Raw genomic sequence first — 545,741 nt, 5'->3', positions numbered from 1 at the left:
TGATACCTACCCAGTTATTTGCAATATTTGCTCTTTGGAGGGATAGACTCATCCAGTACTAAGATAGCATTCTTCCCAATGCAAATAGGAAGACACAGTGTGCTGTTTTCTTCTCCCGGGAAGATGTTAGTCTTCTTGCCAAAGACTGCAAATTGCCAAACCTTTGGATAGGGTGTAGGATCTTTCTTTTGTTTGCTGCTTCTTTCTTTCCAGGGGCCCACCTTGAAATGCCTCTTCAAAAAGAATTTTCGCAGGTTCGACAGCCTACAGAAATGTATGGGGAAAGATTAAGATGCAGCTTTCAGTCTCCTCCAATCTATGTGCTGTAGACCTAAAGATATTTTATGATATTGTTTATGTGAAATAAATACTTTGCATAACATAAATAATTATATTTTAAATGAGGAAAACAGCATTAGAGGGAAATAAAATTCTATTCCCTTATCTTTATTTTAATCCTTTCCCCCCATGTCAATCTGATCAGAACTGGGAAGACTTCTGGACATCCACCGGCTGGTTGGAAAATGGCGTAGTGAAATCTTTCTTACATATAGAAGGGAAAGTTAAATGTCTTCCTCCTGCGTGATGAAAGGTGGGGGAGGGTGGGCAGGAACCAGAAAATAAAACGAAATTGTAGATTCTTCCTTTGCTATTACAAAGCTGTGTCTGGAGTTCCAAAGATTCCTGCTGAAGTATTTATGCTGACTGAAAGCAGTATTTTTGGAGAGAGAAAGGTGAGGATTGCATCCTATATTAAATAAATGCTGAAGTCACTGAGAGGTTTTGCTTACATGTTTCCCTCTCTCTTTCTTTCAAAAAAAAAAGTGATGGAAGTGTCCAGTTGCTGGAATATTTGTCACAATGGAAGGCATGAGGTCACAATCAGCTGTTAGACGATCAGCCCATTGATATCTCATCTCCATGAAAGTAGTCAAGTTCTGTTCAGTTGCAATATTCCTCCAGAAAATATTTATTTGAATTTAGCATTTCTTCTGTTTCTTTTGTGAGTCTCCTTTTTGGGGAGGGGGGCTTTAAAAAAATTATATATTGTTTGATTACAATATTTGATTTCCTTTCTATGGTCTCTATGACAATAAATAAAGCAATAGTAATAACAAGCTGCTCTTTAGCCTGTTACTACTGAAAGATACCATTATTGGTATACCTTTAACCTTTCTTAAAATTTCTGATTTAGGCTAGGTTGCATACATCTACTTCCAATGAACAGCACCACAAATTCCTTTTAAAAATCACGTGTACTTTTATCACACTAAAAGGATCTGGATTCTGTCACTTCTGGCAAACTCACAGTGAGATTCAATGCACTGCAATGTCCCCAAATGAAAAACTTTGAAAATGTAAGGAAAGGGAAATCATAGATAAAAAATTGCAGGCTCTTAGAATGGCCTAACATTAATATACAATAATTAAAAATATAAAGTTACATGATTGTATTGCAAATACTAGAAGTAGAGAGGGTAGTATTTATGGGGACCAAAGTACCCCTTGGTACTCACCAGATTCTCTGTCCTACTTAACCTTTTTAAACAGAGACTTTTAATACTTAATTAGGAACGTACCAACTCTACTTGATTAAGTAAGTTGTTGTATAATAGCACACTATTATGGGAAACCTATTGCTGTGCAGAGGAAAATCTAATCATAAATAGAAAATGGAGGGGTTGTCTTCAGATCAACAGATCCTAAAGACTGTAGTCAGTAGCAATCAACTCAAGGTCTTCTAGACATCTGGAACATCAAGTGGAGATTTGTAGCTTGATCTTTAAAGTCTGACACTTCTTGGCAAGTCATTTGATTAGACAAGGAACTGAAGGTTGAAATAAATAAAGGGATCTCATGTATCTATAGACATCTATAGGATAAGACTGAGAAATTACAGGGGAAAAGTGCATTTGAATCATGAATATTATTTACTTACTAGTCTGTGCCAAAACATGGACACAATAGTTTGAAAGGGAATGTGCATGTGGAGTTTAAGTATCCCACCAATACTGTGGATGGCCAATGGGATGCTGCTTTCATCTGTTCATTGTGCATGTTTTAATTGTATTTTGTGTCTACATATGATTTGTTTTTAATGTTTCCAACATTAAAAGTCAGTGAGCTAGAGCCAGACATCCTGAAGAGTGAGGTTGAATGGGCCTTAAGAAGCATTGCTAATAACAAGGCAGCAGGAGACGATGGCATCCCAGCTGAATTGTTCAAAATCTTGCAAGATGATGCTGTCAAGGTAATGCATGCTATATGCCAGCAAATTTGGAAAACACAAGAATGGCCATCAGATTGGAAAAAATCAACTTATATCCCCATACCAAAAAAGGGAAACACTAAAGAATGTTCAAACTATCGAACAGTGGCACTCATTTCACATGCCAGTAAGGTAATGCTCAAGATCTTGCAAGGTAGACTTCAGCAATTCATGGAGCGAGAATTGCCAGATGTACAAGCTGGGTTTAGAAAAGGCAGAGGAACTAGGGACCAAATTGCCAATATCCGCTGGATCATGGAAAAAGCCAGGGAGTTTCAGAAAAACATCTATTTCTGTTTTATTGACTATTCTAAAGCCTTTGACTGTGTGGACCATAACAAATTGTGGCAAGTTCTTAGTGGTATGGGGATACCAAGTCATCTTGTATGCCTCCTGAAGAATCTGTATAACGACCAAGTAGGAACGGTAAGAACAGACCACGGAACAACAGACTGATTTAAGATTGGGAAAGGAGTATGGCAGGGCTGTGTACTCTCACCCTACCTATTCAACTTGTACGCAGAACACATCATGCGAGAAGCTGGGCTTGAGGAATCCAAGGCTGGAGTTAAAATTGCTGGAAGAAACATTAACAATCTCAGATATGCAGATGATACCACTTTGATGGCTGAAAGCGAAGAGGAACTGAGGAGCCTTATGATGAAGGTGAAAGAAGAAAGTGCAAAAGCTGGCTTGCAGCTAAACCTCAAAAAAACCAAGATTATGGCAACCAGCTTGATTGATAACTGGCAAATAGAGGGAGAAAACGTAGAGGCAGTGAAAGACTTTGTATTTCTAGGTGCGAAGATGACTGCAGATGCTGACTGCAGTCAGGAAATCAGAAGACGCTTAATCCTTGGGAGAAGAGCAATGACAAATCTCGATAAAATAGTTAAGAGCAGAGACATCACACTGACAACAAAGGTCTGCATAGTTAAAGCAATGGTGTTCCCCGTAGTAACATATGGCTGCGAGAGCTGGACCATAAGGAAGGCTGAGAGAAGGAAGATAGATGCTTTTGAACTGTGGTGTTGGAGGAAAATTCTGAGAGTGCCTTGGACTGCAAGAAGATCCAACCAGTCCATCCTCCAGGAAATAAAGCCAGACTGCTCACTTGAGGGAATGATATTAAAGGCCAAACTGAAATACTTTGGCCACATAATGAGAAGACAGGACACCCTGGAGAAGATGCTGATGCTGGGGAGAGTGGAAGGCAAAAGGAAGAGGGGCCGACCAAGGGCAAGGTGGATGGATGATATTCTAGAGGTGACGGACTCATCCCTGGGGGAGCTGGGGGTGTTGACGACTGACAGGAAGCTCTGGCGTGGGCTGGTCCATGAAGTCACGAAGAGTCGGAAGCGACTAAACGAATAAACAACACAAGCAATGAACATTTATCTAGTGGTTAATGCAACAGGCTGGAAACCAGGAGACAGTGCGTTTTAGTCCAGCCTTAGGCATGAAAGCCGGCTGGGTGACTTTGGGCCAGTCCCTCTCCCTCAGCCCAGCTCACTTCACAGGGTTGCTGTTGTGGGGAAAATAGGAGGAGGAAGGAGTATGAGGTATGTTTGCCGCCTTGAGTTATTTATAAAAATAATAAAGGAAGGATAAAGTTTTAAAAAATGTTTTAATGGCAGTTAACCCTGTCTGAGATACTTCGGGGTCAGCCAGTTTTCAAATGTTTGTAACATCTTTGAATTTTTGGAGAGGTTTTGAGTGATGAGTATAAAGCTTCATCTGAGAAAATATGTAGAAAATAATTAGCTTTGCCTCTCCCTCTGTTCTGAGTGCAGCAAAAATAGAGTATTTCTGAATAAAAGAAATACTTCAGCAATGAATTTGAGTGTGTTGACTTTAAAATTATTTTCAGTATATTAATATATAGCTGATAATTATCCCACAAACCCTAAAGTAAAATCATCAGGAATTCCCTTTGATGCTTGACTTGTTTCATCAAAACTTTTAAGCCCATTAAACTGATAGCAGGTAGAAAGAATTCACAAATCTGGTTTTCTTTCTTTTTTAAAAAAATATTTGATTTGACTTTACCATCTTGTTTAATTGTTTTTGACTAAGTTGCAGTCCAGTGGTCTATCAGAGGACCACAAAGAAATCAATTCTTCCGTTCTAAAGAATGAGAGGCCCACCCTCCCACTACTGAGCAAGTGCTCCTCCTCCGTCCCTGAGTGGGTGGAAAAGTGAAGTGATATGAGGTTTGTTCTCCCTGTTGCCACTCCCTATCCTGCCTGTTTCAAATCACTGCCAGTCACACCACTTCCCTCCAGGGCAGTGAATGGCAAGGACTAACTCTGCAGATTTTACACACCTTGAGGCTGTCCTTGGATGATACTGGACTAAGGAGGAAATACTAGCTTAATACCAGTACAGCTAAGGACAACTTAAGCCTGCCTCAACCATGGGGTGGTGAAAAGATGAAGGCAACATCATGGGTCATGACAGAAAGGGCCTGGCGTGTGTTTGTGCCATGGTTTGGTACAAATGGGGAAAGGCACATGAAAGATGAGATTTGACATTTGATATCCTTTCCGAACTCCAGCACTTACTGCTAATATCAGGCCTCTGAAGTCAGAGCTCCAGGGACAGTACAGCTACCAAGTGTACATATCCCCAGAGAGGACTGTGGAGGTTTTGAATCAACACGATTCAAAATTCTCCCACTTGTGAAGTGGCTGAGTTCCAGTGGAGGTGTGGGGGTGGAGGAATTGTCAAAAGAAAAAAAATGTATAGAAAGAAGATAAAAAATACTGCTGTTCCCTCCCTTCTTTTCTGTCATACTTTGACCTTCCTGTTGCAATTGTTTTGTCTGTAGAGTTACTGCTGTTCTGACAAAGATCCCTCAAAGCAGCTTGCAGCATAATGTTATAAATCCCCATTCAAATATTAATAAACATACAATTATTTGACCAAAATTATAAATGTTGAAAATGATCAAGTTGCACCCAACACCAATAAAACATTCAAAAGGAGATCCTTTGTAGAAAGCATTTTAAGAAACATGTTGTCCACCTCCTCCTCCTCTTTCTTCTTTAAGCCATTTTTGGTTACTGTTTATTGAGGTGTTGGTTGACAGCAAGGAGACAATACATGTGCATAAAGTCCCCTCTCTACTAGTAATGCACATGCATAAAAGGCCCTGGCTAAGTCTCCTTACACAGCTGAGGGAAATGTATTAACACCAACTAATTGTAAGAGGAGGGCATTTCTATGGAGAGGGCTTATATCCAGCTTTTCATCGGATAAACAGATAGTATGGTTCTCTTTAAAAATTACTCAGGTGGAAAGTATCCCGATAAAGACATATTTTAAATGGAGCATTTTCTGCTGCTGTTTGAATGTAGGGACTAAACATTTAATTAAAATACTTTCAGCTCCAATCTACTCCAGTTCTACCAGCCTCTGCTGGATTGGCATCTACTGTGAATTTGTTGTATCTAAAAACTGGAAAATTATACATGATATGATGTATTAATATCCTTTATATAACATGATCTGCAAATTGATAACAGCTGGTTGGTGAACATACAATATGTTTCTTGAAATTGGAAATCCATTCCAGAGAAAGCCCAGTCCCATCCTTACTGTCAACTGGAATTTGCATATATTGAACAGCATCTCACAGCTGGACTGAATCTTGATTTTTGAATCCATTTGCACTGGGCAGACTTCCATGCTTTGCTTTATGAATTTGTTAAGAGTTAGGGACAGAATTCAACAGAAGACCAAAAAATAAATAAATAAATCTATCTACCTATTTATATGCTTTCAATTTAGAAATGTGCAAAACTCAAAATAAGATGTTTGAATACATCATAATTAATTTCATTATAATCTGCTTTGTGAACATTTTTCTAAAACCCAATTCTACATTGCCGGCCATTTTAAAAGCCACCAATGCAAGGGAGAACTTGGTTTGGCTTCTTAATTCAGTCCATAGCAAAATGCTTGCTTTGAGGTATCTTATCTTAATTGGCATGAATTTGTTTGCTTGAAGAATGAGTCCTATGGTGGACTCCAACCTTCAGATCAAGTTTCAGTGGTACTAAGGCCCAGGATGTCCTCAAACAATACTGTGAAATGAAGCTTTTGAACACCTGTCAGAAGATCTGCGCACGGTACCACCTTTTCCCTTTCATCCCAGAGCAGTGGGGTCTCTCTCACCCTGACCGTCTGCAGCTTCTGAACCCCCGCCATTTGCGGAGGCTTCTCTTGTCGAGACGCAGTCTTGCGTTCTGGAAGAGCACTTGGGGTGACCATTCTGACAGCTGCAGCCCGTGACAAATATGAGGGCTTTCTAGAGTATTTATTTCCCTCTTTCCTGGCAGGCAAAGCTTGCTGGGCTCCTTCTCAGACGGGTCCCGGAAAGCTAGGATCAAGGCTACACGTAAGCTTTTAGAGGATACATGAAGTTCTGTTTCCCATTTGAAAGGTCCTGGGGATCCCAACCGAAGAAACGTGGCCGGGAGTTTCCAGACTTTGCCACTATAAGCCAGGTACGATCTCAGTGGTTGCTTCAGAATGCTTTTTGTGCGAAGAAAGCTGATTCATGTTGCGTCCTAGTTTTAAGAGCATTGGAACGGAGACTTTTTTCCTCATCCAGAAGCAGCCGTGTGCATCTTGGTCAGGTCTGCCTCCTTTGGGCTATTCTTGCTGGCCTCCTCCTGTGTTTCCTACTCCCGGGCTTGGTGGCCATTGGTGATCAAAGCTTGCATCTGCAGTTCCCTGAGCCAGCTGATTGGCTAAGGTGTGTAGATCTGGTCAGCTGGCAACCCCAAACAACTGGTGATTTACTTGGAGGAAAAAGCATTGGGATGTTTTCCTTCTTCCCAGCCACACACCTTCAGCCCTTTTGCGCTGCTGCTGCGAAAGGTCATCCATGCCTCCAGCCGGTCCCTCCACTCCCCTGCGCAATGATCCTAACCCCCAGGTTGCTTGGAGGGGTCGGGGAACAGGGTCTCCCTGCTTCTCTGATGCCTTCCTGCAACTCTGCTCGGAATCAGGGGAAGGAGGGGAGCAGAGGGGTGTGGGTCTTTCGTTCCCATCCATCGCGGGTGAGAACTTAGTGTCCTGAACTTCAAAGAGTCCGTTATCTCTTAGTGGGATGTGGGCAATTTTTCCCCCTTTCCCTTCATTCTGTTTAATGTTTTCTCACGGGGTGCGGTCTTTCAGAAGAGCGTACCCAAGCGTCATGGGTGTGGGGAAGCAAAGATCCACACCGGTGCAGGGGGAAATGAAAGGAAAGTGGAATATTAAAACCCTGAGACATGAACTCCCTCCTCTACATCCTGCTCGTACTGGGAGAAGGGGCAAGGCCTGCTTGGAAGCCAGGAGGGCAAGTGGGGGAACACTTTTGGCCCAAGGTTCTCGGTCTAGCAGAGCACAGTAACATCTCTTCAAGGGGGAGGGTGTTGCTCAGACGAGCTCCAGAGGCCCTGATTTGGCTCTCCCGCTTGAAAACCAAATACCCCTCACTTTCACATGATGGCCAGAATGGCCAAACAGTAATTCAGGCTTGTTTTGTAAAGGTGGGGAAGCTTTCACACCATTACCCAGGACTCATTAATTACCATGGCATGAAATGGGAATGTGCCGGCTTCCTCTGCAGACTAGAGCTTGTGCCTCATGATGATGGTCATCCAGGTTTCTGCAGCCCATATCTGATGGACCTAGAATATTCCAACATTTGATCTCTATGTTCAATTTCTGCACTATTCAGCCTACTAATATTGACCCATGTGTATTGTTTGTTTCACATCCTTCTTAGGAGGCATGGATAGGCATGGGTTCATCTACCGATTTAGTTACAGATTTATTAAGATATTCTCCTGCTAATGGTTTCATGGAAACATCTTACACCATTTACTTTGGGATAATACAGCAGATGTACTTACTGTTGTTCTTGTGACTGTCCTAATTACCATTATTTTATATAAGCATCCTGACATTGTTGGCCATGAAAACATCTGGAATTTCTAGGCACCATAATGGCCATGAGAGAGAACTTGCACATTCACAAAATGGCTGTCACTATGCCTGGACTCATTGTCTAAAGATGCAGAAAAATGGTTTCTGTACAGCTCTGGGGGAATTTTTGTAATCATCTCACTGCTACTAGCACATTACAAGAAACAAAGAATAAGAACCGACAGAAGGTAAGATCGGGCAAATTGCGTGGAGATCAAGAATAGAGCATTCAGGAGTGTCTGTGTTGTGTGTGTAGGACAAATGGCAGCATGCATTGCAGCACACACTTGGCCCCTTTTGTACTTGTGTGCAGTATAATGACGCAAGTGTGAAAAGGTGGAGCGTGTGCTGTGACATCCCAATGCACATTTAATCACTTCAGCTTTACCATGCTTAAGAATGGACACCAATGATGGCAGTCAATGCCTGTTTCCAACTGTTTTACAATTCAACATCAGTAATATTAATCTATGTCTATTAGTGAAAGATGAAATGAAACGTCTACAATTTGAAATCTTAGGCATCAGCAAACTGAAATGGGTTTCGATACTTTCAGTCAGGAGATCACAATGTTTATTACTCAGATCCTGAAAAACAAAGAAAGAATGATGGTTTTATAGTTAGGAACTGTAAAGCAAGAACAGTATTTGGCTACAATGCAAACAATGATTGAATAATATCAATTAGACTTCATGGACAAACCTTTAGTATGATGATTATGCTCCAACCATGATGTACAGGAGAAGAGGAAGTTGATGAATTTTATGATCAAGTTCAATTTGAAATCAACAGAACATGCAAACAAGACGTGCTGCTTGTGATTGGAGATTGGAATGCCGAAGTTGGAAATATTAAGGTAGAAAATGTAGTTGGATTATATGGCTTGAGAAATAGAAATGAAGCAGGAGAATGACTTACCCTTTCTGCCACTCCACTGATTTCTTCATTGCTAACACTGTCTTCAAACAACCAAAACAATGCGGCTATACATGGACATCACCAGATGGAGTACATAGAAACCAAATTGACTATATTAGTGCTAAAAGGAAGATCAGGTATAACATCAAAGACATGACCAGGTAGGTGCTGACTGGAACAGATCATGAACTGCTCATGCGCAAGTTCCAAGTTAAGCTAAAGAAGATGGAAAGCCAACTAGTTTCCACAACGTGATCTTGAACATACAGCCACCATTTTCAAGGAGAACATCAGGAATCGCTTTGAAGTGCTTGACTTCATTGATAGCAAGCCAGGGGAACTGTGGAATGAACTTAAAGAAGTAGTTAAGGATGAATGTGAAAAAAGACTGAAAAGGATAAAGAAACAGAAGAAAGCAAACTGGATGTCAGAACAAACAGTGGACATTGTCATGAAGAGAAGAGAAGCCAAAGCCAAGAAAGGCAAAAATCTCAGGAATGAAGTTTTATTTCTAGACAGCGGACTAAGAGGAAACAATGGCCTGGTTAAGAGAAGCTTCTCCCCAAATACCCCATAGAAATGGAACATATTTCCTAGGAGAGTTCTGTGCAGAGAAATATTGGCCACCAGATGCCACCATTCTGATACACTAGTGGTGATAAAAAACATGGTTTTTTTTATCCCCAATTCTCCCTCAGCCTAAACAAAATTAGCTACATTTTATTTTGTGTCCCTCTTTTTGATAAACCTTTCCCTTCCTCTCAGCACTAAACCTCTTTTAAAAGAATCCCTTGTTGTTTCACTTTTTACCAGCAGATGGAAGCAAGAAATAACGAATAAGGTTTCATGTTATATAATAAATAAACTTAGTAAAGTTTTTGAATGGGATCCATTTTGGGTTTTTTTTTTCCTTCCAATGTTGATGCTTCATGTTAAATAGAGTCTCTGGACTTTTCCTCGTGTTCCCTCTGACCCTAGCATGAACATGCCCCACTATCTGTTTTTTCTGCTGTGTCCTCGTGACATTGCCTTCATCTCATCTTCAGCCTGTACCTGAAGAAGTTAAAGCTGTCTTTAGCTATTCCAGTTTAAAAGAAGTATTTTCCCTACACATTTTTTCTCCATGGACCCAATCTAGTGTGCTTCATCAGGGATGTGGTGGCTGATGCAGCCAGGTGTTGTGATCTCCCAGATCCTCTTAGCCACTGTAAGCTAGTACAAATATGTCTTCTCCCTTCCAGTGATGGTCACTGCTCTCTATGATCATTTGGACTTGAGCTGCTCAATTGCACAGAGGCAGCTGCCCAGTCACCTTCCTTGATACTTGAGGATTGCGGCCATGTTGGACTGTGGGCCCTGATCCTGGTTGTGCAAGTGGTAAGCAAGCTTTGGGGTTGGGGTTAATCAGTATACCTGGAATTTTAAGGCTGTCATGGATGCTGTCACAAAATGGCAACCATCAGAGAGGAACCTTGTCTATGCATAAAGTAGCTTCTATGATGGGTAGAGCCAATAGTAGAACACCTACCTACTAGGGGTGTTTTCTACCACCCCAGATTATCTTTGCTTGCTGGGAAAGTGGGCACATTTCCAAGCAAACATCTGAATTACCAATTACCAATCAATTTTATTTTTGAAGACTGTCTATTGGACCTATAGGAGCCCAAATATATTCTTCTTATTCTTATAAATAAAGATGATGCTAGAGGCTAAACTTTTGCTTGGCAACGTGCCAGCATCTTCTACAATTATTATAATTATTTTTAATTAAACTAACCTAACAACAACAACAAAAAAGATAGAGGTGGGCCAAGGACACTGGCAAGGTACCAGTGGAGATATCCATTTGGAGTTCACATGTGATTAACTTCTCAGACACGATGCTAATGTGATTATTAAAGCTAGGTACAGATTTTTTTTCCTTTACCAGTTTATTTTTAGAACAGAACAGGAGAGCTCCATTAGCTTGTTAGAATCCAGATCAAAAGCATTTTAATAGATGGAAAGCACTTTATATTTAAAAATGCAGTGAAATGTTTAAGCTTCTCTTGTCCTATCTCTCTCTCTTATAGCTGATTGCTTATAAATGACAAAAACTGATCCAGATCACAGGCAATAATGACTGGATCTGCATCCTAGAGATTTCTGCCTGTAGGTCTGCCCTGTTGTGCCCTACCCCTCCCTCCCTCCCACACACACACAAACGTGTGCACGCACACACACACCCAACTCTAGACTTATTTCAGTTATTATTTACAAATGCCAGAGGTATAATGTGCTTTTCACACAAAGAATTTTAAATGTACACAATTAATTCAGCTCATCCACCCAGTCTGGGCACTCCTTCCTGTAGCCTTATCTCAAATCAGCAGCCAGAATGTCTTGCATTCTGGTGGTTGGGAAAGAGCGACTCCCAGGGAATCTTGCAGTCATTAGAATCAAAACAGCAGCAGGAGCAGCAGCCACCATCTCTTTTTCCCGTGTGGGGGGTACATGTGTCTCGGTGTAGATAGGTGCGTGTCAGCACCCAGCCCACCTCCCCTGGGCTCAGAAGCAGAGTCAGGCCTGGTGTGTTTGGATAGAAACCTCCATACGAGGTTAGTCTGGAAAGTAGGAAAACGCTTCCCAGAAGAAGACAATGGCAGACCACTCCTGTGCTGTTGCCAGGAAGACAACGCAGGAGTGGCTGTGGGAGTCAGGCTTGACTTGAAGGAGACTTTTTATTCCAGATGTTTGTATTATCCATACTTACATTCAATATCAACAGTTTGCTTTGAACTGAAATTACAGTGAAAAATAAAGCCTACCAGGCTGGCCATTATTATGAATATAATTTCCAGTGAAAAGTTAGAGTGCAGGAGCATCCACGGGGGGTGGGGAAATGACAAAAGTAGCGATGCAAGTTCTGCCCCTTTGGTACACGTGTCTGGACATAAGAGATGGATGGCTTGTGATGCCACAGGGTGATGCTGCTCTTATCGCTTAACCAAAGCATTGGATTCTGTGGACTTCTTTGCCAAAGTGGGAAAAATATTGGGCTTTGAGGCCAGTTGTACCACTGAGTAGTCAATTACTTAAGGTGGAAGGGTGTACTTTGTGTGTGTGTGCCTGTGTCGGTGGGAAATGTGAAGTACTGGAGGAGAGAGGAAGCTGTGTTCCTAAGCTGCAGCCCACAATTTGCCCTCCAACCATCTCCGAAGTTGAAACATTCAGGTGTAAATCTAGTTCACTTCCCCCATAGATGCCCTTAGGGTGATGCCATCTGGTCTCCCTCAAGCCTCAGAATGGAATAATGGAATCAGTGGGTTTATAGATAGAAGGCTAAAAGAAGGATGAAGAAGAGGATCTAGATCTTGGCAAGGAGGAAAGAACAAAGGCTGAGAAATGGAGTTGTCTAAGTCCTCCATTCAGACCAATGGTAAAAGTTGTACATCTTTCATCAGCTCTTGGACATCCTAAAGGGACAGACTGCCTCATGTGATGAGAGATCCTAGTGCAGTAGATGGTGGTGCTTGTAATGTACGTGTGTGTGTAGCTGTGTGGAATCAGCTAGTCTTCATGGTTCCTGGTAGGTCTTCCTATCTGACCTGCACTATTTTATAAGCTGCAACCTTTCTAGTAACTCACACAGACATACGCATACATGCATGGGCATGCACGCACATGCCCTCTTGCTTTTCTGATTTCTTTCTTTTTTTCTTTCCACAAAAAATTCATTAGGGATGAAAAGTCCACATAATATCTTTGGACTGGTAGTTCTAGAAGCCATATATCTGGAAATATCCCTCACTGCTGAATTTTGACTGCTGCTGTTGTGCTGCAAATGGCTAAAAAGCTTTGCAAAATCACCTTGGAGTCACTAGTCTTAATGCTTACAGAAGTCTTACATACGTCTTTAAAAAGCAGTGTCAGATCCAGTAGAAGGAATGGACATCCCAAGTACTGTATGTGGCTTAGGGTGATTTCTTGGTTTATGTTTGATCAGGTAATTGCAGATGAATTTTCTGGCGGGATTCTTTGCTGGTCAGCTTTGGAGGCTCCAAATGACCTGTGCCAGGTAAACTACTTATAAGACCATTATCAAACACTCCTAAAGCTTTGTTTGTTTTTAGGCACACGCTTTTCAAGACTAGGTTTCTTTGTGCTTAGTCTAAATAAGACAACTCCAGAGTGGTGATAGCTGTAGCAGCCTTATTAGCAGTTTTTAAATGGATCAAAACAAAAGTTTAAGCGGCAGATTCCAAGAAAGGCATTTTGCACTGTCAAGTTTATCATTAGCTTTGGGACAATTTGTATCATCAGCTTGAACAACTACAAATTAATCATTTCACAAATGATCAATACCAGGCAAGATGTCCCTCAGCTTGGTGGGTTTTATACTATAGTGTAATAGTTCAGCATATTTGCTAGCTTGCTCTAGCTTACTAAACATACATTTCATAGTAGAAGTCCTGAGCAGCCAAACTAAAAATAAATAATATCCACTATATCATGATTTAGATGGAAATTGGATTTAAGGAGTATGGACTCATCATTATCTTTGCAAGCTTTTGGCACTGGCAATTCCTGATGGATAAATAAGCAGAAATTGTGGAGATGATCAAGAAATCTAGTTTCCCTCCCCGCCCCAGGCTTTGTTGCTTGGCCCCTGTTATCAATCATAATATGGACTTCCTGCTTAGCCATTCAAGTCCAAAGCCATTTGTCATACTCTCCCATATAAAATCATTAGGGTGGATGGCCATTTAGTCCATCAAATTGGACCCCTTTCTCCACACTTAAAAGATTTCATGATGAGTAGCTATTTATCCACATCTAATAAGGGGAAGCTTGCCACCATCCTTGATCTCTGATTCCACTACTGAATATTCTTATTATTGGACACTTTATTCTTATTCTTATTATTGGACACTTAGCATTTAGACTGTTTCTCTGCTGCCTCCCCAGGAAAGAGTTCTCAAGAATATAATATAATTAACCTTTTAAGATTTGACAGTTTCTTAAACAGTAGCAAAAGGTCTCCAAGAAAGGGGCCTGCTACCTTCTGCTCTTTCTAGCAGAAATGTATTTTGGTGTTTCCTGCTTGAGATATTCCACAGGTGTTGATACCTAAAGTATTTCACTCCAACCTAGCCTGAGAGATTTGTCTTTCTTTCTAGGTTTTTGTTCCAAGCCAATGCTCTTCTGAGAGAATTTGCATTCTCTTTATCTCTATCTAACCTCTTCATTAGCTGGCAATTTTAACAGGAACTTGGAAAATCCAGGTTATCCTGCAATGTCGTGGACTAATATTCTGATATATCAGTACAACACAGATAGATGCTGCAAATGGTTTCTAAGGATGTGGTCCAAAATCTGTAGCCACCAAGACGACATCAACTCAGTCATCCCAGGAGGTATGTGTCTCATTAATCACTTTCCTGGTGAAGACCTGGCACGCTAGGACACAGCTCTGTTTTGATGCATTGTCTGGGTTCCCAAACCTCGTAGCTCTTAAGATCTGTTTTCCAGGACCTCACTGAAGGGAAATTCCAGTTATCCAGACAGTCACCCTGACAAAGAGATATATGTTATGGGAGCAATGTTATGCTCCTTCACAAAGCCACGTGACCACACCATTTGCTTCAACACTTTCCTTCAGAATGATGTGAGAAGAAAGTTGAAAGTCTGCCTGCAAAACGGAATTTCTGCACAAGGGCCACTTGTTCATCGCTGTCTCCCCCTTTACTCTCACAGCTGTAGCGTCTCCCCTCTTCCAATGTCCACCACAAGCATATCAGAACAAGCAGACGAACTCATTTCAAGTCATTTGTGAGTAAGACACAATAACACAAGGCTTCTAGCTAGATTTGCTAAACAATTCTTGCATGTGTGTGTGTGTGAAATCAATACAAGCTTCTATGAGTTACACATTGCAGCCATTAAATGTTGACATGCAGATAACTTCCAGCCATTTCTTTAACCCTGGTAGCACGGTTATTATGATGAAAACAGGATTTTCCAATTATATCTTATTTGGTCTCAGAATAATTGCAAAAATGAGAGCCTATTTAGGGGTACAGGCAAGAAGGAACATACTGTATCGCACGGTATAACATCTATTGAGGCTGGTTTAGAGAGTATCCGGATTTCAAATTCTCTCTCTATACAGAAATTTGTTAGGAAAAAGATGACAAGCTTCTACGGTTAGATTAGACACCTCTGTGTGTTAAAACAATCATTAATTATGAGAATTAGAAACATTAGAAACCATCAGAGCTAGTGCGGCCCCACCCAGTGTAGGATGTTGGATGAGGACGTCAGGTTCAAGTCCCCACTCAGCCATGGAAGTTCACTGGATGACTTTGTTCTGGAGTCACAGAACTCTTGTTCTGGAGAAAAATAGGTGGAAGGAGCAACACAGGTGTTACCTTGAACTCCCAAATGAAAGGTGAGGTACAGATCTAACAAATAAATGAACACATATTTTAAGATAAATCGAAGCCTAGCACTTCAAACAGAGATGCGATATTCTCTCCCAGGAAATCAGATTCTTTCTGAAGTTCAGAAGTTTTTGCTACCAGATCCCAGGTGGTGAGGGGACAGTAGATGAGAATCTTCCTCAATTAAGCATGCCTCCAAACAAGATTTTATTGTGCAATTGCTCTGCCTGCAACACAGAATTTTATCACAGAGGTAAATTTCATGTAATGTCTCCTTTTACTTACAAACTATGCCCATCACTTCTTCAGTCTTTTTAGGTGTCCAGGTGAAGGCCCAGTCCCAGTAGTGAGGCAAGATCAACTTTATCTATTGATCACATGCTGTTGTAACAGGGGTCTTGCCACTGCGAGAAATTTCAGTATCTCTGTAACAGTGGTGGGATATACAGTATATGGATGGGCTATGGAGTTTCAAGATGGCAAATGATGTTCGGGAAACAACAAGTCTTCCCTGTCTTGTGGTGAAAGAGGCATTGTGCTCTAACAGGAGAGGATTCTTCACTTATGAGCATGGCAAGTAAAAGAGACAAGAGAAGTTTGGCACCATACCAAGCAGAGAAGCACAGGAAAACATTATCTACATATTCTTTTTTATTTTGTGAAGAAGGGGAAGGGATTTGTGTTTCAGTTTAAGCCTGAGGGCAGGACAGGGCATGCAATTACTGGACAATAAAGTCAAATTAATTGACTGGGGCCACTTACTGGTCAGAAAAGGCAGCAAATATTGGTTGTTTGTTGGTTTTCTGCAAGCAATAGATTACAAACATGAAAACAGGCCTGTTCCCATGGCTCCCTGCTCCCTCCCCGATATCCCATATCAGGCACAATCTCAAGAATATGCTAAAGTGCAATCAAAAAAGTTGTGAAACAAAGAGGCTGGTCGTGTGCAAGCCACCATTTCTGTTAAGGAGGAAAGACAGTGTAGCAGATGCTCCATACCTCTTGACTATAAGTATTAGCCCCCTGTCGAATTATAGATGACAGTTGCAGCTCTTTGTATATAAATGGCAGAGCAAACACAACATAAAAAGGAAGCTAAGGGTCCAGTTTGAAGAGCAAAAAGGCATATGGAACGATGTGATAAACTAGGCCCTACATATAGTTACTGTTCTTCACCGTTTGTTCCCTAGGCACACTTGTCCTCCTGGCCAGCTTTGATTCTGGGAGTGGCTTCCCTGCAGTGGGCAGGAGGCACATCAGAAATAGCAGAAGAGGGTTCTGCACACTTTCCCTCCCCAAGTCCCATTTTCTGTGTAAGAGACCCCCAAGCCCCTCTCAGAGGACATGATCTGGGGTTTTAATCCCATGGATATGCCAGTGCCCACTATCTGGTTTTGTCTTCAGGGTGTACACCTAGTGTGAATGTGTGCATGTGAGCATGTGTGTGTGCGGGGCGGGGGGGGGGGAGGAAGTATGGAGACAGGAAGGACAAGAGAGACCTGCCTTCTTTTCTGCCCTGCTTCATATGGAGTACAAATGTATACTTTCCCACTTTCAGAAAACTGAAGCAATGGAATCTACCGGTGCCTGCCTTTGCCGGCTGATGGGGAGGCTAAGGAGGAGGTGGAGGGGAGGACTCGCAGCAGGGGGGAAGTTGACTTTTCTTTATACATACAGGTTTTTTTCCATGCAGAGTTTAAATTATGCCTGATAAAAGGAGTTTCGTGGCTGTTTCAGTTCTTCCCAAACCTCCTGGCTTCCTCCCAATTAAATGAGGTTTGTCAAAGCCACAGGGCTCTGAGAGGCAGACAAGCATTTCCTGCAGTGACATCTGAAATCCCCGAAGGAGAGATGAAAGTGCTCCTGCCAAAAGACGGGAAAAGAAGGAGCAAGAGAGGGTGGGAAAGAAGAGGTAGAGAGACAGAAAGGCAGAAGGAGAAAGGTGGGGAAGGGAGGGAGGCAACAGACTGGCCCACAACACATTGCTCTCCTGGACAAGATTGATCGCTTCCGTATGAGGAAAGCATTCCCAGCCCTGCCCATGTTAGCAGGCCTTTCCAATGGCTGATATTTCACTTCTATTGCAGCCAGTGGGGCCTCCTTCAACAGGAAGTTAGATGATCTTATCATGGCAACCAACATGTTGAGTAAATCAAAATCACTGACAGAAATGTGGTTCTAAGTCCCAATTCAGTGAGTGTTCAGTATTCAGTATTCATGGGTGATTCACTAGGGCTGCAACAGCAATAACTGTTAACAGCAGCAATAACAATAACAACATTTCTAGATTATTTCCATCCGTGCTTTTACTGTCATGGAAGTCACTGGGGTTCCAGCATTTCTGGAGCAAATTTAATCATATCAGTTTTGAACTGCTGAGAAGAAAAAAAATGTCTTCTCCATATCTAATGCGGTACTTGCAATAAACCTCTGTATACTAAAAACAATTTTGAAGGAAGAAGGTGGAGAGGGTGACAGAATTATCCTGTTATCTTCATCTAAGGAGGATCATCAGGTTGTGAAGAGAGTGTGAGAAAGATGTAAAAAGCATTTCTACATAGCTTTCCCCCCATTCTTCTTGTGAAATCATTAAAAGCATCAGTTAAACTTTCTTGGGAATTGCCAGTGTGCTTATAACAAAGGAGGGTTGCAAATATTTCATGATATAAGTAACATTCTCTCAACCAGGAAACATTTTAGTTTATTCGATGTGTGGTGTAATACAGCAAGGATGATCTTTATATAACAAAAGACATCCATGTACCACTTGGCCCATATATGAAGATGCACATGCTCACTGAGATCTGCCATACCACCAGCCTTTTCATGTTGTTAAATATTCCTAACACATTTTGAAATCAACTGCAATCCTCTCGTATAGGTAGTCCTCACTTCCTGACCACAATTGGGACTGGCAACTCCATTGTTAAGCAACATGGTCATTAAGCATGATGTCACATGACCGTGATTTGCAACTTCCTGCCAGCTTCCCCACTGACTTTGCTTGTTGGAAGCCAGCTGTGAAGGTTGCAAATGGTGATCACGTGACTGCGGGACGCTGTGACCATTGTAAATACATGCCAGTTGCCAAGCACCTGAATCGTGATCACATAACCGCAGGGATGCTGCAATGGCTGCAACTTCAAGGACCAGTCATAAGTCTCCTTTTAGCGCCATCATAATTCTGAGCAGTCACTGAATGAGTGGTTGGTAAGTGAGGACTACCTGTATTCTCTTCACCTCACTATTCATATATTTCAAAGAATGGTGGAGGCAGTATGCTTGTGAGTCTGGAGCTTGCAAAGAGTAATTTCAGCCAATCATTGTTCAGTCCAGGTTAGCTTCTAGCTGAATGAAGAGAACACCAGCCAGTCAGTATTGATTTTTTATTTCAAACTCACTAAGAGCTTCCAATGTTCCAAGAATTAGCTCTTCTCCTTCCTTCAGTAAAAGAGAATCTAAAATGTTTTAGTCATTCCTCCCCCTCTTATGCCCTGCGTAATCCAAGCATTTGTTCTCTAGTAATATGTAAAATGTTCCCCTCACTAGCAGTGAGCAGAGGCATTTGCAAGGGCTGAATTAAATGTGGAGAGGGATGGAATGCAGCAGGGTGGATCAAAAGAGGAAAGAAAGACCCATAAACCCAGGATAAACTCTCTGGAACACAAATTTATCCCTTTGTGAAGGGCATGAATAGGCAATGCTTTTGAATATTGCAAAGGGTTGAACACTTTAGAAAGTTGTGTTGCATCAGCACTGGTTTGCAACAGTACTATATCTGCACATTCACCAATCATGAATGCAGACACCTCACTAACCTTGTTTTAGAGGACATGTCCTCATTCCCAGTTCACTGTGGAGGCCACCTAAATCTGTCCTTGACCATTCCAGTGTTAAAGTAGCATTGTCCATCTTCTTCCAAGACAAGTTTTGGGATGCAGACAATCTATGATACCTCATTCATGACGTTAATAAAGCCACAGTCAGGGGCTGGCATCTATTGAACTCCTATTAGTTCTTTGAGGCTGTGGTGGGCACACTGCTCCCTTTTAGTCACTAGGCGCTGCTCTCTATGGTCATTTTGACATGGGCTGCAAGAAAAACCAGGCATTGGGTTCCATGAAGGCATCTGCCTGTATAATGCCTGATCCGCTCTTTGCGAAGTGCTATTCAGGCATTCTGTGAGGCGGTCCATCTATACTCTGGTATACTGGTCTTCTGGAAGACCACTAGACATGTTATTCAACCTGCATTCAGTTGTCTTTGCAGAGACCAGTAGTTCTATCTCTAAAAACAAAGACTACTTGTTAAGTTAAAATAGGAAAGGGATGTATTGCTGGTTCTATTCCAAGTGAGTGCATTAAAGGTTTTCTCCTGCTTCTGCTGATAATATGCTCTGTATGGCTATGTTTATTACTTTGGAAGGAGGTGGTGTTATTATGCTTACACTTAATGCCATTTTGCACCCTCCCTTTGGTGGGGCAGGACTGTGAATTGCAGCCACTCCTTGCCATTCCCTTGCAGCACTTGGGGATATTTGGGACCTGGGTGAAATTGACAAGAATGCTGCCCTTCTAGTGCAGGTGACAGACTGAACAATAAAAGTTTACCAATTTACCAGTCTTCTGGAAGATTGGGAAATCTCTGGTCAAAAATAGCCCAGGTGACAAGCTGTGGGCTGGAAGACAGCTGAGAATTTTATTTCCCACCTCTCCTCTGCCCTACCAATCTGTCACCTGGGCTATTTTTGAACAGGTTTACTGTTCTTCCTGTCACTTGAGCTTCCAGAGGAACAGTAGACCTGTGTTCAGAAACAGTCAGTTGGGCCCTGCTTTAAGGAGAGTGAACGATGGTGGTTTTTCCCTCCAGCAGCTGATGTTGGTTGGGAAGGGAACCAAAGTCAGGGGAATCTATCAGTTGCAGCCTTTAAATTGTCCTGCAGTAAACATACTTCCTCTCCCTGAGGTTAGATTGGCCCTGACCCTATTGGTCTTCCAGATGTTCGCCTAATGACAGCTTCATTTAGCGATGGAAATTCCGGTCCCAATTAGGGTTGTTAAGCGAGGACTACCTGTAATGGTATGTGGGATTGACCTTGGGAGACAGGAGGAAGAGCCACAGATTAAAGACCCGTCATGCAAAAGATACCTCAATCCACAGAAGGAAAGGAGGTGTGGGAAGCACCTCTGAAGGGTGCCTCCCTAGTTTTCTGGAAAGTAAAAGTAAAGGGGGGTGGGGAGAATACTTTCAGACTTCTGTTACTATAATCTGACCATGAAGGTAGTGTTAGGACTCATGGTTTGTGCTTCTTGTCTGGACTACCTCAAATACAGCAACTGAAAACCAGCAGAGAACTTAGCAGTCCAGCAACTCAGAACTGTAGTTTGGCTGAAATGGAAGGCTGAAATTAAATACCCAGTTCCATAACATCTTTAGTGAGATACAGAAAATAAGCACAGTAAACTAGAAATCAAACACCTAGTGCAAATTCTTGGGTATATGTTTTACCTACCTCTATAGACACAGAAAGCTTCCTGAAGCAAATGATCCTTGGCTTCAGTTTCCCAAACTTTTCCAGCTTTTTGGAAATTCCCAATGTTCAGCAGAGGCTCTTGCAGATGATGGAAACTCCATCCTTTTCCCAGCCTCTCCCCACTGACATCACTCATGTTTTTAAATGCAAAACCTTCTCTATATTCATGGATGAAGGGACAGGGCTAATCTGATTTCATTTGTGATGTTCAGAAGTGCGACTTTTGCAGACTGCAAAAAGGGAGTAAGAAATGGTTAACCAGAGAAATGAAGAATTAATGAGGGAAGAACATGAAAATAAATACATCTAAATCTATTTAACACCATACCTTTTCATACCTTTCTATCCTTGCAAACCATTGTACTTTCTACTGTGTCCATATACAATTTCTTACATTCTTTTTTGTTCTCTAAACTTCTCATCTTTCTCTTTTTGAGGATTTCATGAATTCCATTCAATCATAACTGTCTTGGTCTTTCCCTTCCTCTCAACCCATTCACTCTTCCTTCATTTTCCAGTTCAATCCTCTTTTTCCTCAGTCTTCCCTCACTTGCATCTAACTGTGGCACAAACACACTTTTTTCTGCTGTGCCCTGGTGGTTATGCTTTCTTCTGATCTCCAGACTATACCTCACACAGCCTTAATTGTAGCACTGTGATTAAGTGGAGTTTTCCCTCTTATTCCAACTTGGGTTTTGCTAGAATGCACTCTTAATACATCATTGACCATTTTGTTCATGGCTTAGTCAGATGAATCCTACAGTGTGGGATCAACCTGGTATCTATTGGCTACTTTAAACTTGTACAGGCATGCCCCCTCTCTTCTGGCATTTTTTTTCAAGACCATTCTGCTTTGGGAAGAGATTGGTACTTTTAATCAGGCCAGGCTCTCTCCTTCCAAGTCTCTAAGCTAAACCCATGTTGAAAAGGAGCATGACTTCTAACTGGTTTAGTCGATAGAATCCCACTGAACACCACCTACCCAAATCACTTGTGTAAAACCAGAATGAGTTATGATAGGTGGCTAATCCTCCTGCTTCCATATCACCATTCCACAGAAAAAGGAGTAATTGGTGGGTATTTTCCTGTTGGCTGGAGACTTTTGGTGAGAGGGGAGGAAAACAAAGCAGAAGGAATCTACTGATCTTTATCTTCTAAGTGTCCTCAACAAGGTATATATGTACACCACTTGCTGGCATTGTGCCAATGGCAGGAGAAGGATCACAGGTGGGGACAGCAAATTTTATGCCAGTATAGTTTTCCGCTGGCTCATGGACTAATGGATAGTACTTACTATGAGGAAGGGCCCACCTCAACCAAACCACCACAACATATTTATTTTGTTATGATCACTCACTTTTGTATTTCATCTGCATTTTTAATGATTAATTAATTGTTATCTCTATCTCTACTTGCTATTTTGGTTCTTTAGAGGAATCGCAGAGGAATACAGAGACAGACCTGAAGAAAATATGTGGCAGCCATTACAATAACATCAGCTTAGCCCTGAAAGTCAAGAGGGGGTGAGGGAGAAACTCAAGATTAGCCCACCTTGACTCTCTTGAGTATAAGAGGGAGGCAAGGGGAAACTCTGTCAAGCTTGCAAGATTCTGTCATTATAGCTTATATCAATAGAGTTCTTAAATACTGGTGGTGTCTGTTTCCTGATCTGGTCTATCTTAAAGGTTGGCAGGAATGATTTAGAAGGGCCATGAGTAGATCAAGTGCTACCATTGAGATCTTTTAAACTTAAATCACTTTCATGTTTTATGAGCCTAAAGTGAAAGCATGTAACTTATTTTGGCTGGAGTATGATTTATTCCTGTATCAACAAGAGATACAGGTAGACCTTGTTTAACAAGTGTCCTGTTTAGCGACCGTTCAAAGTTATGATGGCTCTGAAAAAGTAACTTTATGGCTGGTTCTTGCATTTGCGACAGTTGCAGCATCCCCACTGTCTCATAATTGAGATTTGGGCACTTCACAGCCAGCGGGCATTTACGACCATCACAGCATCCCGCGGTCACATGATTGCCATTTGCAGAGCCAATGGAGAAGCTGGCAGTAAAATCGCAAGTTGCAGTCACATGAAGTCTCGCTTAACAACTGTGTGATATAGTGATGGAGTTCCCAGTCCAAATTGTGATTGTTTGTTAAGCAAGGACTACCTGTATGTGTTAGGTTACAGAAATTCAGCAAGGCCTTGTGTTGTCAACTATAAACACACATAAAAATGGGGCAGGCCTTTGATTGTGTGGTTGCAGCTGCCACCTTGACTCCCCCTCCTCCTGTTGAATGCCCCTATAAAATATAATATGGAATATTATACAGTATTGCAACAAGGGTGTGGAGGTCAGGAGAGAGAGGCTTGCCTGCTTAAGTTTCACTTCATTAAAGGCAGGATGGTTATTTTGCAAAAGGTAGTTGCTTACGGTGCAGTTTGAAGGGGAAATCAGTGCAGAGGGAGAGAAGTTACTTCCCCTTCTCCCTTTCTCTCTGTAATAGTGCCAGCCAGGCTGCTTGTACCATCAATTTTCTGCAAAGGGATGAATACATCTATGAGGGGATGTTAAGCAGAAAGACAAGTTGTTTAGAATCCTCTTTCCTCTATGTCCACCTTCTTTCAAAGGCAGCCCTAGAGCAGCAGCCATATTCTGTAAGCCCACAAACCACTTCCTGAAAAGAGTAACTGAATTGCCTAGGTTGTGGAGCTCCATCTCAAGATGTGACCAAACTGGCCACAAATTAGTTTTTAGCCATGCTATTGCTGCTAGGGTCTGTCTACCATCTATCTATCATCTATCAATCTATCAATCTCATATCTATCAATCTATCAATCTATCTATCTATCTATCTATCTATCTATCATCTGTCATCTATGGTGAATATGGTGAATATCTTTATTACGGTTGTTGACCAGCTTCTACAATAAAATATCTAACATCTATCTATTATCTCTCTCTCTCTCTATCGATCATCTATAAATCTATCATCTATATCATCTATCAATTATCTATTTATCTATCATCTATCAATCATTATCAATCATCTATCTATCTCTAATTTCTATCTATCAATCATCTATCTATCAATCATCTATCTCTAATATCTATCTATTGATTATCTATCATTTATCTCTTATCTCTATCAATTATTATCTTCTATCAATCCATCATCTATCAATCCATCAGTTATCTATCAATCAATTATCTATCTATATCACCTATCAATCTATCATCAATCATTCTATATCTATCATCTATCTATTATCTATCCATCATCTATCCATTATCTCTTATCTGTCTATAATTATTTATTAATTATCTATATATTGATCATCTGTCTCTATCTATCTATCTATCTATCTATCTATCTATCTATCTATCTATCATCTCTCTCTCTCTTGCCTGCTGAATCAGATGGGAGGAGTAAAAAAGAGATGTATAAAGAGGTTTCCTGAAGAGCAAAAGTTTAAAAGGTGAAGATGGAGACGGTGACAAGCAAATACCCACAAAATGAGGAACTCAGTTAGCCTGCAGACAACTATCTCATTATCTTGTCTTCCAACTGGTCTAAACTGATGCGGATATTCACATTTAAAATCCACTCTCTCTGCCAACTGCCTGGATGACAGCATTCCCCTTCTCATTTTCTTTAAACATCCATTTTCGCATTTATTTATTCCAAGGGCAAAGCAGCTGCAATAATTAGACTGTCAGATTTGGGAACTTAATGAGGAGTCAGTGGAGTGGAAACGTTTACATTTGTGAAGGAGAGAAGCTGGGCGCTTTCAGCCTTCAGCCTGTCTTTTGTCCCTCTCTCTCTCTCCCCCCCCCCCAGCCCACCTCCAACCCCCCCTCCCTTCACTGAGTGGGAAGAAGAAAGCATGGCAGCACATAGGAAGATTTGAATCCTTTTGATTAGACGACTGCAGCCCCACTACTGCTATGCCAGTTTTGTTTTGTGTGTTTTTCCCCTCCTTTCCTTTCCTTTCCTTTCCTTTCCTTTCCTTTCCTTTCCTTTCCTTTCCTTTCCTTTCCTAATGCTCTTGGTTTTTAAACAGAGAATTTTCAGATAAGAGTTCTCTCAGGACTACAGACAAAAGCTATGTTAGACTCTCCAAATGTATGGGAAAGGGAAATGTTATGAAAATTGAAAAATAATTGTACCTCTTAATTATATAATGGCGAAATGTAGTAGATGAGTATTATTGTTGTTGCCATTATTATTAGTAGTAGTAGTAATAGTAGTAATTAGATTTAGAGACTGCCTGACTCCAGAATAATTCTGGGCAACTTATTGTCAAAAACAAAGAACAGTAAAGAGGAAGTTGTGTCTGGACAACCACACTCCTTACTGAATTTATATCCTGCCTTTCCTCCAGGAGCTAAAGGCGATATACTGTATATAGCAGTCTCTCCTCCATTTTTTCTCTATGGCAGGGAAGGATGGAATGAAAGAGAGCAGCTGAACCAAACCTGCCTTGTGAACTTCCATGGGTAAAGGTTGATCTGTGCTTGGGTCTTCCTGATCTTAGATATCACACCGCACGGTTTAAGGCGCACCAAGATTTTTTGCTCTTTTAAAAATGAAAGTAAACGTCTTTATGCCTAAAAGAAGAATAGAACCTCATGGCCTTTATGTTTTAAAAGCTGGCTGTTGGGGCCAACCATTTACTTTGTCCCTGAACACTAGGGGTAACCAAACACCAGTGAAACCTGCCACCAGCAGTCTGTACTTCCCAGTCTGAAATCACTTCGCAGTCTGTACTTGCTACTTTCATCACTCATGGCTGAAAGACGTGGTCTTTTTTTTAAACACATTCTTTTTCTTCCCCATCTTCAACTTTTTGTAATCTCTTACTACAGTAAGAGTTCTAGAGAATTCAAAAGATTACACACTTTTTGTGTAATTCTGATTGGCTTTGAGAAAGAAATTATCCCATTATGGATTTTAGGTTTTTGCTGTAGAGCAAAATGGTTGTGATGGTTTTTTATGTCTTCAGAAGTTCTATGCTACTGAAACACAAATTGCATTCATTGGTTGAGACAGATTTGCTGCATCCATTTTGGCACTGAAACTACCTAGACTGCTTCCTTGCATGAATTTTACCAGGAGAGAGAGGTGGGGTGGGTGTGCTATCTTTTTGAACCTCCTAGATCTCTCCATGGATTTCAGGATCCTTCAGGGCAGTTTGCCTCAGCTAGGTGTGAACAGAAGACCCTTGAAGCAGTTCTGCTCATATCTAGATGGCCAACTCTGGAAAGCAGTGTTGGGAGACTTCTGCTTGATACTTTGGCATTTGCAATGTTTCATTCCACAAGTTGGTTTTATCCACAGTGTGAATCAATATCTACATGCAACCACTGAGTGAGATCATTTGGAGTTTCAGAATTAAATGCTATCAGTATGCTCTCTCTCCCCCTTTTTGGTCCAGGTTAGGCAGTAAATAAGCTGAACCAGAGCCTGCTATGGTAATAGGAAAGAAGGCCAATCTACTGAGGGTCGATCCAGATAAGAGAAAAGTAAAGTTGGACATATTTGGGATGGAGCTGCTGCCCTCTCCAAAGAATCAAGTACACTGTTATAATTAGGGACACAATCGGCTTCTGTGGCAATTTATCTGGTGTGCCAGCAACAGCCTCATTTGGATAGAGATAGCCTTGCAATCTCTATCCATTCCCTAGTAAATTCTCTCTCAGATTACTTTGGTGACTGCATCCATTGAGTTTTCTTGGCAGCATTTTATGGAAGTACTTTGTTGCATCCATCTTCTGAGATGTTTTTTTCCTCTACTTTCTAGCCTAGCCAATAATAATAATAATAATAATAATAATAATAATAATAATAATAATAATAATAATAAACAGAAATGCAGGTTAGTTAAAATGTCATGCATCAAGACAAATTGCAGTCAGGTTCATCAACTGGCAATCATCCAGAGGAAGAATATTTGGGTAGGAGCTAAAAGCAGTTTAAGGTGGAGACAACTAGATAGAAATATAAGCTGAGCTTGAGTGTCAAATCAGAGTAGGTGGTTGCTCAGAAGTTGTTTTTGGCCCTAGAATTGTTGTTAATGTTCCATCAGAAACACCATGAACAGACAAAGGTTACCAGGGTGAAGTCTTAGGAAAACAGCCCCCTCATCACAGTCTGATAAGCAGTTGGCTATAGGAGCCAAGGATAATGATTCAATAACATCTTCTTGTTGTTCAGTGAGTCAGTCACTTCCAGTTCTTCCTGACCGAATGGATGTCATTTTGCCAGGATTGTCTGTCAGTAACTATTTCTTTAAGTTCTTGTAAGCTCCTGCTTGGGTCATCACTGATGATGTCTGGCTGCCTTGTCTTATATTGGCCTCTTTTTCAATTGCCTTTGACTTTTCCAAGCAGCAAAGTATTCTCCACTCTAGCCATCTTCTCACTTTAGACCGGTGTTTCTCAACCTTGGCAACTTCAAGCTGTGTGGACCTCAACTCCCATGGCTGCCTGGGAATTCTGGGAGTTGAAGTCCACATAGCTTGAAGTTGCCAAGGTTGAGAAACACTGGTCCAGACTATAAGAAGTTATTGATTCCTTTAAAAATCATGCTTCCAAGGCTCATGAGGGAACCATAATCACTCACTATTAATCCTGCACATCTCATTACAAGGAAGCTTTGAAATTTCCCCTTCACAGTCTACTTTAGTGATAGTCACTCACATCATTGCTTTTAAGTACTTCTTGAGACTTGCAGTGCCGTTCTATGTTTACAGTTTATAGATATTTATGACAATGGTGTGCTGGGACTTTGCTAGTAAACTAATAGTAAACCTCTGCACTTCCTTTCCATATCTTCTAAAAATGGCTGGACTTCATGCCAGTTAACGATGTTCAGTGGCTATTTCCTTTTAATCTTTAAGCAGCAAATGGAATAAAACTTTATTGGTAGATGCTGCAACAAAAGTTGTGGGACTAACTAAACTGCACAGCAACAACTATAGCAGAAGGGGATTGGGCTTCAAATTAATCTAGAGAACTAAAGGGAAGATATTTTTAATTATCACAACAGTAATTGAGTCTGACTATGTTAGAATGGTTAAATGAACTGATGAAATATACATCAGCAGAGATAATAGCAATAGAGTACCTGGTGGAGGGACATGTTATTTGTCCTCAGTAGCACATCTCAGCAGTGATACAAAAAAGAATGTGTATGTCTTGAATTGTGTTGTTTTTCTGTTTAGAAAGCAGTGTCAGAAAGATTAACTTGGTAATCCAGAAGTTAACAGAGCAGTCTGATTACTGGACCTTCGGGATAATCCAAACACTTCTTTGTGGAAGGATTCTTGGAACAGAACGTGGGTGGACAAACAGAATGGGGATGAAGGGCTGATAACTTTAAGACTATAATAACCAAGCCACAGTTTAAAGAGACTGGTTGTTCCAGAGGTTTGTTTTCAACCTTTCCCAACAAAAGGACTTAGGGGAGAAGGAGGGGATTAATCAAAAGTTGAGCAAAGCCCCCAGGGAAGATGGCTTCCTTGGATAAAGTCAACAAAAGGATTTGTTTAATATTTGTTATACTTTCCTAAAAGGACCTTCTGCTGCAACTAACAGGATCATCAGTATACTGGTCCCACCCCAGTGGACCATTAGAAATGTGCAAAGCAGACAGGTGATTGAGCTACATTCAGATGACTTTTTCTCTTCCACCCCCAAGATTTGTGCTTTGAAAAGAAATGGCTAGCAAACAACATGTAAGGATCCTGCTAAGGATTTCAGGTGGTAGATGTTGCCAGTGCGGGTCAGCCGTGGGTCAGAAGTGGGCTTTCTCTCTCTGAACTCTGCATTCTTGACAGAGCATCAGTAGGAAAGCAGCTTTTTAGTGACTTCTAAGATATGGTGGGAGGGGCTGGTGGGTGAACCTGTGTTCTTTCCTAGACATTACATTCTTACGGTATCTGTAATAATTCATCTATGGAGAACCGGAAAAATTGCACTCATGCTGGCTGTCTCAATCTGTTTCATTCATCAGTCAAAGCAGACTTCATTTCTGCAAATAATGAAGACTATGGGAAAGGGAAATAAATGGAAATAAATAAAGATCTCACAGGTCATTTGTAATTAGTAATTATTAGTGTAATAAATAACAAAGGTTATTTGGCCAGCTAGCACCACATACATATGTCCTTCCCATTCTAAGACAGGGTATAAAACACAAGCCCCAGGCTACATCGAGTCCTCCAGACCTCTTTTGTGCCTTAATGGCCCCCAGAGTAGGTGTGAACAAATATATGAGTCTCTTTTGCATGTTTTGAGGTTGAGGGTGCCTTAAGGAACAAAATGGGCACTTTGGGCCTTGCAGATATTTAAGACCCTCATTTTGCCCTTTAAAATTCCTAGAATTCCTTCCTTAAAACAAACCCTGGCTTGATCCACAACATATCAAGCAAAGTCTCAAGCCACCGGAAGCTGCCCATTCTTGCCCTAAAAGGAGGCAAACTTTTTATAGCTAATTCAGTAGCATATCTCTGACCTCACCAACCTTGTGCCCTCCAGAGACCAGAGACGTCTGGCTAAAATTAAATTAGGCCAAGCTGGCTGGGAATTAAGGGAGTTGAAATCCAAATGCTGAGCCAGCTTTAACTAGAGTGTTATGAGATGGGCAAGATCCTTTCAGTACACAGACACCCCCCAACCCCATTCCTTCCTCCCCTTTGGGTCTGCACACTGGAACCCGAGATAAAAAGGCTTGGCTTGGATCTTGTGAAGTGTCACTTCGATAATGTTTCCAGGGACCCGACAGAGGCCCTCTCCCTGGGCTCCTGAGACACAACTTCATTTCTCTCACAATGGGTGGGCCGTGGCTCTCCATGCCAACTTGCTTTATTTATTTGTTTGTTTAGTATGCACTGATAATGAGAAAATGTTTAAGTTCCCACCCCAGTGTTTAAACACTTCTTCCTGCCGACAGCAGCAGGGGCACCCTTGATCAGCTGTCAGTCTGAAAAGTGATTCGTTCCCTACCTTCCTCCAGGAAAGTAAGTGGCATATTTGCCTGTGGGAATACTTTTCTATTTGTTTGGTGCAGTGAGTGCTGGGAGTGATGGAGACACGTCCAAATAGTTGATTGATCTGGGGTGGGGGAATAATAATTGGGCTGGAAGAAAAGGCCTCTGGTAACAAGTGGCTGTGAGGTCTGGCACTACGGCATGGATCAAGTCCTCCTATCAGTACATCCCTCTGGGTGAGCTTCTGAACGGGGGGGGGGGGGGCTGGAAAAACTGTTAGAATTTTCCTTGTCAGGTTCATTTCTGAGCCGGGACCAAAGACAGGCAGTTGCATGAAATTAAGTTCTTTATTCCTCACCCAAGAGCAAAAGCAATGACAGCGAGCTGTTAGGTGGGCGGCCGCGCAGGACCCCCTCCTTACAGCACAGTATATAGTTTCCATTCAACTCCTCCTTCAGAATACCACCCCTTCCTCAGTTACCCATACTCCACCTTAACCTCATTCCGTATTAGGAATTTCCTTCCTTTCCTCTATCATCATTCCATATAAGGGACTTCCTTTCACCCTTGCTAGGGCACCTTGACCATTATTAAACAATGCCTTTCCTCTGGAGAAGCCATCCTTGGAATGTACACCTGATCTCGTTTCTATGGGCACAGCTATCTATCAAGGCCTGCTAGAAAGGAAGAGTAAGAAAGTCAACAAAATTCTTCTGGGAAATACAACACAGCTTCAGGGCCATAATACAAGTGCAAAGGTCTCTAATATGTGAACACTGCATATAAAATCTATGAAAATGAAATATATTCATATTTAAGTTCTGTATATGTAAAATCTTCTATCAAAACAATGGGAAGTTTTTTTGTATAAAGAACCTGCTGAATGAAGAGCACCTTACAAACAAGCTGTCTTTTTCTCTAAAGTCAGGTCCACACTAAGAGTTGGTAACTACTGATGACTGGCCAGGTGGGTGGAAGGACTTCTGGAGAGAAGATGAGCTGGGACTCCACCCTATTTCATACTGCCTCTTGCCATATTGGTTCAACCCCAATGTTGCATTTGGGATGGTTTAATATGGCACATGGCCTCCCAAGAGTGGAGTGCTAACTTGGCTCCAGTTCTAAAAGTTTCAGTCCTCTTGCCCATGGGGAGAGCTTGCTGTGGCACGGGGAATGCCAGAAGCTGGACATGGGCAGCATAAGCTTAGCAACTGGCCTGGGAGCGATGCCATTCCTGTATGAAACCCAGACAAAATGTGATCGACACTCATTTCCAGCCTACAGATTTCACACACAGAGTTCTGTGCAAAAGTCTCTCTCCCTTTCTGATTTTATGAATTTCTGCATGTCTAAATTCAAGCCAGGATATTATCACCATTTTCAGATCAAAGACCATAATCTGGGTCTTTGAGACCATAATCTCATACTAATTATGAATGCTTAATATGGATGCAGGAAGAACACCTCTAATAGGAATTGCCACATCTTCACATCTTTTTTCATATTTTCATACAGGAAATGTCTGTTAATTCATGCTTCAATGGATCAGTAATGTAAATATCAAACTGGAATAGCACACTTAATATTTTGCATTCTCTTGTACATCAAAAGCATTTGTGCATGACACAAATAGCATGAGAAAGGCACAAAAGTGTTTTTCAGTTGTTTTCCTAGTCCAGAGAGTATATAGCTAGAGTTCCCAACATCATCTCTGCAGACCAATGTACTTCCAGACACCCCCCTGGTATCTGCCAAGGAACAATTTTAAAGAAATTGTTTTAATTTTAAAATTGGACGCTGGCATGCTTCTTGTTGCTGGTTTCACCAGACCATGCTTGATCAGGCTGCATAGGGTCAGGAGCTGAAGGTTTCACAAGTTAGCATTGGGAGTTAACCCTGCCTAAGGGTCTTTCCATCCTTAAGCAGAAATATTTTTTCCCATGTTTCCCAACTGTGTGATGCAAGCATGGTAAAATCTGGGAGAGCTGCATAGCTTTTCCAGGGCTCCCTGAAACTGAAACTTAAGCAGCTGCTTCCAGAAGGGACTAGGACATGAATGTCCAGATAGGTACAAGATAATACCTGCTTCTGAATGAAATTAGCAGAAAAGTGCGAACTCCCTTTATCTGCCTAATTCCTTGGAGATCTGGTGTTGTAATTTTTTAAAAATAGATATATATCTTTTCTTTAACCTTGAAAGTGTCTTGTGTAGTCATTGTGGCCCAGGGCTCAGTGGTTGCTGCTGCAGTTCAGTTCCTAAACTGAACAAACTACCCAGCACACATGCAATTTTAACAGTTAAAAAAACGAAATGTACGAGCTCCTTGAACATACTATATCTTCCAAAAGGTATGCTTTTTGCTACCATAGACATGCTGGAAATGCAATCACTTCTAGGTGGGATTTATGCTGAAAGTCCATTACATCTTTAATGAACAGCGAGCACATTGGTTGGAGTCAGGGAAGTAAAGATGGACCAAGAGTAGATGTCATGCCAATGCCAAACTGTCTGTAGGACCCTCCACAAACAAAACAAAGCAAAACAACCAGGTCATTGGTTTGAAATAAATAGCAATAAATATCCAAATATCCAAGATGCTTGGTTGTTATAATTCACAACAGTCTCATTATTTTCAGCTGTCCTTATTTGATTTTTTTTAATTTTAAAAAGCCATTCAGGGTAACATCCAAACTGTCAGTCAATTAAAAAACCCAGAACCTGTGCCTTCTTATGTATCAGGCAATGGCTGAGGCATTTTGCAGTTTGCCATTGTTCATCTTTGCAGTGGAGTAGGGGCAGACTTCTGGGGCTCCATTCAGTGGAATGAGGAGGTTCCCTAATGGATCAGAAGTAGCTAATGGCAATTTGAAGTAGGTGAACTCATAGCACCTTAATGAAGCAGGCTCCCTTCAGATTTACCCCTAACAGATCCGCTGCAGGGCTGCCTTCTGTGTTTAGAGAAGTCTTATAGGAAGAGTCATGTCTGTGTAAGGACGATAGATAGTTTGAGATCTGATTTCTAGTTAGGAGAAATCATTCTTTCCAAAATGACATAGAAAATGTAGTGGAATGATAGGCAAAGTTAAGCAAAAGGAAAGAGGAGGTGAGATGTATACCTTTTTAGTTTTGTAGCATAGAGGCATGATGAGGAATCCAGCTGTGAGCTTCCTCCAATATGCATTTTGACAGTATGGCATGTGGAGTTTGATTCTGATCCAAGAAGGCTTCATAGGGAATATCTGTTCAAAGTAATTATTCTCTTGAACAGTCTAAGTATTAATTTATGGTGGCGGAGGAAAGCACAACTATGGATGTTCCTAAGAACAGATTTCAATGCTAATTCACCACCATCCACATTCCCCAAAAGTTCTAGACAGCTTTTGTGAAGCTGGAGCCTTTAATGACTGAAGACAAGCAGATAAAACACACACAAAATGGGGAGAAAAAGAGAGAACAAAATGGTCCAAAAGAGGAAAGTAGACATTACTGATATACTGTAGCAAGCATAGGGAAGTCTTCCAAAGACAGCAGAACTGGAATTGATTACAGTAGAATTACAAATTCTTGTCGATCACATTGCAGGGAAGTGAACATCTTGCAACGGAACCATTTGTGCAAGTGACATGGGCAATGAACGTTTCCCACTGTGAGCAGAAAAACATGGAGAAATGCTAACGATGGTTTTTCTTTAATTTTTGTAAAGAGGACAAAAGGATGTGCATTTAGGCCTAGACCAGAGGGAGCAGGAGAAGTCACTCAGTTCCTGGTTGCCAGTCAAACACAGCTCGGCAGACAGTTCTCTGTGATCCCTGGCCAGAAAGGTCACAAGGCTATTGGCTGGTGGTGCTCTCTAAGCTGTAAACTTGCAAGCACATACAATGCCCCCTGTCCATAGTGTCCTCATGTCTGAATAGACCTCAACATAGTCAAAACAGCCCAGATTGACTTGCAGATATATTTTAAAGTGGATTCAGAAAGACTGGGAGACAGACTGTCTCAAAATCCCCTTATAGCTACTTCAGTTTCTAATCCTGAGGATCCTGTTATTATCAATCAATTTAGTTTAGAAACGAGATCTACACAAAACAACAGCAAAACTATGGTGATAGCATTGCAAGAGTCAAGTTGGGGGCATCCATATCCAGACTGTTTTCCAATTCTCCCAGCCACAGAGATCTTCTCTCCTGTTTTGAAGATATACCAGCTGATATCTTCAATCTGATATCATAAAACTAATGGTTTTATGTTATTATAGTACATGGAAAGACACAGCATTTTGAAACAGACATATTAATTTGTCAGCAGACTGCCCCACCTCATTGCAGTTTTTCTGACAGAGAAGCTGTTTCCATCTCTCTTATTATGTCTGTGCCTCCTTCCCCATTTTTCCTTATGCAAAAGAGCTGTCTTTTCCTTGGAAACATGCAACAGTATACAGCAAGACCTCAGTTGTGCTTCTGCAACCCTTGAGGACACTTGGGAGAGAAGTGACACCAAATGGCTGCCACCTGCTTCCTCTCTTCGGTTTTAAGCAGAGCAGATTGAGCAGCCCCTTCCTCCCCGCTTCCCCTGCCAAAGTGTAGCGTTTTGTTCATGCAGCTTCCAATTTCCTGATGCTCAGGAAGGCATTTCAACAGGTGATCTTATTTCACTGCCCTAACCTGTTTGCAGGTTTAGCACCAGGTCCCCATAAAGACTTTTGAGAGGTCTGAAAGACGCAGATGCAGACCTGTCTTCAGGCCCCCATATCATCATTATTGTGACTATCAAGAAAGACTGACCTTGGCTATAGCATCATGTTCATGGCCATATGCTCAGTTCTGAAGTGCTCTGAAGGGAGGGCCAAGAATGAATGGGTGCTGTATGATTGTGGACATGGTGGAAAGAGAGCAGCCCAAACAAAAAAAGCATGTTGAACAGATTTGTTCATATAGAGGGAAAGAATGAGGATCAAATTTCCAAACCAACAATGAAGGAAGAGTCACTGGATCCAGAGGGAGGGGGAAACTGAAAGGGATGAAATCCTCAAAAACAGAGCAGTGAGAAATACAGGCCTATGGAACAAAAGGCTGCAGGTGAGGCAATGTATAGACATGATAGAAGCAAGGATGTCTTCCTCCTCCTCCTCCTCTTTATTTATTTAAATTTATTGGCTGCCCAACTCCAGTGGACTTGCAAGGATACAAGGGTGCAAGGAATGGTGTTAACTAGGTATGGTTGCATTTTGTTTTCTTGCTTCGTATTTTGCCTTTATTATTATTTCTTACACTTTTTCTGTGCTCTGGGTAACATTGCTTATCCTGAAAAGGAATTGTGTGATGGATACATATGTAAAATAGTAAATTACATTGGTACTGCCCACCCAGGTCAGAATGGTCCCCATCCTTTTGGCCTTGAGGAAAGCTGGAAAAATTGTGCTTTTGGAGAAACTTAATGAGGCAACAGTGATGATAAGGGTTTTAATGGGTGTTACCAATTTTTGTTTTATGTTTTCTTAACTGTGAGCCACTTAGGATGGGGTGAGTAGGTGGCAGACAAATGCTTGTAAGCAGATAAGTAGGTTGTATGAGCTGAGATCATAGCAGGAATACTGAAACAGACAGAGGTAACAGAGAAAGCTTTTACTATGCAGTCATTCTGCTTCACCTACAAAATTTTGCTGAGAGATGCAGACATCTTCATCTGCCATTTGTGTATTCTTGTCACTCTCTTAAAAAAAAAAAGCAGAGGGTAGGCAGCAAAGCAACAGAACCCCTTTTAGTGGGTAGAATTTGAAACCTGCATGCCAACAGGATTTCCATTTTGATAAGATTTTCTCAACCTGGTCATCTCCAGATGTGATGCCCCCCAGATGTGATGGGTTACAACACTTGTAATTTGGATCCAGCACATCTTGAGAACATTAAATTAGGGAAGGCTGCTGTCCAGGTAAAACCAAGACAGAAATTTTTAAAATGACAGTGGAGCATTTTAGGCATTAATATTCTGTGCCAGGAGGCTTCGCTCCTATTGCACAGGCCTGGGGATCCCAAAAGGTGCCCAGTCCTTCTCTCAAACTTTGCAAAGTGATGGTGCATTTGCCAGTCTTTCTAGTGACTCAGGCAGCCAGAGAGAGAAAAAAGTTGAACACAGATGACCTTGCACTCTGGCAGCAAAGCAGGGATTTGATGCATCCATCAATGCAAAAACGATGGCAGGATCCACCCTTTCAACTCTCTACCCAGTGTAGAAAGATGGCAGCAGGACAGCAAAAATGTGGTGCATGCCTATCCTGGAAGAACCTGAAAGGGTTAACTGGATTCTGCCTACTTTTCTCTTGAACTCATTGATTTGGGTTTTATCCCCCTCCCTTCCCATTTCTTTCTTTTACTTTCTTCTTTTTCTTGCAGCTGATTAAAAACTCTTTTGAGTTTGAAGGTTTCTGAATCAAAACAGCTCAGCTGCCAGCTGGGTGCCAGGCTGTGAATATTCATGGTATTTAAATGTGGCATTGGGGTGGGGGGTAAGATGGACTAGTTAGCTCTTTTTAGATGGAGATGAGCCACCACTTTGCTCCTTACCTTCTTAATCACAAGGGTTGTTGAAATATTGCCACCTTGCAACTCCTGATGTCCCTCATAAAATGGTTGCCTCTTTGCTTTGGGAAATGGACTGGTACCATTCTACCTGGTTTCCAAATGTTTCAAGCTGAGAATATCTATGATGTCTTAAAGGGCTAGAAGGAAGAACTAAAGATTCAAACCAAGCTTTACAAGGCAATTCTACCCACATTTACTCAGAACTAAATGTGAGTTCAGTTGATCTTTCTCATTAGTAACATCTTTTTAAAAAATGGTACCATCATTGCAGATAGTTTGAGATATAATCTAATGCAAAAGGCACTGGTCATTTTGATCCTGTATTTATCACCTTCTGGTATAACATGTGGCATCAATATAGTACTGTCCTTCTTCTGAACTTGGAAAAATGCAATTTCCCTTCCCCTCAAAGAATGCCCAATAATTTAATCAGTCCATGCAAAGGTAGTGCTCCCATATATTCATAGTTTTTTATTGATTGCTTCATGTTTTAAGAATTCTGCTCATAATGCATAGAACATTTGCAATAGCTGGAAATTCTCCATATGTCTTGCTGTCTTGGTATCCAAGCTGATCTTTCTCAAAAATTAAATATCCAGTGAATAACTATGCATTTTAAACAGCTACTGTCACAGAGGATATATTTGCTGCTATAATACTTTGATACTAGACTTCCTCTGCTAGTAACATTCAACCTCCTTTCAACAGCTGGTAGCATCTAGCGGATCTTGGCTGATCTCCAAAAGAGCAGGGTCAGATCTCATTAGTATTAGGTTAAGAAAGCACCAGGAAATCCCACAGCTGTAGATTCCCCTTTGAGGCAAAGGGGAAAAAAGAAACAACATCCAGAAGAAAGCAGAAGCATATTGTCAAGAAAATGATTTGAGCATAACTCAAATGAGACTTTACCTTGTTGTTTTGCTATTTTGTATATGCTACTTACTAATGAGTCTTTCTATAGAAAGCAGAACTGCCAAATGATAAAATTAAGACTGTATATGTCAGTCTATTTATCTCTCTCTCTGTCTCTATTATCATCTGATAGCTGAAAATGCAAAAGTAGTAATAAAAGTCAAGGAGCACTTGAAAAAATGCAACTAAAATTAAATATAAAGAAGATTAAACTAATGACAACACATACAACAACCAGCCTTAGAACTGACAGCGAATATATCAAAGTGGTGGATAGCTTCTGCCTTTTAGGATCAAACCATCAACAGTAACAGAAAGAGCAGGCAAGAAATATGCCACAGACTAGCACTTGGTAGAGCAGCCATGAAGGCCTTGGAAAAGATACGCAAATGCCGTGATGTGTCTATATCTACAAAGATCAGAACAGTGCATGCCATGATACTCCCTGTGACATTGTGTGGAAGCAGAAGTTGGACTTTGAAGAAGCAGGATAGAAAAAGTATTGATGCTTTTGAACTTTGGTGTTGGAGGAAACTCCTGAGAATACCATGGACAGCCAAGAAAACAAACAAATGGATCTTTGAACAAATCAACCCAGAATTTTCACTCACAGCACAAATGACCAAGCTTAAACTATCCATATTATGGACATATAATGTAAAGATCTAGCTCTTTGGAGAAGTCTATCATGCTGGTAAAGGTGGAAGGAAAGAGGACAACCAGCAGCAAAGTGGACAGACTAAATTATAGTGGCAATGGGTGCACAATTGGAAGACCTGAAGGAGCAGGTTAAATCATCATAGAGAAAATTTATCTATGTGGTTGCTAAGAGTTGACACTGACTTGATGGCACATAATCAAATGATCAATCCATTTATATATTCTTACAAGGAAGCAAGTCCAGTTAAGTTCAGCAAATCTTTAATTTGACATGCTTACAATTAATAATAAAATAATTAAAACAACTTGACTAGTGAACCAAGTGTGTATTGTAGTTACAATAACCTCTATATTGTTGTTTATTCGTTTAGTCACTTCCGACTCTTCGTGACTTCGTGGACCAGCCCACGCCAGAGCCTCCTGTCGGTCATCAACACCCCCAGCTCCCCCAGGGATGAGTCCATCACCTCTAGAATATCATCCATCTTGCCCTTGGTCGGCCCCTCTTCCTTTTGCCCTCCACTCTCCCTAGCATCAGCATCTTCTCCAGGGTGTCCTGTCTTCTCATTATGTGGCCAAAGTACTTCAGTTTTGCCTTTAATATCGTCCCCTCAAGTGAGCAGTCTGGCTTTATTTCCTGGAGGATGGACTGGTTTGATCTTCTTGCAGTCCAAGGCACTCTCAGATTTTCCTCCAACACCACAGTTCCAAAGCATCTATCTTCCTTCTCTCGGCCTTCCTTATGGTCCAGCTCTCGCAGCCATATGTTACTACAGGGAACACCATTGCTTTAACTATGCAGACCTTTGTTGTCAGTGTGATGTCTCTGCTCTTAACTATTTTATCGAGATTTGTCATTGCTCTTCTCCCAAGGATTAAGCGTCTTCTGATTTCCTGACTGCAGTCAGCATCTGCAGTAATCTTTGCACCTAGAAATACAAAGTCTTTCACTGCTTCTACATTTTCTCCCTCTATTTGCCAGTTATCAATCAAGCTGGTTGCCATAATCTTGTTTTTTTTGAGGTTTAGCTGCAAGCCAGCTTTTGCACTTTCTTCTTTCACCTTCATCATAAGGCTCCTCAGTTCCTCTTCGCTTTTAGCCATCAAAGTGGTATCATCTGCATATCTGAGATTGTTAATGTTTCTTCCAGCAATTTTAACTTCAGCCTTGGATTCCTCAAGCCCAGCTTCTCGCATGATGTGTTCTGCGTACAAGTTGAATAGGTAGGGTGAGAGTATACAGCTCTGCCGTACTCCTTTCCCAATCTTAAACCAGTCCGTTGTTCCATGGTCTGTTCTTACTGTTGCTACTTGGTCGTTATACAGATTCTTCAGGAGGCATACAAGATGACTTGGTATCCCCATACCGCTAAGAACTTGCCACAATTTGTTATGGTCCACACAGTCAAAGGCTTTAGAATAGTCAATAAAACAGAAATAGATGTTTTTCTGAAACTCCCTGGCTTTTTCCATGATCCAGCGGATATTGGCAATTTGGTCCCTAGTTCCTCTGCCTTTTCTAAACCCAGCTTGTACATCTGGCAATTCTTGCTCCATAAATTGCTGAAGTCTACCTTGCAGGATCTTGAGCATTACCTTACTGGCATGTGAAATGAGTGCCACTGTTCGATAGTTTGAACATTCTTTAGTGTTCCCCTTTTTTGGTATGGGGATGTAAGTTGATTTTTTCCAATCTGATGGCCATTCCTGTGTTTTCCAAATTTGCTGGCATATAGCATGCATTACCTTGACAGCATCATCTTGCAAGATTTTGAACAATTCAGCTGGGATGCCATCGTCTCCTGCTGCCTTGTTATTAGCAAGGCTTCTTAAGGCCCATTCAACCTCACTCTTCAGGATGTCTGGCTCTAGCTCACTGACCACACCATCAAAGCTATCCCCAATATTGTTATCCTTCCTATACAGGTCTTCTGTATATTCTTGCCACCTTTTCTTGATCTCTTCTTCTTCTGTTAGGTCCTTGCCATCTTTGTTTTTGATCATACCCATTTTGGCCTGGAATTTACCTCCAATATTTCTAATTTTCTGGAAGAGGTCTCTCGTCCTTCCTATTCTATTGTCTTCTTCCACTTCCGCGCATTGCTTGTTTAAAAATAATTCCTTGTCTCTTCTAGCTAACCTCTGGAATTTTGCATTTAATTGGGCATATCTCCCCCTATCACTGTTGCCTTTTGCTTTCCTTCTTTCTTGGGCTACTTCTAGTGTCTCAGCAGACAGCCATTTTGCCTTCTTGGTTTTCTCTTTCTTTGGGATGTATTTTGTTGCCGCCTCCTGAACAATGTTGCGAACTTCTGTCCATAGTTCTTCCGGGACCTTATCTACTTAGTCCAGTCCCTTAAATCGATTCTTCACCTCCACTGCATATTCCTTAGGAATATTAGTGACCTCATATCTAGCTGATCTGTGGGTCTTCCCTAATCTCTTGAGTCTGATCCTAAATTGTCCAAGAAGAAGTTCGTGATCTGAACTACAGTCAGCTCCAGGTCTTGTTTTTACCGACTGTATAGATGTCCGCCACCTTTGGCTGCAAAGGATGTAGTCAATCTGATTTCGGTGTTGTCCATCTGGTGAAGTCCATGTATAAAGCCGTCTCTTAGGTTGTTGGAAGAGAGTGTTTGTTATGCAGAGTGAATTGTCTTGGCAAAATTCTATCAGCCTATGTCCTGCTTCATTTTGTTCTCCCAGGCCATGCTTACCTGTAATTCCAGGTGTCATTTGACTGCCCACCTTAGCATTCCAGTCTCCCGTGATGAAAATAACATCTCTTTTAGGCGTGTTGTCCAGTAGGTGCTGCAGATCCTCATAGAACTGCTCTACTTCAGCTTCTTCAGCATTTGTGGTTGAGGCGTATATTTGGATCACTGTGATGTTAGATGGCTTGCCCTGAATTCGAATTGAGATCATTCTGTCGTTTTTGGGGTTGTATCCAAGCACTGCTTTAGCCACTTTCCTATTAATTATGAAGGCTACTCCATTTCTTCTGTGGTCCTCTTATCCACAGTAGTAGATCTGGTGGTCATTTGATGTGAAGTGGCCCATTCCAGTCCATTTCAGTTCACTGACACCCAAAATGCCTATCTTTAATCTTGACATTTCACCAATAACCACATCCAATTTGCCCTGGCTCATAGATCTTACATTCCAGGTTCCAGTGGTGTGTTGATCCTTAGAACATCGAATTCACCGTTCACCACCAGCACCGTCGGCCGCTAGCCGTCCTTTCAGCTTTGAGCTAGCTGCGTCATCACGTCTGGGGCTAGTTGAGCTCATCCTCTGTTCCTCCCCAGTAGCATTTTGACCATCTTCCGACCTGGGGGTCTCATCTTCCGATGGTATACCGACATATCTCTGGTTGTACTGATCCATTTAGTTTTCACGGCAAGAATACTGGGGTGGGTTGCCATTACCTTCCCCAGGGATCACATTTAGTCTGACCTCTCTGTCCTGACCTTCCCGTCTTGGGTGGCCCTTCACGGTTTAGCTCATGGCATCATTGAGGTGCTCAAGCTCCAGCACCATGACAAGGTAACGATCCTTTGCTGAAGAACCTCTATATAACCACAGTTTATTCATGGGTTAGTACTTATAACATTTTAATAAATGTAAATCATATGTGTAAGTGCATAGCACTCAGGTTTCCTGCTGGCCTTTTATTTTACTATCATTCATTTGTTTTGCTTTTAATTATAACAACCTCAGCTTTGGGGGCAGACTGTAAAGCTCTTAAAACAGTAACAATAGGGAAAAAGTCCTAACTAGCACAAGATAGATTTACAGTAGCAAATGTAAGTGTTACCATTGTGGTAAAACGGTGATACTTAATCAACACCTTACAGCAGTGTTTCTCAACCTGGGCACCTTCAAGATGTGTGGACTTCACCTCCCAGAATTCACTAGCCAGTAATGCTGGCTGGGGAATTCTGGGAGGTAATGTCCACACATCTTAAAGTCACCAAGGTTGAGAAACACTGCCTTACAGTAATCTACTTACAGCAAGAGAATGAACTCCCTTCTGGCCACCTGGAAGGCGGTAAGGACTTGGCTTTTCCTGCAGGCACTGGGCCAGGATGTTAGATGACTCCAATATAGGTAGGTTTTGTGCTGTGAGTTGTTATGTAGGGCCTCAGTAATTGTGTGATGATTATTTCAATTGTATCCTTTGGGGAGGTTTTTTTAAATAATAATTTTATTAAAATTTACAAATGCAAAGGCTAATACAAACTAAGAAGAGAAAAAGAAGAAAAAAGAAAAAGTGCAGAGAAAAAGAAAAAAAAAACAAAATAACAAAATAACAAAGAAGATATACAGTATAAAGAAATGATTTCCCCCTCCCTCCAGACAAGTATAAACAACTTCAGTAACTTAACACCTCTCTAATATTTCAATTAAAAAAACCCCTCTTCTTTCCATATCTCCTCTCTTATCAATAAACAAATTATAAAAACTCATCCTAATCAGCAAAAGTCCATCAAGAGCTACCAGAAATAAGAACTATATATTTTACATTGGGTGCTTGTTTGTTTGTTTTGGGGTTGTTAAGCTGCCAAGAGTTCTTTATGTAAGATGGGCAGCCTTATAGAGTTTCTTAATAAATAAATGTGTTTACAAATCTGTAAACTGTTTACAATCCTTAATCTGCTTTTCTCAGTAGAAGCCCTCCCTCCCCAGCTAACTCCTGCTTCCATTCTTTCTGGATTCTTCCTCATCATGTGTCAAGAGCTGGCTCCTTCTCTTCCTTGATTAGGATCACCTGCAGATCAAATGTCAACAGCCCTCCAGGTGAACAGAGACTCTTAAAATACTGAGCAGTGACCCCCATTTTCAGCTACTGGATTGTAGCAAGTAAGGGCTTTTCAGTCAGGCTACCAGATCTGGGTGGAAATAAGCTGGGTGACCACCAGATGGCGGCAAAGGGATACAGCATCTCTTTGGTTCCTCTAGCGGTCCTCAGAGTTTTGCAACTCAGATCTGGAACTCCTAATTTTCATGGCGGTTCTGTTCGTTTCACTGGGCTTGATTCGTCTGTTAGGACAATACAAATTATTCTGAGATAAACTGTCATTTGGATTTTGAAAAAGAAAGGAGGAAGGGAAGCTAATAAATTCCGTATTCTGAAGCAACAGGCCCAAGTAAAAACCTGGCATGCAGCTATGGAATAGGGGTCTCAGCCAGAACATTTAAAGAATGAATGAACCTGGTAGGTCATTCTCACTTTGAAAAATGGGCATTATATGATCTTAGAAAATTAAGGGAAAGGTGAGTGGAGGGGGGAAGAATCCAGTGATACTTTGCTCTCAACACTTTTGAAATTAAAAGGAAAAGGAAACAGATGGCTCTGGCTTCTGACAAGCAGCAGCTTAAAATGTATCATTAGGCACATGGGGAGCGTTTCACCAGTCCTTTTGCTCTCCTGAGGGATTTTTTTTTTCTCAGAAACTTAAGTGTTTACAAAAGAATAGTGGCCACAGTAAATATCTTAAGCTGGCCATCTCAAAACTCAGTGGAATTCAGGTATACCATCTGTAAAGCAAGCAGTTGCTGGAAATAAATAACAGGGCATTAATTAAAAATCAGGAACAGCATCAGTTAAAATCAGTTAAAAGTCAGCAACAAATAGGGACCGGCTGGTTTTCAGTAACTGAGTCTCATGTTTCCTTTATTGTCAAAGCTTCCAGCGATTAACGCTGGGACACAAGAACATCATGGTGAGGGGGCAAAGCTAAGATTTTCATGAGTTTTTGTAACTTGGGAGGTTAGGTGGGTTATTTACTCAATTTCAACTACGTTAAGCCAACCTGAAGACTGATGTACCTTTGCTTTTATTTTTAAAAATTAGCCAGAAATCTTTTGCAAATTGGCAATGTGGCACCCAGTTTTGATGGCTCGATTGCAAGGTCATTCTAGGGGCTGCAGAAATGTGTTCAGGGACCACTGGTCTGATCATCCTGCTGTACGTCAGTGGTATTGTTCCTCAGAAGGATCTGAGAACACAGGCTAATTTGTCACAATGCCTGTGCAAAATAAGAACAAGCTAGTTTGCTTTCATTACAAATTGCGAATGAAGGAGAAGAACAGCAGCACCCCTTGCTAATCTGAAATATGGTTGATGTTAACCAATAAATTCACGTTGAGAGAATGTTCTACGTTTGTTGAAAATCAGATTTATTATAATTGCAAAACTTCTCTGCTGCACTGCCTTTTGTGTTTTGCTTGGTCAATATTCTGTAGATGCAAATGGCCCTTTCTCTAGCTTTCTTGAAAAGTAGGGAAATGCCCTCTCATGTCAGCTGATCTGCAGAACTGTTGGCTTCATAGCTATCTTAAGAAGGCTATGCATACCTGAACAGGGAGACAATCAGGTATAATTATTTTAATAAATATATGTATGCATCCTATATTAAAATAAGAGAGCCAGTTTGGTGTAGTGGTTAAGGCATCAGGCTAGAAACTGGGAGACCGTGAGTTCTAGTCCCACCTTAGGCACAAAGCCAGCTGGATGACTGTGGGCCAGTCACCTTCTCTCAGCCCTAGGAAGGAGGCGGCAATGGGAAACCACTTCTGAAAAACCTTGCCAAGAAAACTGCAGGGACTTGTGTAGGCAAACTCCAAGAATCGGACACAATTGAACAGAATATATATGTTTGTGTGTACACACACACACACACACACATATACAAATCTTAATTCTTCAAATGCTGACCCCTACACAATCAAAAAGACACCTTCCACGCACAAGGCTGAGATATTAACAGACTTAATTTTAGAAGTTCATTTATGGTGATGAAAAGTCTCCTAAAATCTACCCAGCGAAAAGAGCATATTCAGTAGGGCATGAGTAAGGTGAGTGACAGGAGGAACAGATCGGTGAATCCTGAACATTAGGATATCATCATTCAACATTTTGATGCTATTTCACTTATGTTCCTTTTATGACCAAAGAGGACACGGTGAGCACTTCATTTTTTTCTATTTTTTTGTTATTTGCTTTTTTTTTCTTTTTAATGAAAAATGGATATGCCCTTCCTAGGAATTGAAGAACTGCTTAGCCACGTGAAGTTTATTTCTTTGCAAAAGTCAAGACAGCAAATAATGATGTATGGCACTTGGTACTTCCCTGTGGCTCTGTTAGCGTGTACTCTTCTCATCCTGGAGTCAGGAGAAAAGTATGTCAACAGCTTTACTGTGCCTCTGCCATGAGGCCAGTGAGTGGTGCTGCCCTTATGGATTCAATGTAGGATGGTTTCAGCACAGCGACTGGTGGATTTCCCCTCCCAGTCTGTGGCACCTACTGGTAGGAAACACCACTGCCACCATTCACTCTCCATAATGTTCAGGGCAGGTTAGGGGACGCCCAGCAGATGTCTGAGATAGAGGATTTTGCTACTGTTTAAGTTGCCTAGGATAACCCAGAATTGCTGGTTTTCCAGAAGGCAGTTATTCCACTGTCCATAAAAATATCCTGGGTGACAAATCAATAGAGTGCAGGAGGGGAGAATGGGAGAGACCTTGTAGGCACACTGACAGCTCCCTCATGCATCACCCCACCTCCTCCTGTGTCCCACAACCGATAGATAGATAGATAGATAGATAGATAGATAGATAGATAGATAATCCATCAGTCTTCTGGAAGATTAATATACCTTTTTATATAGAGTATGATGGCAGTGGTGAAGGGATTTTGGTTACTCCAGTGGAGTGGAAATGGTGACTTACTGTGAGCTCTAGTTCCTGCAGCCTAAGAAGTTGCATTTTTTTCCCAAATCGATAGCCTCTTCTTTCCCTAGTAGGTATCTCTGCAGCCTAAAACCATGGTTAGGGTCATTGAAAAAATTCTTCATAGCATAGTATTATGCTATCCATGCTGTCTTTGTAGCTGTCAATAGGATTTATAATACACAGCTCTCAATGGGATATCGGATTATGCTTTTTACAGATTCCTATTGATCAGCTGGAAGAAGAGCACTGATTGATTCACTGGGTTCTTGGCATGTTTTCAGTGTTACGATATTGGTAGAAGTAAAAACAATTGGCAAGTTCATTTCAAAGTGCTTTGGAGGGATTATGGAGTGGAAACAATGGCAGTTAGGCCAATTAAAGGATGAAATGCTCAGACTACATGCAAAAATGAGCACATTTGAAATGTGGAGATTTTATATTTGAATCATGTATTGTAGTCAGGAGAAACAATGGGCTCTTCCAGATCAGTTAGAAAAGATGTTGGCATAACTTGTATTGCTGCCCGTTCTGCACAGTAATAAGGCTGCCGACTGGAGCTGTTCTTAATTATTGTGGGCCAAGTTAAGGAAAATGATTGGTGGTTCTCCTGGCTTCATTTTTCCTCCCCCGAAACATCACTTGCCATTGGGAAAAACAACTACCAGTCACTCTCCTTGGTCTCTGGTGAGGTGGGATTGGATGACTGTTGGTAGGTTCTTGAAACTGGGGTTTAGCCACTTGTCACCTTGCTCAACTAGCAGCTGCTAATGGGGGAGGGGGTGCAGGATGAAGCAGGAACAAGCTCTCCCCATGCTCTTGCTCAGTGCAGCCTCTCCTCTGTGCCTGTGACCTGTCAGCTGCACTGTTTCTGCACAGGGCTGGTGCTCTTCTGAAAGAGCGCCAAATGCATATTTAAAAATAGCCCAACTGATAGACTGAGACACAGGTAGCGGGTTATGGGATGAAGCAGGAGGGAGACATTGACAACAAGCCAACTGTGTTCTCATGCGCCTGCTGAAAAAGAATGCCAGTGCTAGTTGTGAGTCACCAGAGTTCAGTTCTGGCCTAGTGGCTAGCAGCATCTGGGTGTAGTCAATGGACAGCCATACAGGACACGCAGTTTTGGTTGGCCTACATGTAAGTACAGCAGTTATCACCATGATACCTAGTTCCATCAACACGTGAATGGAGAAGGCAAAATGTTGCTGTCCAAGTTTGATATGTGCAACCATGGTGCCCTGCTTAAGCAACCACCAAAATTGCAGCAGTATGATACTGATTCTGAGAGCAAGGACAACAGGGCAACAATTGTAGCACTTGTATGAGAGTCCTTAAAAAGAAAAAAGAAAAGTAGTGAAAGCAGTAAAAAAAAAAAAGACATGGCCAAAGGAAACCCCTTGTTGGCAAAAAGCTGCAGAAAACCAATAATGGTAGCAGAAATGGCAACATGTATTTGGCCGAACTTAGATCTCTTTTAGTGTTTGAATTGACCTTCTGTTCAACATGCAGAAACAGATGTAGTGCCATGTTTAAAGAACTGGCCTAAATCCATGTTTATAAAGGGCCTGCCTGAGACCTCACAAGTACTATGGAAAGTGCTGATCAGACATTATGTGGGCAGACGTCTCAGTGGAAGCCAGGTGTCCAGTCTCTGCTGCAGTCCAAGCCAAGATAGCCATGGAGGGCAACACCCATTGATTGGAGGGATGTGTGTGTGTCCACAGCCATCTAAGGTGGCCAATAGCGAGCTGGGCAGATCCCAATCCTTGACCACAGCTGCAGCCACATTGCTGGTGAAGCGTGCCAGATTGTATCCATGGCAAAAATTCTGCTGGGAGATAAATGAAAGAACTACTTTAGAGCTGGAACAGCTAAAGGTGACTTTAAGCTTCCTCAGGTATGGGCTGAAGCAATGGGGGTGGATAAAGGCAACATCATGAGGACATGGCAGAAAAAAGTGGTTACTAGGGCATGTTCCTGCTGTGGTTAGGGGGAACATGAAGACAAAACCACTGTCCAAGTATTACAGTACTCCTTTTTTGTAATGCATGAAGAATGATCAAATTTCCTGCAGGGAAACAGAAAGAGCTGACACTTTTTAATATTTGCAATAGGTTTTTTACCAAAGGACAACTTTTGTCACCTGAAGTATTTTACTTAAATTGCTAAAATGCATAAATAAATATAACAAAAACAACTAAACTGCTGAAATTCACATGATTGCAATGGTCTAAAAATAAACACACAAATAATAAAAGAGGAGGTTGAGACTAACTGAAAAGCAGGAAGATAAATCATTAATCCAACTTTAAAGCACAAAAAGGAAGGTTGCAGCGTATCTGAAAGTTAAAATGAGGAAGCTGAACATACTTTCCAGGAAAGGAGTCCCTTAATGCAGTAGCTGCAGTAGAGAAGGCTCTATCACTTCTGACTCTGAAATTGGTAAGATAATAGATTGACATTCCAATATTAAGTCTGTTGACAAAAGGTTTGGGAAATGGTTGTTTTTCTGAAATATTGGTGCTGAAGTATTTAAGGCTTGATGAGAATCAGACCTGGAAACAAGTTCCAAAAATATAAAATGGATGTGATCTGATCAAGCTCCAGAAACAAGTCGGGCTGCCAGATGATGCTTGGATGAAGACTCATGCAGAATATGTTACAGTAATCAAATCCAAATGTGAGGTAGGCATGGGTCACAGTGACCAGATGGGCATTATCTAGGAAAGCTGGGGTGCTCACAGAACGGGTGCAAAACGCCATCTGATTATGGATGCCACTGAAGCATTTTCAAGCAAAGCCTAGACCTGAAGCAATCTGAGGCCATGGACCTAATCTTCCAAACCATCCAAAGAAGCCACAATACAACTTCACCTCATCCATTCTGCTGACCCACAGTACCCTCTGTCTGGACAGAGCCTCAGCTTCTATATCCACATCCAACTGGTCATTGCTCTCCATGGATTGATTCTTCAGCATCAGATGAAAAGAGAGATAGGTTGTAATCACTTTGGTCATTCATGACAACCATCTGCAAATTTTGGGGTCCCAGCAAATGTTAATTTGTAAAGTTGTGCAATGCTTTAGCTTCATTTTGGAAAAGGAACTTTGGGACGTGTGGGAACATGAATGTGATGCCTGTCTGCAACTCAACAAAAGTAGTGCTACCCTGGAAAATGGCATAGCTGCTTTAATTAATTGAAAATGCAACTTCTGTGCATTCTGAAATAAATGCATTCCAAATCAAATCCAAAACATTGCACCGCCCTTGTAATAAGGCACCTGTACTTTTTTCCCCCTTTAAGTTCTTTATCTAAACAGAAACTCCAGAAACAGATGGCTTTTCCAGGTCCACTCCTTTTTCTGGCTCCTCTGTAGATGACATGCTGTCTCTGCTGTGCAATTTTGTTATCATCTCATTATTTCCCATTTTCTAGCTCAGGATTCATTAACTTTCATTAAACTTCTCGTTATAATAATGATGTGCGTGTGTACGCAGTTTCAGGGACTTTGTTGACAACCTGCAAGATTGCTTTACCAATAGTTTGGTACCAAAAAGCAGCAAGGGTTGCGCATAGCTGAATTTTGGGGTTCTGGGTGTCTTTTCCAAAAAAACTATGTCTGATTTTCTTACACAAAGCAATATTTTTATACACCTGAATTTCAACTGAAGCCATTTGGAGCTATTCCAGAATCTTCAAGGACCGTGGGCTAAAGTAGTCTTTCACTTTCAAACTTTACAGAGAAAACACCAAATAAAGGAACATGCCCTGAAAGCAGCCCCAGCTTTAGGAATCCAAAGTTTGGGACTGGATTAATTACCCCAAAAGCAGCTTGTTAGATGCTGTGTCTACAGGCAGTTAAGGAGGGAGGAATAGAACCAGCCAATTAACCAGGCAACGTTGCTGAACTAAGGCCTCATCATTAATTGCAGAAGTTGTTTCTCAGCAGTTTCTCTTCGAGTTGAGTTTTGGCGTGAGTATGAAGGCAAAAAACGGGTGGAAAAGAAGGAGAGCAGAGGAATAGAGAGAAAAGTTCACCTAATTTATTTTTCCTTATAGAATGGGGATTGTATATTAAAAAAAAATTGTGAAGGAAATAACACATGGTGATTTTTTCTTTTTAATCTGCAGATATACTTTTTCCAAGGGGAAATAATGATGATGATCCATCAGAGTTTATCCTCATTAATTAGAGTATAGTGGATTTTGGATAGATGCAGCTTGTTATACAGGGATAACAAAGGGAGCACCTTCTGAAATGGCCTGACCTCTCAAAAGCCACAGAAGCTTGGCCAGAAAGGTAAAAGAGCAGGCAAAGCCCTTCTTGAAATGAATAGGGTTGTGGGTGACCAGTGTCTTTTTCCGCTAGGGGCATGCTGCCAAGTCAATGTGACAAGCTTCCTTGAGCTCTTTCCAATGAGAGATCAGTTCCAACAATGGAACAGGACAAGTCCCCTGCTGATCAGGTGCTTACTTTTACCTGAAAGAACCTTGTGCCAGTCAGAGATGAAGAAAACCTAGTTCAAGCAACAAATGCCACTGTAGCGAAACAGCATTTCAAGGATTAATTGTCTTGGACCCCATCCTCTACTCAGAGAGGATGTTCTTTGAACTCTCCACAGTAGTGAGCAAGTTGTACACTGCCCAGAGACACTTCTGGTGAGATGGGCAGCTATATAAATTTGACATATAAATAAATAAAATAAAATAAATGATCTCTGGTGCTGGTCACCACGGACTACAGAAACCTTGATCGGCTTAGAGGCACTGGCAGTAGCCACAGCAGCTATGCCCAATGACTCAGTTTTAATTTGACTTCTAGTACACAGCAAGGGATGCTTTTGCTTATAAGTCCTGTTGGATGCTTGGACTGGTCTTTTTTTAGAGACTTGCAAGTAACAATGAGGACTCTTCAAGATACTGTGAGGTTTCAGCCGGCTTCTGACTCAGAAAATGAAATTCTGAGTCAGAAGGGGAAACAGAAACTTACCAGGCAGAAACTGGGAAAGCAAAATCCAGAAATGACTCAGCAGCGCAGGAGAAGTTACAGACGCTGATTGGCCAGTCTTCGGAGGCAGATTTGAATCCTCCAATCAGCGCGTGCCAACGACGGGCAGAAAAGCGCATGAAGGAGAAGGCAGCCCAATTGGCTGCAGAATGGAATAGGCGTGCAAGGGATCAGCATAAAAGGCAGGTGTGCAAAGAGCAAACTGCCAGAGACAACTGATCCTTCGAGCTCACAGTCCCAGCAGAAGAATTCTTACCTGCGTCAGAAACCTCATCTGTAGCCGGAGGGGAATCAGCGCCTGTGTTTCCTATCATAGAGGACCTATATCCTGCATGCACTGTCACAGAGGATCTCCCTGCTGAATCCAGCAACCTCAGCCTCACGTCCAGCTTCGGACCTCGCCACTGCCATTCTGCGGGTTCTAGGCACACTCCCAGCCGTGCTTCCAGCTTCCAGCCTTGTCCAGAATCTCCAGTCCAGTCTAGTCATGCTTCGATTGCCCAGCATTGTTCAGGAACTTCAGACCTATCTTGTTGTGCTCCGGGTTCTCAATCTTGTTCAGGATCTTCAGTCCAGTCCAGTCATGTTCCAAGCTCCCAGGCTAATCAAGAGCCTCTAGTCCAGCCTAGTTATGTTCCAAGCTCTCAGTCTAGTACAGAGTCTCCAGTCCAGCCCAGTCGTGCGCCAAGCTTCCAGCCTAGCCCGGGATCTCCAGTCCAGTCCTGTTTCTAGTTCTCAGCCTAGTTCTTAGTTCTCGTCTCTAGCCCAGTGTGGTCTTGCTCCCAGTACCCAGTCTAGCTGGGAATATCCAGTTCCATCCAGCCTTGTTTCCAGAGCCAAGTCTTGCCCAGTGGTTCCAGTTTGGTCTCGCCTAGCCTCCACGTGTTGTTCCAGTTCGTGTGGTGTTTCAGATCTCGGATACACGTCCCAGTTCCAGTCTTGCCATGAGCCCTAGATTCATCCAGTTCCACAGTTCCGGTCAGCGAATCCTGCCCTGTGGTTCTGCCACATTGTGATCCTGCAACCTTGCCTCGTCTTCCGTTGCTGCCTGGATGGTCTTGATCGGAATCATCCTACCTCATTAATCACAAGGACTTATATTTGTAAATAGTTGTCTCAATAAAGAGTTATTTTGGTATTAATCCTGTCTGGCCGCCTCATAGTCTGAACAGGACAATACCCTTCTACCACCTTTGGCTTGGCTGGTCCTGTCTGCATCTCTCTCTCTCACCCTTCTGTATGAAAATCATCCAAACAACCTAGATCCATCTGGGGTATATTTTAAGTGGGGTTCAGAAGGATTGGGAGATGGAAGGCTGGCAATCAGGGAGCGGCCTTTGAAAGAATGGGAAGAAAGTGGCAAATGGACAATTGGTTCCTATCCTGGGTCAATCTTTTCCTGTCTTTCAGTAATTCCCTAGTGTGCCTGCATGGTCCAGTACTTCACAGGATAGCAAAAGTGGTATGTTGAAATACCTTGGTGACAGGAGGTGGAGCAGCCATGGCTTTCTTTCCCAACCCCAGGGTGCTTTTGTTGATCCATATCTCACTAGCTGTGGAGAGCAAGACTCATGGTGGGTCACATTTTGTCTGGGTTCACAACTTGCATTGTACCATGATGTTTGGCTTTTAAAATTATGAGAACCCAGGCAGTTGAGCTTTATTCAAGAAACAATGGTTAAATAAGCTAGCACTTGGCATGATGTGTGAACCCAGCCATCAGTGGGGAGGGGGATGGAAGGCAGACAATGGAGCAATTGTGGTCATCAAGTATTAAACAAGATTCCTATTCCTATTTGTATTAACCTCAGTGGGCCCATTCTAATCCTTCAGTTTCATAATTGTTCTGAAAATAAAATGACTGGGGAGAGAATGATCCCCTAGGCACTTTGGTTGAACCAAATTTATCAGAGGATGAGTGAGATTTAAGTGCAGCAAAGAAACCTTGCCTATTTTTCTATGGATAAATTCACAGGTGGCAGCTTAATATATAGTTGGAAAAATCCTGGCCTTAAAAAAACAGGAGAGAGACAGTTTTCCATTTGTACTCAAGAAACGCTCAGTGTATAACAAGAAGGTTGAAATGTAAATCCCTCCTGCTTTTCATTAGCAAATAGTGGAGGGATATTACTTGTTAATAACTAAGAGGTGTGGAAAATAGACCTACCAATAAATTATTAACAATTAGGGCAAGAATTTGCTGACTTTCCCAGAACAACAGAAAGAATAATATTGTTAGTAATTCCTGCATAGCTGTCATGCGCTGCCTACCTCTGAATAACGTTCAGACACTGGGTTGCAAAGCAGGCTCTGGTTTATTTCAGGATAGGTACAACGTTGTTAGAAAAAGCTGAGAGTGACAGGAGCGCGCCGGTGCGGGGTTTAAATACCCCGCGCCGGTCAGCGCCCCCTCGCTCTCGGTCACGTCACCCCCCTTTGTCCCATGCGTTGCCCTGCCATTGGTTGAGGGTTTCTAGGATCGCCCATCCTCAGGTTTTCATTCTTCTGCTGATTGCTTTCAGCTGGGCGATCCCCGTGGTATTGCTGCTGATGGCTTGGGTGGCTCCGTGATCCGTTTATCTATTGTTTGTTAGCCGTTAGTCGTTGTGGGTTGATGGCTACTTAACTTGTACCCCTTCACCTATTTCCTTGTCATTGTCATGAGTGCCATTGCGCTGATTACTTTAGCTCAACGGCACTCATGACATACTGCCCCCTTTCCGAATAGTGTTCTCCCCCGGGTTTCTGGGTTTCCCCCATGGAGCTGTCAAAACGCCATTTTTTTTTTTTTTTTTTTTCAAAGTTCCCGCCGGAGTAGTTGTCGCCCCTCCCTTTGCTCCTCCCTCTACCACGTGCCTTCCCAGGGTGTGTCCATGGTGCGCATGCTCGGGTTCTGACCTGGCGTGCGCATGCTCCAACCACACCCTGTTTGTTTGGCTCAGTTCGGCGAGGCGAGAGGCGTGGCTGGTCGGGTGCTGCTCAGCTCCAGGTAGGGCCCTTTTTTGCTTATTTGGAGTGCGTCGCCTTTGTTGTGTCTCCTGGGCGTTGCCCCCAGGTTGCCCTGTTGACTTGCTTGCCACTCCCCCGCGGCCAGGGGGCGGGGGGAGGGTGCTGGCGATCGTTTGTCACCACCCCGTGGGCCCGGGGCGGGGGGAGTGAGTCCCGGGGGGGGGAAGGTCCACCCAAGTCGCGGGCTTGGGGGGGGCCCCTTCCCTTGGGGCACGGGAGGCGGGGGGAGGCCTGCGGGGGGGGGGGTTGGTTTTGCTGACCTTGATTGCGGTTTGTCGGGGTATGCCCGGTGGAATGCTCTGGTCAGGTCAGGCGCTTTAACGTTGTGCGCCGCCACCCATTCCGGGTGGGGGAAGTGTTTCCACCTGACCAGATAGTGTAGGGTTCCTCGTTGCTTGCGTGAGTCGAGGATGTCCCTTATCTCGAAGTGGTGTTGCCCGTCGATCATAAGCGGTGCGGGCTGAGGCGTGCTTGGGTGCCATCGGGAGGTGGTTGCCGGTTTTAGGAGGCTGGTGTGGAACACCGGGTGGAGCCTCCGGAGGTTGTGTGGCAGGTCCAGGCGTATTGCTACCGGGTTCACTATTTGCGTGACTCGGAACGGCCCGATGTACTTAGGCCCCAGTTTTTTCGAGGGTTGGGTTGACTTTAGGAACTTGGTGGAGAGATAGGCCATGTCCCCCGCCTGGAACGTCGGTTGTTGGCGCCGGTGCTTGTCGGCCTGCTCTTTGTAAGCAGCCTGTGCCTCCTTCAGCGCCGCCGTGATTACTGGCCATGCTTCCGCGATCTTCCGTCCCCAGTCGCTGGCGTCCACCTGGGGTTCCGGGGGTTGAGGTAGCTCCGGTATGGGGACGAAGTCGCGCCCCGAGACTACTTCGAACGGGGTTTTTCCCGTGCTCGTGTGGACGGCGTTGTTGTATGCGACTTCGGCGAACGGGAGCAGTTCAGCCCAGTCGTCCTGGTGGTAGTTCGTATAGGATCGTATAAATTGCTCTAAGGTGGCATTAAGGACCTCAGTGGCTCCGTCCGTCTGCGGATGCCAAGCCGTAGACAGGGCCTGTTGGGTCCCCGTCAGCTTCAAGAAGGCCCGCCAGAATTTGGAGGTGAACTGTGTGCCCCTGTCGGTCACCACCCGTGCGGGACATCCGTGTAGCCTGTACACGTGGATGAGGAAGAGTTTGGCTAGTTGTTGTGAGGATGGGACTGACGTGCAGGGGATGAAGTGGGCCTGCTTTGAGAAGTAGTCCTTCACCACCCAAATGGCCGTTTTCTTCTGGCTGGGTGGGAGGTCCACTATAAAATCCATAGAGATTTCCTCCCATGGGCGGGAGGGTTCTGCCACCCGTTGCAATAGCCCCGCGGGTTTGCCTGGTGCCCGTTTGGCCCGAGCGCACGTTGGGCAGGACGCCACGTAGGTTTTTACGTCTCGCCTGAGCGCGGGCCACCAGAATTGCCGCCGTGTTAGGTGTAGGGTCTTGAGGAACCCAAAGTGTCCCGCTTGCTTGGCGTCGTGTGACCTATGCAAGATCGCCTGGCGTTGCGAGTCCGGGACGTAGATTCTGCCTTCCCCCCATGCTAGGTCTTGCGCCATCGTTACCTTGTCGGGGTTTGCCAGGAACCAGGGGTCGGTTTTGAGGGCGGCGGCGAGGTCCGTGCGCATTCCCCCTGGTAGTTGCGGTTGCCTTCTTTCCGTCGCCGGTTGTCCCGCCGTCGGCTGCGCCGTAGCGTCGAGCTGCCTCCGTGCGCCGCTTCGGGTGGTCACGGCCATCCCCAGTTGCGAGGCGGATAGGACCGTCCCAATGGTGTCTGGGGCGGGCTCTTCGTCTTGGGGCAGCCGGGAGAGGGCGTCGGCCAGGAAGTTCTTCTTGCCCGGCATGAACTTCAACTGGAAATCAAAGCGGCTGAAGAATTGTGCCCATCGGACCTGTTTTGGGCTAAGGCGTCTAGGCGTTCGTAGGGCCTCGAGGTTCCGGTGGTCCGTCCAGACCTCGAATGGTTGGGTGGCTCCCTCGAGTAGGTGACGCCATGTTTCTAGTGCCGATTTCACCGCAAAGGCTTCTTTCTCCCAGACGTGCCATCGCCTCTCTGTCTCGGAGAACTTCCTTGACAGGTAGGCGCATGGTTTCAGGAGCCCCGTGGAGTCTTTTTGTAGGAGGATGGCTCCCAGGGAGAAGTCTGAGGCGTCGGCTTGGACCACGAACGGCCGTTCTGGGTCCGGGTGCGCGAGGATTGGCTCCGTCGTGAACAGCGCTTTCAGCTTGTCGAATGCGGTCTGGCACGCGGGAGTCCAATTCAGCACTGTGCCTGGGTTCTTGGCGCGTCTGGTGTCCCCCACCCCTTTGGTTTTGAGGAGGTCCGTTAAGGGTAGGGCTATCTCAGCGAACCCCCGGGCGAAGGACCTGTAGAAATTCGCGAATCCCAGGAAGCTCTGTAGTTGCCGTCTGTTGCGGGGCCGCTCCCAGTTTAGTACCGCTTCGACTTTTGCGGGGTCCATCTCGATGCCGTCCCCGGAGATTCGATACCCCAAATAGTCTAGGCGGTCTTTGTGAAACTCGCACTTTGTGGGCTTTGCATAGAGCTGCGCCCTTCTGATCTTGTCGAGGACTTGCCTGACTAAGGTTACGTGTTCCTCGTATGTTTTTGTGTAAATAAGGACGTCGTCGATGTAGACCAGGACCCCTTTAAACAGATGTTCATGCAGTACCTCATTGATGAGCTGCATGAACACCCCAGGGGCCCCCGCGAGTCCGAAGGGCAGTACCTTGTACTGGAAAGCGCCTAGGGGGCAGTTGAACGCCGTCTTCCATTCGTCCCCCTCCCTGATTCGGATGCGATAGTACGCCTCGCGCAGGTCCAATTTGGAAAAGACTTTGCCCGTGGACAGGTGGGCGAGCATGTCCTTCACCAGGGGTAAGGGGTATTTGTTGGACAGGGAAGCCGCGTTTAGGCCCCGGTAGTCGGTACAGAGCCGTAGGGTCCCGTCTTTCTTCTCCCGGAATAGGACGGGGGCTCCGACCGGTGAGCATGCTGGCTCTATAAATCCCCTGTCTAGGTTTTTATCGATGAACTCCCGGAGGGTTGCCATCTCCTTCGGGGTCATCGAATAGATCTTTGGTCTAGGTAGGGGGACGTCGGGCAGTAGGTCGATTCGGCAATCCGTCTTGCGGTGGGGGGGTAGTTGGTCTGCCTCTGCTTCTCCGAAGACCTCGGAGAAGTCGGCGTATTGTTCCGGTAGGTCTGCAGTGGTAGCGGCGTTGTCTTGTGTGGTCGCCTCCGCTCGTCCTACCGTGGGGTTGCTTTTGCCAGCTGGTACTGGTGCTCGATACTCGCCGTCGCCGAATGTGAAGGTGCGGGTCGCCCAGTTGATCCGCGGGTTGTTTTTCGCGAGCCATGGCATCCCCAGGACTGCAATGGGCCGTCCGATGGGCGTGACTACGAACGATGTGCGCTCGGTGTGAGTGCCCATTTGCAGGGTGACCGGCTCGGTTTGTAGCGTGGCTGGTTTCCCCCCCGCTGTGGAGCCGTCCAGCTGGTGGAATGCCAGCGGCGTGGGGAGGGGGAAGCAGCGGAGTTCGAGTTTGGCGACTAGGTCGGGGTGGATAAGGTTTTTTGAGCACCCCGAGTCCACTAGTGCCGCGGCCGTGGTGGCTCCGTTGCCGGCAGAGAGTTGAATTGCTGCCAATATTACGGAGCTTTTGTCGTTTCGTTGAGGTGGTTCGCGTTGCTGTCCCGCCGCCTGCCTCGCCACGCGTTTCAGGGCAAGCGGGGAGCATTTCCCGCCGGCTGGTCGGGGTCGGTATTGTCCTCTTCTCCCCAGTAAGCGTCCCAGCCCTCTTCCGGTGTCGCTGTGGCCACGGTCATTCGGCGGTGAGGGGGCGGCCCCGGGTTGGGTGGTTTGGGGCTAATTTTCGGGGCGGGCTTGGGCGCGCTGGTCGGCGGTCGGTTGGCGAAGCAGTCCGCCGTCTTGTGCCCTAATTTGCCACACCTCCCGCAGGGCTCCCGGTTGAACTTCTTTTTAGGGTATATGGGGCCGGCCATCCCCCCGTGTGGTGCGGGTACCTTTTTCCCGACGTAGTTTGTGTCTTCCGTGGTTGTCATAAGGAAGGTGCGGTGCGCGTGTTCGGCTTTCCCCGCGAGGTGGATCCACCCGTGTAACGTTTCTGGGTCGTCGCGGTAGAGGGCCCATTGGAGAACGTCGCGGTTGAGCCCCTTTTTGAAGATTTCCAGCAGGGTGGTCTCAGACCAGTCGCAGACCTTTCCCGCGAGGGCTTTGAACTCCAGGGCGTAGTCAGGGACCGTGCGTGCGCCCTGTTTAAGTCTCTGGAGTGCGCTTTTCGCCCGTACTTTGGCTAGGGGGTCTTCGAAATAGTTTTTCATCTCGTTGATGAAAGCAGGGAAGGTGGCGAGGGCGGGGGAGCTGGACTCGTACAGTTGGACGTACCAGTCCGCCGCCCTGTCTTGGAGTTTGATTGCCACGGCGCCGATCTTGTCGGCCTCGGAGTCATAGGAGTGTCCGTGCCTCCCCATGAACTCCCTAGCGTTGGTGACGAAAAACGAGAGTTTTGAGGGGGTCCCATCGAAGAAGATGGGGAAGTCCTTTGGGGCCCGGGCGTTTTGCGCGGCCCCGCCTCTCGCTTCCCGGGATGTGGTGTCGGCCGCCTGTGCCGTCTGCTGGCTTTCCGCTGGCTCGTGTGGGTTCGGTGCTTCGCTCGGGGTGTGGGCTTGTGCAGGGACGTCATTGGGTGGCGCGGGGGGCATAAGCGCCTGGAGCATGGTCCGGAGTTCCGTCAGCTGAGCCCGCATGGCCGCGAGTTCAGCTCGTGCCTCCTCGTCCACAGCCCGCACCGCCGCTGGGGCCGGTTCCGTTGGCGCGTCCTCGGGGGGGGGGGGTTCATCGTCCCTCCGCCGCGGGTCCGCTTCCTCCTCCGTCTGATGGGTGTCTCCGTCGTCCTCCTCCGTGTCGAGCACCGTGGGGCTGTCGCTCCACGCCCGTTGCTGGGGTGCGATGTGGGGCGCGGGGTCCTCCGCTGGTTTCGGAAGTCGTGCTGCTCCCTCCCGCGGTCGGGTTGCCTCCGTCGCCATCTCCCCTTGGGGTTGGAGCTGAGGCTCGGGTCGGGTGGGGCGGGCGTCCATGGCTCCGGGAGTCCGCGGTGCCTCTGGCCTCGGTCGGTCCTCCTCTGTCTCTTGCCGCGCGGCTCGCCCTCCTTGCCCGCGCCGTTCCGGCCTCATCTTGCTGGTCTTCTCGCCGTCTACTCCTCCCGCGGCTCGTTGTCGTCCGGTGGGGCTCGGCGAGGCTGAGTTTATGACTCTCAGCTTTATGTCATGCGCTGCCTACCTCTGAATAACGTTCAGACACTGGGTTGCAAAGCAGGCTCTGGTTTATTTCAGGATAGGTACAACGTTGTTAGAAAAAGCTGAGAGTGACAGGAGCGCGCCGGTGCGGGGTTTAAATACCCCGCGCCGGTCAGCGCCCCCTCGCTCTCGGTCACGTCACCCCCCTTTGTCCCATGCGTTGCCCTGCCATTGGTTGAGGGTTTCTAGGATCGCCCATCCTCAGGTTTTCATTCTTCTGCTGATTGCTTTCAGCTGGGCGATCCCCGTGGTATTGCTGCTGATGGCTTGGGTGGCTCCGTGATCCGTTTATCTATTGTTTGTTAGCCGTTAGTCGTTGTGGGTTGATGGCTACTTAACTTGTACCCCTTCACCTATTTCCTTGTCATTGTCATGAGTGCCATTGCGCTGATTACTTTAGCTCAACGGCACTCATGACAATAGCTGAGCAGCAAATGTACTGTATCCCACATCCGTTTTTCACATGGATTCCCATGGTGGGCCCAAATAATGTCTGACTGTTATTCCAGCTACCTAACCTCCCAGACAGCTCACAGTGGTTTAACAGTAATGGGATTGTCAGGCTGCTCCAAATGCAATAGGTCCAGTTTGAAACAATTGAGAAAGCTACTTGGCAGCTATTAGGAAATACTCATATAACACCCCAGTGGGACAAAAGGAGATGGTTAGGAAAGCTGAGGACTAAACTGCAGAAAGAAGAGACCCTGAGATGCAAAGGGGCTGAGAGAAGGGAACAAAATACCCATCAGGCTGAGAAGGAAAATACCTGTGAAGGAGGTAAAAGAGACAGGTAGGTAAATAGGAGATACAATGAGTAAGGGAAGAGTGACCCCAGGAAGAAGAATTCAGGAGGGGTTGGAGGAAAGGAGAGGAGAGAAGATGCTCTTTGGTCCCACTAGAAAGCAAGGGGAAGACACAAGGCTCTCGTCGATAGGCCTGAGGAAGTAATGGTATGGAGAAGAAAACCTGAGATGACACCGGCCAGCAAGCGAGGGAATTAGAGCTGTGGGTAAGAGAGTTTAGGAACTGGAAACGGCAAAGATCTGAACAACCAGTAGATGGAAGCAAAGTGTTTGTTTTCTGTATTTCCTTGCTGTCATCTGGCAATCATCTGGATTTTTGCAGCCCAGATCTGGTGCCCTTAGCCAAGACCATGAGAAGTTTCTCACATTTGTACCAAGGAAAACATTCAGACATTTGCAGGGATGGATTCACACATCATGTGAAATTGTGGTCCATTTGGCTTATTGACTAAATTTAAATTGGCAAGGTTTGCACAACACACTTAATAATAAACCATAGTTTACATACCACAGTGGCTGGGTTCATACAACTTATTAGGTCAAAACCAAACAAATCACCTATGATTTAGTACAATTCATAAACCTAAGTGTGACAGAAGCCATTTCCACTTCTAAAACAAATGGCTCAGACTCTAGCTAATGGGTATTCAAACTGTGTTTACCATCCTTGAGATGGAGAATGTCTCCAGCCAAGGCTTTTGCTTATAAATATATACTTGGGCTCCAGAAGTTGTCATATTCCATTTGGTTTGTAAAGGCAGGGAAGTTTAATAATTGCTCAGTGCCGGCTAATTCCTAGACCTAGGAACCTCAGTTAGTCTTCGTCCTTACAAAGTGGTCTAGAAGGCCTGGATTTTACAATCCTCAGAGCTTTGAGACATAGCAATAATCATCCCTGCAGCAACAGGAAAACATTTGACTATCCAGACCTAGTTTTGGCTGTCGATTTCTTAAGTCTCTTTAATGGGTAGATGATTGGGGGGATGAGGGGAATGGTCAGCTCCTGGAGAAGATAGCATACGGAGCCTGTTGCTTATTTGACAGATTTCAGCCTTCTTAGCTGAATTCTTTTCCAAAAAAAAGAAAAATGTCAAGAAAAAGAGTTCTGCAAAGGTAATGGCATTAATCCCTACCTGAAAGAAGTAGAGATATGTGAATCTCAGTACTCCTCCAGCAACGAGAATGAAGCCACAATGAAGAGTCCAGCATGAAGCACCTAAAGTAAGTTACCGGCATAAGCACCTTTCTGACTCAGATCTGATCTTGATTAAGCAACTCAAGCAAGAATTTAACTGGAATGGGAGTAATCCATAACAAACATCAATAAGAGAGCACTTAGCAAGAATGTCCAAATAAATTGATAAGCAATTTAAGGAAATGTCAAAGCAAATGTCTGCTATAGCTCAAACAGCCAGCCAGGCATATGATTCTACCATACAGAATGCAGCTAACGTTGAAAAGTTTAAAAACATATTTCAGATATCAAGATATTTACTTGGCAGATTTACAAGATCAGAGTAGAAGCAATAATCTAAAGGTCAGAGGTCTTGGAGAAAATGCTGAGAATGCTGATATAATTGGTTTTGTTGTGACAAGAATTAACAAATTGTTTCCTGATCTAAAAATTATTGAGTATTGAACATGCTCCTAGAATTTACTCCTAGGCTCACAAAGACCAAAAGACATTTTATTACTCAAGGCTCAAGAGACAAAATTATTTAAAAAGCCTGAACCAGGAAGAAAAAAATCAGGAAGGAGATAGTCATGTTATTTCAGAATATCAGCCAAACTGCTTTACAGAAAACCCCTTACTGAGCCACTGACTAAAAGAGGAAAAAGTGGGGGTTTTCCATTCAGGCTAATTATATTCAAGCCTCAAGGAAGGGAAATAATTTTTACTCTTCAAGAAATAAACAGCTTTGGATGACCACCTGCACTGTCAGTGTAAAATACGGCCTTGGAGCTTCTGAAGGACACCTGTAGCTGCAAGAAGGAGAAGAGAAGATGGAAAAGATAGCAGAATGAACTCTATGCATTTTATTATTTTGATACAACTTTAGGGAAAATGGGGGAAAAGCTGAATGTTAAAAAAAATGCTTAGCTGAGAGGGAAGAGGGAGGATTGAGGCCCTGTACTTTCCTTAGACCAAGATGGGCTCATAAAGAACCTCTGTGAACACTTTTCCAAAAGAAGTTCATGTAAACAAGTGGGAGGGTTGGAAGTGGGGAGGGAGGGGAGTGGAAAGGGGAGGAGGAGGAGGAGGAGGAGGAGGAGGACACACAGAGGGGAAAATACGTGAAGTCTCTTGCAAAATAAGATTTTTACAGGCATCAGTTTCACAAACCTTCCAAGGATTTCCAACTAGAAAATGACAATCTAAATTATATGAAAAGTTAATATGAGCAAGCAAAGATAATCACAGTGAATGACCAATGTAAAATCGTTTCTTTGAACGTTAGACATTTAGGAGATTACCATCAAAAGGATTAGAATATTTAAGTTTTTTAGGCCCTCTATAGAAATGCTACAGGAAATATACAGTGAAAGGCATTAAGGGTAAGTATTTTGGAAAACAAAACTTTGTGGGGGTAATAAATAAAGAGATGTAACAATCTTAATTAAAGCTAATTTTTCAGCATTATAAATACTATACTCTTTTTGTGAAACCAATTTACTCCCTTTATCAATATGTTCATTACTTATACTGAAAGCTTTGGATTGTGTGGAAGGATTAGTTATGAAAACAATGTTACAAAAATTTAAATTTGGCAAAATTGTTTTGGATGTGATAGATTAGATCTATAAACCCATGATAGGAGTTAAAAACTATGAGTCAGGGGAAATTCTAATATTGAGAGGTAATATTGAGAGGTAACAATACCCCTAGCTGACTATATTATATATATAAAATATAAAAATAAAATATTGAAGCCATTTCCCCCCAAAGATCTATCTAGTCAGAATAACTCATGAATTTACACAACTAATAAAAACACTTACACAGAATATATCCCCTTTATTACCTCTTTTGATACATCTAGTTTTGCGATCAGTATAGATCAATGTATTGGCCAAATGAAAATGTGGAAAGACAGGGGATTATAGAGAATAAAAGATGTTTATAAAATTCCTTACCTTAAAACAAAGAAGAGATAAACAGCAATTAAGTTATAAAATACTTTGCTTCTTATCAATTCAAATAAACCCATTCTTATATACTAAACTGGTAATGGAATTTACAAATTGTCCATTAAGTGATTTTGAGAAACTCATGCTAAATTATCCCTCTTAACCTAAGGGCATGACCTCCAAAGTATACTGTACAGTAGATGTTGCTATTGGAGACAGATGCAGAAAATCCTTCCCCAGGTTTGAAAGAGACTTGGGAGATTGATCAGGGAAAACAGATGGATGTTAACATGTGGCAAGTGCTGTAGTGATCTGGGGCATTTCTGTTGATTTCTATGCAGGAATTAGATTTGAAGATTTTGCACTAATAGCATTTAACACCCATAATAATTGCACAGATATCTTGCAATTGTCCAACAAAAAGCTGCAGAGGTTGTAAACAGAAGGGAGGGTTATTCCACCTTTGTGGACATGTGAAAAAGTATCAGATCTTTGGAAATTTGTTTGGCAAATTGAATATTATAACAAATAATGTTCACCAAAATTAGGATTATTACTTATATTTGATGGAGAGAATATGGGGTTATACAGCAAAAAAAACCCCAAAAACAGAACTGTTACACTTTTATTATAGGTACCTAAATTGTTAATTGCTCAGCACTGGTAATAGAAAGATAATTTTTCAACTGAAAAATGGCAGAATAAAATTTGGTCAGTAGTTCTATGCAAAAAAGTATCAGACAAAATTCATATGACGAACCAACATTCCACAGCATCTGGAAGGATTATAATTGTTCTATAAACTAGAAAATGTTGATGCTAAACTGGCAAAATGCATTAAAACTTTTTTTAAAAAAGTAAAAGGTAATAGGGAGATCATTAAAAGTACAGAACAGAAATTTATACAAAATAATTTCTTTAACCTGGGGCTGCTTTATATGATTGGTGAAAGCTGGGAAGACATGTGAACATGTGAATCTAACCCTTGTCTGCCAGAGGCATCTGTGGCAGGGTTTAAAAACTCAAGATGGCAGCTACAACTACTGTATGTGATCAAAGCCCCACCCCTTTTTATGTGTCACAACAAATATAAAAGGGGGTAGGCCTTCAATCCTGCAGTTGCGACCTCCATCTTAACCTGCACCCCACCCCATATGGATGCCTCTGCTGTCTGCTCTCTCCAGTCAGCAATAAACTGGCCAAACACGTGTCTTCCAAAGCTTCCCTCCCTCATTAATTGTATTCATTATTGGAGTATGTTTTAGCTGAAAGTGGCTTTAAAATGGAATGAGCCGGATGTAAGAGGATAAGACTACCAAGTAGCTACAAGTATTGATGGCATTATATTATATTCAATATCCTAGTCAATAGACCTAAAAGCGCCAATTATTAGAGAACATGAAGGGGAGAGTGGCATTGCACTCATGTTTGTGGGCTTCTGATGGACCTTGGCTTGGTGGCCCAGAACTCCAGCCTCCAGCCCAGCTCCTTTGAGTTATTCATAATCCAATGAGAAACCAAAAAGCAAGTCACACTTCCTGGCATTCTGGCCTTGCTGAGGAAGGTCCTATCTAGCTTTTCATCAGAAACAAAGGACTACATCGCTTAACATTATTTTAACCACTGCACATGGCATATTCGACTTTTGAAGCCTATTGTGGTTCTCCCCTCCCCCGCCCCCTTATGCTACTGGGATACAGCCATATAATTCAAACTTTACATGTGCTGAAGAAGCTTTTTGACACAGTGCCAGAATCCTCTGCACTGCATCATGGCAGGTTCTTTTCACAATCTCATATAAAGACCTGATCCCTTGCTAGGAAAGGGCCAGTTGATTCATTCCACATTTCGGCTCCTCCCCTCCCCCCAGGTCAGGAGAACATATTTTAATGATCCTCTGGGGATCTTATTCAAGTCCTCTGTTTACCCAGCAGATTGGGGGCTACACGTTTGAAGTCAGGATTTAAGCTGTTCCTTCTAATTACTAAAAGAATTTGAAACCAGCAAGACTTCAGCTATGGAAGAGCAAACAAGGGGAAGGGGCAGGATTGTTGGTGAAACAAGAACTTTGCCAAAACTAAGCTTCCTTGAAAGAAAGGGTGAGGGCTGGAAGAGGGGGCGTCTGCCCTCAACCGAAAGACGTAGGCTTATTTTGTTGGCTCTGTGATTGTTTAATATTTTTTTTTACAGAATCCATAACTGCTGTTCAAAATCTCCCCTCGTTTTCTGGAGGAGGAAGGGCTACATCTGGAATGAGGAATGGAATCTATCAAGTCATTAGTTATTACAATTCTTAGAGCCTGCTCTTTGAGAAACTCAGAGCAGGTATTCCCCTATCCAGACTGCTGGGGCTCTTTTCACATTACTGGCAGCGGGGGTGGGGGCAGGGCTTTACAGTATCTGGATTCTGAAGCTACGTAGGAACAGACCTGGTTAGTTCTTTGGGAGACTACCAGGAAATACCAGGGCTATAAAGTAGCTTGGGGAAGTGGGAAAAAAATCTTGGGAGAAAACAGTGGCAAGCCACTTTTGTACTGTTGCCAGTAAATCTGCAATGAATATGCCCATGGAATCACCAGGAGTTGAGTTTGGCTAGCAGACCTCTGTATCTTTCCTCCCCGCTTTAATAAAATGGTTTAGGACTGCATCCTTATTATCTTTAGTTGGATTAGGACCTAATGCAAAGTATGCTAATTTCAGCTGAAATAAAAATATGGAAGTAACAGTTGAATTGTATCTACAAATTCATACACATATAGCTGGGAGAAAGCCTCACTCTGATATGATTGGTTGGTTGGTTATATGCTATCAAGTCAGTGTCAATTCTTAGTGACCACATGGATAGATTTTTCTCCATGACCATCTGTCTCTAACCTGGTCTTTCAGATCATAGCCACTGTAACTGAATCCATCCACCTTGCTGTGGAGGCTTACTTCTGCCTAAATGTGAATAGGATAGGACCAATTGACCAGGGAAGGGAACCCTGCGGATCATTTACAAAGCCACGTTTTACTTCAAATAGCCTTCCACTCAAAAAACACAAAAACTCACCTCCTCTTCTATCCAGTCTGCTTAAATGTTTACACATCTGTAATCAGATTAGCAGAGTGTCAAACAGAAGTTGGTGCTATATAATTTTCTACCTTAAAATGGGAAGGATTGTCCTTTTCCTAATTAAGGTGATTAGGCATCTCTGTGCCTCCAGTTTTTCAATCTAATCCAGGAATAAATGTTCTCGGATTTGCAAAAGTTGCTTATTGCTGTTAGAATCGCAACGATCCAGGCAAACTCTGCAACAATTTTAATCTTCTTTTTGGAAATGACTCAAGGGAAAGGGGCAGAAATCCCACTGAGGCTAAATTTGTTCCAAAATTATCTACCATACTAATGGATACAAATAGAATTAAATGAAGCAGAATAGCCCAGGGAAAGAAAGATTGCTTGTTCCTAGTATCTTCTGATCCTTCTGCAAAAGAAGAGAATGCTTTTTTTTCTGTCTCTATGTTCTTCTGTAAGCAGCCTGAATAATTGTCCAGTGGAAGGAAATACAACCAAAGCTGGCAAAAAAAAAAAAAACCCTAGGAGAAAACAAATTATTTCCAATTGGTTCAGGGACTATCTAGCAAAAAAACAAAAAAAGTTTCAGAGTAGGCCAGTATAATTTGTCTGAGAGAAAAAGCAAAATGGAGCATACACCTCCCTGCATTCTGGGCATAGAAATTCATCAGGCAGAGGATTCTTTCTCAGTGTTTTCCCCCAGTCTTGGAGCTTGCAGAAAACTATCCCAGCATAACATTTTCTTTCCCAGTAGCAATCCCTATCTTGCCATAGGCATGGGGCCGGTAACTGGTGCCATTCTTATTTTTGATGGACAGGAACTGGTGGATCCCCCTGGTTTGGTTTCCTCCCCTCCCACTCAGGTCCCCTCCCACCAAAAGTGAGGTGGAAGAAGAGGCTGGCAGCTGATCCATGGCCTGACAGATGCTGGAACAAACATTTCTAGTGCACAGATAACTTAACACATCATCTGTTAACTGGTTAACTAGTTAAGTAAGGAGGTTATGAAATGAAAGTACAGACCTGGTTTTGCATCAGGTGAGCGCTCAGTGATCAAAGGAGGTCATGATGTGCAACTGTGCAAAAGCTCACTACATATCCCTGTTCTGAGGTCTCTCCAAAGTGACAAACCCACAGTAGCTCCCCCTTTTGGAGGGAGATGGGCGGTAATAGAAATGTGATAGATAGATAGATAGAAAAATAAATAAATAAATAAATTGCTAATCCTGTAGTTCATCTAGTGCTAATTTATTCCAAAAAATCTCACTCTTCCTTGCTTTGCCTGGTCTAGCCTGGATTTCTCCTTACAGTAGTGCATTTTATACTAAGAAGGGTTGGGGAATGGAAAGACTGGTTGTCCACAAGTGCCTTAAGGAAGATAAGAACTTATGTGATCCTTCACCAAGAGTACTTCTGATTATGTGATAATAATCTTTACTTCCCAACTAACACTTCTTTTAGCTTATTGGTTTTTTGCCTGCCCTTATTTGCAAGGCTTCAGTGACATGCTCTAACTTCTGCCTGCTGCTTTGCTATAAGGCAGCCATGCAAGTGGACAGGCCTTAAGCAATTTGGAAATCCCAAGAGATGAGAAAGAAGTTTGCATCAATGCCCCCAGCAGGCTTCTCTCATCCCTGATAAGCTGATAAAGATGCTTCCTAACGTTCATTTGGGCCCCAAATGAACATTAGGAAGCAACCTCCCTTAACCTGATGGGCTATTACCCACATTGTGTGGACTTCAACTCCCAGAATTCTTAGCAACAGCCACCTTGGCTGTGCAATTCTGGGTGTTGGGTCATACATCTGGAAGGAACACAGATAGAGGGGATGCTGGGCTAAAACTGTCTTTTAATTCAGGTTGGACAGAAATATTCCCCTCTGAAACTATACCACTGTTGCATATGTAAAAAGAGGTGAATGAAAGCCAATGCATGGGGATGCATAACATATATAATTAGTTTGCTGCTTGCTTTAGATGGTGCTCCCTCCCTTGTTCTCTTGATCCCTTGCTCTAATATTGTTGACTGTGGTAATATTACTTCAGAGCCTTGGCACTGTAATAGAACTTCAAAGAGAGCACAGAAAGAATGAGGTACGTACATCATGGGAATAAAGGATGGACACTGATATTCTAAGGGTGATGCCAAGAATGGCAAAAATAGATTTTTACAGAATAGGTTTTATCCGAGGGAGGGCTAGGCTGTGGAAACAAGGCCCTCCCAGTCCATCTGGCAGTTTCTCCAAATAGGAGAGACCTCCTGCAGCTTCTTGTGTGGTGTTAGATATTTTTCTGAGGAGCATGTAGACAGAAAGAACAGTAGATTGATAGTGCCAGGCACTGGTCTGCTGTAATACTACTTGAAATTCCATACAGAAGTGAATCTGCCCCCTGCCTGGTGAAAAAGCTCCTTCTCTTGTTAAGAGGTGTCCTTTTTCTTTCCATCTCTGTTTATTTACTCAGTCTCCAGAAAAGCTATACCATGAAAAGCCAGATGTTATTTCCGAAATCCTATCAGCCTGCCTCTTTGGGTTTCTTACGAAGAAGGAATTGGTAATGTGCAGGCTGATTTCCAAAGCCATCAGCCAGTCATTGGTCCAGACCCCTGGCAAGGGCAATCTGCCTCACACATGATGGGAAAGAAGAAATAGGGGAGACGTGTGTGTGTGTGTGTGTGTGTGTGTGTGAGAGAGAGAGAGAGAGAGAGAGGGGTGGGGGAGAGGAATCAAAATAAAAGGAGTATCTATACCAGCTTTTGGTTCTGGCTCAAACCATCACAGGCTTTGGCTTCATTCACCATGAGCAGGTGACCCCAACTGATTGTCTCCACAGAATGTGGCCTTTTGACATTCATTGCCAGGAAAGGGTTGGACTAGGACTGAAAAGACTTGGATTCAAGTCCACCATTAGCCATGAAGTTTCTTGGAATGTTTGGGGACTGTCATTCTCTTTCAGACCAACCTCCCTTTTTTGGGCATGGGTACCTGGAGGGAGTGCAAAGGATAGCAAATGACAAAACACATTGCAGCACTGCAACACAAGCCATGTGACTTACATCTGTGGATCTGACACCAGGACGCAAATATGAAAGGCTGGAGTTCGTGTCATGATGCAAGTTTTATCATTTTTCACATCACTGCATTTGTAGTGGACATCTGTTCACAGGGTTATTGTCGTTAGGGGAAAACTGGAGGAAGGAATGTTATGTATCCCACCCTGGGCCCCTGAAGAAAAGGTATGACATAAACCTAACAAGCAAATCAATAGTGAATTGCTATGCCACAGAATTTTCTTCATTATTCTGCAATAACTCAACTTTCTCCAGTTGGGACCATCCACATAGGTTGGACTACAACTCCATTCCTGACCAGCATAGGTTTTGGTTGTATTTGCTGGATATATGAGAATTGTAGTTCAGCCCATCTGGAACTTTCCCATTGATTGGGAAAGGCTGCCCTAAGTCTAGGTAAAGATAAAGGTTTCCCTTGACGTTAAGTCCAGTTGTGTCCAACTCTAAGGGGCAGTGCTCATCTCTGTTTCAAAGCCGAAGAGCCGGCGTTTGTCCGTAGACACTTCTGTGGTCATGTGGCCGGCATGACTAAACGGAACGCCGTTACCTGCCCGCCGAAGTGGTACCTATTAATCGACTCACATTTGCATGTTTTCGAACTGCTAGGTTGGCAGGAGCTGGGACTAGCAACGGGAGCTCACCCCGTCACACGGATTCGAACCGCTGACCTTCCGATCGGCAAACTCAGCAGCTCAGCGGTTTAACCCGCAGCACCACTGTGTCCCTAAGTCTATCCACCTCAAATCCACCTCAAACTTTTAAGTCCCTTCCCAAGCCTGAAGTCAACAGAGGCCACTGATTAGAAGGAAAAGTGTTTTTTCTCCTATCCTAATTAATCATAATGTTCAAAATTATTTCAAACACTAAAGGTGAAGAATCCTGGATAGTCCTGGTTGGATGTCACCTCCCTAACCACAATGCCATAAGAATGAGAGGAACTGAAATTCAATACTTTTAGAAGGCACCAGGTTGGGGAAGCCTGGTTTAAACTGTTTTGAAAGGAAGAATGAAAGATGGGCTTGGAAAGCTCCTTTGACTCTGTTTGACTTCCCCAGTTCTTCCATGTAAGACAGGAGTGTTTGAGAAAGATTTCCCTACCCTACATTATACTATTCAGACTTGGATCTCTTCAGCCAGCCCCATTTTTTAGTCACCTGTTTCCATGTTTGAGATGGAATTTTAGATTTCAGGGGTTCAGGTGTGAATAGGAAGCTACCTCAGTCACTACTAGGTTTGTTCCCATAACTGAGGTCCCTTGATTATCAGGAAATGGGTTACACTACAAGGAACATGAAGGTCTACTGCCAAATCCCTTTCATGTGTCTCTTGTCAAGATACAAGATACATGATGTGAACCCCTTGTGTCTTCCTCACGTTGGTCCATGCCACACCTTTTTTTGGTATTAATTGAGTAAAGAAGGCCTATCTAGAAAAGAATAGCAGTCACCTCACTTTGTTGTCCAACTGGCACATGTTGGTAGTGGAGGTCTAAGGAGAAATCAGGCTGCACCTGGTGTGCATACTCAGGTACTTCAATCATTGCTTTCAAATACACAGACACCCAGTATTCACACTCCATATTCTGTATCACATAATTCAGCTTCCCATTCCCTGCTCCTGGAATCAGGAGCACAGTTTACTAATAACAGTGGAGAAACAACCACTTTATCTTGCGTGACAAGAGCATCCTCTTACAGTTATTGCTAGATGAATAGCCATGTTACTCCCCTGCAGTTTAGCAGTAACAGCACCAGGAAGAGTTGCGGAGAAGGAACAGAGGCTGGGGTGAGAAGAGAATCAGGAGCCCCAATCCTCAAATAAGCCCAGGGTGCTGCTCAACCTTGAAATAATGACCTCCCATCAATTAGTTGAAGACGATTTGGTGCCTACCCGGTAATGTCCAAGAGGCCCTCCAGACTACCAGCCCATTTGTCAGCCAAGTTTTATTTTGTGCATTTAAATCGAAACAAAATACTTAGAGGTTGTCTTTCACTTTTCTATGTTGATTTTCAGAGATGTGGAGATGTGTGTATGTTCCGAAGTTTCAGATAGCTCACCATTCAATTTTAAGTGAAAAAATGAACATTCTTCTTTTTCAGAAAATGTGGAGAAGGAAGGCTGAAGAAACACTGGGTTAGAAAAGGAAGGCTTTGATGGTGTCAGAACAGCCCTTCTGGAGTCCTGATTAACTAATGTGAATATCTAGCAGGGCTTCAAACACAGGCTCCTGCACAAAGAAACATATTTCCAAGATGCTTGGTATGCAGATGCCTTTCTGACACTTTCCAAGGCCAGTTTCTAATAGCACTGTGCATATTTTGAGGGGAAAACATCTATCTATCTATCTATCTATCTATCTATCTATCTATCTATCTATCTATCTATCTATCTATCTATCTTTCACATTTCTATTACTGCCCATCTCCCCCCAAAAGGGGGACTCTGGGCGGTTTACAATAAAATATCAAAATATCAAAACATATAAAGATCCACCAGACATATTGCCGGTGCTCTCACTCTCTCATAGTTAACACCAACCATGGTTATAAAAGGTGTGTCATGAAGTGCTTCTTGGCAGTTCCTTAAGGAAGGGATAATGCTGATTTCTGAAGGAAGAACGTGCTGCCTATGATGTGACTCTCGCTTCTGCTCACTGTGCTTAAAAAACCGATAAAGTCTATTGTTTCCTGTTTAAATGATGGAAACATAGGTTATCTTGAGATTGATTTTTATTGAAACAGCAAAACATTTTGTCAGGATTAGGTGGGATATAAATAACTACCTTTATTTTATTGTTTGAATGCTTCAAGGCTCTGTCCAATTATTTATTTGGCTGTGGAATTTGCTAGAGATCTCCGTTTTCTTTATCACTCCTGTAGGCTATCACAGAACAAGATTAATTTGGCAGTTAAGACTGGCTAGAGAAGTACATAAAAGGAGAAGTCACTGCACTCAGGAGACACACTTGTGTTCTTGTCACATCATGTATCTCATTGTCTGCAGGGCTGACTTCTGGGAAAACAGGTTTTGCTAGTGGTTTGTTTCAATTTTATTTGCTGATAACTAGTGCAGCAAAAGTATAGACTAGATTATCAGCATAGTTGTAGCCATGCCCTTCCCTGCTAATGGTAAAGACAGGAATCACTTTTGGCACATTTTAGTCAGTTTTATACATCAAGTGCGACAAAGCCTAGTCTTATCTCAAGCATATGCACACTCTTCTGCATGCAACCTGGAACCTCTCTGTTGCAAACCAGCCCATAGTTTCCCATGTGCTACCAATTAGGAGGTACATGTGATGCATGAAAAAAGTTTCTGGTATAATGCTGGCAGACAGATTGTGAGTAGTTAACAAGGAATAAATGCTTGTTATTGGTTTTTTCACTGTTCATCCTATCAGTTTATTGTATTCATTAAATTAGAATATCCATACACTGCATAGGATTTACAGTTTCTCTTAAGGAAAAGTATAAAGCATTGATCATGATTAGTCATTTTCATGGCAATATCAGGGGAACATGATTTCTAGTTAGAAAACCAGTGATTCTAGGAATAAGTGCTTGTTGACAGAAGTGAAAATGGCTGTGTATAAGGATGTGCTTCTGTCCACTTCATTCTATGGAAGTGAGAGTTGGGTATATCAGGAGAAACATAAGAGGACTGCAAATGCAGTGGGAATTAAGTATTTTAAAAGTTGTGTAGTAAAACAAGAACAGATAGGTCAAGAATTAACGGGTGCTGAATGCATAGGGATTGAATGTGAGAATTCAAAACTACTAGATTGAAGTAGTTTGGTCATATAGAGGGAGTAAATGAGGATCAAATTATACCACAGAGATTTGAAAGCAGAGGGAAGAGATTGAGAAGAAGGAGACTGAGACACTTGTGGGTAGATGGAGTTGGTGAGATTCTCAATGAGAGAGATGATGAGTTCAAAGAGCAGAAGACAGTACAGCATATGACACGTGTATGGATGTGTAATTTGCAAGAATAGAGAGGTACGGAGAGTTATTGTGTCTTTACTGTGAACCAGATTTAGCTGTATTTCCTTGATTTACATCACACCCTTCTTTCTTTGGCTTACTCTTTCTTACACTTTTTCTGTGCTTTATATAATATTCCTTACCCTGAAAGGGAACAACCTACTGAGAATGTGTGCACATGATATTATGACATCACCCAAACTGCTATATTGCTTTGTTTTGAAATATGATTTTCTTTTTCAAGCACTACTGAACAGCTTAAATGTGGAATGGCTTTTTGCAGAATCAAATAAAAAGCCAGCCTGAAATGTAGGAATAAAATTGGTAAGCGCCTGACATGTAAAGTTGGGGAAACAGGGCTCCGGGGAGGGTAAAACAACACCCACCCACCCACTACATTATATCTGATGACATGTTTGTAACCTTTTGGGTGTGTGCTCTCTTATTTTAGCAAAGTTAATGTGTATGGCATAGCTTAAGTAGACTGAGAAAGTACAGCCTTTTGATGTGAAGACAGAGGAGAAGATGCAAAATGGGCCTCTTGCCCACCTCTGCCACCCTTTCCTTGCTTGCCACACAGGCTAATTCTGAGCATAAGTTACAGTACATGATCCAGAATCCTCAGCAATGCGGTGAAGTTCCTTTGTAGATGCATGTTTGAGAAAGGCTTACTAAAGGGTAGAAATAATTCAAACACCTACGATTAACAAATACGATCTGATCATCATCTTTCTACTGGTTCCCTTGGATCCTTACTGCTCTAGAACCTGACTGCATGTCTGTCTGCACTGCATCATTTGCTAGAGCTATGCTGTGCTTTGAATCTGAAGGCAAAAAGGTGTTTTGAAGCTCATGGGCATGCAGATATAGTACAAGTCTACAACTCCTCCAACCAAACACCTTTTTCCCCAGGATTGTGCGATAGTTGTGGAGGGCAGCCATGTGCTCCTGGGAAAAGACACAGCTGCTATGTTTGCCCAACACCCACATGCTCTGCTTTGCCTTCAGATCCAAAGCATAGGATAGCCCTGTTATTCCTTGTCACAGGAGTCAAGAAGGCATCATTCAAATTACTCGAGGGGCTATTTCTCTAAGCAATTCACCGGCTTTGGAAAAAGTTTTTTAGCAAACCATTTCTCTAAGGCCTAAAATAGGATTTTTTGTTCTTCTCTAAAATGTGGTTCTTTTTACAAAAAGGAAAATAAAAACCCAGGCAGGTAGTGACAGAAGGTGAACTGTTTGCCATGTGGTTAATTTCCCTATGGGACAAGGCTAGGAAGACACTGTTTATAAAGAGAAGGAAACTGAGGAGGGTTCAAACTATTTTTCAGCAATTTAGAAGAGAATGAAGGAAATATGAAAAACAAAGGGAGGTTGCTGTCATTTAGGCTAGATCTGAAACAGATAAATTTCAAGATAGACAAGTAATTGTATCTAGTGAAAAAGCCTACCTGGATCAAAAAATTGAAGTCCAGACTTCACCCATCTTCATGCCAATTAGGACTGATGATGAACAGGATCATAGCAGGCCTGCAGAAGACATAATCTTTTCTTCCAGTCCTGTGAAGCTGGTATTTGCTTTAGGGGAATATCCCCCCAATGGCAACATTACATCCATTTGGCCTTGGGAGTGTGAATGGGAGTAGCGTGGAGTGCTCAGAGCTTGCTGAATCTTGTGACCTTCCCTGGTTCTGCTTCAGAGTGGACAACTTCCCATCCAGCATACAAAGGGATAAACAAGCAGATGTTTGTTCAGACTCACAGTATGCCTTGGCCACCCTTTCTCTCTAGGAAAAGGAAAGGACAATGTGAACAAGACTAGCATACAAGAACAAACAGTCCCCTCTTGTGAACTCTGCTCCCCAGACACCCAACGGGTCTATCCCAGTTCTACACATAGGATTCTCTATTAAGTTCTCAATAAGAAAAGGTTTTCCTCTTTTCTGGTCTTTCTCAACCAAGCCCAGCTCAGGTTCAGCATGTCAGCCGCTCAACATACTTGCCCAAATGGTGCTGGCAGGGATCCACAGTAAGGCAGCTTGTTGGTGCCCAAATAGCAACTTCCATGGGGAGCAATTGCAACTAAGTGAAATGAATACCCTCTCTTCCAGGCACTGCAAATGATGGTCTCAACATTTTTTCAAGATTCTAAGTTTTGTGTCAATCGACCTTTGAGGAGGAAATATTAATTTTTTTTTCCCATCACCACTAAATAAAATGGCCAATTTGGAGGGATTATCTCCATTTTTATTTGACGTATCCATCCCTTCTGCTTTAAGAAGATAGTCCTCAACTGAAGGGGTCTGTCTGAAGGACAGTCCAAATCTAGTAGAAAGATGAAGGACCACAAGAAAAGAGAGCAAAGAGATACCAACATCAGGCAGCCAAAGCTGACTGTTTTCCAGTATTAAAACATTAAAACAATATACTAAAAAATAAAACTCACAACGAAGTCATTTTACAATACCCTCGAAATATCCCTATAATTTTAAAAACTATAAAGCAACTTTTAAAAAAAGTTAAATAGGAGAAAACAATTAGAACATTTGTAGTAAAGCACTTAGCACCCTGGAAATAAAAGAGTTTTATCAATATGATGTCAAGAGAAGGGAAGGGAAGGGAAGGGAAGGGAAGGGAAGGAAAGGAAAGGAAAGGAAAGGAAAGGAAAGGAAAGGAAAGGAAAGGAAAGGAAAGGAAAGGAAAGGAAAGGAAAGGAAAGGAAAGGAAAGGAAAGGAAAGGAGCAACTCAACTTTCCATGAGGTCACCGAATGTTGCATGACAAAAACTGATCCGTGGAATGTTCCTTTGCAAAATTAGGTCAGTTTGGACATGCTAATGGAGCTTTATATGTCTTTTGGAAAGGCTCACAAGGTCTTCCTTTCAGGATTTGACCCCAACACCACACATAGAATGACATTACCATCTAAGACTGCAGAATTCAGCTTCCCTCAGAAGGTCCTAAAAATAATTCTGTAGTCTCATGATTCTTTATGGAAAAATAAATCTAAAGCTTAGAAAAGGCCATCTACTCTGCGTAGAAATAAAGACACTACATATATTACCTTCCACTAAATGTTTCTAAACTCAAAAGGACATAATAGATGACAACTTTACAAAGATTAGTAAGTATTAACATCTGCAGTGCTTACCAATTAGAATTTACTAAAGCCCATTTACAGCTTTCTTTTTCAAATAAAAGAAATATGCCTGTTATATAATAGCTCTTTCCTGTTGTTTTTGGCTAATTTTAGGTGCCATTAAAGGGTGCTAAATAATGCCATTGAATTCATGCTTGTATTCCTAGGAGAGGGCATCCTTATTATATTCCTTTCTGTGAAGTTAGGTGCTAAATTGTCTTGGGTTGCTCTGTCTTTTTGTTGTTTATTCATTCAGTCGCTTCCGACTCTTCATGACTTCATGGATCAGCCCACGCCAGAGATTCCTGTTGGTTGTCGCCACCCCCAGCTCCCCCAAAGTCAAATCCGTCACCTCTAGGACATCATCCATCCATCTTGCCCTTCTTCCTTTTGCCTTCCACTCTCCCTAGCATCAGCATCTTCTCCAGGGTGTCCTGTCTTCTCATTATGTGGCCAAAGTATTTCAGTTTTGCCTTTAATATCGTTCCCTCAAGTGAGCAGTCTGGCTTTATTTCCTGGAGGATGGACTGGTTTGATCTTCTTGCAGTCCAAGGCACTCTCAGATTTTCCTCCAACACCACAGTTCCAAAGCATCTATCTTCCTTCTCTCGGCCTTCCTTATGGTCCAGCTCTCGCAGCCATATGTTACTACTGGGAATACCATTGCTTTGACTATGCGGACCTTTGTTGTCAGTGTGATGTCTCTGCTCTTAACTATTTTATTGAGATTTGTCATTGCTCTTCTCCCAAGGATTAAACATCTTCTGATTTCCTGGCTGCAGTCAGCATCTGCAGTAATCTTTGCACCTAGGAATACAAAGTCTTTCACTGCTTCTACATTTTCTCCCTCTATTTGCCAATTATCAATCAAGCTGGTTGCCATAATCTTGTTGGTTTTTTTTTGAGGTTTAGCTGCAAGCCAGCTTTTGCACTTTCTTCTTTCACCTTCATCATAAGGCTCCTCAGTTCCTCTTCGCTTTCAGCCATCAAAGTGGTATCATCTGCATATCTGAGATTAATGTTTCTTCCAGAGATTTTAACTCCAGCCTTGGATTCCTCAAGGCCAGCTTGTTGCATGATGTGTTCTGCATACAAGTTGAATAGGTAGGGTGAGAGTATACAGCCCTGCCGTACTCCTTTCCCAATCTTAAACCAGTCCGTTGTTCCGTGGTCTGTTCTTACTGTTGCTACTTGGTCGTTATACAGATTCCTCAGGAGGCAGACAAGATGACCTGGTATCCCCATACCACTAAGAACTTGCCACAATTTGTCATGGTCCACACAGTCAAAGGCTTTAGAATAGTCAATAAAACAGAAATAGATGTTTTTCTGAAACTCTCTGGCCTTTTCCATTATCCAGCGGATATTGGCAATTTGGTCCCTAGTTCCTCTGCCTTTTCTAAAGCCAGCTTGTACATCTGGCAATTCTCACTCCATGAATTGTTCTAGTCTACCTTGCAGGATCTTGAGCATTACCTTACTGTCTCCCTCTAGGCTACTGTGCTAAGAATGGGTTGCTGTTATCTTCTCAATTATTTTGGTGTTGGAGCTATCAGAAAGTTAGTTTGGTATACTGGATAAGGCACTGAGCTACAAACTGGGAGACTGTGAGTTTTAGTCTTGCTTTAGGAACAAAAACTTTGTACCAGTTCCTCTCTCTCAGCCCTAGGATGAAGGCAAGGGCAAAAAAATGTTGCCAGGAAAACTGCAGGGACTTGTCCAGGCAGTCACCAGGTATCAAGACTGACTCAGAGGCACCCCCCACAGGGAAAAAAAAACAGCTGTCACAGTACAGAGCCTTCTTAAACCATTAGATAACATAAGAAGTTCAGAGTGGGGAGGGAGGAACCAGTTTTCCTGTGTCTGCCCATATGAATTCCTCAGATGCTCCAGAGAGATGATGCTGGCATTTGGAGGAACATCAATACAACAGATATTCTATTCTGTGGCCCGAGTCTTTCTAGATGACTTTTTCCTGTAGTACCTGTGCTGCAGGTTCCCATGCTGCCAATGTAACATAAGAAAGAGTTCCCTCTAAAGAAGCCAGTAGAACTAACCAAATACGGTGAAAATGAATGCAGGTTTCCTTGACTGTGGTCTAAGTGAGAAAGGGCAACAACCCTGGGACAAATGAACTGTGTAAAAATATAAGCAGCTGGTGTGCACTCATTTCTCTTGACCAGTTAGCACAAATTGCAAACCACTCTCTAGGACAGTGTTTCTCAACCTCGGCAACTTTAAGAAGTGTGGACTTCAACTCCCAGAACTTCTGAGCCACAGTAGCTTCTCAGGTTGAGAAACACTGCTCTAGGAACTGAAAGCTTAATAGTTATCTGAACTGGGACTCATCGTTTACTGTGTCCAGAATAAACAAGGATTGCAAATTAGGGTCTGTGCTTTGTTTATAAAACCTGGAGCTCTCTCAGATCCTTGAGATTGCTGTTTGAGTTCTAGGAGTCATACAGCAATCCCCAGCATCTGAACAGCTGCAGGTTTGGGTTGATTCTCAAAATAACTTTTAAAAACTGCTCTGTTGACACCTTGATCCTGTTAATGTTTTCTACTACAGATTAAAGTTACTATGGTAACTAATTATTTTGGCCAGGTGCAGAGGTTGAATTCAACTGTCCCCTTTTCAGATGTTGATTTTTGCACCTGGGGGAAAGAAGAACTTGCCTGGACTTGTTTTAGTTTCAGTTTCCCTTCTGTGTAGGCTTGCAGAGAATATGCAGCTGAGAGAAATCTCTCCTCTCAGCAAACAGCCTTTAAATATGTTTGCTTTCTGTAAATAAAATTATTTTTATAGAAATGCCTGGTGTGTGACTTTTCTGATCTCTCCTGGGCCAAAGGCTTTCCCAGCAATCTGCCAACAGATCCAACCACAGGGAATATGCAGAAGCTTCAGATTTTAGCTTGCACACTGTGGGCATATTTTGCTTTTTAATTTCTGTAAGAGCCTTTGGCTTCTTTCAAATGTCGAAGAAGTCCTAATTCTAAAATAAATGTACCCATTTAAGGTGGACCATGTGTCTCCCTTTAAAATGCAAACCACCAGATCTGCATCTTAAAAAAACCCTCAGACATCCAGCATTGGGAAAGCATTCTGGTAATACCACTAGAAAACTCTAGCAACAGTTTCTTTCCACTCCTAAACACTAAGGATATTGTAAATTACAGACTCTTATGTAACTGTAGGGAGATAGCTAATTCCCTCCTAAAAAGGCTTTCTCCTCTTTTGGCATTATTACCGTTTCCCTTTTAATTCCTGCTTCTGCTTGTGGGTTCTTCCTTTTTACATCCAGACAATCACAGCTATTCATTAAATGCCCCTGGCACCTGCCTGTGGCCCATTCTCATTCACCAGTGGCCAAAGGATGCTGAAGACAACAAGTCCTATAACAAGAGTAGGACGCCCCTTTTTTTTTGCCTCTAGAGAAGCAGTACTGAAGCCAAGATTTTCCCACCCAAATGCCCTCCAGATGGCCATGCTGAGAAACCTGGAAGCTGAAATCCATGCATCTGGAGGGCACATAGGTTGGGACAGACTAACGCAGGCCATCTTACTGGGAATCATTTGGCTGAATTGTACATGGTCCAAAAGAGGTATGACAACTTCTGCAATTGCTCTAAACCAGATAAGGAATTGAGTGATTGATTACATACCATCAAATAGCAATCATATACATAGATTTCCTCCATGATGATCTGTCCCTAACCTGGTCATTCAGATCTTCCAACTGTGCACTCATCACCGCCGTAACTGAATCCTTGCTGCTGGTTATCCTCATCTTCTACTTCCTGTTGGCAGGATGCTGGGAAAGCCTTTGGCCCAGGAGAGATCAGAAAAGTCACACACACCAGGCATATCTATAAAAATAATTTATTTACAGAAAGCAAAACGAAAGCAAAACACATTTAAAGGACTTAGCTCTCATTGAGAGCTACCTGGCTTGCTACATGCTGGCAGACAAGAGAAAGAGGAACTGAAACAAGTCCGGGCAGGCTCCTCCCCCCAGGTGCAATAATTAACATTCGAAAAGGGGGCAGTTGAATTCAACCCCAAAATGATTAGAGACAATAGCACCTTAATCTGTTAGTAGGAAAACCATCAACACTTCCTTCCACCTTTCCCAGTATTAGAGCCTTTTCCAGAGAACTGGGTCTTCGCAGAATGTGTCTGAAGTAGAATAATTCGAGCCTGGTCATTTGTGGCTCGAGTGAGAACTCTGGGTTGATTTGTTCAATGTTCCATCGGTTTGTTTTCTTTGTTGTCCACGGAATTCTCGGGAGTCTTCTCCAACACCAAAGTTCAAAAGCATCCATACTCTTCCTGCCTTGCTTCTTTAAAGTTCGATTTTCACTTCCATAGAGTTTCACAGGGAATATGATGGCTTGCGTGATTTGATATTTGTAGGTATAGAAACATCACAGCATCTGAACGTTCTGAATTTTCCAAGGCCTTCCTGGTTGCTGTACCAAGTGCTAGTCTGTGATGTATTCCTTGACTGCTTGTTCCTTTACTGTTGATGGTTGTTCCTAAAAGGCAGAAGCTCTCCACCACTTCGATATCTTCGTTGCTAATTCTAAGGCTGGTTGTTCTAGCTGTTGTCATTAGTTTAGTCCTTTTTATATTTAATTTTAGTTCCATTTTTTTCACTTTGTACCTTAACTTTTATTACTAGAGCATGCAGATTCTTTGCATTTTCGGCTGTCAGGGTAGTGTCATCAGCATAGTACAGGTTATTGATGTTTCTTCCTCCAGTTTTAAAACTACAGGTGATCCTCAAGTTACAACAGCAATACAACAGAATGTTTGTCGCTAAGCGATGCAGTCGTAAAGCATGACATCATATGACTGCATCATTCAGCAACAGCAATCCTGGCACTCCCTGTTGCCATCGCTAAGCCAGGACCCCGGGTTGTTAAGTGAGGACCTCATGTGACCATGACGGGGAAGAGGTTCTGAAATCGCATCCCAGGCAAGCAGGCTGGTGGGCAAGAACTGTGGACAGGCAGGTGAGAACTATGGGTGGGCACTACAGAGTGTGGGTGAGTGTGTGGGTGCCATGGGCAGGCACTACCAAGTACAGGCAGGCAGGCACTACAGAGTATGAGATTTCCATGCTGCCCATGGGCTGCTTGGGAGAAAAAGCAGTGGGAGAAACAGCAACTTGCAGGAGCGACTTGAGACCTCCTGCCGGCTTCCCCATTGACTTTGCTTGTGGGGAGCTGGCAGGAAAGGTCACAAATGGCGATCACGTGACCACAGGACACTGCAACCACTGTAATTGCGAGCTGGTTTCCAAGTGCCTGAATTGCGATCGCATGACCATAGGGATGCTGCAACGGCCACAACTTTGAGGACCGGTCATAAGTCGGGAGTCATTCAGCACCGTCGTAATTTTGAACTATCACGAAATGAGTGGTCGTAACCCGAGGACTACCTTGTACGCTTATCTTCTTCCAATCCAGCTTCCCTTAATATATATTCAGCATATAGGTTGAATAAATAAGGGGAGAGGGTACAGCTTTATTGCGCTCCTTTACCAAACTGGAATCAGTCTGTTTCACCATGTTCTTTCTGTTAATTTTAGTTCCATTTTTTTCACTTTGTACCTTAACTTTTATTACTAGAGCTTGCAGATTCTTTCTGTACTGTGGCTTCCTGACCTGTATATAGGTTCCTCATGAGGACAATGAAGTGTTCTGGGATTTATCTGAGCACATTCCACAGCTTGATGTGATCGACACAGTTGAAGGCCTTTCTATAATCAGTGAAGCACATACTGACTTCTTTTTGGTATTCTTTGGCTTTCTCAATTATCCAGTGGGCATCAGCAATAATATCTCATGTTCCTTGGCTTTTCTAAAGCTAGCTTGAACATCTGGGATCTCTTTTTCCATGTAGGGCTCTAATCTGTGTTGGATGATCCTAAGCATTATTTTGCTAGCATAGTGACCAGATAAGTAAAGCTATAGTCATATGAAGATTACTGCAAAAAGGATTTGGAGAAGAGAATTCTGTCTTACACAATGAAGTTCTCCCTTCAAGTGAGACAGGAAACCCAACTCAGACACAATCTGGCACAAGCTCCAGTTCACTGCTCTCCATTAGTAAAGGAGATTATTGACACCTTAAAAGCAAGTGCAGCAAACAAGTATCTCCAGTTGCCTGGACTATGTGTGAGGGCCTCCTTTGCTTGCATTATGGTTGAGTAGAGTTGTCCTTTCCATCTGCTACTTTTTTTCAGAAACAGAATGAAAAATATCAGTGTCTTTTATTCTTGAAGCTCATGGTAAATTCAGAGATATCTTAATATTTGCCACTCAAGCTAAACAGAAGTAGAATTGGAAAACACCTTATGAATTATAGGTACACAGTGCACACAAAATTAAGAACTTCTGAGGGCAAGCCTACAGGTACTGATAGGGACAGGACAGGGTCTAGACCCACTCTTATTCCTGTGATTTCTATGGGTGATGATAAGTGTGTGATGTTAAGTGGTTTAATTTTAGTTTGACTGAGCCTTTGAATTTTTGGGTTGCCCTGTGAGGATCATCACCCATGGCAATCCAGAGAGCTGCCTTTCAGACATCTTTGCCCCAAGACTGCCATCTGTAGCTGTCCCCCAAGGAGCCCCTTCTCATGTTTTTCAGAATGAGGCCCATTCAACACTTTACATCCGATTTATTCCATTCAGAACAAGATCTCACAGGATAATGTTTCCATTCAGAATCATTTTGCAAAGGTTTTGGCTAATCAGATAAAGCAACAGGCTTTAAAAACTTGCTTTTGCATTAAGAATGGCATCTCATTGACTTACAAATGATTCCTTTGGGGCTAATCCTAGCCAGAGACATCTTATGTCATGCTAAGGAAGAATCAAGAAAATAAGTTGCCCTTGCAGAGTATTAGCAAGGGGACCAACTAAAATAGGGGAGCCAAACAGAGCTGCAGGAGAGACTAGATGCAGGCCAGCCAAAAACAGCTCCCTTGCTACTTGAAGAAAAAGCTTCTTCCTATCTTTACTTGCCCACTTGGGAACTACTTATGCCCTAGAATATTGCAGCTGGCATGCAAGCTGAAGGACCACTGTTAGTTTTATTGCATCCTTTAGCATAACTCTGCACATGATGGCAACCTCTGGGTTATATCTAAGGAACTCTTCTTGTGGAAAGGCTTCCATTAGAAAGTATGTTGGAGAGACCCAGGGGCTCTCCAGAAATAACATGGAAGATGCAGGAGTTTAATAGGAGACAAAGGTCCCATTACAGAACAGAAGCCAATTTGTGCAAACTTGAATTTCCCACTTAAGCAGTAATCCTATCCCCACTTCAGTGGAATTTAAATGTGAACAGACAAGATTGGGCCATTACTTTCTTTTTTTTTCCTACTTTGCAATCTAGGATGCTTCTTTTCCTCTTTAATAGATTTTTGTGGAAAGATCACCTCTAAAAACTCTACAAATAAGGCCAGGGATCTGCACAGTTAAAAGCCTCTTCCCTGGCTGCATCCTTGAAAGCAAAAAGACAATGTGCAGTCTGTTTTTTTTTCTCCCTATCCACCTTCATAAAACTCAGGGATTGTTAGAACAGCACTTCAGGCTGTCTCAGGACAAGCGAATATTTAAGGAGATATGAATAATATTTGCAGGGCACACTGCCAATGGTTCCACTAGGCTCAGCACCTTTGCTCTACTCTTACCTCTATGATAAAAATAGCTGAGAGATGGGAATCTGTCTCCTACTTCCATTTGCTTGAAGTGTCTCCTCCTAACCCAGTTTCTAAGAGTCAGAGGCATTCTCAAGCCCCATTGCTAGATTGGATAGAATGGAGGAAATAAATGCATTTACAGACCAATATTATCCCAATCCACCAGTACTAGGAAAGACAAAGAAAGAAAGAAGACTAACGCATATGAGGGCTGGACAGGGAGCTGGATTTGAAGGGGGAAAAGTGATTCGTGGCATGTGTGGGTATGCACGTTGCACCTGTTGGCACAATCCCAGGAAAAGATGTGTTCTGTTTCAGGAGTGCTGCCGGGTGCATCCTGTGTGCCCACATGCGCTGCTCTAAGCAGTCTTTTCCCCTTCAAGTCCTACTTGTCTGCTAGCCCTAATGCATATGCCTCACCCAGTCTATAGAAACAGAAATTCCCCAATAGATGAAGTTCATGGAAAGAGAGGAGAAGGATGGCTGCTCCCTCTCTTCTCAGCTGAACTGGCATTCCCTAAAGCTCCCTGTGGGGGGCTTGGGTGGAGAAGTGCCATTTGCTCCAGAAAGTTTGCCAGAGGTAACAAATCTTTGCTGGCTTGTTTTCCTTGGAAATCCCAGTGCAGAGGCCCTGGTGAAAGAAACCGAGGAAAGACAACGCTGTATGTACCTAAAATAAAGACTAATTTTTAAAAAAATAGTTCAAAAATGGGAGGGACATTTTTAGATTAGCTGAGAATACAGTACATGAGGTTTTGGAATTCCATCCTTCTGACCAGTTATTCCGTTTGAACCTGCCAGTTCTGAATACATTCTGCTAGATTTAGGACACCAGGAGAGTGCAAAGATAGTTAATATACAACTCCCTCAGCCTGACAGTCTCTCTTCCTGAGCTCCCTGGGGTATCTTGGGTGTGGAGGGATATTTCTTAGACTCCTTGTCCTGGGGATTTCAATGTCTCAGCTGGGTGTGGCTCAGATTTCACATCCTCTGCGATAATCATGGATTTGCTCAACTAGTTTCATCTGGTCCCTGGCATGTGGCAGGCAGGGCTGAGCATTTCTGTGCCAGTGCAACTGGAATGTCATATATCAGGGCAAGAGTCCCCAACATTTTGAGCCAAGGAACACATTTGAAACCATGTTATGGTCGCAATGGTAGGTCCCATTGACTAGCAAGCTAGTGAAGCCTGAGATTGTAGCCCCTGACTAAAGGTATTTCTGAGGTTTTTCGGTCCCCCAGGTGCATTATTAGAAATACCAGTTATCAAGAAGGGAGTGCTTTGTTTTACAGTATCTAACTTCCCAGTCATTCTTTTAAAAAATTAAATACTCTAATAGGAACAAAATTAAATAGAGTACAGAGCTTGGTGGATACCAAAGAACATGTCAGTGGGCATTCTGTTGCTCCTGGGCAGTGGGGATTCAGGAACAAGTAATAGATTTGTCTTTTAAACAAGATATGCTGTTAAAGGAAAAGGTGTTTTTCCCCCCAAGGCACAGCATGTCTCAAGAAAGGCATGGGAGAGCTATTTCACATATCGAAAAAAATGATGAGAACATATGAACAGCCCTGCTGGGTGAGGCCAAGGCCCATCTTAGACCAGCAGGGTATTTCTCCTAGTAGTCCACCAGATGCCCCTGGGGAACTTGCAAGCAGAGGGCGCAGACGGGCCTCTCCCCCACAGCTCCTCTGCAAGGGCTCCTTGGAGGCTTTCTGCCCCTGACACAGAGGCAGCAGTGTCTTCAAGACCAATTGCCCTCCATCAGCCCACCCACCCTGAATTTACCGATCAAAGCAATCCAGGTGACTGACCATCATTCCACCTGTTAATTACACCCTGTATGAAGGAAGACCTCGTTCTGTTTATTTTACATCTCCTCACTCAGGGTCACGGGAGGGTTGTAGGCCCACTTTTTTGAGAGAGGGAGAAAATACACATGTCCCTCCTGGGTTGCCTTTTTCCCAAGCCAAAAAGCCCTGATCATTTTGATTGTTGTCTTCTGCCCTTTTTCCAGCTTTTTCAGGTTCCAGCTGAACCTATTCAGTTCAGTATGAACTGAAGCCAAACTTGCTGGGAAGTTAAAAGAAACTTGTGGAAAAGAAGAGTCTTTTCTATTTGTATTACTGCTTGTTATTAAGGAACAAATCATCCCATTTGTTTGTTTGTTTGCAGTTCTCCTAAGTGTGAAAAGCTACATTATCCTTTCTGGATAACTTGATTTCTCAACATAATTGTTCATTGTAAATATCCAGGGTAGGCAGATTCAAGCCACCTATCTCCTCTTCTCTTTCTTTTTAAGACTCACCCACAGAAGCCAGGTGCAAAAGGCTTACATTTACATGTTACTGTTATTGTTCTAGCTTTTAAAACAGAGAAACTTTTCAAGGGAGCTTTTTTCATATGAATTTACCTTACTTTTGTATGATATTTGAGACCCAGTTTGGTGTACTGGTTAAGGCACCAGGCTAGAAATGGGGAGACTGAGAGTTCTAGTCCCGCCCAAGGCACAAAGCCAGCTGGGTGACCTTGGGCCAATCCCTCTCTCAGCCCTAGGAACCAGGCAAGGGAAAACCACTTCTGAAAAGCCTTGCCAAGAAAATTGCAGGGACTAGTCCAGGCAGTTGCCAGGAGTCAACACTGACTCAAAGGCACCAAAAAAAAATTTTTTTTGTATGATCTTTAGTCTGACACTATCGCCTGGTTGAGGTGGACTTCCTAAACAAGTGCTCTATTTTACTTTTCCCCAAAACTCTAGAGTCAAAGTCAGGGCTGAGGAAAAAAACAAAGGGGTGCAGAATTAAGGAAGAGGATATCTCTGAAGGCTTCTTCCCACAGACCTTAAAGCAGGCTTTGGAGGCACACACTTTTGCCGGGGGGGGGGGGGGGCAGAATTACAGCTGTTGTCCAACTACAGGGATCTAATAGATCTGAATCAGAGAGGATCGTGAAAAGCACTCTCTGTTCCTTTGGAGGCTCATGCAGTCTAACAGGCCTTAGCCTTATGGAAGAGGTTGCCTTCATATGTCACTGCTGTCAACTTGGGGTGGGAGAAAAGAAGCCCTCGATGAAGGGGATTGTGTGTGTGTGTGTGTTTGTGTGAGAATAAATAAACCTTTTGTTTTCAAGGTTAAATAGCCAAAAATGCAGCTCAGAAGTTTCCATAAAGCCTTAGCTTTCAGTGACACACAGCAGAAACAATGGCCAATTCCGCCTCTTTCTCTGGCCCCTGACCTCGGGGGTTTTCTCCGTCCCTGCTGGGCAGGCCCCTAGTCAGGGCAGCCTCTGTGTCGGTTTTCCCAGGACTTTTAGGTTTTCTTCTCTGGCCCTGCACAATTGGGGCGCGGGGAAGGGACAGTCTGAGCCTCCCTTTTCAAAAACCAGGGGGAGTTTACTGATTAATATTCATGAACAAGGAACAGTCTGCTTTTTGTTGCTATGGCCTTTTCCCATGCAAGGTGGGTTTAGAGGGAGGAATACATTAGGAGACACACAGACATGCACATGCACACACAGCCTCCTGTCACAAGGAACTAAGGCTAGAATTACCCAAAGGCGAGGGCCTAAATGAGACATGAAGGGCAAATGTTTAATAACAGTGAAAGGTGTTTTTTTTTAAAACTTCCCTTGTTGCTATCTTATTGCATGTATGAATCACATTATTGGATTTTTAAAAGGACTGGGTTTCCAAAATACCCAGGGTCACAGAAGCTCTGGGTTTAAGAAGGAAAAATGTCTGTACGCGCACGCACACACACACACAACTCTTTTCAGTGAGTAATACAAATGATTGTGCTTTTGTTGAAGGGGGTGTGTATGTGTGAACATTCTCTGGTGTAGCTAGGGAACAGAAGACCTCAATTTGCCCAGAGACGAAAACTTGGGCTCTGATCTCTAACTACAGTATAAACCTGAATTTTCTGCCCTTAGCAGCAACAGGATAAAATCAATACAAAATATGGCTGGCAGCTGACTGAAGAAAAGCAAAGATGGTCAAAACCAAGAACTCTGGATACACGTAGCAAAGACTTCTTGTATCAGATTTCCAGAGCTGTTCAAAGCTTGCCTATTTTGGTTTAACTTAGCTGGTTGCACCATTGCAATCTTAACCCACTGAAGTAAAGTCAGATCAGGATTTCAAAACAACAATGTTCAGAAAGCCATGAAGACCATCACTTTTAGCCATTTGAGTACTGACAGACTTGCACGTATGGGAGAAGCATCCATATATGTGAATAATATCTAACTGCATTCACTGGCATGCAATATAAAAGTATATAATATAAGTATATAATATAAAAGTAGCACATATGGTGAGCATTCTAACATAGACTTCTCTGATGTGGTAGTTTATTTTTTCCTGCGTGGTGGGAAACATTTGATGTTTTGGTGTTTGATGCACCCAATCAGCATGTAGATCTCCAGCAGCCCTCTTAACTGGCACATTTGGGGGGACCTGATCCTTGTCTCAAAAGGCAAGGAGCAAAGCTAAAACAGAACTGATCAAGCTCCTTTGTTATTGGAAGGGTATGAAGTAAGATTTTACCATAATTCACAGCTCAAAGCAGGTTCAGTCATTCCAGTCTCAGAACTTCATTACCCTTTACAAGCTGAGCAGGTATTGCTTAAGGCTAGTTTAATCACTTAGCACCTTTCCCCATTACGTTGAGGGGTTCCCCATCATCAAACCAACAGAAAACTTTACTGGCATAAAATGTGCTGCTCCCATTGCCAGTCCCAGCTCCATTTCTGTAGCCTTGGTCTTCAGTTACTGCAGTCACCTGACTTCCCTCCAGGGTAACGGGTGACAAGCCCCAACAGATTTTACAGACAGTGAATTTTAGAGTTGCTGTTGGATGTTGCTGGCTTAAGGAGAAGGGCCGACTTTAAGGTTGTCCCCACTGCTGAGCAGAAAATGCAATCCATCCATTCTTGAGAAGCCAGAAAAATATATTGGCATCCAATATGCATGCCTCAACTGGTAACCCCCATCCTGCCTCTGTAGCTACCCATCTAGGCTGCCGCCAAAATGTGGTGTCTTCACTTACAGTGCGCAACCTGTTAAGGAAAGGAATTAGTGCATGCCCCTGTCTGGTTGCCCTCCGCTCACACCAAAGCAGATGGGGGGACATCCCCCCTATCATTCTTCTTAACTGGGGCAGGGAGGAGGTGAGTTTGGACTGATGCTAGACCAGAAGATTTAACCATTTGTCAAAACTTGTTCCTGGTTTTAGTTAAGCATTTTGCAGGCATGCATTCCCAAGGAGCTTGGCTAACAGCTGACTTATGCTGGAAGGGGACAATTCTGTGGTGAAGTGGGAAGGAGAGATGACTTTTCTGCTGCATTGCACTTCTTCCTACTGCCCTGGTCAATGATTGGGCTGGCTTCTTTTGGACAAAGTTTAGAGTTTCTGATTGCTAAACCTGGGTTCAAAAGGAACTTGACTAATACCTGAATGGAGTGGGGGAGATGTGTGCAGTGAAGTGAGAAAGCCTCTCCCATTCCACAGTGCAGCCAGCCCCCCCAACCTAGCTCAGTCAGGTTTTTTCTGAATACAAGGTTAGCACCATAAATCCTGCATGGGGCAGAAGAGAGGTCATTTCACTGCACAACCTCCCAGTCTGTCAGTTGTTAGTTGGACTTCTTTTGAACATGGTAGCACATGCTAAGCTGGTGTTAAAAAGTAGCCTAACTAATAGCTGGCAAGGCCTAGTGGGGAGGGTGCTGCATGATGAAATGGGAGAAAGACTGCTTACCTCTGCAACTCTTTTAAGATCTTAACCAGTCAGGTCCCTTTCAAAGCCTGAACTCTGAGCCAAGGATAGGGGGAAAATCTGATTTGAAGGAGCCAGCTCCTCCCACTGCTCTAACCAGAATGACAATGGCTAGGGACCAAATGCCCACACTGTTCCAAAGAGGCCAAGGGGAGCTAGGCTGATGCCACCCGGTAGAAGTCTCTGACAGTGACAGAATGGTTGGTGAAGTATGTTAGATTGTACCTATGGTAAAACTGTCATGGCTTGTTGCCTGCTTAAGGGAGAAAATGCTACTTTAACAACCAAATAGCTAAGAATGGCTTAAGCCTGGGCTTGAGACTGACTCATGAGTTGGGTACAACATAATGGCAAAGCTTTGGCCCACAGCCCCAAAAAGTTGCTACTGGAGGATGTTTGTGCCATGGAAATTTGTCCAAAAGTGTCCAAATGGGGAAAGGCCAACAAAACCGTATACTGACAACCTAACATTCTGGAAAATATCCTACATTAAGGTGGAAAGAAAATCAATGTGGTTTGTACCTGGGTTACATGCTGATAACATAAAGTTTCTACATTTGTGAAAACTATTTTTTAACCATTCTGAAGTGTCAAATACAATACTTTCTTTCCATTTGTGCAAGCTGTTACACAGGCACATTTACTTCTTGCAAATTAATTATTCTAGGAGTTTGATTATGCTGGTTATTTCCCAAAGCTCTTCCTTGTGGCCCACGCAGCCTCCTTAAGTGATTATTGCTAATTCTGAAGCAGGATACACATTACAATTTTAGAAGAAGCCTTATAATAGGCTTGAATGGTTTTTAAAAACAAGGGATGATCTCACTAAACCCAGAAAAATGAAAACACAAACGTTGAAGCCTTACTGTCTCTGGTATATTTTTCACTGTTCTGCTCGATGTGATTCCTCATTTTGTGATACTTCCTGACAAGTGATTGAAATTATCCAGAATTCAGTATTAGGTTTGTAACAAAATGCCAAACTGCTCATGAATTCAGTGGGTTATTTTCAAACAGAAGAAACCACTTTTCCACAATATTGGGGTGGACACCTGAACTAATTTCAAATGTTTAATATTTCTTAGAACCCATTAGATGATTTTATGGGAGTTTCCATGCAACCATTGGTTCCACTTCCAAAACTGGAGTTCTTCAAAGTGAGCTTTTTCAAAGTGGATTAAAATCACACCAAAATCTCGAAAGATTAAAATTGACATTTTTTTAAAAAATCCATAACAATAAAATCTGCAGCCCAACTAAAATCTCTTTTGAACTGGGGTCAATGTAACATTTAACACTGAAAATATCAGCTCACAAGGTAGTGTCTAGAAATGCTACTATTTCATTGAAGACCAACCAAATGATTAGCAATTATCCAACTTTAAAACTGTATCATTTAATTTAACATAATGGTTTATTTGCTGGTGATGGTCTCTAATGGCCAATCATCCACCTTCACATCAAGACGGAGACTAGGAAGCTTAAGATGAATGCCCCAAGAAAAGATACAAGTTGGCAGGCTTCTCCTTTGAAGCCCTGTGTGCAACAGAACAATATGCCATTACAGTTTTAGGTAATTCCTTTTTCTAGTTCCTCCCTTCACAGTGTGCGGACTGCAGAGTTTTTCAGATTGTAATGAAAGCATTCTATCTTCCCACTACTTTTGAGATAATGAGATACAAAACATATGGAATGCCACAAGGTTGGGAAAATATTGAAGCAAAGTGACACACAAACTGCTGGGCATTATCTGTAATCTTTGCCTAAGGATACTGAAAAGTGTCTTCTTGTGCGCTGACAGTGGCATCAGCCATTGAACAACAGTTGTGTTTGTTCTTAGCAGGTTCTTCACACAGAGTAAGTTGTAACTTAAAACTTCTTACTGTATAACAGTTGTAGACATAACACTCTCACAGTTCTCCATCTTGTCCTCTAAGGCATGATGTAAAACTGCAATAGAACATTTAAGCACTGTAGTTATATAAAGGCTCACATCTGACCAAATTAAAAAGAATAAACATTTTAATATAGGGCTTTATATTCTCCATGAGTCTTTTAATCAAGATCACATAAAATTGCATTAATTTGATATTACTTGATCAGTTTAATTATTGTTTATTTGGTCTGGTCTAGTTTAGGATGTCTAATTAAGTTTAAATATCCTCCAATAATTAGTTCACTCTCCTTGAAACTTTTTAACTTAGAAATAACTATTTCCTGTAATAAATGAGGTGGCCAGAATTGAATACATGCAATTAAGTCCTGAGTCCTGTCCCATTAATCCTTTTACAAAAACATACATTTTTTTGGCATATTTGAGGGTGACTTCTATCCTAAATTCAGTGTACAGTAAAAGCTAGATCAGTTCTTTGGGTGTTCAGGGTGTCTGAATGTGTCCTCCAAAACTTGGCAATAAATCTATCAGAGTTTGTGTATATGAGTATGGCTTCTTCTTATAACACCATTATGTTTGGGCTCCCCTTTTAATGTTTTGTTATCATTGTTGTTCTTTTCTTGCTTGGTAACCTTCAATCCCAACAATTGAAGGAATATATTTTAATTTCTAACACATTTTCCTAAAAATTTCAGCTTAATTAAAAGGTAGCTAAAATACATCAAGTAACTAAAACACATCATGTATGTATCTATTCATTTAAGGTAAAGGTAAAGTTTTCCCTTGGCATTAAGTCCAGTCGTGTCCAACTCTAGGGGGCGATGCTCATCTCCGTTTCAAAGCCGAAGAGCCGGCGTTTGTCCGTAGACACTTCTGTGTCATGTGGCCAGCATGACTACATGGAACGCCATTACCTGCCCGCCAAAGCGGTACCTATTAATCTACTCACATTTGCATGTTTTCGAACTGCTAGGTTGGCAGGAGCTGGGACTAGCAACGGGAGCTCACCCCGTCATGCAGATTCGAACCGCCGACCTTCCGATCGGCAAGCTCAGCAGCTCAGTGGTTTAACCCACAGCGCCACCGCGTCCCTACATCTATTCATTTAGTCTAATGAAAATTCAACTCAAAATTAAAAAAAGACATCCTGAGAACTATTAATTCAAGACTCCTACTGTCTTAGGTTTCTCCTGGATCTAAGTGCATCCCATGCTTATGTCTAAACACAAAAACATTTGAAAAAAGAGCAAAGACAAAGGAAAATAGGAGGAAGGAGTATTAGGTATGTTCGCTGCCTCGAGTTATTTATAAAAATAATAAAGGCAGGACAGAAAATACTAAATAAATAAATAAATCTTCCATCAACACGTTACTGGATGAAAGATAGAGTGTTACACAAGCTTAATCTGGTTTAGTAACTGTAGTTGAGACGTTGCTGTTGTGGTGGTTTTCATTGTTATCCTTCTTCCAAGGAGCTGAGTATGTTAAATGTGGTTCCCACAGCACACATTTTATCTTCTTGGTATCTCCAATCCTGGCAAGTTAGTCTGAGAAGTAATGAGAGTGCTCCAAGGTCAGCCACTGAGCTGTGTGACTGAAACTGAACTTGTGTCTCCCTGGCTCTGGTCTAATGATTACAAGAGAAATGGTTTATTACTTAGCTCTTGGCATAGTACTCATAAAGTAAGTAGTATTGACTCTTAGAGTGCTGAAGCTTTTTGTAGATGCTTTCTAAGAAAGTGCCATGTTTACTCTTTGATATGGTTGGCATTTCATGAGGTGCAGTACAGGACAGTAACCAGGTACAGCTAGGGACCAAGTCATTGTACTAATGACATAGAAGCAAATTAAGAATATGGAGACAATCTCTAATTATATCTTAGAATCCCATGTAAGTGCATTTATTTTCCAGATATTCATCCACAAAGTAATGTTTTATATTAACTATTTTAGCAAACCTGATTGTAAACCACTTCAAAATGCTTTAGAGAAAAATGTGTGTGTGTGTGTGTAAATATTCATTGAGATTGTCCATGCTAGGTTTTTTCAGCTCTTGAAGAAGGAGGAGAGGTATCTGATAATGCTATATTCACTGTAGGATTCCCACAACCCTGAATGCTACCCAATCTAGGATGTTCCCACAGTAATTAGGAATCATGGGAACATAGTTCCTGTCACTCCAGGTTCACTCAGTGTGCTGCATGTATGGGGAAGAATCTTAAATAATAAATAAATAAATAAAGCACTAATTTGAATGGCCTTTTTCTGACCAATCAAGGCCCAAAAACTGAGGTAGCCTGGCTCACACGTATCGCAGTGATGGCTTGCGGCTTTGTCTTCTAAGCGTTTGGTCAAATGAAGACCTTTGGAGAGGATCTCTGAGCTCTTCAGAGTGAACAGGTTACACATTCTGTATCTGTGAGGATGTAATTTGTCTATGTGTGGAGACGTTGTACGGTTCCAAGCCATTCTCTACAAATTTGAAATGTTTGCAGTCAATGCTAATTAAAAAATCCTAACTTATTAGTTGGGACTGAAAAGGCATCCTAACATTCATATGATCAACTATAGACATTAATGATAAACTCAGATATTCTGCTTGGCATATCATTTTGTTAGACCCTTGGGTGCTTTTCTTTCCCATTTTCATTCCAGTCCCCTAGTGAATTCTTTTCAAACCCAAATATATTGAAAGATTAAATGGCAACACAATTTGTTGCTTCCTTTAAAGCTACTAAAAGAAATGTAAAGCTTGGGCATTGGAATAATCACCACTTTTGTAAGAACATGTCCAACATTTTGTATACTGACAGTGTTCTCTTTTCCTCATCTGAATCTTGTTTCTTCTTTTAAGAGGCTGGTGGGAACAGGTTAAAGGTCACCCTTGAGCTGCCAGCAAATGGAGTGAAAAATTCTGGACAGCTCCCCTTTGCTTGCATTAAGAGTTCTATTCTTTTCCTTTGTGATGGTGATACCTTCTCAGGGAAGGGTTGCATGTAGCAAATTAGTGTTCTGACCTCTCTTTCTAATTACTTCTTCAGGTGCAACAGCCAGCCAGCTGTTGGGGAAGAACAAGAAATACTTCTCTTTGTCTAATGGCATCTGTCAGAAATAGCTCCAGACTTACAGAAAGGACCTATTGTTTTTGTAGGAAGCAAAGATAGCCTCCTCTGGAAAAATAAAGGTGGGAACATTCTCAACTTTTTAATTGATATGCTGTTGTATCTATTTCTAAACTTTAAAATCATCATCATTTGCTTCAATATGTGTATCTTGCTGGTAGAGTTGCACATCCTTAGTGGTAAATGTGAGGCCAGGTTTGTTAACCCTTTAAGATTAACCTTTGGGTCTCCCCAGAGCTTCTTAACCCCACAGGGCCAACATTTTTGGACATTATTGCTTTGTGGGGTTAAAGGGTGAATTGCTTAAGTCCATGCAGAGGGTTAAAGCATTGATTTAGTCTTTTGAAATCTGCACCCCTAAAAAGCGGCACTGACTTTTTCTAAGTCTTTGGAATGTTAAGGGGCAGAATGAGGGCTGATGACTTGATAAGGCTAAAGGCACCCATTTTATTTCAAAATCTTTCCAACTCTTACCCCCTAACTTAGGGTGAAAATGTCATCTGTGCTCCCCAGCAACATTATGCCATCACCAGTTAGGTCCCGCACAGCTTTTGGAAACCAAATACACATAGGACTCTCTCCCCACTCCAGTTTGAAAATATAACCACTGGCTGCAACAAAGTTATCTATTCCGAACTTTGATGAAAAAATTTCAAGCTCAAAATGAGAGAAAGGATACTATATTGCATTAGTACTAGATCATGCTGGCACCCTCCAGATCTGCTGAACTACTACTCCCATTATCCCTAGCAGAAGACAATATTTTTTGCATTATTGTATGGTTATTGTGTGTTGCAAATATTAAAACAGTGCTGCGTTACAACTCAATTAAGGGTTTGTGACATGTTCCCGTGGCATTCTTATCCATCCTTCCAGTCTGTGGAAGGGAAAGAGGGGAGAGGATAATGCCTGTGACCCCCTGGCAATGGAAATTGTGTTGATATGTAACCTTTGGTTTCTAGGACCAAAGGGTGCATTTTTTCAGTGGCAAATGCTGGCACAATATGGGTCGCTCCTCATCAGGGGCTTTCCGTAGGGGGAAAGATGGCAGTCGGGCTGCAAGATTGATTACTTCAGTTAACGATTTGTGACTGAAGCAGGAATGGAGACTGCAGTCATAATATGTCCTGTTAATTCATTTATTTAACGAAAAAGAACCAGGAAGAATGTTGGCTCTTAAATTCATGGATTTTATTGCCTATATACTAATGCACAAAGTATGGGAGATAAACAATATGAGCTGGAGTTCTTAATACAAGAAGGCAATATGTCTCAGCCTGGTGGAACAAAGGAAAACCAACAAAACAAAATCTACCGTCACCAAGAAAGTAAGTATTCCACCAGGAGATTATGACTATCAGATCGGAAAAACTGGATTGTAAAATGAGGTGGACAGAAACATCTTCAAAGAAAACCTATTTACTCCTGAACTGAAATTTCCAGGGCCCGATAACTTGCATCCAAAAGGATTACAATTACTTCTCGGTGTCTGAGCAAGCCTCTGTGAGTTACATTTTAAAAATTGTGGAGAGTGGGTGATGTATTTGGAGGAGAACAAATGTACCTTATCTTCAAAAAAGAGAAAAAGGAGAATCTGAAAACCATAGAGCAGTTATTTCTGAGACAGCTATCTGGGAAGCTTCCGAGCAGATGAAAAAATGATCAATCTGTAATCAATTGGAAAACAGTTACTATTAGAAGTCAGTGTAGATTTGTCAAGAACAATGCCAGGCTAACCTCATCTAAATTTTTATACAGAAATTTCCTTAGTAGATTGTGAGAATATGAGAATGTGGCCATAAATATATCCTGTTTTCCACAGATCATACAGTAAAGCACCCCATGGCATTTTGATTAGCACATTAATTCAATGTATACTTGGCCACGCGACTTTTAGGTGGAACTGTTAGTTCCTGCAGCAGCACATGTGATTCTGGAAAGCAACGTGACAGTTCTAATGAGTTACCAAGTGATTCTTCATTGGTGCTCCTGCATATTCTCAAGTAACTTCCACATCAAATCCAAAACGTTGCTTAGCTTTCTTATTCAAATATAATTATGATAATTACTTGTAATCTATTATACATCAAACGAGCAAAAATAAAAATTTGGCTTTGACAAGTTCAGTCAAAAATGTATTATCTTGAGAGAGACGAATAACTGACGGTATTTCTGTTGTATGCATTGGCTTTCGGTTTGATAGATATATGCTCTGAGGAGTAGTGGTCCAGTCCCTAGTTGCGGGTTGTCTGCTGACAATGCCATTCACTTGCACAGGAGGCAAAAAGCATGGAGTTTCATAACCATTACATCTAACAGCCCTGTCTTGGTGCAAGCTGGAAAAAATTGAAGGAAATGTTTGAAGGAGGAAGAGGTGAAGACTTTTTAAATTATGATGAATGCAAGAGAGACCGACCACACATAACTTCCAGGGAATTAGAAGGAACTAGCTAAGTTCTTTTACAATTTCTTCCCTATAGCTTATGCACATACTGATCATACCTAGGATAGTAATATTACTTGTTTGCATTTATAGTTTGAAAAAATGCGCCAATCTAAAGCACTGTTAACTCTTCTTCCACAACAGTATTGTGCCATTTCAGTTTTTTCAAAATATTGTATCTTTTGTTTTCCTCTTGAAGGATTCCTGTATCAACTAGCACTGCTTAATAACCTTTCTACCACTGCTAGTTCTTTCAAAGTCTTACATAATATGAAATATCGTGAATTAATATTATAATGATCCTATTACAGTATATATGGTTTTCATTGTTGCTGCATTGCTTTTTTTTTCTGTTCTCTTTTTGTTGCTTTATTCTTTTTCTCTTTGTTCTCTTTGTTTTATTAAATAACATTTAAAAGTAAATATGAATTAATATTATAATATTATGCTACTTATATTATGCACAGGAGCTAGTTTAATTCTTGTTGACTGAAGCTAAACATGTTTCAGCAAATATATATATATATATATATATATATATATATATATATATATATATATATATAGAGTGTCTAGTCTAAGGGGACATGTTTTCATTTCTAAATACTTCCTGGAATTCACTGGACTCTTTCCCTGCTCCAATGCTCTTAGAATCTGTGATGAACAGAAACTCAACAATTGAATTGTCCCATTGCTAACTCTACAGACAAAGTAAAGATTCTACTTATGATGCTGTTAACACAGAGGGAAGCCATGTCTCCTTCTGTGGGATCACCTGCAGAGCTACCAGCTGGCTTACTGTGTATCAAGTAGAGAAGGCATTGTTTGTTGCCTATAATACAGTAAAGAGCATCATGTGTGGACTGACTTTATCAGTAAAAGAGCAACTACAATAGCATCCCACATATGTGGTACTTCAAGGAAAGACAGTCTCAGAGAGAAAGTGTGATTTCTAAACTGTGCTGAATCAAGATCCACTTAGTTCTAAATGAAGCATTGCTTCCAATGTATAGTCCAGTGAAATGTTTGCCCCGTCAGTGTAAGTACTAAGGAATGGCATGCAGGCTCGTATGCAAACTGTTGTGGCAGGTGCTTCCTCTGCACCCAATATTTAAAAACTAAAGGTGGCCGATGGATAGAAAGGAAGGAGGCATCGAAAAGCAGTGGACAAAGGAGAAGGTGCAGAACTCTCTGTTTCTCATCTGCTGGCAGACTGGTATTTGTTTTCCAAGCTAGGCCTTTCTGGAGTCTTATTTTCAAGACTGATATAATGCATGGATTGGAATGATGTGGGGTAGAAGGTGACTCAGTGCCAGGCTCTCAAGTCCTTCAATCCAATGCTGCATGTGCAGCCATCCATCTATCCAAGCTTTGTCCTCAACAGGAATGATCTTGCCCCAACAAAAAATATAAAAGATACTTCTAAGAGCTGCTTCCATGGCAGTTCTGGCTTAAGCAGAGCCCAGGGTTCTGTGATGTTATCCTCCTCGTGTGGCACAGCCCCATCAAGAGAAGGAAAGCTAATGGCTACACAGCAGCCCTCCTTTTCCCTCTTTTCTTGTCCCATGCATCAGACTTGCCTCCAGCAGAGAAAATGTGATCGGTGCATGGCACACTGGCTGTGCTGGGCAAGAGTTTTGGAGTCAGCTCCCAGAAAGTATATGGGAATCAACTCCAGGGATGGAGTTTCCTTTTAATAAGCTCAGCTCCCTTTTGTAAAGATAAAAAGGGAAGAGAAATGTTTTTCTTCCGACAAAACATCTTTTTCCAACGGAGCTTTTGTTTTATTTATTAGTTTGCTCTGTCCTTCTTGTAGTTTCTCTCTCCTCCTTTTCCAGTACTTCAGTTCCTCCTCCAAACCTTGTCTCTTACATTTGCTAATTTCGTCCTTGACTGACAGTGAAACTTTTAGAAATATCTATTCAGAGTATATTTAATTCCTTCTCCCTACTATTCCTTACAATAAGAGAACACTAAAAGAAGCTTGCAGTTCACCTTTCCTCTTACAATATATAAACAAATTCATCAATATGCATCATTATAAGATACAAATTCTCTTCCCACTTAATGCTATCAAAAGAAATACTGTGCAGTCAATGTCACATTTATCTAAAACTGCTATTGTTCATGGTGAAAAATGAAAGAAGTCCTTAAATTGTTCCGTAAAGAGATGCAGGCTGATGCCACTTGGCTGGGGATTATGGGAGTTGAACATAGAAGTCACCAGATCTTCTTAAGAGTAAAGTAGAGAAGACCAAAAGCACAATTCTCTGATTGTTTACTCAGAGGTAACTGCTAGTAGATTCAGTGAGCTTATTCTCAGGCTGGGATGTTCAGAGAAGTAAAAAAAATCAAGATGGCAGCCATGACCACGTGATCACAGAACACCATCCAGATGTTCTTGAGGCCCCATTTTGTAGATGCACCTCTTCCCAAGTAAGTGGGTATAGGGTTGCAGGCAAGAGGTGAAACAGGTGCTACTTACATGGGAAGAAATCACTCAGTTGGTGCCATTGGCAATTACCAGCTCAAGAATAGGAATTCTCTTTGGAAAAGACTGATCTAGATAACACATGAGGTTGGGACTAGAATGCATTTTGTGACATATACTCTATCTTGTTATTCAACAACTTTCCCAATTGCGTCCCAGGCATAATACAGATCAGGTCCAAAACTGCTTAGAGCTATACAAAGCTTTGCTGGAAGTATCAAATCTACAACATTCACTAGGGCTTATAATATACAATACATATTGTACCTGCATTTTAAAACATATTGTTCTCCTTGTGCAAATTTTGGAGTTCCCTGAGCATGTTGACACAATATTTTGGTTTCTCAGCAGCCCTGTTTTGAGTACAGTTCTGCCACCACTGAAATATGCATCAACAGCCAAGGTACCACAGGGTGATCCAATGTCCACTCAAGCCAGTCTGTTTTTTGTAAAATAACGAATCAGGGCCAGTTTGCTTGTTCATATATCAGCTGATGCTTCAGATATTCTAGAATGTTGGAGTAGTGTAATAGTCAAGAATGTGAGCAATGAGCTGGATGTCCATAGTTAAATATCACATGAACAGAAACAGTGACCTTGAAAAGGACAATAGAACTCCTTTGATAGCATCACTTCTGTACAACCAAAAACTCCCTTCTACACAACTGTGGAAGTAAGCAGCTTTGCCATCCTGTTTATTTTATCATTCGTGATATTCATGGTTTACCTACTTTCCTTGCCAGTATTTTTTTTTTCTGGGGGGGTTGGGTTTCTCCTCTATAGCATATTAGCTACTATTTTGGGACAATCTACAGCCCTCCAGATTTTGTTGGGTTCCATTCCCACCATGCCCCAATATTAGCCATGAAGGGTAGGTCTCATGGGACTGGAGTTCACCATGAGAAGGACACCCATTGCCTGTCCCTGAATAAGACTGAAGTTGGCCACATTTGAAGAGTGAGACAGCTGTTGTGAAATACATACGCTCCAGCAATCCCATCAATTAAAATATCACTCCATTTTCAGCATTGTGATTGATATTATTGAACTCCTACACTTCCAACTCAGTCACAGCCCAGCAAGTTTTTGATTACAATTCTATGAGAACTATTTCAAACATCTGGGAGAAACTGAGCCTTCTTCCCAGCATACTTGAAAGAGAAGCTCATGAAACAACACTGTGAGTGAAAGAAGAGTTGGTTGCAGCAATTTATCCCACCCTGACCAGTTTTCATCTCCCAGATCTCAGTTCAGGTTACCAGCCTATTTCCCCTTCCCTTCTGTTTAGTCCTGGTCTCCTTTTAGATCTGTCCTTTCAAAATTTCTGACCATATGGCTCCTCAGAGCTCACCTATCAGTCACAGCTTGCAAGTCAGGAAGGAAGGAAGGAGCATCGTTTCACATTTCCTATCAAGAAATTCTTTCCCGATTACATTCTTGTCCGATCTGACACAGATACGTCTGTCATTTCAGTTTTATTTCTCTTCTCTTCCCTACTACAAAAAAAGATAACAGATAAATATAAAATAGAACTACAGACAGAAAAGCTATCAAAACAGCATGAAAATAATACATGGGCCAGAGGTTAAAAAAAAGGGGAGGTGAGATACAAGGAAAATATCAGCTCTTAGGTTATTATAAATGGAGACTCTGGAAGCTTTTGATCCCCATCATATTGAATATCTGTTCTATTTTACAAATGGGATATTTTAAATCTGAAAATGGAGCCTACACACAGAGAGAGAGAGAGAGAGAGAGAGAGAGAGAGGGAATTCATTCCACCATCCAACAATCACTCTGCAAGAGGTGTGGACAAGCTTTTGGTGGCTGAGAGCCATACTTAACAATTGGGAGGAGCCCAAGGGCCATAGTGGACTTTATGAAGGTGAAAAGGGGCAGAGCCAAGTTTTTGTTTTCCTTGACTTTGGAGAAGGCTGTTAAGGGGAAGTCTCTTGTACAGCTTACACTGGAGTATTTTCTGAAACAGCAGAAAACAATACTACCAATTTTCAGTAATAATGGCCAGAACTTGCTCTAGGGGCCACAAAGAGTTATTCTATAACTATCAAAATTCTACAGGTCCCCAGCAACTCAGCTAGAGATGGATTTCAAGAAATGTAAAGTAAGCTAATTATTCAACTCTGTCAAGTCATGCTTTATTCTTTAGAGACTTACCTTAAATTCATCTAAACATTCATTTACTTCTCTCCCCTGTTAGAGATCCTCATCTGGGGGCATTGTCTTCCAATAAGCTACCTATTAGGGTTTCTTCTACTCTTCCTTCGGGGATCTGGTGGGCCTCCCACTGTTTTAGCTGACTGATAATGCTGAGAGTGGGTCAGTTTGCTACTCCACTATAGATCAAGTTAGACAATGATTTATAGTACTTACATTAGGCTGTGTGATAGTCACTGTGCTTCCAACCAAGGGAAGGGGCTGTGGAAGTAACTCAGGAGGAATACCTGGTACATAGCTTTTGAAACTGGGGGGCTTTTCAAAAGCAGGTCCTGAAAGCAAACAGCTTGATAAGCTCAGGGAAAGAAAACAAAATAAAATTCCCAGTAGGTCTGCGCAAGAGCAGTCTGATCCTCACACACTGTTTGGTATGCACATACACACATACATGCACATACATGCAAACCTGTGAAAACGGATTCAACTAAACAACTAATTAATTTAAAAATTCAGCTAGTATTGCCAAAAGGGTGACTTGGGATCATTCTGAATAAAAGGAAGAATTTATTTTATTTTTATTTATTTATTTATAAATTTATTCACCGCCCATCTCTCCCCTATGGGGGGATTCTGGGCAGCTTGCAATAAAACAAGATTAAAATTCAAAACCCTTATAATACAAAATACAGTAGAAGTACAAATATAATAAAATCTACATGGCAAAACTATCTTAATCAGTCCTTGAGTGTAATAGGCCCCTTAGAATCACTTTACAGCGGTAGCCATCCCCAGGTGTAATTATTCCCCCTCCCATTCCAAGCCTGCAGACAAAACCAGGTCTTTAATCTTTTGCGAAAGTCCAGAAGCGAGGGGGCTTGTCTCACCTCTGGGGGAAGGATGTTCCAGAGGGCGGGAGCTACAGCAGAGAAGGCACGCTTCCAAGACCCCGCTAGATGGAATTCTTTTATAGATGGGGTCCATAACATGCCCTCCCTGCATGACCGGGTGGGGTGGGTCGATGTAATAGGGATGAGACAGTCCCTCAGATATCCTGGTCCCATGCCATGTAGGGCTTTAAAGGTAATAACCAACACCTTGAATTGGACCTGGAAGCAAACTGGGACCCAGTGCAGCTCACGCAACAAAGGTGTTATGTGTGCAAACCTTGGAACACCCAAGATTGTCTGCATTCTGGACCATCTGAAGCTTCGGATACTCTTCAAGGGTAGCCCCATGTAGAGCGCATTACAGTAATCTATATGGGAGATGACCAGGGCATGAGTGACCATTCGAAGGGCCTCTCAGTCCAGGAAAGGGCGTAACTGGTGCACAACATGGTCAGGCAAAGGCCCTCCTGGCCACGACTGCCACCTGCTCTTCGAGCAGGAGCTGTGAGTCCAAGAGGACCCCCAAGTTATGCACCGGGTCTGTCTGTTTGAAAAAGAAAATACAAAGAGACAGTTGCTAAATGATTTTAAGTCTAAATCTAAATTTGGAGCAATTGAAGGCATGGCTTTTACAGATTTTGTTAAGGTGCATTCTTAGAGTCCCTCTTCTGTAAATCTCTGATCCCACCTACCTCTGCCAAGTGTCTCAAACAGCATCACTGGATATGGTGTTGTGCAGCTGGGGATGAAGAAGCCCAACACACCTGAATCACACCAGACTGGAGCTATATCCCTGAGTGGAGGGGAACTATATAAAGGTTAAAGGCTTATGGCATCAGAGCAGCTGGGATGTGTTGCAGTGCACGCAGACAAAAGGAATTGGATATTATGTCTGGTGCGTAGTGCTGGTTCCAAGTTTTGGAGGGCCCTTGGGTCTGCTGTTCTCAACCCCCACTGCAGTGGATCCACATCACTGCTCAGGACTACTATCGCACCTACTAGTTCCTCTATGTGAATCCATGCCATGTCCAAGAGGGAGAGGATAAGGCATCAGGAAGTCTATTTTTCCTCCATGGTTTCTGGTACCCCACTCACTGTGGCAGCAAAGCACAAATGTTGCTATGCAACATGGTACTTCCATCCATGATATGACTATCCAGGAAAGATTATGAGAGGCAGCATTCTAGGGGGTCTTCTTTTCTCTGCCATGATGCCAGTAAGTATGGTAGCTCTTACCCCACCTCACAGTGTATCCATTTTATTTAGTTGTTCTTAAGGTGCTCAGAATGTTATTCTGGAATATATTTGACAAGAGCATAACTCCTGGTATCCTACAAGAGAAGCTGCAGCAATCTTTTTCAGCCTGGCTTGAATCTTCTCCTCCCACAGCCCATTGGTAAGCATGGGGCTGAAATTGTTGACCTTTTTCCTACACTTCAGAACTTTTCAAAAAGTAAAATAATTGTACTTTTAACACACCTCTTTTGCCTGTCACTTAACTTTAACCATTGAAAATTGCACCATGAATTTTCAATCAAGATGGCAGCCTTGAGGATGCAATTGGAGCTCCATCTGTTTTTTACATGTGCGATGTCAATCAAAGGGGAGGAGCTTCAATCTCACCCTCGTGGCTGCCATCTTGACTTTTTGAGCACACTCTGTGGCTGTGGTACTTGAAGGCCTTTGTGTGATTCCATACTAATCTGACAGGCTTCAAAAGGGCAGCTTGACTTAATATACCTTGGCATTAGTTAGAACACTATCACATATCCTGATGTGATATTTTTTTATGTATTTGATTTATATAGCCGTCCATCTCACATACATGACTTTGGGTGGCTTATAATAAAATAGATAAACCAAAATATATAATATAAAATAAAAAAACATAGCAGCCGAGCATTTTATTACTGAAGTCCAAATTAATTCTTAAAGTCCTTATGTTTAATTGAATATAAGAATGAATATCATATTTGTGCACCAGTTAGTACCATTTTTCCATCCTGACAACAACCGAGCAATGTAAGCTATGGCAAATGACCCAGGATTGACTTGCCTTGCGATCCATAGATAGGCAGAGATCTGAATCCTGATGTTCCCAGTCAGCGTGCAGCTCTCTGTTCCTCAGGTTAAAAAAATCCTAATGGACAGATTCAGCTTTGGAACAAAAAAGGAGAGAAGGCAGGCTGGCTGTTCAAATACCCTTTGGCCATGATTTTGGGTTAAACCGCTGAGCTGTCGATCGGAAGGTCGGCGGTTCGAAACCGCGCGGTGGGGTGAGCTCCCGTTGCTCGTCCCAGCTCCTGCTCACCTAGCAGTTCGAAAACATGCAAATGTGAGTAGATCAATAGGTACCGCTTCGGCGGGAAGGTAACGGCGTTCCGTGAGTCATGCTGGCCACATGACCCGGAAGTGTCTATGACAACGCCGGCTCTAAGGCTTAGAAACGGAGATGAGCACCGCCCCCTAGAGTCGGACACGACTGGACTTTACGTCAAGGGAAACCTTTACCTTTTATGATTTTGGGTAAATCATCTGAAGTTTGTGTTCTTAAACTATCTGACAACCTGAGCTCAACATTATGCTTGGTGTTCAGTACATTGGAAGGGGCCACACTGGGAAAGGCTGCTTGGTTGTGATCAACACAACCTTGTTGCAAGGGATTTGTAGTCTGAGCTGTTCCTGGTGGAGAGGCACAATGAAGGGAAAGTCAAAAATTGAATTCCAACTTTAATTTTTAGTGTGGGTGTTTTTAGCAGGTTTACTGAAGAATAGAAAGCTATTTCTATTTTAGCTGGTATTAAGGAATTTTAATTACAGTTGAAATCTGTTTGAGATACAGCAAAGCGTTTTTCACAGTGGTATCACTGGCTGCCCTTGCACATTTTTTTCTGAAGCAACACACAGTTTCACATATGCTTCCAATTATTGTTCTGGGGAAGAAGGAGGAGGAGGAGGAGGAGGAGGAGGAGGAGGAAGAGGATAATAATAATAATAATAATAATAATAATAATAATAATAATAATAATAATTCTGGTACTTTTTCCTAGTCTCTGTTCTCCTTAGGCAGAAGGTATTTTTAAAAAGTGCTCAGGAATAGAAATTCCCAACTACACATTACACAAGCTACTTACAGAGAACTGTGGTGTCTACATGGTAACAGACAAACCTCTGCACTTTCACAACTAGCCTCAGACATAACCTCCTGTCAGACAAATGCGGAGGTGGTCATAAGGAGGAGAATGTGAGATGTAAGACATGTCATTATACAAGGAGGCCCTAATTCCCACCGAATTATTAGTATGAGGGAAAGGAAACTGGCAGGTTTTACTTACCAGCTGCCCACAAGGGAATACACAAAGCTATTTCAGCCACACTGTGGAACCCCTTACTGGCAGGGAGAACAGGACTCCCCAGAAGCCAAAAATTGTGTTTTTGTAAAGACTTCTTGGAGAACCAGTTTGATGTACAGTAAGTAGTTAAGGCACCAGGCTAGAAACTGGGAGACTGCGAGTTCTAGTCCTGCCTTAGGCACAAAGGCAGCTGGGTGACCTTGGGCCGGTCACTCTCTCTCAGCCCTGGGAAGCAGGCAATGGCAAAATACTTGTGAAAAACCTTGCAAAGAAAATTGCAGGGACTTGTCCCAGCAGTCTCCAAGAATCAGACATGATTGAATGGATTGAGAAAAAAAAAGATCTCTTATGGAAGAAGACTGAGCCCTGCATTCGGGAGATGATAGGAAGTGAAGTTCTCATACCAAGTGCCCTCATCTTTCCTTTGCATTCTTCTGGGTAGAGCTAAATTCACCCTTACCGGTGCTATTAATATTCTAGGAAGAACTTCTTTAGGAGGGAACATTAGTCACCCTCAGTTTTGAGCACAGACGCTTGGCAATCCCTTTGTCAATTAACATGCCTTTTGTGAACCTAAAGCAATTGCCTGAACCAGTGCTTTCCAACTTGCGACCCACAGAATATCATCCTATAAAATAACAACAAAAGTACCAACAACAATATCCCTCTGGGAGAGCTGCTGTAGGTAAATATACCATGAGGAACATATTATGGTTATGAGTGAGCACAATAAATTACCTGCATCTTTAATACCCCTTTGAAATATACATTGAACTCCCATTAAAATGGTTAAAATTGGCTGCTAGAGTTTGGCAACCTTCATTGTCATCATTTAAGAGAGGGCTTAAGCCGTTTTGTTTTACCCAATCCTTTTGGAGTTTTTCTTTTCATTTAAATAGTTTTTTAGGAATTGTTTTAATTTTCCTTAAAAAAATTGTATGAAGAGCTGTAAACCATCTAGATTGCTAATAGGAGGGAGTGTCATGTAAAGTGTTAAAATAAATAAAACAGATAACCTTCTTGTGTATGCCGATCCATCACAGTTTTGATGAGGATGTAAATAATGCCCACTGAAACAAAAGCTGGGGACCTTGAGTGCACTGAAAAACCCCAGTTGATGAAGTACTCATATTTCAGAGCCCTTTTGTCCCTCCTTCCCTCCAAATGGTATGGGTGCTTGGTCTTTTCACACAGACATGAACATGTCAAAAAAATCAGGAGTCTGGTAGCAGCTTTTCCAACTCACACATTTTTTGAAGAGGCCTCAGCTTTCATGAGCTGAAGCTCACTTCATCATGAAGTGATGCCTTTATGCCTTTTCATAAAATTCATAACATTTCATAAAATTTGTGAGTCAGGAAACGTGCTACCAGACTCCTCCTGATTTTTTGCCACCATAGACTAATATGGCTCTCTTCTCACACTGTGAACATGTTAGCAATGGAAGTAGCAGAGGTGGGAGTAACTTAGTTGGATTATAACTGGAATGACGGGATTTGTAGTCCAACATATCTGGCAGGGACCAGATTGGGGAAAGCCGGTTTACAGGGCTCAGTCAGTCAGTCAGTCAATCAATCTCCATAGTTTAAGGACAGTCTCAGTCTTTAACAAGAGATCAGGTTTATTTTACATCAACGGTAAAGTCCAATAATGAAACTAACCTGCTTAGTTCCAAAAGAAATATCGCTTTCTATAGCACTTTCCAGCAGCTGTCTTAGAAACTGGAAACACAAGCAATTTAAAGCCATCAGTTTTTTCTTTATAGTAAGAGTTTGAAATCAGGCCTTCTTAAAAATTTTATTTCCTTCCCTTCCCTTCCCTTCCCCCATACACTGAAACTATAGCTATCCATGAAAATGTAAGCAATTCTTGAGCACTGGGGGGAGGGGGGAGGGGGGGATTTTGTAAACATAGCTCAGGAATTTCTTTAAACACTTTCAAAGGCACCTGGAATGCCATGGTGAGTAACAGCTCTTTTCCTTTCAGGGCTAAGATTATATGTCCCTCCTTGAGTTGCCCATGAATTTTAATCAAGCATTGATAAAATATTTCTTTGAGCGCCAGAGAAAACTTCCAGACCAGGATCTGTTAAGTGAGAAAACAATCTCCAGAAGGAAGTAATAACAATCTCAGATTCTCTGTCCCCATGGCCAACTGCCATGTAATTATAATATGAGCAAGTTATATGCTGCCAAAGTCCTTCTGAATAAAGTGAATAAAGACGTAGCATCCAATCCCCTCACTCTCAGCTGCCTGGCCCACAAACCTCAGCTGGTTCCCCACCATGGTGGTATAGTAGCGACCTGGACTCTTCTAGTGTAAAAGAAATGGATGCTTTGCTCCCTCTTTTGATCCTTCAAAATCCTTTATAACTTTAGAGAGGAGGCTCTTAGCCATATTAGAACCTCATGGCTGCTGGAAGAAAATCCACTATGGGCATGATTCAGCCAGATTCAAGGACTTATCCTTGACAATGAAATTGGTGTCACCTAAAATACATAATATTATAGTACACACACACACAGAGTCAATCAATCGATCAATCAATCTATCTATGGAAGCTTTGAGAAAAAAATGCAAAGTGAGTATCAGAAGAACCAGGGAGATAGTTCTTCTTGAGAAACGTGCAGTAATAAGAAGAAACTTCCAGGTATGGATCAACCTACAGTACAGCCTTCTTGCAGACCCAGTCCTTCCATTAGGCAGAGAGAGGTAATAATTTCAGCTAGCAGATGTTCCAGGTGGTATCACACTACAGCCAGTTCTCCTCAGTGTTTTGGCCATTCATTTCCCTTGGAATTTGGACTCAGATGTGCTATACAGATGTGCATCACCTAAACTAGCTTCCTGCCTTCACAAGTGGTGCAGAACATTGTCTGCTTGTCACGACTGAACTAAAACTCAGTTAAACCAGCTGACTTCAGTTCCCCTTCTTTTGAAATACAATAAAAGGTCTTAGGATGGCTCACATCTGAAGGTCAGTATAGTTTTTTGGAACCTCTACCCTGTTAATTTCCACAGTGCAATAGCTAATTCCTCTTACCCTATAGTTATTACTACTTGGTTATATATATGGTTAGGTTTTTTACACTCACAACCACATTTTCCCCCACAACTTACATTAACAGGAAACAGTAGGGGAATCATTGTGCTCCATCTGAAGTTACAACTTACAGCTAGAAATTAAAATTTCTATTACTTATCAGAAGAAAACCGCACAAGTAGGATTATTCTACCATTTTTCTAAGTTTACTAACATAAAAATGACTGTGTTTCTTTTTACTTATTTACTACCTAAGGGCTGTTCTTGATGGTCAGGTTAAAGTGCTATCACCCGGTCCTCAAGCTGGATGAAACATATATTGGCATAACATTTGCCACCCCCATTGGCAGTCATTGTCCTGCCACAGGTATGCTGGCAGCAATTGGTGCTATCTTTATTTACGGTGTATAGGGTAGGTTACAGACAGGGATCAGGGATTTGTGGATTCCCCTAGCTTTGTTTCCCTCTCGTCCCACCCAAATGTCACCCACCAACAGGAAAACATCCACTGATTACTCTGCCTGGTGTGAGATGAGACTGGGGCTGGAGGAGGAGGTACGCTTTGACAGATGACTAGATTGATTAATTTAGCCATCTTTCAAAACTTGCTCTGGTTTTGTGCAAGTATTTAGAACAGTTCCAGTAGAGTGCTAAACCCATATTCAAAAGCAGGCCAAGCTATAGCTGACTGTTGTGTATGCTCCCTCTACCCCTAACTGTGAGTTGTCACTTTTCCTTTACGCAAACCAATCTACCAGCTTGACTTGTGGGAACTGTGTGTTTTGTGGCAGCCATTTTGCGACTAGACAATCTCCAAGGCAGCCATTCAATAAGAGAACCCACCTACGATACTTCTGGAAACTGCCAAATGTAACCACCAAACATTTTGATTGGGAATCATGTTCTGGAAAATGGCTTATGGGTGGGTTTGAAAACACAGAATGAAATTCCACCCTTGAAATTAGAAAGGTAGGTTCTGTCAAAACAGACTGAGAGGCAGTCTGTGAAACATATGCAAACTGACCCAACCTCTAAAGATACTGGAGAAGTTGTAAGTATCAGTAAGTAACCACAATATTATACAGCAACACTTCCTATCAACCCAAGAATAAAGTTAGTATTTAATATTTGCAACACTTTCTACGCTGATTTATGTTAGTCTCACTGAGCAGAAATGTTTTTCAGACCGCTCTAACCATCCCCATATGCATACACAGAGCCCTGCCCCATCAAGCTGGAGTCTCCACTCTCTTACGCAGTGAATCAGAGCTCTAGGAATCGTTGGAAGGCTGTTTTCCTAACCTAACACCTCCCATATTCTGTAACTAGCATGACCAAAGGCCATGTTGACCAGGAATTGTGGGAGCTGTAGTCCAAGTCTTCTGGAATATGCTGTGTTAATTCTAAGCGCTCTACATGTTTGGTGACTATTCAGGAGCTCTCCTTTGGATCAGCAAAGGGAGAAGGGAGGATGCCCAGAAACTCCATCCCTCCCCTCCCCACTCTCCACACACTGCAGATGAAGTTCTGCAATTGGAAACCTGCTGTACTGGTTCCCCGTGTAATTTTCTAGCAATAGAAAGAGGAGAGATGTTCTGGATAGGCTTGATATACAATGAAAGCAAACTTTTGCCTATGTGCCAAACAGTCAAAAAGCAAACTTTTGGATGATCTCTGGTGAGGGTGGGATAGGGGTTGTGCATTGACCTCTCAGTGGCTTTTGATACCATTAACCATGGTATCCTCCTGGATTGGCTTCAAGGATTGGGGGCGGGCAGCATTGTGTTGTGCTGGTTTGTCTCCTTTCTCCAGGGTCAATACCAGCGGGAGGTGATTGAGGGGAAGAGATCCTGCCCTCAGCCCCTACTGTGTGGGGTGCTGCAGGGTTGCTCTCCCCTCTCCTATTTAACATCTACATGAGGCCTCTGGGTGAGCTCATCCATTGCCATGGGGTAAGGTATCATCAGTATGCTGATGGTACCCAATTATACATCTCTGCCCCGGGCAAATTAAGCAATACTGTTGATGTCTTATCCTGGTCCCTGGAGGTTGTGAGGCTCTGTATGGGGAACAAGAGGCTTCAGCTGAACCTGGCAAGACTGAGTGGCTCTGGGTTTTGGGGACTGCTGATTCTGGGACTATGCCATCTTTGGTGCTGGATGGGGTTGCACTGCTCCAAACAGACCTGGTGCGCAACATGGGGATCCTTCTAGACTCACAACTCCTGCTGAGAGAGCAGGTGGCAGTCATGGCTAGGAAGGCCTTTGTGCATCTTCATGTTGTATGGCAGTTGTGCCCGTTCCTAGATCGGGAGGCTCTGCTCATGGTTACTCATGCCCTGGTCACCTCCTGATTGGACTACATGGAGCTGAAAACCTTGAAAACTTGGTTATGCCATCAGGCCTGGGGGCCCCAAGGGACTGATGAGTTGTTGAGGTGGCTTATTGCAGTAAATATCTGCTGCCCTCTCTTTGCCTTTTAAATCACAATTTTTCAAATTTTCTGGATTTGTTAATTGTTTTTTACATTACTGTTTTATAGTTTTTATGGTATGCTGCCCTGAGTCACTTTTTTGTGAGATGGGTGGCCATATAAATATTATGAAGAAATAAATAAACAAACAAACAAACAAACAAACTTCTTGGTTGCACATGGTTTCTAGCTGCATGTACAAAGAAGAGATAATGGCCTATACATTCTTGCTGTTTATACTTTAAAGCTTTAAGAAAAAATAACACTTATTTAATGACTAATTGTGATTAAATTCTTGTTGTATGTACTGAAGTACTTTGGCCACATAATGAGAAGACAGGACACCCTGGAGAAGATGCTGATGCTGGGGAGAGTGGAGAGCAAAAGGAAGAGGGGCCGACCAAGGGCAAGGTGGATGGATGATATTCTAGAGGTGATGGACCCGTCGCTGGGGGAGCTGGGGGTGTTGACGACCAACAGGAAGCTCTGGCGTGGGCTGGTCCATGAAGTCACGAAGACTCGGAAGCGACTGAACGAATAAACAAGAAATGTACTGAGCAATGCAAAGCCCCTTTATCTAGCACTAATTGTTGAACTTTCCCATTTTAAGCAGACCTAGCTGGAATGTATCAAGCATGTTTTTAGAGCTGACTCTACCAGAAGACAGGCTTAGATGACCATAACAAGCAATAGATGTTGGTGGAAAGGTATTGACTGGTAATTAGTGTCCCACACAGCCTACCCTGCTGTCACCTAAATTATTCTGCTGTCTGCATATGCAGTGGAGGATGTTGTCCCTCGTGCTGAAGTAAGATTGAGTTGCCATTCAGGTTGGAACAGGAATAAGATGGAACAAAGAGGAATTATGTCATGTCTGCTATAACCTCTGATAGCAAAATGTCTTGGGCTGAGCTGACCTAACCTTCCTGCAGATGATCCAATTTCCAATTGCTTTATTTCTAGCATTCTGAAACAGAAATGAAGAGTTACTTAGGCCATCTATCTTCCTGCCCACTGGAGGACCATTCTTACGGATTCTTATTGTCCTATTGCTTATGGAGCCTATTTCCCTCTCCCTGTGAGAGAGTGAATCCCTCAGAGCAGCCTTGCTTTCCTTTGTTTATCCTGCCTGCTCTTTGGAGGGAACAAGGCAAGCTTATCTCCTTTCTGCCTATGAAGTAGCCAGGCCCCCCTTTGCCTTAGCATTCGGACAATGAAGAGTGTTTACTCCTTCCTCAAAGGACAATAAGGGTGTGCTCTCAAACATTGGGCCCATGTGCTCTTGGACCCTGACATGAGAGCCAAAAGCTGACACATTTCAAGCAACCTAGGGCACATCAAGAGAGTCACAGTGTTTGCTTTGACTTTTTAATATCACCTTGCATGAAGGACGTGACTCTATGAAATGTTGGCGGTCACGATATCAGAGGTGAGGTTTAGCTAAATGTAAACCAATTGCAGAGAAATTTCAGATAAATCTGGGGAGGAAGAAAGGTTTCTGGCTTAAGCACCACTAATAAAGATTGATAAATACTGAATACAGCAATTATCTGCAAGACTTTGTACTGGAGGGAAACATGGAAATAAAAAAGTCTTTGTTATTTTGAAAGCCACTCATGACTGGAAATCCTGAAGAATATAATCCAAAATCATCACCTGAGGGCCTGCAGAGTTTCTGCTCGATCATGGCTTTCTTTCCCTACTGAAAGATATTTGATTTAAATAGGATTAAGAACCACCAATACAGAAACCTATAATTTTAAAGTTTTACATACAGGAGATAACAGTATTTCAGTTTACAAGATCAAAGCCTGATATATGTTTAGTACTGTTCAGGATTGCAGAATGCTAAAACACTACTTAAACATTTTTAAAAGTACATTTCATCTTTCTTTTTAGATTGTTCAAGGTGGTAGACAAGGTTCTCTCCTCCTGTTTTATCTTCACCACCTGTGAGTGAGGTTAAGCTAAGAGCCAGAGCATAGTTCAGATCTGCCAATGAGCCACATTCAGTCTTGGGGTCTCTTGACCTCCGTTTTGCAACTCTGGCCTAACTTTCTGGCTACAAGTCCATGCTGGTTAGGAAATTATGGAAACTGTAGTTACTAGGGTGGAAAAATGCTTTTAGTCAAGTTTTGAACATGCATTTGTGAGACATCTCTACAAGGTATAACTTAGTTTCCTATTGTTTCTTAAAAGCTGAATTAAATTATCACACTTTTTCTATATGCACGTAAGTACTGTGGCATATTCCCCCAGAGACTAAAGTCCACATGGCCATGTTGGCAAGTTAGTTGGTATCAGCGAGTTCAAGTATCTCATCCAGATGCATCTGCCATTTTCTGCTCCTCAGATGGTCCCATATGGAGCTGCAACACCTCCGAGGCTGGATCCCTATGCAGTGCCGTGGATGGCCTACAAAGCCAACACCGAGTTGGCAAACTCACTATTTTATTTTTCATAAAAGTGGATTTCATCTAATGGTCTTTGTAAAATCAGAATGTTGTGTCCAAGCAGATTGTAGGTGGTCCAGTTTAAAAAGAAAAATTAGAGGAAGTCAACTAATTCTCCCACATACTGCTTCCTCCATGCATCTCCCACTCTAGTGCTTGTATAACTCTATCTATCTATCTATCTATCTATCTATCTATTTCATTGTTGATTCCTGGCAACTGCCTGGAGTAGTCCCTGCAGTTTCCTTGGCAAGTTTTTTTGGAAACCTTGCCATTTGAAATGTTCCAGTTTTGTGGGGGGAGTGGAATAGAAAGAACACATTACTGAAGAAATAAAAAGTAAAAGCAGCTGGACAAAAAATCATAGAAAGTTGCAAAGGATGTAGATGTTCAGGCTATAGAAGGCAAAAGAGAGAAAATTGATGCCAAAGGTGAAGATCAGGCAGGCTAAACCATTCTGATTATTCTGTTGTAATGGTTACATATCACCCATCCACATTCCATAAAAAAGCAGAAAAGACAAGTACAAAGAGCCACAAAATATTAACAAAATAAAGAAGTGAATTGCAAGAGGTTTTGGTGACAACCAGATGTGTCAGATTACAACTCAATGCTCCTGGCCAATTCTTGCAGGCACCCGATTTGGGGAAGACCCTTTTATACTCTTAAGAAAATAAAGCTGTAAATCCTCCTTTCAAGGTTTTAATTCTCCAGCTCTGAATTTAAATTAGTCTTCTGAGGCTCTTAAATTAGTCTTCTGGGCTCCTAATTGCCATAAGGATTACCATTTCTTACAAACTCTAGAAATAAAAGCAAATGGAAGACCATTCAGTTTCCCCTAATCAAACTGTTCTAGCCTCCTGATCATATTTTTATCACTGATTATGGTAAAATTAAATGTTCTAAATATATATTGTATCTGGAAATGGTTTATTTACTGTTTTTATACACAATCATATACATTATCTTACAAATGTAACACATTTATTAACAAATCTGAATGACTTGTTTTTTTTTTCAAAATTCCGCAATAGATTGGTTGAATATAGGGAGTTTTAAATGCAAGTCTCACTGCAGCCATGGCCTCATCAGGTAACTTCCATCAAGTCACTGTCTCTCAGTTTCCCATCTTAACATGGGTTTTTTACTTCAATTGTTGCAGTGTGTGTACTGATTTTATTTATTTATGTATTTATTTCAAGTGTTTTATGCAATCTGAGTGGCTTACAAAGGCAGTACACAATAAATTACACTGCATATCTCATTATACTTTCATTTTTATTTTATTAAATATAGTCCCTAAGTTTCTACTTATATAAATGTACTTAATAAAGTAAAGTCCAGTATTTGTAACAAGTCAGCCAAATTAACCCAACTGATATTAAAATTAAAACCAATATCAGTTGGGTTAATTTGGCCAACTTGTTCTAATTTAAAAGGGCGGTGAAAGAGATGTGACTTTATTTTTTTATTTCCTAAATACTGGAAGAGTGGAGACCACACACATCTTCTGGAAGAGAACATTCCATTTTCTGATAAAGGAGTTGGACTGTGACTGGGGAGATCAGACTCAAATTCGCCTTTGGTCTTGAAAATGCATTGGGTCATCTGTTATGTCTCATCCCAATCTACCCCACACAGTTACCACTCTGAGGAATAAAGTGAAGGAAGATCCCCATGTAAGCTGCCTTGCATTCCTGGAGAAAGGATGGGATATAGATATGATAAATATACAGTGTAAATGTCATGTGAATTTAATGAGCACTGATTGGATTGCAGATAACTAAAGTAAGAAGAACATTCCAAAGCAACAGTTCTGTTGCACCCTAAAGACTGCCAATTATTTTTCTTTGTCATAGATGTCATAAAATATATTTGGAAGTTGCACAGGGTCTTAATTAAGTCCTGTCATGGATCATTAGAGGTTTATCAACAAAAGCATATGCTATAATTAATTTGGTTAGTCTTTCAGGTGGTTCATCCTTAAGATTTTGCTGATTTTGCTGCAACAGATTAACATGGCTGATCTTACGCAGAGTATTCTAATCAAACCAGATATTTTCTAACAATTTTCAAGCTAAATGAAAACTTTATATGATTGTGAAATTACTGAACTTTCAAGAAAACAAAAGGGATCAAGCCTTCCTTTAAAAGCCAATATTACAGTATTAGGGAAGCATTTAAATGTTTTAGGAGAAATGCAAATCTGTGATAAAGATAAGCATTCTATACAGACAAATGAACATGGATGACAAACACTCTGGGTTAAACTCAATCCTATTTAAGCTAAAACAAATACTAGCATGGGTTTAATAAAGTTAAACACAATGGTTCCTGCTGAAGACCTCACTGCTGATATGTCACTAGCGGTAACACTTCTAAAATAGTTTCACATGACTAAGCTATACGTGGCTGCAAGAAGAAACGTTTTTAACCACAGACAAAGCTTTAGCCTCACCATTTTGCAATTACAAATAAAAGGCAAGACTGCTTTCTCTCCAGAATCAACCTAGAAGCAAGTCAAATCCTGCCATTAAAAATATATTGCACAATGATAGCTGATTACATGCAAAAAATAGAATTTTGTAGGTGTAAGACTGCAATTCTTTGTATAACTCTTAATTACTTTTATATGAGAATTTCTTTCATAAATGCTACCAAACACGGAGGAGGAGGCGGGGGGGAGAGGAGGATAGGCATCGTCACCATCATCACCATCTGCCATTTTCTGCTCCTCAGATGGTCCCATATGGAGCTGCAACACCTCTGAGGCTGGATCCCCATGCAGTGCCATGGATGGCCTACAAACATCAAGTTGGCAAACTCACTATTTTATTTTTCATAGAAGTGGATTTCTAAAGACTGATATTTGTTGTGTTAATAGATGTTAATGAGGACAACAACAGAAGGAGACTTTTATGCAAAGAACAGGAGGAGATTGCTGAACACCTTGTATGTGGTTGTAAGATGATTGTGCAGACAGAATTTTTGAAAAACACAATAAAGTGGCCACTCGACTCACTGGAAACTTAATAAAAATCACAACTTACCAGCAACAAAAAATTGGTGGAATCACAATATTGAAAAAGTGGTTGAGAACAAAAAGTTTTAAGACCCTACGGAACTTCCAAATACAAACTGATAAACATTTAGTGCATCAAAAGCCAGATATGACTGGTTACTAAGAAACAAGTATGGACAATTGACATTGCAGCAGCTGGAGATAGAACAGTCAGTGAGAAACCACTAGAAGAAATAAGAAAATATATATATTCTGGGAGTTGAAGTCCACGCATCTTCAAGCTGCCAAAGCTGAGGAACACTGCTATCAGAGGACCCAGGTGATCAGAGCGCCCAACTGCCTGATACGACACTGCCTGAGGTTAGGGCTGTATGGTTAAAACAAACCCAGACCAAACCCTGTGCCTACATTTGTAGAACTGACTGAAGCAACTGCATCTTCTCCACTTGGGGATTTTGTTCCCTGCATCTTATATACAGTAAAGCAAAGTCATGGGGATGTGGATTTCCCCCTTAAGAAGTGGGCATACTTTTCCCCCACAGATGGTATGAAACAAGAAAAAAGACATTGGAGTCACTGGAACTCTGCCACCCTAACCTATGGTCTTATTGGTTATTTTTGGGTTGGGCCAGAATTGCCCGAGATGAATGGCACATCTCTGAACTTAGAACTTCCTACTGAATTCAGTGAAGTTTACTCCCAGGAAAGTGCACATAGGATTGGCAAGCTAAAGCTGCAAACCTAAATCCTTGTGCTGGGAGATAAATCACTGGGATATATTTATGAGGCAATTTGCTTAAGTTTACACTGCGTAATTGACTGAGCTCCATGGGGCGAGTTCTTAATCAAGCCTTATCTTTCAAGTAATTTCCACCTCCAGACCCCTGTAGGTTTAGATTATGGCCCAAAAAAGAAAAAAAAAGTGTCTTCACTATTTTTTACTATTTGCTAAAGGGGAATTTATGAGCAAAAGAAATGTTTTCAGCATAACATGAGTTTTAATAAATATTTCTAAGTCAAGCTGCATTCCTCAAACCGTTTCAAGTTTTTGGTGTCTTACAAAAGATACTGAGATCATACCACAACCAGTTTGGTTTGTGAATTTGGATTTAAATATTTTCTGCTGTATGGAAGGGACTTAATCAAATTCTTGTACACATATTTGGGGGATGAAGTTTTCATGATTAAACAACATGTACAACCTCATGAACTTTGCACCATTTCAGAAAGGATATATTCTTAAAAATAAGCACTGGACTGTGCCTCATACCAAAAAAGTTTTAAAAGATAAGCCTCAAGTCTATTTCTTTGGTAACTTGTATGACCTTCACATTTATCTTCCACAGCCCCAATTACTGCATTACATGTTCAAAGTATGTGCTATTATTTTGAATCCCTCCCTTAGATATTTATGATGGAGGGGAATCTTATGCAGTTAGTTGAGAAAGAGGAACTAAATAAAACTCAGAAAATAAAGACATTATTTCAGGCCACCGTAAATACGAATTTCGGGATTTCAGAAGGTTATTTCAGGAGGGGCGTAGCAGTGGTAAATGCGGAAAATCTCTTTATAAGAAGAAAAGAGTGAATTTCGAGCACAGTTGTGTGAGATCCAGGCATCCGGATCCAGATATATCCTGATCTCTCTCGCTCTCACTCTCTCGGCGCCTTTTGTTTTACCGGATTCCTTCTGATTTTTGCCTACCACAGATTAACACGTCTGTCCTCTTTCTGCGCGTTTACGCGTCGCCTCTCTTCCATTCAGGAGTCTGAAAGTTTCTTTCAACTTTTCAGCAGAACCCCACCATTACGGAATCCACCCTCGTTCCTCCCCTCCCCTTAGAACTTTTATCTTTCTGTCCAATCCTCAACAGAGGTACGGAAGCAACAAATTATGCAATTGGTGGAAGCTTGGGTTCTATGGCCCGTCCACTGTTTGGTTTGTGAATGGGGCGAAGGGGTGGAGCTCCATGGAATGTTCAGACATACACACACATATGCACATCTATATATACGTGCCTGCATGGCTTTTTTCCTCGTTCTTTATTTTTTTGCTTTTAGGGTGGCTGACTGTTGTTCCAGCGCAGCTAGTCTTTCCCGTTGCTGCTGCAGAGAGATTTCATCTGCCAACTATAGGGGCGGCGGCGGGATATTGGACTACCTCTTAATCCGTGTCTCTGCTTGAAGGGTTGGCACTATTGCTGGTAAAGGAGATGACGGAGTGATTGGATTAAAAGAAAAAACACCTAACTGCTCAATTAAAGCACGCGTGAAACGGAGAAGTAATAGTAAGCCAAATTCCTGAATTCCCAAACTTTGAGGGGCTGAGCAGCGAGCTGGGAAGTGGATCCAGTTACTGCAGACGAACTTGTGAGCGATTCCGCCCTCCCTCCCAGGACTTTTTCGCGGCCGACCGAAGAGAAAAACACAACGCTTTTCGGCGCGGGCAAGATCGCTCTTTGCTGGAAGAGAATACATCGAGGTAGCATTTCGGCTCGCAACTCCAGCAAAGAATTATCCAGCCCTTGGCGAGCGATCAACGAGAGCCGGTTTGGCGAGCGATCCGCCTCTTTCACCTCCTCTACCCGAGAGCAGAAGGCTGAGAGAGCGAAGCCAACCTCGCCGCCGCCGCCCCCGCGCAACCCCTTTGGCTGCTGGCCCTCTCGGGGGGCTGGGCTGGACGCCGCCGATGCTTTGGGACCCAAGCGGCTCTGGGCTGTGAAGACCCGCTTCCCGCCGCTTGCTCTCGCCGGCCGCGCTCGTTCCTTTCGTTAGCAGCTGCCTCCGATCATGGGCCGGGGGGCGAGAGCGGCGCGGACGGCCCCTGCTTCCTTGGGCCTGGCCGTCTTCCTGGGCGTTCTGTGCGGGGTTCCCTGGGGCTCTGGCGCCCAGCCTTACAACGGGGAGAAAGGGATTTCTGTGCCGGACCATGGCTTCTGTCAGCCCATTTCGATCCCTCTCTGCACGGACATCGCCTACAACCAGACCATCCTGCCCAACCTGCTGGGGCACACCAACCAGGAGGACGCCGGGCTGGAAGTCCATCAGTTCTACCCGCTGGTGAAAGTGCAGTGCTCTCCGGAGCTGCGCTTCTTCCTTTGCTCCATGTACGCGCCCGTCTGCACCGTCTTGGAACAGGCCATCCCGCCCTGCCGGTCCCTGTGCGAACGGGCCCGCCAGGGTTGCGAGGCCCTGATGAACAAGTTTGGTTTCCAGTGGCCCGAGCGGCTCCGCTGCGAAAACTTCCCCGTCCACGGCGCAGGTGAGATCTGCGTGGGGCAGAATACCTCGGACACCTCGGGAGGGGAAGCGGGCGGAGAGGGCCCCGGAGGTGCCACTGTCTATCCCACCCCGTATCTGCCCGATCCCCCCTCTTATCCCCTGCCCCCCACCAGCTCTGGCTTCTCCTGCCCGCGGCAGCTCAAAGTGCCCCCATACCTGGGCTACCGCTTTTTGGGTGAGAGGGACTGTGGTGCCCCTTGCGAGCCAGAGCTCCCCAATGGGCTGATGTACTTCAAGGAGGCCGAGGTGCGCTTTGCCCGTCTGCTGGTAGGCATCTGGTCAGTCCTGTGCTGCGCCTCCACCCTCTTCACTGTCCTGACCTACCTGGTGGACATGAGGCGCTTCAGCTACCCTGAGCGGCCCATCATCTTCCTCTCTGGCTGCTATTTCATGGTGGCGGTGGCCTACGTGGCTGGCTTTCTGCTGGAGGACAAAGTGGTCTGTGTGGAACGCTTCTCAGAAGACGGCTACCGCACCGTGGTGCAGGGCACCAAGAAAGAAGGGTGCACCATCCTATTCATGATCCTCTACTTCTTTGGCATGGCCAGTTCCATCTGGTGGGTCATCCTCTCCCTCACCTGGTTCCTTGCAGCTGGCATGAAGTGGGGCCACGAGGCCATTGAGGCCAATTCCCAGTACTTTCACCTGGCTGCCTGGGCTGTGCCTGCCATCAAGACCATCACCATCTTGGCCATGGGACAGGTGGACGGGGACGTGCTCAGCGGAGTCTGCTACGTGGGCATCTACAGTGTAGACGCACTGCGGGGCTTCGTCTTGGCCCCCCTCTTTGTCTACCTCTTCATTGGCACGTCCTTCCTCCTGGCTGGCTTTGTGTCCCTCTTCCGCATACGGACCATCATGAAACATGATGGCACCAAAACCGAAAAGCTGGAGAAGCTCATGGTGAGGATTGGCATTTTTAGTGTCCTCTACACAGTGCCTGCCACGATAGTGCTGGCTTGCTACTTCTATGAGCAGGCCTTCCGGGACACGTGGGAGAAAACCTGGCTCCTGCAGAGCTGCAAAAGCTATGCTGTTGCTTGCCCCACCAACTTTGCCCCAATGAGCCCCGACTTCACTGTCTTTTTGATCAAGTACCTCATGACCATGATTGTGGGCATCACGACCGGCTTCTGGATTTGGACTGGCAAAACTCTCCAGTCTTGGCGGCGCTTTTACCATAGACTCAGCACAGGAAGCAAAGGGGAAACTGCCGTATGAGGGTCCCTTGGCTTCCTCCCCCTTCTCTTGTATTGCAAGGAACAAGGGCTCGGACATGGGTTCCTTCAGACTGCCTTTGCTTCTCACCAAGAGACCCCCATCTCTAGGCCAGGAATTCTGGCTTCATTCTCCTTGCTGGTTAAGTTGAAGAGCACAGAACAAGTGTCCTTCGCAAGACTGTTCTTTGGGGCAGTGAATATCTTATCCTCTGAGAACTTGCTTTTCCCCTCCATCCTGGCCTCCTCACCTTTTAAATGGTACTGCAGTAACTCTTTAAAGTATGCTGGAATGGAGCCAAGGATGGAAGTTTGGGAGAAGAAAAGAGAGAAAAGCAAGCTATCTTTTTTTCCTTAAAAAAAGTGATCACATTACTGCATGATAAGGTGCCAAATCAGATCCTCCCCCCCCCCCCAAATCAGAGTCTTAATTTACAGTCTTTCTAAACTTACCCAAGAAGGCACTGAGAAGGGAGAAAGAGTGTGTGTGTGTGTGTGTTTGTGAGAGAGTGTGCGATCCTTTTAAACAAGAAACTGCCAAATAGGTCTTACTGGGGCTTCCTACATATTGTAGCAGTGCGGTCCAGTGCAAGCCTACTTGGAAGTTAAAGCTCTGCTGGATTCAGCGGGACTTACTCCCGAGTAAAGGTGTAATGGTTTCCAGCCTATGCACACTTGCCTTGGGGAGCAAGGCATCTTGAACTTAGTGGAGCTTAGTTTCTGAATCAGCAGTGCATGGGCTTGGCCAGGCTGTAGGGAAAATTCTCCATTCCAGTTTCAAAGTTTTCTTCCTGGCTGATTTGGGCTTTGGCAAAAGAGTCTTGCTGGGGTTTTAGGGAGGAGCAAGAAGGGGGGAGGGAAGAAATGGGTCTGAAAAAGAAGTGACATGTTGATTTTTGGTAGAATGGCTTTAACTCTCTTGTCTTTTGTTAGAGGAGACAAAAGAGAAACAAAAGTGGGTTTCTCTGCAGCAAAGCATAAGCAGGGGCTTGGTTTTTATGGGGAAACTAACAAAGAATTTGTTGAGGTTCAGCTAGAGCTGCGAGTCATGCCGCTCTTTTTTTTTTTATGAAAACAAGGGGAAGGGTTTTCAGGAAAGTCTCCTGTGTAACTGGAGAAAAGCCGAGGCTGTCTCTCTCCATCTCTCTCTCTTTTTTTTAAGAACAACTGACAAAACAGCCAGTAATGAAACAAGCCTTTTAAAGCATCTTTAATGCTTTATTCCCACAAGGTTGCTGTTGGTTTCCCTGGCTGATCATCTGTATCGCCCTTTGATTTGTAAATGGGGCCAAGGGAAGGACCTAGAAACTGAGAAGCAAGAGAAAAAGATACTTTGCGGTCCTGGTCGAATCAGGGACACCTCAGTGCTCCCCTTAATGTGCTCTTAGATTCCCTTGAAACCAGTAGTAGGTAGGTTCTTAATTGTGGCCTTCATTCCATTGGAAACCAGTTTCTCCACAGATGTTTACATGGACCTTAAGTGCTACCATTTCAGGGAGCTTATTCATTAGAGAGGGCATTTAGGAATACTGCCTTAATTATACCACAAGGGATTGTCTGATTAAGGCTGAAGTCCTGGGAAAAGATCCCACTCACTATATCCTGTGTCCAATTCAGATACAAGGGTTGAGATTCATCACCCTCTTTTGAATGTGCTATACAGTCTTAGGAATGTATAGCTAGAAAAAGTCCTGTGTAATTCAGTTAAATCTACTTTTCGATGAGGTTAGGCTTTTGCAGCTTAAATGCTGGAATTGATGTCTTGTTCCTAAACTGTGTGTTTTCTTTTCAAAATTCTCTGCATTCTTTTCTTGAATGATCAGCCTATTAAATATGTCTGAAGTAAAAATTTTACATCACCGTATATAACATTTCCTCAAAGAGCCCACTGTTGGAAATAAATTAATTTCAGAAGCATTTCTGAAATGCTACATTTCTCAAGCTAGCGTTCTGGAAACATAAGGGGTTTCTATTTATTTTTACCTAGAAGACTAATTGGAGGACTGGGGGCTTGAACAAGCCATACTTAGATTTCCCCTTCCTTCTCCAGGGTGCATTGGTATCTTTTTTTTAACGAATGGATATCATTACAAAAAATTACCACTACTCAGAAGTGTAGAATTGGTAAGGAAGAGGAAAAAGCATGTCAGGCATAGTATTGGGGGATGAAATGACAAGAAAAATATTCCATTAATTCTCTAGTAATAGCTGATCTTCCTGGTTCTGAGATTTTGGTTTGGGAATCTTTAAAATGAGCATAAGACACGCTGGAAATGCAGTATGTATATTTTGTAAATCTGATGTTTTGTAAGAAAATATATATGTATTTATGTTTTTACTTAACTTTTTTGTTTTCAAAGGTTCTGTGTAAGACTCATTTCTTGTGTATGTACAAGATACAAAAATAAATGGATTTTTAATATAAGGTAATTTGTGAAAAGTCGTATTTTAACTTCAAATTTTTCCCCTGTGCCTAGTTAAACATTGGTTAAATCTAGATCACCTTGAAGAAAACCATTTTTGTTGGTTAAAGAGCAGTTCCTAAGCTTATTTATTTTAAATAAATATTGTTGGCCTGAATGGGTCTTTTAAATGAATACTGCTAGGACTGGGCAGTGCAATGCAGCATGTTCAGACTTGACTGCAAGTGTCTGCTTGAAGGGATTCCAGTGATTTCCAACAGGGCCTCCTACTGTGACCAGTATGGTTAGGCAGGCTTGTCCGCTGGCAGGAGATTATGGGAATTTAGCCTAACACATCAGCAAGATGCCAGATCCTAAACAGCTGGATTAAAATGTATTTGTCTTAGGCAATAGCTCTTACTGTGGAGTAGCAATAGCTCTTATGAAATCAGTAAGGATTGCCTCTGAAGCTGACATTTTCTGGACTTCATAGTGGTTCTTCTATCTGGGGCATTTATTTAGTCCCTTTGCTTTCCTCCCTGGGAACATAAGAAAAGCCTGAAGCCCTCTCAGATCCAGCTTCCTGTTCCCACAGCAGCCAACTGGATGCCTCTCAGAAGCCCAGAGGCAAATGAGGAGCACAAAAGCCTCTTCTTACTTGTGGTTTGTTCCCAGCAACTGATAGTCAAAAGCATTCCAGCTTCTTACATGTAGAGCCATCATGATTAGTAGCCATTATTCACAGCATTTCTGAACTCAAGAAGGTGTCCTATCTGAACCCACCTTCCTCAAAACAGGCCCGGCAGAGAGAGTAGTGGACAGAAAGCAAGCTTCACTGTTGGAGATAAGGAGGACTAAGTCAAACACCTCCCAAGGGGACCAAGATGGGGAAGGCAGTTGTCTAGGATTTGGGAAGACCCAGGGTTTTCTTTGGGCATTGCCTGGCTAGGCCTTCCTGTCATCCTGGATGAGCTTAGTGCAGTTAGAAGTCTCCTGTCTCTTCTAGGCAATGATCGCTTTCAGGGAAGTGCTTTTTCAGTGGTCCTGAAAAAGGAAGCATCACCTCTTTGCCATCTATCTTTCATTATTTCCCCCAGGCTTTGCTGCCTTGTGTTTAAGGAAGTTGCTGGTATGTCAAAACTTACTTTCCATTTTGAGGAGGATGGTATAGTAGTGCTTCATAGCCTTTTCAAACACAAAACAGGTGGCCCCTGTTATTCAGAGAGGTTCTATTTCAGCTTAGAGTTGGGGATAGCAGAAGACAAGATTGGTGTGTGTGGGGGGGAAACTACTTTGCCCCTACAGAGGCCCCTCTGCCATTCTGTGTTATGTGTGAAATACACAGCATGGTTTCTTTACTGTTACTGGGATTTTCCTGACAATATTGCACAATAAAAGAAAATATTGCACTTATAATCAATCCAAGGGGCTTCACAGCCAGATGACAGATGGGCTTTTCTTTTCTGAAATCTATTGGTTATTCCTTATTTGTCCCAACAGAAGAGATATCTGTAGCTCAGGGTTGAACTGTGGAGTCATTGGTGCTCTCTGAGCTTGGTGGTTTGCTTGCAGGCATTTCATTACCCAACTAGGTAGCTTCATCAGTGCGAGTGAGTGTGGGGTTTGCTCCCTGTTTATATACTGTTGCTTGCCCTGCCTGTGTTGGTGAGGCTGTGGTTTTCTTGTTGACAGGAGTCTACACTGACTCCAAGGGACAAAACAGAACAAAACAAACAAACAAACAAAAACATTTCAGATACTAGATTAACCTTCTACAGATATCCTGAAATTCTATATGCAGGGCATCCATCACAAGGCACATTCTGGTAGGTAGGGGAGCGATGTTTTGCAAACCCAAAGGGGAATGTTGGAGCATTTGACAAATGTACCACAGCATAAGCTTGCATCAGACAAAATGGACTCATGCAATCATAAATATGTCAGCCTTATAAGGCCCTAATGGAGTGACATTTCTTTTGCAATAAATCAGAAAGTCTGGTAGCACCTTTTCCAACTAACAAATTTTATTAAAAGGAATGTACTTATATAAGGCACCTTCACAGTGTTCTGTCCCTCATAATGCCTGAAGCACCCACACCTAGCAATAAAGATTTTGAGACTAACACTCTCTCCCACTCCCTCTCATATGATTTATATGGCTCTTCCTGGAAGGGATGCAGAGTGCAGACGATGGCACCATCCTGACAATGTGGTGCTGCGGGTGGAGCTCATGCCCACAAGGTTTCCCTTGAGACATAGAAAGTTGTGAGTCATTCCCACCAAGAGAGGTGCCTGTTTATCAGCCAAGAGAATCAGCTTCAGAAGCCACAGCTGATTGTGGGAGATCTTAGAGATACAAATAGAGGGTTTTCCAAAGGGCCTGTAAATGTGGAAGAATGTTGAAGAAGAGGGCAGGGAAGGGAAGGACCAGCACTTGGAGGATCTTCAGAAAGAAGGACTTGCTCAGTTTCACAGCAAAGGGAGTTGCACCTGAAGTCCAGGACAGTATTAATATGAGGTAAGATTTCCACCCTGGGAATGCAGGGCCATTTTTCAAAATCTTCCTTTGCACAATCCCAGGATTCCTCTTTCTAGTTTGATACAGAGCTTTGACAAGCATGCCATGCTCTGAAGAAGTTCTGGCAGCCATTCTCAGTGGCAGAAGCAACTTTACAGCAGTAGAATTCTATCAGCTACTAATGTTGCTCTTCTTCTATTGTGCTGCGGGTGGGTTTAGGGGAGTACTTTTCAGAAGCAAAACAAATACATGCAGAAAAATATTCCACCAAATCCAGCATTCCAAGTTTGGATCCAGATTTAATTGCAGTATGCTTAGTGCAGATCCACAGACATCCACAGGACCTAAGCTAGCTATAACAAAATCCAGTATCACCAATTTCAGTACAACTGCTCTAAGTACAGTTCAGCCCGATCTACACTTTTGTCTCCAATAACCATCACTTAGATCAGGGGTTGGCAACCTGTGGCCCATGGCCTGATCTGGCCCACCACTGGAAATTACCCCAAAAGAAATATATCCACCTGGCTATATGTAAGGGAGAGCGTATAGCTGCTTTTGTGAGTGTTCACTGCCTCCTTGGGCAACCATGTTGGCAACAGATTCACCAGCTGCCTCTGCATGTACAGAGTAACAAGTTCCTCATCTGGTACTGGTAAAAGTGAGAGTGAGGCATGAGGCAGAGAAGGAAGAAAAAATGACAGCAGTGGCAGCATGGTCTCTGGCCCCTATATGGGAGAAGTTTCCTAACCCCTGATTAGATATAGGCATATAGTGGCTGGGTTCATACACTCAAAATGTGGTTTGGCTGATTTTGGCTTAGCAGACTGTGTGAACCCAATCTTTATATTAACCATGCTTTATAGTTTGGTATTATATGTGGATCTAGCCATTGTGACATGTACAACAAGCCATGGGTGAAACAACTGTGGGCTTAATGTGTATGATCCAAAGCACTACATCTGTCCATATACCATAGATTGGACCTCCAGACCCAGTCACTAATCAACTCTACTACAAACTCATAGGAATGATTTGTTGCTTTTTGAGGACAAAAAGTGTGTGTGAAAACTAAGCCACCATTTTCAGTGTCTCTGCAAAGTTCAAAGATTTCTTTTTCATTTAGAAAGGATTTACCATGAGATTGCAGACTTAACGCATATTTTTGCTCTGAAGTTATCCTCTGCTTCTGTTTAAATGAGGTCAGAAAACCTGACACATCATGATAATAAAATAAATATAATGAAGCTGTCCATGGTAAAAATGTGCACTTTTTTTTTGAAGTTTATGCCACCCACACTCTTTAGACTTCTTATTCTCGATATTTTTTTCTTTTCTTTTTCTATACACATCAAAGTATATTCCTGCCCAAAATCATATTTTTGTTTTTAATAGAGAGTCTGTACAGGAGACAGTCAAATTGAATAGCTTTCCAAATATTTATCTAAACTATGAACCAGACTGGGTATCTTCCATGGTCCTGATCCAAGAATATCTTGCACACCCTTTTTTTTCCACCTATAAACACAGCATTTCCCAACATTCCAACACAGGTAAAAATCAACAGTTTACAGCAGGATTGAAATCCCCCTTAGTCACTGCAGCTGGTTGCCAATTAAACATTGGTTCTATTGGCCATAGTTTGTCTATATATTGCTATGTTTTGAGAGAAATGTATAAGCATATTGCTTGCCTCAGATCATTTCCCCATTTTTACAAAAAATAAACTCTCTGAAAAGAAGAAGAAAGGCAGAAAGGTGTGTGTGTGCGTGTGCAAGAGTGTAAAAGACTATTTCTAAAAGGAGAAATATGTGTATGCATGCAAGCACACCAGAAGTTCAAAGCTAGCTTTGATTTTTTGAAGCAACAATCAGAACTCATGAAGATGGAATCTTTTAATGTAATCTATGATGAAAAAGGATTTTTTAATTTTAGTTTTTGTAAGGGCTTGGTAATGTTCTTTTCATTTCTTTTAAAAGACCCAGAAGTTTTAACCAGCATTTCCTGTCCTTGTTTATGAGCAGCATTCCACTAGGACTGGCAGCCAGTAAGACTAATGTCATCTGACACCCTTGAGCCTCTTGGAACGGAACAGGATTATGTGGGTGGATGGAAAACTACTTTGGGGCCAATTGTTGCTCATCGTGCTTTTTCTCTTGTTAAGCAGACACCCGGTATATGCCCTAAGATTTGTGGAAAAAAATACATTCCTCCCTAATATGAATGTATTTAGAGGTAACAAGGAGTATAGACCTCATCAACACAAAGATGGGGTAAGGAACTGTGGAATCCAACCTTCCCACATCCCGTGCATATATTTCGGGAAAAACCAAGCATATCCTTGGGCTCCAAAGTCCATGCTACCTTTGCTAGGCATGCTTTTTGGAACCGATGGGTGTTAGGATTATTTGGAAGTGTGCCATTCACCTTTGGTGATCCTTTCAGCTACAAAGGATCTCATACCTTGCCTCAAGTGGCAAACAAAGCAGTCCAATCGATCTGCTGGCCAGCCACTTGTGCCACTGTGATACAGGTGTAATTCAGTCAGGTCCTGATGCAGGCCCAGCAGATGCAGAAAGGGAAGCAAGAAACATATCAGAAAGGCAAGAACTCAACAGTTATCCTATCCTTCCAATATCCATTGTAATGGCACAAACACACACCTGCTGTGGAAGACTAGACTAACTATGCCTTTTTTGTCAGCCATTGCCCAAAAGAGCCAATCACACCATGTGCTGAGACCATACCCTCACAACGCTGCTCCGACAACACCTTCCTGCCCTACTAGACACAGAATATTGCCCCACGAGCACAATAAGAGCACCACAGCCCTATCAGTTACAGGAGTATCTTTAGCCCAGGAAGCTGGGAAGTTCCATAATACACACAGGTCTGCTCCAGCCAGACAACAGGTAAGCACTCTTTTGCCTAATCCACACGTATGCAGGGGACACAACTGCTAGGCACTCAGGAGCCTCCCAGATTTGCTGGCAGCAGACCTGTGCCAGGAAAGGGGACTTTTGGCAGAGCTAGGAAACAAGCCACAACAGTGTTTTCACAAGGACAAATGGGAGATACTGGCAGAACATGCTATCTATGCTACAGATCTAGCTCAAATCTTAAACTATCTGAGCCAATCTAGCTGGAGCATAACATGATGGTATAAAGCCTGGTTCCTCCTTTTCCATGCTTTTTTCACTAGCTTATTGGATATGCATAAATCCACAATGTAAGAACAAAGAAGAAAGTGGTGTTATAATTCAGCACCCTGAAGACAACTAGCACTATTCAAATGCCTGTGTCAAGGGTAAGCTCCTGGGGTACTCTAGATGTTTGGGGTTACAATTCCCCCAAATCTTGACCATGCCTGCTGTGGCTTTTAGGTTTGTAGTGTAAAGGTGTTGGGTTGCTCATGTTCAGAATAATCCCCCTCCACACCCACACAAAGCAGTTTCCATGATGATGTTGCTATCCCGCCCTGTTGCCAGGGGCCCTGTTCTGATATTCTTGACAGGAGTTAGGTCAGGGAACTCAAACACAAATTGCCATGAATACCACAGGAGATCCACTAGCTAGAGGCAGCAACACTGAAGTCTTTTCCTACATTGATACAATGGACTCCAGTAAGTCAAAACTGAAGATAATGAAGAGTGGAGTCCTTGGTGCTTTCTGAGCCTTGTTGTTTTCTTGCAGACACTTTATTGCCAGACTAGGCAACACAGCACTGAAGATGTTGCCTAGTCTGGCAATGAAACATCTGCAAGAAAACAAGGCTCAGAGAGCACCAAGGACTCCACAATTCAACCCTGAGCTACAAATATTTGCTTCAATAATGAACAGCATTCACATTAAATGTAAATGAAATGACTTGACTGTGAAACAGAGCTACTTTTTCACCATTCCACTTTGGTTGCCTGTGTGGGTTGCACAAAATAACCCAGAGGGCCTCAAGTCTGATTTAGGCAAACTATCCATCCTCAAGTCTCTAAACCTCTGATTTAGATGAACTACCTATCCTCTAAATCTGCAACTCTAACTTGGAGGTTCTAGAGATACCAGCCTACGTGACTGCGATATACAAGCCAGAGCCCTGTGTTTTAGAGGTACTGGCTGACATGTTCTGTGCATGCATAGCTGTATGCCCCAAGGCCACTTTCTGCATACGAACACAAGCCCTGAACACAAGGACAACAGGGAGAGAATGCATGTGACATTCATAATGTTGCAGCAGAGTTCTCAGCACAGCCTTCCTCCCCACTTGCCTCTGGGGCAAAGAACACCTGAACAAGGCTGATTTTTCATTTATTTATATTTAATTTATTTACAAAAGGGACTGTCTCTTTCCTGTCGTGTGTCTTCCCCTTTCAGTGAAATGTCTTTTAAAATGCCTTTTAGAAGGACCTGCCCAAGCAAAATTAAGAAATGGATGTAGAGTTTCTTAGTACCCAGGTCAGGGTAGATGCCCTGCCTGGGATTTTGGAAGACATCCAGCTTGCTTTTCAGCACAGCATAGAAATGAACATTTTGCCAGTTGGGTTTTTTCTTCCAGTTTAAAAGGACATTGATATACTGGAGCAAAGCAAGTCCTATGAAGAACAGTCAAAAGACCTGGGTACATGTTCAGCTTGCAGAAGAGACGGTTGAGCGGGAACGTGATAGGTTTGGACTTGTTCTCACTTGCTCCAGAGGGAAAGGCTACAACTAATGGCATGAAGCTTCAGGGATGTAGGCACCGATTCGACATTAGGAAAACTCCTTGACAGTAAGAGCTGTCAGTCAGTGGAACAGGTTACCGCCTGGAGTGGTTTCTTCTCCTTCACTGGAGGTTTTCAAATGAAGGTTGGGTAGTCATCTATTGGGGATGATGTAGTGAATCTGCAGTGTGCAGGGAGTCGGACTTGATGCCCTCTTTGGTCCCTTCCAATTCTATGATTCTATGGTTATCCTTATCATCGCATTGCAGTAATAAAGACTAACCTACAGAATTAAAAAAGGAAATAAGATTTGCTGGTTTAAATGTACCTGAAGAAATCTAAGCAATGGTAAGAAAGCCAGATTTAACCAAATTCCCAGCAGGCTGGTCCCAGAGTTTCTATATGCTCAGGTTTTGTTCAGAACTTTCTGAGGGTAGAAGCAACTCCAATGATTTCTTTTGTTACCTCTCCTCTTCCTCCTCCTCCTTTCACAGCAGCCCATTTGTCATGTCACCTCAGGAACCTGCTGAGACCAAGGGAACGGGCATTTTCTTCTGTGAGGTCCCCACACCAGCAACCCCCAGATGCATCAGCTGCCCCTCACACCTCATGGATTTCAACATGGCACACAGCTCTGCTCCTGCCGGCACCCTTGTCATTCCTCTGCTCCTTTTGCAAAACCCTTGAGCCTTTCTAACTCACACCCTTCCACCAATATGCCTATAATTTATCGTGAAAAGAAAAGGGAAAACATTTTTGCCACATCCTAAGAGCACTGTTTGGGGCATGGAGTGAGTGGAAAGATAAATGCAAGCCCATTTTTCTTTAGCACCACAACCTGGTCCTAGATGGGGCAATAGCAGAAGTAAGGCAGGGAAACCTCATCTTCTGTTCAGCTGATCTTTCTTTTGCTTGTCCACCCAGACATAGTAAGATTAATAATCATGTTCTCCAAATTTTCTAGAGCAGAGTTTCTCAACCTTGGCAACTTGAAGATGTGTGGACTTCAACTCCCAGAATTCTGGCTGGGAGTTCTGGGAGTTGATGCCAGTTCATGCTGGCTGGGGAATTCTGGGAGTTGAAGTCCACACATCTTCAAGTTGCCAAGGTTGAGAAACACTGATCTATGGGATCACTTGGGAGCCACTTTGTTGTAGGACTGTTGGAGGAAATACTCATTTACAAAGGGAAGGAGGAAGCAGATTAATATAAAATATGTTTATAGTTTTGGAAACAACCATAAATCCAATAATGCACCTTGGCCCAGCTGGAAAGGCTGTAAGCAAATTACCTGTTTGCTGTTGATGAAAACTTCAAGGATCTTTCTGCTGTCCCTTTTCATAGTTCTTCAGACAGAAGAACTTCTACTCAGAGAAACTTCAGGATACAATAGTAACTAGCTGGCCTTAGTTGCTCTTGCAACCTAAGCATAGTTGGACCTGGTTAATAGCTAGATGGGAGAACAACAGGATATCAACTAGGATGTGAATTAGATTGGGAAATTAAAAAAAAAATCTCAGACAGTCACAGTGGCAAACTGTTTCTACGTTATTAAGACAACTATATGGAATCAGTCTCCAGGATGAAGCTTATGGTCCTTGCCTTTATAAGCAGAAGATGGCTTCAAATAAAGGCCTGCTACGCCACCACATTGTTTCAGGAGGTAGGGTGTTCTTTGGAGGGATGAGTGAAGAATGCCAGGAATGTAACACAAGAGTGTGTACTTCCAGCAGGATCACTCAAGACATGAAGGTCATTGCAGCTGCCAAGGTAAAAGCAAGCAGGCACCTAATATTGGGTAGCAGCAACACAGCAATATGCTGGAGGCTGATTATCACCTTGGTAACAATGGCAAAGGCATCACTTCATACTGTGTAGGAGAAGACAATGGTAAAACCCTCCTGTATTTTACCAAGAAAACCACATGAATAAGTAAGATAAAGTAACTGACAATATAGTGCTCGATGATGGGTCCCTCAGGTCAGATGGTACTCAACATGCTACCGAGGAAGAGCTAAGGATCTTTTGGAGTACTAATGGTGTTTATGAAGTGATTAGTAAAGCCTATGGAACCTTTAGTTACCAATGTTGCTAAATTTGAAGCTGCAAAGATAGAATTACAGTGGGAACATGGAACATAAGGAACATGAGCACGGAAAAGCTCAACACAGTAAAGATTAAATGAATTGACTACACATTTGACATCTTAGTCATCTGCGAATTGAAATGGACTGGAATTGGGCACTTTGAGTCAAAAAATTATACTGATTATTATTCAGTATAATAAAAAAATAAAGAAGGAACAGTATTGATTTTATAATCAGGAAGGATAAAGCAATGTACTTGGGTACAATGCAGTCAGTGGCCAAATATTATTGATTAGACTTTCCAGACAATCCTTTAATGTAATGATTATTCAAATTTATGCTCCAACCACTGATGCAGACGAGGAGGTTGATGAGTTTTATGCTCAAGGTCAATCTGAAATTCACAGAATATGCAAGCAAGTTGTGCTGCTTGTGGTTGGAAACTGGAATATCAAAGTTGGAAAGAGTAATAAAGAAAACATAATTTTACTATATGGCTTAGGAAACAGAAATGAAGCAGGAGAACAACTTATTGGTTTCTTCCAATCCAATTGTTTCTTCATTACTGACACAGCCTTTAAACAACCAAATGACATCTATGGATCTGGAAATCACCAGATGGAATGTACAGAAATCAAACTGACTATATTGTTGGTACAAGGAGTGGAAGTGCTGTTATAACAGCAAAGACATGGCCAGGATCTGATTGTGGAACAGATCACAAACTGCTTATGTGCAAGTTGCAAGTCAAGCTAAAGTGGAAGAAAGCCAACCAGTTTCCACAACATGATCTTCAGCATATGTCCACCATTTTCAGGGAGAACATCAGGAATTATTTTAAATTCCTGTACCTCATTGACTGGGGACATGAGGAACTGTGGAATGAACTTAAAGAAGTTGTTAAGGATGAATGTAAAAAAGCCAAAGATGAAGAAACAGAAGAAAGCAGACTGGATGTCAGAATGAACAGTAAAATTGCCAAGAAGAGAAGCCAAAGCCAAGTAAAGATTTCAAGGAGTTTAACAAAGAATTTCAGAATTCTTTGTTAGAAGAAAAACAAGAAAAAACAAGAAATCATATTCCTAATTGTTATTGGAGAAATTTTGTACAGAGTAAAATCCATACACATTTTAAAAAGAAAAAGGAAAGTCAGAAAAAGTAAGAAGTAAATAAGTAAGAAAGAAAAAAGAAAAGACAGAAAGGAAAGAAAAAAAAAGAAAAAAAGAAACATCTTGAGGTCTTCTTTACATTTATATTTTATACTCTTTATATAGTTATATCGTGGCTACCTTCTTCCCATATTCTACCCTTTCTAATCATCAAACCCATAAGTCACAAGTTCATTTTTTTCTGTTTTCAGCAAGAAGTCCATAAAGGGTTTCCAGGCACTAACAAATGCAGTTATTGTCTTTTCTCTAATCAAACAAATCAATTTTGCCACCAGCTGTCTTTGTATGTGTGTGCATCTGGAGTCAGGAACATCTTTTGAAGTAGCTGTGTGAACCTTGCAAAAGACAGGGCTGCTTTAATGATTTGAAGAGAAATGCCTCATCTGTGCTTCTGCATATTTCAAGACTTCATTTGGATGCTTTGCATTTACTCTCCTCTCAGCAAACAGCCTTTAAATGTGTTTGTTTTCTGTAAATAAAATTATTTTTATAGAAATGCCTGGTGTGTGACTTCTCTGATCTCTCCTGGGCCAAATGCTTTCTAGCACTCTGCCAACAGGTTATGGGCCCAGTAAGCAGCCCAGTGAACCCAGTAAAACCCAGAGAGAATAGAGAGATCAGCTCCACACCTCATGCACAATTTAAAGGCTGGTAGCAAAGACCTGTGAAGACTTTCTTTGGAGCCACCTGGAGATTTTCCAGCAACTGCCGGTCTACAGGACAAAGAAGCCAGCTGAGGTGACTTGCAAAAGAAGGAAGAAGCCATGGCTACCTCCCAGCCCTCAGCGATGCCTCTGGAGTGCCTATCAGAGACCAACTATTTGAATTGGGCCCTGAAGATGGAGATGTATCTTTGCAGAGAGAATCTTTGGCTGCCAATTGGTGAGCAAACCCCCCAAAACCCCAGTACTGAATTGCTTGATGAGCAGGCTAGAGCCACCATTATCCTGGGAGTTGAGGACAATCAGCTAGTCCACGTGTGGGGTATGCAGTCTGCAAAGCAACTTTGGGACGCTTTGAGAGACGTGTACGTAAAGGCAACAGCAGGGAGTAAAGTTACCCTGACAAAAAAGCTGTACAAAGCCTACCTTGCAGAAGGAGATAGCCTTCCTGAGCACCTGCATCATATTCAGCAGCTGTTTGTTGAGTTGCAGGAGAGAGGAATGGAATTTACACCTCTCACAAAATCCTATATCCTCCTGTCCTCACTGAATGAAACGTGGGACACGCTGATTTGTACCCTGGAGGCTATGCCTGAAGCAGACCTCACCCCGTTGTATGTTACACAGTGCTTACTCGCTGAATGGGAGAAGAGAGAGGAAAGATCCCCCCCATCTCTTCTGGAAAGCTGCAGTACCAGAAAACAAGGGAAAGGAAGCTGAGGCCAGAGTGCTAGCCAGCCAGCGATGCTTCACTTGTGGTTCAGCTGGACATTTGCAGAAAGACTGTGTCTTGAGACCCAAGAGTAGAAAGACAGAGAAGAAGAACACACAGGCAACACAGAAGAAGGCTCTTCAGACAACCCAGATTGCACAGGTTGCTGAGAAGGGTAATTCTGATGTATGGGTGTTAGATTCTGGGGCCAATTGTCATTTATGTAATTGTAAAAGCTCTTTTGTGTCACTGTCTAAAACTGAAAGACAAAGTGTATCTTTGACTGATGTGTCTGTGACCAAAATTATGGGACAAGGTGATTTGTATTTATCCTGCTTGGGAGAAACTATAAAAGGTGTGTTGTATGTGCCAGATTTACAATCAAACCTTTTATCTGTGGCACAATTGGCTGCAACAGGGTATGTCATAACGTTTAAGAAAAATGGTTGTGAGATACGTAAAAATGGAAAATTGTGTGCTACTGGTATATTAAAAGACTTCTTGTACATTGTGCAACATACAAGGAAGCCAAGCTGCAAGGCTGCAGTTGGCAACACGCCATATCATGACCAATGTGTACACCTGATGCACAGGAGATTTGGTCATGCTAATTTCAAGTATATAGCACAACTGCCACAGCTGTGTGCTGACCTAAAGATAAAACCCTGTGATAAATACTTAGACTGTGTAGTTTGCAAAGAATGCAAAATACTAAAAGCTCCTGTGAGTAAGCACAGTGACAGAGTTACAACTAGACCTTTGGAAATTGTACACTCTGACATTATTGGTCCTTTTGCTCCAAGTCTTGGACAAGCAAGGTATGCAATGACCATCATTGATGATTTCTCAAGATATACATTTATCTACATCTTAAAACATAAAGATCAGGCATTTGAGAAATTTAAAGGTTTTGTGACATGGGCAAATAGAAAATTCCCTAGGCCTGTATCTGCACTCCAATGTGATAGAGGAGGAGAGTACCTTTCTCACAAATTCAAAAGGTTCCTAGTGGAAAAGGGGATAGAACAAATTCTTTCTAACCCTTATACCCCTCAGCAAAACGGTGTTGCTGAAAGAAAAGGCAGAACCTTGCAAAATGCGATGGAATGCATGCTTAAAGATTCACATTTATCTTTTAAGTATTGGGGAGAGGCAATATCTACTGCTTGTTATGTACAAAACAGATTGTATAACTCTGTGATTCAGGACACTCCATTCCATTTGTTTTATGGTGTGAAACCAAAGGTAAACCATCTTAAGAGCGTTTGGTAGCACTGCATGGGTTTATATACCAAAACAACAGAGAAGGAAAGGAGGCCCCACAACAAAGAAAGCCATCTTTGTTGGCTATGGACAAAGCCAAAGGAGCTATAGGTTCATAATGGGAGAGAAATTGATAATTAGCAAAAGCGCTTCTTTTGCTGAACAAAACTGGGGGAGATTAAATTCTAGCTCTCCAGTTGATCTGACCACCACAAGAGAACAGCAAGGACTTGCTGATGGTGATCTTTTGCCTGATGAGGACATTAAACCAGAAAAGCAAACTGAACATCTGTCTGATGAGACAGATGCTTCTCAGGAAAGTGATAGGAGTCAAAATTTAAGCCCTGTATTACCTCGCAGATCTTAGAGAAGTAATAAAGGTGTTCCTCCATCACGTTTTCAGGCTGAAACAGTAAAGGCTTTTCACATATTCACAGAACCTGAGTCTTTAGAACAAGTGAATGCTTTACCACCTAAGATTGCACAAAACTGGCATTCTGCCATACAACAGGAGTTAGCATCCTTGAAAGAAAATAAAACATGGAAACTGGTAAATCTACCTCCCAATGAATGCTGTCTAGGTTGTAGGTGGGTTTTCAAACAGAAAAGGGATGCTGATGGCAAAATCCAAAAATATAAAGCAAGGTTAGTTGCAAAAGGGTTCACTCAAAGGAAAGATTTAGACTTTGACAAGACTTTTGCACCAGTTACTAAAGGTGAATCAATTAGATTACTGTTAAAAATTGCTGCACTCAAAGGAATGTCAGTTCACCACTATGACATTCAAACTGCATTTCTCTATGGTGATTTAGACAAATTATACATGCAGCAACCCCCTGGCTATGAAAAAGGGGAGAATCTAGTCTGTGAACTACAGAAATTAATCTATGGGTTAAAACAAGCTGCTAGATCCTGGAACCAAAAATTAGATGAAAAACTGCAGAATTTTGGTTTTGAAAAAGGAAAAGCAGATCCATGTGTATATATGAAGAAAGACAAACAAGGCTGTATGTATCTGTGCATTTATGTTGATGATTTGCTGCTGTTCACACCAACAGAAAAACAAAGGCTTGATTTTGAAGCCTGCATGAAAAGCCGTTTCACATTAAAAAGCCTTGGAACTGTAACAAATAACCTTTGTTGTTTATTCGTTTAGTCGCTTCCGACTCTTCGTGACTTCATGGACCAGCCCACGCCAGAGCTTCCTGTCGGTCGTCAACATCCCCAGCTCCCCCAGGGACGAGTCCGTCACCTCTAGAATATCATCCATCCATCTTGCCCTTGGTCGGCCCCTCTTCCTTTTGCCTTCCACTCTCCCTAGCATCAGCATCTTCTCCAGGGTGTCTTGTCTTCTCATTATGTGGCCAAAGTATTTCAGTTTTGCCTTTAATATCATTCCCTCAAGTGAGCAGTCTGGCTTTATTTCCTGGAGGATGGACTGGTTTGATCTTCTTGCAGTCCAAGGCACTCTCAGAATTTTCCTCCAACACCACAGTTTGGAAATATACAGGAAGGATGGTAGCTTTCTGTTAAACCAAAGGGGAGATAATGTTAAAATATTGTGAATGGAAAGACACAAAGAGTTAACAAAGCAAATTGGTTTGCATCTTATTCTGTAGTATAAAAAGGGGAGTGTTAATATGTTTTCTACTACAGATTAAGGTTACTATGGTAACTAATCATTTTGGCCGGGTGAAGGGGTTGAATTTAATTGTCCCCTTTTCATGTGTTAATGGTTGCATTGCCTAAGGGAAGAACTTGCCTGGACTTGTTTTAGTTTCAGTTTCCCTTCTGTGTAGGCTTGCAGAGAATATGCAGCTGAGAGAAATCTCTCCTCTCAGCAAACAGCCTTTAAATATGTTTGTTTTCTGTAAATAAAATTATTTTTATAGAAATGCCTGGTGTGTGACTTTTCTGATCTCTCCTGGGCCAAATGCTTTCTAGCACTCTGCCAACAAAACCACCCCGCTACAGTCTGCCAAGAAAACGTCGTGAAACCAGTGTCCCCCCAAAGGGTTAGACATGACTCGGTGCTTTCATAGGGGACCTTTCACTTTCACACTTATTTACTTATTGTGCTTACATGCCATCAGACTCAGAAAACAAGTCCCCGTGGTTTACATAATAATAAACATAAAAATACGATAAAGACCTGTAAACCAATATAAGCCCAATTCTACCAAGATACAATGCATTTAGTGGTTAACCCGGAGACCCTGAGTTCTAGTCCCGCCTTAGGTACAAAGCCAGCTGGGTGACTTTGGGCCAGTCCCTCTCCCTCAGCCCTGGGAAGCAGGCAAGAGCGAACCACTTCTGAAATCTTGCCAAGAAGACTATAGTCCAGGCAGTCACCAGGAGCCAACACTGAGTCAAAGGCACACACGCAATCCATTTATCCACAGTCCTGGGTTCATTTATGCAAGCTACTTGTTCTAACATTTTCTGTTTTGTTTTCTCAGTCTGGCAAAAAGAAACATGGAAGGAAATAAGCTTAGTGCACCAGCATTAAACTCATTAGTGCATAGGTTCATTAAGTCCCAATTCGGAGCTCCAAGTGGTTATCTGAATGTTCAGTTGATTTGCTCTGACATTTTAACCTGTGATGAATTCTCGTCCAAGCGTTAACAGGCAAAGGACTACTTGGATAGAAATAACATGCAAGGAGGTTCGTAAAGCTGGTGTGATCCTTTCAATGTTGTTGGACTACCACTCCGATGATTCAGTTTGTTTATGGCTGATGGAATTAGAGGCCAACACAATCTGGAGGGTTACAGGTTGTTTCCTGTTGTATAAATTCATACATCTATTGAAAGAATGAAAATCTTAGCAGACTTGGGGCAGCAGGGGAAAAGCACACAGCAAAGGATTTTCAAATAAATACATACAGTAAAACCAGTCAGCATTTACTAAAAGTAGCTGTGATTTCAGGAGAGAATTAAATTGGATAAGAAATATTCCTAATAGGATTTACATTATCAGATTACTTAATTAGTTCTAGCTTTTAGTTATGAATAATGACCTTCTGTGAAGGGAGGCAGAGAAGTGACTGTTTATTTAAATGGTAATCATTTGAATCTCTGTAACTGACTCCTAGGGAGAAGGAGTCGTGACTCCTGCTGTTTTCTAAGAAGGATGACCAAGTTCCAGCAATCATACAGCTAACAAGTATGAAGTTCATCTGATATGGCGGTTTGCCTTTGTGGTACAAAACCACTTTCATGTCATTGTCAAGGACGGGCTGCGTTCCCCTCTGTGTGTGTGTGTGTGTGTGTGTGTGTGTGTGCGCGCGCGCGCACGCATACATAGGTGAGTATGCTGCACAAGAACTCAGTCATTTCTCAGTGCCAGAGGGTTTACTGGTTAAGTATGCCGATGCATAATTACTGATATTCCCATAAATTAAGATGGCTGGATTTTAACATACACACACAGACACTCCATAGTAAGGGAGACCAAACTAATCAGACTTTGGGACTGGAAGTATTTTTACACAAGAACATACATACTGCTGAAAGATCCTTGGAGATGGGGAAACAGCATTTTCAAAATATTTGAAGGAGCCAAGTTAACATATAATACTAGAAATCATTTTCTGTGTTGCCCTAGGAGAGGTATGGAAATTAAATTCCTTTCTCCATATGGGCCATACCAAAACTGAGTGTTGTCAAGCTCCTGCCCCTGCTGATTACTAATCTGTGCAATAGCTGAATCCCTACTAAATTTGTTCAGCAAAACCAAGATGCAATACCCAGAAAGTGGGAATTAATGAACCCTTTAAAAGACAGCAAATGACAGGTAGTACTGGTGAACTTCTGTACAAAACAAAATGGGATGCTTGTTTACATCAGTTTCAGTGATATGGAGGGCAAACAACACACATGGGAAAGTGTGTGCAGAATCACCACTGTCTGTCTGTTTCTTTCTTTCGCATTTGCAAGGGACCATTTGCCTCTTTCAGAAGTGAAGCTCAAAGTGCTAAAATCAGGAGTTCTGTGAGGGTAAGATCTGGAGGCAAAGATCATCAGAATGGCCAGGAAACTTGCATCAAACATAAGGAAGACTAGGCTACCAGCTGAAATGAAAAATACACATTACTGTTGAACACCCCTTCCCCTAATACCACTCAACCCAGGATTTTAAATTTCCTAAGTGCAGCACCATCTAGAGAAATGAAAGAGCCCGAACCCTGATCTGGAACTTTAGTACATGTCATTATCCAGCAGAAAGGTCAGCCAAAAAAAGTACATTCAAAACAGGATTAGTATTTCTCAGCCATGTTCCACCTATAACCATTCTTTCCTGGAAGAAAACGAATACTGATTGAGGGTGGCGTGGGAGGGAAGCATCTATTTACTAAGAAATCAGAATACAGAGCATTCCTTTCCAGTATTCCAAAGCTAGTAGTGCTAATATTGGATGGAAGGATGGAAGGGGCAATGACTACATAACAGAAAATAGTACCTTGTCTCAGTACGGAAAAAATTTACATGAATATTTGACAATGCCCAACTTGGGGTATTTGCAAACATGGCTATAAAAGCTGCTTGGAATTTACTGGGAAAATGCTTTATGCTTCAACTCAAGTATAAAAGAGCAAAGAAAATCTGGGGGGTGGGGTGGAGATGGTCTTTCTGGAAGTAAGGAACAGGATTTCAGTATCTGTGTTGCATGCCTGCCATTATAGCTGCTCTTCCACGAAGGAAGCCCAAAAGATTTCACTTCTAAACATCAGGGAAGATGAATAAGGGGGCTTTCACTAACATCAAAACTGGGAAAGCACATATGGCTTGGCACGCAAGAGGAAGCAACAAGGAGCAGAGGTGTGATTTGTACGTCTGGAGTGTAACGTCGAAAGAGGAAATTCACATGACTTCCCTGCAGTAAGACGGGCTGGCGCCCTGCACAGAGACACCTCATATCGCTCAACAAGTTTCTTCGGAAGGTGTTAAGCTAAATTCCAAAAAGCTGATGCCAGTCATTCAGCTTCCTGTTAATACCTGAAGCTACTCTGGGATAAACTCCTGAATTCAGATTTCCTTCATTGCTACCAAATAAGGATTTTATTTATTATTTTCTATCCCACCTTTATTATTTTATTTACTTTATTATTATTTATTTTATTATTATTATGGTAATTTTTCTATTAAAAATACAGCTTTTTCATTATCCCTAAATCAATTATTCTGAAATGTCCATGCTTTACTTCTCCAGCTAGAACACATATAGCAGCAAGGTGATATAACCTGAAAGCAAGCAGGGGAGCACCCTAGCAGTTATATTCCGAATGGGCACCAATTATTACAATTTTTGACAGTTTAATTACATAAATTGTGTAATTTCTAATTACATGTATCAGGGGTGGGCAACTGTTTTATCTGAATACAACGTGGTGCAGGGGGAGGACCCAGGCATGGTCTGTGAATGGTTAAGGTCAAGATACACTTATACACATATAGGTAGTCCTCACCAACCACAATTGGTACTGGTAATTCCATTGCTAAGTGCCATGGTCGCTAAGTGAAAAATCATGTGACAGGGTTGTTGTGGGGAAAACAGGAGGAGGAAGGAGTATTTGGTACATTTGCGGCCTTATTTATAAAAAACAATACAGGTGGGATAGAAAATAAATAAATAACATTGTTGTAGCCCTAGTTTTACTCTAAACATGGATTGGAGCTGCTTCAGCCCGGTTCTCCTCCAATACACATACACACACACTACATACTTGCAGTAAATTCTGAAGTTTTATTTCAATAACTGGAGGGTGCTGCCTATCAAAAACTGCTCCAACTATGTAATATCAGATGTACATGTGGGTGATAAGTTCTCATTTATAGCATGTAAGACAGTAGCATTCCATTTATTCAACTTTACATTCTCTGACAATTCCGTCTCTCAAATAACTTTTATATTTTGGGAACAGTTTACTGAAATACAATCATTTACTGAAAGGTATGTTCTATCAGAAAGGGATGTGGTGGCGCTGCGGGTTAAACTGCTGAGCTGGCCAATTGGAAGGTCAGCAGTTTGAATCCGCGTGACGGGGCAAGCTCCCATTGCTAGTCCCAGCTCCTGCCAACCTAACAGTTCGAAAATATGCAAATGTGAGTAGATTAATAGGTACCGCTTCAGCGGGCAGGTAACGGCGTTCCGTTTAGTCATGCCGGCCACATGACCATGGAAGTGTCTACAGACAAACGCCGGCTCTTCGGCTTTGAAACGGAGATGAGCACCGCCCCCTAGAGTCGGACACTACTGGACTTAATGTCAAGGGAAACCTTTACCTATGTTCTATCATGTTCAACGAAACTCATCCTCTAGCAAGTGTTTAGACTGCACCATAATCCAGCTTACATTTCTTTACTCAAAAGTTCCATTGGGTTCAACAGACTTAATCCTAGGGGTTAGTATCTAGGTTCTAGAGACTAAATCGGTGAAAAGGGGTGTGTTGGGGTGTATGGGTGTGTCTATCAGACAGGCAGAAGAGGTAGATACGGTGCAGCAAAGAATATATGAGCAGTGTGTAAAGTTACTGCAACTTTGGGATCCTTCCAGTTGGATATACAATCCATGAAAATCTCATGCAGAATTAAATAGCCCTTTTCTTCACTTTAGTAGAGCTGTGAATTTCTCTTCCTTTAGAAGGTTAGTTGTGAACAGTATCCACTCAAATATGCGCACTATCTTGAGAATCTCAGCTCTTTACTGCTCCTTTATCGCAAGTTTTGGCGGCCTCTAAGCCCACCTCCCCGCTTCGGGCGCCTCGCCTCGCCCCTCTCCCGCCCCCGCCGAACTGCGGCTCCACGCCGATGGCCTCACTCTCCAGGAATGCACGCGTTTCTGACTATCGCGCAGGATAAGGTCTTTCACCCACCCGGTGAAGATAAAAAGCCTGGAATCAGGAACGTTCGTTTAAGAAGTCGCGGCAGATGAAAGCGTTATTCCCAGGGCAGCGGCTCAAAGAGAGTTGGGGCGGGGGGGAGAATCAGGTCTTCAAGCCAGAGCTAGACTGCGGCTTTGTTTTCTCGCAGCCGCCGTGCAACCTGCAAAGGAGGCCCAACTTACTTCCTTTGTGAGAACGGCCCGGAGAGGACTTCCCACAAACCCTGCACTCCCCTCTCCCCTCATTTTTCTCCACTGCTGGCGTGAAGGGAACTCTCCTTCCCTCCTGCCTGGCAGACAAGACTTGGGCAATATGGATTTCCATGTCGTCCCCCGGCCCTCGCCGGAGCCGAGGAGGCCTCCTCGCCACCCCACTGCAAGCGCAGGAAATTGCTCTTCAGGAGATCAAGGCTTCCAGGCATGTGCCCTGCAAACGATCGTTTCCGAGGGGAGTCGCCTTTCTCCCGCCGCCTCTCCCAGCCAGCGGACGGCAGCGCCGGCGCGAGCCCAGCGCCTCCCAGCTGCCTCTTAAACGCTCAGCTACAGGGGTGATTAGCGGTCGCAGCGGGGCGCTCTGAGAAGAAAAGACTCGGAAGGAGGCCTGGCAGCGGTTGCCAGGAAACCAGGGCCTGTGAACGCGCCACTCCGGGAGCTAAAAAGGCAAACCCGAAAGCCCGGGCCGAGCGTCCGCGCGTGCGGGGGGAGACGCAGTCTCGGAAGATTAGCTCTCGCAGCTCCCGAGGGGCTTCCCTGTACCTCGGATGATCCGGGAAGGGGCTAGTCTAGCGAGGATTCAAACCTCCTTTTTTGAGGTTTGGCATATTGTGTGTGAACGTAGTCATTGTGGTTTATAAAGCATGGTTTACCTTTAGCATGTTGTTGAACCCACTTAATTATGATTGAGTCAACAAGCCATTTGTAAGCAAGCCATGGCTTAATGGGCTGTAAAACAACAAAATCTAATCCACAGAACCAATGTAAGTTAAAGAGGATCAGAATAAATAGCAGCCCATGCTATATACATATTCTCATAAAACGACTAACAAGTGAAAATCACTACAGTACAACAAAATGCCCAGAGACGGAATGGTTGGAGCTCCTAATATCAATAGAAGGAATATATAGATGTAGTAATAATTATTTGAGACCTTTCTGTGGTGTTTTTCTCACGTGACTTTTTTGAAAGTCGTCCTTAGAATTCTTCCACAAAGAATGAAATCCAGCCTATAAAAATCAAATGCATAATGGTTGTAAATTTCAGCTGAACTCAATAGGACTCAATTTAAGAAGGCACATATTACTGCACCGTACATTTCCCATGTCAGTTTTAGGCACCAGGAATGAATATGCTAAACACGTATTTTCCTTGCCTGTGGGTAATCACCTGTTGATTTATAGGACTGTATGCTGTGCTAGGTCTGTGTATGATACCATTTTCAGAAATATACGTAGTCTAGCAGAGAATGGTCTTCATCCATCTTCCAGAAGGCTAAAAGGGTAGGGTCCCTCTGGATTTCAAGGGGGAAGGCTGTTTCATAGGGCAGGGCAGCTGTGGAGAAAGCATGCCTCCCAGGTTCTGCCAGATTAAGGAAAGGAATTGGAGCATGCCCACTCTATCAAGTCGGGTGGGAGAGGTGATCTTGCAAATAACATGGTTCTATGCCATTCAGAGCTTTAAAGGTGATAACCAGTACCTTGAATTGCACCTGGAAAGAAACTGGGAGCCCGTACAACTTGCACAGCAGTGGTGTAATATGAGCAAAAGGTGGGGCACCTAGAACTGTGCAGACTGCTGCATTGTGGACCAGTCGTAGCTTCTGGATAAAGTTCTCTGTACATTGTCCTGTACCTGACCCATTTTTCCCCTTTCTTTCTCCCTTGCAGGACAGAGATACTGCATAAACAAGCACACACTTCCTGAGCTGCTTCCCAGGGCAGTGCTTCCCTGAAAAGTGCTAACCGCTAATTAACAAGCTCAGTTCTGTGATCTTAATTCAAATCAAATTATCCATTCAGTCATATCCAACCCCTGGTGATTCCATAAGCCAGCTCTCTCCGTGATTTCCAATCTTGTACAGCTTCTTTCAGTTGCTTTATATTTTGGCCTGTGTCTGCTTTGATTACATCCAACCAGCGTGTTCTTTGGCGTCCTCGTCTTTTGCCACTGACTGTTCCAAGCATAGCGTCTTTCTCCAGCGATGTTGATCTCATGACATGACCGAAGTAACTAAGTCTAAGTTTTGTTATTTTTCCTTCTAGTGATCTTAATTAGTTGATTAGAACTCTCTGCCTGCTGCAGCTGCTGCCTAAAACTGACCAGACTTTAATCAGTTTCGCACTGAAGGCTTTTGTTATCCTAAAGGCACACATTGGTTGGACTTAACTTTCATTTGCAGAGAATCACTATCTGAGGCAGTTGCTAAAATATTTGGTCCTACATTCAGAATGTATATTTTCTATTTTTGGGGGGAGACCTATGATTGGGGCATCTATTGAGGGGTTGAAAAAGTCAAGATGGTGGCATGCATGATGCACTTGAAAAGGTGGATGGACTTCAGTTGCACACTTGCAGCCATTATCTTGACTTTTTTGACTTCCTCTACTGATGTTCCTGCCTACCATTGTTTAAAGCCTCCAGTGATGCTTGTTTAACCTGGTGGTGGTCAATGAGTAATAAGGGGGAATAGGTATAGGAAAAACACACAAAGAGAACTGTCTCGGGGTCAGGTCAGATTTTGCTGATCCACACCCAAATTCATGGCTTTTTGATCTCTGTTTATAAGAAAACCAGTGCTTCAGTACATCAAACTTGGAAGCTCTAGTCTTTTCAAAAGCTCAGCTTAAAAAGTTGCCTTCTTGGAAGACCAGATCACCTGTTCGAGGGCTTGTTTGTTTTTTACATTTTCTAGTGCTGTTTTACTCTGTTGTGTGAAAGGCCCTGTACAAAATCCAGCTGAAAGTAGCCTGCTGTATTACTTTGTACATGGCAGCAGGGGAGCAGTTTTAGAAAATTGACATTCAAGTGTGCTCGACAGATTGCATTGGCTTTTGCAGTGAAGACGTTTGCATAAGGAAAAGCCGAGCATTTTCCCACCTCTCCAGAGCAAGATTCATATTTGTTCTCCTGACAATTAGCTGTAAAAGCAAGATTTGGAGGAAGGGATTTTATCTGCTTTAGTCCTGAAATGAGGATATCAAGACTACTGCTTTTGTGAAGAAGGGAAAAAGGGGAATGGAATCACAGCAGGACAAAGTAACAGATTCACAGCAGTATAACATCTCTCTCTCACAGATGCGCTAACTTACAGAGTACAAAAGGGCTGATGGTTAATTCTGAAAGGAGCTACCTATTTTGCTTCCATTACAATCCAATGTCTTCGCCATCCTCTAGCACACTGTTTCTCAACCTCAGGAACTTTAAGATGTATGGACTTCAACTCCCAGAATTCCTCAGCCAGCATGGGCAGACTCTGAGTCTTAAGACATGTCCATTCTATGATCTGTTGGCTGAGGGAACAGATCTCAGTTTCTACATGGGTCATCATAAACTGCTCAGAGTCCAGTCCTCTGCTAGAACAAGCATCACACTTGCAGGTAAATTCAGACAACTTTTAAGAACTCATTTGAAAAACATCTTCATTTAAAAAAAGCAGACATACAGACAAACAGTACTCAGCCTGATTGTGTCTTTCTCTTTCTTTATGAATCAGCTGACTGTAGTTACCTCCAAAACTTTTTACCACTTTCATTTATCATCAGGATATTTTCACCTTTGCCTCCACCCCCCTTTATTAGCTGTATGTTGACATTCATAGTACTATCATCATGGCCATGGATATGGTTTTGTAGTGTAGGGCTTGCAGACAATGGGCATAGCCACACTGCCCCTTGAGTTACTCCTGTCCTATGCTCATGCCAACATTACTCTAAACTGGCTTTAAAGAATCCTGTATGGACTGAGACACTTTGGCAACAGCTTGCAAGGTATTCAGTCTGGATTTATCAACATCCAAATGTAGTAAATAAATCAGCCTAGATAACTCCTGGCAGAATCAGAAGGGTGATGAGCATTTATTTGCTCCAAAAAACCCAAGTGCTCTAGCTCTGAGGTAGTCTTGTCAGGTCATCATGCTGCCTCTCCTGATTAAGGATCTAGGACAGAAGGCAGCATCAGCTGAAGCCTAGGAGCCAAGAAGTGGGCTGAAGTGAGAATTCCCACCAGTGGGAACCCTAGTTTTCCAGAAGCTGTGCTGAGTTTCAACAACACAAATGAAAATATTTTTTTCTCTGGGTTATCCTGCAGCTGAATGGGAAATAAATCAGCTTAGCTGCCCAACAAACATAATACTGTGAAAACAGAGGAGCAGAGTTAATTCTGGAGCAGCACAAAGGGAATTATTCGCTGGCTGCAGATCATATAGAATGCTTTGATAGTAATATTGAAGAGGAGAGAGAATGGAATGGCAAGAGATGGAGGATAATGTTACCTTTTGAATGGCAGGGGGGTTTGCATGGCAACATAGTCTTGAAATCTGATCCTGATCTTTTCAAAAATCTTTCATTTTCTTTCTTCCCTCCCAACATTCCCTCTGCTGTAGTTTAAACAATTTCCTTTTGCTGCCATAGCAACATAGAAACAACCTCAGAGCACAATGAAAAGGATGGCAGTCTTTCATGAATCCTGGGACCAACCAGAACAGAATTAAAAAAACAACAGGAGGAACACTAGAAAAGTAACCTCAAGGAGAGAGAATAATATCAGACTACGCTTTCCAACAGGCTTCTCTGTTTTTCTAGTTCTAGTTTAATACAAAACCACTTAATGGATTAATGTTGCTGTTATTACATTGAGCTATACTTAATAGCATTGTTAAGCTCTGTGTCAGATGATGTCCTATAATGAAATATAACTCCGCTTTTAGAAGCAAAGGGGAAGACCCCTGAAGCGGCATTGCATTCATCTTTAAAATGTCCAGTCTGTCTCTCTCAAGCCGTGGCACTGGGCAGGTGATCAAAAAGAAACAGGAGAAGCTGGAAGAGCATTTTGATTCCCAGGTGAGTTGAGGTTTTAATGCAAAACATGAGTTGCTAATGTAGAACAGCTTATGCTTCCCTATCCACCAGTGTGTTGAGTCTCTTACAGCTTCAGACCATCTTGCGCAGAGTTGTAGGATAAATCCTAAACGAGCATATGATTCTCAATTCTTGAAAATTATTCCAAAATGAAAGAAAGGCTATGTTTTCTTGGCTTTGTTTTGTCTGAGAGATGGGTTGCCTTTTTCTTTTGCCTGGATAATATTTCAGCAGTGGAATTCTTGTGAAATCATCCTCTTCCATTTTAGATCTGACGCACATTTTATCTATATGCAAGATGAGCAGAAGCAAGTGCTCTGGTGATTCCAGACTGACTGACTTTGGGGATGCTCAGCTTAAGCCTTGGCTAGAGGGTTTCGTATCATAGCTATGAAGTATTTTAAGATACCTTTTCTGCACCAGTGGGGGAATGATGCAAAGTATGATGTTGCATCAGAACTATGGGGAGGCCACTACTGGTTCTGCAGGTTTGGTAGAGCAATGAGATGATAAGAATAGGATGCCAAAATAGTATAGCTGCTGCAGAGTCGGGCAATGGACAGTTGTATTTCTTCTACAGACTGCATAGCTAACATACTAATTTAGCTCGCTGTAGTCACAGCTGTAATAATATCGAGACCTACTACTGTTAAGTAGTTTCCTCACTATTGCCCAGTCTTCTGCATTCAATGAAATAGATGAATATTGGGGGAGGGGGGCGCCATGGGATCAAAGAACCTGCTAATATGTCAAGAGTTTGCAACTTTTTTGCTAAACATTAATTTTCAGAGTTTTCTGCTTTTATATTAGTCTTTTGCTCTAGAAAGGGAAGTCCATACAGAGCCAATATAAAATCAGTGCACTCTAGATTTTTGTTTTTGTTGTTGTTACCAGCCCCAGTTTTCTCAGACCTCATCTATGAATATATTTTGGCCTAAAAATGCAAGTGCAAAAGTAATGTGAGAAGTAGTGTGGTATTTGTGTTTTCAGGATAACCGTTCCTTTTATTTCAAACCTCCCTGCTTTGTTTCTCAGTTTGAGGGTTTTGTTATGCTTGTTATTTGGTATGTGGGGAAATCAGACCTCTGCCCATGTTCTTCCCTTTTCTGTTTATTTTAATGAAGTATCTATTTAGCTAACCTGGGAAAAAGAGAAATAAGCTCTTTTGAGCAGTAAAGCAATAAATGGGCAGAATTTGCTAACAGGAAGCTTTCAGTTAACATTATACCTAAAGGAACTTTTGTTAGAGAGCATAGGATGATCTTGGTCATGCAGATTGTTACTGGATAGTGTCATACAATGTTTATGTATCAAATTCCAAATTTTACTCTATTTCAGCTAATTATAGTGGTGTTAGCTTTACTGAAGAACACTGGAAGAGAAATAATGTGTAATAATCAAAGTATATATTTAGGGCATATTATAGATCTTTCAATCACTGATTTAGTAAGAAAAATAAATTTAAGTTGTCCCAGTGGTATTTTCAAGTTATAATATCTATGGCCCTGGATACAGATAAGCTTCCTGCCAAAGGATAAATTAGATAAATAAATAAAATAAATATTTTTTTGAAAACAAATCTCATGAAATCTAGTGGGGCTTATTCTCAGAAAAGAGTGAATATGTTGCAGCTTTATTATATATCATGATATACTATTGAAACAGAGAAGTTACACAGTTTAATAATCTTCGTTTGTTTCTCCTAAATTAGGCTCTATGGATATTAATTTTCTGAGCATTTTCTTTTAAATTTTCATTTTGCTCTAAGTCCATATAATAAAACCTTTTCTTTGCTTATTATGATGTTGATAGTTTCATTTTCTTCTTTTAAATATTTGTACACCTATTTTCCTTAATGGCAAGTGCTACAATAGACTAAGCTACCTTTGAGTCAGCAGTTTTATTTATTTATTTTCCTTCACGTTCTTATGGTGGTAAAAGATTTATTAAGTTATGGGTTTCAATTTTCAATTTTTTTAACAAAAAAAATAGAAGGAAACTCTAGGCTCAGGCCTACCCCATGGATTACACATATGCCGCAATCTTGCATCTTTATTAATGCCCTGGCTTATTGTCTTCTGACTTTCAAAGTCTTTGATTGCATGGCTCATTTATTCAGGCAATCATTCATGTAGGAAGAGGAGAAAACCCAGTATAAATCTACTGGACAAGTGGCTGAAGTAAATCTGTAAGCCCCCCCAAGCACCATTGTCCATGCATACTCTGACATCCTGGGGAGTTCACACAGTGCAAGCCCCCATTCCAGAGATCAGTCATGTGCAGAGATGGTGTCATGCTGGGCCATAAACAATATCCAGGAGTGGTTCATGCAGGCAGGATCAGATGGGCAATGAAAGAACCTATCACATCATGGTGAGGGTCAAAACAGAATCAGGAACTGACGAAGACTGTCAAGGAGGACTGTAAATTACAGTTGGTCCAATGTCTCTGAGCATATTACAGTATGCAGGTTCTAGAAAGAATTTATGTTATCCATTTCTGTTCCTTCCAGGGAACAGAAAAGGGTTCTGCAGAATGCATTAGAGGATTTCCTCTGATTCTCCATCAAAGAAGTGAAGACTGGAGGGCTGTGGTTCAGATCTTCATTTTTACACAATGCTTACAATAACAGTGGATGTCATTAGGAATAGAGTCATATTTACTATGGCTGTGCAAAACCATGGTGGTGGGACATTATGAAGCACCCCTCTCCAAACCCATTGCTCAAATCGTCAAAGCAATGCTTCCTTCTAAAGGCTGAGCCCAGCTGCTTTGCTTTGGCTGCAGTCATAGCAGAAGGCCACATTCACATGGACGCACATAACTCAGAAGACATGGGGAGACCCTTGAAGCAGCTGTACCAAGCATTCAAGAGGATGTTCTTCAATAACTTTTTTGCAGTGGCTATCCAGATAGCTTCCCACAGTCCTACTGTTTAGGCAGTGAGAAAAGTATTGCAGCTTGCATGCTGTGTCAAAAATCTTGTCTTACATCAGATAATGTAGCAAAGGTATGTTTCTAACAGAGACACACATTTGGAATAGCAGTGCCTCGTAAGGCTATGCCTCAGGACTTCCTCCAAGGTTGCGGAAGTCATGAGCCACAGCTAAGTATGGGTAAATTACTCCTGGAAGACTACGGTGATCCCCTGTGGATGTTGAAATGTAATCCCTCTTTCTGAGGTTGCGATCTTATGACTCTGTCATCATGTGGGAATTGCAGGAAAAGCCAGGCCTTTGCTGACTGCCAGCAGCCCTAGGCTATTCCAAGCAATCATGTGACTACCCCTTTGTTCTCTCATAGGCTTGTTGTGTGCAATGCTCTTGAGAAGCTGCTGGGGTTCTGCGTCAGGGATCCAGAGATGCTCAAGTTCAGACGCCAGAACTGCCTGCAGCTTCTTAAAGCCCACAGAGGACTCCAGGAGCTGTTCCCAAATTGTAAATTTTAAAGTGATCAGAAAGGAAAATGATAAAATGCAGGACTGGAGAGTAATCATTAATTAAATATAATGGACTAAAATGTAGTTTTTAACTTGAACGTACCCATTACTTTGTGGGGAATAGCTCCCCAAACCCTAGTACATATTGCACCCTCTTGAATTGGGCCTTTCCCACTGTGCAATTAATTGGTTATATAAAATTATTTTTTTATTTTATTTATTTATTTATTACATGTGTATGGCTGCCCCTCTTATGCAGCATGACCCTGGGCAGCTCACAAGCAATAATAAAGCAGTAAAAAAAATTTAACCACCAATTTAAAAAAACTGCTGGCTCCTCCAAACCCAATGCATCCAGAGAAAAACTTTAGAGCTTCGCTGGATGATAGCCATGCCAATACAGTACCTATGTGCATATGTATCCTTCATATTCCTAAATATTACCCATCTTATTCAGATTATTTCTGTAGTGAACAATCTCAAGCTAAAGCAGGGGTTGGTGATTTAATATCCTCCAGATGTTTGTATTACAGTACAGTAGTCATTCACCCCAGCGAGAAGCAGAGAATCAAAAACTTCTGGATTGGTTCTGGTAGCCAATCTTATTTTACTGTCTATTCTTTTTATCAAGTAGTTTTAACTGAAACTATTTTTTCTTGTCTACTGTACTGTGCTCCCTTGGGAGGAAGAAGGAGATTCAAATAAACGAAAATGTTTCAAAATAACAATAGAAAGTAGTCTCGTCAAATATGGTGCTGGCATAATTGGGACATTCATGCATGCATCTGCTGTGCCATCTCACATGTTACTAATGTGCTTGATAAATCCTATGGCTCTTCACCTGGCTGATCATAACAATAGGATTTTTTGTGTGTGTGCCTTTGAGTCAGTCTTGACTCCTGGTGACTGCCTGGGCAAGTCCCTGCAGTTTCCTTGGCCAGGTTTTTCAGAAGTGGTTTCCCAGTGCCTGCTTCTCAGGGCTGAGAGAGAGAGACTGGCCCAAGGTCACCCAGCTGGCTTTGTGCCTCAGATGGAGCTAGAACTCACAGTCCCCCAGTTTCTAGCCTGATGCTTTAACCACTGCACCGAACTGTCAGCAATAGAATTGCCTTGTATGAGATGTGCAAAGAGAAAATTGTACTGAATTTTTGTTTCCAAGATCCACTCTATTATCGCATCTCTTCCTTCTCCTTTTAATCATATTAGGATGACCTGAACTGGATGTCTCCTGAAGCCCTTTGCCATGTTAGCCGACTGCTGGATCACAAGCAGATCATGAAAGAGTATTGGGGGCTGTATCTTCCAAAAACTTATAGCACAAGAAAAGGCACACGCTTTCTCTATTCGGAAGATCTAGCCAAACCATCGAGGAAATGGAAGTTACAGCAAGGATATCGAAACCAAAGCCAGACATTATGCGTAGAACTTCATACCCTTCAAGATTTGGCACGGGCTATCTTAGTATATGGAAGCAAACAGGTATTGTTCATATATTTCAGATGTATACACATTTAGTTAGGCTGACTGTATTTATTTAAAATATTTCTATACCACTTGTCATTTTAAAAATCCCAAAGCAGTTTACAGTCATTAAAAATGCAGAAGAGAGAAGCAGGATGAAAACCAGAGATGCCTATCTCTGGAACAGTTTGCCCCTAAAACAAAAATGGACCCTGTGCTCAAGGCCTTCCAGAAGTTGTTAAAACTTGGCTTTTCCAGAAGGCCTTTGGGAACTGTTTGTGGATCCATAGGCACATATATGTGTATATATCTGTATACAGTATTCTCTTATTTGATATTGCCCATTATAATTTTGTTATTGAAGCTTTACAATGTAATTTTATTTCATTGTTATTTTAATACCACTAAACTATGTACAGTCCCTGTGGATTGACCTGGTAGATAAATTGGATGGATGGGTGGATATTCATAAAATCCCCAAATACTAGGGAGAGGTAAAGATAGCGGGGAAGGAGAATATTTAAAACATACCTAGACCATATCATCTTTGGAGCCTGGAGAACAATGGAAGGGAAGTCATTCCACAGGGCAGATAAAAAGCCCATCTTCATGTGGCTATCAAACAGCAACCTTCAATCCATGGCTATTGCTTTACTGTGACTTGCCAGTCAACTCCAAGCCAGCAACAGATTCTCTTGACTAGTGCTAAGTTAGGTGAGGGACCAGATGAGAGTGAACACATTGAAATTAAACCCAGTTAAGATTAAGGTATTGTGGTCAGTAGAAAACTAATCTCTGCAATTAAGGTTCAGCCTCTCGGTGTACTTGCCCTGAAACAGCAGGTCCAGGGAGTGCTTCTTGACCCTTCCCCCTGCCTTTTTTTAGTGCAGGACATCTTCCAGACCAAATGATGCAGAGCTGTAGCCAACAAGCTGCTCAATTTGGGTATGTCTCCTGATTTCCTTTTAACCATGAGATTTGATAAAGCAAAGGAGGCCATCAAAGAAAAACTAGAAGATATGGAACTCCAGAATAACCTTGTGGCTGGCCCAAATTGTTATTTGACTTAATAACGAATAAAAGAAACTACTATCCACACAATATCTATACAAGTTATCCTGTTCCACATATTACTGGACCTTTTCTAGAGCACACTTCAATGCCCTTTCCTCATGGATGTTAGATACAATCACACACCCCTTTTGCACAGATAATGCCCCTCTGACTCTGATGAAATTGAAGCCTTAGAATACGTCTTTCTGAAGTGTAGATTTTACAAGGAACTGCATTCCCAATTAAACCAAACTTTCATAGATAGACTGCCTGGTCACTCAGACCAATGGTATTTAGAATTTTTCCCAAAAGCACCCAGAAATCATGTATACAATGGCTGAATTTTTTGCTTAAGCCCTACTGCTTTGCTATGTTCAGACTCAACAACAGAAGTAGTTGATTTATTTAATTATTGGGATTTTGCATCTTTTCAGATTGTATTTGGTTGTTTAAGTTTTATGATCTGTTCCCTGGACTATTTGTTTCATTTGAAAACCCCCACCCCTTTGCAATCTTTGAAGTCAGGGTGGCAGAGGTGGAAAGAGTGTGTACAAACGTTTCTGTCCAGTGTGCCAGCTCCAACTGACTCTGAGCTCGTTAAGGATGGTGTAATCATAGCCCGGTCTGAATGTTACAGTATGTTCTACGTTGGACCATCTTGGAGAAGTCTGGACGTTTTAACTGTTGCAAAAGGGAGCATCCAGCTTGCTTACCATGGTATAATACTGGGATTGTATTATGCCCAGGGGTGCCAGTTGCTTTTTGGTGTAGTTTAAGGGGGCAGTTTGAACTTTTCAAGGCTTGTTGCCTTTCTGAGGGATTGCCTACCTCTATAGGACACTTTAATGTTTCCATATGTAACATTACAGTCACCAGGAGAGGCTCTCTTAGTGAAGCCCTCATGTTCTGAGGGTCATTGGTCAGGCACCAGGGGAGGCACATAGGGAATACGTTCCCTTGCTCAGCTCTCCACTTAAGACAAAAATGGTAATTCGTGATAATTTTTACTAATTTTATCAGACTTTAAAATTAGTAGTAGTGGTAGTCTGAGCAGAAATGTGTTACGTATATCACATTAATGCTCTTAATAGCAACAGGAGCAGCAGCTGTCAATTTTACATCTAATTAAGACAGAATCACTTTCGTGGGAGAGAGGTAGCTATATAAACATACCTATTGGTTCATGGCTTGCTTCCTCCAAATATTTTGGGGAAATATCATTTGGGAAAGTGCTTTGACTCGTCACTTTGAGAATCCCCTTGTTCTTCTGTGCAGAATTATGGGTCTCAGGTTTCATGAGAAGAGAAACCAGCTCAGGCCTCTGTTTGGGCATTTAGGGGTTTGAAACAAATGCCCTTCAACAGCTCCTTTAAATGAGGACTCAAATGATTCAGGAATGCCTCCAGGTGCTTCAACTAGCGGTTGCCAGAAGCATTTGGCATATCTGAATACATTTCTCTTCCAGTCAGTTCTCTGTGGAACACCCTGGGAAGGGATTCCATTCAAAAATACTGTCCAACCCAGTGCGGACACCATGCCTCAACAGTGGACAAAAGGCGCCTCTAAAGTCACTGCCTGTGGTACGAGTCCCATCAGTGTACCCAAGCATCGCATCCGTCAGAGATTAAAGGAACAGAAAAAGAGCACTGCTGTGATGAAACAGATGAAATCCCGTGCCGATTGGCACCAACAATTAGAGTCCAGCAGGGGTACTCCAGGCGCTTTCAATGCATGCAGCCATAAGAGAAGGCAGAAAATTAAGAGAGAACATAGGCCGAGATCAGGCACAAGGTTGCATTCTTATCTGGAAATAGTCTTTGAAGACCGCATTTGTAGAAGTTCCCTTTCAGAGTTACTCTTGAGTCAAACAAGATTATTTTCCATGTGGATGTAGAATGTAGAAAGTTATTACCCTTCCAAATTAGTTGCTGACATAGAAAACAATTCTGTTTTGTTTGTTAGTTTATAAAATACATAATTTGCCTTCCCACTTACAGTATGGAAGGCAGTGTTTCTCAAGGCTGGCTGGGGAATTCTGGGAGCTGAAGTCCACACATCTTGAAGTCACCAAGGTTGAGAAACACTGATATAAGGTATAGGGGGGTTGGTTTGATGCTGTATTATAACTTTTTTTTTTAATCACCCCACAGCATTCCACAAAGAGAAAGCCTATCTACAGCTTATGCTAAAAGTTGTGGCTGAAAGTGGCAGTAAATGAAATGCAACCCATAAATTACTGATTTCCCTCAGTCAGCAAAAAAATCTTGGACTGGATGTGGCAGAGATCCTTCTCAAGTAATGTGTTGCTCCCTGAAATCTACATCAGAAAGACCGACTCAAGGGTTATCTTCAGGGGATTGTAAGGAATTCAAGGCTGGGAGGCCCACCAGGCTGTCCCCCCCCCACCATAGGAGGCAGGGGTAGGCAGATAGAGAGCTTGTTGGTTACACAACTATTCTGCCCTTTTCTCCTTAACAATTTTTCCATTAAAAAAAAGGGAGGAAATGTTAGGAAAACAGGGGAACATTACAGATGGCAGGCAAATATATCTAGCCCCATATATCAGTGAGATTTATCAGTGTTAAAATCCTCATCTAGAAGCACCCCAAATGCAACCTTCATAATAATAAGCACTCTCCATGGCCTGTCATCAGCCACCCTTCTCCTGTGTCATTCCTTGGGTGACAGTCCCCTGGGAACTGTGTTTAGGTCTCCTTCCACTTTTAGGAAAGGAGCTAACACCACGAGTGCCTGGAGGTGAGGTCAAAGAAGTCAAGATGGCAGCTACAACTGCATGATGACAACCCCACTTCTTTATTATATGCATCAATACAAAAGTAAAAAAAAAATCATCTGGTGACAGCCATCATCTTGCAGGTGCTCCAGTTGAAAATGTTCCCTTTGACCAAGTATTTTAAATGGCACTAATCATAATTTGGAATGTTTTTATTCCTTTTTTATTGTTACATTTTATTTTAAATAGTTAGCCACTGTGAACATGAATGATAATGAGAAAAAAATTGAAATAAACTAGTAGTGATGCTAAGCTCCTTCTACATTAAACCGACATTTACTGGCCTTATTGAAGATTTGCTGCTGAAACTATAAAGTACTGAAATTGACATGCCTATACAAATAGCCTGGAGCGCCAGTGTATAAACTGAAACCTGAGAACCAAAAATAACTGGCTGATACCAAAGAAAACAAACAGGTGTACGCATGTCTGCTTTGACTCAATCCACTTGAGTCGTTTTCGACTCTTAACAAAGCCCTAGTGCTTTCTAGTAGCACAAGGCAGAGTAGCATTCAGCTCAGTTGGAAACCAAGAGCGATTTAGGTTTTGCCAACTCCCTGCTTTTCAAGTCTTGGTTCACATGAAAGGGAGGATAAGGGGACTGGAGGACTATAGAGGGGAGAAAAGCTTCCTTACCCCCTTAACTTGGGAGAGAGAATTTGAATCAGAGTCTTCAGGAAGCATATTTCACGATTCAGAGAGGTAACCTAAGTCAGTACCTTGAGATGTTTAAATAAATGGAAACCAAAGGCCTTGGTTTGCTCCAGCTACTGATGCAATGAAAATGTTTCTGTTCTGGAGAGATTTAACTGCAATATTATAAAGTAAATTAGGTATTCACATTGCAATAGAAGAGTGTTTTTGTTCAATAAGTAAAGAAGAAGGGATTCTGAACCAAACACCTTTATGTGATCTTTAAGCACAATCCATTCTGCGAGTCTCTTCCCCTTCTTCCAACTTCATCTGGCCAGTGACAGGATGTTTTCTAGGGCCGCACAGAATCAGAGAAAAGTTGAAAAGATGCATAGTGACTCAAAAGCTCTGTTCACAGTTAGAAGGGTTCTGGCTTACCAGTGCACATGATATGATCATAGCCAAAAATGTAACCTCTGTTCCCTGTCTATGGACAGGTTCCCATGTGTTCTTAAGTGTCTGAGACCAGACTCAGTGTCAGTGTGAGGTATCTGTAAGCAGTTGCAGCGTTCCTGGGTCCTGGCAAGGCCCCTTATTCCCTGGCTAGGGAATTGAGCTTCATAGCAATCAGTTGCTGGTGACGAGTGCTCTGTTGTTGGCCCAGGTCTTGTACTAATCCAGCATGGTTGTGCCTAGGAGGGGACCCCATGCTCTTGTAATTGCTGTCATTTTCTTTCTGAAGCTCCTTTTGTGAGTTGAAAAAAATTATTAATTAAATTAAATTAAATTAAATTAAATTAAATTAAATTAAATTAAATTAAATTAAATTAAATTAAATTAAATTGCCAGGGGAGAAGCCTATTACTGCACTGTGAAATAACTCACTTCCTTTAAAAAATGAAAAAAAAAATAGGAAGGCCTATCAGCATGAAGATCATTTTACCTTGCAGCTGACCTTGTTTTACTTCCATTCAACTTAAAGGGTTTGTGAGTCACGTAAAATTACGTCCTCCCTCCCTCAGCATTGCTTCAGGGATTAAAGAAGATTGTCTATAAATACTATTTTAGAAAATGTAAATAGTTCCCCTGTAGGTCTACTATATCTGGGCTGAAAAACTCCAAATGACCACCAGATGGCAGAGGGGAGAAAAATGATACATGAAGCTCTGACTCTTTGTTGCCGTCTTGGTGTTCTTCTGAATTTTACAGCCTAGACGTGGTAGATTATTCCTCAATAGCACAACTCACATTTCCTAGCCTTAAAACCCCTTTACTATTATGAGGATTCCCCATACATCCTCCAAGGGAAGCATTCACTCTGTTTCACAAATACACCTGATTATTCAGCTTTATAGGACATTGTCAAACTGCTGAAACCAAAGAGGTATGTGCCTGTTGCATACATTTGCAATTTTCAAAATAAACTTTTTAATCATCTGTGCTGGTAAGAGCAGGAGGCAGCTAAATCTCAGTTCCAGCACTATTGTCTATATTCTGTGAACACAGCAACTGCTGTGGTGAACCATGATCCCACCACAGTCGGTTATGTGTGCTGCTCCTCATCCAATGAGATATACATGCACAGACCCACTGCGGGCATATTTACAGAAGCCCCACCTGGACCCTGGTTTCCTGGAAGCTCAGCGTATTCCTGTAGGAGTCCCTCCTCTCAAGAGAGAGAAAAAGAGCACTTTCCTGGATGTTTAGCTTGTTCTTGTTTATTTTATGATAGGCAGAGCCTTCATTTCAGGTTAAATAAACTTGAAAGACTCTGAAGTATCTCACCTATCTTCCTGTGTGCTATAATTTCTTAGCTAGCGCTTAAGCATCACATAGTGCTACAGTACCAAAACAGGATTACTCTTAAAATGAAGCAACTGCAGGTAGTCCTCACTTAACGATCATTCATTTAGTGACAGTTCAGACTTACGACAGTGCTGAAAAAAACGTGACTTACAACCAGTTTTCACACTTACAACCATCGCAGCATCCTGTGGTCATGTGATCGCCATTTTCAACATTCCCGGCTGGCTTCTGGCAAGCAAAATTAAGGGGGAACCATGTGATTTGCTTAACAACTACCTGGTTCGCTTAATGCCTGTGGTGATTCACTTAACAACTGCAAAAAAATGTCATAAACTCGGGTCAGATTTGCTTAACGACCACTTTACTTAGCAACCAAAATTCCGGTCTCAACTGTGGTCATTAAGTGGGGATTACTGTATATAAAAATAAGGGTGATTAACACAAACAAGTGAGAATGCTTCATTTTGCTGAATGCAATAGAAGGCATTTTGGCTGCATGGATTATTTATTCTCCTTTGAGCATTGGTTATTTTCCCACTATGCATGAATTTTCCATTATTTATTTATTTAGCAGGGTTTATATGATATTCCATTCTGAAAGAACTCTGAACAGCTTATGTTCTTCTTTTTCAGTAAGAAGGTTAAAAATAAAAACGGGTACAACAAAATAAACAGTAGCGATTAAACTGACATCACAAAAACTTTGGCATTTGAGAACACGCTGACATCCAAACACAGCCCATAAAGGAGGCTCTCTGTTATCTGTCTGTCTGACCCATCACATTGTGTCTTCTCTAACTCAGCTAGCTGGAGATACTTTCAGATGGTTGGGGGAAAATTGAATAAAATCTAGCGTTCATCAGTTATATAGAGACACCCATTTTAAGCTTTTGATATTTTGTTTTCATATTAAAGCTATGGGAAGATAAGAAAAGAATTGCTCAGCAGCCACATCTGTACTTCCTAAGAGATTCAGACCATGAGCTGGACAGACCGATGAAACTAGGCTATTCAGCCAAGAGGTACCTGCTGAAACTCGCTCAGAGCTGGGATCCAAGTGTTTTGCAAAAGCTTCAGAATGCAGGTTAGTATGACAAGAAAACAAGCCCAAATTATTACAACAGTAATTCTAACCTAATCTGATGAGACAGAAAATAAAACGATAGGAAGTATATTTTCAGATCACTCATGGCCTTCATTACAAAATCAGTTCAAATAAACAGAAGAAAATACCACTGTACTTGAGAGTAGATTGGACCCAAATTGCTACATTTCTCAATGATGTGGGACTAGGTGCCTTGCCTACTTCTAGCAGATTGTGCTCAATATTAATTTGTAAGACAGAGGAAATACTTGACTCTTTTCCGGTATGCTATGCCCAGGCTCCAGTCCAATCTGTTTAAGTCATTAAAACATGCAGCATGCTTTGTGAGCAAATGGTCTCAGTTTCCATCCCTTTCCGCTCCCAGGTGGTGTATGGTAGACAATACTCAATAGACAGATCAATGTTGAGTTATTGTCATGTTCATCGTTCCAATAGTTTGCATACATCGTAACGTTTCGCATGTCATGTTTCTGATCCGTGTCTATCACCTGCGGGGTGGGGAATTCCAGCCCTGCCAGGCTGTTATCTTTGTGTTACCCTGAAGGAATGTGTTTGGATTATGACATGTATTCAAGGTTACTTTCCCAGGCAGATGTGTGACGCTTGCCAATGCTGGGAGGGGGTGGTTGCGATGTTGGGGTGGGGGGCAGGATCGGCTTGGAGGCGAGGGTTTTTAGTTTGTATTTGGCGCGCTTTTGCTTATTCTCAGCTTTCTTCGTATTTGCCTACTATCCTTTCAATAAATCAGTTTTATTCACTAAACTCTGGTGAGACTGACTTCGTTGGGATAAGGCAATCATTACAGTTATTTTACCCAATGACGTGTGTGTGCTGTATATTTTTCAGGATATATCAGCGATCCCTTGTTGCTTAAGAAAAATGCAGCAGAACTCAGGAAGAAATTACAGGAACTATCAGCTATTCCACCAAAATATAATCTACATATTTTCTATTCTCCTTGCTTGTACTCACAGACTGAACTAAAAGAACAGTCTTATTCAGGTACAGTACAAATAAATATATTTTTAACAGGGTCAGTTGTCATTGGATTTTGATTTATAAATGGTTTTGCAAAAGTATCCATAACAATTTATGATGATGTCAAAATGGCAACATGCATGATACCATCACACAAAAGGCATGATTATGTACTTGCATCACAACAACTGATGGAAGTATGTAAGCCATTTGCTTTCCCCTTGCCTCTCTGCAGATGCCCCCACGGTTGTTGCCAAGAATGATTTGGAGTATTGGCTATATCTGCTCCTGGTTTGGCCATGTTTTTACATTTGTTAAATTAATCACATTGGAACTACTGCATCCTAATTGACACTGCTTTTCAAACTTCAAATATAATAGAAAAACAAAGTTCTGGGGACATATAACCTCTTTATTGTATCAGCCAGGTTGGATGCAAGTTTGTTTCCAAGTACAATTCAAGGGCTGAATATTAACTTTAGATCTCTAAAGAGCTTTGGGACTGGATTCTTGAAATACCCTGTTCTCTATAGTGAGCCTGCCTATCTGTTAGAATCATGGGTGATGGTCTTGTTATTAAGTGTTATAGACCATTTACTGACAGGGATGATCGGATTTGATGCATTGTTTAGCTACCCAAACACACAGGTAACTTGTAAACTGCCTAGAATCTAATCAGATTGAGGCAGTATATACATTCCATAAAAATAAAATAAATAAAATAGTTTGGCATTGTTCTTCATTTCACAAGGCACAGTCAGGACATCTTCCATGTAATTAATGTAATGTAATGTAATGTAATGTAATAGCCTAATAATACCTCATAATAAAGAAAGTGCAACAGTGTTTTCTAATTCAAGTGCAGTATGTCTAATCATAGCTAGAGCAGTGCTGTTTTTTGTGCTACAGGTGTGTATATGTAAATTATGTAACAAGAAAAGGACCTTGGAAAATACCAAACGTGAATTTTCTAAAGCAAATTAATGGGATGGTCATTTGTAAACCTGATTTGTGGAAGCTGCTTATCCTATTTAGGAGTGGGTCCTACTGAACATGCTTGGACAGATTTATGAATAGCGCAGACAAGATTAGAGTGGATTGTAGTTGTTCCTGTAGTACAATACAGCCACTTCAATCGCTTATTTCAGGGCTGTGATGTTCCCTGCTTCTTAGGTCTTGGTCCTCCATCATGCAAACAGTCAGAGAACAGAGCCAGCCTGGTAAAAGGTGACACAGAACATAATGCAAGAGGAACAGCTCGAATCCCTTTAAGAATTTCAGTAAGGAAACTGAGTTTTCATCTTCAACCACAACATGCCAGGGAAACCACCTGGAGCCAGAATGAGGCATACTGGCAGATCTCTGAGGTACTTTACTATCTTCCCCCATCAGGTAGTTTTCTACTAGCTCCTAACTGCTGAAAGATGTCCTTGCTCCCATCAATAAAATAAACAAATAGCTGAATGGTCTTCTTGCAGAAACTGTAAGGGTGGCTTGAATGCCTCAGAGGACCTGCGTGGGTATGTATGTATTTGCTGAGCTTATACGCTGCTCCTATTGTCACTGGGTCTGAGTGGCTTACATCCACTATTCCATAAAATAAACTTTTTAAAAATTTCATCAGGATTGAATGACAGTTTCTTGCCAGGGACAATAAACTGATGTAGTTCAAAACATAGAGCACCACACCTCAACAGGAAACCTTCATGACCCACCTGTCCCCAAGGCCTGCTGGGAAACAGGTTGTAGTGGCCTTTCTAAAGCCCAGTTTGGTGGGGCTTTAGATGCTGTTCCAAAGAGGGGCAGCAATTGAAATGCTCCTCTATCTTCATTAGCCCCTCTGTCTTTAATAGCTGGCTGGAAAGGGGTATATCCTAGAACAAGTGAGGGCATGATCAAGTGGTGGGATGGCAGAGAGGGAACGCAGGGAAGTAGGAGATGAGTTGCAGCCTCTCCCTTCCTCCTCTAGTGAGTAGTGAGATTGTTTTAAGGTTGTATTATGTTTTACATACAATTTACTGTAATCACAAAGAGTATTATCGGAGGAGGTTGTAATGATCCTAGTACTACTACCACACTACTACTACTATTGTGTTATAGTTATTTTTATCATTAACACTCCCTTGGTAGCTAATAACTCTTATTTGCTTTCCCCCAAGTTTTTACAAGGATGGTAGATGTTGGTCACCATATGTTTCCCTCTTTTTAGTGTGTAGGGTTATCTGTATGCTAAGGAAAAGGGAGATTCAAAATAGAATGTGGATATCCTCATACTTTTCTTAGGATGGTTTACATGGGGCCCCAGCATATACACGGTGAGGCATAAAAATCTATAGCTACTGCTAAAGTGGTGAGAACATTATAACCCTAAATTTCTCTCTTCTTTACAAAGATATACTTCTTTCTTTCCTATGAGAAAGATGTCCTTTGTCCTTTGAATATTGTCTTCCTTTTCTCAGGATATTGCTTTCTTCTGAAATAAAGGCAAACATTTTACCTTTACATGGCAACTTGTAAAGTTAAACCGAATTTTGTATGCGTGTAGGAAAGATCTCCCAGCATTTAAGGGAGAAGCTATAAACTACCCCAAATGAGGGTGCCTCTGTTCTCTTTGATATTCGAGAGAAAGCAGATTCTACAGCCTTTAGTTCATCTTTATCTCTTTTGTTACACTGACCACCAGGCGGCACCACATTACTGGTTTCATCTGTATTGGGAATCATCAGATGTTGGTAGCCAGATGTTATTCTATGGCGTTCAAACCCTCTACTGGGAATTGAACTCATGGACATTTGTACTTGGACGACAATATGCAGTGCAATAGCTTCACGAGCTATCTGGGTCCTTACCGTGCAGGAAGGAATATATAGAAGCTATCTATATATAGAGTGGTATTTATATATCACTCTATATAGAAGTCCAAGAGTCCATCTTCTCTTAAGCTAGTGAATTTTACACTATGGGTTTTCAAAGGAAATTAGATCTGTGGAGGATACATCAATGGCTGCTTCATGGAAGATGAGGTTACCACTTAACGGCTGCTCCACTATCTTACCAGTATCAGAGAGAGTATACCTCTCACTAATAGTTGCAGAGCAACAGGACCAGCAGGATTCTATGGTCCTCATATTGTGCTGTGAGCTTTTCATTGGCATTTGGTTGACCACTGTGAGAACAGAGGGATAGAAGAGAAATGTCTTTCATCTGGACAGGCTAGCAATTTATAGCACATCCAGCCATTGTTGTACTACTGGATATCACTGCAGATTTGTCTTCCCATAGTGGTGGTTAGATGATGTTATAAATTGCTAGTGCAAGAGGACTCTTTATTTTCTTATGAATAGAACAGTTGCTTTCTTTTCACTTTGCTTGTTTTTAAATGCGGCCTTTCAAGTGTTCTGTTTTACCATCTTCTAGGACAGAGGAGTAGAATGCCACCAAGGTGGAAAGACCGAGAAGGATCCAGATAAGTGTGAAATGCCGAATCAATCAGTACATTTTCCAACATTGGGAAGTACAAGTATTGACACCTCTGAACTTTGGTGTGAGCAATCCCATGTGAATTTCTATGGGGGTTTCCTTCCTGGAAGAAAGATCACATACAGTGGTAAGAAGATACTGTAAATTTATGAATCATATTAAAAGTCGCCAGCTATATTTTTTATATTTAAACTCAGTGGGCCGTTGACCATTATTAATGGAACCAATGTTTCTGCCATTCAAATGTGGATATTCAATATTCCAAAATTTTATTTTATTTTATTTATCAAACTTTATCACCTCCCATCTCTGGAACTCTGGGTGGTTTACAATAAAAAATGTAGGAATAAATGCAGGAGTTAGTGATGTTGCAGGATGGTTGTATTTGCCTATTTGTGATTCATGACACACTGAATCACAAACTGAAATGCCAACCACACTGTAGTTTCTGTCTAGTGAAATTGAGTCTGCGTAGTGTAGTGGTTCAGGTATTGGATTAGAATCCGGAAGACCTAGATTCAAAGTGGAGGAAAGATGAACTGTTTAATGAACAAGCAAACAAATAAAAGTTCATAGTATTGTGTGAATTGAGAACATTAAGTTAATTGAGTAAAACACAGCAACAGAGAGTTTTGCATGTTGCGCAAACACAGTCATTATGTCTCCCTCTGCTGGCATTTGCTGAATTGAGAACAAAAACCAACAAATACCACCATGAGGCCATCCCTCTGCTGAATGATACTTGCTTTCTGGTAAATAGCATATTTTACATCAGAAGCAAGTATTGTAACATCTGAAGAGGTAAGAGACACAAATTAGCCAAAGATCTGGAAACTGGTTTTTGCCAGCTGGTGCCCCATGCAGCTGCCTTGCGTAATCTGAGAGCTTCCTTGTAACGAAATGGCTTAATCCTTGCTGAGATGGTCAAGCCACAGCTGGACCACAGTAATTCACTCTGCAGGTAGTATCCACCTGATTGATAGTGTTCTATACCCCACCCCCCAAAGGGGGGAAGCATATCAGGAAAAAGAGCATGCTAGCTTTCTGCATGTAAAGTTATAAAGGAGCATTCTGTCATGTGGGCTCCATTTTCAATGTAATGTCTACAGCCCACCACAGAGTGACCACTGATTCAATCTTCAGCTCAGCCCTAACAGTTTCCTTCATAGATTTTGATGAGATGTAACCATGGCTAGGATCTCTGTTGTCCTCTTTGTTTCATAGTTAACCAAAATCACCTGAAGAGCGCAGCTGGCAGAGGAAGAGGACTCTCAGAGGATACCGAAATGTTCCCTCTGATTAATCCAGGAGCCAGCAAAGAACAAGGTGAAGTCACAAAGAAGCACAGGAAGCAGGTCAGTTTCTTTTGCCTGCCTGCCAAATCCTACTGTTTTCAGGGTGAAGGATGGCTCTGAATGGCTTTGTCTAAGAACAATAAAAATGGTCCAAATGCTTAGCATGTGCTAGCTTTTAAAAAAGATTATTTCCTGGACAAACTACACACACACACACACATGGAACAAATTGGAGATTACAGGGTGCTCCCATTTTGCTGAAGACAGAGGTCTGAGGCAGGACTGGTTTGGATGGGAGATGTCAAGCATGCATCTATCGGTCTTCTGTGTGAAGAAAACCAGGATGCAATTGTTCTAGAATTAAGATAAATATTGAATGAATTAATGAATTGATTAATTAATTAGTCTAGGAGTGGAGGACAGGCTACCCATTTAATAGATATGGCTAGTCATCTAGTTTTCATCATTCTACATGGCCCCCTATTGTAACACTGTGTCATCTCATGTTGGCTGAAATGCACTGAAATGCAACAGTGCTTCTGGCAATTAATCATTCCAAAAGTACATCCCAATAAGGAGAAAATGTACTCTGGGGTACAATTCAATGTAGTTCAGTGTCCCTGAGGCTGTAATTCAATTTTAATTGGGGGGAACTCCGGTGAACAGATCAAACTGTGTGTCTCATTAAAATCAAAGGGAATTAAGCCTGTTTATCGGTTTATTGCACTGCGTCCCGAATGCTTTCTTCATGTTGTATATATAACAGAAATTCTCCTAAATAGCATGGCAAAAAGCTTAACACAGCCTTCCCCAGCTGGGTACCTTGCAAGGGAATTGGACTTCAGTTCCCTTAATCCCCATGCAATTTTGGCCGTGCTAGTTGAGCTACGGGAGCAGTGCCCGGCATCAAGAAAGATCAGGCTGGGAAAGATGACACCCCTTCCCCCACCCACACTTTATAAAATCTGTCCATAGTGGGGCAGGTATGTATTTTTATGCATACTGTATAATTTTGATGTGTTTTCTGTCATTGGGAACAATTTGAAATGGGTTGTGCAAAAACTGTCAAAGATCTGTGGCATTCGGTATATTAAAAAGTGCCTTGAAGCTCTGTTTTTCTCCAGGTGCCAGAATTTTTCAAGTTACCTCAAATAGCTGAAAGCTCACCCAGCATTCAAAGGGAAAAAATAAAACCCAGTGAGCTTTCAAAAGAACTTGTGATCCTTCCACTGCTGGTTCAGTCGGAGTCCCAAACCAAAGTGAAAAAGTCAAGAGGTACGACCACACCCCTTGAATGATGCTCATTACAGGCAGGGACTCCGTAAAACAGAACTTCCAGAATGTGTTTGATAACTTGCCCTGGATAGGCTTGGTTTGGGTGGCCTTTCCCTTCTCGGCTGAAACACGATGACATACACATCAAAGGCAGTCTGTCAGCTCATTTCAAAGGGTGCTGCTCCCACCAGCACAACACTTGCCAAACTCCAAACACATGTTCTTTCTCTATCTTTATATCTTGGCTCCCCATCGCTATTTGCCGTTCTTCCACACAGCCTTAAAGAAAACAGTTGACAATCTTAATCCCCCTTTCCCCAGAATTTCCTTGATTTTCTGGATTGGCAAAGCCTGTTGACATAATCTTAGTTATATTTTGTTTTCTTTACTGTTGAGCAGCAGACCAGCCTTTGCACTCTCGTCTTTCACTTCCACAAGATATTTTTTTTAAGTTTTCCTCACTTCTAGCCATCAAAGTGGTCTCATGAGCATATCTGAGTCTGAGGTTTCTCCAGAAATTTTCATTTCAATTTTTATTTCTTCCAATCCAGCATTTTATGATATATTCTGCATATGGGTTAAATAAATAGAATGACAGTATCCAACCTTGGTGTACTCCCAATTTTGAGCCATTTTCTTACTCCACATTCCATTCTGTTAGTTCCTAGTCATCATACAAATCTTTCAATAGCAGATGAGGTGGCCCAGTACATACATTTTAGGGCTATTCACAATTTGTTATGGTCTACCTAGTCAAAAGTCTTTACATCATCAATAAAACAAAAATAGAGGTCTTGTTGGAACTCCCTTGCTTTGTATGTATGAAAGGATGTACACTTAAATTACAGTACATATTCAAAACAAATTTTTCTTAAAGCAGATACTCACAAAACAGTCAACATTCTCATTCATTCCTTGGTCCCAAATAGCCCAGTCATTCTTTCCATACAGTCTTGTCTTGTTTCCACCCGTCTATTCAAAACCTAACAGTTTCTTCCATTAGATTACATTTATTCAGAATGTTGTACAAAATTATCCCAGGCTTTTCTATTATAATTCACTGGAGCATATCATGGAACTACCACAACCTATGGATTCCTACTTTCATACATCAGAAGTATGTATAAAAGTGTGTATCTACAACAACCTACCATCTCCAATTCATAGCTTCTGATATACAATTTCACCCCTTCATTCATAGTTAAACCTGAATCTTCACTTCCCTGCATGCATTAATCAACTCAATTCCCCAATATCAGATTACCTTTATTTAGATCCATTACATTCCCTTTCTCTTAGTGTTACAGACACACAACATATGTATACTTATACCCATTTGGGCCAGCATATTACAAACACAACTAAAGCCCGGTTTTACTCCAAAGTTGTACACAGCGTTCTATGCAAGTCAAGTTGTCTTATCTAGATTATCTTGCAAGCCAATAGATTGTATCACCAGCTCAGAGATAGATGCGGTGTACAGTTATACTAGTTTAACTCTTGCTCTTTTTGTGTGAGGACTTACACATTTCTTTGAGGATGAACATCAATTTCAACAGTATTCAGTCAATACTGTGCAAAAATGGCGGCATTTGTTATGTATTGCCATTCTACCACAAGTATATTATAAGTACGAATTGAAGAGAATATTTGTAGCTCAGGGTTGAACTGTGGAGTCCTTGGTGCTCTCTGAGCCTTGTTGTTTTCTTGCAGACACTTAATTGCCAGATTAGGCAACGTCTTCGGTGCGAAGAGGGAGTGGGGTTTGCTCTCCGTTTATATACATTGGCTTGCCCTGCTTGTGTTGGGTGGGGTGTTCTCTCCTTGGAGAGAATGTCTGCAAGAAAACAACAAGGCTCAGAGAGCACCAAGGACTCCACAGTATGTTATAAGTGCTACTTATAGGTCTCCTTTCAGCTTAGCTTAGGCATTACCACAGTAATGTCAAACAATTGTAGAAATGAGCTAAAACATAGTCATACCTATTAGAGAGTGCATTGCTGCTTTTCATGGTTAGCATTATATAATTCCAAAGTGTTCTGTACTTGCTGCAACTGAGATATTAAGGCCATAGTTGTACATATCTTTACCTGAATTTAGTGGGTTTTACTTCTGAGTAGACATACAAATGATTGCATTGCATGTGTGCAGTAATCTCTCTGTTGGTGAGAGTAAATAATAAGGTTCATTAATCATAGACTTTTAAAATGCCATTTTTAATTTGGGTATGTTTATATTTTGAGTGCAGATCAACAACTGCTATGATCTGCTCTCCTACTTTTCAGGGACTTGTTCTAAGGGACCCAAATCTGAGACTGATGTCAATGACAAACAGTCAGTCCTTTTGCCAAATGATCTTGCTTTGGACACCAAACATAGAAACAGGCAGAAGCAGACTATCAACGATGGGCTCCCAAGGGCTTCCCAAGGTACTTTCCATCTACCTCTAGTAAGTCCAGAAGAGTTTGCTCTGAGTGATGGGAAGACAAGGAAGAGAGAGGTGTCTACTGGAACCAACAACACAGAACAAATAGGTCAGTCAGAACTTTCTCAACAATAACATGAGCTTAAATGGCCGTTAATTAAAATTATTCTATTTTAAATGGTTTTTCTTAAATGGTTACATTTTCCCTCCTAGAGATCATAAATGGCTCAGTTTTCCTAAATTATATGTCAAACTCACAAACTTACAGATACGAAGAATGAAGATAGTCCTGAATATAACACCTAAACTTGAATAAAGGTTTGTTAGGAAGAAATAGTAAACTATAGAGAAATAGTTTGGGGGTTTAAAAGCTGCCATTTTCAGCACTGGTTAAATCTGAGGTTGTCTCTTAGTTCAGAGAATTTATTTCCAGGAAGTACATTTTCATAATATTATTCCTCTTTCTCTCACTCCTTTCCTCTTCTCAAGAAAGTCATAAAAGCACTTCACTCCGCATCCTTCTGACCGGTCCTAATGGAGAAATCATTTGTCCATCATTCCTGAGATCTGTCCAAACTACTGATAATCCCAGGAAATTTGAATTAGCTACAGATGAAGGAGGTAAGGTCACAAACCTTTGGTTTAAAAAGAACAGATTGCTCATATAACTTAAATGTCAGGCAGCCCGAATAAACGGCGTAGCCAGATTTTCCTCAGACAATATTGCTTTTGGTACTTTAGTCAAAACAGCGAATTTATGTGTATGAGCAAGCATGTGTTCATTTATGTAAATCATTGGTACTTGCTCAATACAAGCAGTATTTTCTTTTCTTCATAGAAAATCTCTAAAGGAGAATTGAGTGATTTATTTTTTTAATCCATTCAATCGTGTCTGATTCTTGGAGACTGCCTGGACAAGTCCCTGGCAAGATTTTTCAGAAGTGGTTTGCCCCTGCCTCCTTCCTAGGGCTGAGAGAAAGTGACTGGCCCAAATTCACCCAGCTGGCTTTGTGCCCAAGGCAGGACTAGAACTCGCCATCTCCTGGTTTCTAGCCTCGTGCCTTAACCACTACACCAAACTGGCTTGATTGATTGATTGATTGATTGATTGATTATGTGCTATCAAATCAAAGTCGACTCTTAGCAACCACGTAGATAGATTTTCTCCATAAAGATTTGTCCCTAACCTGGTCTTTCAGGTCTTCCAACAGTTCATCTATTGCCACTGTAACTGAGTCCATCCATTTTGCTGTTGCCTGTCCTCTTCTCTTTCCTTCCACCTTTCCCAGCATTAGAGCCTTCTCCAGACAGCTAGGTCTTTGCGTGTGTTTGAAGTAGGATAATTTGAGCCTGGTCATTTGTACCCTGAGAGAGAGCTCTGGGTTGATTTATTCAATGATCCATTTGTTTGTTTTCTTGGCTGTTTATACTATTCTAGAAGTCTTCAACAACACCAAAATTCAAAAGCATCAATATTCTTTCTATTCTGCTTCTTCAAACTTTCACTTCTATAGAGCATCACAAGGAATACCATTGCCTGCATATTTTGATCTTTCTAAAGGAGAAGGCAACTTATTTATACCCTGGTCAGGTAGTGATATTCTGTGTCAGCCAGCCAAGCTTTTCAGAGGTACTTTGATGTAATTTTCAGAATTTGATTGAGGTTGTTGATCTACAAGGGGGAAAAAGAATGTTTCTTATTCTTTTAATTGGTTTTAATTTTTATGCTGTCCACTCTTCCTTTCCAATGCACGTATACTCACACCTGAACAAAATTAACAGAGCATTCCTGTGACTCTATTAACAATGATAGTTTGCTAGTTAGATAGGTGCCATTCAAACAGGCTTCATTTGTATGGACAAATGCTCTCCATCTCAGCCTATCCCTAGTAATAATTTGCATCAATTACATTCTATAATCTCCTTGATCTCATCCATTTTCATTATCTGTTGTCTTCCCATTCTTCTACTTCCCTCAGCTTTGCCAAGCACAGTTGTTTTTTCTAGACCATCTGCCTACCTCACATGTCCAAAGTATGGACATTGTGCTTGCTGTTCATTGCCTCTGGGTTTTTATTTGGTGCAGGTTTGATTGACTGATTGAGATAGCCATTAACACCAATACGATGTCCAGGTCATGTAGCTGGGGACCCTATGCACGCCGCCCTTCCCCCCCACATCAGCAAAGAGAACAACAAAACAATGCCACTTTAGAGACAACATCTATCCCTGCAGTCTTCATGGGATTGTCACTTCCAACCACTTACTACCATATGCTCCATACTGACAATGACCTCCACATTATTCAATCAATACATAACTGTAGTACAATGCTCATGGTATTGCTCTGTCCTCCATACCTCAGATCAGACATACAGAATTTCACTGAGCATCAATGAGCTCTGAAAGCAGTGAGGTGAAGAAAGTTACTACTATTCTTGCAGCTGGGCTTCTGTACCTTTAAAGGATATGCAGAACAGAAGACTAATCTCAAGTCAACTAGAAACTTAAAAGAGTAAAACATATGATTAAGAACCCCAGATGGAGAGGTATAGCTTCCCTGTTACGCAAAAATTTTCTCTGAAACTACGTAATGCTTTTTCTTGCACAGAACTAAATCAACAATCTTCCCAAGGAATGAGACATATTAGTTAGAGACATAGCCCTTCCAAACTTTTCTGACGGATTTTGCTGGAGTCCTGTGGCCACCCACCTGTAAGACTTTTGAGAAATATTAACTTGCTCTTCTGTATTTGTAATTAGATCAGGCAGTTTGTTGTTTGGGCCTTCTATTGTGCAAAAAGTTGTGAGGTACACAGACATCTTTATTTGCATGTTGTAAGATAGAAAGACAGAATAATACTCTTGGATCCATGAGAAGGAGAGCAGTATAAAAATTGTTAGTAGTAACAACAAAAATGATATAATAATAGAGCCTTACATCCATACTGTGTTATCTAAGATATGAGCTCCACAACTGGAGTTTTTTCAGTTTTGGTGAGTTAATCAGGGGCCAAATTCTCTGCTCCATGGTGACTGTGAGCTGAAGGAGGTTCTCTATAGAATTAAATGGCAAAGTGGCTTCTGGGTGGGAGAAAAATGGCAGACTGCACATCTCCACAAACAGTGGAGACAACACAATGAAGACTGACAGCCAGGTGTTAAGCCCAGGTCAACAGCACCTCTCCAGACAAGGAGAGTCCAGGAGATTGCCCACTTGTGCTCCAAAAGGCTGCTGCTCATGAGGAGACCTGCAAGATCTGAAGAGATTTTGTGGGTGTCCCATGAGTCTGAGCGCCAGGAGCCACAGAAAAGATGGTGATCTTACAGCCACAGAAGATCCTACATAAGGACTTTGGTTTCACAAAACCCCACACTTCTTAAATACATTTGGAAGACAATTATCTTAAAGTTAAAGAGATCTTGTGCAGCACAGCAATCAAGCCATCTGTGAGTAATCCTTCATCCCGGCTTAAAGAGTAAAGAACCAATTTAAAGGATTTAAAAATAATTAAGGGCAAAAAGCTTGCCAAAAGATTAAGAAAGTTTAAAACGAACAAAGGGGACAGTTGAATTTGGAATTATTAACTTTAAAGTATTTTTGAAATAATCAAACAATTAATATATATCTCCGTGGGAAAGAGTTTTGTTTGGATTAATTGCAGACAATGATTGGTTAGCTTTGCAAAACAAAAGTAAGGGAAGGTTGCTAAAGACTGCAGAAGTGCGGAGTGTTGAATAGGACTTCCTTCCTCGTTCTCAGATATAATGATCTAGAGAAAGTGGGGGGGGGGAGGAAAAAGCTCTTATTTCCCCTTTCTCAATTGAAATGGCTGTTACTAGAAAAGTTGTGAAACATAGAAATGACAGAAAAAGGTTTTTTTTTTACACTTAAGACATTCCAAAGGATCTCTGAGGAATTGGGAAAGAATATTATAACTACAATAACATACCCTGAGAATGAGGAAGGATGCTGAAGCAGTGCTTGTCACTTTGTTACTACCATCAATGGTACGAGGTGATATAAATAAAAGGTTGTTAGAGAAAAGAAATGTTTCTGAAGTAGGCATGACTGCCTTTTAGGCGGGAATGGGGACTGTCACATCCTAACCATGTCCCTGAGCATTACTATTCTTATTCCCAAACATCAAAATTAATATGCAGATCACTGACCCAAGGAAACTACTGATACCTAGAATTACCTCTTTTCAGATATAGTTGCTTTGCCTCCCAATAGCTGAGAAGCAGAACGTCAAACAAATAAATCTTAGCCCACCATTCATTGTCATACCAGAAAAAACTTTACCTGACCCAGTTTCATGCACTTTGGAACTCTGTGGCATGTCTCAACTTTGCCCAAACTGTGTAGGACTCGAAAGCCAGAGGCTGAGCTCTGATGGCAGAAAGAGCTTGACTTTGGAAGTTTGGTCCTGGATCTTAATGAATGAAGGTATCTGCTCTGTTTTGAGGGGAAAATGATGTTTGGGCTTGGATTTTGAAAAGATGTCTCCTTCTCCAGATTTTTAGCTTAGGCAATAATTAGAAAAGAGCCAAGCTGGGACTTTGATCAGGACTCATATAATGCTGCAGCCTTGGATCTGTTGTATTTCTTGGCTCAAGCAGTGAAATTGCACAGCTTGAGCAATTAGTTCTCAAGCCTTTGACTAAGTCAGATGGATTCTAGTAATGGTCTGGTTCATTAATGTTTGCTTTGCCTTTGTACTGCTTTTCTTAGAAAAAGGGGCCATACTTTTATACAGCTCTCAAACCCTAGAAGCAATGTTGCCAATTAGCCCAATGCAGGAGATGTTCTCGAATGCCATGGTCTTTACTCCAACCAGAGCCATGGTGAGGTGCAAGATTAACTGAATACAAATTGATGCAATCTTCCTGCTGTGCAGCTGAAAGATGGGAATGGTGTGAATCATACAGTTTCTGGTTGAAAGCTTCTTTTGCCACTATATGGCCTTGAGCATTTGCCACCCAATTGTTATTAGGTGGACGTTGAGACTGACAGCCTTATAAGGTAAAGTCCCCTTCAAGTCAAGCTCAATTCCTGGTGACTTATGGAAACATCTATGTGGTTTTCTTGTCATGTGGTATGGTTTGCCATTGCCTTTTTCTGGGATTTTTTTTTTTAAATTCCCTATCTATCCTACAGCTCTAGGATTCCTAAGGAGATCTCCCATCCAATGCTAACCAAGCTCAGTCCTGCTTAGCTTCTGAGCCCAGACAAGGTGCTCTCATCTATTGAGACTGTTATAAAACTGTTCAGGAAAGTGATTATATAAATTAAAAGCAGCTATTTTAAGCTCAATGCCTATTCAGCTATGATACAGATAAGCACAGGGCCACATATGGTATTCACACACTAGATACAAGGAATGTTTGAAATAATGGAAGTAATAATGTTGTAGAGTTATGTACCTATCCAAACAAATCAAATACAATGCAAGGACTATCTGCTATTATTTCAGAATTAGTCACTCATAAAAAACCAGATTCTTTGTTCCAGTCGTCCTCATGTTCTTCTGTACTGCATCTGGTGACTAGTTATTTTTTTCCATTTTAAAATTTTAAAATAACTACTAAGTTCCACTTTTTGCTTTGTATTTTGGTTGTGTTATTTATTTCCTGCTGTTGTTCTTGCTATCCTACACTGGTTACAATTTCATTTTATTGATGCTTCTCATGAACATTGGTTGTATGTTTTTATTAGATGTCTATAAACTGTCATGAACCCTTACTGGTTCAGCAGTATAAAAATTGGATGGATGGATGATAAGTCAGGAAAAAATGTGGAATGTCTAGAACAGGCTATGTTCCAAGCTGCAACTGAATTCAAGAGCTGCTAAATTGGGAGCTTCAACTGAATTCAAGAGCTTCAACAGGATTTGGACTTCTCAAAATTTTCAAGCATTCTGATCACCCACACTTTCTTTGTGCACTTACCACCAACCTTCATGGCTGCAAATGGAATTATAGAGGTGCCCCATGCTGCAGTTATAACATATTTTATTTTAAAGGTGTTTTTATACAGTCACATGCAGGCTTTCCCCATTTCTATTACTTCATTCTTTTTGGAAGGATTGATCTGCAGTCTGTCACTGTAAAAGTAAATTCCTGTTGCATTTTCAGTCAGAATATATTTCAAGCTCAAAATTCATTAAAGAAAGTCTTTTAATTTTTCGTGCTCCAAAGTATTTACCCTTGAACTCATGCCAAAGAATTAACATTTAATTAAATCTTCACAGCATGGTGTTGGTTCCCTCAAATCCAATTTTAGCATGTTTACACAAAATCTTTCTTTTTAGGCTTCTTTCTCTTTAACTGTGGTTGCCTTTATCCACATTCCTGAAACAGCAAACATTTCCACTGCAATAAATAGAAGCTGGCTAAACAATATAATCCTGAGACTAATAAGGCAGAGAGGATTGGTATTCAAATGCTTTGTTTTTTCAGATAACATATTTATCTACTTGAAAATAGTACTGGAACTTAGTGGTTGCATGTCAGTGTGGTTAATGAGATTTCAGATATGTTATCTTTTCTTTTTGCAACTACCCAGCTATAGCTTTGAGATAGTCCCTGCTCTAAATTAGGATATTTATCTGTCTAGCTGAAAGATGTAGATCACAATTTTAGGTTTTGCTATGCAGAAGCACTAAATGAATAAGTCAGTACAAATTCCCTGCTACAAGCACAAATAAGTAATCAAGGCCATCTCCTTCTATGCGGCTGGGAACGGTCCCAGCCCTGTCCCTCTACTGGCCTTGAGCAACAGAGGGTCCATCCCATGTAATAGTAGAATCCGAGGTCTCTGGTGAAGATCTTTCCTCTCTTGAAATGCCTTTACTGTAACTGCAGATGTCTGGAATTAAAGTATGGAACTCCTGACCTAAAGAGAAAGCATGGGCTGTTTCACTACCCTCTTGCTTTTGAGAACGGGTAGACTGCAACTCCTAGAATTCAAACCAACACATTATGTTGGATGGAAATTAACAGAATTGCAGACCAACACACCTGGAGGGTATCAACTTGAGAAAGGGGGCTGTAGGCTATAGACTCTTGTCTTAGGCAGAGGAGAATCCATCATGATACTAGAAGGTTGAAGAATACTAGCCTGTGTATTCACATGCAGATTACTTTCAGAGAATTGGGAAGATTCTTTCCTTCCCATCACATTGGTTAGTTATTTCCCTCCCCGCTTATCATGTTGTTGATTATAATTACAGTATGCAGATTGTTCTTCATAGCATAACAAACAAACAAAAGCAACAGCTTGAAATGGTATTAGAACACTGGAAAACTAAAAAACGTCATGGGCATTTTTTGAAAGATGCTGAAGGAAAATTAGAGAATGACAGATCATGGTAGTGGCTTAAGAAGGGTACATTAAAAAGGAAACAGAAGGAATGTTTTTTGCTGCCCAAGGAGAAGCATTAGGCATAAATATCATCAAGGAAACTCAGAAAAGACCAGTTTGGATAGTAAATGTTGGTTGTGCTGAAATAGGGATGAGACAGTTAACTATATAATAATCAGGCATGGCAAAACTGGGCAAACTAATGACAAAAAAGGCATGATGGAGTTGGGAAGACATTACACTGGCTTTTATGTAAAAAGTACAGATCCACAGGCAAAGTCATTGAAAATGACAGAGCAAAAATGTTAATGGGATTTTAAAATTCAGATTGATTTACACCTGGAACACAACATCCCAGACATTACAGTACTGAAATTGAAAATAATGATTGTTGGTTTATTGAGGTAGCCATTCCAAGCGACTGTAATGCTGAAGACAAGAAATTAGAAAAGATTTTAAAATTACTAAGATTTACAAACAGAGATGGCAAACATTTGGAAGAACTTGTCCACGGTGAAACCCATGGTTATGGGGGCATAGGTGCAATTCCACAGGGACTTAGAAAGAATTTGGATTGCCTAAAATTGGAACAAGAGCCAGTTTGGTGTAGTGGTTAAGGCATCAGGCTACAAACCAGGAGGCCGTGGGTTCTAGTCCCATCTTAGGCACAAAGCCAGCTGGGTGACCTTGGGCCAGTCCCTCTCCTTCAACCCTAGGAAGCAGGCAAGGCAAACCAACTCTGAAATCTTGCCAAGAAAACTGCAGAGCTTGTCCAGGCAGTCGCCAGGAGTCAAAGACTGACCCAAAGGTGTGTGCTCACAATTGGAACAATTTATGACAGCTCAACTACAAATAACAGCACTGTGGATCATCTCATATCTAATTTGATGCTATTGTTATGATTACCAAGCCCTTGAATAGGGTTTAAGTCATGAAGAAGAAAACTGGCCAACATCAGCTGTGACACACAATTAGTGGAATTGGAATAATTATAATAAATGTGAAAGCTGTTCTAGTACTGAATAGCTTGCTCCCTCCCATGTGGAATAATTTTCCAGTCTGATTCTTTGGATATTCCTCTTTCCCAGGAAAGCTTCTCAAGACATACGTTCTGTGCTTGGCCTTTTCCCTTCGCTCCGTCTAGAGAGCAGTTAAGGATGTGGGATTAAAGAGCAAAGGCCACAGAATGTTATCAGGGATTATTTTATTTTATTTTATTTTTGTCCCGCCTTTATTATTTTTATAAATAACTAAAGGCGGGGAACATACCTAATGCTCCTTCCTCCTCCTATTTTCCCCACAACAGCAACCCTGTGAGGTGAGTTGGGCTGAGAGAGAGGGACTGGCCCGAGGTCACCCAGCCGGCTTTCATGCCTAAGGTGGAACTAGAACTCACAGACTCCTGGTTTCTAGCCTGTTGTCTTAACCACTAGGCCAAACTGTTTTGTATTTATATACTGTATATGGCATTCATTTTCTGCTAATGATGGAATCTGACATTTTCATGGTACTGTTAGGCTAATCTTAAATTTCTATTATTGTTTAAATAACTGCAGTGGAGGCTTTTTTGCATGCTAATCAATTGTTACACCGTTGCTAAGAATGATCCAGATATCTCTTCTCCACTGCTGATACAAAAAGGTGTGTTTCTCAACAACCCAAACACAAGCATTTTACAGCTGGGAAATTCAGTTCCTTTCTAACTAGCATGCCTGTTTAATAGTGTACATTGCACAAGTGTCGTAGCCTTATTGCTTGGTTTCTAAGCAGGAACGATACAGTGTACAGTACAATCTTATTATCGGTTTGTATGCGTATGCATGTGCGTGCAAAGAAGTTAGCCGTTGCTTTTCTGCAGTAGGAGCTTCTGAAGCATGGGTTAGGTGGTTCCAAAACAAACATGAAAGTGAAAAAAAGTTCTAGTGTTCCCTACTCAGCGCCATAGTGCTGTTTCCTGTCTGTGAATCATTGTTGTTGCTTTTCCCTCTTCAGTTGCTGGTCTTTCCTTGTCTGCATTACACACCCCACTCTTCCCCCTTTTAACAGGCAGAACAGCCTGTGCACTTGCAAATTACGTAGGCATGGTACTTAGAACTAACTGAATATTCCATAGCATTAAGAATCAAATGCTTCCTGCCACTCAGTAACATTTGGGAAGTCCCCACATCATTCGTCTCCAGAAGTGTCCATTAGACTATTCTGTCGACATATGTACACAAATTAAACAAACTTTGTTCATAGGGTAAAACAAAATGTGTAAATTTGATTAATTTGTCAAAGCAAATATTGCTCAATTAAGGAACTCAGTGATTACTTCCTGATTCATAAATATTAACTATGATCAAATGTTGTTGCCTAACACAGCACAGGCTTGACTCATTTGATGATTAGGTTTTGGGATTAGAAATCTTGCAGTCTGAGTTATTAATTAAGGGATACAGTAATTAAGGGATATACTTCTTCTGTGACTTAATTAAGCAGGAAATGTTAGAATTCTTGATGTTCAGCCATTGATTGATGTAATGCACTCAGCAGTTTTAATTATTTATGATTCTAGTTTTAGGAGAGGATGAACTATCCATTGAAGTAAGAAGGCCTGTTTCCAGAAGTCCACCAGAGATTTCCTCTGAAGATCAAGCGCCAAATGAAAAGGTGCCACCAAATACACTGTTTGATCTGTGATATATAGGTGGTAGAAATGATTATTTGTACAGGCTTATTCTTTGAATGCTGAAGGGATACTTTACTGGGAAAGCAGAATGAAGGAATGCATTTTGAAGTGAAGTATAGTCCTCCAAGTTCCAGAAAACAGGCCCTGTAATATGCCAAGGAGAGCCCGTTTGGTGCAGTGGTTCAGGCTAGTAACCAGAAGATTGTGAGTTCTAGTCCCACCTTAGACAGGAAGCCAGCTGGGTGACCTTGGGCCGGTCCCTCTCCCTCAGCCCTAGGAAGCAGGCAAGGGCAAACCACTTCCGAAATCTTGCCAAGAAAACTGCAAGGACTTGTCCAGGCAGTCGCCAGGAGTCAACAATGATTTGAAGGCACCAAAATAAACAAGCCAAGAGAGAAGCAAATCCATTCTTTCGCTATATACAGAGGCTGTAGTGCTTCTCAACATAGCTTTGACATATTTTTTTTGTTTTGCCAGAGGTTCCCTGTGAGTGATGCTTTTTCATCTCGCCATGCAAGAGAGCACTTTTGCTAACTCCTCCTGCCAAAAACATGTGAAGATATTCTCACAACATGCCACACCTGGCAACAATGTAGCCATGTTCACCACCGTTCTCTTTCTGACTATTGATAATTTGATACATCATTTGCTATCGAGTCGAAACTTTAATCCTATCGCAAAGAAAGGAGCAACATTTTACAAAAGTGGGTCCAGTTTTCACTGCTCAGAGTAGAAATAATGTACATTTTCCTTACCAAGGCTGAGTTCTAAAAAACTGGGTCTGCAGATATATTCAGAAAGCAGTGGACAATGGCTTGTGCATATGATGTAATCAAAATACTTTACCCATGGTCAGATTTACTGCTGTACTGTAAATGTTACTCTGAAAAAAAATTAAAGCAAATTAAGACCTTATGCAGTTAGAAGAAATATGGTCTTATTAAAGACACATACACACACACGTGCCAGGCAACCCAAGAGGAGCATTTAAAAAGCATGATAGCTGAGCCTACATTTTTTACATTAGGATAGATGTATATCCAGCACATTTTGAAGTGGGGTAAAGCTAGGCTTCTACTTTGAATAGACTCTAACCTGAACTATTTGGCCCAATCCTACCAACATTTACTCTGAAGTAGTAAGATCTGCCATTTTCATTGAGACTTATTTCTAGATAAGCATGCATGAATTACAGTCTTGATATTATTTAATATTATTTCTGTCTGTGTCCTAAAATCTTAAGTACTGCAGAACTTCAAAAAATCATCTTATATAAATAATGTCTATAAAGAGTAAGTAAGAATTTACTTGATTTTATATGATTATTGTTTAAAACCAGTTTTCTTTGATCTTATGAGATACAATGAAATCAAGGTTGCTACATTTTTAAGAGGTGTTCAGAAGAGGAATTTTCCCTTCTCTTGAATTTCTATAGAAGACAATCTTGGCTAATGCACTTAGGAATGTAGCAATTTCTAACATAATTTCCTATGTTCCTAAGTCATAACTCTTTTCTATACAGATTCAGAGGATGCAGGCATCTTGTCCTCTGCTGAATCTGGTCACCCCATTTATTATAATATCATTATTAAATTATATTATTAAAGTGGTGGGTTTTTTAAAAAAAATCAGAATTGCCATAGATAAGTAATTAAAGTTAAGCAGCTGTTAAACCCTATAATCAACCCACTGTTTGGGGGGGGAATGGGGGAGATGGAATTATTAGTTCCACTATGAATTTATCGTATTAGAATCAGGAAGAAAATCTAAAGACTTGTACTAAAAGTATGTAAGTGTATAAGCAGAACAAAGCAGAAACAAAAATCCCAAGCAGACAGCTATGGTGTGAGATCCTGATCATTTTTCCTAGACTGTTATTTCAGGAGGCTTATCTTTTGGAATAATCCTTTTAGATTTGGGGTGAGAATTTAAAGGAAAAAGAAAGCATGTACTTAAACAGGATGCAACCATATAGAACAGCTGCTCTACAGCTGAGATTGCTTTCTTCCTCTTTTGAATTGTCTCTTGCTTTGTTAATATAATTAATATTTAGAAATCTGCATGTTAGTAAGTTCACAGCAAAGTAGAAATTCTGGGTTGCTATCACAATAGCTGTGTAGTGTAATGCCCAGGGCTGTGAACCTGTCCAACAGGCACGGGCTGAATTTGGCTTGCAAGTCCTCCCTTTCCAATCCTAGAATCCCCTTCCAGTGCTCTGCTTCCAGTAATTGGGAAAGAAGAGAGGAGATAAAAGATAGATTCCCAGAAATCACATCATATCAATGGTGGATTTCCCACACCCAGCAGTACATACCATTGGATGCCTTAGAGTTTATTTCTGCTCTGGAGAGAGATGTATTGGATTGCACTGTAAGATTATAAACTATGGGTGAGCTAGGAATATCCTCATTAAATGTTACCCCAGCCACAAAATGCAACTTTAATCAAGCTGTTCTCTTTATGTGCTGACTTTTATTTTAAGCCTATCTTGGGAACAAAGATTCTCCATCTCAGGATTAATTAGTCAGCTTTATTAACAAATAATTATCTCTGTTTGTAAACAGTGATTGTTTTCAGAAAATTATGGGCAGCTTTATAAGTATGGAATAGGCAACTACAAAATAAGTTTTGTTGTATGGGACTTTTAGGTTGTTGGGCTGGTGTCTTTTGTATTACTTGAAAGAGTTTTGATTTCCTTTCTAGGGTGATACTGTGGTTGTGATTACATTTTATTGATCAAGTTAGTAGCTTCCCAGCTCTTCTTAGCTCTTTATAGTAGTTCAACTTTTAAAAAGGATAGGGTCAGGAGAGAGAGAGACTGTATGGGAAGAAGCAATTTGTGCAATAGTAAATCTATATTGAATTTTCCCAGTAGAGTTGTGGTGGATCAGAAACCTGGCTTAGCCTGTAGGGTGGAAGGCTGAGGATCTCAAACTTCCTCTTCCAAAAACACTCTAAGTCTGTTCATGATGGTCTTGTGTTATGGTCAATTCCCAAATGGTCAGGATATAGCTGTGTAAACAACCCCTGCAAGCTCCTTCACTATCAGTGAAAAGTCCTATCAGTTTACTGAAGGGCATTAAAAAAGAAAATTCAGAAGTCTCCACACTAATGTACTGTGGGGGGCATTCATTTTAGATGGGAAGTTGTTCAATTGCCAGAATCCCTATGTCCCGCCCCTTTCTCTTCAATAAATCTTGGTAAAGAAACTCTGTGAGAGTTGTGCTTTCCACTGACGCAGATGACTAAGAGCCTGACATCCATCCATCTCCTGCCTTGAGGTAGTAGCTTGGTACTTCCTGCTGCCACCATCGATCTTCCATTGGTCACCTCACCTGGCATCTTTCCTCTAATCCCACTGTGTGAGAGAGACGGAGCGCTTAAAATCTGTGCTGCCTTTCTGCTCAAAAAGTAAATAAGAGTAAATAAAATAAAAGGTCAAAAAGTTTTTTTTAAAAAAGGAACTAATTTCAGTAAGGTCCCAACTTTGGCCAGAGGCTAAATGGAATGATCCTAATCCTGTGCTTTTTTCCAGCCTGGGTTAACAGCCTCTTCCTTTGTTTCCTCTTCCAGTTCTGTCTTCATTTAAAATGACCAAAGCTTTTCTGTATCTCCAACAGAGGAAGGGCTGGCAAAATCTGACTCTTATTGTATGGTGACAAAGAACACCACTTCCTCAAGAATGTGTATGGTGTGACTGAACTTGTTTGGCATGGAAGCTTCATTTGCAACCCGGGGAATGGATCCAGAGGACTTTCACAAGCCCTCTTCTTTGCACCAAAGGGTTTTTCAATAGTGTAAGATCCTTGTGTGAAAAAACAACTGTGGTCCCAAGATGTGTCTCTGTGTGCTCAAAGCATTGGCTAATCTCTTGCACAATGTCTCAGATATGTTCTAGCACAAGGCCTTAAATAGGCTTCACATACTCCACTTGCTAGTGTGCAAGAGTTCATTGAAGAGCAGTGCATCTTGGAAGCCAACTGTTAGAATATAATATTTTCCTTTCCAACTGAGAAAACGTAAACTGACCTTTTGAAAATGAAAATGAATGCATTTCCTACAGGTCTGGGCTAAATCAGTCCAACAGGAATGAGTAACTGCTGTACATGTTCATAGCCCAGGTTTACACATCAAGCTTGCAGACAATTGCAACTCTCTCTTGACAGCTGGAATAGCTTCCCATCCACAGGAATAGTAGCTCTAGAGCAGTGGTCTTCACACTTGAGATACCCAAGGAACCCTTCTCAACGTGAAAAATCAATGTGGAACTCGTTAATGCATTTCGTGTAATACACTTTATTTGAACAAAATGTTACAAATGTTGCAATAATACATTTCATACCGTGTAAATAGAAATGTCATGCTGAACCTCTGGATGATTCTCACAGAACCCTGGGATTCCGGGAAACACAGCTTAAATACCACGGCTCTAGAGTAACCGTTTCTTTTAGGACCATAGTATGGAGTGGAACATGTTCAGACATGATGAGAGGGAGAGATAGAGAAACTTTATACCTCAAGAGCATGAAGCATGTCTGCAATTGTATTTTTCATTCTAGGACAGCATCCAACTTTTTCTTACACTGAAGAATGGAGACTATGCCCCACCTGCACATAAAAGCCTGGTATGTTTAAAGATACGTTATTTTAAAGTGCAGTTAGAGAAAACTAAATATGGAAATAATAAACTTTGCAGAAACAAACTCAGAGATATTTATTATTAGGACATAATTCTATATGTGCATAAGGCATTCAATCTAACTTTACTGGCTAGAATTCTAAATCCTAAACATAAATCCTAAATAACATAAATTTTTATTTATGTAATTGAACAAGTAGGACTGAAGCCTTAAGATGGGTCTCAGGTGGGCTCTTTTCTCACAGTACCACTTTGCTTGGAGCAGAGTTTAAGGAGTGCACATTCTGGTGTATGGCAGGGAAGCCAGGGATGCCCAAGATAAAACCAAAATTGGGCAAATGCCCATTACCTATAGAGAAGCTAGCATCTGGAGAGCATCCTCCATTCCATCTGGTACAGTGGATCAGTTTAGGTGGCCTAGGACAGATTAGGCTAGGCAGCATGTGCCCTCCAATAGAGCTGGTCATCTGAGGAATCTAAAGAAAGTCGCAAGATGACTGATACCGCTGCCTCTTGTCTTCTAGAATCTGCCTTTTGGGACAAATATTCCATCTGCCAAATGGTAGGACTGGCCTTGACACATTACCTTTATATGCACACTATTCATATTGATCTAACATTTGGGACATTCCCTATCACTATCTTAATGTATGTCTGGTATGCCTGTTAGAAATAACCCTTCTGCATGGGGCTATTTGCTATCTCAGTACATTCGTAAAACGAGGATAAGGTGTGTCAACCCAGTTTCAGATGTGCTTAGTGGAAAAGCATTCCAGCCAAAGCATACTGGAAACTATAATTCTGTGTTGGAGACTATGATCTATATTCCAGACTCCTGGCACTTTCAGGCAACTAAAGCTCAGTGGTCCTTGAAGGAAAGTTACAGAATTTCCAGGTGCTTAATTGCTTGTCTGGTTTTGTAGCTTTATTTAATTTTATTAGTTTGTTTAAGCAGTACTTTGTAGAAAGACATTGTTGCTGCAGAATCAGAGATATGCTAAACTGTACTTCGTTTTAATCTTGGTGTGTTGAAAAAGCTTCAGTAATTGGGTCACTCATAACACTAATCTATTGTTCATAGTTTATGTGACATAATAATTAGATTCATACCCATTTTCCTGTTAATCTTCTACTAAGGATGGATTTAGTTTCCTTGTTAAATACATACCTAGTAGGGAAGACACTGTAATCATGATAGACCCCATTTTTCCCAATTTAGCCCTCTCCAGCCTGGTATGTTGGATTTAAATTCCCATAATCCTTCATCAGTTTGTGTAAAATGTGTTGAGATTTAACACATGTATAGGCATCGGGACAGGAAAACCTGGGCCGCTCCAGCTGCTAACAGCTCTCTGGGGCCTCAGGCAGGGGTGAGTTTTTCCCATCAGTTACTGTGAACCTTGAAAGGGAAGACATGCCTGGGATTGAAACAGTCTGCATGCCAAGCCCCTTTTGTGCTCTTCCATCTCCTGCAAGAAGGCAGATTTCTTCCTGGTCCTTAAAATCCATCTGGCAAAAGGTGAACTGAGCCCACTGTAGGAAATCTCTCCTCAGGAGTGGGTTGACTTTGCTCTTCTGCTTTCTTTCTGGTCTGGAGAACTGAATCAAGGCAGGTCTCCCTCCACAATGCTGCTTGCTACCCAGATGCTTCTTTCATCACTTTTCAATAATGGCTTTCCCTCCCCAATCTAGCACTTCCTGTTTTTCTCATTTCTCATTTCAGTTTATTACCTGAGGGAGAAAATAATAAGAATGCAGGAGCCAAAAGAGGAGACAGTCACTTGTACTCAGCATTTGGAGGTGACAGCCTCTGAGACTGAATCAGGCCCATCTCTGGAGCCATGTCTTCTTTTCAGGCCAGGCCCTATCAGATAAAACTATTCTATTGGGGAGAAACTGTTCTGTTTGCCCTGTTCCTCAGAATAATTGCTTGCAGCAACAACCTGCTTAAAATAGGCACCACACTGGTTTGCTCTGCTGCACACCAAATTGGAATTAACACCTGTTTAATAGGATTTCAGCCTCATCAGGATAGGCAAAGGTAAGAGTTGATTGGAAAAAGGAAAAGGGAGGAAGGTTTTGCATGCTAATAAACTAAAATATATGAAATTAAATTAAGATGCGGTAGGATAAAAATAAGATAAAATATTTATTGGACCTCTTGCATTTTGTTCCACAAGAAGTAGAAAACCCAATGGCACAAACAAAATGACTTGTTATAATGAAGGAATGAAAGAGCAATCCAAATAAGTGCTGAGGGGATAGAAATACAGCCTATAGGTGAGGACTTAGGATGGATTTTTCTAAGAGTGATGATATTTTATGTGCTCCAAGCTGCTCTCCCAGCACGTAAGTTATTAAAGAGACCAGAGAATAACATGATTTAGACTTTCAAAATTGTTGCTTATCTTTTTAAAAAGGAATCTCCCTTAACTCAACAGACTAGAAATTTACCAAGAAACAGGACTGGCTCTGAAAATCACCAAGACGTCACAGGTAAATTTACTTCAGTTTCTCCTGTAAGGTATTTATTCTTGCTCTGGGAACAGAAGCTGGAATGTCTCTATCTTGTTTTGTGCACCAGGAAATGAGGGTGTTTCTGCTGAGTTTGGAGAAAGACATCAGCCAAGTGAAACTTGTCTCTGCAGAAACAGCTACCCATGGCAGACAGAGGAGGAAAAGGGATACTCCAGCTTGCCACAAACATATAGCATGAAGCAGAGGAACAGTAGTGACATTATGCAAGGTATTTGCTAGATATTATTCACTAATGTACTAAGGCTGTAGTTGTATACACCCTTACCTGGTGGTAACTCCTTGAATTCAACAATGCTAACTTGCTAAGTGGGTATAGATAGGATTTCACTGGAAGAGCATACTTGCATTGTATCAACTGTTTTTGTATTGCTGTACCCAACAAAACTAGCCTTAGAAGTGATATGCTTAGGCATTTGCCCTCTGTAGGCATCTCAAGTCCTACGGAGAACTCACTAACCTGCAAGCATTACCATTCTGATTATGCAAACAGAACTCAAGGGAGTTTCTTTCTTTCTTTCTTTCTTTTTCAAATTTGTCACCGCCCATCTCCTCCCACCGAAGGGACTCTGGGCAGTTTACAACAAGATGCTCATTAAAGCAATAGATATATAAAAATGGATTTTAAAATTACATATTACTAATAAATATAAATAAGAGTAAAGTCTAGATGGATATGATCTCTTTCAGTCTTTGCGTGGAAGGGGTACTTCAAGGCAGTAGCCAACCCCAGGCATGACTATTCCCCTCCCCGCCCCAAGCCAGGTGGCAGAGCCAGGTCTTCAAATTCCTCCGGAAGGCCAGAAGCAATGGGGCTAACCTCACCTCTGGGGGCAAGATGTTCCAGAGGGCGGGAGCTACTGCAGAGAAGGCCCACCTCCTGGACCCCGCCTGCTCATGACACTGCCAGACAGAATTCTCTTACTGACGGGGTCCACAGCATGCCTTCGCTGCATGATTGGGTGGGACGGGTTGACGTAACGGGGAAGAGGCGGTCCCTCAGGTAGCCTGGATCCATGCCATGTAGGGCTTTAAAGGTGATAACCAACACCTTGAATTGGACCCGGAAGCAAACTGGTACCCAATGCAGCTCGTGCAGCAAAGGCGTTATATGTGCCCTTCTGGGGGCACCAAAAATAGCCCACATGGCTGCATTCTGGACCAGCTGAAGCTTCCGGATGCTCTTCAAGGGTAACCCCATGTAGAGCGCGTTGCAGTAGTCAATACGGGAGATAACAAGGGCATGAGTGACCGTTCGAAGGGCCTCCTAATCCAGGAAAGGGCGTAACTGGTGCACAACACGAAGCTGTGCAAAGGCCCTTCTGGCCACGGCTGCCACCTGCTCTTCAAGCAGGAGCCATGAGTCTAAGAGGACCCCCAAGTTATGCACCAGGTCTGTCTGGGGCAGTGCAACCCCATCCAGAACCAAAGATGACAAAGTCCCAGATACAGAAGAGCCATTAACCCACAGGCACTCCGTCTTACCAGGGTTCAGCTGAAGCCTGTTGTTCCCCATCCAGAACCCCACAGCCTCCAGGCACCTGGAAAGGACGGTCACGGCATCACTTACTTCCCCCAGGATGGAGATATACAACTGACTATCATCAGAATATTGATGATACTTCATCCCATAGTGATGGATGATCTCACACAGCGGTTTCATGTAGATGTTGAATAGGAGAGGAGAGAGAACCGAGCCCTGCGGCACCCCACAATCGAGGAGTTGAGGGTCAGATCTCTCACTCCCTATCACCACCAATTGGGACCAGCCCTGGAGGAAGGAGATGAACCTGCGCAGAACCGTACCTCCCACCCCCAACTCCCTGAGCTGCCCCAAAAGGATACCATGGTCAATGGTATTGAAAGCTGCTGAGAGGTCAAGAAGAGCAAGGATGGATGCACTACCACCATCCTGTTCCCGCCAGAGATCATCCATAAGTGCAACCAATGCCATTTCTGTCCCATATCCGGGCCTGAAACCTGACTGAAAGGGGTCTAGTCTAGATAATCCATTTCATCCAGAACCCTCTGGAGCTGCAATGCCACCACTTTCTCAACCACTTGAAAGTTCTCACTTATCATGTCCTGCCATGTTCAGATGACTCCCAAATACTCCATACATTCTATCCTTACAAACCATCCTTGCTTCCACCACATTCATACACAAGTACATATATTGCCTTTGGTTTCTTTTTCTTTTTAAGGGGAGGTTCCTTTTTAAAAAGATATGCAACAATTTTGCAACTCTAGATTGTGTTATTCTCCAGTCTCATTTCTTTCTTTCTTCCTTTTTTTTTTTTTTTGAGGATCACAGTCTTCCCCTTCCTCTTGTTCTAGTTGTTTGCTACTTGATCCTCATTCATTCTTTGTAATGAATAAGTCTCCTCAACATGCTTTGTTCCTTCTGGTCACCTTTTTTGCTCCACAGTTATTCAGCACCCATTCATTCTCAATCCTACCTCATCCTATTTTACCACACACATGTCTTAAGTAACCCATTCCCACTGCATTCAACTTGTTTCTCCTGACGTACCCAACTCTCACTTCCATATAACAAAGCGGACAGAAGTATGGTTGTTGTTGTTTTTTTGACAAACATTCATTCCATGCTTAGCTTCTGACCCCAGAGAAGAAAGTGCGGGGTAAAATCAGAACATTTGCTATGACTTATCTTCAACTGGATTCCCACCCTTCATCCTCTACTGGTAATAAAATCTCCTTAATTATTTAGAATTTAAATTTATAAGGTCACCTAACTCACAGAGACAGTGCAGAAATAAAAACTAAGCCCAAATGCATTACAGTCAACAATACCCATTAAGATGGACACACACCCTTGTTTAACCCAGAGCCTTGGGAAAAAGCGAGGTCTTCCAGGCTCATTTAAAGACTACCAGGGTTGGGGCTGTTCAAACCTCTTAGGGGACACTATTCTGAGGGCAGGAGCTACAGCAGAGAAGGCATGCCTTCTATGTCCCATCAGAAAAATCTACTTTCTGTTGACTGATGTTGATGAACTTGTAACTAAACAAGTTGCATTATTTGCAATGGCTGCAAGGAAGATACAAAAGCAGATGTTGACAAATAGTGCTGTTAATATTAGAGGGGATGTATTTAACTGATTTGGATTGTTGTAATTTTATATGAATTTTGCTAAAACATACAGAAAGGACCAGAAGCATGCCTGCTCTGTCAGATCTTAATGGGTTGGGTAAAAACAATGGGAGAAAAGTGGTCCCTCAAATAGCTAGGCTCTATGCCATGAGGAGCTTTATAGGTGGTAACCAGCACCTGGAATTGCACTTGGATTCTAACTGGTAACCAGTGCAGTTCATATACAGCAGCACAGGTGTTATATGGGCATATGGAGGCACATTTATAACAGTTCATTTGCTGCATTCTCTAAGGCATGAGTGATGGGTGTGTGGGTTGATCTACCCATCTGTAATCTACACAGATTTTCCATGCCCACATAAATGTATAGTATGTAGAAATAGTTTCATGCTTTTTAGTTGCATGTTGTTCATTCTCTGTAAACAGTTGTTTTCTGTAAGCAACTGTTAATTCTCTATCTGTACATTCACCATACAGGCATGTAAGCTGTGTCATCTGGTATATGTACAATGATGCATTGCATACAGGTAGTCCTCAACTTATCACCACAGTAGGGACTGGAAAATTTGTCATTAAGCAGTGAGGTCATTAAGTGAGGCATCATATGATCACACCCAATTTTACGACCTTTTTTGCTGTGGTTGTTAAGTGAGACATAACATGACTGCGACTTGCTATCTTCCCTGATGGCTTCCCCACTGACTTTGCTTGTCGGAAGCCAGCTGGGAAGGTTGCAAATGATGATCATGGACTGCAGGCTGCTGCAACCATCATAAATGTGCAATGGTTGCCAAGTGCCTGAATCATGATCATGTGACTGTGGGGACTCTGTGACAGTCATAATTGAGGACCAATTGTAAGTCACTTTTTCCAGTGCTGTTGTAACTTCGAATGGTCGCTAAACAAATGTTTGTAAGTCAAGGACTCCCTCTACACTCTACTGCCATCATGTGTTAAATGGACTTCTATTTCCTTAGATTAGCCAAAGAAGATGCCATCAGTTGTATAACTTATGTTCAGGTTGGAAACACAAAGAACACTTATCCCAGGACCCTTCCTAAATTAGACACAATGTTTTGTTTTCTTCTTGCACAAGAAGAGATCCCTATTTAGCTTCCAGGAAAATGTTGAATTATGAGCCTGAGCATATGCCCCTAGGAATTAACTCTGATCCTAATTTACTTGCAGCAAGTTTAAACAGCTTCTGCAAAGGAAGATCAGTCAAAATATAAACTTTGATGAATTCTGAGGAGTGTGAGTTATCTAGGGCACAGTTATTAGAAAGCCAGCCGGTTGAAGCTGTGAGAGAACAATGGAGAATATGTAACAGCTCAAAAATATCTCCATGTCAACAAGATCAGAATAGTTGGGTCCAGAGCCATTGATTATTTCTCATCTTCAGAAGACTGAAAGCAATCAGCTTTCTCAATTGCTCATGAGCATTTTAATTAGGCAGCAAAAGAAAGAGCTAATATTTATTTGTTCATCGGGAGTATATTCTACCTTTCTTCCAGGAATTCAAAGTTGTGTGTGTATAAGGTTGAAGAGTTGTATATACATTTATTTGCAACTATAGGTTTTAGCAAAATTCGTATAAAATTACAACAATCCATATCAGTTAAATATATCCCCTCTAATATTAACAGCACTATTTGTCAACATCTGCTTTCGTATCTTCGTTGTGGCCATTGCAAACAATGCAACTTATTTAGTTACTTGTTCATCAACATCAGTCAACAGAAAGTAGATTTTTTCTTCTAAACTAGAATGATTCAGTTCGATTGACAAAGGCATGATGAATCTAGCTCTAGGTTCCTGATATAATTTGCAAAACAGTAAGTAATGGCTCAAATCTTCCACCTGTGAGTTATTACAAATGCATAATCGGTGTGTAGTTGGTAATCCTTTATATCTTCCATCCAAATAGGCTGTTGACATTGTTTGAAAATGAAGTTCTGTGAAAGCTTGTCTCAGGGAATGGGATGAAAGAGACTGTAAATAATATGACATTCCTTGTCCATCTTTAAAAGATCAATACCATTTGGCTAAATTAAGCTTACATACCTGCTCTCTATCTTGTTTAAAATCTTAAAAAAAATAAATAGTCCCTTAATAGTGTGTGGTAATTTATGTCATTCAACAGTTCCTAATCTAATGATAATTGTGAAAATAGTTTTAGACACAAATTCAGCCATCTATTACTGTTAAATTGCTCATGGAGGCATTGTTTTGCCAAATAAGTATTGGGCATGAGGACTAGTTTCCTATAATATAAGATTATTGCTTTCTTTACCCTTATATTGATTGATGGAAGGCCCACTTCTAATCTCAGCATTGCTGCTGATATACATGGGGGTAAGGCTAAGATCTTATGAATTTATTCTGGACCATTTCTAATCCTTCTAGTTTACTGAAACCCCAGATTGGGGCCTGGTATATCAACTGTGAGATTGTTTTCCCCTGGAAAGTCTTAAGCACAGGCTGTACTAACCCTCCTCCTTTTGAGTAGAAGCAGCAGCAAATGGCTCTCATTGATCTCATGGCTGTTGTCCTTGTTAATGCTATATGTGTTTTCCGTGATAGTGTTTCAGTAAACTGGATACCCAAAAACCTAAAAGTCCTTACTTGTTCTATCTCCTTACCATCTAGTGTCCATCTATGTCTCTTTGGTCTTTTAGCAAATACTACCACCTTGCTTTTGGAATAAGTTATCTGTAAGCATTCTTTCCTGGAGTATTTGCCAAGGGTCATTACAATCATTATCTGTTTCTAGAGGCATATGCATGACACTGCAATTAAATTTTTTGCGAGAATTACAGTTCCAAAAACTGTGGGGAAAATTATGACTAAAAGGCTTCTGAGTCTGATTCACCCATGAAGTTGAGTCAGCATTTCAGAAACTTGGCTTGGATTCATCACTGGTTCTAAGCACTGCTCCTTGGTATCTTGCAGCCTCTTCACTTCCCTCTACTTTACTCCAGCTGATAAATAACAGAGTTGTAGGTAATTGGGTGGAAGGAATTAGAAAGTGATTAACAGGTTGATATTTGTTGATGATGATCATGTATGTTCCTTTCCATTCCCTTGTGAAATCAAATTACATTTCTTTCAATCATCGTCATCGTCACCACCATCATCATCATCATCTTGTGAACAGTAATTTTCAACCCACTCATTTGGGCCCTAGGGAGGGTGTCTATGGCTGTGCTCTAGGCTGTTTGTTTTCTTCCAAGGAAGGAAGCACCAAGAATCTAACACTGCAACCCTGAGCTACATATATTCCCTTCTATTGAAAAATCAGGCTTTGTGAGACCAATTTCATTTTGTTAGGATCAATGAACACTTGGTATTATGGAAGTAGCTGATATAATCTTGTGTGCAAACCGGGAACACATTTTATATGAACTGAACACAGGGATTGACTAAAAAGCCTGTTTTTATTTAAGAATGGAGCCAGTCTGATGTAGTAGTTAAGGCATCAGGCTAGAAACCAGGAGACTCAGGGTTCTACTCCCCCCTTAGGCACAAAGCCAGCTGGGTGACCTTGGGCCAGTCACTTTCTCTCAGCCCTAGGAAGAAGGCAATGGCAAGCCACTTCTGAAAAACCTTGCCAAGAAAACTTCAGGGACTAGTCCAGGCAGTCTCTGAGAATCAGACAGAAATGAATGGAAAAAAAATTAAGACTAGATGAGTATTTGAGTGCAGATGAGAACTTACAGTACAGCACCTTGAATGGGGCTTACCTGTTTATATCATTTTTTGCCACAATATACACCAACAATACTGACATAGTTCATATATTGCACTAAGCCAACATGTGATTGGTTGGTTTTTGGCTTTACCTCTTGTGTGAACCTAGCCATTGTGGTCTGAAAATTATAGTTTATGATTTTACAGTCCTAGTCGCCTGGATTAAACAAGCCATAGTTTAACACAATACGTGACTCAAAGTATTAGCTGTTTCCCACTCACCTTTTCTCCATTTAGTTTAGAGAAGAATAGCATTTAGAAGTACATGCACCCTTCACAACAGATGTACCATGCTTGTCAATCAGGTGTTGCACAGAGACTGATATGACTTAACCTGAGCCACCCGTCCTTAACTAATGTGCATATTAGAATTTATTTATTACTTTTGCAGTTTCTGAACATTTAGAAGAGTTTTTCAAGCTTCTGCTCAAAAAAGAATCCATAAGAAATAGATTGATGTAGAAATCAGATGGACTGGTGAGGCCATGTTACAGGCACATGGATCTGGAACAGTTTGATTTTCTCGTACCTAATTTGTACAAAGTTATCTTATATAAGCCAGAATTCACTCTTTTATACACTTTTTTTCTTTTTACATCCAGATGCAGCTGAAGTCTCAACTCAGAATAGAAGTTACAATATAAAAGTACAGCTAAGGAATGCCAGATGTTACTTTTTTTAAAAAAGGAAAACAAATTATAAATTAGGTTCATATAGATTTCTAGCTGTATTGAACCAAGTCCTGTTTGTACATATCAGACAATAGCTAACCAAAGACAGTTTTCTTCTGCTGCTGGCGGTGCTAAAGAAATGGTGCCATGCATTAGCAGGGGAATTTCATTCTCCTGATCTGTGATTTTCCAACATTTGTTAGCTAAGCTGCTTAACAACCCCAGCTACCCGTTGCTCACACCAGGGAAGTTCCTAAAGCATGTCTTTTTGCGCAACCTGGGCTTTATCCCCAGCTGATTTCTACTTCTGAACCACACACACAGAGAAATTCTTGTGAGTAAGTTAAGCCTGTAACAATGAGACAATTTCTGAAAACTCCCTCCAGAGTTCTTTCCAAAGAGCTCATTTTGTGTTAGTATTTTCCCCCTTTGTCCTTTTCTTCTTCCTACAGCAGCTAGGCCAATGAAGCCCAAGGGAGGAAATCTTCCCATCTGTCAATTGACTTCTCTAGTTCTACAGATATGCAGGAAAAGACAGCTGTGCCAAAGACTTGAAAGGTTTAAAAATCAGGGGCAACCTGAAGGTGTGTAAAATCTATTATGCTTCACCACCCATTAGATCAGAGGTGAAGTCAGCGACCAGCAAGGCTAGAGAGGCCATAACTGACCATTTCAAACTGATGGGTCATGGGTCTTCCCCTCCCCTCCAGTCGCCCAGTCAGGTCTCTCTGCTGCCAATCAGCTGACAGAACAGGGTGTAGGGGAGGGACATAGCAAGGAGCTTACAGAGGATGGGCAGAGACCTGCTGTCAGACATGCCCCAATCCTACTGCAGAGTAATGATTGGTGGATGACTTTCCCATCTCTGGTGATGTGCTAAAGAGAGAGAGCTGCAAAGCTGATAGGGTCAGCCACGTGCTTTACTTACCACATACTGCATACCCACAATCAGGGCAGCATTGTCTGGCAGTGACTCAGAACAGAGACAACAAATGCAGGATAAGGATCAGCCATGGAAGCAGTTAATTTTTGTTGACTGATGAATGGGTAGATAGCTTTTAATCCAGCAAAGGGGAAGAGCCCCTAGGCTCTGTTTAAACAAAGCTGTCCCTAATTTCTCACAGCAAGAAGGAATAAATGGATGCCACCAATATGCTCCCCTCAACATGATTCTTGGATCTGGACTTGTAAGATTTCCAAATGCATATAGTAATGTGCTAAATGCATAATGAGGGTGTCTATGTATGCATATATGTACGTACATACATACATACATTTAAATCCGTTCGTGTCCGATTCTCAGAGACTGCCTGGGGGGAAGTCCCTGCAGTTTTCTTGGCAAGGTTTTTCAGAAGTGGCTTGCCCTTGCCTGCTTCCCAGGGCTGAGAGAGAGTGACTGGCCCAAGGTCCCCCAGCTGGCTTCGTGCCTCAGGCAGGACTAGAACTCACCGTCTCCCTGTTTCTAGCCCGGTACCTTAACCTCTACACCAAACTGGCTCTCATATGTATAATACCTTGTACATAAACACAAATCCATGCTGGGAAGTGAGAGCATGATGTGACCCTGTGTCAAATGTCTCAATCCTTATCTACAAATAGTTTATTTGACTCGGTATCAAATCTGTCTCAATCCTTATCCACAAACAGTTTGCATTTCAGTGCTTTATAACCAGCTAGCAATCATCAGTGTCAGATAGTTACCTTTAACACTTACAAATTAAACAATAGTGCTGTAGCCTTTTTTTTAAATACCACATAATTTGAAACCCAACTCTAGTGGTTTCAATGAACCACTAACCTGTACTGCTTTAGATTTGAAACAAAATCATGCTTTTTTGTTTCTGTATATTGCTATGTTATAGAATTACTCTTGACTTCTTCCTGTTTAAATTTCAGATTATTTGTACTCCTATGAAAACAATCTATTTTTGCCTTCTAAAGAAACATAAGGCCTGCCTTCGGTAGCTGCTTTTCAGGCACTATTTCCAAGAGAGAAATGGCATGGACATTGTTAAAGGCACACAATATGAGATATAGGCTTTTAAAATCTTGAACCAAGAAGCTGAAACTCTTACCAGAACACCAGAAGGATTAAACTTTGGGTGCAAATTGTTTCTGAGACTGATGGAATCAGATGCCCCCCACTGAAAAGGTGTAACTACTGGTGATTTGATACTTGGTGAATGGGCAAATAGGTAGTTGTGAGAAGGCACTGTGTGTGTGAAGGGAGCCAAGTGTCAGAATGTTATCAAGAGACTGGCTTCCATGCTTTAATCTGTAACAATTTCATCTCCAGCATAATGAGCAGTAGAGTTTCTTTTGTTCTTGTCTAACTTATACACAAGATGCCTAATGGAATATTTTCTTCACAGGATCCTGGACTGACATAAATTATAGAAATATCCCAATTAATTAATCTCCAAATTATCTTGCATATTGAGTAAGAAGTCTATGCTTTTGTCACTGTGATCCTCAGTGGAATGGAACTAGAATACTTTGATTTTATCCAGGTTGTTATCATTCATACAAATCCTCCATGTCTCTTCTTAGGCAGGAGATTGATGCTTGTGTTAGGCAGCTTGCTCTGCTGTTCCATCACTCAGAAAATGGGAGTCACTTCTGGTGGGTTTCTGCCTCACCAGCATTGGCACCAGAAGGAGCCACATCATGTGTCTTTTCTGTGGGATCTTCCCATTTCCTGCCTTACAAGTGGGGCCTGGCAAAGAGCCAGGCAAATGTGGAAATGACAGAGCCAGGGTGCCATAAAGTCTCCCCACAGTTAGGTTTCAAACAGTCCAAAGTCCAACTAAGTGTCTCATTGATTTACTGCCATTTAGACACATTGGCAACATTACTTTTTTCTCTCAGATTTGGCAGTTATTTGGGTACATAGTAAAGCAAACAAAATATTTCATCACTCTGTGCCCAAATGCCTTTTGAAGTGTAGTTACAATATCTTTGTCCTAGGGGTAGCCCTGGGGAGTCTGACAGTGAATGAACATTTAATTCTCTTAAATGACCTATTTATCACACGGAGAATGAGTACACAGACCCAATTTAAACAGAAGATTCCAAGCAAATGCATTGGATTTCATACTCCTTCAATGGAGCCTTTTCAGCTGAGGCAAAATGGCCACCTATGAAGCTTTTTCTGGTAGTGGGTTTTGTGAGTCGGATTAGTTGACTTTTGAGAGGCGGCATTGGTGAGAACTGAGGTGGGAGCTAGATGGCAGTTGCTGAGTTTACATGACTGCAACCAAATCTTTTAGATCTGTTGTGCAAGGGGTAGTTTCCATCTCTCTAAGTGCCCTTATGGAGGTGGGGTTCTCACAAACAGGGCTTCCACTGGGAGACAGCCCCCCTAGCTGTGGTTGGCAACATTTTCTGTGCGCCCAGGAGCTGCTGTGCAGTGACAGCCATAAGAACAATGACTTCCAGTGGGCTGGAAAGATCCAAGGTTATGTGTCCCAGAGCTGTGCTGGTTAAAAATAACTATCTATGATGATTTGTATGCCACCCCTTCTGGCAACCACTCCTACTACATCAAACATTTTCAGCTGTCATACATTACATGACTGTTTGTTTATTAGGCTTTCCATCTGATTTAATGTTTTTAGCTGTTTTTATGGTTTTGTGCGCCACCTAGAGTCCATTGCAGTTGGGCAGCAAATAAATTTAAAATGATAATTGAATAGTCTGTTCAAGAGCTGCTTTTTTTTTTTACAGGCTGCACACTAAGGCTGCCCACAAAAAAGTCACTCTTCAGTCTTTACTTTTGTGTAAAGGTACCACATCAGATCCTTTTCAGACTGAAATCTTGTGTCCATTTATAAGACAGTAAGCCCCACCAAATTCAACAGTTCTTTCTTCAGAGAAGATCAATGTAGGGTCCTCTATACTGCTTATAATTTGCCTAAAAGTTAAGAGGCTACTGAAAACAGTGTGTGGGATTGTGGCTGGTGGCTCCTTGTGAAATTTTGACCAACTTCTTCTGTGCCACTTACATGATACAAGAGGGCTGGAGAAACAGAATACCTCAAAATATATTTTAGTATTTCTTTAGAATAAAGAAATACTATCCCCTGTTGCCGTGCTGGATAGGGGTGATGGTAGAGGAAATAGGATTTGTAATTTTATACTTCTGAAGGGTATCAAACTAAGTCAGCCGACTTAATACAAAAGTGAATGCCAAGGCTAGGTTTCTACATCTGCTTCTTTTTCCTATTTAAATCAAGAGGTTGGGGAAACACTTCCTGTGGTTTATTATTCTTGGATCAAGAGCTCCCTCTGTTGGTAATAGCCAGTTGTTAATGTATCAGACTTAAGGCTGTTCACTGTTGACCAAAGCCTAGGTGCTTAATCTAGTAGTCTGGAAGGTTCCTTATGAAAAGTATAGGCAGAAAAAACCCACCTAAAATTATGCTTTTTAAAAAAGGGAATCCTCCAAAGACTTCACTTTTAAACCTGGCATCACCAATTCTCTTTTGGTCATGCAATGCTGTTGTAGATATGCCTGCATTAACATTAACGTGACTGCAGTTATTCCAGATAGTAGCACTTTTCTCCCCAGCAGCTCACTCTAAAAAAGTTGTTCCCATGCAGTCAGTTATAATTTACACATGATGGGCAAAAAGTCACAGAAAGCAAAAGCCATAGAGGCACTGTCTTTATAAAGCCAGCTGAAGAAACCACTTGAAGCTTTCAAGCTGGGGTAGGGTGAGGCCCAGAAAAAATAAATCAGATTTTCATGTATGGAGGAGTGTTTGTTTTTTGGGGTGTCAGGAGTGTCTGTTAATGGTTTTTAATTGTTCTTTGATGTTTTATTGTTATTTTCTGACCATCCCCGCCCAGGGTTATAGTATATAAGATGGCCGGCCATGTAAGTCTTGTAAAGGAAATAAAGAAAATGTTCAATAACTCTTCATTATGAAAATGATTGGCAGGAAAAAAAATTAAAAAGTGGCAAGGGTGAGAAGAACATAGCTGATTATAAAGCTATCTGAACACCAGCCTGTGTGGCCAGTGGCATTCTTGGGAATCTTCAGACATACAAATGAATTTCATCACAGTTCAGTTTTGAGAAGAGTTCATAAGCTCAGTGGGAAGAAGGAAACACAAGTTTGTAAATTCTCCATCAAATCTGGCCTTGAGTAACCAACAACCCAAACTGTATCCAGTTTGTTAAATAAAGATTGCAGCTGATTTTTATTTTTCATCTGTCAAGGAATCTGTTTATGTGACACAGAAACAAAGGATAGAAACAAAGTTGACTTTAATAGGTTCTAATTTTATTTATTTATTTGTCAATTTTTATCACCACCTATCTCCCCCCACTTCAGCAAAGGATCGTTACCTTGTCGTGGTGCTGGAGCTTGAGCACCTCAATGATGCCATGAGCTAAACCGTGAAGGGCCACCCAAGACGGGAAGGTCATGACAGAGAGGTCAGACTAAATGCGATCCCTGGGGAAGGTAATGGCAACCCACCCCAGTATTCTTGCCGTGAAAACTAAATGGATCAGTACAACCAGAGATATATCGGTATACGATCGGAAGATGAGACCCCCAGGTCGGAAGATGGTCAAAATGCTACTGGGGAGGAACAGAGGATGAGCTCAACTAGCCCCAGACGTGATGACGCAGCTAGCTCAAAGCCGAAAGGACGGCTAGCGGCCGACGGTGCTGGTGGTGAACGGCGAATCCGATGTTCTAAGGATCAACACACCATTGGAACCTGGAATGTAAGATCTATGAGCCAGGGCAAATTGGATGTGGTTATTGGTGAGATGTCAAGATTAAAGATAGACATTCTGGGCGTCAGTGAACTGAAATGGACTGGAATGGGCCACTTCACATCAAATGACCACCAGATCTACTACTGTGGACAAGAGGACCACAGAAGAAATGGAGTAGCCTTCATAATTAATAGTAAAGTGGCTAAAGCAGTGCTTGGATACAACCCAAAAAACGACAGAATGATCTCAATTCGAATTCAGGGCAAGCCATCTAACATCACAGTGATCCAAATATACGCCCCAACCACAAATGCTGAAGAAGCTGAAGTAGAGCAGTTCTATGAGGATCTGCAGCACCTACTGGACAACACGCCTAAAAGAGATGTTATTTTCATCACAGGAGACTGGAATGCTAAGGTGGGCAGTCAAATGACACCTGGAATTACAGGTAAGTATGGCCTGGGAGAACAAAACGAAGCAGGACATAGGCTGATAGAATTTTGCCAAGACAATTCACTCTGCATAACAAACACTCTCTTCCAACAACCGAAGAGACGGCTTTATACATGGACTTCACCAGATGGACAACACCGAAATCAGATTGATTACATCCTTTGCAGCCAAAGGTGGCGGACATCTGTACAGTCGGTAAAAACAAGGCCTGGAGCTGACTGTAGTTCAGATCACGAACTTCTTCTTGCACAATTTAGGATCAGACTAAAGAGATTAGGGAAGACCCACAGATCAGCTAGATATGAGGTCACTAATATTCCTAAGGAATATGCAGTGGAGGTGAAGAATCGATTTAAGGGACTGGACTTAGTAGATAGGGTCCCAGAAGAACTATGGACAGAAGTTGGCAGCATTGTTCAGGAGGCGGCAACAAAATACATCCCAAAGAAAGAGAAAACCAAGAAGGCAAAATGGCTGTCTGCTGAGACACTAGAAGTAGCCCAAGAAAGAAGGAAAGCAAAAGGCAACAGTGATAGAGGGAGATATGCCCAATTAAATGCAAAATTCCAGAGGTTAGCCAGAAGAGATAAGGAATTATTTTTAAACAAGCAATGCGCGGAAGTGGAAGAAGACAATAGAATAGGAAGGACAAGAGACCTCTTCCAGAAAATTAGAAACATTGGAGGTAAATTCCAGGCAAAAATGGGTATGATCAAAAACAAAGATGGCAAGGACCTAACAGAAGAAGAAGAGATCAAGAAAAGGTGGCAAGAATATACAGAAGACCTGTATAGGAAGGATAACAATATCGGGGATAGCTTTGACGGTGTGGTCAGTGAGCTAGAGCCAGACATCCTGAAGAGTGAGGTTGAGTGGGCCTTAAGAAGCATTGCTAATAACAAGGCAGCAGGAGACGATGGCATCCCAGCTGAACTGTTCAAAGTCTTGCGAGATGATGCTGTCAAGGTAATGCATGCTATATGCCAGCAAATTTGGAAAACACAAGAATGGCCATCAGATTGGAAAAAATCAACTTATATCCCCATACCAAAAAAGGGAAACACTAAAGAATGTTCCAACTATCGAACAGTGGCACTCATTTCACATGCCAGTAAGGTAATGCTCAAGATCCTGCAAGGTAGACTTCAGCAGTTCATGGAGCGAGAATTGCCAGATGTACAAGCTGGGTTTAGAAAGGGCAGAGGAACTCGGGACCAAATTGCCAATATCCGCTGGATAATGGAAAAAGCCAGGGAGTTTCAGAAAAACATCTATTTCTGTTTTATTGACTATTCTAAAGCCTTTGACTGTGTGGACCATAACAAATTGTGGCAAGTTCTTAGTGGTATGGGGATACCAAGTCATCTTGTCTGCCTCCTGAAGAATCTGTATAACGACCAAGTAGCAACAGTAAGAACAGACCACGGAACAACGGACTGGTTTAAGATTGGGAAAGGAGTACGGCAGGGCTGTATACTCTCACCCTACCTATTCAACTTGTATGCAGAACACATCATGCGACAAGCTGGCCTTGAGGAATCCAAGGCTGGAGTTAAAATCGCTGGAAGAAACATTAACAATCTCAGATATGCAGATGATACCACTTTGATGGCTGAAAGTGAAGAGGAATTGAGGAGCCTTATGATGAAGGTGAAAGAAGAAAGTGCAAAAGCTGGTTTGCAGCTAAACCTCAAAAAAACCAAGATTATGGCAACCAGCTTGATTGATAACTGGCAAATAGAGGGAGAAAATGTAGAAGCAGTGAAAGACTTTGTATTCCTGGGTGCAAAGATTACTGCAGATGCTGACTGCAGTCAGGAAATCAGAAGACACTTAATCCTTGGAAGAAGAGCAATGACAAATCTCGATAAAATAGTTAAGAGCAGAGACATCACACTGACAACAAAGGCCCGCATAGTTAAAGCAATGGTGTTCCCTGTAGTAACATATGGCTGCGAGAGCTGGACCATAAGGAAGGCTGAGCGAAGGAAGATCGATGCTTTTGAACTGTGGTGTTGGAGGAAAATTCTGAGAGTGCCTTGGACTGCAAGAAGATCAAACCAGTCCATCCTCCAGGAAATAAAGCCAGACTGCTCACTTGAGGGAATGATATTAAAGGCAAAACTGAAATACTTTGGCCACATAATGAGAAGACAGGACACCCTGGAGAAGATGCTGATGCTAGGGAGAGTGGAAGGCAAAAGGAAGACGGGCCGACCAAGGGCAAGATGGATGGATGATATTCTAGAGGTGACGGACTCGTCCCTGGGGGAGCTGGGGGTGTTGAGGTCCGACAGGAAGCTCTGGCGTGGGCTGGTCCATGAAGTCACGAAGAGTCGGAAGCGACTAAACGAATAAACAACATCTCCCCCCAAATTGAGAATCTGCAAAACCCTTGCCATCTAATTTTGGCAAATGAGGCCAGAAGTACCCCAAAATTTCCTCCCATGCTGAGCAAACACAATGCAGCTAACACCTGATTAAATTACTAACAATTTGCTGCTGTTTATGACACCTCAGATCAGTTGTCTGAGAGGGTCACTTCACTGTGCTTTAATGGAAGGGCCAACTTTCTCAGGAAGGGCTGCCTTATCTGGGCGATGTTCTGCTTGCTTACCTGGTTCCTTGCCTAGTGTAACCTGCTAAAATATAACTCCTTTACCACCCCTTCTCCTTTGTAGATGAAGAGCAACTACTGGATTCCTTACCTCAATCAAGTAATCTCTTGCACCATGAACCACCGTTTGCTCATTTGAAGATTTCTGCATCAGAAATGTAAGTACATGTGATAGCTACTAACTTGTAGAAGAGTTCAGTGTAAGAAAATAAGATGTATTAGATAGTCAAGCACATAGATCTGATGCATCAGCAAATCTGGAAAAACATTTTAAATTCTGGATAGTTAGAAGATTTAATTAGATGCCTGAGAGGCATAAGCCATAAGACTTGATGGATATAGACTTGATGGAAACTACAGTAGATGAGTATAGTGGTTGTATATTTGTCTGTTTTCCAACAAATAGCCTTTGGGACCCTCCAGATGTATTGGACTACAAACTCCAGAATTCCAAACTGGCTAAACTGGCTGCCAGTTTTGAGGACTATTGTCCAACACATTTGGTGGGAGCTACATTGCTAAAATAGCTAAGAATAGTCAACATTTGTAATGTTTGGGGGACATTAGGTTTCTTTTTAGGCTCTATCTCCATTGGTTCATACCATTATAATGTTATTATTTGGATGTTTGTAGCTTTCTTTTTTTTGCTGTACACTGTTCAGAGCTCTTTTGGAGTAGAGCTGCACAGAAATACCAGTAATAAATAAATAAATAAACAAGCAAACAAGGCTTTTTTTCAGTACTTTCATCAAGCATGGCCAGTCCAGAAGCCACAGGATCTATTCTATCATAGTGGCTGGGTTTGTTTAGCCATCTATAATCCTTTCAGTACCTTGGGAGCCCCATCATTGGTACTTTACCGGATGAAGTTTAGTTTAAGCCCTGGACTCCCAGACAAAGCCTATTAAAGTTCTTTCTGTCTCACAAACTGCCTTTGATGTCAATGGAATTTCTGTGCAGGAGGGCCGAGCATCCTTTTTTCCTGTGAGGAGCTGTGTTACCACTCCCCACCATCATGCCAATGGTGGGCAGGTCCAGAGAAAAAAGTGGGTATTTGGCATAGTTACTCCAAATGGATCTGCTAGTATGTTGATTGTATGTTTGTTTTTTTAATCTGAAAATGTCCTTGATGATAGAGAGTGGGATTTAACCAAATGATAGAAGGGTCTTTTAATATCTGTGGACCAACTCTGAATGGCAGTTCCTCTATCCCACTGAGGTCTGCCAGGTAAGAAGCAGCACTGGGCATTCTGGACGCCAGCTTGGGCCACATGATCTCTGCTATACTTCTGTGGATCCAAAACAGGGTAGCCTTTCAGGACTACTATTTGCATCCACTTTTGTTCTGCTATTATATTTTCAAATAATGCAAGATTACAAAGACTCCATCAGGCTCAATGTGCACTCCCTCTAGGGAGCTAAACCAGGTAGTGCTGCCCTGGAAAGGCTTATTGCTTTGGGAAGACCTTTTTGGAAATTCAGAGATTAAAATGGGGTAGAATATTTCTCGCAACTATCAACTTAAGCGAGTCTTGGGACTGCCATTAATATTACAGGAGGATATTTCTTCCTTTTCCCAGTAATGAGGAGACAAGAGAACCTGCAGGGGCCCACTCCAGGGTTATAGCTCAAGAAGTACCAGCACTTGAAAGTAAACACAAAGAGAATAGAGCTAGAAAGAGGACAGCCAAGGTCTCTGGTTGACCTTGCTTCTTTTACAGGATGGAGGAAAGATTATGTGCTTGAGAATTTTCTAAGAGTCTATCTGATCTAAACATGATTCCATAATTGCATTTTCAAAGGGAGCCAGATCCTGAACCTGTAAGTGCTCCCATAAAGCCTTTTGACCACCATGAAGAAATTATGGAGAATCCAAGAATGGACCTGTATGCTTCTGAAAAGTTTGGAATGGAGGCATATATGACAACATTGTCAGAGCCAACCAGCCAGCAAGCTGGGGCTGCCAGTCTGAAAAAGGTATGGCTGGGGTTTGTAGACAGAAGAAAATGGCTCTGTTTTGCAGCCATGTTCTTCTGCAAACACACACACACACACACATACAAACACACACAAAAATGGTTAAAAATCATTTAACCAAATGATAGAAGGGTCTTTTAATGTCTGTGGACCATCTCTGAATGGCAGTTCCTCTATCCCACTGAGGTCTGCCAGGTAAGAAGCAGCACTGGGCATTCTGGACGCCAGCTTGGGCCACATGATCTCTGCTATACTTCTGTGGATCCAAAACAGGGTAGACTTTCAAGACTACTATTTGCATCTACTTTCGTTCTGCTACTATATTTTCAAATAATGTGTTGTGTTTGTGTTTTAACAAAAAATACAAATGCAAAAAAACCTGATCTGGATCTAGATTATTGAGGAAATGGGGAGGAAGGAAGAAACAAAGCTAGATTGGGTGAGATGGACTTATTTGGTGATAAATTTCAAGGTACCGTTATCTCATCGCTGTTAGAAAAAACACCTTTCTCTGTGTATATTAATAGAAATGTTTATAGAGGTCTTATTTTAATAAAAAGGGAGGAAAAGAATCCAGCATTATGGTCTAATGCAATCTGAGAAAGCCATACAAATAAAATACTGGTGAGGTGAGCAAGTGAGATATTATTGTTCTGTACCAAAAAAGCAGACTTTCATTGAGGTCTTTTCCTTTGCCCTAAAATGATGTAATTGTATGTAAGTGACTAGTGTCAACAGTGTTTCCAATAAATTTTCCACCTAACACATTTTATTAAGAGGCATACACTTTTGTGAGCTACAGCACACTGAAAGCTCACTGTAGTTCACAAAACTTCTGCCTTTTAATAAAATGTGTTGACTGAAAAAGGTGCTACCAGACTCTTTTTTTGCTACCACAAACTAACACGGCTCTCTACCTACAGTATTTCTAATGTGTGCAAACTTCTGCCCTTTTTAAAACATTTTTTTTAAATCACAGTATTAACATCTAACATATTTAAAATATCTGTACAAAAATAACGATGTGGCAATAATGAGGTGCAAATCATGATAGTAACAGCAGTAACAGAGACCACGGGGCAGCAGAACATACTGTTTGACTTCCTTGCTCTGATTTATTAATTCAGAACCATTAACAGATTTTAAAACCACTTTTTGTAAAAGATCATTGTGATTATCTTACAATTCCTAATAGATTTTTATTATAAAATCAAGATTATCTCAGTGGAATGCTGGCCTGAGCTTTGTAATTTACTATGTACTGAAAAATTTGTCTTTGATACACTTCCAAAATAATGTTTTATTTCCATCAAGATCAGTCTGCATTTTCTCTTTTAATTGTACCTTGCTTCTTTGACTACATTTTTTGCAGCTATCTTCTTTTCTCTATATACATGATATAATAACTTTCTCTCTTCCTTATTTTGCAGCCATTTTTTACATGGCAATGAGTTTTTGCTATCGTGTAATGTCTGCATTAGTTATGTCACTGTTGCTCTTTTGTAAACCACTTAGAGTCTCTTAAGATTGAACAACAAACATGCTTTTGTCTTCTTCATCCATAGCCTCTTCCACTTCACTCCACCAGCCACCCTTTTTCATACTCCCCTTATACTCCACATGCTTCTGTGAGAACTTTGTAATATCCTCACTTTGTTCCAAGGAGTTCCAAGTCCTCTTTTCAGTCCTTTTGTTTGGAGATTAAGTTATAATCTAATACTTTCCCAGAAGGGACTCATGCTTTCTTCTCCTGCAGTTGTCCAATTTTTATTCTCATTTGTTTCACTCACTTTTCTTCCATGTCCATTTTTTCCCATGATCTACTTTTCACTTCCAAAAAATGGTCCACCTCAAATTCAAAGGTGGTAGTCTAGTAGTCTTTATTACCTCTCTCAGTCTTTCATCATAAACAATAAAATAAAGCACAGTTTTTGATTCATCATTTTGCTGTGTATTCTCATGAATAGATTTATTCTTAAACCATGCACCCAAAACAAACTAAGCATACATGCATCAAACGATTAACATTCTCTTGGGTCTCTAAAGGGGTCTATAATTTTTTTTCTCTACTATCTTATCTCATTCCCACCAATCCATTCATGTTACCTAAGATATTTTTCCTTGGATCATTAATTCAGAATATTGCACAGTTTTTCTCAAAACTCTTCCTTTCCAGGTTCTTTCATTATCACCATTCATTTGGATACAGCATGCCATTTTCATCCACACCCACAATAGTCTAAGTGATCATTTTAGTCCTTTCATTCTTAATTTAACCAACTTCTTTACTCCCTGCATGTATACAACATCATGCTCCAAAATCAACTTCACTCAGACCTATTACATCTTCCCCTTTTCTCTTGTCTTCACAAACACACAACATACCTATTTTTTTCCTGTCACTTATTAATTCATGCTACTTACCATGTCCTCCTGTCCAAGCCACAATCTTCTATAGGCCACAGCCATCAATAGATTCACCTCCACTGCCCCTTATGGCTTGTCAATCAAGGCTTTTGCATAATGGTTTTTAGAAAGAGAGAGATGTAGATGAGATTTCTAGCCATAGAAAGGACAATAATGGTCAAGACTGGCACAATTTGACTAGTATGCCGCAAGAGCAACCAAAGCCTACATTTACCCTAAACATGCTCAGGCTAGGACCTTTAATCTTGAAACTACCTTGCAAACTAACAGAGTGTTACCTGCATCCCAACAACTAGGAGGTATCTTCAGGATCCTAGAATATACTTTATAGTCTGTCCAGAACTTTCAAAATACCTAAGTTTATTAACTGTGTTCTGGTTTATTTTTTAAACTTACCACAGAATATGTTTCCATCATAAGGTTATGATGATTTGTGATCACCAGTATTTTAAAACAAAGTTCTCATTAAATTGGGAAAGAAATATTACATGATAATTCATGGCTCACCGTAGTTGAGGATTATCTGGACCGGAATATGAAGTTATAGAAGACTGATTCAAAACTTCATGATTGTTTTGTGATCCTATTGGACTGTGTTTGTCAGTAAAGTAGATGAAAGATAAAACTACCACCTGGTTGGTACTGGCCACAGGGTGGGGGTACAAAAACCTCATCTTAAAGAATTGAGCCAAAGCCATTGAAGAGGTCTGAAATCAGTTCCTTTATTAAGCTAGCACAGACTACAGTGATCAGCAGGTTCCTAGAAAGCAAATCCCAGAGCCCTCACATCAGGACAACACAGATCTTTTATAGGTTCCATCATGCTACATCACAATTTAAGGAGTGTAGGTGAATTGAATAATTGTTTTTTGATCATCTAGATAAGGAAGTAGAGGGTGTCATCTTTGGAAGTGGGGAGAATAGACCTGCTTGCTCAGAGAAGAGAAATCAAAACACATAGACAACAGCATATCAAAAGCACTATCATAAAAGTGTGATTCTTCTTGTCCTGGAAACATAGGAACGCCTGAGTTCATTATCCTTGAGTAGATCAGTGTAACTGGAGGGCATCTGATACATATATTTTAAAACTTCCACTAGACACAGGGAAGATGTTATATGGTAAAGAAAACAGGTCTTGCAAGTGTCATGAAAATGACAGTTTGACCTTGCTTATGTATCATGCAAGAAGAAGGCTGCATTGCAAGGCAAATACAGTAGTTTTATGCAGGGTTGCCAACTACCATGGCTTTCTAAGTTCTATCCAGTTCACAAAGTTACTGCTTATAGCAATCCTACAGGCGAATAGCTGAATCTCTCCCTGGGAAAATCCAAAGGAGAACTAAGTGATGTCGTGAACTGTATACCCACCTCAACAGAAGAAGAGTGAAAGCAGATTGACAAGTATTTTGTTTTAACCATAACAGGAGGAGCTTGTCTGGATTTTCTGCATCAGCAGTCAAAATAGCCTAGGCCTGTTTTATAGATCAAGCAGATCACACTCCTAAAATAAGAGAAAAAAATAGAAAAAAATCCATTTAAAAAATGCAGTGCTACAAAAATGCCACGCTGAGATGCACTATGACATCACCAGCTGCATAGCAATGTCTCTTCACTTCTATACAGCTTTACTATAAATTTTCCCCTCAGCAGGAATGGCACAAGAGGACCTGCTGTGTCATCTTTCAGTAGCCATTCTGCCCATCCTCTCTTCCCAGCCTATGTCTTCATTTGAAAGGTCCTTTGGAGAGTGAAGCCAGCATTCCCTAGCTTTCTGCCTCGCTCAGTTCCAGCACAGATTGATTCCAGCTGCCTACGTGCAGAGACTTCACTCACTACTTCCTATTACGCTTCCAAGGGAGAGTTGGATATGTCACCTCCACTCAGTATGAGCCATCTCACTTCCCTTTTTGGGCCATGGAACAGAGTCACTGACCCAAGTGTCCTTTTTGTCCACAGGCCCCTCAGCCTAATAGCTCAATTTTACAGAATTTGTAGAATCAAACTTTACGCCAACATTTCCTGGAAGAAGGGATCCTCTGTGTCAATCTTGACCCATTCCATATCAGAGCAATATTGGCTTGAGGAGATGAAATCTATGCAGATGAAACTGACGTTTTATTTACGGTCAGTGACCAGCAAAGAATGCAGATGTACAGTGTTGCCATGTACCTGTCATCTTACTGTGGGCAACATCATCCAGTATGCTTCTAAGTTAAAGCCAGCCATAATTTAAAGAGAGAGAGAAAAAGAGGGAGAATTCATCAGCCTCCCTGTCCTGTGAGTCTGGCTTTACCAGAATTGACAGACAAGATACACTGGCAGCGAATACACTATTTTAGTTATTTATTTGCTTATCAGCCAATTTACTCCATGGATTAGAATCCCACCATCAAATTTACTTCTAGTCCCACCGCATAGTTTAGTGAACTCAGGCTTCAGACAGCCCACTCTTTTTTAAAGGTAAATATGTGTACTTTTACATGTATAAACATGTCCCGTGTTTATTTAATCATGCACAGGCTCATTAAGTAACTTTTTTTAAAGTGAGTGCAAAACTGTATCTAAGACTTGCAGGGAACCTTTGTTACTGACGTCAGGCAAGGCCAACCATTCAGCACAGGACACATCTGTTGTAAAAGGCTAGGGCATAGCTGTCAGGGCTCGACAGGAATCTGGCAAACGTAATGGGAGTTTCCAGATCGTCTTTATCATTGCCGGCATGCAATCATTCACGTTGATCTCCTCTCTTAACTCTCATGAAATACTTGCCATTTCTCTTGCCACTTCTCCCCTTTTCTCTTGCCATCCTTTCCTAGACTCGGCTTTCTTGGCTTCTTAGACCTTGCGTAGATGCTTCATGTATACTTCCTGCTACTAGTGGTCCATGTATTATTTATCATTCAACTGACAATAGATATAGATAGGTAGATAGACTGATTGATGCAATTCACTTCAGAGATGTTGGAATACATGCACAGTGCAGCTGCATGGAAGCCCCTTTGTTCTAGATGAGAAAAAGAGGCTATTTTCTGGAAAAATTACAATAAGTATGAATTGGACAAGGCTCAGCCTCTGCTTGTGTTCATGCATACCCTCCCTAGGCAGTGGGTTACATTAAAAAGAGGTTTATATCTGATTCTTCTTTCCTTATTTCTAGGCTGTAAAGAGCAATGGGATTGAAAGACAAAAGAAACAGCCAGTACATAAAGCTGGAGATGGGTTGAAAAGACAGAAAAAGAGTTTGAAGAAAGAGAAATACCAAAGTCAGACAGAATTTGTTGTAGGTATGACTTTGCTAATACATAACAATGATTTAGGAAAAAGCCACAAAAGGGAGGGAGGGAGGGGTATGTATATGAATGATAGAATTTTCTAACTTAGTTTCTCAATAAGCAAGGGCTAGACTGGTGTCTATGCATCCTACTTTACCAAGAGCAACCCCCTGTTTCAAGAGCTATCGAGTGAATCTAAAGAAAATGAGCCAAGAAATGAATAAAGGAAAACTGGGAAGCTGCCTATCCCTCAGGAGAGCAGGGGAGCAGAGTGAGCAAGTTTTCCACTATGGTGTCATGTAGTTCTATTTAGTGGAAGTATTATTTTTCTAAAGTTGAAAATACTCATTTAGATTCGTAGGGGCAAGGTTCCTGCACATTTGTGCCATCATTGGACTCCTTTCCTGATGAAGCTTCTCTGGTTTTCCTTTGGCTTTTCTGACCCCTGCTATAAAGAAGTCACTGGTGGAGCCCTTGCTGCTCTCTGAGCTTGGTGGTTTCGTTGCCGACATGTCATGACCTGACTAGGTAACATTAGGTGAGCACTGATGATGTTACCTAGCTGGGTAATGACACGTCTGCAAGCAAACCACCAAGCTCAGGGAGCACCAAGAACTCCACAGTTCAACCCCGAGCTACAGATACTCTCTTCTGTTGGAAGTCATTGGTGTTGCCTCTGGGAAAGGAACTCCGTTGTAAGTATTCCCCTCTTAGAGAGACTGTGCGAATCAGTCATATCTGTGGCTGAAATAACAATGGAGAGACCATCTTAAGTTTAAAAAAAAATCTGAAACCATCTACAAATGAAGCATGGTAGAAGGACTCACCCTCTTTCCACATACAAAAAGAAGCTGAGGTAGAGGACTGAATATTTCAAAAATGATTTGGAGGAAATACTTCAGAATTTATTTGACCATAGCACCTCTGTGTGACAGGATAAATCAGCACATCTTTTTCAGGCTTCCACAAGATGCTGGGTTTTTAGTGAGCCAGCTTATGTAAACCGGCTTTTAAAACCCGTTACATTTTTTTCCAGGCTTCGGCAGAAACCTAATAAAAACCAGCTGCTTTAATGAATAGCTGAGAGGTGCTGCTCTCCTGTGAGTTTTCTGTGTACTTCTGAATAATTTTCTAAGTGTGCTCAGCCCTAATGATCAGCTGAATAAAATTCTCTTAATGGGAAAGCTTTGATGGCCTGCAGCCCATTTTATAAAAGAAAAGCATAAGAGCAGGCAAGTTGCTGATACTTCAACAGATCTGGGGAAGAATGGGTGGGAGAAGGTTCCTTCTTAAGGCATAGATTTGGGGAACAGAAAAACTCAACTGTTTTTTCTATCATTTTGCTTTCTTGTCTTCTCCCAAGGGCCTATGAAGCTGCTGTTACACGATTCTGGGTAGCATAGACTTTGACCCTACAATTAGTAATTTAAAAATCTCTGTGATGTCCCAAAAAACATGACTTACAAAAGGTAATTTCATCCCAGCTATAAGTCTGTGGAATAAAAATACTTATTTCTTACAGGGAAGCCCAGAGAGAAGAGGGCTGTTAGGAAAACAGTCGCTCACTCCAAGGGGGAGCCAACAGTTGCCAAAAGATCAGCCAGTGTGGAAGAACGAACCCATGGGAGAGATTCAGGGCAAGAAGATGCTGAAATAGAACCTATGAGGTGTCTTGTAGGAGAACAAGAAGAAGAAGGAGATGGTGACCAAGGTCTTCCTGGTTCTACCATCCTTGTGGAGGAGCATCCCTTGGCACTTGATATGCGCCAGACTTTTAGTGAAGAGGCTGGCTACACTTCTGGGTTTCATCCAGGGCCTGCTGGTGAGACATCCATCGCCACCTACAAAGCAACCACTGCAAATGGTTCCCAGGCTGAGGCAGTTCCGGAGAATCAGCTTATGGAGGTAAGGTTTGCTTTTTTTCAAGTAGAGGCACATTTAAATTGTCCTTACATAATGCATGTATAACGTAGCTCATGATGAAGTGGAAACTGACTGTTCATGGCCACCTTTTTGTCAGATTTATCTGACTTAGAAGTGGACGCTGTTTATTGTCTGCCAGACTAACAGCAAACTCTCACGAATGTCTGGTGACAAGTAATTGCCTTAGTGGGATTTCCTCCAACATTTGTGCATGGAACTGCAGAGCCTAATAGGATACTCCAAGGCCTTGTGCATATTGCCTTCCTTAATCACTCCATAGGTAAGGAAATAGCTTCAGAAAACAAAATTATACAGAAAAAAGCAGATGTTGAAGATAATGCAAAATTGAACCTCCTGCTAATTCTAAACATTATAGTAGTGGCCGTGCTGCAGCTTGCTTGCTTGCTTGCTGTGTTTAACATTTCCACTCAAGTACTGAGGAGCCTTATGATGAAGGTGAAAGAAGAAAGTGCAAAAGCTGGCTTGCAGCTAAACCTCAAACCAAGATTATGGCAACCAGCTTGATTGATAACTGGCAAATAGAGGGAGAAAACATAGAGACAGTGCAAGACTTTGTATTCCTAGGTGCGAAGATTACTGCAGATGCTGACTGCAGTCAGGAAATCAGAAGACGCTTAATCCTTGGGAGAAGAGCAATGACAAATCTCGATAAAATAGTTAAGAGCAGAGACATCACACTGACAACAAAGGTCCGCATAGTTAAAGCAATGGTGTTCCCTGTAGTAACATATGGCTGCGAGAGCTGGACCATAAGGAATGCTGAGAGAAGGAAGAGAGATGCTTTGGAACTGTGGTGTTGGAGGAAAATTCTGAGAGTGCCTTGGACTGCAAGAAGATCAAACCAGTCCATCCTCCAGGAAATCAAGCCAGACTGCTCACTTGAGGGAACGATATTAAAGGCAAAACTAAATACTTTGGCCACATAATGAGAAGGCAGGACACCCTGGAGAAGATGCTGATGCTAGGGAGAGTGGAGGGCAAAAGGAAGAGGGGCCGACCAAGGGCAAGGTGGATGGATGATATTCTAGAGGTGATGGACCCATCCCTGGGGGAGCTGGGGGTGTTGATGACCGACAGGAGGCTCTGGCGTGGGCTGGTCCATGAAGTCACGAAGAGTCGGAAGCAACTAAACGAATAAACAACAAACTTATGGAAGTGCTGTTTCAAATCCTCCTCCTTATGCACATGATAGCTCTCTGATCTCAGAAAACTGTGCATTATTAATACAGTGAGATTTGCAATAAATATTGGGTCTGCCCACAGCTATGGTCAGTTATGCCAATGAAGCAATACACTACAAGCTATACTTAATTTTTAACGTTATAGCTCTGCCTGCAAGGGTTTTTTCCACACAAATATAGTGAAACTCAAAGATTTATACTTCTTTTTCATATCATAAAAACAACTCAATGTACTTGGTTTTGTATGGGTTATCTTTTATTATTGTTATATTGAGCATTCATTGTATTACTTCAGTCATTTTCTTACCGATAGTATATTTTCTATCTTTGTTTTAAATAAAATTAGAAAATTAAAAAGAAAAATACTGCCAGGATTATCCATATTTCATATTCAGATCCTACTATGTAGGAGATGTGCAGAGGGATTTAAAAGATGTTGACCGTACACCTCATAATGCAGCTGCCCTCATTAACTGAAGCTTCAGGGTATGCCTTATGGATGAGCCAATATTCCATCTTTACCTGGTGTCCTCCCTCCTAAACATGGCATGTGGGAGAGATTACCCCCCCCAATGCATTTTACTGGCAAGTAAAATAAAGAAATATGGTAAAAATGAAATGCATTCTATAGTACCGCTTCCTGGCCCTATGTACTGAGGCACGTGATAGGGAAATTAATCCACCCAGCCTCTTGGGTACTAGATGAATCTCACAAGGTGTAAATGGGATCAAACTTTATTTTTAAACAAATAAACCAAAGGTAATTTTTTTCTTTTTAAGTGTATGTAATCACATGCAAAATATTAAATGGTGGAGGAGTTTAAAAAATAGAGAATTGCTGAAATCACAGACAGCAACTTAAAAGGTCCTCCAATAGATAAAGATAAAATTTGGACAGACCACAGGATGATGGAGGTCTGCTTCTAGTTTATAGGTAAGTCTGATATAAAGAGGTACAGTGCACGAAGGCTGAAGTTGTACGGATGCAATAATCACCAGGTACAACAAAGCATTAACCAGCAGATACAGGAAAGAAATTGAACTAACTCAGCTGACTTTTTCACGCTCCTCAAGAGAATAAACTATTCTTGGCACAGGTGTTACCTGTATGCCGGTTTTGTTATGAGAAAACATAACATAAACATATGAGCAAACTGCTGTTTAAGGGTATGGCTGAGTGGAGATGGTAAATCCTACTAGTTTCTAGACTCTTACCCAGCAGCCTTAGCTCAGTTTTTTAAAAGGCAAGCTATTTTTCTCTTTAGAAGAAATAGAGGGGTTTGGGGGGGGGGGGTTGTGGGGTTTTTTTTTTGGTGGGTTTTTTATTTTTTATTCTTTTGGATAATCTGACTTTGTACACGACCCAGGCATGTAACTCTTACAGATATAGATTGGGAATTTCTGAGTTCTGCTGGCTGGTAAGGGCATCCATTTACAGCACCCTATCTTGCTTGGAAAGAGGCAGAAGTCAGGGTGAAATAAGTTTCTACACATCAGGAAATGGACTCCTAACAAGCATCCTATTGCTGTAGCATTTCAAAGAGAAGACTAGCTTTGCTACAGCTTCTAGTGCACCATAATTAAGCCAGAAAAGAAAAAATGCCAGAGCTCTCAAAACTCTGGCAATGTTGTAAAGACTGATTTTGCAACTGGTGCAGAGCCATCACATGGACGTGCTCTAAAAGGCATGGGAACAACCAGTGCATTATCAGGTTACAGCAGGGCTTCTCAACCAGGGTTCTGCAAGAGGTCACTAGGGGTTCCCTGGGAGATCACAATTTATTTAAAAATTATTTCAAATTCGGGCAACTTCACATTAAAGAGGTAAGTTTCATTCTTTATTTTTAGTTTAAGAACACTGTTAATGCATAGATACAGGTCTACACATGAAACTAATATAATGATTTTGTGACTTGTGGCCTATATTTGAGCCTGGATGTGCAGGGGCTCCCTGAGGCCTGAAGAAATATTTCAAAGGTTCCTCCAGGGTCAAAAGGTTGAGAAAGGCTGGGTTACAGCATTCGACTAGAACAGGGTGATTTGGGTTCAAATCTCCACGCAGTGATAAATCCCATTGGATGACCTTTGGCTAATCTTCAGCTCTCAACATAACCTATTATCCTTCAGAATTGTTGTGAAGGTAATAATGTGGGCACTTCAAGGCTCTTGGAATAAAGGCAGACTGTAAATGTAATAATGTTTGCTATGACCACCCAGAGTCCCTCTTTTTGGGGAGATGGGTGGTAACAAAATTTGAATAATAATCATCATCTTGATAAAGCCTGCCAGAGGTCTGACAGTTGAAATAAACCACATGTCTGCCTCCTACAAATGTTTTGGAAGTGCCCTTCTCCAGTCCATGAACAAAGTCCAGGCCAGACTAAGCATTTGACCCTAACCCTCTTTTATTCTCCTTTTCAATTGACCAGGATCTGTCCCTGAGCAAAGAAGAGCTCAAACTAGCACGAGATAGGATGATAGCAGAGAGGGCGGAAAAGAGACGGCTGGCAGTGGAGAGAAAGCGAAAGGAGCAGGAGGAGCGGAAACGGAAAGAGCAGGAACAGCAGGAGCGTATGGAGAAAATGAGGGAAGAAATGGAACAGGAGAAGCAAAGGAGGATGGAGGAGTTTCGGTTAGCAGAAAGAAACAATCACCCCATTTGACAAGAGAAGTTGTGGGATGCTTCCAGACCCTTTTCTTTCCCATCCAAAAGATGCCAGGGAGCCATAGGGTGCTTATCCACAGCACCTTCTCCTCCCCCTAGTTCCCCAAAGCATTTTGAAGCCTTGGAGATCAGGACCAGGCAGGGAACACCATGAGCCAGTCAGGGTTCCCTCCAGCCAACCCAAGGGGAGAGGGCAGAAGTGGTTCTTAGCACGCCACTCCTGGCGTTATTGCAATTCCTGGGGTGACAAGAGTCTTCTTTCCCCACCATGCAGAAAAGAGGAAAAAGTAAAATGCTAATCCTCCAGCCCTGAGTTCTCCTGGAAAATGTCCAAGCTACGGCTTAAAAATAATTATTTCTAACTTCTGGTCTTACCTGCTCTTCATCTAGAACTGCACTCACTGGCAATGCTTACCTGTGGCCTACCGGATTCTTACAACCGACTTTATTTTCTTTTAGTTTAAGAAAACAGCAGCTTGAAGAAGAGCGTCAGCACCAGGAAGAGGAGGCAGAAAGGGAACGACAAGCTGAGAAGGTAGCCCAAGAGCAGGCCCGGCGGTTCCAGGAGGGACAGCGTCGGAGGTTTTTGGAGATGCAGAAGAAGAAGCAGGCGGAGGAACTGGAACGGGCAGGTGATCTAAGGCAGGCATGATGTCAGAGCCAACCCCAGCTCCGTGGAGGTCCTTAACAAGCCCCTGTCTTTGGACTCTCCTGGTTGATATTTTTTTTAGATTTTTTTATCCCGCCTTTTTTATAAATAACTCAAGGTGGCGAACATACCTAGTACTCCCTTCTCCTCCTATTTTCCCCACAACAACAACCCTGTGAGGTGAGTTAGGCTGAGAGAGAGGGACTGGCCCAAAGTCATCCAACCAGCTCCCAGTCTCCTGGTTTCTAGCCTGGTGCCTTAACCACTAGGCCAAATTGGCTCTCAAAAAGAGATGGCTTTAAATGTGGGGAAGCAACACTACAAACAGGCAAGGAAGTTCTTTAGATGACCTCATATATATAGGTAGTCCTCACTTAACAACCATTTGCTTAGTGATGGTTCGGACTTACGACAGTGCTGGAAAAACCGACTTGAGACCATCCTTGCACTTACGACCATCACAGTGTCCCTGCAGTTACATGATCACAATTTGGGCGCTTGGCAACCAGTTCACATTTACAACTGTTGCAGAGTTCTGCGGTCATGTCATCATCATTTTCAACCTTCCCAGCCAACTTCCAGCAAGTAAAATCAATGGGGAACTACGTGATTCACTGAACAACCACATGGTTCACTTAATGACTGCAGCGATTTGCTTAACAACCACGGCATAAAGGTCGTAAAATCAGGTCAGATTTGCTTAATGACTACTTTGCTTAGCAACCAAAATTTCGGTCCCAATTGTGGTTGTTGAGCAAGGACTAGTAGCATTTCTACTAATGGCTGCTTTATGCATTTTCCTCTAATCTCACTCAGATAACTATGTGGAAAGGAAGAAAATATTAAATACACAGAGTCCTTATTTAAATAATTAGGTTTTAAGAAAGCTTCATCTGATTTAATATGTTTTTTCAAAAATTCTATTCTCAAGGCCAAGAGTGATCCTCTGCCTGGAGAAAGTTGTATTTCCCTGATTTAACAAAAACCATTTTTATTTGAAGACTGTTTTAAACCCCCTCTCCGTGGTTCTTGTCTCCAATGAGATTTTTGGTATTTCAGCAGTTCAGTTCTGTGAAGTTAGTTGTATCTAAGGCTATTGAATCAATGAATTTAACTCTGTAGGGGATCCGATTGCTGATGTTAAATATTGTTTTCGTGAAATTCTTTTCAGTTTTTTCCACTGGATTTGTAGTTTTCTCATTTTTAATTCCATATTTTATTTATATCTCCAGAGAGCTTCATGCAAAATTTTGTATCATGCACAATTCCTTTATTTTATTCATTTCCAACATTTTATACTGCTTTTCATAAAAAATCAAGCTGGCAAAATAGTTATTATAGATATATATACTGTATATTCCGTTCAATCGTGCCCAGTTCTTGGAGACTGCTTGGACAAGTCCCTGCAGTTTTCTTGGCAAGGTTTTTCAGAAATGGTTTGCCCTTGCCTCCTTCCTACGGCTGAGAGGGACTGACTGGTGCAAGGTCACGAAGCTGGCTTCATGCCCAAGGCGGAACTAGAACTCACCGTCTCCGGGTTTCTAGCCCCATGCTTTAACCACTACACCAAACTGGCTCTCAGAATAAAAAAATACAGGAGTTTAAACCAGTAAAGAGCCCAAAATGCTAAAGCCAATAATTTTAATAATTTTAATAACACAATAGCTGAAGGAAAGGCCTGCCTAGGCAAATAAGTTTTTGATTTCTGGTGAAAACACCAGAAAGATCACCTTAGTATCAGCTGATTCTGGTTTTACTCTACCCCGCTCCTGTTTTATCCCCACAAGAGAGATTCCCACAAGAGAGAGGGAGAGGCTGGCCCACGTTTTGTGCTCTGGAGTTTTATTTAAACCCAGTTTTCCTTATTCAGTCCAAACATTACTCCACAGGTTTTTACTGTTTGGCACAATGTTTCCCTTTGGTCCTCTAGCTTTCATAATACACAACAGTGCAAAAATATAACCATTTTGCAATAAAAGAGCTGCTAATTAATCATGCACCTGAGGTTTCCCTAAAATATTTTTCCCTGTCTTTTCACTTCAATTATTTAATTTCACTTGAAATAGAAATAGCTATTAGCTCACTCGCTTTCTGTTGCTTAGAAGCAGAAAAACGCAGGCAGAAAGAAATGGAGTTGCGGCTGGAGGAAGAACGACGACAGCTAGCAGAGATGGCTGAGGAACAAAGGCTGGAGTATGAGAAGAGGAGAAAGGAGGAGGAAGAGAAAATGAGGCTTGAGGCTGAGGAGAGGAGGAGGAGAGCTGAGGAAGAGGCTAGAGTTGCTTTGGAGGAATCAAGAAAGCAAGCGTTATTACTCACAAGGTATATAGAACTTCCTAGGAGAAATTCATTGTTCATACTGAACTATGGCGGATTGGTGCTTGTTATCAGGCTTAACAGCACTGGATCTACCAAGAGCCTGACTTCGAATGAGGTGGCTTCCAGTCTTCCTCCGTAGCCTAAGTGAGCTGAGTCACATTTCTGGATTAGAACCTCTTCCTGCATCCAGCAAAGGCTATATTCACCAGCCATGTTACATTGACTGGGCCCGGAGCCATGCTCAATCTTTACAAAGGAAATGGATGGGCCGAGGGAAGGACCTTGGATTGCCTTCAGGTCAATCTCATAGGCAGGAATCACCCAGGAAGTGATGTTTTTCAGTTATGTCCAGGCATCCAATCAGTATTCATCGTATTAATCTGTTTCTGCCCCTTACCAGTGAATGTGCCCCTGTGGTTTGTGGTAGGGAAGAATAACTTTTTATCAGCAACAGAGTTTTGCCACTTGGTAATAATGAATGCTTAATAGTTTTAATGATGGTGAGCTTCCTGTGAAATTCTCCCTAATTTTCAGTTAGTCCCAAAAGCTATGGCAAGGATTTTAGTGGAACACATACTGTAATTCTTATTTTACAACAGCTACAACTCAAATTGTTGATTATTACATTAACGCTGCACATTACTTGAGGTCAAGATTCCTGAAAGACTGGTTCTTTGAAACTACTTTGCTGGTAACTTAAGGTGCCATGAGGAAGCTCTGCTCCATGTCCCAACAGCGGATGAGTTATAGGAAGTCCCTTGCCAATGTAATACAGGCAAGAGACTTGGTGGTGGTGGCTCCTGGGTTACAGGAGACTCTGCTCCAGAAATCTCTATGCCTTCCTTGTTCAGCTAGGTAATGTAGTTTTAATGGACTGACCTTTGCTTTTCAGCCCATTTCAACCTGCTTTATCTGTTCCATATAATCTTGCTAAGATTACAGATTTTCTCTTACTAATTTCTCTGGTTCCAGACAAATGGCACAGCTGGAGAAGGAGCAACAATTTCAGTATCGACTACTTGTTGAAGCATGTGGACTGGAACGAAGACAGGGTATTTCACGTCCGTGGGTTTATTCCTATTTCCAGCATCCTTTTTTTACAACAGAAGAGGATGATTAAAGAACACTTATATGAGGCTGTTGTCTTAGCCATGCGCAAATTTCTTTTTATTTAGTTTTATAAAAGCAGTAGCAAACTGTTGCATTTTGGCAAGTTCTCCAACAGGCTAAGAACCAAAATATAGAAGTACTTCTAAATGCTTTTCTTCAAATTTTGTCTGGTCCCATAGCTAGTAGACACTCCCTGTCTAGATGTTTCAAGTATTTTCTTACCCATACTGGGATGAGTGTGGATATGTGTAAATATCATAGGCTATTGCTGCAAACATGCTGAGCTTCCTTGAATGCTGACCAAACCACAATCAAGCCAGCTTAAGGGCTGGCAGTAGGAAACAGCCTTGGGTCCTGCTTTGGATTGGTTCCTATGTAGTTTCATATCTATACTTGTGAAATCATTTCTTCTGTCTTCTACCTATTTCTTTTTAGGCTACAAGTAGGCTTTTTCATTTGAAAAGTCCTAAGGTATAAGAGAATTAACTAAGTTTTTGAATCAGGTTGTAAATCGCAAGATTAAATTTAAGACTCTTATCTTGTTATAATAGAAATATAGACCGTCCTGGGGAATAACAACCTGTAGCTTGAAACAGCAAAGCAATTTCAACCCTTCTTGCCCTTTATCTCCAGAAACAGGGGCCTTGGGATTTCTGTTTAAGAGACAACGTACTCCCCTTTCTGCAGTGTGAGTTTTCACTGCAAATCTTTAAGGTCCTAGAAATTGGTCTGGTTTAATGTACTGATCAGGAGTAAGGAATTCTCAGCAGCAGGAACTCTCCTAAGGGAAGTTCAGCTGGTCCCCAAATTTTCTTTCAGGCTATGCTATTGATTTAGTTTTTAAAAAATGAATCTTATTTTAAGGTTTCGTGACTATGGGCTTTATTGTGGATGTTTTATTTAAGACTTTTAATTGTTCTCTTGCAAACTGCTGCCCTCCTCTAGGAGGAATAGCAATATAAGAGGCAAAGTCATCTGAAAGAACAAGTACCAGGTCACAAAACTTTTCCACTCGTTTACGTCAAATGTTTAATGTTAAAGATATGGATAACGCTTAACCCCAAATTTTGATTTTTGAAAACAAGTTTTAATTTTTAAAAAAAGTTCAGCATGCGTACAAAAAAGGCATCAGAAGTGGGACATGGAAACTACAAGCATTGGAGAAGATCCATTTAACACTTTACAGTAAGTGCCCGAAAAGTAAATACAATTAAATGGTTTGTTAAAGTATACTTAAGAACATTGCAGTCTTAATTTTCGACCTTTTCCCATTCCCCCGGCAACAAAAATAAACCCGAGGTAGAGCAGTATGTTTCTAGTTCTGCCATCAACACTGCAAACCTGAGCTAAAGAACCTTCCTAGCATTAACAGGTTTTCTATGACAGTTCTGCAATCAACTAAGGGATATGAAGGTAGGAAATTCTGAATTTGACAATCACGTAAGGAAACAAAGGTTTTGTTGATCAGCCCTCATTTTAGAATACTATTTCACATAACCTTCAAAGATTAATGAATAACTTATTTTCAAACAGAATTAACTTATTTTTAGAGGTACCTACACTCTCAAGAATGCCAATGTGAGCAGTTTGAAAATCAGTTTACTTCTCTATACAGACAAATGGGATTTAATGCAAGGTCTTCAATCCTGAACCTACTAAAGCGAAAAGGAAAAGCTGTGGATTCCAAAAGTTGAGGATCTTGATCTTAGGTCGATGCTTTTTCAACATATCTTCATCACACTAACTGTGCACACACAATTTATTTCAATGAAATACAGGACACACTTAAGTCTGCAGAATACCTAGGATTTCCAAGGCATATTGACCCAACACAGATTACAAATTAGGGTCAAATGCATTGAAATCAATAGGTTAGGTTATTCATAACTAATCTGAGTCCCAATATTTTCTGTGATTCTCTGAAACTGAGGACTTGGTACATCCCTGTTTTTTAAACACCTAAAGAAGGATGTTTTGGGTAGCATTTTCATTTCCGCCATACTTTTTTTATTTAACATGAATTTTCAGAGTTCACACGTTGCATATACAAAATACAACTCCCAGTGAAAGATAAATTCTTGATTTCTACTTATAAACTGAGCAAGCAGCAGGGAAAGTGCTAATTCTCAACAGTGAATCAAATTAACATTTTTTCCTGTATAACACCCTCATGTATTGATATGAAACTACTGTTCTTTAAATATTCACCAGTTTTTCAAATAATCTTCCAGATTCATGTCTTAAAAGAAAATGCAGAGGTTTATGAATTTGTTTCCTCTTATTTATTTAAAGGGAAGCCAATACAATCTATGTCCATTGAAAAACCACATTCCAGGTGAACAGGTACAACATAAAAACCATAAGTCTTGTTGCATGAAGGTGTACATTAATTACTAAAAATCAGAACTATCCTAGGATCTTTTGTTGACAAAAATCCTAACAAATTCCATGTTATCTTCAGTGAAGCCATTTCAAAGATATTATTACCATAAAGAAACTACATTTTTGCCATCAGTATCTGGATACTTCCCAGTAAAATCTACAGAAAACTCTTCTTAATCTTAGATTTCAAAAAGCTTTTGTATCTTTTTACCTTAAAATTCACAAATAAAAGTCACACACCTAAATTTCAGGCCAATATGAGTATTACGAATCTCTGCCCACCGGCAAATTTGTCAACAGGCTTGAATATGCGAGCCTTGCCAACACACAACCGCATGTGTAGACAGTTGCATTTCTAAAGAGGAAACGGGAAAAATTGGGAAGTACAACTGCAGTAGGATCACAAGAGTCTGACACAATGACCCTGTATAATGAGCACAAGAATTCAAAACAGACAACTGGAAATAATATTTCAAACATAGGAATGGGATATTGGATTTAATTCAGTGTTATATACCACATTACAAAAGAACTATTATTTAAAAATAAAAAAGGATAAAGGGGAAAAAGCAAACATTCTAAATTGTTGAATGGCCTCCTGTCTGTTCCTGATAAACTTCAATCACATCTTCTTCTTCCATTCCAAGCTGGAAAATAAAAATCACCGTTTTATTTTAAAAATGCCAACTTCTACAGTCACGTTGGACATTCAGCATGCACGTCAGTTCAGTGGATTTTCTGCAACAGCAGCAAAATTGACAAAAAAGTGAACACTGCTTATATAAAGTGTTTCTCAGCAAGTATCAGGTTTATGAAAACTATTCTTTAAAAAAATAATAGATCAAATACCCTACAATACACAATCGTTGCTCAATATAAACATTTAAAATATAGTTTTACAAGTAATTAAAAATCTGATGCCACAAAGCATGGTTTAAGCCCTAATTTTTAATTTTAAAAAATAATACCTGACATATTGGTAACTTACTCTTTCTTCTGCCAACTACGCTAAGATGATTATCAAATTGTTTATATTAAGTTATAGATATCTGTTTCACTTTCTTCACGCATGTGTTAATAAGTTAATGTCTTCTGTGAAACATAGTGCTGTTTTGGTAGTATAGTAGTGATTATAAATATTTTGCAGAGCTTGGGTAACGATTTCTTTTGTTTTCCTTGTTTTTAATTGTTAGCCGCCCAGAACCACGTACTTGAGATGGGTGACCATATAAATTTAATAAATAAATAAAAGGGTATAGAATGAGGAGAAAAGGTCATTCTCATGAGCTTTGTGGATTATGTAGGAAAGAGACAGGGTGGTATCTCCAGGAACAGTGGCTTGTTTTAGTCCCTGGACAGTTTTTTTTACTATCATTATCAGTTCTTATGTATACAGGTAGTCCTCACTTAATGACGGTAATTGGGACTGGAATTTCTGTTGCCAAGTGATGCGGTTGTAAAGTGTGACGTCACATGACCCGCTTAGCAATGGAAACACTGGCACTTCCTATAGCTATCATTAAGCAAATCACTGCTGGTCATTAAGCAAGGATGTCATGTGGTTGCCATTTGCGATCTCCTGCCAGCTTCCCCAGACTTTGCTTGTAGGAAGCTGGCAAAGAAGGTCACAAACGGTGATGACGTGACTGCGGGACGCTGAAACCTAATTGCAATCCAGTGCTTGGATCACAATCATGTGACTGCAGGGACACTGTGACGGCCAGAACTTCAGGGAACAGTTGTACATACCACTCATTCAGCACCGTCTTAAGTTTGAACAGTCACTGAATGAGTGGTTGTTAAACAAGGACCACCTGTAATATGAGGTACATTCTCCACATTAAGCTTGACTCCTGGGAACTTCATGGTTTTCACAGCAACAATATGGAAGTGATTCATCCTTAATTTTTAAATGTATTTTCTAAAAACAGAACAGTTTTAAATGTTACCTGAATGTTAAACAATCACCTTCTAGGAAGTTTTTTAACTATCTAGTCTAGCCTATAGCCTTAGATTTTCTGAGGGTTCCCCTTTCAAGTACCAGCCAGGTTTGAGCCTATTTAGTATATTAAATCACCAAAGTTGACTATTCACTGCCACGTAGCAAGCAACACAAATTGTACGTATACACTCAAATCCCCCAAAGCAGAATTTTACTGTTCACCTAAAAACATCATCCAAACTCTGTTTGATGCCAATTTTAAATTATATTTTAGGGGAACAACAGGTTGAATCCAGAGTTCCAAATATGAAAGAAAGCAGGGAAAGCAGATTTTCATGCGCCCTCCCTTCCAATTTCCAAAGACCAATGCGTTTCTCCCTCAGTTTGTTTCCCTAACTCCTGGAGGAGGATTCTGTCCTGGAAAGGAAAAACAGCACTTGCCAATTCAATGGATGAATTCTGAAAATCAGTAAAGTGCAGATGTTGCTCTATTGATTGTTTAACCTTCAGGTAACATTTAAAACTGTTGTGTTTTCAGAATATACATTAAAAAATTAAGGATGCACTTTTAAAAGTTACTGATAAGGCCCTCCAGAAGAGGTCAGATCTAACAGAACTGTCATGGTAATAGTCACTAGTCACATGGACTGCACATGCAGGAAAGGCTTCTTAGCGGCACCTTGCTAGTTTTAAAATGTCCGGACATTGTTTTCTGGAAAGCCATGTATTTTATTCTGTCACGTATCAGCAAAGGCAGCACATAAATTACACATACAAGCTTTAATTTACAATTAAGACAGAATTTTATAAATACTTAGAAACAAAAGTTTAAACTAACCTACTTGAAAGTAAGTTCTGCAATATAATGGGACATCATTTTTATTTATTTGAATCCATTCAGGGCAAGCAGGACAATTTCAGAGCCATAAGTGACCTTCAGAATGTGTCCTTTCAGGCAATTTTTGTTTATATCATTTTCTTTTAATCAAACTTCTATTCACCATTCTACATCATCCTAGTATCCATACAGATAAAAAAATGTTAACGACTAGATAAACTATATGCCAGGAGAAACACATGCACAACAGATGTCTAAAAACCGCATACCAAGGGAATGCTTAGAAAATTTTAAGATCAGTGCGTTTGTATCTATTAAGTTTCCTCTCCAGAAAATGAACATATAAGTGTTAAAGTTCAATAGTCTCTAGTCAGATGTTTTTGAACAATTCTGGAGGACCTTGTCAAACATGAAGATTTTAAAGCACAGTTTACGTCTTGACATATGGGAGGGAGGGTGTTGCTTTTCAAGAAATCTTGTCTTGAATAACAGGGAGCATGGTGCATGCAAGCGTGTGGGAGGGAGGGCATAGTGTGTGCAAGCAAAGAAAGGCTGGGGGTGGGGGAGACTTACCCGAGCAACTTGCAACCTTCCCTGCCAGCTTCCCCGTTGACTTTGCTTGTGGGAAGCTGGCAGGGAAGGTTACAAATAGCGATCGTGAGACCACAGAACGCCGCAACCGGCCGTAAGCGCGAGCTGGTTGCCAAGCGCTCAAATTTTGTTCATGTGACCACGGGGGTGCTGCAACGGCCAGAACTTTGAGGATCAGTCATAAATCCCTTCATTCAGTATCGTTGTAACTTTGAGCGGTTGCTGAATGGTCATAACTTGAGGACCTGTATAATTTAGAATGGGAATTCATTCTGTTGCTTCTACTGTTAAATAATCAGGGTGTTTTGCTTGTTTTGGGTCAATCTAGCTTCTTTGACTAGTGACAAAAGCTGTTGCAAATTTTTTATTCTGGAAGCTATCCAACACTGAAATAACTACAAGTAGTATTAGAACTGATCTCCATGAAAACGTACCTCTTTTGGAGTATGATTATCAGTAATTCTCTGACCCTCAAAGAGGAACCTGAGTGAATTCATTGGAACTCCCTAAAAAAGAAAGAAAAATGGAATTAATTTAAGATGAACAAAACCCCAGATGTTCGCTACTGTCCACGATCGATCCCTCCCTCCCTCCCTGGGTAATGTACTTAAAAATTCAGTCAGGTGCAAAGGAGCATGAAAATTGTACTTTAAGGCACTCATTCTTGTATTTCACATCATGTGAACAAGGAAAACTTCAAGTCACAAACCTGTCTCTGACAGTATGATTCTTTAAGTTTCTTTAGATGCGTTGTCATTTTCACCTTGAAGTGAATCTCACTGCTGTCCTACAAATTGAACACAAAATATAGTAATTCTTCTACATACTATTAAAATGGCACTTTTTATAGGTATGTAACATGTTTTGAGCTTTGTCTCCCACCTTTTGTTCTTAGGTTTGGTCCCATGCTTGAGATATAACAGGATGTGTCATTCCACGCTTTTTGAGTTTCAAGCTTTCTTACATCTCACAGTCTGCTTTTTCTTAAATTCTTCCACACACAGAGGTTTAGGGAAGGCACACACTTCAAATACACAGGTTACATCCCTGCTGCCACTAGCTTTCAGTGGGGTTAGGAATATGGAAGAATCCTTTTAAGCACGTGTTCAGAGATCAAGAAGAACCATTTTGGACATAAAAGAGGGCAGGCTGACTGATACATTGGTCCCCTATGTTCTTACATTCTTCGCTGTGTGTAAAAGTTAGACTTCAAGGGCTATGTTGAAGTGAGGCCAATGTCTCAGTTCTGTAGCTATTTTTGCAACTGGGGCTGGAAAAAGCAGGCTTTTTCCTATCCATCATCATCATCATCAAAAAAAAACAACCTCAACTTTTCTGTAGGTAAGGTGGTAAGCAGCACTTAGCATAGATTTGGTAAGTAAATACCTCTAAATTTAATCTATTTTTACTGTCAGACTGTTCATTACTACTGAATCCATACTGAAAGATGAACTTGCAAGTATAATCTTCCACTGTAAAAACAGTGTTAAAAAATAAACAAATTTGAGGGACACAGTAACATTTTGTTCCGAGTTTGGAACAAAACTTAAAATGTTTCGAATGTTCTATTATAGGGAACAGTGGGAACTTTTGTGACCTTAAAACAAAAAAGGAAAACAGGCCACACTTCAATTTCCCATTATTCCTTTATAGAGGAACATCTGAAGTATTTCAAGCTTTGTTTCAAACTTTGAAGAAAATGTTATTTTGTTCTTCTGCTTCCTATAAACACAATTTTTAGAATGGAAAATTATATTTGCAGGTTGTCTTTCAATATACATTCAGTGGTAATGAATAATCTAACACTAAAAATCCATTTATTTTAAAGTTGAATTAAGGAGGGGATAGGTATATTCCATCAATTCCTCCTTTTTTCCCCGCAGATCCCTGCAGGAAACCCACTTCTGAGATTGGTGGATAATTTTGGATATAATTGTGGCATATAAAAGGGGGATATAGGGGAAGGGAAAAAACAGCAAAAATAACCCACCACCTGTTCTGGATTTTAAAAACTTCTACCTGCCCATTCAATCAATTGCTTAACAGCTGTATTTTTAAATTTTCAGTAGGCTGGAAAGTTATACAAGGTAGATTGAGCTAAACTACAGCTGTACAACAGGTAAGTTCAGCAACATCTAGAGGATCACCTCTTCCACAAAATTCTATTACTGGCCATGGAGACTGGAGCTCTTCAAAACAAAGGCTCAGCAATAAAAAGGAGTTGTTGGCTAGAAGGGATAATTCACAACAGAATAACCTCAACAGTTTTGAAAAATACACTACTGTAATGAAAGTAACTGAAATGAAAACATATTCTTCCCTTGCTTAATCCATTATCCCATTATTTAGGATCCACTGTATTTATGTTTAGACTCCAAACTTCTTGGGCAATGCTCTGTCACTCTCTTTTGTAAAGCACTTTATAGATGGTTCTATATAAATGTAAATAAATATATTTACTGGTGTGAATGTCACCTAACATTAGCTTTAAATATGTTATGGGGAAAAGAAATGTTGTGCAAGAAATTTGAATAATTATACATACTCTTTCTAAAGATACTTGACCAAACACATAGCACCAGTGATTCTTATTCGTCAACTTATTTTCCAATGACTATCTTAGATGCACGCTTAGAAGAATAGCCATATCTATTTTTGCTCCTATAAATTACAACTTGTATACTACTAGCAGAGCTCAAATCCTAGTGCAAAATCAGACCCCTGATTATAGGACTGTAAGAAATTGAACTTTTGTACAGTCCTCTTATGCAAGAATATGTCTACAAAATGTAACTTTATTTACTAGTCTAAATATATCCTACATTCAAATGTATTTTAGCAGACATAACTGATATATAATTCCAACTATCTACATGCTTATACCTGTGAAATTAAGAAGGATAAATGTTAAATAGAATATATTAGAACTCACTTGCCCAATGACTTTGAGTTTAATGTATTCTCCTTCTTTTTTATCACCCAAATCCTCTGCTGAAGGTTTGGCTTCCTGCAGTAAAAAACAAAACACACACACACAAAATGCTAACTATGAGAATATTCTATTTATGGTTCTCTTTTTCTTATATTAACAGTGAATTAGTTCTATAATAAGTTTTTTAGACTTCTGGTTCTTTTGTTCTCCTCAGACAAGACTAGAGGGAGAGGAAGACCATAAATGCAACAGGACTATCATCATTAATAAAAACATAAAATATCTGTTAAAGGTGCAACTAAGACGCAACATAATACTGGAAGATTCACAAATTTTAGTGTTCCAATAGCATCATTCATTTTAGAGTTGATGATACTTTTTGATAAAGCACACATTCAGCAAATGTAGCCTCAAAAAAGTTCCAAGTTCAGTATTTTAATTCCTATGCAAGAAACAATGTAGTTAGCAAACAAAAGAAAAATCACTGAGGATCAAATACCCTCAATGGGTAAAATTATAGCAAAATTATAGCTGTCTGGATGCTTGGTTCATGTGCAAAATTATAGAAATCTAAGAAGATTACCATTCCAAAGTTACATTCTTCTTAAATGTCAAGATCCTGCCAGAATTCAGCTAACACAAGTTTATATAAAATTGGGTATTATTTAGCACAAATAGAATTAAGAGCTCTGTTCTATGTATTTATATTTATTAATCCAATTTATACGGCCACCCATCTAGCCAAGAAACTCTGGGAGGCGAACACACACACAAAACCAGAGAGTTTCATTCATTTATGAGGTACAGGGACATTCATTTTATGTGGGACAGTAAAAGGTAATATAAATTAATATTTTGCATTTAGCTTGCCTGTATATTTATCCGTAGTCTAAAAACCACTGGTGTTATATTGGCATTTTCACAAGGTCCAGACAAAGCAGCTCTCACCACAATAAATTCACTGAGGTAAGAACTGACAGTTCCTAAGAAACAGCTATAAAAATATGTATTGCCAGCTTCTTTAACTTAAATCACAAGGATTATGGTAAAATATGTACTAGCAAATAAACAAGCTTATTCCTTTCTTCTGTAAGTAGAACATAGTTAAATTACAGCTTGTTTTGCTAACGAATAGTGGATATGAGGCTTCTGTTACCGCAATCCATATGCAGACAGAATTCTCAACAACCTGAAAATACAGTACATACATAAAATAGACCTAGTCTACTTACTCACTGAAAAAACAATCTAGTGGAAGTTCCTAATTAAATATATGTTCCCTTCTGCTTATCTGAACCAGATCTAGACCCTAATTTTCAATTCTATATGGTTCAGAAAGTGTCAGAGCAGGCTACTATTTATTTATAGCATTGCTCTTAGTGGTCGTCTTATGCTTCAGTTTCATTCATATTTCGTACATATTCTGCAATGTGTAAGTTCTAACTGCAAAAGGAGTTCCATGAAATACTTCAGTGAAGCCATGGACAAAGCAGTTGTAACTCTCAACTGAGTTCTGAAATTCTTCATTATTTCCAGTGCCCTAGAGCCCTCCCCCCCCCCACTCTTTGCAATGGGACTTCATCTGGTTCTCCAAGTAGAAGATGTGAGAGAACACTATTTGGTGCCTTTCTCTCTGAGTTTGAATCTCCCTCCACTGGGATGCTACCAGGGCAACAGGATTACAACCTAAATTAACAACACACAAAGTTATATGAAACAGAAAAAGTAATAAAAGGCAACATCACATACATACAACCAGAGAAGCTATAGTAGTTCTATTTTATTTTGGTCATTTAGAATTAGATACTGAAGAAAATCTGAAGTGCAGGATTACAGAAGACAAACTGGCACAGTATTGGGATGAAATATCACTGGTGGAAGTATTTAGAAAAACTTTTTTTTTAATTAACTCAGCCCAATTTCTTGCCCACTTTAATAGGTAGGGATCCCCTACATAAATTCATAAAACAGTCCAACAGTTCAAATACAAAACTCTATGGTAGCATTATATGAATGACCCCTGAGTTCATGCTGCATCTCTTTTCTTCCAGGATGGCTGCAAGGAGACCGGAAGCTTGCGCTACTGTTTTATTGTTGTTGTTTATTCGTTTAGTCGCTTCCGACTCTTTGTGACTTCATGGACCAGCCCACGCCAGAGCTTCCTGTCGGTCGTCAACACCCCCAGTTCCCCCAGGGACAGGTCCGTCACCTCTAGAATATCATCCATCCACCTTGCCCTTGGTCGGTCCCTCTTCCTTTTGCCCTCCACTCTCCCTAGCATCAGCATCTTCTCCAGGGTGTCCTGTCTTCTCATTATGTGGCCAAAGTATTTCAGTTTGGCCTTTAATATCATTCCCTCAAGTGAGCAGTCTGGCTTTATTTCCTGGAGGATGGACTGGTTTGATCTTCTTGCAGTCCAAGGCACTGTTTTTTATACTTCCCAATTACTAAAACAAGCCAATTTTAAAGCATGCCTTACCAAATTGACTTTTCTCAATAAACTATTCTTAAAATAAACCACAGTTTAGTCTAGTGGTTATGGCAATGGGCTAGAAACCAGGAGCCTGAGAGTTCTAGTCCCACCTTAGGCCTGAAAGCCAGCTGGGTGACTTTGGACCAGTCACTCTCCCTCAGCCCAGCTCACATCACAGGGTTGCTGTTGTAGGGAAAATAGGAGGAGGAAGGAGTATTAGGTATGTTCGCCGCCTTGAGCTATTTATAAAAATAATAAAGGCAGGATAGAAAATAAATAATTGCATGGACCATGCACAATACCACAATTCAATGAAAATGAACGCTTTGTAAATGCCTGATCACATTGGCTGAAGAGGAGGATCCCATGATGCTACGACTCATACACATAATACTAAGGTACAAGTTAATGTTATGATCAAGCCAGTCCAATAAGGCTAAAACCTGGGCCATTATATTTAATTTGCTGGACAAATTCATTCTGAATTAATGGCTAAAGAGAGCATTCCTACTTTTATTCCATCTGGCCACTGCATGGATTTCTCCTCATGTATGCAACAGCCATTAAAAATGTAACAAAAAGGCTATCCTGCCTTTATTCTTGTGTGATTTCTCCTCAAATAATGTCAAAGCTTATGCAATTAAAAAAAAAAAAAGCTGTCCTACCAAAACATGTTTCAGGTAAGCCAAACAGGAAATGTCAGCTCCTGTGAACAAGTCCCTATGTTCCCGGTGCAGCATGCAAATATCTCAAAACAATTTACAATAACCGTGATCGCTTCTACGGAAGAAATTTCGCCCCGTTTTCTGAAAGCCAGACTGAAATGCAAGCCGCGTCGAAAGATTAGCGGGATGGTGGAGGAGGGAGAGAGATGACAAAAAGATGCCCAAAGAGAAACTTTGGCCTTTTGTTATTTCTCCCGACAGGCTTCCTCCCCAGGGCCAACTACAGTCTAACCCTCCCGCTCCATCACATCCCACGCCGACATTTCGGAAGAACGAGGCGATTCTTTTTCTTGCCCCAAAAGCGACTTAGGGGGACTAAACCCAGGGCACGAAACGGAGCGCGGGCTGGGGTTGCGGAGAGGCAGGAGTCCGGCCGCCAAGCCGACCCAGGCGAGACTCGCTGTGGGGCCCCCGCCTTCAAGCCCCTCCGCCCGAGGGGACCCGGCTTGCTGTTGTGGCCCCGTGCGGCCGCCTGCGGCAGCCCGGCCGCCTTTCATCTGGGCAGTTGGGGCGGCCACCCGCGGGCTGCTTCCTGCCCAGCGCCGGCGGGGCAAGCGCGAGCCTCCCACCTGGTCCGACATGTCTCCCTCGCAGACGCAGCCGGCCCCTCCGCCACCGCCCGGAGAAGCGCCTAGCCAACCTCGCTCTCGGTGTCGCCAACACGGAGAGCACAACACACAGGCCGGGCGCGGGCGGGATTTCCTCTGCGCCTGAGCTCACTTCCCGCTCTCCAGGCACAGCCCACCCGAAGAAGCACCGCCCCTCTCCGCCCCGCCCCCGCCGTGGCTGTGAGGGACGGGATCCGTGCGGGTTCTGGCGTCGCGCACGCGGCTCGCGTATGGTTTTCTTGCCTCCCAAGTTAGCTTCTGCCCTGCCTTTGCGCAAGGCTTCCTAGGAGCAAAGGGCGTTACGTCGTGCAGCCTTTCCACGTTGTATCGTCCATCTGCGTTCCCCGAGGTTGCATACCCTTCCTAATAGCAGCGGGGTTGGAAGTACTCGTTTCACAATTGGAAGCTGGAAAGCGGCGTTTTTTCCAACTTTGCTGAAAAAGAGCGGCCACTGATTACCCCACTCCCCATCTTGTGCCCGGATAGAGAGAGATGAAGGCTTTGCAGTTTTCGATCAGGGGCCGTCTACCAACTTTTCAACTATAACCACGTCACATAATAGGGGTAATTAATAATGGAGTTTGCAATCCACATCGTTGGACGGCAGCAGATAAGAGTGTTCGTTGCCAAATACAACACGAGTTGCAAAAAAAGACGATTTGCATGCTATTTGAATATATTAATGTGCAAACTTAGAGAAATATTTGTATAGGAATGCAGCCTGTCTCATGGTGCAGGTAAAGTTATGACAGCTTGCATGCCTGCTCAGTTCGTTACAGGCAGGCGCTGCTAAGCGACAACTAGAGTCCACTTCTCCCTTGTTACTTGGGAGTGGACTTTCAAGCAGATGACATATGTTACTATGGAGGATCTAGGAAAAAGCATGGCTGGCTGAACATGCTGCACTGCATCTTCTTGTAGGTGCCACACAACTGCAGATTTCAAGCTTTACAATGTCACATCCTATTTTCTCTCCCCCCACCCCAAATTATACCTGAGAACATGAAAGCTTGCTCTCTGAATGTTATGTGGTTGGTCTTTTCTAAAATCCTAATTTTAATATATCAAGCTAATACTTTTGGGGAGCTGAAGTGCAAGTCCTGCAGCAAAGGTGGGAGTGGGGCAAATGACAGCAGTTGTGCACCACAAAAAAAAATGCAGAGACCAACCAATTAAGCAAATACTGTTATCTTTATTTTTTCATCTTTAAAAGCATGGAAGTTCACATTATTTGCTAAAGTTCTTACTCTACATACTAGGCATACAGGAGAAACAATAGAGAGCTTCCACGATGTATTTTGTGGGCCATCATTTAGATATCGTAAGGAAAAAATAGAAGAAAGAAAAAAAATTAAATACATTATAAATAAAATATAAAATTACATGTATAGAAAAAAAGGAAAACACCATTATTCTTACAAGGAACATTGAATTGGAACAAATACTAAATAGTTGATAGTTTGGCACTTTAAGAACTAATAAAATCAGATTTAAAATCAGATTTAAAAATTGACAAGAAGTGCCACAATGGTAAGAATTATCAGGCAGGATAGTAAGAATGCAATAAGAACTAGCAAGAATTCTAAAGCAGTTCCTTTATGGCCAGAGAGAATGTAGCGTTTTAAAACCTTACGCTAAAATCCAAACTTAAACTGTGGCAGAAATCTATATGCAAAATTATAATCCATAAACAGATTCCGGATTAAAATTCATATCAGTTTTTTAAATATGAAGCTATTTTTGACATTGTCACATAAAGCTTTATCTGCCTGTCCTCTAATGAAGGAACTGAATGTAATTTCCATTTGGAGGCATAACTTATAGCAGCTGTTATGCATATAACAGCTTTGTGTATATCAGCCAACTCAGTATACGTTATGAGAATTTAAGCCTTGTTAATACTTAATAGAAAAACATCTGGCAAGAATGGAAAGTGAATATTAGAAATATATTTCTTCCTATGAATCATCTTCCAGAATTTCTGAGCTTTGTGATATTACCACCATATATGTAGTGGTAATGTCTTCCTTTCTTTCTTTCTTTAATAAGTAAGTAAGTAAGTAACTCTAGGCGGCAAACATACCTAATACTCCTTCCACCTCCTCTTTTCCCCACAACAACCATGTGAGGTGAGTTGGGCTAAGAGAGAGTGACTGGCCAAGGTCACCCAGCCGGGCTTTCATGCCTAAGGCGGGACTAGAACTCACAGTCTCCTGGTTTCTAGCCCATTTCCTTAACCACTAGACCAAACTGGCTCTCATATGCAGGTAGTCTTCGCTTAATGACCATTTATTTAATGAGCATTCAAAATTACGATGCACTGAAAAAATGGTCTTATGATCGGTGCCCAAAATTACAACTATTGCAGCACCCCAACAGTCAAGTGATCAAAATTTGGGTGCTTGGCAGCCCGCCCACACTTACAACTGTGGGGATGCTTCAACTTCCCCCACCTGCCTATCTCCCCCCCATCTCTGCCCTTTTGATAGCCCTGCACCCCGCCTTGTGGGGCGGGAAGCCCAGCTGCGCTGCGTGAAACCACTGGTGCCACCTATGCCCTACCACCCACCCACCTGCACCACGCCACCCACCCACCTGTGCCAGGCCAAGCCACTGCCCACACCATGCCAGCCACTCATCCACCTGCGCCACACCAGCCACTCACCTGCCCATACTGTGCCAGGCACTTGCCTGCACTGCACCAGCCACTCACTTGCCCGCACCAAGCCAAGCCACCAACCCATGCCAAACCAAGCCACCCGCCCAGAATTTCTGGCACTAAGCAATGCAAGATGGCATTGCTTAGCAACAGCAATCCTGGCAATTCCCCTTGCTGTTGTCAAGTGAATTTTATGGTTCGTTGGCCGGAGTACCCACCCCAATCCAAGGCATTCTGGGCTTGGCTCCTCCCAGCCCCAAACACTGCATTCGACTACCACCACCCGCCTATCTCTCCCCCATCTCTGCCCTTTTGAAAGCCCTGTACCCTGCCTTGCAGGGTGGCAAGCCCAGCTGTGCCACACCAGGCCACCCGTCCCAGCCATGCCGTGCGAGGCTACCATAGCAGTCTCCAGCCTGCTGAACCTCGCTTCCGCCTTCCGCTTTCTTCAGAAGCTTATGCTACTTCAGAAGCTTACACTACTTCTGAGCTTCCGAAGACAGCATTCCAAAGGGAGCCACATGGAGGAAACGTTCGCTGGAGAAGCTGGGTCCAAAAAGGACTCAGCAAAGGCAGCCAGGTGCTTCTGCTTTGCCCACAGCAGCTGGACAAAAAGGTAGAAAGGTAGGTGTGGGGAACTGGGAGAGGCGGCAGCTGGGCGAACAAATGCGGGGCTGGGAAGGCTGGAGCTTGCTATGGTGGCCTTGCATGGCACGGCTGGGACGGATGGCCTTGTGCCACATGGCTGGGCTTGCCGCCCAAAAGGCAGGGTGCAGGGCTTCCAAAAGTTGAAGCACCCCGCAGTTGTAAGTGCAGGCGGGCTACCAAGCACCCAAATTTTGATCATGTGACTGGGCGTGTGTGTGCTGCAACAGTTGTAATTTCAGGCACAGGTCGTAAATCCATTTTTTTTGGCACTGTTGTAATTTTGAGCAGACATGGAACGAATGGTCGTTAAGAGACTACCTGTATATGTCCAGTCCAATTGAACTCCATTTTTAGACATATATTACCATACTCCATACTTTTTCCCTACCATATTCCCAACTGGGGGAATTTGGCAGGGGGAGGGGAATTGCTTTTCAGTTTTCATTTATAATCTTAGTAACTTCACTTAAGACCTGTTCAATATCCATTTTTCTGAATTTTAGAACTCACATACATACTTGTATTACACAAATGCTTCAGTGAACCGATTGCCAGACACTGATTTAGTCTTTAAACCAGCTGACTCTGGGGAGGAAAATGTGGGGAAGTGAGGCTAAAACAGATAATATGCTGTAGCCTGTAAACATGGAGAGGCTGTTACGGATCTTTTGGTGAGCCTCCACAGGCAACCAGTGGTGCATGGACCTAGTGGAAGCCAAAGACTAGCTGCCAGCATCTGACATCAGACGTAAAACTTGCAGTTGATGCTCCTATCCCCAACCCCCAGGAGCAAATACAGATATTTGTATTTGTGTTTTTTTTTTCTTGAAATTTGGCACCTTGTTTAACATGGCTCCTAGGCAACTGCGGCAAGCTACCATTACTGTATGCCAAAATGATACACAACGACATCTTTTCATACTTGCATCACAACATTGCATGCCAGCATGAAAAGGTAGAGGTTGCATTGCAGCATTGCAATGCATGTTTTATCAATACACACACCCCATGACTGCCAAATTCACTTATATGGATTACCCCTGTGCAGCCGACACTTGAGAATTAATCATCAGAGTAGCAAGTGATAGGCCAGTAGCAGAAAGACCCAGAATGCTTAAATATGTACTGTGTTCTGTGGTATAATTTAAAATACATGCATGTTAGCCTGTTTTAACAAAATCATTAAGTATTACAGCATTTTAGAGTCTAATATAGCTATTGTGACATGTCTATTTTGATATCCTAATTTGTGCAATGGATTTTGGATAGCAAGTTCAGCAGCCCTTATTCCAAGCTAATTTCCTCAATAGTGAGGGTGCCTGTTTATTGTGTCTTATGTTTTTTTCCCTAAGATGCTTTTTGGTGGGAAAGCCACATAAACACATTGTTTGATCATAAAGATGATCGATATATTTAAATGCTGCAATGAATCATAGTTGTAATAGCCAAGCTTAGCTCCTGCTGAAAAAATATAGTATGTTTTGCTAAGAACCAAACACTTAAGTAGACATTCTGGTCAATTGGTAGTTGAGATCATTTACTTTGAATCCAGGTTTAAAATATACAGAAACGCAGATGAAGAATCTCCCCAACAGGTTTTACTGAAAACTAGAAAAGCCACTGGATAACAAAGATCCCCTCCTTAGACCGCCCAGGAAGATTTATAAGGGATTAAATCAGAAATCAAGCCCCGCTCATTCAAATAGGGAAGACCCCTTACGACCCACCACCCCGCCCTGTTCCCCATCCCGTCTTCCCGGCAGGCCATCAGAAGCACTTCCGGGTTAGGGGAGCAGAGCCTTCCGCCCGCGTGGTGCGTTTTCTTGGAGCGCGTGCGTCTGTACTTCGCTCGCGCTCTTTTGCTAGGTGTTCGCCTTTTTCCGGCGAGTTGGTGGGCGCTCCGGTCTCGTCCCGCCGCCGCGATGCTGGTTTTATTTGAGACAGCGGCTGGATATGCCATTTTCAAGGTGAGGGTGGCAGCACTTGTTCCTGGGCTCCTTGAGGGTTTGGATGATGGCGGGAGTAGAAGAGAGAAGGTGGTTGCGCTTCTGCTGCGTTGAATGGCAGGGGGAGTCATAGTTTTAAATTTCTCGGTAGAGGATTACCTCCCTTTTCCTAGGCTGTTAGCAATAAAAGAAATGTGGATCACTTCTAGATGACCAGCCTTCCCAAGCTTTCTGAATCCATTTTGAAATGCACCCGAAATTGACTGGAGCTGTCCTGCCTAGGTTGGGGTGTAGTTTCACATTTTTAATTTCTGCTAATGACAAATAAGACATGTCTTGTTGCCAAACATTGCATATATTTTATTTATTTATTTATCAGTCAAATTTGTCACTGCCCATCTCCTCCCACCAGAGGGACTCTGGGCAGTTTACAACAATAATCAATAAAACAATAAACATACAATAAAATTACAATATCTAAAAATACAATATCTAAAAATACTGTTGTAAGTAAACAATAATTATAGATAAAAATAGAATCCAAATGGCCAATAATAACTCAGTCCTTGTATGCGAAGAGCACTTTAGGGCACTAGCCATCCCCAAACATGATGACTCCCCTCCCCGCCCCAAGCCAGATGGCAGGGCCAGGTCTTCAAATTCCTCTGGAAGGCCAGGAGCAAAGGGGCTAACCTCACCTCCTGGGGCAAGATGTTCAGGAGGGCGGGAGCTACTGAAGAGAAGGCCTGCCTCCTGGTCCTCGCCAAACGGAATTCTCTTACCGACGGGGTCTGCAACTTGCCTTCTCTGCATGAAAGCCTATTTCATTAGTCTTTCTCTTTACCACAGGTTCTGGATGAGAAGAAGCTTCAAGAAATTGATAACTTATGGAAAGAGTTTGAAACACCCGAAAAAGCTAATAAAGTGTAAGTAAATCTATTCAAGAAGTAGTAACTAATATTTCAAGAGCATGGCCAATAGCTTTTTTAATTAAAAAAATTAGTTTTTATCTTCCTTGATGTTTTTATGTTTATATATATTGCGGGTTTTCTGGGGTCATTATTTCATATCCTTGAATATTAGGATATAAAAGACTAGGTCATCTTTTTGGTAGTTTGTTTTTTTTTTGTAAATCCGTTCAGTTGTGTCTGATTCTCAGAGATTGCATAGACAAGTCCCTGCAGTTTTCTTGGGACAGTTTTTCAGAAGTGGTTTGCATTGCCTGCTGCCTAAAGCTGAGAGAAAGTGACTGGCCCAAGGTCACCCAGCTGGCTTTGTGCCTAAGGCAAGACTAGAACTCACGGTCTCCCGGTTTCTAGCCTGATGCCTTAAACACTACAGCATACTGGCTCTTGTTGGTAGAATAACCATATATAAATCAACTAAATAAACATATTGTCATTATTATATCTTGGCCATCTTCCAGAAGATGGTGAAGACTGAATTTTTTTGGTGGGAATTTGCATTATGATGCCTCTCTGTTTGGCATTTTAAGTTTTGAGTTTTTTAGTCTTTTTGTATTTCTCTATTTTTGTTTTATTGCATCTGTAAATTGTTGGAGTGCGGTGGAGTAAAAAAAATATCTGATAATTATGTTGACATTGTTAGCCACTTAAAGGTTTTGGGATGGGTGGCGTATCTACTTCCTTCTAAGAGTTAGGTCAATGCTGGCCTTAATCCTGCAGTGCTATTGTAATTAGGGCTACCAGATCTGAGCTGCAGAAATCTGAATGAGCAATAGTTCTTTGCTGTAGTGGTCCCCCAGATTTTTGTAGCCATGATCTGATTGGCCTAGGTATCACAGGAATTGCACAAGAAGGCTTGCTGAAGTGGAATGGGTTTTGTATGACACAGATTGAATAGGAATAGGTAGGAAGCAATAGTCTTGATTAATGCATTAGTTAAACTTATCTTATAAACAGATAGTGTTATATATAATTCATGTTTGTACAGAATATACATGTGAAGAATGTTTTTATATTTGTGTGTTCCATTACACCTGTAATTGTTACATATTATCCTATAAAGTAGGCTATACAAGTAGTCCTCATTTAGCCACCACAGTTGGGACCAGCAACTCAGTCGTTATGTGAAGCAGTTGCTATGTGAAAAATCACATGACCACAACCGTGCTTATGATTTTACACTGGACAACACGTACTAAGTGACTAATGATGAACACGTGACTGAGAGAGATGCTGCAAAGGTTGTAAATGTGGACATTGATCACAAAGTTACTTTTTCATTATCCTTGTAACTGTGAATGGTTGCTATCCAAGGCCATTGCTAAATGAGTACTACCTGTAGTCGGTTATTTTCATAGAATAGATAGATGAGTGGAGAACTTGCCTGAAGGTTAATTAACATTTGAACCAAAAACTTTTAAAGCATATTATTCTCCCTTTGTATATGAGATTTTGACTGACAGGCTGGGGGGTTTAATTAATTCTTGCTTTAAAAAAAAGCCAGACATTGCATGCCTATCACTTTTTCAGTTTCCTGCATTTTTATAATTGGCAGCAATTGCTCAGGTCCCTAACTGTTGTTTTACAACTTGACTGTCGTTCTTGATTTAGTGTGAAATTAAAACACTTTGAGAAGTTTCAAGACACAACAGAAGCTCTTGCAGGTAATATTTTTACTATTAGAATTATTGATTGCTTTTAAGGATAGTGTTATCTTAAAATGGATTGCAGACATCCAGTGCAAGTTTTCAGGGATGCATAAATTGAGCTTCTAGAGATGATATTGCAGAACAAACAGGTGGTAGCCCTTCGGTTAACTTAACCACAAGTTACTTAAGGCAAGAAAAGACATGCTGGCCATCTGAGATGTTGAATTCCAATTCTTATCAGCTCCAATGAGTGTGGCTAATGATTAGTAATGAGGATAAAGTTTTATGAAGTTTTTTTAAATTAAATTTACTGCTTTAAGTTGCTCTTGGAAACAACATCTAACCAGTGCAGTGCACAGTAGAGTTGCCACCCTGCCCTCCTTTCTTTCTTGCAAAGCTTATTTAATGGCTCTGTTGCAAGGGTTTTGCAGTGACCCCTGCTTTGTACTAGCTTTATCTACATCCTTGGATACATCTAACTTTCCAAACAAATCTCTGAAAGGTACCCATGCACTTCAACTGCTTTCTCATTTGCTAGTGGATGTATCGATAAATGTAGCGTATGCAAAGACATAAAATCCATTTTCAAATAAATAAAAGCATTCTCACCTTATCTTTCAAAGCAGCCTTCTCCAACCTGTTTTCCCCCAGAGGACTTGGAGTGTAATTTCCGCCATCTGCAGCAAAGCCAATCCATATTTGGAGGGCATCAGGTTGGATATGGTTGCTCCATGGGGGAATAACCAAGTCAGGTTGGTTTTACTAAATGCATTTTCACAGCATATTCACCATTTTGCCATTATGCTTTGGATTAATCCAAAACTAAATCATGGCCAAGACTGTAGTTAAGACGGTGTGCCCCCACAGTCTGATGCCATAGACTTTTTGTTGGGTCATTCCAATTAAACCACAGTGTCTCATGATATCTGAACCCAGATTGGGGGACATAAAATGGCTACTCCTTTTCCAACGTCCAAGCAGAGTTATGTCAGGAGCAACTTTACTTTTATAGAATTAGCTCTGTTGTTCCATTTTACCTTTCATCGTCTAGCAGGGGAAGGTGAATTCTATTTAAAAACAAAGGACCTAGTTGAAAAGAAACCCAAGTCTTCTGCGCGTGGTGGCACTGACCTTGATTGGGGCCCCATGTGCATGTATTTTTTTTGTTTTGGGTAAACCAAAAAGTCTCTAAAAATGCTTGACAGCAGGTGAGGAGAGAGCTATACGTTTGTAAGTTTGCTGTCCTTTCTGTATTCACTGTATGAATGGATCTATTGCCCAAGGCTAATATAACTGTCTGCTAGCCACCCAGGCAATGGTGGACTGAATAAATATTTAGGCTTAAATTCTGCTTGCATTGACTTTGATAAAAGACTTAAACTTATTTCATTGTGATTTTATCATTTTTAATTATTATATTGTTATAAGACATAAGTAATACATTATATTATTTCAATCCAGTGGTATTTATACAGTATTGACTAGACGTTAGTAAAAAATTACAGCCTTAGAGCTGAATAGAGCGCAGGCTTCATACCAATTTCTGTTGTCAGTGATGTATTGTTAGTGGAACTGAATCACTGTGATTGCCTACAACGTTTCGTCACTACCACTGAGACAACAGAGAAAATGAAATGTTCTGTAGCTACTGCTTGATACATACTTTACGCTAATCTTTTCTGGCTGGATCTTTTAGAAAATGCTAGACTTTTTGCAGCTTTCTCTTTTCTCCTTAAGCATCCACAGCACTGGTGGAAGGCAAAATTAGCAAAAATTTAAAGAAAATCTTAAAGAAAATAGTAGCCAAAGATGCCCATGAACAGCTAGCTGTAGCAGATGCCAAACTGGGAGGTGTAATAAAGGTAAGTTCTAATGTCAAAGCGGTGTTTCCCCCCCCCCCAAAAGGGTCAGACATGACTTGGTGCTTGCGCAGGGGACCTTTCACCTTTCACTTCACAATATCATCTACATTAAAAAAGAGTGTGTGGTATTCTAATAAAGCATATACTAAAGGCCTATAATAATTTTATTATTTATTCAGTTATTTTATTCAATGCATATGGCCGGGCATCACAACTTAACTTAACTGCCACCCAACTCCCAGCGACTCTGTGCGGTTTACAATTGTTAAAATGTTTAAAAAACAGAACAATACAAAAACACAAAAACAGCACAAGAGAAAGGAACAATGATGGCAAATAAAATAAACCTAGAGGGGAACAGAAAGGAAGAAAGGGACATCAGTCATCCTCTCCAAAGGCCTGGGCAGAGAGCCAGGTCTTGAAGGCCCTTTGAAATCCCAGTAGGGTCAGAGCCGTTCAAATTATTCTAGGAATTATTCATAGTTACTCTGGGCAGCTAATAGCAGTTTAAAAAACCCACAACCAACAGCAAAAGAATAAAATACAACCAGCAGCCAAGGTAAAAGCCAATGAGACTATAATCAACATAGCTGTCCTAACAGTCAGGAATCACGCTGAGACGAGGAGTAGGTCTCTAGTGTTTATTACTGCTACATAAGACAGAAAATCCTAACAAACTGAAGAAGCGTGGGAAAACCCAGACAGATAAACCCTGAAAGCTAAGGCGGGTCTGATCTGTGTCTCTTTGAATGGCTGCTTAATTCCTCAGTACTACGCATGCGTTTTCCCCCCTGGATAGAGGCCCCCTCCTGCTCACCATCAGTACTCATGACAATAGCCATCTCATGGACTCTGACTGACACTTCAGTCCCCAAGCCCAGAATACCACCACTTCTTCGGGGCCTTAGAAAAGGCCAGCAGGGTTGGGGCCAATCTAATCTCCAGGGGAAAGATGTTCCAAAGGGCAGGCACCACAACAAGGCTAGCTTCCTGGGTCCCGCCAGAAGACACTGATCGATGGCAGGGGTAACATGCCTCTCCTGCAGGATTTCATGGGAAAGGCAGTCTCTTATAATCTTACCATTTTTAGGAATGATTCTCTGGGACTCTATTAGGACTCTATTACAAAGCATTGACATGTTACTAAGTACTATATAGAGATAAAAAATTAAAAAATCAAGACACTTTTTATCTGCAGGGTTTTAATTTAATAAACATTGTACAAAAGGAAAAAATGAATGGAGATGAGGAACTTTATATTTGACCCTAAATAAGTCTGTTTGATTTGCACTAATTTGTTTGATTGTTAGTGCCATTTTTTTCTGGAAATTTATAACCTGCTGGTTCTTATGCCATATGTATGTGTGAGTATGTGTGTATATATGCAGATGCACACATATAAACAGTAGAGAGCAGCCTAATATCCTCTGTATTACCATTTATAAGTCCTTTGCCATTGGCCTTAATGGGTAGATAGATTGAAGTTCATTCAAAATAACCTGGAGGGCAAAAATGGCTTACTGTTGGGGAAGAAGTATGAAGTGTACAAAAATGTTAAGCCAGGTACTGTGTTGGTCTTAGACAAACTTACATTTGTTTGCTGTATACTGAACAGTAAGTATTTGCAGCTTTGACCATACTGTATGCCTTTTAATCAAAATGATACAATTTGAATTTCTGCAGGAGAAGCTGAACTTAAGTTGCATCCATAGTCCAATGGTTACTGAGCTGATGAGAGGCATTCGCTCTCAAATAGAAGGACTTATCAGTGGCCTTCCATCCCGGGAGATGGCAGCTATGTGTTTAGGATTGGCACACAGGTACTGTTTTCCCATCCTTGGAGACTATTTCAGCTTTTTCAAACTGGTGCCATCTCTCTCCAGTCATCCCCAACCAACAGAATAACTGTAATTAATTAATTACAGAATAACTGTAATTAATTAATTAACTAACCCTTATCTTGAGTTGGATTCCAGAACATAGGGGGGTATCTCTGTTGATATGAATTTTTTCAGCAGGTATACCTCAAGGATGTGAACTGATATGTAAAGAGGTGAAGTCACCACCTGTTGGCTTGTCCTATGTACCTCCCGACTGATTAAATTGGCCTCCTGGTTATGAGAGGTAGTTAATGTCTTCTTGAGGTGAGGGATGTCTTCCCATTTTCTTAAAGGAGAAAGTTGTATGACTATAATTGAAAATCCCACCTCCCTGTACCCAGAAAATTTTTATAATTATACATCGATCTGTAATCTCCATTCCTGGTTAAGGTGACTAAGAAGGTGGTAGCCTCACAGCTCCAGATGCCTTTCAGTGAAAACTGATTATCTAGATCCATTTCAGTCAACATTTTGTTTGAGATATGTTGTTGACTCTGCTTTGGTTTCATTGCTGAATAACCTGTACTAGAAACTAGATGGGAGAGTACAACCATGGTAGTTCTTCTAGATTTTTTGGTTGTATTTGATACCATCATATTCCAAGGAAGCAATTAACACTCTTGAGTATTGCTTAAACATGATGACAGGCTGGATGAGGGAGACCAAGCTAAAATTAAATAAATCCAACCAGATGGACATGAGGAGGAAGCTGGTTTTGTAGATTAAGGTTTCAGATGGGCTTGCACTCCTCCAGAAAGAGCAGGTCAGTAGCCTTGGAGTCCTTCTTGACCCCAAGTTGTAACAATATTTGCAGATGATAACTGGTGATGAGTACCTTTGCACAGTTACAGCTGATACACCAACAGCAATCCTTCACAAGCCAATTGGGCTTAGCAGTAGTTATCCATGCCTGGATTGCATTCCCTCTTGATTTATGCAGCATGCTTTATGTTAAGATGCCCTTGAAAACTATTCAGAAATTGTAGTTGGTAAGTAGATTGCTGATCTGTGCAAGGTTCAGGATTCATATGACACCTGAACTAAAAGATCTTCATTGATTTCCAGTTGTCCACCAGAACAGTTTAAGGTGCTGGTGTCAGTCTTTAAAGTCCTAAACAGCTTGAGGCCTATCTGAGTGACCTCTCCTATTCTGAACCTGACTGGGTTACTTTGATCAGCAGGAAAGGCCCTTTTGAAGGCGCACCTAGTACCAGAAGCTTGTCTATTTGATACGCAGAAGAGGACCTTCTCCTGTGTGGTCCCCAGGTTATGGAATACAGCCCCAAGGAGGTGTGTTTGACACCCCACAATACTAAGATGCTTAGGAAAATTTCTTTTGCCAACTTTTGTTAATTGAATTGAGTTTTGGCTTCAATGGTACTGATTTTAAAATTATCTTGATTTTAATTGTCTTTTTTATTTTTATGTTGCAATTTGTATTTTTAATTGCTGTGAGTTCCTTGAGTGTCAGATAGACAGAAAGGTTTGGATATAAATCCTAATTAAGTAATTGAACACTGGAAATGACAGAAGCCTTTGGCACATTTGGAGGGTGTCACATTGAGGAAAGCTCTTTCTATCTTACCTTTTAGCTTGTCGTATAGTATATGAAATGGAATACATGCTTCAGTACTAACATGAGTTACCATAAAACCCATGTTTTGAAAAAAGTCTTCCTGAATTACTTGGGGCTTTATTTCCCAAGTAACTCTATATAGAGAATAATGAACATCAAAAGTTCTTAGAGAATTATTTCTGCAGTGCAGTGAGTGGACAACTTTCTTTTTGACGAAACAAAAAATCAGTGTGGCAAATACCAAGCTTGATTATGGTTATCTGCAAATTAGCCAGCACATAGAGCAAGAGCAATCCCATCAACAGTTTTTAAAGATGGTTAAGGGTACTTGGGTTCCAATCTCTTCCCATGTTCCAGGCTAATATTCTCTTTCAGTAACAGTGGGTGACTCTGGACTCTTACACAAGAATTTGTAAAATCTTGTGTGATGTCTTTCTCATGCTTAGTGCCTTGCAGATCTGTTGAACCATCATGAATTCCATATGCCATCAAGTAATCTCAGAGTTAGACTCTTTTAATTACGTTGAAAATGTCCCTACGATTTATTTTAAAAAACGATACCAAGTGTTGTGGAAGGTGCACTGAAGCAGCGTATGAGATAGATATGACCTCTACAGTTTTTCTGGCTTTTGATATGTGCTGGGATTTGAACCGGCATCTCAGAATGTAATGTATACGCTGCCCACAACTATGCACTACACCATTAACGAATATACGCTTCCAGTGCCGGGAATGGTAATAATGAATTAATATTTTCCAGTATGCTGTCTTTAATGTCGTCACCTGCTTGTAAACAAAATTATTTCTTTTATGTGTTCTGTTTTTAGCCTCTCCCGATATAAGTTGAAGTTCAGCCCAGACAAAGTTGATACAATGATTGTCCAAGCAATCTGTAAGTACAATTTTAAGTGAAATAATATGAGTGTTTTTGACTTTTGACTTGGAATATCAGGATCTGCAAATTTGGGGTCGATATGGAACTCCCTAATTTGACACTGGCAAATTTGGTTTTTGTTCTGGTTAATTCTACCAGAGCTGTATCCAACTTGTGAGTTGGGAGAAGAGCAGAAGCTTCTGTGGTCAAATGCCAATATTAAGATAATATCCAAAATTTATTTTATGTTTTATTAGTAGTTGTTTGTCTTCTGCTTTGCTTTTTTAACTTTATTCTTGGTGTGATTTAATCTGTCTAAGCTTATGCAATAAAAATGTTTTTAAACAGTATGGAAAGTTAATCCACAAAGATTGATTTAAATGATCATTATTTTGAAGTGTAGAAGTGTTTGTGGAAGTAAATACATTCTATTACTACCAGTGAGACAGCACACGATGATACTAGACTATAGGATTCATCTGGGAAGGGTTTTTTGGCAATGCATTAATTAAGTAATAAAAGGCTCTGTAATTTCGTCATGGTTATAACTAAGTCTTTTTCAAAAAATGCAAATTAAGCCTTCTAAGTGCTTTTCCCCAGATTTTTAGAGAGATTTTTTGTGCTCAAGGCAGCAGTTTACAGGTAGCGATGTCTCAAATAATGATGAGACAAGCCACCATGAGTTGCTGGAAAACCTTTTTTGGTTCTAGTTTACTCCAGCACATACATAGCTACGTAGCTTCTAAACCATTTCAGCATTCTTGAGGGCCCTTTATATTAATTGGTTAAAGTCTACTTATTAATTAATCCTCTGATTTTAATTAGGATGAGATTCTGAAGAAGTTAAAAATAACTCTGAAGATGTATAGGAAATAACTAATGAACAGTGTGGCTGGTGGGCATATATTGGAAACAAGAGCTTTGTGGCCTAGTAAGACAACACAGAAAAAGTTACTAGTAGCATATGATTACATCTTGAAGAAATAATTTTAGATCTGACTAGAGATGTTGGCATTAGAAGGAAAACAGAATTAACTTTCGCTTTTAGGGATTATAGAAATTAGGGCACAGGGTTAGAGGTATTGAATTGAGGGATCAAGGATAGCGTTTGCCCATCTTCGCAAGCTGATATTTTGGGACAACCTTATAATATTAGCAGAGGTGTCCTTATATGTCTGGATGTTCTCTTGTAAATATATCACAAACCCTTTGATAACTTTAAATTGCCATGTTTCACAGCAGTGTTCAAGAAAAAGTAAATATAATTGAAGCATTCTTTGGATCTTTCTGATACTATTTTGAAAAACACTTATTTCCAAAGTGTAGCTGAACTAAAGCAAGTTGTGTATTTTGCCTCTTCCAGCTCTTCTTGATGACTTGGACAAAGAATTAAATAACTATATTATGCGTTGTAGAGAATGGTATGGGTGGCACTTTCCTGAACTGGGCAAAATTATCACAGATAATCTAGCATACTGTAAATGTGTACAGAAAATTGGTAAGTAGTGCTTAAGCTCCTGCAAATAGTGAACTATCTGAACTATTCAGTATCTCCGACATTATTCAAGTTTTCCTAATAGACATGAGGTTCAGGCTACAGTAGTGGCTCTGGAATATAGTTGCGTTGCTAACCGTATCTCCTTATTTACATAAACACAATTCTTACATAAAACAAAACTCTTTTCTGTATTCTGTCAACTTCTTCAGCAATTAAGCAATGAAAAATACTAAATATAGAGAGTGTTACTCTATTTTCCAATGCAGTTGTATGCTGGATGAAATGAAAAACAAGACTAGTTATTGAAAAATTGTTCCTACCTGTGTAGATTCTCATCTAAACTATTAAGTAGAAATTCCTTGTTAGATTAAGCCTGTGAAAATCATCTGTCTGCTCCTCTATTCCCTTTTCATCTTTACCTTGGTATGACAGAAAGTTGTGGCTAGGTTAAATCTTAACTTCTGTTGCTGTTTGTCCTTATCCCTACTTTATATTTTACTCCCTAGGAGACAGAATAAACTTTTCCTCTTCTGATCTATCTGAGATTCTTCCTGAGGAGGTAGAAGTGGAAGTGAAAGCAGCTGCAGAGATCTCCATGGGGACTGAAGTGTCAGAGGAAGATATAAGCAATATACAGCATCTTTGTGATCAGGTGATGATGTAGTGGCAAATGAACAGTAGCATCAGTGTTTGGTTAAAAAAAGTTACCCGTCTATAGTCCACTTAACACAACTAAGTGCCACTTTGTTTAGTGGACTAAATCTGTTTTAAATCTAAAGAACTAGAATGTGAGTGGGTTAATCCAGTTTGGTTGATCATGTCTTGGCTTAATGAGCTCAGGCATGAAGAAACATTTGTCCACAAATGGTCAAAGTCCTTTTAGCCTTTTACATCTCACATCCTAATTAATTCAGAAAACATCTACTTAACCACAGTTTCTTTAGGAATGGTGGTTACTAGCTTTGTTAATGATAGTTTAATATGCTGATTTGTACCAAGACTGATAACCAATTCTTTTTATTTTGGTGAAACCACAAACTCTGTTGTGGTTTAATTGGTTTACGTGAGGAAGAAAGCAAAAGGGTGACATATGTAAGCAAATGTATTAAATCAAAATATGATTGCCCCAAAATCTTGTGGTTGGCTTTTGATCAGTTTGACAATTGATCATGTTATGATGCTTTCTTTAAAAAGCAGCCAAGTTTGCAAATCATATCAGTTTTCAGTGGCAAGTGATGATTCCCGTATCAATGCTTTCCTGATGTGCAGGCCATGAGGGTTGCATAGTCACTACCTCTTCTGATGCCATTGCGAGTAACTGGTTATCATAACTGGAACATGTTCAGAACAACAACTTGGCTGAATATGACATTTATTCTGTTGTCTCTTTCTGTCTGAGACCTGCAGAAGCCTTGCTACAGGGTACACTAAGACAGCAGAACAGTATCTTTTATTTGTTTATGCTTGATTAGAATTGTTGGTTAAAGTGTATATACTGTATACGCTTCAAATATTATTCCTAATAGTAGTAGTAGCAGCAGCAGCAATAGATCATCATACTCATATGATTCCTTAATGCCTGTTTCATTTCATTCCCAGTTTTCTTTGGCAATATTCCATGGCTTGAATCTTCTGTTATTTTCTCTTTCAGGTTATTGAGATCTCCGAATATCGAGCAACGCTGTATGACTATCTGAAAAACAGAATGATGGCCATTGCACCTAACCTCACCATTATGGTGGGAGAACTAGTAGGAGCGAGGCTTATTGCCCATGCTGGTGTGTTGAGATTCGGAGTTTGTGGGTTGGCTGTGTGTGGCATCCTTTTCTTTGCTTGATAGAATTATAATCATCTTAGAGATTAACTAAATGAGAAACGATAATGCAGAGTTGCATTGTCAGGGTCAAGAAGTTGATGATGATATTATCTGAACTTTGCTTGATTTCCTCTTGGAAAGTGAAGGCAACTCTAGTCACTACCTCTTCTGAGACACTTCTTGAACCGTTCTCTGTTTTCCTCACTCGCTCGCTCATGCCCAAACGCCAGATTTATGCTGCACTTAAGTTATCTTCAACTCATGTAATGGGGCAGACAAGCTTAGGTTCGGGATTGTCCCTACAGTCCCCAGAAACCGTATGGTGGTGCCCATCCTGGTGGTGCCTTCTGCTCCTTTTTCCTAGAGCTCTTTAGTCAGTTTGGAGGGTAACATGAGTGAAGCTTGAAACTTCCAAACCTCGAACTTAACATTTTGTCAAGGGCCTATTCCAGAGACTGCTTATTCATATAACCTTCTGTTATATCTTTTCTGCGGTAGGTTCCCTGCTGAATCTAGCAAAGCATCCAGCATCAACGGTTCAGATTCTGGGAGCTGAGAAAGCACTCTTTAGAGCACTGAAGACTAAGCGTGACACTCCAAAGTTTGGTCTGATTTATCATGCTTCCCTCGTAGGGCAAACAACAGCTAAAAACAAAGGAAAGGTGCGATGGCGCTTGGAAGTGATTGTGATTTTGTTTTTGTTTTTGTTTGCTTTTGTTTCTGAAACAGGCAGATTGAGATATGACAAGTTTAGTTGGCAGGAGATAAGAAAAATGCATATCTAGAGGATGCTTATGGCTTGGCTTGGTTTTCAGTGAGGTTTTGTTCATCAGTTTAATGCAATGTAATTCCAAATCTTATACAGTGCTTTTGCTCTAATTAATCGGCTCTGAACAATTCCATGGAGCAGAGTGTAGATTCTTGTATCATAGCTAATCTGGGATTCATGTGAAAGAATAAAACAAAATCACTGCCCCTGTCTATCAATTAAATCATACCTAGGGAATGCTCATTTAAACGAGGTATGGCTGCCAGAACTTGTCTCTTCCTAGTCAGTTTGGCACGAGGAGCCAGAGCAAATGTATTTGTCCCAGCAAACATGGTTAAACGTTCACTGCCACGGCTATTCAGCTTTCCTAGGCCGTGGCTGATTGTAGGAAGATTCATCTGCTCTGGGGCCCTAGTTTTCTGTTACTTCAGTGCTACGCGGCCTGGTCCTCCACTTGACATGTTTGTAGGCATCCTCATCGATGGGATAAGCTGCGACCTTACCAGATATATTTCACCTTTTTTTTTTCCAGATTTCACGAATGTTAGCAGCTAAAACAGCTTTGACTATTCGTTATGATGCCCTTGGAGAGAGCACAAGTGCTGAGATGGGAGCTGAGAACAGATTGAAAGTAGAAACAAGACTACGGCACCTGGAGGAGAAAGGGGTACGTTTATAAAAGCTTTATGTTTTTGGCAAATGGAGCTTTGAAGATTAAAATTAGTAAAATAAGTAATTGAAAGTGTTTCAAAAATATCGTGGCTTATGTGATTAAACCATTGTTGGTCACAGGGGTAAACAGGAAAGCTACAAAGCCTTGTTTCAAAAAGTTTATGAATTTAGAAGCTTATGAAATCCATCTGCCCCCAGCCTACCTGTTTGTTTTGGGAGACTATTGGCTACGTTGGCTCGGAGTTCTGGGATTGATTGTCCAAACGCATCTGAATGGAGATGGAGTTTGGAATGCTGCTCTTTGCCCTGGCAATTTCCTCTTTTCCTTTTGGGATATCCTGCACTGATTACTGTGTTTTGTTGTTTATTCGTTTAGTCGCTTCCGACTCTTCGTGACTTCATGGACCAGCCCACGCCAGAGCTTCCTGTCGGTCGTCAACACCCCCAGCTCCCCCAGGGACGAGTCCGTCACCTCTAGAATATCATCCATCCATCTTGCCCTTGGTCGGCCCCTCTTCCTTTTGCCTTCCACTCTCCCTAGCATCAGCATCTTCTCCAGGGTGTCCTGTCTTCTCATTATGTGGCCAAAGTATTTCAGTTTTGCCTTTAATATCATTCCCTCAAGTGAGCAGTCTGGCTTTATTTCCTGGAGGATGGACTGGTTGGATCTTCTTGCAGTCCAAGGCACTCTCAGAATTTTCCTCCAACACCACAGTTCCAAAGCATCTATCTTCCTTCGCTCAGCCTTCCTTATGGTCCAGCTCTCGCAGCCATATGTTACTACAGGGAACACCATTGCTTTAACTATGCGGGCCTTTGTTGTCAGTGTGATGTCTCTGCTCTTAACTATTTTATCGAGATTTGTCATTGCTCTTCTTCCAAGGATTAAGCGTCTTCTGATTTCCTGACTGCAGTCAGCATCTGCAGTAATCTTTGCGCCTAGGAATACAAAGTCTTTCACTGCTTCTACATTTTCTCCCTCTATTTGCCAGTTATCAATCAAGCTGGTTGCCATAATCTTCGTTTTTTTGAGGTTTAGCTGCAAACCAGCTTTTGCACTTTCTTCTTTCACCTTCATCATAAGGCTCCTCAGTTCCTCTTCACTTTCAGCCATCAAAGTGGTATCATCTGCATATCTGAGATTGTTAATGTTTCTTCCAGAGATTTTAACTCCAGCCTTGGATTCCTCAAGGCCAGCTTGTCGCATGATGTGTTCTGCATACAAGTTGAATAGGTAGGGTGAGAGTATACAGCCCTGCCGTACTCCTTTCCCAATCTTAAACCAGTCTGTTGTTCCGTGGTCTGTTCTTACTGTTGCTACTTGGTCGTTATACAGATTCTTCAGGAGGCATACAAGATGACTTGGTATCCCCATACCACTAAGGACTTGCCACAATTTGTTATGGTCCACACAGTCAAAGGCTTTAGAATAGTCAATAAAACAGAAATAGATGTTTTTCTGAAACTCCCTGGCTTTTTCCATTATCCAGCGGATATTGGCAATTTGGTCTCTAGTTCCTCTGCGATTACTGTGAAAGGCATGATAATTGCAAAGGATCTTTTATTCCCATCAGATTAAGCAGATATGGGATAGATTTAGTAACCAGTTGCCTATTTGTTTATCTGTATGAATAGAGAGTGGTTGGTTACCCTTGCTGATTTAAGGTTCGTGTTCACAATTATGGGGTTATTTTTCTTTTCACAATCATCTCTTTTTAAATTTTAATCCTTTTCAGGACTGCGTGTGTTTGTACCAATGTTTAAATTATGTTATTTTTTGCTTGGCTGTGACCCCCACACACTCCCATCCAGATAAGACGAATAAGTGGTACTGGAAAAGCTGTGGCCCGGGCAGACAAATACCAGCACAAGAGGTGGGTAGGTGGACGTTCACTTTACTTATGAATAACTCTGCCAAGAGTGTTTAATTTTCCTGCTCAAATACTTCAGCTTCATAGAAATGTCCCTTATTTGTTATCAAGAGAAATATTTTCAGTCTGTCCTCAGTACCACCTAACTTGGTTACTTTTCTGGCCTTTGTGAAACTGTAGATATCCACCTCTAAAGAAGAGCTTTCTGACGTCTTGCCAGAATGTGCCAGAATGTGCTTAGATTGAGTTTAAGTAACTGCAAGGTTTACTCTTCTTAATTAGCATTTCTGTATTCAGCTTTGTTTTAAAAAGAGCCTCTGTTATACTCTATAAAACTGTTGGTATAATGTACCCAGTATCTGCCCCTTTAGGCTTTTGACAAATAGCCACAAATTTATTGAAGTTGTTTCGCAACCTCCATTAATGCTTAAAGATCATAGAAAAACTCTGCTGAAACAGACTAAAGGTCCTTACGGGTGCTACAGCAGTAGTTCTATTTCAGTTTGCCACCCAGCAGTTGGCATTAGTGGGGTTTTTGTTGCTTTTGTTCTTGTAAGAAGATGGCAGTCTTGCAATTTATTAACTTCAGATTGACTGTATAGTTCTGTATGTTTCATATGGGTGATATCCCTAACTTTAGTCCAGACTTTCTCTTCCTGGGGACGGTTGGACTGTAATTCCAAGAATTCCCAGTGAGTATCTAGAGGGCCTAAAGTTGGGGGTTGTTGGCATACTTCATGGATCTATACTGGGTCCCTGAGCAAGATCCAGAGCAGTAGTAAAGTGCCAACTTTGAATCAAATGCAGTCCACTGAGTCCAAGATTACGTTGCCAAAGATTGGAAATTGCAGAATAATAGTGGAGCAGTTTTCTGATTTGGGGGCAAAAATAATAGGTATGCTAAGCCTCTGATGGACTTAAGCTACCCATTGAACTTAACTCTGCACTCTCCCAAAGAGTGAGATGAAAGTTGCTGAAAATTTTAACTTTGCCTCCTCTGGTGAAATTATTGTGTCATTGTCATGTGCTCTGCCTCTCCCCTGCTCCCCAGTTTAAAAGATGCAACCTCCAACACCAAACTGTTGCCCCATCGCTGATTTGCAGCAGCTCAAGCAGGACAGTTTCCACCACCATATGTGATCTCTTCATATTTGTGATCATATGAGACAATATTAGTGGAAACTATGCTATACACAGTATATTCATTAATTTCATGCTTGCAGTTCCTTCTCTAACTGTAGCGAACGCCAATTAGCAGTGGATATTGATGTGCCAGTCCCAACTCTGCTAATATTTCTCTGTGCAGTTCTGCCACTGTGAAGCATCTGGAAGAGGTGTTTCACAAAGCTCAATAGGACAAGTGAAGCATCTCTCTTCAAAGTAGTAAATGGGTATGTACTATGCCAGGGTCACAAGGCTGCTTCAGAGTCTGTTTATTTATGAAAAGTGGCTACTCATGCATGGGAAGGAATGGTCTTCACAGCAGTTGCACAAAACTTTGCAAAGGACATGGTTGCTTTAATGCTTCCAAGAGAGGTGCTTCATTTGTGCTACCAAGTTTTGTGATGCAGTTCTTCTGAACGTTTTGCATATTTAAGAGGAGCCTGCTGGCCTGGGATTGTACTACCTGTGAGATTCTAGGTTTAGCACCAGAGATCGACATATGGAAGAGTTTTGAACTGAACATTAGAAGCCGCCTGTCTCATGTAATATAAGGATCTTTTTGGCAAGAATTGCTTTGCTTCCTTGTTCCCTAAAATGCCAACCAGATAAATTGCTCAGCGGTATCATCATAGATACTTGAGGAAGGGAAAGACTCAATATGATCTTCATTTTCCCCCCAACCATTGTATTTAAAATACTAGTTGCTCTTTTTCCACACATTTACCATTTGCTTATACTCCTTTAAACATTGCAGCGAAGTGAAGACCTATGATCCATCTGGGGAATCTACGCTCCCTCTGGTCCCAAAGAAGCGCAAGGAACGGGAGGAGGATGAAGAAGAACAGGCAGTTCCACAAAAGGCAAAGAAGGCTAAAATAGTAGAAATCAAAGGTTGGTGTGATGAAGATTAATGGTGATCCATTTGAATCTGTAAAAGGATTTTGTATGGTTGAATACAAGTGTGCTTATTTGCTGAACTGCATTTGCCAGTAGGGTAGGCCTTTTTTCTACCTCAAAATCTCCAGACTATTTTGTCGGGGGAAGGGGTGGTGTCTCTCTAGACCAGATACAAATGTATAGGATAATGTAGGGTGTTAGAGAGCAAGAAGTGTTTCCATTGCTTACTACAGACACAGTCGCCTTAGGGTTTAAATGAATACTTAGTTTCCCATTCATCTTAAAAGCCACAATCATAGAATAGGGCTCTGTTCTTTGTGCAGGACCATTTTTTTCACTTGCATTCTAACTTGTATCCAGCTATGAGTTTCTCTTGCTGGAAAGCCCTTTAAACTCTCAGAGCTGAATAAGGAAGAGATGGTTTTCACTGGTGCCTCCTGTACAGAATTCTATCTGCTGTTTGGAAGGTTTTTTCAGAATAGCATGGTAAGGGCAGTTGCTCAAAATCTGACGACAGAACCTTTCAATGGATCAGATAGCATTTTGACAGCAGACACAGGGCTGGATGCAATTGGTTTTACCTCGATTTCAGCCTAAGCATTGATAGTGGCCTGGGGGCTTGTATTAGGCTATTAGGACCTAGATTGAATAGATCCCAGTGCCAGGTTGCAGGCACATGGAGCTCTTTTTTTTTTTTTTTTTTTTTTTTATGGTGGAAATATGCCAGTTGGAAGTCCAGAGAAAAGGGACAACTTGCTTTTTTTTTCCCCCTCAAGAACTCCTTGTTGCCCACAGTGCAGAGTCCCTCATTCCTCTTTGCATTTTTGTTTTTCTTGGTTCCCATTTCTAGGCCTACTTCAAATCCTAGTATACTTTGTCCCATTTTTTTTCCACCTGTGGATAATTAACTGATGAAATTTACTTCCATGATATGTTAATAAGGTCCTGGCATCAATGTATTTTTAAAGCATTAAAATATATTTTAAAGGAAGGTAATTTGGTACCTACAGATGCTGCTTTTCATACCAGGCTACCTGCTCCACCTGACTTTTAATTATAGATAAATAAATGGAAAGCTGACACACTGCAGAGCAAAGATAATATCTCCATAGACATACTTAGAAAATAAAAATGGTGGGTGGCTGCAGTCCAGAATATTTTTTTGAACTCTCCTTATCTGCCCAGGAAAAAAAAAAGACTAAGGTCAGTTGCCAGGGAGGGGATAGAAAACAGGATGGGACACAACTGTCTGAGTTTGCCTTCTAGTAAATAGGTGTTTTGTGATTCAGCCACATCCAGCTAAATCATAATGGTATGTGAATAAGGAAGCCCTCCCCACAGTAGCCATAACACACATGCGTGCAGAGCAGCACATTAGCATTCTTCAGCTTTGTAGTCCTCCTGGAGAATATTAACATACCTAATTAATCTCAGGGTGGTCTTCTGGGTCTTGTGCTCTGAATTTTAAGTACCTAGCTGAGCATCTCCAGAAGGAAAAACAGGACTTGCCTTTCTATATTTTCTTTCTGGCAAAGCTTATCAGCCAAGCTTTATTTTGCAGCCTGGGAATTGTATTCATCTCATAAATACATTGGTAGTTAATTTGGCAACTGTGGGTGGATTCTACCTTGCATTAGTGTAGAGACACATTTATGAACTAAGAGGTAGAAAGCATGTGGCTTACATTACCTTACTAATGGGTTGAGCTGTCCAGAGGTTGGACAGTGTTCAGCTGTCCAGTTGTTGAACGTTAGCTCCCAGCAGTCTTCGCATGATGAGAGTTGGATTCCAACATCTGGAGCATCACATTTTGCTTATCTCTGTCCTACTCCATAACATCTACATTTCTTATAAAATGTTTCCACCATATCACCTTCCACCATTATGAGTAGAAATGAGGTTTGGATAATCATTGTACAGGTATGTTTGAAAGCTGCAGATGTATTAATCATGGTAAAATTGGTGGATTGGGACGTCTTGGCAAGCAGGAATACAAAGCCCTTTTGTTGTAGCAATGTTGCATGGACCAACACTCTGAGACAGACAGATGTAGCCCATGGCTAAGAAGGAGAGGCTTCTGGGCCCTTTAGTGACTACAGAGAAAAAAATCCAGCAGATGCTGCATTTCTCAGCCCTACTGGTCCTTCCTTACAGAACCTTTGCAGCAGAAGACCTTAAATACCCAGCAAGTCACGCCTCTAGGTTAAAGTTTCCAGGTCAGAAAGTGGATTGAGCAGTGAGCTTCCCATCCCTTCTTCTCCCATCTCCATAATAGAAGTCAAAAGATTCTCTCTCTCTCTCTCTCTCAAAGGACTTCCAAAGTTCAGACTCCAGCAAGAAATGCTATCAGGCTTTCTTATTTAGATTTTGTCGGCTAGTTCTAATATCTTTTTAGCAAGGTGTTTAGTTCAGTGTTTTTGGTATTAAAAGTACTTTTTCTTCACCTAGGATCATTCAAAGGGGAAGTGCATTTTCTTTAGGAATAACTTATACATTGTCGAGTTGCATGAGCGTAAAAACTTGAGGTCTGGAACCTTCAGTGGAATGCCTGCTCACCAAGTTCCCTGCCTCCCTGAGGACATTCATAGAAAATAGCAGTGGGTGGCTGCTGAAGGTGCTTAATCTGGAAATGTGTTCACCTAGGCAGACAGAAAATGCCTGCAGAGTGGTAGGGCAGGGTGTGTCTAAAGAGCTAGATGAAGTTGCAGAAAACATCTCTACCAGCTTGTTTCCCAGTATATGGCTTTGTGATAATCCATAACTATTCCTTGATGTGTCAGGAATGTGTCAGTGCCAGCAGCATGTTCCACATTTTCAAAAGTGCTCACCAGTAGCTTTGGCTAACTCCTGGCATTTCTGCTTTCTTTAACTTGTTATTGTATTTGCAATTTTTTTCTGGGTGACACAGAAGAAGAAGATGAAGAAGAGAATGAGCAAGTTCAGCAAGAGGAGGAACATGTTAAAGAGAAGAAAAAGAAAAAGAAAAAACAGAAGACCCAAGAGACAGCCGTTTGGGTAGAAGACAATGCAGAGGAACCATCAACCAGTGTGGTGGTGGAGGTAGGACACCTCAGAATAGCCTTTCCCAGCTTGCTGCCCTCCAGAAATGTTCAGTGTATCTGTTGTACACCGTGATCACTAGTGATCCTGACTGGGGCTGTAGATTTTCTGGTGTAACAAATTTGGGTGGACTCAGCTTGGAGAAGGCTGCCTTAGCAGAGCTGTCTTTAGTATTTATATATGCACCTGGCCTGAGTTAAAAAAAAAAAAAAAAAGCCCCTACATCTTTGCTTGGCTAAATGTAGACTCATTAGAAATTCATATGTTTGATTCACAGGAGAGAGCAGGCTTCATTCCAACTTCATTCCAAACATACCAAGCCTAACAGAATCTGGAATATCAAAGAGAGAATAGTATTAGATCAAGTGTTGACTCAATTCTTACCAAAAACAAAGGCTTAAATGTATAGTGGGTGAGAGCCAGTTTAGTGTAGTGGTTAAGGCACCAGGCTAGAAACTGGGAGACCATGAGTTCTAGTCCTGCCTTAGGTACAAAACCAGCTGGGTGACCTTGGGCCAGTCACTCTCAGCCTTAGGAAGGAGGCAATGGCAAACCATTTCTGAAAAACCTTGCCAACAAAACTGCAGGGACTTGTCCAAGAAGTCACCAGGAGTCACACGCACAAAAAGGCACCAGGTAGCCAGATCTGTTTTCTAGCGCTTGCATCTTCTATTCCTTAGAATCTCTTAGAATGAATTCACAGCTGTGGCTAAGAGGAAGATGATCTTCCTCAGACTTTTATGAACCACGGACCGAATACAGAGACTTGCATGAACTCAGAGTAGTGTAGTTGCTGCAGAAAATGATCACTGAAAGAAAAGTTACGTACAATAGGTACAGCCTATCCATTGCTGTTCTGTTGATAGCCTTCTCATTTTTTAAAATTATTTTTAATTATTACTCTTATTGTTTATTGTTATTTATTTCTGAACAAGTTTTACAGAAAAGCATGAAAAAATTACAAAATGCAAAAAAAGGGGGGGTTTATTTATTTATTTATTTTCTATCCCACCGCCATCACGATCATCATCATTATTTTAATATATAAATAACTCAAGGTGACGAACATACCAAATGCTCCTTCCTCCTCCTGTTTTCTCCACAACAACCCTGTGAGGTGAGTTGGGCTGAGAGAGACTGGCCCACAGTCACCCATACATGAAAAACCATAAAAAACAAAAGCAAACAGAAAAGAGGGAAACTATATTTTATTTGTTTTTTTATTTATTTTTCAAATTTTGCCACCGCCCATCTGCCCCCCACAGGAGGGAGTCTGGGTGGTTTACAATGAAACTAATCAATGAAAACAACCATAAAATATAAATACAAATACATAAAATATAAATATGATTATCAAATATACATATAAAAATAAGAATAACATCCAAGTGGCAAAAAGATGTAATTCAGTCCATGTGTGTGAGGAGCACTCTAAGGCGCCATCCATCCCCAGGAGTAACTACTTCCCTCCCTGCCCCAAGGCAGGTGGCAGGGCCAGGTCTTCAAATTCTTCCGGAAGGCCGGGAGCGAAGGGGCTAACCTCACCTCCAGGGGCAAGATGTTCCAGAGGGCGGGAGCCACTGCAGAGAAGGCCCACCTCCTGGACCCAACCAGGCAGAATTCTCTTACAGACAGGGTGTAACGATTGCCTAAACCCAAATACTCAGTCTCACAAGCTCGGGCTTAAAGATAACTGATTTATTAAAGGAATAGTATGCAAATACAGAGAAAGCTGAGAATGAGCAAAAGCGCGCCAAATACAAACTTAAAAGCCTTGCTTGTGAGCAGGTCCCGCCCCGTCGCCCGTCAGGACGCTCCCCCTCCCAGGTGCTGGAAGCCGTTAGACGCGCCTGGGAAAGTAACCTTGAACAGGAGCGCAAACCCAAACATGCATTCCAAGCCCTCAAAACAAGGGAGGGCGAAAGAATGGAAAAACCCCGGGTGAAGGAACACGGAATAGAGAATGACATGTGAAACGTTACAATGTTAACCATACATTAGAATGAGAACATGACATACTGCCCCCCCAAAAGAAATTAGGGAGCCGGTTTGTCAGGATAGGCAGAGTGAAATTGGGCTACGAGACGAGGAGAATGCACGTCTGGAGCAGCAACCCATTCAGGATGAGGGAAATGTTTCCAGCGGATGAGGTATTGTAGAGTGGAGCGCTGGCGTCTGGAATCGAGGATAGATGCCACCTCGAAGTGTTGCTGGTTGTCAATCATGAGGGGAGGTGGAGGAGTGGGTTGTGGATGCCAACGGTCCGATGACAGGCAGGGTTTGAGTAAACTACAATGGAAAACAGGATGCAAACGTTTAAGGTTGTGAGGTAAATCAAGTTTAAACGTAACAGGGTTGAGTTGAGCAACAATGGGAAAAGGACCAACAAATTTAGGACCAAGTTTTTTAGAGGGTTGTGGGGACTTGATAAACTTAGTTGACAAGTAGACTTTATCTCCGACCACAAAAGATGGTTCTGGGGAACGCTTTGCATCGGCATGGCGTTTGTAGGTAGCTTGGGCATGGTGGAGAGCGAGTAGAATATTAGACCATGAGTCTTTGAGAGAGTCTGCCCAGCCAGCGAGGGTGGCTGGGAGCGGTTGAGGATGAGGAAGTTCAGGAATCGGAACGAATTCACGTCCAAAAACTGTTTTAAAGGGAACTTGACCAGTGGTTTGATGAATGGAATTGTTGTAAGCGACCTCAGCAAATGGGAGTAAATCGACCCAGTTGTCTTGCTGGTAGTTAACAAAAGCTCTGAGGTATTGTTCCAATGTAGAATTAACCGCCTCTGTAGATCCGTCCGTTTCCGGATGCCAGGCGGTAGAAAGCGATTGTTTGGTACCCAAAAGTTTCAAAAATGCCCGCCAAAATTGCGACGTAAATTGTGTGCCTCTGTCACTCACCAAACGGGCGGGGATACCGTGGAGGCGGTACACGTGGATGAGGAAGAGGCGTGCCAGCTGTTGCGCGGTGGGGATAGAAGCGCATGGGATAAAGTGGGCTTGTTTGGAGAAAAAGTCTTTGACAACCCAAATGACAGTTTTGCGTTGACTAGGGGGTAGATCAACGATAAAATCCATGGAGATATCCTGCCAAGGGACAGATGGAGTGGCCACGGGTTGAAGGAGACCTTGGGGCTTGCCCGGTTTGCGCTTTATCGCCGCACATACAGGGCACGCAGTGACATATTCCTTCAAGTCTTTGAGTAAAGTTGGCCACCAGAATTGGCGGCGAACGAGGTGCAAAGTTTTCACGTAGCCGAAATGTCCAGCTAGTTTGTCATCGTGGCAGCGCTGGAGTATGGTTTTTCGCATTGCTTCGGGTACATAGAGACGATCGTTGCGCCAGGCAAGATCATCGGTGAAAGTTAACATGTGTCTATTGGCTTGCAACCAAGTATCTGTTTTAAGGTGGGAGAGCAACTGTTGTTGCAAATCGGAGGGAATTGACAAGGGAGGCGGGTGGCTGAAAGGCGGAGCGGCTGGAGGCGGAGTTGATTGCGCTCGGGTCTGGCTGCGAGTCACTGCTGCCAAACCTAATTGTTTGTCGGTCCAGACGGTACCTTGGACCGTTGGCCCTGGGCCAGCATCTTGGGGTCTGCGCGAGAGTGCATCAGCTAAGAAGTTTTTCCTGCCTGGTATAAATTTAAGGGTGAAGTCAAAGCGGCTGAAAAACTCAGCCCAGCGCAGCTGTTTGGGACTGAGTTTACGACTGGTGCTTAAAGCTTCCAGGTTTTTATGGTCAGTCCAGACTTCAAAAGGGTTTGACGTGCCTTCCAATAGGTGTCGCCATGTCTCTAACGCTGTTTTTACAGCAAAAGCCTCTTTTTCCCAAACATGCCATCTTCTCTCTGTTTCCGTGAATTTGCGAGAGAGGTAGGCACAGGGTTTTAAAACGCCCGATTGGTCAGATTGTAATAGAATTGCTCCTATGGAAAAATCAGAAGCATCGACTTGTACCACGAAGGGTTTAGAGGGGTTTGGATGCTGTAAAATCGGTTCTGTGGTGAAGATTTGTTTGAGCGCTTCAAACGCTTGCTGACAGGCTGGAGTCCATTTAAGGAGCGCGCCTGGGTTCTTTGAACGTCGCGTATCCCCCTGTGCTTTAGTTTTTAACAGTTCAGTAAGGGGGAGGGCGATTTCCGCAAAATTTTGGGCGAATGCCCGATAGAAATTAGAGAATCCAAGGAAACTCTGTAATTGTCTCCTGGTACGGGGAGGTTCCCATGCCACGATAGCTTCTACTTTTGCAGGGTCCATTTCAATGCCCTGAGCTGAAATCCGGTACCCTAGGTAATCAATTTGCGACTGATGAAAGGCACATTTTGACAGTTTCGCGTACAGTTGTGCTTTTTTCAATTTAGCCAGTACCTGACGCACCAGGTGGATATGTTCTGACATGGTTTCAGTATAAATCAATACATCATCCAAATATACCAGTACCCCCTTAAATAGGTGGTCATGCAAGACCTCATTGATCAGTTGCATAAAAACCCCAGGTGCCCCAGATAAACCGAATGGTAAGACTTTATATTGGAAAGCCCCAAGAGGGCAGTTGAATGCTGTCTTCCACTCATCCCCTTCCCTTATGCGAATGCGAAAGTAGGCTTCTCTCAAATCCAGTTTTGAAAAAATTTTGCCTCTGGCCAGATGTGATAACATATCTTTGATCAGGGGCAAAGGATATTTATTTAATATTGAGACCGCATTGAGCCCGCGGAAATCGGTACAAAGCCTTAATGACCCATCCTTTTTTGGCCTGAAGAGGACAGGCGCTCCTACCGGGGAATTTGCCGGCTCAATGAAACCTCTAGCCAGATTTTTGTCAATGAACTCCCTTAGCGTGGTAAGCTCTTTGGGAGACATGGGGTATATTTTTGGGTGAGGCAATTTTACATTTGGTAAAAACTCAATGGCACAGTCCGTTTTTCGGTGGGGTGGCAAGCGATCCGCTTCCTTTTCCCCAAATACTTCAGCAAAATCTTGGTACTGATTGGGTAGCCCCTCAAGAGGTTGAAGCGTTTGCACAGTGGTATACGCTACCCCGCCACCCTCCATGTCCTCCAGTAGGTCCTTTTCGGGTACTTTGTAAAATCCATCTGCAAACGTCACAGTTCTATGCAGCCAGTTGATAAAAGGGTTTTGTTGCACAAACCAGGGCATCCCCAAGATTACCAGAGGACCCCCCACTGGAGCTACCACAAATGGCAGCTTTTCCTGATGGGAGCCCATCTGCAAGGCGACCAGTCCCGTGGAAAGATTGACTGCTTTCCCTCCCGCCATAGTTCCATCCAATTGGGTGAAAATCATGGGTCTTGGCAACGGGAACGTGGGCAGTTCCAGAGCCGCTACGACATCAGGGTGCATCAGGGAACGGGAGCAACCCGAGTCTAGCATGGCCCACACTTCCACCGTTTTGGTTTTTTGAGCTTAGTTTAACTTTAACAGTCAGTGTGGGGAAGTTTCCACTCACCGAATCATGGTTACGCCCGGTTTCTTCCACCTGCCCTAGGGCGCCCTTCAGGGCAGGTGGTAGGCTTTTCCCGCCGGCTGCTCGAATTGCAACTCTTCCTCCTCTTCACCGAAGGGAAGGTCTGGGGGGTCCAGTTCCGCGAGGGCTGCCTTCAGTTTTCGCGGTGGAGCAGGAGCAGGCGTCTTTACCGTGGGTTTTGTCTGTCGTTCCTCTGGACGGCGTCTTGGGCACGAAGTGGCTCGATGTCCTTCTTTCCCACATCTGAGGCACTGACCCTTGGAGAACCGTTGCTCCCTCTCTTCTTCCCAGGTTTTTGGTTTGGGGCGGCTGGCAAGTCCAGATGTGCGCGCTCCTCTAGCGAGACGTGTTTGTCTAAGCTCTTTGGTATGGGCATAGGTTCGTAGGGCATTTTCTGCGCTTCCCGCCAACTGAATCCACCCATATAGCGTTTTAGGATCATCTCTGCCCAAAGCCCATCGAAGGATTTCGGGTTCAAGCCCCTGCTTGAACAATTCGATGATTGTTGGCTCAGACCAGTCTTCCACTTTTCCTGCCAAAGCTTTAAACTCCAACGCATATTTGGCAACTGGGAGGGACCCTTGGTAAAGTTTCCGCAGGTCATTTTTGGCTGTTTCTTGAGCTAGGGGGTCTTCGAAATGCTCTTTAAGTGCCCACAAAAAGTCATCGAAGTCCTCTAACTCAGTTGCCTCAGCTTGGCATAGTTGCACATACCAATCCGCTGCCTTTCCTCTCAGCTTGTTGGCAATGAAATTGACCTTGCCATGTTCAGACCGAAAATTTCGACCCCAATCTTCTATATAGTGCTTGGCATTAGTAATAAAGAAGGAGAGCGTGGTGGGATCCCCATCGAACTTCACTCCAAATGGTGGGAAGGACCTTGCCGGCTCAGCTGGCTGTGGCGGTGCCGCTAATGTCAGCGTGCGCCGAGCCCCCATGGGTGGTCGATCCCTAGGAGGTCTTGCCTCTCGCTCCCCCCCTTGACGGGCTGATCGAGTCTTGCTTCTCCCCCGGGTCAACATGGTACTCTGCCTGGGGTACTGTGACGGCTCTTCCTCCCAATCCTCCGGGGTGGGCTCTGCCTCTCCGGGTGGATCCTCTTTGGGTAGATCCTTGAGGATCGTCACTATTAACTCCATTTTATCTTCTAATGCCCTCATACGGGCCGGAGTGACCGGCTCCTCCGAGGGTGGGTTGGTTACCACCACCCTCGGTGACAAGGGGACTTCGTGCTCCCAGGTCAATTGTGGAGACCCCCTCCCCTGTGCTCTTTCCATGACAGTTCTATGTTCACTCCTGAGACTCTCCTGCATGGATATCAGCAGCTCGTCCAATTGGATATCTCGCAACTCCCGACGTGCTGCTCTTTGCGCTCTCGAAGTTAGCACTGGCCGGCTTTTGACCGCCTCCCGCTCTTCTTCGCTTCCCTCACTTGCGCGGGGTTGAGGTTCTGTCATCGCTAGCGTTCCCTCTTATCCAATGATTGGATGGGGCTAGCGGAAAATGGATAGAAATGATTCTCAGCTTTATGTAACGATTGCCTAAACCCAAATACTCAGTCTCACAAGCTCGGGCTTAAAGATAACTGATTTATTAAAGGAATAGTATGCAAATACAGAGAAAGCTGAGAATGAGCAAAAGCGCGCCAAATACAAACTTAAAAGCCTTGCTTGTGAGCAGGTCCCGCCCCGTCGCCCGTCAGGACGCTCCCCCTCCCAGGTGCTGGAAGCCGTTAGACGCGCCTGGGAAAGTAACCTTGAACAGGAGCGCAAACCCAAACATGGATTCCAAGCCCTCAAAACAAGGGAGGGCGAAAGAATGGAAAAACCCCGGGTGAAGGAACACGGAATAGAGAATGACATGTGAAACGTTACAATGTTAACCATACATTAGAATGAGAACATGACACAGGGTCCACAACGTGTCCTCTCTGCATTATCGGGTGGGATGGGTATATATATCACGTATTAATCAAAGTCAGACAGATTTCTAAATCTACTTTAGGGGAAAAAATAATGCTAATGCTTGTCTAACCACATAAAATATAAAATCTATGCTACAGAAACACATATTGAATCATTTTTTGTTTAGTAGAAAAAAAATGCCTTTTCAAAAACAGGTAAGTCACATATCCCTTGAATCCAATCCCAGAGCACTGCTGGGGAAGAGATCTGTATGCCACACTTTCTGTGCCCCACCATGGGACGGGGAATTTGGCACTGGGCTCTTCACTCACCGTTACCAGGGGAATTCTGGTTAGTTTCCTTTCCTCCACTAATATGCTTAAACTCAGTAGGTCTTCACGTCTGACCTGAGGTTGTGTTCTCTTCGTTTAAAATCCCAGAGTACCCAATCCTCCTTAAGTTTGATAGCCTCTGCCTAAACTGAGGGAGAAGGATTTTGTTCCACTAAGATGCGGAGTTCCATTGATACATTCCATTAGTGTTACACCAGTGGTAACCATGGATTTCTGCAGTTCTGTAAGCTTCTGTACCTAAAGATACTAACTCATAGAAACCAAATCAGACCATGAAGTGCTATGCATTTCTTCCTTAGAGGGGGGAAAAAAAAGTCCTTTGGGTTTTTTTCCTCAAATACTGTCTATACATTATATAGATATGTATAGATACTATATATATTTCATTTACCACAATGAGGTGATGTAGCAATGCTTGCTTTTCAGAATACAGAAAAGAAGAAAAAGAAAAAGAAGAAAATTAAAGAAGAGCCAGAAGATTAAGAACAAGGAGTTTCCCTGGATGGTTTGCCTCACATTTGGACTTCAGGGGACACTAATTTTTGAAATATATTTTTCTCTAATAATTGAGGTCGAGAAATTCTGTATATTTTCCTTGGAGCATTTTTTTTTCAATATTTTGTTTTTAAAGCTAGTCTTAGTTTTACCACTTCCCTGTAATATGCTTATAATTTTTTTCAGTAACACTATAAACTGTTTTGAGATTGCTTATCATCAAGAAGGTAGTATATGATTGTTTGAAACGAGTAACATTGAATCCCCCCTCCCCGCAAAAACCCTACTGGTTCTATATTTGTTTCTTTCCTATTAATTGGATTACTATCAATTTAATTTTATGAAGAGAATTTTCAAAGATCTTTTCTTGCAACAATATTTAGTGAACGTGATGCGCTGTGGTTCTCTTACAGAAAATGTTACCTATATTAGCTGAAATAATGTGTATAGAGTAGTTATGCTTAATGTATACAAATAAGCTCTAGCCTTTTAAAGTTTTGACAGAAATTGAACTATGCCCATTGATGTAGAGAAGAGAAACACCTAATATTTTCTTTAAAAGCAATTTGTAATCAGCAATCAGTACTAGCCAGTTAAATCCCTTTACAGGTAGTCCTCAGGTTACAACAGCAGTTAGGATTGCAGTCATAAAGCATGACGTCATGTGACCGCTTTGCTTAGTGACAGCAATCCAGACGGTCCTGGTTGCTGTCGTAACCCCCAAGACACGCAGATCATTAAGCAGGGCCTGGCGGAGCACAAGGAGGCCAAGGGAAAGAGGGTGCCAGTCTGCATACAGGAAGGCCGAAGGGGGACTTACCAGAGCTACTTGCGACCTTCCCTCCTGGCTTTCCTGTTGACTTTGCTTTTGGGAAGCCGGCAGGGAAGGTCACAAATGGCAATCACATGACTGGGGGACACTGCAACTGTCCTAAGTGCAAGCTGGTTGCCAAGCATCCAGATCACAATCACATGACTGGGGGTGGTGCAACGGCTGGAACTTTGAGGACTGGTCATAAATACCCCAGGTTCAGCTCTGTCACAACTTCAAACAGTCACTGAATGTGCAGTCGGTAAGCAAGGACTACCTGTAGTGTAGTCAGGCAAAAAGTGAGGCTGAGGAGAGACCAAGCTGTTCCCTTTCTGGGAGTGGTTGCCTTGCTCTTTGTCCTGCTGGCTAAGAAGCAGGAACCAGCCCAAACGTACATGAACTGCCAGTCCCCAAATTTCCCTCACCTTCAGGAGCAGCAGGAAAGGGCCAGCAGACAAAGAGGCAATATCAGGGAGATTAAAATGTTAAACATTTGGGTCCTAGTGGGAGCCACCAGCTTTATTTTGATGCCCATGGGACAACATTAACATGAAAAAGGGCATGGGGAGAAACTGACGGGTATCACTGGAGAGAGGATGTGACAGCTTCATTTGATACTGTTAATTCACCAAATGGTGTTTATGGTAGAAAGATAGCGCAGTTTGGGTTTTCCCAACCTGGCACCCTTTTGAAATCTTATATACCTATATCTTCTTCCTTTGGCATGTCCCAAAATATACTGATTATAAGGAGGGAGAAGAAAATTTAGTCTACTTCATCTCTGCTGCTTCTTGAGTCAAAACAGCAGGTTGCATTTTTATCGGAGGTATGTTTTGAAATGACAAAAGCTGACATCTTGGCTGGGCCTACAGGAAGGAGAGTTGTAGTAAAAGATTTATCTGGAATGGGTATATTGGAAGATGGGTATTTTTCACTTCCATGACTTAAAATTGTTCCAAGTGTGGCTGGACAATAAGCATGAAGTACTGTCTGCATATTCAAAGAGCACACTTCTGCTTGAATTACTCTTAAGAAGTGAGCCTTGCCATCTCTCTCGGACCATGAAGAAAACAGATGGAAAATTCAGTTAGTGATCTTTGAGCTTTCCCTTAGCTTTCTTTCACTCTGCTGGTAAAAAGATGCGCTGTCTTAGAAACACGAATGTAAGAATTTTACATCTTTGGCCAGGGGGTTATGCTCATTGTTAGCTAAACTAGTGGCAAAAAAACCCCCAACCATAAAGGAGTGATCTAATGATTGTTGCATTATTAGAGCAACAATCTCCTGTTAAGGATGGAGCACACTTACAGCAAATGCCCCATCCTAAGCCAACAGTATTTTCTGTTTTGGGGTGGGAAAAGATTAAGCTCATCTTTAAAAGACTGGCAAAGTCATGGAGACCACAGCTTTCAGGGAGGAACACATGCTGCCTCAAGGTTCAGAAACTGCATCTATAGGTAAAAGAACAAGGGAGTGGCTTCTTTTTGTCATGCCTGCCTGCTTCCTAGGGACATCTGGCTGGCTAGCTGGTTGGCTGCTATGGAAAATGGATGTTTAGCTGGGTAGGGTGTGAATCTCTCCTTTTCTCTTCTGAATTAATGAAAGAAAGCTACCAAGCTGCCATTTTCCTTGATAGAACCAAATGGAAGCCCAACCACCGCCACCCCTTTTTAAGCAGAAAATTCTTCTCGGAAATTGCTTCCTCACAGAACTTGGTAATTTTGGGGATGCAGTGGGGATCACACATTGCTTGGAGAGGGAGAACCAAATTTTGATTATAATTGATTATAATCACATCAAGAAAGCTGTTGCAGCCAAGTGTTCATGTTCTACTCTGAAGACCATAATTGCACATGCTCTCTGAAAATATGCTCAGAACGGGCTTGGGTATAGAAAATAATACATTCTTTCAACCACATTTTAAATTCCTTGAAGGAATACGTATTGCTTATATTTAAAAGATGCAATGTAAGCACACCTTGCAATTTAAAACCATACGTGAAGCAGTTGTTGCTCCTGGGCACAGATAGTTTTACTTATCCTTGATAACCTGTCTCTGAGCAGATGTGCTTAGGTGGGGAACCAGTATTTGCTACTGGGAACTACAGGAGACAAATGTTACTCTCCCTTGGGAAAAATTGGGGGAAAAAAATCAAGAGGCCTGTCTGGTTGAAAAGTAAATCCTTGGGAATGTTTTCAGCCATACGGTTGGATGTGCGCAGTAACCATGCTTATAAACAATTAACTCTGCATGCTACAGTTACGCTATTTTTTGTTTGTTTTGTTAGTAAAATTGATAGAGCCCAAAATAGGTTTTCAAACTTGGCTGAGAATTTTATAACACACACAATTCTTAAAATCCAAATTGGTCCTGGGTGAGCCAGTATGAGCCACATGGTGCCACCATTTCTATCTACCAATTAAAATCATCTTGCTTCTCCAACACATCCAGGTCCTGAATTATGTTCTGGAGCAGAGCTTCCATTACAGCAAAGTTACCTAGACCCAGTGTTTCTCAACCTTGGCAACTTTAAGATGTGTGGACTTCAATTCCCTGAATTCCCCAGCCAGTCTTTCCTAACACTGGTCTATACTTCAGCTCTTCCAGCTTGTGCTAGTTCCTGTCCCACATTGCTTGCAGGAATGGGGGAGAGAACTTTTCCGGAAGGATGGGAGGACAGCCTCTTGGGTTTTCCCCCAGAAAGAGGAAACGCATCAGCAAATAAAGAGAGATGCATAACATACATATGTGCTAATTACATGTCATTATATAGTTAGGAGCACCAGGCTAAAAATGGGGAGTGTGAAGTCTAGTCCTGCCTTAGGCATGAAGCCAGCTGCTCTTAGCACTAGGAAGAAGGCAAGGGCAAATCCATTCTGAAAAAATGTTGCCAAGAAAACTGCACAGGCTCCAGGAGTCAAGACTGACTTGGAGGCAATATATGTACAGATGCATATTTATAAACTTAAACAAAATACATCATGACTCTTGCCAGTGGACTGGTGTGGCTGCTTAGTTTGCTTTCTAGCTACAGATAGCAATTTTAGGGTTTCTCCCATCTTAGGGTTATCTTTAAGCTGGTCAAGCAGCCCTTCAGCTATTTGTAGAATTGGCACATGCTGTAGAGGTTAGTCATTTATCTTCCTTTCTTGGTGTCTACCTGGGAAGGGGAGAGGCCAGGCACTGCATCAACTGAGCAGGGAGCACGTAAGTTCTATAACTGAAGTATCAGAGTATTTGCAGGGAAAAGATCACAAGATGATAGGTGTTTATGCTCATTGCCACACAAAGAAGGGAAGGATAAGTAAAGGTTGGGAGTGGTATCTGAATGGTACTGCAGTATGTCCTAAACCATGGGGCCATTGTAATACCCTTTCAAATGTCTTAAGCCTCAGTGACTCCTGAGCTGATTCGTTCAGCATATTTAGATAAGCAACTTTTGTTAGTTGGGTGACCAGGGAGTCCACAGGATGAAATTAAAGGGGCACTCCTTGAAAACCTGGGTCATGAATTTCTTTTAAGTATAATCTTAGTTACACTAGTATGCTGTAAACTATGGGTATGAAATAGGAAAATCTGAGTACATTAATGTCCACTTGATTTCAATATGAAGAACTTAAGCAAATATTTAACTCACTTTAAAACCAATGGAATTTAACAATGCTTAGTTTTGGCTGGATTATGCCTGATAGATTGGACAATTGGAAATTTAAGCAAATTATTCTTTTAAAAAATTCCACTTAATCTACATTGTACACTACTTTTTAATTACCAAGGAATGTATAGCTCTTACAGTAAATGTATTTTCGATAGAGCTAGATTATTGCTAAGATTTTCAAACTGGCATGAAGTGAAACCCCGAATCTGCTCTTTATATAGTGCAAGAAAGATAAGGAAGGGAATGTTACCTTTTGCTCATTAAGTGTATTGCAACACACTGTATGAAGCAATAGGATGATGATTGTGTATATTTTGCTGTCTGGTTCAGCCTTTCTCCATGAGAAAATGGAATGGAAGGATTCAGGTAGTCCTCATTTAGCAACAACCTCATTTAGCAACTATTCACAGTTACAATGGTGATAAAAAAGTAACTTTGCAACCAGTCCTCGCATTTACAACCTTTGCAAGTCTGTAAAGCAAAGGAAAGCTGAAGTAAGATCATAAGCACAGTTTCATTTAGTGACCACTTTGCTTAACAACCAAGTTGTTGGTCCCAATTGTGGTTGCTAAATGAGGACTACCAGTAATGTCTTTTTTATATTTTTGCCTGGCTGACCTGACAAAGCCAGTGCAGCAGAGACAAAAGCAGATTAAATAAATCCTAATCACTCTCAGAAGTGCACTCTCCCCTGAACTGGCAGACTACATTGTCTCTTAAAACCCATTCCAAATCAGGCCAGGCCCAGTTAATACATGAATGAAGACTCCTAGGGAATTCCAAGGCTGTAGGCTTGGCTAGGAGATCAAAAAAATCTCTCAGGAGAGAGTAGCAAACCACTTCTGTACTATTGCCAAGAAAGCTACATAGACATGTCCACAACATCATCAAGCTTGACTTGAACAAAATCTTGCCTTTGTTTTAGTTACTCCCATAAAAATCTTCTGATCTCATTATTGTACTCACCTCTTTGCTGAACTATCAGCTGGCAACTTGTCTGATTTGGTGTCACAGTGTTGCTTCATTTGGAAGACATTACAAGGGCCAGTTGTGCTACGTTTGTGGCCACAAAAACCCTCAAAAAGGTTTGAACATGATTGGTTGGCTGGTTAGTTGCTGTACTCATATAATTTTGACTCCATAAACACTCCTGGCAGTTACAGTATTCTGGATGGATGGATGGACGGACGGACAGTCAGATGAATGACTTGATTACAGATCACAGACCCACCAAGCATATAAAAATAAAAGCAGTAAGATGAAACACAGTGCAGTAAAATAAAACAACCAGTAAAAAGGAAAAAATAGCGTAAAATGAGAAGAACAATATAAGACTCTAAACAATATAACAAGTGATCAATCCCCAACTAATTTGTCATTAGCAAAGCACAAGTTCTTTAGTCTATTAATGCAGACTTTGTGACTTAGCATGTTAGGGTGTTTTCTAAAAGGTGTTTCTCATAAAATTTATCCAATTCTCTGGGGAAAGCCTAATGAGGGGTGATAGAAGCTAGCTAAGTATCTCTATACAGTAGAAGTTACCACAGAGTAACACATACTGCAGTGAAAATATTCCATATAAAACAATAAAAGCAATGACACAGAAAATCTGATAACATTAGAAAAATCTTCAATTCTTTTTGACATTTGCAGTCCAGCTACAAAAGGTGTTAACAGTCGTATGGAAAAACTCTGTCTTAACTCTACTCCTGAAGGCTATTAAGACGTCAGAGAGGGCACCATGTGGATTTCCAGGGGAAGGGATAGAGTGAAAACCTCCAGGCCCTTCCCTCAATATCCCAACTCAGGATGAGTAGACTGGGTGGGTTGATTCTATCTGAAGGAGGTGGACCTGAAGATACTTGGGCACCAAGCTGCAAAGAAGCCAGCATTTTGAGTGGTACTCAGAAGCCTATTGGATACCAATGCAATGCCTGCAAAATTGATATGGTTATGGTAGTTCTTACCTACCAATAGGTGGGGGCTGCTGCATTTTGCACCACCTGTCACTTCCAGGTAGTCTTCAAAGGCAGTCCCCTGTAGACATAACCATCATGGGCACCACCTGTTTTGCCACTACAAGAGGCATTGTCTGAGTTAGAAGTATGGTTCAGTGGAAATTATAATCAGGTCAGAAGGAATTGAAATGAAAAAGGCATACAGGAAGTTAAAGCTGCCTTACTGAGAGTGACCATTCACCCAACTGTTTTTCAGGGACAAATGTTAAGGCACTGATGAGCTAATTAGTGCATGTAGAATAATAAAAAGCCTTTGTACCTGTTCAAAGTCCAGATGATAGACTGGGACCCCTTGTTGTATTATAGCTCAACTCAGCTTGTGTCAGATTTTCACTGTGTAGTTCTTTTGTCCCAAAACATCCACATCAGTGACAGATCATTTCACAGAGCTTAAATGTTTTCCCCTGTGGTTGGCTTTGTGTTTCATACTGATTTCTGTGACATCAAGAAGATCCATTCTTTTGCATGCCACTGATTCAGTGTTTGTATGCTGTAGAGTCTGGGCCGTCTTAGACTAAGATGTTGGGTAAGGCCTCGGAGAGAGAGAAGTAGGTCAGCCAATGTTATCAAGAGATTGGAATGTCAAGATTTATTAGCATCTCTAATGACTGGCATCTCCTACTCACCCTACTTCTTGAATAACCTGTTTTGAGTTAGTTCAGGATTTATAAGGAAAACGGGAAGCCATGCAGATGACATTAGCTAATCAAAAGAAGGATATTAATGGCAAGGGATATTGCATAGGTTCAATTTATGTAGCAATAAGCTTTGTGCCTACAGCAACAGGTTGCATTAACAGCTGCTTGGTGGTGTGCACTACACACTTTAGCACAGATATGGTCCTGAAGTAGCTCATCCTTCCATTCCAATTAGTTTTTAAAAATCAGTAAACCAAGGATTACCAAAGGAAATATTTTTTTTAATCATTCTAATGTCATGTTTGAGCTCTCTTGGCAACAGTACGTGGTTTTTAAAGTGAGGATCTACTGTTAACATTATTTATTTTTTATTCCATTAGATTTGTTATGGCTGCCAACTCCAGTAGACTCTGGGCAGCTTACGAAATGCAATACATAGCTAAATCAATTAAAAACAGAAACAAAAGACACTCTGGACTAAAAACAACCACACTAATAGAAACATCACACACACACACACACACACACACACAAACATAGTAACCCCAGGCCTGGGAACAAAGGCAGCTTTTAAAGGCTTTCTGGAACCCCAGGAGAGTGGGTGCCATCCATATCTCTGGGGGGATGGTGTTCCAGGAGGTGGGGACCACGACAGAGAAGGCATGCTGCCTTGGTCCCATGAGATGGCAATGTTTAATAGAAGGGACTGGGAGCACACCTGCTCTGCTTGAACATACTGGGCAGGCAGAAATAATCAGAGATAGGCGGTCCCTCAGATAGTCAGGCCCTATTCCATAAAGGGCTTTAAAAGGTGATGACCAGCATCCTAGTTAGGTTTTTTGTTTGTTGTTTATTCGTTCAGTCGCTTCCGACTCTTCGTGACTTCATGGACCAGCCCACACCAGAGCTTCCTGTCAGTCGTCAACACTCCCAGCTCTGTTCAGCAAAAAGTTAAGCTCCATTTTGCTGTCCATCATCCCCATTTTACTTTGCAGTGATAGTACTAAGGAAACTTTTTTCTACCAAATACCTGAATGTTAGTGTTTGTTTGTTTGTTGTTCAAATTTCTGTCACTGCCCATCTCCCCCACATAGGAAGATATTGTAGTGTATAGGAAGAATTTTGCCTTACAAGGGAAAACTATGGCAGGGTATGAAACCGCTCAGCACGCTGACAGCTTGTGCTCAGTAAGTGGACTGCATTTCAATCTATTTCATGAATAGGAGTCAATCTCTTTCTGAAATAAGCAGGGGCTTCTAACAATGCTATGGAAATGAAAGTAAGCCACCCCATATTGCCCTACATTTTGTCACTGTACAATTCAAACCGTTTAACAAAAATGAGGTCTTTCTAATCAGCTTCTAACAAAATACACCTGTCTTCTCTATGGAGAACAGAACCAATTAGGTTCAGTGATCTGTTTTTTCAAAGATACTATGAAATCTGTATAGGTGACTAGTAAATCACCAGCCTGGCCTTTGTCAGAACAGTCTCTTAAGTCTGAAATCTTCACTAACATAAGCTCCTCACAGGAACCCTAGAATTTAGATTTACATCTCAAAGTGGTCTCAGCCAGTCTGTACCAAATTCTGTTAAGAATGGCTGTCAGTCTTCAGTACATGAAATCAGCTCAGGAGTTTGATTCCAGGCCCTTCTAAATCTCCCTGAAATACATCTTATCTCTTAGACCCTCAGCTCAGCCAGCATGGCCAATACGGAGACAAGGCTACAATATCTGGAGACCATAGGCTATCAGCATGTAGCACTATCTCCACTGAATGTATTAAAATAAACCTGAATTTATTCACCTTTTAAAAAGGTATTTTGGGGAGGAATAGGATGAAAATATAAAACTTATGGGATAAGGTAGATAAATCAAGCTATTTTTTTTTTAAATTGGGCTCAGAATGAAAGAAACTTGGAAACATATAATCGGTTCTGCAGTGCCAGTCAAGAAAGTAAACAAAATTGGAGAACATTAAAATAATACCCACGCTAGATCAGAAAAATGGCAGTACATAAATTATTGACATTCTACTTCTTGACTGTCTATCAACAGATAATATCCAAAATTATGCAGTAGAAAGGGATAAGATAACAGAGTTGCAAAATGATTAAAAGCACATATGCACATTAACTTAGCATCCAAAAGGGGAGAAAGATTTGAGAGATTAGAAATGCAGCTTTGGAAGCCCCCTGGGTGATTTTGGTTTAATCACTCTCTCTCAGCCCAACCTACCTCACAGTGTTGGTCTTATGAGGAGAAGGGGGAGGAGGGAAGACCATGTAGACCACTTGGAGCTCCTGAATGTGATATAACTGAAAGGTGAGCTATCAGGAAAACCTCAAAGTATGCCCAAAGAGGAAAAATGCCTCTGGAAATCTTAATTAGGTTTCCACCTGAAAGAACAACAGATGCTATTTCAAAACAGCAGACTGAGACACCTTTGATCACAGAAGGGAAACAAATCCAAATATTTCAAGATGTACCTCCAAGAATGTTTTAAGGAAGAAAAGAATCTGCATCTCTGACAGCTGTTTTAAGAATCAGACAATGAAGATACAGACGGAGAATTCCATTTACGCCAGAAGTCTTCCTGGAAACTAAAAGGGTAATTATAAAGAGTACCTCAGAAGCTTTTTCTTTCTAAGAGTGAACTATTAAGAACACTGTTAAGAGTAACAGCAGAGGGAGCACATTCCAGATGTGAAGTTTATTAAAGCTCAGGCTGTAACAGGGATAAGAAAAACAAACTTCTGTGCTGCAGAAAATAATCATCCTTCCAGCATCCATCCTTTCATGCTAATGAGAATCCAAAAAGGTAGCAACATTATTAGCATCTAGTGAGGCGGGCGTGGGGATGTGTGCCTCTGTGTACACAGGCTTGTTTATTGAAAGCAACCTTCCCCAACTTAATGCTCTTCTAAATGTGGACTATAATGTATATCCCATCATCAAAGGAAAGCAAAGGCTTTGAAGAGTTCCAGTCTGACACAGCTACTGGAAGGTTTTCCCAAGGCAATAATGAAGAAAACTTTAATAATAGCATCAGGAGAGCCTGTGTAATACAGTCAACAGCGCGGTATGTTGGAGACTGAATTATAGAGAATAGGATTCAACTGCTGTGGACAAGAGGACCACAGAGGAAATGGAGTAGCCTTCATAATGAATAGTGAAGTGGCTAAAGCAGTGCTTGGATACAACCCAAAAAACGACAGAATGATCTCAGTTCGAATTCAGGGCAAGCCATCTAACATCACAGTGATCCAAATATACACCCCAACCACAGATGCTGAAGAAGCTGAAGTAGAACAGTTCTATGAGGATCTGCAGCACCTCCTGGACAACACGCCTAAAAGAGATGTTATTTTCATCACGGGAGACTGGAATGCTAAGGTGGGCAGTCAAATGACACCTGGAATTACAGGTAAGTATGGCCTGGGAGAACAAAACGAAGCAGGACATAGGCTGATAGAATTTTGCCAAGACAATTCACTCTGCATAACAAACACTCTCTTCCAACAACCTAAGAGACGGCTTTATACATGGACTTCACCAGATGGACAACACCGAAATCAGATTGACTACATCCTTTGCAGCCAAAGGTGGCGGACATCTATACAGTTGGTAAAAACAAGACCCGGAGCTGACTGTAGTTCAGATCACAAACTTCTTACTGCACAATTTAGGATCAGAGTAAAGAGATTAGGGAAGACCCACAGATCAGCTAGATATGAGCTCACTAATATTCCTAAGGAATATGCAGTGGAGGTGAAGAATAGATTTAAGGGACTGGACTTAGTAGATAGGGTCCCAGAAGAACTATGGACAGAAGTCCGCAACATTGTTCAAGAGGCGGCAACAAAATACATCCCAAAGAAAGAGAAAACCAAGAAGGCAAAACGGCTGTCTGCTGAGACACTAGAAGTAGCCCAAGAAAGAAGGAAAGCAAAAGGCAACAGCGATAGGGGGAGATATGCCCAATTATATGCAAAATTCCAGAGGTTAGCCAGAAGAGATGAGGAATTATTTTTAAACAATCAATGAGCGGAAGTGGAAGAAGACAATAGAATAGGAAGGACAAGAGAACTCTTCCAGAAAATTAGAAACATTGGAGGTAAATTCCAGGCAAAAATGGGTATGATCAAAAACAAAGATGGCAAGGACCTAACAGAAGAAGAAGAGATCAAGAAAAGGTGGCAAGAATATACAGAAGATCTGTATAGGAAGGATAACAATATTGGGGATAGCTTTGACGGTGTGGTCAGTGAGCTGGAGCCAGACATCCTGAAGAGTGAGGTTCAGTGGGCCTTAAGAAGCATCTCTAATAACAAGGCAGCAGGAGACGACGGTATCTCAACTGAACTGTTCAAAATTTTCCGAGATGATGCTGTCAAGTTAATGCATGCTATATGCCAGCAAATTTGGAAAACACAAGAATGGCCATCAGACTGGAAAAAATCAACTTATATCCCCATACCAAAAAAGAGAAACACTAAAGAATGTTCAAACTATTGAACAGTGGCACTCATTTCACATGCCAGTAAGGTAATGCTCAAGATCCTGCAAGGCAGACTTCAGCAATTCATGGAGCGAGAATTGCCAGATGCACAAGCTGGGTTTAGAAAAGGCAGAGGAACTAGGGACCAAATTGCCAATATCTGATGGATAATGGAAAAAGCCAGGGAGTTTCAGAAAAACATCTATTTCTGTTTTATTGACTATTCTAAAGCCTTTGACTGTGTGGACCATAACAAATTGTGGCAAGTTCTTAGCGGTATGGGGATACCAAGCCATCTTGTCTGCCTCCTGAGAAATCTGTATAATGACCAAGTAGCAACAGTAAGAACAGACCATGGAACAACGGACTGGTTTAAGATTGGGCAAGGAGTATGGCAGGGCTGTATGCTCTCACCCTACCTATTCAACTTGTACACAGAACACATCATGCGACGGGCTGGGCTTGAGGAATCCAAGGCTGGAGTTAAAATTGCTGGAAGAAACATTAACAATCTCAGATATGCAGATGATGCCACTTTGATGGCTGAAAGCGAAGAGGAACTGAGGAGCCTTATGATGAAGGTGAAAGAAGAAAGTGCAAAAGCTGGCTTGCAGCTAAACCTCAAAAAAACCAAGATTATGGCAACCAGCTTGATTGATAACTGGCAAACAGAGACGAAGAGTCGGAAGCGACTGAACGAATAAACAACAACAACAAGGATTCAACTCCTCTGACTTAGCTCTTAAATCAAAGCATAACATGCCTTACAGAGTTGAATGGGTCTGGGGTAGGTTGAAGGGATTAAACAGGATAACTGTTCATTTGTGATACTGTTTTTTTTTTTTGTTGGTATACTCCATAGCATTTGTCCACATTTTATGCTGTCCTTCCAAACTAAAATTCTCACATTAATTAAATGTTTCTCAGATGCACTTTGAGAGGCTTTATGTGATCTTGTTATCTAGGAGTGAGTCGCACTGAATTCCAGGGCACTCGTGCCTCTTCCCCTGGGACCAAGAGCCATGGGAAACCACAGCTCTTTCTTTCCAGGACGAGAAAGAAGGGCCAACCTGGGCCTCTCCATCGGCCAGAGAAGGAACAGCTGTAGGAGACTGGAAGGGACACGTGAGCTCTTCCTGACAGTTGCCCCGGAACTGGAGAACCAAAGGACAGCACACTTTGTCCTCTGTCATGTAGTGTTCCCCGAAGATCTTTCAGTATCTGTATGTGATGTGTTTGTAATTGTCCCTTGCTGGATGACGTTGCTTTTCCCCATGGCTATCCCCAATGTGTTCTATAACAGTAACTTAGCTGGAAACTATTTCAGTTGTATACCTGGTAAACCTAAAGCTTGCAAGATACCTCTTTGATTTAGGTTGCTTCTTTTAGAGGAAAGGATTATACTCAGCATTTTGTCATACTATTTTAGACTTGTTCATTCCTATCAAAACTGTTGACAAACAGTATATTGCTTGTAAAGCACTAGCTGGGACTGTTAGTGGACTTTATGGCCATCAGAGCAAAGCCCCAAATCCAAAAGCACTCTCCTTGTAACATAAGCAATTTTAATTCATGCTGGTATGTGCATTCTGTTTCAAGTAAAATACTGTGTCTCTCAAAGACTGAGATGTTCCTGTAACTGGAACAACACACAGATCACATGGGTCTGTTTCATGCCAACTGGGTATCAAGTAGGAATAGGGAAAAATACCTTGAACATCATTGGGAAGTAGCACTTCGTTTTTGGTGTAGGAAAGTTTTCATCATTTTTTTCTTAGAAGCAAACCTATATACTTACACTCTTCACCATATCACTATCCTTCTCATACAGATCTGTAAAACGCTTCTGAAAGAGTTTTCAGAAATTAAAGTGAAGGAGTCCTTCACTTTAATTTCATCCCAAATAATTTCATCATTGTTATTTTTAATTCCATTCACTCTGCTAGTGGGTCTTTGTTTAGCCCCCTTCACCCACTTCAGTTCAAAGTTTTATTTCCATCAGAATTGTTCTGCGCTACCTCTCTCTTTTAATCTTAACAATCCCTAGCCCTTTTTGACTGTATTGACTATATAGAGTTGCCTGGCAAATGGGTGGCCACATAAATCAAATAAATAAATAAATAAATACTCTGCGATTATCTTTTTTGTTATATACGAAACTAACTATATATGCTTCATACAACAGGCTTCTCTCATCCTCATTTTCTGTAGCAATCATTCTCTGAAATGCATTTTTCTCATTATTATTATTATTATTCATCTAAATGTATTGGCTGCCCAACTCCAGTTCTCTGTTCACTTCTTGCTGTTCCGATTAGCATTTAATTTTGTTTGGGGTTATTGTTTCTTTCTCTTCTGTTATAGTAATAAAAGTACCCTTCAACAGTCTTATATCCTTCACCAAGTCTTTCAGTCTTTTATCATAATCAGGTCAATCACGCTTTAGGTTTATACTCATTCTTTTATTCTTAAACCATGACTTTGATACTCTCCAAATGATCACTATCTGCATTCATACTTGCGTCTCCAAATGGCCCAAACACTGTTATGGTCTCCTCTGAATCCTCCAAATCAGAGGTTGAAAAGACAGACCAGATGGACTGGCAGCCTGAAGAACTATCAGGCAGTCAGATATCTGCAGCAGCTCCAGGACACAGTGAGCCTGATTCAAATAATGAGGGGCCAGACTCTGGCAGGGCACTAGCTGAAGAACAGGTTAGCAGCTACGAAGGAGAAAGCAAAGGTGGCCAGGACATCTCCTTGAGAGGAGAAGGCAGCAATGCCCATAATCAAGCCATGCCACCACCTGGGGCCACCTAAGAGCAGCTTCCAGGTCGTTGTCCCTCTACTGGAAGCAATTCTCCAACTCTGAACCTGGGTTCCTGTTGTTCTTCCTTTTCACCCTGCACTCAGAATCTTGGCTTGACATTCAGACCAGTTTGAACCCTGGGCTGTTATGACAATGCTTTTATATATGCCTCTGCCTTTCTCCTGCTGGCAGATCGTGGATAACTCAAGTCCTAAGTGCTCCCTGGCTAATTAATGACACAGCAATAAAAATTTTCAGACTTATAAGTCCTCTCTGCCTCTCTGTTTTGGCACAGCATAATCTTTTTCTGTACTTCTTCATCTAATTTCCAACTCTCATTCCTCATCCATTCATCTATCCTAACAGAATATTCATTCAGAATATTGCAGATTTTTCTCCTAAACTCCATTATCACCATTCACTGGATTATAACAAGTAACTATCTCCAACCTATGAATTCCTAGTTTCACAGGCACCCACCACAACTCAGATATCATCAATTCATATTTTCTAATAAACATTTTAGCCATTTCATTCATAATTAAATATACGCCTTCATTTTCCCACATGAATTAATCCACTCCACAAGATCAGACCAGCTTCATTCAGACCTATTACATCATCCTTCCCTGCCTTTTTGTTTCACGAACATGCAAAATATCAGGGTTTTTTCCCTCCATTCCATTCCAATGATTAATTCACACTCTTTACCTCTTCCATTCCATGTTGCAATCTTCCACATGCCATGGTCATCACCAAATGAGCCCATAGATATTAATCTCCAGAGCCAATATTGGTTTTGACCAATTGAGGCTTTCACATTGTGCCTTTTAGTAAGACACAGAAGAAGTTGACTTAGGTTACCAGCCTTACATGTACCCACATGTGACTTGCTCTCCATTGTTAAGGTCAGTACCAGTCAGTTCTGGCACATTTTTGGCCAATGGGCTACAAATGCAACCCAAGCCCCATTTTGTACCATGCTGTTCTATGCAAGCTACAAACACTAGCCTAGGGACTATCTTGCAAGCCAACTTAATATTCCTCACATCCCATCCACTCAAAATATATGCTGTGCATTAGGATGTTACACAGGAAACAATACAGGCCTGATCAGTAAAAGACTGGGGCTATGAATTTTCATTTCCTTTTATGGAACTAAAAGAAAACAGTTGCCTATGGGATGAACAATTATATAAACTAAGTTATCCTCATGAAGACTGCTTGAAATAACAAACTGCTAAGCTTTGTCTTGAAATCTTATGACGGTTTCTTGGAATGACAGTTGGATGTGTGACCATCACTATTAGGACGGATGTCTTGAGCTTTTCTAGCAATGTGCATCTGTTTTGGCAGTTTCTGTTTGCCCAAAGTTGCAGAAGCCAAAAGGAACAAGACACTTTGTACGGTCCCTTACTGGCTGGAGTCTATATTGCATTGCTCCAAGTTTGCTATTGGTGACCATTGGAATAGTACAAATTGCAACTCACCCAATTTGCTTGCTGGAGCAGAATAAAGTTGGGCATCTAGACAGCCCTTTTAGTTCATCAACAGGACACCTCTTCTACTGCTGGTTTCCATGATACAGAAGCCATTTCATTTTGAATGCAATGTATGTTCCTCACTCTCAGTTCTTTTCCCTAGCGAGTAAAAGACATTTTACAGTACTGTTAAAATTGTTAGTACAACTGTCAGTACATGGGGAAGTTTCATCAGGCTTCAGCATCTAAGGGAGGACATCTCCTTCTGCTGGGAGGAATTCTCACCATGTCCTGCCTCCTGGGCTTGATCAAACCATTTCAGTTGCAATTGAAATCAGAGCAGCCATAGCAGCTGCAACTAGCTTTCAATATCCCGACTTTTTTTAGATGTAATTGTTTTCAGCCTCATTGTTCCGATTTGCCATTGTGATAGCAAGGTTATCAAAAATGCAAAGGATTTCAATGCACATTTGCCACCATGCCAGCTATACAACTCAGGCTACTGAAGCTCCCAAAGTACAGGCTTGCTACCATGACAACCACACAGGCTTTTAAGTGCATCTATTTACATATTCTACCAACAATCTTCCCTCACCACCGCACCACACGGCAGCCTTTCGGAAAGGATATTTTGCCCATCCCTGGAAACGTGTAGATTGTACATGCAGAAAATTACATGGATGGGGCAATGATGGTGGTGGGGAATGCCTGAAAGTCCTTTTCTTTTGTGTAGAGTGAGTGAAGGTAGTTGTGTTAATTCACAGTCTCTGGAAGCTCAGAGGGGGAACACAGCTGTTAGCCAGCTTGGAAGCAGTGGGGATGGGCACAGATTGGTTGATGTTTTCTGCAAAAATGTAGATCACAATTATAGCATTTGAAAAATGAAAGACAATTCAGAAGTTTTGTTCCTTAAGGTCTAGGGAAAGAGGCTGGTGCATGGGAAAGGTTTACTGGCGCACTATCAGATGTCTGTATCCCCATGCTTACAAGACCAGGTACCCCTACTCATTTACTGTACTTTTTAATTGACAGTGAGTCAGTGAGTCAGTGAGTCAAGTTAAAGGACCTTGGTTTAATCCTTGAGAGGAAGGAGATGGAGTTAAGTCAACTCAGGAATATCTTTGTGGGTTTGTCTGTTTAGCTAATCTCTTGTTGCTGAATTATTGTTTGCTAGAAGGAATAAAAACAATTGTTTCCACATAGCTAGTTGTTTAAATAAGAGTAGAAGATAACTCAGACTTCCAAATTGGAATCTTGGTTTTCCTGATGAAGGCCAAAAACAAACTATAATCTAAAAGAAGACCATAGATGAACCATCTCTTGGTTTCTTAACTGTAAGTGTGCAATGTTTTCCAGATGATGAAATCACAGGGATGTGAAACTCATTGTTATATCATTGTCTGCTGGTCTAGGAAAAAAGTAAGAGGGAGAAAAAAGGATGTGCATTCACAGAACTCCTTTTTGATTTTAAAGTGTTTCCTTCCCACCCCCACCCACCCTTGCAAGAAGCTGTCTCCTTCAGGCACAGCATCTGTTTTCCATAGTGCTAACACCCAGACTGTGGACAACAAGGAGGCTGATTGCATGCTCCTTGACCCATGTTCTCTTCCAGTCTGTTTTTTCTGGCCGTGTTTTAGATTCTGTCAACTTTGCCTGCTGTTGTGGGAACAGCAAACCAACCCTGGGAATTGGCTGACACCACTCTCTCCTTCTCCCGCTTCTCAGATCTGTTAGTTATGGGACAAGGAATAAATAGGATTCACAAGAATACACCTCTCCAGCTAGAAGCTAGTAAAATTGTTTAAGCTAATAATGAATAACACCAAGAAGTATATCATAAGAACAAGGATTCCTTTGAGCTGGTGGGCACATTAGGAATTTTGAAAACATGTTGTGGGCATTCGTGCAAAGTGGCCATTGGACTAGGCTTGCCTGTTCGTAAAATGTCTACCAATGGGAGACACTGCAAGGTACAAAACACTGATTTCCCATAGCCTCCACCCCAGTGTTTCTCAAATGTTCTGCAATCATAACTACTAAATAAACAACTGGAGAATGTGGGGACCCTCCAGTTAAACACCTGCTATGTGCTTGTCTTTAAGAGCACAAAAGTTCATGTTTTTCGGGAATAAGGTTATGATTACTGTTGCTTTTATGCATCTTATCCAGTGGTATGCTGGTAAATGTTTAAGAGCCAGTTCTGCCAGCTCCATTGCTGGCAACGTGCAACACAGCCACACGTGGATGAGCCAGTGCAAACCAGCTCCAGCACACCACTGAACTTATCTCTTTTAAAGCAAAAAGTTATACGGTATCAAAAAGAGTTGATCTCAAATTAAATGCTTATTTACCATTTCAATTATTTTATGTACCCCCACGCCATAACGTGGAGAGCCATGGAGATGGCCTTGAAGGGAATATTCAGAAGCTGTTACAGAAACAAGGGCAGAAGCATTCCTTAAGCCCTGGGAAAGGACTTTGATGCCTGAATTAACAGTTTAACTAGGTAAGAGCTCTCAGATCTGTAAGGGTTGCCAAATGTCTTACATATCTATCTGTCCCATCATGACTTGTGATGAGTCAATTGTGGGATACATTTACACTTGATAATGCATCAGCTTGACTCCATTGGAAACCATTGTCTTTGAGTTGACATGAAAGGTTGACCTCAGACAATCCATTCACACATACAAATAGTTGTTTTCTCCTGCCATACTGAAGTGATGAATGTGCATTTAGAAATTGGCCTAATCCTTAATGAGAAAGCAATCATATTCATAAAGATTAGACTACTACTTCACTTTCCTCCACAGATCAGTGGCCCTTTTCTGACGTTTTGTGATGGCCATGACAGATAACAGCTCAGTGCCAGCCACTTCAAGGCTGAGGAGGGATCTGAACTGGGCTGTAAAAGTTTAGTAATCATTCATATAAAAAGTTTATCCCAATTTCTGAGGGGCTTAAAAAAAAAGCACCAGTATACTCTCCTATCCCATCTCTAGATAAAAGTCTTTTATTGAAACCTGGCTAATTTGCTTCTGTATTAAATGTATAACATTCTTAAGCTGCTGAAACAGGATCAAGGCTCATGGACAAAAATAACCTTTACTGCTCTTCAGAAATAACCAGCTGAACATGGCATTAAAAGCCCTCTCTCATGCCTTATATCTGCGGAAAAATACAGTAGCTGATTATCTGGGCACATTTGCTTTTTCAGATTCCACTGCCGCTGACTGGAGGTCATGAAGACCTGATAAGCATTTGCTACATATCAACAGAAGGAGATTGCAAGGTTTTCTGGCAGAATGCCCATGTTTCGTGTCTAGCCAACAACAGTTCCTGATTTTGCAATTCTGACTGTTCGTGTAAAATGCATGATATAAATATTAAGATCAAAGCTTAGACTCAGTATGTCCTGGGGCAGTGTTTCTCAACCTTGTCAACTTTAAGATGTGTGGACTACAACTCCCAGAATTCCCCAGCATGGCTGGTTGGGAAATTCTGGGAGTTGTAGTCTACACATCTTAAAGCTGACAATGTTGAGAAACACTGTCCTGGGGTGTAGCTGGAGGGGAATAAAGTCCTGATGTTTCACTGTCAGCAAAGCTTGGTTTGTCCATCAAGTAGTATCACTGGAGAGAAGCTTCCTGATCTTATATGCTTCCCATAAAGGACATTTCCTAGGGGTTAAATTATATGGAAGATACTGAGATCTCTTAGATATCTCCAGAAATAAATATTTCTTAATGTTTACATGTCTTTTGATATAAAATCATATTCTGTTGCTGTCAGATTATGGTTTTTATTGCCAAGGTTCTTTTTAAGAGCATTTGGTTGAAAGAAAGATAAAACATTTATCTGATAGCAGGTTCTGGTACGACTTTAAGAAAGAGAACTAAAGAGGAAAACAAGAAGCACAACTCTGACGTGGGGTGTTCTCATTATAGGTTGATCAGAATGAGTGCTCTGAATATTTTATGTCCCGAATAATAGGAAATAGTGAGTCAGGTAAGATCAACAATTTAAAAATGCAGATCCAATGCAAAGGGAAAGTGAGAAAGAGGCAAAGGGGCTTGTAAAGAACAATCACCTGTGTTCCAAAGCAAGGAAAACAAAAATGCAAAGCATATTTAAGAACTTGGCTTGCATTCAGAAGCATAAACTTTTTCCAGCTTGGCATTCTCTAAACATGCCGGGACTACAGTTCCTAGAATTCAGATTGAGGAAGCTTGGTATTGAGCTTGAAAGGATAGCTAAATTTAGCCCATAGATGAAGAAGTCATCATTCTAACAATGAAATTCGGGGAAATGGGTGTAAAATATCCGTTGGGACATTACGTATTAAACAATGGGAATAGGAAACATCTGCCAGATTATACGTTACATTCTTTAGCAATAGTGTAACTGGGTTAGGCCACAGAGGAACGTCTTTCAGGCACAATATCATAGATATACATATACATACATGCACACACACATATGTACATGCACATGCCCACATGAACATATATATGTTTTTTTTTAATCTGTTCAATTGTGTCTGATTCTCGGAGATGGCCTGGACAAGTCCCTGCAGCTTTTTTGGCAAGGTTTTTCAGAAGTGGCTTGCCCTTGCCTGCTTCTTAGGGCTGAGAGAGAGGGACTGGCCCAAGGTCACCCAGCTGGCTTTGTGCCCAAGGCAGGACTAGAACTCTCGGTCTCCCGGTTTCTAGCCCAGTGCCTTAATCACCACACTAGACTGGCTGGTATGTATGTATACACATGTAGGTCTTAAACTGAGCTGGGAAGTTAAACAGCAATTCATTCAAGATTTGAGGAAGCAGACAAGCTTTGCATTGATCTGCAGGTTAATACAGGAAAGCGCACTCCTTAGGTGGAGGAGAAATCTCTTGTTTTCCATTACATTCACAAGTAGCAAATGGGGACTACTGTCAAACTTGGTGCTTTTAAAAGAACTGCCCATATGTTCTAGGGGAAAGCAGCTACCAACCAAGCTGTTACAAAACAGGTTCACTGTCTCTATCTCAATAGAGAAAACACATACAAGGTGTGATTGTCTTACAAATTTACCAATCCTTTCCAAAGAGGTCATCTGTGAGTGTACTTCTTTGGTGGCAGTGCCTGCCAAAGATGTCTTTCTGACTGAAAGAAAGCCCAAAAGAGGCCTACGGGCTCTTCTCCAGCTAGGATCAACAGTTGAAAAGCCTTGCACAATTCAAGCACCAATTCTTGCCATCATGTATTCTCTCCTTCCTCCACTTGTGGCGCTGCTTCTCTATGTTGTATGGCAGGTTGGACCCCTGGTGCTGCCCAGAACATGGAGAAGCCAAACTGAATCAGAGCCTTTTGAAGGTCTCAGTACTTTGCAGTAGAATGGTCAGAGGGAGAACAAATTACACTCAGAAGAAGTCAGTTTCTTTAGGGTGCAAGTTTTGCACCTGGCTGGAATGGGCCGATATTGGAACTTTCGTAAAATATGAAGTAGATCTGACAAGCCAGACAATTGCTCACCCCTGACATAGACACTGCTTCCTGCAGCACTGTGGGTTAGTAGATTTTCCACAAAAGCAGGAAGTTCCTAATATCCTTTCCTTAAGACTAAGCTGCAGTTGTTACATCCCATACTCTCATCCCATTTCCTGCTTTTAACTTCGGTCAACTTCATTTACCTCCAATCGTCCTTCATTTATCTGCGGGGTATATTTCCTATCCCTACTTTGTAAGTAGAATACTTTATTTATGGTCAGAGACTAGCTGCCAATTACACATTACACCATCAAGAGAATAATGAAACCTCTTAGAAATTTAGCCAGTATTGTGTCTAAAAGTCTCAGATCGTTGTAACTATAAATCTGTGAGATGTACAGCAGATTACCTTAGCCTTAAAATTATTTATACAGATGTGAACTTAATGACTGCCTCTCCTAATATCAAAACACAGAAAAGCATCCGCAATCTTGTGGGCCTGGTCAATAACAGAGCTTTTAATTTGTTTCTTCCAAGCAGCAGAAGATTGAAAGGTAACTCCCAAATATCTAAATGCCTTAATTTGCTCTGTGCAAGTGCCACTAGTCTTCCAGTGATGTCTACAGCTTGCCATTGGTACTTGTACCTGACCAGTTTGATTTTGGGGCTTTAATGAATTCAAATACCTGCTTTTTCAAGAAAATTATGTGGTACTTTAGAATAACAATCAAGCAGGTTTTTATAATGTAGGCAAACTCCCAACATTTGAATGGTTCTGCATGTGATTCTCATCCTGTGATGAGAGATTGCTTGGAAGAACAGTGATAAACAGATACAGTGTGCTCTTCTCACTTCAAGGCAAACTGACAGAGCAACTACAGTAGCAATACTGTGAACATTCACTTGGAAGTAAGCCCCAGTGAAACCAGCAGAATGCTGTCCCCAATAAATATCAGGTTATACTTTGAAATATGCATGCACGTTTCACATCCCTGACCTACTTCTCAGTTTTAATAAATAACGAAAGTATAAAAATAACAACATATACATTTCAACAGAAGAACATATATGTAGCTCAAGGCTGAACTGTGGAGTCCTTGGTGCTCTCTGAGCTTGGTTGTTTGCTTGCAGGCATTTCATTACCCAACTAGGTAACATCATCCTGCTAGTGGGTGTGGGGTTTGCTCCCTGTTTATATGCAGTAGCTCGCCCTGCCAGTGTTGGTGGGGTGTGGTTTTCTCCTTGGTAGTTCCTTGATTATGGTATCGTTTTCTGCTTGATTGTTTGTCTGGTGTTAATCCATGCTTCTCTGGGTGTTGGTTGCTGGAGAGGATGTGTTCTGGTTTTTTTGTTTCCTTTTTAGCTTTTTTATTGTTTCTTTTGTGGTTTATGTCTATGTGTCTATTGATGGCTGATTTGTCTGAATGCCAAGCTTCCAGGAATCCTCTAGTGTTTTTGGATTTAGCTTGGTCTAGGACCAAGTCTACACACCATTCAAAAGAGACAATAAAAAAGCTAAAAAGGAAACAAAAAGTATTCATGTGTGCACTCAGATCCCCAAAGGTAAAGTCTTTAAGCTGAACTTCTGGTGACTTGATTTCATGTAGTGTTCTGTACACAATATAGAAGTGGTATGCCACTGCTTTCTTGCAGGATTAAGAGGAATGATGAGAGAGCAAAGGAGAGGATGTGGGAATATGGGTCTGGATATTTTAAATACAGTAAAATGTTTGTGACTGTGATTCCCTTGATCTTATTGTCTAAAGCAGAAGCATCTAAGTTTAGCTGGCTGAAAGTCTTAATAGGATTTTCTGTCAAACTCCATTATTTAATCAATTTTAGAGGTTGCATTAAACTGATGTAGTTTTACTCTCTTTGAACAGCGATTATTTTCCTTCTGCTATTGATAAGAATAATCATAATTGGGGGTTTGGGTTCAAAACTTTAGAATGGTGAGTGAATAGTGTTAATGGAATTTGTCAACAGTTTCTTACTAAAAGACTTGGAAAGGAAATTAGAAATATGAGTGAAACTCCATGTCTTGCCCAGTTTTCTATTAATCTTGTTGGAGTATGAAAAGAAAAGATATTTAAGGAGTTAATTAAGTAAAATAAATTAATCTCCATCATTCCACCCAGGGATCATAACTGATATAAAGCTATACATTACTACATTTTATGGGGATTTTGTTACACACAAATAACAGCACCATCTGCATATAACAAGAAATGTTCTCTTCCTTCCTACCTAAGTGTTAGATGTTACTCTTATTATCATAAAATCATTATAATAGGAGGACCCTCATGTTGAGCTTGTCTCTTGGTGATTGCATCCATGAGTTTTGTTTTGTTTTGTTTTTGTCATTGTTAGAGAAGTAGTTAGCCATTGTCTTCTTCCGGTGCCCCAATCTAGCCTATGGTTCACAACCAAGTACTGGAAACCAAGCAGTAGGATCTCTAGCCAATACTAACCAGGGGTAATCCTGCTTAGTTTCTAAGCTAGGTGCTGTTATTGTTGGTGATTTTAGCTATCCTAATCTGTGTGAACAAGAGAAACGAAATAGAGAAATAAAAGATGTATTTCATGCATCTTTATGTCTTTGAGAGATTTCTATTGATACAAATTCCAGCTGTTAGGGTTTGTGAGGCTGCTGTAGCCATGTGCATCAATGCTCAAATCAAACATAAGAAACGTTAGAGCTACTTCGCTTTACCAAAATTGAGAATGAATAAGAACATGGTTTTCCTAAGTGCATCATTATGAAAAATGTAAACCCCTTCCTTCAGGCTATCAGTAGCTTCTTATTTTAAATCAGATTTTGTAAGTCTGCACATAATCATTAAAGATTTGACTAAACTTTTGTATACTGTTTCTGAGGGAATTGTAACTTTACCATGAATGGTCACATAGGTTTATGTGTTCCCACATTAGCTAAATGCTTAATCTCCAGAATCCTCTTAGCTTTAGAAGAACTTTAACTTCTGTTCTGAAGGAATGCAGGCCTGACCTTGGAATGGAGAAGGAATGAGCAAGGGGGAAACTCAGAAAAGATCACTCAGTCCTGAGAAAGAGGAAAGCCCAAGAAGGAATCTGAAAATAACCTTGCCTTGATTTTGTTTGGTAGGAGATGAGTCAGAGAGAAACTCTGAGAGGCTTTCAAGATTCTGTTATTCTGTGCCACAACAATAAAGAGCCTTCCTGGAATCCCTGCCATGGCTGTTTCTTGACCTGGCCTACCCCAAAGGGATGACAGCTATTGACTACAGAAATTATTACGTAAATGTTTATCCCCAGTAATCTAATCTTTATAGTTACAGTCACAGACCAATATTTTGAATAATGATTATAAAAAGCTACAAGGTTCAAATTAAAAAGCATTAACATTTCTGATATCAATAAAAGGAAATCGTTCACTATAATGCAATACATGTGAATAATAGAATATTAATTTAAAGAACCGTTAATAACCTCCCCCTAAACATTGAAAACAAACAGAAGGGTTTTAAAACTACTTTGAGTAAGGTACTAAAACTTATTTAATGGCTTATTAAATGCTAAGCTCTAAGCAAGTGTGAATGCACATGTATGTGTGTGTGTGTGTATATATGTGTGTGCAACAACCGATGAGGTAGAAATTAAATTATATAATAGTGGAATCTTCAGGATTAAAGGACTAATTTCCTGCATAAAGCAATTTTGCAACTCTCTTAGAGAAGTTAGGGTTTCAGTCCAACAACAGAAACAATAGTTAGTGAATTAAGTTGTCTTCAGAAGAAGTAAAACTTCTATAAGCAAGCAGAGTTATGAAGGTAGGACACTGCCGCTGTTGCAGAAAGGAAGGAAACATGAACTAGAGTTTCAGGTTTGTTAATTCTATTAACTTCAAAAAATATTAACTAAATATTTAATTAATATTTAGCTCCCAATGACTCTATCCAGTTCACAACAATCAAAACAAGGAAATTACAATTAAAACAATTAAAAGGAAGAAAAAGAAGATAAAAGATAGCAAGAATGACAGAACAGGTGGAAAAGAAGCAAGGGTCTCACTGTTGCCAAAGGCCTGGGTGAAGAGCCAGGTCTTCATGGCTCTTCTAAACAACAGCAGAGTGGGGGCCAACTGGATCTCTGGGGGAACCTCATTCCAGAGGGAGGCACTGCTACAGACAAGGCATGCTTCCAGGGTCCTGATAGATGACATTGTTTAACTGAAGTAACCCGGAGTGTGCCAACCCTGCATGATTGAATTGGCAGATACTACAGGAGATAGGTAGTCCCTCAAGTAACCAGGCCCTATGCCATGTAGGGTTTTATAGGTAATGATCAGCACCTTGAATCACACCTAGAAGCAAACTGGCAACCAGTGCATAGTTGGTACATGGGCATACTGAGACATGCCCATCACGGCCCATGACACTGCTTTCTGGACCATTTAGAGTTTCTGACTGGTCTTCAATGGCAGCCCCACAGAGTGCATTGCAGTAATCAAGCCACAAGGTGACCAGGGCATGAGTGACTGTCTGAAGGGCCCCTCTGATCTAGGAAAGGGCACAACTGGTGCACCAGATGAAGTTGTGCAAAGGCCTTCATGGCCACAGCTGCCACCTGCTTTTTCATCCACTATTTTTGATGTATTTGCTCTAAAAAACACATCCATGTTGTTCTCTAAGTTACCTAATACTCAACAGGGTATGTCACTTCAGAAATGTGTTCTTCACAAAATAATTTTCTTACTAAATGGTCATTAACCCCATAAAGCCATGTTAAATGAATAAAGTCCACTACAATAATTTCCATTCTAAAGTTTTAATCACCAAAAACCTACCATTTACTTCCCTCTATGCAGACATAAAGGGAATATCTGAAAAAAATGAGTAAGTTTAATTACGAATCCAAGTTCAAGGACTGCATCTCTCAACAATATTAGAATTTAATTTTTGACCCTAGAGATAGAAGAGTTGCCTCAATTGCCAATTCTTTCTTTTGGGAGAAAAGGGGAAGTATTATTCCTTCCCACTCTGTTTCTCTCTCCCTCCAAAACCCTTGATGAAGGCTGGGACTGGCAGGGATGTAGAGACGAATTGGATTGGGCTGAGCAATGAAATAGGACACTCAAAAGCCCATCAATTCTGTAAGCAGGTCTGAATCTGAAAACTCAGTCAAGTCACGTGCTCTAGGGGCTCCTCTGCACATCCTTTCCTGCTTGTTCCAGCAGGAGGACAGCCCAGTACAGTAGATGTTTCTTGAGGACAGGAATGCACGACGTCATCCTCAACCTGCTCTGAGCCCACTGCAAAAGGTATCTTCTGCTTTGTTGTTGTTTATTCGTTTAGTCGCTTCCGACTCCTCATGACTTCATGGACCAGCCCACGCCAGAGCTTTCTGTCAGTCGTCAACACCCCCAGCTCCCCCAGGGACGAGTCCATCACCTCTAGAATATCATCCATCCACCTTGCCCTTGGTCGGCCCCTCTTCCTTTTGCCTTCCACTCTCCCTAGCATCAGCATCTTCTCCAGGGTGTCCTGTCTTCTCATTATGTGGCCAAAGTATTTCAGTTTTGCCTTTAATATCATTCCCTCAAGTGAGCAATCTGGCTTTATTTCCTGGAGGATGGACTGGTCTGATCTTCTTGCAGTCCAAGGTACTCTCAGCATTTTCCTCCAACACCACAGTTCAAAAGCATCGATCTTCCTTCTCTCAGCCTTCCTTATGGTCCAGCTCTCACAGCCATATGTTACTACGGGGAACACCATTGCTTTAACTATGCGGACCTTTGTTGTCAGTGTGATGTCTCTGCTCTTAACTATTTTATCGAGATTTGTCATTGCTCTTCTCCCAAGGATTAAGCATCTTCTGATTTCCTGACTGCAGTCAGCATCTGCAGTAATATTCGCACCTAGAAATACAAAGTCTTTCACTGCTTCTACATTTTCTCCCTCTATTTGCCAGTTATCAATCAAGCTGGTTGCCATAATCTTGGTTTTTTTGAGGTTTAGCTGCAAGCCAGCTTTTGCACTTTCTTCTTTCACCTTCATCATAAGGCGCCTCAGTTCCTCTTCGCTTTCAGCCATCAAAGTGGTATCATCTGCATATCTGAGATTGTTAATGTTTCTTCCAGTGATTTTAACTCCAGCCTTGGATTCCTCAAGCCCAGCACGTCACATGATGTGTTCTGCGTACAAGTTGAATAGGTAGGGTGAGAGTATACAGCCCTGCCATACTCCTTTCCCAATCTTAAACCAGTCCATTGTTCCGTGGTCTGTTCTTACTGTTGCTACTTGGTCATTATACAGATTCTTCAGGAGGCATACAAGATGACTTGGTATCCCCAGACCACTAAGAACTTGCCACAATGTGTTATGGTCCACACAGTCAAAGGCTTTAGAATAGTCAATAAAACAGAAATAGATGTTTTTCTGAAACTCCCTGGCTTTTTCCATTACCCAGCGGATATTGGCAATTTGGTCCCAAGTTCCTCTGCCTTTTCTAAACCCAGCTTGTACATCTGGCAATTCTCGCTCCATGAATTGCTGAAGTCTACCTTGCAGGATCTTGAGCATTAGCTTACTGGCATGTGAAATGAGTGCCACTGTTCAATAGTTTGAACATTCTTTAGTGTTTCCCTTTTTTGGTATGGGGATATAAGTTGATTTTTTCCAGTCTGATGGCCATTCTTGAGTTTTCCAAATTTGCTGGCATATAGCATGCATTACCTTGACAGCACCATCTTGCAAGATTTTGAACAGTTCAGCTGGGATGCTGCCGTCTCCTGCTGCCTTGTTATTAGCGATGCTTCTTAAGGCCCATTCAACCTCACTCTTCGGGACGTCTGGCTCCAGCTCACTGACCACACCATCAGAGCTATCCCCAATGTTGTTATCCTTCTTATACAGGTCTTCTGTATATTCTTGCCACCTTTTCTTGATCTCTTCTTCTTCTGTTAGGTCCTTGCCATCTTTGTTTTTGATCATACCCATTTTGGCCTGGAATTTACCTCCAATGTTTCTACTTTTCTGGAAGAGGTCTCTTGTCCTTCCTATTCTATTGTCTTCTTCCAGTTCTACGCATTGCTTGTTTAAAAATAATTCCTTATCTCTTCTGGCTAACCTCTGGAATTTTGCATATAATTGGGCATATCTCCCCCTATCGCTGTTGCCTTTTGCTTTCCTTCTTTCTTGGGCTACTTCTAGTGTCTCAGCAGACAGCCATTTTGCCTTCTTGGTTTTCTCTTTCTTTGGGATGTATTTTGTTTCCGCCTCCTGAACGATGTTGCAAACTTCTGTCCATAGTTCTTCCGGGACCCTATCTACTAAGTCCAGTCCCTTAAATCTATTCTTCACCTCCACTGCATATTCCTTAGGAATATTAGTGAGCTCATATCTAGCTGATCTGTGGGTCTTCCCTAATCTCTTTACTCTGATCCTAAATTGTGCAAGAAGAAGTTCGTGATCGGAACTACAGTCAGCTCCAGGTCTTGTTTTTACCGACTGTATAGATGTCCGCCACCTTTGGCTGCAAAGGATGTAGTCAATCTGATTTCGGTGTTGTCCATCTGGTGAAGTCCATGTATAAAGCCGTCTCTTCGGTTGTTGGAAGAGAGTGTTTGTTATGCAGAGTGAGTTGCCTTGGCAAAATTCTATCAGCCTATGTCCTGCTTCGTTTTGTTCTCCTAGGCCATGCTTACCTGTAATTCCAGGTGTCATTTGACTGCCCACCTTAGCATTCCAGTCTCCTGTGATGAAAATAACATCTCTTTTAGGTGTGTTGTCCAGTAGGTGCTGCAGATCCTCATAGAACTGCTCTACTTCAGCTTCTTCAGCATTTGTGGTTGGGGCGTATATTTGGATCACTGTGATGTTAGATGGCTTGCCCTGAATTCGAACTGAGATCATTCTGCCGTTTTTTGGATTGTATCCAAGCACTGCTTTAGCCACTTTACTATTAATTATGAAGGCTACTCCATTTCTTCTGTGGTCCTCTTGTCCACAGTAGTAGATCTGGTGGTCATTTGATGTGAAGTGGCCCATTCCAGTCCATTTCAGTTCACTGACGCCCAAAATGTCTATCTTTAATCTTGACATCTCACCAGTAACCACATCCAATTTGCCCTGGCTCATAGATCTTACATTCCAGGTTCCAGTGGTGTGTTGATCCTTAGAACATCGGATTCGCTGTTCACCACCAGCACCGTCGGCCGCTAGCCGTCCTTTCGACTTTGAGCTAGCTGCGTCGTCACGTCTGGGGCTAGTAGAGCTCATCCTCTGTTCCTCCCCAGTAGCATTTTGACCATCTTCCGACCTGGGGGTCTCATCTTCCGATGGTATACCGATATATCTCTGGTTGTACTGATCCATTTAGTTTTCACGGCAAGAATACTGGGGTGGGTTGCCATGACCTTCCCCAGGGATCGCATTTAGTCTGACCTCTCTGTCATGACCTTCCCGTCTTGGGTGGCCCTTCACGGTTGAGCTCATGGCATCATTGAGGTGCTCAAGCTCCAGCACCACGACCAGGTAACGATCCTTTGCTGAAGCATCTTCTGCTAGTCTTTTCTTTTTAAAGAAACTTTATTAAATTTTCTACATAGAGATAAAATACAAAAAGATAAAATAAAGAAAAAAAGAGACAAACTAAAAAGTGCAGAAAGAAATGGAAAGAAATACAGCAAAAAGACTAATCTCTTACTCTAATTTTGACTATAATAAACATTATTTCTATAATCTATACCAACCTAATCATCAAATCCCAAAATCAAAACTTCATCTTCTTCAGTTACAAGCAGAAAGTCCAAAAGTGGTTTCCAAGTAGAAACAAAAGTAGACAAAGTATTTTCTCTAAACAATATAGTCAGTTTTGCCATCTTTGCCAGTTCCATTAGTTGTATCATCCATTCTTCCACTGTAGGAATTTGTTAGTCCTTTCACTTTTGTGCATAAAAAAATGTCTTGTGGCTGTTATCATATACAAAAACGTCCCAAATTTTATTTCAAGCTGTTTGTCCATCAAACCTAAAAGGAAAGCTTCTGATTTCAATTGTACATTCATCTTTCTTGATCTGCATCAAAGGTAGCAGTTTCCATATTCTGCCAGCAAGAGTGGGGCTGTGCAGTTTGCCTGCTTGGCTTCAGTTGCTTGCAGGCAAATGCCTCTGCTTCATTTAGCTGCGGTAGGTAAGCCCCCTTCCTCCCTCTTTTAAATTATGTGAAATTGACAAGAGTTCTAGCAGTTTCCCCTCCTAGCCCAGGTGACAGAAGGAATAGTAAAACTTTTTCTCCTCACTCCTCTACTAGTGGATGGAGGTGTCAAATAAGAGGGGGAGTCAGCAGAGGGGGATTTACACAAAATCACGGAAACCACACGTCCACCAAGGTCTTCTTCCCATGGAAAGGAAAGCCATGGTTCTTTGGGGGCAGGAGTGGGGGAGGCAATAAAGCAGCAGGGTATTCAAGAATAGGGAGCCTTGGTATTTTTATTTAGTTATGAACTGAATGACCACAGATATTTAAAAAGGATATTTTTTAAAAGCAAAAACTATAAAATACTTTAGAAGCGAGAATGACACAAAAGCTGGCGAGCTTTGTAACCTGCGTACATATCACAAGCAAGATGTGCTGAATATGAATCAAGGCCACCAAGTAGCAGGGAGTGCCATAGCAAACAGACTCTTGCACATAAAAAGTTGAATGGTTTGAACTTGGGACAGCAATTTCTCAAGCCGGCTTTCTTTCCACACTGTTTCAGAAGAAACCAGCAACTCAAGGCTGCTGTGTGGACCAGCCATGAAAAATAAGGGCAGATATTCTGAAAACTCTCAACTTCTGATTATACTTTTGTGTGTTTAAAAACACCACCACCACCACCTTCTTTCCTCAGGTTTTATCTTTCTTAACCTTGGGTGCTTACCATGCATTCCTCTAGAACAGTGTTTCTCCATCTCAGCGACTTAAAGATGTGCAGATTTCAAATCCACACATCTTGAAGTTGCTGACATTTAGAAACACTTTTTGTAATAGCTTTGTTTATTCGTTCAGTCGCTTCCGACTCTTCGTGACTTCATGGACCAGCCCACGCCAGAGCTTCCTGTCGGTCATCAACACCCCCAGCTCCCCCAGGGACAAATCCTTAGAAACACTGCAAAAAGCAAATGCAAAGCTTCCAGGGGTTTTTACTTTCCCAACTCTGGCCATCTTTCTCAACTAACGTTCTGGGTTAGGAATGAGATACGTGTATCTCTTCGCTGAACTTACTTTCCGTAAATTAACAGGCTGATAAGACTCTAATCCAGAGTACAACTCGTTAGAATACATCGTTTAAGGGAACTAAGACTTTACTCCCGACGAGTAAAAATGCCCCCAATATGAGCTTTTATTTTATTTGCTGATCTTGGCTTCGCTAGCTGTAAAGCATTCTCAAGACCACTGGATGGTTGAGCGATACAGAAAATAAAGCAAATACTGCGGAGCAACTGCTGCGGAACGCAAGAGCAGTCGCCAGAGAAGGGAAGAATCGCAAACGCTCCTCGCCTCCTCCCCCCACGCAGTTTTGCTGGAGCCGCCAATCTGGCAAACTAGCAATTCTTGGCAACACGGCGGTGCGGGAGGGGCGCAGAAAGCCTTGTATCGGCCCCCTCTTCTTCGGCCCTCCCGCAACTCCACAGAAAAGGCCTCGAGGGTAACAGCGGCAAGGGTCGCCGGCTGAGCGGGTCGCTCTAGCTCGAGCAGGAGAGCCGTCTCTATGCTCCGAGGCATCCAAAAGGAGGCGGGCTGCGTCTGACCGGCATGTGAGGATCAGAGGCCCCGGGAAGGAGGGAGGGAGAGCTCTTGCTCAGCAGACGGGTGGAGCGGAGCAGCGGCAGGATAGGGCGGGGCGGGGCTTCGCGGCGCCCACGGGCCAGGCGCTCAGACTGGCAGTTCAGTAGCGACTCCCCTTTGTGTCTGGCTGAGAGAAGGGGAGCCGCTGCCTGCCAGCCAGCCAAGCCCAGCAGCCGGCGGCGGGGAGGCGACGCGCCGTGAGAATCCCCCCGAACGAAGCCTTCCTTGGGCAGGCTCCCTTCACCCGGAGGGCAGAGGAAGGGCCGGGCAGATTGGGAGCTGCCTCGCCAGTGGGGTGGAGGAGACGGGGCAGGGCCGTGAGTGAGTGCGGGTGCATGAGGGCGAAAGGGTTTGGCTGCCGCTGGAGCGCTTGTCACGGGTCCCCCCTCCGGTTCTGGTCGTTAGAAACCCGGGCTCTTGCCAAGGGAGGGAAGAGGGTGGAAGAACTGGCTCTCCCCTCCCCTCTTTCCACTGTGGTCAAGAAGGGAGGGAGGGGGCAGAGAGAAAGAAAGTGAATTTTTCGAAGGGCTGGGGAAGAGGAAAGGCCTCTTTGCGCTGGGGCTGCTTGGAGCCAGGAACTGGGAAGCCCTGATTTGCTGGGGCTGCTTCATAGAAACGCCAGGACTTTCTGCCCGTTTCCTTGGTCGGAGTTGTTTCCTTTTCCGCGTACTTGCGTGCGTGTGGGTGCGCGTGTAAAGCAAAGTGGATGCTGAGTGTTTCAAATTTTAATTCGAGGCTGATGACACGTAATGGGGCAGTTGGTCCTTAAAATTCCCTGTAAAGAAGATGACGCCTTATTATTTCTGAGTGACTGGAAATAACCTTTTCTTGAGAAAGGTGCAAAACAAAGATTTGGATCCTGTTCTCCCTATCTTAAATCTTGGCCTTTAAATCTGTCTACATCTGCCCTTTTGTGGTGACAATTGATTTTTTTTTTGGTCTTTTTCACCTCTGGATATGATTCATTTGGAACCTGAGTGGTGTGGTGACACTCTGAAGACACATGGGAATTAATTGGAATTTCAGTATTACAATAATGACCATCATCTTGAGAAAAAGAACATGCATGTTGGTTTGAGAAAAACTCATCCTCTGAGGCCAAGCCCTGAAACATGAAGGTGGATTTGCTTAATGGAGTAAAAGCTCCTCTTATCTACCATTTGCCCTTTCAGACTGGATTGTAAACTGAGGGATTAAGACTCTTGGGAGACAACAGATTTCCTCCTGTCAGCGTTTTCTAAACTGTACACAGCTGGATTCCTCTAAATATGACTGGCTTGCTGCAGCACCTTTTGCTGGTGCTCTTGTTCTCCAGTGCCACCTTACAACTCAGCATTGCGGCTGGTAAGTAGCCAGTGGGTGTAACATGACAGCATGTTCTGCAAACAGATTAAACTGGATTACTTGGATTTAAACCAGTCAGTCTCTGATAAAGTCCGTGGGAATAAATGGTAAATTTAAATAATTTGGCTCAGTTCTGTGGATTGCATCCACGTTCTTTTTTGCTAAAGAAATGGCGTGTGGCTCAGATCTTTTAAAAACGTCTTGGAAATTGTTGTGGTGTTCAGAGGTGTGCACTTGTCTTGCAGTATTTTAGATGAGCACAGTCTGTGTTCATTGAATATATCTTGATCTTAAAATACTAGTCAAGATACATCTTTTCAAAGAATGTTTCTAAATGAAGTGGGATTACACAACATGTGATTAAAAAAACATTGATTAGTTGTGCATGAAATCTTTGTTCACAGCCATTGACATGATCAGTGGTTCTTCAGAATCATTAACTTAGGTAATAAAAATTGCAAAACAATATATACTCTCTGGGTATTAAGTGACTCTGTCAATGTCTAGAATGACATATCAAGAATGATACATAGCTGTTCCTATAGAACTGCACTACATAAAGTATATGTGTATTTTGTCCAATTTTTATTGGGGTGTGCTTTGTTAATTGCTGACCATATTCTGGCCATTTTAACAAGAAATGGAAATTCTCTTCATCTATACTTCATGTATAATTTTGATTTTGGCATAGGCTGGTCTGGGAGATGAGGATGCAGTTATGCTCCAAAGTGTTGCCTCTTCACTTTTTTTTTTCTTATTTCATTCCAGCTATTAGGATGCAATGCATAGGATTGCATTATTAGAAACCTACAAGGTTTTCACTGCCTGAAATAGCAAATCCTTTTTATTTTCCTCTTACTGTACATACATCTGTAGTACAGGACAAGAGATACTTCTTGGAAAATCTGGCAATAATGATATTAGAAGGATAATCTTAATGCTCTGGTTTGTTTAACAGAAAGTTTAGAATGTTTTAATGGTTGCAAGCAAGTAATATAGCAAGACTTTTGATAAAAATGGTGTTTTTAAAAATATTTTAATTCTATGTAAATACAAAATGATTAAATGTAAATGATTAATTCTTAGCAGCTATACTCAGTATTGTAATGCACATCTATTAAGCACAGTTGAAGTTTTACTTATGTTAGGTTTTGAAAAAAATCTCATTTTGAAAAAATACTGAACTAAAATGATATGGAATATTTGCTTATATGGAATATTTTGTTTGCGTCATTGGCACTTAAAGCTGATGTCCACCATACCTATATTTGCTAATTTGTAGGCTCTTTCTGTAAAAACTGGATTTTTGAAACTTAGATTTGTATTGAAGCAGTGTAAGTGAAATAAAATATTATTTAATTTGGAAAAAGATATGTTTTTTTCTGCCAAATTTGCATAGCACTTGCAAAATGGTAAGATTTGTTTTTGTGATTTCTGAAATAATGAACAGATACAGTAGCCTGGATCTGTTACTTATGATGGAGGAAGGGGTAGCAACTGTGTTAACTATTTTCTATTTTGACCTGCCAGCATCTACTAATATGTGTTATTAATCATAGAGTTGGGAAATTCCCAAGCAGTTCTTATATTGGGCTATACAGGTACAAATACTTTCTTTTGAAACTCAGCCAGAAATACCAGAGTAATTACTGACTTTCTCCAGAGTAGTTTTAATATGTGTAAATTCACAGTTTCTAACTGAATAATCAATATAGCTTTACAGTATCTGAAAACATTTAGAGAAGCAATGAAAACAAATTAACTTCTAATGTCAGTATATATTTTTAAAGCCCTTCTGTGTTACTTTACTGTCAGATTGTTCCAACCCTCAAGTTTACTGTATGTGATACAAGAAGAAAAAAGGGATTGAGAAGTTAAAGGGAAGTAAAGTTCAGGTACCAGTTCTTACTGTTCTAAGATGTTTAGAATGTCCAGTAGTAATGTAGCCTGATGTTGGAATTTTTATGGTCATCTGGAATAGAAATAGGTAAAAAATGCTGATCTTCCAGCTGAGCTAATTGAGAGATCCTTTCTTTTTACTGCTTGACAGAATTGTTGATAGAAGCTCATAGAGAGAAAAACCTGGTGAAGTGGCCCATGATTTGACTATCCTATTTATTAATAACTACTCATACATTTTAAAAAATAAATAGAATTTATATAACTACAGCTTTTTTATACAGATATGTACCTAAACATCTGTATAAAAGTGAATGTGCCTGATAAATGAATATCCAGCAAAAGGATATCCTGCCTTTAATATATTTACATGGATAGTATCTGCTTTCCCTTAGCCTTACTCTTTTACCTAAATGTGTTTAGTAGAAAGGTTTCAGTTCTGTGAATGTGTTTAGTAGAAATTTCAGTTCTTGAAATTTAACTTTCTCTCTTATTGAACTGCATAAATCAATGCAGATGTATATGTTCTGTACCAATCTTATTCTTTCATTCAGAATCGAAGAGGAACTTAAGTGATTTAGGCAGGTTTATAACCTGTGTTCACAATCTTTATTTGTACTTAGGATGACTTAAGTGGATATTTTAAATTCGCTAATACATTCCACCAAATGTAGATGCATGTATTTTTTACATCTGAGTCTTGACTCAAAGGAGCCAGAAAGAAAAAACTAAACAGTTGTTAATTAAGTCTTGAACTAGAATTCTTAGTTGTAAAATACTAGTATTTCTCAACTGCTGGGAATTAGTGCAGCAGTAAATATTATATACAGTGCTACAGGTTGTATCTCCTGCACTAGAGGGGCATACAATATTTTCACATTAATACATTCTGCTTTTAGAGTAAAGAATAACACTGGTTATTATCTTTTAAAGTTGAGAATATGTACTGTCTGAAGTCAAGAACTATGTTTGTGGTTTATGTGGTATCTCTTATTTAGAAAAAAAAAGAGTGGAAAGTAATTTTTTTTCCCATCAGCTCTGACCTTGGAAACCAAGAACTAGCTTTTGTATGAATACTAACCCAGCAGTTTTCTCATACTACATACATTTAACATGCATACATTTAACAGTGGTCTAACCTTTGTTTCTGATTACTTATTTTTCTGGTGCATGATGTATATTAAAATACAATATAGTCAGTGTACTTAGTAAATATTTGAGAAAAGAAAAGCCTTAGGTTTATATACTGAAATGAAAATCAGGTGGGTCTGGAACATTCAATGGGGAAAAAAAATCAGAACTCTGAGTATTTTGTATTCCAAAACAGAATTTAAAGTTTTGAATATTGCATTATAAGAGAACAATGAAGTCTTAAAATGTCTTAATGTAAGCCCCATTGATTCCACTAAATTTGTGTAGACACTGTATATTTGATACATATGCAGATTTACCAGATACATTTCTATGTGGATAATCTTTAGACTTCCAAGTAAATATTTATAGGATAAAAATACATACTGTGTAGTAATAGAATGTTGAAAACTTTATTAGAATTGGTTGCCCAACATACAAGGTAACAGTTTTCCAGCTGAAACCATAGATACAAATTGAATTTTTTAAAGTTTCTGAAATTAAACCATATTACCATGTTTAATACTACTTCCCCCCCCCCTAAATCACACTCAATCTGTAACAAAATAGCAGTGGAGCAGGATGGCTGAGCTTTGATCTGTTGTTTTTTAGATCCCATAGCAATTCAGTTTCTGATTGCTTATAGTTAATAAACATTGTATAGCATAAAAAGTGGCATTACAACTTCTTTCCCTCACCATAAAAAATACCCAGAGAATGAAGTATTGAGCTCTTACCAAACAGCAAAGCTTTGCCTTTATTCCCTTTATAGAGCCTAAAAGTTAGACATGGTATCTGCTCAAAACAGTTGATTAAAAGATGAAATTGATTGTAATGAGCAGATTTTTTTACTCATCCATTCCCATGTGCCATCTGCTCTAAAGAGTCCCCTAACCCTGTGTAGCAGATTTTTAAAGTCACTCTGGCATCGATAGATAGAAGGAAATGTCCCCTTTCAGAGCTGTTGAAGGAAAACTAACATTGGAGTCTATCCAGAAATCCCCAGTTTGATTAAGACCAGTTTACATTATCCCAACATGGAAAAAATAATCAGATCCTTTAAAACAGTATAGCATACTCAGATATCTGGTTAAGGTTTTTTTCTAGCTCTACCTTATTTCAAATTGATTTTTTTTATAACCAGCATGCATTTACATTTATTAGATTTATTAGATTTATTAGATTTTTTATAACAACCAGCATGCATTTACATTTATTAGATTTATATCCTGTCATTCTTTCAGGAGTTCAAAGCCACATACACACTCCCTTCTCCAGTTTACCCTCAGCAAAACACCATGTGAGGTAGGTTGATGAAAAAGAATGACTGGCTCAGAGTCATCCAGGGAGTATCTGTGGTTTGAGCCTGGGTCTGGTGGCTTCAGTCATTCTTGACCCCTGGAGACTGCCTGAAGAAGTCCCTGCAGTTTTCTTGGCAAGATTTTTGGAAGTGGTTTACCATTGTCTTCTTCCTAGGGTTGAAAGAAAGGGACTGTCTCAAGGTCACCCAGCTGGCTTTGTGCCTGAGGTGGGACTAGAACTCTCAGTCTCCCGGTTTCTAGCCTGATGCCTTAACCACTACACCAAACTGGCTCTCATATGACACATACCAAAGGTTTATGACAGGTCATTTTAGTTTAAAAATTCTATAATTATTGTAGTGCTGTAGCTTGAGCACCTCAGTGATGCCATGAGCTAAACCGTGAAGGGCCACCCAAGACGAGAAGGTCATGACAGAGAGGTCAGACTAAATGCAATCCCTGGAGAAGGTAATGGCAACCCACCCCAGTATTCTTGCCGTGAAAACTAAATGGATCAGTACAACCAGAGATATGTTGGTATACCATCGGAAGATGAGACCCCCAGGTCGGAAGATGGTCAAAATGCTACTGGGGAGGAACAGAGGATGAGCTCAACTAGCCCCAGACGTGATGACGCAGCTAGCTCAAAGCTGAAAGGACGGCTAGCGGCCGACGGTGCTGGTGGTGAACGGCGAATCCAATGTTCTAAGGATCAACACACCATTGGAACCTGGAATGTAAGATCTATGAGCCAGGGCAAATTGGATGTGGTTACTGGTGAGATGTCAAGATTAAAGATAGACATTTTGGGTGTCAGTGAACTGAAATGGACTGGAATGGGCCACTTCACATCAAGTGACCACCAGATCTACTACTGTGGACAAGAGGACCACAGAAGAAATGGAATAGCCTTCATAATTAATAAAGTGGCTAAAGCAGTGCTTGGATACAATCCAAAAAACGGCAGAATGATCTCAGTTCGAATTCAGGGCAAGCCATCTAACATCACAGTGATCCAAATATACGCCCCAACCACAAATGCTGAAGAAGCTGAAGTAGAGCAGTTCTATGAGGATCTGCAGCACCTACTGGACAACACGCCTAAAAGATGTTATTTTCATCACGGGAGACTGGAATGCTAAGGTGGGCAGTCAAATGACACCTGGAATTACAGGTAAGCATGGCCTGGGAGAACAAAACGAAGCAGGACATAGGCTGATAGAATTTTGCCAAGGCAACTCACTCTGCATAACAAACACTCTCTTCCAACAACCGAAGAGACGGCTTTATACATGGACTTCACCAGATGGACAACACCGAAATCAGATTGACTACATCCTTTGCAGCCAAAGGTGGCGGACATCTATACAGTCGGTAAAAACGACCTGGAGCTGACTGTAGTTCCGATCACGAACTTCTTATTGCACAATTTAGGATCAGACTAAAGAGATTAGGGAAGACCCACAGATCAGCTAGATATGAGCTCACTAATATTCCTAAGGAATATGCAGTGGAGGTGAAGAATAGATTTAAGGGACTGGACTTAGTAGTTAGGGTCCCGGAAGAACTATGGACAGAAGTTCGTAACATTGTTCAGGAGGCGGCAAGAAAATACATCCCAAAGAAAGAGAAAACCAAGAAGGCAAAATGGCTGTCTGCTGAGACACTAGAAGTAGCCCAAGAAAGAAGGAAAGCAAAAGGCAACAGTGATAGGGGGAGATATGCCCAATTAAATGCAAAATTCCAGAGGTTAGCCAGAAGAGATAAGGAATTATTTTTAAACAAGCAATGCGTGGAAGTGGAAGAAGACAATAGAATAGGAAGGACAAGAGACCTCTTCCAGAAAAGTAGAAACATTGGAGGTAAATTCCAGGCCAAAATGGGTATGATCAAAAACAAAGATGGCAAGGACCTAACAGAAGAAGAAGAGATCAAGAAAAGGTGGCAAGAATATACAGAAGACCTGTATAGGAAGGATAACAATATTGGGGATAGCTTTGACGGTGAGCTGGAGCCAGACATCCTGAAGAGTGAGGTTGAATGGGCCTTAAGAAGCATTGCTAATAACAAGGCAGCAGGAGACGGCAGCATCCCAGCTGAACTGTTCAAAATCTTGCAAGATGATGCTGTCAAGTTAATGCATGCTATATGCCAGCAAATTTGGAAAACACAAGAATGGCCATCAGACTGGAAAAAATCAACTTATATCCCCATACCAAAAAAGGGAAACACTAAAGAATGTTCAAACTATCGAACAGTGGCACTCATTTCACATGCCAGTAAGGTAATGCTCAAGATCCTGCAAGGCAGACTTCAGCAATTCATGGAGCAAGAATTGCCAGATGTACAAGCTGGGTTTAGAAAAGGCAGAGGAACTAGGGACAAAATTGCCAATATCCGCTGGATAATGGAAAAAGCCAGGGAGTTTCAGAAAAACATCTATTTCTGTTTTATTGGCTACTCTAAAGCCTTTGACTGTGTGGACCATGACAAATTGTGGCAAGTTCTTAGTGGTCTGGGGATACCAAGTCATCTTGTATGCCTCCTGAAGAATCTGTATAACGACCAAGTAGCAACAGTAAGAACAGACCACGGAACAACAGACTGGTTTAAGATTGGGAAAGGAGTACGGCAGGGCTGTATACTCTCACCCTACCTATTCAACTTGTACGCAGAACACATCATGTGACGTGCTGGGCTTGAGGAATCCAAGGCTGGAGTTAAAATTGCTGGAAGAAACATTAACAATCTCAGATATGCAGATGATGCCACTTTGATGGCTGAAAGTGAAGAGGAACTGAGGAGCCTTATGATGAAGGTGAAAGAAGAAAGTGCAAAAGCTGGCTTGCAGCTAAACCTCAAAAAAACCAAGATTATGGCAACCAGCTTGATTGATAACTGGCAAATAGAGGGAGAAAATGTAGAAGCAGTGAAAGACTTTGTATTTGTAGGTGCGAAGATTACTGCAGATGCTGACTGCAGTCAGGAAATCAGAAGACGCTTAATCCTTGGGAGAAGAGCAATGACAAATCTCGATAAAATAGTTAAGAGCAGAGACATCACACTGACAACAAAGGTCCGCATAGTTAAAGCAATGGTGTTCCCCGTAGTAACATATGGCTGCGAGAGCTGGACCATAAGGAAGGCTGAGAGAAGGAAGATCGATGCTTTTGAACTGTGGTGTTGGAGGAAAATGCTGAGAGTGCCTTGGACTGCAAGACGATCAAACCAGTCCATCCTCCAGGAAATAAAGCCAGACTGCTCACTTGAGGGAATGATATTAAAGGCAAAACTGAAATACTTTGGCCACATAATGAGAAGACAGGACACCCTGGAGAAGATGCTGATGCTAGGGAGAGTGGAAGGCAAAAGGAAGAGGGGCCAACCAAGGGCAAGGTGGATGGATGATATTCTAGAGGTGATGGACCCATCCCTGGGGGAGCTGGGGGTGTTGACGGACAGGAAGCTCTGGTGTGGGCTGGTCCATGAAGTCACAAAGAGTCAGAAGCGACTAAACGAATAAACAACAAAAAAACATTGTGTTAGTAACAAACATGAGTGAGTTCCGACCTCATTTCTCTGGCTACTTAGATGCGGCTGGGAGCTTTAGCTTCTATTTTTGACTGCAGCTGTTGTTTCATCTGAACCCTTAAATACAAGCCTACTTGAAATGATAGGCTATAGACCTGTTTCAGTTAACTATAGTTAAGATAAATCACCACTGAGCCTTTTGGACAAATTTCAGTAAAAATGGATATAGAAGTTTCTGGTTTCCTTATGGCTGCATTGTGGGAGGCTGTTTGTCTGATGCTTATGTAGAATTGTTCCTGTAATGTTAACATGCAACTTATTGCAAACTCTTTCCCTCCCTTATTCTTAAATGTTTCCATACACTTTTAACTGATTTTATATTGAAAAAGCATTATCTTATTTTCCATTTAAACAAGAACTGAGGCTGATTAAATTGAGCAAAGGTATGATGCTGCATGATAGTTGCTAGAGAAAATCACTTAATGCAAACATAGGTGAACCTGCATTTGGTCCCTGAAGCAGGTACCAAAATAAAAGTATATTTTTTAAATGGCCAAAATCTTGCAGGATCACCAAATCTCATAAGAAATTGGCATCCTTGGCCAAAATAACACAAGATTTCAGGAGGGAACGCCAACATCTTGTAAGATTTGACAATTTCATGAGGTTTCAGGCACTTTATTTTTAACAATTATTTTTGAAACTTTGTGGCCCTTTGGAATCTCACTTGGTGGGGTTAAGGTAAGTCATAGTGTTTACTGGTTCCATATTACTAGCCCCTGGCTTACGTGATGGCCCTCATTGTTTAGGAAACAGTGTTTAGGAAACTGGTTTGCATACTGAGAAATAAAATCTTCAGCTCTGTGTCATGAAAAGGTAGAGCATAAGGGAGAAGACATTCATCTTTGTCATTTGTGAATATTTCTGTGCAGACTGTTGGTTGATTTAATGTTCGTGAATCTAATTATATTAAGTGACTATAGTAAAGATAAGCCTAAATAGAGGAAAAAATACTTCTTAATAAAAGAAAAGCAATACCACAAATAGCTGTCTTGTTCTGAATAAGTAATAACAAAATATCACCTGGAAGTCTGAGTAATAAAGAAGAATACAGGTAAATGAATTTACATGCTTTGTATCCTATAAATTATATTGTGTGTGTGTGTGTATACACACACAACATACTGTATATCTTACCACAAATACATATATTCCAATTAAGTTGTTGGCTTGCTAGAACCACTTGTATTTTGGTTGATAAATTGTTTTAATTACCATTTGATAAATGAAATATCTTGATTTTTGCATCAAGACTGTACAGCAAAAGTTGTTTTTTCACATGTAACTAATCCTTAAAACTCCATGATATTTTTAGTAGGTCCACAGTTTGAAGGGGTCAACCTTCTGTCATTTCTGAAAGAGTGAAAGAAGGTTGACCCCTTCAAACTGTGGACCTACTAAAAATATCATCTAGTTTTAAGGATTAGTTACATGTGAAAAAACAACTTTTGCTGTACAGTCTTGATGCAAAAATCAAGATATTTCATTTATCAAATGGTAATTAAAACAATTTATCAACCAAAATACAAGTGGTTCTAGCAAGCCAACAACTTAATTGGAATATATGTATTTGTGGTAAGATATATAGCATAATACACACACAGTATAATAATTATTCTGATCTTTGTTGAAATAGAAGTGTCTTCATCATCTTGACAAAATTGTTATGGCCTTTCGTATGATGAATTTCCTCTTTAATTTTCTAGCACATTGTCCATCTTCATCTATACTGGAGCCCAAGAAAACAGACTAATTGCCACTGTAATTTCTTTGCCATCACCTGTTAGATCACTGAGCTTGCTGGATGACACTAGCTTTTTTAATATTTAACATTAACTCAGATTTTCCATTTTCTGTCCCTGTTTGCATAATGAACTTGCATAATAAGTCTTCATTACTTTCAGCTATGAAATGTTGTCATCTGCATATCTTAAATTGTTACTGTTTCAGCCTCCTGTTTTGTTTCCAGCTATCATCTCTTCTATTCCAGCCATTCTTATTTGCTCTGTAAATGTGTTATAAAAATACACAATAGATATGCAACAATACAAATTCTTGTCTCACTCCTTTTCTTTTTCTGAACCAGTCCATGATAGACACAAACACACACACACACTGTATATCTTACCATAAATACATATATTCCAATTAAGTTGTTGGCTTGCTAGAACCATTATCAAGATTGCTAAACATTTAAGCAGTTGCAACACATTTAGTGGCCATTCTGAAGATACTTAGGGATCTGTCAGCTAGGAGGTGGTGTTAAAAATATTCACATATTCTAAGATGGCTAGAAGTTAGCACCTGTTTTTCATTATGTGTGGTAATATTTTATATTTTAAAGACACAGTATAAACTCCTTTCAAACTTTTGAAGTAATTTCCTACAACTAATAGAAGTTAAGAAATCTCATAGAAAGAAAGTTTCCTATTAATTCCTTTCCCCTACAGCCACCCACATCTCCTAAAACATCTATTCCAGCAAGGTAAGAGGGCCCATCTGAATAAACTGGTATGCATGTGAAGAACTGCTGAAAGATGGGTGAATTGCTCCATGTTGAATGAACCTCTAAGGTTCCTCACAACCCATCCTTTGCCATTCCAGAGGGAATGGGTAGTTGCAGGAGGAAAGAAGGATTGGATCAATGTGATAGGCTCTTTCAAGCCATATAAAAATACATGGTGTTTTGGTAGTGTTTACATGGTAAATACTAAGCTGTGGTTCATATCTAGAACACACAGAAATAGAATATTAACCTCAGATATACAAAATAAAATATAGTTTACAGTGCTGGTAATACTCTGATCTTGAAGTTGCTACTAAATAAGAGAAACCAAAACCTACTACCTGCGTGTATATAATTTCATCTACAGCATTTTTTTCAGAGAGCAAATTTCTCTCTGTTCAGAAATACTATGTATATTAAAAGGCTGGGAGGAATGGCATGTATTCCCAGCACAATTGCGTGCATGAAAACTTCTAAGAAATTACGCCTATTGAGTTGAACCTGTTTCTGTTGCCTATAAGATGAATCCTTGAGTGGAATTATACTCCAGTTGCTTCTACTGGCAAGAAGAGAAAGGGAGGTGGTTTCCATGTCTCTTGAGGATGCTGTGGATGATACACAGAATAACTGTTTTAAATGATGTAACAGTTTCTCTGACTCCCACGTACCTGTGTGGCCAACAACTCTGGCTCACTCTTTGTTCTCTGGGTACATTGACACCCATTGTCAGGCAACAGAGAGAACTACTGGTAGTGGCAAAATTTGTACGGAACACTTTCTTGTCTGTTCAGCCAAGCAGAAAAGTTACAGGAGCTCTTCTATTTGTTAGAGACAGTTTCTGGCTCTAGTTGCTTAAGTAACAGTTGTGGTCAGAAAAAGGGTTTGATTTCATTTGGTCAAATTTGATTTGATCAATTAGATCAAATAGAAATAATCTGCTCCTGATTTATTTATTTATTTGTCATATTTTTTTTACTGCCCATCTCATAATGACGACTCTGGGCAGTTTACAACAGTTAAAAATAGAAAAATAATATATTATTAAAATAAAACAATATAAATATACTTATAAATACATATAAATATATAAGTGCAAAAAATTCCATCCTTTGGGGAAGTCTGGAGGGTTTTTCCATGGCAGCACCAGATTGAGATTAGGCTAGCCTTCTCTTTGTCGATGTTTGGGAAGCTTTTAGAGGTGGGGTCATCCTGGAGAGCCTTCTGATTTTGCCATCTTTCTGTCTTTATTGCTTGTAGTTTTATTCTTGGTTGGTGGTATTTTTTTTGTTTTTATGTTATACTGTGGATGTCTCTAGATTGCAGCAGGGGAGAAATATGAAAAATAAATAAATGGGTAGATAGATCTGGAAAAGACTAAAAATTAGCTGGAAGTTTAGGAATGCAAATAGTAGTAAAGACCAGCCCCCTGCTACTTAGGATCCCAGCTGTCCAAATATTCAGTCGCTACTTTTACAGTTTGCCACTTGAATTTCAGCATTTTTTCCTGTTCATATATAATTTTAAGACAAATGCTCTAGCATAATTTACTTATCCAGATAATGTTTAGAGTAACTGCTGCAGATATTCTAATGTTGATATTTTTGCTGCAAGCTAAGTAATAAATATGTTGGAAGGGTTTAAAAGAGTGTAATTCAGTAAGCTTTTCATTTGAATAGGCCTGCTTTCTCATCTAATTAGAATTTGTGTCTCCCCAACTAGATAATTTCTTTTAAACTCACTGAATGAAGTAGTGACTTGAGTGTTCTTTTCCTATTGTTTTGCCAGGACAGCGAACAATATGAGGAGGATAAACAGTTATTTTTAGGTTAGAAACATAATTTGAATTACAGAACGCACAAAAGTAAAATACTATCACAAATACTTTTACAATTTTTTCAAATCAGTTGATTCTCTATATCAGCCTTTCTCAACTTCTTGACCCTGGAGGAACCCTTGAAATATTTTTCAGGCCTCGGGGAAGGCCTGCACATTCAGGCTCAAATATAGGCCAGAAGTTACAAAATTATTATATTCATTTCATGTGTAGGCCTCTATATATGCATTAACAGTGTTCTTAAACTAAAAATAAAGAATGAAACTTACCTCTTGAATGTGAAGTTGCCCAAATTTGAAATAATTTTTTAAATGAATCGTGATCTCCCAGGGAACCCTAGGGTGCCACGGAACCTTGGCTGAGAAACCTTGCTCTAGATTACTCTTAAATCTGTAATATTTGGCTGATCAGCACTGCCCTTCTGTGTTCCCATGATACAGTCAGGTTTTAGCAGCTGACCTGATTAACTTCTGACCCAACTTCAGGAATTAGCATTGCAAGAACAGTTCTGTAGCATTGACATTGGAGCTTCAAAGTGGTTATGTTTCCCATTAGCAAAATTCTCTTGTTCCAGTTTCTCAGTCATCCTCCCTCCCAGCTGAAATCAAGTCACCATGGTTTTTAAGCCACCATTACAGTGTGCTTTTTGAATTGAGTAACCATTTGCCAGTGTGAAAGCAAATGTAGCAAAGCAACAGTGAGGATGTGGAATGAGGTATGAACAAAAAGTAGACTCTCTTCACTCCCCTGTTGATCAACTGGGTAGAGTGCTGGTGAGTTTGTGAAGATTACTGAGCTGTGTGAAGATGAAACCAGCGAGAACACTTGCACAACAGCACACAAATGTGGCTGAGGGTGGTTAGGCAAAGTCAGTGGCTGTGTGGAAATGCTCTGTGCAGTTTAATTCTTAATGGATAGACATATTTGGGGAACACTTTAAGGCCATACCATCAACTCATATTTGAAGAGATTTTATCCTTGTGGTAAAACCTGTGTTCTTTTGTTACTTTGTAATTCTGAAATTCAATATTGCTTTTAAAAAATAGTGTGATATTGATATAGTCAATTGGAGTCAGGTGACATCAAAAATGGATCAAATAAATAAAATGTTGATAACTGGAAATACAGTACACAGTCGAATGAAGACTATTTAGTCAGTCTTTTCCAGTGTGTAAATTTGCAGTGTAATACTGATCTAAAATCTTTTTCTTCCAGGGATTATGAGGAATTACTATGGTAGATAGTTTTAGTATACGTGTTTTGATTGTAATCTCTCAGTATTTTTCTTCTTATGTTCAGGCTCCCATTTGTATCCTTTTGTATTAATTTCCTTGTTGATAACTATTGTTGATGCCCCTCTAATATAAAACTTTACTATTTTTCTTCTCTGTTTTGCCAGTTAAAAACTATTAAGTGAATCCTGAATTTTCATTGTATTATTATGGTCACCTCCTCCTCTCCAATTTTTGTACTATTCAGAAACAAGCACTGTATTGGCAAAGTGTACCCATTCACCACTTACTGATGATTATTTCCACATTAAATATGTGCTTGACATTTAACATTCCTTGAGCATGCACAAAATACTAATGTTGCGCAATTCTTCCAGTGGAATTCCAAAAAGTTGTTCCAGAGTACATGGTGTGTGGGTGGGTGATTAGCTGCCATTTTTAAAGCAAACATGACTTTTCCTTGGATTGTATAGCCGCCCAGAGTCACTTATATAATGAAATGGGCAGTGTATAAATTTGACAGATAGACAGACAGACAGAGTGGTTGCCCTCTGCTGCTCTATATTCCCAGACAATTTTTTCAAATTACTTTTGAAGCTTTGTTCAACTGTATAGTATCTTAGATATTCTTTAAAATCAGGTATAGACAACATAGGCCAATCAGATATTTTGAATAGCATTTTCTTTAAGCCTAAAAAAAAACCCCATAGAAAATGATCTGAAATTCAGTTATAAAATTGTAAGAAAGTGAAATGTAAGTTGAAAGTTAAATTTCATGTCTCAAAAGAGATTTTTTTTTTTAGCATTAGACTAAATTTCAAGCCTACAGAATGTTTCCTTGTGTGTTGATTTTTGCACTGGGAGGACTTAGGACCATGAAGCAGATTTTAATTCAAAATGTGTTATGCTATTTGTTGAATAAAATAATTGAAAATAGTGGCTAGTACTTCTGTAACAACGTGCAGTGCTAAAATTCAAAATTCTAATTTAAATTGAGTTTATGGAAATAAATTCAGCACAATATTATTCCCCAGTATTTGCCAGAATGTTAAGCTTTGCATCATTTTCTTCCTTCAAGTTTCACTTTTGGCTGCTATTCATGCACTGTGTACCCTTTTCTCATTTGCTACAAGACTGATTTGGTTTCATTTGTACGACAAAAAATCTGTTAGAAACACAATCCTTTGATGATAATTTATTTTTTTCATGTTAATAACAGCAAAACCAGAAATAATTAATTTACATTTATGTAGTGATAACCATTTAATGTCTCTTTTCTTGCTAGTTGAATCCTAGTCCTTCTCTTCTTAGTTGCTATAGAGCATAAGGAAGTTGACCTTAATGGAAATAATGCAGGGACTGTTACCTAGGCAAGAGAGGCTGAAGCATTTTTAAAGTCCAGAACAAGAAGGTAACATTTGGAAGTGGCTCAGGCAGACACTTCCCTAATTCATTAGAATATAAGATGGAGGAGGAGGTATAGCACAAGCAGACTTGCTTTTTATAGCCAGTCTCAATAAAAATAGTTTTAGCTTTCCCATAGAGTTGATTTCCTGGTCTGGTCTACCTAGTGGGGCTGATCTCACTCTTGCAGCTGCTTCCAAATGTTATCGTGTTCCAGACTTAAAAAGTGTTTCAGCCCCTTTTGCCTATGTAATGGTTCCTGCATACCTTGGGCATCTTCTACATCTCTTCTGCTCACACCCTTGTCACCTTGTGGCTCGACTGTTGCAATGCACTTTACATGAGGTTGCCCTTGAAGACCACTCAGAACCTTCTACTGGTCCAGAATGCAGGGGCACGGGCAGTGATGGGCTTGCCTTGGGAGGCCCACATGACACCTCTGCTTTGTGAGCTGTGCTGATTGCCATTCTGCTTCCAGGTGCAATTCCAGGTGCTGGTTATTACCTAGAAACCCCTAGGTGCATAGGATCCAGTTATTTGAGATACTGCCTACCTCCTGTGGTTTCTGCCTGGCTGGTACTATCCAACAGGGGGGGCGTGCTCCAGGTCCCCTCAATTAAACAGTAACATCTTTCAGAACCCAGGGAACGTGCTTTCTCTATGGCGGCACCTGCTTTATGGAATGAAGTCTCCCCTTAGACAGCATTCCAGAAGTCCTTGAAAAGCTGGCTGTTCTCCTGGGCCTTATGGCTGTTCTCCTGGGCCTTATGGCAGGGTGAATGGGAACTCCTGTTTGGAGTGTCGTCTGGGTTGCCATCTTGTCATTATCATATAATCCTTTTTTCAATTAATTTTTCTCGTATTCCTGTTTACTAATTTTTATCTTATTTATTTTGTGAGCCACCCAGAGTTGGCTTGAGCTGAGCAGCATCAAAATGAAACAAATATTTTGTTGTTGTTTATTCGTTTAGTCGCTTCCGACTCCTCATGACTTCATGGGCCAGCCCACACCAGAGCTTCCTGTCGGTCAACACCCCCAGCTCCCCCACGGACGAGTCCGTCACCTCTAGAATATCATCCATCCATCTTGCCCTTGGTTGGCCCCTCTTCCTTTTGCCCTCCACTCTCCCTAGCATCAGCATCTTCTCCAGGGTGTCCTGTCTTCTCATTATGTGGCCAAAGTATTTCAGTTTTGCCTTTAATATCATTCCCTCAAGTGAGCAGTCTGGCTTTATTTCCTGGAGGATGGACTGGTTTGATCGTCTTGCAGTCCAAGGCACTCTCAGCATTTTCCTCCAAAACCACAGTTCCAAAGCATCGATCTTCCTTCTCTCAGCCTTCCTTATGGTCCAGCTCTCGCAGCCATATGTTACTACGGGGAACACCATTGCTTTAACTATGCGGACCTTTGTTGTCAGTGTGATGTCTCTGCTCTTAACTATTTTATCGAGATTTGTCATTGCTCTTCTCCCAAGGATTAAGCGTCTTCTGATTTCCTGACTGCAGTCAGCATCTGCAGTAATCTTCAGGCCTAGAAATACAAAGTCTTTCACTGCTTCTACATTTTCTCCCTCTATTTGCCAATTATCAATCAAGCTGGTTGCCATAATCTTGGTTTTTTTGAGGTTTAGCTGCAAGCCAGCTTTTGCACTTTCTTCTTTCACCTTCATCATAAGGCTCCTCAGTTCCTCTTCACTTTCAGCCATCAAAGTGGTATCATCTGCATATCTGAGATTGTTAATGTTTCTTCCAGCGATTTTAACTCCAGCCTTGGATTCCTCAAGCCCAGCCCGTCGCATGATGTGTTCTGCGTACAAGTTGAATAGGTAGGGTGAGAGTATACAGCCCTGCCGTACTCCTTTCCCAATCTTAAACCAGTCCGTTGTTCCGTGGTCTGTTCTTACTGTTGCTACTTGGTCGTTATACAGATTCTTCAGGAGGCATACAAGATGACTTGGTATCCCCAGACCACTAAGAACTTGCCACAATTTGTTATGGTCCACACAGTCAAAGGCTTTAGAATAGTCAATAAAACAGAAATAGATGTTTTTCTGAAACTCCCTGGCTTTTCCCATTATCCATTGGATATTGGCAATTTGGTCCCAAGTTCCTCTGCCTTTTCTAAACACAGCTTGTACTTCTGGCAATTCTCGCTCCGTGAATTGCTGAAGTCTGCCTTGCAGGATCTTGAGCATTACCTTACTGGCATGTGAAATGAGTGCCACTGTTCAATAGTTTGAACATTCTTTAGTGTTTCCCTTTTTTGGTATGGGGATATAAGTTGATTTTTTCCAGTCTGATGGCCATTCTTGTGTTTTCCAAATTTGCTGGCATATTGCATGCATTAACTTGACAGCATCATCTTGCAAGATTTTGAACAGTTCAGCTGGGATGCTGCCGTCTCCTGCTGCCTTGTTATTAGTAATGCTTCTTAAGGCCCATTCAACCTCACTCTTCAGGATGTCTGGCTCCAGCTCACTGACCACACCGTCAAAGCTATCCCCAATATTGTTATCCTTCCTATACAGGTCTTCTGTATATTCTTGCCACCTTTTCTTGATCTCCTGTTCTTCTGTTAGGTCCTTGCCATCTTTGTTTTTGATCATACCCATTTTTGCCTAGAATTTACCTCCAATGTTTCTACTTTTCTGGAAGAGGTCTCTTGTCCTTCCTGTTCTATTGTCTTCTTCCACTTCCACGCATTGCTTGTTTAAAAATAATTCCTTATCTCTTCTGGCTAACCTCTGGAATTTTGCATTTAATTGGGCATCTCTCCCCCTATCCCTGTTGCCTTTTGCTTTCCTTCTTTCTTGGGCTACTTCTAGTGTCTCAGCAGACAGCCATTTTGCCTTCTTGGTTTTCTCTTTCTTTGGGATGTATTTTGTTGCCGCCTCTTGAACAATGTTGCGGACTTCTGTCCATAGTTCTTCTGGGACCCTATCTACTAAGTCCAGTCCCTTAAATCTGTTCTTCACCTCCACTGCATATTCCTTAGGAATATTAGTGAGCTCATATCTAGCTGATCTGTGGGTCTTCCCTAATCTCTTTACTCTGATCCTAAATTGTGCAATAAGAAGTTCGTGATCAGAACTACAGTCAGCTCCAGGTCTTGTTTTTAGCGACTGTATAGATGTCCGCCACCTTTGGCTGCAAAGGATGTAGTCAATCTGATTTCGGTGTTGTCCATCTGGTGAAGTCCATGTATAAAGCCGTCTCTTCGGTTGTTGGAAGACAGTGTTTGTTATGCAGAGTGAGTTGTCTTGGCAAAATTCTATCAGCCTATGTCCTGCTTCGTTTTGTTCTCCCAGGCCATGCTTACCTGTAATTCCAGGTGTCATTTGACTACCCACCTTAGCATTCCAGTCTCCCGTGATGAAAATAACATCTATTTTAAGCGTGTTGTCCAGTAGATGCTGCAGATCCTCATAGAACTGCTCTACTTCAGCTTCTTCAGCATCTGTGGTTGGGGCATATATTTGGATCACTGTGATGTTAGATGGCTTGCCCTGAATTCGAATTGAGATCATTCTGCCTTTTTTTGGATTGTATCCAAGCACTGCTTTAGCCACTTTACTATTAATTATGAAGGCTACTCCATTTCTTCTGTGGTCCTCTTGTCCACAGTAGTAGATCTGGTGGTCATTTGATGTGAAGTGGCCCATTCCAGTCCATTTCAGTTCACTGACGCCCAAAATGTCTATCTTTAATCTTGACATCTCATCAATAACCACATCCAATTTGCCCTGGCTCATAGATCTTACATTCCAGGTTCCAGTGGTGTGTTGATCCTTAGAACATCGGATTCGCCGTTCACCACCACCGTCGGCCGCTAGCCGTCCTTTCGACTTTGAGCTAGCTGCGTCATCACGTCTGGGGCTAGTTGAGCTCATCCTCTGTTCCTCCCAGTAGCATTTTGACCATCTTCCGACCTGGGGGTCTCATCTTCCGATGGTATACCGACATATCTCTGGTTGTACTTATCCATTTAGTTTTCATGGCAAGAATACTGGGGTGGGTTGCCATTACCTTCCCCAGGGATCGCATTTAGTTTGACCTTTCTGTCATGACCTTCCCGTCTTGGGTGGCCCTTCACGGTTTAGCTCATGGCATCATTGAGGTGCTCAAGCTCCAGCACCATGACAAGGTAACAATCCTTTGCTGAAGGAAACAAATATACATAATAATAATAATTGTAGTAGGAAAATTTCCTGGTTTTCAAATGAGAAGTTTAATGCAGTTTCAGATAATTTAATATTTTATGTCTTACTAAAAGAAGTATAGAAGGGGATAATGGAGGCCCTGAGTCCATTTGTAAAGTTTATTTTATTTATTTATTTATTTACCCACCGAATTTATATGGCCACCCATCTCAACTAGTGAGTCTGGCTGGAAAACAATTAAAATAAAAACAATAACAAACATTGTAAACGTTCTGGATATATAAAATAGTGCACTGAAGCCAAGTTACTATAAAAATAGCAAAATAGCAGGGTTGTGTGGTTTTAATCTACGTCAAATAGTTTTACTTTTTTGTTACTTTGACTTCCCTGTAGAGTTGTGTTCCTTGAAATGACTGCACGTGCATATTTTTTAAACCTTTCAATGACTGAGGGGCGGGGAGAACATAATAGGCTACAGTGTGATATTAGACAGCTGTAAGAGAGAGCATTTATTTACATTAGATTGATTTGTTTTGCACATTATAGGCTTAGGTTTTAAAAAGTGGCTTAGGGGGTAAATTGTCATCAATACGTGATGCCAAAATAGTATCTTCAGAATGTTTAGCTCTTCAGAATAGTTTGATTGATTGATTGATTGATTTGATTTGATTTGATTTATACTGCTGCCCAACTCACAAAAGCAACTCTAGGCAGCTTACATTATTACGAGCATAAAACAAACACCCAGAACAGAAAAACAGAATAACTGAATAACCGAGGACAACCACTGTATTCATGATCTTCCATTTCTGGATGGGCTCATCCCATGCTGTGCCCAAATGCCCAGGGGAAGAACCAAGTTTTCAGGCCCTTACAGAAGGCCAGCACAGTTGGGGCCACCCACATTGGGGGCGGGGGAGGGAATGTTGTTCTGCAGGACGCTCATTGCAAGAGAGAAGGCAGGCCTCCTGGATCCCATCAGGTAACACTGTTTCACAGAAGGTCCGGAAGCAGGCTCCCTCTGTCCCATGAGAAGACCAGAAATAATTGGAGACAGGCAGTCCTGCGAATAGCCTGGCCCTGTGCCGTGAAGGGCTGAAAAGGTGATAACTTGAATTGTCACAGTGTTCCTCTGACCCCTCTTACCCCAGGGGAGTGACTCTAAACAAAGTAATTGGATGGCTAGTTGAAACAGAAGTAGGTAGAAGTTTTTAAATTGTGGAAAATATAATTGCAATGACTGAGAAAGGGATGCCTTTTTAATAAAAAATTAAGTGATTAAAAGTTTTCACCATAAAAGCTTGGAGTGCAGATAATAAGTAAAAGCTTGATGCACTCAGTACCTAAACAAATCATTGGATTTTATATTTATGATAAAAATTTTGAGTTGTTTGTCATTCTGATAATGAGATACTCTTTTCCATAATTGTATTTAGTTACGTTGTTTAAATGTATTAAACCATTTAGAATCATTAGGAGATCTGTAAAATATAATTTGTGTCTTTAATAGCAGCATATAATGAAAGCCGGCTGGGTGACCTTGGGCCAGTCCCTCTCCCTCAGCCCTACCCACCTCACAGGGTTGCTGTTGTGGGGAAAACAGGAGGAGGAAGGAGCATTAGGTATGTTCACCGCCTTGAGCTATTTATAAAAATAATAAAGGCAGGAAAATAAATAAATAAATAAATAAAATTTCAGATGTGAGAAAAGTGTCTCTGTTCAAAATTATTGTATTCTCATCTGATTTAAAATAGTGAAAATGAACTCCTCTGACAAGAGCAGCAGTGTGTTGATCAACAGTGTTGGCTTTTGTGTAGCAGCTGATGGCTTAATAGATTAATGCCGCTACTCGCTGTGAAAGAGCTGAAGCAGAACAGAAGCTTCTCTGTATGCTGGCCAGTGAACTTCGTTCTTGTTAGCTCAGGATCTCTTTGGGGAGTTGGAAAAAAACTATTGTTGAGCTTCTTTTAATAATAGCAACTTCATGCCACTTATTTTATCTGAATAGAATAATTTGTAGTTAGAGCAAGCCCTTTTTGTGGGTTTTGTATGTTTTTACATCTTTATTTCTTATTCAAAACTTGCTTTAATAGGTAAAAGTATTTAAAATGTAATAAATGGAGGTAGCTTTAAGACATTTAATATTAATATAATAATGCTGAAGAAATTTCTGAAATAATAGTAAGCTTAGACCGTTTTTATAGCACTGATTTTAACCCAGATAAACATTTTACTTTGGTCCTAAATCATTCTAGCCTTTGGAATACCAGGCAATTGGCTAAATAAACCTTGCTGTTGTTACCACTAATTCTGTCAGGGTATCTAATAGTAACCATTAGGGTAAGGATCTTTGAGACAGACTGACTGACTGACATGGGCACATAGGAAGGCTTCATTTGGCATGAAATTATCTTGTTTATGCTAAGCCACCATCCTCAGAGACCCCTCCGGCTTATTTGTTATTTCTGTAATGTCTCAGAGTTGGCACGTCTAGATTGCTGCCTTGCCTGTGTTTTAGTGCCCTAATCAAAATCTTATCTTCTAGCTTAATTGCTGGAATTGGAGATTACAAATTCCAGTTGAGACATTTTGCTGTTAACACCATGCTTATACACACATTTATTATAACATTTTTTTTCAGTCATTTGGAGAGGTGTTAATTTTGAAATTGGCTCAGTAGTTTTCCAAAGGAGGCTAGATATCAGATGGTTCAGTTTCAGAGAAGAATAAAGCCTAGCTGAGGAATGGGAAAAGTATGCCTCTACTAATATAGAAGACTACAGCTACTACCATCCCTTGCCATTGGCCCTATATATATTTATACTGTGTGTGTGTTTGTGTGTGTGTGTGTGTGTATATATATATCTAGAGAGAGAGAGAGAGAGAGCATATGGCAAGAGAAAGGCAAATATATACACACAGTCCACACAATTATATACAAAACTTCTGAGGGGATACAGCAGTAGCCTCATAACTAGATGTCCAGTTCAGCTATCCAGGCAATTGCTTCTGATGTTGCTTTGTGCAGATCTTCTAAGGAGCTGGGGAACGCACATCATGGGCAGTCTTGCACAATGTGTTTAATAGTTTGCATATCAGCACCACAGTCGCAACAAGGAGAATCTTTCCAGCCCCATTGATACAGAGCAGAGGCACTCCTTCCAGTATCACATCTGATTCTGTTCAATTTTGTCCAGACACAGCGAGGCAGATTAAAGCCAGGAGGTTTGGAAGAGGGGTCACTAATGACCAAGCTGCGATGTGACAACTTGGACCATTCCTCTCTCCAGGCATTCTTAGGATTGAACTGGATAGATGTTAGATGCATGGCTGTTTTCCAAGATGGCCTACGAGATTTCAGTCTTGTGGTGATCTGTGCAATATCCTGATGAATAGGAAGGGCCTTGTTGTTCAACATCCCTGACCATAACCAAGCCATTGGCCCTACCAACTGGAGATGATGAGAGCTATAATTTAAATATCTTCTGGAGTGCTACAAATTGTCCACTGTGCCCAGTTGGTAAGCCAGCAGTAGGCAACAGGGTGTCCTCCACAAATTTCAGTACATTATGCTGATTGTTACCAGCTGGTGGTCATGACCAGTGTAGTTCCAAACATTTGAAGGGATTCATGTCAATTATCTTAAGATACATCTGTTAAATTGTGACATTCTACACAATTCATTCAGGTTTTGTTTTGTTTTTAAAAATCCATACAATATTTGATGGGGAAAACTAATTTTTAATAATCCTTTATTAATAATCCTTTATTAAATAAAGGATTATTAGTGCATAAACTAATAGAGCAGTGCATAAACATGAAAAGCAAAGAAATCATTACTAATTAAAAAACAAAAGCAATAACACTCCTAGTTCTGATAATGTTGTAATTGCTTTTACTGCACTTTACACTTTATTCATGAAAGATACTTAGCTTTCCTGACATTGTAGGCAGAGACCCACGTTAATACTAATACGGGAACAAGACCCTGGAACAAACTAGATGATTACTTTGCCCCCACATCCAGCAGCACCATCATAGGCCCCAACAACTTCACACACAAGATTAAGAGTGCCTTCACAGGCTCTTCCTCTAATGTGATATATGGCATCATCTGCCAGCAATGCCCCTCTGGATTCTAGGTAGGACAGATGGGATAAATTTTGTGCAGGAGAATTAATGGACACAAGTGACATCAGAACTCAAAATAAGGACAAAGGAAGATAAGAGTATATCAGCCTCCCAGGACACTCGTGCAGATCTCAAAGTTATGATTTTGGGAAAAAAAACTTACAAAACACATTACAATTGTTAATTGTTAAGGTAATTATAGTCTTTCTCACATGCAACCTGCAACTACAGAACCAACCTGTCTTCCCCTCTCTTCTCCACCCCCCCCCCCCCAGTTTAGCCCAGGTCTGCACAACTTGTAGACCTTAATTAAAAATCCTCCTGGGCCACAGAGGAATACTTGGCTTGCCAATCAGCTGTTCAGTAGTTAACGGAATGGCAGCAGTGCTGGAGCTGGTGGCAGTAGCAAGGCCTGGAGATGCTTGACAGCACATCTTTTGGGTTGACAGTGGCAAATTTACTGACATTTTTAAAAACAGTGGGCCGCACAAGGCTGCTTGGAGAGCCCCATGTTGTGCAGGCCTGGTCTAGCCACAATATGCATCTGATAAAGTGAGCTGCAGCTCACAAAAGTTTATGCCTTTTAATAAAATGTATTAGTCAGAATAGGTGTTTCCAGACCCCTTCTGATTTTTAGCTTTCCTGATGTGACTTTGTAGAGTGACCTTGCAGAAGAAATGTTTGAACACAAAATGAAATGTTTCCCATAAAAAAGCACATTTTTGCTCAGAATAAGCAATGAGATTCATAAAATCTACTTCTGATCATGTAGGCATTAATAAAATGAAAAATACTAAAATGACAGGGAACCTTGCTAATTACTTTATGGAAACTGAAAATATCCAGGTTTCTAGGATACTGTTTTATATAAATTTAACAGCTGCTTTCCTGGAATGATGTCCATGTAACTACTGTTATACTTCATTCTGGTTATTCAGAAACATGTGGCGTTGAATTCACAGGGGCCGATAATTTTCAGTTTTAGAAAACCATAGCAAAGCTGGAAGGCCTGTTTAAACATGTACCACTCTAAGGATTAGATCAGTTGCCACCCTAAAGAGAAATGCGAAGCATTGGAAATCTCTCCTCTTTTATCGAGTTCAGTAAAAGGCAAACCTCTTTATATTCCATGGGCAACATAGGGAACCTACTATTCTCATTTCATTTCTTACTTAGTTTTGATGGGAGGCAAAGAAGTAGTAAATGGTTTTCTAGAGGGTGCATTTGCTGGGTGTTTTGCCCTTACTTCTAGAAGACAAACTAAGATGCTTGTGCTTGTGGGAGTGGGTTTACCTAAAAGGGCATGTGCATGTATGGGAGAGATAATGATTGAATAATAGAGTAACAAAGAAAAGGATCTGCCCACTTTTGAATTAGGTCCTGACCCTCTAACCTCTATTTTTTTTTGAGGTAATAGAATCAGCAGCTCCATTAAAGTTCAGCACAGAAATATTGATGAAACTCTTTTCTTTTCCAGGAATGCATACAGGTTAGGAATATAGTTGATTTTTAGTTAAACCAAAACCAAAATATTTTAATTTCTGCTTATATGGCAAGCTCCCTTGTTTAACTATGTAATACTGGTTTTTCACCTAAACATATACTACATTACTATATAGCTTCGTGAAAGCATTGCCTCTGGCAGTCATATTTACATGGGCTAGTATCAGCACTTGGATATAATCACATTTGGGATGTGATACTATGCAATACGCTTGGGTGCAACTTGCCCAGATTATAATTGTGGAAGTTCATACATGTACAGGAATAAGTATTTACGTATTTATTTATTTATACATACATACATACATACATACAACATATAGAACCGCCCATGGGTTGCATACAAAGATTAAAACCACAGTGACAATGTAAACCCAAGACACCATGGTTAAAGAGTAACCTCTAAACCAAAAAGCCACATCACCAACAGAGCTCACCTAACTGCCTGGCCCAAATGCCTGGGCAAACAACCAGGTCTTGAGAGCTTTACGATAGGCTAACAGGGTCAGGGCTGTCCATATCTCTGTGGGGATGCTGTTCCATTATAAATACTACAAAGTTCCTTTGCAGGTCAGTTGATTTTCTTTGCTCATCCCAAGGCCGTGGCAGAGCTGAAATGCAGCCATTTCTAATGAATCAGTTGTGAATTACTGTCTAGTGCAGTGATTAACTAAATATACTTAGCTGTGATAGGCATAGAAAAGCTATTACTGCTATAGTGGCAGCAGCATCCTGAGAATAATTGTGTTAGTTTTCTGGGCATATCTAATTAAAATGACTTCTGTGCAGTAATTTACTCTCATAAAACGGTATCTTTATTTAAAGTAACACATTATGTTGCAGGAAATCATGCAGGCCCAGTGTTAATTACAAAGAAAATATGATTATCTTTCTTGTATTACAGGAGTCTCCATTGTTGGGAGCAGTGGCCACCACAGAAATATTGTGAGCACTTTCATAAAATAGATGTAATGGCTAGTTTACCAGAAAGAAAGTTGTTAAGCTTGTTCCATAGTACACCATGCAATCTCCCAGTGTGTTATATATCTCCTCAGCGTTCCTTTTCTCTTTTTTTCTGTGGAGGAAAGCACCCATCCAAACAAAACTGTAGACTGAAGGTATCCATTCTTTTTATTTCTCAGAATGCTTGTGAGGGTCCATGTAAAACCCAAGTTTCTTTTCCATTTCTTACTTGTGCTGGAGCTTAATTTCTTAAAACTTGTGCCATAAGAAGCAGCATTGCTGGAATTTGTTTTGCTTTATCGGTTTTCCCCTTTTTCTATATCATCTGCAATTATACCAGTTTGTAGCCAGTGATCAATATTTGAAAAAATATTTTAGGCCTAATAAAAAACCAAAAATAATATGCATATACTGTAGGATATACAGGTAGTTCTTGCTTAATGACTGTTCAAAGCAACAGTAACTTCGGAAAGGGTGCTTTACACCTTGTAAAGCACTTCCGGCCTTTGTGAAACCCACGATCATGTGACCTCATTTTGGGCACTGGCAATCAGCTTGCATTTATGACCGCTTGTCAAGTACCCCGCAATCATGTGATCACCATTTGCAATCTTGTCTGCCAGCTTCTCCAGAAAGTCAATGGGGAAGCCAGCAAGGAAGGTTGCAAGCGGGGGGGGGGGGGGCGGCGGCAGAGGAGAGGGGCTCTCTTCATGGAGCTGCAAGAACAAAGCTCAGTTCCTGAAGATCTCTGCTTCATTCCTCCAGCCCCAACAAGGATTTCCCCTCTGTGCATGGAGGGGAGGGGAAACCCTTCGGCAGGCTAAGGGAACAAAGCAGAGATCTTCAGGATCTTTCATGCCATCCATTTAACGATCTGGGCAGTCGCTTAATGACCACAACCAGGCATGCTGGGATTGCGGTCGTTGAGCAAAGTAGTCACATGGACATCTCGCTTAACAACAAATTCGCTTAATGACTGAGATTCCGGTCCCAATTGCAGTTGTTAATCAAGGACTAACTGTATATTTTATTTATTTATTATTTATTCAATTTATATAGCCGCCCATCTCAACAAGTGACTCTGGGCGGCTTACAATTTAGGGTGGATGTTGAGGTCATGAATTTTTTTTCCATTGTGAATACCTGGAAATGAAGCCACTTAAACATCCATCAACTTTCTGCCCACCTATCATTGTAAATATTGTAAATGCACATGGGAAGACAGAAATGATGGGGAGGGAGAATTTGGCAGCTGCCTCTGGCACAGGCCACATGCAAACTCTGGTGACAACAAACACTGATGACATACAGCCAGTGAAAGGGAAAGAGTGGTGTCAGGACGACAGCAGATGGGATGGTTGAGTGCATTTGAAACCAGTGTGTTTGAGAGGTTTTTTTCCCCTTAAGCGTCTTGTGGAACCCATTCAAATTCTAGTGTCCTTCAGAACCCTGTCTGAAAAAACCTGGCTTAGAACAACCAACAGTCAGCTTTCATTGATGCTTCAGTTCCATCTGTTGTGGTCCTTGGAGGGTGAGCATCCTGGCTCCTTGGTAAATCTATATTCTGGGGTTGTGTTGCTCTCTACTAAGCTTGCAGTTCTCAGGCTACAGGATGATGGCTAGTTCTGATCATTTTTTGTTGGTATAGTGGGCTCTTTATTTGGATTGCTGCTATATTCCAGGGACGTGACAGTTCTAGAATCTGGTGTTAGCCTCTGTTCATATGCATACATGAGCACGTAAACCTGATTTAATGAAGAACCAAGTCATTCTACTAGCTATACAGTTTTATTTTAACTGTGGTAACATGTATCTACAGATGAACTAACTGGATCCCATTTTCTGCCATGCTGAGCTGAGAATAATTGTTTTCAATCTTCAACCTTGTGGCTAGAGAGAAACAGCATGATTCCTACGGTTGGATTGTGCTGCTGGTTACTCTAAGCACAGCTGATTCCCCATATAAGGAAGCATACATTTTCTTCTTTGTCTTAGAGCAGCTGTTCCCAAACTTTTTGGCACCAGGGACCAGTTTCGTGGAAGACAATTTTTCCATGGACCAGGGGGGAGGGGATGGTTTCGGGATGATTCAAGCGCTTCCTCTTTTTCCTGACCTTTTATTCTTTTTTCTTCCTGCCATTTGGAGATAGCAGCCAATGGGCTTGCTTTTTCTGACAGGAAGCGTAGCTCAGGCAGTAATGTGAGCGATGGGGAGCAGCTGTAAATACTCAGGCTGTAAATTTGCTCGCTCACTCACCGCTCACCTGCTGCTGTGCAGCCTGGTTCCTAACAGGCCACAGACCAGTACCGGTCCACGGCCGGGGGTTGGGACCCCTGTCTTAGAGCAACCCTGAGAAAGGGATTGAAAAATCAAGGTAATCAATCAGTAGTCTAAGATGATCTGAATGTTATGTCTTCCAGGTGATTCTTCCATTAATCTGTAAATTTAAGATTGAATGGAGCCTCAGAGGTGAATATGCATGCTTGTAGAGACAGAAGAAAGATAGATATGTCAGTCCTGCTGTTAACTTACTGAAAGGATATTCTGACTGAGCTGAGTTTCAACCCTGCTTCTGAACTTGGAGCTCTGTGGAGGGCAGGGTAGAAGAGTAGAGTTTTGAAAATGCAATGCAAGCTTAAAAATCAGTAGCCAAATTTGTGAGTAGCTATATATGGGTTTTTATCTGTGGGGACTGGTGTCTTCAGGCACGTCATCAGTATCCTTGCTTCTGTGCTATAGAAACTGGAGTTATCTTTTATATTGACAGGGTCTGCTGGATTTAATACTGATTTACTGAAATAATGTCCTGCTGTGATGCTGGTAAGAAAATGATAGACAAAAGTGTTTCTTCTTTCCTGGATCAAAATGGCCTAGCAACTATTTATGGATATAAACTTTCAGCCCTAGGGGCAATATCAGTACAAGTAATCCTCCCTTAGTGACTACAGTTGGGAGTGACAACTTGGTTGTTAAGCAAAGCGGTCACTAAGTGAAACTGACTGTGCTTATGATCTTACTTCAGCTTTCCTTTGCTTTACAGACTTGCAAAGGTTGTAAATGCGAGGACTGGTTGCAAAGTTACTTTTTCATCACTGCTGTAACTGTGAACAGTTCCTAAACAAGGCTGCTGCTAAATTAGGACTACCTGGAAGGCATTTAGAACTTTCATTAAGCAAAATCAGGGTGAGGAGGTTTGTGCTTGCAAGCGTAATGATATCTTCCCAGAGTTTTCAGTAGTTGCTGCTGACTTTGCTTATTAAGAAGCAGTGACCTGTCAATAATAGAAATGTTTCAGAGTTAATGTTTTGAGATGGGATATAGAGGACTAACTAGAACTGTGCAGTCTACCTGAATAGAATGTCTAGAAAGGCCTAGGAATCTTATTTGTTCTCATTAAATGAATAAATTAGAGATATTTATCATTCATTTCAGAAAAATCTACCAGTTTTTGGATTTTGAAACGACAAACAATTTTTAAAAGTTGATTTTATGCTTTGTAAATAGTTAAGGTCTGAGAGGCAACAATTTGTTACTTTGCCTACTGACAGATCGTTTGCTGTGTACAGCTCAGGCAAGTGGAAGCTCAGCCAATCTAGAAAAAGTCCATGAACTTCATTCTAGGTGAAAGATAAAACACTTGGTGTGTTCCAGTTCTGATAAATGTTACGCAGCTACTTTGTGGCTCAGAGTCTTTCTACAATTTATCATGTTTGTGAAACAGGCTGTTAACTCATTGAATCAGACTCTATTTAAAACAGCAATAGAATTTAAGAAAGGTTTACAAATAACTGATAAACACCATTATTCAATTTATGGTGCCTTATATTTTACATTGTGTGACTATATATAATTGCACTTTAAAAAAAACACATGTCCAATATTTAGACAGAACAGTTCTTGTTAAAAAGGTTTACGCATTTCCTGCATTCTGATGCTGATCAGAAACTGTCATGATGATCAGAAACTTAGTGACCAGATTCACTTAGTAACCACATCCTATCTCTGCTTATATTGTAGTGTACAACACTCCCCAAATCTTGAGAATGATTCAAGTAATGATAAGAAGTGACAGTTTTTGAAGTACACCTTAGAAGAATATTTTACTTATTTTTAATTACTAATTTTATATCCTGCCTTTCTACTTTCAGTAACAAGAATTGGATTAATTTTTACTAATTCATTGAATTTTACATTACATCTGATTGTCCTTCAGTCACGCCTATCTGAATACATGCTGTCAGTTATACACTGATGGGTAGCTTTTTGCTTCTCAGTATGACAGAGCTTAAAAATGGAACTCTGTAACATCCGGTTTTCCATAACACTACAGATATCAAAGGCACTATTTCAATATTAATGAATATTATTTGAAAGTAAAGCCAGTGATTCAGATCGTTGATAAGAATTTATGCATGAATATTATTTTTTAAAGTTTTATTTATCAATATTTTATCACCGCCTATCTCCCCCCTGAGGAGGTTCTCTGGGCGGTTTACAATAAAAATAAAATTTAAAATTCAATCCAACCTATAAATAATACATTACATATGGATATAAATAGAAGAAAAAATATAAGATGCAATAAAATCCAGATGGCAGTAAGGTTCTACTTCAGTCCATGAATATACAATATAAGGGGCCATTCTAGGATACCAGCCATCCCTGAGAATGACTATTGGCCTCCCCACCCCAGGCACAATGGCAAAACCAGGTCTTCAGGTTTTTATGGAAGTCCAGGAAAGAGGGGGCTTACTTCACCTCTGGGGGAAGAATGTTCTAGAGGACGGGAGCTGCTGCAGAGAAGGCCCACTTCCTGGACCCTGCCAGATGGAATTCTCTTACAGGCGGGGTCCATAACATAGCCTACCTTTTTGTTAAGAGAGTGCAGCCAATTGGATTTCTTTGTTTATTTTGTTTAGGTAGCTTTTTATGAAGAAGAGAAAGCAAAATTATACAGCAATCTTTTAGTTAGGTCCCATAACTTGCTGTCTTAAGCATTAGAAAGGATATAGTATGTCAAGCTCCTGAGGGACTGCTATTTATGAGTGGTAAATTATATTGGTTCAAGTTTATTTGCAACCAAATAATTGAGTTGGGCAAATTGATCATGATTAAATAGAGTCCTTGGAGATGAGGAAGCTTTATCAAACCAACATTTAAATTGCTTTGGCATAAATTTAAATTATGCTTTGTATATCTTATGGAAATTTACCCAAAACTTGCTTAAATACAGTATTGGCTTGTTCGTATGGAAGTGCAATGCAGAAAAATGGTCCGTTAAGCACCTCTCCAGCCCTTGTACATAGTTGAATTGCTGAGCTGATTTTGGATCATAAGTCCTGTGGACCAGTGGTATGGTCTCTACCTTGGAATAGCAAAAGCCATAATAAAATAATAAACCTTCATCTCACTTCAGCCTCTCTATCTGAAAGCATATATCGAGCAAGAAAAAGAAAAAGAAATAGATATCAAAGTAATTTAAAAAGTAATGTTTCTTTCTTGAAAAAAATGGAGCAAAGATTAGCTTTATAAATAATAGCTATGCAACTGATATATTTTTTCTTTGATGATAATATTTATTGTTAAGATAGAAAAATGAAATGCAGTTGTTTTCTCCCCCACTTAACCATGTCATTTGACAAGATTATATTTTACATATTTCTCAGGATTAGCAGTATGTGTATAGCATGATATAAAATCCTGATTAGAAGATAGTAATGATTATGGTTTGATTTGAGGGTGGAGATTGTAAAGAAAGTGATATTTTTTAAAGTCAGTGCTGGCTTGTAATCTTCATAATCATCTACTTAGCTAATTCTATTATATGCAAAAAGTAATAAGAGGTCAAGAAAGATTAATCACTTCTCAGTGATTCAAACATTGTCCTGGATAAGAAGTTGAGCACAAATCAAGAATGTGCTATTTTAGATTGCATTAACAAAAACATTGTTTTCAAGAGTCAGGAAATAAGGGTGGTGCTGTTTTGGCTCTAATAAGACTCTGGGTCTGTACCCAGTTTTAATGGTTCAAGGTTTTGATATGCTAGAAAAAGTGTATAAAGATTGTGTGTATCAGAAAATCATGATAGGGAAAGCTGAGAGAGCTCTGTGTATTTTTTTGGTAAAGTAAGTTCTAGTAACATCCTGCTGTTTTCAGATACTTGAATTGTGAGAAACACTGGTGTCCGTCCACTGACAAAATAGAATTGCCAGAGGATCCTCTTTCTCCACGCTCTGCTAAATCTGTGCTAGAAGCTTGATGAAACTTTTAGATTTGAAAACTTGTGTGGGACCACAGGGGGAGGAGAAAAGAATGGGAAAAACTGACGCTTAAGCAAAATGGTTACATCGTACTGGATGTAACCAAAATGACTGATAGAAAAGGTATATAACATTTGCTTATACAACTTTATGAAAACTATGCAAAGTGTAAAACAACAAAAGCTCTTCAGCTTCTCTATGCCAATAGAATAAGCTAAATTGTTGGATCTGCTAGAGGTAGAGCAGTATTTGCCCAAGGAAATCTGATTTGTGATCATTTGTTTTAGGAAAGATGCAAGGAAGAACAATACAAGGCCGAAGCTATAAAACTTTCAGTATAATTCCAAAGTGATTATGAAAGCTTGAGATCAGCTTGTACGTTCAAAATTTTCTCATTGTGGTATATTTTAATGGATCAGGAATTAATTTTGTAGGAGTTAATATTTGATCAGATTTATTTATAAATGCTGTCACAGTTGCTCAGAAGAAAACTCCATGTGATAATGAAGCACATCAATTGCTATTATAGGAAGAACTTCCAAGAGATCATTAAGGGTTACAATATTAAGGTTACAAGTCTGTCCTTTTCTCCCTGCTTTGAAAATTCTGAATGTGTGAATTGGCCTTTGTAAACAACAGTTGTCATTCTGTGTTTACATAAAATGTATACAGTAGAATACAACATATATCATGCCCTGAAACATGTTTATCTGAATTGGCCATTTTAATTGCACCATTGTGGTTTTAATTTTGTGAGTTCAAATTTAGTATAGATAAGAATTTGTAGGGAGCACAAACACTTAACAAGAATGTATAAATCTTCACTTTTCCTTTGAGTCACAGCAGTTATATTTATGTTTAGATTCAAGAACCAAATTGTTCTTTGTCACATGAGGTTGAAATATCCTGTCTTTGTTTTTTTGGTCATCTCTTGCCAAGAACCAGAAAATACAGGGCAGCTGAGTGTTCCAGGAACAAAGCATCTGTTTCTGAGAATAAAACTATGTATGTGCAACTCAGATGAACACAAGCTAGCTCCTTCGTCTTCAGAGATGTCTGAAAAATTCTCATATAGTATTGTCTAATTCTTGTTCTTTATAAATCATAACAAGCTGGAATAAAAGATTGCTGTCCTGGATAGGCCATCTGCTGTTAATTTTCTGTTGTATAATTATTAATATAATGGCTGCAGCCATAAGATAAATTTGATATTTTAGATGTATATGTCCTGCAGTGCTATTGGAAACTTGCAAGTTATATTTTAAAGTTGCCATTATTTACCATTGACTGTCTGGTCTTACTAGTCTTACATTTTGTATCTATATGCTGGAAAAGCAGTGACTGGTGTTCATGCACAGTTTGATTTGATTGGTATGGGATCTCTATCATGGTGCTTATGAGACAGTACAGATTTTTTTTTCCTTCATAGGCCTGAAATAATTTTGCAACATTTCATAACCACTTTTAACTCTCCCCTCCCTTTTTAAAAAAAGTAGTGAACCATTTGCAATTCAGATTATTCAATTTATATCCAAACTATGTTTAAGAAAACTATGATTGTGGTTTAGTGACTTCTCCCAAATTGGAAATACTGTTTTGTCCTTAAAAGCACAAACAATACTTATTACAACAGTACAGAATTAGGTAAGCCCTGTTAGAATAAGATGGAAACCAGTTTCTCCAGGTAGGACAGGAATTGTGCTTTGAGAAATGCGACGAGTTTGCATTCTCTGGATGATTGTTAGGACTTTCAGTTGATCTCTTATTCTGAAGGTTTTTTTCTTTGTAATGAAACTATTCCAGTAATCTATAGTGGTTTATTGTAGTAAGCTATAGTCTGTGCCAGACTTCTCAGATGGGCAAGAAACTACAAAAATAGATCTCCAACATGAAGTCCCTGATAAGTAGATTTATTGCAGCAAACTTAATGAAGCAATTCCAGAAGAATTGAAGGGACTGCTGTGTTTTGAGTGCAAGCCTAATTCATAGTGAAATTGAAATTCAAATTCTTGCACTATTTTCTCCTGACTGTACTTCCACCTGCCTCTTCTTTTGGTAACAGACTGATCTGATATCAGATTGTTGTCTTGTAACCATGTGTGAAGTTGTTCTCACAATAGAGTATATAAAGTGTTTTTTTTAATATTTAATATTCTAGCTCTAGAGAGATGCATGCTCAGTTAAAAGACTGATTATGTTGATCTAAGGTTTACTGATAATATGGCATGGAATTGTACTTAATTCCTATCCATTTGGTCATCCTTTCTGAATTTTTAAAGCACTTTAAAATGCCAAGCTTGTACTTCTGCTGCAAGCTACTTTTAGTGTGTTTTTCTTTCCTCAGCAGTATTACTCAGGTACGTATGTGAAATGGCACTGAATATTGGGTATTTCAATAGAGTTTTTCAGTTATATAATAGTTAACTGAAAGTCCTATTTCAAGAGTTGCATATATGCATACATACATATCCATGCATTTTAAAATTATATTTTAATCAAATTTTATTTCATTTTTAATATTCTGTAAAACAGAATATTAACAAGGATATAACATCCAAAACGGATGTATCTCAAAATTCATTCAATTCCCATATATCACTAGAATTGTCAAAATTATAGCTATCATTATTAAGATAACACACAAAATCTTTCCAGATCCAAAAGATGCAGTTTATCACTCTGTATATTTAATATTCAAATTTTATCAATAATGTTTTTGAGAAGAGCAACTGACCATGCCTTAGCATGCCAATTGTTCAGCCACATAATTAATTAAAAACTGGTATTGTGTAATGTCCTATTGCAGCATTGCAACTTTGATCCTTTTGGTCTTTTTATTGCTGTAAAATACATAAAAAAGGAGGACAGGAGAAAGCAAAAAGGGCAGAAAACACAAAAAGAACCAATTGCATACTGTATAAAAAACATTCAGCCCAATTTTTAATCACATGAATAAACCCTGACCACACAGCATAATTTTGGGCAGTCTTTCCATTGCATCGGTACACTAAAAGTTCATAAACACAAAGCAAACATACATTGGTGGTGAGCCAGGATTGTAAATTTGGGGTTGCACTCCCTTTCTGACACTGAAGTGTAATCTTTTTGCTACCTCCCCCCACCCCCCATGTCATTACACCCATAATTCTTAAAATTTATGATTTAATATTCTTTAAGCCATTGTTTTGTTAATATGGCTTGTTCCAACTCTGTTACAGGTCCGGACCATTGTGAAATCAAAAGATGTTTTAACCGAATATACTGCCACTTTGCATTTTAAGTAATCCAGGTTCCTCTTTTAATAGTTCAAATGGTTTAAAAATGTAATTGGCAACAAGCCAATCTAAACTTTTAATATCCCTACTTGACTACTACAACTTGAGAAAGAAATTGCCTACAGTTTTCAAACTGGGATTATGCTAGAATGTGTCATATGAATAAGACTCTAAATTATATATGTTGCCTCACTTAGCTAAGGAGTGATCCAAAGTGGTAATTCAACACATCATTTCCAACTGGAAGTCAAGCTTGATATCGTATTCACAAAGTAACATGCTTTAAAACATTACAACTCAGGGAGTAATGGAATGTTTATGAATGAAGAAGAATTGTGCATAGTATAGCCACACACACACACACAAATTGACAAGGAAAATTGTACACACTCAAATGGATTGTACTGATATTCATTAGAATCCCATTATTTTTCCTTTTACAGATGAGTTCTGACATACCAAAATTGTTCCTCCTGTTTTGTTAGCTATTAGTTTTTAAACATTGGCATAACCTTAGTAATAGTTTTAATTTTCCTTTTTAGCTGCCCAGAGTGAAGAGACAACATGTGCTTATAGAGACCCATACCAAAATGATCATGGGATTAGTGAAAGTCGGATTTCTCAAGAGAATGGTACAGTTTTATGTATGAAAGGAAGTACCTGCTATGGTCTCTGGGAGAAAACCCGAGAAGGAGAAATACATCTTGTGAAACAAGGTAATTTCAACAATAGTGGCGCTGTTTATTTTTCTACTGTGATTTGATGTAATATTTTTAATGAAGGTCTGCCAGGGATTACTAACCTTTTTGGCACAGAAGCTATATTTGGAAAATTTAGAGCTTATTATGGGCACTTCCCCCAAAATGGCTGCTGTTGAGCTTAGGTAAAGGTAAAGGTTTCCCTTGACGTAAAGTCCAGTCGAATCCGACTCTAGGAGGCGGTGCTCATCTCTGTTTCTAAGCCTTGGAGCCGGCGTTGTCATAGACACTTCCGGGTCATGTGGCCAGCATGACGATTCGGAACGCCGTTACCTTCCCGCCGAAGCGGTACCTATTGATCTACTCACATTTGCATGTTTTCGAACTGCTAGGTGAGCAGGAGCTGGGACTAGCAATGGGAGCTCACCCCGCCGCGCGGTTTCGAACCGCCGACCTTCCGATCGGCAGCTCAGCGGTTTAACCCGCAGCGCCACCACGTCCCTCGCTGTTGAGCTTAGCTAATCACAAAACATTACTTTATCAGAAACCTATGACCTTTAGCCTCCTGGGATATTCTCTGCCTACATAGTTTACCTCTATTCTTTTTCTGAGCAGATGGGCATAGACTACCAAAGTTTAAGATTTTATATCCAGGTGAGATATAAAACGAAGAATATTTATATCAACTAAACTAAGTACATAGATTTCATTAGAGACTACAGTCTAGACCTCTGAGGATTTTTAGCCATACCCACATTGCTCATCGTTTTGGCTCTTGCTCAAGAATCTCTGTCCAATTTGTAATAATCATAAGCCAAGAGCTGATTTATTAAACCACATTATGAAGAGTACTGTGCTTAGGAATCCTACTCATTCTTATTTTGCACAAATGAATAAACATACCAAGCAGGGAGTATCGATCTTGGATTATGGTAGAAAGTAGAATCATAAATTAGAATCAACGGAGTTTATTACTAGCTTTTGGATGATTTCAGCATTGTGATTCATAAATCCCAGACATAATATTGCTTTAAGATGTGCTTTCTAACATGCTTACGTGCTTGTACAAAGGGAGGAGCCATGTTGTGTATGTTCCCTGTTTGTGTTATAGCTTGGTAAGTTAGGATTCCTGGCTTATCACGAGCTGATGTGGCCACAAATGGAACTCTACACTGCTGCTGTACCATGCAATGTAACTGTTGCTATTTTATATGTGATTTACTGTTGTGAAGTGGTAAAGAAAGCAAAAACACCTGATTGTACCAGTGGATTGCTTTTGTTTTAACTTTTAACTAAGTTACTGAAGGTTAATTTGGTTTGGTTGGTTGTTTTTTGCAAAAGATTAAAGGATAAATTTTTAGGTGTTTACAACTACTTGATCTAAATCAGTAGACATCTAAAGCCTTGAAGAAGAAGGTTTTCGTGGTTATATACAGTGTGTATGATCACACAGATATTGATTATATAGCAGATCACTGAAGATCAAAAAGCACCCAAAATATAATTGTATTTATTTTTCCAATTATATTAATTAGTTTTTATTATCTATAAAATTAAATCTCTTCCTAGGATAGTTCAAAATGCATATTTCAAAAATAAAATTAAGAAAGTACTATTAACTTGGTTGTTAAAAAAGTAGTCCAATTAAAAAAAATTGCCTCTGTAGAAAAGAGGCAACCTGATGAGAGAGTAAAGATGAAAAGCAAATTAATATAGATTCACAGTATGAATCAAATGAAACTGATGTGCTTCTTTATTTGCTGTTTGTTTTAGGATGTTGGACTCATATAGGAGACCCCGAAGAGTGTCATGCTGAAGAGTGCATAGTAACAACCACCCCTTCCTTGGTTCAGAATGGGACATACCGTTTTTGCTGCTGCAGTACCAACCTGTGCAATGTCAACTTCACAGAGAACTTTCCACCACCAGATCCTTCACATCCCACACACTTACCAGGTAGACCAGACAGGAAATTCTACTTTATTGTAAAGCTACATTAACAGAACCTTGCAAGTCTGAAAGTACAATTCTCCCGTCTGCTTTACAGCCTGAGAGACTAGGGAGGGTCCCTTCTGAGCCTCTTGCCCTGCTCACTATCAGCTGAGGGCTCTGCTGTCTCTTATCCGACTGTCCCCTAGGCAGCATCTCCTCACCTTGTCTCCCAAGGTCTTTCCCAGATCCAACACCTTTCAGTGAGTTACCCGAAACTGAATTATAATGAGTGTTGAAGAGCAGTTACGATTTAAGGAAGAGCATTACTGCTATCTTTACGGAATCCACTGAGTTTGATTAGCCCTATTATTTTTCCATTGGTATGTAAGTGATCTCATATTTATTTCACCTAAAAAGTACCGAGGCTTCCTTGTTTCATCTAATATTCTTTGTAAAATTTCAGTAATAATATTGTGCTACAGTGATGTAAGATTAATACTTTAAATACAGGCTTCAAGTCTGTTGAAGTCTGTTTCATAGAAAAATGCAAGGGTTCGCCATACCAGAATAGAATTTTAGTTGAGGGTCGGAGTTGTATTTTAAACTTCAAATTTTAGTTTTGAATATACTTTATTACATATAATTATGTAGTCTGTTACCCTAAGACATAATCCTTAAATGCTTAGACATACCGTGTTATAAAACCAGGATCTCTGTGTTTTCATAGTTTGTTAACACATTGCTACTAGCCTGAATTATGGCTAGCCTAACTGTACACCAAGTAACTCTTGTGAAGTGAGCAAAGGAGTCACCAGTTTAGCTTTAGCTGCAGTATTTTGTTTCTTCTCAGAATTCTCTTTGGTTATACTTAGTGTGATAAATAACTTAGACAAAAGGATTTAATCAGGTGGCTTTTGAATAAGAAATAGCACTGTCAACACATTTTCGTTAACTTCCAAAATTGCAGGAGACATTCTGTACACACTCTACGAACACACACGCTCTTTCTTCTGTTGTGTTTTCAGCTAAGTAGATATTATTCCATAGCTTATATAGAGATGTCAGAATCTTCAAAAAGAAATGTTCTGAGCTTTAAAAAAATCTGTTTATAGCTATTAAAAGTGAAACAAACAACTTTTAACTAACATTTAAAATCAGGTGTTAAGAGAGAAAATATTACTGTATAGTGAAAGAATGTTAGAAGAAAGTAGAAGGAATTTAAATCTTTCCTATGGCCCTCAGAATAGGATCAGGTCATAAACTAGAATGTCTGACATCAAGAGAATAATACTGCTTGATATCTATATGCCCAGTTTAGTGTCCTGCAACTCATAATGGGAAGAATTAAATGCCCACTTCCCCCATCCCCTATAGCGTTGTTGTAGGAAATTGCTGAACACCTTGTTCCATTAGCCCCCAAATTCAACAGTTTACCACAAGGTTGACTGCTTATTTTCGAGGCATATCCTCACTGACCATTTGAATGTGTGTGTCTTTCTTTTTAATTTGCAAATCTGTATTTTCCTCCATACCTTTCAGAGCATGCTAAGGAATCATCACAGGACTACCAGCTTAATTATTGGAAGGAATATGATAGCAGTGCTGGCATTGGCCTGCAGATAGATTGTAGTACATTAAGCTTGTGATAGGAAGAGAAATTGTCTTCCTTGTATTTTCATTCCCTATTGTCTTTTATTTTAATTTTTACATTATTAACGACGGTGGAAGAAACTGACAGTAAAAAGATATTGACTGGTACTGTGGGATAATCTAAGATTCAGCTGAAAAGATCCAAATCAATATTCTTATGAATCCCTGTTGGAAACATAAAGATGACTTTGGAGAGTGAATAAGAGAATAACAGAGTTTATATGCCCCTTGCACATTGATCTAAAATACATTAATGTGTTTCAGGACAGAGTTCTCAGATACGCTTCCTGTATTGTTAAATCTTAATCCTTACAGCCCATAGCAGACACATGTTGAATACTCATAGGGCCTGTTTCTTATATTCCACGCTGTAGGACAGTGTATCTGTATATGAGTAAGGAATAGGACATAGTGTTATCGTCTTAGTGTTCTTAATCAGAGAAAGTATCCATATTGTGAATAATTAAGTTAATGATGATGTTCTCTATAATTCTGACGAGTTTTTATGAAATTCAGTAGCTGTAATAGAGAGAATGGTAGTGGAGGTGAATAAACTTACTTCTAGCTCTGTTAGCTCTGCCTTCAGGTCAGAAGAGAGACAGTCAGCTAGGGCTATGAAATGCTTCAGATATGATATCCAAAAGGTGCTTTGGAGCCCCCAGAAGCACCTGTCTGCCATCTCAGAGCGACCGTGTCTTTAAGAGGTTGCGGATAGTGTGGCATTCCTGCTCCTGTGTGCTCTGAAGCCTGTTTAGAGATTGAATCCAAAATGCTACCATAGCATTGAGATGTGTTGTGTTGAGTGGAGGAGGAGAGTGTTCCTTCGCTGTCTGCCAGTTTTGTCCTTTGTCTTCTGCTCTGAATGTGTCTGGCAGTGACCCGGGTTTCTCTGGCTGGAGGAACATGGTATTGTGGCAGCTCATAATTCCACGGAATATACTTCAGAGGTGACACCGCAGTTGATTGAGTGGGGAACTGCTATCAGGGGTGAGTTCGGCTTTTCATTGAAGGGCAGTTGCTTCTTGCCAAGCAGGATGCACATTATACAACTCTTGAAATACTTCGTTTCCCTTTATCATAAAATTATTTGTTTCAAGCTTTTCATATGCCTGTGCAATAGGAATAATGTGAAGTGAGTAGTTGATTATGAAATGATCAGTGTTTAAAGTGTAAATAGCGATAAAGTCCCACAAAATTACTTCTAAAGGAAGAAAAATATTTGACAGTAGACCTAATCTCAAACATTTACAGATTTGAATGCCAGCATAAGACATAAGTATTTGCCATTAAAATAAAAAATGATCATATATACTTATTAAATTTAGCAGCTGTTTACAGTTGAGGCTGATAATCTCCATTTTATGAAGGAGGCATTATATGGGAAAGGTCAACAGCGCAATCTTCATGATGCCAATTGCCTACAACACTGCTAGGTGGCATTTAGACGTCGTAACTTAGAAAATATATAAAGTACTGTATATTAAAACTTTCAAATCTCAGAAGACTGCCAAACTCAGGAGATTTGTGCAATTTCAGGCAAGGTTACAAGAGATCATGTAAACTAATGAAATTCTGTCTGTCTGTCTGTCTTTCTGTCTGTCTGTCTAGGGATAGCCACCTAGAGCTGAAAAAATTGATGATCTAACCAATATTGGGATTGGGTTTCCTGGTGTTTCATGCAGGTTGTAGTTCAGCCTTTCACTGCCATCTCAAAGCATTTGCATATCCATTTGGCAACTCTGACAGGCGAAAAAAGCTGTTGGCAATACAAGAGGATCTAAATTCATTTAGAAACGTATTTGATGTTCATGAAGAACAGTAGAAATGGCAGATTTGAAGGGGTGGAGAGCAGTTGAGCATATTATAACATGCCAACACTTTACAGTCAGCATTTGGAATGGCTAAACTGTTCTGCTTGGCTATATGAAGGTAATCCCTAAACACTAAATCAGTCACATTCATGTTGGATTAATTCTGAAATAATCCCAATTGTCCTGGAAAAAAACCAGAGAGCTCTAGTTTTCTGAACCAGTCTAAAAGCTTAGAACAGTTAGCCCTCTGTTTCCATCATCTCTCTGCTTTCGTAACAGTCTTCCTGTTGCACCAGAGCCACATGGAGAAAAGACAGGATTTTTCCCATCCTCCTCTGTTCTCCTTGGAGCAGAAGGGAACCTGGAAGCCCAGGAGGAAAAATTCTCTTTACAGATGCTGCAGTGAACAGAAAGTGAAGAACCCCTCTTTTTTTCACATTGGTCCAGTCCCTAGAAGCAGAATATTGTTTTGCAGAGCTGTGGAGTTGACGAGAATTAATTTTGGGGAAAGGGAGGATGGCAGTATGATCTGGTGTAGCTGGATATTATTCTTTGTTGCAAGCTTTAATCTGTGCTGGCAGAGAATTTATAATTTTAAAAGCTCACCTTTAATTTAAGGCACTTCGTTTTGGAATTCAGGCTGAAATGTTCACTGGCATCTCTGCTTTAAAAAAGAAGGAATAAGCCTTGATTTAATGTATTATAATGGCCATTCAGTAATTAAGTTAGTAATTTGAAAAGAATTAGTGCATTATAATTGACACTCTCTGTTACTTATTCGAATTTGTCCCCTGTGGTACGTTATGCATTTAATAAGGAGTGCTTTGCTTATCATGAAGTGATCTTACTTCTTTGTGTCTTAACTTTGCTTTAATCCTATGCGTATCTAAAGAACGACATTATTTCATGGTATTGCAGCTTTCCAAAATTACTTAAGGTTGCTTCTTTCTCCTTCAGAGTAACTAAAAACATATATTCATATCTGGTTTCTAATATAACTCAAAAACTGAATTCTAAAGGACAGCTTCAGACTCTGAAGTAAATTTATGTCGGTTTTGTGCTTTTTTCATAGCTAGTTTTTTAAAGCTAGATTTGTAATATATTCTACCCAAAATATATGGTCACAGATAAGAAAACAGATATGTTTTAACATTTAATGAATAGAAGTAGGCTACAGTTGCTGTTCAAGGCTGAAAATTGCAAACGTAAGCCTATCCAACAATATTTTGGATTCACATGCACATTTTTATATGAAAGGTAACGTATTATTTTAACATCAGGAATTGTTTATTAACACTAGTACATACCAAATACATTGCATTAGTAGCTGAAGGATCTTGAGGTCTTTTCTCCTTCCTTCATGTTTTCTTCTGCATCCTTTTTCCTGGATTTTAGATTTTGTTCCGTTTTCCAAGAAATGTGTGTGAAGTAAAAGCTTACTTGTTTGACATACTTTAAACTGATTCCACTTATATATCTAATAAAACTTCATGATGAAAGAATCAAGTTGTCAGCTTGTGGGCTAACATTCTAGTGTTGTGCACACAAACTTTACCTTGCACGTGGGAGTGCTTTCTCTGGACTCCTGTGAGTCCCACAAACTCCTGAAATGGATGTAGGGACATGCAAAGCTTCCAAGGGAAACAAGAAATGCATTCCATCAGTATTCATTCCTCTTTGATAATAACAATTAATAGTAGCAGTATTTGTCCTTAAAAGCTCTCAAGATTATATGTATGTATGTATGTATGTATATAGAATATTCAACCTCCATAAGTCTGAACATTTTTTGTTATGTGTTTTTTGTTTGGCCTCTTGAAATCATTGGTATTTAATATTACGATGTACTCTTCTTCCGTAGACTATTGTAGCTTGCTTGCAGATTGGCAAATAATATTTTAAAAGTGTAAATAAAAGGAACATTGCTCAGTTGCTATAGAAACTGATGTCATTTTAGCAGTGAACGGGCCATTTTGTGTGCTGCATTTTAGTAAGTGCTAGTTCAGCGACAAGTCTAATGTTAATTATAATGTATTTTTGTATAAATAGTATACAGAACAGAATAAATTAGAATATGTTAGATTAAGAAGACATGGATGTTTCTTTTACAGCTATTGTAGAAATCCTTAGATTGACTCACGTATATGCATTCTTGTATTAACCCTATTGAGTCAGTATGTGATAGTATGTGGATTTGTGTAATGTTCTTTTGGTTGATCCTGAGATGTCAAAGTTATTCAAAGGCTACACTAAGGTTTTGCAAAATAGGTAACTTCCACATTTGAACAAATGCTGTTTTTTTTTAGCAGAGTGATCTAATTCTTTTTAATGAGAGATTGAGGCACATTAGACAACATGGTTAGGCTAGGTTAGGTTAGGTTCTGAGCATTGGCTCTTGCTGATACAGGGAAGCACTTGAATGACTCACTTCCCCTGGGGTTGATAAGGCAGAAGACTGATAGGTACAGGCAGAAGTAGTAAGAACATTGAGAGCCAGCTTGGTGTAGTGGTGAAGGCACCAGGCTAGAAACCGGGAGACGGCCTGAGGCACAAAGCCAGATGGGTGACCTTGGGCCAGTCCCTCTCTCAGCCCTAGGAAGCAGGCAAGGGCAAGCCACTTCCGAAAATGCTGCCGTGAAGACTGTAAGGACTAGTTCAGGCAGTTGTCAGGAGTCAACACTGACTCAATGGTTCAAAAAAAAAGAAAAGAAAAGGAAGTAAACTTTTCACACAGAGATGTGATCTGCATCTCCAGGGGTTTGAGCCGTTTTGGTTTGGTTTGGTTTGGTTTGGTGTTGCTCCATAGCAGAAAACTATTAATGCCAGATTTTGTCAGTTGGACAGAAGCATATTTCCTCACAGGAAAAATATAAAAAATATAAAATGTTGACAAACTTGAATAGAAGTGCCTTTTAAAAAAAATGCATTGTTGTCTGCTGCACCTACACTGTGGAAAACAAAGAAGGGAATGAGATTTATACATTCATGACAGTTATACATGTTCAGATGGAATTGACAGGAAGAAGCCTTAATGCTGTATATGCAATGGTGCACAAATCAAAATAGTTCTTGCAGCAGGTTGATTACCTAAGCTGGGTGTTTGATGCAAGGTAGTATTTATTTTGTTTGTTTGTTTGTTTTCTATCCCGCCTTTATTATTTTTATAAATAACTCAAGGTGGCAAACATACCTAGTACTCTTTCCTCCTCCTGTTTTCCCCACAACAACAAACCTGTGAGGTGGGTTGGGCTGAGAGAGAATGACTAGCCCAAGGTCACTAGTATTTCAATATACTAAATTAAATAATTAAATAGTATTTCAGTATACTAAGTTAATTTTTTAACTCAGCAGCATATTTTCCTGAGCGCACACAGCCACTGCATGAGCCCAGAAAAAGGGAAGACTCCTTTTTAATTAATTTTATTGCTTTTTAATTAATAAAAAAAAAAAAAGAAAACACAAAACACAATAAAATACATATACTGTATATGTATGTAGTATACATATACATAAATGCATCTTTGTAAATGTTGCAGACATTTAAATCCATATTCTGTGCAGGCAGCATTTTTCAACAAAACAGTATATTTTGAATGGTTGAGGAAGAAGTGTAATTGTTCTGTCTGAAAATGTGAGCTTGTTAGATCCTTTCCACGAAAGAGTAAAGTAATTTTGGCCAGAAGCCTTTTTTTTTTTTTGGTCTTAACTCTCAGAAAAATATAAATACTGTAGTCCTTAAATTATCTTTTTGGTTGAGATGGGGGGGGGCAGGAAAAGGGAACCCAGGCTAATGCATTGTAGGAAAACTCTGCTTTGCTGCTAGCATGTCAGAGTTGTACATTCTTTGAACAGCAGCACCAGACAAAGGCTGAGTGTAAGCAAGGAAGCAGACGGCCCGCCTCCAGCCAGTGCCCCGGTCTGGCTCCAGGATTTGTAAACAGAAACAGGCCAGGCTCCAATAAGGCAGACAGCGGGTGGCTCTCCCTCCGTCTGATCTGCATGGAGGAAATGCCTGCTTGTACAAGCCTTTCCATTGCATAAAAGTACCTATGAGCATTTAAATTTGCCAGAACTGCCTTTCTCTGAAAGGCAGTAGCATTGTAAAAGCGTGTAGCATTTAACTGCTTAGAGGATCACAGCGTGTTTCCTGAACAGTAAAATGAAATGTCGATTGTGCCTATCCTCTGCCTCAGAATCTTACTGTTTCAAGGAAAGTGAAGTGTTGCCAGCTTCATCAGGCAAAAGAAGCATTACTCCAAAAAGCTCCAGAGCATAGCTTGGAACATCCTAGTCCTTGGTGTAGTTAATTGTATTATTTTTATCAGAGGTTAAAAGCATGCCTGGAGCAATGGTTTCTGAAGTAGTGTTGCTTTTAGATTTTCCTCTGACTGCCCTTGGGGCACATATGTCCAGAAGGAGGACTGCAACAGCTAAAGCAAGCCCCTTTGTCTTCATGGACTTTCTGCCTCTGATTTCCTTTCTCATGGCCAGCCTTGTATTTCCTCTCTTTTCCAGCTCTGCAGCAGGATAGCTGGAATACAGGTTTCATTTTGCCTGCACATGTAGGCAGCAGATCTTAAACTTCTTAGAGCTCTGGGCTGGCTAGCAGACAAATCTTGTCACTGAGAAAAAGGCTAGTTGCTGCTTTCTCCTATCATAATTTCTAGGAAATTAATGATACAGGTAACACTGTTTTATGATTTAGCATGTTTTCTGAATTGGATCTCAGCATACTATAGGGTTCTCATATTCTTTAACAAGTAGCAAGCAAATTTGAATAGAAAGATAACACTTTATATAATACACTTATTTTACGTAACACGTGTGAAAAACAGCTCAGAAGCTGGCATTATTGCTTAGTCTCATTGTCACTGGCTTCATCTTGCTTCCTGTACTAGTCAACATTTTAAGGAAATTAGTAGAAAAGGTGATCTGGGAATGTGGAATTACTGGTATGCTAATGACATACTAGTGATTCCAGTGCATCAGTATGAAATAATAATCTCTGTTATTTCACAATACAAATTAGGGTACAAATAATAATAGTGCATTTCATGAAGAATGGTAACCACAAGCTTAAAGTGATGCTCTTCAGGTAAGATGCTTCCTATCTTTATTAAGTAATTAACAAAGCGCTGGTGGGTGTTAATGGACTTTAAAAACTCCTGGAATTTATTCGAAGCATCCCTGTTTCAATTTTTCTTCAAAAGAACTATCATTTCAATTACTATCCCATTTTACAGAGACAACCTTATATTGGATAAACAAAAATATTTATTTCTTGTACTTGGATATTTTTATCTTGTCCTTTCCCTATGCCCTGTTTCATTATTCCTTAATTTTTTTTCACAAAGCTAATTTTCTTAATCCATCCCCTAATTGAATAAAAGAACTGTTGTATTTGGGCACCTTTGGCTAAATTGTATGTTTCAATAAAAAACTAAGTGAACAGAAGCTGTTCACTTTACGTGGTACAAAATGAAACAGGTATCTTTCTTCAAATTTGAATGCATACTTTTTTCTGCCAAAGGAAGTACTATAAAGTGTGGTGAAAGGTCCCCTGTGCAAGCACCAAGTCATGTCTGACCCTTTGCGGGGATGCTGCTTTCGCAACGTTTTCTTGGCAGACTATAGCGGGGTGGTTTGCCATTGCCTTCCCCAGTCGTCACCTCCCCCAGCAAGCTGGGTACTCATTTTACCGACCTCAGAAGGATGGAAGGCTGAGTCGACCTGAGCCGGCTACCCAAGAATCCAGCTTCCTCTGGGATCGAACTCGGTTCGTGGGGAGAGTTTCGGTTGCAATACTGCCACCTACCCCTCTGCGCCACATGAGGCTCATATACTGTAAAGTACTGAGTGAAAAGATTCCTAACTTCTGCACTGCCACATTCACTGTTTTCTTATTTTGAATCTGTAAACAACCACACAGAAATAGTAAGTATGAATGGGATCTGTGCCTCTTCTTTTCCTGTTGGATGGGAAATGAGGATGTCTCTCCATCCAGGCAAGAAAAGCTGATCTCTTTGCAAACATGGATTCCATTGGGACCCCATTTCCAAAATGGTGTCTACCCCTGTAGAAATGGATTTCCCCTTCTTTGCCTGGAACAGGAATGTTGGGCACAATCATGCTAAGTTACATTTTCAGAAGCTATTGGATGATGTACATTATGACTTACATTATGTAAAACACATTTATGCACAGGTGGGTGATGAGGTACACATGGATATCCTCTCATGAGGCAGTATAAAACGGGTGAGGCCACCCTTCTGCCTTCTACAAACAGTTTCTTAAATCCCAGCCAGCTGCCTGTTCCAGCTTGGTTTGCATGGCTGCCACTCCATTGCCACAGGCCCACCCTTCTCCCCCAGTCACTGTGCTGCAGCTGTTCATATGCAATGTTGCCAGTTTCTGTAGTTTAAGTCAGCTATTTTGTGAGGCAGTATTCTTATCTCAAAATTAGCATAAGCCATACCCACCTGCCCCCAGCATTTCACAAATCTCTATTTTGGCAAAGTTCTTAAACTGCAGGCCATGATCCAACACAAGGTGTTAAGCAACTTAGGGAGGATTCACCATGTTTTGAAGGCTGATAAGACTGGCACAGGCAAAATAGGAGCGCTGTCAAAACTCATTCCCATTCTGCCTTTGCCAGCCCGCCCAGAGTTTGCACAGGTGAAGTGAGGAGCAAACACAGCCTGAGTTCTGAGGGTGTTCCCACTTTGCCTTGGGCAGACAATGTTTGCAACAAAGCTAAACCTGTGGATCTGGCCATCTGTCATGATCATCTGCCAGTCACAGCGGTTTTATTTATTATTGTTTAATTATCCGTTTATTTAGAGTTTAGTTTTATTCATAAGACTAGTTGCCTAAATTCATTTATTGTTTTATGGGTTTGCACTACTGTACTGCAGAGCTTAGGAACTTGTACTGCATGAAATTCTGTGTGTTTGGCTTAATTTAAAAGCTAATGTAAAATGGTCATAAAGGTTGCAGTCCAATGCTTATTTACTCTTCGGATTTAGTTCTTAATAGTTACACATAATATTAAATTCATAGATTGTAGTCTTAGCCATGCTTATCTGTGTTGCATGATTGCTGAAATTCCACCTCTGCCATGCAGCTGAAGTGAAGCCACTATTCAAGCAGGTTTAGTCATCTCTTAGAGCAGTATTACAGGATTATTCGATAAATAGGAAGCACTTTAAGATATAATGTACTACATAATACTACATAGTATTATTAATTTTGATAAGGACCAAGTTGCCTGGCAAAGGGAAACCATGATAGGGGCAACAAATCAGGTTCTGCACCAAATAGTAAAAATGCCTTTAGAGGTCCCTGGGTAAGTGGATGTGGGATGTGTAGATAGATTGGACAATATGTATGAATCCATTCTCATATTTCTTTGATGCATAAACACGTTTTCCATCCATCCATCCATTCAGAACAAGAGAACAAGTATCCGCTTGTGATCTAATCTTAAGGACATATCTGCCATTCCACATTTGTTCTTAATATCCTCAGGAGAAGGGAGAGAAAAATCACATGGAGTGCTGATGAACTGAAGAGTCTATGGAATATCTCTAGACTTCCCTGTGGTTGGCATGCCCCCTGACAGATTACCTCCAAGGGAACATGACCTTGGGGCAGAAGAAGAGATCCACATTCTTGCTATATCAAAGCTGTTCTTGCTTGGATTTACACTTCCTTGTCTACTTTCTCAGGGTTAAGACCAAACAAGATCATTTCTGAAGCATTATATTATGGGCACAGGAAGGCGGTCTGATATAATCACCCTTTAACCTTAAGTATAATGTATAAATGAATACTTGCTGTTTACCTTATACAATAGTCCCTGCTAACAGAAAAATCTTTACTTTGGCTTGCTATGGTATTTTTCCTTCAGCTCCTCTCCCAGGAGATTTATGCCCCTGTGATGATGGACAGATAGAAACAATTGACTATATTTTGTTTTGCTGGTTTTATGGTGATATATGTCATTTTTATTTGCTGTCGCAGAACTTGTTTTCTGTCTGTTTTTGAATTGGTCAGTGGCTATAATCACATTTACTACTACTACTACTACAAGTAGTAGTGATATATGTAGTGCTCTTTGACTGAATGCTAGAGTCACTCAAGCCAATTTTATACTTTTTAAAACTTTCTGATAGCAATTATTTTATAAAAGTGTTGCAAAATTCTGTGCAGCAACATGTAATTTAGGGTACTAGTAGATACTAACTTCTTTGTAGGTATATAGATACTAAGCTTTATTCTTCTTGTATCTGTTGCTAAAATGCTGCTCTTTAGTCTTATTTGTAATTAATAACTATAACTTTTATTTTAAATAGTTCCTTTATTACTTGAATTTTTGCTTTTATATAGCATTCTAATATTGTAGTTTGCATTTTTGTTTTCTGCTAGACAACCCTGTGACACATTGGGTCATCCTCTGACAGAAAGGTAGTGCAGTTTGATGTGAACATTAAATTTTAGGCTGACCATAATTTTTTTACTCCAATGCTGGATGGTCCCTTGATCATCTAAGAAGAGGACATATCATAAATAGAAAAATAATTGTAGTGACAAATGAACTACAATAATAAGTCAATATTTACTTACCTAAACAGATAAACAGAATGACTATGGGTAGGCAAAAAAGCAGTGGGAGCAGGAGTGACTTCCGACTTCCTGCTGGCTTCCCCATGGACTTTGCTTGAGGGAAGCTGGCAGGGAGCACGATCACATGACACGGGGACACTGTAATGGCCACAACTTTGTGAATAAAACTGGTCTGAATGTCATGGAAATTTCAATTCCACAGGAATAATGGGTTCTGGATTTTTTAATACTTTTCAATGTCTAGGCATTTTAATTAGAATTTTGTCATCAACTTAATTTATATTGCATGGAGTCCTGCATTCTTTAAGTTAGTGGATTTTAGGTACCTTGATTCAAAAACTGTTGCAGTATAATGCGCTGTTTAGGCTAACTTGAGGGTACAAACAGTTAAACACAATGAGAGTTTTAGTAGTATATAGATAGATAGATGGCTGTGGGAATACTATCTATGCTGGTTAAAAACCATAATAATATTTTGTTTGATTGCTGTATCATGATTTGTTTTTATATGTAAATTGACTCTAATTGACCACCATAGCTACTGTATGTATGTGTAGATACGTGGATTATCAAGTATCTTGGAATTCTGCTAACCACTGAAGATTGCTTACAAGGCTGGTATAGTTGTAGCTACATTAAATGAACTTGTTGGAATGAAAATACAAGAAATAAAAAATACTTTTCGATGTCTAGAATGTTTAGGCATTTTAATTAGAACTTTTGTCATCAACTCAATTTATATTGCATGGAGTCCTGTATTCTTGATCTTCTGTTAAATAGTAAACTGTACTTAATTAAAGTTGGCTTAAATTGTGGTATATTATTACGTTGAATGAAATGCCACCACATGTCTCAGAATACAACTATAATCTGATCTTGGAAAAAGTTATTAGGTATAGAAAAAATGGCTTGAGAAACTGATTTTAATTTAAACCAAATAAACTGTTTAGCATTAATAAGTCTCAGTAAAACAGATTTTGTTAAACTGATATACGTCAACATTCATAACTTTGTTTAAAACTTAATTTCATTGAACATAACTAAATGCAAATGAAATACCTGGGTGTGTTTGGAGAACCAAACATTCAAGATCTATACAGTCTTGCCAAGTTTTGCCAGAATAATTAGACTGCTCAAAGCCAAATTAAGTTGATCCAGCATTGCAGTTCAAACACCCTTTCTTCCACCCATTGCAAAGCACTATTGTGGAACTTATTTAAGACGAGTGGGTGGTCTATTTATTTATAGACTATCCACTTCAACAAGGCATTAGTTAACATTCAACAACACTTTAAATAAAATCCCACCTAGTGTAATAAGCCCAGGTAGTTCTTATACCATCAGTGGTGATATGATCTGCTGAACAATAAAGTTTTTTAAAATCTTGAAAGGGAGATTGAAGTCCCCAGGACCAAAAACTCAGAGTTCTCCAGCACCAAAAAGATCCAAGAGCTTAGAAGGAGCTGCAGAGTAGTTATAAATAAGATGTTAAAATGACATTTTGTCAATCTATTTATCTGCAGGTACATTTAGAAGAAAATGTTGAAGCTTTAGCAAAATTGTGTCATTCCTGTTTTCTTCATCATTAAAATTGTAGCCACAATCACATAAATAAACTGGCTGAATTTTAAGAGCTTGGAGCCAATATAAATCTGCAAAAAAAAAAAAAACCCCAAAAAGAGAGTCTTAGTTGAAGTAAAGACTATAAAATATGCTTTGACTCTAACAGTCATGATGGAATAAGAAACTATTTATTATATTTGGGGAGTGCAACCAATTCTAAGATTGTTCTTTGAATCCTACTTATAGTAATACTTTGGTTGCATCAAAGTGATCATCTTCTCTAAAATTAGCTTGTGGCTATGGATCACTGACCTAGAATTATGGCTTTGTTCGTTTTTATATGTTTCTTTTCTTTTTTACTGTTTTAGCATGGTTTAAATTGTTTGTTGTGGTTCTTGTACATCACTTTAAGCACCAATGGCTTAAAATGCATTTAACATTAATAAATGGTAGGTGTAGGGTGCAATGGTCTATTTCTCTGGTTCTTACTGAGTTTTTGTCTTACTTATTGATACAGTTATGGGTATGTCAAACTGAAATGATATGTTTGCCACATGTCTCATCTAGCAGATACACAATCTTTGCTTAAAATACCTATAGCAATACCTACAGAAGCCTTTCCCATCACGTTGCCTGGATATATTTTTGATTATAGTCAAATACGGCACCCCCAAGATCCAAAATAACTAATGGTCAAGGATAGCAGAAGATACAGGTCAGTACATCTAGAGGGCACCAGGTTGGGAAAAGCTATTTAACACAGTTTTTACTCCATTGATTTTGTCTTCACAACATGGGAAACTAAGTCACTGTCACAAGTTATAACCATGGCATGTTCTTGAATAAGCAGCATTAGCCATTACTTAGCATGTCATCCAAACATAGACTAATGGCTAACTGATTGTTAAGAAACCATTAGTCCTCCATGAGACAAGATACAAGAGCAGCTGCTTGTCCGCTGCTTGGAGTCTTTAGGAAAAACAAAGGCATCGCTTAGCATGTAATGCATTGTCATATATCACGTTAAATAATAATTAAAAATAAAAGTAAACAGTTTTTTTTCTGTGAGTTTTTTATATGTGATGCTGTCATACTGCATTGAGATAACTAAACAAAATGCTTTTTTCTCTAGCTCTTCTAGTTTGTTCCACCTATGTTAAATTGTTCAGTTAATAGGATCTCCATATCTCATAAAAGATAATCAGGCAACAGATTGTTCAATATACTTTTCTAGTTGACACACTCTTTGTGAAATTTTATAGAAGTCAACCCAGAGGTTCCACAGAAATATGAACTTTTAAGATTAATACACAACATAGCGTTACAAGTTATGGCAATTTTAGAAAAGTAAATCTTGTGTGATCAGAGTGATAGAAATAATAGGCTTTTTTTTATCTGATTGCTCTTCCACTGCCTATCCCCATCCTTACTTTCCATGTAATTGTTATTGCAATAATTAAAGACCTATCGGCAAGTAAATGTAGCTTTCCCTGTAGTTAGGTTCTTCCAAAAACACTCTGGATGGCACCATCAGCAGGAAGATCCACCAAGGGCAGGATGTGATAATTTGCCAGACATTTCATGGATAAAACCATCAATATTTGCTCTAAGTTGGGTGCCAGATAGATGTAAGATTTAACAGAGGCAATGTTTGATGTTACCTGGGAGATTTTTGAACCTGTGGATCAGAAGGCAGTGGACAGAGTCCTTTGTGATGTGAGCTCTGCTACTTGTGAACTTAATCCTAGTTAAAATGGCACAGGGGCGAGTGGGGGCGAAAAGTTTAATCTGGCTGTAATCAACTCACTGAGGGAGGAAGACTTTCCTGTTGCTGTGAAAAAGATGCTGTTCTATGCCCTTCCTCAAGTGGCTTGCTCCAGATCCAACAGTATTTGACAACTATAGTCCTACATTTAACCTGTGTTGATACAGTGTGTCTATTTCACTTTGAACACAATGAAGCAACCATTAATATGTGTTTTTCAGGTTCTTTTGCATATGAAGTGTTGTGCAGAAAATATGTAGTATTTGAAGCAGTTCAGAAATTATGAATGCAAATTCTAATACTAGCCAGCACAGACTCATAGTAGAACTTGAGCATATGTGAGGAAGACCCATAATGGGAAAATATTTTGTAACCATACTTCCATCCTTTCATATAAGGATGATTATATATAAGGATGATTATATAAAGAAGATTAAAATTTATAAAGTACTTTGTACAATATTACAAAAAAAGTTTATATACTTTAAGAGTCTATCAGATGATGCACGTTCAGTGATGCAGTTCAGCATTTTGATAGTGTCTTACATTTCACAAATAAAACTGTTCCAAAGTAGGGATATAATAATTAAAATTTGCAATAAAATACGTTTTCAAGAATAGCTTGTTATTTCTATAATAAAAGATATTAATAAGATTTTGTTCTACATTTTATATTCTATGGGATAAGCAATCAACTGATTAAAATGTAAATATTAATAAAAATGCAATTGCTTTCATACTTAAAAAGATGAATTCTGTCTAGTACCATGTTGATAACCAATGACTTAGCTGTGCAACTTTTCTTAACATGTGGAAAACCACTTTGCTCTTTTCTTCTTTTTTTTTTCCCTCTATAATTTCTCGAAAACATTTTCAAATCTCACAGCTGCAACGTTTCAGGTAACTCTTCTTTTCCAGTAGTACTTCTATGCTATTCAAAATTATATTTCTATAAAAGAAATACACTGTTCGTATCTCTCTGTTCATAAATTCTTTTGATAAAGTACTTTATCTATACACATACAGACCTATGTGTCTGAGACAACCAATTTTCTAGGTTTGTTCTGAATCCAAATTGCTCCTTAAGATTTCTTCTGTAGTAAATGGGAATATCTTCTCAGAATAGAGAAGATGTTTTGGAATAATTTTTTCTCATTTTTTTTCCTCCCATGGTTAGTGACAAGGAGATCTTGTTACAAGTGCAAGCATCTTTCTTGACTGTATAAAATGATACCTTGTTATTTTCTGAATCAATCATTTATTAGATTTATATCAACCCTCTATAAAACCTCTCATCTATAGCCTATATGGAAATTGTAGTCAGATACATTAGGAAGGCACCAAGTTAAGAGAAAGTTGATGTATTTTAATAATTCCTTTTGCTTGTTTTATTGTACCAGTTTATTGGCACCAAAAATCGTGGTCTTGAGTTCCAATCCATCTTTTCTTACCTTCCCATTCTAGTGTGATCATGAGTTGGTCCAAATTGCTTTTGATTAAAAATGGTAAAGTTTCCTCTGAACTCCCAACTGGTTTTCTGGTCAGCAAAGTGAAAGTAGTGTACTATTGCCTTTCTCCAGGATGGATAAATGGATAGATAGATAAATTCCCAAGCTATCCTACAGCCCTAGAATTTTCTGATGGTCTCCCATCCATTAATTATCCCACAATTTATTGGGTTTATAAAGTGTTGTTTCTCCACTGTTTTTGTGTTTTACTGTGGTATGTTTTAACCAATTGCACACTGCCCAAAGAGCTATTACTAGGTTGTATACCAACTGGATAAAACAAGATCTGAAGATATGTTTAAAAAGAAAACAAAAGAAATCTTCTGACCTCTCCACAGCCTTACTAGAGATAGGAGTATTCAGGCCCACATTTCACTCTGGTTCATTGCCCTCATGCTGTAATAGCTCGCTGCCTATGGCTCTTTTAACATTCCTACTCCCTTCTCTTTTCACTGACACAGCCTTTTAAAAATGAATTTCTAAGCAAATGCTTCTTTTCCTCTTCTTCAAATAAACAACTCTTGCAGTCCAGGTACCTATAGATCAAAACATCCTCCAACATTCTAAAGTCTTCTCAAGCCAGTTTTCCTATATTTAGGCTTGGGTATATTAGAAGACAAAGATGTAATGAGAGGAATTAGCCACACCTTTCCAGTACCCAACAAACTCCTGAATTTAATTGTTCAGATAACTTTCTATGGGGAATTTTTCATAGGCATTTCTTGTCAGTGTGGAGATTTACATTTACAACATGTAGTTTACAACACATTTACAACACATAGTTTACATTCCAGTTAAAGAAACAGCATTCTAAACAATATCCAAACATTAGTCAAATTATAAAATGAAAGAAAGCAAGAAAATAAGCCAAACTGAAGGCATGGTGGCAGAGATTGGTGTTGGTAGTATGCTGAAATGTCAGTAAAGAAATAGCTAATTTGACTTTTCAGATCACGAAGTTTCACAATCTACATGTTGCAAGATTCATGGTCCCTAAGTGTTTTGGGCTTGATCGGCAGTGAGTAGCAGTTTGAGCTGAGCTGAGCAATAAATTAGCTGTCGATGCTGCTTTTGGGCCCATGGAGTTTTCTATTACTTCCAGAAGCAGAAACACTCTTTAATCCTTCTGAATCTCTGGTTGAGCCAATTTATGTAGATAACAATATATGGTGGAACACCTGGGTAAAAAAGAGAAAGCCTTGAAAAAATAAAGCAGCACTGGCAATTCAGCTAGCTGATTCCTTCTTGACATTTGTTACGCATTTATTAGTAGTTCACGCTTACTTTCATAGATCGCTGAAGTGTATTTAATTACACATTTAAATACCTGAAATTTGCCCTTGAGTATTAAAGCCACTATCATGTATTGAGTTGAAGGTTGAGATAGCAATGGCAAAAAAATTGTGTATGTGAAGAGGAAGGTTTTAAAGGTCTCTGGTGTTTATCAGTACGTGTCTCGAAAAGAGGATAATTGATGGGAAGAAGGCAAGTTGCCTGGAAGGTTGAATCTGCCAAGAACTTGTCAGAACCGATACATCCTTGCTATGATCTAGACTATGAGCCAGAGAAGATAATGGAAAAAAGAATAAATGTAAGTTTGTGATTAGAGTATTAGGAAATTAAAGCACAGTCTCTTCAGATTCAAATTCAGGTGGTCTTGTCATTACTACTGAAATGGAGCAACCGGTCTTGCCTGCACAGGCCAAACTGCCCAGCTCTTACCCCTTAACTGCTGGGTGCGTTGTATCACACACCTGCAGAATGGAAAAAAGGATCTATATACATGGGTGAAAAATGCCCTTTTTGCCAGTTGTTCAATGTGCTTTGTACACATGTATATCTAAACTGAGAATAATGAGCTGCAATCGGAAATGAAATAAAAACCACTTTATTTACATTGCAGGGCTCATCCTTGCATTCTCCTCACTGTAGCAGAAACATGTCCCAATAATGTTTTTTAATGCTCTGTCCTGGCGATGTTGGTTTTGTCTCACCCCACAGCTGAGACGTCTTTAGTTCTTTCCACTTGAAGTATCCTTTCCCTCTGCTCCCAACACTGCTTTTTATATTTGCTTTTTAGGAGGATAGGATCCAGCCCACTTCATTGGCAACATGGCTGCTGTCACAGTCTGGGGTCAGATCTGCCTGTCTCCTCTTCAGGCTGTTGCAGGCTTACCTTCTCACCTGTGGTGACTTGGGACTGCCTTCTGTGGCCATTTGAGTTTGGGCTCCAGGAGGGACGAGACACCTGGTTTCCAGAGAGGCTTCTGTCTGCATAATGATCCCTGATCCTGCTTTCTGAAGCCTATCTCTGGCCTTATGCAGGCTCCCTATAAACACAGTTTCAGCACTCTCTTGAAAGAGTGTGTTTAAAAATAAGACTAGCACTGACTCACAGGAGAGCAGTAGTCCTGTGCTGCACAGTTTGATTTAAACTGAGGAAAAAAGCTTGGTTGCTGGTTCGGTCATGACTGGATGCATTACAGGTTTTCCTCTGCTTCTGACAACAGATGGTTTGCATGACTAGACTTTTTCTGGTTCTGTTAGCTTGGAGGGACCATGGCATTGCCCGGCCCATTCTTGTTTCATGGCAGTCCATGGGGTCCTTCTGGATGTTTCTGACCACATAGAAAGAACTGGATTCACTGCTACTACTGCCATTCCCTTGCAGTATACAGCATGTCAAGCGTGGAGTTCATTCCTCATAGACTGTTCCTTCCCACCTCATTCTGTGCTCTTCCTATGTACCTGCAACCTGTCAGCTTGGTACTTTGGGATACAGGTTTGGCATTCTTTCAGAAGGTATGGTCATAGACATGGAGCATCTCTTTATGTTTGCAACCTGGTACTTGGGCAACTTTACAGGTGGCCCAATCACTTGCTTACATTCAAGTTGGCCCCATCCAACTTTAGAGAAGGTGGTGAGGTCCCCCCCTCAAAGATACCACTTGGTAGGAGGGGAAACCTAGAAGAATTCACCAATCACTGTTCATAACTTGTCCCACAATAAAATAGTAAGGACCTGACCAGTTGCCAGACTCATTTCAGCAGCAGCACAATAGGGCTCAGCAAATTTTAGGCCAGCATACTTTTCAACTCAGTTATAGACTGGTGGGTAGCATTTGAACATGGCTTCCAGGTTGTCCTCATAGTCAAAATAATCATACAGATAGTTCTTATTTAGCGACTGCCTCATACAGCGACTGTTCTCAGTTTACAGCGGTGATGAAAAAATAACTTTGCAACCAGCCCTTGCATTTATGACCTTCGTAGGTCTGTAAAGCAAAGGAAAGCTGAAGTAAGATCATAAGCGTAGCTGTGGTCTCACTTAGTGACTGCTTTGCTTAACAACCAAGTTGCTGGTCCCAATTGTGGTTGCTAAATGAGGACTACCTGGATCAAAATATAGAAGATTTGAATATTTATAATTCTCTTTCAGCATGTTTTTAAATTAACAATAAATTTATAGACATTTTAAAAATGATATTACTTACAGTTTTATATTATGTTGTTGACAAATTATAAAATGATTAAAATTATTTGTACAATACTGAATTTGATACCCAGGAGTTCTGTTTTGTTACATTGTTTGTTTAATGCTTTTTCACAGAATGCATTATCGAAGCAAAATTCTTTTGGATGGAGGTGAACGTTCTTGAGCCTCCTAAGTTAACTAATGTCATTTGTAGCACAAAATAGATTAGTATTAAATTTGCCAAGCCAAAGACTTAAAATTATTTTTTCTCAGTTGATTGGCTCTAAACCAGAAATACAATCATTGCAACAAGAAGTTAGTTAAAATTTCTGGTTACAGAGTAAATTTAACAAGCCTTTCATTGCAATGGTTGATTTTTTATTTATCCATTTATTGTTGTAGACTCTCACAGAATGGTAGAATTATAATGGAATTTAAGCTTAATTTTGGCTTTAAATATAACATGAATTTGCTCTAAAACCTTATTAAAGCTCAGCAACGTATCATAATTGCCTGCTTCTCTGAGATTGTTTCAATATTATATATATACATAAGTGAAGTCAAAATGAATTTAGTTTGTCTACTCCCACAGAGGGCCAGCTTAGGATGGGAGCAGGTCTGATACTGTGGTTAAAATATCAAACTATAGCCTGGTTTCTAGCCAGGCTAGAAATCTGAAGACCCTGAGTTCTAGTCCTGCCTTAAGTACAAAGCCAGCTGGGTGACTCTGGGCTATTCACTGTCTCACAGCCCGGGGAAGATGGCAATGGCAAACCACTTCCAAAAATCTTGCCTAGAAAACTGCATGGTCTTGTTCAGGCAGTTGCCAGGAGTCAAGACTGACACACACACACAGACACACAGTCCCAATATAATTCAAAATAACTTGGTATAAACTGGGAACATTTGTTTACAGAGCAACCCTACACAACAATGTCATTTTAAAAGACATTCAATTAATGGTAGATGTGCAGTTTCAAAGTACCATCTGTCCTGTTTTCTGGGGGTGAAATCAATTCTCCATCATCACCATATTTTTAGATTTAAAGCTTAAGAAAACTTTGTATGAGGCCTCCTCTTTAAATTAAAAATTAATTAAATTAAAAATTATTAAATTAAAAATTGCAGTTGGTGCTGAAAGGTATCCAGAGGAAGCTAAATTTGTTCCACATTCAAAGATGCTAAAATGTTTTAGAAGCAGTTAGTACATCTGGAAAGGAGAAAAAAGGAAAGTGATAGAGGTTGGCAAATAAATCCTTTATTTATTAAATCTCTATCCTACTGTTCCTCCAGAAGATCGAAGCACAAGGGCAAGAAGAAGGAAGCATAGTTTAATCTGGCCAGAATAACCTAATTGTCTCCGAAGAGGTGATTCCGTGTACAGTATTTGTGTCTCCTCTGGAATTTTTATAGGGAACACTTGGGGCTTGGTGATTCTTGTTCATGTTGTTCTTATTCAAAGATATGGGCAATCTATGGCCCACAGCCCTCATGTGGCATTGCTGCCAAAATTTGGTCATTAATTTGGTCAAAATTTGGTTAATTTTCATTAATGCTGTTCTCAGAAATAAAGGTGGAAATAGAAGTTGGAGCCTTCTAGAAGCAATCTGTTGCTATCTGGGGCTGTTTGGGAGGGGAGGCATAAAAGGGTAGAACTGAGTATGGGGATAATGGAATGAAACTATTTTGCGTAGTTTAAGCTTCCCTTCATGCCCTCAAAAAGTTTAACCCATCTGAAAAATGGCAAAAAGAAACCAGTCCTGCCCCTTGCTGTGATGTCATCTCCCAGTAACATCAGCTGCAACCTTTTTATTGTGGGGAGAGAGAGTTGTATCCCCCCAACCTTGGGAAAGTTGCACATCCTTGATGTAAGATATAAATACTGTATTGGAGGAACATTTCTCCCAAGCAGTAACATTTTGTGATCCCTCTCGACTACCATTAAACTTTCAGGAACGGTTATTTGCCTTATTTTCTCATAGTCATTCTAGTCCTGTTCAGACCTCTTCTGTGAAAGATCTCATCCAGTAGCTGCAACGGTAAAATGTTGACTTTCTGTGCTTCTTGGTTTTGTTACACTATAAGCTGATCTATAACTAGAAATTGAAAATTGATTTGTAGTTTCTTATAATTGTATCATCTATTGACTTTCATATTGATTAAATTTAGTTGGCTGTTGTGAAATCTGTTGTTTATTCAGTTCATAGACTCCAAAGAAATAACATTCCTCTTAAAAAACGCTGCTGTACAAGTTTGCTGGAAGAGTGAAGTAATTAACAACTATAATTAGTATCTCTAATCATAGCCATTGGGTTGGATCTGGAATTTGTGGGGAAAAGGGGGCTGTTTGCATCAACAGAATGCCTCTGATAGTGGTAGAATGATGGTTGAATCAGTTCTCATTTATTTTCCCTTTCCCATACAACTCAGTTTTCTCTGGAGAATTTGGGGAATGTCTCCAGCCTAATGGAATATGGGAAATTAGAAGAAATGGTCTCCTTCCCCCTTTCTCCTGATAGAGGTATTCTGTGGACTCTGCTTATTGTATTCAATCAGTGTATTTCGAAAGTTACCCCCCCACCCCACCCTCCCCCCAAAAAGAATTGAGAAATGTCAAGATAGTTGGTAGCAAGTCAGAATATTAATTTAATTTGTCCCGAGAAACTGGCTGTACATGAAGAGACAGTCATATACATCTTGATTTCTTTCAGTTCCTGAACCTCCAGATGAGACAATTATAATTGTTCTGGCATCAGTATCTGTACTGGCTGTTTTGGTGTTTGCTCTTTTCTTTGGATACAGGATGTTTGGAGGTAAGCTTTGATAAATAAATTTCTATTTTGATATTTTGCCTCTATTTTTCCTTGAGATATTGTTCATATTCCTATTATCTTTCTCTTTTTTAGTTCCTCATTCAGTTTTGCTATATAATTTTTTTAATATTCAACCCCCCTACTCCTCAATATGTTACAATCTGCTGGGCAACAGTTTGCTTTCTGTTCTACTATTGGACATTCACAGGGAAATACAGAAAAAAATCTTTTAGTCCCTTAGAAGGCATTATACTTGAACTGGAGCAGCTTACGTTCCAGAGGATTCTTGTGAAAATTGCTGTAGATGTCACAGCAAAGGCCTTGAGTACATGACCTGAAAAGGTAAAGTTTGGACCTTTATAACATTGTTGTTGCTACAGGTTCTTCCAGTAGCTTCATCCTTATTAATGCTCTCTAGTCTAGCATTTCTCAGTCTTGGATTCCAAATGTTGCACTACAATTGCCAGCATCCTCATCCAACGTAGCCAATAATAAAGGATTGTGGTAGTTAGGCTTTATTACTATCATAGACCCAAAGGATTGTGGGAGTTTAATCCAACAATATACGAGACACAAAGTAGATAATATCACATTTTGAAAGAAGTTTCTTGGCTAGGTTAAATCCAGCCATACATTATGACATTGGATTACTTCTGCTTTGCTCTCTTCCCTTTATATGAACTTTGAAATAAATGAAATGGGAGAACTTCACAAACTCAAAATTATGATTTCTTGTGGCCAAACAAATCAACTTTTGTAAACCAACAACAGATCTGATTTAAAACCACCTTGAAGTTTTTACTAATGTGTGTGTGTGCTAAATTATAATTCTGTATTCAGACGTCACACCAAGTCTCCTTTGCGGTTTACTTTTTCTGTCATGTGAAATAAAGAGCAAAGTAGTGCAGATAGCCTGAGTGTGTTGACCTATATCTCATTCACTGTGTAGTTTACTAAGCCAGAATTGCAGGACTATTGAAATAAATCAAGAAGTCTGATAAGTTTGATGGGTAATATAATTCAGGTCTTAACCTTCATCTGAATCGTCTTTCCTCAGGGGATCGTAAACAAGGCCTGCACAGCATGAACATGATGGAAGCAGCCGCTTTAGAACCCTCATTAGATCTGGATAATTTGAAGCTACTGGAGGTAAGTTTACCATTTGCAGTTTCCAGATCTGTGTCTTCTTAATTCACACGATTTACTGATAATACTATCCATGTAATGCAAGATCTTCCTCAGACTAAGAATTTGGAGTGATTTAGCTGAGAATAAGAAATTTGAAGAAGAGATAATTCCATCTCAATTAGCATTTGAATTAGAAATAAATGCACTATATAGGGATGAAATTCAGTGCTGCAAAAGAAGGGCTACAGTCCATGAACACATAAAATGCAGGAGGACATTAAAATCAATAGATTTAAGTGTCCTGAACCTTGAAATGTAACTAATAGTTTCTTTTTTAAAAAAATCACAGCTTATTGGCCGAGGGCGATATGGAGCTGTATACAAAGGATCCTTAGATGAACGTCCAGTGGCTGTAAAAGTATTTTCGTTCACTAATCGCCAGAATTTTATAAATGAGAGAAATATTTATAGAATACCACTGATGGAACATGACAATATTGCCCACTTCATTGTGGGAGATGAGAGATTCACTGCAGATGGGCGGATGGAATATTTGTTAGTCATGGAATATTATCCCAATGTAAGTAATTCCTGTTATTTCGGACACTTATAAGAAAATAAAAATAAGAGATATAATTAATATAAAAGTATTATTTGAAACTCTGCCTTTTCGGTAATCCCTGGGTGCTATTGCATATGGCAAACTTCTCCTCTCAGAAGGGCACAAATAGTATTCTTTTTGTCTTGGTGAAAATCACAGTAGACTCTTCTAAATATCACCACTCATTTAGTGAGCAAACCCATCACAATCTCGAGTTTGCAAACCAGATTTTGAGAGCAAAGTCTAAGAACGACAAGTGCAAAGCTACTAAAGCCTTTTCGCCTTCCTCCAAGCTTCCTGTCATCTCCCAGAAGTTGTGTGATAGCTCCTTCATCTGCTGTATAATGAGAAAGACTGAATTCTCCACCACCTGCACAGGATCCTCAGGATTCCGCTGTCCTGTTGTCAGCTGAGGACATAGTCCATTATTAAGGTCTGGCCCACCCAAGTCTAACCACAGCTAAAAAGGGAGAGCAGGGGAGCGCCATTGCAGCTCTGGCAGCCTCAAGTTCATTTCCACAATGGCCATCTCTTTTCTACCTCCTCTCCAATTCCTACTGTACGGTCCTCACCGACTGCTCTTTAAGCATAGGAGTTGACCTCAGAAAAAGGAGACTCATGACAGATCGTCCTTGAGATTTATTTATTTATTTATTTCTCAAATTTATACTGCCACCCATCTCCCCCCACAGAGGGACTCTGAGCGGTTTACAATAAATTAGTCCGTTAAAAATTAAAAACAGTAATCATCATAAACATCATATAATACAATATAAAAATGAAAAGAAAAAACCAGATGGCTACAAACGATCATAAATACGGGGGGAGCACTCTAAGGTGCCAGCCATCCCCAAGAATGACTACCCCCCTCCCCACCCCAGGCTCGGCGGCAGAGCCAGGTCTTCAAGGACTTCCAGAACGCCAAAAGGGATGGGGCTAGCCTGATCTCCAGTGGCAGAATGTTCCAAAGGGCGGGTGCTACTGCAGAGAAGGCCCACTTCCTGGACCCTGCCAACTGGAGCACTTTAGCTGACGGGGTCCATAACATGCCCTCTCTGCATGATCGGGTGGGACGGGTTGATATAATGGGGATGAGGTGGTCCCTCAGGTAACCTGGACCCATGCCATGTAGGGCTTTAAAGGTGATAACCAACACCTTGAATTGGACCCAGAAGCAAACTGGTACCCAATGCAGCTTGCACAGCAAGGGTGTTACCTGCGCCGATCTTGGGGCACCAAGAATTGCCCGCGCAGCTGCATTCTGGACCAACTGTAGCTTCTGGATACTTTTCAAGGGTAGCCCCATGTAGAGTGCATTGCAATAGTCTATGTGGGAGATGACAAGGGCATGAGTGACTGTTCGAAGGGCCTCCCGATCCAGGAAAGGGCATAACTGGCACACAACATGAAGTTGCGCAAAGGCCCTCCTGGCCACGACTGCCACCTGCTCTTCAAGCAGGAGTCATGAGTCCAGAAGGACCCCCAAGTTACTCACCGGGTGTATCTGGGGCAATGCAACCCCATCCAGAACTAAAGATGACAATTTCCTGGATACAGAAGAGCCATTAACCCAGAGCCACTCCGACTTACCAGGGTTCGGTTGAAGCCTGTTGTTCCCCATCCAGACCCCCACAGCCCCCAGACATCGAGAGAGGGCAGTCACAGCATCACTTACCTCACCCAGGATGGAGATGTATAATTGGGTATCATCAGTGTACCGATGATACCTCATCCCGTAGTGATGGATGATCTCACCCAGCAGTTTCACGTAGATGTTAAATAGGAGAGGAGAGAGAACCAAACTCTGCAGCACCCCACAAAGGAGGGGCCAAGGGTCAAACCGCTCACTCCCTCTCAACACCGATTGGGACCGGCCCTGGAGAAAGGAGGTGAACCAGCACAAAACTATGTTGCCCACCCTCAACTTCTTGAGCCAACCCAAAAGGATACCATGGTTGATGGTATCAAAAGCCACTGAGAGGTCAAGAAGAGTGAGGATGGATGTACTGCCACCATCCCGCTCCCGCCAGAGATCATCCATATGTGCAACCAATGCTGTTTCAGGCCCATATCCAGGCCTCAAACCTGACTGAAAATAGTCTAGATAATCTGTTTCCTATCGAAGCGAATATTTGTAGCTCAGGGTTGAACTGTGGAGTCCTTGGTGCTCTCTGAGCCTTGTTGTTTTCTTGCAGACGTTTCATTGCCAGACTAGGCAACATCTTCAGTGCCATCTTGCTCATCAACATGTTACAACTGAACTATTACCTCTGGCAGCATTTGACTCCACCAGCCTAAACAAAGGCACAGCTATCCAGATGGCTGCTGGCAGACAAGCCAGTAAAGTGGGCCTTGCTCTCAGTTTATATACCGTGGCTTGCCCTGCTTGTGTTGGAGAGAACAACACCCCTACCAACACAAGCAGGGCAAGCCACGGTATATAAACTGAGAGCAAAGCCCACTCCCTCTTTGCACTGAAGATGTTGCCTAGTCTGGCAATGAAACATCTGCAAGAAAACAAGGCTCAGAGAGCACCAAGGACTCCAATCTGTTTCCTCTAGCATCCTCTGAAGCTGCAACGCCACCACTTTCTCAACCAACTTCCCCAAAAAGGGGAGGTGGGAGACTGGACGAAAATTGTCCAGAACAGTAGGGTCCAGGGATGGTTTCTTGAGGAGGGGGTGCACCAGTGCCTCCTTAAAGGCAGCCAGGAACACACTCTCTCCCAAGGATGTATTAACCATCACCTGGGCCCAATGTCACCACATGTCACCTATCGGGCTGCCTTCACCAGCCCGGAGGGGCATGGGTCTAGATGACAGGTGGTGGCATTGACAGTCCAGAGGATCCTGTCTACTTCCTCGGGTCCAACAGGATCAAACTGTTCCCAGATAATTGGGTATGTTCTCTCAGCATCTCCTCAGACTGTGCCTCACGCTTGGAGTCCAACTTGGATTGGATCTGAGTGATTTTATCCTGCAGACGCTCAGAAAACTCTTCCACATGGCCCTGTAGGTGGGACACTGGGCCCACTTTCCCCAACAAGGAACGAGTGATCTTAAACAGGGCCGTCGGACAGCATTCTGCGGATGCAATAAGAGCAGAGAAATATTGACATTTCGCTGCTCTTACTGCCACAAGGTAGGCCTTAATAGCAGCTCTAGCTTGTGTTCAGTCAGATTCAGTCTTTGTCTTCCTCCAGCAGCGCTCTAGACATCTCTTAACCCTCTTCAAAACTCTCAACTCCTCTGTAAAGCACGAGGAGTGTCAGGTTGGATGGGGCAAGAGAGGTCGCACAGGCGTGATCCTGTCCAAGGCCCCGGCTGCCTCCCTATTCCAGGCTGTGGCCAGGACCTCTGCTGGACTGTGCAGTAGATCCTCGGGTATAACCCCCAGCTCCTTCTGAAAACCCACTGGGCCTATCAGTCTCTGGGGGCTGACCAGTTGAATGGGTCCTGCCTCCCTGTGGAGTGGGGCAGCATAAGAGAATCTCAGGGTCACCAGGGCGTGATCTGACCATGACAATGGGGACAGATGTAACTCTCCCCTCAGATCACATTGCCACTGCTCCGACAAGAAAACCAAGTCTGGAGTGAGGCCACTGTCTCGAGTTGGGTCCCGAATAATCTGGGACAGGCCCATGGCTGCCATGGTAGCCATGAACTCCCGAGCCGCCTTCGAGGCATGCCCCAGGGATGGCAGATTGAAGTCCCCTAAAACCATAATCCTGGGGAACTCCACTGCCAGCCCCAAGACGGCCTCTATCAGCTCAGGCAGGGAGGTTGCTACATAGCAGGGAGGCTGGTACAGTAGTAGCACTCCCAACTGTTCTTGGGAACCCAACTCAAAAAACAAGGTCTTACAACCGGCCACTTGTGGAGCAGCACCCCTGAAGACCACCAGAGACTCTCGGATGACAACCACCACCCTTCCTCCCCTGCCCTGATGTCTTGACTGGTGCCACACCTGAAACCCAGCCGGGCGCATTTCTGAGAGGGCCACCCTCCCCCCGGGCCCAGCCAGGTCTTGGTGATGCACGCCAGGTCTGCCCCCTCCTCTGTGATCAGATCACATATGAGGGTGGCCTTGTTGTTGACCAACCTGGTGTTAAGAAGCAGCAGCTGAAGACCAGGGCCCTCAAGGATCTGCTGTGCAGGGCCTGGGTATGAACCCGGAAGGCTGGAACACACCACTGGTAACAAGCACCGGGGGCATCTTCCCCTAAGCTGGGTTGCCCTCCAGTTCCCATCATAACATCCCCAGCCTGTCACCACCTCAATAATATAACCCGCCCTACAGCCACCAGAGCACCTCCAACCCTGGATCGCCGGAGTGCATGGATTGAAATAAGGGTCCCCTCCCCCACGCACACATCCTTCCACACAATCAGTCAGACATTTACTGTTCCCTACTGCCCTCTTATCCATCAGAGAGAGCCATGAAGATATGGCCATTCAGGAAATTATTTGTAGATAATGAGAATTAACATACATACATACTCTGATTAATATTGTTTCTAACCTTTGTTATTGCTGGATGTAATAACAGCAACTCTCCTGTTCTCTGTGGTAAAGCAGAAACCCTTAATATCATTGGAAATGTGTACTCATTCTTTGGATATTAAACAAGCTTTCACTTTTTACCTGGGCTGTACAGCACTGTTTCAGTAGGGCCAATGTTTATTCCTTGTTTTCCAGGACTGATTTGAAGGGTATGGTCTTTCCCTCCTGGTTTCTCCACATGGATACGTACTTCACAATATGGTGGCAAAGAGCCACCTCTTCCAATCTGTGCTCATTCCACAAAAGGAATGGCAGCATCAGTAGCCTTCCTCCAGGCTGTTCCCCCCATAGGAACTATGGTGTGTAGCTACAGGGGCTCAGCCCTTTACCTTCTCCCAGCAGTAAAGACTAAACCTGTGCTCCTAGAGAGATGCAACTTCTGCAAGGGCTGTTTTCTCTGAAAGTCTTTTATGGTGACAGGGCCCTCCTATGCTATTTAACCACATATGTAAATCGCATAAACCGATTACTTGTCTGTAACTGCAGTTCTGCTGTTTTTTGAGTGATAATGTATGAAATCACGCAACCCATTTTGCTACTTCATTGAGTCTCAGATGACCTCACTGTTCCACCAGACCCCCTGTGTTGGTCTTAAGAAGTGAAAGGTTTCCACAGAAGCTACATCTGATCCCTTAGCATGCCTGAGGGCAGGGCTCCCACAGATAATTCTATAAGCTTTAGCAGGTTCCAGTGGAGCTCGCACAAGTGCGTATAATCCACGTATTTGAATTTATAGAGGACCACTCAATTGTGGCTACAGATAAGTAAACAGTTTTTAAATAAATTCATTCAGTACAAACAATATAGGATAATATCTTTTCTATCTGTTTGCAGGATTTTATTCTTTTTCCTGAAGAAAACATGTATTATTTTATTGGTTCTTGTGAGGTGCGTTTGTTAGGGTGCAGAGAGAGCTGTTCTATAAACAAAGCAAAGAGCAGCCACAAGTGCATCAGTTTCATCCAGTTCATTACCACACCCACCCCCTCTGTGTTCTCATATGTTGAAATGGCATCTTGGAAACACAGAATATCTAAAAGCATGTAGAAGATAGACACTAAGGAAGTGCCCTCTCCTTATTCTTTCCAGGGTTCTTTGTGCAGATATTTGACTCTTCATGCTAGTGACTGGGTGAGCTCTTGCCGAATGGCGCACTCTATAACTAGAGGCCTGGCGTACCTTCATACAGAACTACCACGAGGAGGTAAGATAATAATAGGTGTTTTGATTCTGAACTCTTGCTTTAAGGTATGTTATGCCTAGTAGTGTACAGTTTGATACCTGTTATTAAACGAAATATTTCATGTACAAATGAAAAAAATCACAAAACCTAATAGAAATGATCACATAGAATCGTAGAGTTGGAAGGGGTCATTTGGGCCATAAAGTTCAACTCTCTGCTTACTGCAGAAAAGATGTACTGAACAGTCCAGTTTAGAGGAGCAATCCAAATTAAAGCATCCTGGGCAGTCAGTTGTCTGGCAGTTGAAACAGGAGCTTCAAGTCTTGGAGAATCTCCAAATTGCACATCAGTTCTGTATGGGGAAGTGCCACCCCAATCAGAATCAAAGATGAAGTATCTCTGGCATTGGAAGAACCATACATCCATAGCCACTCAGTCTTGTCAGGGTTGAGTTTAAGCCTGTTTCTCCCCATCCAGATGCAGTAGCCAGTCCACAAGGATACCATGATCAATGTTATTCAAAGCTATTGAAAGATCAAGACGAACCAGGACAGTCACACCTTGAAAGATCACCAACAGATAGTATCAGTGTTGACTCCACACTAAGCCCCAGTTAAAAACCCAACTGAAACAAGTCCCAATACCCTCTTCTTCCATGGTCCTGTGGAGTTGTAGTCTGATTGTAACAATCTTACCAAAACAGAAGATTGGACAAAAATTGTCCAGAACCATTGAGTCCAGAAAAGGCTTCTTGAGGAGGAGGCACACTGCTTCCTTCAAGGCAGATGGAACCATCCCCTCTCTCAAGGATGAATTTACCACCACATGGAGCCAACCATACATCTCCCCTTGGGTGGCCTTAACCAACAAGAGGGACATGTATCTAATAAATAGAGGTGGCTGGACTAATAGTCATAAGGATCCTCAGGAGTCACAAGACTGAACTCATCTTAGGTAACAGGACAAAACCATGCCTTAGACAACTTGATAGAATCTGCCCAGACTAACTCAGAACAAATCTGAGTGACTTGATCTGCCAAATGCCTAGAGTATTTCTCACAGCGGCCTTTTAGATGTTCGTTTGAGCCTTCCCTCCTCAGTAGGGAACAGGTCACTTTAAGTGGCTACTAGCCAGCCAGCTATCTACAGAATGACAAGAGCAGAAAAATAACTGTGTTTTGCTGCTCTTAAGATCACAATGTAATCCCTAATATGGCCTCTTACAGATGCTCAGTAAGATTCACTCTTTGGCTTTCTCCAGTGACACTCCAGGCATCTCTTGTTACATTTCCTGAAGCTCCTTGGAAATCCAGGGAGCCCTACAAGTTCAAGAAATAGAGAAAGGCAGCATAGGAGCAATCCTACCCAAGGCCTTTGTCATGCACCCATTCCAGACAAAGACAGAGGCCTGGTTGAACTGCCTACCAAATCCTAGGAAAAACTCTAAGCTTCCCGTGAAATCTATCCAGGTCTATTAATCACTGAGGGTGGACCAGTCAAATAAGTCCTACATCCCTGCTTGGTGGGATAGAACCAGCAAGCCAAAAAGCAACCAGAGAGTAATCTGACCATGACAAAAGACTGATTCAGATCATGTTATAACTGCCTGAAGATAAAAACCAGATGTAGTGTGTGATCACCTGTGTGTGTTGGGCTCTGAATAACGGGCTCAGGTCCATGCTTGCCTATAAGTATAAATGGATACCAAAACAATCAAGCTCCTCAACATTTTCTGTGTTAGGCCTAATTTTCTGATTCATATGGAGAAATATTTTTTTTGTTTGGAGGAAAATAGTATGGGCCATTCTTTTTACCATGTGTTCCCCTGTGCAGTTTAACTTCAATAAGTAGTTGGGATCATGCTCTAATTATATTGACAGAAATATTAGTAGTTTTCATGTGGTTCATGATATTTAAAATAATCCTGATTATATGTAGTTTCCTAGACTGTAAAATACTTTCTGCTACATAGGAATTCCCACTGGTTGCTTTTGAAACGGTGACCTTTCCAATGGCAGACAGAATTTTAAAAATAAAAATTATAGTAATTAAAAGCTATGCCTCTCAGCAAAATTGTGAGAGCTGTTGCAATGTAATGATTATTGAATTATCAAAAATGTAGACTTTTTCCTTTATAGAAAAAGACAGCACCATGCCTCAAAAAGCTCAGCCTTACAGTTGACCTTCTAAGGTTGCTTAATTGTTTGGCTGTATTTCCTGTATAGATATGGGTGCCTGCATAAGTTAGCTTTTTCTTACTTGAACTAGAAATCCCTGGTACACTTTTCCTCTCTTTGTACTAGCTGTGTTGTGTGGAAATAACTCCTAAATTTAAAGATGGTTGATATATAAGTGCTCTGTGTAACAATGCTTTGCTGTGTATAAGGAGTTCCTTTACTCTTTTTAAAGGTAGGGCTAATATTTCCATTCATGCAGCATAGCAGGGAAATATTTCTGTAGGCCAGGGGTCAGGCAGTGGACATTATCAAGTGATTTTGCATGATGATGCAGGCATCAAAATAAAAATAATATGTGTTTAAAAAAATAACCCAAATTTTGTAAGAACCCCAAATCTCTCCTGGAGATCTCATGAAGTCATGATATATTGAAAGTCTCATAAGATTTCTGGCAAGAAAATCAAAATCTCACAAAATACAGCAATTTTGCATTTGAATTTGGTCACTTAGTTTTATTTTTATTTTGCATGGGTTTCTGCAGATGCCATTTGGGAAGTTGCAAGGAGTTCCTGAAAGTTTTGCAAGAACTTGTCTGACCATGCTATAGGCATTCCTTGTATACTTGAAAAATTAATAGGTTTGTCACAAATTTTTAAAGACATTTTGTTATGAAATTTTAATAATGGTTGGAAAAAATTAATCTCTGTGAGTGACTTCTGCATAGAAAGATGAGATTCCAATCTATAAATAATAAATATTTGAAGAGATAAATATGAAAAAATAGTGGTTGTATTAAAGAAGGTCAGTGAAGACAGAAACGTGTTACCAGTGACTTTTGGAAGTGAAAACAAATAATGAGCAAGCCAGTTTAGATACCACTTAAAATGAGAATGCAGCCACTGGCTCCAAGACAAAATAATTTTGTAAGCAGTGAAATATTGGAAGAAATGGTTGAACAGAATAAGCAAACTGCAGCCCTCACAGGTTACTTCTACAGGTTTTGCCTAAACAAATTAGCATTAAGCAAACATATCTCTTAGTTTTGTAAAAAAAAGAAATAGGCGCATATACAATGCATTACTGAGCAGCTTCTTAGTAGGAAAAGCTGCAAGAATCACCTACAGACTAGCATGCCTTAAATGGCTCCCTATCATGGTTGCTAGCATTTCTTTGAGATTAAAAGTTTAGCCCCCTAGTTTGCAGGCCTGTCATGCTAACTTCCCGTTGCCATTCCAATAATACTTTGAAGAACAAGTATACATAAGTCTAATTTATAAATGAACAGTGAAGAGTGTGTCAGCTACATATATTAAATAACAGCTTACAGTTTTTTTAAAATAATAATCATCATCATCATTTATAGTCATCATCATCATCATTTATTAAACTTGTAGGCCATCCAACTCCTAATTACTCTAGGTAGTTAGGTATAATGCATATGCCTAACTAAAACCAGTAGATTTTGAGGTAGACAGTATGATCTGTAATTATAACGAACCCTCAATTAACTAAGAAACAGGTGTTCAAGTCTTCATTTTAGGATTTAAAATCTTAATTTGCGGGGCAGCTAATAAAAATGAACACAAGCTTTATTAAAGATATAGTGATGGTTCAGATTATTAGCTAAGTAATTTATTTATAGAATTGCTTGGAAGTTAAATGACTTTTTAAGGCTTAGAATTTTAACAGATATTCAGGAGGTACAGTTCTTTGATAAAAAGCAGAATCTTGATATTTGATATGTTCCTGATTGATACATAATGGTGACATTCTTTAACAGGTATTCCCAACAATTCATGTTCCATTGCTGTTAATATACCTGAACCTGCATCACAAAACGTTCATAAAACTGCCATCATAAAAGAGTTTTCATCTGCTCAAAGTGTTACCAGTTTTCTTGAAGTACCCATGTTCTGTTTTACGTTATATGAAAAGAAGCCGCTAGAAATGGTAAAACGATGTATTTATATATTCAAACAGATCATTACAAGCCTGCCATTTCCCATCGTGATTTGAACAGCCGCAATGTATTAGTAAAGAACGATGGAACATGTGTCCTTAGTGATTTTGGTCTCTCCATGAAGCTAACAGGGAATAGATTGGTGCGGCCAGGTGAGGAGGACAATGCTGCAATTAGTGAGGTGAGTAAGAAAGAAAAATAGGTTTTGGGACTCTCCTCATGAGCCTTGGAAATTTTGAAACCAAACCTGTCATAAGGTTTGTGCATCTCCTTTGAGAATAAATAGTGGATTTAGACACTGAAAAATCTTTAGCATATCCGCTTTCAAATAAAACATAACAGTGAGCTTCAAACATACCTTTCTTATTCTGATTTTCACAGGCAAAGATAATTTATTTCCTTAAATATATTTTGAAGTGGGGAAGCCAACTTGAAACACTTTTGAGTTGCTCATACTTTACACAGTGAATGTAGACTGGCATCAGAGTGCTGCAGGTATTTCTGCCAGCCTTGGGGTTGCCTGACTGCTAATAAAATCTGAACCGGAAGAGAAAAGCTTTTTTTTTTTTTTACTCCAAAGCATGGCACAAAAGAGATTGCCATGATGAGCTTGGACAGTTAGAAAGACCCCATGATCAATAGGTAAACTGGTGAGGTACCTACCCTCAGAATAAACAAATGTAGGTTAATACTTCACATAGGCCAATAGGTTTTTCTAGCATTTGCAGGAAGTTTAACTTGAAAGATGAGGAGAGAGAAATTTTCTTCAGATGGTTAACTAAGAACATTTGTAACTGAATGGGAAAAGGAAAAATCAAGAAAATAATAGCTTCTGCTTATTCTCTCTTGTTCTCAATTCAGTAATCTAAGGATACTCCTAAAATTTAAGAATACTACAGGGGATTTTGATTTAATTTTGAAGTTGTAGAATGTATTATGCCGTTTTCCCAATGTATATTGTGCAAAGGTTAAGATTTTTTTTTAAGATTGTTGATTAGTGAGGGGGTAGAATAAAAACCATGATTTTAATACCTACAGTACATGATTTGGTAATTATTTTTTGTTTAACATGCAACTTTCACCTCTTTACTGGACTTCCGTTAAAGAAGAATTTGGAGTCTGGTGGAATGGATGCCAAGGACACTGGGTTTTCTTCATAAAAGTACTGGCTAAATATCAGAATAAAATGTGTTGAGAATAAGGACAGAATAGACATTACTTTAAGTGTAAATAACAAGACTGGGATTCAATATGGGTCTCAAAGAAGCTTTAGGTTCATGTTAATGCTGTCTTGAGGATGAAATTGAATATAGCTAAAAATGTTTCCTGTTGAATTACTTGAAGAACAGTGAACAGGATTTCATAAATGCCAAGCTAAAGTAAGCATGCTGCAACGTGTCTTTACAGGTTGGGACAATTCGCTATATGGCCCCTGAAGTGCTGGAAGGAGCAGTAAATTTAAGGGACTGTGAATCAGCTTTGAAACAGGTCGATATGTATGCACTAGGTCTAATCTATTGGGAGATTTTTATGAGATGTACAGATCTTTTCCCAGGTAATAGAAGAATTACTGAAATGCTCCATCCTTTTCCACTTAACATCGGCTATTCTATTTGTTTATTGTTGTTTTTCTAACTGAGCCAAAGCCAAAGCCTATTAATCCTTAGTGTAAAGAATTTGGGGATGTTGGTTGTCAGGTTTTTTGTTTTATCTTGTTTTTGTTTTGCTTGTCAAATTAGCTCAGTGCCATCTAGTGTCATAGAGTGGTAGCCACATTTCTGCTTTATGATGAAATACATAACCTTGGTACATAATACATTAATCTTGCCAATAAGCATTAGGTATTAAGGAGAGCTTACATGCTTAGTAGCAGTCTGGTGGAATGGATGCCAAGGACCTGTTCATGGAAGTTCATTGGAAGTCTCTATGATGCCTACTCTAGTGTATCCAGTGTCCATATCTGGCACCTGTCAATTGTGCGAAGAGTAGATCAGGGAATCCGCAGGGTCTGCAAAGGCGGCACAACTCATACAAGAAAAGGATGCATTAAATTCTTTGCATTGTGATGATATTATCATACCAATTGGATTTGTTTTCTTGAGAGATTGAGAAACATCTGTATCGATATACCCCTAGAAATGAAAATGAAAATGCCAGGTTTAGCCTAAGCATTTGCTCCTACTTAACAGCTGAATTATTAGTAGTTCACATCACTTGTTTGTTTATTTAGCCTGTATTTCCTCTGGTAGCCCAGGGTACTATGCAAATAATTCCCTTTTCCCTCTTCTAGCCACAGCAACAACCCTGTGAGATTAGTTGAACTGAGCGGGTGGCTGGTCAAAGTCCTTCAATGAGAGTAGACTTGAATCTGGGTCTTGTAGGCCTAATCCAGCACATTAACCACACCACCACACTGGTTCGTACGTTAGGGGAAGACAAAAGATGGCTGGGAATCTCTGTGAGTTTCAGTAGCTGGACAAATGTTTTGATACTCAGCTCTTTACTAATAATAACCACTAAGACTGTTTTTCCCTCCCTCACTTTTTTGAAGCAAAGAAAAATGGAGTGGGGGGGAACAATTGAATGTTCATTGTTATGTTAAGAGGCTAAGAGCTTAGTTCTGGTAGTGAAAACCAGTTCTGGGGATGAGCATGTGATTGGAGGCACCATATACTCTCTTTAATTCTAACTACAGCCCTTGAGTCACCAGCTAGGTTCAAAGAAAAAGCTTAACCAGGTCAGTTATGAGACCTAATGGCTGCTGCCATGCACAGTGTGTTCAACTCTTAAGTTTTGACCTTTCCTGGGGGGAGAGAGTGGCCGACTGTATTCTGTAAACCCAACCACTTGCCAAGTGGTGTATAGAAAACAGGGATGAGCAACCTTTTTGCAGGCAGAGTTTGTTCTTTTATTACTCCTCCCCCACCCTCCATTGCCAGTTGGCAGCATTGAATATTGAGCTGGTAACATCTCCCTGCTTTTTGTTTTGGGGGGAGATGTGTCTAAGTAAAGTAGGCAAGCTTTATAAGTCCTTTCTTTTTTTAGAAAGGGGCAATTTAATCCACTGATTTAATTGGCCAGTTAGATTTGTCAGTGCAGTTTTCCAGGAGACAAAAAAAAAAGGGAACTTGCTGGCTGCACATTGCCTTCCTCTGATCAGAGAGATCTAATGAAAAATCAAAGTATATGCCACAGATCTGAAGTCTGCCTACCACATACTAAAATGTCTAGTTCATGCTATAGAGTCTTTTTTCTTAATATAGTGGATGTAAGATGGTTAAAATATATATTAACATATCAGTTATCTCTGTGTTAAAGCAACATACACATGCAGCTTTCAGCACAACTGGAACAAATACAGCTTAGCTGTAGATGTAATTAATTTTAAATATTACATTCATTTTTTTAAAATTAGGAGTTGATATCCCTAGATTTCTGCACTTTCACAATCTTCCTTTAAGTGATTCCTTCAAATATAGCAATAACAATTTCTTGATTGTGAAATGTGGCCACTAAAACTAAGCTAATGTTTTCTGCACATTCAGGAAAGACGTGTTCCAAGTATGTAGAAGCATATTAATTCATAAATGTAAAAAAACTAAACCAATCAATTTAACCATTGTGGTTTCCAAGGCTGCAGAATGTTGAAGGGGTCAGTTTGGAAGAAAATGAAATTGAGACTTGGTTGGCTCAAATTCTGAAAAGCTTATAATATTCTGGATATGAGTGTTAGGTCGGGCACTGGACAATGAGTCCATAAGGTTTTTAAAAAATCTCCTTCCTATCCTATATTTTTTCAAGAATTGAAGGGCTTTAAAGGTGACAACCACCACCTTGAATTGTACCTGGAAGCACAACGGCAACCAATGCAGCTCACATAGCAGTGGTGTTATGTGTGTCGAGTATCCAACACCATTTACTATCCATGCAGCTGCATTCTTCAACTGCACCAGTTGAAGCTTCCGAATGCTCTTCAAGGGCAGCCCCATGTAGAGTGCATTACAGTAGTCCAGACAGAGGTCACAAGGATATGAGTGACTGTGAGCAAAGCCTCTCGGTCTACGAGTAGGCGCAGCTGGTGCACAACCCAAAGGTGTGCAAAGGCCCTCCTAGCCACGGCTGCCACCTGCTCTTTGAACAGGAGCTGTGAGTCTATGAGGACCCCCAGATTGTGCACTGGGTCCATCTGGGCAGTGCAACCCCATCCAGGACCAAAGATGGAAAAACCTTGCAACCGGAAGGCCCATAAACCCAAAGCCACTCAGTCTTGCTTGGGTTGAGTCGAAGCCCATTGCACCCCATCCAGGCCCTTACATCCTCCAGGCCCTGGGTCAGGATATCTACGGCATCACTCTGGGGTAAAGATATAAAGCTGAGGATCATCAGCATATTGATGGTATCTCATCCCAAACCATTGGATCACCTCCCCCAATGGCCTCATGTAAATGTTAAATAGGAGAGGGGAGAGAACCAAGCCCTGAGGTACCCCACAATGTAGGGGACATTGGCTGGACCTCTCCCTTCCATCAGCACCAACTGGAACCAACCCCAGAGGAAGGAGGAGAACCAGCACAACACTGTGCCGCCCACCCCCAACTCCTGAAGCCGGTCCAGAAGGATACCATGATTGATGGTGTCGAAGGCCGCTGAGAGGTCAAGAAGAGCGAGGATGGTCGCACTGCCCCCATCCCGCTCCCGCCAGAGGTCATCTAAGAGTGTGATCAATGCCATCTCAGTCCCATAACTGAGCCTGAACCCTGACTGAAAAGGGTCCAGATAATCTGCTTCAACTAGTGTCCTCTGCAGCTGCCATGCGACTACTCTCTCCACAACCTTCCCTAAAAAAGGGAGGTTGAAGACTGGACAAAAACTGTCCAGGCTAGTTGGGTTGAGCGATGGCCCCTTGAGGAGAGGACGCACCACTCCCTCCTTAAGAGCTGACGGAACCACCCCCTCTCTCAAAGAGTTGTTAACTACTGCCCAGACCCAATCACGTGCCTCCTCATGGGCAGCAACCAACCAGGAGGGGCACGGATCTAATACAGAGGTGGCCAAACTAGTAGCTGCAAGGGCCCTGTCCACTTCCTCAGATGCAACCGGATCAAACTCCCCCCAGGTAACCATGCCAGACTTTGCCCCCATATCCTCCACTGGCCCTGCCTTAAAGCTGGAGTCCAGCGTAGAGCAAATGCAAGCGACTTTATCCACTAGATGCACAGCATATTCCTCACAGCGACCCTGTAGGTGAAACTTGGTATTATTCCCTCCAAGGAGGGACTGGGTCACCCGAAATAGGGCTGCCGGGTGGCAATCTGCAGAGGCAATAAAAGCGGAGAAATAACCATATCTCGCCGCCCTTACTGCCACAAGGTAGGCTCTGATAGTGGCTCTAGCTCGTGTTCGATTGTCTTCGCTCCCCGTCTTCCGCCAGCAGCAGTCTAGGCATCTCTTAGCCCCCTTAAGCCTCCTCAGCTCCTCCGTAAACCATGGGGAGCCTCAGGAGCCATGGGCATGGAGAGGCCGCTCAGGCACAATCTGATCCAAGGCCATGGCCGCTCTCTCATTCCACGCGGCCACCAAGGCCTCAGTCGGACCATGCAGAAGACTTCCCGGAACAACCCCAAGCTCCCTCTGAAACCCAATTGGGTCCATCAGTTGCCTGGGGCAGGCCGATCTAATAGGCCCTGCCTCCCTGTGGAGGGGGTGGCGCCAGAGAACTGGAGGCTCACCAGGCAGTGATCTGACCATGACAGGGGAGAAACCAAAACCTCCCCCAATTTCAGACCATTCTGCCACTGCTCCGACAGAAAAACCAGGTCAGGCGAATGACCACTATTATGCGTCAGGCCCTGGATGATTTGGGACAGGCCCATGGCCATGAACTCCCGAGCTACCTCTGACCCCACCCCCAAAGAAGGCAGGTTGAAATCCCCCAAGACCATAAGCCTGGGGAACTCCACCGCCAACCTGGCTACAGAGTCAAGGAGCTCAGGCAGGGAGGTTGCTACACAGCAGGGAGGCTGGTACAATAGCAACAGTCCCAGCTGATCCCTCTTAGAGCCCAACTTAACAAACAGGGTCTTGCACCCGGCAATCTGAGGAGCAGCGCCGCGGATGCCTCCCAACTGTCTTGGATGACCACCGCCACCCCACCACCCATACCCTGGAGTCTTGGCTGGTGTCACACCCAGTAACCAGTTGGGCACATTTCAGAAAGGGAACTCCCCCTTCCTCACCCAGCCAGATCTCTGTAATACACGCCAGGTCAGCTTTCTCATCCACCTTCAAATCATGGATGATGGTGGCCTTATTACAAACCAACCTGGCATTCAGTAGCAGCAGCCGACCATCCAGGGCCTTGAAAGTCTGCCAACCTGGACCCGGGAGTAAGTTTGAGGGGCTGGAACGTGCCACAGGAACAATATACCTGTGACCCATTCCACATACAGGTCTTGCCCCTTGTCTTCTGCCATTTCTCCCTCTACCCATCACTACCGGGATATTACAGCATGCCCTCATCCCTTCAGAACCCTTCCCCCTCCCCTGTCTATCAAAATCCATGCCCAGGCCCATACCCACCCCCTCAGAACAACATACAATCCCAACAAAAACTCCTTAATACCTGAGGCACTTGTGCAATATTACATCCAACCAGGATACACACATGAAAGGATAGGATTTGTATCGTGACATTACCACACCGTCACTTTTTATCCACGTAGTTCTCTGCAGATGCTTGTTGTGGAAACCAACAAAGCTTTTAAATGAAGCTCAGCAAAAAGAAATAATTTCTAACAGAATACCTCATCTATTTTCCATTTAGATCCTCTAAAGTCTTCCTACTTTATAATTTCCAAACAGCTTTATAAGGCTTGTGTTCCAAACTGATGAGATACCCAAAGAGGAACGCTCACTTCCTACTTTTCAGGAACACCGCTGTTGAATTTATTTTTGTTTGCTGAGCTAATCCTACTTCTGTAGCTGAGAAATATATTCCAGACTGTATTTGCTTTTCATGTAGAGTGGCCAAAAATCATCTGTCTTTATTTCTGAAGTAAAGTCCATTAGTATGCATTATGAAATTCTGTTTATATGCAGTCAGATATAGAAGTAAACCAATTTTTCTTTTTAAAAACTCAGAGCTGTTCCTTTTTTTACAAAGCAAAGCTATTCCAAAATCAGAGTCCTAAATGATATATGTAAGGGGTATATGAATGTGCAGCCAGAAGGCTTTTGAAAATATGTATTACATTTGAATCACCTAGCTGTTTATGTAAGCCACTTCTAAGAATTTTGTTTAAATATTAGCTGCAGTGAAAACTTTCAGAATAACTACAGCTGTTTATATACCATTTCCCTATTTATTTTCTGCCTGTGTAAATTAACAAATCCAATCTTGGCCATGAAATAAGAAGAAACAATAGGATAAGCACTTTTTTGCTGTGCCCCAACATTTCAACATCAGCTCTATTTTATTTTACTTTTTCTGCTTTGTGATAACATTGACATAACTTTTTCTGCAAACAGGAGAATCTGTGCCAGAGTTCCAAACAGCATTCCAAATAGAAGTTGGAAACCACCCCACTTTTGAAGATATGCAAGTCCTTGTTTCAAGAGAAAAGCAAAGACCAAAATTCCCTGAGGCCTGGAAAGAGAACAGCTTGGTAAGAGAAGCAAAACACAAGCTATGCTGCTTTCTCTTTTCAATTGACAGTGATGTTGTTGGAATATAAAGGTAGAAATAGAGCACTGTTGTTACAAAATTTTAAGTGCTGTAACAAATGTTTCAGTGCAAAATAGAAAAATGCTGATCCATTCAGTAATATCTGCTATGTTAACTCTTTTATTTTTGTAATGTTAAATGCCTGCTATAGATTGACCACTAATAGACAAGAGGCCGCAAGAATACAGTTTTCCGATATATCATTACTTATGAATTATTTGTTTGGAGAGCTTTAAAGGGGGATTAAACAAATTCAAGGAGGAAAATTTTAGTGACAGCTAGTCATGATTTATGAAATCTTCATGATCAGTGGCAGCATACTTCTAAATGACAATTGCTGGGAAACAGTGTTTGGAGAGAAGTACGTCTTTGTGTCCAACATATAGATTTCTCCTAAATATGTAGTTAGCTGTTACGGAAAACAGCCTTCGGTCTTACCCAATACTAGTCTTCCTAGATCTGCATGTTTTTAATAATAATACATGATCAAACTGTTAATCGTTAGCACTGGTATTGAAGAACAAAAGGTTAAAAAAAAGAGAGTGAGAAAATGTCATCCTGTTCTCCTTGGTAGGCTGTGAGGTCACTGAAAGAGACAATTGAAGACTGCTGGGATCAAGATGCTGAAGCTCGGCTGACAGCCCAGTGTGCTGAAGAGAGGATGGCTGAACTCATGATGATTTGGGAGCGGAATAAATCTGTCAGCCCCACTGTTAACCCTATGTCTACAGCTATGCAAAATGAACGGTATATAGTACCAAAAAAAATATCTATGTACATAAGCTCCACATTTGTTGCACATGCTTTTCTTAAAGGTTTGGTTTCACTGCAGGAACATCACATTTCTCCAGCATTTAATTTACATATATAGAAAAAGCTGTTTTTTCAGTCAGTAGCACCTTCCTGTTGTGCTGGTTATTCATGAGTCACAGGCTGCAATTATTATTATTTTTTCTGAAGTAATCCCTTAATTGTTATCACATATACAGCATCTGCATACTGGCTGAATACTTGGAAAAGGGTGCTAAACCCAGTCAGTATCGCAATATTGGACTCATGGTGCTCTTTAGATAAAATAGAAAAATATCTTCAACCACACCTATATTCCTTTCATAGGCTGTCTCACTATGAAACTGAAAATAAGTCCAGGAAAAGTATTGCACAAAGAGTTATATACAGTTAAGTACAGTTGTGGTTACTTTGAAAGATACTTATTGACATATACATGGCATTGTTTGAATTGAAAATATCCTTAGTTTGGCATGAGAAACCATCCAGCAAAGATTTTTTTTCTGTTGCTCAGGAAGGCAGGAATTATATTTTAGATGTTCATTTCTAAGCTTGTTTCTGCTGTACTCCACCCCAGTTCTTTCCCCCTGCTTTGCCTAAGCATGAATTTTTACATTTCAACCTCGCTTCTTAGAAGGTTCTCTGTATCTTAGTAGCTTTTGTTCAGTGAATTTTTCCTGACCTGTAGATTCGGTAGGTGGTCCATAAAGAAGAAATAATCCTTTGCAGTGATCCCTCTGTCATATCGGAAGTAAATACTGCCATTCACTCATCTCAGGAATGAATATAGCCTTCATTCTTTCCTGAGTCCTTTCATTCCTTCAGGCAGAATTGTCACATGCTGAATACACACAGACAGCCAAGATCTAAAACTCTCATCCAAAACCCTTCAGGTGCACAAAATACCTCACACAAAGAGAGAGACATATTTTATTCCAGGCATAAGCAGTATGATGGCCATGGACCTTGAGAGGCCTTTGGGCATCTCCCTTTTTGCCTGGTAGTGTCCTGTTTATGCCTCCTCTGTTTTAAAGAATATTTTAATTTTAAAAAAACCAGACAGAAGTAAGCACCCTTCTAGCATCTGTATTAACAAGAATGCTTCTAGGCCCCATCTAAGTTTGTGGCTGACCCCATCCTCTGTGGCTAACATTTTCTGGGCATGCCCATAACATAATCTCCAAATTCCAAAGTACCCAGTCGCCCAAAAAAGGCTAGAAATTCTTCCCTCTCTCTTACTCATTTCCATTTACCCCACTTCCATAAAGGATCAAAAACGCAATTTCTGTTTTAACCAAACATGTAATTTTAGGCATGCATTAACAAAGTATTTAAGAACCAACAGCTTGCTTTTTCAGGATAACAGCCTCATCTGAAGTCTTCTCCACTAATGTATCCCTTACAGAAGTATGTAGATCTGTCATGCAGACTGTATCTGGCAGCTTCATTAAACACTACAGATTTTGAAAGAGTGCTTTAGAAGGTTTTCTGCCCTCATGGGCAACTGTCATCTTCTCAAATGATTAAATTAACTGGCACATATCCCATTGTTGTTTGCCTCTTTGCCCTAAACAGAGAATGAAACAGTGAACATTTACAATAAGATCACCCAAAAATATCCTTCCCCCCATATTTTAAAAAAAGGAATGGGGTAACCATGATTTTAAGAAATCATAGGCATGCCACTTCTAAAGAGAAAGGGAGAAAAACCAAGGAGCTCACATGGAAACCTATGAAATATCAGCATTGTAGGAATGTTCCCATATCTGCACTCCCCTAGTCATTAACCTTGTTGGTTAAAATATCCTTTTTTTGCATTTGAAATACTTTTAAGATGAAACATTATCTAAGTACTCTTAATCCTGTTGTCTTTTTGTTTTCCTAAAGAAACCTGTCACACCATAGACGAATGGCAAAGATCAGACCATATCAAGAGTATTCTTCCTCATCTTTCATTGAGGATTCAGTTAATCACAGTGATAGCAAAGTGAAGAACATTTCATCTGAACTTTCAGTGTCAAGCACACCACTGACACTTGGGGAGAAGAACAGAAATTCCATTAACTACGAGCGGCAGCAAGCACAAGCTCGTATTCCAAGTCCTGAGACTAGTGTCACCAGCTTGTCAACCAACACTACCACCACCAACACAACTGGCCTTACTCCAAGCACTGGCATGACCACCATATCTGAGATGCCTTATTCAGGTGAAACAAATATTTGTGCTGCAAATGGCATGCAGTCACTTGGGCCAACTCCGGTTTGTCTGCAGCTAACAGAGGAGGACTTGGAAACTAACAAGCTGGATCCAAAAGAAGTGGATAAAAACTTAAAAGAAAGCTCTGATGAAAACCTGATGGAGCATTCTCTTAAGCAGTTCAGTGGGCCAGATCCGCTTAGCAGCACTAGTTCCAGTTTGCTGTACCCACTGATAAAACTGGCAGTAGAAGCAACAGGACAACAGGAATTCATGCAAGTTGGAAATGGCCAAGCCTGTCTAATTCCAGATGTTCAGCCTGCTCAGGTCTACCCTCTTCCCAAACAGCAGAACCTCCCAAAGAGGCCTACTAGCCTACCCTTAAACACCAAAAATTCAACAAAGGAGCCTCGGCTGAAGTTTGGAGGGAAGCACAAATCAAACTTGAAGCAAGTAGAAACTGGAGTTGCCAAGATGAATACTATAAATGCTGTAGAACCTCACTTAGTAACGGTTACCACAAATGAAGTGGCAGGGAGGAGCCATACAACAAACTCTCATACTGTATCAACACAGTATATCAATGGGACAGGCCAGTCTGGCCAAGCAGCCAGCTCAGGAGCACACAGAGCCCAGGAAATGTTGCAGCATCAGTTCAGTGGAGAAGATAGTCGTCTGAATATCAACTCAAGCCCTGATGAACATGAGCCATTATTAAGAAGGGAGCAGCAAGTGAGCCATGACGAGGGCATCCTCGATCGACTGGTAGATAGAAGAGAACGGTCACTGGATAATGGCCGGACAAATACCAACAACAACAACAGTAACCTGGGTCTAGAGCAAGGTGTTTCCACCCAGAGCAGCCATAGAACGGCACCAAATTCTGGACCGACCCACGCTAAAAGAGCACAGAGGCCTAACTCACTGGATCTTTCTGCCACAAATATTTTGGATGGGTGTACTATTCAGTGTGAGTTCTGCTGGGATACATCAGTGAATACTGGCAAAATTATTCTCAGAATTAAGCATGTTGATTTTAGGTGACAAATAGTAAAGCTGTTGTTTGCACCCTTCTTCCCCCAAACCAAAGCATACGTCCATTTCTGTATTTGTTCCATTGCTGTCTGCCTCGTAGCTCAATTAAGTTACCTCTGTTCTTTCCAGTGAAGCGTATCCTTTCATCTCCTAAACATCCATTTGTGGTTATGCTTATGGAATCTAAAAAAAATTGTGCAGGGGTTTTAGTGTATTTTTCCTAAGAAAGCCATGGCTTCTAGAAAGTGCTTTAGCAAAACTGTCTTTTCTGAAACATTTGATCTTTGGTTTGTTATATATGCCCAATGTTGTAATAGACTCTTTCAGAGGGCGAGGAATTAGCAAGGGAAATCTCCTATCAATGTTTTCAAGTTGCATGAGACAAAGAGTGCTTTCAAGGGTTGACAAAACCTTCCATTGCTTGATAGATGGCTCATTACCAATTCACTGTGTCATTGTATTCTAAATCACTCTGAGCAGTAATTTGTTTACATTTTGAAAGCTTTCTTATCCAGTAATATGCTGCATAATGGAAGAACAGATACTATGCATATGCATGTACATATCCTCGGTTTCAGTTGAATATCACCAAAATAATTTATCTTTATATGAAATAAGAAGCTGTATTTGTGTAAACCCCTGTAATATTTAGTTTGAGTAACTTAATTGAAGAAGAAGGAGTCTTCTCCCATTATAGTTGGTAGGATCAGAGTAGTTCCTTTGTCATACTACAGGTAGTCCTTGTTCAGCAACCAGAATTGGAACCAGTAACTTGGTCGTTAAGCGAAGCAGCTGCTAAGTGAAACTGCAACTCTGCTTATGATCTTACTTCAGCTTTCTTTTGCTTTACAGACCTGCGAGATTGTAAATGCAGGCACTGATCGCAAAGTTACTTTTTCATCACCATCATAACTGCTAACAGTCACTGTACGAGGCAGTTGCTAATCGAGGACTACCTGTAGTTCAATTAAGCCTTCATACCAACTATGCATTAAATATAATTTAGAACTTTATGTTTGAATTTTCAAACATCAGAGGAAACCCATGATTTAGAACATTTTGGTTTACTTTAGTTTTCTCATAGTGTACCAATCTCTTTAGTGTGGTAGCTTTCAGAAATAGAGCTAAGAGTTTAACAAGTCAGTTTAGACATGCAGTGGTAAATATTTGAGCAAAAAGCTTTGATACCAGGTTTTATGTATGCTTTTTTAGAGCAAAAGAATCAGTACAATTTTTGGCTGCTTTTCAGCATTTTTTAATTAGGGAAGGGGTGACTGAATGTTTGACGCTTCTCCATTTAGAACAATCCCTACACAACACAAATTATATCCTGGGAAGACTTGGCTGAAGTCTTTGGTATTCCTTGGTATTCTGTTGTTTTCCTAGCGAGGGTGCATTATTACCTGCACTCTAGAATGAATTGTACTCTAAATGTCTGCGGTTCATTCTGCTTAGATCCGGTTAGACTAGGTGGAAAATCACTTCATCATTTTGCAGTTTAGTTATTGTACTTCTTTGAATATTGTATACAATTGAGTATATGATTAACATCTATTTATCATCTACTACTTGTCACAGGAGTTTGCTCTTTTTATTGTTCATATGTTTTTCAGCCCATGTGATAACGTTGTGTATTCTTCCTTTTTAGTGGGTGAATCATCTCTTGAGGGCAAATCCGTCTCAGGAGAAAAGATCAAGAAACGTGTGAAAACGCCTTATTCCCTAAAGAGATGGCGCCCTTCAACATGGGTCATCTCCACAGAACCCCTGGATTGTGAGATTAACAACAATGGGAGTGACAGGGTGGTTAGTTCTAAATCCAGCACAGCTGTTTACCTTGGAGAAGGTGGTACTGCGACAACTATGGTGTCTAAAGATGCAGGAGTGAACTGTCTGTGAATTGTTTGAAAGCTTACACAACTGACATTCTTGCGTTCTATTAATGAACATGCAGAAGACATTTTATATTAAAAAACAAAACAGAACCCTGCTTTCTTCTGTCAGTACTCCTTACCAAGGACTCGCTTTAAATAGATTTCAGCTATGCAGACAATTTTTAGCTTATGCTTCCATATTTTTAATTTTGTTTTTTTTTTTACATTTTTGCACTTTTTATTTAGAATTGCAAAACTACATCTGTTCGTCCTTGACCACAGAATTATATATATATGTATCAAATGCTGTGGTCTCAAAATATTTTTTTTTAAAAAAACAAAAACAAGAAAATGTATTGCTGATAATCAGTCTGGACCGGTTTCTAAAGGTCACTAAACAGCTAAGCCAGTGGGCTATGGTGGCGTCCGCTGTTCATGTTTTGAGTTGTGTGCACAAATCATTTGTAAGTTTCTGTGTAACAGAGTGTATTATCTTTCAAACTTTCTATTTTACACTTGTATTATGTTGAAATGTGCAATAGTCTGTAGTTCATAATATACTTTGTGTTTCCATTCCTACTACACATTCTTCCTTTTTGGAGTTAAAAATGTCAGTAGCTACGTTTAATCTGATAATTTGACAGCCAGTGGTTTATAACCATGAACTCTGCAGAGCATAATCAGCTTGAAGTAACTGCTTTTATCTATCAGTATATGTGCTCTAAGATTACAGTTAATGCATGATTTTCCCCCTACCTTAAAGACTATTTTAAAAAAAACTGGAAAGAAAGAACAAATCTTTTCTCTTTCACACTTCCAAATTAGAAATTTAATTTTTCTTCATAATGAATTATGTAGGTTGGGAAAATTCTAATCAAGAAAGTGTTGAACGAAATGTAATGAATCAAAGGATCTTTTGTACAACCAATAGTTATCTACCCAATTAGTGTGATATTAATTAAATGTATTTTTGATCGGCAAACCTACAGGAAGTTCTACCTTGGATAGGGGATCTATGGTATGTTTTCACCAAGCCAAGATGCATGTGAGAATTAGAAATACAAATGCAGAGCAGAATGGAAGGGGGATGTGGCATGGAGGGAGGAGAGCAGAGGTAAAATCTCTTGCATATGCTTGTGGGTGGTTGGATGTAGCCCCTTGTGTGTGTAAACTAGCCCTGTCTGGCTGTCATTCTTATGGTATAGTTTATGCAATTTGTCAGTTAAATATAGTATTTATGTATATTTTCCCTTAATGAATGCTTTTGGTGCTTATTGAAAATACATTTTTCTCTAATCTTTGTAATTTATCTTAAACCCATTGTGTAAACACAGTGGGTTTAAAAGCTAAAGTAGTAGAAAGTAGTAGAAAAGCTAAAACATGGATTCATTTGCCTGATTGTCAAGGGATGAGTTCTATCCTTCGGTTAACTTCACAGCCAAAATGGTCTGGCTTAGTACTGACATCAGGTTGCCTCTATGTGATTGGCTATTTTAGATTTTAATGAAAAGGATCCTGTTCAGTTCATCTCCTCATCTTTTTTCATTAGTTATTCTTCTAGAATATTATGCCTATCGCAAAAGCCTATCAGCCTTTGGCCGTCCTGACTGGGAATTATTGAAGTTGTAATCCAACGTATCTGGAAATCATCCAGTAGAAAGAATCGTATAAAAAATATATAGAACAGTACATAATTGTGCATGACTATTACAACCTTTGGCCCATTAAATTACTACCTTGAAAATCAGTAGGGACATTTGCTTAGACTGGAAGTGACTAGTATAGCACTTGCCACAGCATGAACCCTGTCGCTATGCAGGCAGGCAGATTCATACATACATACAAATATGCATACGTACATACATGCAAGCAACATGGCACCCAGCATGACAACGTTCTGGACGAAATAATTTTATTATAGTAATACTTTTCACCCTTTTTTGGCCCACTTCTCATAATTTTAAAAAACACCTACTTTCCCACTGAATTTTGTCTATTATTTACCATCTTTCTAAAGGTATCTTGCCTTTATTCTTTAGAGTCATAGCATACCTACAGCTTGGCTGCCAGTTCTTTTAGGATTTTGGCTTAGATTCATGCAATATGCATTTACTGGAAATTATAGCCCTACCATATTTCATTCTAGCTTGCTTTGAGAGTACAGTTGAGTTGACTATTCATGGAATTAGATTTTCTTATCAACATTTGCCCTTTGAGTGACACTGAACTGTCTGGGGGTGGGGGGAGACAAAGAGTCAGTTTTCAGGGTGAGCAGTTTTACAGGCTTGGATCTATGGCTTGCTTGACAAGGAAAGTCTGAGATATCCACCTAAATAGCTGTGCAATCCTTAAATCAGCCTTCAAGGACAAGTTTAGGAATTTTTTATTGGAAAAAACGTTGCAGGAGCTCTATTTCTCTCTCAGGCTTGTCAAACTAATTTCTCAAGGTAGCGATATTCAGGGGCAAAAGGAAATTTGATTAGGGGGACTTTAGTACCCTCCCAACTGCCCCAGAAGTGCTGTGCTCCAAAAGGGCACGCCAGAAAAGAACGCCTTGTTTTGAAAAGGGGGTTGCCCAGTGCCCGTTAGCCTGAATGGGCCCAGTTTGCCTAGCTGCTCAATCAAAAATCAAAAGGGTCGCAGAACAGGTGGGTCTTACTCTGTGAGCTCCCTTTGGGCAGATGCCTCTCCCTACTCCCCAGAAGCAGGTAGCATGAGACAGCAAGTTTTCTTAAGCATTTTCTAGGCTTAGATGCTTTTTTTAAAAATGTGAGAAGCAGCTAATTAAATAAAAAGCAGAAGGGGATGCTGGTGCAAACAAAAGTCTCTGGAAGTAGCTCAGCCCCACGTTAGACCCATTTGGTATTAGGGCTATCAGGATATATTGACAGTGATTGTAGGGTTGAATGTGATTTCACTTTGTCACATCTATATAGTTCAATGTCCCAACTTTAAAAGTTCAAAAACATAATTTTGTAATTTTCTGTTTCCCAAATATGACATGATAGCATAGACATTTTGCTCTTAGGTTAACTTTGCACAGTTGTGGGGGGAGGGAATGCTCTCTTCCTTAAAATTATACTGCTAGCAAATGGTCAGTTGAGAAGCGTTTATTGAAAGAGTACTTCCATGTATCAATATTTTGAATGAGAAGTTATTGCATGATGAGGTACACTCTTTGTAAGAACAGATTTCCAAAAATGAATAGGAGCATGGTGTCAGAATTCCATTACTTAACAATCAAAGACAACTTATTTTTCTAATGTGGCAGGCTTATTGTTTCAGTGTAATTCTACCCCCACCCCACCCATACTGTAATGCAGGGGAAGGAAAACAGTGCACAAGTTAAACAATTGCACTCTTCTTATTGTATAAATTGTATAGTAAGTGAATAATTTTTTTTAAAAAATGAAGATATGTTAATTGAGTTTTTAGTTCATGGAGAACAATATAAAAAGCATGCATTTTGTGTTAGATATTACAGATAGAATAATTCATGCTACCTTTGTCATCACATCTGAAAGTAGAAAGTTGTTCTATTCAGTAGTCACATTTATTTTAGTTGAATGAACAACTTAAAAATGCATAAACGCATTGTTCCTCAAAAGATAATCCTGAATACCCATAAGTTGTGGGGAGGAACTAAAAATAGGTTCATGCTTGAGAATGAAATTGTTCATCAACATTATTTGTGATGTTCTAGTGGCAAGTCCTTACACATCTGCTGCATCTCTAAGCGCTACTCCTTCCAATGTATTTTTCCCCATGATTGTTTCTGAGATAAGAATTTTAAAATACATATTAATATAAAGGTTATAAAAGCCTATTTCATCAAAGGATATAATGATGAACAAATTGTATTTCTCTTTTTATCATACTTGTATATCTTTTATTGCTTTTTTCAGTTAATACCATTGAGTTCTCTGTTGCAACTTTTTAAATATTAATTTTATTAGGAAATATGTGATATAAATATATGGCTTAAATACTTGTCTTTATTTTTGGTGACTTAAAGCATCTGACTTAAAGCAATGCGTTTAAACTTAAAATTAATTCTGAACTGTATATAATCATCTAGCCTAAACTGTATCACTAACTTGGCTTGCTTTCTTCCTTGCAAGGGAACTTCACATGGCTTTCATCTCTTCCCCCCCCCCCCTTTTTTTTTTTTTAATTGTATGGCATAGCAGTTTGGTGTTCATGCTGCTTTTTCTTGCTGGGAAATCCTTGTGAGGTCCAGCAGCCAGATGTGTAGACTATTTAGCCATGACAAGTCACGTTGCCCAGGGTGCACCACGAGGAGGCTAGTCTACATTGCACCGAGTTGGGCTGAGAGAGAATGATTGGCCCGAAGGCACCCAGCCGGCTTTCACGCCTAAGGCGGGACTACAACTCTCAGTCTCCTGGTTTCTAGCCCGTTGTTTTAACCACTAGGCCAAACTGGCTCTCTATCTCTTTCCCCTAGAGTAAAAGAAGCAATTTGATGAGGCAATTTTGAGATAAAAAAAATGGTGAGCAATCCAGGTTAAACACCCGTGTCACTGTTTAATTATCTTGCTCTTTTACCTTAAGTCCATCCAAACATCAGAGTTAAGATCATGGCATGTGGCATCTAAATTGCAAAGACCTTGGGAAATAAGTGCAACCCTATCTCACATTTGGAGCCCATGGTGAAATGTGATGCTAGTAAAAGAAGAAAGCTGCTTTGAGGAACTGGTTGGATTCTCTGCAATGAGCCATACCTGCGTAATTGCTGCTTTGACAGCATCTGGAGGATGCAGCAGCCATTTTGTATTTTTCATCAGGTTGGGTAAGCATCCTGCCATTTAACTTGAAGAGGGCTGATCTTTGGGGAGTGCAGTTTAGGTGCTTGAAAAAGCTGAAGTTTGAGTGCTTCCAAAGACTTGTAGCCAAAGCATTGGGTGTTTCTTGACCAACACAGAATGATGTGCCTTGAGGCCAAAGGCAAGAGAGGGTGAAAGCAGGAGCTCTAGTGGCCCTCAGTGAGCCCTTTCTACAGATGACATTGCTTGTTCCAGTTTCATCCATACCATTGCTTTGCCAGGACTTCTGAATGCCTGTTACCACCTTGAGTGTGCCCCATTTCAGGGTAAGCTATTGAGTTGTAGAGGGAAAGCAAGCCAGATTTGAGACAGGCAGTGTCCTGTTTTCAAATTTAAATTGAAGTATTTGCTTTTTCAAGCATGTAATTCAAATTCCTGCAGTATCCCTGCCTACTGTATGCTTGCTTATGATGTGTAAGTTCCGTATGTAAAATTATAAACTCAGATTCATACAAATATTGGCTTTGCTTTGTCCAATATTGTTACCTTTTAAAAGGGTTCATTTAATAAAGACAAGTGGTTAAAATGCCATCTTAATCAATTGCTTCTATTTCTTTGTTCCACAGAATTTAAGGTTTGGAGACATAATAGTTGCCACTGTTAAAAATAATGGTCTCATATCACTTGAAAAGTAAGGTAGTTCTTCTTCCTTTCTATAAGATGTCCAGATATCCGATATTCGGATATCTGAACATCTTATAGAATGTTCAGGTATAGATACTTGATAGGGCTTAATCTATTTACAAAGCTATTACAATATTGGAACTAAAGCAAATATTCTTGGGATACTTTAAAAACTACCAAATTTATTATGGCATGAATTCATGGATGTGTGCTACATAAAGTAGAGGACAAGCCACATTATACAACCAGAGTACGGAGAAATAGAACTTGGGGACTCATCTAGTTGTTCACATCCCAAGTGGGAATATCTCAGGCTCCACCCTACAAATAAATAAATAAATAAATAATGCAGTCAGAAATCAGAACGTGCCCTCTTCTGACTTTACTTTGTCCAAAAATTATTTTCCAGATTTTTTTAGAGCACTTAGTTCAGTGTGATTATTTTAATTTTGGGGTATTTTGCCAAATATTTCTAACATTTTTTTAGTACTAATATTATGGTTGTGGGTTTTTTTAAAGCCATATCTCTGGTATTTACAGCACTTAGATTTGTCCATGAAAAAATCCAATTTAAATTGCAAACGCAACTAAGAAAATGAATTCAAAAATGTATAATTCCATCCCTAATCTTTGTCTATCTTAGTTTGTGTTGCTTACTCAAGATCAAAAGACATCAGTATTGCATATTTACTTTTTTCTACTGGAGGAAATGAATTGACTGGCAAGCATGCAAGATTGAAACACACCTTTCTTTGCTTCAGATTAAAAATTTCCTTAAAAAATGTATTGGGACAGTAGCCAAATACAATATGACATTCACTGAAGCTGAAATATGAAGCTGTGTATATTCTCTAATTGTGAAAAACACTACTCTTCAACAGCCAAGCCCCCAACGCTTTCTAGAAGGTAGGATGAGCCGAAGAACGCCGGTTGTCACGTTGTAGTCCTGTTGTACTGTCTCCTACATTATTGCTGAAATAGCCAGTTTATAATAATCAGTTTTATTATTTTTGTATAAGCTGCCCAGTATTTTGCTATGCTATTTAAGTTGTGTATTACAGAATAATGTGACTTAACTACATTTATTGCTTTTTTAAATGTTTTATGGAGGCCACTATGAAAGCTGACATTATTGAAAGTCACTTTAGAGTTTTCTATGAATTCTTGTAACAAAATGCTTTCTGATATATGAACCTATATAAAGAGACTGTTTTAATGGAAAAAAATGGATCAGAACATTTAAAAACTATCCTTTAGGGCTGAGGAGAGGGGAAAGGCTTGCTGTAAAATGATGCATTAATCCATTTAATAAATACCACTTCATGAAATGTGAGGTTTGTACATGTGTCTCTAATTTGACCAATAGGTGTCACTCTTACATGTAAAAAAATTGTCTTTATAATATCCTGTTTTTTTTTAATGTTTCTCAATTTAGGGAGGGGTTTCCCATAGTTGCATATTGGAGGAGCATGCTAAAAATGCAGTCAAGAATAGGTCATCCTTCTATATTATTTGCCAATCCTTCCACTTACGTTTAGATGATGTTGCAAATCAAGCATATGAATAATAGCCACTTTGATATTTGAGAATTGCTTCCAAGGAGGTAAGAAACTTTTAGAAATAGAAAAGGGAAGATCCTCTTTCACTGTGCATAGGAGACAGGAATAATGCAGATATGTGTATGGGATGAGCAGTGACCATTTTTGAAAGGATGGCAGTAGACTAGCCTAAAAATAGTAATACTTCAATAATGTATACGTAATTCTGGAGTGGAAATGTCATTTGAAGGCATATTTTATGAAACAGACCTGCCTGAGTCAGAGTCTAGTACAAGACTGAAGATGGAGCACATACAATTGTCACATCCAGTCATTTTTAATCTACTATATAAATTAAATAGGTAGTTGCACAGTTTTTTACAATAGGGACAATTTGACAGACTTTTGAAGTCCATGCTGGTCTTTATCAAAAGAAAGAGACTGATGGAAATGCTACTGCTTTTTAACAGCTGAAGTTTGTTACATAAATGACTTAAACATTTCAATCTAAATTAGGATCTGAAACTTTCATATTTGAAGAATAAGTATCATGATCTTGTTAAACTGCAGCATTCTAATTGTCATTTTTAAGGTAAAAATTATGAACATTTCCTCTCTGATTTAAGCAGTTGGTATATTATATTATTTGCAGGACCGCCTTTCCCCAGTTACATCCACCCGACCCATCAGAGCAGGGAAGCAGGGCATGTTGTTGGTCCCTTCAGTTAGGGAGGTACATCTAGTGGGACCAAGGAAAAGGACCTTCTCTGTAGTGGCTCCCTCCCTTTGGAACATCATTCCCACAGATATAAGATTGGCCCTCTCTTTGCTCCTTTTCCAGAAGCCCCTGAAGATGTGGTTCTGTCAATGGGCTTGGGGACCCCAAGCTGCTTTGGAGCCAATCAAGTGGCTGGTATGAATGTGTTTGCTGCTGCCAGGGGGGTGTTTGTTGTGTTTTTATGGTTTTTAATTCTGTAAGCTGCCCCGAGTCACCGTGTGTGAGTTGGGTGGCCTTATAAATCTGTTTAATAATATCATCATCATTATCATCGTCATGTCAGGCATCAGGCAAGAAACCTGGGACTGTGAGTTCTAGTCCTGCCTTAGACGCAAAGCCAGCTGGGGGACCTTGGGCCAGTCACACTCTCTAGGAAGCAGCCAAGGGCAAACCACTTCTGAAATCCTGCCAAGGAAACTGCAGGGACTAGTCCAGACAGTCGCCAAGAATCAGACCCAATTGAATGGCAGGAAAAAAAAATTAAGCTCACAGAGGAATCTTTACCAAATTGTACTGCTTTATCTACTAAAACAGCAAGGAAATAGACTTAAGATATGTTTGTTTTAAATTGGTGGAAAAATAGATACTGTATGACCACCTCCTCCAATTAGGAGTAGATACAGAAGGAGGCAAACTCCTCCTATTCCTATCTTTAAAAGTGCTTCCCCCAAATGTGAAAAGCAGCCCAAAACTATGTCACTAAAATACGGTACTGAAAAAAAGGCAAGATTTGGGGTTCACATGGAAAGGTTAAGGGTGGACCTGGGAGCAGTTTGCTTCCTGGAGGCTTCCCACTCCCAGGCCTCCCTTAAAATAGGCCCTCCACTCTTCCTAGGGACATCATCACAGCTTTAAATTGGAGGGGGGGGATAATGGGCAGTCCTCAGCCCTTCAAAAATTGACCCTGTTTTAAGTGAAGGAATGTCAGATAGGAATAGCAGCATCAAGCTTTAAACAGTGTAAATGGGGCTACTTGTATAACACTTGCAGCCCTTTGCAACACTCTTAGTCCAGCCTGTTACACAAAAATCAGTTAATGGATACTCTCAAACTGGCACACCACTTTTATTTATATTTGGTTACCCACTATAGTAATGGATGCATCCTCATCTAATACTCCACATTTCTAGTTAAATGCAAGGAAGGTATTTCCATGCTACTGATCGTAATTTTGTTTACATTGAATATTTCTATTTTTTTAGGTGAGCTAATGTGGTTCCAAAACAATGTGAGCAAAGGCCATGCAACAAAACAGAATTTTTCTGCCTTTAACTGCCCACAGCACCCTTTTATGCATCCAGATACCTCTCCAGAAGCCATATAGTTTTCCTAACAGTGTGGGCTCCTGGCAGGAAACTGCAAAAGGAGGAGAGAATCACCAGAAATCAGACAGAGTAATCTTGAAAATATAAAAAATAGAAAAAAATGGAAAAAACTTGGGGTGTGAGGGAAGGATAGTCAGTGGAATTCATTTATTTATTTATTCCATTTATAGATCACCACATCCCAAACTTGCTGGTTTACAGGACAAATTACATATTAAAAATATATTCTTAAAAAAACCTACAAAAGTCCATAAACCAATTAAAAAGCATGGAATGACATTAATTAATAAAGCCACACCATAACCCAGCCAAGATGATATCACAGCCCAAACATTGCTGGAAGAGCTCAGTTTTGAGCTGTTCCCAGAAGGCAAGGTGGGAACCAACTGGATGTCCTGGGAGACTGTTACAAAGGACCTGTGCTGCCACTAAAAATCATCATAGCCAAGCCTCCCTAAAATCAGCTCCTTTGCCTCCGTAAAATGGGGAACTTACTGTAGTTTGTTCTAGGTAGATCATACTGGCTGGACCAATTCCAGTGGGAGAATGCAGTCCTGCAGATAACTTGATGTCGAGCCATGTAGGGTTTTATGGGTCAACACCATTTAAATTACACCCCGAAGCCTACTGTTAACCAGTGTAGGACCTGGAGCACTAGAGTAACATATTTTTGCCAGGAAATTCCAGTTAGCACATGGGCTGCTGCATTCTGAACTAACTGCAGCCTCCAAGTGGTCTTTAAAGACAGCCCCACGTGGTGTATGTTGCAATAGTCTAAATGGGTGATGAGGGCGTGAATCACTGTAGCAAGCCCTTCCTACTCTAGATAGGGCCACAATTGGTGCACTAGCCAAAGCTGGGCAAAGCCCCCTCCCTGACTACATCCTCCACCTGCTGTTCTAGCAACAGCTACAAGTCCAGAAGGAACCCCAAGTCACAGACCTCCTCCTTCAAGGGTAGTGCCACTCCATCAAGAGAGACCAGTGGAACAAACCCAGAGCCCTGATGGACATACAGTGACAATTTAAGCTTGTTCTCTCCCATCCAGACCCTCACAGGCACTAGGATAGGACTTCAATGGCATCAACAGTCTGGCCTGTGGTATCATCAGCATACTGTGATACTGAACGGCGTATGCGTGGGTGCCTATATGAATAAAATGCTTTTCTTATATTTTCCCATAGCCTTTCCCTATGATACTATCTAACTGCCAAAAGCAAAACACTGAATTTTCCAACCATACAGGTAAAGGTAGAAAAATTCACTTCCACCTTCACTAAACATCCCCCTATGGGGCAAAGTAGGGTAGAACACAAAAATCCTCATAGTTTACAGGCTCCAAACTTTATTTCCTTGATCAACCTCCCTCCCTTACTTCCTGGACACATATTATCAATTGTCTTGAGATGTGAGTAGATCAAATCCTTCTCTTCCCTAGCTCTCCATTTTCTTTTTCTATTCACTTCCATGAAGTACATTTAATGCTTCAATTGCTCTTAACCAAACAGATACAGAATTGAGTGATTGGACAGCTGTTTTTAGCCTGATGCCTTCCAGGTGTATTGAACTTCTATTCCTATAATTCCTAAGCCATGCTGAAAAATATCCTTTTTTTTCCCAAGACAGTACTCAAACACATCATCATTAATGAATTCACTTTTTACAAAACAGATGAAACAATCTTTTGAAGGTTTTGTATAAATGAGACAACCTGCACATTTAATCCTTGCTTGGGATGCTTTTAAGGCATTTGTGGTTGTAGTATTGCTTATACTTCATGGGAAAAGAAGAATAAACATCTAAAAAAGAAAATTTTAAAAATTAGAAACCTTCAAGTACATGCGTAAGACAATTTCCATCAGAACCACATAAAGCTTTTAGTAAATTGGAACTGAATTCCCTGTATGCTCTTGACAAAGAATAGACATTGAACTGCATAAAGCAACAGCATTAGGAGTGAAGGAAAAGAATTGGTAAATTACTCAACTGGCAACTGAAACATCAACAAAACAATATTTCTACTATTTAGGATGTTATGCAAAATCAAATCAAATTTTTATTACAGTCACAGACCAGCATAAAGTTATGCAGAAATATACACTGACTCTGATCTAACAAATCAGTGTTTTTTGTTTCAACTTTACAATTTTAAATCAAAGGTTATTCAGGAAGAAATTACTAATTTTTAAATGATATCATTTTTCCAAAAATAGCACAACTCCATGAAGCTGTCTTTTAATCTGTACTTTCACTTCAAATCCTATAATTCCTAAACCTACCTGATCAGGATTTACATCAAATGAAGTCTAAACCATCAGGTGAATGCTAGGGGAAAGCTATGACAGATTGCATCACCAATACAAAAGCAAGCATTGCCTGAATCCTGCCTGGATGACCAGAAATTTGTTAATCTCATAATATGTTTATTGCTTGTGGCAGGAGTAGGCAATGTGTTACAGATGGACACCTCAGTTGGTGATGCCAAGATTCTTAAAAGACTGATATTCTTTAAGGTTCTTTTAAGGAAACATTCAATTTAATTTAATTCAATTTAATGAAAGGCTGATTTGATCCTGCAGAGTTGGCACACTCCAGGTTCCTTTGATTAAATTGTCATTTGTCAGGACCCCAGAAGTGCACCTTCTCTGTAGCAGTGCCTGTGCCGTGGACCAAGGTTCCCCCTGAGATCTGGATGGCCCCCACTCTGCTGCTGCTTAGAAGAGCCATGAAGACCTGGCTCTTCACCCAGGCCTTTGGTGAGGGAGAGTGAGGCCCCTCGCATCATTGCACTTGCCATCTTTTATCTTTATCTTTTATCTTTTATTGATTTGATTATAATTTCTTTGATTGTTGTGAGCCACCCAGAATCATTGATAGTTGGGCAGCATACAAGTTTAATAAATTATTATTATTATAATTAAAAACAGGAAGCTTGTGTACTACAACAGAAACCATAAGTCTCTATCATCACCTTTATTTACAATGACCGTACGTCCTTCATTATAAAGGACAGTCCTTTATTTCAGAAAGCTGTCCTTTAGATTTTTTTTCAAAAACTCACTTTTCTCCTTTATTTCGGTCATTTAACTTTTACCATACAAATGGTACCACAATGCACAGTCTTTCACATTCATGTGCAAAATATGGAAATTGAATTGTCTTGTTAAAATAAATTTACATATATTGTTTGATTTTAGGTATTTGTATTAGAACATGCATTTTTGTAAAGTTTTTCTTGGTTTTGCTCTTGAATTTTCCTTTGTAAAGCAAAGTTATATGCATAAACAATTTTTTTTTATCCTTATGAACCTCTTTCAGATTTGCCCCCTTTTCAGGTTTGTCCATTTTTTCCAAGAAAAAATGGTCACCATACCTTGATTAGAACATTTCCTATGGACTCCACCCAGGTTCTAAAGACATTCTTAGAAAATAAAGATGGTGGAATGCTGCCAAATGCCATCTGTTCAAGGAAAGATAATAAAGATAAATTGAGTGATTAAGAGCTCTATCAGAATGGTATATACAGTCCACCTTCCCTTAAACATGCAGAGCAGAGAGATACAGATGTTACTTTACATCAGGCCCTCATGGATGGGGTTTTACATGACTTTAGATGGGGGCATGGCCTAATGTAACATCTGTATCTCTCTGCTCTGAAAGCTTAAGGGAAGGTGGACTGTATATACCACTCTGATAGAGGTTTCAGATATCACTTCCTGCAGCCACTGAGCACCAGGACCTGGATAGCTCCTGAAGGTTATGCACTATATACAGTTATCTGAAGTGTGGTGGTCTGTGAGTTCAGTGCCTGCTAGGGGTTTGAACCCCACAGAATAACATCTGGCAACCCATGTCTGAAGAGTCCCAATAAAGGATAAAAACGGACATGTGGTGCCTCCTGGTGGGCAATGTAGCTGGAGTAAAAAAAGATCAATCATAGAGAGAAAGGGGGTTGTTTCATTGTTTATTTGTTCAGTCACTTCCAACTCTTCGTGACTTCATGGACCAGCCCACGCCAGAGCTTCCTGTCGGTCGTCAACACCCCCAGCTCCCCCAGGGACAAGTCCGTCACCTCTAGAATATCATCCATCCACCTTGCCCTTGGTCGGCCCCTCTTCCTTTTGCCTTCCACTCTCCCTAGCATCAGCATCTTCTCCAGGGTGTCCTGTCCTCTCATTATAAGAGTGTAGCAGGGAGCAATTTAAGTGTTGTTTTCTTGCAAATGGGGTTTGTATTTTACTAGCAACATCCACAGTAGCAGCCATTTTATGAGAATGCTTACAACTCGTTCTCCAAATTTTAAATGTGCCCACCAGCCCAAAAATGTTTTCTGCCCTTGCCTTATGTTTTGCATTGGCATAATTCCATGAATACTACACAAGCTTCCAGTGGAAGCTGATTGACTGAAGCCTGCGAACTCTAATATTGTCATTATATTCAGTGCATCACATATTTAACTCTTGATTTTCAAAAGTTGAATTCTAAATTTTAACTTAGTTTTTTCTGTTTGTTTGTTTTTGCATAAGTCAGTCAACGCTTCAGCATATGTGCTGTGTCCAAAATAGAAAACAATCCTTTCCCACAGGCTGATACACAAGGCATGATGCAAAAGCTGAAAGAACTGTGAACAGAGCAGCTGTACACTTCCCCTGGCCAATAAATGGGGCCAGGTGGGCCTTTGCTTGCCAAGATCTTCTTCCTGAAGGACCTGAAATACAGCTCCCCATGCCCTTGTGTGCTTGTTGCTGGACAAGCCTGGCAGGTTCTGCATTTCAGCTCTGTGGACACAAAGCAATCGTGATCTGCCTCATCACTGGGTGGCTCTGAAAGTAAACAAGTTTAAGAGTGACCATCAATAACTCCATGAAGAAATGTCATACCATGCATATTTCTCCATCTTCTCAGCTTCTTGTTGTGTTCTGTTTTCATTTACATTCATATGTATAGACTCCGTTTTATGTATTTATTTAATGTCTGTTTATATTGCAGTCTAATGTTTTAAAACATCTCAGAGCTGTGCACATGTTTGGGAAAAATATTAAAACACAACAAATATATGTATTTACTCATACTAGAAGTTAATATAAAGCATTGAGAAATGGTGGCTTGGGTTCAGACAGACCATGAAACCAGTGTTTTTTATCCATAGCTTATAAAACAACCACAGCTTGTCAAGTCCAACACAGCATTATTATATTTTTTAAGAATTTTATTAAGTTGCAGAAAAAGATAAAAGATACAGAAAAACAAAAAACTACAAAAAAGAACTAAAAGAGTGTGAAAACACAAGAGAAATTTTTTTTTATTAGATTACAAAAAGAAGTGACTTCTGACTTTAAACATCAAGAATATACAGCAATTTTCCATAATCAATCCCTTACTCTATATTAAACCAAAATCACATTATTCTTATAAATCAACCCCTTAACACATTATAAAAATCACTAAATACCATTGTTCCTTCCCCTTATATTAAAAGAAAAGAAAAAGTATAAATCACCTAATCAACTTCCCCCCCCAGAATAACAATTACTTAATTATTCCTTCCTACTATTTTATACATTCCCGTCTACTGTAATAAAGATCAAAAATTTAAAAAGCATGTAAATTGTCTGCCATTATAATTAACAATACAAGAAACATGAATTAATATTATTTTTTTTAAAAAACCTTAATAATCTTAATCCCAATCATTAACGATAAGTAAAATCATCCAAAGCCAAAATCCAGTTAAATATTTTTAGCCCCTTAACCCACTTCAAAATAAACCAAGACATTTATATATCCCCGTAATAACACAGAGCTATTTTCTTAAAGAAATCAAACAGCCCAACTGCTCCTCTCACAAACACAGACTTCTCTTCAAAAAACCTCCCATACATAATAACCCTTTCTTTTCCATAGCATTCCATCAGAAAGTCAAATTCACTCATGTCTTGCAACTCAATTTCTCAATTAAACTTCTTCAATTCAGCATTGTCAATTTCATCTGACATTTCAACGGAAGCCCCAATCTGGCTCTTAGAAGAGACATTTCCATCGCCCTTAAATTTTTCAATTTCATCCACAGTATCCCCAACCAGATGGCACATTTTAGACCACATATTTTCCACAATGCTCTGAATGTCGTGCATAATAACTTGGCAGGAATCAGGAAAAAAATATGCTTAATATCTGCGTTAATAACTCAATGGAAGTCAGAGAGGGCCTGGTTAAGATCATCTATGTCTCATGCAGTAAATTATGGTGCCCCCTAGGTACTTAACCAGCAAAAGTAAAAGGTAATGGAAAATTTCCAAACTGAGTTAAGATAAGATAACAGTTCCCCAGATAAAGTAGCAGCAGGAAAGTAAAAGTTCAGAATGGCAGGTTCAATGTGTAGGAAAAATGCTAAAATCTTCAAAATTAGCACAAAAATAATAACAGGGAGACAATAATATACTCTCAACCCTCCTTAGTATTGGATGGAAAGCAAAATCCAAAACTTAAAAAGATTTTTTTCAAAAAAATATTAATCACAAAAATAACAATAAGCACCAAGAGAGATCATTTCTCTTTAATGTAGAAAGCCTCTCTTAGGGTACAAATACTTTAAAAAAAATAATTTGGGTGCTTTAGAAATGGGGTGGCTGGACTTAATGTCCCTTTAAGGCTGCAGCGTGGCTTGGAAATGGTGACGTCCTAGCCACCTGGCGAAGTCTTACCAGTCAATCGCGAATGCTGTTTACAATTTCCTGGCTGCAATTCGCTGTCTGGACGACAAATGGGTCAATTCCGAGTGTTTTCCTTCATCCGGAAAAATGCTCCTGGGCTTCAGGAGAAACCAGCCTGAGCCCCCAAAAACTGCCATGATGCCAGTTCTACCTGCGGAGCTCACGGGCACAGCTCTTCAGTCCACCATGTTCCCACCAGAAGTTCCCCAACACAGCTTAAGCATTAAACTTAAGCAAGGATTGCAGAAATGTCTAAACCAAACAGTAGCTTCAATAAGGCAAGATTTAAACTAGTCATGTGCCAGCCATTGCATTATATCAGGTTTTCAAATGGGAGAAACACACACACACACATACACACACATTACATGAATTCCTGTTTGACCCTTGCTAGCATTTTAAAATATGGTAAAGAAATAAAAAAGGAGGCAAAGAACTACATTATCATCTACATGTGACTCCAATGGGATTTCTGGTTGATTTCCTTATCCCATTGACATAAGTGAGCTTAAAATAGAAATGATCATGCAATTGTTTATATGACTTCATTATGCCATTGTTCTCAGCAATACTATACCCAAAATAATTCTTGATGAGCTCATACTCTAAATAAAGGAGCCAAAAGGGAACTCTTAAATAAAAATTAAGCCACATTTGTCATCTGCAAGCCACATTAGATTCCCTTCCCTACTCCCCACATCTCAGATTAAACTTGTAGAACTGAATCCAAGTGCTATAACACAAACATCTGTTTCTAAGGACTAAACATTTTTATATTTGTATTACTGATGCACAAACACTGGAGAAATCATGCTTTTGTATAGCATGATGTAGCGAGGGGAGAAAGGTGAGATGCCAACTTTTTCTTTGGATGCCACACTGAAGGACTTCCTCCACCTACCCACCCACCCCTCAGATACACAGACACACCACACCATCCATACACTCTTTCAACCAAATCTCAATCTTATTTTCTCAGGCCACGTACTGGCATACTGAGCACAAACTGTTCTTTCATGTAAAAAAAAAAGATCTGGAAAAGTTGTTGCTGGTCAATAATAAAGAGTGACAATTTTAGTTTTCTTTTGTAGTTGTGTCACAACCGGATCCTGGGCAGGGTAGGGATGGCTTGTGTTGATGTAGTTACCATGCAGGAAGCAAATGGAAGAACAGGGCATGTTAATACCGCTTTTTCTTAAATATTCTCTTATGTATTTGATGGATAGTTTTTTCTGTTTGCTGCTGTTCTTTTTCCCTGGTACATTTGCTTTGCAGAAAGGTGGGCACTTATGAGTCCATCCTATCAAATGTCTTCATGATGCTGAAAGTTATTTTTAAACACACATAAACTATCTATTTTATATACAGTATTCCCAGGCATACATACAGTACATGGTTCACAAATTTTATGTTGAAACTACCTCACAAAACCCAAAGAAATACAAAATCCAAGGGCTGGTTGGGTTCAGAACCATTTTTAGTTTGGAAAGTGTGAATCACATCAGTTACTTAAAAATAGTCAGTTAAGGTTCATTACGGGAAATGCTTAATTGCAATAGTTAATAATCTGTGTCTAAAGACAGACTAGGAAATATGATCCTGCAAGTATTGTCTTCCCCATGGTTGCATACAGAAGCCATAATGTCGCTTGTAGTGTTTGGATTTAGTAAGTTGGATAAACTGATTTTGGCTTATTCAATTAACCATGTCTAAAGTATGATTTATAATGTCATGTAAACCCATTTTTAATAATCAATTGGCCACCATATTATACGTAAGGTGCCTTCTCCAGAGGCAAAGAATGTGAAGCCTTCAGATTTACTGAAGGCCATCTCCCAGCCTCTCCAGTTGGCCTGGCTAATGAGAGCTACTGGGTATTAAAGCTCAACAGCATCTGAAGGGCCAGAAGTGATCTATCCCTTCTGTACATCCAAATGTAGAAAGAACACACTGTGACTAATACATTTCAACAGAACAGAAATGTGGTCTGCAAAAAACAGATCAGAAGGAGACAGATATGTAAGCCTTTTACTGTGAACTGTCAATATATCAATATATCAAAGGCAAATTATTTTGGATGTGCAGCAAGAGAGGCCTCATGTAAAAATGGTATGGACACAATGGGGCCTGTAAAGGAAGAATTTCTTTGGTGACTTGGGAATAAAGGCTTGGTGGCAGCTGGACACTAGGAGAGGGAAGGTCATTCTTCAAGGAAATGGCATACTACTTCCTCAGACTTCAACTAAATTATTTCTGAAGGAGGGCCTTGACCAGTCTACCTGCCCTGGACACAACACATGCAGAATGGAGACAGTCCAAGGAGATGAATAGAAAAAATAAAGCTATTGGGTTTAAAGTTTAGAGCACAGTGTATGAACCAAGCTATTGTGACTTGTTCAACAATGACAATATACATCTACAATAAAACATGACTAAGCCTAAGTGGATACAGCATTCTGGTTATTCAATAAACTAAGGTTAACACAAATCACAGCTTACAATGATGTTTGCGGAGATGCGGCAGAGTTGGATCATGGGGACAATAATCTGGCAGAGCTTGAACAGGATTCTCTGATATAGTCTGCTAGGGAAAGGATTTGCCTGGGAGGACAGCATGAGAGTCATAGGATTATACTGCTGAAATTCTGCAGCAAATTGTCAAAGTTTAGGAACCTATATTTTTCTTACAACATAAGACCAAAAATAAGTTGTTTAGCCTTTAGTAGAACTAATACATGCAGTTTATGAGAAATAAGAAAACAAAAACCCTGAAAAGTGGGGGCAGATATTTCTGCCTGCCGTTATCTACCCTTGGAGTCTTAACTTTAAAAAATTGAGATTCTCTGGCTGCGTAAAACATAGTCCTTCTCTGATAATGTGATAACTTATGATCAGCTCTTTATCTCTCCAGCAGTTGCTCAGAAAGAAAGATTTCTGCCTGGGTGGTGCAGGTAGCAGCTGCCCAGGCCAGACATTCACAAGGCTCCAGGCTGCTTTGCCACACATAGAATCCACATCTCCACAAGGGAGGGAGATACCACGGGGGCTTTCTTTAGAGGTTATAGAGAAAATGTTTGGACAGATTAAATCCAGACGCAGAAGTGGAGAACTGAAGGAGTAGCTGTGGACAGAAGCTGAGAAAAGAAAGGTTCCATGTTGGTCCCCGAGCCTCAGATTGACGTTAGAATTTCCGGGAAAAGGGAAAGGCCTTGTAAAGGAAGCAAGATCTCTGCTTCAAGAAGAAAAATGCTACTTCTATAGAAACAGATAGATCCGTGGAACCAAGATTTATTTTAGTTTCTTTCTTGTGCTGCTGGCAAACCCCACCTAGTTGGCAAACTCAAGAAACAAGACCCACGTGGTTTTCAAAAACCTATCTTTAATACTATGAAAGGGGCAAGAACAATCTTGAAAACTGCCAGCCCTTTGGGGTAGGCCAGGTCAAGAAACAGCCAGGTCAGGGATTCCAAAAAAGCTCTTTATTGTTGTGGGACAGAATAACAGAATCTTAAAAGTCTCTTGGAGTTTCTTTTTGACCCATCTCCTACCAAACAAAATCAAGCCAACGTTATTTTCAACTTTTCTTGAGCTTTCCTCTTTCTTAGGATTGAGTAATCTCTTCTGAAACTACCTCAATGGGTTGCTCATTCCTTCCCCATTCCCAGGGCAAAGTCTATATTTCTTCACAAAAACTGTAAGCCGCCAGGCAGACTTAGAACAATCTAATTAAGGTGGAATTTCTTTGAAATGTTTCCTTCCTATAGCTTTCACTTCTAGGCTGGGCTGCCTCTTCTCACACCCATTGTAATCCCCTCTTCCCCAGTTCCCAGTCTCTCAATTCTCTCATAATTTTCTTATAATTCTCTCATAAATCAAGTCTAATGTTCTTATTTCTATTTACAAATTAGAAAACTGAGTATGTAAACCTAGTTTTGCATTCCATTCTTTTGGCTGGTCAGGAAGATACCGATTTATGTATAACCTTTTAGTAGTTTGTATATTAAATTACAGACCACTACCATCTCACATGGAGAAAGTGTTCCTTTGTACAGTAGACACAGCACCATCTTGTGGTCTGCCAGCATTTTCTTTGGTAACTTTCAGAGCATTTGTATTTTGTATTTTCTTATTTTTTAAATAAAGTTTAGTGTTACTTATTTCTGGTGAGATGGATTTGCCTTCCAAGGTGGGAAGGAAGGGCTGAATTGTTTAGTCATCAGGAGGTAGCATTATTGAAATTATTATTCTTCATTTTTTTAACCTTTTAATTGCCAGAAATACAGTGCAGCATGCGAGAACAGACAGTCTTTCTCTGACACACGCGCATACACACATGCATGCACACACACACACACACACACACACACACACTGGAGTTAGGGGGAAGATGCTAGTGAGGTGCCCTGGAAGACAGATGGTAGCAATGGAACCTAACAAGCTGCTTCACCCAATCAGAAGAGGAGCCACCTGTGAAAACTCAGAGGGCTTCTGGGAGAGGGGGTTGTGGCCTCTAGCCTTCTACCCCAGTTTAACCATTCTGCTACAGCTTGCCTTCTCAGACCTGGGTACACCCTTCAAATTTGTGACTTCAGCTTCCAAAATTTGCCCAGCTAGCAATGTTGACAATTCTAGGTCTAGTGGTTAAGGCAACCAGCTAGAAACCAGGAGCCTGAGAGTTCTAGTCCTGCCTCAGGCATGAAAGCCGGCTGGGTGACCCTGGGCCAGTCCCTCTCCCTCAGTCCAACCCACTTCACAGGGTGGTTGTTGAGGGGAAAATAGGAGAAGGGGCGTATTAGGTATGTTCGCTGCCTTGAGTTATTTATAAAAATAATAAAGGCGGAATAGAAAATAAATAAATAAATAAATATCAAACAGCATATATCTGGAAGGTCACCCAGCTTGAGAATGGTTTATGTATGAAGTTGTTGGTGTCCCTTAATGACTATCTTATCGTTTCAAGACTTGGTAGGCTTAAGCCTTACTCTCAAGGACTCTCACTGGCCGCACAGGTCAGTTGTTATTTTTAAAGGATAGCATCTGGCATGAAGAAAAGAAGTCATCTTTTTTTCCCCAGAGACTTTCCAATAGAAAGTCTCAAAAGAGTTGATGAGTCAAGGTGGCTATACTAATATCTTGCCGTAAACCCTCCTCTTTATATCTGTGATTGTTGCTGTGACTGGGGGAAGACAGAAAATAAAGCCACGTTCATCAAAAGAACCTGAGCCCCCCACTGGGAAAATCCAGAAAGATTCTGGCTTCATAGTCTATATTTGTATCATAAATAATGGAATTAAATGGGTGCACTCGGAATGTAGAAAGGTAACAGCAAAATGTACTAGCATTACATTCATGCTTGTGTAAAGATGGTTTACGCTAGCCAACGGGGACGCACTTTCAGCCCTGTTTGCTTGTCCTCATAAACTCTGCACCACTGTAAAGACTGACAGGCCTCGGTCCATACCTTTCTTACTTTATTTTTGTTTGGGAAATGTGGCCTTCCTTGAAAGCATATCAGGAGTTCTTCAGTAAGAACTTACAGCCAGGAATTCCTGAACAACAGCAATGCCAATAGTGGCCTGTAATGAAGGCTTGGAGGAACAGTAAAACAAGCTCAGTCAACATACAATAATATCATTTCATGTGGAGTGACAGAACTGGTTAAGTGCACGTGTGAACAGAAAGAGCCTCCTAAAAGGCATCCCTGAAATCTTGGCAAGATTCAACAAACTCTCAGCAGACAGGTCAATATGAATGAACAAATCCCAGTAAACAAATCAAATAGCATAAGCAATGTTTTAAAAGCACCAATCTAGGTAATACACTATAAATTATTGCCACTTTTAAATTTTCCATGGCATGAAACTTAAATATTCTGCTTTGTTCAGCTAATCTTGCTAACTGCACTAGAGTTGTCTTGGAAGCCTGGAAAGATAAACGTTATCAATTAATTCAAAGTCTAGTCACACTTCAGGGCATGGCTGATGTTTACAAAACAGGAAAAAAATCAGGTTAAAAGAAAGAATGTAGATGATTTTCATTGAACAACACAGAACTACTGATCTAGAAGGTAAGTAATGTGGAGCAATTTCCAGAGGGAATTAGATAAATTAAATGAGTTGAGGATAGGAACTAACTTGATGAAATACCAGGCATTTATCTACAAACTAGTTGGTGAAATCTAGGTGATCTTTTGCTTGGAGAAGGACATTAGGGTCACTTTCCTTAAAAATATAAAGTATGTCAAATTATATGAAGGATAACAAGTATTTTAAATCTGCACCTAGTTAAGTGAAGTTCATACTGTGTCAGCAGAGTTTAACACAATCAGAATTTCCAAATGCAATTTAAGATACAGTTCACATATTTCAGACTTCTGGAAGAAGAAACGGAGGACTGAAGACAGCTCCAACTAAAAGCAGAGCCAACAACTGCAGAGAAGAACAAAGAGCTGGTGAGCAGACTGGCTCTTTGAACCTCTCCAGATGAAGGAGAGGATCAGAAATTGCCCAGAAGTGCTCCAGACAGTTGCTCCTCGTGAGGAGACTGCAAGACAGCAGTCTCTGGTGGGTTTTGAGCACTGGGAGATGAGGGAATAGCCATCTTGCTCAAACCACCATTGGCGCCTTTGAAAGGACACTAAGTTCACATATTTCCTTTTCTAATCACATTCATAAATTGCTTATTAACTACTTCTCAGCTATTAGAAACGTTTGAATCAGCAAGTCTGAAATCACTGGGTGAGTCTGCCTTCAATCCTTAATGAAAGAAATTTTTAACTACAACCTTAAGAACTTAAAACAATTTTTTTTTTAAATGAACAGCAAAAGGTTGATTAAAGCTCTGATTTTAGAAAGCTACAAATGGACTAAGGGTCCAGATAAATTTGAAATAAGATTTTGCAATTAATTATAAAGAATCCTTCCTGTGGGAAAATGCTTTTGTTTTGAATTTAAAAAAAAAAACAAGGCAAGATTTTAAAAATTGGACACTAGAGGGAACCAAAGATTTCAGTTAAAGGATAAGAACAAATAAGCTTGACTGCCAGTTACAGAATGGCACAAAATATTCGAACACTGAAAATACTGAAGGATATTTTCAAAAAATTGAGTCAGACATTAATATTAAGAATGTCAACAATGATATCTGCCTCTATGGATTGATTGTGTCTAAAAGATGTTGTGGAACAAGTTTTACCTGATAAGACAGAGGCTGAGCTGAAAGTGGACTTACTAATGACAAGCTACAAGAATGACATGGAAAAGGATGTTACACTGGACATACAAAAGAAGCCGCTGATGTTTTATTAATTAAAAGGGATATACAAACAATAAACCAAGAGAGTGACCTGGATAATTTCTCTATATTGGATTTACAAAAGAGACTGGTTAAAGCTTTGAAAAATCTTGTGAGAAGGGACAAAGAAAAAATGAAAAGAAATCAAGTTCTAGGACATTATTTGAATGGACTAAAGGTCAAGATTATTAGAAGTAAAAGGAAGGAATATAACGTTGGTTTATTAGATGAAAATTAAAATAGAGACATTGTTATCTCTGGTAACTCTTAATGAATTTTTGTTGACATCAGAACTGAAATGATGAGGCTTTAAGGATCTGTTTATAGATAAGAGATGGGATATGGGAAGAAGAGATCATTTGCTGTAATTTAAGAGGAGGTGACAAGTTACTATAATTGTTTATACTTGCTGTGATGAAGATTGGGAACCACTTTTTATTTTTCTTTACTATATTCTTATTTTTCTTTCTTTTCTTTTCCATTCTTTATGTCTTTCCTATTTTTCCCTTTGCACCTTTTACTCCTTCTTTCTATTTTTCTATCTTTCTTTTAGTTTGCATTAGTTTTTTACTGTTTTTTACTTTACTATTTTACTGACAAATAGTCATCCAAAGAATGAAGGACATGGAGTTCCAGAATGAACTTAATAGGCTCCCACAACATAATAGAATTTGGATAAACAGGGGCGTAGGGGAACCAGCAAGAGATCTCCTAAATTTAACATTTCCTAAATTGAGAATTGCATTTTTTAAAGCCAGATACAATATTCTCCCATCTGCACTACTCCAAGGCAGATACAACAAAGTCCCCATAGCTGAGTGTATCTGCCCTTGTGGTGAAGAGGCAGTAGAAACCATTTTACATGTACTGCCACACTGTAAATTTTATAGGGATATCAGGTCAATTTACATTTTGCCCCTAATAGAAAAACTCCCTGGGTATCCAGATAATTTTTACGTGAACCATCTTCTTCAGGATTTAAAACCTTACATTACGTGTACAGTTGCCAAATTCTGTGTTGCTGCAATGAAAATAAGATAAATCCAGACAAAGAAATAACTCCCTATTTTAAAACGTACTTTTAAATTTGAAATATTTTAATTTATAAATTGTCAGGGGATATCTATTTTTACTTTTATTTTATAATTTCTTACCGTATAATTTCTAATGTTTTAGGCTCACCCCATAAGGTAACAAATGCATTAATACAGTAATGGCAGAGTGAATGCTGTATCATTATGTGATATATTCTGTTAGTTTGTAGTTTATTACTGTATTTCTTGATTGTACTTTGTTTTTTCTTTTAAATTTTGCTGGTCATTGACTGCAACTAATAAAATAAAAAATAACACTGTTATAATTATATATTTTAATGAAATTACTTGAAAAAAATAAAATAAAATGCAGTTCACATATTTCCATAAAATATTAAATATTAAAATATTTCCATAAATATTAAATATTAAAATATTAAAACAAATTTCCCAGTAGTATATTATAAACAACTGTGCTAGCTATAGCTCTCTCTCACCTGTTGTTCATTTTACATAATAGATGGTTGGGAATTTGTAATTTCTTCAGTTCTAATTTATTTTTTCTATGAATGGGTGAGAGAAGCAGTGCATATTGAAAGGGAAGATAGCCCATTGGATGATGGCAGGATATAAGTGAATAATAACATTAAATGAGTAAATAAATACATAGGGTTTTATAAAGTTTGCTGTTTTAATTTTTTCTGATCTCATTTTCTGCAAATTTTTCTTAATCACATGAGAGCAGAGAAAGTAACTTATGGTGTCTGCTTTATACTTTTTAACTTTTTCAAAGGGGGATACAGTGGGCCAGGCAATGATACAAAATGGATAGGACCATTTCACATACGTCAGTATGAATTTTCTGATTTTTTTTCCTGAGTCTGAAGATCTTTGGGGTTTTGTTCTTTTAAAGGCAATATAAAGCCTATTTATATTTCAGGGAACTGTAGAAAAAAGATTTTCAAGCCACAGGTGGCCCATTCCTTGATTAGGTCAATATATATATTTTTGTTGTTGTTGTTAGTTGCCGTCGAGTCGTTTACGACTCATGGTGGCCCTATGTATAACAGAACGAAATGCTGTTTGGTCTTGCGCCATATGCCTGACTGTTCCAATGTTTGCATCCAGTGTTGCTGTAATTGTATCAATCCATTGCATTGAAGGTCTTCTTCTTTTCTGCTGGCCCTTGACTTTGAAGCTATTAGTGGCCTGCTAGAACCATCTAATGGAGCAGAGTTTAACACAGCGGAGGAGACATGAATAGGTTGTGAAGTGGTGTAGACCACCTGATCTGCAATGCAAGTTTACTGTCTTCTTTGTTCTTCCATGCATTTCTATGAGTTTTCTGTAAAATCCAATGCTGTAGAGATTAATCACTGTCAGAAAATACATTGCGCCATTTAGTAAATGAGTCAGGAGACACCCTGACAGCATTCACACGACTAGTAAGCAACAAGACTTAATGTCTGGCTCATTTTTGTGATTGATGCAACTACTGAACCACTTTTTGACATGTCATCAGAATGAAGGATGCATCCTGGTTCCAGCTGGAACCAAAAAAATTAGACTTCTTTGGCTATTTCCAGGCAGATGTTGTCTGGCTCCTGCATTTGGATGGCACACAACTTCAAAAAATAATAAATGGGTGTTGTGGTAACCCCGCTGCTCAGGGATAAGGGGCTAATAGTCAAGTTTGTGCTAATGGCTTGCTGGGTCATGTGAATTTCACATTTTGTTCAGGCAGGATTGGGGAATAAAATCTTTATTGGAAGGCAGCTGCTGGTCATCCAGAAGCTGGACCTGGGACCTCTAACCTACACTTGGACTCTGTTTTGCTGTCCTCTTCCCTTCCCCCAATTTATCATGAAATAATGAAAGAAACAAATGCTGGCATGCTGCCATAGATAATGGTTTGAACTTCTTCCAGTTTCTGTGTCACAAGATTGTTATTGCTCAAGGAAAATCACTGAACTGTCTTGGCTGCCAGAACCATATTGTAAATAAAATAATCTATAGTAATTGCATCTGTTACCTTGTTTCCCACGTCCTTTGTAAAAACAGTCATGCCTAAACTGCCTTAGTTGTAAAAACAGGTTAGTTTCACACCCATTTTCAGTGTATCTTTCCGGCTCCAACTGATCTTCTATAGATTTAGGCCACATTCCTAAATACATCTTACGAGTCTTAACACCTTCTGAAGCTATTCCTTTCAGTCTTCTCTGCACACGGCAACACCACCAACAAAAAAGAGTAAACCAGCAATTAACCGCTTCAAATGAGGTAAGCCTCTGGACATAGCAACAGCAGTTTTTAATGACATCAGTCAAAACACAAAGACATGTATAGTCAGATGCTTTGGCTAACTAAAATACATTCCTAAGAAGAAAAGAGGGTACGGATATTCTATTATCAACGGCTGAAGTAATACACTTCTCTGTGTCTGGCAAATAAGGGGTTAATATTGCTTCACCACCCCCACCCAAAAGATATACTTCTAGAAATAATTATTTTTGGTATCCTGATACATCTGTTTGCATCCAGACAGCTGTCTCCCTGGGCTGTCAGCTCAGGACTTTTGTGGAAAGCTGACAGAATGGCTGGGTAATTAATTCAGGTGTATATAAATCAATGGCACGTGTTACAACATGCGGTGTAGAGTGGGCAACCAGTAACAAGCTGTGAGCGTGCAGAGAATGGGGGCTCCTGTGGAGACATTCTGAAAAAAGGCAATAGCAAATTGGGTTTGGGACACATTGAAGTAAATCACTAAACTCAAGCTCAACTTGAACAAGATTTTTTATTTTTTATGTGGAGATCATTATTATTATTTTAATAAAGGAGGCATATAACAATGCTGGATAGCTTTTACTGAAAAGCCATAATTTAAGAAAATGACTTTGATTGGGTTTATATGTTACACTTAAAATATGTGAATCTAGTCTCTATCACGTCCACTACAAACAATGGTTAAAATAGACCATAGCTTAGAACTATTCACGAACTTGCTGCTGACTGGATTGATAAGAAGGCAGCTTTGGACAGAATATTTACTGCTGTACAGGATAAAAGTGCTGATAAGCTTAGTTGGCAATATTAGCACTGTGCAATGTTCTGGATTCAACTCCAAAAAGGTGCTTTGGAGCACAAGGAAGATGCAAATGTGACACCTATCTGCAACTCTTTCAAATCTTTTCCAAGAATCACACAGCAGCTGCAAAAGGTTTGTTGTGCAATCCTAGGAAAAAAATACAACTTTTAAAGAGTTGCAGAGAGGTGCTATGTTTGCATTCCTGCACACTCCAAAATGCCCTTTCTTAATTACTGCTGAAGCTGCACAGCCCTAATAGAAACTTCCTGTGTTTGGTTCTGATATTTACACTATCTTAATCTCAGCCAACCCCACACCCATATGATTACTGCATGGCTAAAATATTGCTCTCTACTCCTAGGAGGAAGAATGGAAAACGAATGCAGTAAATAGATATTTTGGTAGAAGCTGCAGCAGTAGCAGATGGACAGGTTTTCCTTTTTTCATGCAGCAATAAAGCATACAGTGGGCCACACTGGGTGTGGGAAGTGGATAGTATTATTTCTTAATCAGGTTTCAACCTGTTCATTTGATTCCTCAAGTAGCCCCACACCCTCTTCTCAGCTGCAGTAGATATTTAATATGGGAAAGGGTTGCAGCTCCAGGCATTCAAAGAACTGCTGTAGCATGGGGTGGGGAATTTGGTTTTGTTTTTAGCATAGCATGAACCAGGTGAAGCCAACCTGGTGCCTCCAGAAATGCTGGGCTACAATTCTTATCAGTCAGAGGCCAGTATGACTGATGACTGGGAATTACAGAAGCTGTGAACAAAAACAATGATGGTTGAAAGGGATCATAAAATAATAAAAACTATTACATTAAAAAAATTCCCTTCTCACCCCTAAGGGTGGTATGTGTCTTCCTCAATCTCAAGTGCTCTGCCAGAGGCCTGGGGTTCTGTGCAGTATCTTTGCTGTTCCTAGCACTGCACTCTTCTGGACAGAGAGCTCTGATGTCGTTCCTGGGATCTGCTGGAGCCACTCTCCCAGCTTGGGGATCACAGCCCCAAGTGCCCCTACCACCACTGGGACTGCTTTGGCCTTCACTTTCCACATCTTCTCTAGTTCCTCTTTCAGGCTCTGGTACTCCTCCAGCTTCTCAAACTCCTTCTTCCTGATGTTGCTGTCATTTGGCACTGCTACATCTATCACCAGCAGCTCATCTTTGGGTGCCATCTTACTGATGTACTCCTGGATTTCATCCAGGACAGTGGCTTTGACACTCACCAGACCCTGCCTGCCCTCTATCCAGCAGGTGTACAGTCTCTGGGTGTTGGACTTGGGGTGGAAACTTCCATACATTGTGAGGAGCTTCCAGGTCTTCACACTGGCAGCCTCCATGTCCTCCTTTGGCCAGCTCACTATACCAGCAGGGTATCTGATGATTGGCAGGGCTACTACATGGATGAGATGTATATGTATATGTTAGAGAAAAACACTTTATTAGAAAAATGGCTATGTTCATACAATGTGTTTACTCACGTTAATATAAACCTTAGCTTATAGTTAACTTTCTGGATTCACATGACACACTAAACTATACACTTGATCACAAAGTTGGATTAATAAAACACACTAGATATTTGTTAGCTGATTTGGCTTCAGTGCAGCATGTCATCACAGTGCATTGCTTGATGACAGTCTGCTTGATGACAGTCCTGCTACCACAGATGTTGCTAATCTGTACTAGTGCTTTCTTCATCCAAAGATGGGAAGTGCTGAGCCAGTTGGAAGCTGCAGAGAACTAGAATTGGTTTACACCCACCATTTGCTGATTTTTAAACAAGATTACCTGGGAGCTTGGAGCTTAGAGAAAGAACCCTGACTGACCGACTATCTGTCTGTCTGTCTGTCTATCTATCAATAGATCTTATATTTATCTATTTATAATGAGGGTTTGTATTGTAATTTATGTTTTATGGTTTTAATTTATTTTGTTGTAAACCGCCCAGAGTCCCCCTTTGGTGGAGATGGGTGGTGACAGAAATTTGAAATATAAATTAATTAATTAATTAAATCAATAATCAAGTATTTTTCCATATCTGCTGGATTTGATGACATTTGGAACCTGCCAGATGAAAGAAGGCTAGAGTACCTGATGCTCCACATCTCTTTTTGGAAGAAACTAAGGATCAGCGGTGGATGGGCTGGTGGGCTGTGGGATAGGAGGCCATTTCACTCCCCTGGGATTTCTGCTGGGTGGGCTGGCACACGCTGGAAACCTGGTGAACAGGCCTCTACTTGGCCTCACATGGCCAACAGATAAACCTGCACGGAGCTCCTTCATATATTCCAATGGTGGGATATCATAAACAGGGTAAAATTTAAACAAGCATCCATCATTTCCTAGACGAAAGGTAAGACTACGAGTCCCGCTGCACCAATGGCACTACCGGATTCCTCCGTCCGTCCGTCCCTCTCTCCCTGCCTGCCTCGGGTAGGAGGCACACAGCATAGACGTCGCGCCCTGTCATACAGCTCACGCACCTTATTCTTCCGTAGCCCAGATCGGGCCCTGTCCCTTTAAGCTTCACCGCAACCTCCCAGGCCACGCCCCTCAGCCAATCAGGACGCTGTAGCGGCAGGAACGGAGTCGATGCGCCTCCAATGGGAGAGGCTGGTGAGGCTACTATTGTTGATGAGGCGGCCGGAGAAGCCTCACGAGTGTCTCCCCGTGTGTGAGGATTCAGTGCTGGTGTGGGGGAGGGACGGGGAGGAGGGTGGGGGTTTTGTTTGCTTTCTCGCCTCGCTATTACTACTGATTCTGCCTCGGGCGGGCGCCCGGAAAAGACCAGGATGTCTTCCCAGCCGCGCGTGAGGCGCAGCGGCTCGCCCACATCAGCCACCTCCTCGGGGGGAGGGGGAGCCGCGGCCGTGGCGGCGGCGGCGACGGCGACGGCAGGCGGGGCAGCCGGCACCAACAGCCGCCTACAGCCCATGCGGGCCACGGTGCCTTTCCAGCTTAAGCAGCACGGTAGCCCCACGAGGAGCGGCGGCGGCGGCGGCATTCCACGAGGGGCGGCGGCGGCTGTGGCAGCAGCGACCGCACCACTCCAGCCGCCGCCGCCGCCGCCGCCTCCCTTGCCTTCCGCGCGTGCCGCGAGCCCCACGCGGCCAATGCTTGGTAGCGGCAACAACGCTGGCGCGCGCGGGGCCAGCACCAATCATAGCAGCAGCAGCAGCCCGGCCGTGGGCACGCAGACGCTTCTTGGGGCGGGCGGCTCCGCCACGGGGGCACCCTCCTTGTCCTCTTCCTCGGGCTCCGCGCGCGGCAGCCCCACGGGCGGCGGAGGGGCGCGCGGCAGCCCCCCTCGCTTGCCGGCGCCGCCCCTGCCAGCTTCGACGCCCTCGCCTTGCTCGTCCCCGGTTTCGCCGCCGGTGCCCGAGGGCAGCGCCTGTGCCGCAGCCGGCGGATCGGGAGGAAGAATCCGGCATCGCCAGCGACGGCAGTCGCCGGAGCAAAACAGGGCCTCTCCGGAGAGGAAGAGTCCTAGTTCGCCTGTTAGTAAAGGTGAGAGAAGCGGGTGTAATCATGCCCTTTAAGTGGGCGAACAGATTTGGGACAGAGCATCCTGGATGGGGCTGAATGCTTGTCTTTTGTATCTCGGAGTTGTAAATCCCAAGTCCTGCAGCCCCGTGAGCTGACCACGAGGCGCTAACTTTGGGCACTTCTCCTTCTCGCTCTGAAGCTATCGTTGGGAAACTAAAATCGGAGAGGGAAATCTCTTATTTCCTCTTGCTTTGTTACTGGGCGAACCTGTGACTTTCTCTTGCTGCATAACTGTCTTAATTGTCTTTCACTGCTTAAGTAGCTTACCCTTCCTAATACTAATGGCTCCTGGGAAGGTGGGTATGATGGTATGCCACAACCCAGAGAAGTAAAATACTGTGAAACAACAAATGTTATGTCTACAAAGAATAAGGGAGATTAGAAGAACTTGTCTCGACTTGTCTGTTTTTAAGGCAGATATTTATATCTGTTTTTAAAATTACACCCTGCTTTTCTGCTTATATAAACACACAAGGCTTGCAATAAAACAAAATACAAAAGTTTCTTATGATGATAGAACAACAAATTCTAGTCTAGTCTTGAAAAATTTCTAAGGTTTAAGAATGTGTTGGTATGGCATTAAGCCTTATTTTGTCTGATCACTGAAAACACAAAAGACAGCTATGCATCAGGAGAAAGAATCGATAGCTACTTTGAGGCTCTGTGTTAGATTTCATCCTCAGTCCAAGATGAAGGTAGGCCTGTAGAAAACTGGAATAAGATGAGGTAAATGCAAATGAAGATGAATAACTAGCTTCAGGAAAACAAGGACTATAATAATTTAACTGCCATCTACAAAATTTATCAACAGAAGGGGAGTGTAGAAATCAGTGTTCTCACTTTTTTATTCATTGAAAATGCTCAGTACAAAAGGTTAGAGGCAATAATAGCATCTTGGTAACATGCAGCTCCCGTGTTCAGTCTGATATGTGCCCTGGAAGCTAGCTGTTAACCTAATAGATTTATGAATGTGTAGTAGAGGTGATGGTTCTTTATAAAATGAGATTGAGTGGTTAGCTTGAATTTGGTATAATGTTAGTAATGTAGACTACCTCATTATTTTTGGTGACTGACAAGTGTGCCAGCTTCTGCAAACCAGGGAAAAGTTAGCTTTTACTCTGTAGCTCCTCCCCCTGCCCCAAATATCATAAATAACTATACGTTTGAGCAGGTTGCAAAATCTTTTTGTGAGTTAGTAAATTTTGACAAGTCGGTCTATATTAAACATTCTTTAAAATAGCATGTTAATGTTTTAAGGATAGATATTAAAGAGGTCCATGCTACTATCATAGTTTATTACTGGATCATTTCCACTGAATTTCAAACAGGCTGGACGATCTTCTGATACCTGTTGAAAAGTATGCCTATCATTGGTTTATTCAGTGTAATCCTAAATATATTTATTCAGAAATAAACTGCTAAGTTCAACAGTAATATATCTAAGGTTCTGGCCCTACTCTGCAAGTGACTAAATTGACTTGTTTTTATCAGTTGCTATGGTCTTTGGAAACAGTGACTGCTTTTCAACCTCTCTTCATTCTTGAAGAGAAAGTGATATGTGAATTTTCCAAGTGAAACAATGTGGCTATTAGAATGCCTTTGCTGGGCAGGAAACAAGAGAAGTGAAGATTCAGGTTTGAAGAGGCCAAAGTATAGTTTTGTATGGCTGAGAGCATTTGGTGTAAGCAGTTTGGGAGTGAATTCTTAAATTGATGACATCTGTCATGTTGCTAGACAGCTTTCCCACAGATTATAGATAGATTATTATAACTTCTTATAAACTCCTGTAATGTTGCCAAGAAAACTGTATGGGCATAGCTGTAATATTCACACAAATTTAGGTGTCCAGTGTTTGGACCCCCAAACACTCCTGGGGAAAAGGATTGAAGTTTTACAAATCTGCACTGAGGTGATGATGTGGCCAGACCAAAGCCTCAAGGAAGCTTGATCACTGATGGTGCCAGTACTGAAAGAAAAGTTCTTGTTTTACAGAGACGCATACAATTGGAATGTGGAATGTAAAAGGCATTATCTATCCACCCACCCCCAAAAAACTACAGGAGAAATTGGATTTGATATAGGTTAATCGTTTTGCAAAGTTCAGGTAACATAAATAAGGCTCCACACACCTGGGCATTAATGGATTAGCAATATCAGAATCAAAATACATAATTTTGATAAAGCTACATAATAGAAAACTACATAAAGCTACATAATAGGAAACAGAAGTGCAATCCAGTCAGTCAGGATTCCAGTATATTTGATACGAGTGTCAAATATATAGGTTGAAAATAGAAAATTAAAGTGTAAATGTGCAAACAAGATCTGACTGGAAAAACTTACATTCAGAATATAAGATCAGTGTAAAGAACAGGTTCAGTAGACCTATGCAAAAAAGAGCCTGAGTAACTGTGGGAAGAGACATTGTGAATACCAAAGCCAAAAAAGGTCTCAAAATGTCAAACGGGAAGATGCAAGTGGATTTCAGGACAAGCTATCATGAGAGTCAAATAAGATGGAAGATAAAAGTCTTGGGCAACAAGTAGGATATATAATGGCTGAACACAGACATTCAGCCCAAGCAAGAAATGGCAAAGAAAAATATTTCACTCAGGAGTATCAACAGGTTCAGGAAAAATAACAAGAAAAGAAAAATGAGAGAGGTGTGTTAAGATAAAGAAATCACAGGAAGATTTATAAGTGAAAGAGGACTATTCAAGAATAAGTTAAAAAATATAATAGAGGCAAATGAAGTTAAAGGAAGACGGAAAGACTTTGCAACCCCTTAAGAACCAGGATTACAAAATGTCACAAACTTTTGTAGAGAGAGAATTTTTCAGGAACTGACTGCACTAGAAAAATTACCTATGAGAGATAATAGACTGTGAACCTCATGCTTATATTAAATATCCATTGGATGGTATAAAGTTGCAGGAAAAGAAGTAGTTAAAGGGCTAACAATACTATATAAACAAATATGGAACATGAATATTTGACCAAAATATTGGAAAATATAGTGTATTTACCCAGACTGAAGACGATAATACATAGACTACTGAACCATTGAACTAATGGTGAAATTTTGCTTAAGTTCTTACACAAAAGAATAAAACCATACATGGGGAGAGAAAAGTCAAAAGAAAGGTAGCTTTCAAAAAAAGCAGGGGCACAGATCAAATAGGAAAATAAGCTGGGTAACAGAGCAAGAGAAGGAGGTTTACTTTTGCTTTCTTGAATACACCATGGCCTTTGATTGTAGGTCATGCCAGCATGTGGAATGCATTAAAGCTAATGAGAGTGCCAGAGTACCTGTTTATTCTTTGAGGAACCTTTACAAATGAACATGATAGCACTGTAAGAACAGAGTTTGGAGAATAATTCAGACTAGGAAAGGGTGTAAGAGAAGAATACATCTATGTTTAACTTACAGAGTGATTATATTATCAGAATGGCAAGACTGGAATAGATAACAGCAGAAATCATAACTGGAGGATGAAATACTAACAAATTAAAATATGCAAATAATGCCACTTTGCTAGTCCAAAGTAAAGAAGATTTACAAGACCTTCTTATGCAAGTGAAATAGAAAATGAAAAAAGTCAATGTCAACAAACATTTTAGTGGATTTATGGTTGATGACAAAGATGTGAATGTGGCAAAGGGTTTTGTTTCCTTGAGTTCTGCAATAGATAAAAATGGACACTGTAAGATTAATTCTAGAGGAAGGCAGTAACAAACAGGATCATAAAGGATAAAGAATTTTTGTTTATGATAAAATTCAGAACCGGTAAAGCAGTAGTTTTTCCTGTGATAATAGATGTCTGTGAAAGGTGGACATTGAGAAAGAATGAGATAAAAAAGATAGTGGCCACCTCTGGACCCATAATTTAGAGGTGTCTGAGAGTACCATGAACTACAAGAAGAATCTCTCAACATGTCCTGAACCAATAGAGACTGATAACTTGAGGCAATGATCAGAAAGCTGAAACTCCCATACTTTGGGCCTGTGATGTGCAAGTGGATGGGCTAGATAAGTAATTATGTATGGCAAGGCTGAGGACAATAAGAAAAAGGAAAAATAGTAAATGTAGTAAAAAAATCACTTGAATGTTCTTGGAAAGCTATTGGTTATCACTGGAAACAAGAAGGCAGACATTTGTCACAGGGGTTATAATTTCTACAAATAAAGTCAAACTGTTGTGTGACCAATTACAGTTTGATATCTTACAGTGTATCTAAGATCCCCCACCTGGACTGGTGGGTGTGTGTGACATCTATGAAGCTTCCTGCTTCACCTGATTTTTTAATCTCTCTCTCTCCATATATACACAAACACCGATCGATCGATCGATCGATCTGGCAAAGTAGCAGGCTGTAAAGCATCAATCAAGTATAATCTTTATTTTGAGGAATATTTCTGGGGTATTACCTAACCTTAGATAATTCTTAGAAAGTAAAGTAACGGCTGTAGCTCATGTGCCCAACAAACAAAACAAACAAACAAACAAAACCCCAACATCATTAAGATATAGGAGTAATAAAACTGGATACATTTGGAAGGTTAGAAAGGGCTGAGTCAGGAGCAATTCTTTGCCTTCTGTTAAATGTGAGTTTAGATTGTCTACTGTATTCATTACAGCAAGCATAATGTAAGAATTCTGAATGTGCTCGCAGACTCAAAAATATTGAGAACTCCTGATTTGTTTCCTCTTCTTGAAAAATAAATACTTGAGTGTCATGGCTGGGTATGAAATTTTTGTAAGTGTGCTTGCTACCTTGCTAAACTGAGTATTTGCCCTTTCTTAAGATGAGTTAAGAAATCTCTTCTTTGAAAAAGCGAACTTAAATTTTCAGGAGTTTCAGTAATGAATTATTTTTAAAAAGATGTTTTGTTTGTTGATAGCAAAATTCCACTATCAGTATTCAGGCTAAATATTTGAAAATGAAAACTGTAATTCTATGGAAAAAGCATTTCCATTTTGTACTGAAGATGTGTACAAACATGTCAGGGAAACTAAACAATATGTTGAAATGGATAAAAACTAGCACCAGAAGCAGTAATTTAAAAGTAGAATAAGGTACATAATAATTTGAAGAAACATGAAGCTTTTAGAGATCATCTGGAACTTATCATATGTAAACCTCTGAGCCCTTTGAAGATAAAACAGAGTATAAATATAATAGGAAGTTAGGTTTGACTGTTTTTGTTTTTTGTGCTGCCTTTTGTTCATTAAGATTTTGTAATACCACCCCTTGTTTCTTTAAGCTTGAAATTTGTCCAAAGTTGCATTGGAAGAGAAAGAAACAAGATTCAAAGTTCAAGGAGTAATAAAGTTTATATACACTGTAGATTAAAATGCTTACAATATTCACTTAGAGCTTGCTGTAGTTTGCAGATTGAAGTTCTTAAACATCCTTATTTTGTTGTTATATTCATATCCTTTATCATTCAACTCTAAAATTTTAAGTTTTAAAAAATGATAGTACATTAACCACTGCCCCCTCAAAATAATTATTGCACAATTAGTCATTGCATATTGAATCAGTTTTGGAAAGTGGATTTTTTCAAGTGTCAATTCTTTGTTTTAATGCAGCATGCTACAAAAACTGAGTGGGAGAGAGGTGCTTACTATAATCTTTTGTGGCCAGCAAAGCTGACTTTAGCAGGCCAGGTGAGCACTTGCAGAATATCTTCTCAGGAGGCCGCAAGGGCAAGAATAGTGGAGCTCAGTTTCTTGCTGGGTTTTTGGAAATCAGCCAAGATTTAAGCATAAAGCAATCTATGCATAATAGAATTTGAAATCTTGCTGATATGCAAGATTTCTCTGTGGGAACAGATAGGCTGAAAAGAGCACATCTGCATCAGACCAAAGGCTCATCTAGTATGTTCTTCCTCTGTAATAGCTAATCAGGTCTATTGTCTCTAATAATGTATTTCAATACAATTTTAATTTTTCACATCTCAGACTTGTAGCAAAATCTTCTGCCTTCAAGGAAAGTCAGGTTTGTTTCCCAATCAAAATGCTGTATTTTTGTGTAATTTAATTCCATTGCACACTTGTAAATTTACTTATTTTTATAATTTCAATTTATTTGTATATATTGGTAAGGAAAGAAAAGTTCTTTATTCATGAAAAACTGGCTTTTCATAATATTTATGATTCTTACAATATTTTGAGAATTTGTAATTAAAAAAAAACCATGGGGGAACAACTTCAATCAAATATAATTGTTCCTAATAATTGTTCAAATGTTCACTTTTTATTTTATGCTGTCACTTATCTAACCTCTGTTTTCAGGCAGAATTCGTACTACTGTAATCTGAGGTTATAATTTAGTGAGGATAAATAAGTACAGTGTTGTATATCTATCTATCTATCTATCTATCTATCTATCTATCTATCTATCTATCTATCTAATTTATATGGCCAACCCACTCACAGATGCAGCTGTGGGGGGCTAACATCAGATTAAAACTGACAATCAAAATCTAAAAAAACTAGAAATACTTAACACATCCAAGGCCAATCTCAATCCAATAACCCATAAAGACATGCTCACCTGGTACCCTGACTCAATGTCTGAGGGAATTAACTGCATAAGAGGGGGGTATTTTCCTAACAATTCCCATCATTTCATCCAGCATAGGCAGTAACTGCTGGACATAATGCGTTTTGTAACCCAATACATTGGGAAGGTACAGGGGTTCTTTGGGGATAAATCCTGGGCCACTTTAACAAGCCAGGAGGGCCACACACCCAGGGTGTCGTGTGAGTGGGTTGTAGTGGTGGTTAATTCTTCTTTAAGTGAGGGAGTTGTTCCTCTGCCTCTTAAAGAGGACTTGGTTCGCCCCCTCCTCAAGCCATCACTAGACCCGATGATACTGGAAAAATTTGTCCAGTATCTAACCTCCCCTTTTGGGGGAAAATGGTTGAGAAGGTGGTTGCACAGTAGCTTCAGAGGACCTTGGAAGAAACAGATTATCTGGATCCCTTTCATTTGGGGTTCAGGCCCAGGTATGGGACAGAAATGACATTGGTAGCGCTTTTGGATGACCTCAGCAGGGGCAAGATGGGGATTGCACATCACCATCCTGCCCCCTACTTGACCTCTCTGTGGTTTTCGATACCATTGACCATGGTATCCTTCTGGATTGGCTCAGAGGATTGGGGTTGGGCAGCATGGTGTTGTAGTGTTTGCATCCTTTCTCCAGGGTCGATTCGATTTGGTGGTGATTGGGGAGGAAAGATCCTGCCCTCAGCCCCTACTCCCCTCTCCTATTTAACATCTACATGAGGCCACTGGGTGAGCTCATCCGTTGCCATGGGGTGAGGTATCATCAGTATACTGATGGTACCCAATTATACATCTATGCCCCAGGTGAATTAAGCGATGCTGAGAATGTCTTATCCTGGTGCCTGGAGGCTCTAAGGGTCTATATGCTCACACCATATAGACAGACTCTTGCCAGACTAAAGCTACTCTACCTAACCTAAGGGGAAGTAACTTGGGAAGGCTTTGGGTGGAGCTATTTTGAACCTCCCAGTCTTCCCACGTTCCATCTCTGGACTGTGTTTTCTCTTACCTTGCTCCCCACCCCCGGAAATGTGCTCCCTCCTTTCTGAGAACCAGCAACGTTACTGAAGTCTATCACATCAAGCTCCTCAAGACCTAGGTATACCATCAGGCCTGGGGGTCCCAGGGGACCGGTAAAATTGTAAGATGGCTCCTGTACTGCGGTTAATATTCACTGTCTCTTGTCCCTTGTGGTTTTTTATTTTAATAATGACTGTTTTTTTTATTTTAATAATGATTGTTCTTATATATAATAAAATTGCTCTCATTTCTGAATCGGATGCTGTTTGAAAAGTCATTACCTGATTACTGTCCCAACAAACCTAATGATAAAGCATTAGCAACTGCTTCAGTGAGTGAGAGAGAGAAGGCCTTCTGTACTTTTGAAAGGATCTGTGTCGAGTTTATTGGTTACGATAATTAGTAATCGTAACTCAATCCCATATTTTACAACTATTCTACAGAATCAGTAGTGTGACTTGGTTTGGTGGTTTCTTGGATGATACTGATTTCTCATTGTTGAGGAAAGGATGTATCCTTCTTGTCCTTTCATCCAGGATACCACCTCTTTCATTCACAAGGTTTCTTAGGGTAACTGGGCCACCATTCCAGTCAGTGTAATTGATCACTGTTTAGTTTCTAACATATTTCAAATCTTGAAATTGCAGGGGTTGATAAGGATCATCCTATTCTCCTTCCCTTTCTCCCCTGTTCTGAAGTTAGGAGGAAGGCTGCTCTACAGTAGTTTGGCTGAAAACAGGTCAATATCAAGAACAGCCTATCCCTGTTTTCTGCTTCAAAACAGGAAAAATGCTTGGTGGAGGGCCTTCTCTGCCATCCTAAAAAGTTGCATTCTCCTTTTCCTGAATAAAAATAGTACAGTACGATTCCCTCTCTTTTCCAGTTTGGTGCTTTGGACATGTTGAACTGCATCATTCCCAACTGGTTTGACCAGTGGTCATGCAGGCTACAAAAGATTAAAGTTATAGTCTGACATATCTGCATGATACCAGGCAAAGAACCCTGCTATATGCCATAAAGGTGAATGAAGAGGATGCAAGCAAGGGCAAGTATGTCTGGGCAGCTGAAAAATGTTTAAATCAGAATAGGAATTTTGAGAACACATAAGACATGCTCTCACAAACTGGCTGTCATAGTGTGCATACTTGCCCATAATACATACAGGTAGTCCTCGACTTATGACCAGAATTGGGATCGGAATTTCCATCGTAAGTCAGTGTGGTTGTAAGTTGAATCACCACAAGACCAGACCTGATTTTACGACCATTTTTACGGCAGAATTGGACCTGAATCCAATTAAAAATCTGTGGGGTGACCTGAAGAGGGCTGTGCACAGAGTCGTTGTACATGAGATGGGTGGCAGAGAAATTTAATAAATAAATAAATGTGACAGATTTGGAGCACTTCTGCAAGGAAGAGTGGGCAAAGATTCCCAAGGCAAGATGGGCCATGCTGACAGACTCCTACCCCAAAAGACTGAATGCTGTCATAAAATCAAAAGGTGCTTCAACAAAGTATTAGTTTAAGGGTGTGAACACTTTTGCAACCACATTATTCTAATTTTTTATTTTTATTTTCCCCCTCTAAAAGATTTCAGTTTGTTTTTCAATTGAATTGCACAGCTTGTATGTTATATTAAAGGTAGAAAAAATTCTGAAGTGATGTATCGTGGTCTGATTTTTTTACATCTCAAAAACCTGTCAGACTTTTTATATCCACTGTATTACAGTGCACCTTTTTGGAGCAGGAAGACTATGCATTATAAAACTATTATGCTACAGACAACAGTATTAGAACCTGGAAAATGGAGAAAGGCTGTACTAATAAGCTGAGACAGTTCTCAGAAGCTTTTGTTGAATATGGGATAAGACAGTTAAGACTCATTCAGAGGACCAGGCAGCATGTTTAGCATTCTTTTTTTAAGATACAATTTACTTGTTTGTGGGTCTGTGTGCAAAGATTTAGATTTTGGTGCCTTTCAACAAATCCTGTGGTCGACAAAATTGACAGATAATAAGAATACACTTCTGTACTTGCTAAACAGTTATGTAAGACTGAGAATGCAGCAAGAACATAAGGCTGGATCTTCTTTTTCTTCAGGGTTTCTACTGTGACATTATGTAACTTGCAGGGCATCTCACTGAACTTTTCCTGTATATGCTCAAGCCAATTCAGTAAATGCATAAATAATACATTTCCGCTAGCTCCCTTACCCATGTTTTAGCAGTCTTCAGTGAGTTAGCTGCCATTCAGTAGGGGTGTGTGAGAAGCAGCAGCTGTTCGCATCAATTTTGGCACTGGATTATATTCAAACTGTTCATTAGCTATCATGCCTACTGTGTTGTCAGAACTCATGTGTTGGCATATTATACAGTTTGACATGTGTTTGGCTGCTTGAAGTTCTTTTCTGGATTGTTGCCCACAATGTGGTGATACGATGAACGAAGGGAAAGCTAGCATTTTACCTGATTAGGGTTAAACTTCATTGTGCAGCTGTCTATCCACTGCCCTGTTGTTTTCAAGTCGGAAAGCACGTCGCCCAGATGCTGTGCAAAAAGACCCATTTCTGCTGCTTTAGAGTAGAAGCATTGACGTTACTATGAGAGCATATGCCATTGAGTTCTTGCTTCTGCCATGAATTGATATTTTTCTTGATATGCTGTTTTATAAATTGTAGTCAGAACAGAGAAATATTTTGCCTTAATAGTTATTATAAACATTAATAAAGCAGATCATTAATAAACATGCCACATGGGGAATGTTTCAGAATTATTCTGAAATGAACTCTGTGCTATAGCTTTATTTTATTTTTTTTATCCCACCTTTATTATTCTTATAAATAACTCAAGGCGGTGAACCTACCTAACACTCCTTCCTCCTCCTATTTTCCCCACAAAAACAACCCTGTGAGGTGGGTTGGGCTGAGAGAGAGGGACTGGCCCAAGGTATGATAGCAAAGCCATAGGCTAATACCATTTTTTATAACAGTTTTCTCTACAGTGGCAGCCTTGTTTTGGAGGTGGCCAAGACACTTCTGTTTTACCGGCTTTTATTAGCATGTACAAATCAATAATTTCTGGTCTGTTATTTTTTAAAAGTGCAAAAAACATGTATGCATTTTTTCGTAAAAAGTAAGCTTTGGGTACACTTTTAAGTTAACCTCTTCAGAGATTTTAGAGAAATGTTGGACTAGAAGGATAGTTATTCCTACCTGTTCATTTTTTTCCAAAGGTACAACTCAAGTTGGTTCATTTCCAAAACCAGATCTTCAGGATTAGCAACCATCCCTATTGCTTAGTATAGTCAATGTTATGTTATAGATCTATTATTTATTACTCAAATTTATATAGCTGCTCATCTCATATATATGACTCTGGGCAGCGTACAAACAAATATAAAAACAACAAAAAACAAGGAAAAACAATATAAAAGCATATAATACACAGAACTCACATCTGCTAATCCCACTCATCCATCAAAACAATCAATACAGCCACTGCACTGGTGACATCACACTCCCGTGCCCCGTGCCCATTGGCAAAACACTCTCTTCAGGGCCTTGCAAAATTCCGGGCCCTCTGTCATCAGATCATAGTTTTCCCAGTCCTGGGAGCAGGGAAGTCCAGGAGATAACCAGCTCAGAAATAATGTTAGGTATTTGAATGAGCCTGCTTGTATATTAGTTAACCAAAACTAAAAATAAAAAGCTTCCTTTCTTTTTCCTAGATATCTTAATATGATTCTACAGGGGACCAGAAAAGACATGCACTTTTAATTGACTTCTACTGCATTTTGAATATTTGAGTAGTTTCAAGAGTATATTGAGTTGTGATGAAACACACATTAAACGAACCATGTTATTTGCTGACACTACTTAATGTTTAGTTCATACGGGATCTCAATGAATTTTTACCATAGATTTTTCCTATAGTGAAGTGAGTCCAATTGAAAAATCAAGAATACTGTGTAGGGAGCTAAATGGACTCTGATCTTTTAATAGTTTGATTAATGCCTCTACAACTGTACAATCTATATATACATATTTCATCTGTATGGTGCATGAATATTGTGTAACGAACACACAATAGTGTGTTGTGTGGAGTTTTATAATCATATTGCTCTTCTGAGAGGAGAACTTAAAATTGAGGAAACACTGAATAGTGTAATCATTGGGCATAGTGTAATTCAGTCCAATAAAATTAAGACATTGCTCAAATGCCACTACTGTTCTCATCAGCCCAGCTGTTGTAACTGCTATCTTGCAGCAAATACATCTCTTGTTATGTAGGTCACATCATGTGAAGCTAGCAGCTGGGCAGTTGTGGGAAAAAGAAGATGAGGGGGAGGGTATAAATAGCTGAACTGAGGTGAAATGATAATGAAAATACTGCAGACTGTATTTTATGAAATATTTTCAGACAGCCCAGGAAATTATATGAAAGAAAATGGATTCAGGAAAAAAATGTTTTAAAATAGTTCATGTGTAGAATTAAGTATAGGGCTACCATATGTAGGGAGCAAAAATCCAGACACCCACCAGAATTAAAGTTAGAGCGAAGAAGTTGTCTGTTGCCATCTAGAGGCTATTTGGAGTTTTGCAGCTCAGATCTCGTAGCCCTAATTAAATAGGGCTTGATATTTGCAGTCTTGAAACTGTAACAAACACATACACATACAGTATATTTTTGCATTTATCTAATTAATACATCTTTTTATCTGGAATTAAAAATCAGTCAAGATGGACAGCTAGTGGGATACAAAGGTAAACTTTCTGGATACTATGTAATAAATTGAGCAAACAAGCTTCAAGGTTATAAAATAATGAGAAATTATCAGTTTAGTTAACAGTTGTCCTAAGTATTATGTGACAAGTTCTGTATCCTTACTAGGAAAGCACACAATAGATCTCTGCTATGCTTTTACGTTTCTGTATTGGCCTGATATATATACCTTCCCTTTAATGGACTACTGTAGGAATGGGAATTCCATCAAAGCTGAACATCTGTTGAATCCAAATGAAAATGTACACCTGTGTATTTTGTTTATGTGTAAAATGGCAGATGGGATTTAATGCATACACAGAAGCATATAACATTTGAAGTCTCATAAACATATGTTTATTAAAGCAAGGCTTTACTCTAATAAAGTCTACAAACTCCATATGAATTCAGTTTCAGAAGAAACTGGATGAAATGGGGAAATATTAATTGTCTTGCTGTGTATGCTTAAATCATGTCTCTGGGTAGCAAATTTTCTTTCGAGTTACTTGAGAAAGAGAGATTCTTTTAAGAGGCTTTTAAGTTGCTATAATTAATGCTTTACCAGGGAATTGATTTAAAGTTAATACTTCTTTTTAAATCATATTAATAACTTTAGGAAAATAAAATAATTGAGTATTAGTAAATAAAGCTGCAGAACTATATACATGATTCAATAGCTCAGGCTTGGATATCTGAGTGTGGTACAAGCTGGACTGATTTTTCATCAAGTGATTTAGATCTCTGTTCTAAATTGTAAAAAGAAAGAAAGGTGTACTACAAACATATCTATAAAATCTGGTTCCTGTTTGCATTTGAGATAGTTTCTATGGTCTTCAAAATTTTGTTTTCAGAAAATTGAGAGCTTTTTATCAAATACAATGTTACTATAGAAGTCAGTATTTGAATTTTTTTCTTTTTTTTCTTCCTAGTGGTTCTCTCGCATGTGCAGGGTCTGCTTTTTTCAGATCAACTGAATGTCGACCCATTGGTTGCGACAGGAGTTGACGGACCAGCTTGTTGCCTGAGCCTGATGTTGGCTGAGAGAAAGTGACTGGCCCAAAGTCTCCCAGCTGGCTTTCATGCCTAAGGCAGGACTAGAACTCACAGTGTCCTAGTTTCTAGCCTGGAGCTTTAACCACTAGACCAAACTGGCTCTGATAAAGTCAATATATGACTTTATGAGAAATTACAGACATGTAATTTACTAATAGGTACAGTATTTGTGTCAGAACATGAAGGTAGTAACTGGAAGTTAACTGTATTGACTGATTATATTTCAAAAGTAGTATATTTGCATGTCAGAACATTTGAAAAATGCCCAGTAACTTTCAGAAACAAGCCTTAATAGTTAGAGGGAAAAATGTATTTCATTCCAATGAAATAAGATTCCCACTTGGTTTGTAAGTAGTCCTTATTTGAAAATGTGGTAAATTGTAGAGCTAAGATAGAGGTATAGAATAGGAGCACATGGTTGAGGTGGGCTTAATAGAGGGTGTTGGTACAGTAAAGGATATCTTTTGATGAATTGTATTCATTGTTATTGTTATTGTATTCATTGGTATTGTTATAAGAGAGTAAATTATTTGTGGTGCCATAGTTAATAACAATCAGTGAAAAGCGGATATATTATTGTACTGGCTGTAGCTGTTGCTTTTGTACACCAGTGACAGTTGCCTTGACTGAAGCAGTTTATAGATAAACAGACACATAAATAAATTACTGATGATTTGTTATGTACAAAGGAAAAGAATCTCATAATTTACTTGGTAATTTTAAGGTATCATAAAATGAAGCCTTGTTTTAATTATTCACATTCAGGTAATAACTAAAACCCCAAGCATTTGGGTCTAGTTGAGTGGAGTCCCCTTTTGGTTGTTTTTATTATTGTGTTTGGTTGCCATTTTATATTTTGTATTCCATATTTATATACTGTGTATGTTTTAACGTTATGTGGTTCTTTTGGTTTATTGTTTGTTTGTTGTATGCTGTCCGTTGTTGGAGTTGGGTGGCCTTATAAATCCAGTAAATTAAACAAACAAACAAATAAATAAATGGCTTTTGCAGTTCAAAAAACCCAAAACAAACAAAAAACCTGATTTTTTGTTGATGCAGTATGGATCTTTTCGTAGATTTATGTCTCCATCTAGGTAAAACATATCCAATTATACCACATATACAGCTGAAGATTCAGTAAAAAGGAAATGAGTGGATTATTTTTGCTGAACCTTCCTTAACCCTGTAGCCAGTTTCACAGATAGCCAATCTGTTTTAGAAGCTTGGGATACTCTTGGGAGTGGCTGGCAGAAAGGAACAGTTGTCAGAGATTGCTGAAATTTGTTAATATTGTTCCCAAAAGTCTCCATGAGTGTAAAGAACTGTGTTAGATGTATTGGCCACAACCCACAGCATGGATAAATAAAAAAATATTAAGAAATTTTATTTAAGCACAGTACAGCCTAACTGGGAAACAAATCCTAGTAAACAATATTCAGATGTAATATTTAATCTCTTTCCCAGTGATGCTGTAATAATACTGTACCAATAAATACAAGAAACATTTCCCTTTTTTCTTAGGCAAACATGTAAAATATATATTGAAATGCTTCTTCACTCTAACAAGAATAATTTTAAATTGCATTACCATAAAATAGCTTCCCCCTCCTGATTGTTGTTCCAGTTATGCTCTCTAAATTGCAATATCCTAGTATCCTATAGCTTACTAAATTTTGTCTACATTCTGGAATTGTTATGTTGTTACTCATTTGGCTTGGGGCTCAAAAAATAATGCATGCAAGTATATATCTTAAAAAATAAAAATCAAGTCAACAAGGAGCAATTCCAGGTTTGAGTAATCTTTAGGAAAAGTCCCTTGGGAACCTGGGAAAGCTTACCTAAAAGAGTGTGGCTATGGGGAATTGAATTAATACCTCACTATGCCTCTTGGAAACATATGTCAGGATTAATGTAGAAAATTGAAAAGGCAGCTTTATTTACCTAGTGTGTTTGGAGTACTGGGCTAGGAAAAAAAAATCAAGGATTTGCGGGCATTAGCAATGAGCTCTGGTAGGGTGCTGTGGCCCTGGCAGCTGCCCAAAGATGCAAGGTTGATGGTAGTTCTGGACCCAGATATGTACTCCCTATTGTCCACATTAAGGGAAACGTTGTACACTTTATGCATTTTGTACAGTCTAAAATTTTAGTAACCTATGACTATGTTGTTTAAGCATAGGATACCTGGAAAAATGTAAGGAAAAAATACGAGCTAATCTATATACTACTAAACTCTTATGTCTGTTTGATACTTTGTAACCTTTAACTGGGCAAAACAGTGCATCATAACCAACAATTTTTGAACCAAGGTACCTCAGATGGGCCAACTTACAGAATGCATCCAAAATCTGGGACCCATGACTCTTGTGGAATAGAAAATTGGCAACTTTTATAAAACATTTTATGACATAAAAATTATCATAATACCTTTTATGACATAATACAAAACATCATTAAACATTTCCTGTGGTCAGCTCCTGATGTTTGACTGTGCTATACAGTTCAACATTGGCTACTTTCAAGGCAGATACATCTCTCCCTGAATTTTTAAGAACTTTTCCAGTGAAGGTAGTACATTAGAAGCTCTGCCATTGTTGAAGGCATTGAGGAATCTGATAAGGAAATATATCTGAAACGATGACCCAGTGGGCCATGGGTTGTCTAGTATATGCTAAAGCCATTATTTAACAAAGTAGTATAGAAATATAATGAGCTGAATGAAATCTGACTATAATATGTATTATTTTTGCTGATGGAGTTGTGTGTGTTTCTCTAAGTAGATAAACCACGACCACCATCATCAAGCCCTTCCAGTATTTCTCGCCGTACCCCTTCACTAGACATACTTGCTGCTCCATACCTTGCTGGGCAATGGCCTCGTGATAATCATGGACAAGTCACACCTTGTATGAGGGATAAAGCCACTCAGGTAAGATAGCTTCCCTATATTATGCAGATTACTACCAAATAGGAGAAAAGACTATTGTCATTGTTCCTTGAAGGTGCATAGATAAAACCTTCTTTTGTTTTTTTAGTTTAAGACAACTTTATTAAATAAATGCTTCTTTGATTTAGTCATGCAGATTATGAAATCTATTCAAAGATTCTATACAGACTATTGTGATTAAAGAAGAAAGGGAATATAAATGAAAAGGAAATTCAATTATGAATATGCATACCATAAGTCCCAATATTAAAGTTATATCTTATTTTAGAGATGAAAACCACAGAACTCTGCTAATTAAAATATAATGATAAACAAAATAGGCAATATTTGTGGGTATTAATGCAACAGTTGATTTTCATAAATTTTGCTTTAATAAGTTAACTTACTGAATGCATTTATGAGGAAGAATATGAATTTGGTAATGAACAATTGGGTGTGTGTGTGTAATATTTATTTCTTGGCTTCATTGATTGTCCCTGGGCAGAAATGATATGTAAACCAGCTGGGTTGTAGAAAAAACTTGCTGATTATCTTTGTATGTGTTGGGATTTTTGTGCATATTTGAGAAATTTTGGAGAATGAAGGGTATAATAGGAGGACAAAAAGAGAACATGAAGAACACAGAGAACCATCGACCAGTCAGTCTGACCCCAATGCTGGGGAAGGTTCTAGAGTAGACCATAAAGATCAGTTTGCACATATCTTGAAAACAGTGCATGATTGCTGGAAGTCAGCATGCATTTGTCAAGAACAAGCCTTATAGACTAACCTTATTTTGTTTTTGTTTTTTTTAATTGGTTACTTACTTAGTAAGGCTATGGAGAAATACATCTTCAGCAAAACATTTGACAAAGTACTCCATAATGCTCTGATTAGCAAATTAGTTAAGTAAGTATAGGCTGGATGATGTGACTATTAGATGAATAGTTATCCTGTAAGCATGTATATATATTATAAAAATAGATAAATTTTCAGATTTTGCATGCAGTGTGTATGTATGTGTGCGTGCGTGTACACGTACACTTTCAAGTCAGTGTTGAGTCCTGGTGACTGCCTGGACTAGTCCCTGCAGTTTTATTGGCAAGATCTCAGAAGTGGTTTGCCCTTGCCTGCTTCCAAGGGCTGAGAGAGAGAGACTGGCCCAAAATTACCCAGCTGGCTTTGTGCCTAAAGCGGGACTAGAACTCATGGTCTCCCGGTTTCTAGCCTTAACCACTACTCCAGACTGGCTTTCTATGACTATTGAGGGACATAACTGAAGAAAACCTGATCTATAACTTTAGAAAGCTGATTTTACTCTAGCCTGCATGTAGATTATATGCATTAAAGTCTGCTGCATCTGTTTTTTTTTTTTTTTAAGACTGAGAGTGCTTGGGCTGAAGAATACTTGGAAAAGAAAAAGGGATCTCATAAGCGCTCGGCATCCTGGGGCAGCACAGACCAACTCAAAGAGGTGAAGAGCCATGCTGTTTTGTATCATCTTGATTTAGCATAATAAACGCACATGCCCACCATTTCACAGTTCAGAAAAATGAGGAATATGCTCTTTCTGCATTATAAAATTTGAACCTCCATGGAAAAGCAATTGCTCCAATAGGGTGAATCCTATTGGTAAAACTCAAGGCAGGGCTCAGTGATTACTTTTCCCTGCAGCCTTCCAGCTCCAAAAGACTGACGAAGGAGGGGGTAATTGAGAAAAAATCATACCCCCAAATCAGCAAATCTGATGGCAGAGCTTCACCCAGAATAGACCCCTGCCAAGGGAATATGGTTTGGATCCAAGCCAGCGAGAAATTCCACAAACTGCAAGGTTCTGTTCTCAGTGGGTTTGCATATCCCAGAAGGACCCTGTACATGGTTTGGGGGTGCTTTTGAACCCAGCTCTTCCTCTGGTGTTTCAGACTGAGGGAGCAGTGCCTGCGCTCACATTCTCCAGGTTTCACTAATGTAACACCCTCCTTGGGGAGCCGTCTGTGTGTCTGATCCAGAAACACGGGCGTCAGTAGGTCACTGGAGGGACTCCAGGAGATCATATGATATCTGTGCTCCAAGCGTTATACTGACTTCCAGTTTGTTTCTGAGTAAGTTACAGAGTGGCGATGATCATTATCTTTTAAGCCTTAATATGGCTTGGTCTAGATTGCCTAATAGCTCCCTCGATGTGCCCTGTATCCTGCCCTGCCCTATTCCACCCCATTCCTGATGCCATCTGAATAGATTCAGCGACATTTGCCATGGGATCATCTTGCAGCCATTTAGGATTCCTCCTCCTCCTCTGTAGCTATCCCCTACTGTGTTTCTTGCATTTAAGGGGCTGACTTCTTCAGTGGCTTTTTAAAACACTTTTCCAAAACAAAACCCTCCAGACCTTTATTCTTTTAATTTTTTTTAAATTCTGGTTTTCTGCTTTATTGGGAACCAGTGAGTACTGTTATTATATTTAAGCATCTGATATAATAGTAATAATGTTAGCGGGAACCCTTTTGGTGAGTTTTGATGCAAATATTCAACATTTTTGTTACGAATTTAAAAAGGTTTGTCCTTTTCAGATTGCCAAGTTACGCCAGCAACTGCAAAGAAGCAAACATAGCAGCAGACATCATCGAGATAAAGAAAGACAATCGCCATTTCATGGTAATCATGCGGCTATTAACCAGTGCCAGGTAAGATGACCTCTAAAGGTAACATTTGTAAACGTTGATGCCAAGGAAGTTCAATATATTCCAGGCAGGAGGCCATGCTAGTGAATATTGATTTGAATGACCTGAAAATAGTTACACAGCCTCTCCTAAATACCTCTTTTAGATCCTTGAGAGTGATTGAATTTAATATTTAAATTTAGTATCTTTTCCAAGATCTTCATGGCTGTTTTATCAAGTGCCGATCTGAGCATGTTTCTGGACTGCTTGTTTCTTGATTTTAAAAGAAGCTGCCTACCGCTTTGATATATTCATTGTCAGTTCTAAGGCTGGTTGTTGTACCTATTGTCATTAGTTTGGTCATCTTTATATTTTATTTTAGTCCCATTTTTTCACTGTTCACTGATTACTTTTATTACCAGAGCTTGCAGATCCTTTGCATTTTCAGCTATCAGAGTAGTACTGTAAGCATAGCACAGGTTATTGAAGTTTTTTCTTCCACTTTTAAAGCCACACTCATCTTTCAATCCAGTTTTCATTAATATATATCCAGCATATAGATTGAATAAACAAGGAGGGAGTATAAAGCCCTGTCTCACTCCTTGGCCAACCTGGAACCAGTCTGTTTCACCATGTTCTGTCTGTGTAGTAATTTCCTAACCTGTGTATAGGTTTCTCATGAGGACAGTGAAATGTTCTGGGATTCTGATTTTTCTAAGCACCTTACACAGCTTGACATGATCAACATAATCAAATCTCAATTATCCAGCGTGTTTCAGCAATAAGGTCTCTCTTTCCTCAGCCTTTTCAAAGGCCAGCTTGAACAACTGTCATCTCCTTTTCTATGTAGGGCTCAAATCTGCATTCGATGATCCTAAGCATTATTTTGCTAGCATGTGAAATTAAGGATATTGTACAATAATTTGTACATGCTGTTAAGTCTCCTTTTTTGGTACTGGAATGTAGATTGACCTCTTCCAAGTTGGCCACTGTGTTGTTCACAGATTTGCTGGCATAGCTTAGTTAGAGTCTTCACTGATTCTTCTTCGGTTGCTTGCTATATTTCTGTGGGTATTCCATCAGTTCCTCTAGCTGGTAAGGACTGGAGTGCTGATCTAACTTCATCTGCTAGTACTAGAAGTTCTTTTAAGTAGGGAATATATTCTAAAGTATCTTAGATTCGACATATCTATTGTACATTATTTCTGTATACTCCTTCCATCTTTTAAAAATTTTCTTTGAATCAGTTACTGTCTGCCATTGGCATCCTTCAGCATACCAATTCAAGGTTGGAACCTCCTTCTGAATTCAGAGATCTTTTGGAAGATGTTCCTTGTTTTTCCATGTCTGTTTCCATCTTCAAAGTCTTTACAGATGTTGTTGTAATACTGCTTCTTGTCTCTTCTAACAGTTCCCTGAAACTCTGTGTTAAGTTCTCTCCTGAGATTTTTGTCTTTCTTGGCTTTGCCTTCTCTTTGTGGCAATTTCCATGGTTTGTTCTGACATCCTAGTCTGCTTTCTTCTGTTTCTTTATCTTTGGCAATCTCTTTTTGCTCCATTCTTAACAACTTCTTTGAATTCATTCCACAGTCCCTCTGGTTCTCTATCAGATTTTTCAAAATGCCCTGTTTCTAATGTGAAAAGGCTGTTTTGACCATTTTGGAAGCATTTGAGCGTAAATCAGTAATTTTGTATTTCAGAATGAGAAGTTGGACAAAATGTCATGCTCAAAATATTTTGAAAACCTAATACTTTGCACATTGCTAATTTAGATTTTCCCAAAAATGATCGCCATCATAGGTTGAATGATTTTTGTCCTAGAATTAAAGCTTGAATTTATGTTGCTGTGATTTAGCTGCATGCTGAAAAAAAATTATTGACTTCAAGATGGCTTGGTTGAATTGCCTATAGCGATTATTATTTTATTGTGGTATTCAATATATTTTCTGTTACTGTATTTTATAGTTTTGGAAAAAAGTTAATAATTGTACACTGGGGAGTCAATGCTTGATAAGTGATTTATTAATAATTTAAGTAAAAGAAGTAGAATAATTCTGTTTTAAGTCTTGACAACTGGTTGCTTCACTCAGATCTGTGCTTCTTTTGAGCTTCAGCAGATACTTACACACTTGACAGAAACATATAGATTTGGGTTGAAATTCCCAAGCAAAACTCTGTACTCAAGGCTAAATTACCCATAAATTCTTCATAATGTGCTTTATTATGATATTCTGTATCTTGCATCTCCATAACAAAAAACTGAAACCATAGATGCTGTGAAAGTACTGGGGAAGAAGCAGAGCATTTTCATCAAGGTTGAACTCTTCTGAAATTAAATTGAGAGTTAAGTTTGTGAGGTATCTGTTCCAGCACTTTTTGAGGCGCTAACCTAAGAGAGGTATTTTTATTACTCTTCACATTTCTAGTTCTGATTCTTTTTTAAAAACTAAAAACATCCAGGAAAACAACTGAGCACAGATTTTAAAAAATTAATGTTCTCACTATTGGGTCCTTTTTGCTTAGCTTCTGTATCAGAATGGTAGCTTGAATACAGTAGATCAATTGGATGTAATATCAGTACTTTTGAATTACACAGAATTCAAGGAACAAAGATCATAAATACAAAAAATGTGCAATAATAAAATAGCACATATAATCTAAAGTTCTCCAAATATACCAGATGCATTTTGTCATTATAATAAAATCTGTGATAGACTTACAGATACTTAGGTTTCCTCTTTTAAGTTATATGATATAACCATGATTTTCATTTACCTTTCTTGGGTTTCCAGGCTCCAGTCCCAAAGAGCATGCTGGTTCCTGTGATACCAATAGCTAAGTCAACAGGATCCCGTTTCCGTAATAGCATAGAAGGGCTGAATCAGGAGATTGAAATAATCATAAAGGAGACTGGAGAGAAAGAGGAACAACTTATTGTGAGTGTATTTGTAGTCAAACAGGCCTTGATGAGGAGAGCTGAGTCCATCATGAGTATATATAAGTATACATCTGTATACATGAATATATGGAATATGAAAGAGAAGCAATCATCTTGTAACTGTTGCATCAAGATTTGTCTGGGGAAAAATAATATTTAGAATTATGAGCGCTAACAGACATTCAGCCTCTGTAGACAAAGCCAGGAGTGAGCATCTTGCCTGCATACCAGTCTCTTATCCCTACTGCTGCTTCATGCTGGCTTTAACCTTTAATCTGGGTTTCTTTGAAATCACAATTCTTGTCTCAACTTGAGAACTGTATTAATGTCAATAGTAACCAGAATCTTAAACCAGAATTAGACCCTCATTTCTAGTTAATAACTTTACATTGAGCCGTACCTTTTCTCTGGGTCATAAGGAAGAACAGTGGTTCCATATGTGTGGGAACTGTAGCTCTAAAGCTCTGAAGGGACGCTGCAGCGTCAGACGACTTTAGGAGACCCCAAAACCTCTTACATTTGGTTTGGTTTCCATCTTTTTGGTGGGGGGGTCTGAAGAACAAACTGGTCTTCAGTTGAAGAGCTTTACTGACAAAGCAGTAAAGTCACCTATTAACCAGACAAGCTTAATAGTCTGCTGTGTGTAAGGTGTATGCAATATGTTTTTATTCAACAGCCACAAGATATTCCGGATGGGCATCGAGCTCCCCCTCCTTTGGTGCAGCGTAGCAGCAGTACTCGCAGCATTGATACGCAGACTCCAGGTGGAGCAGAGAAAGGCAGCAACAACAGCAGCCGATCTCAGTCTATTTCCCCAAGCTCCTTCCTTGCTATCTCCAATGAGGGCAGTGAGGAGAGCCCCTGCTCTGCGGATGATCTGCTTATGGACCCCAGAGATAAAGGTATTTCCTGAAAAATGTCCCTGATGCTTCTGTTACAGTAGAAGCTCCAGAACTCACCCTTCAGTTAAGGAACCTCATTTGTTTCCTGGGTACTTAAGCTACAGGCCAGAATTCACAGAGCCTTTTGGCAGTTCAGGTGAGCTGTTTGCCACCTGCCAAATGAGAGCTCATCTTTGAGGCATATCATAAACCACTTTTTTTTAATTTCCACAGTTTCCTGTGCTATGTGAGAGTCAAAAGTTCTTGTGGGCTAATAGAAGTATTCTTCACATTTTGTGGGGTGGGGGGAGATGGGGGAATAGTTTCTTCCCCATCATTGTAAGTGCAAAAAGTTGTATTATTTTGGTTGGGTTTTTTGGGTAATTGTTCTTCTATTGCCCACCAGTTTATTTCCATCTTTTTTTTCTCTGTATTTAAGGGAGGTATATAAAGGTTTTGATATAATTCAGGCAGGGAGTTGTTGTTTTGTTTTTGTGCTTTTACTCGACATGCATATACATATGTAAGCAGACTCAAGGAGGTCAGGGAGGGAGATGGAGGTGGTCATAGACAATTGTAAACTAAGTCTGGTTTTTTAAAGCAAATTAGTCCTTGTCTGCCAGCAGCCATCTGGATAGCTGTGCCTTTGTTTAGGCTGGTGGAGTCAAATGCTGCCAGAGGTAATAGTTCAGTTGTAACATGTTGATGAGCAAGATGGCACTGAAGATGTTGCCTAGTCTGGCAATGAAACGTCTGCAAGAAAACAACAAGGCTCAGAGAGCACCAAGGACTCCACAAGATGCCTACATATGTCGAACAGAGTAGGCCTCTTGTCTATGCTTTTCAGCAATCCCAACTTTGCTAATGATCAAGAATTATTTAAGTGGTCATCCAAAACATCTGGGGAGCACCAGGTTGCTTGTGTCTGTTATAAAACAAAACCATACAGACAGCAAGAGACTGCTTTATGCCAGGTGATCAGGCTTTCATTTGCCTTTTTAACATTGTTAATCAAGTAGTATGAGAGATGCAAAGGTAAATGATCTTGTGCATGTTGTGGTATATATGTATACGTAACTGGTCCTTTGCTCACTACAGAGAATGGAAGCAATTCGCCTCTGCCCAAATATGCTACATCACCAAAACCCAACAACAGCTATATGTTCAAACGTGAACCTCCTGAGGGCTGTGAGAAGGTGAAAGTGTTTGAGGAAAGCTTGTAAGTAGCTACATCCTTCGTAATGTTTTGAATCACAGTATCTCACTATGCCTGGTTTCTAAACTTTGGTTTGATGGTATAGCTTTATGTGTCTGCATTTTTGGAAAAGCAAGGACTCAAGTCTGTACATTTAGCTCTGTCTTTTTTTTTTTTTTTGGTTTACAATATAATTATTTAAAGCAGTTCCAAGGCCAGTTTTGAGAAAGCAGGGATCTTCCCCCTCTGCTATTTATGTGTGTTTGTATGGACAAAATGTTTTTTGAGTATTTTCCCTTTTTTGAGACCTAATGAAAACGTAAAGCAGTGTTTCCCAGCCTTGGCATCTTCCAGGCGTAATGTACATCAACTCGCATAATTGTCACCAATGGCCATGCTGGCTGTGGAATTCTGGGATTTCAAGTCCACACACCTGGAAGTTGCCAAGTCTGGAAATCACTAACGTAAAGCCTAATTACCTAATATGCATTCACGCATGTTCTTGGACACTGTGAATGTTCTGAAGCACTTTTTCTACTGTCTCAGTACAGTTACCCGATGAAGTTCTCAATAGTTCCTTGTGCTGCCTGGCCAGTCTGGCCAAATACCAAAAGGAATTCTCAGATTTCTTGTTATCAACTCATGGGAACCATACCTTTTTGGGTTTCAAGTTCCAAGTCCAGAGCTTTCCATGTGCACCTGCTATGGAAGGCTGTGGCCCAGTAAAACGATGACAACTAAGAAGAATAAGATGTCTGATGCCTCCAACCCTGACCTTGATATAACCCAGGGTAGCCAATTTCTGTTTCTATGGAGTTGGAGAGGAAAAAGGGGCTGGTCTTTAAATAGCATAATAGGTGTGGTTGATACATATGGACTGTTCCACAAATAATCAGACTCAGAGATAAGATTGCTACTGTATGGCAGAATTTTTTTTTTCCTATCCTGGACAACTCTTACATAGTTGGGACAAACTAGAGAAAAGTGTTTTACACTGTATGTTACACAACTGTAGGATCAGAAACTTTTGGTAATTCCTTGCAGCCTTTCACTTTGTTAATCTTTAACCTCTAACCTCTAACGACTTGTGGTGTTGTTTTTCTGTTTGCAGGCCAAAACCCTTGCATGAAATTCCAGCCTTTTACTGTCCTGACAAGAATAAAGTAAACTTTATTCCTAAAAGTGGCTCTGCTTTCTGCCTTGTCAGCATTCTCAAGCCTCTTCTTCCCACGCAAGATCTTACACTCAAAGGTGCTACTCATAATCTGACCGTCACGACTGGTATGACGCCCACCCTGCTGCAGCCTCTTTCCATGGCCTCCCTTTCAGCAAACACAGATCAAGAGCGGCTCTCTCGTGGAACCAGCAAAGTAATATCACAGATGTCTGTGCTCCAGCAGTCAGGACATAGCGAAGAAACTGAAGGATAAGCTCGGCCTAGCTAATCTGGGGGGAGAAGTTTTCGGAAACAACTGTGATTAAACCTTCCAGATCACATCTCTTTATATCATAATAGCTGACGATTCCACAAACAGGTCATAGGTGGTATCTTATACACCATGCCATGAATGTCAGCCTCCTGGGAGATCTAGGGAAAAGGGGCAGCAGAGCGCCAGCTGCACTTGACTTGGGATGGCTCAGGTTCAGTCTCTGAGCGTGCTGCTTCGGTACAATAAAGAAGGGAGAGCTCTGTAATTGCTCACAACTGGAGGGACCAATTTTTTTCTGATACTTCGTGTTTCGTGTAGACTTTGAGTTTGAACAATGAAAAAGACATCCCAACTTTTCTTAGCAGAGTATCTGTTTTCAGGAGAAAAAAAGGAAACCATTAACTCATATGAAAATAGTATTTACAAATGTGGGTTTTTTTTATTTTCACATCATCAGGATAATTGCACTTTTCTTGCTACATCTTTTTCACTGGGGACCAACGGATTGAAACTTTTCAGTATTCTGTCATGAGACCAGCTGATTTTGCTCCTTTTCCCAGATTAGGGTAACATCCTTCAGACAAAGAAGAAAAGCAATATTGTCACATGCTGAATGCGGTGGGAAGGGGGAGAAAGCACAGGTGTGGAATTTCTTGTCTGAAAATAGCGTTTTCATGCACTTCAGCCAATCACATCATGGTTTATTCCTAATGTTGTATTTCAGGACATACTTCCATCCTCTTTCCCTAGAACACCCACTAACGGTCACAACGGTGCCTCTTGGGACAACTTAGTTTCTTGTGTTACTGTCAAAATCTTGAATTGCCTTTGGCATATATACCTGATTCTATCATGTCTTGCCACTATACTATATAAACCCTGTAGTCATATGATCTTAAAAGGGCCATGCATGCATGGTGGTTTTTGCTTGTCAAAGTCTGTTTTGTGGGTCTGTTGAGGGTAATAGTTTGTCAGGCATGATATTGTTGAAGCAATTTATTTCAATGGACATGTCTCCTTTTGGAGTAGCAATATTGTTAGGGTGTTAAGCTAAGAATTTTTTTTTTTTTTTGCTTTCATTGATGTGGCCCATTTCGTTTTTAGTGCTTTTTTTAAAAATGAACTATACTTATGTAAGAATTGAAAATAGGAAGAAGTTTCTGTTGTTGCATTTGCTTGTGAAAGAGTCTGAACTAATATGGATAGAAATGTGTATTTACCAAACTGATTAAATGGCACAAGATAGAGCAGCTGGGGGATAGTTAGAGGGAAGTTACATTTAGAAAGCAATATATTCTGGTATCTTTAAGTAAACAAACATATCATAGCAGTATAACCTATTCCAGACTGGCAGATAAACAGACATAGCAACGTCAGGGTGTTTTTGATGCACAGTTGTTAATTGGAAATGGACTGCATCCACTCAAGTGGATCTTCTGTTTGTTTGGCTGCCTTCATAATAATTTTTAATTATTACTCCTGCATCGTTTGGCCTCTTGGTTCATGTTAAAATTAATCCACTGAGTAAACACTTGCATTTGATCTACCCAGTTAGGTGACTGGCTTGTCCATTTGATAACATAGGTTCTGATGCTGAAACAGTGCTACAATTTAAGGTACCAAAACACTTCATTGGATTTGCTGCAACAGAAGCCCTGTTCAGGCATTTCCTGAATGCATGAAGAGCATGGAGCGGGGAGAGGAGACTGCATTTACAGACACACACACACCCCCAAACTCCTCTCCAGCCTGCCATACCAGTGGGGGCTCTGAAAGGTAGCTGGACTTGCACGCAAGATCACAAGTATGTTGTTGATGTGATTCTGCATTCTGCTTTAGTCCATTCCCAAAGTGGGTGAGGAGTGGTATTTGCCTTTGCAGTACATGACTGCGAGTAGGGTTCTTCTTCAGACCTCTTTCCTGAACATAGGGAGGTGATGCTATCTGTACAGGTCTGTTTTTGTCTCCGCAGGTCCAAGCAAATAGGGGGCTAGACAGACAACGCTGTCCCTCTGGATGTCTTTTTAAGTATTATTTGATTGCTGTTGTACTTCGATCCTATATTGTATTGCTTTATATTTGTTTCTCTTTCATTCTGTATTCAGACATTTTAGCAGAGCAAAATAGTCTTTACCCACATTCCACAGTCTTAAATTTGCTGGTCATCCTAGCATTTTAGATTTACTATATGAAACATTTATATTGGGAGAGCTAAGTATTTCTTACTTGACTTAATTGTATTTTCATGTCAGTTTGAAGCAGATGTGGGTGCTGTGAGAGAACAGTATCTTGCAAAAAAAAAAGTCATTGCTCAAACAATGTGATACCCCTTTTACTGCTAGGCACATATGTGCATTCTTAAAATGTTTAATGCTCTGGCTTTATGAAACAGGAGAGCTGGATTATATTTGTGCACAAAGGATATCTGCACTTTATTTAAATCCAGTCCTGTTGTTTCATGTTAAGGAGCAGCTTAGAGTTGCCAGACTGTGTGGGGGATTTGTGGAAATACTAAAGGGCCAAATTGCAATTAGGAATATTGAATAAACTGTGGGACTTTGAACCCACAACACTTTGTTTTCATGGATCTGTGTAAGATGTGTTTAAGTCATGTATATTGAAATCTTTTAAACATGATTTGTCACTGCCCTCACTGATGCCAGAACAAATGTTAACAGTAAATGACTCTCAAGACATTTGAGGCTGGCCTTCAAATGCACATTAAAAAACTGACACTTCAGCTTTTATTAAGAAAACAGAATTTATTTAGCCCCTGTGATTGTAATAATTTGAGGATTTGTATACCATAACCAGCAAGGGCTTGATTACAGCATTTCCACTTTTATGCAGTGAGAGAACTCAACTGATTTACAGCCATAAGATGTTAGCTCATAGCAAGTAATGATTGAAATACACAATGCTCACTATCCTCTAGAATGCTAGTTTTTATGTTTCTTCAAACCTCATATTAGCTGTCTGTGTTGTAGGTTATCCTCTGTGGTATCTGGGCAATTAAGCTAATGATTTTGAGAGAGGTAGAAATGATAAAGTTCAAGAAGGAAATTGTAAAAACAAGGCAGAGATCTTGGATATTTTTCCACATTCTGATGAGTTGAACTTCCAATCCACCTGGAGACCTTGAAGAATCCCTCTCTCTTCCATATGCAGCTAAAGAATTTGGAAGATTGTTCAGAAGCAGTTTCCAGGATTTTGCTCTGTTTTCTCAAGCCAATCAGTAGTTGGTTTGAGAAAGAAGATGGTTTCTTTGCCTTTTATGATCCATGGTTAATAGTTCATGAGGGCCGTGTTTTTTTTAATGCATTCTGAGGAGAAGGGAGAATTCCTCTTATTCCTGAAGACAATGAGCAAAGTGGGTGTTTTTCATGTATCCTTGCCCCTTGATCTATTTTGTCCTACAGCTACCAGTATTCCTCCTTATGTCCTACTTCCACCACTGTTTCTTCCAGTCACGGGGGAGTAGTCTTATTTTCATCCAACATACAGAGAAGCAGCAACATTGGAGAGAGACAGAAAAGAAAAATTGGTGAAATAAAGGAAAGCAAAATAGATTACTAAAGATAAAAGGACGGGGTTCAGATGGCAAAATGAATGAGATTCAAAGAACAACCTGTAATAGATGAGAGACTTCTTCTTTTATCGCTGTGCCTCTTGGCAACTTTAAATTGGCCAATTGAAAGTATATACTACACAAATTGCAAGCTTTTGGAGTTAAAAATCCAGAAAAGGGGAACAGAAAAATAAAGGCTTGTTTGACGTTGTTACACTCTTACTTGCAAGTTTATTCTGCTGACAGGCAGATTGAATCCTGTTAGGAACAGAAGTGGCCTTGCGGCAAGGGGCAAGGATTCCTAAATTCTCTCAAGAAAGAAGCAAATAATGGTTGGCTCCTATATTTGGAAATATAAATTGCAACACTGTAAAGTAACTGTTACATGAAGGCATTAAAAATCCCATAACTTCAAATGATTTGTAATCCAGTTCAGTGTAGCATATAACAGAGGAAATTTATTAAGAACTGGGTCTCCGAATAATAACTTTCTGACTATTTTCTACACATCAGTCAGTTATAAAAGATAACAGCAACGGGGATTCTTGCCAGATCAAAATTTGTGTATAGGCCTGCTCTGGAGTGTAGTTTGTAATTTATTTCCATCACCAACAGAATAAACAGTTTCCATCAATGATACAGTGAACAGAAATCCCTTGATACTACTTCGTACATCCTGAGAAGATTCTGTTCATGCTTTTGGAGTGCATTTAGGAAAGGGGGGAACATTCTTGCATAGTAAGAAGTCCAAGGACAGCACTGGATTTTGCCTTGGTGGTTTGCTTGCTACTCCAAATCAGGTGACTACTTTAAATGGGACATACAGCAAAGTTCAGCTCTGCAAAGGCCTTGAAGAGAGAAAGGAATAATAACTAATGGCATATATGCTTAATGCCTACAACATAAGATGCTGCTGCTTTTTTTAAAACTTCAATTTGCACCAGTGCTAGTTTTCATATTTCTTTGTTAGGAAAAAACCAACATAAATTATTTCTGATGAAATGGTTGTTTGCAGATGTAAACTGTTGGTGACCTAAAACTGAGCCCTTTGGAGGAGAAGTTTTGTGATTGATTTTCATGTGGATGTAGCTGTACCACTGACAAGACAAGTTTAAAGATCCTAATGTTTATAGTATGCTCTTCAGCATAAAACTGTATTAAAATACAGTTGTGGATAATTGAGGTCTTATGTAGAGCATTAAAAAATGTTGTCAAAAAGGTCAAATTTCCTTGAGAATGAATGAATATATTTCCCAGCATTAGGTAATAAAAAGATAGCTAACTTTCAAAGATGGGTTGGCGAGCATGAATGTTTTTATGATTTCTGGTTTCCTCACTTTGTTTATCTATCAATGTCTTACTTAGATGTGTTCAAATGCCAATGTTTATGAAGCTGTATCTCCTCCCCTTCTAATTCTGCCTAGATCCTGTGTAAGTAACCTTATCACAGCAGTTCACTGCCAGTGGTGTGGGGCCTATTTCCCTTCCAGGTTCATCTTCTCTTGCTGGAGCCAGTACTAGGGATAGGGGTGTTAACAGCTGTGTGCTATGATTGCAAAGGCCAATGATGTTTGAATATGTAAGATTTTTTTTAAAGTTTTCTTCTCAGTGCACACTGGCGTGTTTGGGCATTTGTTTTTCTATTGTTTTTATTTTAATGATCAATGTACGATATGTCAACAAGAAATTTTATTGAATTTTTTTACAAAAAATGTTTTCCTCACCTTTATGGAACTCGTACACTTTCAATAAATACTTCAACTGAAGTCATGCTTTTCTTCTGTTTTTTTCCCTGTTTGGTTTATAACATAACACAGAAATCTGACTTTGCTCGTTAGAAGTGTTAACTGAGAAACTGACTGGTATATGTCAAATTGTCTTTTCTCCCCAGAAACATTGATCTTGTTTATTTTAAAAAACAGACCAGTTAATTGAGGCTTCCAGCATTTAAACTTAACTTACTGTATATTGTAGAAGTCTAAATGATTTTTATTTTTTAAGACTAGGATCTTCCATGGATATTGTCCTTAGGTGAGCTGAATTCATGCTGTCTCCCTGATGAAGACCCTGAATAGTCTTCTCTGAAATGACTTCAGACTAGGTTGCTTTAAAGTGCAGAATGTACATATGCTATAATTTATAAATTCTAAAATGTGAAAGGAATTTTGCTAACAAATGGACATTCTAAGTAACTATATTTTTTTCCTGTTTTCCGTTGCTTCAGTATATTGTTGGCTCTTAGAATAAACTTTAAAAAATCTTTAATTCCCTTTATCCTAAATGCAGTAGTAAAACATCAATTCTTTTAAAATACATTTGTTAGAAAGTATAAGCTAGGTATAATAAGCTATAGATTTCCTACATGGTATTGATTACATAACAGCAGAAAGACTAAAACTGCATGGGTTTTATACTTAAAGTGGATTTTGCTTACAACATGATAGATACTGTAGCAAGAGGATATTGTTTGCTGGTAAATACTTGTTCTGAGGTGGTGGCACCATAGCTGGGAAGCAAATCAAATAGCCAGAATTTCAAGAGAAAATCCTACACAACTTCCCACATTATAAAGTCCAGGTTAAGCATTTAAGCATTCCAGAGAACGTATATTCTGGAATGAACGGTGGGGGAGGGAAATATTGAGGCTGTGAATTAACATTGTTGTGCCCATCCGACTCTCTGCCTCATCTCTAAAAAAAATCCCTTTAAAGAGACAAGCTGAAAAATCCTCTTTGAAGTTCTGTCATGCATTATCTTTATATGTCCCTTGGCTCATATAATTCCTATATCCATTCTTAGAAAATAAAAATCGTTAGTAGCTGCGGCTTGGTTTGGATAAGTCTTGACTTGCCCAGAAAAAAAGCGGCTGGGATGGGAGAAAGCCTCTGAGGACCTAGAGCAGTGTTTCTCAGCCTTGGCACTTTTAAGATATGTGGACTTCAACTCCCAGAACTTTGCAGCCAGCCATGGTTGAGAAACACTGACCTAGAGACTATAAGGAACCATCTCAACTGTTGGTTTTCCATATATACATCCATATGTGTATCTGTATGTGCTTCATTTGACTTGCCTACTATATCAGTTATTTTTTGAGGACAAGTAGATTCATTCAAAATTCCAAAACAACCCAAAAAGTTTTCCTGACCCTGGAAAAAACACAAGGATCTCAGAATTGAACTATATTGGTTAGGGGGGGAAAAGGCATTTGTGTCCCGTAAATACAGGTGTGTGCACACACACACACAAATGAGGAAGAAAGAACTTGGATCCTAAAGGGAGAAATGCAAAGTATGCCAAAACAATTTTACCAAAAAAATTTTGTTTGCTACCTTTTCCAAAAAAAAAAAAGCTTGTAGTGCTTGTATAATAACACTCTTATGTACACCCTCCAAGGCAGTAATGGCTTTATTAATTTGCAAAACAACATTACTTGGTCAATTGATCTACCAAAACTCAAGATGACTCCTGCACTAGTATTTGTTAAAGTACTTGGTAACTGATTCTGCCCTGGTTTCTTCAAGGGAGGCTTTTAGATTACAAGATGTGTTGAGCTAAAAAGTGAATTAATATGCAAGTACCACCATTTTACTCCCATAACCCACCCCAATTCCACACTGCATTTTAATTTGAGCTTTGTAGTTCATTGTGTTGTCTGAACCTGAAGCAGCTGCAGTTTGAGTTTTCCAGAACCTGGGAATGCTTCCAAGACTTCTTTGAATGTGAAGGAACAGTTTTTGGAAACAGAATATGGCAGCCATTTCATGCCAGGAACCTTAAAGTTTACTTAACGAGCCGTGTGCAGTAGGCTGGGATCCAGAAATGGATGTTCTCTGGTTGCTGGAAGTGATTCTCTGGCTGTTGAAATGTTGTGGCCAGATATGTTCCCTGTTGCTTCCTCGGTCAGAATGCTGGAGAAAAAGAAACCCTGTTTGAACAGAAGCTTGGTTTGTTGGATGTTATGGAGGAGAGAAAGAAGCAAGTAGTTGCCTTGATTTTATGCATTGGCCATCAGCATATTTGCCTAGAAAAAGGTATCCTGCTTGTCAAGTAAAAGCCGGTTACCACAGTCAAAACATTAAAGCAATAGGAACTAATATAAAGCAGCAGCAGTCAAGGAGAAAAATAAATGGAGGATCCACATTAAAGCAGTACAGTAAGGCTCTTCTTTCACCTGGTCCAACCAACCAGGGTAGCAGCAGTTACTGTCTTCAACATCGGGGCTTGCTGCCAATGCTTTTGTTTCCTCCCCTCAACTGGGTTATAGGGACAGGGTCGAAAGAGGGAAATAGCCCTCCTCTTTCCGTTACCTGAGAACTCTCAAGGTACCTTAATATCTGGTACCCAATCTGAAGTCCCCTGGGGCTTCTGAGACATGTCACCAGGTTGCCACCCCTCCTAAGACAAAAACTTGCATCCAGAATGTCTATTTAAAATGATAGGTAACAATACAGAGCAGCAAAGAAAGCCCAGCTGATATTAGCCGTGGATGAAAAGTATGAGGATTCAAGAGCAAGGGCAAACAAATGAATAACATGTAGGCCCATCCCACATGAAGATTCAGCTTCACATTAAAGCAACTTTGAAAAATATCAGACAAGGCTTGAGTGTATCCAGAATGAAATTAAAAGCTTAATGCGTTCTGTCTCATTACCAGCTAGAAGTCTGGATGCATTAGATTCCTTCTTGAATCTTAGAAAACTCCACAACTGGAGTTAAATTCTTTCTTCCCCTTAACCAGGTGCTATTTCCAGGGAAATTCAAAGAACAAAACTGTGTGATGAATTCTTCAAGGCGATATATTTCCTTACTAGAGGAAGAAGGTACCAATCCACCTGCCAACTGTGGTATGCAGCTAATCTAAAGGGGATCTCTAAAATGTGCACTGCTAGAGATACCTGTTCAAAGGCCTACAGAAAACACAATTCATCCTTGCTCCCTTCACCCAGTGGTGAAAAGCCGTCAGGCTTGGCAGGCAGCAGTTTTTCCTAAAAGTGATCTACCAAATGTTGGGTGCCACACTGAGAATTCATTGGAAGAGATCACTATTTGCCTGATTGCTGATGATGGGGGAAGGTGGAGGATTCAAAGAAATGCAATTGAGGGGGATGGGTGGGTTGGGTGGTAGATTTACTGTATATATGAAGGCACTAGCTGCAAAGGCTTTTCAGCTTTAAATGTTTCCCATAGAAACCATGTAAGGAACGCTTACTTATTTTTGTGACTTCTCAGTTGGCCCAATAAAGATAGGCCAGGGTGCTGGAATGATTAGGATGTTGGACTAGAAGCAGGGAGACCCAGGTTCGAGGCCACCCAAAGTCAGGCATCCTCTCAGCCCAACCTACCTCCTATTGTTGCCCTTACAAGGACGTAAGGGGAGATCCCCTTGCAAGAGGGCTAGGCCAAAATGGTTGACTGGCTGTCTAGGAGCCAGGTAGTTTTGCACCTGATTTTCTCAGGTGTGCCTGAATGTAGGGGCTCTTGTCAATTTTTGGGTGTGATTTTCTAATTTTAATCTGGCATTGGAGGATCCCTTCAGGAGGAAGAAAAACACAAAACCCAAGCTATTCCACCTGAACAGGAGATTTCCTGCAGCACCTGCAAGTGATGGGTCTCCTGAGAAAAATGGTCAAAATACTCATCATGTGTCTAATTGTTGCCTGCTGCTTTGGCTGTGAGATACGCAGGAAATGCTTGGCATAATTCTGTGGTGGTTTTCTGTACTATGATGACTAGGCATATTTCTCCCTTCTTCCTGAAGGAAGGGAGACATCTCTGTTTTCTGCTTTCAAGCTCCATATCTGTATCATTAAAATTTGCAGACATCTAACAGTGGCAGTTGGTTCTTGTGGTGTGCCCTAACCACTTCCTTTAGCTAGTGGTTGAAAAGATCATATCCTGATTTTTGAAGTCTTGGTCCAAGGACAGCTTTGTGTGGTCTGTGCAGGACTGCTGCCCAAGGAACAGTGTGGATGTGGAATGGAATGTGCCTTAATTCCTTCTTTCTTTGTAATATGCTTCATAATAATAATTATGAAGAAATATGAGAGGAACTGAACCCTTACTTGGAGCCATAACTAGGATCTGCTAGTTCCAGAGCCACTACTGGCTACAATATGTGCCACTGAAGGAAGATGGATGCTGCCTACTATTTACTAAGGGTTTCTGCTAGGAACGTGTGGTCATTGTAATCAGTGGTGCTGCCAGCACAGTCTCTTGACTAGTTATAGTCTCTGGATATGGTTCCTGGAAAACAGAGTGCTTGTCTGATGTTTTACATTTCTAATTGTGTGGTTTTCTTCTTCTCTCTTCCCAGCTTGAACAACAACAAATCGTGATCATCACTTCCTAGAGTGGAGGCATATGAACCATTAGCCGAGAAAAAAGGACTGCTCTGCCCATGAACTATATGGTGTGCGTGTCTGTGCGTGCGTATGTGTATCTGATGACAGATATCCAAACACAGAAATGAGGCTAACACTATGTTACTAACTTGTTTACCATCTGCAAGTAAGATATTTGTTATAATGCCAGTGTGGATTAAGAGAAGCAAAGGCTTAACACTGTAAGTAATCATCTGTAAGAACATCCCTATTCCATGATTCTACAAATCCTTGGCAATCTTTTTACTATATTTATATAAAAGGAATCCAGAAAACAAATGGGTACGTCCCAGTTAAATATAAAACAGCTTATTTAATACAGTGTTCTGTGTTTTAGAAAAAATAGAATTTGTCTCAGCTACATGTGGGCTTTTCTTCTACTCTTCAGTTTAAAGAAGAAAGCATAGCTCCAAATAAAAAATAACTGATCTATATTCAAATCAGCTGACATAAAAATAAACTACCTACTTAGCATACTGACTTTTTCAAGTATTCCTTAAAAAGAAAATTGTTACCAGAAACTAAAAATATTTAAAACTATTTTAGTTTTTCCTAAAACATAAAGAATTGTAGAATGTAAATCATAGGCAACAGGTAAGCTGCAATCAGATTGGCCTGGTAAGGTGCTCACTGGAATGTAATCAGAGTTTGCTTACCTTACCGTGCAGTAATCCTCCCTGAATTCAGTCAGACTTACATCTGAGTAAACGTGTCTAGGATCTCACTTCAGGTTTTAGGATTAGCCTCACAGTATCGAGTGGGTTGTAAAACAAAGGGAAATTAATTTAATCGGTCTTCCGGTTTAGATTGCCTGAGCCAATTTGCTGCTTTCACGTTTAATTTGTCCAAGCACCGGCTGCAGAGCTCTCTAACCGAGCAGCGCCGTCCTGTGCTTTGGCCAGAACAGCTCTGTGGCTCATGCAATTCCCTCTGACAAAGTTAGCAAGTGATTGCCTAAGCACAATTTAATTACTTACCCTGAGGATTGTATTATCTGAACGCCTTAGTAAAATTAGCAGTTAGTTTCTTAGAATAGATCAAATAAATGAAGACTTTAATTGTTTAAATCAATATGCAGTGAATTCTAACCCAAGTAAGGGAGCCAGTGTGGTATAATGGTGAAGGTGCTGGCCTAGAAACCAGGAGTCTGTGAGTTCTAGTCACTCATAGGCAACAGACACACTATATTTCATGGCGCAGAGAAAGGAAGCACAGTGGCTGACACCTATTTTCTTCTTAAGCACAGCATATATACAGGTAGTCCTCACTTAACAACCACTCATTTAGTGATGGTTCAGACTTAACAATGGTGCTGAAAAAACTCATAACCAGTCCTCACATCTATTTCTGTTTTATTGACTATTCTAAAGCCTTTGACTGTGTGGACCATAACAAATTGTGGCAAGTTCTTAGTGGTATGGGGATACCAAGTCATCTTGTATGCCTCCTGAAGAATCTGTATAACAACCAAGTAGCAACAGTAAGAACAGACCACGGAACAACGGACTGGTTTAAGATTGGGAAAGGAGTACGGCAGGGCTGTATACTCTCACCCTACCTATTCAACTTGTATGCAGAACACATCATGCGACAAGCTGGTCTTGAGGAATCCAAGGCTGGAGTTAAAATCTCTGGAAGAAACATTAACAATCTCAGATATGCAGATGATACCACTTTGATGGCTGAAAGTGAAGAGGAACTGAGGAGCCTTATGATGAAGGTGAAAGAAGAAAGTGCAAAAGCTGGCTTGCAGCTAAACCTCAAAAAAACCAAGATTATGGCAACCAGCTTGATTGATAACTGGCAAATAGAGGGAGAAAATGTAGAAGCAGTGAAAGACTTTGTATTCCTAGGTGCAAAGATTACTGCAGATGCTGACTGCAGTCAGGAAATCAGAAGACGCTTAATCCTTGGGAGAAGAGCAATGACAAATCTCGATAAAATAGTTAAGAGCAGAGACATCACACTGACAACAAAGGTCCGCATAGTTAAAGCAATGGTGTTCCCTGTAGTAACATATGGCTGCGAGAGCTGGACCATAAGGAAGGCTGAGAGAAGGAAGATCGATGCTTTTGAACTGTGGTGTTGGAGGAAAATTCTGAGAGTGCCTTGGACTGCAAGAAGATCAAACCAGTCCATTCTCCAGGAAATAAAGCCAGACTGCTCACTTGAGGGAATGATATTAAAGGCAAAACTGAAATACTTTGGCCACATAATGAGAAGACAGGACACCCTGGAGAAGATGCTGATGCTAGGGAGAGTGGAAGGCAAAAGGAAGAGGGGCCGACCAAGGGCAAGATGGATGGATGATATTCTAGAGGTGACGGACTCGTCCCTGGGGGAGCTGGGGATGTTGACGACCGACAGGAAGCTCTGGCGTGGGCTGGTCCATGAAGTCACGAAGAGTCGGAAGCGACTAAACGAATAAACAACAACAACAAGTCCTCACACTTATGACCATCAGTTTCCCCATGGTCACGTGATCACAATTTGGGCGCTTGGCAACCAATTCGTATTTGTGACCGTCACAGCATCCCATGGTCATGTGGTCACCATTTTCAACCATCCTGGCCTGTTTCTGGCAAGCAAAATCAATGGGGAACCATGTGATTCGCTTAATGACCATGTGGTTCACTTAATGTCTGCAGTGATTTGCTTAACGACTGCCGCAAAAAGGTCATAAAATCGGGTCAGATTTGCTTAATGACTGCTTTGCTTAGCAACCAAAATTCCGGTCCCAAGTGTAGTTGTTAAGTGAGGACTACCTGTATGAGGAAACAATGAGCCTTCTCTCAGTACTGAGGCCAAAATTGAAGCCAACATCACTGCTTCATACTTACCTGAGTATTCTAGCACACCCATAAGGTAAAGGTAAAGGTTTCCCTTGACGTAAAGTCCAGTCGAGTCCGACTCTAGGGGGCGGTGCTCATCTCCGTTTCTAAGCCTTGGAGCCGGCGTTGTCCATAGGACACTTCCGGGTCATGTGGCCAGCATGACTCACGGAACGCACACCCATAGGGATTAAGTATTTTTTATTTATCCAGTTTTGAGGCTGCCTGACTCCTGGATGACTTCAATGATAAAAAATAATACATATAAAAAGAGATCATGCAGAGTAGAAGAACAAAACATCCAGCAGTAAACCAACTGTAACTAAAGATTATTGAAGACAGCAAGTTTCATTAGTCCTCTAATATTTCCATCAGGCTGGGGTGCTAAATCTGGACTGAGAAAGTTCCTGAGAGCTAGTGTGATGGAGTGATTAATGTGCTGGACTAACACCAGGGAGATCCTGCTTCAAGTCCATCCTCAGCCATGGAGGCTTACTGTGTGATGTTGGCTGATCAACCTCAGCTCAGCTTAACTCCGAGTTGTTGTTATGGGGAAAAGTGGGAGGACGGAGCATTCTGTATGAGCTCTTGAACGAAAGACAGGATATACTGTAAATCTAACAAAATAACCAAGCATATGGGCTGCCTGGTACCCCTTAACACAAATATATGTATGGTATGAATGTACGTCCAATGGCATTAAAATCATGAATGTTTATTTAATGTTCCTGTTTTCGAAATCGGAAGTGGGGAACATGCTTCCCTCCAGATGTGGCTGAACTGCAATATCGTGCCTGGGAGCAAACTGCCAGGAGTCATACATCTGCCCCATCTGGAGAGATGTGGATGCCCCACACCTCTGATCTCAATGGCAAATCCACTGGTTCAGAGATGCGGAAAGTATGGCGAACTGGACAGAGAGGAGAGGTGCCACAAGCAAGGTCATGAATGGACTACTTACATTCATGGGATGTATGGGACCCCTAGCTCCATTTTGTGGGTCACAGAAGCCCCCAACTTCACACTGCCAAAATTCCAGTGATGTCTTGGTAATGTTCCTCACAAACCTTGGGCAAAAAGAAAAAGCCCGCTGAAGAAAAATATTGTCTGCCCATAATGTAAAGAGAGTGGTTTCCAATGAGCACTCCAAGCCTTGTGTCATGTTCACTGTCTCAATGTAGTTTATATATCGTAACGTTTCACATGCCATGGCGCTGACGTGCGTTTCTGTTTGGGAGGGAGCTGCTGTGAGACCTTGTACCAAGCTCTGTATGTGAAATCAGTACAATGGAACGTGTTTGGGTTATCTTCTCTGCTCAAGGACTTTTCCCGCAGACCATCAGAAACCGCTAGGAGCACCTGGGATTGTGGACTTGAGAAGATTCTACGGGGGGAGGGATTTCATTTGCACCGAGGGTTTTTAGTTTGAATTTGGCGCACTTTCATTATTCTCAGCTTTCTCTGTGATCCTGCTTACTGTTCTTCAATAAATCAGATATCCTTGAATCTTGCCTGTGAGTCTGATACTGTTTTAGAATAGGCAATCATTACACCTTGCTAACAAGGTATACAATGCAATTAGGTGTACCTTCATTGCTATACTGGCATGTACATTGGTTTGAAAGCATGGAAGAAAGCATGGAAGATGTTTGCCTTGCCCCATTAACAATGAGGGATGACTTTCAGTCTACATTGGAACAGGCAGTGGCATCTAAAATCTCATCCCTGGGCTTCTCTCCAGGCCTGCTACTCAGCATGGGATATGATCAGGCCAAAGCGCTCATCAAACAGCGCACAGCAGACACAGAGCGCCGACTGGATCTAGCCAGGTCCGCAACCTTTATTGCCAGTGAATCCAGCAGGTATTCTGCCTCCCCTATGGCATTCTTAATGGAACTCGAGGTACCCAACCATCGGAGGGCCTTTACTCTGGCACGATGTCACGCCCTCCCCTCCCCTCAGCTGTCCATGAAGGCCGATACAGGAAGACTCCTTACCTGGAGAGACAATGCCCCTGGGACTCTGGTCACACAGAGACAACAGAGCACGTGCTCCTCCAGTGCCTGTATTATAGAGACATTCACACCAGCCTCATCTTACCACTGATGTATATTTGTAATGGCGCTCAGGACAATTTTATGCCTACCTGTTGCTGTCAGATACCAACCCCACTACAACATATAATGTTGTCAGGTTCTGCGCAGCAGCGCTTAAAATTCACCAGATGACTGGTGCCATAAACTAGCATTTATGGTATCACACTAGAGTACTGTATTTACAGACATACTAACCCTTATGCTCCCCTTCATTCATCTAATGCTCCTACCCCTCCCTCTAGATTTTTTTTCCTTTCCTTTTAGACTTTTCTTTTAGCTTTTAATATCAAATTGTAATGTATTTTCTATGCTTTTAACTGACTGTACCCCACCCTCCTTATGCTGGTCTTTGACTGTAATAAAGATTTGTTTGTTCGATGTTTGCTGATCAAGCTAGTCAATTATCATCCTTGCAATTATGCATGAAGGCTTTCTCTGTTGCATCTGAGTATCTGTGAGTCTTAGAACACTGCCAAAATTACAGCATCTCCCGGTCTCCAAAGAAAAACAACAATGAAAGAACTTGCTACTGATCTGCATCTCTTGTCTATCTCTTTGTCTATGCTAAATAAAACAGCTTCTTGGAAAAGTGGCTTGGTGATGAAATGAGAATCCACGTACGTGAACCATTAACAGAAGTTTTTCTGAAGCCAGCCAGATTTTTTAAAGCTGATGTCTGGATGGAGACGGAGGGGGAAGGGGGGTTAGATACTGTGGCTGAACAGGTGCCTGATGATATGTATGCTGTTGAAGGCAGGAATGGTCTAACAAATTCTTGCAGAGACATGGAGAAATTTGAAGAGGCAGAGGCTATAAACAGGTTTCCACTTTAAGGGAATCTCTGAAATTCTTCTCAAATGAAAATTATAATGAACCGAAACAATGAAATACAGTTGCACAAAATAAGATTATTTTAATTATTGACATAAAACCATTTAATACTATGCTCAAAGCCAGTATCATGCTTAAGTTATTAAGGTTTTTTATATCGTTCATATAGGAAAAAAAGCTTTAAATACAAGGACTGCAATTCCAACCCCGAAGAAAGAAACGGCAATGAATTTTGCTCCGTGCCATGAGAATACACGTTTGACTGGCTCCAGAACATCCTTTCTATAAATAGCAGGCCACTTTCCGCTCATATGAGAGACGAAGATCCAGCAGACTTCTCCCTGGAGGGAGAGGAAATGAAATTTTACCAATTCATCATTGCTAACCCCTAGGTCACTTCCCACACTGTTCTGGAAAATCGCTAGAGCCTAATGGGAAGAGGAGGAGGGAATGAACAAAAACCACCTCTTCTGCTCTCTTTAAAGGCAGCATTCGACTCACGAGAACTTTGGGATGCAACCCATGGTTTGAATAGCTATTAACCAACCCATTTTCTACATATGTCGTAGATTTCACTGGAAGACCTTTTTGCTTTAACTACCCTCACTCACTTTCATGCTCCAACATCCGAAGTGGCTGCTTGGTACTTGTAGCAATACAGTTTGTTGTCTGCTCCACCACTCAGCAGCAACTGTAACATAGAGGAGGGGGGGGGGATCAAAGTATAATGAGACGCCATCAAAAACTAATTGTTGTTCTAATCTAATTGGAGAAAAATGCTAAGTAACAAAGTCCCTGAAAACTGTATTATTTAAATCTTTAAAAAATCACCATGACTTTGTTTTTGGATAATCTTCAAGTAGCAGGAAAAGATTATGTCAGCATTATCCCCAATATGAAAAAAAAAACATAGAAAGAAATGGGAGCGGCAAAAGACATTCTTCTCATGTTTGATTACTGTTCCATCAGAGTAAGACCTTCAAAGCTATTAGTCATGAAGAAAAAGAACAGTGATAGGATTCAAAATGTAATATATCCCCGGAAAATCTCTACCCCAAAAAGAAGCATCTTTATACTCAATAATATTTATAATTCCTTAACCATGTTCTGCTTCTTGTTCATGCAACTCAAGCTCAATTTTGCATCAAGATGTTGGTTAGATAAATGCATTTTGTTTAGGCATGGTTAATTTAATTTAACTTAATTTAATTATTTACACAATATAGACCCAACCCAACTACAAACTGACTCAGGGTGGTGTACAATAAAATAGAAAGTACAATGCAATGTTTATAAATAAATACATACATAAAAAACAAGAACCAGTGGTGAGTCCAGCTAACCACACCCACACTCAATCTGACAGGGGCCCCACCCACCCTCACCCAAGCCTGGAAGAACAGCCAGGCCTTTAAGGCTTTCCAGAAGGCCATCAGAATGGCAGCCACACTGATAGCAGGGGGAACCTCAGTCCAGAGAAGGCATGCTTCCTGGTTCTCAATAGATGATGTTATTTAATTGAAGGGCTGGAGCATGCCAACTCTGTCATGTTGAACCAACCAGGCTGATACCACAGGAGATAGGCAGGCCACGCAGGGCTTTATAGGTCATAACCAGTACCTGGAACTGCACCTGGAAGCATGCCAGCAGCCAGTGCAGCTCACAAAGCAGAGGTGTCATGTGTGCATACCGAGGCATGCCCATCACTGTCTGCACTGCAGCATTCTGGACCAGCTGAAGCTTCAGGCTGGTCTTTAAGGGCGGCCCCACATAGGGCACATTGCAATCTAGGAATCAAGCCATGATGGCTTATTAGCAAGTCTTGCTAGTCACTCATGCCATACTCACCTCACATGAGAGTGACTATTCAACAAGACTTGCTAAATAAGCCATCATGGCTTGATTCCTAAATGTTAAACTATAAACAGAAGAGCAGATTTAGTAAGTAAGTAAATGCATACACAAATAATAATAATTTGTAAGCTAGAATGGCCATATTCACATATTACATTAAGCAAAAATGAAACAAATCACATTATGTTTATGTTATCAGGACATTTCTGAAGTAAACTTTGGCCTGCCTAATGTCCAAGATGAGGCTTTGTGGGTAGTTCGGAGAAAAGTAGAACTTACACTACAAAGTAAAGATGATGTCTTTATGTAATTGTCCTATAAACCCCTTGACACTAAAAGACTTAGTTTGTTTTGTTAGAGTGTGGGTGAAGGGGCTGCAGCTGCTTGGAAGTTTCTTGAAGGGATTTCTACAAAATTGGTTGGAGCACAGCACAGAAAAAACAGATGCACAGAATGAGAATGCTTCAAGAAATAAACAATTTGGATTTGCTGGAACTTGGTTCCAGCTTACCATCGTTTTCTTCAGTGAGTTTTTATTAATACAGCGTCGCCTGGTTCAGCTGTTTTGGTTTTGTTTCCAAGAAAAATGAATTCTAAATATTTATATCCCTAGCAGCTGGGATGAGTTTGAGCCTATAACTCCTGAGGAAGTGGACATGGTCCTTGGGATGGGCCTGGCCATTTATGATATCCATGTCCCCCCTGGCTTGTGAAGGCTGCTCGGGAGGTGATGTGTGATTGTATCCATGCGGAAGCGTCAACCTATTTCAGGAAAGAAGCAGTTCCGTCTGCCTTGAAGGAGGCACGGTGTACCCCCTCCTGAAAAAGCTGTTGCTGGGTCCAACAGCGTGGAAAATTTCTATCCAGTCTTCAACTGTCCTTTTTTAGAGAAGGTGGTTGGGCTGCAGCTCCAGAAGGCCCTGGTGGAAACGGACTATCCAGACCCTTTTCAGTCACATTTCATATCAGGATACAGTATTGAGACAGTATCCATCATGCTTGTTGATGACCTCTGGCAGAACTGGGATAGGAATGGTGCTACCATCCTGGTTCTCCTGATCTTTCAGTTGCTTTCAGTTGACTATGGTATCCTTCTGGACCATCTGTAGGGATTAGGAAGGCGAGCATGGCGTTGCAGTGGCTCTCTCCTTTCTCTGTGGGCAGTTCTGTTCTAATCAACAGGGGGGAGGGGACTGAGGCTGAAGCCCCTAACTTGTGGGGCATTTCAAGGCTCAACACTTTCACCTCTTCTGTTTAACATCTACACGAGGCTGCTGTGTGAGGTCATCCATTGATTTGGGGTTGACAATAATGCTGTCAAAGTCTTGTTCAGGTGTCTGGAAGCTGTAAGGGTTTGAATGGGGAGGAACAGACTCAGGCTCAACCCTAGTAAGACTGAGTGGCTGTCAGTACTTGGGCCCCCAATCCCAGAAGTTTTCCACCTTTAGTTCTGGATGGGTTACATGTCCCCACTGGAGACTGGTGCACAATCTGAGTTTTCCTAGACTCGCAATTCCTGCTCAAAGAACAGATGGCAGCTGTGGCCAGGAAGGCCTTTGCACTGGTCACTCACACCCCAATCACTACACATGATGACTACTGCAGTGTGCTGTACATGGGGCTGCCCTGGGAAACCACTTGGAAGCTGCAGCTGCTCCAGAATGCAGGGATGTGGGCAGTGATGGGCATGCTAGGATACGCCCATGTAACATTGCTGCTCCACAAGCTTCACTAGTGACCACTTGGCTTTCAGATGCTGGCTACCACCTATAAAGACTTTCACGGTACTGCATAATTATAATCTTTAATAAAATTGCTATATAAAAAAAGACTTTCGTGGCTATTTGAGGAACTACCTATCTCCGATTTCTGCCCATCCTGTACAATCAGATAAAGTGGGCATGTTCTGGGTCCCACTGATCGAACAATGTCACTTGATGGGACTCAGGAAGTTGACCTTCTCTGTCATGGTAACTGCCCCCCCATTTTTGCAGAACTTTCCTGGAGTGAATGTGATGAAATGGTTTAGCCCTTTGGGGGAGTCTTTGAGAATTTAAGGGCTTGTTTCATTCCAAAACAACAAAAAATGGTCTTGATTCTCCCTGGTTTGCAGGGGTTAAGAAAAAAGGGACACCTTAAGCCTCCTGAAGACTTAAATCCTCCAACCACCAACTCCTAACCGATTGCAAAGTCTGATCCAGCCACCTCAGGGATATCATGATGTTACTTGACCGCATCCCCATTTTGCAAACAAGTGCAATCCCAGCCCCAAGAAAACTGACTCTGCCCCTCAGGCATATATACCACCTGAGTCTTCTGTAGCATGTGCACATGTGTGTGAATTCACGTGAGTATAAAGTTTACACATGCACTACAAACTTCTGTACCTTTTTTAAATGTAGTAACAGTTTCAACTAATTGTCATTTGGTGAGTTTGGATAGTGGCTAGAATTCCTCCTGCTGAGAAGTAAAAAACACCTATTTCCAAAATTAAAGATCTGCAGCACCCAAATCTGATTCCTGAACATCACGTTCCTGTTCTGTCACTCGGTTTTCATCTGAGTCTACACTTTCGTGCAAGGTCAGTTCTTACCCCAGCTTCTGTCCATTCCACACAGAAAACTTTGTCTTCGTGAGCCGCCAAGTCATAAAGAGGAGCTTTGCAACTGATGAGATATGGATATTAAAGTTAGTTTTAGTGTTGTCTTATTTAGGTGGTATGACTCTGATGGCCCTTTGCTGAAACAAATAAAGTTCCCTCTTAATCCATTTTGTCTCCAACTCCCCTTTCTCTATTTGCTTTTTAGTTAAATGTAAATCTACCAGGACACACACCTTGTCTACACACACGAGTCAAAACAAAAATCTTACTTAAGTTGATCTTGACTCCTGGTAAGTATATGGTGATGTTCATATAGCGTCCATAAAGTTTTCTTTTCTACAATGTTTTTCTTTTCAATTTCCTAATTTACCCTACAGCTTCACCTAACTTTTTAAAGATCAGCCAAGGCATGACAGCCTTGCAAATGTTTTAATACTAAATTCAAATAACAAAACCATGGTGGGCTCTATTCACAAGATAAAGTGATTATATCACTTCATGTACTGCAAATGCTTTATGGCAGGGAATTTGTAGGCACATTTGCAAAATTCACTTGCAGGTTCAGATCTAATGGCCTACCAAGAGTATCCCCGAAGTAAGATTTATCTACCAGCCAGTACATTTTAAAGCAAGAACTTTCAAAACCCTAAACTTGTAGTTCTTCAATTTGTGTGTCATATAGTAACCTGAAACCATATGCAAGAGGCAACGAACAAGAACTCCAGATTTCAGCTTACCTCCTTGTATCCCAGAGTTTGACAATGTTATCTAAAGAACCCGAGATGAGTTGCTGCTCATGAGTAGGGGACCATTTCACAGAAGTCACCCAGCCAGTATGTGAGGTAAGAGAAAGTAACACCAAAGAGCCATCTGAAGCAAAACAGACAAGATTCAGTAGCCACTATTTACAACATGGCACATAATTTATAGTCACAGAAAAGAAGCCAAGATACAGTAAGTTCATTCTGGATACAGAAACTTGTAATGGTCTTTAAAAAAAATGCCAGAAATACAAAAAAACCATTCTTTGGTAGGATTCTGATTTTAGCTTGCTAAGGTAGAAAGTGACAGGCAATTGAGTGCAGTGCTGCTGGACTTGGGATGGGGAAAGGTGAGTTCCAGTCCTGCCCGAGGCTGGGTAGTCACCCGGTCCAGTTGGGTGACTTTCAACCCGTCATTCTCTCTCAACCCTACAAAGAGGTTCCATCAAACCATTTTCAAAAATGTTGCCAAGAAAACTGTGGGGTCCTGTCCATATAGTCACCAGGAGCCAAGAGTGACTTGAAGGACCACCACTACTTGTCAGCCCTTCAAGGTAGAACAGACAGGAAACCAAAACCATAAGTAGTAATACTATATTTATTGTACAATTACAGTAACAGACACTGTTACTGTAAGTGTCTTGCAAGTGTGAAAGCATTTTTCCCCCTCCCTTGCCTTTACTTTCCAGAGGACTAGGGAGGGTCCCTTCTGAGAGGCTGTAATGATTGCCTATTCTAATGTACATCAGACTCATAAGCAGGGTTTCAAAGATATCTGATTTATTGAAGAATAGTATGCAGGATCACAAAGAAAGCTGAGAATGATGAAAGCGCGGCAAATTCAAACTAAAAACTCTCAGTGCAAATGAAATCCCTCCCCCGTAGAGTCTTCTCAAGTCCACAATCCCAGGTGCTCCTAAGGGTTTCTGATGGTCTGTGGGAAAAGTCCTTGAGCAGAGAAAATAACCCAAACACGTTCCATTGTCTTGATTCCACATACAGAGCTTGGTACAAGGTCTCACAGCAGCTCCCTCCCAAACAGAAACATGCGTCAGAGCCATGGCATGCGAAACGTTACGATGTTTGAAATACATTGAAACTGTAAACACGACAGAGGCTTACTCTACCCCCATTCCTCCTTTGGACTCAAATTTCATTTATCAGACTGTTGTCTAGGCTGCAGCTCTTCCTCCTGTCTCCCAAAGTTATTCTCACAGCCCACTACACTACCAAAAGGTAGACGGTAGATGGCATCTCAGCTGGACAGAGAATGGTAGGGGAACAATCCTATCACAGTCTTACCTGTGTTGATTGTGACAGCCATTCCAGAGCATAACCACTCATGAGCTTAATAACTTCCTTCAAAATATAAACTACAGATCCTTAAAGTGTCACATCACTGATATAACTGTAAAAACAGGACATCTGTGGGCCGTGAGGAGGGATAGGGGAAGCTGCCATATCAGCTTCATCTACATGGTGTGACCAGCAGAAAAGTTGCTGTCTCGGGTAGAGACCTTTCCCATCATCTGCTACCTGACTCTTTTATCCGGAGACCCTAGGATTCAACTTGTGACCTTTTGCATATAAAGTATGTCCTCTATCACTGAGCTAAAATCACCTGCATGCAGAGTTTTCAGGAATGGACAGAGAAGGTGAGATATTCTCATTACTTTTCTGCCACATCAAGGAATAATAACCAATGCAGGCAGACATTGGAAATTCATACAGTGTTTTCCCAATCCCACAGTTGTCATGTGAGTAACCACTCCTGGTTCAGAAGCCTTATTAGAAAGCACATTCCAAAGTACATGAACTCAGTACAATACTAGGTAAATTACTCAGCTGAGTAAATGAGTGACTTTAAAACTGTAATAATCAAGGAATACCTTTGGCATTTTAAAAAATATCTCATGAATATATATTCACTTCTACGCACCTTTGCTCCGAGGATCCCATAACCGAATGTGTCTGTCAGTGCTTCCAGAGGCTATACGCCGACACAGTGGTGAGTAGGCTATTGAGTTAAAAACTTTGTTTCCTGTCTATGACAGAATAAAAAGTGTGGTAAGTAGCAGTTTGTAAAAAACCCTTTTGGAAAAAACAAACAAACCAAACAGAGAGAAGTCATGTTAAAGTGGCAAGCTCATTTACCAAAGTGGATTTAAGGCTTCCAGTTTCAACATCCCAAATCTTAATTGTGTGGTCCCATGAAGCGCTGCAGGTTTCATCTGTATCTGACCAAAGTACAGAAGAGACTGATTCTGTATGACCAGAGAGGGTTGCAATAGGAGTCTAGACATGAGAAATAAAGATTAATAAAACACAGTTATTGATAACATTGGGTTTTGTAAAAATGAAAAATTTTAATTATCAATTGAAGACTAGATTGGGAAGTAAAACAGAAAATCCCAGTAAAAGACAATGGCAAACCACTTCCATAAGGTTGCCAAGTAAGATGGAACTTTCCAAGTAGTCACTAAGAACTTGAGGGAGATTTTACTTTAAAAAGCATTAGCAGGACATATTGGCACACCACTAGCTGAGCAGAACCTTGGCACCCCTTAGTTGTCATTACCTTCCCTTCCCTTCCACTTCCCTGGAAATTCCGTTCTTTAAGTGAATTGTGAATAGAGCAAGCCATGGAATGCAGCGGAACTTTGGATATAAAGCTCTTTGGAAAGTCTTAAGACAGAAGGTGCAAGGGCAGCTACAGCAAACATGGTTTTGGAGTAAATGCCCAGAGGGCACCATTATCAGCCATCAACCCTGGCAGCCACCCACAAGACAGACTGTCAGGCCAAGCCTGACCCCACCCATTCCAATGAAGGTCTACATGGTCAATGTTTATCTTACTCTTGTTAGTCCCAGCTGCTCGGTTTTTTGCTTCTTCCTTGGTCTGTTTACTACTTCCTCCATCTCTGCTTCATCCTCTTCATCAGCAGGCACTGAAATGAATGTGAGATAGGACGAAAAGGAGAAGGCAATAATCATACACTCCTAATCTCAAGTAAAATAAATACAAGTAGCCTAAATTCGTTATGGGTTATTTTTTATCTCTTGTGTTTCAACATGTTCAAAGCTCATTGCAGAGAATGGATGGAGAGAAATCATGTGGACCTTTTTCTTGGATGTTATTAAGCAGGCATTCCTTCTCCTTCCTATCAATCTATCTATCCTCATTTTCCTAAGCATTGTCCTCAGTTTTATGGAATGTGGAGGATAATTTAAAACCAGCCTCTTGGGAAAGACCAACTTGTTTTGCCAAATAAAATAATAAAAAAAATGGTCCATCTCTGATGTCTTGAGTCTAACCAGAAAATCAAAAAATTATCTAGTCATGAAATCCACCTTGCTAACAACCCCAATCCTTTTCTTCAGCAAAGGATTGTTACCTTGTCGTGGTGCTGGAGCTTGAGCACCTCAATGATGCCATGAGCTAAACCGTGAAGGGCCACCCAAGACGGGAAGGTCATGACAGAGAGGTCAGACTAAATGCGATCCCTGGGGAAGGTAATGGCAACCCACCCCAGTATTCTTGCTGTGAAAACTAAATGGATCAGTACAACCAGAGATATGTCGGTATACCATCGGAAGATGAGACCCCCAGGTCGGAAGATGGTCAAAATGCTACTGGGGAGGAACAGAGGATGAGCTCAACTAGCCCCAGACGCGATGACGCAGCTAGCTCAAAGCCGAAAGGAAGGCTAGCGGCCGACGGTGCTGGTGGTGAACGGCGAATCTGATGTTCTAAGGATCAACACACCATTGGAACCTGGAATGTAAGATCGATGAGCCAGGGCAAATTGGATGTGGTTATTGGTGAGATGTCAAGATTAAAGATAGACATTTTGGGTGTCAGTGAACTGATATGGACTGGAATGGGCCACTTCACATCAAATGACCACCAGATCTACTACTGTGGACAAGAGGACCACAGAAGAAATGGAGTAGCCTTCATAATTAATAGTAAAGTGGCTAAAGCAGTGCTTGGATACAATCCAAAAAACGATAGAATGATCTCAATTCGAATTCAGGGCAAGCCATCTAGCATCACAGTGATCCAAATATACACCCCAACCACAGATGCTGAAGAAGCTGAAGTAGAGCAGTTCTATGAGGATCTGCAGCACCTACTGGACAACACGCCTAAAAGAGATGTTATTTTCATCACGGGAGACTGGAATGCTAAGGTGGGCAGTCAAATGACACCTGGAATTACAGATAAGCATGGCCTGGGAGAACAAAACGAAGCAGGACATAGGCTGATAGAATTTTGCCAAGACAACTCACTCTGCATAACAAACACTCTCTTGCAACAACCGAAGAGACGGCTTTATACATGGACTTCACCAGATGGACAACACCGAAATCAGACTGACTACATCCTTTGCAGCCAAAGGTGGCGGACATCTATACAGTCGGTAAAAACAAGACCTGGAGATGACTGTAGTTCTGATCACGAACTTCTTATTGCACAATTTAGGATCAGACTCAAGAGATTAGGGAAGACCCACAGATCAGCTAGGTATGAGCTCACTAATATTCCTAAGGAATATGCAGTGGAGGTGAAGAATAGATTTAAGGGACTGGACTTAGTAGATAGGGTCCCGGAAGAACTATGGACAGAAGTTCGCAACGTTGTTCAGGAGGCAGCAACAAAATACATCCCAAAGAAAGAGAAAACCAAGAAGGCAAAATGGCTGTCTGCTGAGACACTAGAAGTAGCCCAAGAAAGAAGGAAAGCAAAAGGCAACAGTGATAGGGGGAGAGATGCCCAATTAAATGCAAAATTCCAGAGGTTAGCCAGAAGAGATAAGGAATTATTTTTAAACAAGCAATGCGTGGAAGTGGAAGAAGACAATAGAATAGGAAGGACAAGAGACCTCTTCCAGAAAATTAGAAACATCGGAGGTAAATTCCAGGCCAAAATGGGTATGATCAAAAACAAAGATGGCAAGGACCTAACAGAAGAAGAAGAGATCAAGAAAAGGTGGCAAGAATATACAGAAGACCTGTATAGGAAGGGGACAATATCGGGGATAGCTTTGACGGTGTGGTCAGTGAGCTAGAGCCAGACATCCTGAAGAGTGAGGTTGAATGGGCCTTAAGAAGCATCGCTAATAACAAGGCAGCAGGAGACGACGGCATCCCAGCTGAACTGTTCAAAATCTTGCAAGATGATGCTGTCAAGGTAATGCATGCTATATGCCAGCAAATTTGGAAAACACAAGAATGGCCATCAGACTGGAAAAAATAAACTTATATCCCCAAACCAAAAAAGGGAAACACTAAAGAATGTTCAAACTATCGAACAGTGGCACTCATTTCACATGCCAGTAAGGTAATGCTCAAGATCCTCCAAGGTAGACTTCAGCAATTCGTGGAGCGAGAATTGCCAGATGTACACGCCAGGTTTAGAAAAGGCAGAGGAACTAGGGACCAAATTGCCAATATCCGCTGGATCATGGGAAAAGCCAGGGAGTTTCAGAAAAACATCTATTTCTGTTTTATTGACTATTCTAAAGCCTTTGACTGTGTGGACCATAACAAATTGTAGCAAGTTCTTAGCGGTATGGGGATACCAAGTCATCTAGTCTGCCTCCTGAAGAATCTGTATAACGACCAAGTAGCAACAGTAAGAACAGACCATGGAACAATGGACTGGTTTAAGATTGGGAAAGGAGTACGGCAGGGCTGTATACTCTCACCCTACCTATTCAACTTGTATGCAGAACACATCATGCAACGTGCTGGGCTTGAGGAATCCAAGGCTGGAGTTAAAATCGCTGGAGGAAACATTAACAATCTCAGATATGCAGATGATACCACTTTGATGGCTGAAAGCGAAGAGGAACTGAGGAGCCTTATGATGAAGGTGAAAGAAGAAAGTGCAAAAGCTGGCTTGCAGCTAAACCTCAAAAAAACCAAGATTATGGCAACCAGCTTGATTGATAACTGGCAAATAGAGGGAGAAAATGTAGAAGCAGTGAAAGACTTTGTATTTCTAGGTGCGAAGATTACTGCAGATGCTGACTGCAGTCAGGAAATCAGAAGACGCTTAATCCTTGGGAGAAGAGCAATGACAAATCTCGATAAAATAGTTAAGAGCAGAGACATCACACTGACAACAAAGGTCCGCATAGTTAAAGCAATGGTGTTCCCCGTAGTAACATATGGCTGCGAGAGCTGGACCATAAGGAAGGCTGAGCGAAGGAAGATCGATGCTTTTGAACTGTGGTGTTGGAGGAAAATTCTGAGAGTGCCTTGGACTGCAAGAAGAGCAAACCAGTCCATCCTCCAGGAAATAAAGCCAGACTGCTCACTTGAGGGAATGATATTAAAGGCAAAACTGAAATACTTTGGCCACATAATGAGAAGACAGGACACCCTGGAGAAGATGCTGATGCTAGGGAGAGTGGAGGGCAAAAGGAAGAGGGGCTGACCAAGGGCAAGGTGGATGGATGATATTCTAGAGGTGACGGACTCGTCCCTGGGGGAGCTGACGACCAACAGGAAGCTCTGGCGTGGGCTGGTCCATGAAGTCACAAAGAGTCGGAAGCGACTAAACGCATAAACAACAAAAAACAACTCCATGTAATAATGAAGTCTAGTTTTCATTTCTTACTCTATTGTATAAATAAGATTAAACAGGAGAGGAACAAAGGCTGAATTCCATTTACTCAGGTTTCTCAGCATGAGATTAGCTTATCAGATGCTTTAACGGACACTGTGCCATGCTAAATATATGACTTGTTTCATACACAGTAGTTGAACTGTATTACAGATACCTGAAGTACTTCTGACTCACAGTAGCACCATGTGTCTTGGAATCTACAATTTTGCACTAAAATGCTACATTCTGAATTTACTGTAGACAACAAATACAGCATATGTTAATACAATGGAAATGCATGCACAATCATTAGGAAGATGTATGGGTTGGAGGGGTGACGTGTAGGGAAAAAAATGCTTACATCTAAAATATTTGTCTCACCTGCAGACCATATCTTCAGCATTTTATCCCAGGAGCCACTGCAAAACTAATAAAAAGCACAGGGTTTCAGTAAAAAGTAAATACCTGATTTGATCTGATTTCAGCTTAAATTAATATGCTTGTGTTCAAGCCAGATCTGTACTAGATCCAGGGAAGGTTCTCATCATCAGCTCTCCCCAACTGTCAAACCCGCCCTGGTAGAGCTGCTACAGCAGCAGAGAAGCTGATGCTCCAACTGTAAAGTCTGTGTTCTCCCATACGTATTTCCAGATATTGTCCATGAGAGATACAAAAATATTCCTAGTGATTCCAACAACACTGAACTGTATCTGCAGGGTCTTCTTGGTCTTAAAACCTAAAATCTCCACTGCCACAATGTTCCCCAACACTGCTGCCCCCATTATTTCACTAATCCAACTCCACCTGTCAAATTATGGGACTTTAGCGTCATCAACAAATAACAATACGATCAACACAGTGTATGACAGGAAAGCCTAGAAATCCAAGGATGAAAGAAAGGCAGGACATAAAGCCTGTATATGTTATTCATTTGTTAGATTTATATCCCTCCTTTCCTCCAGATGAACCTGCATCTCTCTAATCCTAATCCATTGGCTTTTGCAAACTCTTAAAAATCTGTCTTTCATTAAAACCTCAGGAGCAAATGCATTTATGAGGGAAGGTCCTTGGCAGTTATAACTGACAGTTATTTAAAAACATCATCCCTAGGAGTACTTGGGGAAAATGTCAATTAGAGGGCCAGTAAGAGCCATCATTTTACCAGGAGACCATGTTATGAGGTTCTGATCTGAATGTTCAGAAGAACTGCAGTAGTGCTTACAACACATCTCTGTCTATTCTTCAGAATGCGAGGGCAGGGTTGGGAAGGTATGTAACTTACTTTGGTCCTTGAACTATCCACAGCTACAGATTCTACACTTCCTGCATGTCCCCTGCAGCAGTGAAGAGCCCTCACTTTGTTCTTTTCCACGTTCCATTCCCAGAGGAAGATGGTCTGGTCCATGGATGCGCTGAGCAGCAAGCATGACAAGCTGTCTGAGGAGAACAGGCAAGAATAGAAATACTGTACACCGAGCTGCATTTCCTAAGACAATCATCCAGTTTCACTCTACCCCACAATCTGGTAACAGGATAAAGGAGCAAAACTTTACAGCAAAACCGTAATTAGATTCAGGGTATTTAAAATGTGTAGACAACATTCTCCTATACCTAGTGGAAATATAATACATATATTTTAGGAAATCCAAAAGTACTGATTACTGTTGTATGAGCCAATGCTCCTATACCAGTATTATTTGTCTGAAAAAGCAATAGGACTATATGGGACTCAGAGTCATTTAACCTGTCCATTAGGTCATACAGCTCCTCTTATCCCTTTATGGATAACCTCTTGGACTGTGATTGTCCAAGAGGTTATCCATAAAGGTCAAATCCACATGTTACTTTAACATCTGAAGGTTGTTTTCTGTTTTACTCTTCAGTAAGCATAGGGAATTCAGCTGGAAAGAGCGGGTACAATCCTTTGCATCCTGCTGAAATGCCAAAATGGATCAATTTTGCCAGTGCATACAATTATATTAAGAATGCATCACTTTCTGACACTGTAAATTAGAGATGCAGCCCACTGCCACATCCACGTCTGAGTCAGAAACACAGCTGAGCATAAAACTCAGTCAAACACCTTCTTTTATACTAAGGCTGGGTCATAACTGGGTCCCTTTCACTAATCCTATAGTAAAAATAAAGACACATTTTTATACATTTTAAAATAACATGCAGCTCAGCCTTAAATAACATAGAAGAGACCCCCAGTTTCATGAGTTATCTCTCAAAACATGAGAGGCTGGAGAAGCTCCATGACTTCAGGTAAGTGTTAAGTCTGAAGCCTCTTGCATTCATTCATTCATTCATTAATCAATCAATCAATCAATCAATCAATCAAATTTATCACCACCCATCTCCCCAAAAGGGACTCTGGGAGGTTTACGCTCTTCTTGCAGGTAAACAACACCAAAACAAAGATAACATAGCCCAGCCAAGCCTGTGAGGGATTTGAATGCTGCAGATCTTTTTTTCCAAAAAAACCTCATAACAAATGTGAAGGAAGGGATTTCAAAGAAAACTGAAGATTTAACAATGCTTAAAGAGACAGCCAACACTTAATGGAAGCAAAATAGCAGCAAAAAATGGGTTGACTATAATAAAAGTCTGTCACAAGATTTTGGAGGGACTCTACATAGCTTAAGCCCTACAGTGAATGTTACTTACCCTTTTTAACCCAAGCTACATCTTTCACCACATCTACATGCCCAGCAAGAGTCATGATGGGTTTGCCTTCTACTGACCAAATTCGGGAAGTCTGATCATAGGAGCCGGTCAAGATCCTATAGAAGTGAGAAGTAGAGAATATTTTTGAAGGTGTCCACAGCTCTTAATCAAACAGTTACTCCTCTAAAAAACCCAAATATACCTACTGATCAGAACTTTTAGATACTATGCAAAACCATATTTTTGCAAATGTAATGCCAAGGCGTGCTGGTAATAAGTTATAAACACTGTGCATAGTTTAAAGTAACCTCAAAATCTTCTAGATACAGTTATTCCCCAATAATTCTTATCATCCCTAGCCACACAGTAATCATTACAATTTGCTATGTGAATCTCATGTCAAGGTGTTTATGACGTTCATATACCATCTGCACTGTTCAGAAATTCCGTATTTGTGATTGGTACCAAAACCAACTTAAGCCAGGCCAGAACCTAGCTATTACAAACCTGAAAATGTACTACCAACCCCACCCCATACCCATTCTCCCATTAATTTACTCAGCTTAAAATATAACTCAATATTAAAAGAAAAAAACCAGAATATCATGGCAGAAAAAACCATCATGTTTTATTTCGGCCAAACATGGTCAGAAAAAGAGCCACTAACACAACATGTATACCTAATGTACCCTCTCAGTTTAAAGCAACAGCGCAGTCATTTTTAGGATTTGTCTGAAAAGAATGGAAGGAGCTCATCATAATTTGTTGCTCCATGGGTACTTTTAGTTTTCTATCCTTACTTTTCAGGCCTCAATCTTTTCTACGATAGCAGCTTTATATCTGGAAAACCCTTCCTAACCTAACTGGTAATGCCATTTAATTTCACTGCTTCATACATTTATGCAAAATGAATCAAGGGAAGGAGTAGTTACTGCTTTTCCTCATTTTGCCCGGATATATCAGTAAAGGACAAACCCGCACAGAATACACCATTTGCCTCAAACCCTGATGTAGAGAAGGAAGATGGATTATAAGAAGTTCTGAAAGAAACAGTAATACCTCAGAGAAATTAGCCTTAAAACTGCTTAAAAAACTCTCGGCAAAGGGACAATGACAATACTAATATAGCTGATAAAAATGAAATACTTTTGGAATGAGCATTTCATTCCTGAACTACTGATGCAAAAAAGGGAGAAAGGAGCAAGGAGACAAAGATGGATGAACTCACAGAAGGGTGATGCACAGGAACCTAGTCACGGGGGAAGCAAGTTTATACGTAGTACAGTAAGCTGTACCACCAACCAAAAAGAGCCAAAAACAATTTTAAAAATCTCTTGCCATTCTTCTGTAGCTTCAATAGAACTGATCCAGTCATCATGTAGCATGCACTCTTCAGGCTGGGGTGCTGTATACTTCTCTACATACTCAATTTCTACTACATCTTCCTATATGTGGCAGAAAGAAAGAAAGAAAAATCAATCACTGTCCTATAAAACAAAGTCCAGGAGATAGAGATTAAGCCTACAATCCCACCTCCCAAGAATGGGGAACGTGTTGCTATAAATTCATATATTGCATAAACCCCAGCAACCCTAGCTAGCACAGCCAGTGCTTAGGAATACTGGGAGTTTTTACCATCACCATCTGGAAGACGACAAGTTCCCCAACCTTGCTACTGTCCCTTGCCCAGGCTCAGTGGAATCATGGGACCATATTTCCAAATCAACATACCAGTGCCCATTCTCTCAGCTTCATCAACTGCACTTGCATTCTAGAACCTAGTCCATTCCATGGTAGAAATTACTGAGTAAGAATCAGAATAGTAGTATAATGTTTCTACTACTCAAAAATACAGTTAAACGTAAAAACCTAAAAAGACATCTGTGTGATAACTTCTTACAGTGATTTACTGTTCATGTGGGGGTAATGCAACAGCTGGAACTTCAAGGACCAGTCATAAGTACCATTCATTCAGCGCCATTGCAAGTTTGAATGGTCGCTGAAGGAGTGGTCGTCAACCAAGGACCACCTGTAGCATTTTAGTCTTGCACCTGTATGCTTGCAAGCCTGATAGAATATGTCATTGTTAGAAAAGGCATCATTAGAAATGACATACCTTTACAGTGTACCTATTAATGTAAGTGAATACTGGTTGACACTCTGTATCTCAAAAGCCTACAGTGCATGAAACAGAGATTAAAAGCAAATAAATACGCAGCATGCTTATCCCTGCTCTACCCACTACAGTCTCCCCTTTGGCTGCAAGGAAGAAAGTTCCACTGCATTTTTAAAAATACAATTCTGAGAAATATTAAAAATTCATAGCATTCACCTCTTCCTTCAAAAAACATTAAAATGGCTTACTGTTGAAATATTTTCCATTTCCATGTGTTTGACCAGAGACATCCGCAAGAACTGTCCCTGGACAAGGAAGTCAAATTCCACATATTTGTGGCCCTCTAGAAACAAATCACAAGTTACATAAGTTACCTCTTACATTAAGAGCAGATTTGGAGAATGGATGATGATGTCTAAGATATAGTCTCTCTCTCATTATTCTTGAATAGCCTTATTTCCTTTACCAAATTTGCTCTCTAGACCACTAGCAATATTACCAGTACAGATCATATATTCCATAAATTGGAATGCAGCATCTTGTTTTTTTCCAGTCATATGTTTTTCTAGACCCTCTACAAAATATATTACTTGCCCTGGATTTCTTTGTGAAAACAGTCATGAGAAGAAAACTGAGTTGCCATTGCGGACAATCTGGCTTTATTCCAAAGCTGCCTAGATAGAAATTTGTCTGTGTAAAGAAGTATCCAGAGAAAGGGAGATTTTTTTAAAGTTTTCTCTCCTTTGAAGCAAATGAACATTCAACCATAAGTAAACAGTACTATATTTTGAATGGAGTACCCAGGCTGACATCATTCCAGTCAGCCTAATCTATTTTTCTAAATTGTAGGGTGGGAAACTCCATATGCACTGTCCTGGGTTGGTAAAATAAAGCATAGAGAAATCAGCTGTTAAACGATCAATCATAATCTAGTGCACAGATTACATCATAAACATTTCTAATTTACTTGAATAAATAATACTGAATCTGAAAAATCTATAGTAAAGCAATTAGTATTCAAAATAATTGAAGTCTGCATAATTTTAAATCCAAATAAGTGTGATTAGTTGTATGTTTCTGATATCTGATTTTACAGTATCCAAGAGGGATAGAATCAATACTAACAGAACTACATCCCAAATATAAACATACCATTTTTAGCTTCCAACAATTTGTTGATAACATCACTGAGGTCAGCAACTTCAGAAGTAGTTGGGATAGAAAAAGGAACATCATCTACTGTATATCTATAGAGAGGACAGAATCACATATTTAAAAAAAAAGATGGATGGCTTCTCAGGCCTTCAGTTCTCTCACGGAAAATATGGTTAATAATTTGAGTTTTCAAGACTCAAACATGCCTATACATGTTCTATTGTATTTCACTGGTCATACTCTCAGGTTACACACAAACACACACACACAGCTGAGACCGAAATCTACAATAAATTGTATCCTTATCCATAAAGTAACCGCCACAATGCAATGAGGCTTACTACAGTAAATGGTTACACTCATATGTGGCAGCCAATACAGTTTATTATGTATAATGTTGCTCCCTGAAACCTTGGATGCTGGGTCTCTATCGCTCAAATTACATTTGGGCTTCCCCAACAAAAGGCTATATGGCCGTTCAAACCGCCTACGCTATCTTCAACTGCCACAGAAACCAATGAAAGCTCGGTTAAAAAAGTTCAGAAGCCGCGGTACGTTTGCAAAGCCCAGAGGCGCTCAGGCTACGAAGAGCGGCCCGTTCTCAGCGCTAGATCTTGGGAGATCCCTTGCTCTGCTCTGCTGCTTCGGTGGGAATGCCCTCCCGCCTCCGTCTCAGCGCTGATTCGGATTAAGCTGAAAAGGACATAAACTTTATTTCACTTTCTGGCAAGAAGCAGAGGGAGGGAGCGAAATCGGTGACTGTCCCAAGGAGAGACCCTTGAAAAGTTACAGCGCCCATTCCCCTTCGCTAAGTCTTTCCCGCCCCCACTTACTTCGTGTCGTTGGTGAAGAAGCGAGCTTGAAGCTGTGCCATAGCAAAGATTCCGGCCGGCCGGCCCCACGGCGGACACCCAGCGCCCGAAGAGACGCCCGGCCTCTCCAAAACCGAAGGTCCCACGTGGCTGAGACTCCCCTTCACCCAGTCCTGCGAGGCTCATGGATAGTTCAGGGAGTGATTAGTACGGTCTGCTCTTAAAGGTCAAAACCCAGCCTTGAAGTTCTCATGCCTCTTCTTTCCTCAAGGGGGAGCGAGGTTGCCTGATTTAAGTGGCGTTTTCTCCCCGTGTTGCGTGAGCCTGTTTCCTCTCTTTTATAACCCAACGGTGTTCGTAGGGGCTCTGCTAAAGCCCGTGCTCGGTGGACGCCTACAACTCGTGCAACACAATTCCAGGCAGAGGGTGGTCCTATCAGTGTTTTATATTTTATTCTCTGGTAGCATCGAGAGTAGCCCAATGTAACCTTATGACGGGTGAAGAATTACTAAATTTATTTGTACTTGTGATGAAGATCGGAAGTCACTTCTTTAAATATTTTTTCTCTTTCTCTTTTTTTTTCTCTTTTCTCTTGCACTTTCTGTTCTCGCTCTTTTCTGAGTTCAGTTTGTATTGACTTTTATTATTTTTTTAAAAAAATCAATAAAAATTATATTAAAAGAACTAGAGTAGCCGAATGGTGACTGTTATAATGTCTGGCTTTTTTATGTGGCTTTTGTTTTTGCAAACATTTGCCTTACCTTCCGCCGCTGCCCCCAGAATTAGGATTTCTGTAGATACTCGGTGAAGTAGGATAATGGAATTCAGCCATTCCCAAGCTAGTGTTTTCCCAAACTGCTTGAGAATTAGCTGAAATCCAGCCCATCAGAAGTGCCACAGGCTTGATAAAACTGGCTTAATTTTCTGGTGCAGCGCGGGTTTCCCAGCTACTATTTCAGGGTGCGCCCCTTTTTTCATTATTTCTTAGCTGATTATCAGTTCAACCTTCTGCAGAATTAAGCGCAAGAAAGCCCTTTCAGGGAGTTTGGGAATTCCCAACTCTGGAGAATCAGGTTACTCTAAGTTTACCGCACAATTTTAGGCGTATTTACTCGGAAATAAATTCCTCATTATTCAGTGCGGCTTAGGTTGAACTGAAGTTTAAACGGGGCATTCGCTTTCTTCCGCTAAAGAGGAATACGAGCTGAACACAGCGTGGGTTCGGTAAAAGACAAGACGACGAATGAAACGCGCAGCCATCTTGACTACAATTCCCACGATGCAACTCGCGACCAGTTCGTACTTTCGAGCAGCGACTTGAGCGCCTGCCTTCCATGCTATTTTTATCCGGGACGAAAAGCGGTGATTTGCTATGTAGTAAATTATACCGAATATACAAATTATGGATTCCGGACTGCGTTCGATAGATTCCTCTGCGGGCAGAATGAGAATATCGGAAATAGAAATCCGTTTTAAAATTAGAGCTTTTGGATATCTGCCTATAATATGGTTTTTTAATTCATAGCTCACTTCAACGCTATATCCGGCACTGGACAGCATTCCAAACAATTGTTTTGTTACTTGTGTCTTTTTTTTAAAAAAAAACAACTCTTGCAATCTCACAGCCTACAACCGTTAAGTGTGCTTCTAAATCTCTCAAAAATTAATTTCCAGCCCAGAATTGAAATTTGCTATCTTCTCCTTGGAAATCATATAAAAAATATCTCATTCATAAAATTGTATATGTTCATTTGAATAGAAAGTAAAATCTTGGTGATAGTGCCAGCTGGATAGACAGGAATAAGGATCAATAGGAATATTGAATTTCGAGAATGCTTATGCTCTAGTTTGCTTATAGCCCCAATGCTTAACGAATTGATCCGACTCAAACTTTTTGAAAGATTAGGACGAGCTGATCCACTTCGTTGGGTAGTTTCCATAATCAAAGCGTATTAACTTGCAGTTGCCAATGACTACATTAAGAAATAATCTACGGCACATACGAGCCGCATTGAGAAAAAAACTATTCTGCTTGAAAAAATTAAAAACTACTTTTTTATTTAAATGCAACTTGAATATATCAATCAAGAGAAAGCTATAGCAGAGTCGACTCTGATGACTTTTCCTATTTGATCCAGCCACAGATCGAAGGCTAACCTTCTTCTGTAGTATCTTTTATAAAGCTCTTCCAACAGTCAGTGAAGTGTAGGTGGGAACAAAAAATACACCAAAGATCAGTATTTTTTTTATTTATTAATGTCTTTAAGTTTCCTCTGCTGACGCCCTAAAGCCATCGGAGCCGGAAAAATGAAAAACACGTGGCTTTAAAAAAAAGTCCTCGCAGCGGAATAGACATCACTGTCAACTCATTTCCGGGAAGTACGGAGTCCCATTAGGTTGCCTTGAAAAAGCGGTCACGTGGTGCTAGCACTGCGCTTGCGCCGTACGAGTGGCTGCGCGTTTGCTAGCTCCAAGATATGGTTGGGTGGATTCGCTTTGAATTCCCTCCTCCCTTTCCCCGCCCCCTGCCCCGTGGTCTTTGGCGCACGCGTGCTGGGTGCTGCGTCCGGACTGAGTCGCGCGCTCTGCCTGGTCTCCGCCTTCTCTTTCCCCGTCCCTTGCGGGTGGGCGTTGCCTTGCCTTGCCTTGCCTTGCCTTGCCAGGCCTCCCCGCGGAGGAGGGATTATTAATCATCTGGGGTGGGTGGAGAGTTGACTACCAGATCAGCCATCCTTTCTTCTGTAATCAGGTATCCTCCAGTGTTGGATTACAATTCCCATTATCCCCAGTCACCAAGGTGTTGGAATGTATGAAGCTGGGCGATGCTTTTGAAAAACTTAGAGAAAGCAGATTGGATAATACCAATACAGTATGCGGTGCAGTTTGCAATAATTTAAGAGGCAAGCTTAAATATAGGAGAGGAAGACCGGTAGTGAAGTGCCTTTAAAGGGAATTTAAAAGAGAACCCTTTTAAAGTGACAGCTTGGAATGATTCACTAATCTCCCAAAGGAATTGTGGTCTATAGTTCCAGTTATGGCAACCCCAAAATGACAAATATTATTACTTTTGCGGTCAATTACAAGTCAGTGCAACAAACAAAAATGCAAAGAAACTACTCAAACAACGCAACAAATAAAATATATAATGCTTTATCACACTCGAGGATGTGCGGACTATGCAAGCTATCTAAAATAAACTATGTGGCCTAATATTAAATTATTATTAACATCGTTGTGAAACGAAGGAAACGTTGCTTTCCATCAGGAATGCATTTAGACATATAACCAGAACAAATCAGCTAACCTTTGGTAATTACAAAGGGGGCGAAAACAAGGCAACTGAGAGTTGGGAGAGTTTGATAGATTTGGTAACCACCCCGGTGTGCTGGGTGTCGGCTGAGATTGCATTTTCAGAGATGTTGAACAAAATGTGGCGACTGATTAGGTTCATTTTTTAAAACATACTTTATTAATGGGTGTGTGTATATGTGTGACGAATGTAAACAGAGTTTACATTATTTTCTTACTTAATGATATATGTGACAATTTGGCAACAGTGACTTCATGTTTTCTAGCCAGCAGTTTACACTGTATCCATTAAACCAGTATGAACTCTGAAGCTATTCTTTCTTTTCGTTTGTTGGTTTTATTTATTTACTTTTATTTATTTATTTATTTGTATTTCAAATTTTGTCACTGCCCCTCTCGCTCAAAGAGCGACTCTGGTGGTTTACAATAAAAAAAGAAAATCCAGCAGGCGCTGACCACACCGCTCACATTAAGAAATAGAAGTGGCATCTTCAGAATTAGGTAACTGTTGAGTACCATCTGCCTTTCTGAGGGTATGAAAACTTTGCGGAATGTAGAGCGAAGAAAGGGAGTCTGCCTCTGAAGGGACAACCCCTTATTTGATTCAGGCTCCATGCAACACTACGTAATTTATGGATTTATGGCTGATGTCAGACCCCACATTTCTCATCTGAGATTGCTGGGTGCCATCTTCCCCATCCCTTCACAGTGTTTCAATCAAGGAATACAGAATTTTTTTCCAGCATTTCGATTCCAAAATCAAAAATCTGATAGAGATTGGTTTACAAAAAATAACAGGTAAATGCTCTCAACTAATTTTTGAGAAAAAAAATGAGAAGAGGGAAGGGGGGATTGTGGGAGAGATGATTCTGGGAAAAGAAATTACTTTCCAAGGAAACCTAAACAGGATGGCAAAAAAAAGTCTGCATAGTATTGTGGAAGAAAAACTCATTCATCAGATACCCTCATTTAACCTTTGGACTTACTGACAGCATTTCATTTCTTCCTTAACCAATGGATCATACAGACTAATCTGGTACATTTGGTGAAAAATTGGGGAGTTACATTTCAGGTTTGTGCACGTTATCCTTTACATTCGAGGAAGCATTTAGGATGTAAAGCTGACTACCAGAGCGTGCCTGTTCAGTTTACTATGCCGTAGAAAACCTTTGATATATCTGACTTTAGTAGAAGCACATAGCAGTCCCAACTGTAGCTTCCTTGAGTAATAAGAGCTTCATATGTCTTTTATTTTTTTCCCACAGAGAAAGATTTTTTAAACGCAAAATCCTGTCTCTGTCACATGAAAGTCACATGAAATTCAAAGTGTCAGAGTAATTGGATGTCAGAGCTCTGAACAAGTCAGAATGGAAGTAAGATTTTTCTGCTGTTACTGTAAAGAACTAGGGTATATTTATCTGTGTACGATCAGGATTCAGCATTACTGAAATTCTGTGAGCCTCGAACAATAAACAGTATAATGATTCTGTATTTGTAAATGTCACATAATTTCTGTGCTCTGTAGGTGCATGCATAGTCCTTTTGAGCAGAGCTCTTCAGTTATTGTAGGAAACCAGTTTCCCAAGAACGTTGTTCTTTATAATTAGGGATGATTGAGGTGGGGGACATTAAGGTGCTTGCTCATGGCCCCCATTTCTAAACAGGTTCTTGAATCATAGTGCTCCCTCTTTAGCATTGGGGAAAAGTTAAAATGCTGTTTCCTATTCTACATGTTGTTGCTTTTTACTGTTTCATGTTGTTATGTACCCCGTTAATTTCAAATATTGTTGCATGGATACCTAAATCTTTACCCCATTAGCATTAAGCTCTCATTTGTCTTACAAATCCAATAAGGTCCAGGAGGCGGGCCTTCTCTACAGTAGCTCCCGCCCTTTGGAACATCCTTCCCCCGGAAATATGGTTGGCCCCCTCTCTTCTGGACTTTAGAAAACAACTGAAAACCTGGTTCTGTCATCATGCTTGGAGTGGGGAGAGGAAGAGCCATTGCTGGGGCTGGTTAGTTCCCTAGCCCTGCAGGGACCAGCCTTATCCCTTATGGGCTGAATTGATCTGCCCTTATTTGGATTTTATTGTATTTTATATTTATTGGAATATTAGTATTATTTATAATTTTATTGAATTTTAAATTGTTTTTACTGTGAACCGCCCAGGGTCCCCCATGTGGGGAAGATGGGCGGTGATAAAAATCTGATAAATAAATAAAAATAAAATAAATAAAAACCCAATAAAACTTTTGCCTTAAGTGCCATTTCTGCAGGACTGATTCATAGTACTTGCCATGCTGATTGATATCCTCTTCCCTCTTATTACTTTGGAGATGTATATCCACAAACAGCCACTGGAGCATTTGATACAAGATGAAATCTGATAGTTTCATTTGTAGCTCAGAAATGCCTTGTGTGCAGAAGGAACTTTATATGAGTTCAGGTCAACAGGGAGTATATAAAGAGCAGCAATTCCTTACACTTAAAACTAGCATAATAATTTCACTAACGGTGGCTTCCCCAATTTTAGTACTGAAGTTATGGGAGAAGCATGCCTAACAAAGCTTCTTTTTAGTGCTTTAAATGTGGAATTGGCAATGCTCAGTCCTTTATGATCAGGAGTTATTTGAGGGCTCTCATAATAAATCTAACATTCATTCCAGTTATTATATTTGGGGATCTTTGTTCAGAAATCAAGAATGTAGCTTTCATTCAAATAATATAAATGTATGGGAGTTCATCTGATGCCATCACCTTTCTAGCTGAATCATAAAGATACTTTGGCAGCTGCTGCTCCTGTTATTTGAATCTGTTAGAGGGAGGGAAAGTGTAAAACCATATAGTGGATTACCATCAAAAGTCCACAGACTTCATCTTTTACATTAAACAGTCAACATGCCTGAAATAGCGTTCCAGAATTGTGGTTCTTGCCCAAATCTGAAGGAGTTAAATGAAACAGACTTAGGATCAAGCACAATCTATGCACAAGTTAACACTTACTTACACAGACACTTTCTGAAATGCTTACACTGAATATTCATATTAAAATGCAAACTTCCGAGGTTCTTTTTACACAAAAGTATGTGTTTTTAAAGAAAATACAGTACTTGAAATGTTAAAGCTGATATTCCAGTCATGGCACATCTTAGATAATAATTAATATTATGTTAAAAATGTATTCCTGATCACTTCAGTACTTATAATCAAGAACCTTTCTTAGATCAATTGCCAATTTTCCATTTGTATGAAATTTTCCATTTTTGAATTTTCCATTTGATCTAACATAATGCATAGTATGGCTGTGCATCAACTTGGATTCAAAGGGGAAAAGGTGATTCAGAGTATATGCATGTGCATTGTTCCTGTTAGAAATTCATTAAAGACATAGATGATTTAAGGAATTGCCAATAGGTGTGATATGTGTGGCTGTGTGTACTCTGATCACTGTTTCCTCTTCAGACCTGGACTACTGTGCAGGCCTATTCCAAAGAAAATGTATTAACTGAGTGACAAACTTACACTGAGAGATGGAATGTCTAAACCAGAACTGAAGGATAAACAGCTGCTTCCAGTTGCAAGGCATTGTCAAATTTCAGAGGAAAAAATGCCACTTCCTGATATTCTTCAGAAAGGTGTAGCTGGCAGCTCAAGGTTTTTCAGAAGTGGTTTGTCCTAGCCTCCTTCCTAGGGCTGAGAGAAAGGGACTGGCCCAAGGTCCCCCAGCTGGCTTTGTGCCTAAGGCGGGACTAGAACTCTTGGTCTCCTGGTTTCTTGCCCAGTGCCTTAACCACTAGACCACACTGCCCCCCTTTCTCGATATCCTGTATATGTATATTTCTCTCTCTCTCTCTCTCTCTCTCTCTCTGTGTGTAGGATGCAAGAAAGAATTGAAAGCACCACAAAGAAGGGTGCTGACTGAACTCAAGTTCTTGCCTGAAATTTCTGAATAAGCTGCCATTTCTGTTAAATGCATTGGAGGTGCAGGGTGAAGAAGGAATTATCTAAATTTATTGTAAGAAATTGAGATACAGCCACTAAGTACTTTTTAAATGCTGAGATTCTTAAGCGCTGTTCAGTTTTGCTCCAAGTGTTGAGTGTGGAGAGAGACAAACAGTATTTCCATGTATTCAGTTCAGAGAATTGAAAGGAAGAAAGGATAGTTGTCTTCCTTCATTTAGTCATAAAATCCCATGATCATTTGGATAATTTACTACTGGATCCAGAATGCTACATGAGGTGGAATTCCAGTCTAGTAGACCTCTAATTCTAAGGAGACTTTTTGAAAAAAGAAAAAAAAAAAGGAATGAAGATTGTCTGGAGAATTCTGTTGGATGGTTCTGTTACAGTTGGTTCTCATCCTATCCAAAAACACTTTGGATTGAGTCATCTTAATATCTGCAAGAAAGACAATCAGATAAAGGCCCTAATCATGTCTAACCCCTGGAAAAGACATTTGCCTTTTACACGAATCCTGTTGCGTCCTTGGCTTAGTGAGAATGGGGCAGAATACAATAATTTATTCTTACCTGGTGGAAGGGAAAGTGAAATCTTGAGTATTTTCTTGCACATTGTATTTTGTTTTTCATACCTATTGACATACGGATAATGTTTCTCTTTTTCTTCCCAGCACTCCTAGCTGGAAAACATTTGGTTTGACTTTGAGAGTTCAATTTTCTAACATCATCATCATTTTATTTATATTCCCCTTGTCCCATATACTCTTCTCAGGAACGTTTGGGGTGAAATATATGATTTCATCACCACCTCTTTACCTTTCTAGCTATTCTGCCAGATGGGTTAGGCTGAGCAGTAGTACAAATCTGAGCTGATAGTAGCTTGTGTTTAAACAGGGATTTGTCCTCGGCAAAAGCAGCAGGGTGTAGGTATACTAGCAAAGCTGAGCCATCTCTGCTTGTTTTTCACCTCTCCTAAGGCTGAATGGAGATTCTGTTCTGAAAACTTAAGAAGCTGCAGGAAGAATTAACTTTCCTCCTCTCCAAGCTGGTGGCTCCAACCTCGTAAGGGCTGTCACAGTTTTTTATGGCTGATTTTTCAGGCCACCACAAAGCTTGCTGGGATACTGACCAAAAAGGAGGTGGCTAATAAACCATGGCCAGTGGTGTCTTGCTTTGGTGTGAGGAGTGTTCTGGGGAGATAGTCTAATCATGGTTAATGTTAGGCCAGCATTGTGAACATGGCCCTTCACCAAATACTACAGCCTCTCATCTGAATTTTTAAAACATGCATGTGTTTAAGCCTGTTGTGTGGAAGGCAGGAGGTCTCGAATCTCCTCGGTCAGAGGCCCTCAAGGTCTTCATACCCTGATCCCCCCTCCTGCTTTGTTGCAGCGGCTTGGTGGTTTTTGCTGTCATCACCTATTCTCCAGGGGATCTCTCACTAAGTATCCAGCCCCTGACCCCAGTGTGTGTGAGCATGGGGTCTCCCACCCTGTTGTAATTCTACTCATATTAAATATTGTACAGTGTGTCTCAGAATGGTTCTTAAAATATCAAAAACATTAAATGTTTGGTCAAAGTCTCCTCCAAAGAGATGGTTGTAATTTGCTCTATATAGAAATGACTTGGAAAGCGGTTGAAAAGCCGCAGCTTGTTTTGAGTGCAAGAGCCCATTCTGATTTAATTGAACCTAGGGAATGCTCATCCCCCATAATCCTTCCATATCCGGGGGGGTGGGGCGGGGGCAATGTTCTGTACATGTGGCTGACAGATACAATTCAAAGTGATACTTTCGTAATCTCCACCCACCCCACCTGTGATCTGTGCCTTGGCTATCTTAAAGAAGCAATAATTCCTCACTCTGAGTCTCATTATGATCTGCTGAAGGGTGTTAAGGGGGAAAACTGAGGTTCTAAAGGATCAATATGGACCAAATGCTTTGGCTGCCTCAGGGGCACCTGAATTGCTTTCTTACTTGATAGAATCCATGAGAGAAATAAAACTATAACACACCTCTATCAAAAGTTCAATAATATTTTTAAAGTGGACATTTCTGGGATATTTCAAACATGGACTAAAGAACTGGAATTTCTGATAAAGCCACATCAATGGCTTCATGTCCTTAAAAATGTTAAAATGGTATCTACTGATTTGAGATTAAGGTTGATTCATTAAAAAATGTATTTAGGGTGGTATCAGACTCTCCAAAGAATGTATTTGAAAGGACGGACATCAGATTTTCTATGCTCAAGGTGTAAAAACTTTGAGGGCTCACTGACCCATATGATATGGGCATGTGATCATTTAGTATCTTTTTCGGATATTGTATTAATGTATATTAGTAGATTTATGAGAAAATCTTTCCATATTAAAGATGTCAATGTAATGTTGAATTGTATACCAAAACATTGGAATTTGACTGTTTATCAGGAATTGTGGTTGTATAGAACAGGGAAGTGGGTGGCAAAAAGAATTATATTAAGAAATTGGAAAAGTGATATTATTCCAGATGTCAAGGAATGGTTGTCAGAAATGTGTGATTTATCTGTTTTGGAAAAGGCAATATTCTCAACTAATCAAAGGATGCAGCAATATGTGTTACTATGGCAAAGATTTTTTGATGTCTTGCAAGAATCTTGTTCATATTATAGTAGTGAATTCATTGGTAAACCAGTGACTATTGATAAGTATAAAATATAAGATAGATTTTTTCCTTTTTTTTCCTTCTTCTTAGCTTGTGTTTTTAGTTTGTACTTTTAATTTATTTTTAAATTTTCTTTTTTTTCTTTAAGATTAAAGGTTGTTTTGTTAAAAAATAATAAAGATTATATAAAAAAATCAGGTTCATAGTGGGAGCTCTGCAGATCAGACATTGATCCCCTCCACAGTTAGGACTTCTGAACATAGGAGGAAATGCTAGACTGCAGAAGATGGGCCATTTGTACAGCTATCCAGGTTCTTCTGGCCTTCTGGTTCTCACTGGCTGATCTAGTGCTTTTGGCTCACATAAAACCTCCCAAATCTGCCACCTTTCTTCAATTTGAGCAGTTTGTGGCAGGGAGAAGCTACTAGGCTCCTAGATGTGCTTGGTGCCCATTGGGCTTGCCTTCCAAGCCTGGCTGTCATTCATAGAACTTGAAACTAAATGAGACCCACCAATCCTGTGGGCATATCAGACTGAATGAAACCCTGTGAAAGTCTTGCATCTTCACAGCATCCTAAGGTTAAACTACCCTCCTCTCCGCACAAGAATCCAAGCATCCCCAACAAATGGCTGTCTAATCTTTATTTGATCCCATCTAGTGAAGGGGGGCTATCACCTCTCTATCTAATTGGTTTCACTATCTTCCTGCTAGGAAGTTTTTCCAAACAGTCCTTCAGAGGCATCTCTGGGGGGACTGAGGGAGGTATGTGGGTGGCAAATGAAAGCAGCATCTTCTGCCTCAATTGCATGGACTTCTCCAACTTCTTGGAATTCCCAGTGTGAATCAGAGCTGCTAGGGACGATAAAAGCCCAATTCTTTACCATCCTCTCTCTGTGTTTTAAAAAGACAAAACCCTTCCCTAATTCCAGCAGAGCAAGGAGAAGAGTAATCTGACTTAGCCTGTGTATCTGGCAAACAGCCATTTCTCACTGCTGGAGATGTGGATTGTGAGTCTGAATCTTCATCCAACAATACTCCATTTCTTTCCTTGCCGGTCCTATGAGATAGCCCATTTCTTCCATCTAGAGTTGATCAATCTGATAAGCAATGGAAAAAGGGTAAAAAAGGATATAGGCTATTGCATGCATTCTGGGTAACCTCCCCTTTCTCTTCCAATGGTATATTTTTCCATTCTTAGCTAGAGATAAGGGATAGGAGGAAATGTGTGTCTGTGTGCAGAGCCGTAACTGGGGGGACAAGTGGGGCATATGCCCTGGGTGCCGCACTGGGGGGGGCACCAAAACGAGCACTGGGGGGTGCCAAAATGGGCACGGAATCCGTGTTTGCCCTGGGTGACAAAGACCCTAGTTGCAGCCCTGTCTGTGTATGTACAGATGTTTTCAGTCCAGAGAAAATGGGAGAATTTCAGCTGATGGAAAATTTATTTTTTTTTAAAAAACAGCTATTTTCTTTTACAGGTTATAAGGAAGATGTGGTTACCCGCAAACTAGGAATTAAGGTATGTATCTTCTCCTATCTACTGTACATACGGCTTTGTAGAACAAGGAAAGGAATCGAAATGAACAGAATAGAACAGATAATGAAAACAGATGCATTACCAACTGAGGGGAGAATGTGTAGACGTCTGTGTGGGCTGGTTTGCACTCACTCAATGCAGTAATGGCTTTATTTTGTTTCATGTGGGTTTTATGGCTTAGCATGTTGGGTAAACCAGCATTTGACTTTTAAATTGTGGGTTATTTGATAAAGAATAGGCTTGCGCATGCTTCAGAAATAATTATGAAGAACGGCTGTTGACCTCACACGAGCCCAGTGCCACTCTGCTACTGATTAAAGCAGCCATATTGTTTTGCAGACTTCAATATAAGCCTCTTCAGCTCATTAAAGTGATTCTTAAAACAGTGGCATCTTTTTTTCCTGAGCTCACATGGAAACCTGAAAAAAAGGACATGGCTGCTTTACTGGGTAGTAGCTGTGCTAACATTTGCCCAAGGTTATGTATAATTTTTTAAGCATGTGCAGCCCTGTATCCGTGGATAGAAATTGGGACTGAGATAAGAAAGGAGGGGATTTAAAAAGGTCTGATCAGGAAACAGCACCAGTTTAACAGCTAGTGTTATGCGTATCTTCTGAGGAAATCCCATCAAGAACATTTATCTTTGTCTTCCATATACCGCCCAGATTCACCTCCTATCATGAACTGGGAGATGTAGTAACTTAAATCTTACTGGCAGAACCCTTTTTCCAGGAGGCCCCCAGTAAAAAATAATTACTGACTGAGCTGAAGACAAAATTTTCATCCCTTGTTATCAGTCCATATTTTATCTCTGGTCAGTTTTTTCCCTGAACAGAGATAATCCATTTAGGCAGAAATGCCTAGCATAGCACTGCAAATTTCTGATGGTTGGAATGTTTCAAACTGGTTCTGGTTCTAGATCCGGAACAGAGACCACTTAGTCACAATTCAGTGGAGTATTCCCCTGCCATCTGATAGAGAAATCTTTCTCTGTGTCCCAACTCTGGAAGAGGCACATTTGGTTGGGATGACAGAAAGTTCCTCACATCTAAACTCTGGAACTTTCTACCAGGGGGATAAACAGAGAAAGTGCTTTTTCTACCTTTTTTTCCCAGCCAACAAGGCTTTTTCTTAAGGAAGTCACTTTCTTCACAGGAAGCCTACGTATCAGGAGAAGCTGCTGTCTGCTTCGTAATTTTCTATAGGGATTTTTGTGTTTTTTTACAGATGTTTTTAGTGTTGTCTTCCTTTTTTACCTTTCAAACATTTTATACGTTGCACTGATGTTTAAGGTCATCAGCTACCCTAAGTGTAATGGGTGCATTAGAATGGTAGGATAGAAATTTGTATAGAAATGAACAAATGTTTTGTTTGGTGTGGGTGTGTTTTGAGGGGATAGGGAGGACTTCATAGTCAGAGATGCTCCTTAATTCTGTTTCCTGCCCTTTCTCTACAATTCTCAAAACAGTTCTGAGCAGGTCCATTTAAAAAATATTTTTTAGAACAGATTTCTAGAATGTGAAAAATACTGAGACACACTGAGATTAGCTCTGCATGTTGTCTTGGTGCCTTGTATTCTTGTACACTTAGGGTAGAAGGAACATTTTCCAACATATATACAGGTTTGGGTGATCTATTTGCAATGTATTGTTTATTCTAAGAATTTCCTCTGTAACCATATGTGATGCAGAAGAAAGAGATGCGTAAAACAATCATCAGCTTTCTAGAAAGTAACATTGGAGCCACTGTACTGTAGGAAAAACTCCTCTACACATTAATCTGCTTTAGGTGACCTTGTGAATCCTGTTACCGGATGTTTTGCTTTCTTGTCTCCAAGGATGAAATACTTATTATAGAGGACAGAGGATTGGCATGCATAAGACACTCTGTTGCAGGATTTATGGGGATCCAGATGACATGTTCAATATGTGGCCAAATAATTGCCTGTCGCCCCCCCCCCCCAAGAATTTTCACAGGCTCATTGTGGACATCATCCTAATGATTAAAGTATGCAGACGTTTCCGCACTGGACTGAAAGGACTGTCAGGTTTTCACCTGATAGAGAAAGATTGTCGTGGAGAAATTGAAGAGGTAAGGAGTCCCACAAAATTAACTGAAGGTCTTTTATTTGTTACTGATGTTATTTATTATTACTTTTTAACATTGACTTCCATTGGTATTCTACAATATAATTGCAAACCATTGAAGTCCATAAATACAAAATAAAATTATTTGTTAAAAATTAACATGAAAGTGTAGCAGTAGAATATGTGTAGGTTTTTTGTGAACAGAATTCTGTATAAAATTAACTGTCATTCAATGTCTGCTTTTTAGGACATGAAAGGCTCCAATATTATTTTTAATCGACATGAATTCAGCGTTTCAAAGGTTTGGACAAGCCATACATTATTGTTTTTGATGGGCTTTTTTGCACCTGTAGTGACAGACATCCAGGGGACAAGGGTAGGAATATAGCAAGGGGGAAACTGAACAAATACTCCTTTGGAAGACAAAACAAGAACAACAACTCAGAATGTTCCAACTCAATGTTTTAGTTGCGTTGTTCAGTTTTGAGCTCAAGGCAAAATACATTTGCGGTTTCATGCACACTGGTAACTGTTATTCAGTCCTGCTTCACAGAATCACAGTAGCCAAAACTGGTGTGTATCTGCCACAGGAGGTTTACAGTTTGAGCTTGACTGGATGTGAGCGTGAGCTGCTTGAAAGAGGAAAGGTATGCAGGGGAGAGAGTGGAATATATCAAAGTAGATGCACTTCAGTATGACTGAGAATGGGGATTAAAAGCTGTCTTCCCCAATCCTTGGGTTAATTGGTATCACTGCTATCGCCCCTTAGCCACCATGTTCATTTGGGCTGGGGAATGGTGGAATTGTAGTCCAATATCTGCATAGCAAAAGGTCAGGAGAGAGGGTTCACATTATTGGTGAATTGAAATATAATTCACACTCATCTGAGTCATTCCTGAATACTGTTTTAAAAATTAAATGCAAACATTAAGCAGTATAGCTGAAGCATGGATCTTATTGCCAGGAGCATCTGCAGATGGGGGGAGGGTGTCAAAATGGCATCTGTGACCACATGATCAAGGCCTCACCCCCCTTTTAAGGTATAATGCAGACCCAAATTCACTTTAATGCCCCCTCTCCCTTGCTGATGCTCCTCTTATTACTTCCACAGCAGGCTTCCTTCTCAGTTGCAATAATGCCTCAACATTACACAAGCTTTTCCCTGAAAGCAATAAACTCCCTCCATTATTACTTTCATTAATTCTAATTATTTACATTACTTTAGGCTTGTTACACAGGCTTCTTGGTGACTGTGGGAGGAGAGGCATATGATAGGAAGGGCTTGCGTGGACCAGGAAAGCTGTAGAAATGCTGTGGCCAAAGTTCTCACAGCATCCATCACTGCAATGGAATTTTATTATTCTTTTGCCAAGGCAGAAATCACATATTTCTCCATGGAACTGAGAAATAATCACATGAAGTCCTGATAAAATACTGAGCACACTAGTACTGCAAACAATAAAAGAAATTTGAAGTTGCAGCTTTTAAAGGGAGGCAGAATAGTGAGAGAAAGAGAGAGAGAGAGAGAGAGAACTAATAATGCCTAGGGTCTTGGGAGAATGGCATTGCCATCTTTTACTGCTGCTCATGTGAATATTTATTTTAAAATGTATTTGATATTGCCTTCAGGAACATTTTCCTTTTAGAGCAATCCAAATAACTAAGAAGCCGCCATCGTGGAGGACCGAATCAGAAATAAACTACTTGCGAAACCGCTTGCATTTTTTAGAAAGTTTCCGACAATATAGCCCAACACTGCAGTACCTTTTGGCCAAAGTGATTCGCTTTGAACGGTAATCAGAAAGGGAAAGTGGGCTGGGGAAGAGAATAATGACTTGGGAGCAATCCAAACTGGATCTGTAGCTTTAAAGGTCTCAAAGCATGCCAGTTAAAGGTAACATTCCATCACGGTCACCCAGGATATCTTACTGCCAGAGCTGGAGTAGCCCAGGGCATCCCACCTTCATACAACACCTTCACAGAAATCCTAAGCAGTTTCTAGGGACAAACTCTGCAGGGCCTCCCTCTGCTCTCTGTAACTGTTGTCCTGTATTCTGCTGACTAATGCAGTCTGGAAAGCTCCTCCTCCTATTAACATTTCCCTTGGTGCCCCAGAGTGCCCAACTCAGTACCCTTGTGGGTATTGGAGGGGATTCCCCTATTAGAAAACCCTGTAACTGGAGGGGAGGAAGGGATGGGGTAGATCACCTTTTCAGATCTGGCAGGTGTATTACGCCGTATTGTGAGTGTTCACGATACAGTATATCGCGTGCTTCCCAAACGTTTACTAAGTGGACAGAGTTTCTCTAAACATTAAAGCTGGATAGGCCCATGTTTTTTTCTATATTCTGTGTGATGGTGAAAGGTGCCCTGTGCAAGCACCGAGTCATGACTGACCCTTTGGGGGGATGCCGCTTTCGTGATGTTTTCTTGGGAGACTGTAGCGGGGTGGTTTGCCATTGCCTTCCCCAGCCGTCACCTTCCCCAGCAAGCTGGGTGCTCATTTTACCAACCTGGGAAGGGTGGGAGGCTGAGTCGACCTGGGCTGGCTATTTGAGAACCCAGCTTTCGCTGGGATCAAACTCAGGTCGTGGGGAGAGTTTTGGTTGCAATACTGCCGTCTACCCCTCTGCGCCACTAAATTCTTTTCTAAATTCCCCTACAATGCTGATCTACTGAAATAGAGATATTCTCCCTAGGCTCAGGGGTGAGAGTGGGCTTTCTCGACAATGCCAAGGCATCCTTTTTGTGTGATTCTTTCTAGATGAAAGAATCGAGATGAAACGTTTCTGACTTAATTGTCAACTGCTTGCCTAAATGTTAGTAAAACGTCTCATGCTATCATCATTCAATATTTTGTAAGACCTTAACTGGAGAACTTCTTTCATAACCAAAGACAAAGCTCTCCTACAGACTTCCCGATTCTGTTTCCAACTTCCTTTGTGCTAGTGTGATGAATTTTGGATTAGTTGGAATAATCCGTTCGTACAGGGAAAAATTGATCTTTGGGGAAATAATTCCAACTAGTCACATGATTTCCCCAAAGCTATATTTTTCCCTGTACGAACTGAGTAGGGTGGTTACCCTGAGGTAATTCCTATTTGCACCGACAGCAGGGCAGTTCCTGGGAATGACTGTGGTTCAGCGGCTGTAGGAAGAGATGGAGGATTTGGCTAGTGCTTACTCAGGCATTCATAAATGTTACCGGAATGGACAAGCGCTAAGAGCTACTCAGCTACAGAATAGATTGTCTCAGAAGGAGGTAGACTCCCCTTCTCAGGAGGTGCTTAAACAGAAACTGTAGGGGATGCTGTAGTAGTGGATTCCTGCACTGAGCAGGGTTAGATTAGAAGATCTCTGGTGTCACTTCAATCCCTTCCATTCCGTGATCCTATAAATGTTGGAAAAAGCTGACTTGGCTTTAATCTGACATTAATAAAGAAGAAAGGAGCAGATAATGATCTGGATTGTTCTGTGGGAATGATGCTTATTCAGACACAAAAAAAGAGATATTGTAGAAGATGCCTGTTAAAGAAATGCCAGCTCTCATGCTTGAAAAATGTACCAGTGGCATACTATATAAGAAATATCAAACAAAAGAAGTGTATGGAGTATACAATGGCACAAGTGTATGGACTCTGGATGATTTCAGTGTCCAGCTGAAAATCAAGCGGTTTGGATGTGTCCCACATTAAGTCTATGAAAAACCAGATGTCTGGTAGCCTTTTTTCAGACTAACACATTTTATAAAAAGGCATAAGCTTTTGTGAATTACAGCTCACTTCATTGGATGCATGGAGTAGCTAAACTGAAGCTGGACTGAAACTGGAATGAGGTGGGGAGGGAAAGAGCAGAGGACAGAAGTCAGTGGTTATGCAGATGCAGATTACAAGTACCTTATAAATTAAAGTTTGGAATATGTTAAAAACCCATTGTGTTTGTTGAGACCTTCTGATGTTAATATATGTGATTTCAGCAGTCTCTTCCTCAGTTGTGCTGGTGAAGTTTATTTACTCCAGAATAGCTACTTCAAGGTCTGTTATAGAGTATCCTGGCAGGTTAAAATGCTCTGTTATTATTTTATCCTTGTTTCGAGTCCTGATGTCAAATGTGTGTCCATTCGTTCTTCTGCACAAAATCTGCCCCATTTGTCCTACCTAGACTCCAGAGGTTGTTAGTCTTGTCAGGTAGTCCAGACAGGGTAGCACAACCCTAGGAGTACTAGTTCTATCTTTATTGTAAGGTGACATTAACAGAGTCTTGCAAGTCTAAAAGTGCCCCTTCACTTTTACTCACCCAGAAACTAAGGAAGGTCCCTTCTGAGCCTCTTTCTCCAGCTCTCATCCTTCAAACTTCACTTATTGGATCGTTGTCTAGGCTGCAGCTCTTCCTCCTGTCCCCCAAGATCTTTCCCACATACCATAACAGAGCGGCATTGCTGACAGATGATGGCATATCTCACATCAAAGGAAGAGCATGTGAAGGCACCCTTAATCTATGTGCAAATTCGTTGGGGCCTGTGACTGCACAGCTGGTGCAATGCAGGGTCAAAGTAGATGTCCTCCTATAATGTCTAGAATGGGACTGAATCTGTGAAGAGGCTGTGAAAAACAGCTTTTAGCTTTGTTGGCTGGGAATTCTTGAAACTGTACTCTTACCACCTTTGAAAGGGTGAGGGAGGCTAGTGAACTGTGCTGGCAATTTAAGTCTTCTTGTTCAGGTTCATCTCTGCTAGCTTGTGATGTCACCTGATGATCTATCTTCCAGATTTGGCCGCAGAAGAGTGGTCATAAAAAAGGGGCATCAAGCAGCCGCCTTTTACTTCATTTATTTTGGTACAGTTGCTGTCACAGATGATGAGGATGGTAGCTCTGCCTTTGTGGAAGCAGCTCCAATTACAATTCATAGGGGTGCTTCTTTTGGGGTGAGTGTGATCTGCAGCAGTGGTTCTCAGCTTTTCACCTCTAGCAGACAAATGGTTCTCTCTGCAACAGAAAAACACACACTCTCACACCTTCTTCCACAAAGGAAATATCTATATATGTTTGCAGGCATTGATAAATATTATGCCTGTAAGCACTATCCATGGGATGTGGTGGTGCTGCGGGTTAAACCGCTGAGCTGCTGAGCTTGCCGATCGGAAGGTCGGCGGTTCGAATCCGCGTGACAGGGTGAGCTCCCGTTGCTAGTCCCAGCTCCTGCCAACCTAGCAGTTCAAAAACATGCAAATGTGAGTAGATTTATAGGTACCGGTTCGGCAGGCAGGTAACGGCGTTCTGTGTAGTCATGCCGGCCACATGACCACGGGAGTGTCTACGGACAAACGCCAGGTCTTCGGCTTTGAAACGGAGATGAGCACCGCCCCCTAGAGTCGGACACTACTGGACTTAATGTCAAGGGAAACCTTTACCTTTACCTTTAAGCACTATCCATACATAAGAATTATAGTATCGCCTTTCCAGTCCAAGATGCTGCCCTTCCTAAGCATTGGGAAGTTTCAGCTGAAGAACTCCAACAGGTAGCGCCATCAAGTCAGGTAACTTTCAGGGGAACTGATATTCAGAAAAACTTGTTGAGTGAGCTCCAAAGATAGGACAGTGTTAACAGCTGCGTATTCCATGGGGCCCATAAAATCCTCACCACATGCATGAATTTTAAATTCCGAAAGCGTGCTGTGAAGCCAACACCACCACCCTGGATCATCTGTATTTTCTAGTGCTGTAGGATTCTACATAGACCCCAGAGGCATTACAGAGTAAAAATGATGGTGGCTGCAGGAAGGCTTCTGTTGATAAATGTGCTCTGCTGCCCAGGAAAAAGGAAAAGAAAAGCTGGGGAGAGTCTGATTTTAGGAAATAAGAAGTGGGGGGTGGAGCAGTGAGGAGGATGTGGAGAGAGAGATGAGGAAAAGGAAAAGGAACAGGTACATAATGGAAAGAGAGGAAGGATCAACCAGGATAGCATTCTCTCTCATTTATCTCTTGCTTGTTAACAGGAAATTGCCCTTTTGCAAAAAACAAGAAGAATTGCCACTATTGTCTGTATGGAGGAAACGGAATTGCTGGTGGTGGATAAAAAGGATTTTTTTGCCTTTAAACTGGATAAGGAGCTTCAACGTGAATTCAAAATCCGCTATGATTATTTGAGGTAACCCCTCGTATCGCTCTTTTCCATTGTTTGTTTCCCTGGTTTTGGCTTTGGTTCAACTAATCAGCCTTTATAGAAAGAACATATATAAAGAGTGTTTCTTTTTCAATAAGAGACCGGAATATTTGAACGGTCTATCCGTCTGTCTATCTATCTGTCAGCCATTGTGGTGTAGTGGTTAACGTGTGAACTCTGAGTGAAGGGACCCTGGCTCCAGTCCTCTCTTAGGCATAGAAGCCAGCTGGGTGATTTGGAGCCAATTTCTCTCTCAGATTGAGAATTCAGAAAACATCTTTCTACCAATCCATGCTGGACCAGTGTGGTAAATTATGGCCAATAACCTTCAGTGAAGAGGCCTTCATCCAGCAGTGGATTGATATGGGATGATTTGGGCTCATACTTTATTTTCATAAAAGTATTTTCATTTTCAAGTTAGCTGCTATTAAACTGCTTCAGAAATTATAGTTAGGAGTTTTAATCCTTATTTTCCCCATTTACAGAGAATTAAACATGCGTCTCTTTCTGACCCAGCCTTTTATCAGCCTTTTATCTGGACCCCTTTCAGTCAGGATTCAGGCCAGGATATGTGACTGAGACAGCATTGATTGTGCTCTTGGATGACCTCTGGTGGGAGCAGGATGAGGGTAGTGCATCCATCCTTGCTCTTCTTGACCTCTCAGTGGCCTTCGATACCATCAATCATGGTATCCTTCTGGACTGGCTTCAGGAGTTGGGGGTGGGTGGCACAGTGTTGTGCTGATTCTCCTCCTTACTCCAGGGTTGGTTCCAGTCGGTGCTGATGAGGGGGAGAGGTCCAGCCCATGGCCCCTGCTTTGTGGGGTGCCACAGGGCTCGGTTCTCTCTCCCCTCTTATTTAACATCTACATGAGGCCGCTCAGTTAAGTGTCCTGACAGTTTGGGGTGAGGCATCATCAGTATGCTGTTGATACCCAGCTTTATATCTCAACCCTTGGCTGCCTGAATGATGCCTGTCTCAGTGCCTGGAGACTGTAGGGTCCTGGATGGGGTGGAGTGGGCTGGCTCAACCTAAGCAAGACTGAGTGGCTTTGGGTGCCTGACCTTCCAGTACCAAGGTTATTCCACCTCTGGTTCTGGAAGGGGTGGCACTGCCTCAGAGGGACCTGTGTGCAATCTGGGGGTCCTCTTGGACTCATGGCTCCAGAGCAGGTGGTAGCCGTGGCTAAGAGGGCCTTTGCATACCTTCAGGTTATGCACCAGTTGCGCCCATTCCTGGACTGGGAGGCCCTACGCACTGTCACACTTGCCCCTGTGACCTCCTGTTTGGTCTACTGCAATACGTTCTATATGGGGCTGCTCTTGAAGAGCATTTGGAAGCTTCAGCTGGTAAAGAATGCAGCTGCCCAGGTTGTAAATGGTGTTGGCTATTTGGCACATGTAACACCATTGCTTTGGGGGCTGCATTGGTTGCCAGTGTGTTTCCAATACAAGGTGCTGGTTGTCACCTTTAAAGCCCTTCATGGCTTGGGACCAGGTTACCTGAGGGACCATCTTCTCCCAGTGGTTTCTACCCGTCCAGTCTGGTCCGGCAGGATGGGCATGCTCTGGGTCCCATCAGCCAAGGAATGTTTGCTGGTGGGGGCCAGAAGATGTGCCTTTTCTGCCATAATGCCTGTCCTCTGGAACATCCTTGCTCCTGAGATTAGGATTGCCCTAACCCTTTTGGTCTTTCGGAAGGCCTTGAAGACCTGGCTATATTGACACCAATGGATCATAATATCTCTTGGCTGCTATTTGTATTTAATTTCTTTTTTGTACTGTGTTTTAACTGTTTTAATTGTTTTTATGATTGTTCGCCACCCAGAGTCACTGGTTTGAGATGGTCGGCTATACAAATTGAATAAATAAATAAATACTCTTTCCTATTAATCATTCCACCTCTTATTCTATTCTATTCTATTCTATTCTATTCTATTCTATTCTATTCTATTCTATTCTATTCTATTCTATTCTATTCTATTCTATTCTATTCTATTCTATTCTATTGGTGGGTGGGAGGGAAAAGAATCAGGCTGTTTTGCATTCCCTGTTTTTTTTTAATTAATAAAGCAGCTGTCAGGCTCTGCCTGCGATCCAGTAAAGACACAGATGCTAGCGTGGGCTCAGGTTCTGGCTTTATTGAGGAACAGAGTGCATGCCTTTAAAAAGCTGAGAGTGAGGGGAGTGCGCTGGAACGGGATTTAAATAGCCCGCGCCGGTCAGCGCTCCACCCCACCTTATTCCAGGTGCGTCCCATGAGTCCCACCGGTTTCGTCCCTGTCAGGTGAGAGGTCGTTCAGCCCCCCTGCGCCCCGGGTGTCACCTCGATCGCCTTCCTGAACGGTAATGATCCATTGCCGGGCGATCAGGCTCTTAATCCTTTGACAGCTCGGGCGCGCCTCTCTTGTTGTTAGTCAATTGCTTGTTGGCAACTTTGTATCGCTGTCTTCTGCGCCGCAGGTCTCGGTTGTTACTTAGTTTCCTGCACCTGTTGCTTTCCTTTGTGTTTCATAGTTGCCTTTGCCTTAATCCACCAGGGACCCATTTCCCTGTATTGTCATGCGAGCCGTTGCGATGTCACAAGCATCGCAACGGTGGTCATGACATACTGCCCCCATTTAGGAAATCGCCAAGGGTTTGGAGGGATAGGCGGTATGGAAGTTGCGGATCAGGTCGGGAGCCTGGATGTCATGGGCAGCGACCCACTCAGGATGTGGGAAGTGTTTCCATTTGACTAGGTACTGGAGGGAGCCCCACAGCTTGCGGGAGTCTACTACCTCCTTGACCTCGAAGTGTTGCTGTCTGTCTATCATCACTGGTGGTGGGGGGCGTGTGTGGGTGCCACCGGGAGGGGTCACTTGCCGGCTTAAGTAAGCTGCAGTGGAACACTGGGTGCAGCCGCTTTAAATTATGGGGCAGGTCCAAGCGCACCGTGACTGGGTTCACGATTTGTGTCACCTGGAATGGCCCAATAAATTTGGAGGCCAGTTTCTTAGACGGTTGCGGTGATTTGATGAATCTGGTGGATAGGTAGACCAGGTCCCCTACCCAAAACGTTGGTTGTTGGCGCTGGTGTTTGTCCGCTTGCAGTTTGTATGCAGTTTGCGCCTCTTTAAGCGCGTCCTTGATGACCGGCCCCTTCCAAAAGGTGACGCCAAGCCTCCAGTGCTGCTTTAACTGCAAAGGCTTCCTTTTCCCACACGTGCCAGCGCCTCTCTGTCTCTGAAAATTTCCTAGAGAGATAGGCACATGGCTTCAGGATTCCAGCGGAATCCTTTTGCAGGAGGATGGCCCCAATTGAGAAGTCAGAGGCGTCCGCCTGCACCACAAAAGGCCGTTCGGGGTCCGGGTGGGACAGGATTGGCTCCGCTGTGAACAGCGCTTTTAGCCTGTCAAAAGCAGTTTGACAGTTGGGAGTCCAATTAAGCACGGCCCCTGGGTTTTTGACCTTGCGCGTCTCCCCGACGCCTTTAGGTAAAGGTAAAGGTTTCCCTTGACGTAAAGTCCAGTCGTGTCCGACTCTAGGGGGCGGTGCTCATCTCCGTTTCAAAGCCTTGGAGCCGGCGTTGTCCATAGGACACTTCCGGGTCATGTGGCCAGCATGACTCACGGAACGCCATTACCTTCCCGCCGAAGCGGTACCAATTAATCTACTCACATTTGCATGTTTTCGAACTGCTTGGTGTGCAGAAGCTGGGACGAGCAACGGGAGCTCACCCCGCCACGCGGTTTCGAACCGCCGACCTTCCGATCGACAGCTCAGTGGTTTAACCCGCAGCGCCACCGCGTCCCTTTACCGACGCCTTTGGTCTTTAGTAAATCGGTTAAGAGCAGGGCAATTTCCGCGAACCCCCTCCGCGAACCCAAGGAAGCTTTGAAGCTGGCGCCTGGTGCGTGGGCGTTCCCAGCTCAATACTGTCTGAACCTTCGCGGGGTCCATCTCTATGCCCTTGTCAGAGATCCTGTATCCTAAGTAGTCCAAGCGCGACTTGTGGAATTCTCACTTGGACAGCTTAGCGTAGAGTTTGGCTTTCCGGAGCTTAGTGAGAACTTGTCTCACTAATCTCTCATGTTCCCTCTGAGTCCTTGTGTAGATTAGGACATCGTCTAGGTAAACTAGTACGCCCTTGAACAGATGTTCGTGCAGCACCTCGTTGATGAGTTGCATGAAGACCCCCGGGGCCCCCGCAAGACCGAAAGGCAGTACCTTGTACTGGAAGGAGCCCAAGGGACAGTTGAACGCCGTTTTCCACTTGTCCCCCTCCCTGATGCGAATTCTGTAGTACACCTTGTGGAGGTCGAGTTTGGAAAACACCCTTCCCTTTGACAAGTGTGCCAGCATGTCTTTTACGAGGGGAAGGGGGGATAGGGAGGCGGAATTTAATCCGCGGTAATCTGTGCATAGTCTCAGGGTGCCGTCCTCCTTTTCTTGGAATAGGACGGGCGCTCCAACCGGCGAGTTTGCCGGTTCGATGAAGCCCCTGGAGAGGTTTTTGTCCAAAAATTCTCGCAGCGCCGCCAATTCCCTCTGGGTCATGGGGTAGATTTTGGGCTTGGGTAATGGGACGTCCAGGAGCAGTTCGATTGCACAGTCCGTCTTGCGATGGGGGGGTAATTGGTCTGCCTCCTCCTCCCCGAAGACGTGCTGTAAAGACTGTCCATATTGTTGGTCTCTGTTTTTTGCTCAGAATTCTCATATAAGAGGAAGCTTGAGAGAAAAACTTCAGTTTTGCTGTCTGAAACAAAATCCAAATGGTGCCACTCCCCCATCTAGAACCAACGTATAATAGTTTTGCAGCAGCAGACATCAGTTTGTCCCTTCATGATCTCTTCCTGATAATGCTGCCTGAAACAAGACGCTTTGGGCTGGGCTGCAACTAGGGTCTGTGTCACCAGGGGCAAACATGGATTCCACGCCCATTTTGGTGCCCCCCCAGTGCAATGCCCGGGGCACATGTCCTGCTTGCCCCCCCTCCAGTTGCAGCCCTGGCTTTGGGGCTTATCCACTCAGTTACACCGTTGCTGGTCCCCAGAACATCCAGGCAACTGCTTCTGGAGGGCAGACACAGATGATGTCACCCTCTCTGAATTCCCCACTTGGCATACCACTCTGCTCTGCTTCTGAAGTGCACTTTCCCCTGTTATGGTGCCTCGAGCATTCCTGTCCATTTGGGCTGAAGCATTTCAGTTTACTGCAAGCTACCTTTCACAGTTCACTGGCTTCTTTGCAGAGGTAGGAATATCACTGCAATTTAGCTCTAGTGCCTTTTAGACCCCCCCTTTACCCTGCCTGTAACTTTTGCTTCACAAATCAAATGTTGCTGGGTTGAAACTGTAGGGAACCACAGAGATAACCTTTGAGAAAGATTGGTGTCAGCCCTACATAATAGGCCAGATCAGGAAACTGAGTCCACAGGCAGGCCCAAACTCTGCTTTATGGAGATAGGCTCTAGTAGCAGAATCTTGCAAGTCCGTCTGGGTTTTCCCTTCCATCTCTCTTACCTCTTCTTCTGCACCTGTTGTTTTCTTAACAACTTCTGGATGGTTTCTCCAAGGTCATCTCCAAGGCTCCCTACAAAAACCTGGCAGGAACTATTTCAATTATTCTTTCCTCCACCTCCTCCTCCTCCTCCATTTTATTTGTCACCTACTGTTGCTGTTGGTGGCAGCTTGGGAGCAAGAGGGAACAACAGCAACAGTGACATATATTATTTAGAATGTAAGCCTTATCATCTTTTTCATTTTTCCAGAATACAGCGCAGTATGCACATAGAGATATAAGACACTGTATTTTAGAGGTATTAAATGATGGGTTGTCTGTTGAGCTGCATCAGTTCAGGAGTCCTTCCTATACCAGGCCAACAAAATAAGAGGAAAAAAACTGACCACTGGGTTTCCTTTCCTTGTGTTCCCCTATACCTTCAAATGGAATTGCTTACATAGTGGAGTAGAGCTGAGTTTAGAAACTTGAATATACCAGAGCCATTATTGAGTACTCTGATCTGTAGTTAACTGAAAGCTTGCAATTTGTAGTTAAATAAATGGTTGATAAGAATAGACATATTCTTTCTATTTTCAGGAATCTAGACCTTTTTGAAACACTGCCTGATTCTTCAATAGATAAAATAGCTAATTTCTGCAAAATTGAGAGATTCCATTTTGGACAGGTGATTAGCACTGACTTTGCGGAAACTTGCTGTATGTTATTTATTACCAAGGTGAGATTCGCTTTGGATTAATGTTTTATAATACAGTTTGTACCCTTTTCTTTCTTATAATTGCAATTTTTAAAATCTACAAATTCACAAATGGGTGTATTTACACATTGCATTAAGCCAGTAGTTCCTAACCCAAGATCTAGGAACCCATGACCTGTGCAAAATTCAGACTATTCCAATGAAGTTATAACTGGAACACCAAAATCTAACAAGGTTTTGTAATCTCATGAGATTTAGCCGTTAAAAATATATCTGTGCCAACACTAAGGGAGTCCATCAGTATGGACCACCGGTGGTCCTTAGATCATAGGTGTCTATTATAAGCCATCATGATGTCAAAATGATGACATGTTTGTCATGATATCATCACACAAATGACAGAACTATGTAATTTGCATCACTTGTACCGTGATGCTGGACACAAATATGTAAGTTGTGTCTTGACCTGTGTTTCATATGATGATGATGCCTTGACTCATGTGTCATTCACCTCCACCGCTCTGCAGACACCTACAACTTGGCTTCTTCCACACTTCAAATGAGCTTGGCAGGTCCCTTGGTGATCTTAGGAAGTGGCTGAGCTATCTTTGCAGAACAGACTCCTTTAGCTTGAGAATAACTGATTCCTGCCTCACTAGGCTCAGCCTTTACATTTGTAGCTTAGGGGATTCTGCCAGTGAAAAAGAGCTCTGTGGCTGAACAGGATATGTGAAGATTGTTTTCTGTCTGTAAATGTCCTCTGATTTAGGTGCTCTCCAATCCATGCCTGATTTAAAGGGAAATAGGACAGAATAGCCAGAACTTTAATGATTTTTCTCTTCAACAATTAGCATGTGGACAGCAGAGTAAGCACGTAAAAGTATTAACTGGTAGACATTTTTATTCTAGTTAGTTGTACCTCTATTTTCTTCCCTCTTCCTCACAGCAAAAGTAACATTTATGCAAATCTGTGTCTTATTTTCCACCCTTTTCCTAAATGGCCTGTTTCCTTCTATTTTGGCAATAAATAAATGGCAACCCTCTTTGGCATCTGATATAATCAACTCTGCCGGCCTTCTTTTTATCATGGCAGAGGTTATCTGCAGTGTATGATCCTGGGGGTTGAGGGGAAAAGTAAAAAGATTATTGTTGTGAATGGGTTCTCCTTGTCAGTCAACAGGTTCTGATGTTCACAGATACTCAGACACCCTCAATATCCCTGAGGGACAGATGTTCTTTGTAATCTGGGCACAGGCAGATACCACAACCACTCCCTCTACTAAAGATGGAAAGGATTTGTTTTTGTTTTTTAAAGAACAAAGCACAGTTGAACTGGGGAGAAGCTGGGGGAGAGAGGCTGGGCAAGAACTGGAATTCATCATTACCCTGCAGTCTCTGATTCAAGAGGGTCTCCCAAAAAAGCTGGAGGATTTCAATATAAATGAAGCAGAAGAACTTTTGGTCTGGAAAATTGCTGTTTTCTGTAAAGATGAATGAAATTCTAGCTAGAAAATTGCATTAGATTGTTTCTTTTTTTTCTGTGCGCTGCTAAGTTATGCCTAAAGTTCTTGTTTCTCTGTACAGGTTAGGATACTGTCTGTTTGACTGGGCAAGAAGAAATTAGTTTTATTTATAGCTTTCTAGTAGTCTGCAATATCAAATTGCAAGTCCTCCTGTTCACCAGGAGAAAGCATTCACTGGGAACCAACAGTACCATTTGTCATTTGCCCAGAACATTGTCTATCCTTTTGTAATTTTATTTTAAAGTAAAACAGGTTTCCTTTATCTCTTTTTAAAAATAAAATTTGATTTTCTTTACTTCTTGTGAGGTTGGTCTATTTCTCAAGGAAGGTTCAAAACCTTTAGTCACATGCCTCTAACTACATGGTTGCATTATAGCAATTATTTTACCCCCCGCTTCATTTTTACCTTTTAAGTAACAAAAAGGCTACACAAGTTGTAAGAGTCCCATCTTTCTCCTACACTTGGATTAGGGAGAGGGTGACAAGCGCAGTACCCTGTGAAAGATAGGTTGTGGCAGTAGGAACTACCAAACTATTATCTCAGGGTAAGAGACAGTGCCAGGGTATGAAGAACTAGGAGACTTCTGGGAGAGGAGGCCTCCAGCCATTCACCTCACACAGCTCAGCCATTTCAGCTATCCAAAGAGTTTTGGGCCTGAGGCAAATTTCATTCACCAAAACCTTTTTAATCAGCTGAGCAAATATCCATGATTAAATGTGTACTTTACAAAATAAAATAGTCGTATCAGCTATTAAAAAAACAACCCTACACATTATGGATATTATTTTAGAAGAGATAGTTTAGCCTCACTCCCTCATGAGGACAGTAGGCCTCTTCTAAGATAATGTTTTCTGCGATACATATAACTGCAATATAACTTTTATTTCAAAGCAATTATTTTAGTCACAAGCAAATATATGCAGATTTGATCAATTCATTCTCAGGTGATAAACAGCTTCCAAGTCATACAGACTTTTTTTGTGAAATACTAACTGAACCATTTCAAATCTTTCCCCAAAATCAAGTTGGAAAACATTTTTGTGATCTATTTAGACTTTTGATGCATTTTCCATCACCATCTCACCCAAATGGTAAGACAGTCCACTTTTCAATTTTTGATCTCAAAATTTTGCAGTGTAGTAAGATAAGCAATCCCTAAGAAATACCTACAGAAAAGGAATTCAAGGACTGCAGTTTGGCCACTTTTGCCCTAAATTATCTTTAATTTTTAAAATTCCCTTTTCTATCTCAAGATGAAAGAAAAAATACAGAGGTTAGCACCAGTCCTACTATTAAGCAAAACGAGATGATTGTCTTAGATAGCAGAAGTTGACATCCTACTTCTATAATTGATTTTGAAAACCTGTGTGTTATGCAATCCTGACAGATAATATTGGCAAACAGATTTCTTTTATTGATATTATAAGCTGCCTACATTTAGAGTGGCATTGTCCTCCATTCACTACCTTTACCTTACATACCTCCATTCAACAAGATTTCCAGCTTTGGCTCCACATTATCTATTCAACTGCCTTTTGTTCTGGTTTTGTTTCAACAGGGCATTTGTGAAGTACTGCGACTAATTAACCTCAACACTTGTCCATCTTATCAAAAATGGATCGCTAAACAGCTGCATTTCCCCAAACACAAAGTATCCGTAAAAGAAAGGCAGAAAATGAATGCTGGTATGTTGCATGCTGACTTCTGAAAAGGCGTAATTCTTGCAAACATAGTATATGGTAATGACATCAGTCTTACAGCCCAAAGAAAGTAGGTCTTTGTGGGCAAAACACTGAAGGCAAAATATTTTTTGATCAGAAGGCAGAGCTCTTTTAGTCTCTTTTGCTCATTACTTACTGATGATGGGTTGTGTATATACATGTATACACACCAACACAAATAAGTTTTCTTTTATTATGCAACTGTATACTTACTGCAGTGTTAAATTATTTTTTCCCAATTTAACTGGCAGGTGGGAGTCTAAAAATTCTCAGACACTAAAAATTTAAACTTTGATGATGACAAAAAGCACATATGTCATACTACATTACCAAGTTCTATGTCTCCTTTGCTAGTCTTTGCATGAAACTCTTTTCAGGAAAGGATGAAATCAAGCAATTTAGTTTATGTTTCTTTGGAAAATTCTTGTGCAATTCTAGACAAACCTGTTTCTATAGAATAGTTGTCCATAGAGAGAAAATGACCTGTTTATTTTAAAAAAGCAACAACAAAAGTACTTGAACTGGAGGCCTATTTAAACTAAGTAGAAATGGAATAAGCAGAGCAGGGCCTTTAAAATATCCTGTACTGTAAATGGCATTAATCATAGGTGTGTGTATACACACACACACATACATACATAGCTATATATTTAAAAGTTTTAACAGCGGTAATAAGAACAAATACAAACTAAATTAGAACAAAGAAAAAGAAAAAGAAAAAGAAAGAAATAACAGAAAAAGCTAGAAGTGCAATTAAAAATAGTAGAAAAAAAGAGAAAAAGATATATATAAAGAAGTGGCTTCTGATATTCTTCACAGCAGTTATTGTTGGAAGTCCCAGCAAATCAGCATGCCTCATTAGCATGTGGATGAGTTTGCTCTAGGATGCAAATTCTCTGTGTTCTTCTGGAAGAAGCTGTTTGTTGTCCCTCCCACATTCCTAACTCACTTCCTCCTCCTTCACCATCCTGGAAGAGAGCATGTGGCTGTAGCTGTTTCCATCTTGGGCCATGTGTGGGGCCTAAAATCAGGAGGTTGCCCCTTTCTCCATGCAGCCTTTGGCAGCAATGAGGGCTGAGGGTCAATTCAGTTTAGGGAAAAGAAAGAAGAACAAGAATCATCATTTTCCTTCTGAATGGATGTAACTGGACCAAATTAATCAGTAAGATTCTTGAGTTATAAGTACAATTATATTTTAACCTCTCTCTCTAAAGTTACATCATGACTCTCTTCTTTCTATAATCTATCCTGTCTAATCAAAGCCATAAATGACAAGTTCATTTTTTCATTTTTATGCAAAAAGTCCGTAAGGGGTTTCCAGTCACCAATAAACGTAGATATTGTCCTTAATCAAAGAAGTCAGTTTATCCATCTTAGCAAGTTCTGTCAATTTCATCAACCATTCTTTCATGGTGGATAATGCTGAATCTTTTCATCTTTGTGCATATAATAATCAAGCTGCAGTAATCATATATTAAAATAATCTTCCATGGCTTTTTTCTAACCGTTTATCCATCAATCCTAAAAGGAAAAGTTCTGGCTTCAATTGAATATTAATCTTGAAAATCCTCTGTATCAACATAGGTTTCTTCTTAAGATTCAGCTGAAACTGGAATCAGGAGCTAAAATGCAGGAACTTGGAACCAACTTTCATTTACCAGGGTGGGAGAAATGAATCTGTACCTGCTCTAATTTTGGTCTTGATTAAGTTCTGGTCTTGATTTATTTTGCTAGAGGTTCCCCAGTGTGACTCAGGGCAGCACAATGACAGCCATACTCTCTCAAAAAGAAGGGATGCCTTTTAGCCTTTAGGTAAAACATCATAATCAGAATTGGACCTATTAGGGACCTACAGTCTGCCTTCAGATCCAAGAAATTCTTGCAGTTTGGCCATATTTGATCACCTGAGTCAAAACTTAGTTGATATTTACTGTCATAAGAAAAACATGTTCAAATTCATCACTTTATACCTTAATAACTGCTTTTTAAATTCATTCTTCCCCAAATGTGTGTTGGGGCATACTTGAAAAGCAAATAGCTCATAAAATTATTTATTTATGTATTTATGTATTTATGTATTTATTTATTTATTATCCCTCCTTTATTATTTTTATAAATAGCTCAAGGCAGCGAACATACCTAATACTCCTTCCTCCTCCTATTTTCCCCACAACAGCAACCCTGTGAGGTGAGGTGGACAGAGAGAGGGACTGGCCCAAGGTCACCCAGCCGGCTTTCAGGCCTAAGGCGGGACTAGAACTCTCAGGCTCCTGCTTATGTCTTTCAGATGATGAAACAACACATTCATTTCCTTTGCTCTTTTGGGAGGAGGGGCAGAAAAACTGAAAACATTTTTTGTTTGTTTATCATTTTCAAAGTTTACTGAAGAATAGAGAGACAAAAAGAGGAAAAACAGTCATCCTTCAGCAACTGAAAGCTGTTCCTTGCTTTTTCCATGTTTCAGAATAAGCATATGGCTTTAATAACTTTTTTACCCAGATGTTTGCCTCAATTGCTTGGCACCACTATTATCAAATCTTCATTCTTATCGTACTAATTTGCCTTTTCTGTGTTCTGCCTGAAACTTAATGCAGTGTTGGATGAAAACACTGTAAGAACAAACAAATAAGAAAAGTGAAAACGTTCTAATTTAACTCCTGATTTTAACAAGCATACCTAGGTGTGGAGACAAAGGACAGGGTTTGGTTGAGTAACTTCAGCAATGTCTTTTTTTTTCTTTACAGCAATTGCCTGTGTTGATAGATTCAAAAGCACCATGTGGGCCTCTTACTCTGGACACCAATTGAGGAACCTGAAGAACTATTACATACAGCAAAATATTTCATCTAGTGAAAGCTGTGACAAGCAGATCTGTCATTCGAATAAGAATTGTAGAAGTTTAGTGATAAATATGCAGAAAAGTGATGAAAGGTGAGAAGAACATTGCTTAGATCTCTGAGGAATGGCATATTTGTTGGCAGGTTTCATTCATGGGACTGGGGCCTTGTTTGTGGCATGCTCCCATGGAGTCCAAGCATGATACAGGTAATTTGAAGGTGGGGTGTAGGATAGATCAGGAAAAAGCTGGAGATCAAGAATCAGGGGCTACAGGCCTCTGTTCAATATTCAGGTCCCTCTTTCAGTCTGATTAATTACGTGAAAATGCATGTCTTCTGAAGGCTGCCCAGCAGATCTGAAGTAAGAGGCAGTGAGTAATGATCTGTAATACTCACAGAGTCTAGAAGTCTACAATCATGAAAAGGTCTCATAGAATTATCGTTCTTTTTTATAAAAAATAAATAAATGTAGTCCTCATTTAGCAATCGCTCATTCAGTGACCGTTCAAAGTTACCACGGTGCTGAACAAGTGGTGCTTACAACTGGCCCTCAAAATTCCAGCTGTCCCAGCACCCATGCAGTCATGTGATCATGATCTGGGTGCTTGGCAATCAGCTTGCACTTAGGACAGTTGCAATGTCCCATGGTCATGTGATTGCTATTTGTGACCTTTCCTGCCAGCTTCCCACAAGCAAAGGCAATGGGGAAGCTAGCAGGGAGGGTTGCAAGTCACTCCAGTAAGTTGCTCACACCCTCTCCTACCCAGCAGCAACCACCCACTGGCCTGGCCTGGCCACACTTGTGCTGTACCTTGCAGGCCACCTTCCCCCACCCAGCAGCAGCCACATATCTGTGTGCCGGCCTGTTTGTAAGCCACCTGGGACTCGCTTAATGATGGCAATGGGGAGTGCTGGGATTGCTGTTGCTGAACAATGCAGTCACGTAACATCGTGCTTTACAACTGCACCACTTAGCGATGGAAATTCCAATCCCAACTACCATTGTTAGCTGAGGACTACCTCTATGCATGTGCAGATGGGGATAAAGAGTGAATGAATCTTTTCTTCAGACTGTCAACTAGAAAGAAACAGGAGATGGGAGTAACAGCAGCATATAGGCTTGATGGCAATATCAAGGTTGATGGGGACCTTTGGTACAACATTAGCTTTGCAGATGCCCTTTTTCGTTGTTTATATTTGAAAATACATTATTCCTTTTCACAAAACTGTGCTTATTTCGATAAGAAATAAGGAGTTATCTAAGGATTGCCATAACAGCTAATTAGCTAGCTGCACCACTGCCTGACGCGGTGGCGCTGCGGGTTAAACCGCTGAGCTGTCGATCGGAAGGTCGGCGGTTCGAAACCGCGCGGCGGGGTGAGCTCCCGTTGTTAATCCCAGCTCCTGCTCACCTAGCAGTTCGAAAACATGCAAATGTGAGTAGATCAATAGGTACCGCTTCGGCGGGAAGGTAACGGCGTTCCGAGTCGTCATGCTGGCCACATGACCCGGAAGTGTCTATGACAACGCCGGCTCCAAGGCTTAGAAACGGAGATGAGCACCGCCCCCTAGAGTCGGATTCGACTGGACTTTACGTCAAGGGAAACCTTTACCTTTACTACCACTGCCTGAAGGGGCCTTTGGAATGTAACTAAAGAGCTGCACTTTCTCCTCCTCTGGATTAGCTCGGGATCAGAGGAGGCTCACATGTCCAGGAAGGTGATGTGAGGGAAGGAGACTGAGAAGCCAACCTTGAAGTAATAATTAACAAGCCAACAAGGCCAAATTGTTTCCTTGGTCTCCTGGATCAATTGTTTTAAACGGCAGCCATACAGCCCTCATTGTAGTATACTGGAATACAGCAGTATGCTGATGATGCCCAGCTTTATATCTCAACTTCAGGCTATGTAGGTGAAGCTGCCAGTGTGCTGACCCAGTGCTGGAGACTGTTGGGGTCTGGATGGGGCAGAACAGATTTCAGCTCAACCCTGACAAGACTGAGTGGCTGTGGCTGTTGAAGCCAATTTAGTGGCCTGCTAGGACCAACTGAATTGGAGCAGAGCTTATAACACAGCAGAGAAGCTGCACAGAAAAAGAATATTATCTTAAAATAGCTTCAATGAGCATGCTAGAGAAATACAGGTTATTGATCTTATACATTCAGCCCTCCCAAGCATAAAGAATCACATGCTTAGACAGATTAGGTTAAGATAAGTAAAATAATTTCTTACTGACTTTATTGTTGCTTCTGTTACATCCATTTTGGTAGAAAAGATGAAGTTCCTTTGTTCTTCTTTTCTTTCTAAATACTTAATTTGCCCTGAACCCTTAGCCCTATTTTACTGCCAAGGGCTGCATGGAAGAAAGGGGCAGAATGCCTCATCAAGGCTCAAGCACATGGCCCTGATCAACAGAGAGCAGAGCAGCATGCTTGCTTTTCCCTGGGTGGAAGAAGGAGAGAGAAGAGAGAAAGAGGAAGTGGGAGTGGCAGCAAACAGCTTCCTCAGAGTTGCATTGTGGGACAACTCAATTTACATGCTAATTCACATGCTAATGAGGCATGCTGGATTTGCCAGGACTTCCAACAGCTGTTTGGTCCCCCAGGATTGGGGACTTTTTCCTCATTGGGTTTGGATGGGGTAGCACTTCCCATTCTAGACTGGTACGCACCTTGGGGGCCCTTCTGGACTTGCAGCTACTGCTCAAAGGGCAGGTGGCAGCTGTGGCCAGGAGGGCCTTTGCACAGATTCTGTGTGCCAGTTGTGCCCCTTCCTTGACCGGGAGGCCCTTTAGACAGTTTCTCATGCCCTGGCCACCTCCCAATTGGATTATTGGAATGTACTCTACATGGGGCTGCCCTTGAAGGCTACCCGAAAGCCGTAGCTGGTACAAATTGCAGCAGTGTGGACAGTAATGGGTGCGTCCCGGCATGCCCATGTGTCACCACTGCTACGCGAGCTGCATTGTTTGCAGATCCAGGCGCAATTCAAGGTGCTGGTTGTTACGTATAAAGCTGTCATGCGCTGCCTCCCCCTGAATAACATTCAGACACTGTCTTGCGAATCAGGCTCTGGTTTATTGCAGGGCAGGTACAGCGTTGGTAGAAAAAAGCTGAGAGTGACAGGAGCGCGCCGGTGCGGGGTTTAAATACCCCGCGCCGGTCAGCGCCCCCTCGCTCACGGTCACGTCACCCCCCTTTGTCCCATGCGTTGCCCTGCCGGTGGGTGAGGGTTTCCGGGATCGCCCATCATCAGGTTTCCATTCTTCTGCTGATTGCTTTCAGCTGGGCGATCCCCGTTGTATTGCCGCTGATGGTTTGGGTGGCTCCGTGATTCATTTGGCTATTGTTTGTTGGCCGTTAGTCGTTGTAGGTTGATGGCTACTTAACTTGTACCCCTTCACCTATTTCCTTGTCATTGTCATGAGTGCCATTGCGCTGATGACTTTAGCTCAACGGCACTCATGACATACTGCCCCCTTTCCGAATAGTGTTCTCCCCCGGGTTTCTGGGTTTTCCCCGTGGAGCTGTCAAAACGCCACATTTTTTTTTTTTTTTTTTTTTCAAAGTTCCCGCCGGAGTAGTTGTCGCCCCTCCCTTTGCTCCTCCCTCTACCACGTGCCTTCCCAGGGTGTGTCCATGGTGCGCATGCTCGGGTTCTGACCTGGCGTGCGCATGCTCCAACCACACCCTGTTTGTTTGGCTCAGTTCGGCGAGGCGAGAGGCGTGGCTGGTCGGGTGCTTCTCAGCTCCAGGTAGGGCCCTTCTTTTCTTATTTAGAGTGCGTCGCCTTTGTTGTGTCTCCTGGGCGTTGCCCCCAGGTTGCCCTGTTGACTTGCTTGCCACTCCCCCGCGGCCGGGGGGCGGGGGGAGGGTGCTGGCGATCGTTTGTCACCACCCCGTGGGCCCGGGGCGGGGGGAGTGAGTCCCGGGGGGGGGAAGGTCCACCCAAGTCGCGGGCTTGGGGGGGGCCCTTTCCCTTGGGGCACGGGAGGCGGGGGGAGGCCTGCGGGGGGGGGGGTTTGGTTTTGCTGACCTTGGTTGCGGTTTGTCGGGGTATGCCCGGTGAAATGCTCTGGTCAGGTCAGGCGCGTTAACGTTGTGCGCCGCCACCCATTCCGGGTGGGGGAAGTGTTTCCACCTGACCAGATAGTGTAGAGTTCCTCGTTGCTTGCGGGAGTCGAGGATGTCCCTTATCTCGAAGTGGTGTTGCCCGTCGATCATAAGCGGTGCGGGCTGTGGCGTGCTTGGGTGCCATCGGGAGGTGGTTGCCGATTTTAGGAGGCTGGTGTGGAACACCGGGTGGAGCCTCCGGAGGTTGTGTGGCAGGTCCAGGCGTATTGCTACCGGGTTCACTATTTGCGTGACTCGGAACGGCCCGATGTACTTAGGCCCCAGTTTTTTCGAGGGTTGGGTTGACTTTAGGAACTTGGTGGATAGATAGGCCATATCCCCCGCCTGGAACGTCGGTTGTTGGCGCCGGTGCTTGTCGGCCTGCTCTTTGTAAGCAGCCTGTGCCTCCTTCAGCGCCGCCGTGATTACTGGCCATGCTTCCGCGATCTTCCGTCCCCAGTCGCTGGCGTCCACCTGTGGTTCCGGGGGTTGAGGTAGCTCCGGTATGGGGACGAAGTCGCGCCCCGAGACTACTTCGAACGGAGTTTTCCCCGTGCTCGTGTGGACGGCGTTGTTGTATGCGACTTCGGCGAACGGGAGCAGTTCAGCCCAGTCGTCTTGGTGGTAGTTCGTATATGATCGTATAAATTGCTCTAAGGTGGCATTAAGAACCTCAGTGGCTCCGTCCGTCTGCGGATGCCAAGCCGTAGATAGGGCCTGTTGGGTCCCCGTCAGCTTCAGGAAGGCCCGCCAGAATTTGGAGGTGAACTGTGTGCCCCTGTCGGTCACCACACGTGCGGGACATCCGTGTAGCCTGTACACGTGGATGAGGAAGAGTTTGGCTAGTTGTTGTGAGGATGGGACCGACGTGCAGGGGATGAAGTGGGCCTGCTTTGAGAAGTAGTCCTTCACCACCCAAATGGCCGTTTTCTTCTGGCTGGGTGGGAGGTCCACTATAAAATCCATAGAGATTTCCTCCCATGGGCGGGAGGGTTCTGCCACCCGTTGCAATAGCCCCGCGGGTTTGCCTGGTGCCCGTTTGGCCCTAGCGCACGTTGGGCAGGACGCCACGTAGGTTTTTACGTCTCGCCTGAGCGCGGGCCACCAGAATTGGCGCCATGTTAGGTGTAGGGTCTTGAGGAACCCAAAGTGTCCCGCTTGCTTGGCGTCGTGTGACCTATGCAAGATCGCCTGGCGTTGCGAGTCCGGGACGTAGATTCTGCCTTCCCCCCATGCCAGGTCTTGCGCCATCGTTACCTTGTCGGGGTTCGCCAGGAACCAGGGGTCGGTTTTGAGGGCGGCGGCGAGGTCCGTGCGCATTCCCCCTGGTAGTTGCGGTTGGCTTCTTTCCGTCGCCGGTTGTCCCGCCGTCGGCTGCGCCGTAGCGTCGAGCTGCCTCCGTGCGCCGCTTCGGGTGGTCACGGCCATCCCCAGTTGCGAGGCGGATAGGACCGTCCCAATGGTGTCTGGGGCGGGCTCTTCGTCTTGGGGCAGTCGGGAGAGGGCGTCGGCCAGGAAGTTCTTCTTGCCCGGCATGAACTTCAGCTGGAAATCAAAGCGGCTGAAGAATTGGGCCCATCGGACCTGTTTTGGGCTAAGGCGTCTAGGCGTTCGTAGGGCCTCGAGGTTCCGGTGGTCCGTCCAGACCTCGAATGGTTGGGTGGCTCCCTCGAGTAGGTGTCGCCATGTCTCTAGTGCCGATTTCACCGCGAAGGCTTCTTTCTCCCAGACGTGCCATCGCCTCTCTGTCTCGGAGAACTTCCTTGACAGGTAGGCGCATGGTTTCAGGAGCCCCGTGGAGTCTTTCTGTAGTAGGATGGCTCCCAGGGAGAAGTCTGAGGCGTCGGCTTGGACCACGAACGGCCGTTCTGGGTCCGGGTGCGCGAGGATTGGCTCCGTAGTGAACAGCGCTTTCAGCTTGTCGAATGCGGTCTGGCACGCGGGAGTCCAATTCAGCACTGTGCCTGGGTTCTTGGCGCGTCGGGTGTCCCCCACCCCTTTGGTTTTGAGGAGGTCCGTTAAGGGGAGGGCTATCTCAGCGAACCCCCGGGCGAATGACCTGTAGAAATTCGCGAATCCCAGGAAGCTCTGTAGTTGCCGTCTGTTGCGGGGCCGCTCCCAGTTTAGCACCGCTTCGACTTTTGCGGGGTCCATTTCGATGCCGTCCCCGGAGATTCGATACCCCAAATAGTCTAGGCGCTCTTTGTGAAACTCGCACTTTGTAGGCTTCGCATAGAGCTGCGCCCTTCTGAGCTTGTCGAGGACTTGCCTGACTAAGGTTACGTGTTCCTCGTGTGTTTTTGTGTAAATAAGGACGTCGTCGATGTAGACCAGGACCCCTTTAAACAGATGTTCATGCAGTACCTCATTGATGAGCTGCATGAACACCCCAGGGGCCCCCGCGAGTCCGAAGGGCAGTACCTTGTACTGGAAAGCGCCTAGGGGGCAGTTAAACGCCGTCTTCCATTCGTCCCCCTCCCTGATTCGGATGCGATAGTACGCCTCGCGAAGGTCCAATTTGGAAAAGACTTTGCCCGTGGACAGGTGGGCGAGCATGTCCTTCACCAGGGGTAAGGGATATTTGTTGGACAGGGAAGCCGCGTTTAGGCCCCGGTAGTCGGTACAGAGCCGTAGGGTCCCGTCTTTCTTCTCCCGGAATAAGACGGGGGCTCCGACCGGTGAGCATGCTGGCTCTATGAATCCCCTGTCTAGGTTTTTATCGATGAACTCCCGGAGGGTTGCCATCACCTTCGGGGTCATCGAATAGATCTTTGGTCTAGGTAAGGGGACGTCGGGCAGTAGGTCGATCCGGCAATCCGTCTTGCGGTGGGGGGGTAGTTGGTCCGCCTCTGCCTCTCCGAAGACCTCGGAGAAGTCGGCGTATTGTTCTGGTAGGTCTGCTGTGGTAGCGGCGTTGTCTTGTGTGGTCGCCTCCGCTCGTCCTACCGTGGGGTTGCTTTTGCCAGCTGGTACTGGTGCTCGATACTCGCCGTCGCCGAATGTGAAGGTGCGGGTCGCCCAGTTGATCCGCGGGTTGTTTTTCGCGAGCCATGGCATCCCCAGGACTGCAATGGGCCGTCCGATGTGCGTGACTACGAACGATGTGCGCTCGGTGTGAGTGCCCATTTGCAGGGTGACCGGCTCGGTTTGTAGCGTGGCTGGTTTTCCTCCCGCTGTAGAGCCGTCCAGCTGGTGGAATGCCAGCGGCGCGGGGAGGGGGAAGCAGCGGAGGTCGAGTTTGGCGACTAGGTCGGGGTGGATGAGGTTTTTTGAGCACCCCGAGTCCACTAGTGCCGCGGCCGTGGTGGCTCCGTTGCCGGTAGAGAGTTGAATTGCTGCCAATATTACGGAGCTTTTGTCGTTTCGTTGAGGTGGTCCGCGTTGCTGTCCCACCGCCTGCCTCGCCATGCGTCTCAGAGCAGGCGGGGAGCATTTCCCGCCGGCTGGTCGGGGTCGGTATTGTCCTCTTCCCCCCAGTAAGCGTCCCAGCTCTCTTTCGGTGTCGCTGTGGCCACGGTCATTCGGCGGTGAGGCGGCGGCCCCGGGTTGGGTGGTTTGGGGCTAATTTTCGGGGTGGGCTTGGGCGCGCTGGTCGGCGGTCGGTTGGCGAAGCAATCCGCCGTCTTGTGCCCTAATTTGCCACACCTCCCGCAGGGCTCCCGGTTGAACTTCTTTTTTGGGTATATGGGGCCGGCCATCCCCCCGTGTGGTGCGGGTACCTTTTTCCCGGCATCGTTTGTGTCTTCCGTGGTTGTCATGAGGAAGGTGCGGTGCGCGTGTTCGGCTTTCCCCGCGAGGTGGATCCACCCGTGTAACGTTTCTGGGTCGTCGCGGTAGAGGGCCCATTGGAGAACGTCGCGGTTGAGCCCCCTTTTGAAGATTTCCAGCAGGGTGGTCTCGGACCAGTCGCTGACCTTCCCCGCGAGGGCTTTGAACTCCAGGGCGTAGTCAGGGACCGTGCGGGTGCCCTGTTTAAGTCTTTGGAGTGCGCTTTTCGCCCGCACTTTGGCTAGGGGGTCTTCGAAGTAGTCTTTCATCTCTTTGATGAAAGCAGGGAAGGTGGCGAGGGCGGGGGAGCTGGACTCGTACAGTTGGACGTACCAGTCCGCCGCCCTGTCTTGGAGTTTGATCGCCACGGCGGCGATCTTGTCGGCCTCGGAGTCATAGGAGTGTCCGTGCCTCCCCATGAACTCCCTAGCGTTGGTCACAAAAAACGAGAGTTTTGTGGGGGTCCCATCGAAGAAGATGGGGAAGTCCTTTGGGGCCCGGGCGTTTTGTGCGGCCCCGCCTCTCGCTTCTCGGGGTGTGGTGTCGGCCGCCTGTGCCGTCTGCTGGCCCTCCGCTGGCCCGTGTGGGTTCGATGCTTCGCTCGGGGTGTGGGCTTGTGCGGGGACGTCGTTGGGTGGCGCGGGGGGCATAAGCGCCTGGAGCATGGTCCGGAGTTCCGTCAGCTGAGCCCGCATGGCCGCGAGTTCAGCTTGTGCCTCCTCGTCCACAGCCCGCGCCGCCGCTGGGGCCGGTTCCGTTGGCGCGTCCTCGGGGGTGGGTTGCCGGCGGGGTTCATCGTCCCTCTGCCGCGGGTCCGCTTCCTCCGCCGTCTGATGGGTGTCTCCGTCGTCCTCCTCCGTGTCGAGCGCCGTGGGGCTGTCGCTCCACGCCCGTTGCTGGGGTGCAATGTGGGGCGCGGGGTCCTCCGCTGGTTTCGGAAGTCGTGCTGCTCCCTCCCGCGGTCGGGTTGCCTCCGTCGCCATCTCCCCTTGGGGTTGGAGCTGAGGCTCGGGTCGGGTGGGGTGGGCGTCCATGGCTCCGGGAGTCCGCGGTGCCTCTGGCCTTGGTCGGTCCTCCTCTGTCTCTTGCCGCGCGGCTCGCCCTCCTTGCCCGCGCCGTTCCGGCCTCATCTTGCTGGTCTTCTCGCCGTCTACTCCTCCCGCGGCTCGTTGTCGTCCGGTGGGGCTCGGCGAGGCTGAGTTTATGACTCTCAGCTTTATGTCATGCGCTGCCTCCCCCTGAATAACATTCAGACACTGTCTTGCGAATCAGGCTCTGGTTTATTGCAGGGCAGGTACAGCGTTGGTAGAAAAAGGCTGAGAGTGACAGGAGCGCGCCGGTGCGGGGTTTAAATACCCCGCGCCGGTCAGCGCCCCCTCGCTCACGGTCACGTCACCCCCCTTTGTCCCATGCGTTGCCCTGCCGGTGGGTGAGGGTTTCCGGGATCGCCCATCATCAGGTTTCCATTCTTCTGCTGATTGCTTTCAGCTGGGCGATCCCCGTTGTATTGCCGCTGATGGTTTGGGTGGCTCCGTGATTCATTTGGCTATTGTTTGTTGGCCGTTAGTCGTTGTAGGTTGATGGCTACTTAACTTGTACCCCTTCACCTATTTCCTTGTCATTGTCATGAGTGCCATTGCGCTGATGACTTTAGCTCAACGGCACTCATGACAAAAGCCCTTTATGGCACAGGGCCTGGATGCCTGAGGGACCACCTATCTCTGTTTATGCCTGCCCAGTACATTCTGGCAAAGTGGATACGCTCCAGTTCTCTTCTATTAAATGTCATTTTATGGGACTGAGGAAGCATGCCTTCTCTGTCATGGAGCCCATCCTCTGGAACAGCATCTCCGCAGAGTTACACACAGCGCCTTCTCTCCTGGGGTTCCAAAAAGCGCTTAAGACCTGGCTTTGTTCCCAGGCCTGAGGTTGAGGGGTGGGTGGGTGCTGGTTTGAGTTGTTACTGTTTGATTGTTTTAGGCCAGGCTGCCTGAGGGGTTGTATGTTTTTACCTGCTTTTATTGTTTTGTATTGGGATCTGTAAGCCACCGAGAGTCTATGGGAGCGGGTGGCTGTAATAAAAGTAAGTAAGTAAATAAATCAATAAACAATAAAGCAGTTTTGCTTAACTTGACTACCTGCAGATTATTTGACTACAGCTCCTGCCATTCTGAAGCCACCCAACATGACATGTGTAGCCAGGGCCACAACTAGGGAGGGGAAACTGGGGCATGTGCCCTGGGCGCTGTGCTGGTGGGGTGCCAAAATGAGCGCTGGTGGGGCGCCAAAATGAGCGCGGAATCCATGTTTGCCCTGGGTGACACAGACCCTAGTTGCGGCCCTGTGTGTAGCTGCGGACTGTAGGGTTTGTGGTTCGGACCCCTCGGAATGTGAGGGTGTAGAGAGCCAGGGAGATGGCCTTGAAGCAAATCTTCAGGAACCCTTACGTAAACAAAGAGGACAGAAGCACTCCTTATGTCTTGGGAAAGGAGGCTGTATTAAGAAGAGACTCAGGCCGGCTCCTCCCTGACTCCTGGGGTACAAGAGGGAGGGGAGGAGAAGCAGAATCAGACTTGCCAGATTCTGTTATTAGAACCCCCCTGAATAAAGTAGAATTCTGGTCCTCCTGTGGAGTCTGATCTGGTCTTCCTCCAAGGGCTGACATAGGGAAGGAAAGTAACAGCAGATACCTCCTTGTTTTGAAAGTGTTCATTGTTTTTTTTAAAAAAAGTTGATTCCTATTCTGAATTTCTTCTTAGAGGGGAACACATTGGTCTCTGAGAGTAAAATCCTAAATTGATCAAGCAAGGGTTAATATATAAGTTTATTTGCTTAAATTCAAGCCTCCTACCTGAGCCACTGCAACCTGATGAACAAGAGAGCGTGCAGAACATTGTATCAGGGGAAATCAGACAGAGATCCACATACTCTACAGCCTATGGAGAATTGCCAGATTCTGTTGCTGCAGCTGTATATATCCGACTAGATCAGCTACATAAAGGAGACTACATAGTAAGTATATCTGTAAGCTGACACTTGGTGATAGTGATAAATAAAGATACAATAGGTACATCGACATGAAAAAGCAAAGAGAATCCCAAATACGTGCCATTTGATATATTTCCTTTAGTTCATTTATTTATTCATCAAATTTATCACCGCCCATCTCCTCCCACCAGAGGGACTTATATAATTTGATAACGTTATCTGTTGTGTGTGTTTGTGTGTATAATACTTTATTAGGATCAATAACTAGAATTCCATTTTAAAAAGGTAAAAATTAAAACATAAAAAATAAAAGAAGATAAAAATAAATAACAATAACTAAATAATCAGTATGATTGGGTTACAGTGGTTTTACAAACAAGATTTGATCACATTCAAAGAAACTGAATCATACTGGTTGGCTAACAGCAACTATATATATATAAAATAAATCCAAATGGTCCAGAAATTTAATAGATGGGGAGATATGAAATATAGCTGTGCATCTTCATACAATGGGCAGTGTGATGATACATTGTATTTTCAACTGTCTTTTTGCCACAAGGATAGACTCTTAAAGAATGAGGGATGTTCCTAAACTTCCCTTCAAGGACATCTGATGGAAGCATGTGAAAGCATGCTAGAGTTTAGTGCCCTCCTAAATTTAGGGATGGATATTTGGTTTAAATATCTTGCTGGTCTAAAAAAGGGACACAGGCTATTCAAAACAACATCTCTAGGGAAAGCTGATAAATCTAATTTACTTTCTACATCTATAACTTGTTTAAAGCTTGATGCCACTTGCTTGTAGCTGATCATCAGTAATATGTCCCCTGAAAAGCAAGTCGATTCACAGTTATAAGCCAGGATCAAGGGACCTGGCCCGACAGGAGAAAAAAGTAGTTTCAACCAGAATGAAAATATACATAGCCACATGCTGGTCTCCACTCTAATCACACCACCTTCATAACAAAGGACCACATTAGGCACACTTTGCTCCACTTGGAAAATAGTTCTTAGAAATCAAGATTGTAGGGATTTTGCTCTAAGGGAGCAAAAGCTATATGGTTCTAAAATGGGCATTGAATAAGACTTTGGAGCAAACTTTTGCTAAAAATGCTTTAAGAGCAACTAACAGAATCAATATTCCTCTATAGTCATAAAAAGATTGCCAGGATATTGCTGATTTGGGGGCATTTTGAACAATATAATCCTGATGGGTCTTATACTTACTGAAGAGTGAAACACTGCTCCTCAATATTTAAAGATTTAACTTGTTCAATTGGGAGTTCATTCAGCAGCCAAGCATAGACTCTACAGCAGTTGGCAAACACCAAAATCCTAGTTTAGGAATAATTTATCTTCAGTGCTTCCTCCTTACAATACTTGGCCAGAGTCTGCAAAGTTCACTTTATACCAATTGGTGTGGGTGTTAACAGTACTGTATCAACTGCATATAAAAATATTGCAATGTGTTTATCAGCCAACTTTGGACCATGGGATGCAATGTTATTTAGCCTAGTCACAACAGAATACAGGTTAAATAACAAAGGTGATAGGATACAGCCCTGCCTGACTCCTCTGTGGTTAAGGCTGTCTCTGATGTAACATCTCTGCATAGTGCATCAAATTTCTGTTAGTATGCAAACTTTATGAAAATTCTAGATTAAGAATTTTCATAAAGTTTGCATATTAACAGAAGCAAGCATTTATCAACAGTGGAATTTTTAAGTTAGTACCACTTCCTAGATCTAAGAATAATGCAAACCTAAAATCCATTGAAGGCAGCATACTCTGCAGACCCAGCTTTACCAGGATACTTTCCCACTAGATGTTGTAAGATTAGAGAGTGACCTATAATCAAACATCTGGCTCTAAAACTTGCCTGCTCATCAGGCAATATATGTTCTGAATTGACCCAAATCACATGTTTCTTAAAGAGAAGTTTAGTGTAAAGTTTACCGGCTGTATTTAAAAAACGGATGGGTTTATAATTAGCAGACAAATCTTGATTGCTTTTTTACAGTATAAATGGTCACTATAATGGCTAAGACCCACTCCCTCGGAGTGGTCTATAGAGGTAAACAGAGATACTAACACTGGCGTCCATCATTCCAGATTTTACTAATAACTTCAGTGGTGATAAAATCATTGCCCTGAGCTTTGCCAAGCTTAAGTTGTTTCTCTAGCCCTACTATTCTGAGGAATAGATGTTTGCGTGTGTGTTTATGTGTGCAAATATGGGTGTGTTTTAACAGATAGACAGGTAAATGATATCCCAGTATAATTAAGGCCCTTCTACTAATAGGAATAGCAGAATAGGAAGCTGCTGTATTTACTCAGCAATTGCAATGGCAGTTGTTGCACACCCTTCCTTGATATGTCACATATAGTTCCTTGATACCTCAAGGAAAGGTGTAAGTTTAAAGGCTAGAAAAGTTACCTTTTATGAAAAACGTGAACATATATGGAAGTGGCTCTTTGCCCTGGTAAATATCTCAGTAGTGGTCTATATACAGCACTGAAATCCCCCCTGATATTCCATTGGATTATTGGAAATGGCATATTCAAAACTTGCTTCACGGTTACGATGACCATATTTTCTTGGGAGAAAAAAAGGACAATCTGAAAAAGGGGCAAATCTGAAAAAGGTTCATAAAGATAAAAATTTTTAATTGTTTATATTTATAACTTTGCTTTACAAAGGAAAATTCAAGAGCAAAACCAAAAAAAACTTTACAAAAATGCATATTCTAATAAAAATATCTAAAAAGCATAAAAAGCTATGAAGCTATTAGAAGCAAGTATTAAAAAGGATTTCTGCAATCAGACTGTGCATTAAGTGGTACCATTTGTACAGTAAAAGTAAATGACCAAAATAAAGGACAAAAGTGAGTTTTTGAAAAATAAATAAATCTAAAGGACAGCTTTCTGAAATAAAGGACTGTCCTTTATAATAAAGGACCTATGGTCACTGTATCCATGATATAAGCTGACATTTGCACTGTTTGCATTTCTCAGATGAATCTGGAAGACAATCGTGTCATCATTTTGGTCAGTCAAGGAGCTGAGATCATCCAAGTGAAAAAAGAAAAGATTGAGTCATGGGCTGATGACGTTACTACCATGAAATTGAACAAACTGAAGATTAAATATCCCAGGTGGGTGTAGCTGAGGCAGGTGCCTTACAGAATTTGGGAATGTAGTGTGGAAACACTGATAATCAACATTTTTTTTTTAATCGTATGGCATAGCAGTTCAGAGTTCATGCTTCTTTTTCTTGCTGGGAACTCCTTGTGAGGTCCAGCAGCCAGATGTGTAGACTATTTAGCTGTGACAAGTCACATTGCCCAGGGTGCACCATGAGGAGGCTAGTCTACATTGCACCGAGTTGGGCTGAGAGAGAATGACTGGCCCAAGGTCACCCAGCCGGTTTTCATGCCTCAGGCGGGACTAGAACTCTCAGGCTCCTGGTTTCTAGCCTGTTGCCTTAATCACTAGACCAAACTGGCTCTCATGATCAATAATGCATCATGCTCAAAGAGGTTTGTGTAATAGTCTCTGTATCTAGTGGAAGTCTTGTGCAACTTCCTAGTACAAATAGAATTCAAATTTAAAAGTTGTGTGTAGAAGAGCAAGCTACTGGCTTGCTCTTTCCTTTGGGATGAAAAAGAAGCAAGTCCTCATACAGAATTATTATCAGGGTGATGCCATGGATAAGTGTTGGACTAGGATTGGAGAGACCCCGGTTCAAGTCCATGCTCAGCCATGGAAACTCAATGAGTGACTTTGGGCTAGTCACATAGTCTCAGCCCCCCACCCCGCTTACTTCACAAGATTGTTGTTGTGGTGATAAAATGAGGGGGAACCCTGTGGAAGCTGCCTTGTGCGCCTGGAAAAAGGCAGTTTGTTTACTTAACAAATAAACTATACTGTCACTGCTGCTATTACTACTCTAATAGACACTTTTTTTTGGTCATTGTGGAATTGGAAAGCTTTTGGACTATGGGGAGAATTGGAACCACTAGGGTGTCTCCTTATACTCCTCATCAGGTGTTTTCACTCTTAGAAGATTCCTGAAAAGATGAGTTAGTGGTTCGCCCTTTCCAAGAAAAACAATTGAGTCATATCTGAAAGTAGACAAAGTGGCCAGGCTTTTATCTTTTTCTTTCAACAAAAATGTTCCATATAGTCACAGCTGCTCACAGGTTTTCTCAAAAGCTGCTTCTCTTCTAAAGGGCTTCCTGGTCTAACCAGGTGATCCAGGAATAACTGGGTAAATTTCACTTCCCCATTCACTGCCAGTATCTAAGTCTCCATTACAGATGTACATTGTCCCCCCATCCATAATTCTGGATCTGAATAAGCATTTACTAGCAGCACTGTAAGACGTAAGGGCAGGTTGGTAAGGAAGCCAGAGAACAACTAGTTGGATGGGTGGGAAACCAAAAGATAAAACAGGTGTGTCATGTTACTGATCTCCTTATCCTTCAAATACCACACTTTTCCTTGACCACATCTTTTACCCTTCCTCAGAATATTTCCCAAAACAGTTTTAAAGCGTTAAAACTTTAAGCAGCAGCTCTAGCCAGGAAATACCTTCTCTTCAAAGCACTGAGTAATCATTACTAAATAATTATGAGTATCCCTGAATGTTCAAGAGGATCTGGGTATTGGTGAGAGCAATTTTAGTATGGTGGTGGCAAGGAGCGAGGGTCCAGATGGTGTCATTTGAGCCATCTGCTGTTTCAATATTGGAAGGTCAAAGTCCATATCTGCCTCTACCCAGAAGAGGATGATGTTTTGAGAGTTGACTGACAGAGGAAGAGCTCTCATCCTTGTAACAGAGACTTGTGTGTCCAGCACTGTGGAGCCTCTATAGAGATGCACAGGATAGGAAAAAACGAACTTCAGATTGGAATCCAGCTGACTCCACTCCAGCACTTTTTGTAGGCCAAATCCCAGTAAGCACTCACAACTAACTTCCCTTTCCTCCCCACCATGCAGTCATATTTGACTAACAGACAAGCAGAACAGGAAGTAGATAAAGTCTAGAGACAAAGAACAGGGTCTAAAGAGCTCTCCCTGTGGGCATAATGACTATATTCTGTACATACATGCCATATCTCAAGCTATAAACACAAGGCAGGCATCAAGCTTCAACCAAAAGAAACAGAAGGAAGCAAAAGGAGAGTCGTCATGACTTTCCAAACACATAGGGAAGTGAGAATGATGCTGGTGGGATGGTGACATCCATGTAGTTCATTCAGATGTAGAGAAATGATACGTAGACACTTAGAAATAGATAGACTGAAAATATTCCAGTGATCTGCAGTTTAAAAAGAGGAATCCAATTCTTAATGTAGCTTTCACTTTTCAGTGATGATGAGCTGTGTCAGGTCTTCCTTCGACAGAACGCCTGGGAGATGTTTAAGAAAGATCTATTGAAACTTGTGATGCAGCGGAAACTCATGAAGATGGTACGTCCTCCACATCCATGCCCTACAGCTGAAGTCTATGATTCTTGGAGTTTGAATCAAGAAGGAATCTTGGATCTTTCTCCTTTATGCAACAGAATGCCATGTCCGCCAGATAGACACAAATATGTCCCTGCTCGATTAACCCATATAAAAGAAAGTCTACCAGATATTCAACCAAAATTGGTTCATGGCATCTCAGTAGTGCGTCCCAATTTGGATGGAGCATTTTAGCAGCGTCAGGGTTTTGGATGTATAAGTTAGTAACATAGGTGCAGTTCTAAAAGACTGAAGGATGATACTGCTAATGTCTTTATGGCTATCTGTACATACATAAATATGCATTTAATTGTCAAAGGCTACATTCTTTTCTTCTTATAATTGACCGATACTGTGGATTGTGAGTCTGGTCCATTTCATTTTTTTCTGATATTGCAAGGAGACAAATTTCTTTTATAAGGTAAGTTTTTTCCAAGCATGTATACAGACATCAGTAAATTCATGTTTCGTGTTTAGTGCTGAAATGCTTCTATATTATATTTAATGCACACAAAAAAGCCACAGGATGTCTAGCCCTCCCCTCTGCAGGCTGATCCCCTAAATCTCACCATTCTTGAAATATCCTGCAAATTCCCTATTAGCATAACATAAGTGGCTGAATAAGTGTGACCTACTACTTCCAATGAAACTGAAAGGGAAACACATATGCCAACATTTTAAGACTGAATGCTTTATGATCAAATTGCAATATAAACTGCACTGGTTATGATTTAATGTGGTTCAGAGTCTTTGGAAAGTCAATAGACCAGGAATGGAAATAGACAACCTGTGGCCTTTCAGATATCCTTGGCCTTCCTTTTTTGCAGTGCTACATGTGGAATATAAGGGTATTTCGCTTTTAAGGAGAGTTGTTAGCCAGCAGATGCCTGTTAGACATGGCTGGCTGGGGAATTCTGGGAGTTGAAGTGCACACATCTTCAAGTGGCCACAGTTGAGAAACACTGCTAGGACTAAAATGACTTGATTATCATATGAAGTGACTTGATGGGAGACCTCAGACCTCAGGTAGAGCCTTGGGATGGTGTTGGGCTAATGAATGCTACCCGGTGTCAGAAGTGAGCATACTCTAAATGGCCTCACTTCCAACCTCCAATGTCCTGCTCATAGCAGGAAACTCTGCAGAGAATTGGTCAAAGTGGCTTCAGCATTTCAATTCAATCTGATTGCTAGCACATCCAAGCAGAAAGAAAACCAACTTCAGGGCTTTGTTTTTGCATTTTGCTGGAGAAGAGGCAGGAGATTTACAACATGTTCCTGTTTACCCAGAAGGCAGATAAGCCAATAATAATAGACAGCTTTCCAGCATATTTTGACCCTAGGAGGACATTACTTTTAAAAGTCATTTTTTTATATCAGGGTTCAAGGAGTAGAGGAAATTGTATTGACTTGTATGCCAAAAAAGACATATGTCTCAAACATATGAATTTGAAGAACTGGCTGTGCTGATTATAAAGGACAGGATTAAGAGAAGTGTATATTCAGGCACCCAGAAAGAGATTGTTCAGACAGCATGACTTCTGGATAAAGCAGTCAATGTAATCAGAATAGAAGAATCCTCGATATTTCAAATCCAAATTTTGGGAGCCTCTGGGAGAGATATATATGCTGTGTATGTTAGCTCAACTTTGGAACAGGCATCTTACAGGCAGCCTTCTAGGCTGCAGAAATCCATAAATGTTCTGGCTAAGGTCAACAATAATGTCAACAATAGGGCAACAACAGTGAGGACTATTCACCTGGGGGAAAAGGTACTTTTGTTTTTAGCCATATTTTTATGGATTGTTGTGAGCCACCTAGAGTCATTGCATGAGATAGGTGGCCATATAAGTACTGTAAATAAAAATAAATAAACAGCTAGTAAGTTTCCTGTAGGAGGCGCAGGTTATTTATTTATTTATTTATTTATGCATGTATGTATGTATGTATGTGCAGGCACTGTGGAAAAGCTCACACCATTGCCCACCATTTGGCACTGTGTGTTAGAATGTTCTGGCAAAAATCATTTGGCAAAAATGTATGCAACAAAGAAAGAGATAAAGAAGCAGTTTGTGGGAGTGTTATTCAGAATATCAGACATACCAGATAAATGGAAACAGTCTATGGCATGCTACTGTAGCTGAGGCTCGAGTACCAGTGCTATCTAAGGTATACTGTACATGGGAGCTGAAGCTAATGTTTTTCCTCAGCAGGTAGCAAAATCACTGCCAGGGTTGGTACCAAGAACGTACCACTTGGTGAATTGGGTATGCTTGGTGGGGCATGTGTTAAACCTAGGCTGACCATATTTCCTTGAGACAAAAACAGGACATTGGGATGGCAAAACGGGACAGGGTTAAACTTATGTAATATTCCATATTCATGAAAAAGACGATAAAAAATGTTATCGACAGTAAGCTGGGAAGGTGCAGGAGGGGGAGGTGTGGCAATGGTTGGATCCGGAGAGGCTGGTGCAGGGGTGGCGTTGGGTGGAGAGGTTGCAAGAGGGCTGAGGGTGGCAGCGAGCTGGGACGGGAGGACAGGAACGAGGTGGCAGGAGGCTGGAGAAGTGCAGGAGGGCTGAGGGCAGCAGCGAGCTGGGACAGGAGGACAGGAACAGAGGAGTCTAGTGAACAGTTGTCCCCAACAACCTGTTCCTCTCTGGCACATCCTTTTATTTTATTTTCTTCCCGCCATTTTGGCCTGAGAGCCAATTGGCTTCTTTTCTGCTGGGCACGCTTTTCCCACCGTCTTCCACTGCACTGACTGGCGGCAGCGACTCTTCCTCTTGCTCACCGCCAATCAGCTGTTCCTGCAGTTCTCGCTCTAGGTTTCCCACCGGATTGAGAACTACTGCCAAGTCAGCCTCCTTTTCTATTTCCATTTCAATTTTTTCCCGCTTTTCCCAATAATGGCTCCAACGTATTTAAAAAACGGGCCAAAATTGACATTTATATTAAAATGACAGGACGGTCGGGAAATGTTAAAAAAGCAGGACTGTCCTGTTCAAAACAGGACATATGGTCAGCCTGGTTAAACCAGATAGTATGGTTAAGTGTGCTACAAAGTAGGCATGCAAGACACTAATTTGAATTTTTGTTTTATTAGAACAGGAGGTGTAATTAGATTACTAATGCAGCATGCACAACTTTACATCAAGTTTGAAGAGTGCCTGATCATACTATGCTTCCCCTAGCTGTGAAAGAGGACATGCCATCAGATGAAAGTTTACTCCTTGCTAATTTGATACTAGAACATCAGTTAGAGTGAGTTCAGCAATGTACTATGACAAACCAGTTTTGTAAGCCTTAAAAACCTATCATCTTATAGACTAGCCTAAATGGTGTAGGTTAGTTAAATCTAAGCTTCAGCCATATTAGGAGGTTAGAGATCAGTTGTGTATTGATTATGGGCTAGTGTTTATGAGGTTTAAAATAACTGTCCCTTTAGGTACCAGGAGGAAATGCTGAAGTTTCAGGCATTCAGTGGTCAAAGGCATGTGCCAGATCTGTTATGTACTGGCCAGGCATGAACAAGGATGTTGAGCAATTCCTAGCAAGTTCTCCACTTCCAGCATAGCAGTGTGAGAGAATCTATGTTTCCCTCATGGAATTCCTGAGTTACCTTTCATCCAAGTAGCTGCAGAAATTAGAGACATTCATTTCTGCTTGTGGTTCATTACAATTCTAAGTACCCAGCAATACTCTGCTGTGTCTATTGCCCAGTTAAAATCTTTAGTTGCATGACATGGGATTCCAGTTGAGCTTTTGTGTGATTGTGTCCCTTTTGCAATTCAAGGAATGCAGGGATTTGCATACAAGTGGTACACAAAGGTCATCTATTCCAGCCCTGCTTATCCATAGTCCAATGGGCAAGCAAACAGAATGGTTCAGACGGTGAAACTGATGCTGAAAAAAGGCTCATCTAGATGGCACCAATCCACATCTTCCATTGCTTCGCTTGCGGAATACACCAGGAAGAAGGCTCTCTTTTGCCCCTTCACAGCTGTTAATGGGAAGGTGGTTGAGAATGACTCTCCCAGTGGCAACAAACTGCTTGGCTCCTGAGATTCCAAATGGAGTACCCTCTCAAGTAGTCTTGCTGCAATCCTGCCAAAAGCAGCAATATGACAATGGCACCATTTCTCTGTTGTTAAACCCCAGACAGACGATGGATGGTTTCCAGCTTCTGTTGTTCAAAAGAGAGAGGACCCTCTGTCTTATGTGGTCTAAACAAGGCAGGTGGTATCAGCAACACTGAAGACATCTTGGGCAAGATGGTCCTATGGTGGCAACTCAGAATGCAGAGGCAGTTGCACCTCCCAAAATTAGCATGAGGGGCTGGAGGATTTGGACCAAAATAGGGTGAATGCAGAACATTCACCCTTTCAGAGCAGAGAGTTCAACAAGCATCTTGTCATGTCCTCAGATCTCATAAAGTGATCCCAAGCAATTAGGCAAGACAGTACTTTGAGAACCTATGTAATATATCAAAAGCAGTGTTCAAGTTGGCACAAAGATAAATAATTTTATCCTCTAACTCCCTTACAAATCTGCCTTCAAGAACTTAAGCAAGAAACTATGGATATTCTTTTTTCACTCTGTAAAAAATTTAAATACTGAAAATAAAAATTTAATAGAAGAATGAATGAGCTGGTCTACAATTGTTTTAATTTCAGTATGTGTTCACATTAATGTAGACATATAAATATACTTTCCGAATGCTGATATTTAACTCAGGCTAGTACAATCTTGTTTTGTGTAAGATATGTAGATGCACTCCATGAAAAATATTTGAATATTTGGAAACTTTTTTTTAATTTTTGACCTCTTCCAAAAGCACCTACTTTTTTCTGTACCACTTCTGTTCTCCTAGGTTATCATCAGGGAAATAGTTTCTTTTGGGTGTATTTATTCTGCCTGTTTACCAGCTGGGAACAATCTTCCTTTGTCTGTGATATATTAATTGCTTCCTGAGCCACCTTTTCAAGTAAAAAAATTAGGAAGGCAAATTAGTGCAGAACAGGTTAGGTGAAACCCTTTCAGTGTGAATGGAGCTATTTCTCAGCATGCATGACAAAGCTATCAAGTAATATGAAGCAATATGATTATGGAGTTATTTTTGTAGCTTTTCTACATTTAATCTGGATACCTAATATTCATTGCTGTGTGCTATAAATATGTTGGGTAGGAAGCAAAAATTGATGATTACTTTTAATGTTGGACTTTGAAGAAGCAGGATGGAAAGAGTATTGATGCTTTTGAACTTTGGTGTTGGAGGAAACTCCTGAGAATACCATGGATAGCCAAGAAAATAAACTTAGGGATCATCAAACAAATCAACCCAGAGTTCTCACTCGAGGCACAAACAACCAGACTCAAATTGTCCTATTTCAGACACCTTATGTGAAGACCTAACTCTGTGGAGAAGGCTCTAATGCTGGGAAAGGTGGAAGGGAAGAGAAGAAGAGGAGGACCAGCAGCAAGGTGGATGGACTCAGTTACAGAGGCAAAGGGTGCACAACTGGAAGACCTGAAGGACCAGATTGGAGACAGATGCTCCAGGAGAAAATCTTTCTATGTGGTCACTAAGAATTAATACTGACTTGATGGCACATAATCAACTTTTAATGTATTTACTTTGTATAGTTCTGGCCAGCAAGTTCAAGCCAGTTTGAGAAAAGCATGAAGTATGGTGGGTTAGCACAGGTTAGAAAGAGTCCTTCCTCCATCTGGCTCCAAAGTAGACTGCCAACCAGCCTGCTTTTCCTGCCAGCCGTTCCCCTTCTCACATCCCTTTGCCTTGGGTTGTTCTGAAAGGAGAGACAGCTGATGGGACAGAGCCAGCAAGAAACCAAGTTTAGTCCAGGGGCCTCCAGTTTCCTATCCTGATTATACAGTCCTAAGGAAAATAAATCTTCCCTCTTCGAACAGTCACAAGACTCTTTTCCTGCCTTAAGGGGAAAGTTAGGAAGTGAGACAGTGAAGGGTCTCGTAATCTCTTAGTTGTACATAGTTATAGCATCTGCCACAATTCAGTGCCTCAGTTTGCCCATTCACCAGGGAAACAGTTAACCATTGATGTATGTTGCAAATAATCCATGGACTCAGGCATATCATGGTTTTATTGAATCTGACTATTAAACTGAGAATTACATTACACATACTTTATATTGTTTTCTGAGTAGTTTTCAGAAACTACAGATAGTTTTAGAAGTAATAAAAGCTACAGATAGCTATAATATGGCGTCAACAAAGAACTGCCTTGTGTTGGTACCTTATCTCCACTTGGCAAAGGGAATAAATGATAACTGAAAATAGAAGAAATGCTTATTCAAGAGTTTCTTCCATGTTAAAAGAGTTTTCTGTAAGATAACGTAAGATGAGAAATATATCAACAGGCAGAGACTCCTCCTATGGAGCTGTTACAGTAGACTGGGATCCTCATCCTAAATCTAAAGTGGTAGAAGGACCTGAACATGGCTGGGCTTTCTAAAAGGTACAGAACGTTGCTACAGCCATGAGTAAGAGGTTCCAGTCACTGTAGCCCCACTGTCTTCTTCTAACCAATTCATTGCATTGGCTACTTACATTTATGATCTCCAGGATAATAATACTTGTCAAATACATACGGTCTTGTATCCAGAAGATTTGTGTTCCCATCTCTTGCTCCTTGATACTATTAGTTTACCAGGTATACCACTGCATCAGATTTGAGATTTTAAATTTTGATGTGGACATTGCAGTGATAGCATGCTAGTGTGGTGTAGTAGTTAAGGACCCAGGTTCAAGGCCACACTTGTTCATGAAGCTCACTGGGTGACTTGGGGCCAGTCACTCTTTCTCATCCCAGTTTACCTCACAGGGTTCTTACTGTAGGGGAGAATTAAGAGGACTTCATGCTATATCTATAAATGCTGGCTTGAACTCCCAAAGGAAAGATGGGATATAAATCTAACAACAGCAACACCCCCCTCCATAAATGATGACTCTCCTCTGTCTGGACCCATGCTCTTACATCTTTTCTTGTTTTTGCATAAATGTATGTGTAAATCACTTACTGGTGACCTCCCCCACCCCCAAGATGATACGTAGTTTTACAAATTAAACCATACCTCTTCAACTTTTCCACCCATGTTCTGGGATTTATTTAAAAGATCTGGACTTCCCAAGATGGGAGCAGGCTTGCCTACACTGATATAGGTCAAGTTAATTGTATTATTTCAACTAAATTACAGTCCTGAGGTTGGGGCAAATGCAGGGAGGATGCCCCTGTGTTTCTTTTATCTGCAATGTAGAAAAGAAATGGCTTCAAGCTCTTTTCTATCTATTGTAGTTAGCCTACAAGGAAAGTTGTCTGAGGTCAACCCTATAATCTGTGAGGAGCTGAATATTTGATATAATTTCTGAGGGACAGCTTGTCTTTGTTTCTGACTTGCCTTCAAATATGAGCATAATATAAGCATAACATAAGCAGAGGCACAGTGACAATAATTTTTATGGAATTCTTTTAGGGCTGAGGTGACAGAACTGCTTAGAAAAGCAATTAAAATATTTTAATATATTAATACTCTCTTCTAATTTAATAAAAAATATGATCTGGAGGTAGGGTGAACAATAAGGTGGCCAAGTTTGCAGTGATCCTTAATGATTTAGGATAGTGCAAAGAGAAAAACTACATCCTATTCAAGAAGGATCCCTCCACTCTGTATAATTGTAAATACTGTTAAGGACGAAATCATGCAAAATATTTTGCTGCAATCAGAGCAAGCGGTGAATAAGCAATAAAGTGATCTTTGCTATCATAATTTTCTCTGAAAACAGTGTGGAAAGTCAGGTTTGGAGCTGGGGGATTTTAATCTACTAGCAGATTCCTTCCTCTAAGTGTTTTCCCATAAAATAAATTATCACAAGTTGCCATCAGTCAGGCTGTGCCTCCTGATATATTTTATCTGTCTGCTTGGGAAATTCCTAGCTCTTTGGCCAAGGAAGCCTTCTCCTAAGAAATATAGAAAGAACGGTGCTTCACCTCTTCCTGCAAAAATAGCTCAGAAATACAGAATTTAAAATATTGTGTCAAACGCAAGGGCCGTTATGTAGCTTGGCAGATATATATATGAATAAGACTTTAATGAATAATTCCCCTTTAAAATATATCTGTAGATATTAAAAAAAAATATTGGGGAAGAGGGAAGAACAAGGAGAGGCAACTATCACAAACAAAGAACTCCAAAGAAAATTAACGAAGTCAAAATTATGCTACCAGATTAAATAGTATCTTGGATTTTTAAAGCACGGAGTTCATTACAAACACGATGGTTTGAGAGTGTATGTGTGTGAGAGAGAGACAGAGAGAGAGAGAGCGCATCTTGGCATCCAAAGGTGTCAACAGGCAGGCTTTTAAATTTTTTATTTTGAAGATAACAGTCGTGCAATTTTATAGAATGCAGTGGTAACAGTGACTCATATCTTGCCCAATTAAACAATATGCTCCATTTCAGAAGTTTGGCCCACAAATAGAAAATTATCCACTTTCCTAATGAACCAACCATTCTGGTTCTAAATAGTAACCTATTATGTAGGTTACTTTGGTTACTCCAACGTGCTTTGGTTGGAGAGAAGCATACTGGGAATAGAAATACAGTTTCTATCTGTTAGTCCTTCCAGCATGAGGCCAATTTACTGGGCATTCTATGGAGTACTGTTGAATCATACCAAACATATGGTTTATCATGGGTCCATTTCCCTCCAGAGATTCATAGCGTCTTACAGTGTTACCTAGCCATCATGGTGCAGATATATAGTGTGTCTTCATTGCCGTTATAGTAACTGATGCTAATGTAATGGCTGATGCTGTGAGGCTTTATAAGTCACTAGTGAGAAAATAGTCATAGGCAGTGCAAAAGGCAAGTTTTTTGCTACAGGTTCGTCCAGACAGGATTGGAAATAAGATAGCAATTCTAGAAATGCTTCTGATCATCCTATTTCAAAAAAGATATGTAGAGATTAAAAAGAACAACACTCCACAATGTGATTAGAACAGGGGTGAATGAAGATATTACAGAGCATGGAGAAAGACTTTTTTCATGATGCTAGAATCTGAGCTCAGCAATGGAACTGATGACTAATTTCATAGCATTTCATAAAAGTCTTTATGTGGAAAGGCTCTGCTCTTATGAAGATGGTACAGTAATACTGAAACAGGAACTCATATTGTTATTGTAACTTCTTTCAAGACCTGCATAAAGAGTTACTAATGCCATTTTGACCCCATTTCCAGGATGGTTTTCTATGAAAAATGTTTCAATTTTTACTAGCAGATAAGGACCCCAAGGTAACTCTTGCCATTGCAGTTTGTTTTTGCAGCTTGTGAAACTTGTATATTGCTGTTAGCAAAATAGTGCAGGCATGATAGTACATTTTTTATCTTGTATGCCTTGTTCTATTTTGTATTTTCTATTTTGTAGCTGTACTCTGTTTTATTTAGTAAATTGTATTTAGTCTAGGTCGTTACCTTGTCGTGGTGCTGGAGCTTGAGCACCTCAATGATGCCATGAGCTAAACCGTGAAGGGCCACCCAAGACGGGAAGGTCATGACAGAGAGGTCAGACTAAATGCGATCCCTGGGGAAGGTAATGGCAACCCACCCCAGTATTCTTGCCGTGAAAACTAAACGGATCAGTACAACCAGAGATATGTCGGTATACCATCGGAAGATGAGACCCCCAGGTCGGAAGATGGTCAAAATGCTACTGGGGAGGAACAGAGACGTGATGACACAGCTAGCTCAAAGCCGAAAGGACGGCTAGCGGCCGATGGTGCTGTGGTGAACGGCGAATCCAATGTTCTAAGGATCAACACACCATTGGAACCTGGAATGTAAGATCTATGAGCCAGGGCAAATTGGATGTGGTTATTGGTGAGATGTCAAGAGTAAAGATAGACATTTTGGGCGTCAGTGAACTGAAATGGACTGGAATGGGCCACTTCACATCAAATGACCACCAGATCTACTACTGTGGACAAGAGGACCACAGAAGAAATGGAGTAGCCTTCATAATTAATAGTAAGTGGCTAAAGCAGTGCTTGGATACAATCCAAAAAACGATAGAATGATCTCAATTCGAATTCAGGGCAAGCCATCTAACATCACAGTGATCCAAATATACGCCCCAACCACAGATGCTGAAGAAGCTGATGTAGAGCAGTTCTATGAGGATCTGCAGCACCTACTGGACAACACGCCTAAAAGAGATGCTATTTTCATCACGGGAGACTGGAATGCTAAGGTGGGCAGTCAAATGACACCTGGAATTACAGATAAGCATGGCCTGGGAGAACAAAACAAAGCAGGACATAGGCTGATAGAATTTTGCCAAGACAACTCACTCTGCATAACAAACACTCTCTTCCAACAACCTCAGAGACGGCTTTATACATGGACTTCACCAGATGGACAACACCGAAATCAGATTGACTACATCCTTTGCAGCCAAAGGTGGCGGACATCTATACAGTCAGTAAAAACAAGACCTGGAGCTGACTGTAGTTCTGATCACGAACTTCTTATTGCACAATTTAGGATCAGACTAAAGAGATTAGGGAAGACCCACAGATCAGCTAGATAGGAGCTCACTAATATTCTTAAGGAATATGCAGTGGAGGTGAAGAATCGATTTAAGGAACTGGACTTAGTACATAGGGTCCTGGAAGAACTCTGGACAGAAGTTTGCAACATTGTTCAGGAGGCGGCAACAAAATACATCCCAAAGAAAGAGAAAACCAAGAAGGCAAAATGGCTGTCTGCTGAGACACTAGAAGTAGCCCAAGAAAGAAGGAAAGCAAAAGGCAACAGTGATAGGGGGAGAGATGCCCAATTAAATGCAAAGTTCCAGAGGTTAGCCAGAAGAGATAAGGAATTATTTTTAAACAAGCAATGTGCGGAAGTGGAAGAAGACAATAGAATAGGAAGGACGAGACATCTTCCAGAAAATTAGAAACATCGGAGGTAAATTCCAGGCCAAAATGGGTATGATCAAAAACAAAGATGGCAAGGACCTAACAGAAGAAGAAGAGATCAAGAAAAGGTGGCAAGAATATACAGAAGACCTGTATAGGAAGGATAACAATATCAGGGATAGCTTTGACGGTGTGGTCAGTGAGCTAGAGCCAGACATCCTGAAGAGTGAGGTTGAATGGGCCTTAAGAAGCATCGCTAATAACAAGGCAGCAGGAGACGACGGCATCCCAGCAGAACTGTTCAAAATCTTGCAAGATGATGCTGTCAAGGTAATGCATGCTATATGCCAGCAAATTTGGAAAACACAAGAATGGCCATCAGACTGGAAAAAATCAACTTATATCCCCAAACCAAAAAAAGGAAACACTAAAGAATGTTCAAACTATCAAACAGTGGCACTCATTTCACATGCCAGTAAGGTAATGCTCAAGATCCTGCAAGGTAGACTTCAGCAATTCGTGAAGCAAGAATTGCCAGGTGTACAAGCTGGGTTTAGAAAAGGCAGAGGAACTAGGGACCAAATTGCCAATATCTGCTGGATAATGGGAAAAGCCAGGGAGTTTCAGAAAAACATCTATTTCTGTTTTATTGACTATTCTAAAGCCTTTGACTGTGTGGACCAGAACAAATTGTGGCAAGTTCTAAGCGGTATGGGGATACCAAGTCATCTAGTCTGCCTCCTGAAGAATCTGTATAACGACCAAGTAGCAACAGTTAAGAACAGACCACGGAAGAATGGACTGGTTTAAGATTGGGAAAGGAGTACGGCAGGGCTGTATACTCTCACCCTACCTATTCAACTTGTATGCAGAACACATCATGCGACGTGCTGGGCTTGAGGAATCCAAGGCTGGAGTTAAAATCGCTGGAGGAAACATTAACAATCTCAGATATGCAGATGATACCACTTTGATGGCTGAAAGCGAAGAGGAACTGAGGAGCCTTATGATGAAGGTGAAAGAAGAAAGTGCAAAAGCTGGCTTGCAGCTAAACCTCAAAAAAACCAAGATTATGGCAACCAGCTTGATTGATAACTGGCAAATAGAGGGAGAAAATGTAGAAGCAGTGAAAGACTTTGTATTTCTAGGTGCGAAGATTACTGCAGTTGCTGACTGCAGTCAGGAAATCAGAAGACGCTTAATCCTTGGGAGGAGAGCAATGACAAATCTCGATAAAATAGTTAAGAGCAGGGACATCACACTGACAACTAAGGTCCGCATAGTTAAAGCAATGGTGTTCCCCGTAGTAACATATGGCTGCGAGAGCTGGACCATAAGGAAGGCTGAGAGAAGGAAGATCGATGCTTTGGAACTGTGGTGTTGGAGGAAAATTCTGAGAGTGCCTTGGACTGCAAGAAGATCAAACCAGTCCATCCTCCAGGAAATAAAGCCAGACTGCTCACTTGAGTGAATGATATTAAAGGCAAAACTGAAATACTTTGGCCACATAATGAGAAGACAGGACACCCTGGAGAAGATGCTGATGCTGGGGAGAGTGGAAGGCAAAAGGAAGAGGGGCCGACCAAGGGCAAGGTGGATGGATGATATTCTAGAGGTGACGGACTCGTCCCTGGGGGAGCTGGGGGTGTTGACGACCGACAGGAAGCTCTGGCGTGGGCTTGTCCATGAAGTCATGAAGAGTCGGAAGCGACTAAATGAATAAAGAACAACTAGGTCACTAACCCTGTAATAAAGGATTTGATTTTGATGTGCTTTGGTTTGACTAATAGTCCACTGAAGACAAGGCAAAGTGTTTTGGACATACAGCATGATTAACTTAGGAACACTTTGTCACTCCTCCTTGGGACTAGGACCCACGAAAAGCAGTGGGATTGCTTAGTATATATTTGTCTGCATATCCTGTTAGATAGTTTTAAAGGAAGAAATATACAGATTCATAAGCAGGGTAAGGATTTCTATGACCTAAAAATGTAAGAAATATGCAAGCATTTATAACCCTAAACCGTTTAAATATGACCAATTAAACCAAAAATATGACTTTTAAAGCAAAAATATGACTTTACAATTTTTCTGAAATTAGCACCCAATTTTTAAAAATCTGTGCTTACACACACACACACTAAAAGGTTTATTCTTCTTCACTTCCAGTGCAGAAGTGCTAATATTGAAGGAATCAAATGAACATTTTGAGAGTAAAATGGTCATCCCTGGATTAGTTTTCATTAATAGCAGAATTGCATTGGATGACCACGTGCATCTTGAGGTTATCAGACTCAAAACCCCTTCTGTTGTCCACCAGTATGTTCTTGTATCTGGAGAAACATCGACATCACAAGAGGTTACAGGAACAAATTTGAAAAAAGCAAACTCATCTGGAGAAAATTCTGGCTCAAAGTCTTCAAATTTTGCTTTGAGTCCATTTAGAATGTTACTTATTTTGCAAAGTGTTGAATAACCCAGATTAGATTGCAGCACTCTTTGCAGTTTATCACTAATTTTTTCAGCTACTTTCCCCTTTGCTTGCTTTAAATCACTCTCAGTTTGTTTTACAATGTTCAGTGCATCACTAAGTTCCATTCCTACAGTTTCAAGGTGGGTGATTGCTCTTGATAATCCACTGAAGTTAGATCCTATATATGCTAAGTTTCCAGCCAAGGTTTCAGAAAAAGAATCTTGCACAATCTTGATGGAGGAAGATTCACAACAGTCAAATTCTTTAACTATCGCTGCAAAGAAGCATAATTTGGGAAATAATACATAGCTGCATCCAGCCAAGTCCCCCAGTGTGTCATGACAGGTTGGGGAGGGAGAGCCAAAGCAGGAGCAATTTCTTTGAGCTTTTGTACTCGAAGTGGAGGTTTAATGAACATTTTTTTCCCATTCGAAATTATTTTATCTGCATCAGGATAGTTGCTTTGAATCACTTCGGCCACTCTGTGTAAACCATGTGCAAGGCATATGACATGGATCATTTCTGGATAAAGAAGTTTAAGTCCCTTGGCTGCTTTAGTCATGTATGGAGCAGCATCTGTTACAAAGAGGATATTTCCCCTTTTTACACCATCGGGCCAGAGTTGTTTCATAGAATCGTCAAAGGGTATAGCAATAGCGGAATTGTTTACTTTTTGTAGAGTTTCACATGTTAGAAGAAATACTTCACCAGGCCTGTCACATTTCAGAGTGCCAATAATAACATTGACTACATATCTTCTGTTTACATCACTTTTTCATCTATTGAAACCCATATTGTTATCAACAGCAGATCTTATCTTTTCTAACACATCTTCATAGCAGGCAGAGATGTAATTTTTCCTTACAGTTGATTCATTTGGAATCGTGTGACTGGTGTACTTCTCCAAAAAATGCTGAGGCTACCACTACTTAATTTCCTTAAGGGAATATTTGAAGTAACCATCGTTGTACAGAGATCCTTACAAAATTCTGACTGGGTATTTGGTGAACCTGCAGTTGAAGAAGAAGCTCTCTCAAAAAGGAGACGTTGCCTGTTCTCAGTGAAGGTAAATCTTGCTAAACAACTCTTGTGTTTTGCGGTGTCACAATGTTGTTGAATATTGGTGGAAGGAGATGGGAGGGGACAAATTGAATAATTAATTAATTAATTAAAACGCTTTTGGGCCAGTACTTTAACTTTGCACAATTTACAAAACAAAATATCACCATTGCTATTGAAAATCTGCTCCTCAAATTCTTGAACAAGATGCTGAACATCTACTTTTAGGCATGTTGAAATCAGATTGCAACTCTCATGTGACTCCACCACCTTGAACACACACACACCTGAGCTGGGGAGCAAATGAGAAAAAGAAAAAGAAAAAAAAAGGCAAATTCTCACTCTTTTTTTCAGGCCTGGTCAGAGGAGAAGCCTCTGCCTGCTGAAGTCATTTTTAAAAAGGTTGCTCTCCCTCTCTTACACACACACATACACCTCCCCGAGTTGGGGAACAATTAAGAAAAAGAAAACAAAAACAGGCAAATTCTTACTTTCTTTGCTGGCTCGAACTTGCTGGCTTATCAGGAGAGTTGCCAATGACCAAAATATGACCAAAATATGACGTTTGTTACAAAATTAAGCAGAAATATGACATAACACCTTTAAAAAGTCAAAATATGACTTTTCAGGCAAAATAAAAAGCATCTAATTCTCACCAGATTACTCTAAAACATGTTTTAACTTACTGATAAAGTCAAATAAAGGTTCCAGAAATAATATGACTTGTCATAGAAATCCTCGCCCTATTCATAAATATTAGCCAGAATGACTATCAGGAATCTCCACGTGGTTGGTAGCCAAATATTTTCGAAGACCAGTTGGTAATGCTGGGGGAAGGCATCAGGATTTTCTTCTACCCTCTTCTGGGGCTTCCTAGAGACAGCTGGTTGGCAATATGGGAAACAAGTTGCTAAATTAGATGGATCTTTAGCCCATGGGGGTCCATGGAGGACAAAAAAGTCAAGATGGCATCCATGACCACACAATCATGAATTTTCATGAGTCATGGCACACATTTAAAAAGTGTGTTTTGACTGAGCAACCATGGATGCCATCTTGTTGTTGTTTATTCGTTTAGTCGCTTCCGACTCTTCGTGACTTCATGGACCAGCCCACGCCAGAGCTTCCTGTCGGTCATCAACACCCCCAGCTCCCCCAGGGACAAGTCCGTCACCTCTAGAATATCATCCATCCATCTTGCCCTTGGTCGGCCCCTCTTCCTTTTGCCTTCCACTCTCCCCAGCATCAGCATCTTCTCCAGGGTGTCCTGTCTTCTCATTATGTGGCCAAAGTATTTCAGTTTTGCCTTTAATATCATTCCCTCAAGTGAGCAGTCTGGCTTTATTTCCTGGAGGATGGACTGGTTTGATCTTCTTGCAGTCCAAGGCACTCTCAGAATTTTCCTCCAACACCACAGTTCAAAAGCATCTATCTTCCTTCGCTCAGCCTTCCTTATGGTCCAGCTCTCACAGCCGTATGTTACTACAGGGAACACCATTGCTTTAACTATGCGGACCTTTGTTGTCAGTGTGATGTCTCTGCTCTTAACTATTTTATCGAGATTTGTCATTGCTCTTCTCCCAAGGATTAAGCGTCTTCTGATTTCCTGACTGCAGTCAGCATCTGCAGTAATCTTTGCACCTAGGAATACAAAGTCTTTCACTGCTTCTACATTTTCTCCCTCTATTTGCCAGTTATCAATCAAGCTGGTTGCCATAATCTTGGTTTTTTTGAGGTTTAGCTGCAAGCCAGCTTTTGCACTTTCTTCTTTCACCTTCATCATAAGGCTCCTCAGTTCCTCTTCACTTTCAGCCATCAAAGTGGTATCATCTGCATATCTGAGATTGTTAATGTTTCTTCCAGAGATTTTAACTCCAGCCTTGGATTCCTCAAGGCCAGCTTGTCGCATGATGTGTTCTGCATACAAGTTGAATAGGTAGGGTGAGAGGATACAGCCCTGCCGTACTCCTTTCCCAATCTTAAACCAGTCCGTTGTTCCGTGGTCTGTTCTTACTGTTGCTACTTGGTCGTTATACAGATTCTTCAGGAGGCATACAAGATGACTTGGTATCCCCATACCACTAAGAACTTGCCACAATTTGTTATGGTCCACACAGTCAAAGGCTTTAGAATAGTCAATAAAACAGAAATAGATGTTTTTCTGAAACTCCCTGGCTTTTTCCATTATCCAGCGGATATTGGCAATTTGGTCTCTAGTTCCTCTGCCTTTTCTAAACCCAGATTGTACATCTGGCAATTCTCGCTCCATGAATTGCTGAAGTCTACCTTGCAGGATCTTGAGCATTACCTTACTGGCATGTGAAATGAGTGCCACTGTTCGATAGTTTGAACATTCTTTAGTGTTTCCCTTTTTTGGTATGGGGATATAAATTGATTTTTTCCAATCTGATGGCCATTCTTGTGTTTTCCAAATTTGCTGGCATATAGCATGCATTACCTTGACAGCATCATCTTGCAAGATTTTGAACAGTTCAGCTGGGATGCCGTCGTCTCCTGCTGCCTTGTTATTAGCGATGCTTCTTAAGGCCCATTCAACCTCACTCTTCAGGATGTCTGGCTCTAGCTCACTGACCACGCCGTCAAAGCTATCCCCGATATTGTTATCCTTCCTATACAGGTCTTCTGTATATTCTTGCCACCTTTTCTTGATCTCTTCTTCTTCTGTTAGGTCCTTGCCATCTTTGTTTTTGATCATACCCATTTTGGCCTGAAATTTACCTCCAATGTTTCTAATTTTCTGGAAGAGGTCTCTTGTCCTTCCTATTCTATTGTCTTCTTCCACTTCCGCGCATTGCTTGTTTAAAAATAATTCCTTATCTCTTCTGGCTAATCTCTGGAATTTTGCATTTAATTGGGCATATCTCCCCCTATCACTGTTGCCTTTTGCTTTCCTTCTTTCTTGGGCTACTTCTAGTGTCTCAGCAGACAGCCATTTTGCCTTCTTGGTTTTCTCTTTCTTTGGGATGTATTTTGTTGCCGCCTCCTGAACAATGCTGCCAACTTCTGTCCAGAGTTCTTCTGGGACCCTATCTACTAAGTCCAGTCCCTTAAATCGATTCCTCACCTCCACTGCATATTCGTTAGGAATATTAGTGAGCTCATATCTAGCTGATCTGTGGGTCTTCCGTAATCTCTTTAGTCTGATCCTAAATTGTGCGAGAAGAAGTTCGTGATCTGAACTACAGTCAGCTCCAGGCCTTGTTTTTACCGACTGTACAGATGTCCGCCACCTTTGGCTGCAAAGGATGTAATCAATCTGATTTCGGTGTTGTCCATCTGGTGAAGTCCATGTATAAAGCCGTCTCTTAGGTTGTTGGAAGAGAGTGTTTGTTATGCAGAGTGAGTTGTCTTGGCAAAATTCTATCAGCCTATGTCCTGCTTCATTTTGTTCTCCCAGGCCATACTTACCTGTAATTCGAGGTGTCATTTGACTGCCCACCTTAGCATTCCAGTCTCCTGTGATGAAAATAACATCTCTTTTAGGCGTGCTGTCCAGTAGGTGCTGCAGATCCTCATAGAACTGCTCTACTTCAGCTTCTTCAGCATTTGTGGTTGGGGCGTATATTTGGATCACTGTGATGTTAGGATGCCATCTTGAATGAGTTTAAAGTTGAAGAGATCAAGAAAGGACAAATTTGGTTATTTAAAAAACACTTTTTTGGAGGAACATTAATTACATTTCTTCCAGAAGTTTTACACTTTATTTTAGACTGCAACAAGATTCTTATAAACAAGTTGATTTACAGAAGCAAATATTATAGGTTTACTTGGCTGAACTTTGTTTTTAAGGCACTGAGCAAAATTGTTTGTCTTTA

At 41.0% G+C, this 545,741-nt stretch overlaps 8 protein-coding genes, 1 long non-coding RNA gene and 3 other non-coding genes across 13 annotated transcripts; 10 read left to right on the top strand and 2 right to left on the bottom strand.

Moving 5' to 3' along the window:
• Positions 1-119,487: 119,487 nt before the first annotated feature.
• Positions 119,488-122,375, top strand: FZD7 (frizzled class receptor 7). Its single transcript, XM_063317984.1, has one exon. It carries the CDS (start codon positions 120,189-120,191, stop codon positions 121,899-121,901), a length of 1,713 nt encoding a protein of 570 aa, XP_063174054.1. The 5' UTR covers positions 119,488-120,188; the 3' UTR covers positions 121,902-122,375.
• A 26,786-nt stretch (positions 122,376-149,161) lies between these two features.
• On the top strand, positions 149,162-222,380 carry KIAA2012 (KIAA2012 ortholog). Its single transcript, XM_063304045.1, has 23 exons — positions 149,162-149,341; positions 154,005-154,277; positions 161,461-161,629; positions 162,497-162,652; positions 163,802-163,995; positions 166,046-166,235; positions 167,333-167,463; positions 168,528-168,678; positions 170,964-171,212; positions 171,593-171,724; positions 181,027-181,121; positions 185,700-185,765; positions 188,200-188,275; positions 188,364-188,525; positions 204,718-204,811; positions 206,456-206,731; positions 211,190-211,259; positions 212,218-212,344; positions 213,855-214,154; positions 217,843-218,089; positions 218,582-218,754; positions 220,874-221,093; positions 222,063-222,380. Exons 1-23 carry the CDS (start codon positions 149,255-149,257, stop codon positions 222,208-222,210), a joined length of 3,786 nt encoding a protein of 1,261 aa, XP_063160115.1. The 5' UTR covers positions 149,162-149,254; the 3' UTR covers positions 222,211-222,380.
• Positions 222,381-223,265: 885 nt separating this feature from the next.
• SUMO1 (small ubiquitin like modifier 1) lies at positions 223,266-234,796 on the bottom strand. The gene is made up of 5 exons (XM_063317983.1): positions 234,653-234,796; positions 230,886-230,960; positions 228,663-228,740; positions 228,388-228,459; positions 223,266-225,229 (listed from the first exon to the last, which is right to left on the bottom strand). The coding sequence occupies exons 1-5, from the start codon at positions 234,662-234,664 to the stop codon at positions 225,161-225,163; spliced, it is 306 nt and encodes a 101-aa protein (XP_063174053.1). The 5' UTR covers positions 234,665-234,796; the 3' UTR covers positions 223,266-225,160.
• Positions 229,889-230,427, top strand: LOC134489241 (uncharacterized). Its single transcript, XR_010067092.1, has 2 exons — positions 229,889-230,018; positions 230,051-230,427. It is a non-coding gene; the product is annotated as an uncharacterized LOC134489241 (long non-coding RNA).
• Positions 234,797-239,802: 5,006 nt separating the features above from the next.
• NOP58 (NOP58 ribonucleoprotein) lies at positions 239,803-350,733 on the top strand. Of its 2 annotated transcripts, XM_063317981.1 has the most exons (15): positions 239,808-239,965; positions 240,794-240,870; positions 242,521-242,573; positions 244,296-244,420; positions 246,104-246,240; positions 248,704-248,768; positions 250,114-250,248; positions 250,755-250,900; positions 251,900-252,026; positions 252,563-252,726; positions 253,366-253,500; positions 255,318-255,379; positions 257,295-257,431; positions 260,349-260,497; positions 268,674-269,104. In XM_063317981.1, the coding sequence occupies exons 1-15, from the start codon at positions 239,921-239,923 to the stop codon at positions 268,728-268,730; spliced, it is 1,614 nt and encodes a 537-aa protein (XP_063174051.1). In that variant the 5' UTR covers positions 239,808-239,920; the 3' UTR covers positions 268,731-269,104. The 2 variants fall into 2 exon arrangements, with proteins under 2 accessions (XP_063174052.1, XP_063174051.1); XM_063317982.1 differs by lacking the exons at positions 257,295-257,431; positions 260,349-260,497; positions 268,674-269,104 and adding an exon at positions 350,688-350,733 and having other exon boundaries at positions 239,803-239,965.
• LOC134488703 (small nucleolar RNA SNORD70) lies at positions 244,098-244,186 on the top strand. Its single transcript, XR_010067020.1, has one exon. It is a non-coding gene; the product is annotated as a small nucleolar RNA SNORD70 (small nucleolar RNA).
• Positions 251,472-251,559, top strand: LOC134488709 (small nucleolar RNA SNORD11B). Its single transcript, XR_010067026.1, has one exon. It is a non-coding gene; the product is annotated as a small nucleolar RNA SNORD11B (small nucleolar RNA).
• Positions 252,156-252,241, top strand: LOC134488707 (small nucleolar RNA SNORD11). The gene has a single exon (XR_010067024.1). It is a non-coding gene; the product is annotated as a small nucleolar RNA SNORD11 (small nucleolar RNA).
• Positions 301,118-389,824, top strand: BMPR2 (bone morphogenetic protein receptor type 2). Its single transcript, XM_063317980.1, has 13 exons — positions 301,118-302,281; positions 338,015-338,188; positions 339,944-340,126; positions 363,211-363,312; positions 364,370-364,461; positions 364,790-365,020; positions 370,693-370,807; positions 374,944-375,104; positions 376,331-376,478; positions 382,451-382,587; positions 383,221-383,393; positions 385,323-386,602; positions 388,316-389,824. Exons 1-13 carry the CDS (start codon positions 302,206-302,208, stop codon positions 388,564-388,566), a joined length of 3,123 nt encoding a protein of 1,040 aa, XP_063174050.1. The 5' UTR covers positions 301,118-302,205; the 3' UTR covers positions 388,567-389,824.
• A 28,683-nt stretch (positions 389,825-418,507) lies between these two features.
• Positions 418,508-445,882, top strand: FAM117B (family with sequence similarity 117 member B). The gene is made up of 8 exons (XM_063317978.1): positions 418,508-419,288; positions 435,514-435,662; positions 437,041-437,133; positions 438,230-438,343; positions 441,112-441,255; positions 441,934-442,159; positions 443,237-443,357; positions 444,445-445,882. The coding sequence occupies exons 1-8, from the start codon at positions 418,574-418,576 to the stop codon at positions 444,761-444,763; spliced, it is 1,881 nt and encodes a 626-aa protein (XP_063174048.1). The 5' UTR covers positions 418,508-418,573; the 3' UTR covers positions 444,764-445,882.
• A 14,644-nt stretch (positions 445,883-460,526) lies between these two features.
• Positions 460,527-479,266, bottom strand: WDR12 (WD repeat domain 12). The gene is made up of 14 exons (XM_063317977.1): positions 479,077-479,266; positions 478,241-478,335; positions 477,337-477,431; positions 476,311-476,417; positions 474,973-475,088; positions 473,585-473,739; positions 472,684-472,729; positions 468,543-468,634; positions 467,841-467,981; positions 467,626-467,731; positions 465,663-465,795; positions 464,917-464,989; positions 461,081-461,160; positions 460,527-460,810 (listed from the first exon to the last, which is right to left on the bottom strand). Exons 1-13 carry the CDS (start codon positions 479,115-479,117, stop codon positions 461,083-461,085), a joined length of 1,278 nt encoding a protein of 425 aa, XP_063174047.1. The 5' UTR covers positions 479,118-479,266; the 3' UTR covers positions 460,527-460,810; positions 461,081-461,082.
• A 7,406-nt stretch (positions 479,267-486,672) lies between these two features.
• CNBD2 (cyclic nucleotide binding domain containing 2) lies at positions 486,673-527,699 on the top strand. Its single transcript, XM_063303919.1, is given in 13 exon segments — positions 486,673-486,884; positions 488,078-488,108; positions 492,473-492,598; positions 492,842-492,895; positions 494,224-494,387; positions 497,362-497,518; positions 498,590-498,741; positions 504,839-504,977; positions 508,039-508,165; positions 510,946-511,132; positions 521,761-521,929; positions 524,924-525,063; positions 527,283-527,699. Coding segments are annotated over 13 exon segments (1,989 nt in total). The 3' UTR covers positions 527,614-527,699.
• Positions 527,700-545,741: the final 18,042 nt, after the last annotated feature.

The sequence above is a fragment of the Candoia aspera genome, chromosome 1 (genome assembly GCF_035149785.1).
Source record: "Candoia aspera isolate rCanAsp1 chromosome 1, rCanAsp1.hap2, whole genome shotgun sequence".
NCBI classification, from domain to species: domain Eukaryota; kingdom Metazoa; phylum Chordata; class Lepidosauria; order Squamata; family Boidae; genus Candoia; species Candoia aspera.
This window is presented reverse-complemented; position numbering and strand designations above follow the sequence as displayed.

Coding starts and splice junctions, on each gene's coding strand:
- BMPR2 (XM_063317980.1), top strand. CDS start 302,206: ATGACTGGCTTGCTGCAGCACCTTTTGCTGGTGCTCTTGTTCTCCAGT. Junction 363,313..364,369: donor TGGATACAGGATGTTTGGAG/GTAAGCTTTGAT, acceptor GTCTTTCCTCAG/GGGATCGTAAACAAGGCCTG. Junction 370,808..374,943: donor TACAGAACTACCACGAGGAG/GTAAGATAATAA, acceptor ATATTCAAACAG/ATCATTACAAGCCTGCCATT.
- WDR12 (XM_063317977.1), bottom strand. CDS start 479,117: ATGGCACAGCTTCAAGCTCGCTTCTTCACCAACGACACGAA. Junction 473,740..474,972: donor TGTAGCTTGGGTTAAAAAGG/GTAAGTAACATT, acceptor TGTTCTCCTCAG/ACAGCTTGTCATGCTTGCTG. Junction 461,161..464,916: donor TGGAATGGACAGAAGCTGGG/GTAAGAACTGAC, acceptor TCTATGTTACAG/TTGCTGCTGAGTGGTGGAGC.
- KIAA2012 (XM_063304045.1), top strand. CDS start 149,255: ATGTCCAGTCTGTCTCTCTCAAGCCGTGGCACTGGGCAGGTGATCAAA. Junction 188,276..188,363: donor AAATCACCAAGACGTCACAG/GTAAATTTACTT, acceptor TTTGTGCACCAG/GAAATGAGGGTGTTTCTGCT. Junction 218,090..218,581: donor AGGAGGATGGAGGAGTTTCG/GTTAGCAGAAAG, acceptor ATTTTCTTTTAG/TTTAAGAAAACAGCAGCTTG.
- FZD7 (XM_063317984.1), top strand. CDS start 120,189: ATGGGCCGGGGGGCGAGAGCGGCGCGGACGGCCCCTGCTTCCTTGGGC.
- NOP58 (XM_063317981.1), top strand. CDS start 239,921: ATGCTGGTTTTATTTGAGACAGCGGCTGGATATGCCATTTTCAAG. Junction 250,249..250,754: donor TAAATGTGTACAGAAAATTG/GTAAGTAGTGCT, acceptor TTTACTCCCTAG/GAGACAGAATAAACTTTTCC. Junction 252,027..252,562: donor GAGGCTTATTGCCCATGCTG/GTGTGTTGAGAT, acceptor TTTCTGCGGTAG/GTTCCCTGCTGAATCTAGCA.
- SUMO1 (XM_063317983.1), bottom strand. Junction 228,741..230,885: donor AACTCAAAGTCATTGGGCAA/GTGAGTTCTAAT, acceptor TTCAATTTGTAG/GACAGCAGTGAGATTCACTT. Junction 225,230..228,387: donor ATAATCATACTCCAAAAGAG/GTACGTTTTCAT, acceptor TTTATTTTCCAG/CTTGGAATGGAAGAAGAAGA.
- FAM117B (XM_063317978.1), top strand. CDS start 418,574: ATGTCTTCCCAGCCGCGCGTGAGGCGCAGCGGCTCGCCCACATCAGCC. Junction 419,289..435,513: donor TAGTTCGCCTGTTAGTAAAG/GTGAGAGAAGCG, acceptor TTCTCTAAGTAG/ATAAACCACGACCACCATCA. Junction 438,344..441,111: donor CGGCTATTAACCAGTGCCAG/GTAAGATGACCT, acceptor TTGGGTTTCCAG/GCTCCAGTCCCAAAGAGCAT.